General features: G+C 36.5%; 1 protein-coding gene across 9 annotated transcripts; it reads left to right on the forward strand.

The window, feature by feature from the left end:
* The first annotated feature begins 8,653 nt into the window (after nt 1–8,653).
* Nucleotides 8,654–454,116, forward strand: FER (FER tyrosine kinase). Of its 9 annotated transcripts, none has more exons than XM_042944791.1 (21): nt 12,242–12,303; nt 12,553–12,648; nt 35,188–35,333; nt 56,114–56,380; nt 76,435–76,608; nt 82,022–82,121; nt 101,185–101,368; nt 104,566–104,703; nt 105,496–105,615; nt 120,599–120,721; nt 140,047–140,236; nt 198,336–198,428; nt 209,065–209,268; nt 218,775–218,897; nt 289,719–289,775; nt 293,939–294,054; nt 302,539–302,633; nt 345,180–345,303; nt 429,276–429,430; nt 448,457–448,579; nt 449,964–454,116. In XM_042944791.1, exons 4-21 carry the CDS (start codon nt 56,174–56,176, stop codon nt 450,107–450,109), a joined length of 2,472 nt encoding a protein of 823 aa, XP_042800725.1. In that variant the 5' UTR covers nt 12,242–12,303; nt 12,553–12,648; nt 35,188–35,333; nt 56,114–56,173; the 3' UTR covers nt 450,110–454,116. The 9 variants fall into 9 exon arrangements, with proteins under 9 accessions (XP_042800715.1, XP_042800734.1, XP_042800725.1 ...); XM_042944816.1 differs by lacking the exons at nt 12,242–12,303; nt 12,553–12,648 and adding exons at nt 33,102–33,200; nt 53,637–53,701; XM_042944781.1 differs by lacking the exons at nt 12,242–12,303; nt 12,553–12,648 and adding an exon at nt 8,654–8,736.
* The last annotated feature ends 107,440 nt before the right edge of the window (nt 454,117–561,556 follow it).

The following is a 561,556-nucleotide window of genomic DNA, read 5'->3' on the forward strand; positions in this document are numbered from 1 at the left end:
TTTGTAGGGAATTCTGGATTGTAAATGCTCTCCCTTTGGAGTTTAAAGATATTTCTCTATTTTCTTCTGGTTTACAGTATCATTATTGAAAAGTCCAATTTCATTCTTTGTTATCATGCCTAAACTTTTGTCTGCAATCTGTTATTCTATGTGAAGCATTCAGGGAATTTTCTTTATCTCTGCTGTTCTGCCGGTTCAGGATTAATGCCTGTCTGTGAGTTGTCTTTATTCATTTTGCAAGGGCTCCCTAGAAGGATTTCAGTCTGGAAAAACACTTCTTTCACTTCTGGTCTTTCTTTAATAATTCCACCCCTTCACCCATCCACCTCTTTTTTGTATGTTTGTTTTTGCTTTTTTGTTTTGTTTTGTTTTGTTTTTTTTGGAACTCCTAGAGGTTGGATGTTCAATCTGGATTGGGTTCTGGATAGTTTCCCATAAACATTTTTGTGGTAGACATCTTTGCTGTACGCATTTTTGCCACAGACTTTTTCACTGCATAACTAATTGGCCTTGGGGCATTTTTGCCATAAAAGATAAAATAAAGAAAAATAAAATAGGGACACTTAAAAAGGTCATAAGAAAACATGAAAATATTAATAAAATTAAATATTAATGTCTTCACTTATTGTGAGGCATCGGTTTTCTAAATACTAAGATGCAATATTTTTAACTGAGCTTTGTATTACATTATGAAAGCCTTCTACACTATCGTTTGTTCTTGGCATATACTCGTGTGCTCCTTGATAGATGTTCTAAAGTTCTATGAAAAATGTGGAAAAGGGGCTCCTGGGTGGCTCAGTCAGTTAAGCGTCCACTTCGGCTCAGGTCATGATCTCACAGATCATGGGTTCGAGCCCCTCATCGGGCTCTGCTGACAGCTCAGGGGCTGAAGACTATTTCAGATTCTGTCTCCCTCTTTCTCTGCCCCTACCCCCCTCTGTCTCTCTCTCTCGAAAACAAATAAAAAGCATTAAAAATTTTTTAAAAATGTGGAAGAAATGTAATGCTGTAATGCATTTATAACTGAGCTTTGTTACTATTGTAACTGATATGTTACCATTTTCCAGGATAGTATGTAATCTGGCTTTACACTTCACACTTGCAGCAAATTTTATCACCACATTTCCTATTAAGTAGATACATGTAGTTGTTATCATCCACTGTTTTAAGACCACCACATCTACTGCATAGACTATTATGAGGGGGCTAGCTAAGATTTATATAATATGAAACATGCGAAATTTGTCACTAGAGAAACAAAGCCAAACTGGCAAGTAGCTTTGATACATTAACGCGGCAGAAGGCAGCTGATTAGTCAATGGAGAAATGAAACCAAACTGTCAGCCAGTTATTTTATCTTTTATGGCAAAATTACCTTACAGCTTATCAGTTATGAGAGAAAATGCTTGCGGCAGTGATGGCTACAGCAAGATGCTTATGGTGAAAATACTGGACACACCTGGATTGATCCTAAATTTTCTTTTCTCTTATGTTTTTCAACTGTTTGTCTTTTTGCTCTTCTTTTGAGACTTCTTCACTTCTTCACTTTGAGATAAACTTCATTTTATCATCTGCTTCTGAATTTAAAAATTTGTTATTTTTTAATTTCCAAAAGATCATTTTTCTTTGAAAATTTATTTTATTTTTCAAAAATTTGTTTAAATTTATTTAATTATTTGAGAGAGAGAGAGAGAGAGAGAGAGAGAGAGAGAATCCCAAGCGGGCTCCTCACTGCCAGCACACAGCCGGATGCAGGGCTTGAACTCATGAATCATGGGATCATGACCTGAGCCCAAACCAAGAGTTGAATGCTTAACTGACTGAGTCACCCAGGCATTCCAAAAATTTCTTTAAAAAAAAAATCACCCTGTTTTCAGTCATGGATCTTTTCTTTGTTTAAGAATATCACCAATAGTTCTGATTTTTTTTTTTTTTTTTTTTTTTTTTTTTGCTTTCTGCTGTGGTTGCATTCAACTCCCTCCCCCTACCTCTGCAATTTTTTTTTTGTTTGTTTATTTGTATTGTTGTCTCATTTTCATGACTGTGGGTTTCCTCAAAAGCGTGGTGATCCCAAGATGTCTATTCATATTTGAGAATGAGGGAAGCTGCCTGCATGGCTGGAACTTGTGGATTGGCGGACCTCATTTTGATGTGATTTGGCAGGTGATCACACTGTTGGAAACTTTCCCCCAAAACCACTGCTCCCCCCAGTATCCATAAAAGTATTTTTCCTTAGGCAAGTAAGTTTCCTTAAAAAGGAATCCTCTAAAATTCTCTCTGAGGGATACAAATCTGGAAAGTGCCATTGTAGGAGCTAAGTGGGAGAGGAACTTTGATTGTTCAGTATGCAGTCTTTCACTTACTCCCTTCATCCCAATGTGCAGCAAGACACCTTAATCCTATACTCAGCCAGCTATCTCCATGTCTTCAAGACCAGAGCTTCTCCAGTTCACCCCCACCAGGGAGTAAATCTTATTGTCTCTGGATTGGGCTAGGGCAGTGTGTCACCTGGCTGGTGGTTTGGGAAGTGAAATGAAGGTTTACCTACTCTCGATATAGATTATCAACCAATTCTGTTGTTTTCAGCCTCTCTTCTCATTTAATGTCTTCAGAGATCTCTCGTTCTTGGATTCCTGGTGATCTGGATCTGTATTCATGCTGGGCCAAGGAGTTTGGAGAATAAGCAGATATAAGTGCCTATATTCAGTCCACCATTATTGACCAGATTCACTGTTCTCATTCCAAACAGATTTTCTGAATTCCTCCCAGACCTTTCAAGCTGGAATCTTTGGGGGATAAATCTAGGAGTATGTATTTTTGAAAAGGTTCTCAGGTGATTCTGATAAAGCTAGTGCATAAACCCACATTTGGAAATCATTACTCCAGCACCCCCCAACTGGCACACACTTGATAGTTATCTCTGAAGTTCCAATGAACTAAAAATAAGGGAATGAGAAAAAGGACAGGTAAACTCTGACATACAAAAAGGACAGGTCTTGAGTGATCCAGGGACATTTGGGAGAAGGCATGTGTTGATTTCGACTGTTGCTGGTAGTATTTCTCGATGGTGAGCAGGTCGGGGAAGCAGGGGAAGCAATATCAGAGTGCTAGGAGGACAGCCAGTCTTTGGGCTAGGAGGGCTGGTTGTGAGATGTGTTAATGGATTTGATATTTATTTGGAGGACAGAATAGAAATTTTCCTCCTCCAACACTACTCCACCTTCTTTTCTCCCCTCCTTTCCCTATTTTATTTTCCTTAAACACATTTGTAAAATAAAGGAAGCCACATAGCCATTTTGAAATTTTGAAATTTGGAAAGCCAAAAAGAAACAAAACCAAAACAAAAGAAAAACCAAAAAAAAAAAAAAAACACAAAAAACAAAAAACCCAAAAAACAAAGTCCAAAAGAAAATCTCAGATAAATGTGACTGCTAGTGACAATATATATTCAAGAGAACAGTTTTCAGAATCAAAGAGATTTATATGTACTGAAAACAGACAGTGCAGCATGTAAGACAGTTATGATTTCCATATTGGATGGATCATGATCTCCTCTTGAAGAGTGGTTCATGGGGCATCTGGGTAGCTCAGTCAGTTGAGCGTTTGTCTCTTGAATTCGGCTCAGGTCATAATATCACGGTTTGTGAGATGAAGCGTTGGGGTGGACTCTGCGCTGACAGCATGGAGCCTGCTTGGGATTCGCTCTCTCCTTTGCATGTTTCCTCTCTGCCCCTCCCCCACTCATATGCATGTGTGTGCACTTGCGCTTTTTCAAAATCAATAAATAAACATTAAAAAAAAGTGGTTTGTGCTGGTGGTTAAGAATGAATTGTCGGTTAGAAAGAGCCGGGAGTCATAAAGCAAAAAAGCTGGCAAAAATGAAGAAAAGAACCATCGATTAAGGAAAAGAGGGAGGTGTATGTATGGCGACTGTTGAACCAAGATGGCACACAGCCAAGGTTTCTCTTGAAGCCAATTATGAGAAACTGTTAAACAGGAAAATGGGAGCCGTGAGGGGGGAGGGGGGAGGAGGGAGATGTGTGTTGGGGGTGCTGGGGGGGGGTAATGGTGGAGAGATAGGATAAGGCAAGAACTTTTAAAATCATTTTTAATAGTCCGATGTTTGACATCGACATTATTGTATTCATTTGTCCAGGTAAGCAATGTTATTAGAACAGACCAAAATTGGTATTTGGTAAAGTAGAATATATACTGAAGACTTTTTTAAAAAGTTTTTTTTAATGTTTATTTATTTTTGAGGGAGAGATAGAGACAGAGTTTGAGTGGGGTAGGAGCAGAGAGACACAGAATCCGAAGCAAGCTCCAGGGTTTGAGCTGTCAGCCCAGAGCCCGACATGGGGCTTGAACTCATGAACCATGAGATCATGACCTGAGCCAAAGTCAGGCACTTAACTGACTAAGCCACCCAGGCACCCCTATGGTGAAGACTTTTTGTAAATCTATAGCTAGGCAGTACTGTAGCATTTTAAAAGTCATGGTAGTACCTGGTGTAGATCTAAATTTTAATGATAGATGAGTGTCTTAAACCCTAATGCTAACAACTTCAACTGAGATACATATCCCTCTAGACCCTATGGGGGTGGCTAGTATTTTATAAAGCCTATGGGTCACGTAGACAGGAAATTAGTTTCCTTCATTCTTCCATACTTTTTCCTGCATTTATAAGATGTAAAAAAAGTTGCACAGTATTTTTTTTTTTTTTTTAAATTTTTTTTTTTTCAACGTTTTTATTTATTTTTGGGACAGAGAGAGACAGAGCATGAACGGGGGAGGGGCAGAGAGAGAGGGAGACACAGAATCGGAAACAGGCTCCAGGCTCCGAGCCATCAGCCCAGATGCCTGACGCGGGGCTCGAACTCACGGACCGCGAGATCGTGACCTGGCTGAAGTCGGACGCTTAACCGACTGCGCCACCCAGGCGCCCCTGCACAGTATTTTTGAAATCAGATGAAATCAAGTCTTTATTAAATTTGTGGCAATGCAAAGTGATAATTAAAACAGATGGAAAATTTAACTGGATTTTCTGTAATTGCTTTTTTCAGCTTCAAAAATGTAGCATAGGTTTTTGCTACAGTCATTTACTTCAAATACATTCACTCAAAACTGCCATTTCTTAACACAATGCTGGGCATATGGCAAGCAGTTTTTTAAGTTTCTTGAGTGGATAGGTGAGAAACCAGAAAATTTTTGAAGAACTGGAAAGGTTCTTATGTTTTCAGAGATTTGAGTTTCTTATACACATATAAATACACACACACACACACACACACACACACACAATGTGAACCAAACAGTTCTAATTCACCATTAGACTCTTATTTGAAGCTACTTTTTGCAAATATGTAATACAAATTCACCAGACACATCTTTCCTGGTTTAGATTCCCTTTGTATAAAGGTAGAAAAATCCTCAGGTTCTTGGAAAAGATATGCTCTGGCAAAATAATCCCCAGAGTTGTATTTTGGCTTTATTTAACCTTTAATTCATAAACATTCATGGATTTCATTCATACTGACATGATATAACATTTAATATTAACAGGAAATTAATTTCTATTTTAAGAGGTTTATTCACATATGCTTAATTATGCTATTAGCAATTGCTACAAAATACATACTAAACATTTAGCTTATTATCATTTCTGATTCTATTAAGATGTTTTTGTAGTTCAATAATTAGGTATAACTTAATCTGAGATAATTTTTGAGAACAAATTAAAGACTAAAATATGATGACTTACTTAGCTTCATAGTCTCAATATTTTGGGTGTAAATATTTATGGGGAAATAGAACTTAAAACAAAATCTTCTCCCAACCCAGAAATCCTCTCCTATAAGATAGTGAAGGAATAAAACACAGAACTAAATCACAATGTGATGTGCATTACAGGCAATTAGGAAAGAGATTTTAAGGACAGAAAGAAATCTCATCCCTCAGCCAAGCAGATATAACCCATTACATATGTTTTCAAGATAAACAGTAACCAGTTCTCCAGGAAGAGGCCTTGATGGTACCATTTGCACACATAATTCATCTTAATTTTATTTGGTAATTGGGGTGACCATCTGTGTTAGCTAATTAGCTTTATCCAAAGGAAAAACAAACTTCTATCTTTATGACAGAAGGTAGTTTAGCAAGTTGGAGTGATTTGCCCATTGAAGTTAGGCTCTTAATCTCCCATGGAAAGTAAGTGTTATCTCCTTTTGCTTTTTATGGCAGTATAACTGACATATAATATTCTATTAGTTATAGGTATACAACATAATGATTTGATATTTGTATATATTGCAAAATGATCGCCATTATATGTCTAGTTCACAGCTGAAACCATACAAGAAGAGCTTGGTTTCTTTCATTTGTGATGAGGACTCTTAAGATTTACTATCTTAACAACTTTAAAATATGTAATATAGTATTATTAACTATAGTCACCATGACATACATTATATCTCCAAGGCATATCCATTTAACAACTGCAAGTCTGTGTGCTTTTTGACCCCCTTCACCCATTTCAATCCCACCCATCCCAACCATCAATGTGTTCTTTGCATCTATGAGTTAGCTTGCTTTCTTTCTTTTTTCTTTTCTTTTTTTAAGATTCCACATAAAGTGAGATCATAGGGTATTTGTCTTAATCTGCCTGACATTTCACTTTGCACATGCCATTAAGGTCCATCCTCAAAGTTGTCAAGATTTCATTATTTTTTATGGCTGAATAGTATTTCACACACACACACACACACACACACACACACACACACACACTTTCTTTATCCATTTCTGGATGCTATGTCTGTCTCTTGATGTTCACATTTCAAAGCATTATCTCCTAAGTATTTAAAGACATTCCTGGGAGGTAAAGCCAACAAAACTAGCTGAGAGAGATCTAACTAGTTTTAGAAAGGATGTAGATACACTTCAAAGAAGTAAGAATGTTCTCAACAATTACAAGGTTTCTCTTTTCTTTTTAATTTTTTTTTTAATGTTTATTTATTTTTGAGACAGAGAGAGACAGAGCATGAACAGGGGAGGGCCAGAGAGAGAGGAAGACACAGAATCTGAAGCAGGCTCCAGGCTCTGAGCTGCCAGCACAGAGCCTGATGTGGGGATCGAGCCCAGGAACCTTGAGATCATGACCTGAGCCAAAGTCCGACGCTTAACCGACTGAGCTACCCAGGCGCCCCAATTACAAGGTTTCTAAGGCAAATGTTCTGGGAAAGGGAAATCTCTTCCCACATCTTTAAGAGGAAGAATTAAGCCTCTTATTTAAATTTTTTATTTGTCTTTACAGCATGTTTTGCTTTCTTTGAACCAGCAGACGAGAAAAGTCCAATGTTAAGATTCGTTTCGCTATGTGTAGGGCTGTTCACTATAATTAAACAAATAACCCTGTTGGAAAAAATATTCACCATTCTTTTTTGCCTCCCACGTAATTCAAAAGTTTTAGAGGGGGAAGGTGGAGATGGGGTTGACGTTAATATGCTCCAGGCAAAGAATGTGGTTCAACCAATGTACAGGATACAATGCCTTAAAAAGTCGGCTACACGAACACACCCTCAATAGTGACTAATAACACCTATCATACTGTTACAGATCACCTAGTGATCTTTGTTTAGCTCACATTAGTCATTTTCCACTAAATTCTTTTGGTGAAGGACGCTTCTGAAACAACCGTTGCTGGAAGAGCAAACCAATTTGGGTCTTTGAACATTCCAGACTCTGGAAGAGATAAGGTCTTATTATTATAGGGGACCACTGCAGGTCCTGCTGTACGCTTAACAGTATCCATCACAATTCCAGCACGGAGTGCCTAACTCTTTTTTTTTTTTTTTTAAAGACAGTCTCAGGCACTGGGAATTAATGAGAAAGATTTCAGTTCCCGCTTTAGCTGAAATCCATTCCCAAAGTATCAATATTACAACTGATGCAACTAAAATGTACAGGAAAAGGTGACTGATTCTGAGAGCGAGAGGTGCACATTGAGGGGTACGAGATCCCCAGCCCCAAAGCAGCTTCGGTTCCTGGAGATTTCAACTCCCGGGAGCGCCCAGCACCCCGCGGGCACACTTAACATTTTAATCACGCCTCCGCCCCCACCCTCCGAATTCCTTTCCGGCTAACGACCCGCCGGGTAGTCCCTTCCAGGCGGCCTCAGCTTATCACCCCCGGCCCGGCCACTTCCCGGTCGCGGCCAGGCGAGCCTCCCAAAGTTTCCTGTGACGCCGCCGTCCGCCTCCGGCCCCATCCCGCCCTCACTCCCACCCCCGCAGCCCTCGACTCCGGGTAGAGAGGAGCGGATCACAGGAACGAGGAGGGGAACGCGAACAGGAGGACCTCGGGACCCCACCAGAGCCGGGGACCAGGCCCAGAGGGCAGCAGCCAAAGCTCCACGCTTCCCTTTGCCACGCCCGCAGCCCCGGGTCCGCGCGCGCCCACCCGGCCTGGACCCTGAAACCCACCCCTCGGGGTCCAGGGCCAATCGGCCGCGCCCCGCCTCCTGGGAGGTGGGGGAGGAGGGGGTTGGGGGCCGGGCGGCAGCGCCCGCCTTCGGCTCGTGCCCATTGGCTGGGGCCTCGAGGGTGCCCGAAGACCGGAGTGCAGTTTGATTGGCCGCAGAGGCTCGTGACAGCGGCGCCCATTGGCTGTGGTGGTCCCCGTGACGCGGGGTGGCGACTGGCTCCCGGGTCTGAGGGGCTCCTGCTTGTCAGGTTCTAGGTAGGTGAGTTTCGCGCCGCCGGCGGCTGGCGCTGTTGCCCGGGGCAACGCCGAGGGACGGGGGACTAGGAGGAGAGGCCTGCGGAGATAGGGGGCAACACCCCCTGCCCGCAGGGGGGCGCCTGGGACTCAGCCCTGGCCGGCGGCGGCTGCGCCGAAGGCTCTTCCTCCGCCCTTGGCCACCCCCACTCCCGCCCCAGGCTGCAGGGTCTCCCGCCCGTCCTCCACCCGCAGCGGAGCATTCCTGGTTGGGGCTGGGGCCGCGCTGCACCCCCCGGGCCGGCGAGGCCGGCCCCTCCCACCAACCCGGGACTGGAGGCTGAGGGGGCGGGTGCCGGCGCGAAAGGGCTGAGGCGGGCTCAGCGGCCCCGCCCCATCGCCGGGGTCGGTGGGCTGCGGGGTGTGGGGCGGTGTTTGCGGGGCTGTGGGCACAACCCATCATGCTCGCACCCCCTTCTCTCCGAGCGCTCCTTTCCTGGCGCGGCCCTCCGGCTGGGGCGACCACCCCCAACCCCTAGGTGTTCCCTCAGTCCCATCCTACCTCTGGGGCCCTGCAGTCCCCCTTGACCCGCGGAGCCCGTCCGCAGTCCGTCTTCTGTGCCTCAGCTTCCCCCCCTCCCGCTTTTATCTCCCACCTTGGATCACTGCTCCTGTCTTGGCCAGAGGTGACCCCCTAGACATAGTCAAGAGTTAAATTGTTAAGTGTGAAGCTAATGCAGCCGGGGCAATTTCTGCTCTGTACTCTCTTTGCCATTTAGGGTTGAGGAGGTGTTTGGAGGCACCTCTCGGTCAGCCTCAGAGTCTTTAGTATCAACTTTCTGAAACGCTAACTGGGTTGGTGTTGGTAGAGCCGGGCCGGTACGTCGTGCACAAATTGATTTAATTGTGAAGTTGTCGTTTTTTACTTTGTACATTTGTGATCTTGATATTTAGTGCTGTGCAGTCCCAAGTCCAGTAATTTATTAAGGCTGGTAGCCTTTCATTTTCGTTTGCCTTATGGTTAAGAAAAAAAAGTCTTAATCTTTTTAATTTGTAAAAAGCTGCATATATTCATAATGGTCTTACTGTTACTTTGGAATAAACCGCTCTAAAGGTGCAGTAGTACCATTTTCCTTTCTCCAGGCATTTTAAGATAAAACAGTTTCTCCAGTGGAGTTGTCACCGTGTATAAAAGTGTTGAGGAAAAATTAATAAGAAAAAAAAACCCAAAACTATTTTAGTGATTAAAGACTAGAAAACACTTTTTAACTTATGGAATCGGAATAGGATTTAAAAAAAACTTGCAAAATGTAATTACTTCGCGAGTTTAGTGTAGTCTTGGTATACCTTTATGGTCTTGAGAAAGAAATACTCAAGAAGAACCACACGTTTGTCAGAATGCAAAGGAAAGCTGAATGTAATCTTTTGGGAGCCAGGAATCCTTTTTGCTACTACCCTTGAACCAAGGGAACTATATATACTTCCAAAGGTGTTGTGAATGTATTTAGAGTATATGAACGTACTTGGAAACCTTTTCCCTCTTTTCTTCCCAGATAGACCTTTGGTCAAGATCTGTTTCCCTTCTGCACTGATGGTCAGCAGCATTTAATATATACCATATAAAATTATTTAGGGTCCAGTTAATGCAGCTTCTGCATTACTTGAAAGGTTGATGTCAGTAGTTTGGAAGTAAGAATTCACACTTTTGGTAGAGAAATCACTTTCATTTCATCTTCAAATTTTACAGGCTTATAACTCTGGTCTGTGAACATTTCAAGCTTATTTTCTCCTTTATTTTACTATGAAAAATTTCAAACAATGAAGTAATTAGCCGACCACCTACGCAGCAATAACTTTTCCAAGGTAGCTGTTAACATGGTATATACTAAGAAAAAGAACTGAAATGATCAAGTTTGAAAACCAGCATAAATATATATCATACCAAAATATTGTAAGGAACTCAGTTTCTTTTTGCAGATGGAAATAGTGTTTATAAAAACAACAGTAAGTTAATTTACATGACATTTACAAAGCAATCTTGTGAGTGACTAGGAAGTCATCATGTTTGTAAATCAAGGCCCAGATGAGTAAGCTGCATTTTGGTAATAAAAAAAGAAATCAAATGAACTTGTACAAATACAAGTTTGTTTTAAAATTGGACTCCTGTATTAATAGTTTTGTACTTGATTTTTAAATGACCATCTCCTTTTGAAGACAGGTTCCAAAGGACCATCACTTATTCAGTGTTTCAGTAACATACTTAATAAATTGGATCAATCTTATGTATGTTGTTTTGCAATAAGTATATTTTTGTAATGGAAAAATAAAGCCTACAAATGGGAACTTTTTAAAGAACTGTTTCATGGAAAATGAGGTAATTGTCTAGAAACATTTAAGTCAGTATTTTGATAGGATTCAAAAGTGTCTTGGGTGGTGTTTCATGGTGCTGCTAGCAGAATATTTGAACACAGACCTTCAGTTTATAATAAAATAATAATAAATGGGTATAACATACACATACATATGTGTATGTTATATTTGGAATTTTTCCATATTTAGGAAATCCCTGCATTCTTCTTTGAGTATTTGAATCCTGCTTTTCAGTTTTAGTATACCCTAAATGTGTTTTTCTTACTTAACCTCATTTATATAACTAATTTCTTAAATATTGAGATTAAGAGCTATGTCTCAGAATTTATAGATCTCAGATTGCCTTGTTATTATTTCTCCATATTTCATTTGGCATGCTTATGTATGGTTAATTTACCACACACTGAGAGATTAAAGAGAACAGGCAGGTCATAGTTTTGGAACTTGAAAAAAATAAGATGTTTACCTATGTTTAAAAAAAAATTTTTTTTAAACATTTATTCATTTTTGAGAGTGAGAGAGACAGCATGAGCAAGGGAGGGGCAGAGAGAGAGGGAGACACAGAATTGGAAGCAGGCTCCAGGCTCCGAGCTGTCAGCACAGAGCCCGACGCAGGGCTCGAACTCATGGAGTGCTAGATCATGACCTGAGCCGAAGTTGGACGCTCAACCAACTGAGCCACCCAGGCGCCCCAAGATGTTTACATATGTTTTAACTGAAGTTCCAGTTTTTTTTCTCTGCCTCCTTCCCTCTTTTCTTCTTTCGTTCCTATTTTTATTTTTATTATAAAAGTTAAATGCTTTAAAATCAATTAAAAAGACTATAGAAAAGAAAAGTCACCAATAATTCCATGGTGGTTGATACTTTGGAAAATAAATGAAACTTTTGTTTCTTCTATAAAGCCCTACCAATCATTGCAGTTCGATGGTCTCTATTGCAGTACATCTGTACCTGTACCTAATCTTACAGGTTCAAGTTCTTGAACTTGAGACTTGGTTACCCTAAATTAGAAGAGTCCTCCAAGGTCTGGAAGAAAAATGGAAAAGAATAAATAGAGGACCGATTAGAGCAACAACAACAACAACAAAAACAAGAGAAGCAATTTCTCACTTTTTCTTATAGGTATAAATGTAATCTTAGTTACTCATGTGAAACTTCAGTATGGCTGACAAAATATGGGACCTCCCAAGTTTTTTCTTTGGAATTCAAAATATCTAGGTAAGAAGTTTACTTAGTGAGTTTCTATAAAAAGTTTCCAATTTCTCCATTTTGGAGGATATTACATATTTAACTCTATGAAATATCATGGATGACATTATTTCTTAACTATTCATATATACTTATCAAGCTATGAAGTATATAGATTTAGTTTATATATCATCACTTACTAAAAACTTGATATTGTCTCCTCCTTTTGAAGGTTCTAATTAAAATGCTAAAATTTTTAATGTAGGTTTTTTTTGCCAGGGTGTAGTGAAAGAAGATTCATTTCTTTTGGAGGCAGATAATCTGGATTTCAGTCACAAATCAGAATTTTCTTCTGTGGAATCTTGGGCAAGTTAGGTAATCTCTTTAAATCCTAGTTTCCTCATCTGTAGAATGAGGATAAGACTGCCTCACAAGGTTGTTATGAAGAAGAATAAGACAATCTAGGCAAAATTCCTGAATTTAGGAAGTCCTCAACTTTCATATTCAGTTCATTACATGGTAGCTTTAATTTTATCTCTCCTAGTATTACTGTGTTTATTCTACCATCCTAAAAGTCCCCAAATTTAGACCTTGGATATTCAGTAATGTAAATTAAGTTTATATAAATTGAAAGACATTTATATTTGTACAAACGAAATAATTATTAATATCTCATATTAGCTGTTCTTTGTTCTTCAAATTACTGTGTTTCAGTAGGGGTAGTTGGAAATTCACTTTAAATGCTTTTTACCTCAAAATATGTCTAGTTTGTCTGAATTCTTGAATTATTTTTCTTTCACCTTGGATTATCATCTGTTGGTAGATGGTTTCCCCAAATTCCTTTCATTTTAACCACAAATATTTGCTTAAAAGTGGTACAGAAAAGCTAAGTGTTACTTTCTTAAATCTCTAACTAGTGTTCTTCCCTTCCTTAAACCACTTTTACTTAATATGTTTAAAACTTAAACTTTATTCTCCTGGTGCCTGAGTGGATCAGTCGGTTAAGTGTCCAACTTTGGCTTAGGTCATGACCTCACAGGTGGTGGGTTTGAACCCCTCTTTGGGCTTTGTGCTCACAGCTTGGAGCCTGGAGCCTGCTTTGGATTCTGTGTCTCCTCTCTCTGTTCCCTTTCCCTGCTCATGCTCTGTCTCTCTCTGTCTCCCAAAAATAAACGTTTAAAAAATAAAATGGAAAAAAAACCACTTATTTTCAGATGTAATATTACATAAAACTCTTACATGAATGTTTTCCTTCTACTACTGATGTATATGATTATTTTTTAGGGGAGCATTATTTTATAAATATCTACGTTTAAAAATATGTACTCTGTAAGTGTAGGATTCTAATTCCTAAAAGCACACACTTAACACTTAAATGTGAAGGGTGTCATGAAGCAAGCAGTGAGCTGAATAGAGTTAGGAGTTGGACCACATAGTTTTTATGTGTTACCCAGAAATAAAACAAAATATTGTAATCTAAGTCAGTGATTCTCATTTTTTCCCCATCCTAGTATAAGATATTTACATGTGTGACATATTCTAATGTGCAGTTTCTTAGTCTGCTCTCTTTAATTCCATCTCACCCTCTGTGACTCAAGAAAGCATATTGGGGGCGTCTGGGTAGCTCAGTTTGTTGAGTGTCCCACTCTTAATCTCGGCTCAGGTCATGATCTCATGAACCATGAGATTGAGCCCCACATTGGGCTCTGTGCTGACAGTTTGGAACCTGCTTGGGATTCTCTCTCTCTCTCTCTCTCTCTCTCTCTCTCTATGCCCTGCCCCCTTGCTTGGTCTCGTTCTCTCTCTCTCTCAAAATAAATAAACTTAAAAGAAAAAAGAAAGCATATCAGAATGCAAGTAATTGAGAGTGACATAATTGTGGGGATAAACTTGAATCTACTCTGATTTACCAAGGAAAGGGAGTCATTTAAAAATGTCTATAACTGCTATTAGTAACAAATCCTGAGACACACCTTATAGTACTACAACTGAGACCCAAGTTACTTCTGCATTTTCTGGAAATGAGTGCCTCTTCATTTGTCAGTCTTGTCACGCTACAGAAGAAAAGATTACTGTATTAATTTTATGTAACTGATAATGAAGAATCTTACATTTAAAAGAATAACTGATAATGAACATTTAGAAATATGTGAACAATGGGGCACCTGGGTGGCTCTGTTGGTTGAGTGTCTGACTTCGGCTCAGGTCATGATCTCATGGTTTGTGGGTTTGAGCCCTGCTTCAGGCTCTGTGCTGACAGCTCAGAGCCTGGAGCCTGTTTCAGACTCTGTCTCCCTCTCTCTCTGCCCTGACCCTGCTTGGGCTCTTTCTGTCTCTAAAATAAATAAACATTACAAAAGAATTAAAAATATGTGAGGATCAACACCATGGTCTTTATTGTAAATAAAATAATACTAATTATTATAGAAAAATTGAAATTAGTTTTCCAGTCTAAATTATTTCACTTGCTGAAAAAGTATTTCTGTAGTGGGACAAATGGTTTTAGGAGAATGGGAACCCTTCAATGCTAGAATATTTATATTCTAGATGTTTAGTATATAAAAATGCTCTTTACATTGGCTCGGTCGGAAAAGTATCTTTAAAATTACATTGCTGTGAATGAGATTGCTTTTAAATAGCTCATCTTGTATGCATGTGTACATATAACATACAGTTAGAAGTGAAGACTTAGAAAACCTGTGTTCATTAGACCCTTGACATTAGCAAGTGTTATTTCTCCAAAGCCTTGTGGATCTAGGATATAACTACCCACAAAAAATATATTTCAACTTAATTGAAAATTTTAAGTGATCCCTTCAGACCCTTAACAATTCCACTGTTCAACAGGTTTTTGTTTCTAAAATGAAGTCTTGATGATGTTGCATTATATCATTAGTGTATTTTACAGCAAAGATTCTTATTCTTGGTTTTTATGACCTGGGGTTTGCAGAACAAAAGAGTATTTCTGATTTGATCACAAAGTCTGCCGCATTGTCACAAGGATGAAAAGTTAGTTCTTGGTCACTGCGATGCCTAATTCTTCCTGCTCTTTCTTGAATATGTTTTGTCCTTGGAGTTGAACACTTCTGTAGTTTGTGTCCTTTCTGCTCTTTGAATGTCCAGCTCTGGAGGATTTCCCAAGCTTCCCTTGTTAGTTGGTTGGGGCTTTTCTGTTACATTCATATTCTACAAAGGAAAATACATTTGAATCTTTTACTGATATTCAATTTGGGTAATAACTGGGTCAGTAGCTGCCCTAGAAGCCATACCACCTCTTACTTCACGAAAATGTTTATACAGTGTCCTCATTTCCTCTTGAATTATATTTCCTTCAACATCACATACTCTGTATATACTTTCTTATACAGATTAACCGTCATTTCAATTTTCACTGAGGTTTTAAAAATTTGCTTTGCTTAGAGCAAAGGAAACATTTTTAGGCATCACTTTTTTTTTTTTTTTGTATAGAATCTGTGATTTATGGCAGATTTTCTAATGATGCAGATTCAGTCACTCATATTTCAAATTCATTCAGAATTTATGAATTTATGTATTCTGGTTAAGTACTATCACTTTGTCAGGCCTCTTAGCTTTCTATGTAATGCATAGAATAAATTGGCAATAATAAAGTAATTAAAGGGATCTAAAGTAGTTGTCAATCTAAGTAGTTGTCTCAGATAATTATTAGGGACAACTTGTTAGATCACTATTCCAATTATTTATAAACAGTTATGTTGGACAAAGTGTAGAATCTTTATCTAGATTTATATATATTAGAACATTTTTACAAAGCAGGAATGATTTGTTTCTCTTACTGTTATGTAACATATATTGTTATGTAACACAATATGACATATTGTGTTATAATTATTTATTCATGTATATTACTTTTTTCTTCCCCTCCTGAACATTTTTTTAAAAAAATTATATCCTAATTAGTTAACATATAGTGTAATAATGATTTCAGGAATAGAATTTAGTGATTCATCACTTACTTATAATACCCAGTGCTCATCCCAACAAGTGCCCTCAGTGCCCATCATACTTTTAGCCCATCCCCCATCCAACACCTGCCAGCGACTCTCAGTTTGTTCTCTGTATTTAAGAGTTTCATGGTTTATCTTATTTTTGCTTTCCTTCCCTATGTTCATCTGTTTTGTTTCTTAAATGACACTTATGAGTGACATTATATGATAATTGTCTTTTTCTGACTGACTTATTTTGCTTAGCATAATACACTGTAGTTCCATCCATGTTGTGTTGCACATAGCAAGATTTCATTCTTTTTAATTTGCCTAGAGATACTCCATTGTATACATATACCACATCTTTATCCATTCATCAGTTGATGGACATTTGGACCCCTTCCATAATTTGGCTATTGTGGATAGCACTGGTATAAACATTGGGGTACCTGTGCCCCTTTGAAATAGCATTTTTGTATCCTTTGGATAAATACCTAGTAGTATAATTGCTGGGTCATAGGGTAGTTCTATTTTTAATTTTTTGAGAAACCTTCATACTGGTTTCCAGAGTGGCTGCAGCAGTTTGCATTCCCACGAATGGTGCAAAGCATTTCCCATCCTCGCCAACATCTGTTGTTGCCTGAGTTGTTACTTTTAGCCATTCTGACAGGTATGAGGTGGTATCGCATTGTGGTTTTGATTTGTATTTCCCTGATGATGAGTGATGTTGAGCATCTTTTCATATGTCTGTTAGTCATCTGGATGTCTTCTTTAGAAAAGTGTCTATTCATGTCTTTTGCCCATGTCTTCACTGGATTATTTTTGTGGATGTTGAGTTTGATAAGTTCTTTATAGATTTTGGATATGAACTCTTATATGATATGTCATTTGCAAATATCTTCTCCTATTCCTTCAGTTGCCTTTTAGTTTTGCTGATTGTTTCCTTTGCTTTTTATCTTGATGAGATCCCAGTAGTTTTTGCATTTGTTTCCATTGCCTCATGAGACATGTTGAGTAAGAAGTTGCTGTGGCCAAGGTCAAAGAGGTTATTGACTATTTTCTCCTCTAGGATTTTGATGGCTTCTGTCTTACGTTTAGCTCTTTCATCCATTTTAAGTTTACTTTTGTGTAGGGTGTAAGCAAGTGGTCCAGTTTCATTCTTCTGCATGTTGCTGCCCAGTTCTCCCAGCACCATTTGCTGAAGAGACTATCTTTTTTCCTTTGGATACTATTTCCTGCTTTGCCAAAGATTAGTTAATCATAACATTTGTGGGTCAGTTTCTGGGTTCTCTGTTCTGTTCCATTGGTCTGTTCCACTGTGTCTGTTTTTGTGCCAGTACCATACTGTCTTGATATTACAGCTTTGTAATACAGGTTAAAGTCTGGAATTGTGATGCCTGCAGCTTTGGTTTTCTTTTTCAACATTACTTTGGCTATTCAGGATCTTTTATGGTTCCATACAAATTTTAGGATTGTTTGTTCTAGCTCTATGAAGAATGCTGGTGGTGTTCGTTCTAGCTCTGTGAAGAATACTGGTGGTGTTTGGATAGGGATTACATTGAATGTGTAAATTGCTTTGGGTGTATGGACATTTTAACAATATTTGTTCTTCCATTCCATGAGCATAGAATGCTTTTCCATTTCTCTGTGTCTTCTTCAGTTTCTTACATAGCTTTCTATAGCTTTCAGTGTATAGATTTTTCATCTCTTTGGTTAGGTTTATTCCTAAATATTTTATGGTTTTTGGTGCAGTTGTATATGGGATTGATTTCTTGATTTCCCTTTCTTCTGTTTCATTATTGGTGTACAGAAATGCAACCAATTTTTGTACATTGATATATATCCTGTGACTTTGCTGAATTCATGAATCAGTTCTAGCAGTTTTTTGGTGGAGTCTTGAGTTTTCTACATACAATATCATATCATCTGTGAAGAGTGAAAGTTTGACTTCCTCCTTGCCGATATGGATGCCTTTTACTTGTTTTTATTGTCTAATTGCTGAGGCTAGTACTTACAACACAATGTTGAATAGCAGTGGTGAGAGTGGACATCCCTGTCGTGTTTTTGACCTTAGGGGGAAAGCTCTCAATTTTTCCCATTGAGGATGATATTAGCTGTGTGTTTTCATATATGGCCTTTATGATCTTGAGATCTGTTTCTTCTATCCCTATTTTCTTGAGGGCTTTTATCAAAAAAGGATGCTGTATTTTGTCAAATGCTTTTTCTGCATCTTTTGAGAAGATCATGTGTTCTTATCCTTTGTTTTATTAATGTGATGTATCACATTGATTGATTTATGGATATTGAATCAGCCCTGCATCCCAAGAATAAATCCCACTTAATCATAGTGAATAATTCTTTTAATGTAATGTTGGATCTGGTTTGCTAGTATATTGTTGAGAATTTTTACATTTATGTTCATCAGGGAAATTGGTCTGTAGTTCTCCTTTTTAATGGGGTCTTTGTTTGGTTTTGGAATCAAGGTAATGCTGGCCACGTAGAACGAGTTTGGAAGTTTTCCTTTTTTTCTATTTTTGGAACAGATTCAAAAGAATAGGTATACTTTTCTGTAAATGTTTGGTAGAATTCCCCTGGAAAACCATCCGGCCCTGGACTCTTGTTTTTTGGGAGATTTTTGATTACTGATTCAATTTCTTTACTGTTTATGGGTCTGTTCAAATTTTCTATTTGTTCCTGTTTGAGTTTGGTAATTTATATGTTTCTAGGAATTTGTTCATTATGCCCAATTGGTTGGCATATAATTGCTCATAATATTATCTTATTATTGTTTGTATTTCTGCTATGTTGGTTGTGATCTCTCCTCTTTCATTCATGAATTTATTTTTTCAGGTCCTTTCCTTTTTCTTTTTGATCAGTCTGGCTCGGGGGTTATCAGTTTTATTAATTCTTTCGAAGAACCAGCTTCTGGTTTCATTTATCTGTTCTACTGTGTTTATTTTTTTATTTTTTTATTTTTTTTTATTTCGATAATCATTAATTTCTGGTCTAAACTTATTATTTCCCTTCTTCTACTGGTTTTGGGTTTATTTGCTGTTCTTTTTCCAGCTCTTTAAAGTGTAAGGTTAGGTTGTGTATTTGAGAGCTTTTTTCCTTCTTTTGTTTTTTTTGTCTTTTATTTTTAACAATTTTTATTATTTTTTTAAATATGAAATTTATTGTCTAATTGGTTTCCATACAACATCCAGTGCTCATCCCAACAGGTGCCCTCCTCAATACCCATCACCCACCCTCCCCTCCCTCCCACCCCCATCAACCCTCAGTTTGTTCTCAGTTTTTAAGAGTCTCTTATGTTTTGGCTCCCTCCCTCTCTTTTTTTTTTTTTTCCTTCTCCTCCCCCATGGTCTTTTGTTAAGTTTCTCAGGATCTACACAAGAATGAAAACATATGTTATCTGTCTTTCTCTGTATGACTATTTCACTTAGCATAACAGTATCTGGTTCCATCCACATTGCTACAAAACGCCATATTTCATTCTTTCTCATTGCCACATAGTATTCCATTGTGTATATAAACCACAGTTTCTATATCCATTCATCAGTTGATGGACATTTAGGCTCTTCCCATAATTTGGCTATTGTTGAAAGTGCTGCTATAAACATTGGGCTACAAGTGCCCGTATATATCAGCACTCCTGTATCCCTTGGGTAAGTTCCTAACAGTGCTATTGCTGGGTCATAAGGTAGATCTATTTTTAACTTTTTGAGGAACCTCCACACTGCTTTCCAGAGCAGCTGCACCAATTTGCATTCCCACCAACAGTGCAAGAGGGTTCCCGTTTCTCCACATCCTCACCAGCATCTATAGTCTCCTGATTTGTTCATTTTAGCCACTCTGACTGGTGTGAGGTGGTATCTGAGTGTGGTTTTGATTTGTATTTCCCTGATGAGGAGCGAGGTTGAGCATCTTTTCATGTGCCTGTTGGCCATCCGGATGTCTTCTTTAGAGAAGTGTCTTTTCATGTTTTCTGCCCATTTCTTCACTGGGTTATTTGTTTTTCGGGTGTGGAGTTTGGAGAGCTCTTTATAGATTTTGGATATGAACTCTTATATGATATGTCATTTGCAAATATCTTTTCCCATTCCATTGGTTGCTTTTTAGTTTTGTTGATTGTTTCCTTTGCAGTGCAGAAGCTTTTTATCTTCATGAGGTCCCAATAGTTCATTTTTGCTTGTAATTCCCTTGCCTTTGGGGATGTGTCAAGTAAGAAATTGCTGCAGCTGAGGTCAGAGAGGTTTTTTTCCTGCTTTCTCCTCTAGGGTTTTGATGGTTTCCTGTCTCACATTCAGGTCCTTTATCCATTTTGAGTTTATTTTTGTGAATGGTGTGAGAAAGTGGTCTAGTTTCAACCTTCTGCATGTTGCTGTCCAGTTCTCCCAGCACCATTTGTTAAAGAGACTGTCTTTTTTCCATTGGATGTTCTTTCCTGCTTTGTCAAAGATCAGTTGGCCATACGTTTGTGGGTCCAATTCTGGGGTTTCTATTCTATTCCATTGGTCTATGTGTCTGTTTTTGTGCCAATACCATGCCGTCTTGATGATTATAGCTTTGTAGTAGAGGCTACAGTCTGGGATTGTGATGCCTCCCGCTTTGGTCTTCTTCTCAAAATTACTTTGGCTATTCGTGGTCTTTTGTGGTTCCAAACAAATTTTAGGATTGCTTGCTCTAGCTTCAAGAAGAATGCTGGTGCAATTTTGATTGGGATTGCATTGAATGTGTAGATAGCTTTGGGTAGTATTGACATTTTAACAATATTATTCTTCCAGTCCATGAGCATGGAATGTTTTTCCATTTCTTTGTATCTTCTTCATTTTCCTTCATAAGCTTTCTATAGTTTTCAGCATACAGATCTTTTACATCTTTGGTTAGGTTTATTCCTAGGTATTTTATGCTTCTTGGTGCAATTGTGAATGGGATCAGTTTCTTTATTTGTCTTTTTGTTGCTTCCTTATTAGTGTATAAGAATGCAACTGATTTCTGTACATTGATTTTGTATCCTGCGACTTTGCTGAATTCATGTATCAGTTCTAGCAGACTTTTGGTGGAGTCTGTCAGGTTTTGCATGTATAATATCATGTCACCTCAAAAAGTGAAAGCTTAACTTCATCTTTGCCAGTTTTGATGCCTTTGATTTCCTTTTGTTGTCTGATTGTTGGTGCTAGAACTTCCAACACTATGTTAGACAACAGCGGTGAGATGGACATCCCTGTCGTGTTCCTGATCTCAGGGGGAAAGCTCTCAGTTTTTCCCCATTGAGGATGATATTAGCTGTGGGCTTTTCATAAATGACTTTTATGATGCTTAAGTATGTTCCTTTTATCTGGACTTCCTCGAGGGTTTTTATTAAGAAAGAATGCTGAATTTTGTCAAATGCTTTTTCTGCATGGATTGACAGGATCATATAGTTCTTATCTTTTCTTTTATTAATGTGATGTAGCACATTGATTGATTTGCAAATGTGGAACCAGCCCTGCAGCCCAGGAATGAATCCCACTTGATCATGGTGAATAATTCTTTTTACATGCTGTTGAATTTGATTTGCTAGTATGTTGTTGAGAATTTTTGCATCCATGTTCATCAGGGATATTGGCCTGTAGTTCTCTTTTTTTGCTGGGTCTCTCTCTGGTTTAGGAATCAAAGTAATGCTGGCTTCATAGAATGAGTCTGGAAGTTTTCCTTCCATTTCAATTTTTTGGAACAGTGTGAGAAGGATAGGTATTATCTCTGCTTTAAATGTCTGGTAGAATTCCCCTGGGAAGCCATCTGGTCCTGGACTCTTATTTGTTGGGAGATTTTTGATAATTGATTCAATTTCTTCGCTGGTTATGGGTCTGTTCAAGTTTTCTATTTCTTCCTGTTTGAGTTTTGGAAGTGTGTGGGTGTTTAGGAATTTGTCCATTTCTTCCAGGTTGTCCGGTTTGTTGGCATATAATTTTTCATAGTATTCCCTGATAACTGCTTGTATTTCTGAGGGATTGGTTATAATAATTCCATTTTCATTCATGATTTTATCTATTTGGGTCATCTCCCTTTTCTTTTTGAGAGGCCTGGCTAGAGGTTTGTCAATTTTGTTTATTTTTTCAAAAAACCAACTCTTGGTTTCATTGATCTGCTCTACAGTTTTTTTAGCTTCTGTATTGTTTATTTCTGCTCTGATCTTTATTATTTCTCTTCTTCTGCTGGGTTTGGGGTGTCTTTGCTGTTCTGCTTCCATTTCCTTTAGGTATGCTGTTAGTTTTTGTATTTGGGATTTTTCTTGTTTCTTGAGATAGGCCTGGATTGCAATGTATTTTCCTCTCAGGACTGCCTTCGCTGCATCCCAAAGTGTTTGGATTGTTGTATTTTCATTTTCATTTGTTTTCATGTATTTTTAAATTTCTTCTCTAATTGCCTGGTTGACCCATTCATTCTTTAGTAGGGTATTCTTTAACCTCCATGCTTTTGATGGTTTTCCAGACTTTTTCTTGTGGTTGATTTCAAGTTTCATAGAATTTGTGGTCTGAAGGTGTGCATGGTATGATCTCAATTCTTGTATACTTATGAAGGGCTGTTTTGTGACCCAGTATGTGATCTATCTTGGAGAATGTTCCATTTGCACTTGAGAAGAAAGTATATTCTGTTGCATTGGGATACAGAGTTCTAAATATATGTCAAGTCCATCTGATCCAATGTATCATTCAGGACCCTTGTTTATTGATCCTGTGGCTAGATGATCTATCCATTGTTGTAAGTGGGGTATTAAATAAATCCCCTGCAATTACCACATTCTTATCAATAAGGTTACTTAAGTTTGTGATTGTTTTATATATCTGGGGTGTCCTGTATTCGGCGCGTAGACATTTATAATTGTTAGCTCTTCCTGATGGATAGACCCTGTAATTATTGTATAATGCCCTTCTTCCTCTCTTGTTACAGCCTTTCATTTAAAGTGTAGTTTGTCTGATATAAGTATGGCTACTCCAGCTTTCTTTTGAATTCCAGTAACATGATAGATAGTTCTGCATGCCCTCACTTTCAATCTGAAGGTATCTTCAGGTCTAAAATGAGTCTCTTGTAGACAGCCAATAGATGGGTCTTATTTTTTTATCCATTCTGATACCCTCTGTCTTTTGGTTGGAGCATTTAGTCCATTTACATTCATTGTTATTATAGAAAGATATGGGTTTAGAGTCATTGTGATATCTGTAGGTTTCATGCTTGTAGTGATGTCTCTGGTACTTTGTGGTCCTTGCAACATTTCACTCACAGAATCCCCCTTAGGATCTCTTGTGGGGCTGGTTTAGTGGTGATGAATTCCTTCAGTTTTTGTTTGTTTGGGAAAACCTTTCTCTCTCCTATTCTTAATGACAGGCTTGTTGGATAAAGGATCTCAGCTGCATATTTTTCTGTTCTTCACATTGAAGATTTCCTGCCAATGCTTTCCGGCCTGCCAAGTTTCAGTAGATAGGTCTGCTGCTATCCTTATGTGTCTACCTTTGTAAGTTAGAGCCTGTTTATCCCTAACTGCTTTCAGAATTTTCTCTTTATCCTTGTATTTTGCCAGTTTCCTTATGATATGTCATGCAGAAGATTGAATCAAGTTATGTGTGAAGGGAGTTCTCTGTGCCTCTTGGATTTCAATGCCTTTTTCCTTCCCCAGATCAGGGAAGTTTTCAGCTATGATTTGTTCAAGTACACCTTCAGCCCCTTTCTCGCTCTCTTCTTCTTCTGGAATTCCTATGATATGGATATTATTCTGTTTGATTGCATCACTTAGTTCTCTAATTCTCCCCTCATACTCCTGGTTTTTTTTCATCTCTTTTTTTCTCATATTCCTCTTTTTCTATAATTTTATCTTCTAATTCACCTATTCTCTCCTCTGCCTCTTCAATCCGAGCTGTGGTCACCTCCATTTTATTTTGCACCTCATTTATAGCTTTTTTTTATTTCCTCGTGACTATTTCTTAGTCCCTTGTTCTCAGTAGCAATAGAATCTCTGCTGTCCTCTATACTTCAGCGATTAATTTTATGACTATTATTCTAAATTCTTGTTCCATTATATTGCTTAAATTGTTTTTGATCAATTTGTTAGCTGTCGCTACTTCCTGGAGTTTCTTTTGAGGAGAATTCTTCTGTTTTGTTATTTTGGATAGTCCCTACGGTGGTGCCCAATTGCAGGGCACTTCCCCTGTGCTGTCTGGAGTAACTTGTGTTGATGGGCGGGGCTGCAGTCGGACCTGATATCTGTCCCCAGCCCACTGCTGGGGCCATAGTCAGACTGGTGTATACCTTATCTTCCACTCTCCCAGGGGCAGGATTCACTGTAGAGTGGTGTGGCCCCTTTTTGGGCTACTTGCACACCGCCAGACTTGTGGTGCTTCTGTAATGGGACCTGGCGTATTAGCTGGGGTGGATCCGCAAGGTTCACAGGGGCAGGAGGGGCAGACTCAGCTCACTTTGCCTTCGGTGGTCCACTTCGGGAGGGGCCCTGAGACACCGGGAGGGAGGCAGACCTGTCATATGGATGGATCCACAGAAGCACAGTGTTGGGTGTTTGCGCGGTGCAAGCAAGGTCGTTGACAGGAACTAGTTCCCTTCGGGATTTCGGCTGGGGGATAGGAGAGGGAGATGGTGCTTTCCAGCACCTTTGTCTTCCTGCTTAGCTGAGTTCTGTCTTCCCGGGCTCAACAACTCTCTCTCCCAGCGTCCTCTCGCCCTTGCTGCTGAGAGCAGAGCTGTTGACTTTTAACATTCCAGATGTTAAGTCCTGCTGGCTGTCAGAATTCACAGAGTCTGGCCCCTCTGCTTTTGCAAGTCAGACTCGGGGGCTCTGCCTCGCTGGACGGGCTGCCCCTCTACTGCCCCGGCTCCCCCTGCAGTCCGTGTTGTGAGCACTGCCTCTTCGCCCTTCCTACCCTCTTCCATGGGCCTCTTGTCTACGCTTGGCTCCAGCGAGTCCGTTCTGCTAGTCTTCTGGTGGTTTTCTGGGTTATTTAGGCAGGTGTGGGTGGAATCTAAGTGATCAGCAGGATGAGTTGAGCCCAGCACCCTCCTATGCTGTCATCTTCTCCTTTTTTCCTTCTTTAGGATGGCCCTGATTGCTATATACTTCCCTTTTTTGCTCACCTTTGCTGCTTCCCAGAGGTTTTAGACTGTCGTGTTTTCATTATCATTAGCTTCCATGCACTTTTTAATTTCCTCTTTAATTTCTTGGTTAACCCTGTTCATTCTTTAATAGGATGTTTTTTAATCTCCAAGTCTTTATGGTCTTTCTAAAAATTTTCTTGCAGTTGATTTCAAGTTTCATAGTGTTGTGATCTGAAAATATGAAAGATATGATCTTGATCTTTTTGTACTTGCTGAGGGCAATTTGTTACACAGTATGTGATTTATTGTGGAGAATGTTCCATGTGTACTTGAGAAGAATATTTATTCTGCTGCTTTAGGAAAAATGTTCTGAATATATCTGTTAAATCCATCCAGTCCAGTGTGGTATTCAAAGCCATTGTTTCCTTGCAGGGTGTTGAAGGCCTAGAATTACTGTACTATTATCATTGACTTTCTTTATGTCTGTGATTAATTGATTTATGTGTTTGAGAACTGCCATGTTGGGACATAAATATGGCTACTCCAGCTTTCTTCTCATGACCATTAGCATGATAGATGGTTCTCCATCCCCTTACTTGCAATCTGCAGGTGTCTTTAGGTCTAAAATGAGTTCTCTTGTAAGCAGCATATAGATGGGTCTTGTTTTTTTTTTCTTTATCCATTTTGATACCCTATGTCTTTTGATTGGAGATTTAGTCCATTTACATTTAGAGTGAATACTGAAAGATACCAATTTAGTGCCATCATGCTGTCTGTAGAGTTGGTGTTTCTGGTGATGTTCTCTGGTCCTTTCTAGTCTTTGTTGCTTTTGGGGTTTTTTTGTTTTGTCTTTTCTCCACTTGAGGAGTCCCCCTTAAAATTTCTTGCAGGGCTGGTTTGGTGGTCACGAATTCCTTTAGTTTTTGTTTGTCTGGGAAACTCTTTATCTCTCCTTGTATTTTGAATGTACTGTCCCAAAGTGCTGCAGTCTCCCCCTTTCTCTTTCTCTCTCTGTCCCCTCTCTCTGCAAAAATGACTGTTTACCCTCCCTGGCTTTTCTCTTCCCTGGTTCACCTTTTTATCTTTGTCCTCTCTTTGCAAAAATGGCTGTCTACCCTCCACAGCTTTTGTGTTCCCCAGTTCACCTCTCCACACCATGTACCTGCTGAGTTCTGTGGCTCAAGTTATGCAGATTGTTTTGTTAATCCTCAGATCAGTTTCCTAGGTGTTCAAGATGGTTTGGTCCTGATCTAGCTGCGTTTCAGGGACGAGACAAGCTGCGGTTCTCCTGGGCTGTTCCACCATCTTAACCCCTCTTTCTCCTCGTGAACATTTTAACCTCCAAGGTAGAAACAATATCTGTCAGAAAAAGTTTTTGAGTAAATTACATGGATTCAGATACTGATATAGGGGAGGGACATTAATGTTTGCTTGGTGGCTGCTGTGAGTACATACACTTTTTATGTACTTGTTTTGATTTTCTTGACAACTCTATATTGGATAGCTTGTATATTCTTTTTGTGATCTGGAACCAATGTTGGGTCACATCCTTTATCCTAGGAGAGCCAGGTATAAAAGTGTTTACTGGGGTTTGAACTTAGTTCTTTCATATGCTAAACCTGAAGTGAATGCAAATGTTAAATGTCTAAATATAGTAAACCATTAGTAATCCTGGTTTTAACTATAAAAGTTTCAACTATCTGGGAGTGATTCTAAAGGTCCATGTTGAAATATTTTCGGCTTTGCTGTTATGAATTCTTATTGGAAGTGAGATCCCAAGATATCTGTGACTCTAGCTACCTGCCCAATGTTCACATCTTGTCTTGCTTTATTTTCTGTTGGAGGTTGTCCTATTGTAAAAAAAAAAAAAAAAAAAAAAAAAAAAAAAAAAAAAAAAAAAAAAAAAAAAAAAAAAAAATTCTGAAAGAGAAATTTAGCTGCTAGAAATGAAGAAAAAGAAAAGAAGTCTAAGAAAGTAGTGAATATTAGCCAGAAAGTAGTTATTTTTGAATATGTATAAAAATGGAATGTTGAATCCAGTGAGTCTTTTACCTGGTTGTGAGTCAATCCACTACACCTTCTAGGGAAACGAAAGTTGCCTTGTGCAACTGAGTGTTCTGGCTCTGTCAAAAATTCTCATAATTTTAGGGGTACCTGGGTAGTTCAGTTGGTTGAGTGCCTTACTTTAGATTTTCGGCTCAGGTCATGATTTCACTTTCCTGGAGTGAGCCCCACATTGGGCTCTGCACTGACAGCAAGGAGCCTGCTTGCAATTCTCTGTCTCCCTCTTTCACTCTCTCTGCCCCTTCTGTGCCTGCATGCATTCTCTCTCTCAAAATAAACATTTAAAAAAAATTTCATTTTTTTTAGACAGATTTCTTGAAAATATCAGGGATCTTAAGTTCATAAATTCTTTTCCACTTCCGTTCTCTCTCACCCTTAATAAAATTTGAAAGAGATTTGACTGTTTATAAATAGCTGTTACTTTTTGGAAGTTGATGTGGTTCTTACAAATATCTTCAAATATTAACATAAACAGCAGTATTGTCACATATAAGATAGGTGTCCTTTTCTGAGTTTCACAATTAATTATTACACAATAGTAGCTAGACCTTGGTGATGGCCTCTTTCTAAAGTTCTGATTTCCTATTTGTGTTTTGGAGCCTAATTTACCCTAAGACTGGAGCTGGCATTCTAGCATCGAAGTGGCTTGGCTTAGAGACACTTGCTATTATATATAGTAATATAGTTGTTGGAGGAGGATGAAGGTGGTGGAGAAATAGACATGTCCTCAAGTTGGCCTACATTATAAAAATAATTCTGAAATGTTTCATGTAACACAAGAGGTGGGTTGTGCAGGAATGGGACAGAGAGCAGGGGGCCATGTGACTCTTCCTTTTTTGGTCATGTAACAAATGTTAATAGAATACTCACTCCATGGGTATTCATGGCTCCATGATAATTATAAAGTAGGGAGAAGTTTCAGACTGTTTTCCTGAAAGACAGTATCATGTAGTGGAAAGAGCTTGCATATTAGAAGCAGATCTGCTTGGGGTTGAATCTATACTACCAGTAATTTGTTGTATGAATTTAGGCAAATAACTTAATTCTTACAGATTTATAGCTTATAGCTTTTTTCGCATGAAAACTCAATATCAGTTTCATCTGATAACTGATAAAAATATTAAATTTTTCAATTGCTTTCAGTTGCATGAGTTCAATACCCTACTCTTATTAGCTTAGCCACTGGCTCAAAAAGTAGAACACTAGTGTACTTTCTTTAGATGTAGATGGATTCAAAGGCTCAAACAATGGCCTTAGGACATACTCAGTGGCTTTCTGTTGTATTGGATATACTTTCAGGTAGACTTTCTTTATGTGGAGCCCTCTGATAGATCCAGGCTTACATTCTTTTACTTTAGAAGGACCAACATAAAAAGCATTTCTCTTACTCATAGTTTTTATATAAGTCCTGGGATTACATCTCATTGTATGAATTGCGTGATGTTTTCATCCTTGATCCTGTGGTCAGAGGGATAGTAGAGGCCAGATCTGGATCAGGTACTAACTACTGGAACTGGGAATAGGAAGTATTGGCCAGTCACATGATCTGAATCATGTGGACTGAGGTCACTGAAAGAAAAAGACTACAGTGTGACCATGGGAAGGGGCAGTGGATGTTGGGCAGGCATAACCAAAATATTCACTATAATCTTACCAATGTGCATACATGTCTTTCTGCACCTATACAACCTTGAAAAAAAGCCCGCACCTGACTTAATGTAAAATTTTCACTTACAACTTCCAATGCATTTACCATCTGCTCCCCAACAAAAGAAGGCAAGTCAAAGACTCATTTAAATACTGCATCTAAGTTTAAGTCTAAGATCTCTGGGTAATTTCTCTCAGTCCTTTTTGAATAGATAGCCTTATGGTCTAGGAACTGGTTACATGATAAATATAACTAGTTGTAATAAAGTCTGTGTTCATTGGTAGAAAGAATATAGCATAAAGACAATAAAAACTGTCAATTAGAAAAGAGAAAAAGAAGAAACAACCCACAATCCATACTATGTGCATATTTCATTGGATAGGTATGGCAAGGACTCTTTGCCTGGCAGTGGAGGAAGATTTTTGATTAGCTGATATGGCTATCTCTGCTTCTACCACCCAGGATGGTCTTCTTTGTTTTCTTTCCTCCTAGTTACAGCCAAGATGAGTATTGAGAGAGATTCCTGTACTGGGGACTGCATTGCCTCAATAGCTCACTTTCTGTTGATGAGGTGTTGGGGTCCCAGGAACCATCTTAGGGGCTAAGCAGTAACAAATCTTTGTTGGGAGTTTCTTAGGCAATAAAACTCTTCATAAACATAGTGTTTTATTTATTTTCATTTGATCACCTTCTCCCAAATACCCAAAGTCTGATCCTAGTCTGTGAATCAGATCATCTTCTGGTATGCCTCTGAACAATTTGTGCATCACGGTAACCCAGTGATTCTACAACATGGAGCAATTCTTACCTCAGGGTACATTTGGCAATGTCTGCAGATATCTTTGTTGTCATAACGGAAGGCTGGGACTAGGGAAGTAGGTAGATGTTGCTAGCATCTAGTAGGTAGAGCCCAAGAACACTGTTAAACATGCTCTAATGGATAGGATAGCCTCTAACAACGAGAATTTCCAGTTCAAAATGACAGTAGTACTGAGGTTAAGAAACCACGAATATCCTAGGCTTCTCAATTTCCTTGTTGGCTTCTCTTTCTAGCTATTGAGAGCAGCTTCTCTAGGTAATAGTGCAGAGGTGATTTGTCCCTGCTCCCAGACTATTTCACAGTGCATAGTTCTTTATAATGGGTAAATATCTTCTTTGCTAGGATGCTTGGGGAGGAGCCTGGAGCATTAGGTTTCTCTCATATTTTGGGGCACCTGGCTGGCTTAGTCGGTAGAGCATTGAAGTTTTGATCTTTGGATTGTTTGTTTGAGCCTCATGAGATATTTTAAAAATTAAAAATAAATGTTTTTTTAAAAAAAGGGCTTCTCATATTTTGTTTTTGTGTGGTTAAAGACTCTAATTTTAGTTTAGGGATATTTGGTTTTCATCCCTGTAAATTATAAGATTATCAGCCATCTTGGATTTATAATGAAAGACTGAAAAGATTTTCTTTTATAAAGACCACTCAAAGTGTGCTTCTCTTTTGAATGACCTTACTGAAGACTGTTGCACAGTTGGCAATATACTATCATCCCAACATTTTTTTACTAAGTATCCTGTAGTTCCATCCTTAGTAGGTGCATAGTCCGATTTTACAAGAGGTGCCAATTTACCAGTTGCTTTTCTTATTAAGGATTGCTGACTTCTCATTCTACAGTAGAGGAATACCAAATACCCTTCACTTTCTATTATTGACTCAGTTCCACAGTTCAGGGCTGTCAATTGTAGTGCCTGATTTCTGGCATGACTTTTATATTTGTCAGGCTTCTTTTAGATTGCAGTGGTAGAAACCTAGTTAAAAAAAAATTAATCCTTCCCATATCTGTAAGTGGCACTTCCATCCTTGTTTTTGCTCAGACCTCCAACCTTGACTCTTTTTCTTTTGTTTCCCACCAACAATCTTTCAGCATATTCTGTTGGCTTCAAAATATGAAATCTGACCAACTGCTCACCACTTCTTTTTGGGGTTCACTCTGGTTCAACACCATCCTCTCTTTCCTTCTATGTAACTCCTAACAAGGCTCCCTCCTACTACTTTTGTTTTCATAATGTTAGCCTCAGAATATTAGTAAGAAGCCAATTAGTAATTAGTGATATTGTACTAATATTAGTATAATTTCTTTGCTCAGAATCTTGCAGTGGCTTCCCATGTAACTTCAGAGTACAGGCTCAAGTCCTCAAAATGAGCTAGTGTTTTTGTGGTCTTGCTCTCCCTCCCTAATGCAGGACTTTTGTCTGAACTCAGATTTTTCTGTTGTCTCTTCTATGCAGGCCTCTTGCTCATCTTTAAATAAGTTCTTTGCAGTTAGCATTTCCCTGGCCTGGAATGCTCTTCTCCAGATGTCCATATGACCTACTTCCTTTTCTCCCTTAGGTCCTGGCTCAAATATCACTTTATGCTTAAAGTCTTTGATAACCAACATCAGTTTGAAATCGCCTACCTGCCCTTTATGTCTTATTACTTTTTCCTTCTTTTTCTTTATAACAGTTGTCAACACTTTATGCTATGTGTTTTATGTATTTATTTTGTATTTTATTTCTTCTGTAGAATACAATCTCCATGAGGGCAGGAGTTTTTGTCTGAGATATTTTGTAGGAAAGTGCATGGCACATAACTTAGTAGGCTCTCAGCAAATACTTGTTGAATGAATTAATAAATTAAAAAAAATAATTTGTTGCCTCATGTAGCTGTTAAGTCTGAAACACTGGTGGGACTGAAATTACCCTGCAGAGGTGAGAGATTATTCATTAAGCAAATCTCTCCAGGGGAGAATGGGGAAGTGTCTTTGGTTTAGTACCCTAGAATACAAGTAAATATAAATTAAAAAAAAAAAATAAGGTAACAAAGGAAATATAAGAAGAAAAAAAAAAAGGAATATAGGTGAATATCTTTCAGGGAAGGGATGGAGAGAGCTTTATTTCTCCAAAGCTCATTGGAAGTCTTAATCTTTTGGGAGACACGATCTTTAGCTTCCAAGGCTGGTTGTTGTGCAATTATCCCTGTAGTAACTTTTGCTCAGAAGTCTCTGATTGCGCAGGAACATGAGAAATCCAGAGAGAATTGTTTCTCAACAGTAATTCTAAAGTTCTAGCAGCTACATCTATTCACATCTGAATTCACCAGAACAAAGGTGTAGTTAGATCTAGGGACAAAATATTTTCAGAACTTTCATTCTCTTTCTGTCTCTTGGCTTTTGTCTTCTCTGGGTTGGCTCTCTGGTGAGTGGGTACTTACCGTGTTCTTTCAGTTCAGCAACCTCAGCCAAAAGAGAACTTTCTAATTAGTTCTGGCAAAATTTTTGGGAGTTTTAGTTGTCTAATTGGGTCATGTACCCATTCCTGAACTACTGCTTGGGGAAGGAAATATGCTGACTTTCCAGGCCTGGGTTATGCACATATTCTAGGAACTTTGTGCTTATTTTAGGAATCTGAGAGTGGGAATGATTAGTGTCACTCAAACTACATGAATTGAAGATAAGAGAAGGGTAGTTCAACAGAAGAAAATTGAGATGCTGCTACCAAAAGAAGGGGAGTAAAAAACAACATAAGTCTGTCACTTGTATGCACATGCAACTCAAACTCATTAAGAAACAATTTAGAATCTTATATATAGGCATTACTGCCATATCTATTTAGATGCCTAAGACACAAAATTTAAGAAGGTACTGGCTTTCAGTGTCATGCAGCTACAGGGTGGCTCTTGTATGACCCTGAGAGTGAAAGTCTCTGTTGATTGTGCACCCTAGACACCCCTCATACCTCACTGTAGTCCTAGTCATGAAGAGAAGCCTATTTAAGGAATAGAAACTATATTTTTACTATGAATGTGAGTTAAAGATGGTGGCCTATGCCGTTGGGGAAGTTGGTGAGGAAGATTAAGGTACACTACAAAGTAGTAATTGTGCATTTTCAATTTGTCTATAGAAATCTTTTTTTAAAAGTTTATTTCTATTTATTTTGAGAGAGAGAGAAGGAGACAGAATCCCAAGCAGGCTCTGTGCTATCAGCACAGAGCCCGATGTGGGGCTTGAAGTCACAAACCATGAGATCATGACCTGAGCTGAAATCAAGAGTGAAGACACTTAACTGACTGAGCCACCCATGCGCCACAAACTTGTCTATAGAAATCTTTGCTGAGTTCTGATGAGGATGGTAATATCTTTGAGGTAACACAAGGAACATACTTTTTGTCCATAGGTTTATAATAAGTTCAAAGAAAGAAATGTTGCATTTAGAAATGCTACCAAGGAAGTTGTTACTTATTTTTTAATCAAAATGATTTCAATATCAACTGGAAAATAGGTTTTTTTTTTCATTGAAAAATAAAAATTACAGACATGAGTTGAGTTGGAGACTGAGACGTAAATAATATGTGGCTGCTTTGACTAGCTTCCTTGAACAGGACACTTGATACTGCTGAGTGTTGGGCATGAAACCTTAGTTGAATAATTGTCTTTCTTGTCCTTACATCTTTGAAAATAACTGTTTCTCTATTATAGTGAAAGACCAAATCATGAAATTCTAGGTAATTCTCAACTATCTTTGCTGATTGAGAAGTGGCTAAAAAAAATTAAAATTAAGTGGATTGTCCAGTAATTTTGCAGTCTGTCTCTGGAGTGGAATTTAGATAACATATATAATATGTATATTTAAGTATACACTCATACATTTTGTTCTTTGGAAATATTTATAAGTAACACTGTTTACTGTGTCTAAGGGGTTTAATTGAAGATATGCTATTGATAGCAGTATAAAAGAGAAGAATGATTAAAATTTTCATTTAAGTATCATTTGAAGTCATGAATTCTGTCATTTAATGTAGAAACTCTTGTCAAAGCCTCACATTACACCAAAGTGCAGAAGTCAGGGAAAGCCATAATTTAGTTTGGAATTTCATTGATTCAGTACTCGCTTGTTTGGTGGCTGTAGTGTTCCATGTATTATGTGGGATGCTGGCCGTATTAAGATAATAATCCCTGTCCCTGATCTTGTCACAGTTTAATGGAAGAAGCGGGATGTAATAATACTCTCGTTATGTGCAGATTAGATTTCCCAGTTCTAGCTTTGAGAACCTTGCCCAATCTAGAGGAGAAGAAATGCTTGCCTGGGGGGCTAAGAAGGAACTCTTTGGAAATAAGTAAAAAGCATAGAAGAGTAGGAGACTTGGAAGATACTCTGACACATTACTCCTGACCAGGAGGAGTAATCTTATTGCTAACCTCCATGAAATATCCTCTGATTCTTGTGAAAGTCAAAGATGTAGGGGAAATGACAGGAAACAGAATAGGCAAACAAAAAAAGAAGAGTTTGAAAGAAGGGGAGAGCTTCGTTTATAACCAAGAAGTCAAGATTAGAGACACAAGGGCTTGAGTTAAAAAATGAGAAACTGTGACAGAGCTATAAACAGCATACATTGCCATCAATGATAAAGAAGAGAACAGCTTAGAAATTCTTATAGTTTCAAGGGTTGAGAGAACAGCTGATGGAAGAATCAGGATTTGGTATACTCATATTAGAGACAATATGTGTTTACTGGGAGAATCTTTCCTAAACCTTCCCAGCTTTTGAGAGTTTTTCTTACATCATTAATTACTTCTTTAGGCTGTAATAGAATATATTTTAAAATGTTTGTTTATTTTTGAGAGAGACAGGAGAGGGGTAGAGAGCGTGGGAGAGAGGCAGTCCAAGCAGGCACGTTGCCATCAGCACAGAGCCCGACATGGGGCTCTATCTCATGAACCATGAGATCATGACCTGAGCTGAAATCAAGAGTTGGAAGCTCAACCAACTGAGCCACCCAGGTGCCCCTAGGTTGTAATAGTATTTTAAGAAATGTGATTACTTGCTTCTTTTGACATGCTTCAAACTTGAAATTAGTTTTATGCTGTAAAAATGGAGAAAAACGTGAATTACCTGTTGAAAACTGAGGGAATAGGTTATAGGAGAAAGTAAGGCATTACTCATTGAAAAAGTTATGGAAAGGGGAGAGAGTAAACAGGGTAGATAAGCTAGGTAAGTATAGCATTCTTAACGTGGTGACTCTGATACACTGTCACAATTAAATTCCAATAGTAGCCTACTATACTCTATGTGTACATTTTTACCTTTTTCTCTGTAGTTAACATTTCTGACTCCTTGAATTTCTTCTTGCAGCTCATGTTTTCTGGCCAGACTTATGGTCATTCCCGTGAGACTTCACTGCACATTTTCTCAAGTGTGTTCCTCATCCCTAATGTGTAATCCTTCAACATGGACCTGCTACTTTAGCTAAGATATGACCAGCAATGAATAGTAGTAAGGTAGGAGTACTTTACTCTTCTTAGTGAATTGCTAAAAACTGAAACTGTGAAACAGTTTTGACTTGTCTTGATTTTGTAGTATTTGTGTTAGATTATTGTACCTAGGCAATCATTTTATATTTATGTTGTTTTTTGCTTGTCATTTATCCTACAGAATTTTATCTCATTTGTGATGTAATTATTATTTTTTTCAACTAACATTTACAATCAGCAGAATCCCAGTCTATATCTTTTTGCAGCCTGTATGTCCACTAGTCCTATATTTTCAAGCACCTGGCACCAAGCTCAATATATCTTATTTTCTTCTCAAACAGTTGCTCTTCCTTCTGGTTTCTGTATTTCCATTAATAGCATTATTAATTCCATTGTTTAACACAGTCCTATATTCATTTATTATTTCATTCATTTGTTTGATGTACATTGACAGGCTTCTGTTAAGTAGTAGACAGGTTGCTGCTTCTGTGGGTATGATGATGAATAAGCTGCATATTCCATCCTTATAGCTTATATTTTAAAGGAGTGGGGACAGGCTTAAAAATGAACTGACAAAATAAAAATTAATTGTAATACACTTTTTTGAAGGAAAGCAAAAATCAGATAATTTGGAGATAAGGAAGTAGGAGCTGCCTTAGATAGGGTGGTCACAAAAGGAGTTGATATTTAAGATTCACCTGTATATGAGAAGGAGCTATTTCCAGAGTAGGTGATGTGTGTGTATGTGTATGGTGTTTTTGATGTGGAAAGCATTCTCATGAGAAAGAATAGTGAAGTGAAATGTCAGGCAGAGAAAGGAAATATGGTATGTTCTCACTTATATGTGAAATCTTAAAAAGCCTAAACTCATAGAAATAGAGTTAGAATGGTGGTTGCCAAGAGCTGAGGAATAGGGACAATGGGGAGATGCTGGTCAAATGGTACAAACTCTCAGCTATAAGATAAATAATATCTGGGGATATAATGTACAACATGGTGAGTATAATTAACAGTACTGTATTATATGCTTGGAATTTGTTAAGAGAGTCGGTCTTAAATGTTATCACCACACCACACACACACACACACACACACACACACACACACACTCATAATTATGTGAAGAGATGGAGATGTTAACTAACTTTATTGTGGCAATTATTTTGGACTTTATACATATATCTAATCATCACATTGTACACCTTCAACTTACATGTTATATGTCAATAATATCTCAGTAAAGCTGGAGGTGATGGAGGGAATAAGGGATTAGTGGGTACAAAGTCTTTGGAGCAGGAGAATTGGTGAGTTTGAGGAACAGAAAAAACCCCAGTGTGGCTGAATTAGTGAGGGAGGCAGAGATGGGTAGGAAGAGGTTATAGAAATATGCAGGGCTTTGAAGGGTTTGGAAAGAAGTTTGTATTTTATTTTAAATGATATCATCGTTTGAGCTGCTGTGTGAGGAATGGGCCGGCCTGGTGAAAGTGAAAGGTGGCAGTTTTAGTTGCTGAGGTGAATAGTAGTGGCCTGATAAGGTGCTAGCAGCATGAGACAGAGAGATGGATGGATTTGAAATGGATCTGAATCGGAATGTATGGGACTTTGAATAATTTGGGTGTGGAAACAGAACATTCTGAAGATGACTCCAAGATTTTTGGGTTTTGAGCAACTGGGTGGATGCTGGCATCTTGTCCAGAAATCTTTTAGATAACTATCTTTACCATTATGTCAAAGATTGTTTCTTTCACTGAAAGGGAAATTAATTGTAATGTTAGAAATAATGTTAGTGCTGGAAATAAAACCATCTGGCAAATTTGTAATATGTACTGCTTAATACTTTGTTTTGCTTTTTCCCCTGAAATTTAATTTATATGAGTTTTTGTTTTTATTTTTATTTTATTTCTTTTATTAGTAGTTCAGTCTTTTTTGTTTTTTGTAAAGACTTTTTAATATATTTTGAAAGAGAGGAATTACTATTTATTGTTTGTGTTTTATGTGACAGGCTTTTGGCTAGCTGTTTTAAATACTTTATTTTATCCTTACAGTAGACCATTGAGGTTTTCTACTTTGCATATGGTTACCCTTTGAGTTCTAGAGCTGAGAAGAGTTGTAGAATAAGGGAAATATGTAGATGGAAGGATCTTAAAGATCATCTACTTCCTCCTCTTTCAGCGGAGACCTGGAGAGGTTCTGTGACCTGCCCACGATCACACAGCTGGTTTTCACATTTGCTGAGACCAGTGCTGCTTATACTCCTTATGTTTCAGTCCAGCTGGCCTCCCCTCATGCTATCTTCCTGTTCCTTCAGCATTTCATAATGAAAATGTTGAGTGCTGTAGAACAGTGGAAGATATAGGCAGTGTGCACCCATATTACCTTTCTTATATATTCACTCACTGTTGAAATTTTGCCACTTTTTCTCTCTTTATATATTATATATTTTTAAAATCATTTGAAACTGTACTGGAGAGATTATAATATACAGTTTTTAGTATGCGTATCTTACATGGGAACGTGGATAATTTCTTGCATGTTCATAATATCAATATCACAAATGAGAAAGTTAACATTATTTAAAAATATGTTTAATATAATGGTCCTTATTCAGATATCCCCACTTGTCCCTAAAACTTTTTCCTAAATTTATGAATCTAGGATTCAATCAGGTTTCATGCATTGCATTTGATTCTTTATTCTCTTTTAATTTTGAACAGTCCCTCTTTTTTGTTTTTCTTGATCCATGTTTTCTTTAAGAGATATAGTGTGTGTATATACTTAATGTCTCTCTAGGGAATTGCCTAGTTTCTTAGAACATTATTCATCTAAAACTTATTTGCAGTTTGCTTCTTTCCTTCCAGTTCTCTGAGGTTGCTGGAGATAAAATTGTTTATTCCAAGCCTTTTTTTTTTTTTTTAAACCATCATCCCAACCTTAAGTAGACAAGGAGGAAATTTACGTTGTATTTGATCCAGTGGCCCCAGTCAGCGATTGAAATTCATTTAAAACAACAGAAATCTGAAACAAAACAACAAATCATAATTCTGAAGAAATTCCTCTACTTCCCACCATTACCCACCCCCACCTTCTAACCTAGGGATGTATATCTAGTCGCCATGGATATTATCATGATACATTATAAAGCAGTAGCAGGCTAAGATTTTGTCTTGGAAAAATGCACAGTTTCAAGTGGGAAGCAGATTAGAATGCAAATGATAAATAAGCACATTAGTAGAGACAACCAGAGCTCTGCACAGTGAGAAAGGATTGAAGTACCTGCTCTCTCTGGTACTTATGTAGAAAGTGTTCTTCTTTCCTTGCTTGTTTTTGAGTTTTACAGATTTGGTTGTTTTTTTTAAGCGTTAAATGGCATTTAGGAACAAGTGGTATTTTGGTGGGGGGGAGCAGTGGGAGGTAAATATTAAGCAGCATTTTTAAAGAGGGGAGAGTGACATTTTACAGTTGAGAGGAAAGAAGAAAGTGTCAAGGAGGAAGGGACTACTCAAGGTGGTTTAGGGAGATCTGTGTAGGTTTTTTTCTTCATTTTGTTCCAGCCAGGCTTGGATTATAGTTCTATGCTTTTACTACACTTTGCACAGGGATTCCTTATAGTTATTGCTATGTGTTAGAACTGCTTTTCCTCTGATAAGCTCCCGGAGTCTGTGACCAGTATTTTTTGTTTTTTTAAATCTATGTGTACTCAGGACTTTACTCAGTACCTGGCATATTGTAGACATTGAATGAATACTTACTGGATGGATGGATGGATGGATGGATGGATGAAAGAAAGAAAGACTTTTACTAAGACCTAGTGCAAAAAGACAGATTCCTGTGCTGGGGAACCACAGTAATGGTGGGATCTGGTTTGATCGATTCATTGTTGAGGTGCTCAGTTAGAGCAGGAATTGGTTCAGAGGAGTCTGGGAGAAGGACCAGAGATGAAACCAGAGCATTCCATGAGTGGGAATACAATTGGGTTCTTTTTCAGAGAAGTAGCTAGCATGATGTAAGCACCTTTGTCATTTTCTAAATAAAATAAGTATATTTAAAAGAGAAATATTTTCTAATATTAAGCATTCCATCTGTGAGTTTGATTTTTACGTTCTTAATATTCAGTCTTAAAAAGTTTGTTGGGAAATCTTTCCTTTTCCTTATATGTGTTTATATTATAAAATGAATACATGCTTATGATAAAAATACACACTAGAAATACATAAAATACAAAGTGACATTCATCTTACTATTCCGGGTCTCACTCTTCACAAGTAGCTAATGTTAACAGTTTGATGTACATCAAGTTGGACTTTCAAAAAAATATATATATTTTAAAACACACATATTTATGTTTGTATAGTTTTACAAATAAAATCACTGATGCCCATGTTCTGATATTTGCTTTTCCTCCTTATCCTTTAGTTTTTACCTATGCTCCATATAATTCCAAAAGTTATTGGATATTTAGGAGGATGGAAACACTAGCAGAGGATAGTAGCCTAAAATCAGAGTAATTGAATGTTAACATTTAGGGAACTTAGAATAAGAAAAATGCCTGCTAAGTTTTATTAGTTTAATTGCTGTTAATTTAGAAGTAGTTTTTTACTTATTTAACCTATATTAAATTATAAAAGTAATCATTTTTCATATTATGCATTATAGAATTAGCACATAAGAAAGTAAAACTTTAAGATTTATTGAGTACACAAAGATGTAACCATGAATAGGACACACTGTCATTACTGCTCTTTGATAACAAAGAGCAGAGGCCAAGAAACCTGCCTGGAGGTGGCAATATGAACATACTCCTGAAGTACTGGTAAGAGTTAGCTAAGCTTTTTAAAGAAATGGCTAAGGGATGGGACGCCTGGGTGGCTCAGTCGGTTGAGCGTCTGACTTCGGCTCAGGTCATGATCTCACAGCTTGTGGGTTCGAGCCCCGCTTCGGGCTCTGTGGTGATGGCTCGGAGCCTGGAGCCTGCTTCGGATTCTGTGTCTCCCTCTCTCTCTGCCCCTAACCCACTCACATTCTGTCTCTGTCTCTCTCAAAAAAAATAAATAAACATTGAAAAAAAATGACTAGGGGAAATGAAGGAGAATTGAATCAGAGCTGGAGGTTGTTAGGACAAATGCAATAGTAAGAAAATCAGGGGGAGTCATTTGATTTAATATGTGTAGGGAAAGAAGTTAGGGGGTTTCATGCCTTGGTGTTGGGACAGTCCAGGTTTATATCTGTTGTCACAGAATAATAAAGAGTAGTATGCCATTGTACTCTTAAAAATACCCTAGTTCTGGGTAATAAGTGGCATCACCCTTAAAGAGAGAGAATATAGGGTGTCCTGATCAATATTAGGGAATTCAGCTGGAGATCTCTCTGAGATTGAAGAATAGGTATAGTAAGAGTTAATAGTACCAAAAAAATGATGAATAGTAGCTTATGGCCTAGAACTAGAATATTACAGTTTACCATTGCAGAGATGAAACTGTTTTGGATTTAGGCTATGGGCAATAGCGGTGGATGGTTGGAATGAAGCTGGATTGAATGGATCTTTGGAGAAGAGAAAGACTATAGAGGTTAGAATCTCCATGGATGAAGATAAGAGTTGGGTTAGAGGATAACATTGGGGGACAAGTGGAGATTGAAAGGAAGATTTGGAGACAACAAAGCTAGATGGGGTAAAGCTGAATAAGGAGAAGAAAATTTTGAACGAGATTAGAAGAGCAATGATTTGGAAATGGCACTAAAGAATCAGGATAATGTTACCCATCCTTTCACTATCGCCCCTCCCCCACCCAATTCCCATGGATATGGGTGGTGGAATGTAGGGAGAGGGTAGCCTCCACCTGTGAACACTATATTTTTGGGGAGCCAGATTTCAAATAGGGTAAGCAGTTGAAGTGTACAGATTTAGGAGTTTATTTACAAACCGAATGGAATTCTAGAAAAATAATTTGGGAAGATATGACGATAGAGAAAGGATAGAGGAGGAGTGGGGATTGGGCCTTGCCTTTTGGGAAAAGACTGAATTATACAAAGAAGCCAAAAATGGAACTGATTTTCCTCCATGTTCTTTTTTTTTCTTCCTTCCATGTTCTAAACAGTGGTGCAGGGTTAGCCTAATCTGGGTTCTCTGAGAGGCTGTCTGGCTTTGGCTTAGTTCATTTCAACTATAACTGATGAAACTTTAATAGATGCCATTCTGCTATGGTATGCCTTTAATGAACCTATTTGAAAGTACACATACGGATTTTGAAATTATTTTGACTTCTCCTGTATTGCTGCTGTCTTTGAAGAGAAAAAGATTGTTTGGCTTTAATTTGAACACTGAGCTCTTTTATAATAATTGATCACCTAGTAAGAGTTTAAAGGTTAAGAGGTATCTAGATAATGGTTACATTTCTAGAATTTAGGCCATACAAGGTAGTATGCAATGTGGCTATACTTAATTGTATTAAGTTTATGTATATACATAAACTTTTTAACCTTTGTTCCCTCTTTTCCTTCAGATTAGCAATGTTTCATAAACATGTCCCTTATTTTCCTGCCTGTCACTTTACTTATGTTTAAACTTCTTCTTGGAGAATAACTCTGCTTCATCACTTGCTCTTCATGTTCTATCTTGTGGGGGTGCTCTCCTTCTCTCTCTCATGCTTTATTAGTAACTGCTTTTTAATAAGTCTCTCTGAAGCCAGGCACATTATATACTTTATCTCATCTAAGCTTCGTAACAACCCTGCAAAGTAGGTATCACTATCCCCATTTTAAAGATAAGAAAACTGAGTTTCTAGGAGATTAATTAAAATGCAGTTACACCGCTATTAAATGGTACAGTTAACATTTCCACCCAGAACTATCTGTTTTCAAAGTTGCCTCCTGCATACATGTTTGCAGATAGATACATGTATCTGTGCTCTTTTCTTAAATACCCCTCAAGGCTTGTTGGAGACATTCTTTTGTTTTTAATTAAAAATTATTTTACCAGCTTCCTTGAGGTATAACTGACCTATATAACATTGTCATTTAACATATAACATAGTGCGTTTAAGGTACATTATGTGATACATGTGTATGTATTGTCACATGTTCTTTTTTTTTAATTCAGCAAACATTTTATTATTTTTTTAAATTTACATCCAAATTAGTTAGCATATAGTGCAACAATTATTTCAAGTGTAGATTCCTTAGTGCCCCTTACCCATTTAGCCCATCCCCCCTCCTATAATCCCTCCCGTAACCCTCAGTTTCTTCTTCATATTTGAGTCTCTTCTGTTTTGTCCCCTTCCCTGTTTTTATATTATTTTTGCTTCCCTTCCCTTATGTTCATCTGTTTTGTATCTTACAGTCCTCATATGAGTGAAGTCATATGATACTTGTCTTTCTCTGACTGACTAATTTCACTTAGCATAATACCCACCAGTTCCATCCATATAGTTGCAAATGGCAAGATTTCATATATATATATGATATATATACATATCATATCTTCTTTATCCATTCACCCATCGATGGGCATTTGGGCTCTTTCCCTACTTTGGTTATTGTTGATAGTGCTGCTATAAACATGGGGGTGAATGTGTCCCTTCGAAACAGCACACCTGTATCCTGTGGATAAATGCCTAGTAGTGCAATTGCTGGGTCATAGAATAGGTCTATTTTTAGTTTCTTGAAGAACCTCCATACTGTTTTCCAGAGTGGCTGTACCAGCTTGCATTGCCACCAACAATGAAAAAGAGATCCTCTTTCTCCGCATCCTCAACAACATTTGTTGTTGGTGTAACTTCATTGTTGGTGTATAAAGATGCAACTGATTTCTGTGCATTGATTTTATATCCTGCAACTTTGCTGAATTCATGAATCAATTCTTGCAGTTTTTTGGTGGAATCTTTTGGGTTTTCCATATAGAGTATCATGTCATTTGCAAAGAGTGAAAGTTTGACCTCCTCCTGGCTGATTTGGATGCCTTTTATTTCTTTGTGTTATCTGATTGCAGAGGCTAAGACTTCCAATACTATGTTGAATAAGTCTGTTTATTCTTAATACACTGTAAATTGTTTGAAGGCAGTAATCCAGAATTTATTTATCTTTGTACCCTAATGCTCTCTCGCCCATGTTTATTCAATAAATGGTTGTTGATTTATATTAATACTTTAAAAGAAAGAATAAAAATTCTGTTAATAATTCTGTTCTCCCCAAATAATTACTTCAAATACATTTTTAAAATTAAACAACAGTTCTTTTAAAAACATGCATATTGTTCATTTGTTTATGGACTTGTACGATGTTCTTTCTCAGTGGAATAGTATCATCCAATAATGTTGTTCCAGGAGGCTGTCTGGACAATCCAGTGCTGTTTCTGGTGAATTAATTTTTATTTTAAATTAAGCTAAAAACACCACTTTCAAATAAAGCGTAAGAGGTGTTTTAAATACTGACTCTGTAAGATGGCCAAGGTCAGCATATATTAACTGGTAATGAATAACATTGTCTTCATAGTTACACTTTGGTGACTATTCATTCCTGACTGTTTAATGCTTATGAAAAAAACACCTCACTTTGTATTCACATGAGGTCAGTTTTTTTGCTTTTTATAATCCTGTTTCTTACTTGCAAAATTGGCTTTTTGTGACTTTCTGTCTTGCTGCAGACAGCTTAATATTTTGTTCAAATAGTTACTGTTTCTGACTTTTGTCAGTATTGATGCATATGAAAGGTAAGAAATACCATTAGGTAATTATATTTGTACTTTAACTGATTAATGATTTGATAGTTTTTTATTAATGAATAAACATATTCTGATAAAGTAATTTGAACCATATACTGATTTTGATTGGTTTTATTAGTTGCGGATTATAAATTCAAACTGTTGAATTTCTTGCCTACTTGTGAAAATATCTCTTGGAGAACGAATGAAATATTTCCTATTTCTATTACACAGTTATTTACTTATTTGCAGATTTTTAAAAATTAGCATACCTTCTTGGTATATTTGAATCTCTTCATCAATGTTAAAATAAAGAAAATAATTCAATAAATATTTTTGACCAGAAGACATCATCTCTGTTAAAATAAGCTGCCCTTACTTGAAGGAGAATATTCAGTACAGATTAAACTTTCTGTATGCTATATAAAAATCATATTTCCATCTGTATACTCGGAGAATGTAAACATTGCCAGTTGTGGAGCCAAAAGTTGAAAAACAGGAGAAGTTTTAGAACAAATACTTGGATATACCCTTGTACTTACAAGAAATAACTTGGGAATTCTATTATCCTACCAAGGTAACTAGTTATCTGTTTTATATTTTGCTATTTAATAACTTCCATTTTTGTTTAAAAGTATGTATAGATTTCTTTACTACAACATGAATTCTAATATTTGAAAATATAGCAATTTTTAATAGTTGTTTTAAAGTGTTTAATAACTAAGGTGAATTGAAAAGTCAACGTAACTCACTTGATTCTCAATAACAAGCTGAATAAAACAGATTTAAATAAACCTATTCAATAGTTTATTAGTTTCATTACTCTCACTTTTAATTAAAAATTTTTAAAATATTCATTTATTTTTGAGAGAGAGAGAGAGAGAGAGCATGCATGCAAGTGGGGGAGGGGCAGAGAGAAGGAGACAGAAGATCCGAGCAGGCTTGAGCTGTGAGCGCAGAGCCTGATGTGGGGTTAGAACCCACAAACCTTGAGATCATGACCTGAGCCAAATCAAGAGTCGGCCACTCAACCCACTGAGCCATCCAGGTGCCCCTATTACTTTCATTTTTTTAAAAGATGCTATTTAAAAGTAGACATCTTTGCTAATAACATGCATGTACTTTTGTATAATATTCTGTTCCTGTCTGATTTGTACTTACTCTCTAAATTATAGATACTCTTATTTTAAAATTTCATTTACAAATCTAAAAAATATGTTAATTCTTATAATTATTTGCAATAAATTGAATGCCTACTGTATTCTAGGTAGTAACTTAAGCCCCAATGATATAAGGATGAAAAATATGTGATATTCTTATTTCCATGTAGCTCATAATTTAATGGGAGAAATATATTTCAACAAATAGCTAACATATACCATGAGAAGTGTTATATTCATCACAGATACATACATGAACCCTGAGATCTGAGAAAAGGAAACACTAAGTCAGCCTGGATGGTTGTGGTTGTGGGGATAGTCAGAGAAGCCTTCACAGAGAATACTACTTTAAAGTTTAGTTGTGGATAATTCTCCAGGCACATGAGGGAGGAAAAGCATTTAGACTGAAGGAACATCTGCAAAGGCACAGAGACTTTTAAGGAATCATAGTAGTAAGAAGTTGTATCGTTGCTGAGGGTAGAACGTTGTCTGGGGCCAGCTTTGATTACCAGGCAAAGGAGTTTGAAATTGAACCTGTAGGTTAGGGTTGTAAAATTAATACCTAGTATTATTAAGTATCCTAAAGAATGAAGACTGCAAAGTAGGGACTACTTAGTACAATGCTGTGTAGCCTCAACCACCTAATTCTTTTAAGATATTTTTATGCAATAATATGCAAGGCACAGTTTTAAGCACTGGAGATACAGTGGGGGAACAGAGCAGAGTACTTCCCTGGCCAGTTGGAACTTACATTACAAATCAGTCTATAAAGTAACCACCCACCTGACCCCACCCTCTGTCTCTGTCTCTCTCTGTAATTTTTGGCTACAGCATAACCATAGGCTTTGCTTGAGATTTTTTTCACCTTCCTCAAGGTTAACTTAGGCAGCTCTGTCTTATTCTGGAAGAATGTAGCTAAATGTGTGATGCCCTCTCCATCTTGTTCTTCCTCCAACCTATAGTTTGAGATCTGAGCATTACTTTTCTAAATATTGGAATTTCTATTGAGGTAATTGTATATTAACATGAAGTTATATGAAATAATAATCCCTTGTACATTCTGTCCAGTTTTCCCCAATGGTAGCATTTTGCAAAACTATGTATAAAGTGACAACCAGAGTATTAACATTGACACATTCCACTAATCCTATTCATAGAAATAGGATTTTTAACTGTAGTCAGTTTTGATTGTACTCATTTGTTGTGTGTATATTAAGTTCTATAAAATTTTATTACTAGTCTAGATTCATGCATCCACTACTACCATCAAAGTACCAAATAGTTCCAACATTGATAGAATCCCTTGTGTTCCCCTTTTATGACCACACTCACTTCCCTACTCTGTTCTGCAAGCCATAAATCCAAGCAACTCCTACTCTGTACTTTTTCCAGAATTTTTTCATTTCAAGAATGTTAGATAAATGGAACTTTTTGGGATTAGCTTTTTTCATTTAGTAGGGTTCTTGGAGATTGATCCAAGTGGTGGCCTCTGTGGATAGTTTTTACTGTGGGTAGTATTCCATGGTATGTTTTCACTTGTTGAAGGAACTCTGGGCTGATTCCTGTTTTTGGCTATTATAAATAAATCTTCTGTGAGCATTTGTGTACAAGTTTTTGTGTGAAGATATGTATTCATTTCTTTGGCATAAATGTCCAAGGGTGCAATTGCTGGGTCATAGTATAGTTAATGTTTAGTTTTATCAGAAACTAGAGTTGGCTGTACCATTTTGTCTTCTGACCAGCAACAAATGAGTGATCCCGTTTTTTCATATCCCCACAATCATTTGGTCTTGTCATTATATTTTATTTTAGTCGTTCTGATAAGTGTGTAGTGATATCTCATTGTAATTTTTTTAAAAAAAAATTTTATTTAATTTATTTTTTAATAGGCTTTATGTCCAGCATGGGGCTTGAACTCATGACCCTGACATCAAGAGTCATATGCTTTACCACTGAGCCACCCAGGCGCCCCTCTCATTGTAGTTTTCATTGTATTTTCCTGTTGGCTAATTATGTTGAATATCTTTTCATGTGCTTATTTGCCATTTTTATGTCCTTTTCTGTGAAATGCTTGTATATGTCTTTTGTTTATTTTCTTTTTTCTTTTTTTTTCTTAGTTTATTTATTTTGAGAGAGAGGCTGAGAGAGAAAGAGAGAGAGAGCGTGTGGGAGGGGCAGAGAGAGAGGGAGAGAGAATCCCAAGCAGGCTCTCTGTTGTCAGCACATGAGATCCATGAGATCATGGTTCATCCTGAGCTGAAATCAAGAGTTGGACACTTAAGCAACTGACCACCCAAGCACCCCTGTTCATTTCCTAGGCAGATTGTTGTTGTTAACTGTTGAATTTGAGAGATATTTATATATTCTGGATACTAGTCTTCTGTCAGATATGTTGTTCGCAAGTATTTTCTCCCAGTCTATAGCTTGTCTTTTTATCCTTTTCACATGGGCTTTCACAAGCAAAAGTTTCTACTTTTGATGAGGCCCAATTTATCGATTTTTCTTTATGCGTTGTGGTGTTTTGTTTTTTTTTTTTTGTCAAGTCTAAGAACTTTGCTTAGCTTTTAGATCATGATTTCCAAAGATATCCTTCTTTTTTTTTTCTTCAGTGTTGCAGTTGTTTACATTTAAGTTCATAATCCTTTTGAGTTAATTTTTGTGTAAGGTGTTAGGTCAAGGTTTTCTCTCTGTCTCTCTCTTGCTCTCTCTCTCTCTCTCTCTCTCTCTCCCCCTCTCTCCCTTTTTTTTTCTTGGCCTGTAGAGATATTCAGCTGCTCCAGTACCATTGAATTGTTTTTGGATCTTTGTCAAGAAGCAGTTGAGCATAATTGTGTGGGTCTTTTTCTGGGTTCTCTATTCTGTTCCACTGATCTGTTGTTTATCCTCTACCAAGATCACAACTGTCTTGATTTCTGTAACTCTATACTATCTTATTCCCCAAGATGGACATATTTGTTTGAATAGTTTTTCCACCTCACTCTCTCCTCTCCTCTAGAGCTCAGATGATACAAATGTTGGATCTTTTCTTATTGTCCCAAGGCTTTATTCTTTTTGTTCATCCATTTTCTCTGTTTTTTTTGGATTAGTTGAATTCTATTGCTCTGTGCTTACATTCACTGATTGTATCCTCTGTCATCTCCACTCTTCTATTGAGCTTGCATCTAGTAAGGTTTATATTCCTGCTCTGCATTTTTAGCTCTATAGTTGCCATCTGGTTATTTTTATAACTTCTGTTTCTTTGCCTAGATTTTCAATTTTTTACATTTGTTTTTAGGATAATTTATAATTGATGAAGCATTTTTAAGTTGGCTGATTTAAAACCCTTTTCTCATAATTCCAACATCTAATTCATCTCAGTGTTGGCGTTAGTTGATTGTCTTTTCTCATCGAAGTTATGATTTTTCTTGGTTCTTGGTGTGAGAGGTGATTTTCAATTGAATCTTAGGTATTTTATCTATTATTTGAGGAGTCTCTGGGGTCTGTTTCAATGTTTTATTTTCACAGGAAGTCCCTCTTTAGGTTTAGCATGCAGGTCTCTTGGCCTCTTTTTATGGGTTGTGGTTTCAATGACAGTTAAGTTTCAGAGTCATTGTGCTGTTATTTTAGTTTGCTTTGTCTTGTATCATTAGGGCTCCCACTGGTTCCTGCTGGTGCTGCTTGACAGAGTAGAAGGTGTTTTTCTTAGGTTGAACTACTAGGTATCTATTGGTAGAAAAGGGCTAAGGTAGAATTTCCTTACTGTGCCCCCTAGCTGTCCTGATGTCTCTGGGCAGGGGAAGAAATTCTTGGAGAGCAGCAGCTTCAGCTTGGTTCCTTTTGTTAGTTCTGCTCTCCAGTTTTGGTGTCTCTGGGTGCGGAAGGAGACCCCCAGACCTGTGAGGACAAAGGTTTCCTGACCTGATAGCTGGGTCTCTGTTGCTGGTTCTTCTTGCCTCATTCAGTTTCTCTTGGTGGAAAAGTGGATTCTCAGGCTTAGCAGGTAAGGAGAGTGCTTGCCCTGGCTGTTTATTTTTGGTGAGACTCATAAATGATTTCTCTTTCTGGTGGTGCCTGACTCTCTGTTTGTTGTCACAGGGACTCCTATTGGATCCTAGGGGAGTTAGCCTACAAATATGGACTGTCTTTTGTTTCTAGACTGGAGGTTGGGAAAAGTTGGGTCTGGGTGACTTCCTCTTGGGTGAGGAGAACATGAGATACTGCCTTCATGCTGTTCTTCTAGTCCTAGGACCAAAGCAGGCTGCCTCCTTCCCCTTCCTCTTCCTCTTCTCTTCCTCTTCCTCTTCCTCTTCCTCTTCCTCTTCCTTTCCTCCCTTGCCTTGCCTTTTCTTTCTTTCTTTCTTTCTTTCTTTCTTTCTTTCTTTCTTTCTTTCGTTCTTTCCTATTATTTTTAATTTAAATCCAAGTTAGTTAACATATACTGTGATAATGATTTCAGGAATAGAATTTGGTGATTCATCCCTTATGTATAACACCCAGTGCTCATCCCAACAAGTGTCCTCCTTAATGCTTCTTGCCCATTTAGCCCATCCCCCCACCCAACACCCCTCCAACAATCCTCAGTTTGTTCTTTGTATTTAAGCATCTCTTATGGTTTATCTCCCTCTCTGGTTTTATATTATTTTTGCTTCCCTTCTCTGATGTTCATCTGTTTTGTATCCTAAATTCCACATATGAGTGAAATCTTATGATATTTGTCTTTCTCTGACTGACTTATTTTGTTTAGCACAATATACTCTCGTTCCATCCATGTTGTTGCAAATGGCGAGATTTCATTCTTTTTGACCTCCAAGTGATATTCCATTATATATCTATACTGCATCTTCTTTATCCATTCATCAGTTGATGGACATTTGGGCTCTTTCCATACTTTGGCTGTTGTTGAAAACGCCTCCATAAACATTGGGGTGCATGTATAGGAGGCTGCCTACTATCTACCTTTCAGAGTTCTTCTTTGGTAGTCTCTTGTGTTGTTTCTAGTGTTTATACTTGTGTTTTGTCCAGTGGAACTGGGAAAAATGATCTCTGCCATCTTATCTGTACCAGAAAGCTGGGTATTACTTTTAATTTTGGTTTCTTTGTTGTGTGAGCATGGAGGTGGTATGGAAACATTGGCTGGGGCTGAGTTTGGCCTTGTTGGGGGACCCGAGATATATCGTCTCTTATGAAATTTCACTAATTATCCTGTACTCCTGGATTTAATTTCATCCACCAGTTTTTCACAAAGCCCTAGAAAATGGCAAGCCAAGGCTGCCCTCTCTGCATTTTCTAAGGTCCTGTCCTGGTACAGAGAGGCTTCTTTCTTTAGATATTTTCTTGAATTTTTCCTGGGTTGGCCTGCTTCTTTTCATGTTGGAGTATTCATTGTGTATTCTCAGGTTTCTGTTAACTCTTATTCCTTAGAATGTCTTCTGGAGATTGGAGTAGTGTTGGGCACATTGCCATAGTATCTAGAACACCAGAATTTTCTCTTTTTTTTCTTTGAAACCATGCTGTGAAAGTTGTGGCATACAGTTGGTATTCCTTATTTGCTGATGATATGTTTAAATTTTTGTTTTTTCTTAAAAACAGTGTTTTGTTCTTTTAATTAGTTATTGGTGGTAGGAGCTTCTGAGGTACTGCTTCACTAAACTGACATTACCCCCAAATTCCACTAATGACTTTTTTGCAGTTTTCACATCTTCCTCTGCCTTTTGGTGTTGCAAATATCTTCTTTTTCATCCTGGCATCTATTTCTCTGCCAAACCTCTTTTATTTGCTTACTTAATCTCTGCCCTTTGTTTGACCTCTCTTCCTCCTTTGTCCTTGACTCTGCTTTTCTGTTGATGTTCAGTCCGTGAATTTCATCTATCACCTTTAAGCAATTGACTCTCAAATTTGAATCTTTAGCCTTAATATTTTACCTAAACCTTTGATTTCAGGTTTATTTAAAGGGCTTATTTAAATTTTAAAAACAATTCCATAATAAATTAAGACTATGTCTAACGGTTAAGTTGGTAAAGATTACAAATATTTTAGGAATTAAGGGAATGATATCCTACAATTTTCCCAAAGATGTCAAGTGACATTAATATTAGACTATTCATTTCAATAGTGTTTGAGATAACAACAAAAGAAACCAGAAATATCCATCAAAAAGAACTGACTAGGTTAATTACAATCAAGGCTGCTGCACCTGATAATAATAACAATTCCAGGGAGTGCCACTCAAATCATAGTCTATGTGAACTGTTCAGTGTCCAACAGTGGAATATCATTCAGCCCTAACAAAAACTAAGAAAATCTTTTGTGTATCATTCTGGACCTATCATTAAAAACTACTAACTGAAAAAACTGAGATAAAGAACTTGGTGTGTTTACATGCTATAACAAGGAGGAAGAAGGATAGAAATTAATTTTCCTTTTAAGCACAAAATTATTTCCTAAAGAATACATAGTGGCTGAGGCACTGGAATGAGAGAAGGACTTATCATTATATACGCTTTTATACATTTGAATTTTGTGCTAAGTAAACATTGATATTGCCTATTCAAAAAATTAATTAACTAATTAAAGAATTTTTGAAGAGAAATTTAAAAAGCAATGAAGGCTGGACAAAGCCCACAAAGTTTCCTAGAAATGGCAAGATTTGAGATAGGGCTGGAAAATGACCAGAATTTAGATTATAAAAAGTCAAACGGGAAATGTATTTCAAGAAGTAGGAGCAGTATGGGACAAAAAAGGGAGTATGAGGTAAAGAAAAAAATGTCTCCAAAACCAAGCTATATGTGGCAAGCAGTGGGAGATGCAGTGTCAATTTATCTCTATTCCACTGTTCAGGAAACTAATAAGGACCAAATTCCTTGAATTAATTGTTTTTTAGAGCAAAAAAACATGATCATAAATGTGACTTTTTTAAGGTACTAATTTGTTGGTGTTATTACATGAAAGTATGTTCAGTCTGTGAAATTTCATCAGGCTGAGTGCCTGTGATTCATGTACTTTTCTATCTGTATGTGATGGCAATAAAAAGAGAAAGAAATAGTAATAGATTTTAAACTGAAAGCTAGGTATAAAATTACCTTGAAGAGAGAAAAAAATAAAATGAAACATAAGACAAATTAATAAGTCATAGCAATATATAACTTGAAAAACAAGAATCTATAATTGACAATATCAGTGAGAATTAAGAAAGATCCTTGATGTGGTGAATAAATTTAGGGGACAAAAGAGACACAGATGATTCAGTGACAACTTCAAGGCTTTAATAAGATATGATGACAATACCAATAGAATAGGAAGAATGAGAACCTGTTCATTTCAGCAGGAAATAAGTACATCAGAGAAAGATAGATACCATATGATTTCAATTATATGTAGAATTTAAGAAACAAAACAAGATGAACATAGGGTAAGGGGAAAATAGAGGGGGAGGCGAATCATAAGAGGCTGTTAACTATAGAGGATAAACTGGGTTGCCGGAGGGAAGGTGGGTAGAGGATGGGCTAAGTGAGTGATAGGCACTTGTGATGAACACTGGATATTATATATAAGTGATGAATCATAAAAGGGTGTGTGTATATATATATATATATATATATATATATATATATAAATAATACATACATATATAGTGATGAATCACTAAATTCTGTCCTAAATCCAATATTATACTATGTGTTAACTAACTAGATTTTAAAAACTTAAAAGAAAAACAAGGGCACCTGGCTGGCTCAGTCAGTAGAGGATGCGATTCTGAATCTCAGGATTGTGAGATCCTATGTTGGGTGTAGACATTACTTAAAAAAACAAAACAAAACAAAGCAAAACCATGAGATGAGGTAGAATGTATCTTCCACTGAGACTTAGATGAGCTGTAGGTAAAATGACAGAAAAATGTTCTTTTTGAATTTTTGTGTTCTGTGAAGATATAGTACATCAAAGTAAAAATTTTATTTTATTTATTTTTAATTTTATTTATTTGAGAGAGAAAGAGGCAATGTGAGTGGGGGAGGGACAGAGAGAGGGAGAGAGAATCGTAAGCAGGCTCCATGCTACTAGCACAGAACCTGACACGTGGCTTGAACCCACAAAACCGCAAAATCATGACCTGAGAAGAAACCAAGAGTCAGACGCTCAATCAACTGAGCTACCCAGGCGCTCTTCAAAGTAAAAATTTTAAAGCAACTATATCCAAAGTGAAAAAACTGGAATTATGCTACTCCATATTAAAGTGAATAAGTCAATTACTTTGTATTGACTTAATTATGTTAAGGTCCATTTTGCGTTCTGGTTGCTGCTTTGGGAGCTGATGAAGCACAGTTTTCCACAACCTTTTTCTCCCCTCTGCTTATTTGATAGATCATAAAACTGGACAGTTTTCAGTTGGAGAAAAATCGTAATTTGTTCTCTATATGGAAAACCTACATTTTTATCATCTCTTTAGATGTTATCACTGAGGTTAGACACATAAATCTGTTCTTATTTTTCTGTCTAACTTAGAGGATCTCAGCTGAATTAACAAGAAAGTGACTTCTGGTATGGATGAGCCAAAACTAAAATAAGAGGTGTGTTTCTTCATTTCTTCTAACTGGCCCTAGACGATTCATTGCCTGAAGTTTTGTGAGTCTGGAGAGCAAAATAAATTCTATCATAGTTTTGGGGATTTATAGCAAACAAGCAGGATATTTTGGGGAGGTTTCTGAGACCTGACCTTTAGATCATCACCAGTTAGGCTGCAGTGATTTTTAAAGCAAGTTTATTGAGATATAACTCACATGCTGAAGAATTCACCCACTTAAAGTGTATCATTCAGTGGTTTTTATTCTGTTCACAGAGTTGTGCAACCATCACCACAATTAGTTTTAGAACATTTTCATTGCCCCAGAATGAAAGCCAGTACCTGCTGGCAGTCACTCCTCATTTCTTCCCAAGTTTGCCAGCCCAGGCAACTATTAACTAATCTACCCGCTGTCTGGATTTTAGACTTTTCATATAAAGAGATCACACAGTATGTCAGTCTTTTGTGTCTGTGTTTCTTTTACTTAGCATAATATTTACAAGGTTCATCCATATTATAGCTTTTATCATTACTTTGTTCCTTTTCATTGCTAGTAATGTTTTGTTGTGTGTATATAATATGTTTTATCTGTTCAGCAGTTGATGGATATTTGGATTGTTTCCACTTTGTAACTATTATGAATAATTCTGCTCCAATATTCATGTGCAAGTTTTTGTCTGGGCATATGTTTTCATTCCTCTTGGGTATATACCTAAAAGTGGAATTTCTGGATCATACGATAACTGTATGTTTAACTTTGGGGAACTGCCCCAGGTTACATTTCCACCAGCAGTGTATGAGGGTTCTAATTTCTTCACAGTCTCCAGCACTTGATATTGTCTATCTTTTGGTTAAAGACATCCTAATGATGTGGTGTGGTATCTCATTGTGGTTTTGATTGGTATTTTCCTAATGGCTAGTGATACTGAACATCTTTTCATCTGCTTATTGGACATTTAACTAGCAAAACTAGTTAAATCTTGTTTGGAAAAGTGTTTATGCAGATCCTTTGCCCATTTTTAATTTATTTAATTGTATTTTTATTACTTAGTTTTAATAATTCTTTATACATTCCAGATAGAATGTCCCTTATCAGATAAGTCCCTTATCTGATAGATAGAAGTCCCTTATCAGATAAGTATTTGCAAATATTTTCTCCCATTCTATGGTCTTTTCACTTTCTTAATGATGACCTTTGAAATATAGAAGTTTTAAATTTGATTAAATCCAATTTATGTATTTTAATTTTGTTGCTTTTTCTTACGGTGTCTCATATCTAAGAAACCGTTTCCTGAGCCAAGGTCACAAAGATTTACTACTGTGTTTTCTTTTGAGAATTTTATAGTTTTAGCTCTGATATTTAAGCCCATTATCCATCCCTTTAGAGTTAAATTTTTTGTGTATGGTCTAAGAAAGGAATTCTGCTTCATTCCTTTGCATGTGGAAATCCAGTTGTCCCACCACCATTAGTTGAAAGACTTTTTTCTGAATGAATACACTTGGCACACTTGTAGAAAATCATATAATCATAAATGTGATGATTCACATCTGGACCCTGTATTCTATTCCATTGATGTCTGTGTCTCTCCATATGCCAGGACCACATTGTCCTGATTATTGTAGCTATTTAGTAAGTTTTGAAATTAGGAAGTATGACTCTTCCAGCTTTGTTCTTCTTCTTTAAGGTTTTTTTAAGATTATCTTTTCAATTTCTGTAAAAAAAAAAAAAAGCTAGGTTATATGTTAATATGGATTAAGTTAAATATGTAGGTCAAATTGGAGAATATTGCTTTCTTAACAATATTAAGTCTTTTGGATCCATTAACATGAGTCTTTCCATTTATTTCCAACCTAAATAATTGGAAATAATTATAAGGAATAAATTCCTTGATTTCTTTCAACAATATTTTGTAGTTTTAAGTGCACAAGTTTTAATTTATTTTATAAAATTTATTCCTATTTTATTCTTTTTAATGCTATGGTATATGGAATTGGTTTTTAATTTCATTTTTCAGATTGATCATTGCTAGTGTGTAGAAATACAGTTGATTTTTGTCTTTTGATTTTTACCCTGTAATCTTACTGAGGTCATTTATTAATTCTAAAACTTGTTTTTAATTGCATTTCTTTCTATATTCAATTTCACATCCTCTTCAAATAAAGATAGTTTCACGTCTTTCTTTTCAATTTCCATGGAAATCATTTCATGTATCTCATTGTACTGGCTAGATCCTCCAATACGGTGCTCAATAGAAGTGGTGAGAGTGGACATCCTCATCTTGTTCCTGATATTTGGGTGAAAGCATTCAGTTGTAGTGATTTTTTTTTTAAACTCTAAAAAGAATGGGCCATAACTTTGCCTTGAAAACAAATTTCCTTTTGATTTAAGAGGTGTTTTTTCTTCTGTTTACATACACAGATATGTGCTGATTAGAAGGCTCACAGTACGGAGTGGAGGATAAGACAGTGCCTTACAAAAATGGGGTTTGGGAGTGACCTGAAGAATTCACATGAAGCTGTGTTAAAATTGCAAGACTGGGAATTACGATTACTGGAAACAGTGAAGAAATTTATGGCTCTGAGAATAAAAAGTGATAAAGAATATGCATCTACTTTACAGAACCTTTGTAATCAAGTTGATAAGGAAAGTACTGTTCAAATGAATTATGTCAGCAATGTATCCAAGGTAAGAAGAATAATTTCATTACTTATTGTGTATGGCATTATAATTGTGCTTAGGGCAAATAGATCATATTGTTGCATGAACATACCCAAGTTAGCATTCTAGGGCAGTGGTTCTAAAATCTTGCTGATTATCAGAATCTCACGGGGGAAAATTTCAAAAATTATAAATTTTGGGCCCTACCGCCTGAATCTGAGATGGTAGATGTGAAATTTTTGAATTTTGAAATAAAAAAAAGTAGATGTCTAACTTATTCTAATGATTTAGTTGGGTTTGACAACCGTTTTTTACAAATTTTGTTTTCTTTATTACCCTTCTTCCTTGGGTCTCTTGAGACCTGCTATTTTCTTTTGACACAAACTTCCATTATAACCCACCTTCCCTAATTTCTTCTGTGAATCGTTAATGAAGTGAATCACATGGAATATTTTAACATGTAGCTGTTCTTTGCTGTCATTCGTTACTAAAATACTTGTATACTGATGACTTAATCACACTCAAAAGGTCTTTGGATAAGCAGTATTTTTTTTATCTCTAAGATTATAAAAAATATAATATAAATTTAAAATTAAGAGCCATAAAAATAAAGGCCAAAATTGCACCATTGATTGTTCGTTGAAGGTATTAAAGGTGAAATATTACACACCTTAATAATTTTTCCTCTTCTTTTCTTCTGAATTGGGGGAAGAACGGTTGCATGTTTGTGAGGGCTGAGCAATACAATTGGGAGTTCTGTCTGGTCCTTAAAGACTTTGAATCAATCCTCTGTTTCAGTATCATCTCCTCTTCTTTCATATAGGTTTCTCCAGTTCGTGAGCTTCACTGGAGTTCTAGATCTGACCCTATAAATTGGCCATTTCTTTTTTTTTAATTGAGAGAAAATTGATATCCTAAGGTATACAGCTTGATGTTTTGATTCACATATATCGTGAAATGATTACCACCATAGGTTTAGTTAACATCCATCATCTCATATAGATACAATAAAAAGAAAAGAAAAAAAATCCCTTTTGTGATGAGAACTCTTAGGATCTATTCTCTTAATAACTTTCCTATATATCATAGAGCAATGTTAATTATAGCCACCATGTTGTACATTACACACCTAGTCCTTACTACCTTATAACTATAAATTGTACCTTTTGAAAATATGCCTCTTGTGTTCTATTCCTTTGTTTCTTCATACCTGCCCAAATCCAGCTCTTCCTTTTGTCCCACACCTGTGCTTTAGGGTGGAGGAACTGGAGAGGAGAAAACAGAGACTGAGTAGCTGAGCCATTTCCATGTTGAAAATGAACAAGTCATAAATAAATGAATTATCTGTAACAGTTCAGTTTGAATCTTTTTTTTTATATCTTCCATGTGTCTACTTAAATACTTGTTTTTTCCTTTAGTTTCTTGGAATACAGTTATAGTAGTTGTTTTATTCTTTCTTTCTTTTGTCATCTGTGTTACTTCTGGGGTCAGTTTTGGTTGACTAATTGTTCTACTGCATCCTTATGCTTGGTAGTCTTTGATTTGATACCAGGCATTATGAATTTTACCTATTTAGGTACTGAGTATTTATATATTTTTAGAAATATTCTTGACTTTTGTTTTGGGATTGGCGACAGTTGGTTACTTGGAGACAGTTTTATCTTTTTGGCTCTTGCTTTTAATTTGTTATGTGGATCAGAGCTACTTGTATTCTAGGATGAATTTATCTCTTCTACTGAGGCAAGATCATTCTCAGTACTCAAAGGATGCTCCTGATATTATGAGATTTTACATTTTGGGTGTTAGGCCCTGGCACAATTCCATGGTCTTATGTGAGCTCTAGACAGTATTCCGTGTGATCACTGTAGGTGGATTATTACCTTGGCGTAGAGTAGTCTCCTCGTATTTGTGAGCTAATCAGTACTTAACTAAACGATCAAGGGAGAACCTTTGCAGATCTGCTGAGTTTTCTTTTTGTGCAGCTCTGTTCTCTGTACTACTCGGTCCTTGTCTCTTCTGCAGTAATCTGTTTTGGTGTCTCTGTGCTTTGAACTCTGTCTCTTTAATTCACAGAGAGAGATTGTTGAGTTCTGCTTGACTCTTCCAACTTGGGTTTTAGCCTGGACATTTTCTCCATTCAGTAAGCTGGGATAACCTTAGGGCTCAGTTCATTGATCTGTAGACTCTCTCAAGGTTTACTGTCCTTCACTGCGTGATGTCCAGCGGCTTGAATGCTGTTGTTTCATGTATTTTGCCCAGTTTTTAGTTGTTTTATGCAGATGAATAAAGCAATGACTGTTTCTCTATGTTGACTGAAAGCAGAAGTCTTTCATCCAGTGATTTTTATGTCTTTATTTAAAAAAATTAAAATGTACAGCAGATTTTCAAGAATAAAACAAAGATATCTCTGTAAACTCTATTCATTAATTGTTAACATTTTGCCATATATACTCTTTAGTTTGCTTTCTCTGTCAATATAATTATATATTACTTTTTTTCTTGAATGATTTGTGAATTAGTTGAACACATCATGTTCTTTTATTCTTAAATATTTATTTAAGTATTTTCTGAGACTATATCCACAATGTAATCAAATTTTGGAAATTTAGTATCATTACCATGCTATTATCAAAAACATATTCCGTATTCAACTTTTGTCAATTGTCCTAGTAATGTCCCTTTTTGACATTTTTTTTAAACCCTGATTCAAGATGTAATCCAGAATAACTCATTTCATTTAACTGTTTTGTCTCTTAAGTTCCAAATGTAGAACATGATTGTAAGAAATCATATTCTGTGTTTTGGTAATTTTCTTTTTTTTACTAAAGGTTATTTTGAAGTGTGTACATTCTGTCTTTAATTCTGAGGGCATGGCTTTTGGGAGGTTTTATTTTTCCGTTTTTGTTTGTATTGTTTTGGGGAAATTTTGGGAGATAGAAGCCTCAGTAGTTATGTTTGCTTTCAATTACTTGGACTGTTTCCCCATCATTCTTTGGGCACATTTCTTATTTTCTGGCATACTAAGATATCCCAGGCTCATCTTGAATGTTCCCTTTTCCAGTCCTGGAATAAACCCTTTCCCCTAGGATCCTGTTTCCTTCTATGACAGAGAATATTTACATATTCAACCAATTTACTGCATATGAAATTTTATATCTCGTAGTATTTTGCAGTCACAAACAATACTGCAAAAAATAACTTTGTTACAGATGTGTTTTTGTGTATTATGAGTATCTTCAGGGTAAATTTCTGGAAATGAGATTTCTAGGTCGAAGTGTAAATGTCCATGTCATTTTGTCATATATTTCCATTGTAATTATGAATTTATTTTGTAGCTCTTGTACAATTTGGTATATCCACTAGGAATATCTGAAAGTGCCAGTTTCTATTTAATCTGTGCAAGAGAATATATTGTCAGACTTTTGAATTTCTGTTAGTCTGGTAGGTAAAAAATGATATCTAGTGTAGCTTTATTTTATATTTCTCTGATTATGAGTGAAATTAAACATCTCTTCATGTGTTTAACAGCTATATTATTTTGAGGACCTTTAAGGTATATTTTACTTTGTGTTTTCTTATTCATTAAAATTACACCTGTCAGAAATAAAAGATATTATAATGGGAAAGGAAGAAGTGAAATTGTCTCTGTTTGTAGATGGTACAGTTTTATACATAGAAAACCCTAAAGACTACACCAAAAAACTGTTAGAACTAATAAATTTGGTAAAGGATACAAAAGCAACATAAAAAATCAGTTGTGTTTCTATACACTATTAATGAGCTATTAGAAAAAGAAATAAAGACAATAACCAATTTACAATAGCATCAAAAAAAGACTTAGGAAAAATTTAGCCAAGGAGGTGAAAGATCTGTATAGTGAAAAATTGTAAGACATGAAAGAAATTGAAGAAGACACAAATAAGTGGAAAAATATTCTGTGCTAATGGATTGGAGGAGTTAATATCGTTAAAATGTCTTTATTCCCCAAAGCTGTCTATAGAGTCAGTGCAATCCTTATCAAAATCCCAATGGGATTTTTCACAGAAATAGAACAAACAATCCTAAATTTGGATGGAACCACAAAGACCCCAAAAGCCACAGTAATCTTGAGAAGGAAGAACCGGATGGATACATCAAATTCCTGATTGCAAACTTTACTGTAAAGGTAAAACAATCAGAACAGTATGGTATGGCATAAAAACAGGCATGTGGACCAGTAAAATAGAATTGAGAGCCCAAAAATAAACCCATGTGTATATCATCAGTTAACATTTGACAAGAGAGCCAATAATAGTCTTTTCAACTGGATGGCTCAGTTGGTTAAGTGTCCAACTTTGGCTCAGCTCATGATCTCATGGTTCGTGAGTTTGAGCCCCACATTGGATTCTGCACTGCCAGTGCAGGGCCTGCCTGGTATTCTTTCTCTGCCTCTCTCTCTTTCAAAATAAATAAACTTAAAAAAATAAATAAATGGTGTTGGGAAAGCTGGATATTGACATGCAAAATAATGAAATTGGACCCCTCTCCTACACCACTCACAAAAGTTAAGTCAAAATGGCCTAAAAACTAAATATAAGACCCTCAGCTGTAAAACTACTAGAAGAAAGCATAGGGAAAAAGCTCCTTGACATTGGTCTTGACAACAGTGTTTTGGATATTGAACCAAAATAGCAAGCACCAAAAGCAAAAATAAGTAAGCATCAAAAGTAAAAATAAAAAGATTCTGCACAGAAATAAACATTCAGTGAAATTAATAGGTAACCTGGGAATGGGAGAAAATATTTGCAAACCATCTATCTGGTACAGAGTTAGTATTTAACATATAAGTAACTCATACAACTCAATAGCAAAAAAAAAAAAAAAAAAAAAAAAAAAAAAATCCAATAAAAAATGGGTGGAAGATCTGAGTACAGTTTTCTAAAGAAGACATAACAAATGGCCAACAGACACATGAAAAGATGCTCAACATCACTAATCATCAAGGAAATGCAAATCAAAAGCACAATGAGATATTATTACTTCATACCTATTAGAATGGTTATTATCAAAGAGACAAGAGATAACAAGTGTTGGCAAGATTGTGGGGAAAAGAGAGTTCTTGTGTTCTGTTGCTGTGAATGTACATTGGTATAGCTACTTTGAAAAAAAGCATGGAGATTCCTCAAAAAATTAAAAATAGAACTAACATATCCAGTAACCCCACTTCTGGATATATATCTGAAGGAAATGAAATTATTATCTTGAAAAGATATCTGTCCCCTTGTGTTCATTGCAACATTGTTTACAATAGCCAAGATATGGAAATAACCTAAGCATCCATCAATGAATGAATGGATAAAGAAAATGTGGTATATATATATATATATATATATATATATATATATATATATACATACAATGGAATATTATTTGGTTATGAAAAAGAAGGAAATCCTCCCTTTTGTCATAACATGAGTGGATCTTGAGGGTATTTTGCTAAGTGAAATAAGTCAGAGTAAGACAAATGCTATATATTCTTACTTATATGTGGAATCTAAAATGGCCAACTCATAGAAATAGAGATTAGAATGGTGGTTACGAGAAACTGGGAGGTGAAGAGGGTGGGAGAGAAGTGAGGAGATGTTGATCAAAGGGTACAAACTTCCAGCCATAAGATGAATAATTTCTGGGGATGTGAGGTACATCATGTGATGATATTTAATAGTACCATGTTATATACTTGAAAGTTGTTAAGAGAGTAGATCTTAAATGTTATCACCACAGGATAAAAAGGATGATTAATGTGCGGGGATATGGAGGTGTTAAGTGACCCTACTATGGTAATCACTTTGCAATATATACATGTATCAAATCATTGTGTTGTACACCTTAAACTTGCATGTATTATATGTTACTAATATCCCAATAAATCTGAACAAAAATAAGTAAATATACAATTACACCTATCAGAATACAGGCAACTCTGCTGAAATAGCATAGTGGTACAGATAATTCTCCTTGAAGGGACATACTGGTTTATATTTTGAACACAAAGTAGAATGAAATATGGGCTATATTACATATGCTACATGGGAATCAAAAGTAATGAAAAATGTGTTTTGATGAACCAGCCTTATTATTTAGTAGTCACATAATAAACATACTCTAACTAGAACCTATATAACTAGATTTTCAACTGTATATATTTTAAGACTAATTCTTAAGTCTGAATGTGGAGTCAATTCTGCTGTAAAGCTTGATTTAAAAACATGAATTTGTTCCAATGCAATTGATATATTAGGGAATACTTTGAGCACAATGTGATTTTGTATTTATGCACACATCTGGAAGAAACACTAGGTGAATGATGAAAACTATCCAAATGAATAGAGCTGCTTAGGAATATATAACACTCACATAGGCACACACATTCGTCATTTATTAGCTACCTCTGTTCATGTCTTGTGTTACAAGCCACACCCATCCACACGTGATATTGCAACTCTCCAAATTCAGATCACTCTTTCTACCACTTCACAAAAACTTAACAGTCTTCAGCTCTTCTGCCACCTACTTTTGATAAGTCAACCTCAGGTCTTTTCAAAATAAAGTGCCATATATACTGTAGTACTTGTATATTTTGTTACCATTTAATATATGTAAAACCATGCAAAGTTTTTATTAGGTTCCTGTCTTTTTAAAAATGTGTCCCTGATAAATTTTTTGACTCCTGTGCATCGAACACCATTTTTTTTTATAAGCCCTGTGGTTTTAAATGTGTGATTTTGCATAACCCAGTGATGACTGGGGACACAAATGTTTTGTTAGAGCAGAACTAGTATATTAGAATTACTTGGGAGCTTTGAAATACTGATCCTTGGGCCCCATCCAAAACCTATGAAATTAGAATCTGTGGTCATGGGATTCAAGATTTGGTATTTTTAAAACGCTGCCAGGTAATTCTTATTGCAGGCAGAATTGTGACCCACTGGCCTGGGCAAACCAGAAAGCTTTGAAGAAAATGTAAAGACAGGCTCTTGTGTATGGGAAGTACTTTGCACTTGCAGTTCAATCTTTGCAATTCTCAGTTTTAGGGAAATTTAATGACTTGTCTCCTAGATTTCTTTATCTCATAAGGACTCAGAAATTCCAAAAACATTCTTATGTAATAGACAAACTCTGAATAAAAATTGTTGTTTCAGAGAACTATTTATTTTGAATTATTTTGTGGCACAGAAACTATGCATTCTTCATGGAATTTTATTGTTGTGTCTTAAAAATATTCAACTTGGAAAGAAAGCAAGTTGGGAGATATGGTCTGTAGGGGAAACCTATTTATAACAACTATTATTTAGGTATTTTTCAAGCTTGAGTCATTTTGTTGATTATTTTCAATGCTTTGCTGTAATTATAGCTACAGTAGTAGTTTGTTCTTTGACTCAGTGTCCCAGGATAAATACTTTTTGGTATAATGAACTCAGAAGTTTAAATTACTTTCGGTTTATGTAATACTGATTTACCTCACCACACAACTGCTAGTTCAAAGGTGGAAAGCATGATTTGTTTTTCTAAAAGGTATAATTTTTCCCTATATGTAGGGAAAATTCAAAGCTTAAAAATTGAGTGAAGTGCTTACTTTTTTTCAATATTGTATATTCATCCTAATATAGCTGATAGTATACCTAAGAGTCAAATAGGCATTTTAGGATTTATGCTAATTATTTTGGAAATGTGTGATACTGTGTAGTATATGCAATGTAGCATATGATCCCTTTTTTAAGAGGGATATAGGAGAGAATTAAATTTCTGTAAATGGAATCATTATTCCTCTTTTTCATTGTGAAATAAGAGACTCATTTATTTCTAGGAAATATTTTTGGTCACAAAATGACAATATAAAAAATCAAATTTAGGAATATAAAAAATCTTTTGAAAAATACATTTCAGGTAAAAACAGTATTTTATAATATAACAATACCATTCAGTTTACACATCAGGATTCTGAAAAATGTTCTAAAAATAAAAGTCTCAAACTAGTAATTTTGTTTTCTTGGGATAGGGAAATGTGTATTATATGTATGTTTATATTAAAGTAGTGCTATTTCTAGTTATCCAGTGTGGTGCTGGTATTGGTTAGACAGAAGATGATGATTTATTTCCTAATTGTTCTGCTTAAGGAGATTTTAAGTGTAGGTCATTATTTTAGTTAGAAAGCCAAATATAGTGCAAGGCCCCTTTTATTTTTACTTTCATATCAAGAATGACTCAGTAATCTTGGCCTAAAAGGACTTCTTCACTTTAGATGTTACTCATGCTGCAAAGTAGGTGGCCTGAAGCGGAGATGGATTTTCCCTGTGGCTGTTGGCCTCTAATGATAAAGCACTAAATAAAGATTAATCAATGATTACTGTGTAATTTGTAACCAGTTTGTAAAGTACTCTCATTAGTTTAGCTTAGATAGTTATTCTTTGGATGCATGTATTTTGGAGATGTAATAAAGATGAACATAATCTTTAGATGCAAGTGTCTTTAGGTTACCATACTTCTGGGTCCTCCAGCATGTTAGGTTGTTTTGGATTTAGCACATTCAGAGGCAGATTTATTAGCTGTATGACCTTGACAGATGATTTAATCTCTCTGACACCATTTATAAGATGAAGATATTTGCCTCAGAGTGTTGATATAAGGAGTATATAAGATAAAGCCTATAGTCTAGAAGAAGTCGATAGCATTAAAAAGGAGGAGCGGAGGGTGGTCTAGACAAGCAAGGTTAGCTTTAATAGGGGTGAGGTTGGGGAGAAGAAAGGGAAACCATAACCCCTCCCCTTGGTTCTGAGTTACACAGGTTGTGAGAGAAGAAAACAACATTTATTTTACAGAGTTTCAGAGAGAGAGAGGGTCCTAAGTATAGAGTCTGGTTCATAACTTCTGGGAGCAAATACACAATTTTAAGTTTTTCCCTCAAAAGTTTATATGAGGGTTTTTTTAGAGATTAGATTGAGCAGTAGCTCGAAGTGTTGGCTGGATTCGGGGAGGAAAAAGAAGCCTGCTTTTAAAAAGATGTCAAGCTGAAAGAGCCAATCAAGGAGATTTCGGGGATACAGGAAATAGGGGATAACAGAACAACTGCCTTAGGACATGGATGGGGAACAGGAATGGGATGCAACAGTTTGGAAAACTGGAATATCACACTGAAGCTAGAGGGAGTAAGTAAGCATTTCCAGAAGCAGTACTGTAATTTATTGTTTTCTTTAAAACGTCCAAATAGGTCAGCCCTGTATTAACAAAAAACCACTAGAGCTGGATCAACAAAGTAATCTTCTATGGACATGAGCTATAAAACTCAAGGAGTTTATGAGGATGACAGTATAGAGGAAAGTAGCTAAGGAGAGAAAAATCGTATGGTACAAGGGCTGGAGAAGACTGCAGAGGTCTTTAGCTCAGCACCTAACTTTTTGGTGGGAGCCACTGCTGAGGTTATGTGATTTGCTTCTGAAGGGCAAAGGTGACTCTGGCCTGTTATCTTTCTGGATCTTGTTCTGGAAGAACGAGAATTGTGGCTTTTAAGTCCAAGAACAAAAGCAGATGAAGGGTACTGAGGCTAGGAAGCTGGGAGAAAAAGTGGTGAGCAAGAAAAGGTGATATAGTTTTCTTCCTGGCCTGATCTGTGTTTAGATATCTAGACTTACTCTTATTAGTAGCAGTAGCAATAGCAATATTTTGGTAGTCATGTGGTCTCTGGAAATGGCTATCTTCTGAGATTGGGCAATGAGTGAGCTAATGTAGCTCAGTGTATTATATGGTACCAGTCTTTGGAACCCAACTAGTGACTTTAATTATATTGATTATTTTTATTTTATTTTATCTTAAAAATATTTATTTATTTTTTGTTTACCTAGTATTTTTATTTGGGATTTGTTTTGGTTATTGTGTTAGTGTTTGATAACCTTAGAGTTTATAGTACTTGAAGTAACAAGGGCTGGAAAGTTTTGACCCTTCCATTGTTAGAAAGGCTTTACATTTACTTAGAGAAGCCGAAATTCCCGTGCCGTTGAAGGACATACTTATCACAGATGATCCATCCTTCTCTGACTCACCAAATAATTTCATTTTTTGGTTCTTTAAAATCTCCCACCAGATAAGAATATATCTGCTGTTCTAGATACTGTGACATAAACTATGCAGGTAAGGAAACTAGTGTATTCCCGCTACAGGGGAAGAAAATTTAAATGTTGTAAGAAAAAATCATAGATCTCCAGGAACTCATCAAATGAATTATAAAATTGACAGGGTTTTGTATACATAACTAGCTTATTTTATGAAGATTATTATACTATCATTATGAAATGTTTGAAATGTTCCAAAGCTATTTGCCTCAGATGTGGTACTGACAGTGTGTTTTCTTTCATGCTTCTTGTTTGGATTCACTGAGCTTTTTGAATCTGTGAATTTTTTTGTTTTTCGTTGAGTTTCACTGTTTTCAGCTATTATTTCTTCAAATACTTTTCCTATCCCTCCTCTGTCTCCTTGGAAGTTCCTTATTACGTGTATAATTAGATGTCTATAAGGTGTTCTGCAGCCCACTGATACTCTGTTTATTTCTGGATTCTTTTTTCTCTAAGTTTCATTTTTGATGGTTTATATGGCTTTGTTTTGTTGATTTTTGTGAGGGAGCACAGTTAAGTTACTTGGAAAGAGCTTGATCCGTTTGGATCTTGATTTTAATTTCCTTAGGCAGGGTCAGAGCAGTGTTAACTCTGGGGCTAGTGACTCCTCACTGCCAGAGCTCTACCCAGTACCCATGAATTATGAGTTTTTTGGGAGTGGCTGGTAGGAATGCACTATTCCTGACCATATGTGAACAGTAGGTACTGTTCCTGTAATCTTTTCAGCTAGTTTCCCCCCAGTTCATGTAGTTTCCTCATGGGCATGCACTGACCAGTTTTCTGCCAAATACCAGAGTGAGGCTCACTGCAGATGTCCAGGCTTCTCTGGACCTCTCCAGTCAGACAGGTCTCCACACAGACCTCTCCAGGAGTCAGTGTGCCTTGAACTCTAGCTGCCTTGTTCTTCCCAGATTCTCTGTTCTGCCTCCTCAACTCTACGATTCTGCTCACACCTCCTTTGGTTTCTCCTCCCTGTGGGGCGACCTCTGAGTCAGTAAGTCAGGGCAATTGTAGGGTTCATCTTGTTTGTTTTTTTCTCTCAGTGATCACTTCATATCTTTCACTGCCTGAAATCTAGTATCTTGAAAACTGTTATTTCTTATATTTTGTCCATTTTTTTTTCAGGTGAAAGAGTAAATTTGGTCCCTGTTATCCCTTCTTGGCTGATTTTATTTTAAAATATTTTCCTAAAGGCATTTTATTTTTCTTCTGGTAAGGTGTAATTAGTATTTATAAAATCAGACTATTTATTTAGAATTCAAGATAATTCAGATCCAATGAGGCTTTACATTATTGTTAAAAGAAAAGAAAACAAAACAAAAACACATGCAAGCAGTGCGAGGCCCAGAGAGTTTTCTCTTTGACTTTTAATTTGCCCCCTATAATGGCCATGTCACTCCCCTGCCAAGTTTCTATAACTGGACATTGTAATTAGTATAAAGTCAAACTTTTTACTATGACTTTAAGTTTATACTTGTTCTGGTCTTACACTCTGATTTTCTCCTTGCACTTCCCTTAGGAAAGTACCTCTAGGCAGAAAAGTGGGGCAATTTCAGGTCTTTCATTTTTCTTTAGGGTTCCAATCCTGTGCTGCCTGTTATCCTGTATCTAAAAACAGTTTCATATATATTATGCTCACTTTTGTAGTTTCAGTGGGAAGATGGGTTTGATTCTAGTTACTATGTCAAGGCTGGAAGAAGTCCCTTACTTTAGTTGCTATTTTCTCTCTTCTTTCTAGCATTCTTCCTAGCACAAAGGAATCATGGTTAATGATTATTGGTTTCTTTTGGCTCATTTCTGAGTATCTGCTAATATGCATGATTAATTTGTTAATTCTAAATTATTAATACATAGAAATATAAGCAGTTCTGGAAGGATCTGTACTTCATATTTCATACCTGTTTGCTACTGTATGTGTCTCAATGGAATAAAATGGAAGTATTCTATCATTTAATTAAAAAATTAATTTAGACTTTATTTCCCCAAAGTAAGTTAAACTAGTATTTGCTTTCCTTATGGAAGAGCTGCTAATATTTTCTATTATCTTTGAGTAGATATTGTTTTATATTTTCTCATACTACCAAGTAATGATTAAAAAAAACAACTCACCTTGTCCTGTATTTTCTTTCTTTCTTTCTTTCTTTCTTTCTTTCTTTCTTTCTTTCTGTATTATTTTTTGGGGTAAATACCAACATTTCTTTTTTTTTTTTTAAAGTTATTTATTTATTTTGAGAGAGAGCAAAAGAGCATACGAATCACCAGTTGGGAAGGGTATGAGCTGGGAGGGGCAGAGAGAGAGAGGGATTAGAGAGAATCTCAAGCAGGTTTCATGCTATTAGCAGAGAGCAGAGAGCACTTTGTGGGGCTAGAACTCACCAACCATGAGATCATGACATGAGCCAAAATCAAGAGTCAAAGGCTTAACTGACTGAGCCACCCAGGGGCTCCTATATTATTTTACTTTAGATATAATTTTGGCTTCTAGTGTGATGACTGATTCCTGTTATGCATGAGAGCTGTGATTTAATTTCATGGAAGCATCTGTACTAAATTTGGAGTGATACAGTCGAGGCTGGTGTTTCATATTTTAGGAGGCTCTATATTTGGAAGTGCTATTGTACTGTTAGGTCACAGTGTGCATGTATTTTGAACAGCTTGTAGATGGAATTTGACATAGTACATAAATCATTTTGTTTTCGATTTTTTCTGATATTTAAATTTTCCAAGGCAATTCAGGTTTGAAGACAAAAAGAGTATTGTTTTTTATCTTTTCCACATGTCAAATATAGTCATCTTTATTTTTATTCTTTTATTTTTTTTTGATGCATAAGCCTGTACAAGATGTTTATTTATCTTCTAGAGATAACATTGTACTCTGTAAACTATTTTGCAGTTTGACTTTTTAACCTAATTATATACCTTGGACTTTCTCTATATCATTTCACATGAAGTTACCTTAATTTAAAAACATATATATATTTGTTAATGTTTATTTCATTTTTTTAACTTTATTTTTTATTTTTTAAAATTTACATCCAAATTAGTTAGCATATAGTGAAGCAGTGATTTCAGGGGTAGATTCCTTAATGCCCCTGACCCATTTAGCCCATCCCCCCTCCCATAACCCCTGCAGCAACCCTCAGTTTGTTCTCCATATTTTTGAGTCTCTTCTGTTTTGTCCCCCTCCCTGTTTTTATATTAGTTTTGTTTCCCTTCCCTTATGTTCATCTGTTTTGTCTCTTAACGTTCTTATGTGAGTGAAGTCATATGATTTTTGTCTTTCTCTGACTGACTCATTTCACTTAGCATAATACCCTCCAGTTCCATCCACATAGTTGCAAATGGCAAGATTTCATTCTTTTTGCTTGCCCAGTAATACTCCATTGTATATATATACATACCATACTTCTTTATCCATTCATCCATCGATGGACATTTGGGGTCCTTCCATACTTTGGCTATTGATGATAGTGCTGCTATAAACATGGGGGTGCATGTGTCCCTTTGAAACAGCACACCTGTATCCCTTGGATAAATGCCTAGTAGTGCAGTTGCTGGGTCGTGGGGTAGTTCATTTTTAGTCTTTTGAGGAACCTCCATACTATTTTCCAGAGTGGCTGCACCAGCTTGCACTCGCATCTTTGCCACTTTTTGATGTCTCTGTTATGGTGATTTTAGGAAGTTTTTTTTTATTCTCAGTGTTTAGAAACATTTTAGGTAGTACCAAAAGTATCTAATTCATAAAGGTTTAAAATTATTTGTTAGCAAACATTTTGAGCTTTGTACCTTCTTAGAGATATTTTATGGATAATTGGTTTATGATAACTATGTAGTTCATGGTTATTGATCTCTTTGAATTTGCTGTCTGTAAAAGTAAGGATTCATTTAGAAAAAATAGAACCTACATTAGGTAGATTGTTTTCTTTCTTTTCTTGCTTTTTTTCAGTAGATAGGATTTGATTTAGAGAAATATGTGTAAGAGTTTTGCAGTATTGGGGTTTCAAAATAGGTGAAAGAAATTAAGAGGTACAAACTCCCGGTTATAAATTAAATAAGTCACGGGGATGTACAGTTCAGCACAGAGAATATTGCCACTACTATTGTAAATAATAACCTTGTATGGGGGTTCCTGTGTGGCTCATTTGGTTGAGCGTCTGCCTTTGGCTCAGGTCATGATCTCACGGTTTCATGAGTTCTAGCCCCAGGTGGGCTCTGTGCATTGACCACAGGGAGCCTGCTTGGGATTCTCTCTCTCTCTCTCTCTCTCTCTCTCTCTCTCTGTCTCTGTCTCTCTGCCCTTCCCCCATTCACATGGGCTCACTTGCTCTCTCAAAGTAAATAAATAATTAAAAAATAATAATAACCTTGTATGGTGACAGATGGAAAGTACACTTGTAGGGAGCATTTCTTAGTGTATGTAAAGTTGAACTACTATGTTATATACCTGAACTAATATAATATTATATGTCAGTTAAAGATAACAAAAAGATATTTAAAAAATAAACCAATAAAAGGTAGATTAATAGGAGAAAAGCAGTTTTTCTCAAAGATTTTATAATTTTTTTCTTAATCTCTGGTTATTTCTTATTTCCTAGACTTAACTTTAGATACTTTATTTTCTTTTTTCCTCATTATTGTTAGCTCTCTCTTTTAGTGTTATTAACATTATTTTTTCTGTTTGTTTTTGTTTTTGATGAATTAATACATACTTTTTGTTTTTTGCTTTTCATTTCCTTCTTTGTATTTTCCTTAGATTTTATAGTGTTCTTCCTTTCCCAATTTCTAAAATTGAACATTTAATAAGTTTATTTTTATTCTTACTTTGAAATGGAACTATAAAGTTTGTGAATCTTTCGGCAAATTGAGCTCTGTATCATAGATTTTGGTAGTCAGTATTTTATTTACTGTTATTTTCTAGGTCTTATATTAGTTTTACAAACTTTACTATTTGGCCTATCCATTTTTTAGAAATGATTTAATTATTTTTTTCTTAAAAAATTCTGTCAGTGATTTTGTCTTTGCTTTTTTTCCTTGTAAGAGGCTAGATAGAAAGTATAGTTAGTATGTACTATTTTCTATTCTTGAAGAAATTTATAAATTTTTTGTAGTATAATATCATCTAATTTTTAAGAATATCCCATAGATTTGGGGCACCTGACTTAGTCAGTTAAGCATATGACTCTCAATTTCAGCTCAGATCATGATCTCGTGGTCCGTGGGATCAAGCCATGCATCAGGCTCCACGCTGACAGCATAGAGCCTGCTTAGGATTCTCTCTCATCCTGTCAATCTCTGCTCTTCCCCTGCTCACTCTCTCTCTGTCTCAAAATAAAGAAAGTTAAAAAAATGAATATTCCATAGATTCTTTAAAAATACATATCTTCGGGGCGCCTGGGTGGCTCAGTCGGTTAAGCGTCGGACTTTGGCTCAGGTCACGATCTCACGGTCTGTGAGTTCGAGCCCTACGTCAGGCTCTGGGCTGATGGCTCGAGCCTGGAGCCTGCTTCCGATTCTGTGTCTCCCTCTCTCTCTGCCCCTCCCCCGTTCATGCTCTGTCTCTCTCTGTCCCAAAAATAAAATAAACGTTAAAAATACGTATCTTCTATACCTGGGGAGGTATATAGATTTTTATATGTAATATAGATCAAACATATTCATTATTAAATTACTTATTCAGATACTCTGCATTATTTATTTTATTAGTTTATTTGTCATAGGTAGAGATGAGTACATTTAATTCTCCCACTACTTTTGATTTCTCATTTCATTTTCTACTGTTTTGTGTGTTTTGATGTACTGTTTTCTGGAATGAAAAGATTCATGACAGTTATATGTTCATTGTAATTGATATTCTTCTGCATCACAATGTGCCCTTGTTTTATATTTTGGGTCTAGAATTCAATTTGAAATTATTTGGACATAATGACTACTGAATCCTCTTGTTTATATTTTTCTGGGGTAGTTTTACTTGTCTTTTTGTTGTTGTATGTTATTTTATTTTACTGATGTTTCTTATTTATTGCCTAGAGTGAAGTTCCCTCCTCTGATTTGATAATGTTTACCTGAATTTTCATAGATGTTTAACAGATAATATTTTCATACAGTGTTTAACAGATGTGTTTAGTATAATTTTTATTTTGCAACTCATTTTTAATTGTCAATAATTTTTTGTTTCTTTTGCTTTCTTTCTTTTTTTAATGGGCAATGTTAACTTTCTTCAAAAAGTACTTTTGATAACTTAGATGGTCTGTATAATTTTTTTTTTCCTAAACATTCACTTGTTTAACTTTTGAAATTTAAAAATTTTAAACTTAAGTCCATATTTCTTTACAAACTTTAGATGTAGAGCTGTCTATACACTCTTCTATTTGAAAAGAGGGGAAATGGACATAATTACACTTTTCTCATCAAATTCTCATTCCTGGTTTTTGTTACTATCCACTAGATTTTTTTGTCTAGTTTTTTATAGTTACATTACTACTACATTTACATTTTGTAGCTCTTTTCTCAATAGTTAGGATATATTTATATTCTGTTTTATAAACTTAACCACAATGGTTGTGTTTAGACATTGTATTATTATTCTTTGCTATGATTATTTTTTTGAAGTTGAACTTTAGATGTTTTTATTTGTTAATATTTCTTAACTTATCTAGTGTTCAGCATCAGTGAGTAACTACTAGTAAAATCCCGTTATGAGGAATATTATCAGCAGAATTATTACCATTACGTAGGATTCTGTATAATAAAGAAATTTGAATGCCTGCCAGTGGCCTACAGTATTTTGCTTATTAGGTTACAAAGAGTTATGTTCCACAAATTATCCTGGTCAACAGATAATTTGTCTGTGCTCTGGCCATTCCTGTGCCATAACCAAAGAGCCATATCTGCAAAGTGCTGTACAAGTTCTATTGCAAATGTTGAAGTACACCTTTACTTTTGTTTGTTTATCAAGCATCTGTTAACATTTTACTCTCTTCTCTTTATAACAAATATTCTAGTCACCTGTCTAATTCAAATTATATACTATCCAAACATTTTCTTGCCCACTCACGCATTCCTTTTAGGCATTGCTTCATAATTGCATTATGTGCTGCTCCTCTCCCTTTGTTGTATTAGTTGAAGATCCGTTAATTTTTTTCTTCCCTGTCATAATTGGCATTGCTATCATTCTATTTCCGGTTATAAACAATGAAAATATCTTTTAATGGCATGTATTTAATTCATGGTTTTCTTTTACATTTGTGCCTCCCTGCCTCCATCCCTCCCTTCCTTTCTTCTTTCAAAGAATATTTAGTAGCTATTTAAGGCATCACAGTAAATACCTAAATTAGTGAGGAAAGAGTTATGGTACCACCCCCCCTGGAGCTTGCATTCTGGTTGGGGAGACAGAAAAAAACCAAACAAGTATACATACAGATAGTTGTTTCAAGTGGTAAGAGAGAGAAAAGCAAGGATTACACCTACATAAGGTTTTGTTGATTCCTAAAGGAAGAGATGGATCTTGCCAAGTGAAAGAGAGGGTGAGCTTTGAGAAAGAGTGGATGTTCAGGAAACTGAAGGAAAACAATCGTTTATTTATTTAGTTGAGTAGAGAATAACAAAACGTGAAGTTGGAAGGACAGACAGAGGATGGATAATCTGAGACAACTAGGTTTTAGAAATAAGTTGTATTTTTTTTTTAAGTACAAAGGAAAAGCAATGTAGGGTTTTTTTGCAAGAGAATTAGAATTTCTTTTGCTACTTTGAAGGCAGTGGATTGGGGAGGAGCATGAGTAAAAAGAGGACACCAATTTGGAGGTTTTGTAATAATCTAAGCCAGAGATAGTCATAACTTCCAAAAGGCAGTGGAGATGGAGAGAAGTGGGTGGATTTGTGGTAGACTTTGGAGAGAGAATCAGAAAGGCTTGCTGATAGATTGTTGGGAAGGGTGACCTGAACTTCCAAGGAGCAGGGACTTTTTTAGGAAGAGAGGTTTTATTTATTAGCTATTAGGATGTTGGGAATGGGATAAGCCAGGTTTTTGTAAAAGCTAGAAGGTAAGTGGAAAGTTCTGATATGAGGTGTAAGGAATTTTTAAGGAGTTTTTGAGGGTACAGGATTCTCTAGAGAGTTCCCGAGTCACATTAGGAAATATTGAGGGCAACATAGGATTGGTAATTGGCGTGATGATATATATCTTGGGATGCTTGGACTTCCCACAGTGACTACGGTAAACAGGACCGTTAGGCAGGATGAGATGTGCCCTCCTGGGAGGAGGAGGTCAATCTGACTTTGTTGTCTCACCTTTAATGTTGGCTTCCAAGAAGGCTTCTCTCCTAGGCCGCAAAGAGTCCTATGTAAAATTACAAAAATTTATTGCTATGAAGCACTTAGAGAATATTTAATTTTTGAAGATAGAGAATGAAACACTGATTCCTCTTATTTTTTCGTAGTTTTAACATTCTGTACATGCTACATAGTGTTTTCCCAGCATTGTATTTTTTAGAGTGAAAATACAAAATGAAAAAGGCCAAGTTACAGAAGTTATTAGGATATTTAGTTTGTTTTTAATCCATGTTTGTATAGTTTTGTTTTTTACTGTTTTCATCTTTGTTAAATTTTATATTTTAATGGAAGAGATATATCAGCTTTAAATTCCTTTGTGGTATCAAGAGCATATTATTAGTACTTAGAGTTTTGAATCTGAAAGTAAATATAATGAGTTTATTAGTCACATTTTACTCCATGTTCAAAATAACATTTCATAACTAAGAATGTCCTTCTCCCTAAAAAATGTACTCAAAGGTTAACTTTTAAAAAAATGTATATGACAGTTTATCAAAAACAAGATTACTAAGTTAGACCCTGGTGAGTTTTGGCTATGACTAAGAATTTGATTCTTTTAGGCTATTATTTTGATTTAGATGCTTATTAAATTTTGATTTAGGATTATATCGGAACATTAACCAATGGAGGGTAATCCTGTTCATTCACAGATCATAAGTAATAGCATAACAATTTATTCTAATCAGTAAATATTTGAAATAATACCTTGTCTACTTTTTTAATCTTTAACATGGATCTTACCCAACCATGGTATATCTCCAACAATTGTTTCTGAATAGAATTTTGAAGATCTATAGTGAAGAGTATTCCTCAGTTGCTTTTTTTTTTTTTTTAGTATCTAGAAATTAGAATGTTTAATAACAAATGACTTGTTCTTCCAGCAGTATCCATATGCTGACTTGTCCCAAACCCCACCATTATGTGTGTCTGCTATTGATGGAATGTGTTGTGCTGGAAAAACCATTGAGAGCTAATGGTATTTACTAAGAAACGAGAATAGATAGAAATCCACAGATTACCAGTATTTAATACATAAGCAGCAAATGAATAGCAAGTACAAAGATTGAGAAGGGATTTTTAGGAAAAGGAGAAGACAAATTGGTATGTTGGAATATAAGAAGCCATCCAAACCAGAAAAGAAGAGTTTCAGGAAGTAGTGAGTGGGTCAGCAAGATCAGATGCCACAGAGAGAAATGCTAAGAGTATAGATGGGTAAATATCTGTTGCATTTGACCATTAGGAAATGGTGACCTTACTGAGGCATCAGTATGGTGTAGGCAGAAGGATTATATCAACATATTGACAAAGAGACGAGAAGTGATAAAATGAAGACTGCAAGTGTGAACTCTCGAAGAGCCTTAATCTCTTTCCTCCAACATTACATAGTCTCTGATTACTAAATTTTGAAGCATTTGTACTTGAAGTTGAAGATGTTAAATCTGAGCCATTCATAGCTCCTTGCACAATTGCCAGAAACCTGGCATTTTTGTATTAATATAATAATTTCTGTAAAACTAAATATTTAAAGTTCCAGAACACTTAAAGCACAGCTAAATGGCAGCCTTTAATACAAGTGCTAATTTTCTTTCTTTCTTTCTTTTTTTAAAGTCTTGGCTACTTATGATTCAGCAGACAGAGCAACTTAGTAGAATAATGAAGACACATGCAGAGGACCTAAATTCTGGACCCTTACACAGGCTCACCATGATGATTAAAGATAAGCAACAGATGAAGAAAAGTTTTATAGGTGTTCATCAGCAGATAGAGGCAGAGATGATCAAGGTTTGTCTTTTTATTCTGGAATTCTTTTTTTAATTTGACTTTGAGACTCACTGAAGTATTTCATCTTGTTTGACTTTTAAAAATTGTTTAGTCATCATTTTATTTATTTATTTGTTTATTATTTTATTTTTGATTTTTTAAAATTTACATCCAAATTAGTTAGCATATAGTGCAACAATGATTTCAGGAGTAGATTCCTTAATGCCCCTTACCCATATAGCCCATTCCCCCTCCCACAACCCCTGCAGTAACCCTCAGTTTGTTCTCCATATTTATGAGTCTCTTCCGTTTTGTCCCCCTCCCTGTTTTTATATTAGTTTTGTTTCCTTTCCCTTATGTTCATCTGTTTTGTCTCTTAAAGTCCTCATATGAGTGAAGTCATATGATTTTTGTCTTTTTCTGACTCATTTCACTTAGCATAATACCCTCCAGTTCCATGCACGTAGTTGCAAATGGCAAGATTTCATTCTTTTTGCTTGCCGAGTAATACTCCATTGTATATATATACATACCATACTTCTTTATCCATTCATCCATCAGTGGACATTTGGGCTCTTTCCATACTTTGGCTATTGTTGATAGTGCTGCTATAAACATGGGGGTGCATGTGTCCCTTTGAAACAGCACACCTGTATCCCTTGGATAAATACCTAGTAGTGCAATTGCTGGGTTATAGGGTAGTTCTGTTTTTAGTTTTTTGAGGAACCTCCATACTATTTTCCAGAGTGGCTGCACCAACTTGCATTCCCACCAACAATGCAAAAGAGATCCTCTTTCTCCGCATCCTCGCCAACATCTGTTGTTGCCTGAGTTGTTAATGTTAGTCAGTCTGACAGGTATAAGGAGGTATCTCATTGTGGTTTTGATTTGTATTTCCCTGATGATGAGTGATGTTGAACATTTTTTCATGTGTTGGTTGGCCATCATTTTATTATTAGAAATAAGTTTTGGTGTCTCTAATAAGTAATATTTTATTTCTATTTATTATAAAACATTATTGATTATAAGCTGTACTATTACTTTATATACTCTTCTGAAAGAAAAGAATGCTGCCAATTAGACTATGATACAGTGCTCTCTTATCACTTTGAATTTTTATTTTTTACTTACTGCAGTAGCTCTTTTAAGTTTTATTATTTTAATTTTTACTATGCATATAATAGAAAAGAAAATACAGGCAAAATAAATGAGTTTTGATATTTCTAAATTTTTTTTCACAATCAGAGTTTGTTTTTTTCTGGGTAACTTTTTAAAATGTTTTTTATTATGAAAATTTCAAATGTGCAAAAGGAGAGAGAATAGTAAAACAAACTCCCATTGACTGATCCACCCACATAGTCAAGGTTTTTTAAAATCTATACTCACCTCCATTTTCTAATACACTGAACCATTTAAAAAATTCCAGATATCATTGTATCCACAAATATTTTAGTATATATTGCTAAAATAAATATTTAAAAAAACTTAACTATATTATCATTAACCTACCTAAAAATAACAGTAATTCCTTAGTGTTATTAAATATTCTGACTGTGCTCAAATGGTTGCTTTTTAAATGTTTTTTACAGTTGGTTCATTTGAATCATGACCCAAACATGCATTTGAATAATTTTAATCTGTAGGTGTCCCCCCCCCCCCATTTTTTTAAAGTTTATTTATTTTGAGAGAGAAAGAGAGAGCACATGCATGTGAAAGCAGGGGAGGGTCAGAGAGAGAATCCCAAGAAGGTTCTGCGCTATCAGTGCAGAAAACCAGTGTGGCTTGATCACACAAACCCTGAGATCATGACCTGAACTTCAATCAAGAGTTGGACACTTAAGCTGACTAAGCCACCCAGGCACCTACCACTCCCAACCTTTTAAAAATGCTATTTATTTGTGGAAGAAATTGGGTAATTTGCTCTATTGAATTGAAGTTCCTTAATTTTTGATTTTATTGTTAGCATCTTGTGATGTGATTTCACATATTTCTTCATCCTTCAATTTTCCTGTAAACTGGAGAGTAAATTAGATTGGCTTGATAACATTCTGTCTACTTATTTTGGGCAAGAATACATGATAGGTGCTGGTATAGACTTCCTGTTTTTTTTTCCCCTATCAGAGATATCTAATGTCATCTTGTTTATCTATTTGTGATGTTAAACTTGTCTAATAGGTTCCAGTCCTGCTAGCTTGATCAACCTATGAAAAAAGTTTCTTTTCAGACATTTACCTAATAGGTTTAGAAATAATTGATGTTCACTGCTTAGATCCATTATTTTACTAGGGGTTGTAAAATGGCAGTATTTTACTTCTATCATTCCTAATATGATTGTTAGCTATAATTTTTCAATAGAAAGTTTTGTTATATCACCTACTTGGCTACCCTGAGGTATCGTTCATATACAAGAATCAGGATAAATGCTTGCTTTTTGCAATTAATAAGCCAGCTTGGAGAACAATGAATTGGTTCTTTAGCAACTTCAGAAGTTAAGACTTCCAGTTTCCAGTCCGGCATATAAGAAGATTAGAAGTTGTCACTCATTCCTAACAAGGAGTTAAAATTTGAACAAATAGAAAAATCACCAATTGCTTTTAGATTCTTAAGAGAAGTGACATGACAGGGAAAATGGCACCCCCTAAAATTGGAGAGACAGACAAGCGAATACAGAGAATTACAACTTATCAGAGCAAAAGCCTCTTTGGGAAATAGTACTGGTTATAGGAAAACCTGGAGTGTAAGTGACAAATTCTGGAGGCTCAGTGTGGACAACTCTGACAGTTAAAACCTCCAGGAGGAGCTACTTATTGAGGAAACTACACACTTCTGTGAATTTTACCTCCTAGACCTCTACCAGGTTCTCACAGTGAATATTGGAGAAAAATCTCATGCTTCAGGAGGGAAAAGGAACCATTTTGCCATATGCCAAAGCATTCTGTTCTTAATAAAGTCTGCGCTTAGGAGAAACTGTTTACCTGTAACCTAATTAATCTGGGGCAAGGGGGATTCATAAGTCCTGCCCACTCTGAGTGGAGAGTGGGCTAGTGAGCTGAGGAACACATGTGAAGTTCATAGCCAGAGGTATAGGCTCAGTAAAAGACTGAGACCTAATCATAGGGTATAAAATACTTTCCCTTTTTCTGACAGCTTATCACCACGTTAGTAAAGGCCTATTTAATCAGTTCCTTTTGCTCGGTACAATCTGCCTGGCAATCAAGAAAACATAACAAGGCATACCAAGAGCCAAACATGCAGAATTGGAAGAGACAGAACAAGCATCAGAACCAGATGCAGCAGGGATGTTGGAAATATCAGACCAGGAACTTAAAACAACTATGAATAATATGCTAAGGGCTCTAATGCATAAAGTAAGTACGAAAGAGCAGATGGGTGATGTAAGCATAAAGTTGGAAATCCTAGGAAAGAACCAAAAAGAAATACTAGAGATCTAAAATACCTTAACAGAAGTGAAGAATGACTTTGATGGGCTTAATAGGAGATTAGACACAATTGAGGAAATAATCTCTGAAGTTGAGGATATATCAGTAGCATTCTATAAAACTGAAAGCAGAGAATGCAGACTGAAAAAAAAAAATGGAACAGAATATCCAAGAACTGTGGGGCAGCTACAAAAGGTGTAACATATGTATAATGGAATACCTGTAGGAGAAGAAAGAGAGAAAGGAACAAGAAATATTTGAAATAATAATGACTGACAATCTGTCCAAATTAATGTCAGACACCAAACAATAGTTCTAGGAAGCTCAGAGAACACCAAACAGAATAAATGACCAAAAAACTACACCCTAGCCAGGTTGATTTCAAGCTATAGATAATCAAAGATAAAGAAAAAATCCTGAAAGAAGCCTGAGTACAAAAGCACCTTAACGTATAGAAGAACATATAAGAATTACATCTGATTTCTCCTCAGAATCAAGTAGGCAAGAAGGGAGTAGAATGAAATATTTAAGTGTTGAGAGAAAAAAAACACTATCCTCGAATTCTATGCCCTGTGAAATTATCCTTCAAAAATGAAATAAAGACTTTCTTTGATAGACAAAAATTGAGGAAATTTGTATCCAGTGGACTGAGAAGGAAAATAATATAGGTCAGAAACTCAGATCTACATCATGAAAGGAAGAGCACTGGGGAAGGAATGTGAAGATAAAGTAAAAATTTATTTTTCTCACTCTTAATTAATCTAACACATAACACTTTATTGAAAATCATAACAGCAACATTTGATTATGTACAGTCATGAATATATCTTGTGTGTGTATATATGTATATAGATATATGTTTATGTATGCTTATATATAAGTTAAATGAATGACAGCAATGATAGATGGGAAGGAGGAATTAGGATTATTTTGTTATTGTAAGATACTTATGTGGTATAGTGGTCTTTGAAATGTGGTATAATGGTATAGTGGTCTTTGAAAGTAGGCTTGCATTAGTTATAAATACATATTGTGAACTCTAGGGCACTTACTAAAAAAAGTTAAAAAAGAAATGTAACTGATACGCTAAGAAATAAGAGAGGGTGGAATTGTATAAAATACTCACTTAAAATCACAGAAAAGTAGAAAAAGAGTGTTAGAAATAGGAAGAAATAACAAGGATAACAATTAGGAAACTAACAAATATGGTACCTATTAATCCAAGTATGTGGATAAGTACTTTGAAGGTCAGTGGTCTAAATGAGCCCATTAAGGGACAGATATTTTCAGAGTGGATTTACAAACAAGGCCCAAGTATATGTTGTCTACAATAAACCCATTTTAGATATTAAGACACATATAGATTGATAGTAAATGGATGGAGAAAGATATACTATGCTAATCCTAATCAAAAGGAAGTAGAAGTAGCTATATTAATTTCAGACAGAGCAGACTTTTAAGTGTTTTTTGGGTACAGAATCAAGGACCTGCATTTGTTTAGTCTTTCCATAGATAGAATAACAGATTTCACGTATGTATGTAATGACCACTGTCATGATTATTATACAGCCAACAGTGATTGTTAGATACATCTTATTTTAAGTGATGTTACAATATCTGAAAAACCCAAAGCACAAAAACCAAGAAACTCATGTTAGAACTGGTAAATTGTAACAACTCAGTTATTCTGTATATTAAAATAAATATTTTTTAGAAAAAATATTTTATACATAGTATATTAATCTATTGGTCTTTAAATTTTAGATGATGACAGCACTATTTCTTGATTTGCTTTTATTTTTAAGAGATGTTTTTCTTTTTTCATATGGCGTTGAATTTATCATTGATTTCTAAACCAGTTTTTAATATATTGTCTATAATGTATATTAAGGAGCAACTCTGATCTATAAGCAATAAAAATATATTAGGACTTAAGTTCTTGACAAATATAAATTTAATCATTTAAAATTTGTTTTTGCATTTTTTTTTGACAGGTTACAAAGACAGAATTAGAAAAATTAAAGTCCAGCTATAGACAGTTGATAAAAGAAATGAATTCTGCCAGAGAGAAATATAAAGAAGCTTTAGCTAAAGGTATGGCAAAATTATGAAAAATGTTTATTTTAGTGATTTTTATTCTTATCATTTGAAGATTGTCTTTAATCTTATCATTTGAAGATTGTCTTTAAAGTACCAGAATAATTCCACTTAGACCAATTCACATTTAAAAAATATCAAAATATGTCAAAATAGACTAATTGTCAAACTGTTTAATGTCTTTTTATTTTTTGTCTTTTTTTAAAAATGATGTAAATTAGTTTTTACATTTTAGTAGTTCATACTAACTGGAATTATGTAGCACTTGTAAATAAAATGCAAGAAATATTTAAAAATTTCTCTCTAGAAGTTTAATTACTGAGTGTAAATAAGAAAAATAGGTTGTATTTGTTAAGGTACCATTTTTAGCTCTCTTTTTGCCTATGGTATTTAAAAGCCACTAAAGCAGCCAGACCATTTTATAGCATTATTTTGCCTTCATAGCTTAATTTTTTAAATCTTAAAAAATTTTTTTAATGTTTTTATTTTAGTTTGGAGAGAGAGACAGAGCATGAGTGGGGGAGGTGCAGAGAGAGTGAGGGAGACGCAGAATCCAAAGCAGGCTCCAGGCTCTGAGCTGTCAGCACAGAGCCTGACGCGGGGCTCGAACTCAAAGACAGTGAGATCATGGCCTGAACTGAAGTCAGACACTTAACCGACTTGAGCCACCCAGGCGCCCCTTCGTAGCTTAATTTTATGCGCATATATTTCCTCTAACATTTTCATAAGAAGCTTTGGAAGTAAATAGAAAGAGAAACATATTATTTATGTTTTAAATAAGCATTTATGGTTATGAGTCTTTAAATGTGAGTAAACAGTCTTCATATTTAGATTTTTTTTAATGATAAAAGTTGGAGGTTTTTAAAAAAATTCTTCCTGTCTAAATATAAGCTTTATTAGTAATTCTATCTTCTTTTTCTTTTTACTAACATATTTCTCTTGGTCTTTTACTTGTGTATTATATTCTTATTTTGTGGAGGTAAATGAAATAAATAGCTCCTACATTTCAATGTATCTTGCACAATGGAAGCACCATGTTTATGTTGTTAATCCCAGTAGACTAAAAGAGATACTGATTTAACATGCAGTTCTCCCTCCTTCCCTTTCTTACGTCTTTCCTTTGTAATGATATAGTTTAATTTGGTTTAAAAAATGAAATCTAATTCTGATGTCATAATAAAAATTTAAATACATAGTACTTATACTATTGAAGATTTTCCACAGATAGTAATTTTTCTTTATTGTTTTTTATTTTAATTTAGATAAAATACCATTTACTGTTGTATTAATAATAGGAAGACTTTTTGTTTGTTTTTTTTAAAGTTTATTTATTTTGAGGGACAGAGCAAGTGAGCAGGGGAAGGGCAGAGAGAGAATCCTAAGCAGGCTCTGCACTGTCAGCATGGAGCCTGACTCACAAACCATGAGATCATGACCTAAGCCAGAATCAAGAGTGGGTTGCTCAACAAACTGAATGAACCACCCAGGCTCCCCTGAAGTCTGCATTTTTTTTTTTAAGTTTAAAAAAATGTTTTAATGTTTAGTTTTGAGAGAGAGCGAGTGAGCTGGGGAGGGGCAGACAGTGAGGGAGACACAGAATCTGAAGCAGACTCCAGGTTCTGAGCTGTCAGCACAGAGCCTGATGCCCGACTTGAACACACTAACTGTGAGATTATGATCTGAGCCAAGTCAGATGCTTAACTGACTGAACCACCTAGGCACCCCCTGAACACTGTAGTTTTAATTAATCCCAAGAAATATATTACGTGGCTGAATCTCCTGAAATTAAAATATGTGAACTTATTTACATTTCTCCTTCTAAAGGTATTAGTGATAATATTTTCCTATTTTCAAGAATTTGGTTGCTCTTTATCAAATATTTGATCAACTTATATCCTGTGGAATACATATTTTAAAAATAACTTCTTGTATTATTGTGTTTGATATGTGGCATATTACATTTCTTTTTTTATAATCAACACTATCTTTATACTCCTGTTTATGTGAAAAAGTGTAAAATTATATTTTTGAATACTTTGTTTCTGTTATCAAACTGCTTTTTATATTTAACATGGAAATAGGGGTTCTTTTGTGAAGTTATTTATTCTTTATAAGGATGATATGGTGGCAAATCTTCCAACATTTGCAGACTTAATGTCAGAACTTTAGTTCATTGTATAGGCCAGAACAGGGCAGCTCTGAAATGGGTCCTAGGGACAGCTAGGCAGTGACAGTGAATACCCCCAGTATGGCTGTAGCATCCAGTCATTACTTTAGATATTAGGGGGTCTTAAAACCCCAGTTTGACGTTTAGCTCCCAGCTAGAGAAGACAAGGCTTTGGGGGAGACAAGGCTTTGGGGGAAACAAGGCCTGAAAATAATTCCTATAGTAAAAGGGTTAAATTCTGGATTTGATTGAGAATGGGTTCAGTTGATTGAGAAAGGGCTCAGTTACTATAACTAACTGGAGGTTTAGCAGTAGTAGATCAGCAGGAAGGCTAGGTTAATGCTGAAATTCCAAATTCCTGACCCCTGCTGTGTAGATTACACAAAATACTTTAAATTTTGAATATTAAAATTTATGTCCAAAGGAACATCAGTTAATATTGTTTAATGTAAAATATTACACTCATTTGTAATTTGACTGTGGCATTTTAATTAATTATTATTATTATCTTTTGTAATATACCTTAACTATTAAACTTGTTTTGCTCTGGGCTGGGCTGAGAAAGCAAATATTTGTCTTAAGTTGACTTCGACTAATTCGAAACTAGTCTATTGATTATTATTTATAACATATAAACTGAGAACAACCAAAATAATTTTAGTTAGCCTGTTGAGTTGAAGTTAGTAATTCAGAATGTTTCTTGATAGCAGCATAGACTAATGAGTTCTTAAATGCAAAATATACAGATTTTACTTTCTTATTGTGGATTAAGTTCTGAATACTTTAATTTGGTTGAGCACCATATGGTTTAGGTTTAACCATAAAACAATTTTGTGAATGTATAAGTAAATGACTTCACAAAAGAACTCTTACAGGATCATATTGTATATGACTAAAGAAAGTTTTACTTTTCCTTTCCAATCTGGATATCTCTTTTTTTCTTTTCTTTTTCTTGTCTAATTGCCTTAACTAGAACTCTAGTATTATGTTGAATAGAAGTAGAAAGAGCAAAGATGTTTGTCTTGTTCCTCAACTTAGAGGGAAAAATCTTTCAAAATCAAGTATTAAGTTAGGTATAGTTTCAAAATTCTTTTTCATCTGGTTGAAGTTTCTTTCATCTTCCTGCTTCTCTCTCTCTTTCTTTCTTTCTTTCTTTCTTTCTTTCTTTCTTTCTTTCTTCCTTTCTAAAAATTTTTTAATGTTTGTTTTTGGGAGAGAGAGAGAGAGAGAGAGAGAGAGAGAATGCGAGTGGGAGAGGGACAGAGAAAGAAGGAGACACAGACTCCAAAGCAGGCTCCAGGCTCCGAGCTGTCAGCCCAGAGCCTGACACAGGAGTCGAACCCACAAATCAAGAGATCATGACCTGAGCTGAAGTCGGATGCTTAACTGACTGAACCACCCAGGTGCCCCTCTCTTCCTGCTTTAGAGTAGATGTTGGATTTTGTTAAATGCTTCCTTTGTATCTATTGAGATAAATATTTTTTCTTCTTTTTGTTTGATATGAATTACTTTGATTGATTTTCACATGTTTCAAATATTACATCAATCTCACATTCCTGGGATAAACTCCTCTTTGTTATGATGCATTATCATTTTTTATATTGTTGGATATGGTTGGTTAAATTTTTTTAAATAATTTTTTATCTATATCTTTGTTTCTTATATTTTTGTCTTATTTTAATATAAAGGTAATTCTATTCTGTGAATGGTTACCTCCTCTAACTTTTTAAGAAAGATTTGTGTTCAGTTGGTAATGATTCTTAAATATATGTCGAATTTACTTAAGCCATCTGAGTCTGCTTGTTTCTATTTTTTTACCTTTTTTTGCAAAGATTTTAAAACTATAAGCTCATTTTTTTTGATTGATATAGACTATTTAGTTTATCTGTTTCTTTTTGTTTGAATTTTAGTAGGTTGTATCCTTCAAGGAAATGTCTATTTCATCTAAGTTGGTGAATTTATTGGTATTAAATTGTTAATAATTTTCCTTATTCACCTTTTTAATTTATAGAATCTGTGGTGACATTTTCTTTCTCATTCTTGGTATTGGTGATATTGATATTTTATGTCTCTTCTTTTTTTTCCTAATCATTCTGGCTAGAAGTGTATCAATTTTATTAATCTTCTCAAAGATCAGCTTTTGGCTTTACTTCTGTTTTTCTTTCTATTTAATTGACTTATGCTCTAATCTTTGTTATTTCTTTCTTTCTGTTTGTTTTCGGCTTAGTTTTCACCATTTAAAACATTTTTTAAATGTCCTTGATGTGGAAGCTAAAGTCATTGATTTGAGAACTGTCTGTTTTGTAATATAGTCATTTTGTGCTCTCAATTTCCCTAAGCACTGTTTGGGCAACGTTCCCCAATTTTTCATACACTGTCTTCATTCTCATTCAGTTCAAAATACTTTCTAGTGTCCCTTTTGTTTTTTAATTTGATCTGTAGGTTTTTTTTAAAAGTGTGTGACTTAGTTTTCTAAAGTTTTGTCGTTTTTCTAGAGATGTTTACATTTTTTATTTATAATTTAATTACATTTTGATCTGAGAATATTTTTTTATGACTTCATTTCTTTAAGTTTATGTGTACTTGTTATCTGGCCCACAGTTTGGTGTGTTTTCATAAATGCTTCATTTTCACTTGATAAGAATGTGTATTCTGCTGCTGTTGGTTGGAGTGATCTATATTGTCAGCGTGGTTCAGTTAGCTAATAGTGTTTTTTGATTTTTTTTATGTTGTTATGGATCTTCTGTCTACTTGTTATATTAATGTTTGAGAGAGGGCAATTGAAATCTCCCCCTGTAATTGTGGGTCAGTCTATTTCTTCTTGTCGTTGTCAGTTTTTGTTTTTGTTTTTTTTTTCATGTATTTTGAAACTCTGTTATTAGGTGACTAAGCATTTACAATTCTTATATCCACTTGATGACCGCTTTATTATTATAAAATAATCTTTTTTATCCCTGGTAGTATTCTTTGCCGTGCTATCTATTGTATCTCATATTAATACAGCCATTCCCACATTACTTTGATTAGTGTTTATACAGTCTTTCTGGTTTTCATTCTTTAATCTGTTTCAGTCCTTATTTTTGAATTACATTTCTTGTAAGCAGCATATAGTTAGGTCATGCTTTTTTAGCTTGTTAATGTCTACCTTTTAACTGGGATTATTCAACTATACTTAATGTGACTTTTGATATTGTTATGTTTAACTATGTCATTTTGCTCTTTGTTTTCTTTTCTTCCATTTACTCTTTATTTTCCTTTTCATTTTATCTACCTTCTTTTGGATGAACATTTTCTTGATTCCTTTTTTTCCTATTTTGTTGTCTTATTACCTATAACTTTTTGTTATATTATGTTATCTTTAATTTACCATAGTGTATCTTCAACTGATATTATAATACTTTGCTTTTAACATGGAACCCTTACAATAGTGTCATCTTCCGGTCTGTGTGCTATTGTTGTAATATATTCCACTTTTGCGTACGTTGTAAAGTCCACACTACCTTGTTAATGTTTCTTTGTTTAAATAGTTATTTTTAAAACTACAGCAGAACACTTCATATATTTATCTATGTAGTTATCTTTTCTAGCATTTTGTATTCCATCTGGCGTCAGTTAACTTTTGCCTGAATTATCTACTTTAATGTTTCTTGTAATGTAAGTTTGTAAGTAATAAATTCTTTCAGTTTTACATGCTTGAAAAAGTTTTTATTTTACCTTTGTGTTTGAAATATATCTTTGTTGGATATAGAGTTCTATTTTGTCATTTTTTCCCCCTCTTTAGGTCTTTAAAGATGTTGTGCTAGTGTTATGTCATAGAGAAATCTATTCTAATCTTTATCTTTGCTCTACACATTTTATTTTCCTTTGGTAGCTTTTAGCTACTCTTTATCATTGGTTTTATGAAATTTGGTCATGATGTCCATTGCTGTAGTTTTTTTTTTTCCTTGTGGTTGTTGAACCTGTTTTATCTGAGAATTTATAGTTTTCACCAGATTTGGAAAACGTTCAGCCATTATTTCTTCATGTATATTTTCTGTGTCCCCCTCTCTGTTCTCTGCTAGAGACTCTTGCTGCATGGATCTTAGGCTGCTAGTGGTTGTCTCACAGCCTACTGATACTCTTCATTTTTTTCCCACTTGTCTTTTTTTTTTTCTTTCTGTTTCATTTTGGTTAGTTTCTATGCTCTGTTTACAAGTGCACTCATCTTATTTCCTACAATGTCTATCTTTCTTTAATCCCATGTAATATAGTTTTCATCTCAGGCGTTGCAGATTATGCCTGAATAATTGTGATAATGGGTCTTTTCCTAAAACTTGCAGGTATCTACTTAACGCATTAACCTAAGTTTAGAGTCTTAGTGGACTTCATCATCCTTCTTCATTTGTTCTGAGAGTTTTATGAGTTTATTCATTCCCAGATTTTTTTAAAACTCACTATAATCTTCCACTTGCTTATGTTGTAAAAAATATACATAATCTTTACCTATAAACCTACATTCAGTCCCTTGTTCATATGCCATGTAGTATTTTTTTAGAGTTAAAATGTATTTTTTTAAGAGTTGAACCATATGGTATTGATGAAGTGAATTTAAATACAGTTTTTGCTTTGAAGTTTTATAGTTTGCTTGAAGATATACTGAAGTGTCAGAAAACCTGTTCAAAATAACTCTCATAGTTATGTATTCTGATATAGCCTATTTAATTGATTCTGTATGACTACAGTTATGTTGGGGTTTTATATTTACCAAGACTCAAAATACCCATGATAACATTCGCGGAGGTTACTCTTATACGAGTAGAAGTCTGAATGCTTTTGCTTTATCACACATCATATTTCAGGAAAAAGAAACAGGATGAGCTACTCCACGTTACAAATGCTTATAATAGTCTAGAGAAGTTTAAAAGGAGCTCTCTCCACCCACTTATATAACAAGAGTAGGGAAACAAACTCTCTTTCAAATTTTATTTCTTTATAGGAAACAAAACAGAGTGCTAAGAGATTTGTAAACTCCCTGATTATGTACAGGCCCTCACTTAACCTATGCAGACAGAATAAGAAGATACCTACTACTAGAACTGTGGGGAGTTTGCTAGAAGTCTCATTCAAAAGTAAATTTTTCTGTAATTGGGAAGTAGATTTTCTTAAATTGCCTCTTCATGCATTATGAATAGTTCTGTAGTATTTTATAGCCAATTAAAATTGATTAGATCCATTGAGTTGTCTCTTTAGAGTACTTTAATTGTGAAAACCAGTTTGAAATGAGTCCAGATTTGAGACAGATGGTTAAATTTTTGTTTCAATAAATCCAAATTTAAAAAAATGAGTAAAACTTTTTGAAGGCTCTTTTAGTTGATTTTCTCATTTTTAGTCCAACAAGAATAGCCTTCCTATTCAATAATCTCTAAATCTTGGAGTTTTTAAAAACCAGAATCATGTATGCATGAAATGTGGAGGTCCCCTAGACAAATATTCTGAAATTCAAATTTACATCTCAGTTCAACATAAGGAGAAATGCTTTTTGGATATAGGACTTGCTAAAGACCAAAGCTAATAAGTTCAAGATACATTTTTCGATCATCATTTCTGTTGATGTGGCTTCCCCCCCCCCTTTTTTTTGACCTACTTATTAGTACATGATATATCAGCAGCTGACATATGGCCTGAATGCTTTTCACTGCATGGAGCTTAATATGATAGGAACTTTATAAGGTCATAAAGAGTAATGACACTCTTTGTTGTTAATCTAATTTGCATTGGGTTAAAGTTGCAGAAATTGGAGTGACAGTTATAATATTCTCATTAGGTGCTGAAATATTATGTGGGATGGAATATGTCACATGATTCATTTATATTCTAGAGATAACTTCCTAAAATGAAAATAAAATTAAAGCACAATAATTTGATTTGTCCCTATTTTTCTTAGTTTTATTAAATAAACAAAGCTAAGTTTCATATACAAAGAGATTAAGAGAAACTATATCCTTTTGCTGATTTTCCTCTATATTTTATAGGTGAGCTCCTTAACAATATTAGTTTTGGACTTGATTACTAGAAAGATGATATAAACAGATGCAGAAGATAAAATTGTAATCTTTCTGTAACTTTTAGCTTTTTAAAAAAATTTTATTTAAGCTTAAATTTATTTTTTAATAATAAAAACTATATCAATTTATGCATTTTCTTTTTATGTGCCAGGCACTGTTATTTGTACTAGGGATACTGTAGATAACAAACCGTACAAAAATTCCTGCCTCTGTCAGGCTTACATTTTAGAGAAGAAGATAGCTAATTAACACAACAAATAAGTGAAACATATAGTATGTTAGATGGTGATAAGTACCATGGATAAAAATGAAACACAGCAGGTGGATAGGATGTTGGGAGAATGATCAGGTCAAGCCTCATGGAGAAAGAGACATTTAAATGAAGAATGAAGGAAGTAAGGAAGTGAAGTGTATGGTTATCTGAGACAGAGAGTACTCCAGGTAGAGGGAATAGCCAAAGCTAATTCACCGGGAGGGGATCATGTCTAGAATATTTGAGGAGTAGTGCAAATGCCTGTGTGTCTACAATTGGTGGAGCGATAAAGGAAAGAGATGAAATCAGAGAGGAAGAGTGATGGTGAGTGGCGAAGGAGGCACAAATTATATAGGATTTTGGTCATTATCTTAAAGCACTTTGGCTTCTATTCTAAGTAAAATTGGAAACCATGGTGGGTTTTGAGCAGAAGAATGACAGGAATTGACTAATATTTTAATAGTATAATTTGGCATCCTTGTTGCAACTCCTCTGAGAGGTGGAGGGGGATGGAAGTAAGGAGATTACTTCCAGGCTATTGGAGAAATCCAGGCAAGGTTTTATGCTGGTCTGGACCTGGGGTGGTAGTAACAGAGGTGGTGAGAAGTGGTCAGTTTCTGGATATACAGTTGATTCTTGTTATTTACAGTAGTTATGTTCTGTGAAATCACTCTGAACGCTAAATTAGCATTAGCTGAGTACTGAATCATTGCCCCTAGTGTACATAACATTAGGGTTTAAGCTCCTATAAGCAAGGTCACAGCATTTTTGGTGACTGATTTAATACATCATCCTGTTTTATGTATGTGTCTGTTTAAAGACACCTTCTTTAATATATGTGGTCGATTCATTAACATTGAACTCCAAACCAATAGTGCTATATGTCATGACTAAACAAAGCAATCTGCCATACCTATTTTCTCTATAAAGTACATTGTAGCCTTCTTAATCATAAGAATACTTGACAGCGCTTTAGTATTACTTTTGGCCATTTTAAACAGCAAAATCATCAGCTAAAAGCACAAAAATGCAATAAATGTGAAACTAAATAGGCTGCAGAATGGGTAGCTTCCAGCATGGGAACTGAAACAAAAAGGTAGACAGAGATAGCCTTGTTTGACCTCTCTTGGGAACATGTGTATCAAATGACTCTTGTGCTCTGCATATGTGTATATCTGTGATTGGCCTGGAAAGTATTTTGTATATTGATTTGAGGATTAGAAATAATTTTAGGCAGTAGGTGAATTCAGAAATATGGAATCCATGAATGTATATATGTACTGAAAATAGAGCCTAAAGGATTTGCTGATGAATTGGATGTAGTGGGTGAGACAAAGAAGTCAAGGATGATTTGAAGATTTTTGGCCTGAACAACTGGAAAGGTGGTTAACTGAGGTGGAGAAAAATATAGGAGTAGTAGATTTGGAGCTGAAGATCAGGAGTTTTTAGATTCTTTTTAGACATCTAACTAGATATGTCTAGTTTGTACTTGAATCTCTAGCTATGGAGAATTCCTGGGAGAGGTCTGGAGTAAAAGTATAAACTTGAATGTTGGTATTTAAGCCATGCCGTTTGATGACATTACTAAGGGTGTTCATTAAGATAGAAAAGAGAAGGGTCCTAAGACTGAGCCCAACATTAAGAATCCCAATATCAAGAAATAAGGAAGAAATTATAAAGAACACCAAGATAAAAGGAAAACCAAAAGAACATATTATTCTGGAAGCCAAATGGGGAAGGAAAAGATTTTGAGGAAGAACAAGAGATCAACTTGGTTAAGTACTACTAAAACATGAGATGAGGACCGTGATTTGGATATTGTAAAGTGTAGGTTATTGGAGACTTCGAAAAGAGCAGTTTCAATATTGCAGTAGAGGGAAAAGCTTAAATGGGATGGGTTTAAGAAAGAATGCTAGAAAAGAAACTGGAGATCCCTGGTACAGACAAATCGTTTCAGGAGTTTTGCAGTAAAGGAGAGAGAGGGAGGTAACTGAAAGTAGTCAAGGGAGGATGTTTTCTTTTTTTAAAGATTAGGAGCAACTACTGCTTGTTTGTTGTTGAGAATACTCTGGGAGAAAAGGAAAAGTTGATGAGGTAGCAGAATGAGGGAAGAATGGCTGTAGCAGTGTCCTTGAGTAGTTATGAGGTGATGAATCCAGTACCCAAGTGAATGGATTGGTTTTACCTAGGAGCCAGAGCCGTTTATTCATAGTAGTAGTCTAAGAAGGCCAAGCATACAGCTTTATACAGATAAGTAGGTAGATATATTGGTTATAGCTTGTTGAAGTTGTCTTGAAATTTCTTTTCTTAAGGGGGTTCCTGGGCTTCCTGTTCCCAAATTCAAAATCACAAGATATAGGCCAATAAGTATATAGTGAAAAGTTTTTCTCCTGACTGTTACCTGTTTTTTTTTCCTTCAGAAATGACTAATACTTTGTTTCTTCTAGATATATTTTATGTATATCTTGTAGCTTTTAAGCTACTTACTTAAAAGTATTCATCAACTTATTAGATAACCTTGTGTATTATAGTACATTATTCAGAGTTTGAGGTCAGTTACTGGTTGGTTATTCATGCTAAGTAAATGGCGATCTCTACACTTCCTTCTCTATAATTATATCCTAACATTATGATGACTATTTTGTGAGCCTTTGTTTTATTTTTTTTTGTCAAGCATCTTTTAGGAAAATACTGCCTATCCCTCACAGAACCTAAAACACCATGGGATGTGGATAAAGATTTAAAGGATGAAAGCCCTTAATTTGCTGGAAATGTTGTTATTCCACACAGTTGACTAATCTTATAAAGCAGAATGATGGTTTTGTTTTATTTTGTTTTGTTTTCATTCTGGCTGTGTTTATGTATTAATAATCCTCATAGTGGGAACATACCTCCTTTGAAACATACATATTGAAACCAAGTTTTCTTTTTTATTTTAGGAAGTAAGTGTTTTGATATTTAAAGAACAAATCATTGAGATATTTGATCTCTAGACTAAATAACTCCAATTTTTAGATTTAATGAATATTCAGATACTTTTGACTTTTGATCAGATTTTCACAGCTTTTGATTTTTAACTTTTATTTTGACATAATTTCAGACTTACATATCTATTAAAAGAAGGATACAAAGAATACCTTCACTCATACTCCCCAAATATTAATATTTCACCACATTTTATTTATTTCTTTCTCTGTATGTGAGAGAGAAACTTACAATGGCCCCTCTGTCCTTTTGATGTGTTCTTTTCATTCATCCTTTATTTTCTGACTCATCTTATACTTTTCATGCTCTGGATCCTGCTCCATTATTTTAAGGAACCATAGTTTCTTTTAGTGGTTTTCCATTTAGTATTTAGAAACCATTATTTGGGTACTGGGTGTGCTCATTTTCATGAGGGTATCTTTGTTCAAGGTCCTCTCAATGCACAGAGATAAGAAATAAGAAACACAAATGTATCAGTGCTTATTTCTATATCTGTTGATCTGTCTATATTAAAACTAAAGAGTTTATATTGAGACTTTCAATTCTAGTCCAATGCCTTGTGTTCATTTGGTGTTTTCATATTTATGCATTTGCAACTTCTTTCTCTGACAGTGGGAAACCTGGCTTCTGTTATTCACACTTTGTTTACTTACTTGTTCAATCCTAAGATAACAGAAAATCATTTCAGAATTGTTAACGCATGCCTCTTAAAGAAACTACAATTTGTGGTTTCTTTAGAGCTCTTTTTGTCTTTAGTCTTTCATTGTAATCAAATATTGTTTGCCAAAGTTTCTTAGATTAATTCTTCCCCACTCCTTTTGGTGTGATTGCGTTATTCACTGGAAATAGTTTGGTTCATTTGTATCTGTTGTATCCCATTATAAGTTGTTTTGTCCTCTCCTATTCTTGTTTTTTGCTTATCTGTCTCATTAATGGTTTAACATTAATGGTTCCAAAAGTCAGTACTGTATAAAATTATATACTTAGATAACTATTATCTTCTATAATCATTTCTCTCAGGTCATGAGCTCATGACCTGAGCAGAAATCAAGAGTTGGATGCTTAACCAACTGAATTACCCAGGTGTCCCAAATTTTAAGAATTTTTAAGTATATTACAATGATTATCCCCTTATCTGTTATTCGTGGTACACATATTTTTTACTAGTTTGTTGGTTGTCATTTTATTCTGTTTAATGTGTTTCCCCCCACCAATGAATGATGATACTCTAGCTACTGATACTGCTTTGAGAAATAAACTGTCCTTTGTTTCTGTCTCAGAACTTATGTCTTCTGCCCATCTTCATGAAGTTGAGGCAGGCTAATTTGTTAGCTTGCAAGTAGAATAAAATCTTGTACCCTTCATGCTCTTGACAAAGATTGATGTGTCCTTTTTTTATATATATTTTTATATTCTTTTTTTTTCCTACAGGATTTTTTTCCTCACTTGCTTTGCTTTGTTCCTTCATGGTTTCCCAAGTTCCTTCATTTTAACCATTTCTCCCTCTGAAGTGTTACCTTTCTAAGACTGTTTCTCATGCCTTTCACATATACTTTTAGTTCCCTTTCTTGTAGTCGGTTCTGTGATCTAGCATTATGTTTCCAGTATTTTCACATATAGAATGAACTTGCTTTTTCTGATGGTGATTTTAGACAAGTCTTAAGCACACTGCTACCTTTTCTCTTCTCTCTTTAGTTCATTTTTCTTGTTTTCAGAACAGCCCTTGGTATCCATGAAGTCTTGCAGTGGGAGGGTGAGAGATCTTTTGCAGTGATTTGGTGTTTAATTTTACACTCAGAGATAATTTTTTTAAAAATGTTTATTTATTTATTTTGAGAGAGAGAGACAGAATCCCAAGCCGTTTCTGCACTGACAGGTGATGCCAGCCTCGATCTCACAAACCGAACCAGGAGGTCATGAGCTGAGCTAAATTCAAGAGTTGGACACTTAACGGACTGAGCCACCCAGCTGCCCCTCCACTCACAGACGATTTAAAATTTGTACATTCACTGCCTACTATGCTGAGGATGAGGGTTTATTTATTTTTCTTTTTGTGCTTTATTAAATATTCAGATGCTCTGTGGGAAATTCAGAATTATGCTTTTACTTCATCCCAGCTACACAGAATCCTCCCCTTCAAAGCTTTATTACATTATAGAATATAGATTTGAGCATGGTATATTCAATTTATAGGTTATTAAACGATTGTTGGTCAGTTGAATCTAGCAATCATTATATGCAAGGAAATGATATTTCACAGTTTTCTCTTTAAAGGTATTTTGTTGAATTTTTAAATAAAATATCACTGTTTTAGTTCCTTGAACAGTTTAGAGTCTATAACACATGCCCAGTAAATATTTCTTGATTGATATATCAATTTTTCTTATACCAGGAAATTTATTAAAAGTAGCACAGTATGTGTGTGTATGTATATATATATATGTATATATATACATATATATACATACGTATATATATATATATATATATATATATATATATATATATACCTGTATATCTATTGTATTTTTTAATGCTTTATAGGAGCATATAATCAAAAGGTTTTTTCAGCTCTCCAAATTCTATGCCCTCCTTAGCCTTTGCTGTTGTATTTTGACAATTTTTTTGCCATTCATTCTTCATCACTACCCAGTGAATTGAAAAGGGCAGATAATTTAACTCCCAGGATTAGAAATTAGGAGCTAAAATTTAGATTATATGACTTGCTTGGGTTGCAAAACTAATCAAAGGAGAAGCTGAGACAAAAAATGACTTCTTAACTTTGCTTTTGTCTGAACAGCATGGAATAAAATGGGTAACTCATTCATTGTTGCCACATGTCATACTTGAATTTTAACTTGCATGTGAAAAAACATATGTGGACATTTGGCCCAAATAACTTACAAGTTAGGATGAATTCTTGCTCATTTTCTTCTTTCTCAGAGCAATAAGTAGAAATTATATAGTTGAGGAGGAATGGTTTGACAGGAAAGAAAAATGTAAGATGGTAGAACATTTAGTTATCCAAATCAAAGCAGAGTCTATGTGCAGGCATTTTGCTTTTTGAAAATAATCACTTCTCATTTATTATCAGGAGGCTTTCCACCATAATATTTAGCAAATGGCAAACACTTCTGAAGTTTATAATAAAAAATACTCGACTTTCTAGACTAGCTGAATGAGTAGTCTTGTCTGTCTCTTGTAAATGTCAAACTTACATAATTGAGTTTTGCTAGCTTCATAATATTGTTTATGGCATGGCATATTGTGTATACACTCTGTTATTACAAACATTAAACAGATTTGTCAACAAGTGGTGACAAAAGAATTATAATACAATCTCTTTGTGAAATTCATTATGTGCAGGAGGAAAAATTAGATGTTTTCCTGCCTGTTAATTGACACATAGGACAACTCCATGCCCTGCTTGAATGCCTCTCTTCATTAAAAAAGAAAAAAAGTCATATGGCAGCAGAGGTATAATTCTGTGCCTGTCAATAAGAATTTACTTAATCTGCATACTTCATATTAATTTTAGGCTCAAATGTTATTTAAAAGTTAAGAAAGAGTAATAATGATGTGAAATATTCTGCACCAAGAAGTGATGTGGCGAGAATTGTGTTAGGGTTTTTTGCCTCATGTTTCATTACGTGAATTGAACAGAAAATATTTTATTTGTGACTTTGGTTTTCACAAGGTATTACTGTTTCTTGAATTTACTTATATAGTTTGTATGGGACCTAAATAATTATTTTAAAGTAAATCAGGAAAAACTATAATAAAATCCCTTTTGAAATCATGGCAAGTGAACATGTTCTTGGAACTTTCTACAGGGGAGGGAGGGTGTCGATTGATCGATCACGCACATGCACAAGTACATCAGATAACCAAATGCATAAGTGTATGTGAGCTGTAGAGTACAAAAGCAAACAAACCAAAAACCTGCTAAAACATGCCCTCAAATTCAGTTTTAAGCCCAAAGCTCTTATTAAGCTCGTATTAAACCCAAAGCTCTTTATTATTAGTAGTAGTATTTTAATGTAATAAATTCTGCCTTGGATATTTTCAAAGGCATTTAATTTTTTTCATAAATTGTGTTAATTACCACTTATAAGCTGTTGATATTTTGATATGGTTATAATAGTCTTCTTCAGATCGTTTGTCATATACTGGGTATGATAAAGAAAAAAAAGAAATTCTTAACTTTTCTAATAAGACTTTAGATTATAAAATCTTAGCTGAGCGTTACACACTTAGTGCATCATTTTTCACCATCTAGAAAGACAGATGGGTAGTTTGCAGTTTAAAAATCTGTGCAGATAGGAGGACAGATGGGTGGTTTAAATGTCTCCATGAAAATGTTTGTGTGGAGAGCTTGACTCCTGAAGTTGTACTAAAAATCCAAGAAATTAATTAGGAATAATAGAGTTCATATGAAAAGTAATATTTAAAAAATGATTTAAAATATGGAATTTACTATGTAGTTATACTTTGTGAATTTACAATAACAATTAACAAATTAGAACACAGTACTTAAATAGTCTTGCCTGGTAGATGCTTGCCTTATTTTCTTATTATCAACACGTAGACTCTAGAAAATTTCTTTATTACTTTGAATCAATTTGTCTGCCTAATTGTATATGACCATTGGAATTTCTGTCAGAATTTGCTGAATTTTAAGTAACATATATTTAAACTAGCTTAAAAATGATTAATGAAATTAAAAAAAGAAAATAAAAGGGCCTTGGAAAGGGCTGCTCTGGCAGTTTCTGCAGCAGGTGTTTGTCGAGTTTTCACTCTCATTCAGACATTAATGTGATTTAGCCCCCAGCCAAAAAATGGATTCTGATTTGGTTGGGTATGCACTTTGGCTTTTGAGTATTAGCTTCATATAGGAGTCTCATCCTGACTAGTGTGGATAGGGAGATAAAGGGATTGTTATTTTTGACGGAGGCTCTGAGGCTGCCCATAGATATGTAAACTGCATAGACTCTTGGGGACATTTTTTGAAGTATATTTTTGTAAGAAAGATGCCAAATAGCAATATTTGTGGGTAAATAAATATATTATTCTGTGTAAAAAAACTATTATATTAATTGAACATGTAGGAGAATATGTTACTGAGAACCTTAAAATATCATTCATGATTAGTATTACTGAGGTAATTTGGTAATTACTAAGTTAAAAAAATTATCCCTAGTGCTATACAGAATGACTTAAAATTTCTGTAGGGTAACTGAGGCAAAAAAATGTATTGGGTTCTCAATGAAGATTTAAAAGAATTAAAAATTCAAATAAAACAGAACTTTTTAAAATAACGGTATCCTTCATAGGAAGGAGAAGAGTTATTTCATGAATTTATTTTAATTATATATTTAAAAATGTATATGATAATTGGCTCATGAAATAAAATATATTATCCTGTGAGTTGTAGTCCAAAAGTGAGAATATCCATTTCTTTAGTGGCTCATGTTATTTTTTCTGATCCCTTCAGATCAGAACTGAATTAATATATTTGTTCCCATCCACCTGATGTTAGAACCTGTTTCTAGATAGCAGTGAGAAGGGCTAGGAAAGATACTCTGGTGATTAAAATATTTTCTCCTTGAGAAGTTCTTTATGTTATAAAGTAAAATAGGCTTTCTAAGGTAGCAATTTGCAAATAACTTAGGAAATTAATAATGTCCCCATATGCAGGAACCAGCTGATGGGCTATCGCTAGAGAATTATGCTCTGTAAAATAATTCTGTGCAGCTCCCTGGAAGTCAGTGGTGGTTCTGGTACTTGGAACCACAGAATTTGTTGGTAGCAGGGACTTACCAGTATGCTGGAAAGATTTTCTTTTCCATCTGCTAGATGCAGTTTCTTTGTCTGAGAACTGGAGGGGAGATGAGGAAGGCAAGCAAACTGTTCTCATTCTATTGCCCTGCCTGTGCATATCTGAGGGTCTAAGGTCTCCTCTCTTCACAATAACACTGTCTTTACTCTGCTTTTGGTTCTTAGCTGGACACATTCTTCAACAGGGAATGCTTTTCAGACTCCTACCTATAGGGAATACTTAGATGGGTGCTGAACCTATGCAGAGTGGCAGCAGAGGAGAGCCTGTGGCGTCAAAAATTCTCAACATAGGGGTACCTGGGTGGCTCAGTTGGTTAAACATCTGACTCTCTATTTTAGTTCAGGTCATGATCTCACGGTTCGTGGGTTCAAGCATGGTGTCATGCTCTATACTGACAGCACAACATTACTTGGGATTCTCTCTGTCCCTCTCTCTCTCTGCCCCTCCTCTGATTGCTCATTCTCTCCCTCTCTCTCAGAAATGAAATTAATAAACTTTTAAAATAAAATTCTCAACATAATAAATATTTTGAAAAGTTTATTCCCTAATTCTAATTAATTGATAAAAATATTTGCTTGGTTTATATTGAAAATTGAAGATCTGCTTAAAAATTTCATTTATTTAGGGGCTCCTGGGTGCATCAGTCAGTTAAGCATCTGACTTCAGCTCAGGTCATGATCTTGCAGTTTGTGAGTTTGAGCCCCGCGTCAGGCTTTGTGCTGATTGCTTGGATCCTGGAGCCTGCTTCAGATTCTGTGTCTCCCTCTCTCTCTGCCCCATCCCCTACTCATACTCCCTTTCTCTTTTTCTCTCTCTCAAAAATAAATAAGCATTAAAATTTTTTTCATTTATTTATATAGTTGTTTATGTTGTCACTCTGTGAATATTTTCTGAATTATTTTAATAAAGATACCACAAAAAGTTTTAGTTCATAATATTATCAATATCTCCTGGACTTTTCCTGTATAGACTTTAAATTTCTCTGCTTTCAAGTCATTCACAACTTAAAACTGCTCTACTTATACAGACATATTTCCTTCACTTCGTTAATACTTATTCTGTGAGCTTATTTCTTTGCTTGCCTATGTAATTTTGCTTATTCTCTGCCCGTTTTCACTCAGTATACCAATTCACCAGCGGCTATATGTTGAGGACTCTGTTTTGCTAGGTACTGAATTCCCAGTGTTTAGCACAGTTCTTGGTGGTGATCAGTGGATAATATTCATTAAATGAAAGGAAGAAAGGTGGAAAGGGAAGAAGAGAGGAAGGAATTATTATTATCCATTCTGTCTTTCTTATACCTTCCTGCACATGCCCTACCTTTTAAGGTTTGTTTTTTCTACATAGCCACCTCTGACTCCCCTTGTCTTTATTGAAACCTCAAACACAGACCTCAAAATTTAACATTGTTTACAAACTTTGTTGTTTTCTTGGTTACACTGTTTCATGTACATTGGTTGTTCCAATTTGTGTAAGCTTCTTGAAGATAAGAAAGATCATTTTTCTGTGTAATTTCATAAAAAATTGTACATTAACTTTCATTCATCAAACATTTACTGTAATATATGTCTCCTTCATAGCAGCCTGTGTGCAAAATACTGACAAATAAGCAGTACTTTGTATAGAGCTGGGTATGTAGTATTATGCTCAATAAAATTTTGTCGATTATTCCTAAAATGTATGAAATAATATAAAATAGTGGTCACTCTGTTTGCATATAGTGAATATAAAACATCTTTATCTCTTTTAACTTTCTTCAACATTTTCTTCAGGGAAAGAAACCGAAAAGGCCAAGGAACGATATGACAAAGCCACAATGAAACTTCATATGCTGCATAATCAGTATGTATTGGCATTGAAAGGGGCACAGCTTCATCAGAATCAGTATTATGACACCACACTTCCTTTGCTTCTGGACTCCTTACAAAAGATGCAAGAAGAAATGATAAAAGCACTGTAAGATACATTTCCTATTTGGCATGAAGTCCCTTCATGAAGTGATTTTAACATTATTTTTTCTCCTAGTTAAGCTTTTGGAAAGAAGTTGTCTGTGTTTTGTGAACTTCATTATTGACTTAGCCCAGTGTGTATTTCACATCTGTTTTACTTTAGTCCTTCTTGATTTTCACTTCTCGTCTCCTTTCAGTTTATTATCATCTCCTAAACCTTCTGGCTAGCCCTAAGAATGGTCCTTCTGTTTTGTATGTTTTTGTTCTACTCCAATTAGCTGGAAATTTAGGTGAAAAAAAAATTCATTAGTTGACAAGTGTTGAGAAGTTAATATTTTCAGAGGATTGAGTGTTTAAATATTGAGCAACCGAGAAGTCCAAAGGAAAGAATTTTTTTTGTTAAGTTTTTAATTTTAATTCCAGTATATTTAACATACAGTGTTATATTAGTTTCCAGTGTACAATGCCATAACTCAACAATTCTCTACATAACTCAGTGCTCTTTAATCCCCATCACTTATTCTACCCATCCCCCGTCACACCTCCCCTCTGGTAACCACCTGTCTGTTCTCCAAATTAAAGTCTGTTTCTTTTAGACAGAGTTTGTCTCTCTCTTTTCGCCCTTTGCTTGGTTTTGTTTGTTTTGTTTTTAAATTCCGCATATGAGTGAAAGAAATCATATGGTATTTGTCTTTCTCTGACTGACTTATTTCACTTAGCATTACACTCTGTGACTCCATCAAAGGAAAGAATTTTTTGAAGGTTTATTTGCCAACTTATTGTGTGAAGTTAACATCAACAAATGTTTATTGAATTTCTACTGTATGCAAAGCACACTGCCTGTGAATTGGCCACAATTTTTGCCTTTAAGGAGCTAACAGTATATTCTGGCGAGTAAGTCAAGAGCACACGTTTACCATAGACATCAATGCAAGACAACAGAAAAAGATAGGCCATGTTTGGTAGAGTTCATCTCCTTTGACCTGGATTAGGGGATCTCCCATCTTCCCAGTAAAAAGATAAAAAAATTATTTTTAGTTGACTTGAATAGGTAAACTTTGAAGGGTATTGATAAAATAGTAAAATGTCTACTTAAAATATTTAATTTATAAATTTAGTTATGTCTATTTAAATTAAATATTGTTGATTCAGAAATACTTCCTTTCCTACTCTCATGAATCAATGTTATTTCAAACTCTTCACATGAATCCTCAATAATGGCATCTTCATCATTGCTAGATGTCTTTTTGAGACAGTAGTTTCCTATTTTTTGAGACATAGTAGTTTTCTATAGCATATTATCTTTAACTTCTAAACAATTATTTTAGACCTAGCATTTAAAATATCCAAGCATGATGATTTCACTGAAATTGAATTCCACGTCACATTGATGTAACGTTAGGAGGCTTCTTTTTTTAAAAATTCCATTTGTCTGAAGGTAGATATTAATAATAACCTCCATATCATATTATGGTATTGCTTTATGAGAGTTATCTAGATAGGCTCATTTACATTAATATTATTCAGTACTTTCACTTAATGTGGTCATAAGCCCAGGGATATTTACTAAGTCTGTTTTAAATTTCTCTGCCTCTCCTTTTTCTTTAAATTTTGTCAGGTGATTTCTGTAATCCTTCCAAACTAGCATTGCCTGAAGCAGTTTAAATCTTTTTTTTTTAAACTTTTATTATTTATTTTAAGAGAGCATGTGAGTGGGGGGAGGGGCAGAGAGAGAGGGAGAGAGAGAGGCAGAGAGAGGACGACAGCGAGAATCCCAAGTAGGCCCCGAGCTGTCAGTGTGAGCCTGATGTGGGGCTCAATCGTAGGAATGGTGAGATCATAACCTGAGCCAAAATAAAGAGTCAGACATTTTTTTAAAAGTTCTTTTATTTATTTTGAGAGAGAGGTGGTGGGGGGCGGGGGGAGGCGGGTAGAAGGACAGAGAGAGAATCCCAAGCAAGCTCTGTGCTGTCACTGCAGAGCGCCAGGCAGGGCTTGAACTCATGAATTGTGGGATCATGACCTGAGCTGAAATCAAGAGTTGGACGCTTAACTGAGCCACCCAAGCAACACTAAATCTTTTTTTTCTTCACTCAAACAATATTTGGCTATTTACAATAAAAATAATTGAGAGAATATTAAATAAGAGAAATTTTGTAAGTAATAAATTTTTATGAGTGATGCTTTTGGAAAAGAAAAGCAAACAATGCCCCTAATATTTATATGGGAAAAGGCAGCATAAGCTTGTCCACACTTGTTATTGAGGCCATTCTTGACTGGTGGTATATTTTTACAGCATAGCACTTTTAAATTGGAGATTAGATCTTTGCCACCCTATTTTGTACTCATTAGATACAGTAATATATTAAAAAAAATTTTTTTTTAATGTTCATTTATTTTTGAGCAGAGACAGAACATAATCAGGGGAGGGGCAGAAGGAGAGACACACACAGAATCCAAAGCAGGCTCCAGGCTCTAAACTGTCAGCACAGATTCTGACGCAGGGCTGGAACTCACAGACTATGAGATCATTACCTGAACCGAAGTCCGACGCTTAACCAACTGAACCACATAGGCGCTAATATATATATATATATATAATATATATATATATATATAACCACCATAGAGCTAATATATTTTGTGACAGTTTTACTACTGAAGGCAGGTAAGATGTGACATTTTTACTACTGAAGGAGAAGAGTTCAAGATGTCATTGAAGGTACAGAACCAGTTAAACTCTATAATTAAGACACAGAAAAGAGCAGAGGCCCAGGAGCAAGAGAAGAACCAAGGGATAGGGCATTTGAGGAAGTAGCAGCTACTGGAAAGAAATGTTGAAGAGATAGGAATTGATCCACAGTTCTATGTAATGGAATTGAACATTTCTACAACAGCATTTAGATATAGAAAGTCATCAATACTGACCTTACATTTTGAACATGTCAAATACATGTTGGAAAAAGTAATGCCTTATTCTAGATTGTTTGCTATTATCATGGTGTATCAAATGTAAATTGTGAATCTGTGCTTTTGTATAATCCCTTTATTTTACCATTCAGGTGTATGAAATAAGGTGATGTATGAAACCACCATCTGTAAATATTGATGTTACATTTCTTACGTTTATTGTTCTGAATTCCTTTTGGGCTGTGTTTCCCTTGAAAACTTAAAAATGTTGTAAAATTTTATTTTTGTTTTCAGAAAAGGTATATTTGATGAATACAGCCAGATAACCAGTCTTGTTACAGAGGAAATAGTGAATGTCCATAAAGAGATTAAAATGTCAGTTGAACAGATAGACCCTAGCACAGAATACAATAATTTCATAGATGTTCACAGGTATGTATGTATAATATTTTCACTCTTCTTTCATTATTTGTGATATTATTTTTTTCTACCATATAGTATTTAATGAAATAAGATATTCTATTGTTAGGACATAGGATTTACTGACTAATTTGTTTCTAACTATTTTAAAAGTTCTTTCTCAATGATAACTAATTTATATAATTATTTTTATTAAAATTTTTTTAATGTTTATTTATTTTTGAGAGAGAGAGAGAGAGACAGAATGTGAGCTGGGGAAGGGCAGAGAGAGAGGGAGACACAGAATCTGAAACAGGTTCCAAGCTGTCAGCACAGAGCCTGGCTCAGGGTTCGAATTCATGGACCATGAGATCATGACCTGAGCCTCAGTCGGACGCTTAACTGACTGAGCCACCCAGGCGCCACTGTATAATTATCTTTAAAAATTTGTCAGTTGTTACTACATCATTGCTTAAAACTGTATTTAATCCATGAAATTATATATATATTTTAACATTTCTATAGTGATAATGCTATGACTTTATATGTATATTCAATCTATGATGATATATCAATTACTTATCCATGCATACTTATTACCATTGTGACAGGAATGAACAGGTTAATAGCCATATTCTACAAATGAGGAAATTAAGGCTGAAATTACATGACTAGATCTTGGTGCCTGGGTTTAATTTGATTTATTCTATTTGTATTTGCTCTACTTTGTAAACATAATTTTGGATAATATATATTGTGCCTTTGATGTGTACTAATATGGTAGTATATTCATACTGATCAAAATTATTTGGTATGTTTTATTAGAACAACAGCTGCTAAAGAGCAAGAAATTGAGTTTGATACTTCCTTACTAGAAGAAAATGAAAATCTTCAGGCAAATGAAATTATGTGGAATAATTTAACAGCAGAAAGTTTGCAAGTAATGTAAGTATTTAGAAAAGATGATCAGATTAAATATTAGTGTTATTATTTATAGATTTACTTTATCAGATTTAAAATTCCAGTGTTTATTTTTTACAAATAATGAAAAGTAAATTAAAAATGAAATGATTGTTGGGGCGCCTGGGTGGCGTCAGTCGGTTGGGCGTCCAACTTCGGCTCAGGTCATGATCTCGTGGTCTGTGAGTTTGAGCCCCGCATCGGGCTCTGTGCTGACAGCTTGGAGCCTGGAGGCTGCTTCGGATTCTGTGTCTCCCTCTCTCTCTGCCCCTCCCCTGCTCATGCTCTGTCTCTCTCTCTCTCTCTCTCTCTCTGTCAAAAATAAGTAAACATTAAAAAAAAAAAAAAAAAAAAAAGAACTGATTGTTGTTTGGTCAGAAAAAAATGTTTTGAGAAATATGTTAACTTTATTCATTTTGATCACTAATTTTGTTAATTCTGAAAATCAGAATTCTGTGTGATGTTATATTCATTTGCCCTGTTATTGCTGATATCTTATATTGGAATAATGGTTCATTCTTTTCAAACTTATTTATATATGTGTCTATATCTATCTGTATCTGCCTAAATCTATCCCATTCAGTGCTTAAAACTTTTTGGCAGAACTATTTTGGAAATGAGGATATTGAGTGTTAAAGAAGAGACTCATAGATATCAGAAGTGTTTAGTACAAAAAATTGACTTTTAATTGAGTTATTTTCTCTTAAGGATGTCTTCTTTAAAGACATAAATTCTTCCTTCATTTTGTTGTTTTGTTGCCTAATATTTTAAAAGAGTTTTGAGAAATCTTAATTTGTTTTTTAGTCCTTTTCAAATATTAGAGGCTATTAATAGCATATTTTTAAATTTAGAAAACAAGGCATTCTACTTTTAAATAATTAACTCATCCCTTGATTGTTTTAGCAGCAACACAAAGAAACTTGTATTAATGATAAGTACTGTATGTATTTGTCTTTTGAGTCAGAACCACAGCTAGGAGTGATTATGCACTCATTTTCTCTTCAGTATTGGACAGTTATATCATATGACCTGTTGGCACTTTACCTCAGAAGACTCAGCCAAAAGTCCCCATTTAATATAATTAAACTCTCCTTTCTATTGTTCAGTAATAGTCAGATAATTAACTGAGTGTGGGACGCTGGAACTAGGTCTTGGAAAGGAGTTTAATAATTTTAAAGTTAGGCAGATGGGATTGAAGAAACTAACAAATTCTTGTTGAATCACCCATACAAATTGAAGGCTTAAAAATTATGGTGGATTGACTGCTGATGAGTGGAATGGAGGTGTGGGAGTACATTAGGGAGATTTTTCAAGCAGCCATATTGGGATTCTTGAAGCTGTTCCCAGGTTCTGAAGTCGTTCACAGGAGTCTCATGTTGGATTTAGATATTCTCTTATAATGTTAGCTCTCTTTAAACCAGTGGTCCTCACTGTCTCCGGGGGACATTTGACAATATCTGGAGACATTTTCTCTATCAGGTGGGAAGGCACTGCTGAAAGCTAGTGGGTAGAGGCCATGGATGCTGCTAAATGTCCTGCAGTGCATAGAACAGCCTCCTGCAACAAAGAATTATTGGGTGAAATGTTAATAGTGCCAAGGTTGAGAAACCCTGCTGTGAACAATAGAGTTGGGTTCATGGCACAAAATGGATAGTAGAGTTTCTCAATTCTTGTGCAGTGACAAATTTCATTTTTTGATTTCTGTGCTGGTGAAGGAATATGACGTAAATTACTCCTGTTTTTTTTCTTCATTCTGTTGCTCCCCCAAAATGTATTCATTTATTCATCAAAATATATTTACTGTATATTTCAGGTTGCAAGGGTGAATACCTTCAAGATGTTTATGGTAAAATTGATCAACTTATTTTAATAAACAACAAGAAGGATGAGCATAGAGATATTGGAGTATAATAGGGTAAAATTAAAAATAGTTACCTGATATAAGCTTATGTAAAATAAGAGATTTTGCGACTAAATAATAATTTGTTTTATTGCTTTTCAGGGTATAATGAGAACAAAACTAGTTCTACACATAAATCATTATTTCTTAATTATGGTGATGAAGCAATGAAGAAAAATGTAATAAATTAAGGATAATAAATCTTTGATAATGTGGTAGAAGATTTTTTTTTGTGTAGTAGAAGATTTAATTGCTTACATCTTACTGAGGCAAAACTTTAGCTATATTTCATTGAACAGTGTCTAAATTCAGGATAGGGGTTTAAGAGTAAGCTTTTCTCAAGAATCTTATTCCAAGAATGAGTTATTCAGTGTGTCTATTGGCACTGTTAAAATAGTTTAAGTTATTTCCATTAAATATATGTATATGTATATTTCCATTAGAAACTATTAAAATAGTTTAAGTTATTTCCATTAAATATATGTATATGTATATTTCCATTAAATATATGTATATGTGTATGTATGTGAGTATAATATATAATATATACATATATTATATAATATATAACATAATATATTATATATAATATGTATATATTATACTCACATATATATTATGCTCACATACACACACATATATATTTAATATAATCCAAAGTCTCACTTTATTTTTACCATAATATTAGTGCTTTAAAGTTAAACTAATTCCTTTCTTGAGACATTATTAATTTTGTTGTTGATTGTGTTGAAATATTATGTCCAAAAGAAATGAATGAAACAAATGAACAACGTTGGAAAAGTAAGTACAAATGACCAATAGTCCTTTGACAATTAAGGAAATATCAATTTTTATTTTTATTTTTATAAAAATGATTATTTATTTATTTTGAGAGAGAGACAGAGAGCTTGAGCAGAGGAGGGACAGAGAGAGGCACAGAATCCAAAGCAGGCTCCAGGCTCTGAGCTGTAGCAGTGCAGAGCCCATTGTGGGGCTGGAACCCATGAATCATGAGATCATGACCTGAGCTGAAGTCGGTCATTTAACCTACTGAGCCACCCAAGCGCCTCAAGGAAATATCAATTTTTAAAAAGGAAGGTATTTCACCTACCAGACTGGCAAAGATTAAATAATTTGATAATACCCACTCTTAATGTAGGGTATGGAGAAATAAGCCCTCTTACAAAGTCTTGGCAGAAATGTAAATTAGTGTAAGCTTTTTGGAGGATAATTTGGCAATATATATCAAAATTCAACTTGCTCATATCCTTTGAGTTAGAAATTGTATTTCTAGAACTTTAGCTTTTAAGTAAGCAAAGATATACGTATAAGCATAACATGGTGGGTTGCCTTATTTTGAATCCTGACAGAATGGGTTATTACTTCTGTGAAACTGGGCAGATTACTTAGTTCCTTTGTGTGTCATTTTCCTCAGATATAAAATGGTAATAATAATGGCACCCAACTCATAGTGTTGTTGTAAAGCTCATGTGCATGAATACATGTAGAATACTTAGATTAGTCCCTGGCACAAAGCCAGTTCTCTGTATTGGTTTTTGTTGTTTTTGCATTATTGCTTGGGTGGTTTTATACATTGAGGACTCCAAGCACAATGCTTAAGTTTTTCAGGGGCTTTATGGAATACTTGAGATCTGAAAACTTTTTGTTAATTCCTAAGTATGAAAAGAATACTATGTTACATGTTATACTATGTCACTTTCATTAATTATTAAATTCAGTAACACAAAAATATTTCAAAATTCATAGGTTAGATTTTATTTTTTCTTCTAGTTAACATACAGTGTTACATTAATTTTAGGCATACAATAAAGTTAGATTTTAATATCTGCATATGAATGTGGATTTCTGAGAAATCACATTTTAGTATATATGATATTAATTTGGGTAGAGACCAAGGACTATAAAGGTTTTAAAACAGTCCCTTTGTTTTGTCAAAACACTGGAAATATCTGAAATATTCACTCATAAGGGATTAGTTGAATTATGGTATATCCATACCATAGCCACCATTTTTCTATATTATGCATGTTTTAAATAGAGTAGGATAGGTTTATATATATAAGCCTGTATGGAAAGATCTTCAAAGTATATGGTAAAGAGCAAAAACAAGTTACAGAGTAATATTTATGGAATGAATCTATTAATTTAAAAAATAGTACATATATATGCTTGTATATATGTAGATCATATGTTGGAATGGAGGTGAATGGATGAGGTGAGTAGGGAAGCTTGTTGAGGCCAATGTTTATAGTAATGTTAAATAAATGTGGTTTTATTTCTCAAACCTTTGCAGTTTTATTGGTTAGCCTCTCTCCAGAATATTAGCTATTTGTTTTTCCTCCCATTGTGTCAGTTCCTTATCCTTTGACTAAATGTTTGTCATTGAATCACGTTGCTTTATATAGTTTTAGAATAGAATACTCTCAAAAGCTCTATTTGAAAATGAAAATATTTTATGGCCTGTGCTTCCCTGGGTTCTGTGGTTTTCCTGAGCCCATCCAAGAGCTGTAATAAGAAACAGTATAGGAAAACTTCAGAATCATTTTGTTTTGGTTCGCATTCCTTTATGTTTGTTTAAGTGGTCTGGTGACCCTGTCCTTTGTGAAGGTTCCATTAATTTGGAAGTGAGAATCATTAGTATTTGATTCCTGAAGAATTTTTCTAATAATGTAAGTCATACTGGCAATCTGCCAGACTACTGACTAGTAGTGACTATGAAACAAAGGAAAAACTGGACTACATTTCTATTGGACTCTTCAAAATTTTTGGCTAGATGTCAGATGTTTCAAATAATTAACATCTTTGTTGAATGAATGAGTGAATGAAAGGGTTTTATGGGGAGATTTCAAGGAGTTTTTGAATAGTGGATCTCATCATCTCTGGCTTTATGTCAGGTTCACTTAAGGAGCTTTAAAAAATACTGATGCCTGGGACCTAACTCAAAGCAATTAAATCAGTAAGGTCTGTGCATTGGGATTTTTTATGAACTCTCCAGATGATTTTAATGTGTGGACTGGATTGAAAATCTGTGCCATAAACCCGGTAAAATTGTGTGTAGAAATGTGTGTGATACTTTCTGGGGGTGAGTCCATGCACATTTTCGGAGGGCTTCACGACCCAAAATGGCTAAGGACTGCTGCTCTACTGGAATATGTACCTTTCATATATAAAGAGTGTCTTTTTGTTAAACCTTTCTAATGAATTTATATTCCTCAAGTTGTATAGTGTTACTGGAGAAAAATTAGCATTTTTACAATAGTCTTACTGGAATTCCTTTTTGACTCTGTTTTTTCTTCTCCTCTGCCATACTTCTGGATCAGTGTTGAATTGTAAGATATTTGAAGCTCAAATAGATACCCTTTCCCTAAGGTAATATTTTTCACTTTGCTATTCATAAAAAGATACCTTTCATTTGGGGGGGGTATCTTGTTTTTGTTTTAGATTCCTAAATGTAACATACAAATTGCTGGTTTTATTAGTAGAAACTTACTCATAAATTTAATAATTTATATTCTTGGTTCCTATTTATGGTACCATGTAGATTTTTCTCAAATAAATGTAAGAGGTTCTGAGATTATTACACAACTAGTATTTATATCCAAAAAAGATTATACATTGTCACAGCCTGCTCCTTTTTCAGGCTTGATGGAAATTTAATGTTGCAATAATAGTAAATGACTAAGTTACTGCATTTACCCATCTAAATATGTGCCACGAAGCATTTTATCATACTCTCATTATATGTATCAACTGTATTTATAAAGGTGTGCATATATAGAAGAGTTAAATTCAATTATTTATATGTTTATTTCCTTATAGGAAATTTTTTTGCATGGTAGATCAGGATATGGTGGAGGGCTGCTTCCTCAGCCTCTAATTGTTTCTAGCACTGGATGCCCAAGATTGTACACTTCCCATCACACATGCATTTAGGTTGTATTACCTTCAGGCTTCAAACAGAGGTTGTTTCCTTTGTCTCTGTGATTTACAGCCTCTCTCCTTCCCCTTCATCACACTTCCCCCATCTGTGTCTGTTTTGAATCACTGTTCTTCTGCCAAATTCTAGAAAAGAAACTATACTTTATTGATTTTAATCATCCATTTATTAAGATTATATATGCAAATATTTCCTCTCATCTAATCACTATTTAATTGAATAATTTGGAACTCAGTAATTTTAGTTCATCAGAATAACTTGAAGAAGGCAGGTCTATAAAATTTTGAACATTAGAAGAAGTTATGTAAGTGTCTATTACATTGGTTTTAGCATATGAGATGAATGAGGCATCCATTTATGATCTGTGGCAAACTTAAAGCAGGGTAAATGGAGTTACTACCTATCAGTAGGTAATATATTTGAATTCCAGAAGATTGTGTTAAATACTCTTGTATTCTGAACTAAAGCCCAACCTCAAGCCTCATGTTTCCTGGCACATTTTTTCAAAATTTAAAGTCAATGTGTTTAGCTTTTATAATGGGATATAGATAAGATCTCTTAATTGAAGAATGGTAATTATCTATGTAGAAAAGTAATTCCCTTGGATTTTATGGGATATGAATTAGCAAACTAGTCTGTGGGCCAAATCCTGTTTGCTACTTACTTTTATGCAGTCTGTGAGCTAAGAATACTGTTTACATTTTTAAATGATTAAAAAAATAAACAGAAGTATTATATTTTGTGACACATGATGATTATGTGAAATTTAAACATCAGACTACATAAATAAAGTTTTATTGGAACATAGCCATGCTCATTCATTTACCTATTGTCTATGGGTGATTTGTTACTACAATGGCAGAGTTGAGCATTTGTGATGGAGACCATTATATGGTATTCCTATCACTTCACACTACTCCTTGGTGCACTGCAGATCTCAGTGACACAGTTATAACTGAATAGCATTTTGAATGCCTCACATATTGCTGTACTATTGCATTTTAATGGCTTTTTATTATCAGCTTGTGTCTATCATGTCAAAACAAAAAATGGGAGAACAGATTTTGAGTGTTATATTTTTAAAAAATTAAAAAATTAAAAAAATTTTAATCCCAGTGTAGCTAACATATAGTGTTATGTTAATTTTTGGTGTGCAATATAGTGATTCAACAATTCTGTATATTACTCAGTGGTCATCATGATAAGATGATAAAAATCCACACTGGAGTGTGGATTATTTTGTTATTGAACTAGATGGGAAAATATTGTGTTTATTATGCAATGACAGTATGGCTGTGCTAAAATGATACAATACATGTTGACATTACCAGTCTAAATACTTATCTCAGTATTCCCAACTCACAGGAAAGCACTAGTCAGAAAAATTAGAAAATTTAAATTGGAATACCTCAGTACAGCAGACTTTCTTCAAAAAATATGAAAATAAGGATGCAGCCAAAATAAGTTTCTGGGTGGTTCATTTGTTAACAGAGCAAGGAAAGTCATTTGCCAGTGAGTGGTGAAATAGTGTCTCACTGTAGCAACTAAGGAAATAGGAAATGTGTCTAGAAAAAATAAACTTGTTTATGTTTGTTAGTCTTTAAGTGAGAACATTTGCTTGAAGAATTAAGAATATTGGGAGCTACATCATTAGTTAATTTAAAAAGATAAATGATTTCAAGTGGTTTTCCCTGTCTCTTGATAAGTTAGCAGGTGTGATCAAAACTGCTCAGTTTTTGTTTACTTGAGGAGTTAATGCCAAGTTTGAAGTTACTGAAGAATTACTCTCTATGAATAGTCTATGTGGATCAACTACAGACAAGAATATGTCTTTTTTCAATTATCTGTCCTAGCCACTAGGACTTTGGTTGTGAGATATGCCTAACTCATAAGCCAGTCAACCTGTGGGACACTGGAAAAGCTAGAGATGGAATTCTAACTTCACAAGTAACTGAGATCTGACTGGTAAAGCTGATCTTCTGAAAGTGATATATACCATATCCCTGGCTCACACCAGCCTTCTGTGCCTTCTTTCTCTTGTTTACTGAAGATCCAGGGACTGGCTTCTTCTATTTTCACTATCTGCTGCCACATATTTGTTGAAGGAGTCCACTCCCCACAAAACATGGCTGAAGATAAGCATATAGGACCTGAATGAGTTATGGTTCTTTAGTTGCAAGCAAAAGTAACCAATTCTGGAAAATTTAAGGAATAAAAGCCCATTATGAGAAGGCCATCAAAAGTCTCCCAGAAACAACAAGGCCAAGGACATGAAGAGAAAGCAGGCAACTCTGTGCAGCAGGAACCTGTTGACCATAGCAGATAGCATCCACACTGCATGAATGAACTAGCACTCTCCCTGCATAAATAGACTCCAGAGACTTTTTCTCCACTCCCAACTCCCTGCAAAAAAAAAAAAAAAAAAAAAAAAAAAAATGTGTATATATATATATATATATATATATATATATATATAGTCAAAGAAGTTGAGAAAACACTAAATCACTACAAAGTGAAGTGGACCGTCTTAAGATATGTTACAACTGGTGGTGTTAAAAATGTATGGATCAGGAATAGGCTTAGTTGAGCAAATTTACAAAGCTTGTGAAGATTTTAGGTGTTCAAATCATAGGGTTATTCACTGTATTTTTCATCAGCAGGTACTTCATGGAAAATATTTGATTCTAATCATATGTTCTTAAACTAATAATGTCAATAATGACTTTCATTTGCTCTCATGGACTTGACCATTATCACTTCCATGAATTTTTTTTCAAAAACTGAAATTGAATATCTCCACTTGCCCTGTGCAGAGAATTTTGATGGTTTAGAAGTAGTAAAGTTTTCTTGTGTCAGAGCCAAGACTGAAATTTTTCTAAATAATTAGTATTTCCCTCAACCACTGTTATTGAGCACTAAATTCCAAAAGCTTTGGAAACATTAGCATGTGCTAAAGATTTGTATATTTTCCTAATGAATCCAACCTAAAATTACAAGGTAACACAGTGCTTGTATGCAGAATTTATACTGCAGTACAAGTCATTTAGATGACAACTAATGTTATTTGAATCACAGGTAATGTCAGGCTATGTATATACTTTTTATGCCATCAAACATTAAAACATGAAGCAGCATTACCATTCCCACCAAATTTGAAACTGGTATATTTTATTTTCCAAGCTTAAACTACATTTCTAGCAGTGAGTTTTGGACCTCTATGCAAGTATTTTGGCATTTTAAAAATCCATAAAACTGTGCAATTGAGGAGTTTCCACCTAACTTTCAGTTAGGAGTGAGGTGTCTGCAGTGTAATGACATGCTAAAAGGCATGCAATATAATATTATAAATGCCTTCTAAGCAATAACTGTACTCAATTAAAGTCATGTGCTTATGATTGATATTGATATTTGCAGTACCCATCAATGTGAAAAGACACTTTCAAAGATGAAATAAATTTCATTATATATCTGCTTTAACAAGTGTACATTTATAGTTGTTTGATGATAAGCACTAACTTTGAACCCCAAGGAAGGGAAATATTATAACCCTCAAAATATCCTCAAAATAATATTAATACACTGGTGTTACGATAAATTGTACCCATTTATTATTACATTTTGAATTTTTCAATATAATATTTGTGAATATTTGTTTTCTCTTTTGTTATGTTAATACCTACATTATACCCATAATTTTGCCTCTTGGTGGCAAAACCTAAAATGTTTATTTTTCCGACCTTCACAGAAAGTGTTTTCTGACTCTTGTAAGGAATGACACCAATTTAACCCATTAGACTGTTTGAATCAACCTTGTCAATCAGTGGAATGATAAATACTGCAGTACTTCCATGTTTCAAGCAGAACTATGGTTTTATCAATTTTGGTTTTGGCTGTTCTCATGTATAGTCTTAGCTCAAGTTTGGTCTTTGATTGAACATGTACTGCAATTATGTTAGGTTGTGTTAGAGGAATACTTTTTGTGTGAGTGAATGGTAAAGATTTGGAAATATGTAAAATATTGGAAGCTGGTGACATGTTAAAAGGATATTTTGATTAAGGGACACATGCCACACAGAAAAAGTCAGGTGGATTTGTTGGTTGGGGGTAGATTAGGTTGTGTGTTAAGAGATGAATATATTTAATAGAAACTCCTAACATTTGGTTGATTAGGAGCTATCTTCTGTTTAATCTTGAGAAAAACTAATAAAGCTTTATGTCATGGTATAGAAGGTCATTCATAAATTCTATGCTGCTGCAATTATGTTTTAAGAAAGAGATCACAAGAAATGTTTTATTTCTTCAATTTATGTTGCAGTAACAGGGAAAAAGAGATGTCAGAAAAGTTACTTCAGGCAGCTGTACGTACCCCTTTTCCAATTATTTTTTTTAATTAACCCAAATGTCACAATGAATGTGACAGCGTTGGAAATTTATAATTTATACTTTTTTAGGAAGTTAGGTCTCTGTAAGAGTGCTATAAAATTTAGATAATGATGGCCAATGGTTTGAAGATAGAAAAGTTATTGTAGAAGTACCGAAAATTTGTTATTGTCTACAGTGTTTTTGGCTTTTGTTTTGTTAAATACATTAAATCTTTAAAAATTATCTAACTAATGCTTGCAGATGATAAAATCCATAAAATCTTACAAAAAGGATGTACAGTGAAAATTGAAGCTCTCCTTAAAACATTTTTTTTTGATATTTATTTGAGAAAGAGAGAGTGCGCACCAGTGCGCGAGTGGGGGAGGAGCAGAAAGAGAGGGAGACAGAATCTGAAGCAGGCTCCAGGTTCTGAGCTGTCAGCACAGACCCCATGCGGGGCTCGAACTCATGGACCGTGAGATCATGACTTGAGCTGAAGTCGGATGTCTAACTGACTGAGCCACCCAGGCGCCCCAAAGTTCTTTTTAAAGATACATTTCTACCTTCTGGTGTTAATTGGTTAAAAAAGTCATGTATTTTTCCAGACTGTAGAGACAGACATACACATGTATATAAATTGTTTTCTTGACTTAAGTGGGCTCATTCTATGCATACTTTTTTTGCATTACCCTCTTTTTAAAATATATACGAAATATTAATAGTGCACAGTGTTTTAATGCTTACATGTAATAAGGTTTATTTAATGTAGTTATTTATAGATGGGTATTTATTTCTAATTTTTTCTTTTTGCTAAGGGGTGGATACAGATTTTGGTAGGCTGAAACTTACAAAATTGGGGTGGGTGTGTATGTGTGTGTGTGACATCTTAAAACTCTAGTGACTTAAAAGTGTAAAAGCAAGTGCAGACTCTGGGAAGAGATCTTGCAAGTGTGCTGCCTGTAGGTTAAGTGTTATTAGCATCACAGAGAGTTCACCTTTCGTTATTGTGATTTAAGCAGTGCTTCAACAAATATCTTTGTTTTTATATCTTTGTGTACTTGTTGAACTATAGACATTAACTAAATTTTATGAGGTGAAATTACTAATACAGAGGATATTAGTTGTTAAGTCCATACACTCAGGATCTAAGCTGCCTGGACTCTGACATGTTTTTCCACTGACCAGCTCTTTCACCTGGGACAAGATCCTTAATCTCTGTGGCTCAGTCTCTTATATGTAAATGGAGATAATAATGATGTTATAAGAATGTTATGGATTTAAGTACTTATAAAGTGCTTGAAACTATTAGACATTTAGTAAATATTAAGTATTATGTCAGTTTTGTGAATTTTTTTTTAAGGCAGTGTCATGACATTTAAATGTTTTGAGTCATGTTGTTTAACATTTACTCTAAAGATGTAAAGAATAAGCCATTTGGACTGTTACTAGTGTATTTGTATACAAACATATATAACAATGACATCATGGTAAAGAGTGCTTTGCAAACTATCCTAACAGGTATTATGATATCGGTTCATAAAGTATAATTACTAGAGTGTTTTCCTCTTCACTGGATTTTCACTCCAGGTTTTTTTTAGGAGGATGGTTGTAAAGAAGGGAAAATGGTTTCCCCATATAATTCCATTCTTCTAAGATCATTTGTCTTTTCCACTTTGAGTTTACAACTATGAATCTTTAGAGATGTAGAAATATTAAGAAGTTTTGACTTCAAAGACTTACCTTACTCAGTTTTGTTTTGTTTTGTTTTTAATTTAGAAAGACTTTTCATAAAGGTCAATTATGCTAAGGCAGTCAAAAAATTAAAGCCTCGAGAAGAGGTACCAATTTCTTGACATGATCAGGAGCTAGAAAAGGTAGAAACAGCTAATATTATTATTCTCTTCCCTCTGCTCTCCTCATTTCCTTACTCTTATCTCCTTTCTTTCTTCCTTGGGCCTTCTGGCCTTCATTGCTAAATGTAGTAGGTGGTGAATTCTAGCTGACAGAACAGACCTGCCAGGGATCAGAAGTGTTGTTAGTTCTTGTAGGCTTTTGAGTTTCTAGTGCCTTTCCAGCTCTTTAGGGAATCTAGTAAGCTGTGGTAGGTTTCTTTCTTTCTGGTTTAAAGTTGTTATAGCACAGACCAGGAATTTGAGAAGAGAAATCAAAAGTACCAACCCATTCTTCTCACAAATGAGCTGACATGTACTAAAAAAATTTAGCCTATATAAAACCTCAAATTTAATTTCTCTTTGAAAGCTTAGGTGATGTTTTTCAGGAGGCTAAAATGGCTACTAAAGGAAGTAGAAAATCTTAGCAGATTTGGATTTTAATATACGTACCTTGCTAGAGGTACCAATGATGAATGGGGTCTAAGGTAGTTTAAACTTGCCGATTGACTCTGTCTTTCACCTCTTTCCTCCTTTCCTAGCCTGTTTCAGAGTAAAAATAGCAAGTAAAAAGAGGGCAGTGCTAGGGAAACTGATATTCACCACAATCAAATGTCTTCCCTTGTCCAAATGATAAAATATGAAGGAATCAATAATAGAATTTCTCATTTTTTTGCTTCCTTTTTGATATGTAGTGATATTACTACTGTTAAATCACATCAAATCAACATGTATGTACATATTTATGTGTATGCTTATGGACATACTTACTCTTGTACCAAGGATGATAAAAAAATACAAGCTTATATTAATTTCTTATGGAACTGAAAATTTTCACATTTCTGAAAAATTAATGTTGGAAATAACATTGTTTTGAAGGGAAAAACTTTTAATTATGCGTGGCTTCTCTATTTTTTATGTAGTGTGCTTGCAGTATTCCATTATTTTACTTGCCCTTAATTGTGAATAATGCATAAATAATAAAAAATGTAACCTGTTCTTGAGTTTTATTTATAATATGTTCAATTCTGCCTCTGCCTTGGGAGCAACATTATTGTTTTGCACCCACTGTTAACAAAATATTCTTAAAGGTGGAAGGCAAAACTTAAAGTTACTTCTGAGAAAAATGTTTTTTTTAATGAAACTAATGAAATTGGTTAATAATATAAGGTTACACGTATAGAGAACATGTTATGCTTCAAACTCTGTAATAGTAACTTAAAAATATGCACAGAATCACAAGAACTCTTTAAGTTAGGTGTTAAATTGACTCCTATCTTATTAACGGAGGAAATGGAAGTTTAGAAAAGCTGAGTGAATATTGAAAGTGAGGGTGTCTGGTTCTAGAGCTGTTGTTTGTCACACAAGAATAAGGTGCTTTACAAACTGCAGTAGAGACATAAAGTGGTCAACACAAATACTTCTCTTATTCTGAGGTGGGAAGGTGAAGTGATTAACTTGATGATACAGCTGTTACAAGGAAAGGAGTCAGCCCTGTACTTCCAGTTATGTTCTTTGTCCATTTTCATATTAGGTTGTCCTTTTTTCTAAGAGGGCTTTTGCTTGTAATTTGCACTGCAAATTATTTCTTCCCAGTTTGACTTTTGCTTTTGACTTTCTTTATCATCTCTTTAACTTCCAACATATTTACATTTTCGTAGAGTTGGATTATTTAATATTTTCTTTTGTATATTTTGGATTTCATGTTTTGCTATAAAAGGCTGAAGATAAAGATTTTAATGTGATACAGTAGCTTTCTGTGGTTTTTTTGGTAGAAATATTTCTATTCAGGACCAACTGCATTTTATGCAACCGAAAATGATCTGGGCTAAAGTTCATATTAATTTTGTTTACTTAATTGTGTTAATATCTATATGGAAAGTATCCCTAAAGCATTAATATAGTGTATGAAAAGAGAAATCGCTTACTATCCACTTAAATTGCCATTCAGCTAAACCTCACTGTCTCTTCTTTAAAATAAGGATAATACTATCTGATTGGTTGTTGTGAGAAGTAAATGAGAGAATACATGCAAGAAATCCTGGATACCATATACTCAGTGCCTACTAAGTACCAGTCATTACGTATACATTACTGTATTTGATCCTCAAAACAATGCTTTGAAGCAGGTATTCCTGCCCTCAGATTACAAGTGAGAAAATAGATTTAATGAGCTTATGCAACTTGCTCAGCATCTCTAAAAAGTGGCACAGCCAGAATGTAAATAAATGTTTGTCTGAAAATAAAAACCATGGTCTTTTCACTACACTCTTCCTGAAACATTATTGGTATTTATTTGCTTAAATCCTTTTTTTCTTTTTATTATTTATTATTATTTTTAATGTTTATTCATTTTTGAGAGAGCATGAGCTAGGGAGGGGTACAGAGAGGGGGGGACAGAGGATCCAAAGCGGGCTCTGCTCTGACAGCAGGGAGCCCAATGCAGGGTTCAAACTCCCGAACCGTGAGATCATGACCTGAGCTGAAGTCGGACGCTTAACCGACTGAGTCACCAGGTGCCCCCAATCCTTTCTTCCTTTTAAATTTTCTGTTTCTGTTTCCCTTTTTTATTAATGACTAAGACTTTCAGACTGTCCGAGACTACTACTTGTGATTACTGAAATAGTCTTTTCTTCACTGTCCAGTAAGGTTGCCTGCCACTAGCCACATGTGTCTGTTTAGCACTTGAAATATGATTAATGCAACCAAGAAACTGAAATTTTACTTTAATATACTTTACATTAAATTACATGTGGCTACTGCTTTGGACATCACCACCTTAGATGTATGAATGTTTAGTGTGTTTGTATAAAGTGAGTATAATGTATTGACTAATAATGAGGAAACTGATCATTCTAGGTTGAAAACCTTAGCAGAAGAACTTATGCAGACACAGCAGATGCTTTTAAACAAGGAAGAGGCTGTCCTGGAGCTAGAGAAGAGAATTGAAGAATCTTCTAAGACCTACGAAAAGAAGTCTGAGTACGTAAAACAAAAATAATTTGAAGGAAGAAAACTTAACTGATGTAATTTTACAGAACGCTTCAGTTACATGGTATTATGAACATAAAATTTCTAGAAGCTGACATTTCATTTTAAGTACAAAACTTTGTATAACTGAGTTACTTTATAGGACTCTGGAAAAATGATTCTGGGTTTTGTCAATGTAGTGTCCTGATCAGATGTCTCAATATTTTAACAATTTGAACTATTTTCTGAAAAATCCTGTTAAAAGTTGTCTTTATTCCTCTCATCAGTGTCCACCAGATTCACTGTGAATTCCTTGTTCAGAAAGTGGCAGGTCAATGTTCTCTAGAAATTGGCTTCCCCTGTGTTAGAAGGAAATAAACAAACTTATTAGAAAATAGCAATCTGCTTCACTTACGAAAATCCTTCTGAGACTTGCTATGCTGTTTTGTTACTGTTGTGTCTTGCTGATTTCTGGATCTGTAAATATCTTTCTGGATCCTCTTTACTTGTCTGTGGATACTGTTGTTTTCACTGATTTCAATAATTACATTTTCTACCATTTTAAAGTTTAAATTTTGATCTATAACTTAAAATTTATAATCTGGCTTTGGTTATTGCTTGCATCTCCAACAGGTGTTACTGGTATGGTTTCTCTACTCTCTACTCCTGACTAGAGTATATACATTTCTTGCTATCATACTCTCATAACTGGGTTGGCTTATCAAGATTCTCAAGGAAATTATGATGTGTCGAATTTCTCTGGTCTATACTTGCTCTTTCTACATAACTTCTAAAATATTCTCCACTTCTTTCAAGTTTCTGATCCTCTTATCTCCACCCATCATTGTCAGCAGTTGGATATCTTCTCCATTACAGAAAAAAATTAGAATCATCAGGTGGCAACTCCCTTATTTTCTGTGACTAGATATCCATATCTGCTGCATTTGTACCTATTCTCTGTGCTTACTTCCATAGAGGAACTGTTCCTTTTCTCAAGTCTATTTCTTGTACCTCTTTTTGTATCATGTCTTCTCATACTTTCTCAGAAATTTTACATCATTTTTTATATTAGATTTACCTTTTCTTCTCAATTGGATCCAATTTTTGTTTATTTTTTTTTAATTTTGTTTATTTATTTAGAGAGAGAGTTCATGTGTGTGCATGTATGGGGAGGGGCAGAGAGAGAGGTAAAGAAAGAATCCCAGGCAGGCTCTGTGCTGTTAGCACTTGAACCCCACAAACCATGACCTGAGCCGAAACCAAGAGTTGGACACTTAACTGACTGAGCCACCCAGGTGCCCCAGTGCTCATTTGTTAAATATTCTCAAGTGTTGATTCTTTTTTTTTTTTTTTTTTTTTATTTATTTATTTTTTTTTATTTTTTAATATATGAAATTTACTGTCAAATTGGTTTCCATACAACACCCAGTGCTCATCCCAAAAGGTGCCCTCCTCAATACCCATCACCCACCCTGCCCTCCCTCCCACCCCCCATCAACCCTCAGTTTGTTCTCAGTTTTTAACAGTCTCTTATGCTTTGGCTCTCTCCCACTCTAACCTCTTTTTTTTTTTTTTTTTCCTTCCCCTCCCCCATGGGTTTCTGTTATGTTTCTCAGGATCCACATAAGAGTGAAACCATATGGTATCTGTCTTTCTCTGTATGGCTTATTTCACTTAGCATCACACTCTCCAGTTCCATCCATGTTGCTACAAAAGGCCATATTTCATTTTTTCTCATTGCCACGTAGTATTCCATTGTGTATATAAACCACAATTTCTTTATCCATTCATCAGTTGATGGACATTTAGGCTCTTTCCATAATTTGGCTATTGTTGAGAGTGCCGCTATAAACATTGGGGTACAGGTGCCCCTATGCATCAGTACTCCTGTATCCCTTGGATAAATTCCTAGCAGTGCTATTGCTGGGTCATAGGGTAGGTCTATTTTTAATTTTCTGAGGAACCTCCACACTGCTTTCCAGAGCGGCTGCACCAATTTGCGTTCCCACCAACAGTGCAAGAGGGTTCCTGTTTCTCCACATCCTCTCCAGCATCTATAGTCTCCTGATTTCTTCATTTTGGCCACTCTGACTGGCGTGAGGTGGTATCTGAGTGTGGTTTTGATTTGTATTTCCCTGATAAGGAGCGACGTTGAACATCTTTTCATGTGCCTGTTGGCCATCCGGATGTCTTCTTTAGAGAAGTGTCTATTCATGTTTTCTGCCCATTTCTTCACTGGGTTATTTGTTTTTCGGGTGTGGAGTTTGATGAGCTCTTTATAGATTTTGGATACTAGCCCTTTGTCCGATGTGTCATTTGCAAATATCTTTTCCCATTCCGTTGGTTGCCTTTTAGTTTTGTTGGTTGTTTCCTTTGCTGTGCAGAAGCTTTTTATCTTCATAAGGTCCCAGTTATTCACTTTTGCTTTTAATTCCCTTGCCTTTGGGGATGTGCCGAGTAAGAGATTGCTACGGCTGAGGTCAGAGAGGTCTTTTCCTGCTTTCTCCTCTAAGGTTTTGATGGTTTCCTGTCTCACATTCAGGTCCTTTATCCATTTTGAGTTTATTTTTGTGAATGGTGTGAGAAAGTGGTCTAGTTTCAACCTTCTGCATGTTGCTGTCCAGTTCTCCCAGCACCATTTGTTAAAGAGACTGTCTTTTTTCCATTGGATGTTCTTTCCTGCTTTGTCAAAGATGAGTTGGCCATACGTTTGTGGGTCTAGTTCTGGGGTTTCTATTCTATTCCATTGGTCTATGTGTCTGTTTTTATGCCAATACCATGCTGTCTTGATGATGACAGCTTTGTAGTAGAGGCTAAAGTCTGGGATTGTGATGCCTCCTGCTTTGGTCTTCTTCTTCAAAATTACTTTGGCTATTCGGGGCCTTTTGTGGTTCCATATGAATTTTAGGATTGCTTGTTCTAGTTTCGAGAAGAATGCTGGTGCAATTTTGATTGGGATTGCATTGAATGTGTAGATAGCTTTGGGTAGTATTGACATTTTGACAATATTTATTCTTCCAATCCATGAGCAGGGAATGTCTTTCCATTTCTTTATATCTTCTTCAATTACCTGCATAAGCTTTCTATAGTTTTCAGCATACAGATCTTTTACATCTTTGGTTAGATTTATTCCTAGGTATTTTATGCTTCTTGGTGCAATTGTGAATGGGATCAGTTTCTTCATTTGTCTTTCTGTTGCTTCATTGTTAGTGTATAAGAATGCAACTGATTTCTGCACGTTGATTTTGTATCCTGCAACTTTGCTGAATTCATGTATCAGTTCTAGCAGACTTTTGGTGGAGTCTATCGGATTTTCCATGTATAATATCATGTCATCTGCAAAAAGCGAAAGCTTGACTTCATCTTTGCCAATTTTGATGCCTTTGATTTCCTTTTGTTGTCTGATTGCTGATGCTAGAACTTCCAGCACTATATTAAACAGCAGCGGTGACAGTGGGCATCCCTGTCGTGTTCCTGATCTCAGGGAAAAAGCTCTCAGTTTTTCCCCGTTGAGGATGATGTTAGCTGTGGGCTTTTCATAAATGGCCTTTATGATCTTTAAGTATGTTCCTTCTATCCCGACTTTCTCAAGGGTTTTTATTAAGAAAGGGTGCTGGATTTTGTCAAAGGCCTTTTCTGCATCGATTGACAGGATCATATGGTTCTTCTCTTTTTTTTTGTTAATGTGATGTATCACGTTGATCGATTTGCGAATGTTGAACCAGCCCTGCATCCCAGGAATGAATCCCACTTGATCATGGTGAATAATTCTTTTTATATGCTGTTGAATTCGATTTGCTAGTATCTTATTAAGAATTTTTGCATCCATATTCATCAGGGATATTGGCCTGTAGTTCTCTTTTTTTACTGGGTCTCTGTCTGGTTTAGGAATCAAAGTAATACTGGCTTCATAGAATGAGTCTGGAAGTTTTCCTTCCCTTTCTATTTCTTGGAATAGCTTGAGAAGGATAGGTATTATCTCTGCTTTAAATGTCTGGTAGAACTCCCCTGGGAAGCCATCTGGTCCTGGACTCTTATTTGTTGGGAGATTTTTGATAACCGATTCAATTTCTTCGCTGGTTATGGGTCTGTTCAAGCTTTCTATTTCCTCCTGATTGAGTTTTGGAAGAGTGTGGGTGTTTAGAAATTTGTCCATTTCTTCCAGGTTGTCCAATTTGCTGGCATATAATTTTTCATAGTATTCCCTGATAATTGTTTCTATCTCTGAGGGATTGGTTGTAATCATTCCATTTTCATTCATGATTTTATCTATTTGGGTCATCTCCCTTTTCTTTTTGAGAAGCCTGGCTAGAGGTTTGTCAATTTTGTTTATTTTTTCAAAAAACCAACTCTTGGTTTCGTTGATCTGCTCTACAGTTTTTTTAGATTCTATATTGTTTATTTCTGCTCTGATCTTTATTATTTCTCTTCTTCTGCTGGGTTTAGGCTGCCTTTGCTGTTCTGCTTCTATTTCCTTTAGGTGTGCTGTTAGATTTTGTATTTGGGATTTTTCTTGTTTCTTGAGATAGGCCTGGATTGCAATGTATTTTCCTCTCAGGACTGCCTTCGCTGCGTCCCAAAGCGTTTGGATTGTTGTATTTTCATTTTCGTTTGTTTCCATATATGTTTTAATTTCTTCTCTAATTGCCTGGTTGACCCACTCATTCGTTAGTAGGGTGTTCTTTAACCTCCATGCTTTTGGAGGTTTTCCAGACTTTTTCCTGTGGTTGATTTCAAGCTTCATAGCATTGTGGTCTGAAAGTATGCATGGTATAATTTCAATTCTTGTAAACTTATGAGGGGCTGTTTTGTGACCCAGTATATGATCTATCTTGGAGAATGTTCCATGTGCACTCGAGAAGAAAGTATATTCTGTTGCTTTGGGATGCAGAGTTCTAAATATATCTGTCAAGTCCATCTGATCCAATGTATCATTCAGGGCCCTTGTTTCTTTATTGACTGTGTGTCTAGATGATCTATCCATTTCTGTAAGTGGGGTGTTAAAGTCCCCTGCAATGACCACATTCTTATCAATAAGGTTGCTTATGTTTATGAGTAATTGTTTTATATATCTGGGGGCTCGGGTATTTGGCGCATAGACATTTATAATAGTTAGCTCTTCCTGGTGGATAGACCCTGTGATTATTATATAATGCCCTTCTTCATCTCTTGTTACAGCCTTTAATTTAAAGTCTAGTTTGTCTGATATAAGTATGGCTACTCCAGCTTTCTTTTGGCTTCCAGGAGCATGATAAATAGTTCTCCATCCCCTCACTCTCAATCTAAAGGTGTCCTCAGATCTAAAATGAGTCTCTTGTAGACAGCAAATAGATGGCTCTTGTTTTTTTATCCATTCTGATACCCTATGTCTTTTGGTTGGCGCATTTAATCCATTTACATTCAGTGTTATTATAGAAAGATATGGGTTTAGAGTCATTGTGATGTCTGTATGTTTTATGCTTGTAGTGATGTCTCTGGTACTTTGTCTCACAGGATCCCCCTTAGGATCTCTTGTAGGGCTGGTTTCGTGGTGACAAATTCCTTCAGTTTTTGTTTGTTTGGGAAGACCTTTATCTCTCCTTCTATTCTAAATGACAGACTTGCTGGATAAAGGATTCTCGGCTGCATATTTTTTCTGTTTAGCACACTGTAGATATCGTGCCAAGCCTTTCTGGCCTGCCAAGTTTCAAAGGAGAGATCAGTCACGAGTCTTATAGGTCTCCCTTTATATGTGAGGGCACGTTTATCCCTTGCTGCTTTCAGAATTTTCTCTTTATCCTTGTATTTTGCCAGTTTCACTATGATATGTCGTGCAGAAGATCGATTCAAGTTACGTCTGAAGGGAGTTCTCTGTGCCTCTTGGATTTCAATGCCTTTTTCCTTCCCCAGTTCAGGGAAGTTCTCAGCTATAATTTGTTCAAGTACCCCTTCAGCACCCTTCCCTCTCTCTTCCTCCTCTGGGATACCAATTATGCGTATATTATTTTTTTTTAGTGTATCACTTAGTTCTCTAATTTTCCCCTCATACTCCTGGATTTTTTTATCTCTCTTTCTTTCAGCTTCCTCTTTCTCCATAACTTTATCTTCTAGTTCACCTATTCTCTCCTCTGCCTCTTCAAGCCGAGCCATCGTGGATTCCATTTTGTTTTGCAATTCGTTTAAAGCGTTTTTCAACTCCTCGTGACTGTTCCTTAGTCCCTCGATCTTTGTGGCAAGAGATTCTCTGCTGTCCTGTATACTGTTTTCAAGCCCAGCGATTAATTCTATGACTATTATTCTAAATTCACTTTCTGTTATATTATTTAAATCCTTTTTGATCAGTTCATTAGCTGTTGTTATTTCCTGGAGATTCTTCTGAGGGGAATTCTTCCGTTTGGTCATTTTGGAGAGTCCCTGGCGTGGTGAGGACCTGCAGTGCACTTCCCCTGTGCTGTGGTGTATAACTGGAGTTAGTGGGTGGGGCCGCAGTCCGACCCGATGTCTGCCCCCAGCCCACTGCTGGGGCCACAGTCAGACTGGTGTGTGCCTTCTCTTCCCCTCTCCTAGGGGCGGGATTCACTGTGGGGTGGCGTGTCCCGTCTGGGCTACTTGCACACTGCCAGGCTTGTGTTGCTGGGGATCTGGCGTATTAGCTGGGGTGGGTAGGCAAGGTGCACGGGGGCTGGAGGGGCAGGCTTAGCTCGCTTCTCCTTAGGTGATCCACTTCAGGAGGAGCCCTGTGGCAGCGGGAGGGAGTCAGATCCGCTGCGGGAGGTTTGGCTCCGCAGAAGCACAGAGTTGGGTGTTTGCGCGGAGCGAGCAAGTTCCCTGGCAGGAACTGGTTCCCTTTGGGATTTTGGCTGGGGGATGGGCGGGGGAGATGGCGCTGGCGCCTTTGTTCCCCGCCAAGCTGAGCTCTGCCGTCCGGGGGCTCAGCAGCTCTCCCTCCCTTTGTCCTCCAGCCTTCCCGCTTTCCGAGCAGAGCTGTTAACTTATGACCTCCCAGACGCTAAGTCGCGCTTGCTGTCGGAACACAGTCTGTCCGGCCCCTCCGCTTTTGCCAGCCAGACTCGGGGGCTCTGCTTGGCCGGCGAGCCGCCCCTCCGCCCCGGCTCCCTCCCGCCAGTCCGTGGAGCGCGCACTGCCTCGCCGCCCTTCCTACCCTCTTCCGTGGGCCTCTAGTCTGCGCTTGACTCCGGAGACTCCCTTCTGCTAATCCTCTGGCGGTTTTCTGGGTTCTTTAGGCAGGTGTAGGTGGAATCTAAGTGATCGGCAGGACGCGCTGTGAGCCCCGCGTCCTCCTACGCCGCCATCTTCCCTGCAGTATGGATTTAGATGGAGAGAAGATGTCCAGAAACCAGGACCTTTCTTGTGATGCTGTGAGATGACAAAATCAAGTGTTGATTCTTAAAACAATTTCTACATCTCTGCCCACCCCAGATAACCCTTCTATATTTTCCCCCAACTGCCTTTGCCTATTGTTTTCTTAGTCATACTTGTTCTCCGAGTGATTATATTCACTCATTCTTCACTCATTTCTTCAATTCCTACTTAGTTCTCAACCCATATATATCTAGCTTCTTCCTCGTCACCACTGAAATAGGTATCTGTAAGATCTCCAATGACTTCTACATTGCTAAATTTAACAAGTATCTTACTTGACATCCTCTCAGTATCTGATTTTGTTGACTACATGTTCTTTTTTTTCTGTTGGTGTTTTGGACCAGATATTTTGCTTCTCTTTGTGGCTACTCCTTTATAAACTCATTCTCCTTCACTAAGCCAGTCTATTTTGGAGTTACTCAAGGAATGGCCTTAGGCTACATTCACTCCCTAGATGGTTTCCTGATGATGACCCACATTTATTACTCTTGCTCAGATTTTTCCTCTGAACTCAATGTCCATGTAGTCAACTGCCTACTTGACATAACTCCTTGGATGTCTTAGAAGTAAATTTCCCATGTCTAAGGTTGAATTAACAGTCTCAACACAGAGATGCCTGGGAGGCTCAATCAGTTGAGTGTCTGATTCTTGATTTTGGCTCAGGTCATGATCCTAGGGTGGTGGGATTGAGCCCCATGTCTGGCTCCGTGTTGAGCACGGAGCCTGCTTGAGATCCTCTCTCTCTCTCTCTCTCTCTCTCTCTCTATCTCTATCTCTGTCTCTATGTCTTTCTCCTTCTGCACCCCCCCCACTTGTGCTCTCTGTCTCTCTCTAAAACAAAAAAAGACAAAACAAAACAAAAATTCATATATAAAAAAAATTTCAATACAGCCCAACCCAATACAACCTAGTTCACTCTTAGTATTCCTTATTTCAGTGAATGGCAACATAATCTATTTTATTATACACCTTAGAATATTAGGGGCCTACCTCTCCCACTTATACTATAGCTCTTATTCCAACTTGGTATTAAATATTATATTAGAATCAGTGAGCTTTTTAAAGATGAGAACAGGAAAATTTGAGTTTTCTGGGCATTCCTTTAATATGTCTGGAAAAGTTTAGTATTGTGTTAATAGAAGATTCTATTTGGGTTGTAAAAACAAAATGTATCAAACATTACCCATATAAAATTCAAAAAAAGAATTATATTTTGCTTTGCTGTCTTTGGGAATAATCTCTTCATTTGTTTACAGATAACCAAGTGGTTCTATTTTTTATGGTTTTGTAAATACACACATTGTAAATGACTCCTGTTTTAAAATTTAGTAGGTATAGAGAAAGACCATAAGATGGCTGACCCTCTCATTAGCATGTCTACGTTGTTGAAAGAGACAATCTTTAAGGGGTTGTCTTAATCTAGAAATTGTGAGATTCTTTGATTTTTGTTGTTTTCGTGACTCAAATCTTTGACTCTCTTTTCATCTACATAATGAATGTGATCCACTCTCTTACACCAATTTATATTTATCAGGAGATGATAATGGGAGTATAAGGAAAGGGGGCTTAAAGAGTGGTGGATATCTGGGAAATAGCATTTCCTGAGTTCTTACTCTGTTCCACATGTTATGCCAGATGTTTTATATATATTACCACACTGAATGTTAGCTTCACTACTCCTTTTGTGTATTTGCCTGTATTTTCCCTTTAAGACTTAGAGAATTAAAAAATATTATAATTACATATCTAGTCAGTGGTAGAAAACACATGAGTTCTTGACTGTACAGCATCTGTCTTTTTGATCACAGCATCTGCTGGATCTTATTATTTTAATAGTGTTCTTATAAGGGTAAGTTAGAAGAGATAAGTATGTCAGACAATTCAGGGGATGAGTTCTGTTTAGCTCTTTGTTTTCATGGAGTTGTCATTATCAGCTTCATAGCATAATCTTGAAAATGTTAAGCACATTTATATAACTAAGCAATCATTATGAAATTTCATTAATTTAGATATTAGTAGGGTTGAAGTTTGTCTTTGATTTATATGTTAAAATATTTTGCTGAACAGGGGTGCCTGGGTGGCTCAGTTTGACTCTTTGATTTTGGCTCAGGTCATGATCTCACTATTCATGAGTTTGAGATTCTCTGTCTCCCTTTCTCTCTGCCCCTTCCCTGTGCTCTGTCTCAAAAATATAAATAAATAAACTTATTTATTTATTTTTTTTTGCTTAGCAAATAACCTGAAAGGGGTTCTAGTGGAAATATTTGCATTTCAGTTTCTTAATAATTCATAAACATTTCCTTCATATATGTGTGTAAATCTACATATATATTTAAATATACTTAATATAATTAAAAGCAATTTCAATCTAGTTTTAGAAATAGATTTACAATAATTTTTACTCTGCAATACTTTTTTAGCTTCATATGCTGTTAATTGGAAGTATTAAAAACAATAAGACAGAACCACAGTTCTTCACAAATACTAAAAATATCCTATAAGTTAGATATTTACACTTTTAAATTATTGCAGTTATACTGAAATTTTACCTAACAGAAAGCATTATTCGTTCTATTGAAATAATAAGGAACTAAAGTTAAAACCTTTAAATTTGAGTTTAACATAAATGTCTCTAAAACATTTTATAATAACAGTGGAAAAAATAAATTATATGAGAAATCATTTGATAGCTTTCATTCCTATAATTGAATAATATATAGTGAAAAATAAACTTAAAGAATGGTTTTTATGTGACATTAAATTCACACTAACAAGAGTAGAGTTTTACCTTATATAAATAATGCAGGTCTCAACTGAAATGTAGCTATTGTAGAATTATATTTTAGAAAATAGAGTAAAAGGAATAAAACCAACCACTTGAAATGGTATAATTTTAATACAACACAAAGTGTCACTGTAGTATACATAACTTTACTCATTACTTCTAAAGCATATTTATTCAAATGGAAGTAATATCAATCTTCTCCTGATTTATGACCCTTGACTACTGTATTAGAAAATAGTTTATGGGAAAATACATCATGCATATGTCATTTATGACTCAGGGGCATAAAGAGCAAGTAATATTACTACTGGTTTTAATGCTTGGCTTAATTTCCAAAAAGTGAATGATTATTTGATTTTGTGTTGTTTTGTACTATTATCACTTAATAGTTAAAAATACTTTATATGTTATAAAGTCATAACTATTACAGCCTTTCAGAATCTTTTTTTTTTTAATTTTTAAAAATGTTTCTTATTTACTTTTGAGAGTGCATGTGCAAGAGAGAGACAGACTCTGAAGCAGGCTCCAGGCTCTGAGTTGTCAGCACAGAGCCCAATGTGGGGCTTGAATCCATGAACCATGAGATCATGATCTGAGCCAAAGTCAGACGCTTAACTGACTGAGACACCTAGGTGCCCTAAAGCCATGCAGAATCTTAAGAGATTATTTGTTTCAACCTCCTTGTCTTTCAAATTATGTAACATCTGAGGCCCAGAAATTTTAAGAGACTTGCAAAATGTCACATCGACCTTACAGTTCAGGTAAGACTTAAGTTATCTAGAGTATTATAGAGTGTGCAAATTCAGGGACCTTTTATTTTTGTCTCCAGATTTAAAAATTATGTATGTTACAAAGTTGTCCTACCTAAATAGACAATACATTCAATAACATTTATTGCATGTCTGCTAGGTGCTATGAATACAATGAAGGGTAAGATATTTATTGTCCCATGTTTTATGAAGCTTACACTTTTGTGGAGTAGACTAATATGAACAAGAAATTAACATTATGATAATTGCTATAAAATAAGGAGTTCAGATAAAAGAATAATAGAGGAACACCTACTTAAGATAGGTACTCTGGGGTCTCCCAGAAATTGGCATTTTTACTAGCTGTGAAGGACAGAAGTTGCCCCCCCCCCCCCCCCCCCCCCCCCCCGTGTGACAAATGCATGGAAAGAGTAGTCAGAGATAGGGAGTAAGTTGCACATGTAAAGGTTCTGATCTCATCTAGGTTTTACATTTATTTATGGTTTCCTATTGTGTTATACAGTCATTTATTTTCTATAATTTTTTTCTTATAATATGTATAACTTGTTTGCTCAATGGTGTTATAAGCATAAAAATCATTAATATTGTCTAGTATAGTGATTACAGTAATACTTTTAAAAAAGTAACTATTGAACAAAAGCAAGATGTTAATGTATGTGAAACTATATCATTATACATAAAGCTCAATGAGATTAATTGGAAGTAGCTAATGTTGCTTATTAATTTCATGACCAGACATGTTGATTAAAGACAGTTAGGACTAGGGATGCCTGGGTGGCTCAGTCGGTTAAGCATCTGACTTTGGCTCAGGTCATGATCTGGCATTTCATGAGTTCAAGCCCCGCATCGGGCTCTGTGCTGACAGCTCATAGCCTGGAGCCTGCTTCGGATTCTGTGTCTCCCCCTCTCTCTGCCCCTCCCCTGCTTGTGCTCTCTCTCTGTCTCTCAAAAAATGAATAAATGTTTAAAAAAAAATTAAAAAAAAAAAGGACTGCAGCCATACTATACAGCATCTACCTCCCCATCAAATCTCATTGTTTTTCCAAACCACTAAACTAAAACCCAGAAATTTATATTTTAACCCTAATTTTTGGTATTAGCATAGTGTCTCAGAATGACTAAGTGATTGCCAATATGATACAATATAATTATTTGGAACTCCTGAGAGGAGAATAAAAAAGGCCTATCTCTAAAACAGATTATTTAAGAACCCAAGGCATATGAGATGATAAAAACCTCACCTAACCAGAGGAAGCATGATGCAGCAGCACTGATATACATTTTAATTAAAGTTTTTATTTTCATATAATTACAGATTGACCTATAGTTGTAAGAATCAATACAGAGAGATCCCATGTACCCTATGCTCACATCTCCCCTATGCTCACATCTCCCCATCTTGCAAAACTATAATATAATATTATAATCCAGATATTGACATTGATACAGTAATGGAACAGAACATTTTCATCATTGCAAGGATCGTTCGTATTGCATTTTTATAGCCACACTGCCTTCCATCTCACACCCTTTTTTTAACTCCTGGCAACTGTCTTCCATTTCTACAATTTTGTCTTTTCAAGAATGTTATATAAATGGAATCACATTGTATGTGACCTTTTGAGATTGGCTTTTTATATTCATCATAATTCATCCAGGCACTTTCATTCCTTTTCATTGTTAAGTAGTATTCCATGGTGTGTATGTTAGTTTTCTAGGGCTCCCATTACAAAGTACCGCATACTTGGTGGCTTAAACAAATTTATTCTTTCATATTCTTAAATGAAGTGTTGGCAGGCTGGTTTCTTCTGATGGCTTTGAGGGAGAATCTGTTCTTTGCCTCCCTCCTAGCTTCCCTAATAGCTGGCAAACCTAGGCATTCCTTGGTTTATAGAAGCATCACTTCAATCTGCCTCCATCTCCCAGTGGTATTCTGGGTACTCTTCTCAGTATCCAGATTTTCTTCTTCTTACAAGGACACCAGTCATAAGAATTAAAGGCCCAAATCCACTCCAATATCACCTCATCTTAATTAATTACATCTGCAACAACCCTATTTCCAAATAAGATCACATTTTGAGGTTCTTAGAGGACACAATTCAACTCATTTGTCTAATCATTCACCCTTTGAAGAACATCTGATTTGTTTCCAGGCTTTGACTATTACAAATAATGATGCTTCAGACATTCATGTACAGCTTTTTTTGTGAATGTAAGTTTTAATTTTTCTGGTTTCCTACTAGCAGTGTATGCGTGATCATTTTCTCCTCATCTTTGGCAGCATTTGATGTGGGTCATCTTATTGTATTTGAGCCATTCTAATAGATGTGTACTGATACCTCATTTTTTTTTATATTGAGACTTTATTTTTTAGAGTAGTTTAACTTTCATAGCAAAATTGAGGGGAAGGTTCAGAGATTTTCCATATATCCTTGACCCTACACATGCATATCCTCCCCCGTTTTCAATACCTCTCCAGAGTGTTATATTTGTTACAATTGATGAGCCTACAGTGACACATCATTATCAGCCAAAGTCCTTAATTTAAATTACATTTCACTCCTGTCAGTTTGAACAATGTGTAATGACATGTATCCATCATTATGGTATCATACAGCATAATTTTTGCCAGAAAGCCTCTGTGCTCCAGTTATTTATCCCCCTGCCCCAATTCTCAACTGTTGTCAACTGCTGATCTTTTTATTGTCCCCATAGTTTTGCCTTTTCCAGAATGTCATATATTTAGAATCAGACATTATGTAGCCTTTTCAGATTGGCTTCTTTCACTTAGTAATATGCAGTTAAGTTTCCTCCATGTCTTTTTGTAGCTTGGTAGCTCATTTGAGTGCTGAATAATATCCCATTGTCTGGATGAATCACAGTTTATTTATCCATTCACCTACTAAAGGATATCTTGGTTGCTTCCAAGTTTAGGCAGTTATGAATAAAGCTGCTCTATGTACATCTGTGTGCAGGCTTTTGTGTGGATGCAAAATTTTAATTCCTTTGAGTAAATAAAGGAGTGTGACGCTTGATCATATGGTAGGAGTATTTTTACTTTTGTAAGTAACTGCCAAACCATCTTTTCGAGTAGCTGCACCATTTTGTATTCCTACCAGTAATGAATGAGAGCTTCTATTGTTCCACATCCTTGTCAGCATTTGATGTTGTCTGTGTTTTAGAGTTTGGTCATCTCATCACTGGATAGAGTTATCTCATTGTTGTTTTAATTTGCATGTCACTGAGGACACGTGGTGTGGGGCATCTTTTCATATACTTATTTTCCATGAGCATATCTTCTTTGGTGAGGTGTCTGTTAAGTCTTTGACCTGTTTTTTAAATCAGGTTGTTTGTTTTCTTATTGTTGACATTTAAGAGATCTTTGTGTATTTTGAATAATAGTCTTTTATCAGACGTATGTGTTTCCTATGTTCTCTCCCTGTCTATGGCTTATCTTACTGTTCTCCTGACATTGTCTTTCACAGAAAAAAAGTTTTTAATTTTCATAAACTGCAGTTTATCAATTATTTCTTTCACAGGTTGTGCCTTTGATGTTTTATCTAAAAAAAAGCTCTCACCAGACCAATGTCATCTGTGTTTTCTCCTATGTATCCTCTAGGAGTTTTGTAGTTTATGTTTTACTTTTATGTCTGATCCATTTTGAGTTAATTTTTATGAATGACATAAGGTCTGTTTTTGATTCATTTCTTGCATATGGATGACCACTTGTGCAGCACCATTTGTTGAAAATATTAACTTTTCTCCTTTATGTTTATCATTTTGGAAGACCCTATTTATTATTCAGGGTAAAGTAAAGGTGAAATAGTTTAGTATAGAGATTATAAATGCCATGAGAAGTCATGTTTAAAAAGAGCCTTTTCTCTAAACTTTATATGTGGTTTAAAATTTTTTAATTCATTATTTTTATTGAAGTATAGTTGACATACAACATTGTTAGTTTCATGTGTACAACATTGTGATTCGACATTTGTTTACATTACAAAATGGTCACTATGATAAATCTAGTTACTATCACCATATAAAGTTATTACAATACTATTGACTGTATTTCCTCTGCTGTACTTTACCTCTATGACTTACTTGTTTTATAACTGGAAGTTTGTACCTCTTAACTTCCTTTGCATATTTTTCCTGTCCTCCTATCCCCTCCCCTCTGTAACCACCAGTTTTCTCTCTGCATTTATGAGTTCATTTGTTTCTGTTCTGATTTGTTTTTTAGACTCTACATATAAGTGAAGTCATACGGTGTTTGCTTTTCTCTGCCTGACTTATTTTACTTAGCATAATACCCTCTAGGTCCATCCATGTTGTCACAAATGGCAAGATTTCGGGCACCTGGGTGGCTCAGTCGGTTGCGCATCTGACTCTTGATTTCTGCTCAGGTCATGATCCCAGGGTCATGGGATTGAGCCCTGCATAGGGCTCCACCGTGAGCATGGAGCCTGCTTAAAATTCTCTCTCTCTCTCTCTCTCTCTCTCTCTCTCTCTCTCTCCCCCCACTCATATGCTAGCTATTTCTCTCTGTTAAAAAAAAAAAGTCAAGTTTCATTCTTTTTTTATGGCTGAGTATATGTTTCATTATGTAGATGTATATTTTTATATATATATTTTATAAATTTATATATATATATTTATATATATTTGGATAATATATATCCACACAACACCACATTGCCTTTATCCATTGATTATTGATGGACACTTAGGGTGCTTCCATATCTTGGCTATTATAAATGCTGCAGTGAAAATGCGGTGTGTGTATCTTTTTGAATTACTGTTTTTGTTTTCTTTGGGTAAATATCCAGATTTGGAATTGCTGGATTGTCTGATATTTCTATTCTTTTTTTTTTATTTCAACTTTCTGTAATGGTTTAATCCCTTAAAAATTTTATTTAGTATTTAATGAAGCTAAAACTAATTTATGTGATACAGTCATTTTCTGGTTGAAAAATACTTCTAACTCTTTAATATTTTTCTCTTAAGTCTATAGCCTAGTTGTTACTGGCTATGCATTCTATACAACCATATAATGTTTCTTATATTTCAGCCATTAAAAAAAATTATTTTAGGTAGAGACAGAGAATGAGCAGGGGAGAGGAGCAGAAGGAGAGAGAATCTTAAGCAGGATCCATGCTCAGCACAGAGCCTGAGGTAGGGCTTGGTCCCAGGACCCTGGGATCATGACCTTAGCTGAAATCAGCAGTCGAACACCCAGGGCAACTGGGTGGCTCAGTCAGTTAAGCGGGCCGACACTTGATTTCAGTTCAGCTCATGATCTCGTGGTTCGCAGTTCAAGCCTCACATCAGGCTCTGTGCTGACATTGCAGAGACTGCTTGGGATTCTCCCTTTTCTTCCACCTCTGCCCCTAACCTGCTGTCTCTCTCTCTCTCTCTCTCTCTCTCTCTCTCTCAATAAATAAATAAATAAATAAATAAATACACAAACAACAACAAAAAACGGGTGGTGCCCCTAGTTTAGTCATTTAAAATGGACCAAAAACAGGTATCATCTCTCTTAGGGTTTGTGTTAGTTTTCTATTCCTGCTGTAATAAATTGCCACAAACTTGGTAATTTAAAACAACACAAATTTATTCTCTTATATTTCTGGAGATCAGATGTTGGAAATGAGTCTTGTGGGCCTAAAAGCAAGTTGTTGATGGGGCTGATTTCTTCTGCAGGCTCTTGGGGAGAATCCACTTTTCTGTTTATCCAGCTTCTAGAGACTTTGCTTATTCCTTGGCTCTTGGCTCCACATCACAGTGCCTTTTATTCCCCCCCCCCCCCTTTTTGTTTTTTGGTCACATTGTCTTCTCTGACATTGTCCCTTTTACTTCTCTCTTATCAGATGCTTATGTTTATATTGGGCTCACCTGGATAATCTAAACTAACTTCCCCATTCCACCATCCTTAACTTACAAAACTCCCTTTTGCTACTATATAAGGTAACATATTCCTAGGTTCTGGGGAGAAGGGTGTAGTCGTTTTTGGGGGCCTGCTATACAATTGAAGAGATATTCAAATGTAGGTGTTTTGCTCCCATATATGTATTTCTTTGAATTTTTTGTCCTAATATTCTATTCATATTTACTATTTTGTAATTATCGCTCCTTATTAGTCATTTCATATTTTATTTTTGAAGTTTATTTTCATTCCTTTAATTATTATTATTTTTTTATTTTGCATTTTTCCCTATTGGTCTTTAGGAACTTGATTTACAGAAGGTTAATGGTAGTAGTAATGGTTTTAGAGCATTATTATTTTCAAGTATAATTTCCTATTAATTGGTATACTTTTGTGAAATCATTCACCCTCTTTTTTGGACTCATTCTGGAGATACATAAATACATGTTTTTACCATCTTACTTGGTACATTTTAAATTGTGCCCTATCCTTTTGTCATGCAATTCTTTTGGTGGTGAGGAGATACAAACAAGGAACCTTCAAGAAGCTTTAAGTTCATGTGGGTGTAATTTTTTCCAGAACTCAGTCCTTATGAATTTGTGTTCACAAAAGTGGCCTTTAAAAATGAACTTTCTCTGAAGAGATTCACAGAGAAAAAGATCTATAACCAATTTATTATGAAAAAAGGACTTACTACTTAATATGCAAACCAGCAGGAATTTATCAGGAAAATCTGTGTGGATTTAGAACGCAGTTCACGGATTGTTGAATGATGATGATATAAATGATAATTGCTACTTACTGAATTCTTACTTGATGGGAGGCACTATGCTAACAAGTTTTTTAAATATTATCTCATTGTATTCAGAACAACCCTGACAATTTGGTATTATTATCAATTTTTCCCATGCTAAAACTGAAGATGAGAAAATCAACATGATTAAGCCATTAAATTGAATCTGTTCTCATTTGATATAATTATACTCTTACCATTATGCCATGATGATTTTACTTGGGAGGCAGTAATGAGCTCTGACAGTATGGTATATCCTTCTTCATTACTTTGGCCATGAACTCCACTGGTTAGGGGGATTTGTCTTTTGAACATTGCTAGGTTTCTGTTATAAATAATCTTGGGCTGCCTGGGTGTCTCATTTAAGCATCTGACTCTTGATTTCAGCTCAGGTCATTATCTCATGGTTCATGAGATTGAACCCTGCATCAGGCTCAGTGCTGACAGCGCAGAGCCTGCTTGAATTCTCTCCCCCTCTTTCTCTCGCCCTGCTCACCTTCTCTCTCAAAATAAATAAACATTAAAACAAAAACTTTTCTCATTAGTTCTTTTCCCAAATTTCACTCAATTCTCCACCTGAGTTCTCTTTTTGTCAGTTTCACCTGAAACTCATTGCAGTATAATGAGGAGATTTTAGCTCTCCTAATAGCATTCCCTGAGGTTGTACCCTGCTCAATTTGATTGAAATTGAGTTTTCAAAATATCGATCAACATTGTATGTATAAAAAGATCTCTCTTAGTGGGCATTTCTTCTGCCTATGATTACTTATTCAATTAGTATCGATCCATATAAATTCCGATTTAAGAAAGTAACATTTTCTGATCTTATTGTCCAGTTTCGAAGTTTTCCCTTATTGACAGTCTGTTGTCATTTACATATTAATTACCTATTTTCAATGATACATGGCACAGTTCTTTAAGATATTAGTATACTATATATGACAGTGTTTCTAGAGGTGTTTGTTCTCCACCACCACTCCCTGTTTTCTTGTGGCTTTAATGTGGGTGAATTAGTTTGAAATTCCCTTTGGGGCAGATTTCAAGGTATAAAAGGTCACAGAAAGGCAACATGTGGCCTATGTAGTTCTGTAAAGAATTGGGGAAGTATATTATCTTTATAGTGATGTATTGGAAAGATCTGGGGACTTATGTTATGCTCATTTCCTCAGTGACAGCTCAGTCCTCAGTCCTCATCAGAACAGCTTTCTTCAACTCTTAAAACACACCCCTCACAAAATAAACACAGCTTCTTCCCAGGTTGTCACTTTGATTTAGTTTATTTTACCTGAGGCACAGATCTGACTTCAGCTATATTCCATTTGAGATTTGAAGTAAATTGAGATTCTGCTTTAGTCATATTAATTCATTTTAGGCCCTACACTTCTCAACCTAAGTGTCTGTACTCTGTGAGGTAGATGGCTTAGTTGTAAAGTAAAATGAACACCATACATTATAATATATTTCAAAGCATCTTGAATTTGTTTTTTGCTTCCAAATATTTTCTTCCATTTTGCTAATGCTAACATTTAGTAACTATCGTGATGATGCAAAAGCTGTTTGGTTTTATCATTCTAATGATTCTGAAGGACTGTTATAAAGGTGAAAATGAAAGGAAGCAGAAGCGTAATACATGTATAGTTTCCTTGAAAGGCTCTGTTTCTTAAAGAAGTTGAACTAATTTATATTTAATGTGTTCTTTTTCAGTATTGTGCTTCTGCTAAGCCAGAAACAGTCACTTGAAGAGCTGAAACAGTCAGTCCAGCAGTTGAGATGCACTGAGGCAAAGTTTACAGCACAGAAAGAATTACTAGAACAAAAAGTACAAGAAAACGATGGGAAAGAGCCACCTCCAGTAGTAAATTATGAAGAAGATGCACGATCAGTTACATCTATGGTAAGCCAAAGAGTAATCAAATGAGAAACTTGAAAGAGAAGTATCTAGGTAATAAATGAATATAAAAATTAATTCTTTTGCTATGACAAATTGTTTTTCTTGTTAATATGCAGGCCCTGTTAAACTTGTTTGTAAATGCAAAATAGATTTGTCAGTCATGTCAGGTCACCTGGAGAACATTTTTGGGAACCACCTGTAGAGTCAGAGGAAAAGCTCTTCTCTGGCCTTTAAAACTGAATACAAAGACTGCACATGTTTTTATTCCTGGAAGACAGAAGGTAGAGTGTTATTACTAAGATAGAAGTAAGAAATAAGGAGAAAGCTATTTATTATTTTTTTCTTCTTAAGAACAGTAAAATCTTATTTGTCTGAGATTGATGATATGTTTATTATTTTCACAACACATTTGATTTTGTTTAAAAATAGATTTTTTTTACTTATATTCTTAAACTACAGTAAACACATTCAAACCCACCAACTAGAAATTCAACTACATTTTATATTTTCATGACCTGTTTAAGAATGCCTAGTATAAATACTTTCCCTCCCCTTCTCTCCCTTCCTGCCTCCCTCCCTCTCTTCTTTCCTTTTTTTCCTTCTTCCTTTCCATCTTAGGTTGGTGGTTCTCATCAAGAGGACAGTTTTGCCCTCCAGGGGACATCTGGCAATGTCTCCAGATATTTTTGGTTGTTACAGTTAGTGGTATCTGATGGGTAGAGGCCACTGATGCCTCTAAACATCCTATAATGCACAAGACAACCTTTGCCTTCATATTCCAAACAAAAAAGTATCGAACTCAAAATATCAGTAGTGCCCAGGCTAAAAAAGCCTGAGGTATGTCCTTGGCTTTTTCTGTGAGTAGCTGTATGTGGTCCATAAATAGAACCAGCATAGTTGATGATGCTCTAGCTGATATTTTAGTCATTTTTAGTTTATGTGGTTCTGAATAGTACAACTTGATTATTAAACATATTCAGATGTCTCTATTGAAAGAAAAGGCAGTATTTGAAAATGTGATAAATGAATATGAAATATTTAAATTATTATGGTTGTTCCCATTTTTGTTATTAATTGAGCCATGTTAATCTGTAAGTTACATGACTCAAATTAATGGCAGTGTTAACCAATACACTTATGCTTCAGTAGTGAATGCTTTTGTGGAGGAGTGCCTTAAAGAACTGTACCACTAAGATGGGCCACAGATTATGTATTCATTTAAAAAAATTTTTTTTAATGTTTATTTATTTTTGACAGAGAGACAGAGCATGAGCAAAGTGGGGGAGGGCGAAGAGAGAGAGGGAGACACAGAATCTGAAACAGGCTCCAGGCTCCGAGCTGTCAGCACAGAGCCCGGCATGGGGCTTGAACTCACGGACAGTGAGATCATGACCTGAGCTGAAGTCAGATGCTCAACCGACTGAGCCACCCAGGCGCCTTGATTGTGTATTCTTATACATGTGATTAAAATGTATAATCAGAGTTAGGATTGTATAGTCAGGTTCTTAGAGATGTTGATGTTTATTTTGGCTCTATAATTCAATTACAGTGAAAGCCCATCTATTTATTTACAGAAATCTAAAAAAAAAATTGTGGAGGCAGAAAACATAATCATCTCTGTCAGGAGAAGCCATATTAATGTCTTTTTTTTAAAACTAGGTCTAATTTTGGCCAAAATTCCAAGGAGAGAATGATAAATATTAAGTACTGTGCAGAAATTCTCTATTGTCTGGGCATAAGTATGTTTCATTTATTCATTTGAGCAATATTTATTGAGTCAAGCACATTTCTAGATGGCTTAAGATACATCAGTGAATAAAACTAATTTAAAAAACCTCTCTTAGAGGTCACATTCTGTAGTGAGTGGCAGTTAATAAATGAGTAATAAATTATATACTATTTTGGAAGATGCTAAATGCCAAGAAATAGAAACAGAGCAGGGTAGAGGGTTGGGGGTCTAGAAGTTGGGACACAATTTTAAATCCAAGTCAGAATAACCATCACTGGGTAGTTGACATTTGAACAAAGACTGGAGACAGGGAGCTACTACACCCCTTCATTTCTGGGGAAAGAGCATTTCAGTCAGAGGGTGCACCTGTTGCAAAGGCTATAATGCAGGAGCATGTTGGACTATTCAAGGTATGATTAAGGAAGTCTGAGTGGAGGGGAAAGTGAGAGTATGGGGAATGAGATTAGAGAAGTATTAGGGAATAGACCTTGGGGCTTTGTGGACCATAATTAAGGCTTATGACTTTTCTCTGAGTGAAATGGGAAGCCACTAGGGTGGAGAGTAATAACAGAGGAATGACATGCTCTGACTTTTTATTTAGATGGATTGCTGCAGCAACTATGTTGAGAATTTACTTAAGGGAATAAGGATGGAAGAATGAGATTATTGTAGTAACCCACATTATAGAAGATCATGGTTTGGGCAAGGATGGTAGCATGGGAAGTAGCAAGAAGTGTTTAGCTTCTGGATACATTTTGAAGGTTGAGCCCAGGAGATTTCCTATGGATTAAATGTGAGTTATGAGAGAGAATAGTCAAGGATGATTTTAAGGTTTTTAGCAGGAGAACTACAGGAATACAATTTGTTTCGAGTGAATGGAAAGATATACCTACGTAGCTATGATGAGGCAGAGCAAGATTTCAGTTTGTCTTTCTAAAAAAACAAGTCATTGTCAAAATTTGGTATTTGGGCCTTGTGTTCAGGAGTGCGATTTGGATTGGAGATATAAATTTGAGAGTCTAGGTATCATATGGTATTTAAAATCATTTGACTAGGGATGCCTGGGTGGCTCAGTCGGTTAAGCATCCGACTTTGGCTCAGGTCATGATCTCACAGCTGGTGAGTTTGAGCCCTGCATGGGGCTCTGTGCTGAGAGCTCAGAGCCTGGAGTCTGCTTCAGATTCTGTGACTCCTTTACTATCCTATATGATAATAAGTATTATCCTATATGTACCAGGACCCTTTCTTGATTCTTAATAACTATGTGTATATGCATTCTTTCAGAGGAACTTCTGAAGTTTTTTCTTTTACTTGGGTTTTGAAAATCTTAGCTAGTAAATCTTTTGTTCTCTGAATAGTTTATAATATTTCCTTGTCTCCACGTGGGTGATTCTGTGTCTCCCTCTCTCTCTCTGCCCCTCCCTTGCTCACGCTCTGCCTCTCTCTCTCTCTCTCTCTCTCTCTCTCAAAAATAAATAAACATTAAAAAAAATAATAAAATCATTTGACTGTAGGCAGTCACCAAGTGAGAGAGAATAGAGAAGAAAAAAGAATCAAGGACTGAACTCTGGGGCACTTCAAGTTAGGTGGTCTAGAAAAGGAAGACCTGGTGGGAGACTAAGGAGTGACCAGTGAGGTAGTAGAAAATCAAGGTAATTTGGTGTCCTTCAAGTATTCCAAGGAGAAATGAGTTCCAGAATTTGGGACATGCTGGATTAAGGCAAAAGAAACCTTTGTACTAACTGCAGGTTTTTTGGAACTTTTAATATCCATTGCCTATGAAGGGAAGTATAGCATGGGATGTAGTGTCTCTGAAAATATTGACCTAATTCCTTTTCAGAGAGTATCCTAAAGGGACCATAGTGCAATGGAATATACTTTGGGAAATACTGAATTAGAAGAGACTTCCGTTCTTTTCTGATTGGGTTGTTGACAGATTAAACGTGCTGCTGATAATTCTAAAGGCATTTTGAGTTGTCTAAATGTTCTCTAAACCCAAGGATTATTTTATTTTATTTTATTTTATTTTATTTTATTTTATTTTATTTTATCCTTCAATTCTAGCTGTGCAGGACAGAGGAATTTGCCTTTTGGAAAATATTAGGAAGGTGAACTTTTATGACTGTCCTTGGATACTGATGGAAATACCAGAATTTTCTAATCCCTGAGTATCATTAGCTGACTTTACTATTTTTAAAATTAATTAATTAATTAATTTAAAAGTATTACCTTTCTTCATGTTTGCTTTTAGTTGTCTAGATGTAAGAACGTAAGCTTTCAATCAGTATCTGTTGAGTTGAGGAAATCGACTTTATTTTCACTCCAGAGTAATCTAGTTGTTTTACTTTATAATAGCATGTGCTATGCACCAAATATAATAATTTTTGTTGAATCTTTCTTATATGTCGGATATATCTAGAATTGATGGTACTATATAATGAGTTCTTACTTTTTAAATATGGTTAGCTATTCTGAAAGATAATTGCCTTTACTTTGATGTTTCTGAAATTGCACATTTTTAAGCTCTTTTGCTAGACTAATATGCAATATATATTTATCTTCTCTGCAAATCTTATTAAGTTCTGCTTAGTTGAACAGCACTATCAATAAAATCCTGTTTTGTTATATTTACAACCAACAAAATATATGGTTTGTTGACTAAATATTGTCTGTCATTATGACTCAGTAGTAGTCCATTTTACAGTACTGTCTGATATTTTCAATTTTATAGTTAAACACTGAAATGGACTGAATATCAGTTGAGGTTGACAGCATCATTGAAGCTTTTTCTGTTTTCATTATCAGGTACACTTTCTTTCTTTAAATGCAAATTCAAAGACTTGCTCATCAAATACATTAAGAAAAGTATGAGACAAAAAATCAGGAGACCCGAATTGAGCTTTGCCTCTGCTTTGTAACCACAGTCAGTTTCCTTAACATTTCTGAGTTTTCCTTTCTGTAAAATGAGGAAATGAATATTTATCCACCTTGCCTGATAAGATTTCTGACACTGAAATGAGATAATGTATATGAAGTGTTATTAAAACATGGGTTTTATTTCAGTTTTTTCTATAAGATACCTTAGTTCACATGTAAATTAATTAGTAAATACTGAGTTATAATTTATAGAATTTTCTGTAGGATTATCTTATGTATTTCTTATTTATAAAGGCAAAGCCTTAATTAATTTCTCTGAGTACATAGTAGTACATGTACATGTACAAATAAAGGGGTCTTTGTGTCTCTTTTTTAGTTTCCCAGTTTTCTACCTCAGAGGTAACCTTCTAGAAGCATTGTATACAAATGAAAACATAAATGTTCATTATATGCCCCCTGCTCTTACACAGATGGTAGTATATACAACAATATTGTTTTGTACCTTGCTTTTTAACCTAATATATTTTAGATATCATTTCATAATAGTGCATATACAGTTGCTTTTTTTTCATTTGTTCAAACAACAAATATTTATTGTCAGGTGTCCTATATCATTTTAGTTTGGAGGATGTAGTAGTGTACAAGATAAACAGTTTTTTCTGTTCTCATGGACTTTCAACTCTAAGTGGGTATAAATAGTTAAATATATATATATTAAATAGTAAATATATTAAATAGTAAACATATAATTAAATATATATGTGAAGTGGTGGTAAGTTCTTCGGAGAAAAATAAAAAAAAGATAGAAGAAAAAGGGTGATGGGATGTGTTTTTTTTTTTCAATGTTTATTTATTTTTGAGAGAGAGAGAGCAGGAGAGGGGGAGAGAGAGAGGGAGACAGAGAATCCCAAGCAGGCTCTGTGCTGATAACAGTGAGCCCGATAGGGGACTCAAACTCACAAACCATGAGATCGTGACCTGAGCTGAAGTTGGCCACTTAATCAACCAAGTCACCCTGGCACCCCGGGAGGTGTTTTTGTTTTGTTTTGTTTTTTAAATTTTTTAATATTTATTTATTTTTGACAGAGAGAGAGACAGACAGACAGACAGACAGAGCATGAGTTGGGTAGGGGCAGAGAGAGAGAGGGAGACACAGAATCTGAAGCAGGCTCCAGGCTCCAAGCTGTCAGCACAGAGCCCAATGTGGGGCTCGAAGTCACGGACCATGAGAGCATGACCTGAGTGAAGTTGGACTCTTAACTGACTGAGCCACCCAGGCACCCTGGGCAGTATTTTTATATATAGGGTTGTCAAGGAAGGCTTCATTATTAAAGTGTCATTTATGCAAAGATCTGAAAGAACTAAGGGAGCAAATGATGAGACTGCCTGAGATGAGAATATTCCAGAGCACAGTAAAAGAGAATAAATTAGAGATGGGGACAGAGGAGTAGACATATAGTCATGTAGATTATTGTAAAGACTTTGATGCTAACTGTTAGAGAAATTAGAAGCCATTGAAGATTCTCAGCAAAGGAATGACATGTTTACATGGTTTCCAGCCTTTTGTTATAATAAAGACAGCTTTGGTGAATAACAATGCCAGTTATAGATGTTGATTATTATGTTAATATTGAATTAATATATAAGTTTTGTAGATTAATAAATTTTTGCTTCTAGATTTCCTATGGCATGAATTTTATCATGCTGAACTTTCAGTGGCTTCGTAGGCCATTAATATTATTAAGTTATCCTAGGATCTGATACCTAAAGTATATTTACAGCTGTATATTATGCTTTGTGTTTATTTGGTGTATATATTTCTAATACATAAAACAGAGAAGTTAAGAGATGATTGAGATGATGTTGCAAAAGCCTTGTTAACTTTTCCAAATGTTTTCCAAAAGTCAAGATTCGTTAACATCACTAATCAGGGAAATGCCAGTCAAAACCACAATGAGGTATCATCACTTCTCACCTGTTAAAATGGCTATTACCAAAAAGTTGAGAAACAACAAGTGTTGGTGAGGATGTGGAGAAAAAGGAACCCTTGTACACTGTTGGTGGGAATGCAAACTGGTTCAGCCACTGTGGAAAGCAGTATGGAGTTTCCTCAAAAAATTAAATATAGAACTTACCATATGATCCAGCAATTCCATTTCTGGGTATTTATCTGAAGGAAACAAAAATAGTAACTTGAAAAGCTATCTCACCCCCATGTTCATAGCAGCATTATTCATAACAGCCAAGATATGGAAACAACCTGAGTGTCCCATCAGTGGATTAAATATAAAGAAGAGGTGGATATATACATACAATGGAATGTTGTTCATGATAAAAGAGAATGAAATCTTGCTTGATATCTTACTGATATCTTCAGTATCAGGTGGAAAAAAAACCCTTAAAATTTCAAAATGCTTTCAATTTATATTTTAACTATTTTCTGTGCTCATATGCATATGCAGTATATATATGGGCCAAATCAAGTAAATAGTAAAAGAAAAGTAACTTTTTCATTTATATGTATCTATATGTCTATATATGTGTTTATGCATAGCACAAACCAAATGAAAAAACTGCTTTTCATTTATATATACATATATTCATATGTGAAAAAATGTGTATATATATATTTCATTTTTTTTTTTTTTTTTTTTTAATTTTTTTTTTTCAACGTTTTTTATTTATTTTTGGGACAGAGAGAGACAGAGCATGAACGGGGGAGGGGCAGAGAGAGAGGGAGACACAGAATCGGAAACAGGCTCCAGGCTCCGAGCCATCAGCCCAGAGCCTGACGCGGGGCTCGAACTCACAGACCGTGAGATCGTGACCTGGCTGAAGTCGGACGCTTAACCGACTGCGCCACCCAGGCGCCCCGTGTATATATATATTTCAAACTTACCTTTTAAAGTGTGGCTTTCTTAATATTTTAGCATAAACTAATGGCCAGGGGTTAATTAGCCCTAAAAAGAAAAAAAATAAAAGGAGAAAGTTAGGCAAGAATTAAATATCTACTATGGTTAATATAAATCAGAAGGTTTAATCACCCAGAGTCATTCAGTCATTTGGGATTCATCAATTGTTTTTTGATTATTTAGTACACGAATATTATTTATGGGGTTTTTTGGAAGGGTGGGTCAAAGATAAAATGGACTTAGACCTTGCCATTGGCTTTGGTGGGGGAGATGGAACAGAAGTAACTGATTAAGAATTAATTAAAAATTGACTGCATTTTTACTTTTATGTATCCATGCCTTCAAACATTTCAAAAAATTTAGTTGCCTAGCAGTGCCTGGATATACACTTAGTAAATGATTATAGAGGAAATGAACAGGTACAAAATTTCAAAATAAAATTTGGCAGGTTATAATTGATGCCACTCAGTTAAAAAAATGGTTTAAATGTTGAAGTTGGTTTCTGTGAAATATTTCTCACTTTATAAATAATAATGGAAGTGATATTTTACCAGAGTGACAAAGTCTTTAGTGGTTACAGAGTTAAAGATTGCAATGTGTGACTGCAATAGAATCATTATAGAGTGTGCTCCAGCTGCAGAGCCAGGCTTCTTGGGTTTATATCACTGTTCTACCACTTAATAACTGTGTGATGTTAGGCAAGTTAGGGACTTTTCCTGCCATCTTTCCCCAATGTGTAACATGAGAATTACAGTTTTACCTACTCTTGATTCATTGTAAGAAATGGTTAAGTTTACTCGTTTGAAGCACATAGAATAGTCTCTGCCAGTTAGCAAACTAATGTTGTCCTTTATTTATTATTTTTTTTAATGTGTATTATATTTTTGAGAGAGAGAAAGAGAGAGAGAGAGAGAGAGAGTGAGTGAGTCTGAGCAGGGGAGGGGCAGAGGGAGAGGGAGACAAAGAATCTGAAGCAGGCTCCATGCTCTGAGCTGTCAGCTTGAACTTACAAATTTCGAGAATGACCTGAGCTGAAGTCAGCTGCTCAACCAACTGAGCCACCCGGGTGCCCCTGCTATTATTGTCTTTTAATAGCTGATACTTGACTGTTTGATTATCACAGAAATGATAATGATTTGATATGTGTACCTATTCTTCTGCTAGTCTTTATTTATTCTTTAGTCTTTTAAAAAATTTTTTATAAGAGCCAGCCACATTTTATTTTATTTTATTTTATTTTATTTTATTTTATTTTATTTTATTTATGTTTATTTATTTATTTTGAGAGAGAGAGCACTAGTGAGCGCAAGCTGGGGAGTGGCAGAAAGAGAGAAGAGAGAGAATCCCAAGAAGCTTCTATGCTGTCAGCACAGAGCTCAATGCAGGGCTCAATCCCACAAACTGTGATATCATGACCTGAGCCTAAATCAAGAGTTGGATGCTTAACCGACTGAACCACCCAGGTGCCCCTGTTCCTTAGTCTTGTCATTAAGCATAAATGTTTTCTTTTAAAAATGTATGCTATTAATTTTTAGATGATAGATAAGCAATTTGGAATCTACTCTGTACTTAAAGTATGTTGTTTTTTGGCCACAATAGACTACAAAACATTTTTTAAAATATTTATTTATTTTTGAGAAAGAATGTGAGGGTGGGAGGTAGAGAGAGGGGGACAGAGGATCTGAATCAGGCTCCACACCAACAATAGTCAGTTTGTGGGGCTCAAACCTACAAACCATGAGATCATGGCCTGAGCCCAAGTCGGATGGTCAACTGACTGAGCCACTCAGATGCCCCAATTACAAAATATTTTTAAAATAAAAGATCATGTAATTCACTCGGGATTATGTATTGCTGACATCAATAGGCTTGACCACCTAATCTTTTTTTTTTTTTTTTTTTTCCCAGAAAAAGAGAGAGGGAGAGCGGAGGGAGGGGGGGGCAGATGGAGGGGGATAAAATCTTAAACATGCTTAGTATGGAGCCGGATCTTACGACCCTGGGATCATGACCTGAGCTGAAATCAAGAGTTGGATGCTTAACTGACTGAGCCACCCAGGCGCCCCCACCTAACTTTTTAAAAGAATTTTTTATTGTTATTACCTTAATTACTTGAAGCTCACTTTTTCCTACTACACTGTTAAAGTTTGTGTTTAAAATTTTGTACAAAGCAACTTTTATAAAAGCATCACTTATAATCACATTTTAATACCAGTTTCCTTTTATAGTTTAATGTGAATGAAAGAAAAAAATCCTTAAATACCATTAAATTTTATGATTATTTATTCATTCATGAAATAACATTTTTCTTTTAAGTTTATAATTGTGGAAAATTCAATTAACAGCTTTTAATACATTGACTTTAAAAATAACTCTTCTTGTAAATTTATGCAATATTATTATTCATTATATCAGTTGAAATCTGGTTTACTCATACTTCTTTTGTCCTTTCCTGTCAGTACTATTTAAATGTTCTCTTTGTAGCAGCAGGGCAGGGTGGAGAAACAGGGAATTTGAGTGAAATCAGTCTGAGTTTATTTGCTGTTAGGTGATTTTTTACTCCACCCCCAATGTTAGTTTCTTCATCACTAAAATGTGGTTACTAATATGCACCTCATAGGATCCTTATCAGTGCTAAATGAATGAATGCAAAGGCAAAGGCATGTTAAAGAGTTCTAGACATAGTTAGGAAGGTGCTTGGTGCACATTTTGTTTTTCTTCCTTTTTTTTTCCCTTTTTGCTTTTTCTCTGTCTTTCTGTCTTTTGTCTCTTCCACCTTTGCCCCATTTCTCTTCCTTTCTCTTCTGCCTGTTAAACACAATTAACCAACTTCTATGAATATTGTATGCCATATACGGAGACATCTGCGGATAATAAGTCTGTGCATTCATAGCTCTACATTTAGTAGGCAGAAAATGACAATAAACAACTGATTAACAAGAAAACATCAGACTTAAAAGCTGTGATGAAATTGACCATTAATATTCCTTAGGCTTTAGCCCTCAGCCCTTGGTTTTAAATCCTTTCTTTGTAGTCATGTATCTGTGGGCTTTTTTCTCCTTCTGTCATCATTCAAACATCAGATGATAACTCCTGAATCTTCATTTCCAAAGAAATTGGGAATACTGGAATGCCAGTCAACAGAAAGATGAAAAATGAAAGCAGAGAAATTAAGGGACTTATACAAGTTTACACAAAAAAGGTTAAATGTAATAAAACATTTAAATTTATTAACAACAATTTCATTATTATTCTCAAACTAATTAGATTTTCTTCCTGTGATTCCCCCTACACACACCCCCCAGATTAACTGTTTACCTAGCTGGCATTCATTCTTTGTTAGTTAAAAAAAACAAAAACAAAAAACAAAAAACAGGGACACCTGGGTGGCTCAGATGGTTAAGTGTCCCAGTTAAACGTCCCACTCTTGGTTTTGGTTCAGGTCATGATCTCTTGCAGTGCTGCACTGACAGTGCAAAACCTCCTTGGGATTCCCTCTCCCTCTCTCTCTCTCTGCCCTCCTCCTCAGCTCACACTTTCTCTCTCTCTCAAAAATTAAATAAACACTTAATGCAAATACATTGTTTGAAAACACAAGAAAATTTAATTATCTGAAGAAAAAGTCTATTTAGTTACATGACCGATTTGTCATAATAATTATGAATAATAAAATTGCTAAAAATTTCCATTTATAAATGAATACAGTTCTTCCCTTTGTCCTATACTATAGTTTTGTTTTTGTTTTTACACCCATTGAAAATAAATCAATTAAAAAGCAAGTACTTGGCATATAAGCCATTGCATCACATGTTCAGGACATTATTTTAAAAATTTTTAAATAATTTAATTTCTGTTATCCTGAAAAAAATTATTACAGACTCTACAATTTATTTTCTACTTTTTTTAAAGCTGAATAACATTTATCTTAAAATTATGTATGAGAATGTTGTTATTTTTTAGCTTGAATTGTGAGCAGAAGTTTGATCTTGCATGTAGAGAAAGATTTGTATTTATCTCTAAAGTCTTTTGTTGTAAATATTGAAAATTATTTTATGACATTAATTTTTTAACTTTAATTGAAGGATTTTATAAAGAGAATATGTGAATATTATTATTTATTGATTCATTTGGTGCCTAATGAAAGAATTTTAAATCCTAATAATTTTTTTTAATATGGTCTTCTGCAGAAAATTGTTTATAGTGTTAGTATTTCAAACATTAAGACCCAACTGTTAATTTTTAAAATCATCAGTTTACTTTGCAAATCCCAGGTGAATGATAAGATCTTAGATTAGGAAAGGTTTTCTCTGTCAGAATGTATCTAGAGATCTTTTAGAGTCTAATTCTACCAGGTAAGGTTTTAAAGTTGCTTAAAAGTCACTTAATCCTTGGAAGGAGAAACAATTCAGTAAGAAAGAATGATTTACACTTAAGTATTTTACTATGTGGTAGAGAGGCTTCATGGAGGCTACAAGAAGAATATAAACAAATTTAGATCCTTTGATCTGCCTTCATTTTAAACTTGAATTAATACTGTAATACTGATGATAACATTTGAACAACTAGGAGGTTACATTGTTTAAAACTTCATAGTTAAGGGGCGCCTGGGTAGCTCAGTTGGTTAAGCATCCAACTCTTAGTTTTGGCTCAGGTCATCATTTCATGGTTTGAGCCCCGAGTTGGGCTCCGCGCTGATAGCACAGAGCCTGTAAGGATTCTCTCTCTCTGCCCCTCTTCCTTGGCTCTCACTTGCTTGCTCTCTCTCTCTCTCTCTCTCTCTCTTTCTCAAAATAAATAAGTAAATTTAAAAGAAAAATAAAACAGGATAGTTAAGAAATAAGATTATTCAGATAGACTAATGGAGAAGAATAGCCCAAAGAAGCTCCTATTTATATAGGATGCTAATATAAGAATATGAGTATTTAAGGTGAACAAAATTATTCTATACATTTGGTAGGTGCCGATTTAGATCTTAAGGTCATACCACATAAAAAATAAATTTCAAATGCATTACTCAAATTAAAAAAATAAAGGCACAAAATATGAGTGAACATTTTTCTGTGTTGGAAAACAAACTGAATTAAAAATCTGAGTAAAAACTGGGAATTTGTGCTGCAAATATGGCAAAGGATTAATTTTTTTAAATGTAGAAGTGAGTCACCTAAATTGGTTTATAAAATAGTAAAGTACCTATTATAAGTGGGAAAAGAATATCAATAAGAAATTCATAATAGAGAAAATATAAAGTTTAATAAAAATATGGGAAAAAATTTCAACTCCACTAATAATGAAAATAATGATTAAGAAATGCAATTAGAAAATAATGATTTATTTAATTTGCCTGTCACTATCCAGAATGGCCTCCTTCCAACCTGTTCTCCATACTCCAAAGTCATCTCTTAAAATTTCAAACAAGAACAAATCTGGTTATATTGAGCCCCTCAGAATGGCTTTAATGACTTCTTATGACTTTTAGTCTAAAAACCAGTGTCTCTAAATGGCCTGCCTAAAGGCCTTATGTTGTTTGGTCCCAACTGTGGACTCTGACCAATCAGAATGGACACTGGTCATAACCACCTCCATGGAAGGAAGAACAGAAAAAGAAATGAAGATATAAGATATGAAGGCCTGAGAGAAAAATCTTGGGGGCAGTTCAGGGGCTGATTGTATTAATCTAGTTAAAGAACAAGTTGTTGGAGAAGGTAGTAAGAGTTTATAAGAAGCTATCAAGTGTGGTCTGAAATCACACAGATGCAGCAATTCTCTTTGCTAAGTCCCAAGTTAGGAATGGTAGAATGATGCTGAAGGTAAGCACGAATAAGCATCGTTGGAGATGAAGGCATCCAAAGAACTTTGAGACTTTGGGCATAAAAATTCATGATAATGTTAGGTATTGCAAAGACCTCATTAAATGAGGGCGAGTGTCTGAGAGGCCAGTAGATTATAGCATTGAGAATGAATGCCCTGGCTTCATTTATGCTGTTGTTATAAATACTTCCATCTCTTATAATTATTTTCTCTTTAGTAATTAGAGATGCTGGTGCTTAACACAGTACCTGGCAAAGAGTAGATGCATAAACTTTTCTTCAATATGCCTGATGTTGTAAAATGAAACTATCAGCGGTTAGATTCCAGTTTTTAGAAAAATGCTGGGCTCTGTCTTTGCATATTTTGGTATATAAGCATGAAACCGAACAAAACACCTACTCACATAATGTAGAGGGGCAAAATATTCCAGAATATGTTTTAGAAAGTAATAAATTCTTTATAACACTGATGGAAAGGAAAGAATGCAGAGAAATAGCCTTGGCTAGTGTATTTATCACTTGTAGATTGGTGAAGGCAAAAAATTTAGTATTTTGAATCATTTAAGCAGGGCCAACATGCATTATGTCCTCAATAATATCTTAGTCACTACAACCATTTGGAAAAACTATTTGGCAATACCTACTAAAAACAGACATGCACACACCCTGTATCCCAGTACATCGACTCCTGGGCATAGATCCAATAGAAATGAATGCATATATTACCCAAAAGTCATGTACAAGAATATTCACAGGAGCACTATTTATAATAGACTCAAACTGGAAGCTGCCAAATGTCAACAGTAGAATAGATAAGTAGTAGAATATTTACCCAGTGTAATATTCTGCAGTAATAAGAATGAGCAAATTAAAACTACATATAGCAGTATGGATGAATCTTAAAAACTTAATATCGAGTGAAAGATACCAGACAATATGTATTTTGTGATTTCATTTATCTGGAGTTCAAAAATAGGCCACACTAATCGATGATATTAGAATTTAGGATAGTGGTTATCCTTGTTGGGGTGGGGGGTGGGTGACTGAAAGGCATACAGAAGGCTTCTGGAATACAAAAATGACTTGTTTTTTGATCTGTGTTCTGGTTACAGGGACCTTTTCAATCTGAAAAATTCATAAACTGTACACTTTGATTTGTATACCCTGTTGTATACATCTTGTACTTCAACCAAATATTTCAGAAAAATATTGTTCCAATTTAGCATGGGATCAATATGAAAGCATGCTCAACTCTATATGTATATGTTAGTTTTTGTCTCTGTGTTAGGCTGTTTATGGCTGTCTTTTCAGAATTACTTGGAAGGAGGGGGAGTGCTTAAGTTACACAGGCCATCCTTTTATCTCCCTGTCACCCATTCCCTTCCCATATAATGATATTTCTTCTGGGACCATACACCTCCCTCCCTTCCTTTCTCTTTTCTTAACAGGCTGTAGTTAACTATGTTTGTTGAGAAAGTGTTGTGTCTTTCAAGTCTCTTGGGTTGAAAAAAGTTCGCTTGAGGACTATTGGGAAAAGGATATTGCCTTAAACTCTTTTAAATTCTGAATGCCTCTTGGAAAAGTAGCCTATTAAGCATTGCCAGATATTAATATGTACCTCAAATCAGGGGCTTAGAGAGCTGAAGAAAGTGGGAGTCACCTTGAAAAGTGGGTAGTGCAAGCATGGCAGTTCTAACACAGGCAGCCTAGTGACTGGGTGTGAGATTTGAAAGGAAAGTTAGAGATTGCTGAACATGACTTTAGTCTATTTCATAATTTTGTCTAAGCCTGGCTCTTCCCTTTTCGAAAGTGCTTTAGGTTGAGAAAAGTATGTGGACAAAAAATAGAACAGAGAATGCTAAGGAAAGGGTCTCAAAATGTTGGAAAGGAGAACTGACTTCTTATAGCCAGGAATGTGAGGGGGCTACAGGTGAAAACAAATGGGCTTAGCAAGGGCAAGAAGGATATGGAGAAGGTGGGTAACTTGGGGAGGTAATTGAAATGAAGTAGGCTATAGATTATGAAGGGTGGCTAGTTTCAGAAGTCAGTGGCCAAAGGACTAAGAACAGGATTGGTAGAGATTGAAGGTCTGGCAGAATCCAGTGGGATCCCACTTGGTAAGAAAAAGCTTTAGTTGTCTTTTGAGAAATTTAATTAATCTGATAGTCACTAGAATCTTCGTTGTTCCAAATAGACAGAAGGTACTGAAACTCTGGCAGTTCAAATGATTTGTGTTCTTTTTTCTTTTATTTTTTACATATTAGATCCAGTCTCTAGGGAGCCAGATCATTGTTCTTATCCCACAAAGGAGTTTTTGTTTTTGTTTTTGTTTTTGAAAAGGGGATAATTTAGGCTCTTCTAATTAAAACTTGATTTTGGAGGAAATTCCTGTTTCCCTCCATCCTTTGTCTCTAAGGCTGTTAAGGAATAATCAAGAAAGGAAAAAAAGAGAGATCTGATGAGGGAAGAACAGAAATGAGAAACAGATGAGGGGAAGAAGCTGAATAGAGGTGAAGAACATGAAAGGTAAAGAACTGAAGAGACAAAAGAAAATACAGAAATAAGAGGTAGGTCAAAGTTGAAAGAGAAAGGGACTAGGAAAAAACAGCTGACAGAGGAGAGCACATGAATTTAAAATAAAATAAAAATATTGAAGCAAGCTAACTTAAGTGTGTCAAAGTTTTTCCTTTAAATAGTTCAGTAAAATCTGGGGCGCCTGGGTGGCTCAGTTGGTTAAGCGTCTGACTTCAGCTCAGGTCATGATCTCCTTGTCTGTGCTGACAGTTCAGAGCCTGGAGCCTGCTTTGGATTGTGTGTCTCCCTCTCTCTCTGCCCCTCCCCTGCTCACACTCTCTGTCTCTCTCTCAAAAATAAAGAAACATTAAAAAAAAAAAAAAAGTTCAGTGAAGTCTATCAATGGATACAATTTGTGGTTCAGATACTTAGTAAAATTCATTCTCATATTTTCAAGTTTTAAGAGCCAAATTATACTAACTTAAGAAAATTGGTTTCTATCTAGTTATTTGATTAACACTAAATTAAGTTATTCATTACCAAATGCTTTTATTGGGTGGTATTTAAGAGGAAAATGTTACAGTGGAACATTTTGATGTTTACTTTAATAATGTAGTCCCTCCCAACAGAAATCTGAAATATCATAATTTATTATGGCATTTGTGGATAGAAGGTATGGATGAGTATAGATTTTCATTATACATATAGTTACTTCAATTTGCTATTATGTCACAGTTATTTAGATAGAGCTTATGTTAGCAATGTTTAATTATTACAGATATCTATACTTTTTGATATTGTGAGACTTTTTCAGTTTTATTATAAAATATTCATAGTCTTCGGCATTTATTAGTCTTCAGTGCAAGTGTACTATTAGAAAAAAATTTGCTAGATAACTCTTATCACGTCCACTCATGGTTAGAGAATATAGATGAAATTCAAATAATCTTGAAAACTCTTAGATCGCTTTTTGTCCTCCCTTTGTGCATACTAGAATTATGTAGACTTTTTGTAACTATAATCAATTTCATATCATAATTGATCATGTTTTCAAGGATTTAGTTTCTAAACTTAAAACTAAAAAAAATTAATTGAACATGGGCTTCTATATTTTGATCAGGTGGTCTTTTTAATATGATACAATGAATATTTTATATCATCTTTTATTTGTATAGTTGTCATTTATTAAACATATATTTAATCAGAAAGGCTCTTTGCCAGTCTATTTTGATAATAATGAAAGTGATGAGGTTTCTTTTTTTTTTATTTTAGAGACTAATGGTATAGATATACTATTCAAACATGTTGATTTTGACTTTTCACTAGCTATTGCACTCACCAAGGGAATACCTGTGTACTTTGTAGCATCTTATGATAGCATACAATTTAGAGGTCTCCTTTTAATTTAGTGATTCCTTATTATAATTGAAAAATAGTGCTAGGGAATTATTTCTATTCTGAAAGATATACCTTACTTTTAAAGTGATGGAGCAAATTGTGCAAATACCTAAGATATTTGGTTTATGAGAAGTAAAACCAAAATGGGCTAGACATACTGTGAAAGTTCTCCTTAAGAATTTGAAACCTAATTTAATTTGTGTCTGCCTTTCCTGATAGGTTTCTTGGGTGATCTTTAGGGATGTTGCATCTTTACCAGCTCCCAAGGTCAAAGTCAGGGACAGCTTTGACTTTTAGCAGTAGTACAACATGATTTGGGATTCAAATGATAAAAACCAAAGAACATGAGGGAGTCTTTCTGTGTCCTTCCAGTTTTCTTTATAGCTCTTCAACTGATTGGCAGGAATTGAAAAAGAGCTAAAGCTTTAAGGTTCAGCAGTATCCTTTCTGAGAAAAGCAGCCCAGGGGTACCTGGGTGGCTCAGTGGGTTGGGAATCCAACTCTTGATTTTGGCTCAGCTCTTGAGCTGAGGATTGTGGAGTTGGGTTCTGCACTGAGCATGGAGCCTGCTTGGGATTATCTCTTTTTCTCTGAAAAACAAACAAACAAAAAAGAGCCTTTAAAAAAAATTTTTTTTTAAATAAAAAAGGCAGCCCATTAGAATGACCATGTGTAGGGGAGTTAAAATGGCAGGGAGCATGATGTCACCAATTATAGGTTATCAGGTTTATGTCTTAAACTGTTAGGAGAAAAGTCTGTTAGCTCTGGAAATGTGTAAATGGCAGGTTACAAGGCTTTTCGTATAGATTTATATTTGCTCATTTATGTGCTTGTGTTCATTCACTCATTCATTCATTTTCTGCCTCAGTCCCCTGAGTATTTGAGGTAGCTAATGCTAACAAAATTCAGCAAAATATAAACAGAAACTAAAATCAGAACCAGGAAAAATAGAGGTTGTAACACGTTATCAAGACTGGGAGAAAGACTATATAGATCATAGCATGTAGTTACTACACTTGAGCTATTATTTTGTCTCTAAGCTTCCCAAAGGCCAAAATGAAAAAGGAGATTAAGTCATATAACACTTACTCTTAAATAAAAGAAAGCATGTCACATTGAAGGGGAAGCACAGCTTTTCATTGTGTTTAGCTCTAATAGAATTTCCTACTGGAGGCTTTAACACTGACTTCTCAGTGACAGTGCCCTTGACAGTATCACCACAGCTAATGCAGGAGGGAGATTCATAACACCATCTCTTGCAGAATCTAGAATCCCTCAGTGGAGATGGAGGCCATAACACCGAAATCAGTTCTGTGGGGGTCTAAGAATACAGCTGTTTATACACTGGTTTCATCCAAGAAGTATTTGTTTGAAGGTGAATGTGTAAGATCAGAAGAATTTACTAGTAAATTTATTAGCTGATTTTTTTAAAAAAATTGAAAGCCTGTTCTTTGAAAGTTTTTGGAAATGTTTTATATATGAAGGTAATTTGTATATGTTTGTGAAAATATAACCCTCATAAAATTATTCAAACCTTATTTCCTGTTATTAAAAAATATTACTGATGATTAAAGGGAAGTTATCAGTGTCAAACTTCAACTTTTGCTTGCAATTTTTATGATATACTGTACTTATTAATGTCATACTGTTTTCTACCTTAATTTCACTTTGTAATTTCTTTTGTTGGGTTTAGGTATGGTCACTCTTTGTGCAGACTTTAAAGATAGGTAGTTAAAGAGGGCTACAAATCTATTATATGAAACGTATTCCATTTTGGAGGGAGTTGTTTTCTTTTTCCCTTTGTTTCTTTTTTTTTAAGGTTTATTTTATTATTATTTTACTATTTATTTATTTATTTATTTATTTATTTATTTATTTATTTTTGAGAGAGAGTATGAGTAGGGAAGGGACAGAGAGAGAGGGGGACAGAGGATCTGAAGTGGGCTCTGCGCGGACACCAGCAAGCCTGATGAGGGGCTCCAACTCACAAACTGTGAGATCATGACCTGAGCCAAAGTCAGATATTCAACCTACTGAGCCAACCGGGGTCCTCCAGAGGGAGTAGTTTTCTAAACAGTATGATAAAAATTTATTGCAATTCAAAATTTAAAAGTTTTCAAAAGATCAAAAGTCACCTGATTCGGGTCATTAATGGTTGGCAGTGTAAAGCCTCTAATATGTCATTTAAGGAAAATTACTAAAAGGAGCTGTGTGCTAGACATAAAATATTGTTATTGGCAAATAATACTGTAGGGAAGGTGCTATTCCTACATTTCATATGAGAATATTGAAGCTTAAAGAGGTTAAGCAATTTGTTCAGAATCAGAGTGACAGATTCAAACTCAAAATTTTCGGACAGTGTAACCTAAATTCTATCTGAACAGTGACTTGTAGTCAGAGACAAATTAGTTCAAATCCTCTCTTTGATATTAAATATATGCCCACAGGCAAAGTTATGCAATCCTTCTGAGCTCAGTTTCCTTATAGGTAAAATGTGGCAAGTCATAGAAACTTCACAGAATTATTTTGGAAATTAATGAGATAATGTTTGTATAAATTAGCAGAGTGCCTGGCATGTAATTAAACTCAATAAATAGCTATAAGGAAAGGATAAGTTAGCATGATATCTCCTAAGTGAGTTTTTTCAGTATATTTAGGTTGGAGGCTATATTTCACTTTAATATATTGTAATTCTTTTTCATAATATAATACTTAAAGATAAGAAATTACCAGACCTAAAGCTAAGAAATTACCAGCAGGTGGAGCTCAGTGTCAGAGAAACCAAATTTCTGAAATTGGGATATTTTTCACTTTCTGTTTTAAAAATTAAATAAATGCGTATCGTTTTGAAATGTATATGTGAAAGTTTTCTATTTTTAACATGCCTACCAGAAGTCATCACCCTGTAACATAGTTCTTAAATATGCAAAAATAATGCTTAGTTGTTGGTATCATAATGAATTCTTTGTTATATCATGATGACCATTCATGTGCACGAATAAGACATGCTTAAAGTGAACTTCCTTAGTATGGACTCACTTAGAATTTGATAATTTCATTCAGTAATTGGACTGATAATCTCAAATTTAACTGCTCAAAACGTGCCACTTTCATAGGTTTCCACTTCTTAGTAAATGGTATCACCTGTAATCAGCTGCTCAAGCCAAAATCTTGGGAATCACCTTTGTGTTCACTTTTTCTCAAATCTCACATCCACTCCATCAGCAAGTTCTCTTGCTGCCACCTCCAAAATAAAACCCAAATCCCACCTCCTGTCAGCGTCTCCACTGTGATCATCCTAATAAAAAAACAGCATAAATTGTGGCCTGGACTACCTGCTAACGGTTCCCTTGCCCTTCCTCCATTTTCTTTTCTATATAGTAACTAGAGTCATCTCAATGTGATCTTATCTGTCTCCTGCTTACGACCCTCCAGTGGCTTCCCTTGGTAACTAACATAGAATTCGAATTTCTTATCATCGCCTAAACTGTGTGTTCTGGTCCCTACCTGTCTCCTTCCAGTATAGCCTGCCTCCATCTCATCTCCCACATTGTAGCCTTTCTGACCATGTTGCCCCTCACTTGCCAAACGTCTTCTCATCTCAGGGCCTTTCTGTTTTCTCTCTCTTTAATATTCTTTCACCAGTTTTTCATATGACTGGCTGTCTTCTTTCCATCATTTCACCTTAAATATCATTCCTTCGAGATATCTCTCACTGCTGTAGCTCTAACGGGCTCTGTTCTTATCTGTCTACCCCTGCCATCAATATTTATCCTATTGCCCCTTTTCACTTCTTACGTAGCACTTACTTCTAGTGTCTTTACTCCTCCTCCTCCTCCTCCTCCTCCTCCTCCTCCTCCTCCTCCTCCTATTTTGTTGGCTAACATTTACTATATAGTAGGATTCTTCTAAGCATTTCTATGCATCAGTTACTTTAATATGTGCGTTTATATGTAGTAACTCATTTACTCATGGTGTTTGTTTATGTGTGTATGTTTTTAGTATCTATTTTCTTCCCCTATAAGCCCTGCCAGCTTCCCAAACCGTAGCTCCAACAAGACAGGCATTTTAATTTTGTTTACTGCTATTTCCTTAGCTTTGTGCAGTACTTGGCACATAGAACAGGGTCTGTAAATATTTTTTGAGTACTGGCAAGCTCTTAGAACCCATAATAACAAATAGAGTCATCAAATATTAAAATAATCTCCTAGGGGAAAGAGAACATTTTCTAAGGAAGAAATCATGCCTAACTGATTGTTCTTAGAGTTCTTGTATATGAAGATAATAGGGCATAAACTTAGGTTTTATAAAAGACTGACAATGCTCTTTACCAGAGATGACTAGTAAGTCACCATTGGATGGGAAATATGCTGACCCCAAGAAAAGGGTCAGAAATCAAAGCATAAGAGTAAATATATATTTAGGAAAAATTAAAGATCAAGGTGCCTCAGCAATGAATAACCACATCTATTATGGGTTGAATTGTGTCCTGCAAAAAGAGATGTTAAAATCCTAATACCCAGTACCTGTAAATATGACAGGACTTATAGATGTAATGAAGTTAAGATGAGGTCATCAGAGTAGTCTGTAATCCAATACAACTGGTGTCTCAATAAGAGAAGAGAGACTGACCTACAGGGAATAAAAGCCATGTAAAGACAGAGGCAGAGATTGGAGTTATGCTGCCATAAGCAAAGGGTTGCCTGCAGCTACCAGAAGCTATGAGATACAAGGAGGGGTCCTCCCCCAGAAAGTTTGGAGGGAGCATGGTTCCTGATGACACTTGGATTTCAGACACTGAGCTCTAGATCTGTGAGAAAATAAATTTCTGTTGTCTTAAGCCCAGTTTATGGTACTTCGTTATAGCAGCCCTAGGACATTAATACAACATCCACTGTGTTTGTTATCTTTATAAGTGACCTGGAAGATTGCCTGGTGAGATATCTAGATGACATTAAAATTTTCTATTCTGAAAAGCAAAACTAATGGGTATTAGATGATCATAGGAGACATACCTGAGTTAGCTTTTCTCTGGGCTAGACCAAGAAGCAAGAAATCTAGCTACCATAGATTTTATATTCCTTGAGTGTAAACATCAGTTCTGATTTTTTTTTTTATCTACAAGATTGTTTCTAGATTTAAATTTTGTTATTTTTATGAGCCTGTGAATTTATGTGTCAGGTACCTAGTAAATGCTAAATGAATATTGAAAGAGTAAATGAATCAGACCAAACAGGAAATAAGAGATAAAGGTAGGAAAATATAAGTATATAAGTAAGTTCGTATATGTAAAAATCTGAATTAGGTTTAAAATGATCTAGGGGAAAAATGAGACCAAGGAAAGAATATTGAGAATTGGTATGTATTGTTGAGTATATCAACCCTTTGGCAGAAAGACAAAATTAATGAGTTGCTAATACATCCTTTGAGACTCTTGGAAATAGAATACTTATGGTGAGGTGGAACAGGGAACTAGCTTAAATAACATAATATAATGGTTAATTGCATGGATTCTGGAGCAGAGTTGCTTGGGTTTGAATTGTGGGTTAGCCACTTACGGGCCGTGTAACCATGGCAAGTCTGTGCCACCAAGCTTTCTGTGCCTCAGTTTTCTCATCTGTAAACTGGGGCTTGTAATATAACCTGTCACATAGGATTATTGTACGTGATTAAATGAGATAATCCACCTAAAATGTTTAGAACAATGCCTGGCTCATAAGAAGCTCTCTATCCCATGTTATCTATTATTATTTGTTAAATGCAACATTTTAGAGAATTCTTAGAATATAAAATACAACTTTCCCCTGATGGACATGATTGAAAGGTGAATTGTTATGAACAACAAAATCAAAATGTGGGTATATTTAAAATAGAAAAATAGAGTAAATTATACAAAGAGGTAAATTTTATTCTTTTTATTTATTTTTAAATTACATTGGCTTAGAAAGGAAGGCTAAGGGCTTAAAGGAGGAGATGTTATGACAGAGCTGTGAACCCAGGAAAGTTTTACTGAGTAAGACTTTGTATAGTAGGTTTTTCTTGCTTTTACTTTTTTTCTTACTTAAGAAATAATTAATTAAAAAGCCCCGGATTAAGAAGAGCTTTGTAGCACAGCTGTTTGCACGGTGTTGTTTTAAGAAGTGCTTAAAAATTTGGTTTATTTTCAGAGATCTCAAGATCCAAGTTCCTGAAGCAGAAAGACTTACTCAGGTTGTATAGGAAGGAAACTACTTATTAAAAAAAAAAAACAAACAATTGGAAAATAGATCTGTTTCTTAAATAATAGATCTTAACGCATGAAGATTTTCTCTTCATTGCTGGATAGTAACATTTGTCGGATGTATCCATTCCTCTTGTTCAGAACTGAGGGGTATACTTCCATGCCAACAGGGGGAGGTAGTATCAAATAGGAGATCCAGATTTATGTCTCTTCTATCTTGCATTTGGCTCTGACAGGAAGGTCTGTGAACAAATTGATTTCTGTGGGCCCACCATCAGCAGCTCTTGCTAAGATTTGAGATGGAGAAGAAAAATACATGTGTGTATTGTGAGAATAGGCTGGAGCCTGGTTGTGTCTCCGAGTCCTGTAAAAATTGTGCTTTAAGGCACAGCTTTGAGAGTTCCTCTCCTTCCACATCAGAAGCCAAAAGAGATCAGGTAAGGGGGAAGGCTGTCTCAGGCGTACTTTAGTCAGGATGCAGAAATCATCTAAGAGTCCAGCAAATCCTTCACTTTAAGCTGCCTCTTCAAATGGGAAGAGTAAGTTTTCCTGATTGCTGAGTATGATCGTGTCAAAATTCTTTCGAAGGAATACTATCACTTGATCCCAAACGAGCCCATTAAAAAAGCGAAAGTCGCTTGTTTTCTATTTCTCTTTAATTTTATTTATTTTCTTTATTCACCCCTCACATTTGAGAAAAATATGTGCTTTCTACTACGCCAAAGCATGGGACGGGGGAAAAAAAGTGTACCTTTGTGCAATATCTGAGGAGAAGCATTGTTCAATTTAAACTCTGTGAGGGTATTAAGATTTTTGTTTTCCACATTTCAGTTTTTTTAACAGCTGGTGAGTGCAGTTTTACCTTCAGATTTTCAGTTTCTGTGAGGAAGTGGATATAATATTTTTCTTGGTAAATAATAAAAAATTGGTGACAGTACAAGATGAAGCTTTTCACTATGACATATAACTATATAGTTCAATGTTAATTTTATAATCAATTCCTATGCTTGCTTAATTTAGTAACCTGGAACACTAATTTCTTAATATTTTAATGTATAACATATAATTCTATGAATAATAGGAATGGAGTCCTACCTTAAAAGTATTATGTTAGTAAAGCATTATATTTACACATTATTTTGCAGTTGAAACTTAATTGCCTACATCCTCCAGATTCCTTAATTAAAAATAGTTTACCCGTATATTTTAGGCTCTCATTCTCCCAGATTCACTATGTTAGGAAAAACAAATTCTGGCCTTCAAATGAGAATGGAAAATGTTAAGAGTACTCAATGATTATATACCTTCATACACTTTTTCTTATATTTATTGAGAGTTGTATAGATATATAATTGTTGTTTTATTGTCACCAAATTCAACATTTAAGTTATGATGTTCTAAATATTAGTGTCCTGTAATCATTGAGTAAGTACTATTCATAAGTTTAAGAGTCACTCCTTACATTTGTAAGTTTTGTGTTACCTTGATTTGTAGAGTCATAAAAATATTAGAAGATATAGAATCCATTGGTATCATCTGGTCCAATCTGTCATTTTATATATAAAAATGTCTTTGAAGCCTAAGATAATTAGTGACTCACAGCTAGCTAGTGACTTATGTAACTCTAACTTTCTATAGCTTTGAAGGAATGTCTTGCTTCCTTTTTATTCTTCGTTTCCAGATACTGTGTATATATTTTTTATGACCCTTATTTGATATTTTTGTGTATTTATATGTTTATTTTTTATATGTCATTTGTTTAAAACAATTTTATGCCCTTTATTTCTTGTTTCTGAAATTGTTTTTAATTCTCTTAATTTCTATTCATTTTTCTTTTCTTTGTATTCACCCATAACTCTAATAGTTTACCTTTGGTTATTACCCATTTACCTAAATATAATGAGATTACTTATGGTAAATCTCTAAATATACTTTTAAACACTTAAACGTTTATTTATCATTGTCATTCTGCTTAGTCAGATATTACTACACTCAGACACACACATATTCAGATTCACATGTAATAGCTTATGTGATGATTTGATAATTGATCAAAGGAGGGTTTTTTATTCTTAAGGAGTCACTAACCTTCCATGGGGATGTTCTGAGATCTTTGGTTTTTACTCTGTGATATTCTTTTAAAATGTTTCCAGTGAATCCTTATCACCCAAGATGCATACTGACTCACAAGGGCTTATTTTAGTCAAGAGTTTCCCATTTTACTAGGAACTCAAATTCCCCTAGAAATGAGAGACCTTGTCCAGGGCTAGTTTGTCTTCCCTTGGTAAACTTTCGCCTCCCCCCACCCCAGCCATGTTGCTGTTGTTAGCCATCCGTTTTCTCCATAAATATTTTAAAATTTAAAATATTTTAAAATTTAAAATATTTTAATATTTTAAACATTATTTTTAAAAATTGTTTAATGTTTTTATTTTTGAGAGACAGAGAGCACAAGTGGGGGAGGGGGAGAGAGAGAAGGAGACACAGAATCTGAATAGGCTCCAGGTTCTGAGCTACCAGCACAGAGCCCAATGTGGGGCTTGAACTCATGAACCACAAGATCATGACCTGAGCCCAAGTCAGACACTTAACCGACTGAACCATCCAGGTACTCCTCCTTTAAATAGTCTTATTAATGTCATACTGATTCTGCATTGTATATGTCAGATCCATTCTTGACTGTTTTTTCACTTCCCTAAAGCATCCTCATACAGCTCTTCATCTTCTCAAAAATTTTTATTACATTCCCTGGAATCTTGTTTTATTTGGTAAGCTCACTTCCCTTTTAAGGGAAGATTATTCATTCTTCCATATTCCATGTAACTCAGCATTCAGAAGTGATCCTTAATGCTGCTGCTGCCTTTTTATTCTTTCACCCTTATGTGAAAGCCTCAGTGTTTTAAAGGTTTGTGGAGGTTGGTTGTACTACATTTACTCTTTTTCACTGATGAACTCTTTCACACTTCTGTTCATTTCCTGTTGGTTATCAAAGAATAAGTACTCTGGTTTACAGTCTCTTTTTTTTTTTTTTTTTTTTTTTTTTACTCTGAGCCATTTGTCATGACTTGATTATTCATGTGGAATACCCATCCTCAAATTTAGTTTCTATGTTCATCAATATAAAGATAGCATTGATTGAGGGATAGTAGCTGATAAGCAAGTTTAGGTCAAGGGGCCTGTTGTAAAGACAGAAGAAAGCTCTTTGATCCTTGTTGTCTCTCTTTAATAACTGACACTAGCTCGGGACTGCTTACTTTACAGACTTCTTGTTTCATAAGAAACGTAAAACCTTATTTGGGAGGTTAATTTTAGACATGCTTTTGCCACATATAGCTGAACTTAATTCTGACCAAAAGAATAAGTAAAATTTTAGTGAAAATAGAAAAATAAAACTCAGCATAGTACTGCTGTTTTCATTGTTATTGTTTATTTGTTTCTTTGAATGTTTTAGAAGGTACTCGATCATAGGAGCTTATTATAGCACTTTTTTACTAAGGTAGAGGAATTTTACTGCATCAGTAAACATTATTGTAGATTATAATATTTAAAAATCTGGCTACCACATGTTGTCTTTGGTAAATATCTATATTTTGAAGGTGTAGAATTCTCCTTCCCCACAGAACCCTAGTTTCTGGTTAAAATTTTCAGAAGAATAATTGGTCCTGCCAATCAGCACATGCCATAAGATTTTATTATTTATGTATGTATGTATGTATGTATGTATGTATGTATGTATGTATGTATTTACAACCATTTTAGTTAGTATATAGTGCAATAATGATTTCAGGGGTAAATTCTAGTGATTCATCCCCTGTGTATAACACCCAGTGCACATCCCAAGTGTCTTTCTTAATACCCCTTACCCCTCCACAACCCCTCCACCAACACTCCATTTGTTCTCTCTATTTAACAGTCTCTTATGGTTTGTCTCCCTCCCTGTTTTTATATTGTTTTTGCTTCCCTTCCCTTATGTTCATCTGTTTTGTATCATCTGTGAGCTTACCAAATAAAACAAGATTCCAGGGGATGTAATCCCCTTTGTATCTTCCTCATGTAAGTGAAGCCATATAATATTTGTTTTTCTCTGACTTATTTTGCTTAGCATAATACTCTCTGGTTCCATGCATGTAGTTACAAATGGCAAGATTTTATTCTTTTTGATTTCCGAGTAATACTCCATTGTATATGTATTTTTTTAAATATGAAATTTATTGTCAAGTTGGTTTCCATACAATACCCAGTGCTCATCCCAACAGGTGCCCTCCTCAATGCCCATCGCCCACCCTCCTCTCCCTCCAACCCCCCATCAACCCTCAGTTTATTCTCAGTCTTTAAGAGTCTCTTATGGTTTGGCTCTCTCCCTCTCTAACTTTTTTTTTCCCCTCTTTCCCTCCCCCATGGTCTTCTGTTAAGTTTCTCAGGTTCCACATAAGGGTGAAAACATATGGTATCTGTCTTTCTCTGTATGACTTATTTCACTTAGCATGACAGTCTCCAATTCCATCCACGTTGCTACAAAAGGCCATATTTCATTCTTTCTCATTGCCAAGTAGTATTCCATTGTGCATATAAACCACAATTTCTTTATCCATTCATCAGTTGATGGACATTTAGGCTCTTTCCATAATTTGGCTATTGTTGAAAGTGCTGCTATAAACATTGGGGTACAAGTGCCCCTATGCATCAGCACTCCTGTATTCCCTGGGTAAATTCCCAGCAGTGCTATTGCTGGGTCATAGGGTAGATCTATTTTTAATTTTTTGAAGAACCTCCACACTGTTTTCCAGAGTGGCTGCACCAGTTTGCATTCCCACCAACAGTGCAAGAGGGTTCCCGTTTCTCTACATCCTCTACAGCATCTATAGTCTCCTTATTTGTTCATTTTAGCCACTCAGACCGACGTGAGATAATATCTCAATGTGGTTTTGATTTGTATTTCCCTGATGAGGAGTGACGCTGAGCATCTTTTCATGTGCCTGCTGGTCATCTGGATGTCTTCTTTAGAGAAGTGTCTATTAATGTTTTCTGCCCATTTCTTCACTGGATTATTTGTTTTTCGGGTGTGGAGTTTGGAGAGCTCTTTATAAATTTTGGATACTAGCCCTTTGTCCGATATGTCATTTGCAAATCTCTTTTCCCATTCCGTTGGTTGCCTTTTAGTTTTGTTGGTTGTTTCCTTTGCTGTGCAGAAGCTTTTTATCTTCATAAGGTCCCAGTAATTCACTTTTGCTTTTAATTCCCTTGCCTTTGGGGATGTGTTGAGTAAGAGATTGCTACGGCTGAGGTCAGAGAGGTCTTTTCCTGCTTTCTCCTCTAGGGTTTTGATGGTTTCCTGTCTCACATTCAGGTCCTTTATCCGTTTTGAGTTTATTTTTGTGAATGGTGTAAGAAAGTGGTCTAGTTTCATTCTTCTGCATGTTGCTGTCCAGTTCTCCCAGCACCATTTGTTAAAGAGACTGTCTTTTTTCCATTGGATATTCTTTCCTGCTTTGTCAAAGATCAGTTGGCCATACTTTTGTGGGTCCAATTCTGGGGTCTCTATTCTATTCCATTGGTCTATGTGTCTGTTTTTGTGCCAATACCATGCCGTCTTGATGATTACAGCTTTATAGTAGAGGCTAAAGTCTGGGATTGTGATGCCTCCCGCTTTGGTCTTCTTCTCAAAATTACTTTGGCTATTCGTGGTCTTTTGTGGTTCCAAACAAATTTTAGGATTGCTTGCTCTAGCTTCAAGAAGAATGCTGGTGCAATTTTGATTGGGATTGCATTGAATGTGTAGATAGCTTTGGGTAGTATTGACATTTTGACAATATTTATTCTTCCAATACATGAGCATGGAATGTTTTTCCATTTCTTTGTATCTTCTTCATTTTCCTTCATAAGCTTTCTATAGTTTTCAGCATACAGATCTTTTACATCTTTGGTTAGGTTTATTCCTAGGTATTTTATGCTTCTTGGTGCAGTTGTGAATGGGATCAGTTTCTTTATTTGTCTTTCTGTTGCTTCATTATTAATGTATAAGAATACAACTGATTTCTGTACATTGATTTTGTATCCTGCGACTTTGCTGAATTCATGTATCAGTTCTAGCAGACTTTTGGTGGAGTCTGTCAGGTTTTCCATGTATAATATCATGTCACCTGCAAAAAGTGAAAGCTTGACTTTATCTTTGCCAATTTTGATGCCTTTGATTTCCTTTTGTTGTCTGATTGCTGGTGCTAGAACTTCCAACACTATGTTACACAACAGCGGTGAGATGGACATCCCTGTTGTGTTCCTGATCTCAAGGGGAAATCTCTCAGTTTTTCCCCTTTGAGGATGATATTAGCTGTGGGCTTTTCATAAATGGCTTTTATGATGCTTAAATATGTTCCTTCTATCCCGACTTTCTTGAGGGTTTTTGTTAAGAAAGAATGCTGAATTTTGTCAAATGCTTTTTCTGCGATTGACAGGATCATATCATTCTTACCTTTTCTTTTATTAATGCGATGTATCACATTGACTGATTTGCAAATGTGGAACCAGCCCTGCAGCCCAGGAATGAATCCCACTTGATCATGGTGAATAATTCTTTTTACATACTGTTGAATTAGATTTGCTAGTATGTTGTTGAGAATTTTTGCATCCATGTTCATCAGGGATATTGGCCTGTAGTTCTCTTTTTTTACTGGGTCTCTGTCTGGTTTAGGAATCAAAGTAATGCTGGCTTCATAGAATGAGTCCCTTCCCTTTCAATTTTTTGGAACAGCATGAGAAGGATACGTATTATCTCTGCTTTAAATGTCTGGTATAATTCCCCTGGGAAGCCATCTGGTCCTGGACTTATTTGTTGGGAGATTTTTGATAAGTGATTCAATTTCTTTGCTGGTTATGGGTCTGTTCAAGTTTTCTATTTCCTCCTGATTGAGTTTTGGGAGTGTGTGGGTGTTTAGGAATTTGTCCATTTCTTCCAGGTTGTCCAGTTTGTTGCCATATAATTTTTCATAGTATTCCCTGATAATGGCTTGTATTTCTGAGGGATTGGTTGTAGTAATTCTATTTTCATTCATGATTTTATCTATTTGGGTCATCTCCCTTTTCTTTTTGAGAAGCCTGGCTAGAGGTTTATCAATTTTGTTTATTTTTTCAAAAAACCAACTCTTGGTTTCATTGATCTGCTCAACAGTTTTTTTTTAGATTCTATATTGTTTATTTCTGCTCTGATCTTTATTACTTCTTTTCTTCTCTTGGGTTTGGGGTGTCTTTGCTGTTCTGCTTCCGTTTCCTTTAGGTGTGCTGTTAGATTTTGTATTTGGGATTTTTCTTGTTTCTTGAGATAGGCCTGGATTGCAATGTATTTTCCTCTCAGGACTGCCTTCGCTGCATCCCAAAGCGTTTGGATTGTTGTATTTTCATTTTCATTTGTTTCCATGTATTTTTAAATTTCTTCTCTAATTGCCTGGTTGACCCATTCATTCTTTAGTAGGATGTTCTCTAACCTCCATGCTTTTGGAGGTTTTCCAGACTTTTTCCTGTGGTTGATTTCAAGTTTCATAGCATTGTGGTCTGAAGGTGTGCATGGTATGATCTCAATTCTTGTATACTTATGAAAGGCTGTTTTGTGACCCAGTATGTGATCTATCTTGGAGAATGTTCCATGTGCACTTGAGAAGAAAGTATATTCTGTTGCATTGGGATGCAGAGTTCTAAATATATCTGTCAAGTCCATCTGATCCAATGTATCATTCAGGGCCCTTGTTTATTGATCCTGTGGCTAGATGATCTATCCATTGTTGTAAGTGGGGTATTAAATAAATCCCCTGCAATTACCACATTCTTATCAATAAGGTTACTTAAGTTTGTGATTGTCTTATATATTTGGGGGGTCCTGTATTCGGCGCGTAGACATTTATAATTTTTAGCTCTTCCTGATGGATAGACCCTGTAATTATTATATAATGCCCTTCTTCCTCTCTTGTTACAGCCTTTCATTTAAAGTGTAGTTTGTCTGATATAAGTATGGCTACTCCAGCTTTCTTTTGAATTCCAGTAACATGATAGATAGTTCTGCATGCCCTCACTTTCAATCTGAAGGTATCTTCAGGTCTAAACTGAGTCTCTTGTAGACAGCCAATAGATGGGTCTTGTTTTTTTATCCATTCTGATACCCTCTGTCTTTTGGTTGGAGCATTTAGTCCATTTACATTCATTGTTATTATAGAAAGATATGGGTTTAGAGTCATTGTGATATCTGTAGGTTTCATGCTTGTAGTGATGTCTCTGGTACTTTGTGGTCCTTGCAACATTTCACTCACAGAATCCCCCTTAGGATCTCTTGTGGGGCCAGTTTAGTGGTGATGAATTCCTTCAGTTTTTGTTTGTTTGGGAAAACCTCTCTCTCTCCTATTCTGAATGACAGGCTTGTTGGATAAAGGATTCTCAGCTGCATATTTTTTCTGTTCTTCACATTGAAGATTTCCTGCCAATGCTTTCTGGCCTGCCAAGTTTCAGTAGATGGGTCTGCTGCTATCCTTATGTGTCTACCTTTGTAAGTTAGAGCCTGTTTATCCCTAACTGCTTTCAGAATTTTCTCTTTATCCTTGTATTTTGCCAGTTTCCCTATGATATGTCATGCAGTAGATTGATTCAAGTTATGTCTGAAGGGAGTTTTCTGTGCCTCTTGGATTTCAATGCCTTTTTCCTTCCCCAGATCAGGGAAGTTCTCAGCTATGATTTGTTCAAGTACACCTTCAGCCCCTTTCTCGCTCTCTTCTTCTTCTGGAATTCCTATGATAATGGATATTGTTCCTTTTGATTGCATCACTTAGTTCTCTAATTCGCCCCTCATACTCGTGGATTTTTTTATTTCTTTTTCTTATCTTCCTCTTTTTCTATAATTTTATCTTCTAATTCACCTATTTTCTCCTCTGCTTCTTCAGTCAGTGCTATGGCCGCCTCCATTTTATTTTGCCACTCATTTATCACATTTTTTTAGCTCTTCCTATTTCTTAGTTCCTTGGGCTTAGTCCCAGTCCACCGCTGGGGCCACAGTCAGACTGGTGTGTGCCTTTTCTTTACCTCTCCCAGGGGCAGGACTCACTATGGAGTGGTGTGGTCCTTGTCTGTGGTGCCAGGGTTGTGGTGCTTCTTCGATGGGATTTGGCCAAGGGTCCATTAGCCGGGGTGGATCCGCAAGGTGCACAGGGGCAGGAGAGTCAGGCTTAACTGGCTTTGCCATTGGTGGTTCCTTGCAGGAGGGCCTCTGCAGCACCAGGAGGGAGGCAGGCCAGTCATTGGGATGGATACATAGAAGCACAGCGTTGGGCGTTTGCGTGGTGCAAGCAAGTTCAGTGATGGGAACTGGTTCCCTTTGGAATTTCGGCTGGGGGATGGGAGAGGGAGATGGCACTTGCCAGCAACTTTGTCTTGCCGCCGAGCTGATCTCTGTTTCCGGGCTGAACAACTCTCCCTCCCGTGTCCTCTTGCCCTCACCGCTCTCTGAGAGCAGAGCTGTTGACTTTTAACATTCCAGATGTTAAGTCCCGCTGGCTGTCAGAATTCACAGAGTCCAGCCCCTATGCTTTTGCAAGCCAGACTTCAGGGGCTCTAACTTGCCTAGCAGGCTGTTCCTCCATCGCCCTGGCTCCCTCCCACCAGTCTGTAGCACACACTGCCTCTCCGCCCTTCCTACCCTCTTCCATAGGCCTCTTGTCTACATTTGGCTTTGTAGAGACCGTTTTGCTAGTGTTCTGGCAGTTTTCTGGGTTATTTAGGCAGATATGGGTGGAATCTAAGCAATTAGCAGGATAAGGTGAGCCCAACGTCCTCCTACGTCACCATCTTCTTCTGGATCAGTCCTTGTATATATATTTTAAAGTTATATACATGTTTCAGTGTTTGGCGATGTAGTAACAGTGTTTGTGAAAATAATTAAGTTGATGTGCTGTTGATACTTATTGTAGAACTTCCTTTTTTCATAAGAATGAAAACACAGATTTGAAGTATTTTAAGAGCTATTATATATGTTAAGAGAAAACAAGGTAATTGTGCATATTTCAGGTAGTTCTTGCAAATTGTATGCTTTTAGATTATTACTTTTTTTGATTTTAAAGAGACAGAGAAAGAGAGCACAGGCAGGGGAGGGAACTAAGGGAAAGAGAGAGAGAGAGAGAGAGAGAGAGAGAGAGAGAGAATTCCAACAAGGCCCCACGCTCAGCACAGAAGCTGACATTGGCTCGATCCCATGACCTTGGTATCATGACCTGAGCCCAAATCAAGAGTTGGATGCTCAACTGACTGAGCCATCCAAGCACCCCTAGATTATTACTTTATAGGCTTAATGTCTAATTAATCTCTGATAAAAGATTTATTGTAGCTATGGATGATGTAATGTTTATATGGTATCTCCTTTGAAAATATACATATACTAAGACTGTTTTTGTTCTTTTCTTAAGGAAGAGAATGAGAGGAAGTAGAAGTGGTAGAAAGTATGGTCAGAATTATAAAATAATACAGAAGCATAGATGATAGGTGAACACTTTAGACTCTATATCTAGTGACTTAGCCAAATAAACACTTAGGCCCTTATAGTTTACTTTCTGTTATCCTTTTCTATGGATTTAAAAAATATTGTTGATATGAACTTTATTCTGATGAAGTAACATATCTACAGACATATGAGAATATTGAATATACAATGAAAGTTCATAGAATGTATATTCTAGTGTCTCTGTGGGGACTGGGGAAAGAGGAAGGGCATGAAGTGTGTTTTTTTTTCCCTTCTCATTCCATCATAGCAGGTGAAGTATTTCTGCATTCCTAATGTTATAAAGTGTATATCCTACAGTAATTAGTAAAAACTGACTGTTTTGTTTGTGGTAGTAACAAAGCATTGGCTGCCTTAAAGCTGCTCTTTGCCAAGGAAAAAAAAAAGTCTTACATTGAAGAAGCACACAAAAATAGATGGCTATATTCCAGAATGTATTATTGCTAATCCACTTTAAGTGTTGACAGAACCAAGGGCAAATCCTTTATTGGATAAAGGCACATCTTGCAGGTCATTTCCTATCATCACTGTATATTTCCAGTTGGAATCTAGACATCATTCAATATACTGTTTACTAGAATTCCAGAAATTCTTGATGACATGGTTTATCTGCTGCATCCTTTCAACCAATGAAGGGTTAGCTTTTCCTTTGTTTAAGGAAATAAGACACTCGAGCATTATTAGGAATTGAGCTTATAAATATTATAGAGTATTTGTTTGTTTGTTTGCTAAAGGTAAAGTCACCATGAATGGATGGCAAACAAAAAATGAAAAAACTCTTTAACTTGCCAATGATGGGTTGTAATGAGAGGAGTGGGAATAGAGTAAAATTTGATTGATGTAAAAATTGTTTCAGAATATGGTCTCATCTCAAAGTTAATACTTTATATTTAGCAGTAAACTGTGTTTTTTTTAAAGAATGATCATGAAAAATGGTAGGCCAACTATTAATTCTTTTAAAATTATAATTCCCTACTGAATCACAAATGTATGCTATCATTCACTTTGAAATATGTACAGAATACTTATTTTAAACATAAAGACTCCACAATTAGTTGATAGTTCATATAAACATTAACATTTAGTCTAGGTATCGGTTAGATATTAATATTTATACCTTATAAATTATTATAGATTTTTTTTTCTAAGGCTAAAAAAACAAGTATAATTTCGAGGGGATTAACAGAGAAAGAAAGCATGAGTAACTGGCTCTGTGGAATGAATGCAAAGGAGAGGCATAGGTCTGAGTGGAGGACGGCTACCAGACACTTGGGTGATTGAGGTCCTACTGGTTCTGCTCAGTAGGTAATTGGAGCAGGAGGAGCAGATGGGAGCTAATCATTTCATTTTGGGATGCTAAGTTGGATGTGTCCTGAACTTTCTCCTAGACAGGACTGGCAGGCCGTTTGGTATGTTTTTCTGAAACTGGAGATTAAGACTTGGGGGTGATCCATATAATTGAGGCAGAGAGAGGACAAAGAAAGAGAAGAAATATGAACTATAAGGACTGAAAACTTTCTTTGATTTTGGCAAATTAGGAGGTTGTTCGTGACTTCAGTGGGAATAGTTTCTATGGAGTGGGGAGGGCAGAGGTCAGGTTGCAGTGGATATAGGGATGAATGGGGTGAGGAAGAGGTTTTACTTGAAGAAATAGTTTTAGGATATTTAAGAATAAGGTGTATTTACATTTAAGTCTAGAATGGGGAACTTCAGACAAGTCACTTCACTTTTCTGAGTCTGAGCTTTCCCATTTGTAAAATGGGGATAATAATCATTAGTTCTTATGTTTTTAAAGGATTAAATGATAATGTGGAAAAATTGCTTTGTACTTTGCTTTATACAAAAATTGCATCTAATAATTGTAATTATTAACAGAAGCCAGTGAATGTACACTACTCAGGAGAATTTTGGATAAGCAGGAAAAGAGAGTAATGACATAGTCGTTTGAAGGGTACACAGGGTCAGGAAAGTGTTATTTCTTAGTTTTAAAAGGATGGGAGAGATGATTTTGCTCACAGAATCAGTATATATAGAATTACAGATGACTTCCACTTATAGAATTTCATTTGTAGAATTATAGATGACTTTGGTTACAGGAATCAGGGTAAAGGAGCAATCAGTAGAGAGGAAGACATCAAAGATTCAATGAAAGAGGGGTTAAAGGGAATAACTAATGGAGCCAGATTTAAAGGAGTGGAAGGGCATCATAGGGTATATCGAAAAGCTGGTCTTGAAGAAAATCCAAGCCATCTCCTGAAGAAAGGGAGGGAGGGAAGGAAAGGTGGGTGTATATATAGATGTATGTGAAAGTACAGAGTAAAATATTAAGTTCAGTGAAAATAATAAGTGATTGTAAGATACTTTTGGGGATCTCAGTGGAGAAATCTGAAAAAAAGCTGGCCATTCGAGTCTGGAACACAGGAGACAAATCTGTCTTGATGGCATAGAGAAAGGAGTCATTATGAACACTCCACAGGAACAGGGATTTTTTTTTTTCAATTTTTTTCCCCCTTACCAATAGCTCCATAGAGTCTGGATTATGTCTGAAGTTGTGTAGTTGTTCAACAAGCATTTGCTTAAAAAAATAAAAATGAAAATGAAAATGTAAAATAAAATAAAATAAAATCACATAGAAAGAGGAAAAAGTGAAGGCTGGAGGCTTGGGGAACACCAGGTAGGTAGGGAGAGTAAGGCTTTCAGTGGAGACTGGGGAGTAGTAGAACAGGGGACAGGGTGATCCAAGAGAACAGATGCCTCATGAAGAATTTCAGGAAGGGAGCAGTCAGTAAGAGGCCAATGCTGGGAGAGCATGTATTAGTTTTTCTATGCTCTATAACCAAACACAAACTTTATGGCTTAAAAGACCTGTTTATTAGTTTTCAGTTCTGTGGGTCATATATCCAGTCATGGCATCTGAGTTGTTTGCTCAGAGTCTTGTGAGAATAAAATCAAGGTGTTGGTTGGGCTGCATTTTCATCTGGAGCTTGGGGTTTTCTTCAAGCTCATCTGATTGTGGTAGAATTCAGTTCTTTGCAGTTGTAGAATTGAGGTCCCCAAATCTGGGGACCACTTGTAGCTTTTAGAGACCACCAGAATACCTGGCTATGTAGCCTCCTCTAACAATGGAGAAACTTTCTCACTTTGAATATCTTTCATAGTTTGAATCTCTGTCTTCAAAAAGAGACAATCTCTCTTTCTCTCTCTTTTTTTTAAGGTTATTTTTTTAAGCGTATTTTGGGAGAGAGAGAGAGAGAGAGAGAGAGAGAGAGACAGTGTGAGTGGGAGACAGGAAGAGACAGGGAGAGAGAGAGAATCCCAAGCAGGCTCCACACTGTCAGCGCAGTGCAGTGCAGCCTGATGCGGGGCTCGAACTCATGAACCATGAGATCGTGACCCAAGCTGAAAGTAAGAGTTGGACATTTAACCAACTGAACCACCTGGGTGCCCCAGAGACAGTCTCTTTTAAGGGGTTACCTGGTTATGTCATATTACACTCAGAGTAATCTCAATGAGATTTCACAGATGAATGTAGCTAAGTTCGCATCATAAAGATCATATGCTTTACTCAGCAAGAATCTTAGAACTTTTTGCTCATATTTAGAAACCGTTCTAATGAACTTACTTTCTTGATTTCTAAAAGTATCATAGAATAAAAACAGCCAGTGGTAAATAGCGAGTGCAGATGTGGGGTAGGTAGAGGAGTGGAGTCAGGCATTGTCAGTGGCAGAAGTAATAACTTTGCTAAATATTTTAATAAATAACTTCTAATAAATATTTCAACACCAACGGAGGAATCTCGAAAAAAAGGTACAGAATATAGATGAAAGAAATTCCAAAGTTGAGTCTTATTGCTTTGACTCAGCAAGATAAAGTCAAATTATGTTCATTTTGAACTATGTAAGAAGACAGAAATACATAATTCATTCTGTGAGGGGTAAGCCTTTTTTAAAGGTATGGCCAAATGAGACATCTCATTAGTGCCATTTAGTTCCAAAATAAATCTTTTTTTTTTTTAATTCTGAATTTGGGGTCACCTGGGTGGCTCAGTTGATTAAGCGTCCAACTCTTGGTTTTGGCTCAGGTCATGATCTCACAGTTCATTTCATGAGTTCAAGCCTCACATCGGCCTCTGCTTGGACAGCATGGAGCCTGCTTGGGATTTTTCTCTCCCTCTCTGTCTCTCTGCCCCTCCTTCACTTGTGCACATGTGCACTCTTTCTCTCAAAAGAATAAACAAAAAAGTAAATAAAAATTAAAATTCTGAATTTTTCATCAAGTTTTAAGATATTAGCTACTGGATTCTTTTTTACAACTTGAAAGCCTGAAGAGAATTTATGGATATTAAAAAAAAAAAAAACAACTATGTATAATTCTCAATTCTTGGAGCAGTGAAGTTGAGTTTTAAAAATTCCAGTTATTAATTCTCTAGTCCTATAAGTTATCTTGTTGCTGCCCAATCAGCGTAAGGAAGAGAAGAAATGATTTGCTTTAGATTACATTATAGATTTGAACTTGTTATTTTTGTCATTGGAAAAGTTATTTAACCTCTTCAAGCTTTGGCTTTCTAATCTATAAAATGAGGATAACAGGACTTGTTATATAGTGTTATAGACAATTAAATGTACAGAACAATGCATGTATGTTCAGAGCACAATTACTGTTCAAGAAATGTTAGCTATTTCAGTGTTAGAGCCATTTTCTAAGAAGTCAGTATTCTTTTTTCAGCAAACACGTAGAGTGGTCTTTGACATAGCCCTTGAAACTTAGCAATAGTGGTGTTACTTTTACTTTGGTTCATATATTGGACAATATTTAACACAAAAATAATTTGGCTTTTTGCTGAACTACTTTGAGATTTAATAAATTTATAAGACACTGAATGAAGCATTTCTGAAATACGGATCCAGACTTTCCTGTATCTGTATTCAAAAGCCTACCTTACTGTTTCATCTTTAATTTAAAAAAGATCATCTTACCTTTCACTAATATTTTGTTTTTTTCAGTCATGTCTAACCTTTCACCATTGCAGGCCCATAATGACTCTGTGTGTTTTTGTGTGTGTGTGCATGCATGTGTCTTCATATTAGTAGTATCCTTCAGTCTTATAATTATTTTTAATTGTTACTGGTTTCTGTTTTGTCATATTGAGATGTGGCATTGAAAATAGTGCATCATTTTTTAGATGTAAATGAACCACAGTTTTATACTTAATGTTATAAGTTTGAATATGATCATTGTTTCAGTGTAACAGTTCTATTTCAGTGTAATTAAATGCCCATTAAATTTTTGAATGAGTGAGCAATGCCCTGCATTTGGATGACTCTCTGGATGAAATCTAAGCAATGTGTTATAGTGGAAAGGGGGGTAAGGGAAGAGGTAGCTTTGTCATCATATGTGTGTCATGGGGCAGGTCATTTCACCCCCTCTGACCTCCACTTTCTCATCTATTATGAGATGAAAAGGTTGATGTAGAAAATCTCTAGCTCAAAAGGTTCCTTCTGCCACCAATTCTATATGAAACAGTTTTGTTATAAAACTCCTTTTTTTAAAAAAAAAAGTAATAAAGACTATGGCCCAGTTATTATTGTACTTTTCAGTGTTAATCTTTTTAATATATGCCCTATGTGCATAAACTTTTATTGATCGACTTATTTTTTTGTCATGGGAGTTAGTTGACATTGAAATTTCTTCTTTGTTTGCCTTATTATCAGAAACAATATTGGGCTCCAAAATATCAAAAGAAACTTCAAACCAGATGTGCTAATTAGTGTGAAAGTGGATGCTAGCAAAGCAATGATAAGGGTAGCCAGTGTTTCACTACTGCACTGTAGGTGAATGAAAAGCCAGAGAGAAAATCTTGGGTCTTGGTAATGCTGAGCTGTGAATCTTTCTGTATAGTTCTGGAATTATTGGGGCGCCCACTGAGAAAAACCATCTTTGAGATTGCAACAATACCTTTGATAGTAGATTTGGGGGCAAGGTGATGTTCTAATCAGAGAGCAGTTTCTAAAAGCTGCAGTGGGAAATGAAAGAGAAAAAAATGCATATATGCACATTTTAGACGTATTGTATGAAATTTATGAGAATAATGAAGTCTTTGACCAGTTTTCCTGATTAAGGGACTTATTTATTTATTTATTTATTTATTAAATTTAAATTCAAGTTAGGTAACATACAGTGTAATCTTGGCTTCAGGAGTAGATGCCTGTGATTCATCACTTACATATGATACCCAGTGCTCATCCCAGCAAGTGTCCTCCTTAATGCCCTTCGCCCATTTGACCTATCCGCCCAACCACCTCCCCTATAGCAACCCTTGGTTTGTCCTCTGTATTTAAGAATCTCTTATGGCTTGCTTTCCTCCCTGTTTTTATCTTCTATATTAAGGGCCATTATTTATTTTTTATAGTTAATTGTTTAGGGTAGCTGATGATTACTTTATAAAATAAATATCTGCTTCTTTGTCAGCTATGTATTAGTTTCCTAACGAATTACCTACCACAGACTTGGTGGCTTAAAAACAACATAAATTTGTTTTCTCACAGTTCTGGAGGCCAAAAGTCCAAAATCAGAGTGTTTGTAGAATTGTTTTCTTCTGTAGACTCTGAGTGGGAACCATTCCATGCCTCCTTCCTAGCTCCTCATGGCAGCTGGCAACGTCTGGTGGTGATACAAAGACATATCACTCCAGTCTCTGTCTTTTTCTTCACATCGCCTTTTCTTCTGTGTTTTTTTCCTCTTCTAAGTCTGCTTATAAGGACCTTTGTCACTGGATTTAGGACCCGCCTGGGTAATCCAAGATTATCCCATTTTGAGATTCTTAATTATATCTGCAAAATCACTTTTTCCAAGTAAGGTCAAATTTACGTGTCTTTGGAGGGGCCACATCCAATCTATTACAGTTTGTGTGTGTCTTCTCTTTGATTACCAAGAAAGTTTTTAGAAGTTAAAGCTTTGATTGTGGGTGAGACATTTAACTTTGAGAGAAGCTAGTTCTTTTGGCCTTTCATTCAGATATTTTTTTGTGTACCTACTCTCTGAGTCCCAGAAATATTAAGTAAATTTGCGCAAGGTCATGTGGTCAAGCAGCTGAAGTTTAAATTCAGCTTTGATACTATATTTTTGCTCTTAATCACTATGCTATTTTGCCTTCCTATAATTGTTTTTGCCAGCCCCTCACCTCATATCTCTCAAGAACTCTTTCCAAATACCTCAAAAAGAAATGTATAAATTTTGGTCACTACATGTCTGCTTAATTGCTACAAAGGTATAATAAATGGAGGACTTTCTGGGCTCATAATATAGATAGAAACACTTGCTTCTAGTCCTGGCTTTGATTGTAACTCAGAGTTGGATCACAAATATCTCTAAGCTTCTGGTAAAATAGGATTATTTTTATAGTATCTTCCAGTCCTGAAATGTTATGACTGTTTTTTAAAACAGATTTTCTCTAATTTTGCAAAATTTCTCTAATTTTAGAGGTAGAATGTCTTTGTATATTATAATACATACTTCTATGAAGTGGAACTTTTCCTGTATTTTGATTATGGTGGCAGCAATAGCATAATTAGAGAGGATTTACTAGTTATGGGTGCCAGGAGCTTTGTTAAATCCTTTCCATGCCATATTAAATTCTTATAGCTGACTTACTGGGTAGAACTATTACTATTCCTAGTAGGTGGTACTATTATAATTCCCAATTTATAGGGAAGAAAATTGGTATACAGAGAGCTAGGCATCCAAAGTCATATAGATCAGAAGTGGTAGGACTAGGATGTGAACCCTTTCGGTCTGACCCCAGAATCTGCCCTCTTATCGATTGCTTATATAGCCTCTGTTGTATGGTTCCTATAATTTAAGTGACGTAATGTAACAAAGTTTGGAAACTGTCACCCATGGGCCAAATCTGGCCAACTACCTATATTTTGTGGCCTACAAGCTAAGAATTGTTTTTACATTTTTAAGTAAATGGTTTTTTTTTTTTTTTGGAAAAAAAAAAACCAAAAGGACAATATTTTGTGACATGCAAAAATTATGTGCAATTGAGATTTCAACATTCATGAATAAAATTTTATTGAAACATAGCCATGTTCATTTGTTGATGTAATGTCTATGGCTGCTTTCATGCCACAATGCTATGTGGGCAGAGTTGAATAGTGGTGACAGAGACCATATAGCCTAGATAGTTCTTATCTAGCTCTTTACAGAATAAAAAGTGCTAACCGGTGTAATATTGCTGCTTATTTACTTGTTATGTTTATCTTTGTGTCATTCTTATAAAAAAAAGGCATTAAGGAGAACTGTTTAGGTAATATATTTTTTAAAAGGCATGTTTTAAATAAAGTTTTAGATTATTTTAAATTTTTGTGTGGCTATAAACTCCTATATATATGATATTTACATATATATGATATATATATGATATTTATATGTATATGATATATATATGGTATTTGTATATATATATATTTTGGAGATATAATTGACATACGACATTACATAAATTTCTTTTTAACACTGCATGACAAAATAAACATTTGTCAATAGTTCAAGGAATAGTAAAAATATTTAGGAAATTTTGTTCAGGATTGTGTATGAAAAATGCATGTGTAGGCATGTTACCAATAGTTTATAAATTTTCATAGACTATTATATTAACTTAATAATGCAGTATCCAAAAGTATATTAAATATTTTCTCTGAGGTAATTCTCTTTCTATAGTACAATATCCCCTTGTTCCTTTTGATGACTCATATTTAATGATTCATATTTGAGATTCACATTTGTCATTGATGAACTTAGTTTATCCTTATTGTGAAGAAAGTGAAACCGTTAAGTCTCAAGTGAAAAAATTATTATTTAGTAAATGTAATAACTGTACTTAAATTAATAATCCAGTTGGCTAATCACAAGTAGCCATTCCACACTGATCTCTCATTAAGTTTGCCTCAGATATCTTTTTAAGAAAACCACATGTTGTGTTTCTGGTGAAATTATATTCTTGCATTAACCTACCAAATGATTCTAATAAACTGGGACATGCCTGTTGAAGACAAAATTATGTATGGAATTGTAATAGATCTCATGCTGAATAGCCAGATGAGTTTAATCTATGTAGTTGTATGTTTGTCTTCTGTCCTGGTTTATGTTAGCATTGTTTATATAAAAACAAAACTGGTTAAGAAAGCATTTTCTTTACTCTCTTAGGCATTCTGATTAGGAATTACCATTTCACTATACCCAATGAATTGAAGTCCAAATGATTAGCATTATATCTGCATGGCTTGTATTTTGCTTCATTTCTTCATATCTTTTAACATGAATTTAAAAACAATGAGTTTTTTTAAATTTTTTTAATACATAATATTATCCAAATAACATTGCTTTTTGTTAAGGTTAATGGAATATAAAGATCAGCTGTAGAATCAGAGTTATTTGCAGCTGATTTGAATGGAGTTCCTTAAAAATATAGTTTTATTTAAACTTAGTTTTTCAAGAGTGTACCAGTCTCATGATTCAGTATGCTTGAGTACTTGGCTGGTTGAATTGCTTTGCTAAGAATTCATTGGCTGATACAGTTTTTATTATACTTTTAACTTGTTCACTCTTATGTAAAGGTTTTAAAATAATGAGAAGTATGTGTAATATGCCAGTCAGCATTTAATTTATGTACCTTTATTTAAGAAAAAAGGTTTTCCAGTATTTTGGTATTTTTTAATTCAAATAAAAGAACGTCTGAAGAATAATTTTTACAAGTAAACATAAGTAAATGATAGGACAAATATCTGTATTCATTAAACTGTAAAGACCCAGTTAAAATACTTTGTTCTAATACAGAGATTATTTCTTTATGTAATAGCTCTGGAACTTTCTATCAACAGCAGCCATTTAGAAAATTTTATTTCAATGAAAGATTTTAGAGACAACTTCTCATATTACTTTTTCAAAACAATCATTATAATCTGTCTTAGTAATAACAGTTATTAGTTTATATTGGTACATTAAGATACTATAATATACTAGTTTTAATGGAAGCCAAAGATGGAATGATTTTAAGTCAGAAAAGTAGATATGAATTTTCTAAAGTCAAGAAAAAAAGGTATGGCTTTTCTTAAGTCAGTAAAGGAACTTAGGTATATTGAATTTTATATTGGAAATTTGGACAAGCTTATGGGAAGAAAGTTAAAATACCTCTTTGAGTTCGAACTTCTCATCCAAACAGAGATGGAAAATTGAAGATGACCAAGGAAAAGAATTTATAAGAGTTATGGTTAACTAGAACTAGGTTTAATGTAAATTCAGTACTTGATTATCTACTTTCAAGTTTTTTTATGGAATCATCTCTCATTGTCACATAACTGAATATCATGGTGCTAAATGGAGATTATCTTACGAGATTCGGTAGAAATACATCAGAGAACTTGAGAATATCTCTAGACTTGTGGACCACCTTTAAATGTTTGTAGAGTCCATTACCCATGCCTCCATCTTGCTTTGACCACTTACTAACTGTGCTTCAGTGTCCTCAGCTATACAGAAGAGAAAATAGTAGTACCTACCTCATATATTGTTGTAAGAATAACATGAGTTAATGTGTAAAGGTCTTTTAAAAAGCTTGTCACGTAGTGAGTATTAGCTCTGATTATTTTTATCTTCATCATCACCTTCATCATTATTTTTCCATTTGAGTATTCATTATTCATTTGTCTAATAAATATATTTAAAATTTGTCTTGTTTATCATTCCTGTTTCAAAGACTCTGAATTACAAAAAAAATTATATATATAATCTGTTATATATATATATATATGTAATCTGTTATATGTATACATATATATATACATAACATAACATGTATACATATGTATACATATGTATATACATATACATAGCAATCAAATATTTATCCTGCCTTTCCTATATGAATTATATTACCAATTAATTATTGCTGATAAATCAGATGATACATGAGGGAAAACATCTTTTGATAGAAATATTCCAACTAATAAGTGGAAATGATAGAATTTGAAGGAATATCACCCTTTTATGATATACAACGAATTAGTGGATGTAGACATTGAGCACCAATAGCTGCAGATACCACAAAAAGAGAGACAACCAGACATTATTTAATTTCCTGATACATGCCACCATGATTTCACTAAAGGTACTGAATCTGAGTCTGAATCTGAATCTGAATCTGAATCTGAGTCTGAGTCTGAGTCTGAGTCTGAATCTGAGTCTGAATCTGAATCTCTAGCCTCTGATCCCAGCTGCCAGTTTGTAAAAAAGAGGACAGCGGACATGATGGACTGTCCTATGGTACAAAATCATCAAAATCCAGGCTGTGGCAAACTATGTCAAGTGGCTGAGTTTTTAAACAGCTAAATTATAAGGAAAATCTAGGAATCTAGGGCTAGAGACTGAAATTACAGATTAAAAAATGCTTAAGGATACATTAAATAAATTTTGACGTGATCAAAACTAAACTATAGTTTATAGGGATATATCCTAGAGACTAAAAATAAGACTAAAAATAATGCATACAGTAAGTGATTACTGTAGAGGTCATGATAATGGTTTCTTTGGAGGAATAGCTATAAGTGATTGTGATTAGAACTGGTCACATGGAGGCCTTCTGCAGTATTTGGTAAAGTTCTATGTCTCAGGCTTGTTGGTAATTACAGAGTAGTTACCTTAAGTTGCATTTTCTTGTTTGCTTTTCCATATCTGCTTTTATAATAAAAAGGCTAAGATAATTTAAATATCCTAATTAGACTATTTGGAAATGGTTCTCTTCTCTATCCACCAAATTTAACTTATGGAGTATGTTTGATTTGGGAGACTGGTTCATTGATTCCTGTGTATATGTGTGTATACATGTGTTGTATGTTTGTGTACAGTGTGTGTATGTGTGCGTGTGTATACTATATGACAGAAACTGTTCTGGCTATCTGTTGCTATGTAACAGATCACTGCCAAACTTAGAGACTTAAGATAATAATACTCATTTAATTTTCTCATTAATTTCCATTTGTGAAGAGTTCCATGCAGAAGGCTTATCCCACCTCTGTGTGTTGTCAGCTGAAACAGCTGGAATAGAGGCCTTAGGATCTACCTCCATTATGGTTCACTCACATGATGGCAGTTTTGATGTTGGTGGCTAAGAGCCCATCTAAGCTCTGTTCATCTCCTTGGATTGCCTGAGCTTTCTTATAGCTAGGGTGGCTGGGTCTAAGAATGTGTCCCAAGAGAACCAGGAGGAAGCTGATTTTATGACCTAGCTTTGGAAGTCATGTAGTGTCACTTCTACCACAGTGACATGACTGCCCAAATTCAGCTGTGGAAAACAGACCCTACTTCTCAATGGAAGGAGTGTCAAAGTCTTTATTGCAAGAATGTGCGTGATGGGGATATTGTTGTGATCATTTTGGAAATTGCAGTATGCCGTCCACACTGTCTTAGCTTTGTATACAAAGCTGAGTGAGATAAAGTCCTAGTCCCAAAGGTGCTCACAGTTTGGTGAAAGACAAGTTAAGAGGTAATGTTAATGACTGTGATAAGTTCTATAAGAGTAAATGCTGGGTGCTCTCAGAATACATAAGAAGGGTTCCCTAGATTTAAGGTGCCAGATCTCAGGGTGGAATTTTGGATGTCTGTTTTGGGTCTTAAAAGTGGGTAAGAGGTGTCCAGCTCCCCCTTCCCCCACCAAGAAGAAAGTGGAACAGTATTTTAGGAAAGGGAATAAACATATATTGTTCAGGGGAGTGAAAATACTGTGCATTCTAAATCTTCAGTATTTATGTATGACTGGATTATAGGCATGGAAGGTGGAAGGTGAGAGAGGGTGCTCTGGTGTATGTTTCCCTCTGGTGTATGTTTTGTTTTGTTTTGTTTTGTTTTATTTTGTTTCTTAATGAGAAGGAAATTATAGATTCCTTTCTCAAAATTAATTTTTTTTTTTGGTGAGATGACACTTTTTCTTTATTTATTCAGGATTATTGTTTAATAAGATTCATCTTTTATTGAACTGTTTCTCTTGGTATTATTTCAAATGAAAATATTGTGTATCTGTCAATTATATAGATATTAAACTACAGTTTGAGTAGTGCTGATAAAAGATCAGGATTTTACTTGAAATAAACTATAGTTATGCAAAGGATTTCTGATTAGAAATAATACAAATAATACAAATATAATGCAATTGTGTAATTTCAATGACTGAGACTGTGGCTAGAGAAATCATTGATATTTTTTCCTTACACTGAAAATTAGAAAAAGGAATGCCTGTCTTCTTCCAGCATCACATCAGTTAGAGTTCTTTGCATTCTTTGCATTTTAAATGGTAATGTGAATTTATCATGAATTAAGGAGGTTTAAAATACTCTCTAAGGAGTGAATTTTGACTACTGAAAAACTCTTGTTGATTATGGCTAAATGGTATTGTGGGGCTTTGGAAGAATTTTTGCACTGTCTAACGCCGTGAAAGCATGTCTTAGAATCAAATGCCCTACACCTATAGAGTTTTATTCAAATTCTCATGAGTATGTTAAAAAAAAAAAAAAAAAATCCGCTGAGCTTGCTGTGGGCTTTCGGGCCTAGCAGCTAGTGTTAAATAGGCCTAGATTGGCTCTGAACAGCTTTCTCTTTTTCTTGCCTATCCTAGAAATTGTGAATTCATCTGATTACAAGAAGACATGACAAATATTTGTAGCAGCTTTCCTCTTCCTTTATAGGAAAGTTTCTTCTCCCTAACCTATTCTGGATCTCAGATAAAACACATTGCAGCTGCTCATAAGGTGGGAAATTAATGCTTGGCAGGGAAAGAATATTTACAGTATATCTTGAAATAGGACAGCTAGCCTGACAAAGGACTAAAGATAGTGAAAAATAATTATGGTTCCTTTAAAAGTTACACTCTATAAGATATGTAGGTCATGTGAACATGGGGAAATTTAGTTAAGACATGCCTAAGAATATATACTCCCTTTGGCCATTCTTTTAATAAAATAGAGCCTCTCCATATTCAGCGCTGCCACTTTTAATTCAACAAATCAGTTTTTTACTCTAATTACAGCTTGAGTCAGAAAATATATAATCAGCGCCAAAAAGAATGGTGTGGGGTTGAACACTCAACAGGAATAAAAAGTTAAGCACCATTCATAACTTTTCATGTACTTTATTAGAATCTTCACAAGGTTTTGCTTTAAATGAGTTAGCCACAGGAAACCTTTCTAGAGAGGCCTTATTTGGGGATTTAGTCAGCGCCATAGTCAGAGCTTTATAGAACCTTTGCCTCAAGCTGATGGGTGAAAATGAGATTTGTTATTTTTTTTTCTATGAGCATTTCAAATAGGTATAGATTGCAATATTCTTTTCTGTAAGGGTAGAGATCGCCAAAACTAGTTATAAAATCAATGGGGAACTTAGTAGCAGCAAAGATATTTAGTGAATGTTCAAATTCTCAGTCTTTAAACTTTTTCTTCAATGTAATGATTCTGCTTAATAAAAAATACCATTTTAAATAATAATGGCCATTTTTGTACATTTAATAATTTTGTGAAACCTTTGATATAGTTATGTGCTGAGTACCCATTTTTAACTTTCAGATGAAAAATTGTGCTTTGGATCAAGACACTTAATCAAAAATATTCTTGATTTCAAGTATGATATTTGGAATTATGCCTGACTACTCGAGGCCATTAGTTTAGTATGCTATTCATTTTTGTTGATTCTACACTACTTACTGCTCGTTGATGAAATAGTTAATGAGCTTCTGAAAATACCAGTATATCCAGTGGGTGCTTTATTAGCTTAAGCAGATTAGAGCCTATTATATAAGGAATAGAGACCTGGTACTGAGCTTTTTAGCATAGATTTCTAGCATATTGATAAATAGTAACTAGTGGACGTAGTATTTAACTTTAATTGACAAATTATGATTAAATAATACATTTTTATTTCTGGATACATATTATGCCATTCCTTAACCTGTTTTTAATAAGTTAAATGTTCCTTATACCAAAATTTTGAGCTATTTGTGAACACAGCTAGTTTCTAAATCAAAATCACTGGAAGAGTCCATTTTTTAAAAAAATGTTAAAAGGAAAAATATTTCAACTCCTAAGATAGTCTTCTGTTGTTTTTGAGGGTTTCCCAAAATTCAAACAGACATACCTGCAGATTTCTTAAAGTCAATATGAGTTAGAATTTTATGTATAATTGGAATGCCTGGTTAATTTCAGCCTGTCAATTTTGTTTTTCTCCTAAGAGGCCTTTGAGGTTCTTTAGCACAAAAGAGTAGTTCAAGTAAACCTACTCTTTTATTTATTTATTAAATGATGTCTGATAGCTAATGTCTTGCTTCAATGTCATTAATATGTAGCATTTATTTAATGTTTAGATAATTTTAATAAAAAAGTGATAACATCTTCTGTCCTCTTGGAGTTTATATTGTGAGTGTGAGGTTGGGCTTCCAGATGCTGGCTTGTATAACAGAATGATTAATACCATTCCTTGAAATGAGAGACTCCCAAAAAAGGGCAGCTTGGAAGTTTTCAGTTCAGTATGAAATATGTTGACTTTTTCTGTCTTTACGGTAACCAAGTAGAGAAGTCGCATATGTACACATATATATCCTATATGTATGTATATGTACATATATATACCTATGTATATAAGTATGTACCTGTGTATATTAGTATATATAGGATGTATATATATACACACACACGCATATATAGGATTGTAGCTCAATGGTAAAGTCTCATTTGGAGATTTAAATTCTGAGTGGGCTTGGCTTAGGTGGTAATTGAAGTTGGGACATGTAAAATGTTACCTAGGGAGGAAGTATAGAGTGAGGAGAGAGGATACCAGAAGCCAGTGGATCTTGAAAGCACATGACCATGTTTTGCCTGTAGGGGGAGAGTGGGTCAGGGCAATAAATGTTTCATGTAAGAGGAGTATATGGTCAATAGAGGAGAATTATTCCATGAGGTCAAGTACAATAGTAAGAAATGTCCTTTGTCAGATTAGTAAAATGAAGTTTGTTGGGTTTCTTAAAAGCATGTGCTTTGCTTGAGTGATGAGATGAAAGCGAAATGGGAGCTGATTGAGGAATGAGTGGGAGGAGAGAAAAGTGGAGACAGGAAGCGTAGATAACTCTTTTAGGAATTTTGTTTATGGAGAATAAGCAGTAGCAGGAGGAGGGTGTGTGCTGAAGAGAGCAGTTCCCTTCCTCTTTTCATCCTTCCTTCTCTACCCTTCTCCATCCTTTCTCCCTTACTGCTTCTCCTTTTTTTTCCTCTAAGAACAATTTAAACATGTATAAAAGCTGATGGAATAGGAAAAAAAAAAAAACAACAAGTTTTCAGAGAAAAAGAGATCTGTTAGGTTCTTGTAATGTTTAATGTTCGTGGGAGAGCAGGAGGGGATGAGATACAAAGTAGTAGTAGAGAGGTCAGCCACAAATGAGAGACAGCTCCATATTTCCAAATGGGGAAACAGATTAGAAGGGAAGAGAAGTAATAGATCTGTAGATCTGAAAAGGCAAGATGAAGGGATTTCTGACTTGTAGTTTCTTTCTAAAGAAGCTGGAGGGGGTAGAATGGGGCAGTTTTAGGCACAAGAAGAGTGGGAAAGGTTTGACAATAACAGTGGGAGAGTAAGAAGTGAGTTGGCCAGAGAAATGTAGAGGTACTGTCAGATATTTGGTACCCATTAGAAAGTAATAATCATGTGGTTCTCTCCAGCTGTGATGAATTTCTTGAGTGCATGCTCAGAGAGAGCAGATGTTTGGATCTATCCAACTATCCAGGTTTGGGGTTTGTTACATGGGTGCAACTAAGAGATAGAATAGCACAGGATTTAGAGTATTGGCAAGAGCATCACTGAAATGATACATTATGGCATCTCAGATAAAGAGAGAAGAAAGGAGAAGGTGATTGATTGGGAGAAACAAGAAGACTCAAAGCTTTAGGGTCCAGTGAGGTTGAAAAATGGTGATAGTGGTACTGGTTGAAAGCAAACTAATGGGGTAAGAGATTGTGACCAGAAAGAGAGGCACTTTCATTAGTTAATTTGGAGCTGTTACATGTGATGATAATATCCAAGAAGCCATGAGTGATGTAAAGTAGAAGAATATGTTTCCCCTTCTAACCCCACAGAATGAAAGCTTTGTGATAACGTTTCTTGAAAATGAATTTTTCAGAGTAATATTTCTTTCCCAAAAAGAGTACATGTACTAATGTGTGACTAGGGCTCTGAGACATACTGCATCTAAGAAACCTATTTAAATTTGATTAATAGAGCAGTTCTAAAATTTATGGGACTACTGAACCTTTTGTGGTATAATATCTGTTAATCATCCAAACAAGGGTTTTTCCAAACATGTTGAGCAATTATTTTGAATTTCATGTGCTGAAACTGTTAAATTAAAAGGAATAAACAAAAGTAATTGTCACAACAAAATACAACATAACACAATAAGCGTTTTTTACAAAGAATTTATAATTATGTTAGTGTATTTCAAGGTTTGTTTTTCTATTAAAAGTAAATATATGCCCAAAACATAGAAAGGTAAGTTAGTGTATTGTTTTGTTAGTGACAATTGTGACTTTTATAATTGTTTATTGGAAATCTTTAATTGCTAGTAGATAGTCTAGGAAACTCTGCTATAGTGGTTCCATGTAATAGTCAATCAAGGCAGTATCGTTAAAGCACAGAAGAGAGTTTATCTACTCATGTACCTGGATAGATCCAGAGATTCCAACCACGTCATCAAGAATTTGTCTGTCATCATTTCCTCAGCTCCACCCTCTGTTGTACTGACCTCATTCTCAGGCAGTCGTTCCAATAGTCCTATAGTGTGGCAGCTTCTCTCAGAGGGCTGAGGGTGAGACAAGTGCCTGATACCCAATGGACTTCTAACACAGATCTCTCGCTTGGATTTTATTTGCTGGTAATAGATGTGCAATATTATAAGCACCACATTCCTGTCTTTAAAATTTATTATATTCTGTTTTTTTAAATTAAATTTTGGGATTTCTTTTTTAGGTCCCACAGTTTCTGTTTCTAATAAATAAAATCTTGACTGAGGCCTTAAAACTCCTAACCATTCCCAGTTACTACTTCCAGTAACAAAAGGCTCTCTGAACTGAGAGCAGGATTACTGATGCGTGTACACGTATGAGATACGAAAAAGTGAAACCATTCAGGGAACTTTTTAGATGAAGTTGGAAACTTAAAACATAGTTTATACAAAACTGAAGTATATATATAGTAGACTTTATAATATCCAACGAAGGTCTTCTGCTCCAAATACAAAACCAGTCTAACTCATCTTCCCTATTCCCCAAAAGCAATAAACAAAAGAAAACCAACCAAACCAAAATAATAAGAATGAATACTTTTTAGTTGACTGGAGTTTAAGCCTTCAAATGATCTTCTGAGGAGTATAGACTCGAACTCTGAAGGCCTTTTGTGGTAATTGACTACCTTGGAAAACGGTAGTTGGACACAAGTCTCTAACTTTTGATGAATGAATGGCTTTTTTCTTTGTGGTACTGAAGATCCTTGACTTGTATCTTTGTACATTTTCTTGGTTTGTGAATAAAGGCTGATAAAAAGATGACTAATAGATTACTTGTCTTATAAAATGCATAGGAATTTCTGTATCCAGTTTGGATATGGAAAGTCACAGGAGACCATATGTAAGGGCTGTAAGGTATCTTCTTAGATACATACAGTAGTGGGTATGAAGCAAAGAGAACTCTCTAGCACTCCCCCAATACTCCCCCAAAGAAACTGCAAAGCTTGGAGAGATCATCTATAGTTCCTAAAGCTGGTGGATTGACTTTGAAGCTTAATCAGGATACTGGAATCTTGTCAGGGCTTAGATTCCATTCCTAGCTGAAGGGAAATTCCTGATCTAGCTCTCAGAATGTTTGAAGCTGGTGGTGAACTGATTCAAACTAAATTGCAACAAAGGCCAGACCCAGCTTGTTACCTATAGCCCCAACCTAGCAGCGTGACAGAAAAGGGAGCATATGCTCGTCTTTCTTGAGGTAAATATTATTGGATTCAGATTCTGCTGTTCTTTTATACAAACCATTCAGCACACAATCACAAAGTATGTAACACTAAAAAGAGAAAGAGAAATAAGAAATGTGACTCACAGCTAAGAAAAGAAACAGAGGCAGGTGGCCTCGTTATTGGAATTATCAATGTCTTTAGTATAGCTATTTTTAAAATGCTAAGGGATCTAGTAGAAAACATGGGCAACGTGTGTGAAAGATGGGGGTATCACAGCAGTGATTTTGATGCTATAAAAATGGAAATTCTGGAAATGAAAAATATATTAGAACTAAGGGATTTATTAAATGGAATCAGTACTAGATCACTGAGATGTGAATACAGGTTGATAGAAAGTATCCAAATTAGAACAAAAAGGTAAAGAAAAACAGTATTTGAGATCACGAGGTGATACGTGAACGAACATACACATAATGAATCCTTAGAATCTAAGGAGAGGAGAGAAAGAGACAGGAGTAAAAAACATATCTGAAGAGACATTGGTCAAGTTGGTAAATAGAGTGGTGAGCTCGGGAGTTTGTGCAAGTGTGGCTGGAGTTGGCAAAGTGCCTCGATTTCTAGACACAGGAACCTCTAATGAAATAGTACTTTTGCTCTCATTTTAATGCATTCTTTGTCTTACTCTTTTAAGCAAAGAAGATACATGTCTTGCTTTATTATGTCCCATACTTGTTTTACAGGCAGAACCTCAGTTAAGATGAGTCTAGCCTCTTGCTTGGGTCTTGCTTCCCTAGAGACATCATCTTAGTTAAGAGATATACAGTCAAGAAAGCAAGAAGAACAATATGACATTTTACACCCTCAGTTTCAGTGAACTCTATTATTTTATAAATTTTCTTAGCATTGTTATTTTAAGACAAAATCTTAATAATCATTCAAATGTTCGTTTTGCACATTTGGTTTCCAATTTCATTATTTCAGAATATGAAAATGGTTGGCTTAGCAAGCAGTCTTTCTTTCTTTTAATAAATATTCTTAATATGCAAGCATCAAAGAAAAACAGCATGACAAACTAGGTTACTAGGCAGTGAACGCTTCTAAATGATTTGTCTTCAGTCAGACCCCAATTGCTAAAATAAATCATTTACAAACTGTTTCAGTACTTAAATTCTATATCCTGATGGGAATAAAAACTCTGTATTCTTCCTTCTCCCTAGCAAATCAACACCTGCAAAAGACTAAGTTATTTGTTTATTTATAAATGCATTCCTTTTTATGAAGGACATATCGATACTTGCAGTATTTCATTTACATTATGGAGTCATTTATCAACAGACTAGAAGTTCTTTCAGGAGACAATCTTCTCTGGGGTCATAATTTTCCTGTAGTTATTTCTCACAAAATCCCTCCAAATTTCATGGCTGCTTTGCATAAGTAGTCTCAAAGATATTTGGCACTCAGCCTGGAGCTTAGCATGAATGTTATCTTTTTCTTGATCCTTATTGCCTCCTGATTTGAATATGTATCTGACTGTTCCTATAGGGCCAAATAATTACTTTCATTGTTCCTTCTAAGAATGTTATTAGATTGGCATTATTTACAGAAGCCTTTGAGAAATAATATTTGGTTATTATTTTAATGACGCATTATTAGCATAAAACACGTCCCTGTGGCATGTTTCACGTTTTCAGAGGTCAAGTTTGAGGACGCCTCAGGGAGAATGTGACTTAAGGCTCTAAGGGAGGTAACTCTGGTAACTAGCCAGCCTGATACATGGAACTCTTCTTTGGGAATTTTGCCAGTGATCAATGCAATACACATGAGTGGGGAGTTGAATAATTGTCCCAGAAATTTTGAAATGAAGACTTTATCTAGTCCAGTGTACTGTGTGCTGATATAGAAACTGAGAGCCTATGTAGTGAAGTAATTTTCCCACATTCATACTCTTTATTCCTTCTGACATCAAAACCTTATTCTTTGTACCTTAGAGCTTCCTTTAGGAGCCTTGCTCTGAGAACTCTTAACCTGCTTTTTGGTTCAAGTCGTTAATTTGTAACTTGCTACGCCATGTACATATGTTGTCATTTGGTAGAGCTGCTGATTTTTGCCAGTTACTCCAATCAGCAAAGTCTTGATTCTTGCCTTTTCTATCTTTGCTTGTGCTTCAGTAAGCAGAGGATGATGGAGGTAACCTGAGAGCCTGCTTTTTATTGCAGTTTGGGATTTTTAGTGAAGAATAATTTCAAAACCTGATAGGTATAGTTTTACTTGAACTGTAAGTAGTTTAGGTATTGTTTCTTAGAGTTATTTTTTTATAAATAGATAATAGGGAAACTTTTAATTATTATGAAACACTTTCATATACATATGGAGAGAGAGACTGCGGGAGACAGAAATTGTGAGACCCTTCAGTTAATTTTAAAATAATGAAAATGAAAAACTATTTTTGAGTGAGATGTGAAACTGATACCTCATCTAGAACTTTTTTTTCAAGATAGGTTTACAGCTACACTTATGACATTTTTCTGGGCATCTCATCAGAATATTATTTCATGATATCGCCCCTCATATCCCCCCCCCTTCACTGACCCCCAGCTCCCTCCACTGTGAGGGGCCATCCTGTTGCTGGAGCTAATGCTTGTGTTTATTATCTGGAGAAAGTTCTTTACCTTGTCATAGCTTGAGGTGGGCAAAAGGAGTGCATCAATGCCAGCCCTAGCAGGCCTATAGGTAGTATTAGTCACTGTATCCGTGGTTTCAGTGTTAATTTCTGAAGTAGCCTTGTAATTCACTGATATAAAAATCAACTGTCAGTGAATTCAGCACATTCTGAGGTATTATGTGACCATAATTTAAAGTTGATATATAATGCTATGTAGACCAACTTTAGCAAGTGAGTTTCACGTTTTATTTGTGGAAATTTGGGCACCAAGTGAGCTGACACTGGTTAAAGTTTTGTGTAAACTTTATTTGTATTTAATTTTTCCTGTAAGAGAACTTAAGGTCTACTTATTGTTTGTGATAATACATTTTTTAGATCAACCTATTTAAAGAGTGCCTTTATTTTTTTTAAGTTTATTTATGTATTTTGAGAGAGAGAGCATGGAGGAGAAGGAGAGAGAGGGAGAGGGAGAGGATCCCAAGCAGGCTCTATACTCTCAGTGCAGAGACCGATGTGGGGCTTGAACTCATGCACTGTGAGATCATGACCAGAGCCAAAACCAAGAGTTGGATGCTCAACCAACTGAGGCACCCAGGCGTCCTTAAAGAGTACCTTTGAATGAAAGGATGTATATTTTTTTATTAGTTGTATCCCTTTGACCACACAATAGATTATGCTTTACCACTTAATACAAAAGAAGCAGGTTTTGAAGTGTTCTTTACCCCAACCTGAACCTATCCGTTAAATTTATCTGGTGTTGGTTTCTTAAGAATATGATTTCTTTTTTAATATTAACAAAAGGTTTTTTGGGGAAATGGTTATCTTTCCTGTCATAAGATTTGATGCCAAGATGTAGCTTGAGGAGAATTACTGTTGTTGTTTCCGTGCATATTATTAAATCATATACAAATAAAATGCTTTCTAATAAGTAAAGATCTCTCCTGAATTTTTGACTTTTCTGCATAACCTCTCATGTGCTTTTCAGTTCTTATGGTTCTTGTAGAAATTCCCCACTTGAGCTGGAGAGTAGAAAACCATAGCCACTACAGTACTTTTCAGTATGTGTGCTATATATAATTATATCACTCTATGAAAACACATTATATTATACATTACACTATAAATATAAATATGGGTAAACATATTACATACTTTAAATATATTACTACATACAAACATACTACATATACTATATACTATATATAAATATATTGCTATGTGTTATACTAGTGTTACCATTTGTAAGATTATTTTAAACGATTAATATGTGTATATTTGTAGAATGAAAAGAATATTAGTACTGCAACTATTAGAATGAAAAGTAAATGAAGTGGGAGACAGAAGTTGAGTTTCAGAAACTACCGTGTTTATCAGAGAGCATATGGCTACAGATGTCTGCATTTACTACAGAGAGACACATACCCAACATGTTAGAGACAAAAGAAACAGAAGATGTTATTTGTGGCCTGCTTTAGTTATTTTCCAGGAAAATAGGAGGAAAATTGAGCATCACAGCTGATGGAAGACATGGAAATACAGCATGTGGCAATAAGGTCTTGAGTTCTTTTGCCTGCTGCTGATTAACAGTTGAAATGTAGTCATTATTGGAAAATTGACCACCTTCCATTACAAGCCCTCACACATGCTTCTTTGTTACCTTCTGTTTTTCATTTTTGTTCTTCTTTTTCTTCTTTTCTACCCTCTTACCCAACCCTTAACTTGCATTTGTTAAATGGATCTGAAGATATGAAATTTTCAGGAAAAGTTTCCTTCAACTGTGGTGCATGATACTTGGAAATATTTATCCTAAAGCAAGTAGCAGTCTGGATTGACTTCCCTTAGTGGAGTTCTACCATTATCCCCTTCCTGTTTTACTTTTTCATCATCGTCCTTCTCCAGTGATCGCGTCATCATCATCGTCATCATGGTCGTGTGAATCTTTGTGAAATTTCCTAGCTAGTTAGGCAGCCCTGGGATTCACTGTTTAAAAAAATGTGTTCAATATAGTTCTCCTCTCTTTTCCCTATTATTTTCTTTCTTGAAAATCCCTTACAACTATAGTGCTATCTGAAATCTGTGTTAGACTGGTTCCTTTTAAATTGTCTTTTTTTTTCTTCTCCTGCATGTTAATACTTGAATTTCCCATGAAATTCCCATGAATTTCCTTTGCATTTCTCATTTTCTCTCCTCTTATGAATTTTTATTTCTTTCTTACTGCTCCCCAAATCAAGACATTTCTTGAGGGACCAGGAAAGTAAGAAACTATAGAGTTTATATGCATTTGATTATTTGTCATCTTAAATTTCAGGATTATGTTTTATTTAGTTGGAAGATGTGATAAGCGGTGGATAAATACATAAATACCCAGCATAGATGTGTGTAAACTAGTTTACTATTGCTGAAGGCTTCTCTCTTAATCTCTCCAGGAAAGAAAGGAGAGGCTCTCCAAGTTTGAGTCTATTCGTCATTCAATTGCTGGAATAATTAGGTCTCCAAAATCTGCACTGGGCTCTTCAACAGTAAGTAGGATGAACTCTATGTGCTACTGAAAATAGTCATTGTCTAGCTTCTTTCTTTTTCTTCTCTCTCTCTTTTTTTTTTTTTTTGGCTTCTTTCTGATAAACAGTGAATATCGTATGTAAATTTGTCCTTACAAATAGAAAACAAGGTACATTATATAGCTTTTTATATGCATATGAATCTATTCATATATGTATAGAGTAAAATTACATGTAACACTGATATGGGAGGAAAGAAATAAACTTTTATTGCAGACTTCCTGTACTACAGACAAATAATTCTAGGAAACATTTTATGTATTTTGTGGCTTTATTAGAAGAAGAGCATAGAAAATTTATTTTCCAGTGAAACATTTTTTAATGATAGGAATTATTATCTATGTATTTTTGAAAATATTAGTTTATATGCATGTTCATATTTTTAAAAACATTTTAATTTTATTCAAGTCTGTTTGAAATTTGGGTTTGGCATAACAATGTGGTGCATAGAATATTATAAATCTCTAGGTAACAACAGCCATAGGCAAATAAGATGAAGTATATTCTTTTTCCATTTATATATAAAATTTTAAAGTATTTTTCTTACTTCATTATCTTTCAAACTAAATTATCAAACTTTTTTTCCTAGCTATCCCTCATTCACAATAGAGCTTTAAGATGATGGTCTTATTGAATGATGATCAAAACAACAATATTCAGTACAAATTAATTATGTGCTTTCCCTCCCATCTTTTCCAAGTTTCTACATCATAATATCTTAATATTATTTCTTGTTCTTTAAAAGTTTAGCTGTTTAAAATAATGTGACCTGGTCTTATTTAGAAAAACAAAGTATTTCCTAACTATAGATTAGTAAAATGTCACATTTTGGATTTTATTTGCTATGATTCCTTTTGAATATGTAACACGGGTTCCCATATTTATTCCACTCAAGCAACATTCTTTTTATACACAATTAAGGCAAAGCATCGGGTATTTTAATTAAAAAGAAAGAAAATTATATTTTTATATAAAAGAGATTTTCTACTTCAGTGTTAGCCTTCAATGCTCCTATTGTCATTTCTGATATCCAGAAGTGTTCTATGGCAATAGGGAGGGGCTGTGAACTCATCAGAGCATCTTCTGTGGCATTAATACAAATGAAAATAAAAATAATTTTAGGGAAAAACTGCATGATAGAGTAAGTCTCTTTTAAGACCCATATCCTACTCTTGTTTTCTTAAGTTAATGACTTGCAACTTCACAGATAAATAGTAGTTCATAGGACTTAATTTATTATGATTTGATGTTCAAAATAAAGTATAGGAGACTTGATTAGGAATCTGTGGCCAATTCTGGAGACTATGAGGACAGGTTTTGATAACTTATTTGAAGAAAAGAAAGAAGAGCTCTTGAAAATAAATACTTAAAACATTTTTAAAAAAGAAAAAAAATAGTTCTTAAAAGAAAATGTTCAGATCTGTTCTTCAAAAAGAGAAAAAAAAAGGAACATCACTTCTTAAAAGGAAACGTTCAGATACCTCATTTGCACTTCATAAAATTATTTAACATGAAAATAGTTCAGTGAAACACTTGACATAGTTGTCATTGACTCACCTTCCTTTCACTTAGGTGAGTGGTCTTTTTGCCAGCAACTAGTAGCAGTTTATTGGTGAGCTAATTTGTGAAAGGTGATCCCTCTGCCCAATTTTCCTTTAGTAAACTATTTTACATGCTTGAGAAGGAAGGCTTATTATAAACTCAAGGTTATCTTCAGGGTTATTAGGTGTAAAATTAGGAGAGTGGAATTTAGAGCTTCAAGTTTTAGCTAGTGACAGAAAAATAAGAATTCTCTGATAGTGGACATGGGCGAACACTCCCAATATTTGTTCATTTGTTTTCCCCACAGCCTGGGATGCCCTGGAGACAGTTGTCTAGGAATGCAGCCATGGCTTTTGAGGCTTCAAGTTACATACATCACTTTGAAGGTCATAGTTATGAGAACTTCAGCTTTTGGCTCCAGCCAGAGCCTGTTTTGATAATCAGGGTCGATTAGAGGGTGAGAGGGTTTTTTTTCTTTCGTGTATGGAAAGACGTGCTCATTTACATATAGAAACAGAAGAAATCCAGTTAGTTCAAAATGATGACGTTATATAGAGTTGGCTATCCTAAAATTACGTCAGACATAATATGCACAATCTTAATGAATTAATGGTACAAATCATAACTCTGTAATCATTGAAGGTATTTACATGTTATTTTTTCCATTTAAAAGTGGTCTTTACGTTATTCTTAAGTAAAATTACCAAATTGACAGTCACTGACATAGGTAAAAGTTTGGTGTTAACAAACTGCTGTTAGCTGAAATAAATTGAAGTGCCTTTCCCACAAAGCATGTACCTCATTCAAATACACATTGTGATCGGTTTTTCATAAATTATGAACATCCTCAAAGCTATGAAATGCACATTTCTTCTAAGAAAATGCTCTCTCTGTAACTGAGAATTCTAGAGAATGTTCACTTCCTCAGGGCCCAGTTGGTGCATCTTCAAGCTGAAGACGATCATTGCTTTATCAGCCCTTTGGTATTCCCTGATTTATTTAGTAAGCTCACGAACCAAAAAGATTGAGGCAGTCTGCGGTTTATGACGCTATTCTTCACTAGGAATAGATGTGCACAACCTTTTCTCTAAAATGTTAGTTATCTTAACATTATTTGAAGGAGGGGTTTTCCCCTCAAATACACGAGTAATTGAGGTCTTGAGTCTTAATATGAATGTGAAGGTTTCAGGTGTTAAGTGTGATAATCTATGTATTAGAGACTACTTAATCATAATTAAAATTTTTTTCTGACACAATATGGTATTTTTTAGAGTATTCTTATTTGATAAATATAAAACAGAAAGAATTTTTTATTGTTCTAAATGATTTTTTCTCTATAAAAAACTTACAAAAATTACATAGTTAAGCATATTTAAAATATTTTATAGTGGTATACATCACATAACATGAAATTCACCATTTTAAAGTGTACACTTAGTGGTTTTTAGTATACTGACTGTGTTTTGCAACTATCACTACTGTTGGCTTCCAGAACATTTCCATCTCCCTTATAGGATACTCCATACCCAATGGTAGTTAGTCTCAGTTCTCTCCTTTTCCCATTTTCTGGCAATCATTAATCCACTTTTGAAGGCTATGTCTGTTCTGGGCATTTCACATAAAGAGAATCCTATAATATGTGACCTCTTGTGTCTAGTCTTTTCCAGTTAGTATAATATTTTCAAGGTTCATCTGTGTTGTAACATGTGACAATACTTCATTCTTTTTATGACTGGATAATGTTCTGTTATATGAATTTATCACATATTGCTTATCCATTCATCAGCTGATGGAAACTTGGGTTGTTTCCACTTTTTGGCTGTTAGGAATAATGCTGTAGTGAACACTGATGTACAAGTTTTTACGTGAACATGTATTTTTCAATTCTCTCCATCATATACCTGGAAATTGCTGGGTCATATGGTGATTCCATGCTTAAGTTTTTGAAGAACCGCCCAACAGTTTTCCACAGTGGTTGCACTCTTACATTTCCACTAGCAGTATATGGATGTTCTAATTTCTCTACAATGTCATCCACACTTGTTATTTTCAATTTTTAAAATTATAGTCATACTAGTGGATGTGAAGTGGTGTATCTTTTATTTGCATATTCCTAATAACTAAGATGTTGAACATCTTTTCACATGCTTATTAGCCACTTGTATACATTCTTCAGAGACAAGACTGTTCATTTTCTTTGAACTTTTCAAAGAAAAGTTTCAATTGGATTGCTTTTTAATTCTTGAGTTATAAGTGTTCTTTATATATTTTGCATACAAGCCCCTCATCAGATATATACTTTGCAAATGTTTTTTTTCTCATTTTGCAGATTGTCTTTTTATTTTCTTGATAGTGCCTTTGACAAAAGTTTTTAATTTTAACAAAGTCCAACTTATCCATTTTTCTTTGTTGGCACATGTTTTTGATGTCATATCTAAAAAACTGTTGTCTAATCCGAGACCATACAAATTTTCACCTTTAATTTCTTATGAGTGTTTTATAGTTCTACCTTATATATATAGGTCTTTGATCCATTGTGAGGTAATTTTTGTATATGGTACACAGTGGAGGTCCAAATCCATTCTTTTGTATGTGGGAATATTTAATTTAAAATCCTAAAAAAGTAACAACTATGAAATCACTGTTTCTTTATTCAAATTAACATATAAAAATTAGAAGTATAAAGTATAATTTTAGATAAAATAAGGAAATTAATCACATTTTACATAGGGAAATGAAATTAGTATTAATCTTTATATTATTCCCATTGGGCTTGCCATAGCTATTTATTTCAACATATTTAATAGTGTAGCTACAATGTAGAGCTTATTTGAAGACAGTCTCATGGAATAATACTTCCATCAACAGTGTTGATGGCAGGGAGAGTGTAAGATAATTAGGTGATAGATGAATTTGGCTTTAATCGAATTATAGCATCTGATGGTGTATGTTTAATACTTATTGTTATGATCATAATAGTATTTTACTATAACAGCTGCAAGAATGTGTTCTTTTTCTCAATGTGCTAAAAGCTTGAAATAACCAATCATTAGTACTTTTGGACTCTGAGAACTACTGTACATCCAGCATCTCCCCATGCTGCAGGAGGTTATAATTTTGCTTTAAGAACTATTTCTCAGAGACTGCTTCTGAAGTCAGGGCCAGAGATATTAGGATTAATTGCATAATCTGGAAGCCTACTGTAACCATGCATGTCCATTTCCATTGGAAGTCTTACAGCCACATTATATTTAATGAGATCTGTTCTAGTCATATCAAGAATACTTCCCTTTCTCAGAGCCCTCTTTTTACTGCAGGATTTCCCTACAAGTGTTGGAGCAAACAACTTGTTCCATCTTACATCCCCTTGTGAGTACTAGTTGTATCACTGATCTGTGAAGTGTATAACGCCTTTCTAATAGTAGCACTCTCTGAAAAATGTACTTTAAAACCAGAATAAAGCACATCTTGGTCCAAATAACTGTTCTTAATAATTCAAAAGAATTATTAAATTATTCAACTCTTGCCTCCTTAAGATTCATATTTTTCTATACTGTATTGGCATATATGCTATTTCAATTTTAGAATCACTTCATACTAAAATTTAGAAAATAAGAACATTGGGAAATAAAGATATGCTTCCATTATATAGAATAATATAGCAAATAAGATTTTCTTGCTTGCTTCTTTTCAAAAAATTAGAAAATTATCGTTCAGCTATGTTTAAGTCATACAGCGATATAATGCTAGTAGTATTATAATGCTTAGCTACCACCATTGGCATAGGGAAATGCAGTTTTTTTTCAAGCATAACATAATAAACTGCTTGTGTTCTTTAGTGTTCTCCTTTAAGCCTAGGAGAGCAACCTTGTACTTACTTTAACAATGCATATTGTTAAATTCAGGTTAAATATTATATATTTTAAACTTTAGTTGTCTTCGTTTGCTCTTATGGTTTTAATTTATCTCCCCTCCTTGTAGTCACTCCTGTCCCCCAGACCAAGATGTAGAAAATGCGAAAAAAGGGAAAATAAAAATAAAAATTCTTGTGTTGTATCACTGCCATACATACACTGAATTCTACTGTCCAGTTAGTTATGTTTAGGAAAATTAAGTATTATTCTCAGAATTGCTAGTTTTGAATCATTATCACACATAATTTTTAAGAAAGACTTGTCAGATTTATTTTCTATAACCTATACTTTTACTGTATAGAGAGCAAATATCTGTTTTTTAAGACCTTTTTTTAAAATGCTTATTTATTTTTGAGAAAGAGGAGACAGAGTGGGAGTAAGGGAGAAACAGAGAGAGGGAGACACAGAATCTGAAGCAGTCTCCAGTCTCCAGCTGTCAGCACAGAGCCTGACACGGGGCTCAAACTCATGAACTATGAGATCATGACCTGAGCTGAAGTCGGATGCTTACCGACTGAGCCACCCAGGCACCCTCTTCTTTTATATGTTTGAGCAAATGCTTAAAGCAATGATCTGATCATGTCAGACTGATACTGTATTCTTCACAAGCAATCGCAACTTGATGATGAACATTTAAATTTCCTGAGATATGAGTTATTAGATGATCTGGTAATAGTTTTAGTTGATATGTATAACATGAAATTAGCACTGAATACAGTTAATTGACCTAAATGTGTTATTAGTGATAGTGTGGCACATTGTATATATAATATTGTATGAGCTTAAGGAAAGAATATTTGTTAACGAAAAAATAAAAGTGTAGAAAACATGCAGTGAAATGATCAGATAAAAGAGGATGAATGAGAGTCATGAGTACAATTGGAAAAAGCAAATGGATAAAAATACTAAAGTGAAAAAAGAAAATGATTACTAATAAAGAGAAGAGTACAGGAACTAAAGAAGAAAAAAAAGTCAGAGCAAATCAGAAGGTATAGGAGGAAGCAGAAGCATTAAAACAAAAATGAAAGACCTTTAGAAAATATATTTTGCTAGAGATAGTGTCTCTTATGAAAGATCCAAGAAGGTGCACAAAAAGGCAATCAAGGAAATGGGAAGTTGTGGAAGTAAGGCTAATATTTGAGTTTGGCCTACTTGTCTATCTTTTTAGGTAAAGTTTTGGAAAGAATTATATTAGAATGCAAATCTGATCAGCATGTAATTCTGCCTAGTTTTGATGCTAGGCAACAGTTATATTATTAGCTAAAGACTAAACAAACTCAGGTTCTCAGAAAGTACAACAAATCAAGAAATTTGTGAGTAAGAGTTTTGTTGCTAGTTTCGTTGTGGAAGATAAACATTAGGTGAAGTACCTTTATTTTGGTTAAAGATATCAGTGCGTGAAAAAAAGTGATAAATTCTACCTTACTGCTAAAAACATTAGAATTTGTAGAATACAGATAGACCTTAGTGCCTCATAAAGACAGAACCCTACTGTATTTAATTTACATCCTGTTTGTCTAGCCTGAGGCAATGATCATTAAGATCAAATACCTGGGCTATTTTTTATTTTTCGTTGTTTTAAGAGTTAACTCATTCAATAAATTCAAAATGGAATTATTTAGTAATTTGAAAAAAATGTGGCAAGAAGAACATTATTATTCATATTCTCATTTTATGTTTTTATTCAACTGTCAAACCCTAAATGATGTAAAATATATTTTCTACCTATGGTTACATTTTTCTTTCACTGAAAATAGCTTTTACTACCACCAGGCAGATTCCTTTTCAATAGACCTTTTCCAACCTTTTGCAACTGTTTGGTGATTCTTTTACCTCTGAGTGTATGATGTTTGATTCCTAATCTCAAGTTTTCCAGTGATAAAATTAAAAGGGTCTTTATGGAATTTTTGAGAAATGTTGAAAATCCTGAGTTACTTGGTCTCACCCCAATGTAATATTAAATTAGATTTGAAATAATTCTTTACTTAGATTATTAAATTAATGGCTAAATTTATGTAAGAATAGAAAAGGTACTTAAATATCATTTTTATAATTAAAAAATTATTAAACATTTTTATGTTTGTGTTGAAGTTTTACTTAGCTTGTTCAAGTTCCTTGAGAGGTTTACTTATATATTTTCCATGGTGTTTTACTTTAGGTTTTTTTTTTTTTAATAATTTCTTAGGTGCCTAATTTTAATAGAATCTAGACTTTGATTTTTTTTAAGATTTTATTTTTTTTAAGTAATCTCTCCACCCCACATGGAGCTCAAACCTACAATCATGAGATCAAGCGTCACATGCTCTACCGACTGAGCCAGCCACGCACTCTTGATTTTTTTTTAATATTTTTCTTTACTTCTCAAAAAGGAGCTCATATGGCACTGAAATGTTTGACATAAAGGCATACAAATCTTCTTTACGTACTTGAAAATTATCCCGAAATAGGATAAGAAAAAAACAGGCTCTTATTCTTTCCTCAAGAAAAAAATATTTTCATTTTCTAGTATTGACTACCCATTGCATCTTCATTTATACCAATTATTTGATTTGACTAATCCCAGTATGTTTTTACTGGACTATCCTTTAAGAACCAGGCCCAGAGAAAATAACTAAACAGCTAGCCCAATTAATCAGGAAAGATTGTCTTATCAAGTATAACTCAGTAATTGTATTAGATTAACTATAACTTTAAAAAAAGAAGCCCCCTCCTCCCCATATCTTGGGCAAAATTTTTAGATAACTTACTGACAAGGAAAAATCTTTCCCTACTGATATTTGAAGTAAAAAGCTTCATTTCCTTTGTGATGCAATTATGACAGCTCTTGGGATGTTGGATTTTGTTGCTGAAACATTCTACCTTCTATTACTAACAAGCTTACAAAATTGTATTGGAATTTAATTAAAATCATATTAATAAAAAGATTCCTTCCAATGCTTGCAGAGAAGTCCCTGTGAAACCTGATAGACCCAGACAGGGGATGGGTGGGGGCTTTCCTACATATGTGTAGTTCACATGCACACTCACAGTTCAGCTTACATTTTATATTGTCTAGGAGCTGGGGAACACCAGCTCTTTATTTCAAAGAAACTAATAAATCCAAACAACTGGTGTATAATCCCTGTGAAATAGTAATATAAATTCTTTCCCATTCACTTCTTTTTTTTAAAGCAAACAAATAAACAAACTTAGATGTTCTTTCAGGATGATTTTTTTTCCCCCAAAGAGATTCTTCACATTCAAATCCTTAAATGAATTTCTTGGTGTTAGCTCAGCTTTTGTGCTTCAAATGCCCTTCTGACTTAATGAATACTCCAGGCTCTGCATTTTTCCAGTTCTAAATAAATCAAAATTTGGGAGGATAAATTGAATAGGATAAGGAATGAGGCATGTGACATCCTTGTTTGCGATGCCTTTCTAATAGGTAGACCTTCTTGAAAGATAATGATAAAAACAAGTTCTTTGCAAAGAGGTGACATTGAATTTCTTGTTTTATTGATTTTTTATGAAAAAAAATTTTTGCCATGGGCAGTGCTTGGAAATATTTCTATTACAGTAAAAATGTTGGTGTTTGTTATAGTGAGATACGCTGTGATAAAATTTTGGGAAAGATATATTTAATAATTTTGGCGACCTGCTTTAAGAATGATAAACTATTAGTATCAGTATACACGAAGAGTTAATTTTGTGTGGATAATGCATTGGTCTTTAAAAGCACTGTTATCTCATAGCTGTGGCTGGTTCTTTATGTAATTTGTTCTTTAAATCCGTTTGGGGGAACACAATTAAAATTTTCTTGAAATATTATTTAATCATAATTAGTACTAAAAGAATGAGTCTTGTTTACCTTACAAAAAATTTTCATGTAAGTCATACCATGTATATATTAAAGGAATTAAGTATATCATAAGTGGAAGTAATAGAAACCAAAATGTGAACTCTTCTTTGAAGTCTCTTTGGGATTTTTCAGGGTTCTTTTTTTTTAATCATTAGGATGGGTTTTAGATCATATAAAATAGAACTTGTACCAATATCTTTTGGGCCTCTTCAGTGGTACAAAACAATGAAGACTGTCTTCAGAACTAGTTTTCATTTACCACAAAGATTCACACTTTGTCCCTATATACAGTTCATCATGTCAGCCTGAGAAACCTTATCTATGAGTATTTGCCTTTCATTTATTATTAATTCTAATTTCCAATTTATACAATTGGGGAAATTTATAAATTACTTTCTCATGAGACATTGTGCATATTGTATTCTAAGAATCCTAAGAGTTAGTGCACATTTTTGTACCTCAGCCATAGAGTACTCTTAACCATTCAGTGCAATTTAGTTCTTTGGATAATAAAAACGTACCTTTTACTTGTAACTAGAAACTGTTTCCATCTATTACCAATTGGAAAATTTCAAGGAGATATAATTAGTTCTTTAGTTATCTGTTATTCGGTATTAGCATTTGAAGCCTCCTAAAATAACAGATAATTTTGCCATGCTCATGGCGTTTCCTGCCATGCTCATGGCTAATATTCCTCCCTTGTTTTTGCCACATGTTTGTAATTTCATGTTAGTGATTTTCAATGATACTGCATCTCCTAAGGCTTTATTGGCCATTGCTCTACAGGGTCAGGACCAGACATGTGGCAGAGGTAATGGTTAAGGAAGTCAGGGGAATGAGGGCAAGAATGGGAAGGTATAACAGCAGGGCAGCATCTAATAAAGCCTTAGATATTGCTTCTAAAATATAGCATATGGGCAGTCTACCGCCCATGTCATTGAGAGTTTTCCCATAAAAATAATTAACTCAACTTTTGATTTAAATGAAAATGAAGTCATTTTGTGACAATTTTCTGATAATACCCCTTTTATCGTAATTATCTGGTTGGTAAATTTTAAATCTATGGATTTACTTTATGATATGATGAATAAGATTATAAATTCCAACACTAAATGCTAATATTGTGCTCCAGGAGATACATGTCTTTTTAATTATGAGAAATTCAGATTCATTATGTGACTTTTAGTCAGTTAATTAAAAGGAGGAACATAAGTAAGAAGTATTTATAATTACTATAAATTTTACCAGCAAGAATTCCTATTTTCTCTAATTTGTTTCTTTTTTTTTTCAATGTTTACTCAAGTACTCTGATGCAGTCCCCATAAGTGAGAAGCCCCTGGCAGAACAGGACTGGTACCACGGTGCAATTCCCAGAATAGAAGCACAAGAACTTTTAAAACAACAAGGAGACTTCTTGGTGCGAGAAAGTCATGGGAAACCTGGTGAATATGTCCTTTCTGTATATTCTGATGGACAAAGGAGACACTTTATCATACAATTTGTTGATGTACGTTTCCAATTTAGTTTATATGTATATTTTGACATAATTCATTGCAGTAAAATTATAATAAGAGGGTGAATAGTTTGTGATAAATGCCTGTAACACTTTGTGTTTAGTATTTAGTTTTACTTTGTCTTGAATTTCTTCAATACAGTGTGCCAAAATTCACTAAAATGTTAATCTTGTTAAGGAAATATGTATTTTTAAATATTAGAAATTAAAAATAGTTGTTACACATTTAATTCATTTTTGAAGTTTATTAATTCATTTAAAGTTTATTTATTTATTTTGAGAGAAAGAGAGAGAGTGTGAGCAGGGCAAAGGCAGAGAAAGGAAGAGAGAGAATTCCAAGCAGGCTCTGCACTGTCAGCAGGGAGTCTGATGAGGGGCTTGAGCCTATGAACTGCAAGGTCATGACCTGAGGTGAAATTTACAGTTGGATACATAACTGACTGAGCCACCAAGGCATCCCTCAAACACTTCATTTATTAATTAATTCATTGTTAATTTTGTATAGTATTCAGACCTCACCTTGATAATAATATTTTCCTACTTTCATGCATCCAACCTACTGTTTCTAGTAGTATGTCATTCCTCATATCTTGGAAAGCTGTCATAATTTGTATGTGCCTTTAAGTTATGGATGTAGATAAACTTCCGTGTTAAAATCAGTGACCATGTTGGCTTTATTTATAAAATGGTATGTGAATTACAGAAGGAAAGGTTATTGGTAAACTGTAAACTAAAATTTATATGAATGTTTCCATCTATTTACTAAGCTCTAACAGCTACTATTTTAAAAATATGTCATACATGGGGCGCCTGGGTGGCGCAGTCAGTTAAGCGTCCCACTTCAGCCAGGTCACGATCTCGCGGTCTGTGAGTTCGAGCCCCGCATCAGGCTCTGGGCTGATGGCTCGGAGCCTGGAGCCTGTTTCCGATTCTGTGTCTCCCTCTCTCTCTGCCCCTCCCCCGTTCATGCTCTGTCTCTCTCTGTCCCAAAAATAAATTAAAAGAAAAAAAATATGTCATACATTAAACAGGACTGAAATATTTCCCTTATTACCACATAGTTTAAAATGTAGGAATTTAAATTATTCTTAGAAACCAAAAGGAAAAGGTCTACTTGCAAATTATCCCTTGTCTTTAATATCACCATTTAGTTTTAAGTGACTAAAATGAATAGCATAATATATTCTAAAAATAACACATTGTTAGGTTCACATTTGGAGATTTTATTCAGCTTCCTTCTGTCACTGAAATTTTGCAAAGATCTCTGTTACACATGAGAGTGCCTGTGTTTCTGTAAATGCCTCAGGTTTTTCACTGCCTAATTTTATTTAGTTAATTCTCACTATATAATGTTGAGCTCTTAAATTAGTTGAAAAAAGAAGTTTTAAGGTGATATAGACTGGGGAGGTTTAAATTCTTTTTCAATTTGTATAGGTAAATCTTTCATGAGCTAAAATTATCTCATTTCCTTCCTCATATACCTGTTGCCTGAAAGGGGCCAATAAATGGGGGAATTCATTATGAGATATTTAGTGATTGCCTATTATAGTCCAATCAAGGAGTTTATAATCCAGTAGTAGATTATAAAAGCTGTATGTAAATGAGGGGACAGGTGTACTAAGAAAGGAAGACATAAAGAAAGATGAAATTTTAGAAAGTAGGAAAAATACCAAAAAGTGGGTAAAGCACTGAACTTGGTATGAAAAGAGTTGGGTTTCTGTCCCAGTTTGTACTCTAGAAACTCTCTGGTTTGGGAAATAATGGGGGTAATAGCTGGTACCAAAATTGTGAGAATCAAATCAGTAAGTATGTATTTCATAAGGTGTAAGGTACTTTGCAAATATTAGACATTTTTACCATTGTTTGATGACATCACTTGAGAGAAAATAAAATGTACTTTATATGAAATATCCATGTAATTGGACAAGTTAATTTAAAAAGTTTCTTTCAGGTTTCCATGAGATTTATTTGTGAAATTTAAATAGTAATGAATGTGTTGTTTTGGAATTTATATATTAAGGTTTGAGGTATTCACAATCACAAGTAATGCTATTTTTAAAAACATTGTCTCTGTCAACTGCAGTGTAGGATGGCAATTATTTTGATGCTTTTATTTATTTATTTATTTTTGGCTGCATATTACAGTTACTTTTTGTTATTTGTTTGTTTGTTTTTTTTTTTTTTTTTGAGAGAGAGAAGGAGAGGATGTAGGGGCAGGAGAGGGGCAGAAAGAGAGAGAGGGACAGAGAGAGAGAGAGAGAGAGAGAGAGAGAGAGAAAGAATGAGAATCCCAAGCAGGCTCCACACCTAGTACAGAGCCCAATGCAGGGCTCAATCTCATGACCTTGGGATCATGACCTGAGCCAAAATCAAGAGTCGGATGCTTAACCAACTGAGCCAGCCAGGCACCCCCATATTGCAGTTACTTTTTTTTTAAGTTTATTTATTTATTTTGAGAGAGAAAGAAAGATGGTGGGGGTGGGCAGAGAGAGAGAGAGAGAGAGAGAGAGAGAGAACTAGTGGGAGAGGGGCAGGCTCCACACTCTGTAGTAAGCTCTACTTGGGGCTTGATCTCAGGACCAGAACATCATGACCTGAGCCGAAATCAACAGTCGGAGGCTTAACTGATTGAGCCCCCAGCAGTCCTTGCAGTTACTTTTTAACAGGTTGTGAAACTCTGCTTGCTGTGAACATTATGTGAACACTATGAATGATCAAGATGGACACAGATACTTCTAATTTTTACATTTTTCACTGTTCTAGGAAAGAATATCTATCTTTGGTCTTATTCAAGCAAGAATTGTACTTTCTTTTAATTATTCATTTATTTATTTATTTTTACGTTTTTATTTTATTTTTGAGGGAGAGACAGAGCGCAAGTGGGGAAGGGGCAGAGAGAGAGAGAGACACAGAATCTGAAGCAGACTCTAGGCTCTGAGCCTCTGAGCACAGAGCCAACGTGGGGCTTGAACTTGAGATCTGTGAGACTCATGACTCAGGACTGTGAGATCATGACTCAGGCGCTTAACCGACTGAGCCACTTTGGCACCCTAAGTTGTAATTTTTATTAGATGCTAAATTTATTAATTTTGTAAATCCAGGTGTATATATATACACACACATACATACAGGATTATCTCAGTCTCTGTAATCTTCGTTGTTATTCACTGACCTTTTCCATAGTTACTAGCCTGTTTAGGGTGCTTGATGTAAGAGACTTTGCATCTAAACATCTTTAGTGTTTGTAGCTAAACCTGTTTATTTTGTGTCATAAATGTTGATAGATTTTCACAGAGATTTAAATGGTTTTGTTCCATTTGATAAGAAAATATATACACAAATCTTTGTTTTTGTGTATGATAAAACAAAAATACACGTAGTTAGACAAAATACTCCAGAAAGAATTTCTTATTATTAATAGGAAAGCGCCAATTTATATTTCTCTAATTTATTTATATGACACTCATTTGTTAGAAACCTATTTTTGTAGAGTACCATGTTATTCAGTGTAAGGACATGAAAGTGAAAAATGTATGGCCTACTTCTTAGTGAACCTAAAACCTAGTAAGTGAGACATTTGTAGAATTCACGAACAGATAAATATTAAAGATGCAGAATTAGGAATGGTTGAACTGAGAAATTTGAATTAATATATGGTGATGAATTAAAAAGAACACAATGATAAATATTTTAAAACAAAAAAATCTCTATGTAATGGCATATCATCATCTTTTTTTTTTTTCCTTATCCAGTCATTCAGCAAATACTAACATGTAAGTCCCAGGGATATGAGTCAATAAAACAAAAATAACCCAAAAGTGGAGGCTGTAATTGCTGTGTGAAATTGGGTATCTGAATGTGTTAAATCATTGGTTTATTCAAAAGGTATTTATTAGATGTCATCATATGCTAAGTTCCAGTTAGATCTGGGAGAGTCAGTCTCAGAACATACCACATAGGTTTACTTTGTTCTTTTGCCACAATCTCTAGGCTCTTTGAACTACATGTATTTTTAAATTCATGCTATGAATCTCAAGGAAAAGTAAGTAAAAGTGAGTAATCCAAAACTTGTTTGAATGACAGTTGGTTCCAAGTTTGTGCCTTATTGTTATATGCTTATATAATATACTTTGAATCATTTTAATTGCTCTAATACCATTCAAGGACTCCAGAGAAGGCAAGAAATACCTTAAAGTCAAAATGTAGATATCACAAGATATCATTTTCTGTGTCCCTGGTACACAATTAAAGACTTAGAAGACTTTCTTCTTAATAATTAAAGCCATTCCAAAACCTCATTAATATTGATTTCCAGGAAATAATGATTGAACAAGTACTTTTAAGGCCCTGGGATGTAATGGTGGAGCTTATAGTCTAGGGGGGAGGTTCACAGTCATTTATAAATCACACATGCTATATATAATTATAAAATGTAATAAGAGATGTAAAGTAGATACATGTTGCTATAAAAGGTTTTAATTGGGAAACTTAAGGATGTTAAATTTGAGACAACATCTGAAGAATTAATAAAAGCTAACTTGGCTTTTTAGGAAAGCCATACAGAAACCTTATTAATACTATTCCCCAAACTCTCTAACAGTCTTTCCTGTGTACTGGTTTAATGAGTTATTTATATATTTATATATTCCATGAGCTGTTTTTATTTGACAAAGCTAGAACTTATGTTTTATATTTTCATTTTAAGGTATTTTACCAAGAAAAGGAGTATTTTAGTTTTTCTTGTTTTTTGTTTAGCATATTCGTCTCAGCCTCTTTCAGAAATGATCTTCCTTCCTTCCTTCCTTCCTTCCTTCCTTCCTTCCTTCCTTCTTTCCTTCCTTCCTTCCTTCCTTCTGCCGGCTTGTTCTGAGTTCTTTTTCAAGAGGTCTATTCAAGAATATTATTTCAAATTATACATTCATTGAAGCCACTTCTCATTTTTTGTGTGCTTATTCTGTTCTATCTGACTTCCTTGTATAACACTCCTCTGCAAGTATGTATAGCAAGAAAATCTGATTCTGTTTTTTTATGTATTTTTCATACATATGCATATTTGATTCTTAAGTAGCACAATGATAACTCAGAAACAAATTCTAGATGTAGCAAATGTGTTGTGAAAACATAACAGTTCAGTGTCTATTCCTTGAGATTTTTTGGATATATTTTAATTATATGTATCTATATATTTTTTATTTTACGAAATTTGAGTTATATTTTTTATTCATACTTTTTATTTTCAATTATATATTACATGATATCTAATCATGTAATACAAATGACAATCAACAAAATGATCTTTGTAGAAATTTGCAAAAATTTATTTTCTACTATTTTTTATTGCTTCTTTTGGAATTTGCCTAAGAGATCATTAGTAGCAACATTCATTCGCTCCAAAGAAAAGTGTCTTATTTAAAGATTAGTCTGGGAATGCCTGGGTGGCTCAGTCTGTCAAGTGTCCAACTTCGGCTCAGGTCTTGGTCACACTGTTCGTGAGTTTGAGCCCCGTGTTGGCTCTGTGCTGACAGCTCAGAGCCTGGAGCCTGCTTTGGATTCTGTGTCTCCCTATCTCTTTGCCCTTCCCCCCTTATTCTTTCTCTCTCTCTCTCTCTCAAAAATAAATAATGAACATTAAAAAAATTTTTAGGTTTATAGATTAGTCTGGATTCTCTCTGTGATACCATTGGCAAAGCTGTGTAGGAAAACTTGAAATAGAATCTGTTTGTATGTGAACCGAACTTCATGTTATCTGAGCTACAAGAAATTAATACAGATTTATACAATGTCAAATTATAATATTTGGAATTTTGAGAGTATCAAGAAACAAGCCCTCAACAGTTTTTGTGAATGTACTACTCTTGACTTGAGTTTGATGCTTAGCTGAACTTTATAAGCGTACGTCTTAGCATCATTTCTAGATTCATTACTTTATCTTCATCTTTAGGAAAGTGAGTTAATCGGTTTTGCACAGTTAGGACTCTGAGAACTTCACTGATGTCAACATGATCGCTTTAAAAAGATAATTGCTAGAAATCAGTTTCTTACTTCAGCCCATGAAGTAAGTACTGCTGTTGTATCACTCACTGTATTCACTCACCATGATTACTACATCAGTGGCAGAAAACTGTCTTTAAACTAAAAGCTAGATATGTTCTGGGGCGCCTGGGTGGCTCAGTCGGTTGAGCGTCCGACTTTGGCTCAGGTCACGATCTCGCGGTCCGTGAGTTCGAGCCCCGCGTCAGGCTCCGGGCTGATGGCTCAGAGCCTGGAGCCTGCTTCCGATTCTGTGTCTCCCTCTCTCTCTGCCCCTTCCCCGTTCATGCTCTGTCTCTCTCTGTCTCGAGAATAAATAAATGTTAAAAAATATATATATATTAAAATAAAAGCTAGATATGATCTTAAATGAAAATTCCCATTATTCTATTCAAATGTTTCTCTAGTTATAAATGTGTATTGGAATTTTATATAAGACATTATAGCACTAGTGGCTGATTTGAAATTTGATTCTCTGTGAATTGTATCATGTTACTTGCATTCTATTCAACATTGTACTTCAGTATCTTGGGTTTGCATGTGTCTGAACTATTCAGTATTGATTTCCAGGTTAAGTTATCTTACTTGTCTCTTTAACTTCAGTTATTTAATATGCGTTATATTTCATTCATTCATACATGGTTATTGATCTAAGAAATATGTGCCAGGCACTGTTCTAGACCATGGGGATACTGTGATGAGCAAAGAAAATGTAAAAATTTATCACCTCGTGAGCTTACATTCTAGAGGAAGAGAGAGACGAAGAGCAAGATAAAAAGTAAAATATATTTGATGTTAGATGTTGTTAACTTCTGAGGAGAAAAATTCAATCAGGAAAAGGAGATAAGAAATTTAGTTGGGGTGAGAAAATGGATTCTGAATATTGTGTTGGGTGGCCAAAGAAGACCTCGCTGAAAGATGACATACGCTGAAAGACTGGAAGAAGTAGGGGGGCCATTACCCATATGTCCATCCGAGAAACTATTCAAGCCGCAAATGTAAACTCCCTGAGAAAGGAGTGTGTATAGTGTGTTTTAAAAGAAGAAGGAAATGAGGGGGACTGGAGGGAAGTGGAGGGGAGTGGTAGTGGTTAGAAATGAGGTAAGAGAGATGATGGAGGACAGATTGTATAGTGTCTTAAAGACCATGGTAAAGACTTTAGCTTTTATTCTGAGGGAGATAAGAATATAAGCAAGGTAATGGAATGATCTGCTGTAACAGGGTCCCCTGCTGCTGTATAAGAGTAGACTGAAAGAATACAAAGGGAAAACAGTGGGTATGTTTTTAACTTTATGGAGAAATATTGTCAATAAATGTTGACAAATACAATTGTGTACATTTAACATGTGCAACATGATGGTTTGTCACACATACCTTGTAAAATGGTTACCAGGATCAAGACAGTTAACACATCCATGCGCCTCACACAGTTTAATACTTGTGTGTGTGTGGTGAGAATTCTTAAGATTTACTCTCAGACTCTTTCAAGTTATAATACTGTATATTTGGTTGAAATTTTGTGGTTGTTTATATTGTTATTACATGTTACACTTCTATAACCTTTTGCATTTCTTCATTTCTTAATCAGTTTCATATAACAATGCCTTCCAGGATATTTGATTACTTGCAGATGATGATCCCTGGAGAAAATTTAATTTACGCTTTTAAGCATTCATTGAAAATGTTTATTTTCCTATATCTGGATTTGGAATAATTTTTTTTAAACGTTTATTTATTTTTGAGACAGAGAGAGACAGAGCATGAATGGGGGAGGGTCAGAGAGAGAGAGGGAGACACAGAATCGGAAACAGGCTCCAGGCTCTGAGCCGTCAGCACAGAGCCCAACGCGGGGCTTGAACTCACAAACCGCGAGATCGTGACCTGAGCCGAAGTCAGACTCTTAACCAACTGAGCCACCCAGGCGCCCCTGGAATAATTTTTATAATCCAAGGATTCTTATTGCTTTGGTGATTTAATATTTGACTGTGTACTATGTGCCATATGCTGGGCAAAGTGTTTTGTATATTGATACGTGGTCAAGCCCCAGTCTTTGAGGAGATCCAAAAATTTGTTTCACCAATGAATGAACTGAGACCCTGAGAGAACTTGCTCAGTGCATTGCATGCCTAATAATATATTAGTGTCTTCAGTATGAAATATTCTTAAACATCATTGTCAGTATATCATAGCAGACTTGACTCCTATGTACAAAAATTCTTTAGGCAATTTATTAACAACTGCTCTGAATTGATTCTAACACGAACTGCCTTGGGTTGAATTTATATTCTATGGTTAGGTGTTACAGTAAGCTAGCTCCTGTTTGTCCCTCACTTGATGAAACAAATATCCATTTAAAGGTTGGATATAAATTCAATTCTGGTAAACTTAATCTTATTTTGTACTATGGAAAAAGAGCTTTAATTTCTTAAATCTTTTAACTAGGAAAGTAATCTTCCAGGAATGTAAATAGTATCCACATTTTGGTAGTTTCTAAAGTTCTTATTTCTTAACATAGTTTTCTTAGAGCACATTCATATTGGCATGTGTACATATCACCTGTTTATGTATGGGCAAGCACTTTGTGAACAATCAGAAAGAAGTTTTTATTATATTACGTTGCATTCCATTGCTTCCTGCATTGAAATGCGTGGCCAACAAGATATTTTTTAATGCTAAATTTATTGTTATCAATTCATCCATATGGTTATTGTATGCCTATTTTAAATAGGAAGACAGAGGAAAGGGGTTGTGTCAGAGTTTGAGAAAATGTTACCTCTGTGATGTCTTGAAATCACGAAGTGTAAGAGTTGAGCATGCTGATATTTGTTGTTTGTCACTGTGCATTTTATTTCTTTGTTAATGGTGTGTGAATGACTAGGTGCTTTTAGTGAAAGAATAATACATGAATAACCCCAGTAATAGAAATACCAACTACTACTATATTGATAAATAGGAAATATTTATCAGTCATCTGAGGTGGTCTTCAGATATTTATTACTATATTGGATATAATATAATATCTTCAAACTTTCGACATTTTTTATTTTGGAAGATTTATCAAATGGGACCTATATAAACATAATGTAAATGCATTTCTTGTTCATTAACTCACACATATCTCATGCTTTGTTTCTTTTGGTTATCATTTGGCAAAATGCATTCCAGGTCCTTTTAGTTTTTCATTTTCTTCCTTTCTTGTTTTTTCCAAACTGTTTTTTAACAGTTTGAATTTTGTTTAATCATTATAAAAAGTAAGTTCTCAATGGAAAGGTAAAATTTTTCAGCATGTTGAAGTTTTATTTATATATTTAGTTTTACTTTTACCATCTTATCCATTCAGTGGTGTTAAGTATATTCATATTGTTGTGCAATAATAGTAAATTTTCTTATTGGAACCTAATTTATTGCTAATGTAGTCTTGCTGAAGCAATGTCTTTATATTTATTCTACTTTATTTTTTTTTTCTTCAGAATCTGTATCGATTTGAAGGCACTGGTTTTTCAAACATTCCTCAACTAATAGAACATCACTATACAACAAAACAGGTCATCACTAAGAAATCAGGTGTAGTTCTGCTGAACCCTATTCCTAAGGTGAGTGCGTGTATGTATGTGTGTGTGTGTGTGTGTGTGTGTGTATATATATATATATATATATATATATATATATATATATATATATTCTTTATATATATATATATAAAGAATGCTTTGGGAGTTAACATTTACCACAACAAATAAAGTTCTTAGATTATTTATAGAAGTTTGGAAACATAAGGACTTTGTGATTACCACTAGTGCTAATATAACTAAGGCAGCTAGTTCCTTGGTTTTATTAGGATGGGTTGCCTTTTTATTCAGTGTTTGCTGGTTTAAAAATGGCCTGTTCTTGTTTTGTTTTTTTTTTTCCTTCCCAGTTTTCCTTGAAACACTTGAGGCCTTTCTTTTACTTTGTAAGGTTCAGACTTTGAAAGGTTCAGTTTATGAAAGATTCTAAGATGTAAAAGTCAAAGAATATGTCCAGCAATTATGAGTAAATTAGAATTTTAATTTTGGATGTTAAGTTTACAATATGTTGTAAGACACTGGAAATTAAAAAAAAACTATACTATTTTCTTCAAATACAATAAATTGTAAGTTTCTTATGTGGGGACAAGCATCGAGGTGAGAGATTGTTCTGGGTAACTTTTAACTGTAAGATCTAACACAGAATGCATTACTTTCATATGCTTTAAGAGATTAATAAGTTTTGGAATGGGTATGAAGAAGGTTTGTGTTTTAAGATAAAATCTGTGGGGCTTGGACCAAAGTGCAGCAATGGAGCTGGGTTGGCTTCTGAGTACTTTTGATGTTTCAGAAATTGACCTGGGGTAGGTAAGAGTCCTTTTCTTTGGAGGCCATCTACTATCAAGAACAGTGTGGCCATAAACAGCTATACAACCTGGTAGGTTAATATCTGCTAATTTGATTTTTATATATCTCAGATTGACTTTTAATATGAAGGAAGTGTTATTTGGAAGAATGCTAATGTATAATTGAGATTCAGAAAAAGAAATAAAAAAAACTGTTGCTATCCTTTGTTAGTCTAGAACTAATGTCTGTATTTGTTCTCACATTCTATTACTCAGTCATTACTGAGGGGCTGAGCCTTGACATTGCTTTCACAGAAGATTTTGAAAGTCAATTGCTAAACACTAATTCTGTGGCTAAGACATTGGCCTTCTTGCACAGTTTTCTAGAACTATGTGATTGGTTCATTCTTCATTTATATATTTCTCTTTGCTTTTCCCCCCATTTTAATTTGAGAAAACCTTATAAAAATTCTCTGTTAGTTTAAAACAGGTGTTCATATTTTTCTGTAGTAAAACAGAGATGTTTGTCAGTGTTTCCTCTTCCATCAATGGATAACTGCTGTTGTTCTGCAGAATTCTAGGGATTCTTTTCTTTAAGATGAGCAATTCCCATGGCTTCATGTACTGTTTACGTATCAGTGACTTCCAAATTTATATTTCTAGCTTACATTTATATCTTTCCCAAAAGACCTAAGAGATTTTTCCACTCTTTACCTAAAACTTGATTTTATCACCTTTAACCCCCAAATTTGTTCTTCCTTTTTTATTAAATGGTACAAGTTTTCCTCACTATCCAAGTAGAGTGTTTCTCTGAAATTTTTGTAAGCAAAAGGCATAAAGCAAAGAAGCAATTACCATTTCATAAAGTGAAAATTTTCTCGAATTTCTTTTGGTTAACAAAAACAGGTACTAATTTAAGTCTTTTGTAAAAGCAGAGTGGCCTAAAGCAAACTTTTGGATAATGGGGGAAATCTGTACCACCAAATATTTAGCTTCTCAAACCATAAGTCTGGAGTTTGTCTTCGACATCTCCTCTACCATAGCCCTCTCACTAGCACTATAAGTGACAGGAGTTTTGTATACTTAACCTGTACATGTAAAAGTTTGAACTTTGATTCCAGCATGAAATAAATTTCAGTGCAGTTCTAGCCATGTTAGGTCAACAAGATATACAACTGGGTTTTCAGAAATATTGATAGCCCATTTTACAGCCAACCAAATATTTGCATTTTCTACTTGCTTAGCCAGGTCTAAATTGAGAGACCAAAGCCATAAAAGAGACACATAAAAATGCAGATCTGGGCTTTTGTAGGAATATATAATTTCAAATAAAGCTATATCCTTCTCTATATAAAAATTTTCATGAAACGAGCCTAGATAAATGGAGTAGATTGTCTGGACTGTTACATGGCCAATTATTCTCTTTCTCTCAAACTCCCAGCACTGGCTGTGGAGCTGATTATCTATCTCATCATTTTATATAGCACTGGCTATGAAAATAACTTCTATAGACTGAAAGCCCTGGAAGATTAAGGAGCTATGTATGATTGTTTTATGAGGTAGAAATTTGAAGTTTATCCAGCTGATTCTTAACCTGATCTAAAGTACTGGTACTTGAAATATGCAGTTTGTTATCTGTTTGTTGTAAATATTGTTATGCATTTTATTTAATGAAGCATATTATTCTTTTAAAAGAAAACCACAAAAAAGACTTGAAAATTAGACAGTTTTCAATTATGAGTGAGGAACAAACTGACATGGATTATATTATGGCAGTATTATCTATTATATATCTTCCTTTGAGAAATTATTTATAGTCTTATAACTTGAATCTATTTCTTGATTTAATTTGTGCAAGAAGTTAATGTCTTTGACCATATAATATGCTATAAAACATCTCATTTCCGTCTTGCCAGTCTTCATTTTTAGCCTACATAAAGAGTGCTATTTTGGTCTCAATCTAATTTCTGTTTATAGCAACTGACTTCTCAGTTCCTATTTATTTCTTTCTTATCCATGAAAATATATCATCACAATGCCTAACTGGAAGACACCGTGGCCACAGGATTATCTTTCTTATCTTCAGAAGTACAAGAAACTAGACAATCTAGAATTAGAGGAATTATTTAACTTTCTCATGATAATAAAGCTAGTGCCCAAGCCATTTCTCCCTCACCCTCCACTGGCTGATTTCTCCTGTGCTGCTTCCCACAGTTTGTGGAAAAGAATGGAGGATGAAAGGCACTGTTCTAACAGGGGTTATTGATCACCCATCACCATCCTTCTTCTGTTAGCAAGCACATTGGAGATGCACAGAACCTGTTCTTTACTGAGTTCAGTTTCTATTTCAATGTCATTCATCACAGAGGCCTTTTCTGGCTACCTTCTGTGAAATAATACCTCACTTCCTTATTATTCCCCTCTTCTGCTTCTTAATATCTCTTTGCTGCAGTTGTATTTACTTGAAATTATTTTATATGATATAGTTTTACTTGTCTGTCTTCCCCAAGTGGAATATAAGTTCCATAAAGGCCAGAATTATATTTAACATTTAGTGCAGCTGTAGCCCCGTGCTTAGAACAGTGCCTGCTCATAGCAGAGGTTCATTAAATATTTGTTGAAGCATTGAATTCATTGAGCAATTGTTAGACCAGGGGCTTGCTGAGCTTTCCATTTGCATTATCTCATTTAATCCTTACATATTCCTATGAAGTATTATAACAAGCCCCGTAGCAGCACTATCAACAATAGCCAAAGTATGGAAAGAGCCCAATGCCCATCGATGGATGAATGGATAAAGAAGATGTGGTATATATATACAATAGAGTATTACTCGGCAATCAAGAAGAATGAAGTCTTGCCATTTGCAATTATGTGGGTGGAACTAGAGGATATAATGCTAAGTGAAATTAGTCAGAGAGACACAAATATCACATGACTTCAGTCATATGAGGACTTTTAAGAGACAAGACAGATGAACATAAGGGAAGGGAAAGAAAAATAATATAAAAAACACGGAGGGGGACAAAACATAAGAGACTCTTAAATATGGAGAACAAACAGAGGGTTGCTGGAGGGGTTGTGGGAGGGGGGATAAGCTAAATGGGTAAGGGGCATTAAGGAATCTACTCCTTAAATCATTGTTGCAGTATATGCTAACTTGGATGTAAATTAATAATAATAATAATAATAATAATAATAATAAATATCAGTTGTTTTTAGCCCCATACAATATTATGAATGAGGAGCTGAAGCTTAAAATCATAAATGACTTGCAGAAGATAACAGAACAATTAAGAGGCAGAGCTATGAGCCCATGTTCTTACCTCTATCTGCGTAGACTACAGAGTCTAGACTTTAGAGACTAGAATAAACTGCTTATTTTAAGGAACAAGGGTGTGGGTTTAAGGAAAAGGAAGTATCTTTGATTTCATAAATGTTAAATTGAAAAAAAGACCATAAAATATCAAAAACTAAACTACGAGTCTTTATGAAAAGAAAATCAATAAACAGTAATATTGGGTGGCAATGCTGGGATTTGAGGTAAAATATAAGGACTTGATAAAATTTAGTTAAGAAAGACACATAGTTCAACATTAACATTTAAATGGTGACTTGAAGTTTATTTGTCTTGTTAAATTTAATATTTCTTCATATTTAGCTGTTTTTTTAAAGAAATTTCTTCTAGAATGGAAATTAAAGTTCATGAATAAGGGGCGCCTGGGTGGCTCAGTTGGTTGAGCCATCCAACTTCAACTCACAGTTTGTGAGTTTGAGCCCCATGTCAGGCCCTGTGCTAACAGCTCGGAGCCTTGAGCCTGCTTCAGATTCTGTGTCTCCCTCTCTCTCTGCCCATCCCTCACTAGTACTCTGTCTCTCCCTCTCAAAAATAAATAAAAACATATAAAAAAAAGATAAAGTGCATGAATAAATTCAGGTGAGTTAGGCAATGAGCCTTTAAATTGAACTTTAGACAAATGACTTGCCTGCCAGCTTAAATCAAGTAACTGTGGCATTTTATCAGAATTTAGTGTAGGATGCCAGAACAGTAGAGGCAGAGTTTTGCAGAGAGTAAGTCTTTCTTCCTTCCTTCCTTCCTTCCTTCCTTCCTTCCTTCCTTCCTTCCTTTCTTCCTTCCTTCCTTCCTTCCTTCCTTCCTTCCTTCCTTCCTTCCTTCCTTTTTTTCTTTCTTTCCCTTTCTTTCTTTCTTTCTTTCTTTCTTTCTTTCTTTCTTTCTTTCTTTCTTTCTAGTGTTTATTTTTGAGAGAGAGTGAGAGCACAAGCAGGGGATGGGGAGAGAATGGAGAGTGGGGCAGAGGATCTGAATCAGGCTCTGCACTGACAGCAGTGAGCCTGACTTGGGGCTTGACATGGGGCTTGATGTGAGGCTCAAATTCACAAACCGTGAGATATGACCTGAGCCAAAACCAAGAGTGGGACGCTTAACTGACAAGCCACCCAGGCACCCAGAGAGTAAGTCTTTCTGTGACAGAGACTAACTTGTGAGGAGACAAGTTTGTGGCAACAGCATTGATGTTGGACACATGTACACAAACAACAGTTTGTACAAGAGAAAAGCTGTACTTTTAATTAGGTCTTCTCTTCATGTTCTTGGTTTCAGATCATTTAAAGACTATTTTACTTTATAGCTAAGTAACATAGCTTGCTTCTTCCAATATTACTGTTTAATAATATTCCTCTTTTGGAATCTTGAGATACGGTTTTTGATAGGTTGAAGTCTGTTTCAATTTAACATTTTATGAAATTAGAGACTTCTTTTTCCTTAAATCTATATCCATGTTCCTTAATTATGTAATTAAATTATTAAAATAATATAAAAATTTAATAAAGAAATGACTGGAAAATAAATATGACTTAATATTTATTTGTTTAGCAAATATTTAGTTAACACACACTCTGCTGAGCAGTGATCTATATTATGTTGGAGTGCAATAAATGCTATGCAAATGAAGCCCATCAAGCAGATAATGACCTGAGTGTGATGGTGAGGTCAGAGGTTAGGTGACGTGTGTGTGTGTGTGTGTGTGTGTGTGTGTGTGTGTCTAGGGAACAGCTGGTTTTTTAAATCATTGTGATCCAAGAAGGCCTCCTAATAAATTTTGAAGAGAAAAGTGAACCAAACCAAAGACTTGTCCGTAGGATTATATGCAGGAGCAATAGTAAAAGCATTTAACAGTGCAGCATGAATACTGGCCTGTGAGAACAGATGCCAACTCCAAGGCCCTAGAGCCATGCTCGTGTTTCATTGGGTCAGTATCTTTCTTCCCTGAGTGTCTGGGGAAAGAGTGTTCCTAGGTATAACTGAGGAGCTGCAGAAGCTAGTGTGGCAGGAACAGTGTAGACAAATGGAGTGATTGCAGGTAAGCTCAGATTTGGATTAATTTAATAACTAATGTATATTATCTTAAAAGGTCAGTTATTTATTACATAATTTAAGAAATTCATTTCATTTAGGTAAAAGCTCTGTATAAAATTTTGTAAGTTTTCATGGTGAGTCTCTTCAAAACCAAATATTTATGTTTAATAGTGTCAATTAATTTCAAGGGAATATTTTTATAGTCATATGGCTATCTAAATAGAGTAAAACCAATGTTCTTCATTTCTAAGAACTTTTTCTCCCAGCCCATTGTTGTTTTTTTTAAATTCTCGTTTTGTTTGTTTATTTTTACCCCCACATGACACCAAGCAGTTAATTCCATTTGGACATGGTCTACCTGGAGATGGAGTTAGATCCCATACATTAAGGGCTCAATCCTACAAGTCTCCCCCCTCCTCTGCCCAACTTCAGATGCCAATCTTAAAACCAAGTTGTCACTATGCTTCTGATATCCTGGTGATAGATTGGAGGTTCCAACAACCTTCTCCTTAGGTTCAATTAACTTGCTAGAGTGCCTCCCAGCACTCAGAAAAGCATTCTACTTAATAGATGACCAGTTGGATACAAAAGGACATAACTCAGGAAGAGCCAGATGTCAGAGATGCATAAGGCAAGGTATGTGGGAAGGGGAACGGCACTTTCTTGGTGTCTAAGGGCACAACTGTTCCCAAATTTCCACACCTTTACCAACCTGGAAGATCTCCCCACACTGTCTTTTTGGGTTTATACGGAGGCTTCATTACGTAGGCATGCTTGATTAAATCATTGACAACTGGGGCTTGAACTCATTATCCAACCTGTCTTCCCTCCTGGAGGTTAAGAGGTTGGGACTGAAAACTCCAACCCTCAAATCACAAGGTTGGTTTTCATGGCACTAGCCCTATCTTTAGGTTACCTAGAGCTGTCTAACCATGACTCAGCGTAACAAAAGACACCTTTGTGGCTCTGAGCAACTTAGGAATTTCCAAGGGTTTTAGGAGCCTTGTGCCAGAAATTGAGACAAAGACAAAATACAATTTCCTACTATAAATCATAATATCACACTCAGTAATATTATTTTAGGAGGCATCTAGCTAGCTCTGCTTTTGCAATTAATCCTCTTATGCTGTCATTTCATATGAGATATTTAGAAAGTACTGTGTGTTTAAAATTTGAAGAAAGATAAGTGATTTATTTATTTATTTTTAGCTCTTGAAAATGAGATATCATGTCAAATTAGATTTCCAATTGCAGAGACCACAGTTTGGAAAAAAAAAAAGTTCTGATATAGAATGCTTGCTGTTAAGATTTCTACTTAATTGCTCTTTAAGATCAGTTATTAGCTCCATTGAAGAGCACAAAAAATTACAGACTATCCTCCTTAGGATAAATTCATCAAGAATACATAAATCACCCTGTGGACCACCGAATTGAGCAGAAAGAATCCACTTTTCAATGCCAGTTTTCACCACTCCCAACCATGTGATTTGGGGCAGGTCAACCCCCAAGTCATTTTCTGCCTACAATAATCCTACATGGTTGTTGTAAGTATCATGTAAGAAAATCTGTGTGGCTATGTGTTGGAAACTGGAGAATAGCGTATTCTTTCTTCTTTAAAAACTTTTTCATGTGACAAATAACTCACAACAGAAGGTTTGGAAAAGGTAAAGGTAAAATTTGGAAGATTTTATATTATGAAGGAAGAAAAAAACATTGAGTACATAGTCTGGTGATAATATTCTACTTCTGTTATTTTATTAAATTTTTTTAACAACTGTGCATTGAGTATTATTATCCCCATTATTAGATTAGGAAAGTCAAAGATCATAATTTACCCTAAATCACATTTCTTGTAAATTTTTGAGGTGTGTCCTGAAACTGATTCTGTTATATTTATCACCTTTTTACTACAACCTCCACTAGAATAAGTTATAATCTATAGCATCAGTAACATCAGTAGTTTAACAACATTTTTTTTTTTTGCTATAGTCCAATACTCCTGCACCAGAATATAACAGTGAACTTGACAGTTATGGTGTCATCCTTTATGAAAATTAGTCCCGCAGGAACTATATAACATGTTGTGCTAAGGGAAATAGAGGGTAATATTTGAATATTCAGCCTTCATTTAGCATAGTCAGGGAAGTCAAATTAAACTTGAATTTTAGGCTTGATCTATTTAATAAAAGAACCCTGTCATAGTGCATTTAACACATAGACTGACTTCCAGTTTTTTTTATCTCAAACTTTACCAACAGTTATTTCGAGGAAGAGCAATGTTAGGCTTAAAAAAATTAATAGGCCTTGGAGACCACTAATGTTCCTTAAATGACCTCTCAGGGGTATTTCATCCATAAACCTACTTCATACTTTCTTAAATATTATGATTTTTCAGTCTAAGGAGTTAGATTTTAAAGTAATCCTTCCATATATTTCTTACCTTGTAAACATTTTTGGCATGGCATGATAGGAATAACTCATTTGAATTAAAAAAAAATTGTTCCCAATGTTTGTTTATTTTTTTTTTTGAGAGACAGAGACACAGTATGAGCGGGGGAGGGGCAGAGAGAGAGGGGGACAGAGAATCCAAAGCAGGCTCCAGGCTCTGAGCTGTCAGCACAGACCCTGACCTGGAGCTCCAACCTACAAACCGTGAGATCATGACGTCAGCTGAAGTCGGACACTTAACTGACTGAGCCACCCAGGAGCCAGACTCTCATTGGAATTTTTTAAATGCAAGTAGAAGGGCAGGATTTGGTATTAATAGCCCATTGTCTGAAGTGTGTAATTTCATCATTTAAAGTATTTATGAAAATTTTCTATGTGCATGGACTCAGAGAAGCATGTAGAAATGTATAAGAAGGTATATAAGAAGATTTCTGGTATGAACATGGTTGTGTGACTTAGCATTTTTTTTCCCTCTTCCCTGCCAGAAACCATAGCAAAGAGAACAACAAAAGTAAAATGTCCATAAACTGCATTCTTCGTGAAACTAAGAACCATATGTAATTCATCGACTTCAAAGTACATGTTGTGGTAGTCAACCTTTGACTGGGTGGAAGTTGTATAGCACAAAGTTAAGACATGACCAGATAGCCCCGCTGCTGTAGATCTTACCAAATTGCAGCAAAAACACCTTTTGAAAGAGGAATTTACCCTAAAGTTCTCGGCTATATTCTTTGCTTGCATCAATGAATGTGGGAAATGGGTGGGGGAAATAAATTTTATGCATAAATTAAGTGATTCAGCCAAACTTGCAGTCAGAAGAAAACTTAGAGTCTTAAGTAGTTACATCAATAAAACAACAACAAAAAATAATTGGGTGAAGCATACAACTCAAAAAATTAGGAAAAGCAAATCCATAATTAAATAAAAGTATAGCAGAAAGAATAAGTTAACAAAGATAAAACCATAAAGAGATGAATTAGAAAAAGAGAAAACAAAAAATATATATATAATAACTGCTTTTAAAAAGATCAATACATAATTAAAAACACTTGCTAATTTAATCAGTAAAAACTCGTATCACAAGAATGCCAATCCCTTTAATATACAAAGAGCCTCTAGAAGTTGTTTAAAAAAATAGATAACCAAATAGAAAAATTGGCAATGGGCATGGGTGGATAGTTAAAAAAATAAAAATACAAATGGCTCTTAAAGATATGGCAGGTAATTACTTAACTCAGTGGAATAAATGGAAATTAAAACTAAGGAAATATCATTTTTTCACTTACTAGATTGGCATAAAGTTACAATTTAATAGTTCAATTTCTTGGCAAAGATGTGCAAAAAGGCCCTTAGATACTTTGCTAATGAGAATATAAATTAGAAAAATCTCTGTAGAAGGCAAATTGACAAAATCCATCAAAATTATAAAATGTATGCATACCTTTGACTTAGCATTAACACTTCAGTAATCTATCCTTTAATTGTGTTTGTATATGTATGAAATGGTGTCAGCACAAGGTTAGTCACTTCAGCATTATTTGTAATATTGGAAATGAAATGTTCATTAATAGGTGTCTAGTTAAATTGAACATGGTACTCCATCTGATGGAGTACTGTAAATGAGGTACTCCAAGGTGCATTGTGGTTTTTTCAATTTTTAATTGTTTTCATGTTTATTTATTTTAAGAGAGAGAGAGAGAGAGAGACACAGAGAGAGAGAGAGAGAGAGCCAGCCAGTAGGGAAGGAGAGAGAGGAAGAGAGAGAATCCCAAGCAGTCTCCACACTGTCAGTGAGACAAACTATAAGATCATCACCTGAGCTGAAATCAGGAGTTCCATGCTTAGTGACTGAGCCACCCAGGTGCCCCCACGGTGCACTGTTAATAAAAGAAACTAAAGGGGTGTCTGGGTGGCTCAGTTGGTTAAGCTTCCAACTTCAGCTTAGGTCATGATCTCCCAGTTCATGAGTTTGAGCCCTGCATTGGGCTCTGCACTGGTGGTGCAGAGTCTGCTTGGGATTCTGTCTCTTTGCCTTTTCCTCACTTGAGTGCACTCTCTCTCTCTCAAAATAAATAAATAAACTTAAAAAAATAAAAGAAACTAAACTATAAAACAGAGTTTATGTCATGTTATCTTTTGTATAAAAAAATGTGGGGAGTATAAAATAATATGTCTGGGTTTGCTTTTAATGATAAAGAAACTTTAAATATATACTCAAGAAACTACCACTACTGATAATATCTAACAGAGGATACACATGTTTTGGTGGGTTTGAAGTTGTCAGCAGAGGTCTAAGGGAAATTTTTTACTGTTTACATTTATTGTATTTTACTGTTTATTCTGTTTTATTTTTTGAAGACACTGTGAATGTCTTATCCATTTAAAACTTAAAAAAGTATTGAAACCATGACACCTGCTCTTAAGGAGTTATAATTTTTTAGGGAGATGCTTTATCAAAAAATTATTGTTAAAAGGATAAAATGTTCATGTTCTATATTGTTAAAGAAGAAATAATTTGTAAAATAGTGCTACGGTATTATCGTTTTTTCAAAAAATGAAATGTACATACACATAGAAAATGCACGTACATATGTATACAGAAGAGTTCAAAGACTATACTCCAGAATATTATGATTATCTCCAATTGGAGGAGTTATGGGTAACTTCTTTTGACTTAAGTTTGTTTTTTAGATTTTTTTATTCAACATGTTATTTTGGTAATGTTAAAATTTTTCAAAGCAATATTTTATGATAATATTTAGTAGAACACTATAAAGCAGCATTTTTTAAATTTAAATTTTAGTTTTAGAGAGAAACCATGGATGGGGGAGAGGAACAGAGGGGGAGAGAGAGAGAGAATCTTAAGCAGGCTCCACTCTCAGTGTGGAGCCCAGCATAGGGCTTGATCCCACCATCCTGTGATCATGACCTGAGCCGAAATTAAGAGTCGACCACTTAAATGACTGAGCCACCCAGGTGCCCAAGATTGATTTTTAAAGTACCAATATATATTACAGGAATTCAGAAGAAGAAAAAATGGGCTTGGGTTCATAGAGGAATATGGACTTGAAGTAGGTCCTAAGGATAGGCAGAAGGAGTAGGGAAGATTTTTGTGGTTATGGCAAGGGAATAATCTAAAAACTGAGACTTATTTTAGGGAAGTCAAGATCAGTTTGATAGAAGCAGATGATTTAGAAAGGTGAATAATCTCAAAAGTTTCGGCTGAAGGCAGATTTTTTAGATCTTCACATACCAAGATTAGGATTTATCTATGGAAAATGTCATTCTATTGCAGGTTTATAACCAAGGGGAAAATGTAAACTAAGCATATCTAAAGTATAGTTGGTGATACCACATACCCCACTAAAATATTGAGGCTATTTGCCCTTTTAACTGCTTGAAGAAGTTAAGGAATTTATTGGCACATTTAAAAAACAAATCAATTTTTATTTTACCATGTTTCAGAAAGAACCTGTGTAGCCATAATCAAATTATATTACAGTGAATAATGTTAAAATAGAAATAAAAACAAGTTATTAGTACCGGTGAAAAAATAAGTAATGGTGGACACTTAAGCATGGCAAAAAAAAAAAAAAAAAAAAAATGCAGGCTCTTAAAGACTTTTAATAATTCCTGTGTTGAGCATGAAATATTTAGATGGAAACCATTATAGAAAAAGAGTTAACTAATTTCATGATTAGAGAAGAGGAAGGATATTAATTTGTTTAAAACAAAGTTTTACTACCAGTAAGTTCTAAATGAAAATTCTCTCTTGGGATTTTAGTTATAACAATGTCTTTAACAACTTTTCTGCAAAAGTTTAGGAATAGATTTCATTGGTTGTTGCTTTTAGTGTCCTTTAATAATAGCCCAGGACATAATGTAAAATACAACTTAATATAAATCATTTTGCATCATCATTTTTTCCTCTTTTTAATTTTTGCTGAAGAGAATAGTAAAATTCTCTAGGATCCAGATTTATGATTAAAATATTAATAAAATTAGCATTAAATATATTAAAAAGTTTTAACAAGTTCCAGAATACCAAAAGATTACACCTATGACATTTACAAATGTCTCATCTTAATTATATACCTGAGCAAGTTAACATTTAGGCAAGTTTGTGGAGGATCCATACACTGAGTGAAAAAAAAAAAAATCGTAACATGGAATGGCGTATTGTTGAATTTTGTTTTCATTCACACTTTACCTTTAGAAAAAAAGTCCATGATATGTTGTTAATAATTTATTTCATTTTGGAAATTTTCAGTGCTAAATAATTTAATTGAAGATCACCATCTCTTTTAATGTCTTTTCATATTTTGAACTTAGACATTGGGAGCTTATTTGATGTTCTCTGGGTCTAAGGTAGTGAGATCTAGAAAGCAAGAAATGTCTCTACCAAAGAAAAGACAAAGGCACCCTGACAGAGAATATTCTTTATGTTGGTACTTGTGTAATTCAAACAAGAGAGAAGGGGTCAATAGAATACCAGGGCAAGAAGTGGTAAGGTAAGGAATAGGTGAGGTGAGTTGATAAGATATAGAAGTACACCAAATTAGTCTCTTCAGCCACATTAACCCTCTTCTTTACAACTATTCTCCTCTTGCTGTCTCTACAGCCTGCAGCCTGCAACAACTTCTGAGATAGAAAACCCCTGATCATGATGTGTAATTTCCATTTTAATTTGTCAATATTATATAATGTAGATATTTATAAAAATTTTTTTAATGTTTATTTTTGAGAGAGAAAGAGACAGAGTATGAGCAGGGGAGGCAGAGAGAGAGACACACACACAGAATCTGAAGGAGGCTCTAGGCTCTGAGCTATCAGCACAGAGCCCAACATCACAAACTATGATATCAAACTCACAAACTGTGAGTTCATGACCTGAGCTGAAGTCAGATGCTCCCCTGACTGAGCCAGCCAGGCGCCCCAATAATATAGATACTTACAAAGTGTTCAATAAAAATGTCCTCTTCTGGGCTCACCTTGAACTTTCCCATAGTTACAGTACTTATTTTATTCACTCAGCTGTCATTGTTAGTTTTATCTGAGATCCTCCCCATTAGCTCATTTTTATGCATCTCAGGGTCTGGTGCATAACTCAGGAAATATTTGATGTTATTTTGAGAAAATATGGCCATTTAATAAATACTTGATATAATATTTGAAAAAATATAATAATTGAGACTTTATATTGTTTTAGAACAATATAGAAATTATAGCTTTTAATGTTTCCAAAGTGGAGCATGGTTGAGGTTTATGAATAAAATCCCTTTGGAAATAAGATATGTTCTGTTTCAGTTCCATTTGTATAGTAGTTTATATTCCATATTTTCACTTTCTTCTTTTATGGCTTTATGTTAGAAGTTACTTTTTCATGTGGTTATGATGCTCTTAGCAAATTTCATAGCTATTTTTAAGTACAGATGAAAAATATTTCTGGTGTACTCTTTTTTGGCTTGTCTGTATTTTATACTGTTGTGAACTATATATTATTCGTTCCATAAAATTCCTTTGACACCTTGATGAGACTTCTCTCGGATATTAACTTTAAAGCAGTAAAGTAATCTTACATAATATTTAATATTCCTTATTTGAAAATTACTGTCCTGTATTAACCCATTTCAAAAGTGAAAATGAAATACAAGAACAGGCATTGCTTGTTTTCACTTAAAAAAAAAAAAACATTTATCTTCCTTTTTACCATATTAACTAAATTAGTGTTCATCTTCTGCTGCGTTGTCCTTGAAGGGAATAATTTAATTGTGCCACAAAAGACTTGTCCCACATCCTATTTTATGTAGACTAAATATGCATGCTAAGAATTTTAATGACTTTGAGATAATAGGAATTAAATTAGAAAGACCAAGGACATTAAAAAGATATCTGCAAGTGATTTTTTAAAACGGAAAGCCTCATTCATCTATAAGCCTTAGAGAAAATGAAACTTCAAGTTTTTCCTTCTGTTATTTATGTAATAACTGCTATCTATTAAAACTAGACCAAAAAATAAGGTCTTAAAAAAGAAATACTCGTGGAGAGAAATTATCTTATGGGACATCCTGAAACCTTGATCGGGGACTGTGTAATGAGAAACAGAATCAAGATCAGCACAGTTCATTTTCAATTTCTTGTGTATCTCTTAGTAATAAAGAACTCTCAAGTTCAAATCCTGGCCCTCACTGTTTTGTGGTTTGCCATTACAGATAATTTCTAATGATGGACTCAAGAATTAATAATTTTACCAATACTTTCTGGCAATGCTGTGTTCTCTTTTGACTAATAAATCTGTGTTTTCTTTTCCTCTGGAATCACTTCAGTTTGAGAACATAATCATTTTTTATGCCCATAAGACTGGACTGTGAGTCCATAGAGCTTTTTGAATCTTCTCTAGAAATAACTTTTAAAAGATTCCTCCACTGCTATTGCAGTCTTCAATGTGGGGTTTCTGAAAGGTCATCAGTGTTCATCCGAAAATAAATAGGTCAGAATTTTCCAGGAATCCACAGATTTGCAGCATACCTCTGACTGGCTCTTCAGTTAATGTTCAGCAAATACATAGTGAAAGCCTCTTCTATGGTGGAAACTAGGCACTAAAGATACTGTGATGACTATGACAGTCTTTGTCCCAGAAGAAATTAGTCTAATTGGGAAGACAGATAAGTAAATAAGAACTATGATTGAGGTGATAAACCCTTTTCCAGTTTATCCATCTGAAGTAGAGAATATATTAGTAGTCAGGGGAAATGGAGAGAAGAGGTGTGGTAGGCAGAATAATGACCTTCCAAATGCATCTATGCCCTAATCCCTAGGACCTGTGGATGTGTTCTGTACTCAGTAAAAGACTTTGCAGAGGTGATTATGTTAAGTATCTTGAGATGGATAGATTATCCTGGATTATCCAGGTGGGTTCAATGTCACTGCCAAACACAATCACAAGGAACCGTGTAAGGGAAAGAAGGAGGCAGGAGAGGCAGAGACAGAAAAGGAAATGTGAATATAGAAGTAATGGTTGCTTGGAGTCATGCAGCCAAGAGACAAGGAATGCAGGCTACCTCTAAGGAGCTGGAGAAGGCAAGGAACGCATTCTCCCCTAGAGCCTCCGGAAAGAGTGCAGTTCTGCCAACATCTTGGTTTTAACTCTGGAAGACCCAGTTTGAGCCTCTGAGCTCTAGAATTGTTAAGAAATTTGTGTTGCTTTAAGCCACTAAATTGGTTATAATTTGTTAGCAGCAATAGAAAACTAGTATAGGAAATGAGATTAGAGAAGTTAAAAGGTGTCAAGTAATAACTACTCCATGCTAAAGGCTTTGGTCTTTGTCTTGGGGGTATTAGGAACCTTTCAATGGTTTTATCATGGGGAAAGTAATAATCAGATTTCTATTTTATAAAGACCATATGGATTCATTGTGGAAACCAATTAGTGAGTGAGTGACTGGTGTGAGATGAAAGTGGCAAGAATGTGAAAAAGTAGTAATGGAATTTAAAGAATTATTGGGTATTTGTGGAGGCAATGATGCTTGGATGAAATTGCACATGATTAACTTAGTTATCAGTCAGATTTAACAGGACTTGTCAAAGAATGTGGTGAGTGAGGGAGACGTTTTGAGGATTACTTGTCTTTTTTTTTCTTAATTTAAATCCAAATTAGTTAACATATAGTGTAATAATGATTTCAGGAGTAGAACCCATTGATTCATCACTTATATATAACACCCAGTGCTCATCCCAACAAGTGCCATCTTTAATGCCCATCACCCTTTTAGCCCACCCCCCCCCCTCAACTACCCCTAGAGCAACCCTCAGTTTGTTCTCTGTATTTAAGAGTCTCTTATGGTATGCCCCCCTCTCTATTTTTATCTTATTTTTTCTTCCCCTTCCCCTATGTTTATATGTTGTTTCTCAAATTCCACATATGAGTGAAATCATACAATATTTGTCTTTCTGACTTAGTTTGCTTAGCATAATATATTCTAGCTCCATCCATGTCGTTGCAAATGGCAAGATTTCATTCTTTTTCATCAGTGAGTAATAGTCCATTGTATATAACATCTTTATCCATTCATCAGTCATTCATCAGTCTTCTTTATCCATTCATCAGTCAATGGACATTTGAGCTCTTTCTATAATTTGGCTATTGTTGATAGCACCACTATAAATAATGGGGTGCATGTGCCCCTTCAAATCAGCATTTCTGTATCCTTTGGGTAAATACCTAGTAGTGCAATTTCTGGGTTGTAGGATATACTTGAGAGTCACCAACATGTGGGGAAAATACCTGAAGGCTTAGAGTAGATGAGAAAATACATAGTATGGGAAGACGGCTTTAGATAAGTAGCCCAGGGAGAAGAAGAGACCCCATTCTTTCCTTTCCACTCCTCTTAACTTTGTAATCACACAGGCTTTCATCATTTTAAACTTTGTGTTGCTGACAGTTTATTTACCTGTCTTTCTCCTAGGATCTTTTTAACCCTGTTGCTACTAGACTTATCTTTTTAAAATAACATTTTATCACATCAGGTTCCTATTTTAAACACCTATGTTACTTTTTTTTTTTTTTTTCTTTTGTGAATCAGTGCAGGCTTCTTACTAATTCAGGACTTTCTCTAATCTTATCCTAGTTCATTAGTCCAGTTTACCCTTTTCTCCTTGTCTCTATTTTTCCCTTTCCTTTAGTCATCTTGTTAGAATGCATACATAAGAATATAGAACCTCAGACTCAGCATATGCAACCAGGAACCCATCATGATGATTCACTCCTTCCTTTCCCCACTGGGCCTACTTCTCATTCTTGGTTTCTGTTAACAGCATCAATTCTGGCATGAAGCCTTTAAAAAATATTTGGAACATTTGTACACTCCTCATTTTCCCTTATATCTCACTGTAATGAGTCATGAATTCCTTCTGCCTCATAAATGGCTTTCAAGTCTATTACCTGTTTTACATCCTTCCTGCTGACCCTTAAGTGAGGCCTTCATTGATATGGGTCTGAGACTCTGTTTCTCATGCTTGCTAATTCTTTGTGCTCTTGCTGTATGTATTTAGATGTTTGGAACATTCAAGGTAATAACTGATCATGTCATTTAAATGTTTAATGTATTCTGAAGAATGTATACTTCCTCTTGGTCAGGTTGAAGCATTCTAGCATGCAACAACCCTTTGTGATCTAGCTCCTTTCAACTTTTCCAGTTGTTTCTCCTGCCAATCTTTCTTCTTTTTTAAAATCTTTTTAAAGTTTATTTTTGAGAGAGACAAAGACAGAGCATGAGTTGGGGAGGAGCAGAGAGAGAGGGAGACACAGAATCCGAAGTAGGTTCCAGGCTCTGAGCTGTCAGCACAGAAACTGAGGTGGGGCCTGAACCCACAAACTGTGAGATCATGACCTGAGCCAAAGTCGGACACTCAACTGACTGAGCCACCCAGGTGCCCTGATCCTTCTAAATTGGAACTTATCAGAATCCCTTTCATTTTTCAGAATGTCATCTGCTGTTTCTTACTTAATAAAAAAAGAAAAAAATCTTTGTAACACTGCTTTCATTTCCTAGAATACATTTTAAGCATCATTTCCTATTTAAAGTCTTTCTTAACCCCACCAGTTCAAATTAGGCCCTCCTTTCCCCGTGCTTCCATAGAATTCTGTACAAATGATTATTATATCACTTATTTTGTAGTATCAAAATTATTTTATTTTATTTTTAAGTAAGCTCTATGCCCAACATGGGTCTTGAACTCACAACCCCAAGATCAAGAGTTGCATGTTCTACCAACTGAGCCAGCCAGGTACCCGTGTTTTTTATATACTTGTAGTTGTGCATCTGTGAAGTCAAAGACTGTATTAATTTATTTTTGTCATCTTCTTACTGGTTTAATGGTGGCACATAAAAGGTGCTCAATAATTACAAGTTGAACAAATATTTTAAAGAACACAAGATAATATGAACTATACATGCAGTTGTGTACAAGAAATCCAAAAAAATCTGTTTTAATAGGAAAGTTATAAATAATAAAAGAGGTGATAGTCTTGTCCTTATTCAATGTACTGAGTAGTGCTGAAATGCTTCAGATTATAGTTTTAGTAGCCACTTTCAAGAAAGAGCAATGAAACTAGAAAAGATCCAAATTGGGAGGAATTATAGGGATTACTAATTTGGAAATGTTATAGGACCAGTAATAGTTAAGGAAACAATTATTGGTCAATGATTCAGTGACTTCTTGAGTATGTCATCCTTTCATGACTTATTTGTAGATAATTGAGTAAATTTCTAAGCTGGTAAAGATTGTGAAAATTATCCCCAGCTACCATAGACCTTGTGAATCTAAGTATTTATTTAGATATTTGGAAAAGCCCAAATCACTGTTTTGATTGATGGCAAGTTACATTTCCTTTATTAACCTCTTAGAAATTCTATTTTGGAGTTAGAGGCAATTAAAGCAATGTTTTTCCTTTATGGGTTTTCCCCAATTATTTCCTGGAGTCGTGTAGGCAAGAAAGGCTGTTCAGAGGCAGACTTAGCTTGGCACCTCCTCCACCAAATGTATCCTCACTAGATTATTTTCCTTATAAGGCTTGAGACAATATATTTGATCCCTTTGAAACCCAAATTCTTTTTCTGTCCCTACTTCATCTACCTACCTTCTTGTGTCAAAGACAAGATAGTGAAAGCATTTTGTAAACTCTCAAGTAGTTTAAAAATGTCACTTATTATCATATGTACACAATGAAATTATGGCTATCTGGGTTGGAAAGTATAGTATCCATTGACTTGGGAAAATGTGTTATCCACTAAGCTTTAGAAGCTTTAAAAAAATCAAGGTATCTGGATACTAGGTCATCTTTTTCATAATAGCACTAAATTCCTTAATATCCATTAGGTTCCTGTTACAGAATTATAAATTTGACCTAGATATATTAAACAGATATGCTTGCAATCTGGGACAAAAGACAGGGGAGACTCTATATCAATGTGTGAGTTAGAGATTGAACTAATGAGTTATACTGAATCCATTCTGAAAATAGAAAAGAATTTAGGTGTATTTTGATGGCAAGCTCTCTCATTTAATAAACTTTAAGAAAATAGTGGAAAAGAAAATGTAAGTCAGAGTTATTAAAGTGGGAAAGTAGAACAATAACTGGAAAATGAAGAATTTGGAAAGTTAGTGTTTGTAAGTTAGGGGCTGAGTAAGAGATGTATTTCACGTTTAAATATAAGTCAAATTCAAGAGTTCAAGAAATGTTGTACAGCATTACTTTGAGTTAAGAGAAATACAGAATTTTTAAAAGTTATTTTAAAAAGTAAACCATATTGTAATATTTAATATCTAAGTATATCACTAACTGTGGCATACAATCATCCTATTAATTCATCCTGTTAATACTGGATATTATACAGTATTAGTTCTCTCCACTATGGGTAAAAAATAATTCATAATACAGGCCAGTTTTACTATATCAACTAAAAGGCTATAAAAAACATCATCTTCTGTTTGGATAAGCTCTTGTAATTGTTCCCACCTAAAACCATTTCTCCATTGCCACTTCACCTGAATTATGTAAATGTATGAAACTTTATTCTGGATTTCCTTATCAAGAACGAATGTATTTGAAATTGTTTTGAAACTGGTTGACTAGTCAGGGCTTTGGGCGAGATAATAGGATATATTAGAAGTCATAGTGAAGAAAAATGTTTGAGAGTTTGGACCAATTAAAAATATGTGAAGTTCTAGAAATTCTGCAAAATATTGAACGTATTATTATTGTCACCCTCTTCCCATAGTCCTTAAGTGGTCATTGATATCCCCAATGGCCCTAGTAGCATTATTACTGAGTGATGTAAAGAAGCAAAAGAAACAGGTAAACTCTGACCTTAGTTATTTTGTTGCACAGACATTACATGCAACCTAATAAAGTCTCCTGCTATTTGCTTAGATTTTAGTAAATACTGAATATGTTTGCTAAAAGGGCAAAAGAATGACTTGTTAGGTGGAGTTTCTTATGAAATGTTTTCTAGAAGGGATTTGGGTCATCTTTTGAAGTAAGTGCAGGGGGCAGCATATTATATTTCATGATAGTGTCAAAGGCACTAAAGTGTATTAGTTGAAGTCATTTTTAAATTCCTAATTCAAGTGTAAAATGTTTAGTTTACTTTTGTTGTTTAATAATTATAGTGTTTAAACATTGGAAAAAAACAGAGCTTTAATATTTATTAGCAGATTGACTTATACATATGTTGCTTCATTCCAACAAAGGATTTGGAGACTCTTGCAAAAATATATTTAATAAAACAGATTAAAAATGAGGGGATAAACTGGAGTAAAGGGAAAAAAGCATAGAATATTTAGTGAAGGTATAATTATCATATAGAAGTTTTACCAGAAGCTCCTATGTAAGTGGATATAGGCTGGAAATTTAGATCTGAGTTAATAAACAATGGAAGTGGGATAAAAAGGAAGCTGCTCGGGAGGACAGCTATGCATAGTTCTAAAATATGAGGAAAAGCGTAGAAAGTCTTTGTTGAGAAGACCAGCTTTTATTTAATAAACTCTTATGGATACTATAAGTCAGACATTGTTCTAAGTGTTTTCCTCATTTAAATCTCATCAATTAACTGATATGAGTCTTATTATTTTCCCAATTTTATACATGAAGAAACTGAGGCACTGAGAAGTTAAGTAATTTTCTCAAAAAAAGCATAGCTGTTAAGTAGCAGAGCTTGGATTACAACTCAAGCAGTTTGCCTTCTGGGTGTTTGCTCTTTTTTTTTTTTTTAACTTATTTATTTACTTTGAGGGAGGGAGGGAGAGAGAGAGAGAGAGAGAGAGAGAGAGAAAGAGAAAGAGAGAGACAGAGAGAGGATGCACCTCGTGTGCACACGCGCGCATGGGTGGGGCAGAGAGAGACAGACAGGGAGGGAGAAAAACCCAAGCAGGCTCTGCACTGTTAGTGCACGGAGCCTGATGTGGGGCTCAAACTCATGAACCCCTGAGATCATGATATGAGCCAAAATCAAAAGTTAGACGCTTAACCGACTTAGCAACCCAGGCACTTTAGAATATTTGCTCTTAAACACTGTGCTGTGCTGCCTCTTCAAGTGGAATAGAAGCGGACAGTGCCTGTAATTTCATCTTTATAATAAATATACTGAGTTTTATGTGACTGTTTCTCATTATGACCATCAGTGATGCTAATGAAGGACCAGGGAAATTTAGTTAATTTAGGAAGTATAGGTATTTTTCCACCTTTAGTTGCAGGTCTTCCTAAGGTTCACCTCCTAAATATGTGGTTTTGAAAGTGCATTCCCTAGATTGGTTGCATGGACATCCCTTGGGCGCTTGTTAGAAATGCAGATTTTTCTGGCCTCACACCAGACCTACAGAATCAAAAATACTGGAAGTGTGGCCTTTAACAAGTCTTCTAAGTGATTCTGATGCCCCGAGGGGGGGGAGGGGCAGAGAGAGAGGGAGACACAGAATCTGAAACAGGCTCCAGGCTCTGAGCTGTCAGCACAGCTTGAACCCATGAACCGAACCGTGAGATCATGACTTGAGCCGAAGTCAGAAGCTTAACCAACTGAGCCACCCAGGCACCTCTGATGCTTTCTAAAGTGTGCGAACCACTAATCTAGATGGGGAAAAAAAAAAAAAAAAGAACTATCCTGAACTATAAATTCTCTCCATTACCTTATTTCTGTAATTTAGGTAGGGAGAATATAGGAGGAATTTGGAATAAAAGTACATGTATTCTACCCTTGGAAATAAGAGAAGTCCCATTTATCAGGGAATAGACTGGTAATTATTTGAGGTATAAGCAATGACCTCTATAAACTTTAATCACCTCAAAGCATCCTAATGACCAAGAATCAGTGAAGCAGAAATGCCTATTTTATGGCTTTTTGGAGAAGTTGATGTTCCAAAATTGATTTTCACAGTCTCATCAGAATTCAAAAGGAGATATCTAAAATGATATTCTGCATGAACACTATTTTTTTGGTCTTCCCTCTATGAACTGTATATTCACTGCAATCATTCTGAAGTGATTTTAAGGCAGAAAATGATAAAAGTCATCTATGTAAGAATTACCATTTTTAAGCCTGTGTTTGGTCAGTCGCATTTTAGATTGATCAAGAAAGCTAAACAATAAACATTAGTATTTCGGAGAAATGTCCCTGACTTCTAAGCAAAATCAGTTGCCCCATGACACACTTTAAATTTCCTTTTCAACACTTTCAATTTTCTATAATTATACATTTACTAGTGTGAACCTTTTTTAGCCTCATTTCCTTACCCATAAAGTGGTGATGATCTTACTTTATCAGCTCCATTATCTCAAATGAGATAACACATGCAAGGGAAATTTGTAGTTGCTTTTGTAGTTATTTGTTTATACTACTAATATTGTAATGTCACTACACTGTAATCTTCTTGAGGGTGAGTATATATTTTGTGCCATTGTTCTCCTGAGTAGTTCCTAGGTACTCAACGTTTGTTGAATGAATTGATGGCTTGAATGATTTTAATACTGATGAGATGCCGTAGCAATGTGGAAGTATATACGGGGCCAGAAACAATTTTAGAGACAATTGAGCATCACATTTGGCACTTCTGGGGAGGGAGTTACTAGCATAAAGTTAAGAGACTGATTGCATCTCTGACCAAGATTTATGCTTAGAGCATGATATGACACGTTTCCCAGTTTTATCTCCTTCTGGCTTCCTCAAAACCCCTATTCTCTTACTTTACTGTCTGCTTCCTTAAAATGTTTTGGTGCTTTTGGTCTAAACCAAGTTGAAATCTAATTATATTTTAAAATTGAGCTGATTTTTGGCAGAAATCTGGACAGTTGATTCATCGTATTCTTCCAGGTACAAAATATATGCGAAGTGGTAAAGTAACTTTTTTCATCTTATGACAGTGAAATTTTTGACATGGCAGTCATTCTTTGCAGTTTCATCAACACAGCAAGCAGGTGAGTGGTATTTCTGAGCCATATGGAACTCCTAGGATCAGAACAGAGGGAGTTACTGGTGTGGAGTCTGTCAGCAAAATTCGATTTTAGGCACTTTCAAATTTTAATAGCAAAATCAAGGTCACAGAGGAGCAAGAGAAGCAGCAAAATTCAAGGTTACAGAAAACCAAGAGAGAAATGGTGGCTTAAAAAGTTTCAAGTCCTTTTGGGTCAACTAAAGTCCTTCTTCCAAAAATGGGTAGGATTGTAAGACAATAAATCTCAAGGCACACTAACACAGATACACACTTGCATTCACAGTCTTCCCCCCTTTACTCCATCACCTCCTCTCTCTCTTTGTGCCCTTTCCATCTCTTTCATACAATAAGCAAATACTTACTGAGTACCTACTATGCATCTAGTACTGACAATGCAGTAAAAGACAGAACATACATGTTGCCAACTCTTGTTGAAATGTATACTGTCGGGACTATTACACTGTTTTTTTCAAAAAGGTTCCCTTAGGCCACCTAATCCTACTAGTACATGTCTTGTCTTACCTTCTGAATATTTTCCCAGAAGTAAAAGACAACTAAAAGACTTCCTGGAACCTTTCTTCTTATCTTTCTTACTTAAATTTCTCCTAGTGTAGAGTTAAAGTTAGTGAAGGTAAAGATCTAGAGGAATATAGAAAAAGGGGTTGAGACTATGCCCCTACATTTACAGAAAAAACTCAATTAGTCAAGTTAGTAATAACTTAGAAGATAAAAATATAAAACATTGAATAAAAAGCCCCACCGAAACCAGGTAATTACAGGTACAAGTGTAAGTACCTTTAGAAATTAAAACTAAAAATGTAAAATTGAAATAAAGAATTAACTAAGCATATTTGAAAATATAGGAGAAAAATATCTAGGAAATGAAACTTCTTTGGGCGCCTGGGTGGCTTGGTCGGTTAAGCGTCCGACTTCGGCTCAGGTCATGATCTCACGGTCTGTGAGTTCGACCCCCGTGTCGGGCTCTGTGCTGACCGCTCAGAGCCTGGAGCCTGTTTCAGATTCTGTGTCTCCCTCTCTCTCTGCCCCTCCCCTGTTCGTGCTCTGTCTCTCTCTGTCTCAAAAATAAATAAACATTTAAAAAAAAAATGAAACTTCTTAACCCAAGACATGATGCTGGAGAATGAGTATCTACCAATCAGTAGTTATTTCTATAAATTCTTCATAGTTAGATTTCATTGAGATTTATGCTTATGTCTTTTCATTATACTTAAAAACACACAGATGTGGCAAATTACTATTCATCTGGAAGCAGGCGGGGAAAATACAATAAAGGATGTATCTAAAAGTCAATTGGGGAGGGGATTATCTCTCAATCACTGGTAGTGTGGTAAATTGGTTATGCAGCAATTTAGACCTGCTTCTCACAGTATTACTTATAATTGATAAGAATTACATATAAATATCAAATCATAATGTGGAAGAAAATCAAATTTAATATGTCTAAACTTCTGAAGTTAGAGATGAGGCTTTCAAAAGTTAGAAAAAAATACAGAAAATAAAAAAGGACAATATGAGCAATTTTGAGTATCTAACGATACACTAATCTTAAATACTGAAAGAAAAAGGTTCCAAGATAATAAGACAAATCACAAATTAGGACTAGTGCATATCATAGAATAACCTCCCAAAATGAGGAGACACATCTTTGCAGTAAATGGTTATATAAATTGTTCCATTGTTTGATCTCTTAATCTTATTGCCAGCAATCAATCTGAGGGAAATAATCTTGAAATGGGAAAAAGCTGGATGCCCACATTTACTCATCATGTTGTTATTTGTAATAGAAAAAGAAATTAGAACTAGTGATTATTGAAAAGATGATGCGAGTGCATGAAGGGTTGATAATACTGATCTGCTGTTCTTTGTGGATTCCTTAATATAGAGCCACAAATATCACCAAACTCCATTCTACAATAATACTTAAGTTCAGGTGGTGTATATTACAAATATTATAAATATACAAAAATAATGAAGAAATACTAAGTTCTAGATAAATATTACATCTGTAAACTCAGTGATATATTGGCATTTATGAGCATACTGAATACTTTGAAAAATCCTAGGTCATTTGGTACATTCTTTTCTTTCATGTGTGAAATATTACCCATCTTTCCATTTTTTAAAAGATGAACTAATGCTGCACTTGTGTATTTTTCTTTATTTGATCAGTTTAGGATTTTGTATGTTTTGTATTTCTTGTATATTACTACTCTCCCTTTGTGTCTTTTTTTTTTTAAGTTTATTTATTTTGAGAGAAACTGAGACAGTGTGAGTGGGGAGGGGCAGAGAGAGAGAGAGAGAGAGAGAGAGAGAGAGAGAGTGGATCCCAAGCAGGCTCCATGCTGTCAGCTCAGAGCCCAATGCGGGGCTTGAACTTATAAAACTGTGAGATCATGACCGGAGCCAAAATGAAGACTCGGACACTTAACCAACTGAGCCACCCAGGCGCCCCTTCCTTTGTGTCTCGATGATTAATATAAGCCTTTGCAAAGTGTCCAAGAAAGCAATTATGCACATACAGTTATTTTAGTAGTATTTCCATGATAAAAATTGCATGTGGAGCAAGCATAAGAATACATAATTATCAATATGTAGGAGTTTAATATGATATAGCTAGGCATTTAATACATTTCTGTTCATTTGAATAAAATTATTTGTACTTTATTCACCAATATTTGTTTTAGTTATTTGTAAGCATTTCATTGACCCTGTAATCAGCCTAAGATCAAGGAGTATATCAGAATAATTTTGTATCCCTATAGCTCCTTGTGCTTAGTAGGGACTTAATACATTTTTCAAAAACTGATTAGGAGATTCAGGCCATGCCACAGATAAATCTACTTAATTTTTTTTCAACACAAACATAGAAAATAAATAGCTACTTACCATTAACTTATATTAATAAAAACAAAATTTTTTTTAAATTAGTCGAATCTTAAAGCAAGTTAATACTTATATGATTCCTTTAGTAGTTACTCAACTCAGGCAATATTAGATTTTGCTAACCTGATGGTTCTCATTTATATTCCACACGTGCAGCTAGATCCTATAATCAAATTGAAAAAGTCTGGTTGATAATAAGTTTTAACATGTGAGACCCATATTCTGTAAAAGGTATTGTGAATGAGGGGCACCTGGGTGGCTCAGTTGGTTAAGCGTCCAACTTCGGCTCAGGTTATGATCTCACAGTTCATGGGTTTGGGCCCTGCATCGGGCTCTGTGCTGACAGCTCAGAGCCTGCAGCCTGCTTCAGGTTCTGTGTCTCCCTCTCTCTCTGCTCCTCCCCCACTCATGATCTGTTTCTCTCTGTCTTAAAAATAAAAATAAACAAAATATTTTTATAAAAGAATTATGAATGACATCTTGACTTAACAGAGACCAATATTTCAGCTTAGAGAATTATTTCGACGCTTGTTATAGTATTGGTGTATACATATGTGTGTGTGTGTACAAGCCATCGTAAGGCCCACTTAATACAGTTCAAAGAAACACAAACATAAAGGTAAGGGGATTTTTTTTTTTTAATTGCAGGTAAAGAGAGAAGAAAATGGATAAGAGGATAACAGAAACTATGATAATACTGTGTAAATATTTTAGAGGTGTCAATAGGAAATGACATTTTTGGTAGTTGAAAAAGATGAAATGAGATATAGTCTCAAATAGACATGGAAAACACATCGTTATAAGGCCAGAAATAAGAGAGAAAATGATGAGAGTAATTATTCAGTGAAATAGAGAGCTGTCATCTTCATCAACATCTGTAAAAGGAAGCTTAAATGAAATGAAGCAGTACAGAGACCCTCTACCCAAGTATATTGCAGATCGAAAATGTTTTTACACTAACATTCATGATTTTTCACATAGATAACTACTAAAATAGTCTCAGTTCTCTACTCTTAGCATTAAAATATGTAGATAACTTATGTGGCATGAAATGAGGCTTTGCTGAAAATTAGGAGTATGTGCCTGTGAATTGGACCTAAGTATTACATATATATTATGTATATATACATATACTATATATAGTATATAATATTATTACATATATGTTATGTATATATACATACACTATATATATAATATACACATATACACATACATATATACACATATATATAATACACTATATATATAATACATATATTATATATATATATATTATATAGTTTTTTAAAATTTAAATTCAAGTTAGTTAAAATACAGAGTGGTATTGGTTGCAGGAGGAGAACCCAGTGATTCATCACGTACATATAACACCCAGTGCTCATCTGAACAGGTGCCTTCCTTAATGCCCATCACCTATTTAGCCCAACCCCCACACACCTCCCCTCTGGCAACCCTCAGTTTGTTCTCTGTATTTAAGAATCTCTTATGGTTTGCCACCCCCCCCCCCCCCGGTTTTATCTTATTTTTGCTTCCCTTTCCCTATGTTCATCTATTATGTTTCTTAAATTCCACATGTTGGTGAAATCATATATTTATCTTTCTCTGACTGATTTATTTCACTTAGCATAATACATTATAGTTCCATCCATGTTGTTGCAAATGGCAAGATTTCATTCTTTTTCATCACTGAGTAGTATTCCATTGTGTGTGTGTGTGTGTGTGTGTGTGTGTGTGTGTGTGTGTGCGTGTGCGCGCACGCACACGCACACACACACATGCACGAAGGATTGAATCAGTTATCAAAAATCTCCCAAGAAACGAGAGTCCTAGGCCAGATGGCTTCACAGGGGAATTCTACAAGACATTTAAGTACAGTTAATACCTATTCTTCTCAAACTGTTCTAGAAAATAGAAATGGAAGGAAAGCTTACAAACTCATTCTATGAAGCCAGCATTACCTTGATTCCAAAACAAGACAGAGACCCCACTGAAAGAGGTACAGGCCAATATCCCTGATGAACATGGATGCAAAAATTCTCAACTAGCAAATCAAATTCAATGGTACCCAAAAAGAATTATTTACCATGATCAAGTGGGATTTTTTCCTGGGCTACAGGGCTGGTTCAATATTTGCAAATCAATAATGTGATACACCACATTAATAAAAGAAAGGATAAGAACCATATGATCCTCTCAATAAGATGCAGAAAAAGCATTTGACAAAGTACAACATCCTTTCTTGATAAAAACTCTCAAGAAAGTAGGGATAGAAGAAACATACCTCAACATCACAAAGTCCATATATGAAACACCCACAGCTAAGATCATCTTCAATGGGGAAAAACTGAGAGCTTACCCCCTAAGGTCAGACACAACAGGGATGTCCACTCTTATCACTGTTGTCCAACATAGTACTGGAAGTCCTAGCCTCAGCAATCAGACAACAAAAGGAAATGAAAGGCATACAGATTGGCAAGGAAGAAGTCAAGCTTTCACTCTTTGCAGATGACATGATACTCTATGTGGAAAAACCTCTAGAACTGATACATTAATTCAGCAAAGTTGCGGGATATAAAATAAATGTACAGAAATCAGTTGCATTTCTATACACCAATAATGAAGCAGCAGAAAGAGAAATAAAGGAATCAATCCCATTTATAATTGTACCAAAAACCATAAAACACTTAGGAATAAACCTAACCAAAGAGACAATAGATATATATGCTGAAAACTATAGAAAGCTTATGAAAGAAATTGAAGACACAAAAAAATGGAGGAACATCCCATGCTCATGGATTGGAAGAACGAATATTGTTGAAACGTCTATGCTACCCAAAGCAATCTCCACATTGAATGCAATTCCTATCAAAATAACACCAGCATTCTTCACAGAACTAGAACAAACAATCCTAAAATTTGTATGGAATAAAAAAAACAAAAACAAAAACAAAAACAAAAACAAAAACACCCGAATAGCCAAAGCAATCCTGAAAAAGAAAACCAAAGCTGAAGGCATCACAATTCTGTACCTCAAGCTGTATATTACAAAACTATAATCATCAGGGCAGTATGGTACTGGCACAAAAACAGACACATAGATCAATGGACTAGAATAGAGAACCCAGAATTGGACCCACATCTGTATGACCAACTGATCTTTGACAAAGCAGGAAAGACTATCCAATGGAAAAAAGTCTCTTTAGCAAATGGTGTTAGGAAAACTGGATGGCAACAGGCAGAAGAATGAAACTGAACCACTTTCTTACTACACAAAAATAAATTCAAAATGGATGAAAAGCCTAAATGTAAGACAGGAAACCATCATAATCCTAGGAGAGAAAACAGGGAGCAACCTCTTTGACTTCAGCCACAGCAACTTCTTACTAGACATCTCTCAGAAGGCAAGGGAAACAAAAGCAAAAATAACTATTGGGACCTCATCAAGATAAAACCTTCTGCATAGTGAAGGAAATAATCAACAAAAGTATAAGGCAACCGACGGAATGGGAGAAGGTATTTGCAAATGACATATCGGATAAAGGGTTGGTATCCAAAACCTATAAAGAACATATCAAACTCAACAGCCAAAAAAACAATCCAATGAAGAAATGGGCAGAAGACATGAATAGACACTTTTCCAAAGAAGACTTGCAAATAGCTAAGAGACACATGAAAAAATGCTCAGCATCACTCATCATCAGAGAAATACAAATCAAAACCACGATGAGATACTCCTGTCAGGATGGCTATAAGTAACAACTCAGCAAACAAGAGATGTTCGTGAGGATGTGGGGAAACGGGAACCCTCTTGCACTGTTGGTGGGAATGCAAACTGATGCAGCCACTCTGGAAAATAGTATGGAAGTTCCTCAAAAAAAAAAAAAAAAAATAGAACTACCCTATAACCCAGTAATCACAGTATTAGGTATTTACCCAAAGGATACAAAATGCTGATTCGAAGGGGCACATGCGTGTCAATGTTTATAGCAGTGCTATCGACAATAGCCAAGGTAGGGAAAGAGTCCAAATGACCATCGACTGATGAATGGGTAAATAAGATGTGATATATATATATAAACATTTATATGTATACATAAATATACATATGTGGATATATAGCACACATATACACTGATAAATCATATGCAGATATATCTTACTCTTATTTATAATAAGACAGAAAGAATATTAGTAATACAATATATTGGAGAAGAGGTCAGTATTGAGGTTAAATACACAGGTTATATGTACACATACATACGTGTGTCTGTGTGTGTGTATTTCACCTGGCTTCTAGCTTATCACTAAAGAAGTTGATTAGATTTTTACATTTGATTGCTTTAGTTATCAGTAAGCAAAGGGACAAAAAGTATAGCCATATTTTGTAGTCCTGAGTAATTAGAGACAATGAGCTACAATGGCTCCTCTAAAAGAAGCACACTGAGAAAACTCAAATTAACCAGAAATTTATTTGATCATCTACCTGTAAGGCTTTAAAATTTAATGAAAAGATTCAAGTCAAAGGAAATAAGCTTTTCAGATGGTTGGACCAACTTTGATCTCTTATATTTTGAGGGTTATATATGATTTTTAAAGATCGCCACTTAATACCACATTTGTGTAATCTTTGTAATCTCACACAGATGTACATTGTTTAGGTACTTTAAGAACTTTCTGTGTTTATTTTTCATTCATTTATTCATTTAATAAGGTTTTATTAAGAACTTTTTTTTTAGTACTTGCTATTTTACTCAAGAAAAATTCTAAGCAATTTCAAGCCCTCAAGCTATAGCTTAGCCACAGAAATATATTAAATCATCTCAAATTTTTCTCTTTCTTTGGCTGAATAATTCCAGTTCTTTTACCTTTCATACATCTCAAATTCAAGATGAACATGTTCTTCTGGTATTAAATAGTTGAATGAAATGTATTGTTCCCAAACCCAAAGCTATCTGTCTTTATATCGAAATCTTAATGTCAAACTTAAGACAGTTTTGAAGGTGAATGAAAGGACAGGACCATTGAGCTTGATATTTGACATTTAAATATCATTTTGTGCCCTGTACTTTGTGGGAATGCTTGATGAACGCTAAACAATAGTGATAATAAATAAAAGGGATAATATGAATTGAGGTGAGGCTAGAACTGAAAAGAGTCTTACAGAGCTGTAACAGACACCAAAATCCATAAAAGGTAAAATCTAGTCTCTGTATAAAAAGGAAATTAACAAAGTTACTGAAAGGTTAGGATGAAAAGTACACACACAAAAAAACAACAAAATAGGATAAGAGATGCAACTTAGATAAGGGAATTAGAAAGGGAAATCATCGCATTTTTTCCTGTATTTAACACCTGAAAAAGAAAACACAATTGAGAGAATACTGTTATCTTCTGGTCTGGAAGCAGGAACACCAAATAACAAGAATATTCTAAATCTGTGAAATTCCTGCTATCCTGTCTCCACCAGTTAGTTTACTTATATTTTCATATTAGTTCTACATTAAGAAATCTGTATGAAGTATAGCATTTCCTAAGCAAATGTTATAGATTTTTCAATGAATGTGAACTTCCAAACTCCTTTTTGAAATTTAAAAATGTGAATTTCAAATTGATGTTTTTGTATATATTGACTATTTTTAAAGTTATATGTAGTAACATTCACTCATACAGTTCTTTGAGTTCTGACAGATCTTTTGAGTCATGTGACCACTACACGAACCAAGATCCAGTACTTTTTTTTCAACTCACAAAATTCTTTTGTGCTCCCCCTTTGTAAGTCAACCTCTCCCCCTTAGCCTCTAGCTCGTCTTGAGCTGTCTTTTGTCCCTATCATTTTACCTTTTCAAGAATGTTGTATAAATGGAATCTTGGCATATAGGCAACTTAAGGGTGAGCACGGGACTTGTGTTTCAAGTGAAGGTCAAGCAGTTTCTAAGAGCAGCATGTTGGGGTGCTGCTACGTTTGTTTGCCACACTTCCATGAACTTGTTTGGTAGAGAAACAGCTAACCAGATGGATGTAGACAGTCTGTTAGTCATGGCATGGCAGGCAGTCTGAACTTCACATCAATTCTCCTTCCCCACAGAACGTGAGGGGAGACTTTTCTTTGTGTCTAAGGCTGTCTTGCTGTATAAACATCCTTAAAAAGACAGGGTGAAATGTGTAGAAATGCCATGGACAGGGGCGCCTGGGTGGCTCAGTTGGTTAAGCCTCCAACTTTGGCTCATGTCACGATCTTGTGCTTCATGAGTTCAAGCCCCACATTGGGCTTGGTGCTGACAGCTCAGAGCCTGGAGCCTGCTTTGGATCCTGTGTCTCCTTCTCTCTCTCTCAAAAATAAATAAACATTACAAAATTTTTTTTAAAAAAATTAAAAAAAAGAAATGCCATGGACATATACCTCCTAACATTGTGTTATGTCATATACAAAATTATGGGATCATCTTCTGCAGCTGTCCTCTTCAAGATGACTCCCATACTCTCTTATTTCCATGTTTTCCATTTCTTCTGGCTATGAAGAGGGGGTTTCTCTTGGAGTTTCAACTGTTTTTGCCATTGTGCAGTTCCACTTGACCAGGCAAAGGGTGAGAGAAAAGCAAGAGAAGAAAATATGAGGATTTCTCCCCAGCACTTTCGGAACCACCAAGTTGCCTTTTCCTATTTCCCTTAGGGAAGTGGCATTTAAATGCTGCCCTCGTTGCCATCACTGCAGTGTAAACCTGTGACCGAAGCCACTTTCAGGGACAGATCTGCTGGGAGAGAAGCAAAATGAAAAAAAGAAGGGAGATGCTCTCTCCACCCTCTGGCTGTTAGAGGCCTGTTTTCCTGGTTCCCTGGCCAGAAAGGCAGGGTTTCTCTTAAGTTTTCTGTGTCCTTTACTGTTACAGATTTCCTCTCTGGATCAAAGTCAAGAGACAACAGAGGAAAAATAACCAGCAAACTCATCCTTGCTATGAGTTTTTATAAGTTTTGCATCTCCTCCCCAGTCTGCATGTCCTTGTTAATTTCTCAGTGTCCTTGGTAATTGGTTTTGTGTTTTGTCCAGACTTTTAGTTGTAGGAGAGATAGATGGTAGTGGGGTTACTCCATTTTGTTTGTTACTGGAAGTCCACTCAAGTTGCTTCATAAGTGATTTATATACATTTATTTTGGATAAAATTTTGGAGAATTCTTTGTAGTTTCTTTTTTTGTTCATTTTGTAATAAAAATTATTTAAAATTTGAAAAAATACAGAGAATGAAATCATAAATACCCATATTCAAAGTCATTTTAATTTTTTCCAATATTCTATGCTACTTAACATTTTTTAGAAATAAGAATTGAAACAATATGAATGAAATTGAAGCCATCCTTCATTCTATTCACTTTTCTAATCCCAGTGTTACCTACTTCTCTGATTTATCCTTATATTTTTATGCTATAACCATACTATGCTAGTTGGACACTCCTTAAGAACTATTTGTTTTTATTGCATGTTTTAAAATTTTTATAAAAATTTATCATTCTGCAACTTGGTTTTCATATTTAATATTTTAAAATTTTGTTTGCTCATACTGATAGTGTAGCTCTGGTTCATTCATTTTAATTGGTTTCAATTTTTAAATCAGTTTGTAAATTTTATGGATATATATTGTACAATTCATACATTTTCCTGTTAATGAATATTTTGATTTTTTAAAAATTTGCTTGTTTTGCTTTTAACTTTCACTAACACAAACAATGCATAAAGAGCATCTTTGTACAGACATGAGATATGTGTGAGTTTCCCTTATTATTTATACTTGGACATAGAGGAGCAAGATAAAAGGGTATGCACATCTTTAATTTTCTTAGTGTTGCTAAAGTTGTTTCCCAGCATGTTTATGTCAGTTTATACTCTCATCAATAGGGTGAAAGAATTCCCACTTATATACATCTATACGATGCTTGCTGTTTTTACTATTCTGGTAGATAATAGTTTTAATGCTTTCCCCTGATAATTAGAGATTATTAGGGGTAACCAGACCCTTCTGGTTTCAACCTCTACGAATTGTATATTTGCTGTTTCAAGCAGGGATTCTGGATCTGTTTTTAGTTCCTTTTACTAAGTAGGAGGAAAGTCCTTTATTAAAATTGTCTAATTCCTGACAGGTAACACAGAAGCACACCAAGTTTGTAATATCAACTCTACTTGCTACTTTTTGTCTTTGTTTTTTGCAAGTATTTATTTTGTTTCTGAGTCTATCACAGCCTTTTTTAAATAAAATGTTTATTTATTTTGAGAGAGAGAGAGAGAGATAGTGTGAGCAGCTGGGGAGGGGCAGAGAGAGGGAGACAGAATCCCATGCAGGCTCAGTGCTGTCAGCGCAGAGCTCATGCAGGGCTCTATCTCATGAACCATGAGATTTTGACCTGAGCTGAAAAAAGAGCTGCATGCTTTACCGAAGGAGCCACTCAGGCACCTCCTTTGGATTAGCAAAATCACCCTTGATTAGCACCCCTGCACAGCCTTTTTGATTATTTCTTTTTATATTTTATCTGTCATTACTATGTGTTTGAGGCAGGGGTAGTATTTTAAAGTAGAAGTCCACTGTTTCCTCTTGACCTTTTGTTTTCATGAAGGTGATGTATAAATTGTGTGTAAGTTGACTTGAGACATTATCTAAATTGGCTTGGGATAAAAGATACAAACATAAGATCAATACATTTGCATTGAAATATGAAACTTTTGTAAGTCAGAAAGTAGAATTAGAAAATTATTTGCAGCAGGTGTGGCAGGCATTAATTATTTAACGTACAGAGTGTGTTTATTCTAAGAAAAACAAACTCTCTAGTAGAAATGTGGGCAAATTCATGAAGAAAAAACAATACATGAAAAAAACGTCCACAGAGATATGAGAAAGGAATTACATTCTATCTTTTCTAACAGATTGACAAATATAGGAAAACAATGAATGCTGTTGCTCATGAAGGTCTGAGGAAATGGGCACTCTCTTTCTCTGCTGTTGAAATGTAAATCACTACAACTTTCCTGTATGGTAACTGGGCATTGAGTATCTAGTGTCATGCTGTGTGATACTACATAGCCACTAGTTACATTGGCTATTTAAATTCAGTATTTATTTCCTCATTCTCATTAACCACATTTCAAGTGCTCAATCAACACTCTGGACTAGTGGCTACATATTGCACACAGCATACCTAGAACATTTCCACAATCACAGAATATTTTATTGAATATCACTCATTAGTGGTTTCAATATAGTCATATCCTTTCCCCAGTAATCCTAGTCCAAGGAATATATTCTAAAGAAATATTAGAAGTTTAGGGATCAACACCAAACCATTGTAAACAATAGAAATAATCCAAATGTTTGCAAAAAAGGAATAAATGATTTTATTCACATAATAGAATATTATGCAGTCTATTAAATATGCTTTTGTGTTAGTTAATATTATTATAGCATGTTCATAATATGCTGTCAACTGAACAAATAGGCTATAAAACATTTACAGCATTGATTATAAATCTCCTTTAAAATATCTTAAAATTTATATTACAAAGCATGGTAGTGTTGGCAGTTTCTCTTTGCAATACTTTCTATTAGACACACATGCATTACTTTTATAGGCATAAAAAAAATGAAAAGTACATTGGTTTTGAACCCCATGAAACAATTTGTAATCATGGCCAGTTTGGGTGGTTACTGTCTTTTGACATTTAGTGTTGGTTAGTATATTTATATATAGTATTTATCGTAGTGCATATGTATGAGTGATATGTGTGTGTCAGTGTGTGTGCGTGTGTGTGTGTGTGTGTGTGTGTGTAGAAGCCTGGTAGAAAACAAAATTCAACTCAGATGGCTTAAATGAAGAGTTTTTTAAAAATAAAGGAACACTAATGGAATCATGGGCAGGATTAAAGGAGCAAACTAGGGATGGTTAGTTGCCCAGAAACTCACACAGTGAGAAGTCATATTACTATCGTTAGGAGTAAAGGGATGAGAGGCGGAAATAGAGTTGCTGCAGTGTGTGCTGGAACTTTACAAGTGGGGCTTCCCAGCAAAAGTTTTAATCATGAAGACCATGCAGCAACTGATGAGAACACAGCACCAAGCAAGAGAGTGCAAGTGTACCGTGTTCTTTGCACTTTGTTTATTGTGCTTTGCAGATACCGCATTTTCTACACTTGAAGGTCTGTGGCAGTCCTGCATCCAGACAGTCTATTGGTGTCATTTTTTTAATAGCATTTGCTTACTTCTTATCTCTGTGTCACATTTTGGTAATTCTTGCAGTATTTCAGTTTTTTTCATTATCATTATATATGTTATGGTGATCTGCCCAGTGATTATGACTCACTGAAGGATCAGATGATGATCAGTATTTTTTAGCAGTAAAACATTTTTTAATTAAGGTATGTAAATTAGTTTTTTAGACATGATGCTATTGCTCACTTACTAGACTATAGTATAGTGTAAACATTACTTTTATACACACTGGAAAACCAAGAAATTAATTTTACTTGCTTTATTGTGGTATTCACTTTATTATAGTGGCCTAGAACTGAATGTAGGAAAATACAGGAATTGTGATGTGTATATGGCAGAAAGCTCTTTAACTCACTCCACTTAGTTAAGATCATTAAAGAAATATTGATTCCAAGAGCAAGTTTGTAGAGGAAAAGATTTGGTTAAAAATTGTCAGCAATTATTTGTTTTAAGTATTTAACTTTGGTATGGAATAAAATTACAATACTGTGGAATCTGTGCTTTATATACTATGATGTGCTAAGCAAATGACATTGGAAAAGCTCTAGTTCACATTTTTTTTTATAGATAGGTTATTTGAAAAATTGAGAAATAATCTTTAAATTTATGTTATTTAGGATTTAAAAAGTTGTTTTAATTATATGATTTATTGATATTTGTTCAATGTGGTTTTGAAATAACAATTTACATTCTAAAATACATGAGGTATTAACATTATATTAGTATAGTGGTCCTGTTGTGTTTTGGCCAAAAACAGTATGAGACAGTCTTTGTAGTATCATTTTATTTTGGAAAGGTACTTTACATTGTTTCAGTCATACCTATGGAGGGATAACTTATATGGAGATAAATCAAAATTAATCCTTTTTAGTTTATATTCTAATAAGTTTAGTTGATGCATATAGTTGTGTATCCACCACCATAATAAAATTATAGAACAGTTCCATTACCCTCCAGAATTCTCATATGCCCCTCTGTTGTCAACCCAGCCATTTAAAACTAATCAAGAATGTCATGTAAAAGGAATCATACAGTATATATCCTTTCGAGTTTGACTTATTTCATTGAGCAAAATGCACTTGAGATTCATCCACATTGTTGCATGGGTCACTAATTTTCTCCTTTTTATTGCTGAGTAGCAGTCTGTTGTGTGGCTATACCACAGTCTGTTTATCCATTCCCCAATTAAAAGATATTTACAGCTTTTGATAGTTTTGAAGAATAACAACTGTAAATGTTCATGTATAGGTTTTCATGTGAACATACTTCTCTTGAGTATATTCCTAGTAGTGGAACTGGCGGTTTGTCCAATAAATGTGTATTTATAAGAAAGTGCCAAACTGTTTTCCAGAGTGTACAGTTTTATATTCCCACCAATAATGCATGAGAATTCTAGTCACTCCACATTCTTGCCAGTGCTTGATTTTGTCAGTTAAAAAAAAAGTAAATTAATTACTTTTAGCCATTTCCATAGGTATATAGTGGTATCTCATTGTGTTTATTTGTATTTCCCTAATGCTAATGATGATTAGTATCATTTCTTATGATGCTATGATTCATATATCATATGGTACTTATGATCCATATATCATCTTTGGTGGGTGCTTTAATTTTAACAGCCGCAAAAGACAGAAACCAGTGAATTTATAACGATAGTGTCTTGTACTCATAAAGGAAAGGAATACCACCTTATTGAATTTACTAATACATGAAAGTTATTCAAAAAACACTATCCTTATTGTCTATTTGAATAACAAAATGGTCATTCTTCTCACTGACTACAACTCCTATCATTACAGATATTCACCATGTTGCTTGAAATAATAGTTATAATGTGTATATGAGTCTGCTACCCATTTCCCACAGCTGTTTCCAAACATAACCATTTTTTTTTCTCAAGCTCTTAAACTATTTCCTAGTCCTCCCGTGTCAGCAGGTGATCTTACTTCTTTTACTAAGGACCTGGATTCTGGTGCACTCTCTCAACAATTATTTTCACCTATCCTAACCTCCATCTTTCTCTCTTATCCCAGTTCTTATTAACTCTTCTCACCTGATTCTTTGATTTTTCATTTTACTCTGGTTTCTCAATGTAATGGACTTCATGTTTGTGTCTCCCCCCCCCCCCCGCCCCCGATCTCGTTTATATGTTGAAACCCTAAGCCCTAATGGGATGGTATTAAGAAATGGGTCTTTTGGAGGTAACAAGCTTTAAAGGAGCTCATGAGGGTGGGGCCTCCAAGATGCAGTTAATGTCCTTCTAAAAAGAGGAGAGGTATCCTCTCTTTCTCTGCCATGTGAGGATACAGCAAGAAGGTATTTCCAGGAGATTGTTCTCACCAGACATTGTATTTGCCAGTGCATTGATCTTTGATTTCTCAGCCTCCAAAACCGTGAGACATAAATGTTTGTTGTTTAACACACAAATGTTTGTTGTTAAGTTTATTGTTTAAGTCTATGGTATATTGTTATGGCAGCTAAACTAAGATACTCATCAAATTAATCCCAGTCTTCTCACCTCCGTTGGGAGTTTGATATATTAATTTTCTCTATTTTTAAAAATATTTTTGTGGCCCCCTTATAGTCTTTTTCTCAGCCACTTCATCCTTCTCTTAAATACTAATAGCCAAAGCTTTCATTCAGCTAGTCATCTCTATCAGTCTTTAATAACTCCTGTCTTTCTTTTCTTATAAAGTTACTTATAAAAATAATCTGTCGTACCACATTGGTTTTTCTCATCAGTGACTCATTTGAAACCCATGAAGCAAGGCTTCTACCCTGACCGCCTTACTGAAACTGAACTCGCCAAGTAGTCATGATGACTTCTTACTATATTTAGTAATCTTTTAGCCCTCAGCCTATTGGAAACATCTGCTACATTTTGAAAGTTCTGATTACTTTTTCATAGAAACTTTGTTTTTTTCTTTTTCCAGGAGACATTTCTCTGTTGGTTCTTATTTCAGTTATTTATTGCTATATAATCCACCACCCAAAACTTAGTGTTTTAAAGCAGTGTTTTATGATTTCTCTTGATTCTGCAGGTGCCTGAGCAGACCTGCTGATTTAGCTTGGGCTCTGGCTTGCATTTTCACTCAGCTGACAAGTTCAGGGGCAGGCTCAGCTGAGGCAGCTTAAAGGGCTGGTCTTTAATCTCAGGCTTCTTCACATCCTCATGATCTCAGGGTGGTGTTCTAAGATGGTGAAGATGGAAACCTCAAGGTTTCAGAAGGTTTGGACTTTGCAGTATGCACAGCACCACTTCCGCCACAATCTATTATCACAATAAGTCATATGGCAAGCCAGAATAAGAGGTGAGGAAGAGACTCCATCTGGGATGGGAGAAAAAGTAAAGTCCTATTTCACTCTCTACCACAATTCTTAACTTTTTAAAACTTAACTTTGTTTTTTCTTTTGACTCTGATTTTCTCTCTTGTGTTGTGCTGCCATTCTCTTACTGGTCTTATAAGCTTTCAACAAATAATGATTGTCTCCAAGGATCAACACCCGAATTTGGGTGTCCCAAAATAAAATAGTATAGAGAACTCATTCTCCATTCCTGACCCCACATCTTGATGACTTTATCTGATTGCATTTCTTGAGCCATGACCCTTGGAACTAATGTCTACTCAGTTACGCAAATTAGATTTTTGGGGTATCTTCCCTTAGCTCTCATATGCCCGGTTGCTTATCTGTACTGACTATAAACCTTAAACTTCAGCTTGCTCTTCATCTACTCAAGCCTTTATTCCAATTCCTATTATCTCTTTACTTGACTATAATTTTTACAATGTTTAGAATTTTGAATATAAATTTCTTGGCACAAATAAAATTTATTTTGAAAAGAAGTATGCATAAGCAAAATGCAAAAATAAATAAATTAATCATTGTCTTCTCTGTTCTTGAAATTTAATTCGTAATGCTAATGTAACACTTTAGTGTATGTGTTGTGAAGATGCCTGTGATTATGGGCTTCTTGAATGTAGACATCCTACATTAATGTAGGCTTGCTAAAAATGCTTAACAAATTAGATTAGTGAAGATAATAACACCGAAGGTAATGGTCACAGAGATCGATAAAACTCAGCTGGGTTTGTAATTAAATGTAGAGAGAATGATTGTGGAGAGAATTGGGGAACTGCATCTTGGCTTTTCATAGCAGGGGTAGCAACATTGCCTTCTGTTGATGGGCAAGTTTGATATGTCGCAATTAATTTGTTGTTTGTTTTTTTTTTACTTTAAGGCTAAATCTGAAACCCTACTGATTTAGTTATTTTTAGGAGGTACTTGTAGCACCATCCCCTACTTTTTTATTCATTTGTTTCAAAGTAAAAGCTTTTATTTTTAAAACAATAACTTTTCTTTGGGTAATGTGATTTCCAGAAAGTCTTTCCAAAGGTTGCATTCTTTGAGACCCGTGTTGTGTTAATGCGGTGGCACTAAATCAGTAGTATGTGTAGAACTTGATCCTGGAGAGGTTTTTTCAGAGATATTTTTGTCTTGCTAGGACATAGAATGGATAGAGGTATGGATGAAAATAAATGCCAACTACAATTTAAGTTATGAACTGTTCCATTTTTTTTTTTTTTTGGTTTTTGCCAAAATGGAAAAAGAAAAAATGCAATAAGGGTAAATGCTGGAAAAATCTATAAGAATATGGTGAATAATGAAATAAAGAAAAGTTAACAATTAAACAAGTTTTACTTGACAGACTTAAAATGACAAGAGCAAGAGATAAGAGAAGTAGATGCTGCATACTTAAGTCACATTGCTCACATTGCTCAGCATGGGAAGTAAAATTATAAGAGTAGTGACATTGCTCACATTGCTCAGCATAGGAAGTGAAATTATCTATAAGAGTAGTGATGGTGGCATCTAAATGCATTTTCTGACTTGAGTATTACCTTTGTTTTTAAAGTAAGTTTTTTAAATAGTGATTTTTAAAAGATCATTTTATTTTAAATGTCTCTGTCGCTGTTCATGGGAAAGGATGGTCTAGTTAAAGGAAAGAGTTGCTCTTGTGTTTGACAGTTACATGGATCTTGAATCTTGTGTATGTATAATTTTATAAGGTCCTTCGAACACAGCAATACAGCATTTTTATCAAAGCAACATCTGCTAGACCCTTTCTTTGCAAGCATCACAGTCGTATCATCATTTCCATTTATAAGTTTTGCTGTTCAGGGCTTTTTAAAACTGCTCTATCAGTTTCCTTTGTAGTAAAACTTGAAATATCAGTTCTTGGCATCAAATAAGTCCTTCTTTTTATTTTAAAATTGACTTTCAAATAAATTTAAAAAGGTTAACATGGTGATGGAGAGGCAAATTCTTGACTTTAAAAAAATATGATGGTTGGAAGGAGCATAGATTCATTCCTTCATTTATGCAGTATTAATTGAATGCCCATTATGGGACAGTTTCTTGACAAACTCTGAAGGAAGGTACAATGATGAAAAAGACCTAGTCTCTGCCCTCTGAGAACTCCCAGTCTGCCTGACAAGTAAACAAATAATTATGATCCAAGGTACCAGGTGAATAATACAAGCATTTGAACAGAGAACTGGAAGAAGCACTTGATATTATTGTAACATGGCAGTTCAAAATGAAATAAGATCATGAGCAAAACTGTATCTGTGAGTGGAAATGTGGTTTTCTTACTGTAAATTGAACCACCTTTTTGTTGGGTCCTGTTATCTCTGTGATTTATTCCCTGTGTCTCTGGGTGCCCCTGAAGGGAAGGGAGGATTTGCAATTCCTTCACTCCTCTTGGAAAACCAGGCCATATTCAGTTGAAGGATCACTGTAAGTGGACAAATGGTAAAGACACTGTGAGCTGAGACAGCCCTGTTCTAGGCAACCTTTTCTCTCTGAGGCCTGAATTGTCCACTTTCCAAAAGCCAGAGAATAAAATTACATGTTTCTGTATATCCCTGTCTTTATTTGTTTCATGAGATGGTTATGCACACCAGAACTGCTTGTATAGGAGAGTGTACAATATACTGTTAATTATGGGCCACTTTATCAATCCATCTCAATTCTATAGATTGATATTAAGCCGAAGATGACAAGTTGAGGTGACAGCCTGATGGAGGAACGGCTTCTGAGTAGCTAAATACTCTTTGCTAATTAAAAATGGATTGTGTACTAGCTACTCTGTTTAGACTTGGGCTGAGAATGAATAACCACAAAATGAACCAATGCTAAAACGCAAGGTGAAGTTGCAAGCAGAGCATATAGAACACTATTTTTACCTTACCAAGGAAACTTCAATCCATATGCCTGTAAAAGTTTTTGATGTGTCTGATTAAAGGCTTTACTTTTAGGTCGTGTCTTGTGACACAGAAAGCTATTGTTGAGAAACAATACAACAAGTGTAAAATGTATATTGGCTTGTGTAGTCATTGTTTAGAACCTAACTATTCCTTATTTGAGAACTGTATATACTTTCCTTAAGATTATCCAAGATATGCAGCGTGTGCTGTGGTCTGAAGTGTTCTCCCACCCCGACCCACTTAATATGTTGAAACCCTAATTCTCAGTGTAACTGCATTTGGAGGTAGGGCTTTTAGGAGGTACTGAGAGTTAAATAAGGTCATCAGAGTAGGATGCTAATCCAGTAGGATGATGGTCTTACAAGAGAAAGAAGACAAACAGGGAGAGACAGATCAGTCTCCCAAGTGCATACACCTAGAAAAGACTGTGAGGCCACAGGGAGAAGTCTGTCTTCTGCAAGCCAGGAAGAGGGCTCTCACCAGGAACCCAAATGGCTGGTATCTTGATCTTGGACTTTCCAGCCTCCAGAACTGTGAGGAAACAAATTTTTTGGTTGAGCCATCCAGTCTGTGGCACTTAGTGATGGCAGTCCCAAGCAGACTAATAAAGATTGTGATAAACATGCTATTTTCCCCTATATTTCTAAATTCTCTTGCATAGTTATTTCAGGATTTTTTGCATTACATGTGTTTTAGTGAAATGAGACTGTTATTTTATGATACCTGTAAGTTTATGAGCTTGAGAAGATAGCAGGGCTCATAGAGGGCATGTAAAGAAAATTTTTCTGTATTTGTAAATTTTCTGGAGTAAACCATCAAATTTGTCCAAAAGACATTATAGGTTTTGCAAATCAAAAATTGTTAGAGAAGACAATATAGTCATTAAAGGATCAAGGTATCTTACTACTTTCATGGAATTCTTTATGCAAACCATATTGAACTAAGAATTGGTTTGGATTGTTTTGAAGCAAAATGTTGAATATGTTCCATGTTCGTGATGACTGAGATAATACACATGGGGCATAATACGATTTTCATGTTTCATAACTAAGTATTGTACACTCACACATATTCTGTTATTCATTTTTGGACTCTTTGAAATGTAATTCACAAGAAAAGATAAAACTTTTTGCATATGATATATGGATGAAATTTTTTATTAAAGTATAATAGGCATATAACATGGTATAAGTTTAAGGTATACAATGCATTGATTGGATATATTTATACATATCGATATAGTTACCACTTCAGTGTTAGTTAACTGTTGTGAAGTGATAACTCATTGTAGTTTTATTTTCCCTGATGATTAGGGATGCTGAGCACCATTTCATGTACTTGTTGGCCATGTGGATGTCTTTTCAAAAAAAATATCTATTTCATTCCAATGCCCATTTTAAAAAATTGGATTATTTGGCCTTTTTGTTTTTGTTTTTGTTACTGAGCTGTATGAACTCTTTATACATTTGGATATTAACCCCTCATCTGTTACATGATTGGCAAATATTTTCTCCAATCTCATAGGTTGCTTTCTCATTTAAAAAAATTTATTTTTTAAGATTTTTTTAACATTTATTCATTTTTTGATAGAGACAGAGCATGAATGGGGGAGGGGCAGAGAGAGAGAGAGGGAGACACAGAATCCAAAGCAGGTTCCAGGCTCTGAACTGACAGCACAGAGCCTGACACGGGGCTCGAACTCACGCAGTGTGAGATCATGACCTGAGCTGAAGTCGGATGCCCAACCGACTGAGCCACGATGTCTTAGTTTGGTGTAGTCCCACTTGGTGATTTTGCTTTTGTTGCTTGTGCTTTGGATGTCCTATCTAAAAATCAGATTATTCATAGGAATTACTTACAAAGACTGGAAAATCATTAAAGTTACTAGTTTTGCTTTATCTTTGTTTTCATATTGATAATATAAAGATTTGGGGCTGACAATCAATTTAATATGACTTTAATGGAGAGTTAAAATACTACTTTATCATTGGGGTTAGACATGTAGAGAACTTTAAATAACCAAGACTTTTATACCCGCTTTTTAATTTTCATTTGCCTTTTCACAATTTTCAATACAGTTTGGTGGTGAAGAACACTTGATCTCCTATGGTAAGATGTATAGAATGGGTATTTTATCAATTACTTTTTCAGTTTAAACTTCAGTTTTTTAATCTATAAATTGGAATTAAAATTATGTAGTAGGTTTCTATAGATTAAAATGGAATTCTATGTAAGTAAAATCATATGAATCATAGACATGGAAACATTACAGTGTCTGGTATAGTGTAATCTTTTAAAATGTCAGAGCTATAATAATTTCCTACAGCATTTTTAAGGATTCACTGTGTTCTCCAAAGAAAATAGGTACTTCTTGAAAGGACTCAAGTTGTAGAGTTAGATTTTCCCCATGGTGTTCTCTAAGTATTTTTTCCTAGCCTTTGATTGGACAAATAATTGGCAAAAATGCAAAACCAGACTAGGAAAGCTTGATTCTAGTTTGAGTAATACACTTGAGTGTATTCTAGTTTGAGTAATAAACCATGTGACTTTGACAAGCTACTTGTCTTAACCCTTAACCCAAAAGATGAATTGTCAAAGCTGATTCATGCAAATCATTGCTATTATACAATACCAAAGTATTAAAATAATTGAAAAGATAAAACCAGAAAACAGTTACAGATTAGTATTTCTTTATTATGAGTGTTGAATCTATCCTATACAGCTTTAAAAAGTGTCCCTTTCTTAACATTTGGATAGGTTTTGGTTTGGGATTAACAGACAAGTTACAGACACTGTATGCCCCTTGGTTTTGGGATTCTTCGTTTTATGGTTCATTAATATCATAGAAAAACTCTTTTATGTAACTACTCTTCTCCTACTAGCCATGCCCTCATAAATCCTCAAATTACAAATGTATTTTTATTTATGTATTTATTTATTTATTTATTTATTTTTTAATATATGAAATTTATTGTCAAATTGGTTTCCATACAACACCCAGTGCTCATCCCAAAAGGTGCCCTCCTCAATACCCATCACCCACCCTCCCCTCCCTCCCACCCCCCATCAACCCTCAGTTTGTTCTCAGTTTTTAACAGTCTCTTATGCTTTGGCTCTCTCCCACTCTAACCTCTTTTTTTATTTTTTCCTTCCCCTCCCCCATGGGTTTCTGTTACGTTTCTCAGGATCCACATAAGAGTGAAACCATATGGTATCTGTGTTTCTCTGTATGGCTTATTTCACTTAGCATCACACTCTCCAGTTCCATCCACGTTGCTACAAAAAGCCATATTTCATTCTTTCTCATTGCCACATAGTATTCCATTATGTATATAAACCACAATTTCTTTATCCATTCATCAGTTGATGGACATTTAGGCTCTTTCCATAATTTGGCTATTGTTGAGAGTGCTGCTATAAACATTGGGGTACAAGTGCCCCTATGCATCAGGACTCCTGTATCCCTTGGATAAATTCCTAGCAGTGCTATTGCTGGGTCATAGGGTAGGTCTATTTTTAATTTTCTGAGGAAACTCCACACTGCTTTCCAGAGCGGCTGCACCAATTTGCATTCCCACCAACAGTGCAAGAGGGTTCCCGTTTCTCCACATCCTCTCCAGTATCTATAGTCTCCTGATTTGTTCATTTTGTCCACTCTGACTGGCGTGAGGTGATATCTGAGTGTGGTTTTGATTTGTATTTCCCTGATAAGGAGCGACGTTGAATATCTTTTCATGTGCCTGTTGGCCATCCGGATGTCTTCTTTAGAGAAGTGTCTATTCATGTTTTCTGCCCATTTCTTCACTGGGTTGTTTTTCGGGTATGGAGTTTGGTGAGCTCTTTATAGATTTTGGATACTAGCCCTTTGTCCGATATGTCATTTGCAAATATCTTTTCCCATTCCGTTGGTTGCCTTTTAGTTTTGTTGGTTGTTTCCTTTGCTGTGCAGAAGCTTTTTATCTTCATGAGGTCCCAGTAATTCACTTTTGCTTTTAATTCCCTTGCCTTTGGGGATGTGCCGAGTAAGAGATTGCTACGGCTGAGGTCAGAGAGGTCCTTTCCTGCTTTCTCCTCTAGGGTTTTGATGGTTTCCTGTCTCACATTCAGGTCCTTTATCCATTTTGAGTTTCTTTTTGTGAATGGTGTGAGAAAGTGGTCTAGTTTCAACCTTCTGCATGTTGCTGTCCAGTTCTCCCAGCACCATTTGTTAAAGAGACTGTCTTTTTTCCATTGGCTGTTCTTTCCTGCTTTGTCAAAGATGAGTTGGCCATACGTTTGTGGGTCTAGTTCTGGTGTTTCTATTCTATTCCATTGGTCTATGTGTCTGTTTTTGTGCCAATACCATGCCGTCTTGATGATTACAGCTTTGTAGTAGAGGCTAAAGTCTGGGATTGTGATGCCTCCTGCTTTGGTCTTCTTCTTCAAAATTACTTTGGCTATTCGGGGCCTTTTGTGGTTCCATATGAATTTTAGGATTGCTTGTTCTAGTTTCGAGAAGAATGCTGGTGCAATTTTGATTGGGATTGCATTGAATGTGTAGATAGCTTTGGGTAGTATTGACATTTTGACAATATTTATTCTTCCAATCCATGAGCAGGGAATGTCTTTCCATTTCTTTATATCTTTTTCAATTACCTTCATAAGCTTTCTATAGTTTTCAGCATACAGATCTTTTACATCTTTGGTTAGATTTATTCCTAGGTATTTTATGATTCTTGGTGCAATTGTGAATGGGATCAGTTTCTTTGTCTTTCTGTTGCTTCATTGTTAGTGTATAAGAATGCAACTGATTTCTGCACATTGATTTTGTATCCTGCAACTTTGCTGAATTCATGTATCAGTTCTAGCAGACTTTTCGTGGAGTCTATCGGATTTTCCATGTATAATATCATGTCATCTGCAAAAAGTGAAAGCTTGACTTCATCCTTGTCAATTTTGATGCCTTTGATTTCCTTTTGTTGTCTGATTGCTGATGCTAGAACTTCCAGCACTATGTTACACAACAGCGGTGAGAGTGGGTATCCCTGTCGTGTTCTTGATCTCAGGGAAAAAGCTCTCAGTTTTTCCCCATTGAGGATGATGTTAGCTGTGGGCTTTTCATAAACAGCTTTTATGATCTTTAAGTATGTTCCTTCTATCCCGACTTTCTCAAGGGTTTTTATTAAGAAAGGGTGCTGGATTTTGTCAAAGGCCTTTTCTGCATCGATTGACAGGATCATATGGTTCTTCTCTTTTTTTTTGTTAATGTGATGTATCACGTTGATCGATTTGCGAATGTTGAACCAGCCCTGCATCCCAGGAATGAATCCCACTTGATCATGGTGAATAATTCTTTTTATATGCTGTTGAATTCGATTTGCTAGTATCTTATTGAGAATTTTTGCATCCATATTCATCAGGGATATTGGCCTGTAGTTCTCTTTTTTTACTGGGTCTCTGTCTGGTTTAGGAACCAAAGTAATACTGGCTTCATAGAATGAGTCTGGAAGTTTTCCTTCCCTTTCGATTTCTTGGAATAGCTTGAGAAGGATAGGTATTATCTCTGCTTTAAACGTCTGGTAGAACTCCCCTGGGAAGCCATCTGGTCCTGGACTCTTATTTGTTGGGAGATTTTTGATAACCAATTCAATTTCTTCGCTGATTATGGGTCTGTTCAAGCTTTCTATTTCCTCCTGATTGAGTTTTGGAAGAGTGTGGGTGTTTAGGAATTTGTCCATTTCTTCCAGGTTGTCCAATTTGTTGGCATATAATTTTTCATAGTATTCCCTGATAATTGTTTGTATCTCTGAGGGATTGGTTGTAATAATTCCATTTTCATTCATGATTTTATCTATTTGGGTCATCTCCCTTTTCTTTTTGAGAAGCCTGGCTAGAGGTTTGTCAATTTTGTTTATTTTTTCGAAAAACCAACTCTTGGTTTCTTTGATCTGCTCTACAGTTTTTTAGATTCTATATTGTTTATTTCTGCTCTGATCTTTATTATTTCTCTTCTTCTGCTGGGTTTAGGCTGCCTTTGCTGTTCTGCTTCTATTTCCTTTAGGTGTGCTGTTAGATTTTGTATTTGGGATTTTTCTTGTTTCTTGAGATAGGCCTGGATTGCAATGTATTTTCCTCTCAGGACTGCCTTCGCTGCGTCCCAAAGCATTTGGATTGTTGTATTTTCATTTTCGTTTGTTTCCATATATTTTTAAATTTCTTCTCTAATTGCCTGGTTGACCCACTCATTCGTTAGTGGAGTGTTCTTTAACCCTCATGCTTTTGGAGGTTTTCCAGACTTTTTCCTGTGGTTGATTTCAAGCTTCATCGCATTGTGGTCTGAAAGTGTCCATGGTATGGTCTTAATTCTTTTAATCTTATGAAGGGCTGTTTTGTGACCCAGTATATGATCTGTCTTGGAGAATGTTCCATGTGCACTCGAGAAGAAAGTATATTCTGTTGCTTTGGGATGCAGAGTTCTAAATATATCTGTCAAGTCCATCTGATCCAATGTATCATTCAGGGCCCTTGTTTCGTTATTGACCGTGTGTCTAGATGATCTATCCATTTCTGTAAGTGGGGTGTTAAAGTCCCCTGCAATGACCACATTCTTATCAATAAGGTTGCTTATGTTTATTAGTAATTGTTTTATATATTTGGGGGCTCCTGTATTCGGCGCATAGACATTTATAATTGTTAGCTCTTCCTGATGGATAGACCCTGTGATTATTATATAATGCCCTTCTTCATCTCTTGTTACAGCCTTTAATTTAAAGTCTAGTTTGTCTGATATAAGTATGGCTACTCCAGCTTTCTTTTGGCTTCCAGTAGCATGATAAATAGTTCTCCATCCCCTCACTCTCAATCTAAAGGTGTCTTCAGATCTAAAATGAGTCTCTTGTAGACAGCAAATAGATGGGTCTTGTTTTTTTATCCAGTCTGATACCCTGTGTCTTTTGGTTGGCGCATTTAATCCATTTACATTCAGTGTTATTATAGAAAGATACAGGTTTAGAGTCATTGTGATGTCTGTATGTTTTATGCTTGTAGTGATGTCTCTGGTACTTTGTCTCACAGGATCCCCCTTAGGATCTCTTGTAGGGCTGGTTTAGTGGTGACAAATTCCTTCAGTTTTTGTTTGTTTGGGAAGACCTTTATCTCTCCTTCTATTCTAAATGACAGACTTGCTGGATAAAGGATTCTCGGCTGCATATTTTTTCTGTTTAGCACACTGAAGATATCGTGCCCATCCTTTCTGGCCTGCCAAGTTTCAAAAGAGAGATCAGTCACGAGTCTTAAAGGTCTCCCTTTATATGTGAGGGCACGTTTATCCCTTGCTACTTTCAGAATTTTCTCTTTATCCTTGTATTTTGCCAGTTTCACTATGATATGTCGTGCAGAAGATCGATTCAAGTTACGTCTGAAGGGAGTTCTCTGTGCCTCTTGGATTTCAATGCCTTTTTCCTTCCCCAGTTCAGGGAAGTTCTCAGCTATTATTTCTTCAAGTACCCCTTCAGCACCCTTCCCTCTCTCTTCCTCCTCTGGGATACCAATTATGCGTATATTATTTCTTTTTAGTGTATCACTTAGTTCTCTAATTTTCCCCTCATACTCCTGGATTTTTTTATCTCTCTTTCTCTCAGCTTCCTCTTTTTCCATAACTTTATCTTCTAGTTCACCTATTCTCTCCTCTGCCTCTTCAATCCGAGTCGTCGTCGTTTCCATTTTGTTTTGCATTTCGTTGAAAGTGCTTTTCAGCTCCTCGTGACTGTTCCTTAGTCCCTTGATCTCTGTAGTAAGAGATTCTCTGCTGTCCTGTATACTGTTTTCAAGCCCAGCGATTAATTTTATGACTATTATTCTAAATTCACTTTCTGTTATATTATTTAAATCCTTTTTGATCAGTTCATTAGCTGTTATTTCCTGGAGATTCTCCTGAGGGGAATTCTTCTTTTTGGTCATTTTGGATAGTCCCTGGAGTGGTGAGGACCTGCAGGGCACTTCCCCTGTGCTGTGGTGAATAACTGGAGTTGGTGGGCGCGGCCGCAGTCCGACCTGATGTCTGCCCCCAGCCCACTGCTGGGGCTGCAGTCAGACTGGTGTGTGCCTTCTCTTCCCCTCTCCTAGGGGCGGGATTCACTGTGGCGTGGCGTGGCCCGTCTGGGCTACTTGCACACTGCCAGGCTTGTGGTGCTGGGGATCTGGCGTATTAGCTGGGGTGGGTAGCCAAGGTGCACGGGGGCAGGAGGGGCAGGCTTAGCTGGCTTCTCCTTAGGTGATCCACTTCAGGAGGGGCCCTGTGGCAGCGGGAGGGAGTCAGATCTGCTGCCGGAGGTTTGGCTCCGCAGAAGCACAGAGTTGGGTGTTTGTGCAGAGCGATCAAGTTCCCTGGCAGGAACTGGTTCCCTTTGGGATTTTGGCTGGGGGATGGGCAGGGGAGATGGCGCTGGCAAGAGCCTTTGTTCCTCGCCAAGCTGAGCTCTGTCGTCTGGGGGCTCAGCAACTCTCCCTCCCTTTGTCCTCCAGCCTTCCCGCTTTCTGAGCAGAGCTGTTAACTTATGACCCTCCAGAGGCTAAGTCGTGCTTGCTGTGGGAACACAGTCCGTCCGGCCCCTCTGCTTTTGCCAGCCAGACTCGGGGGTTCTGCTTGGCAGGCGGGCCGCCCCTCCGCCCGGGCTCCCTCCCGCCAGTCCGTGGACTGCGAACCGCCTCGCCGCCCTTCCTGCCCTCTTCCGTGGGCCTCTCGTCTGCGATTGGCTCTGGAGACTCCGTTCTGCTAATCCTCTGGCGGTTTTCTGGGTTATTTAGGCAGGTGTAGGTGGAATCTAAGTGATTAGCAGGACGCGCGGTGAGCCCAGCGTCCTCCTACACCGCCATCTTCCCTCTCTCTCTACAAATGTATTTTTAATAAGCGAGCTGGAAGACCGGGGATAGCCTGCTAAAACACTACAGATAGGAGAAAGTTACCAGGTAGGACCTAAGTAAAGACCAAAGTATTATTAGTAGTATTGTCAAAATGTGATTGTAGATTGGCAGCATCAACGTCACTGGAAACTTATTAGAAATGCAAATTCTGGGGCGCTGGGGTGGCTCAGTGGGTTCAGCGTCCGACTTCGGCTCAGGTCATGATCTCGCAGTTCGTGAGTTCGGGCCCCACGTCGGGCTCTGTGCTGATGGCTCAGTGCCTGGAGCCTGTCTCAGATTCTGTGTCTCCCTCTCTCTCTGACCCTCCCCTGTTCATGCTCTGTCTCTCTCAGTCTCAAAAATAAATAAACGTTAAGAAAAAACTTAAAAAAAAAAATAAAAAAAAAAAGAAATGCAAATTCTTGAGCCGTATGAGAGACCTATTAAATCAGAGATGGTGGGAGCCATCAGTCTTGTTTCGCAAAGTTCTCCACATGATTCTGATGATACAGGCTAACTTTTGAAAGACACTCTATAATTTTAGAAGGATCTCTGATGGATGTCATTCATTGCTTCTGGCATTCTTTCCTTCACTCCCAGGGAAGTCATAAGCCTACTTCTATAGAGTATTAAGGCCAATCTGAATACTGATAATAATGATTCAAGCTTATTATCATGATCATCTTGGAGATATGTTGCACACCCAAAATAATGTAACATGTGTGTCAACTATACTTCAATTAATAAAAAAAAATCATTTGGAGGGGAAAAAAATGTAACAATGCCTCATTTTCCTAGAAATTCAAAATTTATTTCTTTTGGAATTGGCTTCAGGATAACTTTTCAACCAACATAAAATGGGCCATATTATTTTGCAGTCCAGTTGTTTTTTTCCAGGTTTCACCATCTACCACCTCCACTAGATTGACTATTAGTGCTTGAACTAATGTAAATTGAATGTATTTGCGCAGGTTGATAATATGATATTAGAAATGTTCTTAATTTCTGAAGGCACTTTTTAAAGTGGATTTACAAAGTTGTTTTGGGTAAGATCAGTATTAGTGGAATAAGTTTACTTTGAGACTATGCTTTAAACAATAAGTAATACTCCTTAAAAGTTGTATATAATAGTGCGTAAGTTTGGTAGTGTCTCTGGTATCAATTGTAGAAATAAGTTCAAAATCCCTGTATATAAATCTTCCAAAGACCAGTTTAAAAGAAAAAAGAGCAAGAATTCTTTCAGTCTTTGTTATGTTATAGAGAAATATCCCATCAAATTATTAACTTGGGGAATAAGGGAAGAAAAAAAATCAGTTTTATAAATACATTTAGAAATATTTTTTTTCTGTAGAACTTGCAGGAACTTTTGGGCTACTAAAGTTGGCTTGTTAGAAATGTTTCCTGGAGAGACAACTTGATCTATGAAAAAAGATTAATTGTCTTATCCAGCTATACCCTTGTGGATTTTTGACTCAGAATTTGTTTTCTTGCTCTGCTTTATGACTTTATGTTTGTGCAGCCAGACGTTTAAAAGTAGAAATTGGATTCTGCCTTTCCTAAAGAATATAAAGACCGCTTAAAGTTGATTTTCAGCAATTTTGCCAGACAAAAAGCCTTTTTACTTGAACTAAGTTCTTTTGTTTATCTTACTAGTTGAATAATTGTTTATCTTACTACTATAATTAGCTCAAGAGTCTTGGTATTTTCTTCCTTTCTTAAGAACCCATGGTTTGGTTCCAGAATATGTTAAAATGATCCTCTCTGATTTGATACTGCTCTTAATGAAATGAAGGTTTTGTTACGTTCAAAGCATAAAGACCAGCATGTTACTGGGATAAAATGTTATTGGGATGTAACTGGGAGATATGGAACTCTTTCACCTTTATTCTTCTTTAAATGAAAGTTATTTTAAGTGTTTTGCTTTAAATACTAAAAAGAGAAATTTCAATGGGGCTACTTTACACATCTGTCGTTACACATGCCAAAATATTTTACTTCATCAGATTCAAAGAGACCAATGGTTTGGATTTTTAGCAGATATACAGGAGCATTGTCAAATTTAAATTTTGACTATATATCCCTTTTAAGTTTTCTTTTACCTGATTAAAAGCGATATCAGGGGCTGTAATATTGGACTCACTATGTAGAATCTTCCTGGATCTTTCTTTTAAGCTTGAAATCAAAGAATTTACAGTCAGATAAAGTTTCTCTAAGGAGATACAATTTGATACAAAATATACAATGTAGTAGTACATATACATAATTATCAAGTAACTTAATAAAATTTTAACTCACAAATGGAATTACCTTTCATTTTTAGTATTCTAGCATTTGCTAAGTTCTTATTTGCCAGAGGCATATTTTCAATATGCTGAAGCAGAATATATTAGAATGCTTTCTCCTAAAAGTAAGCTTTTGTATTGGAGAATTCTTACCTACTAGCCTATAGTTCAAATTAAAAGATTCTCAGTATTTATCTTAATATTTCATAAAATTATAAAGGTTTTTAGCAACATATACCCCATGTTATAGAGTGGTGGTTGTATCTTCATGTTATATCACTGTAACAAGTATAACCTATACTTATTGAAAACATATTTATTAAAAGACATTTATTAAAAACGTATTTATTGAAAACCTACCATGCATGTATCAGACATTCCAGGACAAAGCCCCTATAAGTGTGCTGCTTACCTTTTAGAGGGAGGACCTACAAAAAAAAAAAAAAAAAAAGTAAAAGAAACAAGATAATTAAAAGATAATTACAGGGTGCTGTTGCTGAAGAGAAAGCAAGCCAAGTGATGATGTCTTAGACCCAAAGGAGTGTACACAGTTCCCACTGTGACTGGCACTCCACCAGTTACACTTTGCCTGTGGTTGACGAGTTTGTGGCCCCTGGCATATGTGCCCATGTGTAGTTTGTACATTCCACTTCAGGGTCTCCGGGACTTCAGCTTCCTTGTCCCAGAAACCCTCAGCCCACTTCCATGGTCTGCTCAGACCTCTGACTCAGGTCCATTTTCTCGGGGTAGACTATCTGAACGCTGTCCAGCAAGGCCATAGAGATATCATGGGACATACAGATGCAGCTTAGATGCACAGGATGCGGCGTGTATAGGCATACCATGTGCTGGGCTCCTTGAGTATGATGGGATCATTAGTGGGCAGAGAAAAGGGCAGGCTTTGAGTGTGAGGCTTGGAACGGTCTTGTACCGTGCTGCCATGTTGTAGTGCAGAACTCCGCAGAAGTGAATATTTGACCTTCCAGGTTGTTAGGGAGGTATATTTGTCAAAGTACAAATATAACTTGATTTAACAGTTTAACTTGATAAATAGTGTTACATATTTAGAAATGTGATACTAGGCCCCACAGATGTTAAGGACGTAATATATAAATAAAGTACTACCTTTTGAAGTCCATTTTAGATAGGATGGTCAGATAAAATTTCTCTGAGGAGTTACAATTTGAGTCAAAGACCTGGAGCACGGAAATGGGTCATCTATGATAGAAGTTACAGAAATAAATTCCAGGTGGAGTGACTTTGTAGTACAAATGTACAGAGGTTCAAAATAAACCATAACCAAAGGCTTACTCTCTATAAAGAATGAAAAGAGACCCTCGAAGTAGAGAGTAGAGTAAGAATAGAGATCTGTGGAAACCAGATCATGCCCTAGTATGCTGTTGAAAAGAGCTTTCATTTTATTCCAAGACCAATGGGACACTATTGGAGGGCTTTAATAAGGGGAATGGCAGACTGTTAATTACATTAAAAATCACTCACAGCTCTCCTCATGCATTTGGAATATATCTGAGGGGCAGTTAGAAAAAAGAAATAAAGTGGTCTAGAGGAGAAATAATGTTTGCTTGGCCTTGAGTGGTGGCAGTAGAGATGGACAGAAAGTAGATGTGTTAGTCATCTGTTGGAAGTAAATCCAACATGTCCTGATGGATGGTATTTGAAGAATGAAGCAGAGAAAAGACTTAAAAAGGACTCAAGATTTTTGATTTGAGAAACTGGTTGGATAATAGTTACTGAAATGGAGAACACTGTGAGAGGAGCACATTTTTGGGAGGAGATAAGAATAGAGCATTCTATTATGGACATGATTACTGTTTGATATTTAAATGGAGACCTCAAGTAGATAATCATATAGCCAAGTCTGGGACTCAAGGAGTCACTATGGACTCTGTCTTGAACATACCATCCTTTTCCCATGTCTTAGAGCTTTGTTTCAGCTCTGATACCTGTCTGGAATACTTTTTCCTGTGTCTTCGTCTGGTTTCAGTCTCTGCTTAAATGCCAGTCTATCTAAATGGTTACTTCCACTTTTATTTTTGTCTCAGTATTTGTGTTTTTTGTCTTTTTTTTTTTTATCATTTGCAAACTTGTTTTCACTTTTTTCTTGTCCTCAAGAAGAGGGGCTTTTCTTCTTTTACCTTCTTCAGCCAATGACTAGGACAATGTCTGTTACTAAATGTTCAATAGATATAGGTTCAGGGAAGGAAGGGAGGAAAGAATATTTGAGCAGGATCATGGTTGCCTTAAAAGGAAAAACAAGGTGCTTGAGGGTAGATGGGTGTGAGAGATGATAGACTCTTCTCCTGCCAAAGGTTTGAGGATTCATGAGTAAAAAGGATGCTTAATGTTCACTAAGCACTTACTGTGTGTTAGGTACTTTCCTGAGCACTTTATAAAAATTCATTTAATAATTAAAACCACCATATACGACAGCAACTATTTTTATTTTCATTTTGCGGATAAGGAAACTGAGGCTCAAAGAGGCAAAGCTGATGAAAATTGTATAGCTGTATTTAAAGCCCATGCAGTGTGAGTCCACAGCCTCCTGCCTGAACCATTACATAGCACAGAAGGCTCGTGCTGCATTGCCACAGCTCTTTTTGTTTCCTTAACCATCAGAGATAGTGAAGCAAGTTCTGATAAATCCCATGGAATTGTCCTCAGTGCCACTCAGCATCTTTTTGCCAGTGTCAGGTTCCAGACGTAAATCCACTGGCCCTACAAAAGGACCACACAATGTGTGCCTTGAGGAAAAACAAGTGTCACTTCTTGCATACGTCTTCGAGGTTGCTACTGTACATACAGAGTGGAGGGAGGTCCCTACGAGCAAGGCCCTGACCCACTTCAACTCAAAGACCTGTGTCCTTTGCAGTTAGCCACGGGGGAGAAAGCCAGACCCACCTGATTGAGACTTCATTTTCTTGTAGAATGAATTTGGAAATTTTCAGGGTTTTTTTTTTTTTTTCCTATTTTTTTGAATAGTCTGAGAAGAATCAGTATTAACTCTTTTTTTTAAATGCTTGGTGGAATTCATCTGTGATGCCATGCGGTCTTAGACCTTTATTTGTTAGAAGTTTTTTTTTATTATCAATTTAATATCAATACTGGTAACAGGTTTATTCAAATTTTTTATTTCTTCCTGATACAGTTTTAGCAGATTGTATGTTTCTAGGAGTTGATCCACTTCTTCTAGGTTACTGGTTTATGATTGTTTATAACCTCTTATAATTCTTTATATTTATGTGATGTTGCTTGTTATTTGTCCTCCATTTTTATTTACTTGAATCCCCTTTCTTGCTTTTTTTTTTCTTTTTTTAACCAGTCTGTCAGAGACATTGTCTGCTTAATGCCAAAGTGTTTGGGGGTAGGAAGAAGCAAGCAAAGATGCTAACACTTTTTGAAAAACAAACACAAAAACAAAAAAAAATGAAAACCACAACACAACAAAACAAAAAAACACCTAGAAATCTCATCTTTTTTGCTTTATAAAGATAAAGATACTCCCTAATTTTCTTTCTCCTATTCTCACTAGATAATAAACTCCTGAGAGCAGAATTATACTTTGCTGTCATCTTAGGAAATCATTATGCCTTTCATATTCTTTGTTAAACTGAATTCCATTGGCAAAAAGAATAAATGATACAGTATTTACAGATGAATAACATGTTTCTTATAGGAATTTGATAGACTAAATTGAACCTGCGTATTTTTTGAATTGATTGTTTTCAGTTACTCAGCTTCCAGAACTTGAAAAGGGTCTGTATCAGCATTTTTTTTTTTCACTTAGGCTATAGCTGCACTTCTTCCTTTGGGGGATAGAACTGTCAGCTCAGAGTTTTAAGAAAAATGACACCTTCTAAAGTCAAGATGAATGAAAATGAATTAGAAAATATTACTATATGTACAGAGAGTTGTGTACAGCCTTTTTCTCCATATAGCATATGAATAGAGGTAAGTTTATTGTAGAAGTAAAGAAATTGAATAAACATGAATTTTAAAAAGAATTAAGTCTCTAGAAAGGATAAAAGTATACTATACATATGCAAAAACTATTTTATGTAACTTGCAAATGTAATGAAATATTTTCTAAGGTGATAATGTCTTTGTTACACAAAAACCGTTTTGGGGGGAAAGAACTTTTGCGTTATTTAGGATTAACTTACAGAGCATTTAAACAAACAGTCAATTCCGTCTAAATGGATTCTATGTGCAGACTATTTCGCATAGTTGTCAATAAGGATTTTTACTCTCATGTAATCCTGATAACTTTAATGACAAAGCTGATCACATTCTGAGTAATTCTTGGGCTCTAAAAATAAACTATGGCTGAAATTTAAAATGGAACAAATGTGCTAAGCAGGCTAGGCAGGTAATGAAGCACACTGAAAACTTGTGTATAAAGGAAAAGTAGAGATAGCAATTATTTCTCAGTATGAATGGTAGAAAAATTATAGTCTCTGACAGTCATTTATATTCTGTATTGTGGCATTTGTTAATTATTCTAAGATATGTTGAGCTTGTGGCTTTTAAATAAAAACTCTGAAATGTCATGTCGATATGTTCAGCAATCCTTCTACTTTAGGTGTTAAATCTTCAGAGTGAAAATTTTTTAAAATCTATATTTAAATGTTTGCCTTAAAACAAACAAACAAACAAACAAACAAACAACAACAAAAAACCCCACCTATTACATTGAATGATTATTCCCATCCTTTTGGCCAGGGTGTGGATGAAGTTTTTTTATTTCCACTGTTTCTGATGACTAAATTCACAAGTTGGATCTACATTACATTGTCTATTGCTTGGAAATAGGTTGTAATATTAGTGAGTTGTTTTGTATCTGTTAAAGGCAGAATTATCAAAACAAATTGAAAAGTGAAAATATTGCATTAAAATATAACTCCTCTTCACTCACGTGGAAGAAAGCACTCCTTTTACTTGCATTTTGAATATGGGGAAGATCTATACAAATAGCATAAGATCCTTTTGCGGTATTCTTAGAAGTATTTTCCTTACATGGGCTTTCTTTCTGGGGAACTGAACACAAATCAAAGTGAAATATTCACTTGCATCACACTAATTACTCTTACTTACCTGCTTGAGATCTAATTTTAAATGTCTCCCTATATCCCCATAAAGCTCTCTGAAAGGATAACTTTAGAAAGAAATGTACAGCCATCCCAGGGAGATTTGGCAGGGATTGGTTTGCATAATAAATAATGACCATCTGCACCCTGTGGCAACCTACCAAGAAGTGCAATTAGTCCCCTGCAGCCCAGGCAGACTGTGGTTAGTTGTCTTCAGCAGGTGAACAAAGGAGAGATTGCTTATTTGGTACTTTGTTCACTTCATATAAAATAGCTACTTTTGTGAGGCCAGAGTAATTCTAAGATTTAGGTCTTAACATTTTAAAGTTATAATTAGGTTTTATTTCCAGTTATTTTTATAGTTCATGCCTAGTATTATACCTATTCATGTGCAAAGATGGAGGATTTATCAGGACAGTATTTTCATGAAAGTGGGAAATACTCTAATGGCTTAATTTTTTTATTGCTTTTGAAAAATTTTCTTTGAATCTTGTAGAACAACTGGTACAGAGTCACTATGGGAAAATGGATGGAATATGTGTCATATTTATCTAGTGGAAATTAGTGGTCTGAAGACTGAAGTACGAGTCTCTCCTTTTAGGTTATAAATTACATAGAGATTAGACAAAATTGATTCATAATTTTGCCAGCTATTTATATAAAGCCATTTTACTTGATGACAACTTGAAAGTTTTATTGTAATATTTTTTGATGCCAAAATTGTGAATGTGCAAAACGTAAAGCTTTAAATTAGATCGGGGGGCCTGAGTGGCTCAATCAGTTAAGTGTCCGACTTTGGCAGGTCATGATCTCACGGTTTGTGGGTTCGTGCCCCACGTCAGGCTCTGTGCTGACAACTCAGAGCCTGGAGCCTGCTTTGGATTCTGTGTGTCTCTCTCTCTTTGCTTCTTCCCCACTCACGCCCTGTCTCTGTCTCTCAAAAATGAATAAACATTTAAAAAAATAATAAAAATAAATGAATTAGATTATAATCTAGTAAAACCAGTGAGTGAAGAGCAATCCAGAATTGATTTAGACAGCGCTTGTTGGCTGAAAACAAACTATATCAACCGTCAGTCAAATCTTTTTAAGACTAGAACTTGAATCTTGAAATAGAATGTATGACCCATTGTGTTTCAGTTAATTAAAACTGAATTAATTGCTGTTAATTAATTGCATGATAGTCAGTCTCTGAACTTGAGTCAAATGCATTGTTTTAATTACTCTAATCTGGGAGGCAGTGGAGTACGATGCAATTTTTTAGATAGGACACAGCCTTTGGAATCAGAAAATGTAGGTTCAAACACGGTTTCTGTCCTTTGCCGCCTCAGTGACCCCTCTCTCAGAACCTCAGAGTGTCTTAATTGCCCTAATATCCCCTAATAGTTCACTGATTCAGTGGAAAGATTCCTATAACTTAATCTAAAGTTATACTCAAGTCTAAGATTTATCACAGATATGTACAAGAAAGAAGGGAACATCAGAGGAGAGATTGAATACAGGCTTTCCTGCAAGAAAGAAGGGAACATCAGAGGAGAGATTGAATACAGGCTTTCCTGCCCTATTGATGCAGGAATTGCATGGGCATGTCTTTGTTTCCACCTACAAACTGCAACGATATTTGTGATATGTCATTGCTCAAGAAATCCTCTTTGAGTCTTAGAGTCCAGAGTTTTTAAAGGTGGCTAGCTGATCGCACACCTGCAGTGAGACCAACCGTGGTGAGGACCCAAAAGCAGTCACCAAGTACACAGCATGACTCTTCATGTTTGCTTTAAACATGCTGACAATGTGTTCATCAACGAGGAAGAAAATTCTTTTTAGGTTTATTATTGACCACATCCTTTTAGTATTGCTTTATCTGAGAATGTCTGTATTTTCCCTTCATTCTTAAAAGATAGTTTTGCCATACTTGGTGGCAGTTGACAGTTCTTTTTTCCAACATTTGAAAAATACTGTGCCACTTCCTTCTGAACTTCATAGTTTTAGAGGAGAAAAGTATGCCATTCAAACTGGTGGTCCCCTGTAGGAAATGTCTTAACTTTCTAGCTGCTTTCAAGACTTGTTAATTTTCAAAAGTTTAATTATGATATGTCTTAGCTTGAATTTCTTTATAAGTTTCTCTCGGCTGCTTCAATTTAGGTTTGCGTCTTTTACCAAATTTGGAAAGTTTTCAGAGATTGTTTCTTTGAATGGTCTCTCAATACCACTCTTTCTCCTCTCCTTTTGGAACTCTGGTGACACAAATGTTGGATCTTCTGTAATTATCCCACAGGTCCCTGAGGCTCTGTTAATTTTTTTCCAACCTATTTCTTTTTGTTTACATTGGCTCAATTAATCTGCCCTCAAGTTCAGGAATTATATTGTTTTTTTCACTTCACTATTGAGCCCACTCAAGTGAGTTTCTTTTTGTCACTTTTTAATATTATAATTTCCATTTATTTCTCTTTCATAACTTCTGTTTCTATTGCTGAGATTGAGTCCACTTGTTTCAAGAGAATTTATGATTAGTTATGGCTGCTTTACAATCCTTATCAAAATTACAGCATCTGATCTGTTTACATGTTGGTGTTAGTTAACTGTCTTTTCTCATTCAGGTTGCAATATCTTATATATTGGTATGATGGATGGTTTTTTTGTGCCCTGGGCATTTCATCTATTTTGTGAGGAGGCTCTGGGTCCTACTTAAATCTTTTATTTTGGCAGGCAGTCACATGGGCAAGGTTTAGCATGTAGGTCCTGGCCTACTCCTATGGACTGTGGTTTCGAGGATGGTTGAAAGTTCAGAGACTGTGGGATATTATTTTGGTTTGCTGGTTTATCTGGTTCCCACTTGCTCCTCCAGGGCTGTGTGGGGATGGAAAGAGCCTATGTAGGTTGGGGTGCTAGGTGTTGCACTGTGGGAACAAGAAGTGTTGGACACATGAACTGTTCGGTGCTTGCCTGGCAGTGGTCCCTGCACGTGGGGAATACAATGCACCTTCTGAGCTGGATGTTTGTGAGATTCTCTCTGTCAGTGTTCTTAGCTGCCCGTGTCTGGGCAGGAAATAGAAATCTTAGGTCTGTCAGGACAAAGAGGCTTCCCAGGCCAGACTACTTTTTGTGGTGGTTATTTTCCTGGCAAGTACAGCCCAGTTCCCTTGGTATTTCTTGGTGGGGTAGAACATACAACACTTCCATAGTTTTGACTCTTTCCAGGTTTAGCTGCTTGTTTTGCTAGAGTCCATCTTGCTAGTGCTCCTGGGTCACCCCATTTTCTTTAACAAAGTGGCTCAGCCTCAGGACCATAGGAAAACAGAGCATTTTTTTTTGTGGCAACTTACTATTGCTCTCAATCCATCTACCTGCCTGTGGTGGGGAGTTTACCTGGTATTGGGAAGGCCTGCCATTTGATCTAATTAAACCTTTACCTGGACTGCCTTCTGTTGCTAAACTGAGAGTTAAGCCTCCTCCTGTTGTGTAGATGGAATTTAAGATGCCCTGCTGCTATGCTGTTCCCCTGTCCCTGGGATCCCAAAACAGTTCACTCCCCCTCACCACCTTTCAGAATTCTTTTGCTGCCCCTCACTTTATCTCTGTGGTTTATAGTTATACTTAGTAAAAAGGAGCCAGAAAAGTTGTATTTACACCAGTTTGTTCAGTGGCCATATCATGTTAATTTCCACTTTTGAAAATGCTGTATAATATAGATTATATATTGGTATAGTAGGACAAATGCTCACATTAAAGAAAAATTTAATGGGTTACACAATAAAAAAAGTTGAGACTCCTGGTTATAAGATGAAGTGAATAGTAGATTGCTTGCCATTTAAAACACCATGGTTTGGTTAGAAAGTATATTTCTAGGTTTTCATCCAACCCTGTCCCCCTTGAAGATTTCTTTTCTTTTACCATAATGGTGTATTTACTCTCTAAAATATTCCCACTTCTTTCTATGCTTTTGCTGCACTTATTTTCTCCTTTTAATGTATCCGAATAATATGCATGCTCAAGGTTATCTCAAATTCTACCTCTTTTGTGAAGCTTTTTATGACATCTTTAGCAAAATAGGGCTTCTTTTTCCTCTCTTTATCATCTGTGATATTTGACATTTTATTTTAAACGTTTATTTATTTTTGAGACAGAGAGAGACAGAGCATGAACGGGGGAGGGGCAGAGAGAGAGGGAGACACAGAATCGGAAGCAGGCTCCAGGCTCTGAGCCATCAACCCAGAGCCCGACGCGGGGCTCGAACTCACGGACCGCGAGATCGTGACCTGAGCCGAAGTCGGACGCTTAACCGACTGAGCCACCCAGGCGCCCCTGTGATATTTGACATTCTAAATAACATTTTGAACAGTGTACTCAAAGTTTATCTCTCTTTCTTTCTTTCTTTCTTTCTTTCTTTCTTTCTTTCTTTCTTTCTTCTTTCTGAAATGTGCTTTCCTAGAGAAGCAGTGCCAGCAGTGACATTTGGTAATGTATAAAATATGTGGATCTTAACCATCATTTAAAAGGGTCTAATGGAATATACACACATGTGCACAGGGAGATCTATCTTAAAATTCCAGGACTATATTCCTCCCCAGCCTCGCACCTTTCCCCTCCGATGGAGTTGTACATCGAGTCCCATAGTAGTGGTGGCTTGGGACCCATGGCAGAGACTCCCACATGGTATATTGGGAGAAAATTTGTTGGGGGTGAAATAGAAAAACAAACCCTTTAGGTTGAAGAGAGTCTGGAGAGAAGAAGGCTAGAATTGGTAGATGATGACAGTCATCAACCATAGGTAATAGAAACATGGGTATTTCTGCCCAACCTCTATGTTCTACTCATGTACAGATATATATACCCTACTGTCTGATTGTTCCCCCCAAAACAGTTTTAACTTGATCTTTTTTTTTTCCTTTGAAGAACCCTGGGGAGTAGCATAGGGATTTTTTTCCCTCCACAAACACTACATATGACTTCTGACCACCTAAAGCAAGAGCTTTTTATGGTTTTCTTTATTTAGTAGCTTGTAAAATGTTAAGGGAAGGTTACTTTGAGGAATTTTGGAAACCTTTCCATCTGTTCAGTGAAGCCCTTTAACCATCTTCTTTATATTGACCACATGTACCTCAGTGTTCAAGCTCTAGACTATTCATACTTCTCTCTGAGACTCTTGGCTTTCAATATCTTATATTGAAGCCCTTGAGACTAAGGACTACTATTTAATTTATCTTCTGAACTCATGTATCTTTGAATTTCTAGCATAACTTAGTATATGTATAAAATAGGATAGATTTGGAGCTAGAATCTGAGCTTTCTCTCAGCTTCCATTCTTTGCCTAGAACACTATTTCGCTGTTTTGGCTTTCTGTTAGTAAGTTGGCATATCGTGGTGTTTTCCAGACTGTTTGTGTCTTCTTGTTGTATTACATAGTGCCACACAGTGAGTCCTGGAAAAATCTTTCCTAAGGGTCTCTTTGAGTAGAGTGAGCTCATTTATATAAATTATGAGCTAGCCCAGACCTCTTGACTGCTGTCTTCAGGAGTCCTGCTTTGTTCCAAAAGAGTATATTTATATTTTATTGTCTTATTGCTATGGTAGTGGCAGGCTAGCTTTGAACAGTGTCTCACGTGTGCATTTCTAGTTTTCACTCTTGAGTTCACCATTTACTTTCAATCCCCTTCAGGAAAGGAACAGAAAACAAAATGAATCTTAAGTCAGGTAATTTTATTTACAATTCTGGGGCTAGAATGGATGAAGTTTAAAGTCTGTACCTATAATGAATCTATTAAATAAACTTTCAAGTTTATATTACACCAATTTAAACTGAGTTAAGTATACTTTGTGTATGATAATATTAACTCTGATACATTTCATTGTCTGAAAGATTGATATGTAAGGATTCAATCTAATACAGGCAACTGATTTGGAAATTACCTGATGACTTCGTTGTGAATTCTAACCTTATTGTGTTTCAGAAAATTCTTTCCCTGTAATTCACTTTGTGAAACTTTTTTACAATATTCTTTACATTTCAGCATCTCCTTCTACCTTTTATCTATATTTACTAGTTAATTTCTGAAAGCCAGAAGTTTCTCTGAGTGGTAGGAAACAAGGCTTGACTTAGGGGTGCCTGGGTAGCTCAGTTGGTTAAGCAGCCAACTTCAGCTTAGGTCATAATCTCATGATTCACCAATTCAAGCCTCGTGTTGGGCTCTGTGTTGACAGCTCAGAGCCTGGAGCCTGCTTCAAATTGTGTCTCCTCCCTCTGTCTCTGCCCCTTCCCTTCTCACACTCTGTCCCTCTCTCAAAAAACAAAGAAACATAAAAAAAAAAAAAAAAAGAAACAAGGCTTGACTTAGCAAACAGAATTTTAATGGTATTCTGTTCTCACGTATGGCGCTAACATTGGATTAACTGTTAAGGGACTTTCTAATATCTTTTGCTCTATTTAAACTTTCTTCTTTTCACTCTGGAATTTTTGTGTAAAACATGATAAATAACCCTGGATATTTGACTTCATTTCTTTAGAACTAATTTTGAGTAAAAATACTCATATTTTCTTAAGTAATCACCACTTTTCCTAAAAGTATGATTTGTAAAGATTTATCACATTCACAGATAAAAAAAAATTGGCTTTTCATATACTTCAAGATATTATAAAATTACATCATACCTAAGAAAACAGAATTAATGAAAGTATTCAGTTTAATTTGCAAATTTCACTTTATAGACAACTTTTAAGTGTCTTGAGTATTTAAATAATTCAGTGTTTAAAAAAGCATTACCCTTGAAAGATGTTTAATGAAGCACTGAAATTGTTTTCTAACAGTATTTGACATTATGATTTTTTTACTTCATATATAAGACTTAAATCATCTATTTAGAAATAGATAACAGGTGCCTTCTGATAGAGTTTTTTGAAAAAAAATTGAAAGTTATTTTATGCTAGTAGTATTAAGCTTAGTTAAAGAATATGGATACTGTGGATATTAATGCTAGAATATGTTGAGGTATCTGCTTCTTCCACCTGATGAAACAACTCCTTTCTCAGTAATGAGATGAATTCTAGATGCATTATTATGGCAGAAATCTCACAACTAGAGATAGTAGGCACACAGGTATATACTCCAAAATAGTACATAATAGGTTCAGGATGAGGTCAGTAAAAACAATACTCACACTAAATATTAACCAACATTAGATAGAAAACTCAAATGTTAATATCTGTAAACTATATTTGTTAAGCTTACCTGTGTCATCTAATAATTGTTCAGCCTGCCTAAGTGTAAAATCAGAATTGCTAATATTTTTTCTTTGACCCATGGATTATTTAAAAATGTGTTATTTTTATTTTATTATTTTATTTTATTTTAATATTTTTTAAATTTATTTTAATATTTTATTATTCCAAAAATTTGGAAAAATTCTGTTAACTTTGTTACTGATTTCTACTTAAGTTTTGTTAACAGAGGACATAACTTGTATGAACTCATTTCTTTTACATTCATTAAGGTTTGTTTCATGATCCAGGTTTATGATGGGATTTAGTTTGGTGTATTTTCCTTGTGCACTTGCAAAGAAGGTTTTATTCTGCTGTTGAGTGGAGTTTGTTATAAATGTCAATTTGATCCACTTGGTTGATGGTGTTATTCAGTTATTTTACATCCTTGCTGATTTTCTCTCTACTACTATTTATTACTGAGAGAGTTTTGAAATCTCCAGCTATAATTGTGAAATTATTCTTGCAGTTCTGTCCATTTCCTTCATTTTGAGGGATCACTGGTTGAAACATAGACTTTTAGGATAATTATGTTTTCTTGTTGAATTGACACTTTCAATTTTCCTGATTTTCCTCTATCCATGGTAATTTTCTTTGCTTTATAGTTACTTTGTCTGGTATTACTATAGGTATTCTAGCTTTCTTATGATTTATATTTGCATTTTATATCTATTTCTATCCTTTTGAGATACCTGTATCATTAAAGTTATAGTGATCTTCTTTAGGTAGCATATAGTTGACTCCTTTTTAAGATTCTTTTTAAAATCTGTCTTTTAAATGGTGTATTTAGAAAATTTATGTTTGTCATTATGTTTGGATTTAGGGCTTCTGTTTTATATTTTGTTCTTTTTGTTTGTTTGTTGCACTTTTTCCCTTACCTTCCCTTTTGAGTTATTTGAACAGTTTTTACTATCCCATTAAATTTTTCTCTTGTAGTTTTGATTATGTAGCTTTGTACTTTTATTCTTTTTTTAAGTGGTTGCTCAAAAACATTTAACTTTTCACAGTTTACAAAGAATCAACACGTTAACATTTCAAGTGGAATGCAGAAACTTTATCACAGTATGGATCTGTATACCTTTTCCTCTTTGGTGTACTTTTCATATGTATTATATCTGAGTCAAAACTCATCAGAAAATGTTATAACTTTCTGTTTGTCGAGCACATTTTAAAGAGTGCAAGAGAAGAAAATTCTGTTACATTGACTTAGGTTTTTACCATTTTTGTTTTTCTTCCTTTATGCCTTCTGGCTAAAGAACTTCCTCCAGTATGTGTGTGCTTTGTTTTTTGCTTTTTAGCCTATTGGCTGCTGCTTTCAAAATCAACATATGAATTTAAGGTAAAGGTAGTCCAGAAGGTCTGAATTTTGTGTGGTTTCTTAACCTAAATTTAACTTTTCTTAATCTAACTTGACTTTTGGTCTTTTTTTCATGTCCATTTAGCCACTCAATGCTTAACTATTTCACTAGCTCTTCAGGCTTCTGGAACAAAAATTTGGGACTTTTTCGTTTTTGTTCTTCCTATTTTATCCAGCTTTTTCAGTGGTTGAGGGGAGAGTTGGGTGATCCATGTATTTTACCATTATTTGAAATGAAAAAGCTCTCAACCAATCAGTTTTGCAACTTTAAAATAATAACTCTTCTGCCTGCCAGACAACATTCTTTAGATAGTATATTTTTGATAGTATCTGTAAAGGGGAAATTAACCCAAAAGTACTGTTCAAATGGAAAGTAGCATTTTTGAAATAATTGCTTTTTTACATTTCTCATTTAAAAAAAATCAGCTTCATGGAAATAGTTTACATGCAACAAAATTCACGGGTTTTAAATGTATTCAATGAAATATCAGTAAATTATTTTCATAAACTCCCAGAATTCCTTTTTCTTGGCAATCTTCCACAACCTTTGCCTTAGGCAACTACTGCTCTGATTTATAGCATTATAGATTTGCCCATTTCTAACAATTTATATAAGTGGACTCTTTATTTATGCCATGTATATAAAGTATATTTGGCCTTATTAGCTTGGCAAAATGTTGTACAAATGCTCTGTTGGATGCATTTGTAGTAAATTGTTGCTGAATAGTAACTAATTGCCTGATTATACCAAAATTTGTTTATCCATTCTCCTTTTGATGTGATGCTGCCAAATTGTCTTCCAAAATGGCTATTCCATTCCAAATCCTTAACTAACAATGTAGGAGTCAGTATTCCAGTTGTTCCACATCCTCACATCTTCTGATACTGTTAATCTTTTGAATTTTAGTCTTCTAAGTGGGTGTGAAGTGGCATCTTAATGTGGTTTGTAGCTTTATGTCCCTGACACATAATGTCATTTTTGATGAACTTACTATTTGTGCATCTTCTTTTGATTTTTTTTACCCAATTTTTTTTTAGAAGTTTTTAATTTAAATTCCAGTTGGTTACATACAGTGTAATATTAGTTTCAGGTGTACAATATAGTGGTTAAATACTTCCATACAACAAGCAGTGCTCCTTATAACAATTGTACTCCTTATCCCTATCACCTGTTTCACCCGTCCCACCATCTTCCTCCCCTCTGGTAACCATTAATTTTGTTCTCTATAATTAAGAGTCTGTTTCTTGGTTTGCCTCCCTCTCTCCCTGCCCTCCCTTGTTCATTTGTTTTGTTTCTTAAATTCCACATGAGTGAAATCATATGGTGTTTGTCTTTCTGACTTAATTTTGCTTAGCATAATACTCTCTAGTTCCATCCACATCATTGCAAATGGCAAGAGTTCATTCTTTTTTGTGGCTGAGTAATACTCTAGTGTGCGCGCGCATGAGTCTGTGTGTATCACATCTTCTTTATCCATTCATCAGTCCACGGAGACTTGGGCTGTTTCCATAATTTGGCTATTACAGATTTTTATCCAGTTTCTTAAAATTGGGTTTTTCTTAACTTGTTACTGAGGTATGAATTCTCTATATATTCTACAAAAAAATTACTTGTTAGATAGATGTAATGCAAAAATTCTCCCAGATTATAGTTTGCCGTTTTATTTTTCAAATGATGGCCTTGGGAAGAATTTTTATAATTTTGTTGATAATTTTTTGTTTTATAATTTTGTTTGAAATTTTGACGAATTTTATAGTTAATGCTTTTGTGCCCTAAGAAACTTTGCTTACTGTCTTCGTCATGGAGCTATCCTCCTATGTATTTTTTCCAGGTCCTTTATAGCTCTAGCTTTATATTTAGATTGAAAGACTATACATGTAAACTGAAAAAAGTCAATGTTCTCTTTGCTGACCTATCAGAGAGTGGTGGTTGTGTTTGTCACATGGTGTTTTGGAAATAGCTGTCCAGAATATTTTTAAACTAGGGGTAGACATTCACTTCAAGATGTGCGGTGACTTGTTAAAACTCATTCTGTAGGTCATACTACATTTCAGTCTGTACAGTGGGTGAATACTATACTTTAATATTTAATAAAAAAACAAGTTATGAAGAAAATATATCATTCTAGGATTTTCTTTTTTTTTTCCTCTTTCTCTCTTCCCCCCATACTTTTTTTTCCTTCCTGCCTCTCCATCATATCTTCCTCTCTTTCCTTCTTTCTTGCTTCATTCCTTGTTGATTTTTCTTTTTAAAAAATTTGGGTGTCTTTTAATCTATGGTATTGTGTAGTTTCCTAGCTGAGATTTGTACGATAAAGTGTTTCCTAAGTAGCAATTAGTTCTTGAGATTAGATAATAGGGTGTTCTTTTATAGTGGCATGTTTGCATTACTAAGCTTGTGTACCCTAGGGATACTGGAATTAATGTTTGTTGCTTTATTATACTATGAGAAAGTACTTGGGAAAGATAAGGGACTATATGCAGTTGCAGAGACAGCTATAACTCATGGCCACTTTACATGTGGAAAAATTAGCTGTTAGTAATGTAATTTTCTGTAATTTATTGGGAATTGGACATTTTGCATTATATGATAATATTCCCTCATATATTTATGACACAACTGTTGTAAAATGACCAATTAAGGCAGAGCCTAAACTTGATGGTGGGAGGAAAGGGCGTGCTGTGTTCTAGATACAGGAATACTATCATTTTGAGGGCTGAGATTTGTGATAGAAGTTAGCAATAATGTAGAATTTTTAAATCCTATGATGGAGTAACATTTCTTAAATCTGTCTGTGTTATACCCTCTTAAAGTTACAACTTGTTAGTGTGCTGTTGATTTAATGGTCTGAGTAAAATACTCCTTAGTTCTCTTTGCTATTGCCTCAAATGCATCTTACAGGAAACGTATTCTTGGTTGGGCTAAAAAAAAATGTTCTTTTTCTTTGCCCTAGGATAAGAAATGGGTTCTCAATCATGAAGATGTCACGTTGGGAGAACTACTGGGCAAGGTATGTAGTCAGCTGAGCTTACAGTGTCTGTGTACTCTACAGACTTCTTCATTTTCTTCAAAGCTTTTCTTCCATTCTAGCACACAGCAAGGCACATTCTCACAGGAACCTAGAATAACACTATACCACATCTGTTACAAATACTGTGATGGTCACTGAAATAAAAAGGGGAAAATCTTTGAAAAGTTTAAGGATGATTCTTGGCTTTTTAAAATAGTATATGTATGTTTTTCTCTGGAAGAACTAAAAGCTGTAATGATTTTATTGCAGTGTGGTAAAGCCAAAACTAGTGATCTGAGATTGGAAAAGAAGCTGTGATGTAATAAAAGTTTAAACACTCAGTAGGCTTGTTCCATTTGTGTCTGGTTATACATGATAGTTCAAGAAAAGTGACTTACTGCTCTTGAGGGTTTCAGGATTGTGTATAGAATCTCACTATGTGACAACACTAGATACATTATTTCAATCTAATAATTATGTGGATAAGACATATTTCAATATAAAGATTGATTTTATAGCCAGCTCTGGTAGTGGTCAGAGAAGGTAGCTATATATGATGAAAGTCCCTTTTTTCCAGACTAGTTTGAAGTTTCTTCCAACTCATAGGCCAGATGAAAGTGTATTATGTTTAATAATAATGGCAGACATTTTATAATCATTAATCAAATGGGCTATTTGCAAATTTATTAATAGCTTTTTTATGATTGAGTTCTAATGGATAAATATGACTTTGTCAATGAATTAATTAGTGCTGTTTTGTTTTGAAAGTTTGAATTCAGTATAGGCTTACAGTGCAATGTGAAAAATAGTATAAAATTCAGATGTTTGGAGAAAACTGTGATGCATGTATTTGATTAATACTAGACTTAGAGCTCAGCATTTTAAATAAAGAAATAAATGATTATTAATTTTTTTATTCAAATATCAACTGATGAGTTGACAATCCTTATTTTTTTTTAGCTGTGAATATGTTGAGAAAGTAAATCCCTAGTGAAGTAATCCACTTTGCAGGATTCTTCATATTATTTTAAAATATCCTTTCCAAATGGAAGAATTAAATTGCTGTTGGAAAGCAGTTTCTATTGACTGCTAATAATTACTTTGTAAGTAAATTCTAAAGAATCTCAAGTCAAAAGCAGTAACTGATGTGTTTATTTCATTTGTGATGTGTTCATCATTCCTAAGGAAGTATTCCTTCTTTCCATTACTTTAGATCAGTAAGTCAGTAGCAATAATTGGGCCAAAAATTATTACAAGGAAATTAAATTTTCTTGAAAACACAACTAAAATATTGTAAAATTAAACCATTTACTAAAATAGAATGGGTTGATAAGGACTGCTTTTTGAGTACTAAGCAAAAATATTTTCAGTTAAAGAGAAATATTTCAGTTATGTTTATGTTTAGTTTACTATGTGAAATATGTATGGTATGTTAGGAAAGGATTTTAACCATTAGCTCCTTACTAGGGCCATTTCAAAGAATAATATTTTTTCAATGACAAGACCGTAGTATGGTGTCAGTTTAAATAAATTTAATCATTTTTAAAAGTTTATTTATTTTGAGAGAGTGAAAAGAGAGAATATGTGTACGTGTGCATGAATGAGGGAGGGCCAGAAAGAGAAGGAGACAGGGAGGGAGGGAGGGAGACAGGGAGAGAGATAGAGAGAGAGAGAGAGAGAGAGAGAGAGAGAGAGAGAAATCTCAAGCAGCCTCCACACAGTCACAATGGAATATTATTCAGCCATAAAAAAGAATGAAATCTTGCCATTTGCAACAACATGGATGGATCCAAAGGGTATAATGCTAAGCAAAATAAGTCAGAGAAAGATAAATACCATATGATTACAGTTATGTGTAGAATTTAAGAAACAAAACACATGAACAAACAAAAAAAGAGGCAAACCAAAAAATACTCTTAACTATAAAGAACAAACAGATCATTACCAGAGGGCAGTGAATGGGGAGAATGGGTGAAATAGGTGAAGGGGGTTAAGAGTGTAGACGTATCATGATGAGCACTGAGTAATATTTGGAATTGCTGAATCACCATATTGTAAGCCTGAAACTAATATAACACCGTTAACTACACTGGAATTAAAATTTTTAAAGAAAAAAAATGCTATGAAACTTTGCTGACAGAAATTGGACGTAAATATATGTACATATATAAAATACTTTATTAAAACATTTTCATAATTTTCAATTTATTAATACATAAAACTTACACACCTTGAACTATTGGTTAAGAGTTACATTGATCTTAAAATGAACTATTGGGACCTCATCAAAATAAAAAGCTTCTGCACAGTGAAGGAAACAATCAGCAAAACTAAAAGGCAACCAGAAGAATAGGAGAAGATATTTGCAAACGACATGTCAGATAAAGGGTTAGTATCCAAAATCTATAAAGAACTTATCAAACTCAACACCCAAAAAACAAATAATACAGTGAAGAAATGGGCAAAAGACATGAATGGACACTTCTCCAAAGAAGACATCCAGCTGGCACACCGACACATGAAAAAATGCTCAACATCACTCATCATCGGGGAAATACAGATCAAAACCACAATGAGATACCACCTTACACCTATCAGAATGGCTAACATTAATAACTCAGGCAACAACAGATGTTGGCGAGGATGCGGAGAAAGAGGATCTCTTGGGTGCAGCCACTCTGGAAAACAGTATGGTGGTTCCTCAAAAAATTAAAAATAGAACTACCCTATGACCCAGCAATTGCATGACTAGGTATTTATCCAAGGGATACAGGTATGCTGTTTCGAAGGGACACATGCACCTCAATGTTTATAGCAGCACTATCGACAATAGCCAAAGTATGGAAAGAGCCCAAATGTCCATCGATCGATGAATGGATAAAGAAGATGTGATATATATATACAATGAAGTATTACTCGGCAATCAAAAAGAATGAAATCTTGTCATTTGCAACTAAGTGGATGGAACTAGAGAGTATTAATGCTAAGCGAAATTAGTTAGAGAAAGACAAATATATGACTTCACTCATAGGAGGACTTTAAGATACAAAACAGATGAACATAAGGGAAGCAAACATAATATAAAAACAGGGAGGGGGACAAAACAGAAGAGACTCATAAATATGGAGAACAAACTGAGGGTTGCTGGAGGGGTTGTGGGAGGGGGTATGGGCTAAATGGGTAAGGGGCATTAAGAAATCCACTCCTGAAATCATTGTTGCACTATATGCTAACTAATTTGGATGTAAATTGAAAAAAAAAGAGTTACATTGATCTGAGACCTTAAACCCAATAATTAGCAGACCCCTAGTTCAGTTACTTATTGTTCGACAATAGCATTGAAGCTTATTATAATGCTTGCATATTAGGATTAGAGTTATGTAAAAAATACATATGCATACCTAAAAACTTGAGTACTAAGAAATAGCTGTTGGATTAGCTCTATAGCTCATCCTTGTAATATTTTGTTTCATCTTAAAAATTAAAAAAAAATGACTTCAAACTTGAAATAATGCACATAAAAGTCAAAATATGTTAGAGACTTAGAACAAAGTTAGGGATTTCTACATTTGGTAGAAACCCAACATGGGTGACACTGGCATTTGGATAAGCACTTCCTCTTCCTTGGTACCTTTCAGAGATTGACAGTCTGCTGACGGGTGACAGTCACTAGTGGGCCTGGTTCAATTGCCTCTTACCTATTGCCTTACGCTCTTCAGCTGACATTTGACTGTGTGGATCCATAGCAACAGCCACCTCATGGAATCTTTGCTTTGTCTTGAAACATTAATGGTTAACTTCTTAATCTAATAACATTTAGAGATTGGGGGTAAAGAGAACTAGGAGGCAGGAAACAATGTCTTTCTGATGGTTTCAACTTGAGTTTCTCTTTTTATCCTGTTCCAATTTTTTCCCTGATTTTCCTTTTCAGTTCTCCTCATGCTTCAATCCCCCAAAGGGTAGGTGGGTCGGGTAATATTTTTAAAGTTGGAGGATTGACAAGAGTAACATTTCCCATCTTTTATGTCTACTTAAAACTCTGAATAAAGCTAAAAGAATACTTTGATTAATTCAAAATGCATCATTTCATGTTTACCTTGTATTTTGCAGAGATTTATGTGGCAGTCTTACACCCTAAACAGTACATGTATTTGTATTTTCAGGGGAATTTTGGTGAAGTATATAAGGGCATATTAAAGGATAAAACCGCTGTTGCTGTTAAAACATGTAAAGAAGACCTTCCTCAGGAACTGAAAATAAAATTTTTACAAGAAGCCAAGTGAGTTTGCTGAAGTAATATTAAACATGTGCTTATAAGTTACTATTACTAAATTGAAATACGAAGTTTGGGATTATCTTAAATTATGATTTACTGAAGTAGAAGGAAGCACTTTCCAAACCCTCACAAGTAAGCAGTTACACAGTATAGAAACAAAAAGTTTATTTGTTTTTAGTTGGACTATAGAATGTTTATGCAATCATGGTCAAAAGAACCAGATGCTAAAAAACAGTGAGTATTCTTCAGTATTGGAATATTGCAGTGTTTTTTGCTTTTATCACATATACATACATTTATGTATGTACATGTGCAATGTGATTGTCTTTATAATAAAAATATTATTTTAGTCCATATACAAAATACACAATTGATGTAAATACATTTAGATATATATAATTATATCTATACAACCCTCCTTAGTGTTTTCTCTTGATTGTCTTTTCTGAGCTGTTACCTTTCTTTTCTGAGAACCTCAGATTTCTTCTTCAACTCCTTGTTGGGCATTTGTTCCAAAATTTGGACATTGTTTTTTTTTTTGTTTTTTTATTTTTTAATATATGAAATTTACTGTCAAATTGGTTTCCATACAACACCCAGTGCTCATCCCAAAAGGTGCCCTCCTCAATACCCATCACCCACCCTGCCCTCCCTCCCACCCCCCATCAACCCTCAGTTTGTTCTCAGTTTTTAACAGTCTCTTATGCTTTGGCTCTCTCCCACTCTAACCTCTTTTTTTTTTTTTTCTTTTTCTTTTTTTTTTTTTTTCCTTCCCCTCCCCCATGGGTTTCTGTTATGTTTCTCAGGATCCACATAAGAGTGAAACCATATGGTATCTGTCTTTCTCTGTATGGCTTATTTCACTTAGCATCACACTCTCCAGTTCCATCCATGTTGCTACAAAAGGCCATATTTCATTTTTTCTCATTGCCACGTAGTATTCCATTGTGTATATAAACCACAATTTCTTTATCCATTCATCAGTTGATGGACATTTAGGCTCTTTCCATAATTTGGCTATTGTTGAGAGTGCCGCTATAAACATTGGGGTACAGGTGCCCCTATGCATCAGTACTCCTGTATCCCTTGGATAAATTCCTAGCAGTGCTATTGCTGGGTCATAGGGTAGGTCTATTTTTAATTTTCTGAGGAACCTCCACACTGCTTTCCAGAGCGGCTGCACCAATTTGCATTCCCACCAACAGTGCAAGAGGGTTCCTGTTTCTCCACATCCTCTCCAGCATCTATAGTCTCCTGATTTGTTCATTTTGGCCACTCTGACTGGCGTGAGGTGGTATCTGAGTGTGGTTTTGATTTGTATTTCCCTGATAAGGAGCGACGTTGAACATCTTTTCATGTGCCTGTTGGCCATCCGGATGTCTTCTTTAGAGAAGTGTCTATTCATGTTTTCTGCCCATTTCTTCACTGGGTTATTTGTTTTTCGGGTGTGGAGTTTGATGAGCTCTTTATAGATTTTGGATACTAGCCCTTTGTCCGATGTGTCATTTGCAAATATCTTTTCCCATTCCGTTGGTTGCCTTTTAGTTTTGTTGGTTGTTTCCTTTGCTGTGCAGAGCTTTTTATCTTCATAAGGTCCCAGTAATTCACTTTTGCTTTTAATTCCCTTGCCTTTGGGGATGTGCCGAGTAAGAGATTGCTACGGCTGAGGTCAGAGAGGTCTTTTCCTGCTTTCTCCTCTAAGGTTTTGATGGTTTCCTGTCTCACATTCAGGTCCTTTATCCATTTTGAGTTTCTTTTTGTGAATGGTGTGAGAAAGTGGTCTAGTTTCAACCTTCTGCATGTTGCTGTCCAGTTCTCCCAGCACCATTTGTTAAAGAGACTGTCTTTTTTCCATTGGCTGTTCTTTCCTGCTTTGTCAAAGATGAGTTGGCCATACGTTTGTGGGTCTAGTTCTGGGATTTCTATTCTATTCCATTGGTCTATGTGTCTGTTTTTATGCCAATACCATGCTGTCTTGATGATGACAGCTTTGTAGTAGAGGCTAAAGTCTGGGATTGTGATGCCTCCTGCTTTGGTCTTCTTCTTCAAAATTACTTTGGCTATTCGGGGCCTTTTGTGGTTCCATATGAATTTTAGGATTGCTTGTTCTAGTTTCGAGAAGAATGCTGGTGCAATTTTGATTGGGATTGCATTGAATGTGTAGATAGCTTTGGGTAGTATTGACATTTTGACAATATTTATTCTTCCAATCCATGAGCAGGAATGTCTTTCCATTTCTTTATATCTTTTTCAATTACCTGCATAAGCTTTCTATAGTTTTCAGCATACAGATCTTTTACATCTTTGGTTAGATTTATTCCTAGGTATTTTATGCTTCTTGGTGCAATTGTGAATGGGATCAGTTTCTTCATTTGTCTTTCTGTTGCTTCATTGTTAGTGTATAAGAATGCAACTGATTTCTGCACATTGATTTTGTATCCTGCAACTTTGCTGAATTCATGTATCAGTTCTAGCAGACTTTTGGTGGAGTCTATCGGATTTTCCATGTATAATATCATGTCATCTGCAAAAAGCGACAGCTTGACTTCATCTTTGCCAATTTTGATGCCTTTGATTTCCTTTTGTTGTCTGATTGCTGATGCTAGAACTTCCAGCACTATATTAAACAGCAGCGGTGACAGTGGGCATCCCTGTCGTGTTCCTGATCTCAGGGAAAAAGCTCTCAGTTTTTCCCCGTTGAGGATGATGTTAGCTGTGGGCTTTTCATAAATGGCCTTTATGATCTTTAAGTATGTTCCTTCTATCCCGACTTTCTCAAGGGTTTTTATTAAGAAAGCGTGCTGGATTTTGTCAAAGGCCTTTTCTGCATCGATTGACAGGATCATATGGTTCTTCTCTTTTTTTTTGTTAATGTGATGTATCACGTTGATCGATTTGCGAATGTTGAACCAGCCCTGCATCCCAGGAATGAATCCCACTTGATCATGGTGAATAATTCTTTTTATATGCTGTTGAATTCGATTTGCTAGTATCTTATTAAGAATTTTTGCATCCATATTCATCAGGGATATTGGCCTGTAGTTCTCTTTTTTTACTGGGTCTCTGTCTGGTTTAGGAATCAAAGTAATACTGGCTTCATAGAATGAGTCTGGAAGTTTTCCTTCCCTTTCGATTTCTTGGAATAGCTTAGAAGGATAGGTATTATCTCTGCTTTAAATGTCTGGTAGAACTCCCCTGGGAAGCCATCTGGTCCTGGACTCTTATTTGTTGGGAGATTTTTGATAACCGATTCAATTTCTTCGCTGGTTATGGGTCTGTTCAAGCTTTCTATTTCCTCCTGATTGAGTTTTGGAAGAGTGTGGGTGTTTAGAAATTTGTCCATTTCTTCCAGGTTGTCCAATTTGCTGGCATATAATTTTTCATAGTATTCCCTGATAATTGTTTCTATCTCTGAGGGATTGGTTGTAATCATTCCATTTTCATTCATGATTTTATCTATTTGGGTCATCTCCCTTTTCTTTTTGAGAAGCCTGGCTAGAGGTTTGTCAATTTTGTTTATTTTTTCAAAAAACCAACTCTTGGTTTCGTTGATCTGCTCTACAGTTTTTTTAGATTCTATATTGTTTATTTCTGCTCTGATCTTTATTATTTCTCTTCTTCTGCTGGGTTTAGGCTGCCTTTGCTGTTCTGCTTCTATTTCCTTTAGGTGTGCTGTTAGATTTTCTATTTGGGATTTTTCTTGTTTCTTGAGATAGGCCTGGATTGCAATGTATTTTCCTCTCAGGACTGCCTTCGCTGCATCCCAAAGCGTTTGGATTGTTGTATTTTCATTTTCGTTTGTTTCCATATATGTTTTAATTTCTTCTCTAATTGCCTGGTTGACCCACTCATTCGTTAGTAGGGTGTTCTTTAACCTCCATGCTTTTGGAGGTTTTCCAGACTTTTTCCTGTGGTTGATTTCAAGCTTCATAGCATTGTGGTCTGAAAGTATGCATGGTATAATTTCAATTCTTGTAAACTTATGAAGGGCTGTTTTGTGACCCAGTATATGATCTATCTTGGAGAATGTTCCATGTGCACTCGAGAAGAAAGTATATTCTGTTGCTTTGGGATGCAGAGTTCTAAATATATCTGTCAAGTCCATCTGATCCAATGTATCATTCAGGGCCCTTGTTTCTTTATTGACTGTGTGTCTAGATGATCTATCCATTTCTGTAAGTGGGGTGTTAAAGTCCCCTGCAATGACCACATTCTTATCAATAAGGTTGCTTATGTTTATGAGTAATTGTTTTATATATCTGGGGGCTCAGGTATTTGGCGCATAGACATTTATAATAGTTAGCTCTTCCTGGTGGATAGACCCTGTGATTATTATATAATGCCCTTCTTCATCCCTTGTTACAGCCTTTAATTTAAAGTCTAGTTTGTCTGATATAAGTATGGCTACTCCAGCTTTCTTTTGGCTTCCAGGAGCATGATAAATAGTTCTCCATCCCCTCACTCTCAATCTAAAGGTGTCTTCAGATCTAAAATGAGTCTCTTGTAGACAGCAAATAGATGGGTCTTGTTTTTTTATCCATTCTGATACCCTATGTCTTTTAGTTGGCGCATTTAATCCATTTACATTCAGTGTTATTATAGAAAGATATGGGTTTAGAGTCATTGTGATGTCTGTATGTTTTATGCTTGTAGTGATGTCTCTGGTACTTTGTCTCACAGGATCCCCCTTAGGATCTCTTGTAGGGCTGGTTTCGTGGTGACAAATTCCTTCAGTTTTTGTTTGTTTGGGAAGACCTTTATCTCTCCTTCTATTCTAAATGACAGACTTGCTGGATAAAGGATTCTCGGCTGCATATTTTTTCTGTTTAGCACACTGTAGATATCGTGCCAAGCCTTTCTGGCCTGCCAAGTTTCAAAGGAGAGATCAGTCACGAGTCTTATAGGTCTCCCTTTATATGTGAGGGCACGTTTATCCCTTGCTGCTTTCAGAATTTTCTCTTTATCCTTGTATTTTGCCAGTTTCACTATGATATGTCGTGCAGAAGATCGATTCAAGTTACGTCTGAAGGGAGTTCTCTGTGCCTCTTGGATTTCAATGCCTTTTTCCTTCCCCAGTTCAGGGAAGTTCTCAGCTATAATTTGTTCAAGTACCCCTTCAGCACCTTTCCCTCTCTCTTCCTCCTCTGGGATACCAATTATGCGTATATTATTTTTTTTTAGTGTATCACTTAGTTCTCTAATTTTCCCCTCATACTCCTGGATTTTTTTATCTCTCTTTCTTTCAGCTTCCTCTTTCTCCATAACTTTATCTTCTAGTTCACCTATTCTCTCCTCTGCCTCTTCAAGCCGAGCCATCGTGGATTCTGTTTTGTTTTGCATTTCGTTTAAAGCGTTTTTCAACTCCTCGTGACTGTTCCTTAGTCCCTCGATCTTTGTGGCAAGAGATTCTCTGCTGTCCTGTATACTGTTTTCAAGCCCAGCGATTAATTTTATGACTATTATTCTAAATTCACTTTCTGTTATATTATTTAAATCCTTTTTGATCAGTTCATTAGCTGTTGTTATTTCCTGGAGATTCTTCTGAGGGGAATTCTTCCGTTTGGTCATTTTGGAGAGTCCCTGGCGTGGTGAGGACCTGCAGGGCACTTCCCCTGTGCTGTGGTGTATAACTGGAGTTAGTGGGCGGGGCCGCAGTCCGACCCGATGTCTGCCCCCAGCCCACTGCTGGGGCCACAGTCAGACTGGTGTGTGCCTTCTCTTCCCCTCTCCTAGGGGCGGGATTCACTGTGGGGTGGCGTGTCCCGTCTGGGCTACTTGCACACTGCCAGGCTTGTGTTGCTGGGGATCTGGCGTATTAGCTGGGGTGGGTAGCCAAGGTGCACGGGGGCTGGAGGGGCAGGCTTACCTCGCTTCTCCTTAGGTGATCCGCTTCAGGAGGAGCCCTGTGGCAGCGGGAGGGAGTCAGATCCGCTGCCGGAGGTTTGGCTCCGCAGAAGCACAGAGTTGGGTGTTTGCGCGGAGCGAGCAAGTTCCCTGGCAGGAACTGGTTCCCTTTGGGATTTTGGCTGGGGGATGGGCGGGGGAGATGGCGCTGGCGAGCGCCTTTGTTCCCCGCCAAGCTGAGCTCTGCCGTCCGGGGGCTCAACAACTCTCCCTCCCTTTGTCCTCCAGCCTTCCCGCTTTCCGAGCAGAGCTGTTAACTTATGACCTCCCAGACGCTAAGTCGCTAAGTCGCGCTTGCTGTCGGAACACAGTCCGTCCGGCCCCTCTGCTTTTGCCAGCCAGACTCGGGGGCTCTGCTTGGCCGGCGAGCCGCCCCTCCACCCGGCTCCCTCCCGCCAGTCCGTGGAGCGCGCACTGCCTCGCCGCCCTTCCTACCCTCTTCCGTGGGCCTCTAGTCTGCGCTTGACTCCGGAGACTCCCTTCTGCTAATCCTCTGGCGGTTTTCTGGGTTCTTTAGGCAGGTGTAGGTGGAATCTAAGTGATCGGCAGGACGCGCTGTGAGCCCCGCGTCCTCCTACGCCGCCATCTTCCGGACTCGACCGTACATTGTTTCTTTTCTAATCTTCTAGGATAATTGTCTTCTCTTTTTTTCTATTAGCTAAAAGTTAATGTTCTAATACTCCTGTATTGTGTGTGGTTAATAGTATTCTGTTAGCAGTAAAACCCACAACACAGTACAAAACAAATGGAAAAATGTTTTGGACAAAATAAGGATGGACTCTCTGAGATGCATGGATATATGGATGGGAAAGAAGGAAGATACATGGATCCATGTGCTGTAAAGGGAGAAAGGGAAAGTGTGTGTGTGGTGTGTGTGTGTGTGTGTGTGTGTGTGTGTGTGTGTTGTGTGTGTGTCTGTCTATCATGGCGTAGCGTATAAAATTGAGGTTTCTATAAAGTGCTGTAAAAGAACTAAGCTTATGGCAATGAGAGAACTAAGTGCCATAGGATGGAACATTTTCATGGATGTTTGTTCATTCAGCATCTAAAAGTGAATATTGCTAGCAATGGATTAACCTAGTTGGTGCGCTTGTTAAATATGATCTAGAGAATAAAGATGTAAACTTTTTTAATGTCAATTACTGGTAGGTTGAAAATATGGTATGATAAAGGCATGCTATCAGACTTGTATTTCATAGGCTGATTATTTTATAGGTGGTATTAAGGTACAAGGTTATATATTACATTTTTTTTAAAGCTAGTTTTCTTGGTTTCTAAATTGTGACTGTTTTATTGAAAAATAAAGTATTAAATTTTCTAAAGTGGAAAAATCCATTTTCTCAAGTAGAATTACAAAGTTTTATGTTAAAAATGAGAATTGTATCTATGCACATTCCCAAGTGTCATTTAATAGATGATAGAACTATATATTTAGATATTTAATATGGAGTCCATGCTGGCTGTTTTGTGGAATTTCTTTACTAAGCAGTTTCCAACCTAAGAAATGACACTTTGGATTAGGGTCAAACATTCTAAGACTTCGTTTTTAATTCTTCATAGAAGCTGAAAGCTCAAGGTGAGTGACAGAGTATTTTCCTCATCTCTAGAATTTTTTTCTACTCTTATCTTTTTTCACTTATAAGTCATTATTATATATTTTCAATCTAAGGCATTTTTCTTGGCGTTATCTCTGCTTTAGTTGGGCTTATACAAAACATATATGAACTTTTTTTTCTTTCTCTCAATAGTGATTTTTTCATTCTCTTAGGAAACTGCATTTTTCAAATATGAGTGAATTTATAACTATGTCAGTAGGATAATATGGAATACGATTTGGTAATAGAAATATTCAACGTAGATGGGCCTTTGAGGGAATCTAATTTATTTTAACTCATGCTTGGAGTCCTATGGATGAGTCTGTGCTATTTTTATAGCCCTCTGATGAAATTTCGCCTTTATCCAAACAAGGTCCCCTTTTTTCAGCTTCAGTGTATATTGAAACTGTTACTAAATTATTTTTGAACCTGTAGTCCGCTTTCTCAATACTTGAATTTTTACTATTTTGAAATTGATCGCTATAATCAAGATAGTATTTTACAAAATCTAATGAGATGATCAGCCTATAAAATTTACCAATATGAATTGAATTCTTATTTATGTATTTTCAATCAAGTGTGTACATAAAAACAAAACAAAAAGATGCCAACCTAGCAGCTTACAATTCTGGTCCACTAAATGCTTGTCAGTTATGCTTTTGTGGTAGTGGCTAAAACCAGATACTTGGAAGGGAGTGTAATGTTTGGGACTAAGTAAGATGTTCAGGTTTAGCATGATTATTACTCAGAGTGGATAATAATTTTTAAATGAACATTGAATTAAGGAGAATTGATTCCTTTTACCTATAGTTTGCTAATATTTATTTAAACTTGTATACATCCATCAATTATAATTTGGTTTCATATTGAAGCTTTAAAAAGAGAATTATATTGACTAAAGTATATTCTACTTGGGCATGCTGTTGATGATCATAAATCAATGCTTTTTTATTTAAATGATAACTGTTCTCAAACTTTTTTCATCCAGAATTCTCAAGCAATACGATCATCCCAATATTGTCAAACTTATAGGCGTTTGCACACAAAGACAGCCTATCTACATCATTATGGAACTGGTTCCAGGTAATGATTTTAGAGGTTTCCTCGATGATGTTGTAATGTCATGTTTTATTATTTTTATATGTTCAGTCTCTTTGATTTCTCCTTGTAAAGTTTTCAGCAATTCTGTTTAACGTTTTCCTGATGACAAAGAGCTATGTATATGCCCAATATGTTTATAGTCTTTGATACTTTGCTGTTATATAGAAAATGTCATCCACCTGTTTTTTGGGGGGGAGATATATTATTATAGTGCAATTACACATGGAATTTAGTTAGGTATGTTTTTGTTAGAAGACCTGTTTATAAAAATAGTCTACTTGGTTTAACTTTATAACAATGATAGTACTATTTTCTATCTTGTTCATTGTATATTATTTTCCAAGTACAATACCACACATCCTCTTGTTTGGCTGCATATAAAATTCCATAGTGCTTTGAATCCCTTATCAACTATGAACATCTTTCATAAGTGAACAAAGAAAAATTAATCTGTTGAGGAATTTTTCCTATATTTCTTTATGGTGACTTTGAACACCTCTGGGTCTTGTGGTTAACCACTTTTGCCAACAAGCAAGGATAACTTTGAACTTACAGAGTGTATTTTTAAGTTACTTTCACTGTATATCATCTTGTAGAAAATTTCATTAGAGGTAAAATTTGATCTTGGTAAAATTTATAAATATAATATTTAATAATAAATATTTGCTTTAACTAGTATTTATGCATTTTAAAAGAAACTTAAAGGAATATGAAAAATATTTCTAACTTTAATATACATTAGATAAACCTGATATTACAGATTGCCCATTAAATATTGCTCACACAATTCTGCTATTATTTAAGGATAGTTAGTCGCATTTTTATCACACTGGTTTGCCTACTATGTAGTAGTTCTTGATATTACCATATAACTGCAGGATTTAGGATTATCATCATCTTGGTCCTCATCAAGATAGCACTGTTATATACATTGTATGTTATTTATGATCTATATCATAAGTAATTTCAATATAGTTAGGAAAAATGTTAGAGTACAGTCTAAAATTTTGAAAACAATTGAATAGCTTATAGTTTTAATTAAATAATATCATGGGGTGCCTGGGTGGCTCAGTTGGTTGACTGTCCGACTTCGGCTTAGGTCATCATCTCACGGTTCATGAGTTCAAGCCCCACATTGGGCTCTGTGCTGACATCTCAGAGCCTGGAGCCTGCTTCAGATTCTGTGTCTCCCTCTCTCTCTGCCCCTCCCCGCACTCATGCTCTGTCTGTCTCTGTCTCAAAAAAAAAAAAAAAAAAAAAATCACATACATGAAGTCCCCAGTTAATAGGGGATGTCTCTGAGAAACTGAGATTTGAAAGGTGGGGCTGAGTTGATGAGGAAAAGTGATCTTGGTCTTAGCATGGATGACAAATGCCAGATAGCAGGTACAAGTTGAACAAAAGAATATAGCATTGCAGGAGTGCCAGGGAAGTGTTCATCTGACACTGACAAATAACTTATATTGATGTTTTTGAAAGAATAAGAATAATAAGCCCCATTAGAAAATTGAAAGCGTAATGGAAAATAGAAAATTAAAAATGAAGATCTCCCACTTAATAATCTAAGCCTGTCTCAAAGCTAGTTGATAACTAAGTATATGTGTGTGTTTCCAGGAAAATGTTTAATGTATAAAAACATACTCTTAAACTTTTCAGATCTTTTTTCTCTTAATAGTATAACTTAGGGTCTCATTGTTTGATATTTATCCATGTAGTTATATCTTTTTTTTGTAATGGTTTCAGAATATTCCATTGTATGGATTTATGTAATTTAATCAGTCTTCTACTTAGGGAGACTGTGTGTGTGTGCGATATATATATCAACGTTGAATGAATATATTTGGACTAATAATGTAATCATTTTGAACTATATAGGGTGCATTTTCAGCAATGGGATTGTTGGTTGCAAGTATATGTGCATTTTGATTTATAATAAATGTATTAGCTTTCTATTGCTGCATAACAAATGATCACAGCCTAGCAGCTTTAATCAACATGCATTTATTACCTCACAGTTCTATGGATCACAAGCATAGGCAATATTGATTGGGTTAACTGCTCAGGGTATCACAAAGCCCAAAATCGGGATTTCAGGCTGAGTTCTTATCTGGAGTCACTGGGAGGAATTTACTACTAACCTGCCTCTGTTGTGGCAGAATCCTGTTCCTTGCAGCTGAGAAGTGGTCTAAGTTGCTTTTATTGCGTGCTGTCAGCTGAAGGCATCTCTCGTCTCCTTAAGGTTTCTACACTGTTTTTCCCGTGGTCCCTCCATCTTCAGACTCAGCATAGTCATATCTTTCAAGTGTTTTTGATTTTTTTAAACTTACTCTTGTGTTATCAGCTGGAGAATATTCTCTCCTTTTTTGAAAGAAGAGAATGCCATATGACAACATAATTAGGGAAGTGATAACTGTGTTCACATGATCCAGGACTCAGGGTAGGCGATTGTTGGGAAGCCATATTCTATTTTTACTTCACAGTACATTTTGGTAAATTTTTCATAGGTTAGTTGCAGCATGGAATCTGAAACCACAGTGATAAACTTTTCATACTCTCTTACACTAACTCCATTGCTTGAACTTGGAATTTGAATGTATCTTTTATCTGTGCATGATTCTGTAGCATCATGCTTCATCATTTAGAATATATCAGGTGACCAGGTTATATATATAGATCCTTAAAAAGGTGACATGATTCATTATATAACATCAAAAGATCACATTTATTAATGTCAACAGTAGTCTCATCAGACAAATAATGGGAAGCTATCAAGTACATGGTGACAAATATGTGTTTTCTAAAATTTTAATTGTCACTGTAAAGTTTGGATTTTATCGCTGGCAACAAAACCTGTCATTTTTTTCCCCTTGAAGTGTCACGTTTACTTCATTTATTTGAGAAAATGTGGGTCCAATATCTAATTTTTAATAAGCATAATTTGTCATTCTTTTTGAAAACCACTTTGATACAATAACAACTTTTATAGGATACTTGATTGTCTGTGTATGGACTTAGTTATACCCTTCTCTACACCCTGTCTCAGGTAATCACTGATTTGCCTTCTGTTGCTATATTAGTTTGTATTTCTAGAATTTTGTATAAATGAAATCATACAGTCTACACTTTTTTTTTATTCTGGTCTGGTTTCTTTCATTTAGCATAATTATTTTGAGATTCAGCCATTTTGTATCAATAGTTTCCCTTTTATTGCTGAGTAGAATGACCTCAGGAATATACCACCGTTTATCTATTCAGCTACTGATAGACTTTTGAGTTGTTTCTTTTCTGGGCCTACTGCAAATGAAACTGCTAAAAATAGTTATGTACGAGTCTTTGTAATGGACCTGTGCTTTTATTTCTCTAGGGAAGGTACTAGGAAAGGGATGAATGAATAGTAGGGAATATGCATGTTTAAATACTTAAGAAACTGCCAAATTGCCTTTTAAAGTGATTATACTAGTTTGCCTTCCCAGCAGCAGTGTTCTCTTTTCATCAGTTCAGACCGGTCAGTCTTTAGCCATTCTAATATTTATGTAGAAATGTCTTAATGTAATTTGTCTTTCCTGACTAAAGATGTTGAGCATCTTTTCATGTGCTAATTTGCCATTCATGTACCTTCTTTGGTGAAATGTCTATTCAAACCATTTGCCCATTTGTAAAAATTGGGTTGTTTGTTACAATTGAGTCTTGGTTCTTAACATACTTTAGATACCAATCCTTTATCAGAAATGTTATTTTTCAAATATTTTCTCTTGGTTTGTGATATATCTATTCATTATCTTAAGTGTCTTTTGGAAAGCAGAAGTTTTTAATTTTGACAAAGTTTAAATTACCAAATTTTTCTTTCATAGATCATGTTTTTCATGGTACATAGAAGAAAGTTTTGTCGATCCTAAGATCATAAATGTTTTCTTTTATGCTTACTTCTATGTGTTTTATAGTTTAAGAATTCACATTTGAGTCTGTGATCCATCTCAAGTTAATTTTTATATATGCTGTGAAAAACAGCTTAAGTTTATATTTTTGACATATGGATATGCAGTTCTTCCAGCACCACCTGTTTAAATTACTGTCTTTTTTTCCCTTATGGTGTTTCCCTCACCTACCTTGTTACATGCACTTTCATTTTAATTTTATGTATAGGTCTTTTTCTGGACTCGTCTTTTCTGTTGATTCTTTTGTTTGTCTTCATACCAATACAACACTGTCTTAATTACTGTAGCTTTATAATGTCTTGAAATCAGGTAATGTAAGTGCTATAATTTGTTTCTTCATCGTTTGGGCTATTAGAGGCCCTTAGCATTTCCATATCAATGTTAGTGTTCTTTTATAGTTCAAGAGTTTCTATATAAAGGTTTGCTGGCATTTAGGTTGGTATTGTACTGAGTCTGTAGATCAACTGGGGGTAAATAGATGGATTAACATTATTGTGTTTTCTGACCCATGGACATGGTATATCTTGCTAGTAAGATCTTTAACTTCTCTAAGCTAAGTTCTGTAGAGTTTAGTATAGAGGACTTTCTGTCTTCTGTCAGACTTATCACTGAGTATTAATTTTTTTGTGATGCCATAGTAAGTGATCGTTAAAAGTAAATTTGATTTAAAAAGTATATCCACTAAGGAAGTTATAGAAGATTTGAAAAGCACTGTCAGTCAACCTAACCTACTGACATAAATAGGACATTCCATACATCATCACCCGAAAATACAATTCTCTTAAGTACACAGAGAATATGTACTAAGATAGTTCATATTCTGGACTATAAAACAAGTCCCAACTAATTTATAAGTATTTAAATTATGTACATGTAATAAAAATAGAGCTCAAAGACAAATCTCTGAAAAACCTCTAAATATTTGGAAACTACACAATGTGCATCTAAATAACCAGTGGGGCAGAGTGGAAATCAAAGTGTTTTGAGCCTGAATGCAAATGAAAACGCAACATCTCAGTATTTATATACTGCCTATAAAGCAGTACTTGAGAAACGACTTTAACAGTATATGTCTATATTAGAAAAGAAGGTACTCAAAGTGATGACTTCAATTTCTACCATAAAAAGTTGAATGAATCCAAGTTAACTCAAAGTATGTAGAAGAAAGAAAAAATTAAGGCAATAGCAGAAATCAATGAAAAGGGAAAAACACAGAGTCAATGAAACTAAAAGCTAGTCTTTTGAGATCAATAAAAGTAAACCTCTACATAGGCCGATAAGAAAAAAGAGAGGACACAAATTACTAATATCAAAAATGAGAGCTGACATCACTACAGAGTCTACAGATGTCAAAAGGATATTAATGGAATATTTTGGCCAAGTTTGTGCAAACAAATTAAACAACTTAGATGCAATGGACAAATCTCCTGAAAGATAAAACTACCAAATCCTTCAATCTTCATATCCCCCTCTCTTTTAAAGAATTGGTCATTAAGAAACTATCCTTCAAAGAAAACTCCAGGCCCAGCTGGCTTCACTGGTGAATTATACTACACTTTTCAGAAGGAAATACACCACTTCTATACCAACTCATTCAGAAAGTTGAAAAAGCAAGACTCCTTCCCAGCTCATTTTTTGAGACCACCATTACCTGATTCTAAAGCTAGAGAAAAAAATCATAGGAAAAGAAAACTACAGAGTAATGTCTCATGATCTTATATAAAAATCCTAAGCATAATTATAACAAAGCCAATATAGCAATATACAGAAATACATCATACTGAAGCAGAATTTATCCTAGAACTGCAAGTTGGTTTAACCTTCAAAAACCAATCCATGCCATTCATCACATTAACAAACAAACAAACAAAAAATAGTATCATCATCTCAATAGATACAAAAAATTGACAAAATCAAACCTGTGTTCCTGATAAGAATGCTCTCATGAGAAATAAAACTTCCTCAACATTAAGTGCTTCTAAGAAAAGCCTGTAGATGACATTATACTTAATGGTAAATGACTGAATACTTTCCTCCTTTATATAAGAAATAAAACCTCTATCTGCATTTACCACTTCAACATCATACCGCATGTTCTAGCTTCTAGAACCATATAGCCAGAAAAAGTAAATAAAAAGCACCCTTTAACATGTTTATGGTATTTTTCATCTTTGTCACAATAAACACTTGTTTGCCAGTGTTTGAAATTAAAATGCTAGCTGTTAAACTAATATTGTAACACTCTTTGGAGGATAGTGATGTGTCAATGTAGGTTCATCAGCTGAAATAGATATGGTTGTCTTTGAAAAAGTATAGGGATCTCTGTCTCCCTCACTTCTTCATTCACTTAGCTCCTTCCTCTGTCCTGTCCAGCATTCCGTGACACAAGTGCATGGTCAGTAAAAGGCCAGAGAGGGTAGTGGTGGAGATCTGGAGTTCTGATAAGTGTTGGTGAGGGTGTGAAAAAACCAACTCCCTCATACATTAGTGCTGGAATATAAAATAATACAGCTTTCTTGGAAGAAAGTTTACAATTTCTCTAGAAGTTATACATGAATGTTCCACATATATTAAGCGTTTCAATCCTAGGTATTTACCCAAGAGAATTGAAAATACTTGTCACACAAAAACTGTAAGTAGATGTTCATAGCAACATTGTTTATGATAGCCAAAAAGTAGAAATAACCTAAATGTCCATGGAAAAACAATGTAGCATATCCAAACGGTATAAATACTATTAAGTAATAAAGAGAAATGAGGTAATTAATACACGCTGCAGTATGCATGAACCTCAAAAACGTTATGCTAATCGAAACAAGTCCAATGCAGAAGACTACATGCTGTATGATTCCATTTCTTTGAAATGGCCAGAGAAGGCATTGTGGTTTTCTGGGGCTGGGCTTTCTGATGGGATTGACTATACAGTTGACTCTTGAACAGCATGGATTTGAACTGTGTGGGTCCATTTATTATACATATTTTTTATAGTATGGTAAATGTGTTTTCCCTAATGATAAGGTTTTTTTTTCTCTAGCTTTATTGTAAAACTACAGTATTTAGTACATTTAACATGCAAAATATGTTAATCAACTGTTTATGTCATTAGTAAGGTTTCTGCTCAATGGTAGACTATTAGTTGTTATGTTCTTAGGAAATTAATAGATTTCCCAGTAGATTTTCGCCTGGGATGGGATTGATACTCCTAAGCCCTGATGTTTAAAGGCCAACGGTATACAGGTATGAGAGACTTTTTGGCATGATGAAAATGTATCAAACTGGATTGTAGTGACAGTTGCACACCTGTGAATTTGTCAAAACTCATTGAATCATACGTTAAAATGGACAAATTTTATGTATATAAACTGAACTTGTAAATGGCTCTTTAACAAAAAAAGCCCAAGAGCTAGGCAGTCTTATATGACCTTGCTGAACTTACTTAACACTTCTGTGCCTTAATTTTCCTGCCTATAAAGTAAGATTAATAGGGTTGGTATAAGGACTAATGTACTGTGATTTTATGTAAATACACATATAGACACATTACATATCTCTCTAAATATTTCACATGGGACCACTTTGTTTTATTACCATCAATTTTATTATTTTCCAATTGGCTAAGAGAAAAAAGTGGTTATTTAAAATGCCTGCTATAATCCAGCCAAAACTAACCCAAACTCTGAACCTGCCTCTGCCCCTAATTCTCCTCCTAACCCTAGGTGTACTAAATAGGAATGACTGAGAACAAATTAGGATGTATAACATTTGTTTTCAGTTCTTCTCTCTCCATCCTTGTAACTGTTCTGTTGATATGTTTTATATTTAGCTTTCATTGATCTTTATTATGTAAAACTCAAGTGGCTAGATTAAATGGCCTCTGAATTTTAGCAATAAGCTGTATTATTGTAATTGTTAGAAAAATGTTTAAGTTGAAACCTCAATTCTCAGACTACTTCAGAAAGTACTTTTCTGTGTTTTTCTTCCTTTATAAAAGGTATTATGGGGAAAGAGCCAGCTAGTTTTCATTCTTGTAAAAGCACCATAGTAATATATAATTTCTTATGCTTAAAAAATATCTTAAAGTTGTAAAAGCACTTTGATATTAGGTCATTTATTCTACCAGCCATATTGTTATCTTCATTTATAAATAAACTAAATGAAGTTCAGAGAAGTAAAAATGACTTGTCAACATTAGTTAAATAGCAAGTAGGAAAATAATGCTCTGTTTTGTTTTATCATTCAATTTATAAGTGGGTCAAAATATATAATCCTTTTACGAATTAAAAATACAAATGAAAATTCAAGCTAAACATCTATGCAAGATACCCTATGGGCAAATACATTAATCCCCCTTACATAATTTCTCAGCCTTGTGCACAGATAAGTAAATAGCTTACTGTAGTAAACAGGAAAATTTTTGTTGGGAGTTCCTTTTTTCTCTACTGGGAATCAAGCTTGTGGAGGAAAGATTTAGAAAACTGGTAGGTTAAAAGCAAGATTTAATAACTGCTTAGTGTCTAATATGCATGCCATTTCAAAACTGCATTATGCAGAGACTTAATATGCTCCTGTTCTCGTCAGATAACTGAACCCTTTGAAATCATAAATCTGAAATATATTTGAACCAAAGTAATGTTTAAAGAGATTAGAAGCATTTGAGAATTGAAGTTTAGAGTGAATACTCCAAGATGATCTTGTCTTTACTTGAATCATCTCTTGAATTACAAATGCTTTATTTACTTGTTTGCTCATGGGTTGCTGGATAAGTAAAATCAAACAAAAGGCAATTCTAAATGGCACTAGGAAATACTAAAAACAAAAAGCTCTAATATGCTAAAAAAGACAGTTTGTAAGCATGTTGTTTATTACTTAGAAGTTGAAATGAAGGAAATTGTGAGAGAATTTTTTTTTTAAGTGACAAACATTACTTAAAGGAATGTTTATGGGCCAGGCAGGTGTCATTTATTTTCTTATGTGATTGAATTAGGGCTGCCACTGATACCCAGATGAAGAGGAAACTAAGCACCTTAACCTTTAAATGCAACAATGTTTCTGCACATCATGAGTAGAGGTGATTAATTTTATTAAGCCTTAAAAAAATGTCAGTCTCCACTTTCTTTCCCTAGAGACTTGTAACTGCCCCTTTCTTTCTGACATGGATCTCCTGTCTGAGTTCAGAACTTTCTGGAACCAATTGAATGTTACATTATCTGGTACATTCCATAGCTTATACAGATGCTGCCCTTTGGCAGTACTCAAAGTCATTTTAATTTTAAAATGACTTATGTGTTTGAAACTTTGAGAATTATTGAAGAATTTTTACCAGGTTTAGACATCATCAAAATATATCTCCTCCCTATAACATGTTTTTTAAGAATTGAGTTCATGGAGTTTATATGGTCTAGAGATTTTGGCTTAGAAATCTTAGCGTGATTATTTTATATCCTAAATGTCTTTAACATCTCAGTAGAAACATTTCCACTGTCACAATTTCTTTTAATTCATTTCAGTTGATAATTTCTGTGAGTAATTTCGCTAAATTTTGCTGGGAGGTTAAATTCTTTTAAAAAAAGTTTTATTTGAGAATGTGTGTGTGTGTGAGCGTGAGCAGGGGAGGGGCAGAGAGACCCTCAGGCAGGGTCCACGCTGTCAGTGCAGTCCAGGGCTGGGCTGTGATCTTGTGACTGCAAGAACATGAGCTGAGCCAAAATCAAGAGTCGGACACTTAACCGACTGAGTCACGCAGGCGCCCCTAGGGAGGTTAAATTCTTCTTAAAAATAAACTACCCCTTCAATTCAAAACAACATTTTATATATGTATATGATGTAGCAGAACCAATTTCAGTCATGTGATTATCACAGCTATAGAAAGTTATTATGGTAGTCCCTGAAAATGACAGTTCCTGCTTCATTGGGAACAAAGTCCCAGTGTTTTGGCTGTGGATACTTGCCTGGCATTTGTTTCATTTGTTCATCATAAATGTAACAAAGGTAAATTGTGCCAAGAAAAGATTAAGGAACATTGCTCCTACCACTCATAAAGGAGAGCCCTCAAAATCTGAACTGGCACTTGGTCTTACATAAGCTCTAACCCATGACCAGTTGTGTAATAATACCACTTCACAGCAGCAAATTTTGAGCTCAAGGAGAGAGCAACATAGTAATACTCAAATAAGTATTTATTTACTAAAAATTATAAGATGTCAACTCAGTGGCTGAATTATTTTTTGTTAATTGCCACAGAAGAACCTAATTTTATAGACTTACGTATGGAGCTATTAACAGAATACTCTTTAAAAATAACTTTGGTATGAATTTGGTCTAATAAATTAGAGGATTGTGAATTCCACTTTGGGAAAATAAGGAAGTTTTCTTTTAAATGTTAACTGATGTTATATCTAAACTTAGACATTCACTTTATAATTCAAGCATATCACATTAATGAAAAACAAAATAAATGTTCTCTGTTGCCATTTTATACCACAGATAATAGTTTGATATAATGTAACCTACTTCCAAAACCTTTTGAAAAGATAACATCTTTAAATTGATATTTTTTCTCAGCCAAATGATACACTGGTTTGCCCTCGTGTTTCATTTGCTGCCTAATACCCCAAAGCAAATGCAGATGGGATAAACTGGCCATTTCTTCAGATGCTGAAAGCACTAACATCCTTGGGAATCAGCTAATTTTATTTACACGTGACATAAATTGATAAGCTGGTAGTATTCCACACATGTGGTTTTGGCATTTTCCTATTGTTCTTCAGATATATCACTTTCTTCTAGCAGTGAATATTCTTCCCCTGAGGTGGAGCTAAGTGCTAAATACATTAACCCAGAAGAAGGATATGAGAAAAACCTGAAATATATAATAACTCTTACCACTACTGTATTACCTTTTTGACTTGAGTGATTCTAAAGAAGTGTACAGAGATTTTCCTTTTTTATCAATGAAATGAGAAAAAGGTTGGTATGTTACAACAGACATTAAGTTATCATGGTACGTTTGAGCCAAAGATGGATTGTGTACATCTGCGCAATATTGCTCCTATGTTTTTTATGTTCTAAGCATCTGATAACAGTGATAGCTATAAGTACCTCTTGCAAGGAGGCAGGTAGCCTGGTGAGCAGGACAAAGTGTGTTCTGAACCATATTCTTGTCGTAGATACTGTTTTGAAAATGACTTTATGGCAGTTGAAGTTATTTAATGATTGAAAGGAAAGTGTGGAGGTGATGAATACATAGGCATCCTTCCACATGGATAAATGGTTCTTTAAGGGACTGATTAGCTTTAACTAGTTTTGGTTTGTTTTTTTTTTTTATCATTTTTAAGTTTTTGTTACTATACATGGGAAAGTCTTAAAATTCTCAGATAAAGTTCAAAGATATATGTTAAAAACAAAAATTCGCTTGAACATCAAAAGCCTACTTATATTTGATGCAAATATTAGAAGTGTGGCTGGGACTAGTAAAACTGTAGAATTCAACCGAAGTAAAAAATAAAAATTTACATATAATGTTTTGTCTTTACAAATAAATAGGTTTTCCCCTATAACTTATTTAACATATATGAATGTGAAAGTGCCTATTAGTATGAGATTTTTCCTGTTATCAGGGTTATAACGAAAACAGTTGTTGAAACAGTGAAGGGCACAGACTATTTTTCCAAGTTGAAAAGACAACTGAAAATTGGTTGAATCAAAGTTCTTAAAAAAATACTTATTTTATTTACAATGAAAGTTGAAAAGTGAATGTTTGGGTTTTTTTTCTACTTTGAAGTGCCATAAATACTCAGACTATTTTACGTAGAAACCAAACAAATGCCTCGTGTCAGCATTAGCCAAAGATACTGCAATGCTATCTTCTCACTTTAGTTTGTAAATGTTATCCCTTTCTAGTTGTAAGTTATCCTTTGTATTCAGAAATGATAGTCAGACAAACTCTGGACTCTTCTTAAATTTGTGGAAGAAATGAAAATCTTCTGCTTTAATATTTGAGGTGTATCCCTCTATCCATAGCTATTCATTTAAATCTAGATTTTTCTGTTAGGTTATTTACTCATGCTCAACAGTTACCGAATGCCCAGTGGGATGCCAGGTGCTGGGGATTCAACAGTGAAGAAAACAGACTGAAAGACTCCACAAAAAGCAAAAATCCCATTCTCGTGAAGCTTACATTCTAGTGAGGGAAGAAATATGTCAGATAAAAAAGTAAAATACAGATTATGTTGAATGGCATGAAAAGTGCAGTCTAGAGGGAAGAGGATAGCAATATTGAGGAGGGGTGGAGGTTGAAGTCCTAGAGAAAGTCTCCAGAGAAGGCTCAGTAGGGTGGAGCATTTGATTGAAAGCCTGTTGAGGGGGGAGAACCAGCTACATAGATAGGTGGAGGACAGGCACTCTAGACTTGGGAGTTGAATAAAGAGCAGTGTGGGTGTAGTAAGGGGGAGGGGAGAGCAGGAGGAGATGGGGCTAGAGAGGCAGTGGGGTTCCAATCCTGCAAAGCCTTGTAGATTGCAGTAATGACTATTTCAAATTAAGGAGTCCTCTTGTGGTAATTACCTTGAACTGAACATACGAGACTCTTGCTGTCTTGATCAGCTTCCAAGGGTACATGATGTAAAGGGAGCTTCACATTAATGACAAATTTCATGGAAAATACTGAATTTCTTCTAGGCTCTTCAGGCCAAATGGTCTGTGTTTTGTTATGTCAAGTGAATGGGAATGTATATAGTTTGGCCTTCTCTTCCTTGCCCTTCATAAATTTGAATAAATTTTGAGGATGAAATCAATCTTCTACTTGCTAAATGCTCATTTTATGACCAGTCAAATTAATTGCTTCTGAAAATCCATTATGTATTTTTCTTTTCTCATTTCCTTACTAGTTTTCTGGTCATATTTAATATCTCTCTTCTCATTTAGGGACTCTTTTTTCCTTTACTAGGTTTTCAGATGCTGTGTAACATAAAACATCTTCACAAATTTATCTTGAGAGCTTGCACTTTATATTAAGCATTGTATAGCCTCCTGTCATTGAAAATGTGAACATAATATTAGAAACTGTCATAACAAGGTTTTATGTGTGTGGAATTTTGCTGTTCTTTATTTGCCTCCATTTGTCCTTCTCTGTAAAACTGAAGTAAATTGTCATTGGTACCTATTTGTGGGCATGAATTTCAATACCAAGAAGGATATGATTCAATGCCTGACACAGCTGGGCCTGAGATTAAGAATCTAATAAATACACCTAGAAAACGTAACCTTTGCTAGAAACAATAAGTTTGCCTAATTTCTTCTGTGCCAAACTTGAGAAAATAGTATTAGATTTGACAGTATTTGCATTCAAAATGACAGGCTTTCTATAGCAAACAAAGAGATTAAGGAAATGGATTTATAGAGCATCTCTAATAATTTTGAATCTTAAGAGATTACATAGACTAAATATTTTCAGTTTTGCACCGGTTAAGACTTCATTTTATTTCTATTTATTTATTTATTTATTTATTTATTTATGTTGTTTTGTTTTGTTTTCCTTCTCTTACATGTCAGTCTGTGATAGTATTGGGAGCATTTTCAAGTCCTTGGTAAAGACTTCCAAATAAAGTTATCTTCCACAATGCTATTTACTACCAGCATGTGGGTGGATCTGTATATTTTGTATTTCAGCTATTAAAATTAAGAAATCCTTCCTACAGGCAACATCTATCATTTGTTGAATAGAATAAAAGTCTTAGATATCTGGACTGTAGGTTTTTTGTTTTTGTTTTTACATCTTTAAATGTGTTGTTAAAAAATGAAGAATAGGTTATCACATATGAAATTTATAAATATTATAACATTGAGATTACTTTTGAGAGTTTATGGTCAGTTCTTTTTAAGTTGGAATTTTTAAGCCAATGTGACAGTAATTTGAAGTAGCTTTATTCTTTTAAAGTATTCTAAACTAGTTAGTTTTGACAAAAATAAATCCGCAAAATGACCATTCTTATTGGAAACAAATATCACCTTATATTAAGTGACTTTGAAACTTAAAAGTATACCAGTTATTCTTCAAGGCTTGTCATTCTTCATTATTGTGAGGTTTGGATTAATTACTTTATTTGATAAGTACTTATTGAGCACCAGCTATGTTCCATATGCCATACACATTGGTGAAAAATATATATGTGACCTCTTCCTTCACTGAATTCAGTGTGGTACAAGAGACATATATTTAACAATAATTGCAAATAAACATTATTGCAAACTTTGCTATTGAAGGATTTGCTCAGAGATGGTAAAAGGTGGCACCTAAATTATTTTAGAGGCCTTAGGAAAAGTGACATCTGTGTTAACACCTGAAAGGTAAAAAATAATCTCCCTTTGCAAATGGCTGGGGAAAGGCACAGAACAGCACGTGCAAAAGATGTGTATAGGAATGGCTTTTATATTTGAGAAACAGGAAGAAGGGTAGAAGAAGTAGAGATAACTTCTCCTGAAGCGTGGAGAGCTTAGGAAATAAGGTTGGAAAGACAAAAGGGACAGAATGATGAAGAGCCTCATAGGTCAGGGTAAGCAATTTTCAGTGTAATTCCCAGTACAATTGTGGTTTAGGCAGTGGAATAACTTTAAGTGTTACTTTGAGGACATAGCTAACACAATGAAAAGCCCTTTTTCTGTCCCTGCATATGTTTATGCCCTGCTTGATAATTGTTTTTCTAGTCATCTGCTACCATAAAGAGTGCTTTTGTACATCTGTGTTTACTCATGTGGAGATAAATTTTAGATAAATTCTATTGTTTGACCACCTGAATAGGTATGTTATAGGAAGGATTCATGAATATTTCCCAAACTTCAGGCCTCTAGATAAGCAGTTCAGGTAGCATCTGACTTGAGAGATTTCTCTAGAAGAGCTATGGTCTCCCGAGAAGCCTGTACTTCCAGAAACGGTCAATAGTATTTTGTATAAAAGCAGATCCATCCATATAAGAGATGAGTTTATAAATGGCCAATTAAGCCCCATACCATAGTCATAATCATAATAGAGATATAAATCCTTATGAATCAGAGTATCAGAAAATATTCTTTCATCTCTATATAATGTCCCTTTCTACCAAATTACTATCATCCCAGTGTATTTGATTATGGAGTCAAGATTTCCTTAGCGAACTGTTTAAGAAAGCTTGGTGGGAAAAATACCCCCAAAGTGTTTGAGGCTTCTCACTGATGAGTTATCACAATTGATATATAACAGCTGTTTTGTTGTTATTCACTGTAACATTACAGTAAAAGAAATGATCAATGGAATTCAAAATGCACTGTCTCATTTGAGAGCAGGAATACTTCAGAGTGACTTTTACTAGTGTCAACATGATCACTATGGCTTTGGAGCCATATATGAGTTTATATTCTGACTCTGTTACTTCTAGATGTATGACTTTGGGAAAGTTACTGAGTCTCTGTAAGCCTCAATATCTTCACTTCTAAAATGAGGGATGAGAATAATAAGGTTCCCAGAATTAAATGAAAGAATATGTGTAACAAATGTGGCACAGTCTACCACATTCTAAATTCTTAGTAAATATTAGCTGCTGCTAAATTAATTAACCTGAGCTGAAACTAACACTAATTATAGATTGGATTTTCTTTTCAGCCAGCTATCAGATTCCTATTGTGCCCAGATACTTCAGAATAAACAATATCCAACCTTTGATAACTGTCAGTATTTTCAAAGCATTAGTTAATTATTTTTGCCCAGATTGTTCAGTGAAAATGTTAATTAACTAATTAAAAATTAATCTGAGGCATTCATTTCTTTTTCTTCCTATTAGAGCATTGCCAAAGAATTACATTCTTTTATGAAAAAATTTTATTGCTTATTTATTTTTGAGAGAGACAGATTGCCGGGTGGGGGGGAGGGGTGGGGGAAGGGCAGAGAGAGAGAGAGGGAGACACAGAATCCTAAGCAGGCTGCAGGCTCTGAGCTGTCAGCACAGAGCCCAACGCAGGGCTCGAACCCACGAACCATGAGATCATGACATGAGCCAAAGTCGGATGTAAAATGTCCGATATAAAATGTCCAAAGTCGGATGTAAAAATTACATTTTAACACAGGAGTGCTATTAACATGTCGGTCAATGAGTTTTTCCTTCATATTTTTAAATATAAAACTTTTAGGAAAATAATTATGTAAACACAGTAGAAGGTCAGGTAGCAGCTTTCAGTGGACAAAACACTTTATCTAAGGTTAACCATAAATATATAAGGAAATATGATTGAGATGAAATATCATAGTTCAGTTTCATAAATTCAGAACAGGAGGTAGACAAGTCAAACCTAGAAGGCAAGTGGGTACTAAGTAGGTGGTTTGGAGGACAAGTGATCTTTGGAGAGCTCAAAACCTGTCAGAGATGGAGAAGAATGAAAAGAATAACAATTTCTGAAATGTGTTGGGATGTATAGAAAACCAGAGTATATAAGACAAGGTTAGATGATAAAATAATTTGGCTGAACTGTGTCCACCCCCTGAGTGTACTGAAGATAGATTTATGAAGAGTTTAATTTTAATAGTTGAGGTGGGAACTCATTAAGCTCTGAAGAGTAGTTTTTGAGTCCAAGTTAGGATGGTTTCTGGCAGTATTCCAGGAAAGATGGTAAGGTTTTTGCCAAAAGGAAAGATGTTGATGTCAGGCATCTTTGAAAATGTCCTTGTATTTCCAAGAAAATGTTGAGGTACGTGTGTTATCCATTTCAGCAAGGTGAACCATATGGGTTGTTCTATTTGAATAATATCTTAGTTGCTAAGGACATAAAAATTTTGAAATGTGGTAGATGAAAGATTTGTTCTGTTTTATTTTATTTTTTTGCACAGTTAAAGTTTTCATTGTAGAGTGTACATTGAAGGCGTTTTATATAATCCAGAGGCTGGTATATGCTTAGACTATTGAATAATTCCAAGAATGTGCTGTTCCAATTTTTCACAGTAGCTCAGCATAAATAAACCTTGGGATTTATGTGTTCTCCTGTTGAGTATAAATTGGACTCACTGACATAAACTGTTTTTCAGATACAGTATGTTATAGATTAAGTAATAGAAAAGGTGGGTAAATTTTAATCTACTGTGCTAAGTATTCACTAATCTTAATACAGAACTTCATTTAAAAACACACGATGATTCTCTGAAGTATAAACAGAGTCAAGATTAATGAACCGATGACTTGTTCTTAGTATTTTCTCTATCTCTATAATGGTATATCTTACATATCACATTAAATTTTTATCTGAACTAGGTATTTCTAATTTAACTAAAATCACTTGTTAAGCATCAAAATACCACACGCATGATTAATGTAACTTTTTCTGTGTCTCCTCTGTATGCTACCCCTCCTAACCCAATCAGTCTCTCTCTCATTTCTCATGATCTCTTATATCTCTTTCCTTGGTCTTTATTAAAGCAAGGGTAATTTTAAAAATTCCAATCAGTTAAGACTTAGAAAAAATTTAAGAAAATGAAGCTATTCCATTAACACCATTGCTTGTCATTTTTCTATTTTTATGGAAGCCTAATATATTACATTACACCTAACTTTAAAACTAATCTATAAATTAATACCAAAAATAAGAAATTCCTAACTTTTTAACATTCCTTTCTAGATAATTACTTGAGTAAAAATATCTGGAAATTGTCGTTTCTTAGCATTCTAAAATGTACTGTCCACCACCTAAAAACATCTAAACTAATCATGATTAGAAATTAATTATAGTTACGACTTGCTATTAATATATTTTGTAATAAGAAAGAATATTATTTTTTTCAGTGTAAAGTATTGCTTCTTTTATTACAAAATAGTTACTTGGGATTCTTCACATTTTAGTGGCATGTATATCTAGAGGCATAATAATGTTTATAAGCATTTTTACTTTTAAAAGGTATTTTCAGGAAATAATTACAGAAAAACAATTTGGGAGCTATTTCAGCAAGACATACTCTCTAACATTGGCTTTCAGTTTTCAGTTAGTATATAATTTCCCAAAGATTAGTTTTTTTGAATTGGAAGCTTTATAATACTCACCTAAGTTTTTTATATTAATTATTTGCAGAGTTGTTTTTCTTTGAAGCTTTTTAAAAAATTTATATCCTCACATAAGCCAAATTGCATATGAGGAGGAATATAGCCAGGGAAAGGAGCAGAGAGCAGAGCTGGCAACAGAGATCAATAAAATTTCAGAAACTAGACATTCAAAGTTCTCTTCTATCATGTAGTGGAACAGTGACAATCTATTATAGTGCAATATTCGCAGTATGTCACATTACACAGAACAAAAATAGTAGTGTGCTCTAATAAAGTAAGTTGTATTATCTTACTGTTTTCTCTTAGTCTCAAGGTGTCACATTTTTGTGGTCATTTTAGTGGTCATTCTGAATGGCTGCCTTGTGTCTAGTTGAAATTTAGTGAATATGTGTGCTTTTTATAATGTTCAGCTGCAACATCGTTCTCAAACTGGAATTTTGGGGAAGTTCGGTGTAATAGCAGTAACAATATTAGTAACAGCAACAGGAACAAATATTTTTCAATTTTGGCTTTCTAGGTGTCCAGCACAGTGTCAAATTCTGAAGCCCTCGTTGGTGGTTAATGCTCGGCCACAGTTACGTATGATGAGACTGAGGTCCAGAAAAGTTAGTGTTTGCCCAAGGTGATGAGCCAAAGCCTCTACACAATCTCAGGCCTTCCAACTCCAGAAGTCATTTCTTTCTAGTGAGCCTTTGAATGGGACAGGCCAGCCTTCTTTCTCTCTCTCTTTTTTTTTTTCCTTTCAGTTTTATTGAGATATTTTGACTTACATATATTGTGAGATGATTACCACTGTAAGCATCCTTTACCTTATATAGATATAATAAAAAGAGAAAGCATGAAAAGCTTTTTCCCTTGTGATGAAAATTCTTAGAATTTACTCTTGTAGCTACTTTCATATATATGGTACAAGTGTTATCCAGAGGCATTGTGCTATATGCATTATATCCCTAGTACTTATTTTTACCTTATAACTGGAAGTTTGTATCTTTTAACCTCCTTTCTCCTATTTGCCCTCCCCCATCCTCTTCCTCTGGTTACCCCAAATCTGATCCTTTTTTCTATGAGTTTGAGCTTTTGTTTGACTTTGTTTTGTTTTTAGATTCCATATAGAAGTGAGATTGTACAGTTATCTTTCTGTTTCTGACTTATTTCACATGGTATAATGCCGTCAAGGTCCATGCATATTGTTGCAAATGGCAGGATTTCCTTTTTATGGCTGAATAATATTCCATTGTGTGTATATATGCCAAAAATTCTTTATCCAGTCATCCACTGATCAACACTTAAGTTGTTTTCATATCTTGGCTACTGTAAATAATACCACAATGAACATGAGAATGCATTTATCTTTTTAAGTTTGTGTTTTTGTTTTCTTTGGGTAAATAACCAGAAGTGGAATTGCTGGGTCACATGATAGTTCTATTTTTAAATTGTTGAGGAACCTCCATACTGTTCTAATAGTGGCTGCACCAAGTGGCTGCACCAATTTACATTCTCATCAACAGTTTACAAGGTTCTCTTTTCTCTACCTCCTCACCAGGACTTGTTATTTCTTGTGTTTTTGATAATAGCCATTCTAACAGGGCTAAGATGATATTTCATTGTGGGTTTGATTTGCATTTCCCTGATAACTCGGGATGTTAATTATCTTTTAATGTATCTATTATCCTTTGATTTATCTTCTTCAGAGAAATGTCTATTCAGATCTTTTGCTAATTTTTAAATTTGATTATTTGTTGTTTTTTTTTTTTTTTTTGTTAGTGACTTCAGTTCTTTATATATTTTGGATACTAACTCCTAATCAGATGTACAGTTTGCAGATATTTGTTTCCCATTCTGTAGGTTGTATTTTCACTTTGTTGATGGTTTCTCTGGCTATGCAAAAGCTTTTTAATTAGATGTAGTCTCAAAAAAATAATTTGATATATTCTCACTTGTTTCTTTTGCTTTTGTTGCTTTTATTTTGGTGTCAGATGCTAAAAATCATTACCCAGGCTTAAAGAGATTACCACCTATGTTTTCTTAGGCTTTATTATTTCAAATCTTAAGTTTAAGTTTTTAATCCATTTCAAGTTAATTTTTGTGTATGGTAAAAGATGGTGGTCTGTTTTCATTCCTTTACATATGAATATCCAGTGTTCCCAACACAATTTATTGAAGAGACCGTTCTTTCCTCATTGTATATTCTTGGCTCCTTTTTCATGAATTAATTGACCATCTATGTTTGGGTTTATTTCTGGGCTCTTTATCCTGCGCCATTAGTCTATGTGTCTGTTTTTATGCCAATAGCATACTGTTTTAATACTATAGTTTTGTAGTGGAGTTTGAAACTAGGGACTGTGGTGCCTCCAGCTTTGTTCTTTCTCAAGATTGCTTTGGCTGTTCATGGTCTTTTGTGGTTCCATACAAATTTTAGGATTGTTCTTTTTAATTTCTGTGAAAAATCCCATTGGGATTTTGATAGGGATTGCATTAAATCTATACATTACCTTAGCTAGTATGGACATTTTAACAATATTATATCTTTCAATCCATAAGTATGGAATATTTTTCCATATATGTCTTTTTCAGTTTCTTTCCTTAATACCTTGTGGATTTCAGAATACAGATTTCTCACCTCCTTGGTTAAATTTATTTTCAGATATTTTATTCTTTTTTTTTTTTTAATTTTTTTAATGTGTATTTATTTTTGAGACAGAGAGAGACAGAGCATGAACAGGGAGGGGCAGAGAGAGAGGGAGACACAGAATCTGAAACAGGCTCCAGGCTCTGAGCTGTCAGCACAGAGCCCGACGCGGGGCTCGAACTCACGGACTGTGAGATCATGACCTGAGCCGAAGTCGGACGCTTAACTGACTGAGCCACCCAGGCGCCCCTCAGATATTTTATTCTTTTTCATACAATTGTAAATGACATTGTTTTATTAACTTCTTTTTCTGATACTTAATTATTAGTGTATAGAAATAGCAGATTTTCTGTACGAATTTTGTATCCTGCAACATTACTGAATTTCTTTATTAGTTCTAACAATTTTTTGATGGCATCTTTTAGATTTTTGGAATATAATAGCATGTCATCTGCAATAGTGACAGTTTTACTTCTCTCTTTCTATTTGGGGTTCATTTATATATTTGTCTTTCCTAATTGCTCTGGCTAGGACTTCGAATACTCCGTTGCATAAAAATAGCAAAAGTGGGCATCCTTATTTTATTCCTGATCTTAGAGGAAAAACTTTCCGTTTTTCACCATTGAGTATGATACTAGCTATGGGCTTGTCATATATGGCCTTTATTATGTTGAGATACATTTCCTCTATACCCACCTTGTTGACAGAGGTTTATTTTTTTTTTATCATAAATGGATATTAAGTTTTGTAATGCTTTTTCTGCATTTATTGAGATGATCATATAATTTTTTTTCATTCTATTAATGTAGTGTATCACATTGATTGATTTGCATATGTTGAACCATCCTTGCATCCCGAGTATAAATCCCATTTGATCATGGTGAATGATCCTTCACATCTCTTAAATATGCTGCCTTTTATGCACTTTACTTAATATCAGGTACCTCATTTGCCTTTTAATATCAATTACCTTCTTGAAAACAAGAATGAAGCTACATAGTGTGAGATTTTAACAAGAGTGGTAAAGTAAAAGAAGTTGAAACCTAGTGGGGAAAAAAAAGGTTTGTGAGTCACCCTATCAGAGAGTCAGGTGTCACAAAGAAATTGTATTTAGCATATAAGATCACTTGTAATGAAGTTTTGTTGGATTTTCACACCATTTTGATTTGTCCTTACTAAATAAATTAACTCCAAAATCTATTCTAGTTTGGCTGTTTAACCAGAAAGCCTTTTTTCAAAAAAGTACTTTAACTTAATGTATTTTGTGACATCAATAATTATGGCATTCAGAATATTTTTTAGAAATTATATACATGTCTTATTGGGAATTCAGAATTTAATTTTTCAACAATAGTCTTTCCCTTTACAACTCATTTAAAAAGAGTATTGATTTGTTACAGACCATTTACATTTTAAGAACTTTTGAAAACTCTGTCCTTTAACCTAACTGAAGCAGACCACTTACTCTGGGCCATCCATCAGGGTGATACTCCTGGTTTCCTGGCCTTTTCTGGACCTCCCAAGAGTTCATTTTTATTACTTGTATTACTTTGCCTTCCATCTAGTTTCACTGCCTTGTCATTAATCTACTTATTTGACTTTCCTTCCTCTGTGTCCAGTCACCACCAGGCATATCATTTTAGTCACTAACAACCACACAAACAGAAATAAAGTAGTAATGGCAAAGGAATGGATATCACACAGCTACCATTATTATTGTGGCTTAAAAAAAAACTTTTTCGAATTTGACAAATAGAAGGGCTTTATTTTACATAAGATTTCCAAACTTATTATCTGATTAGTTTTTTATACTCATAAATAATCTGTTTTACCCTATATAGTACTTAAGTATTACTACAATTTCTATTTTTTAGAGGAGGAAGTTATGGATCATAAAGGTCATTAGTGTAAACTTATAATTCAAAAGAGTTTCTGAAATAAATCAGCCAGTATAGTATTAACTATTACCAGTACCCCCAAGGAGTTGTAAAAGTCCAAGGCAAGTCCAAAAAGTGTCTGAGAGTATTTCATAGTGGACCAACAGCCATGTGAGGAATATCTACAGTATAAGAATACAAAAGGAGAAAATTTAGACATACTACTAGTGACCTCCTTCTTCACCCCATATCACAGAGCAGTTAAGGCTCAAGTATATGTCCATGGAATCTACAAACTATCACAGTGTTGGTAACTAATGCTTGTGCAGTTCCTGGTGGTTTATTAGTTCATTAATAATCAGAACTTTTTTCCCCCTACTCTTCACTGTTAAGAAGTGATTCAAATCTGCATGACTAACTTAATGTTGATTATTTATAGATTCCCATCTCTGAGTAATTTCTCTACATCTGTCTTAAAAAGAGTAATCATTGTCTGATTTCCAGCTTCTTTTTTTCTCATGTATGAATAAGTCTGGAGAATTGAGCCTACTCACACTGATGTCCTTTTGTCTTGCGCTTCCCTCAGGAATAGGGAGTGTACCTCTAATTGGGGCTTTTTACCTGTTTTCTTTCTTTCACGTCATCTAAGCATGAGAATAAGAAGGTGATAAACTGCTTTAAAGTAGACAACTGTGGGGCACCTGGGTGGCTCAGTCAGTAAAGTATCTGACTTTGACTCAGGTCATGATCTTGAGATTCACGAGTTCGAACCCTATGTCAGGCTCTGTGCTGACAGCTCAGAGCCTGGATCCTGCTTTAGATTTTGTCTCCTTCTCTCTTTGCCTCTGTCTCTGTCTCTCAAAAATAAATAAGTGTTAAAAAAAATTAAATAAATAAATAAAAATTAAAAAAAAAATAAAGTAGATATCTGTTGTAGAAACTCGTTATATATTCAGTAAATATTTACCAGTTCACTCTTACATGATGGACATAGTTAAACACTAGGAATATAAAAGATCATAATCTCTTTACCTTCTAGGAGTTGACCTCTAGGAGCTTATATCTGGAAAATTTTGCCACCAACAAATATGTGTGGAAGATCCACATTATTTTCTAATATTTGAATAGTGTCAGAATTGATTCTTACATAACTTATTTAATCCACAAGAGAAGATAATTATAAATTGGATTTTGAAATAATTTTTTTAACTTTTTGTTTTAGAGAGAGAGCACAAATGAGTTGGGGAGAGAGGCAGAGAGAGAGAGAGAGAGAGAGAGAGAGAATCTTAAGCAGGCTCCAGGCTCAGTGATGAGCCTGATGCTGGGCTTGATCCCATGACCTTGGGATCACAATCTGAGCCAATATCAAGAGTTGGATGCTCAACCAACTGAGCCACCCAGGAGCCCCTAAAATATTTTTGTGTACAGTTGGAAGTCAGATAAACAGTGCCCTGGTTGTAGAAGGAAGACTGATCAATGTAGATACTAGAACCCCTATGAAAGATTCTGGCTTGAAGCACTGGAGCCAGGCAGGAAAATGATGCCCAGAAAAGGTTAGAGTTATATCAAATAAATGTATTCAGGGCGGTGTCATGTCAGATTAGATCCTGCAAATTTTTAGGGTGCCTTTCCCCCATGCAAACTGCCCTGCATTGTGCTGGCAGATACTGTAGCTGAGCCATGGGCAGCTCTACAGCTCTCTTTCTCATCCTGACCTCAATTCTAGACTGAATGCTAACGTGCTCTTGGAATCCTTTCTGGCAATGTGGAAATTACTTTAAAGGATTCATTTCCTTTTGTCAGTATTCCCACATTGTTTGAGTGAATTGTTACCTCACTGTGGTCTACATTAAAGACAGTAAATTTTTTTAATTTAATGTGACTTTTTAAAAATAAATCCATTTGGGCTTTTTTTTTTTTTAGGTACGATGAGAAAGTGTAATAGGGTTAAAGGAAGATACTGCTTACACAAGGCATTTTTCTGTCTGCTTACTCATTAAGCTTATATTCATGTCATAAAATGAAAATAATCCCAATAGGAATTGACTGACAATAATTTGAATGCCTGTGTAATCCAAATTCTTTTGATGGTGTCTCTCTAGCCTTTAACCTATCATTTTACTGACACCTGTTTTAACTGCGTATTTGCACATGGTCTTGTATGAAATGACTTACCTACCAGGCTGTGACTCCTGGGAATTGATGATGGAGGACCTGGAAAACTGTTGTGAAAAGGTGACATGGATAATAACTTAATCAACAAATCTATATAAGCAGTTAATGAAATGTTTACTGTTTGTAAAATACAGTTACATGGGTTGTGAAGGGAGAGAAGATGTATTACCCATTTTGAGTTGATGATATTGGTAAAAGCTATCTTTTGTTGGAAGAGGAAGAATGATGCTCAAGGATTTTAAGTCTGAATAATAGGAGTGAATTAGCTGGTAAACTATAAGGCAAGATTATTCCATTTTCTTTCCAGAGTTTGAGATCTAAAAAGAAGGTTTTTACCAGTCCAGAAGTGAATAATTAAGAGTTTGGCCTAGGGGCGCCTGGGTGGCTCAGTCGGTTAAGCGTCCGACTTCAGCTCAGGTCACGATCTCGCGGTCTGTGAGTTCGAGCCCCGTGTCGGGTTCTGGGCTGATGGCTCAGAGCCTGGAGCCTGCTTCCGATTCTGTGTCTCCCTCTCTCTCTCCCCCTCCCCCGTTCATTCTCTGTCTCTCTCTGTCTCAAAAATAAATAAAACGTTAAAAAAAAATTAAAAAAAAAAAAAAAAAAAAAGAGTTTGGCCTAAAGCAGTTAATGGTAAAGGCTTAATGGCAGAGGCACTGAAGAGGATTGTAAAACTGGACAGGCAGGATGAAATATGTTAGTAAACACATCATTATTCTCAGATTGCTTGAATCAGATATCAGAGAAATGATAGTCAGGTAGGGGGGAGTTGGGAATGGAGGAGAATAGCAGAAGAGCTCCAGTTTTACCACCAGGTCATATAGGTAACAGAGCTACAGTCCTCAGGGAGAGATGTTATTGGGTAGTAACAATGGAGAACTCCTGCAGTTAATAAAAAAAGACTGCATGTGAAGTGTCCAAAGCAGAGCATATTATGACTGGGAACCCAGAAATGGTGCCTAAGTAATCACCACATTTCTACTTTCTACTGGACTGAGCTTCTGGGTCTGTATTCAACCTTAGTGGTCGTTCTAGCCCAACTTCTCCATGTAATGGATGAAATCCAGAGAAATTGAGTGCTCTACCTAACTTCCTACAACTAATTACTGACCAAGTTGGGATGAGAAGGCCTTCTGCAAATTTATATAGTGAAACCCCATTAAAGTAAATCTTAAAAACATAAAAACTTTTTTTCCCTTAGATTGCTAGAATTTTACTGCATGCATGCTTATTATCTCTTTCCTGAAAGTAGTTGTCCTAAGGAAAATATTTAAGACTAAACTACTTTAGTGTATCTTTTCCCCACTTAGTTTTAAGAACATTTAGTGTAATTGGGAGCCTCTTCCTTATGATCTGAATTAGGAGGAATATTGGTTGATACTCAAACATTCTTGTGCTTCCAGAAGATCATAATTGTTTCTAGCACAGACTTACCATTCTACCAGAAAAACTCCAAATAAGGCATGAATGTTTATTTCATATCCTAAGTAAAGTTTAAAGAAAAATCTATTTTCACTAATACAGTGCACCTGATTTAGCTTTTCTTCCTAAGCAGTGAAGTAGGAGAAAACTTGAGTATTCATCAGTGGTAATGCTAATTTAGCACAAAAATTTCAGCAAGATAAAAATACAAACAAATATAAACAGAAATTTGAGTCTTGGTTCTATGAATGTTTACTTCTCAAGAGCTCTTTCTTTTAATTTATATCTATTCCTTTAAAAATAAGTACAGGTGTTCTTTCTTTGTTTTCCTCTAATTACATCCTGCTCCATCCTTCAAAGCCTTACCTACCTTCTGAATTCTTGTCCAGACCTACAAGGCACATTTCAATACATGTTTATGAACCATTACAAAGTACTACTAATGCATCTAGTTAGCAATTGTTTCACTATTATTTTACTTACTATAGTTTATTTCTGAAATACCCATCTTTCTTATTTGATTGAGAACAACCAGAAGATAGAAAATCTGTTTTTATTGTTAGTAGGCCGTCAGCAAGTTACCTAGAATTATATGAAATTCTACAAATTCTATATAATTCTGTATATATTCTTTGAATATTTTTCTACTCTCAAATTCTTTGAGGTTCTACTCTCAAATTCTTTGAATATTTTTCTTTTTGTATCCTTTCTAGGAGAACTCTTTGCCTCTGCCTAATGTATCACAAGAGATTTTCTGTGAGATGGCCAGCAGATAAGCTTAACTGTCACTTGAGAGGCTGCACACTGTGTGGCCTGCCAGGAACCCCTCATGACTCCCTCTCATATGGAAGATTCTTGTGTTCCTCACTGTCATATGTGCCCCACTTGATACATGACAAATGCTTGTCCTTTCAGGACATAGTCACTGATCTATACTTGGAAAGCTGCTGTAGCCAAGAGAATTCTCAACTATAGACAAAATACATGGATTTGAGACCCAGCATTGCCTCTTGGTAGTATATTAGGAAAGTCAATTCATACTTAAAGTATTATTAAGAGGGTTCACTGAGATAATACCTATGATGGCATATAGTCATAAACTATTAAATACATGCAAGATGCTTTTAATACCAAACTCCTCCACCAAGGGTTTTACTTCTTAGGGAAGGGGCGTATTTTTCCTGATCCTCATTGAAATCCCAGTGTTTGTGGGCTAAGTACTACTTGTAGTAAGATATTGCCAAATAACTATATTTGTTATACTCTCTTAGAATGTCAACAGTTTTGGGGCGCCTGGGTGGCTCATTCAGTTGAGCGTCCGACTTCAGCTCAGGTCATGATCTTCCTTTCATGTGTTAGAGCCGCTCGTCAGGCTCTTTGCTGACAGCTCAGAACCTGGAGCCTGCTTTGGATTCTGTGTCTCCCTCTCTCTCTGCCCCTCCCCTGCTCATATTCTGTCTCTCAAAAAATAAAATGAAACATTAAAAAAAATTTTTTAAAGAATGTCAGAAGTCTTAGTATATTTGCCTAAGATAGATCAAGTTAAGGATTTAATTGCTAAAAATCCATTCTAGGAAATTTTAATATCTCTAATTTTTTTAATCCAATATGGAAAGTCATCTTTTTATCATTGACTATTCCTCTTTGTGAAAATATATCAAATGCATCATTTTGTACTTTTCTATTCTGAGTGCTAAAATAACATAGCTTTCTCTTCTAAGCAAAAGCAGGACTTAAATTCTCCTGAAGCAAATATTTGAAGTTAGAAAGATAGAGTGAACCCATACATGGGGATTTCTCTTAGTGTTTTTGAAGAAATAGTTTAGACATGGTATCCTAGCATACTTAAAAACAAAACCTTACTTGAAACCTGAAATTATACAGAAAATAACCAACTTCCCATTACATAAAAAGGCTCTTCACATATTTGCAAACAGCTTTGATATCACCTTAAATGTTTCTTTCAGGATATCAGAACATTTTCACTTAGATTTTTTGTACTGTATGTAGCATGCCTTTTATGTCTTCATCCAAATTATTAATAAAAATAGTGGGACAAAAAGGTTTAAGCCTGCAATTCCAAGCCATCCATACCCCTGATAACTTTTTCACAGATCTCCACCAATCCTTAAATCCAGATTCCAGGAGTATCATTGTTCAGCCTACAAATCCACTTAACCATACTTCCCAGCTCACCTCATCTCCATTTTAACCACAGGATTGTAATGATGGGTCAAATGGCTTGCTGAAACCTTATTGTATTATATTTATGGCCTTCCTCGAATGAATTTTTTATAGTATAAAAAAATCTAGTAAGCTTTCTGTTAAAGTATTTTGAGAGATACTCTTCCATTGATCTCTTGTATTCCTGTTTGTCTTACTGGGTATGCCAAGATCTGACTGATCTCTACCTGCGTCATTTCTCAGGGATGTGTTTGTAGTGAGCAACTTTGAGGGATGAGGTAATGTCTCCTTCTGAGACAAAGAGCAGGCTTGCTTACTGTCTGGTGTCTAGTGGAAGCTTTCCCAAACTCGAAGTTCCTTTCCTGTAACACATTCTACTGTGTGTACAGGCATCCCGTCTGGGCTTACCCATAACACCCCCATGTTGGGCCATGAATAATAAAGTCCTTCGTCTCTGACGCATGAAGAAATAACAGGCTCTAACTTATTAGCTTGTAAGTAGGGTTAAAATCCTAGAACCAAGAAAGCGTAATACATAGAGAAGAGTACACTAATCATAAGTATATGGCTCAAATTATCACAAAGAATACACACCATTTTCCAGACTTACAGAATAGATTAACCTTGCATGTTTTTGAACTTGGCATAAATGGAATCAAACCTTACATATTCTTTGGTCTAGATATCTCTTCAGCATTGTGTTAATGAGATCCATCCATATTTTGGTTGCAGGAGTGCATTAATTTCATTGCTATAGGTTATTCTATTGTACGAATGCAACACAACTTATTTTTCTGTTCAACCATTTATGGACATTTGTATTGCTTCTAGTTTGGGGCTACTATGAATTATGTTGCTTTGAATATTCTTATATATGTTTTTTGGTGCACATGTCTGTTGGATGTATCTATCTGGAGTTAAACCGCTGGGTTACCGTGTATACATGTTTAGCATTAGTAGAAAGTGCCAAAAAGGGTCCCATGTTGGCTACAATTTACATCCCCACTAACAGTATGTGAGAGTCTCAGTTTCTCTACATCCTTGCCAAAATGAGGTATGATTGGGCTTTTTAACTGTAGCTATTCTGGTAGATACAAAGCACTAAGATATTGTGGTTTTAATTAGCTTTTTTAATGACTAATTACATTGAACATATTAGCATATACTTCTTGGCCCTTTGTATAGGCTTTTTTATGAAATGCCTTGTTGAAGACTTTTGCTCCTATTCTCTTGGCTTGTCTTTTTCATATTAGTTTGTAGGAATTTTTTATGTATCTACATACAATTACTTTGTTCATTACATTATAAACATCTTCTTTTACAGTATGGTTTACTTTTTCACCACCTTAATGATGTTTTGGATGAACAGAAGTTCCAAGTGTGTGTTTTTTTAAAACAACCTTTTAAAAATTATTATTAAAGTTAATTTATTTATTTTGAGAGAGAGAGTGCATGAGTAGGGGAGGGGCAGAGAAGAGGGGGAGAGAGAGAATCCTAATCCGTCTCCACAAAGTGCAGAGTCTGACATGGGGCTCAAACCCAAAAACCATAAGATCATGACCTAAGCTGAAATCAAGAGTTGGATACTTAACCCACTGAGCCACCCAAGGCATCCCCAGAATTTCCAAGTTTTAATGCAATGGAATTTATCCACTTTTTTCCTTTTTGAGTATAGCTTTATGTGTCCTATCCCTATGGTCTTATTTACCTGCGTTTTTTTCTAGAAGTTTTTTTTTTTTTGTTTTATCTTACATTTAGGCACACAATTTACCTGGAATCTTTTTTTTCATTTATAGTATTGCATACATCAGAATACATTCCTTTTTACTTCTCAGTAGCATTCCGTTGCATAAATATGCAGATATTCAGAGATTTTTTTTTTTCCAGTTTGGGGCTGTTTGAATGACAGTGCCATAAATACATTTGTACACGTCTTCTTATAGCCATATGTTTTCATTTCTTCTTGGTAAATACACAGTAGTAGAATTAATTGCTAGTTCATTCTGTAGATGTAAGTTTAATTTTATTATAAACTGTCAGTTTTCCCAAGTGGTTATAGCATTTTACACATCTGCCAACACTATAGGAGAGCTTCAGTTATTCTACAAGTTTGTTAGCATGTGGTGTTGTCAGTCTTTTTAATTGTCTTTTTAATTTCATTGGATTTAAAGCCAATGTAATATGTGTGAGGTGATACCTTATAGTGGTTTCTATTTGCATATCCTAATAATAAACGACATTGAACTCTTGGCATGTGCTTATTAGCCACCCCTATATCTTTCTTTTGATGTTAGTCTTGCCCGTTTTTATTGTGTTGTTTATCTTTTGTTACTAAATTGCAGGAGTTCTTTATATAACCTGGATAAAAGCCAGTTTTGAAAGCCTGGGAGATCTGTTGCACAAAAAAGTGGATATACTTAACAGTTCTGAACTGTATACCTAGATAGTAAAGTTGCTAAATTTGGTTGTCATTTTTACCACAATTACGTTTTTTTAACTTAAAGAAAAAGCCAATTCTATGGCTTACCTATTACCTATTCACTTTTATAATGTCTTTTAATGAGCAAAGGTTTTGTTTTATTTTAAATTGGATGAAGTCCATTTTAATTTGCTTTCTTTTTCTTTGTTTTCTTTTATGGTTACTGCTTTTGAGTCCAAAGAAATCTTCTCCTCTATCAAGATCACAAGGATAGGGGCGCCTGGGTGGCGCAGTCGGTTAAGCGTCCGACTTCAGCCAGGTCGCGATCTCGCGGTCCGTGAGTTCGAGCCCCGCGTCAGGCTCTGGGCTGATGGCTCGGAGCCTGGAGCCTGTTTCCGATTCTGTGTCTCCCTCTCTCTCTGCCCCTCCCCCGTTCATGCTCTGTCTCTCTCTGTCCCAAAAATAAATAGAAAACGTTGAAAAAAAAAAAAAAAAAAAAAAAAAGATCACAAGGATATTTTTCTACATTTACCTTTAGTAGCTTTGTACTCTAGTTCTAGAAGTCCTTTGAATTAATTTTGTGTATGATGTGAGGTAGAGATTGAATTTCTGTTTTCCCATGCAGTTATCTAGTTCTTTCACTACCAGTTCATTACACGAATTTCCTTTCCCCAGTGAATTGTTTGGTATCTATGTGGTAAATGAAACAGACACATGTAGATGCATTTATTTCTGAACTCCGTTCTATTCTATTGATCTACTTGGCTATCCTGAAGCCAGGCACTTCCTTGACAACAGCTTTATAGTAATACTTAAAACTGGGTGGTCTGTATCTTCCCAATTTGTTCTTTTTCAACATTTTCTTTATTTTAGATCTTTTGCATTTCCATAAAAAACTTAGAAGGAGCTTGTGAAATTCAGCCAAAAAAAGCTGGCTTGGAATTTGATTGGGATTGCATTCATTCTATTGATTATTTTGAGGAGACTTAACTTTTAACACTCAATATTAATCTTCCATTTTATGGACTTAATATATTATTGCATAAAATTTCTACTTTTAAATTTGTCTTAGCAATTATAGCTAACATATAGCTAATTATAACATATAGCTAATTATAGCTAACATTCTAAAGGTGCAACATATCCTTCTTTAAAATTATCTCATAGTATTTTGTTGTTGGTGGTGGATTTTTTTGATGCTGTTACAAAGGATATTTTTCTAATTTCAGACTATCTCTTGATTCAGCCAGTACAAGGTGAATTACAGAGAGTTAAGATAATCTCAGGTGGATGAAATTATCAAGAGGTCCTTCCAAAAAGAGCAGTCTGTCATAGAATCACATAGAAAGATACTTGTACAGAGACATGTGGTTCACCTAAACAAGAGTTATCATTAGTGAGTGAAAAAATCAGAAGATACTCTGCTATAGGCTACCTTGGATTCCTGATGAGTGATAGAAAAATTTTAATACTTTGCTTCTTGTGGAATGAGAATGGCAGTTAAGATTGACATGAAAGGAGGGAGAGAAACAGATAATCAGACTTGGCTTTAGTAAAAGACAGTGGATTGTGGATGGGGAGGGTGGCAGGAAAATTTATGTTCTCAATATATATGTGTTTCATGTGTGAATGTGACAGGATGATTTATGAAAATATATAAATTTAATATGCCACATTTACAGAACAAAGGTCAAAATCACAAAATCATCTTGACTGATGCAGAAAAAGCATTTGACAAAATTCAGTGAATGAATGGAAATTACCTCAGCATAATAAAGTTCATATAAAAAAAGCTCCCAGCTAACATTATAATCAGTGGTGAAAAACTGAAAACTTTTTCCCTTAAGAGTAGGAATAAGACAAAGGTGCCTACTCTCAACACTTCTATTCAACATAATACTAGAAGTTTTAGCCAGAGCAATCAGTCAAGAAAAAGAAAAGGCATCCAAATCAGAAAGGAAGAAGTAAAATCATCTGTTTTCAGAAAACATGATCTTATTTATAGAAAACCCTAAAGATTCCACACAACAAAACTCTGTTAGAACTAATAAAAAAAAAATTCAGCAAAGTTACTGGACATGAAATCAGCACTCAGGGGGTGCCTGAGTGGCTCAGTCGGTTAAGTGTACAGCTCTGAATTTCAGCTCATGTCATGATGTCACAGTTCTTGAGTTCAAGCCCTGCATCTTAGGAAATTTGGAGCCTGCTTGAGATCCTCTCAAGCCCCTCCCTAGCTCGCTCTCTCTCTCTCTCTCTCTCTAAGTAAATAAAAATTAAAAAAAAGCAAAACCATCACTCAGAAATCAGTGGTGTTTTTCTACAGTAACAGTGAACAATCCTAAAAGGAAGTTTTCTTTAAATCTTTTCAGAGTAACATCAAAAAGATTAAATTACTTAGGACTAAACTTAAAGAAGGAAAGGATTTGTACACTGAAGACTATCAAACATTGCTGAAAGAAATTAAAGAAGACACAAATAATGGAAAGTCCTCCTGCATTCATGAATTGGAAGACTTAATATTGTTAAAATGTCCATGCTACCTAAAGCCATCCATAGATTCGATGCATTCCCCACAGAAATCCAATGGCAGTTTTTTTGGCAACGATAGGAAAAAAAATTCTAAAATTTACCTGGAATCTCAAAGGATCCCAAGTAGTCAAACAATCTTGATGAAGAAGTACAAAGTGGGACGCCTCACACTTCATGATATCAAAATATATTATAAAACTCTAGTAATAAACATAATATTATATGGCATAAAGACAGACAGTAGAACAATGAAGCAGAATATAGATACCAGAAATAGATCCCAGCATATACAGTTAAATGATTTTTGACAAGGGTGCCAAGACTCCATAGTAGAGAAAGGATAGTCTCTTTAATAAATGGTGTTGGAAATACTGGATATACACAGGCAATAGAATAAAGATGGACCCTTATCTTGCACCATATAAAAACTAACTCAAAATGGATTAAGGATCTTAATATATAAGACATGAAAATATAAAACTCCTAGAAAAAAATTATCAGGAAAGGCTTCTTGACATCAGAATGAACAACAATTTCTTGGATATGACACCAAAAGCACAGGCAAAAACAGAAATAGAAAAATGGGTCTATATCGAGCTTAAAAATTTGTGCACAGCAAAGGAAATAGTCAACAGAGTGTCAAGTTAACCTACAGAATGGGAAAGAAATTTGCAAACTGTGTATCAGATAAGCGGCTAGTATCCAGTATATATTAAAAATCCCTACAAGTCAGTAGCAAAAACCTAAGTATCTCAATGGAAAAATAAGCAAAGGACTTAAACAGATAAATACTCAAATGGCCGACAAGCATAGGAAAAGATGCTCAATATCACTAATCATCAAGGAAATGCAAACAGGAGCTATTACCTCACACCCATTAAGATGGCCACTAACTATCTGGAAAATAACAAATGTTGGCAAGCATGTGGAGAATTTGGAATCCTTGTGCACTGTTGGTGTGGTTATAATCTGGTGTAGCCACTGTAGAAAACAGTATGGAAAGTCTTCAAAAATTAAAAAGAGAACTCCATTGTGACTCAGCAATTCAACTTCTATCTATATATCTGAAAGAATTGAAAATAGTATCTTAAAGAGATATGCACACCCATGTTCATTGTAGCATTATCACAATAGCTTTTACAATGCTAGCATTGTAATAGCTATCACAATAGCTATTACAATGCTAGCATTGTAGCATTATCACAATAGCTTACATGTCCACCAGTGGGTGAATGGATTAAAAATATGTGCCATATATATATAAAAATATATATATATTTATGCCATATATATATAAATATATATAAATATATATATTTATATATATAAATAAATATATATATATTATGCCATATATATATAAATATATATATGTGCCATATATATATAAAAATATGTGCCATATATATATATAAAACATATATATATATATGTTTTTCAGCCTCAAAGAAGAAGGAAATGCTGTCATATTCTGCAACATGGATGAAATTTGAAGACATTAAACTAAGTGAAATAAGTCACCCCAAAAAGACAAATACTATATAATTCCACTTATGTTAGGTTTTGAAAGTAATAAAACTCCTAGGGATGCCTGGGTGGCTCAGTAGGTTAAGCATCCGACTTCGGTTCAAGCCATGATCTGTGGTTCATGAGTTTGAGCCCCCCGTCGGGCTTTGTGCTGACAGTGCAGAGCCTGCTTGGGTCTCTCTCTCTCTCTCTCTCTCTCTCTCTCTCTCCCCCCTCCCCCTCTCTCTCCCTCTCTCAAAAATAAACATTTAAAAACTTAATAAATGAATAAGTAAAGTAATCAAACTCCTAGAAACAGAAAGTAGAATAGTGATTGCCAGGGCTGCTGGGAGTGGGAAATGGGAAGTTAGTGAGTAAAGAGTTTCAGTTATGCAAGATGAAAAAGTTCTAGAGATCTGTTATTAACAATGTGCATATAGTTAACAATTTTCTACACTTAATATTGTTAAGCAAACAAATTTGTGGTATGTGTTTTTTACCACAACTTTTTAAAACATGAAAAAAGAGACTCTTCTTTGTTCTGGTTTTTTTCCAAACACTGACAATTCCAGTTCTTTGCTGCAGTGTGTTCTTTTGAAGTATTATTTTCGTAATCTGATAGAAATTTTCACAACTTTTGAATGTATTTTTGATCAAAACCTTTGCATAAGTTAAATTCTATGAGTAACATTTATATGAACATATAAGTACACATTTCTAAGTATTTCAAATAATATTATATAAAAGGTCTTACAAAGTAGTCATTGACATCACTGATTTGGAGAACTTAATGTCCCTAAAATACCTAGCCTATGATAATATCAATTTCTAACAATATATTTAGCTTTTATAAATATTTTTTGCTTATCAAATTGAAATATGTTTTTTGCATAGGTCTTCTTATCCTACATCTCTTTAAAATCTAAGGAAGCTTGAATTGATGCCTTCATTTTTTTCTCTGCGGGTTTCCTGTAGCAGATAGGAACATCAAAACAAGCATTCCATTGATTTTTTTTTTTTTAACTGCCATCCTAGCATCTAAATATTTAAAGGGTGTTCCAGGAGGCTTTCGAGCTAACTTCTTCTATACCTGATTTTTCTGTCCATCCTTGCCTTTATACTTTATATGAAAGACAGCTTTGAGAGACCTAAGAAGACACAAAATGGAGAAGTGAGTAGTTTAACATGAAGTAAGGAGAGAGACAAGACAGTGGAACTTCTTTGCCTTGGTGGCAGACAGTGTAGTGTGGATGGGAGAGTGACAGGGGATTTACCATCTCATCATATGTATTTTTGCATGTGTGAATATGTTCATAAGCCTTAGGAATAAAATGAGTTGGTGAATCTACCTTTCTAGCTTTCTCATTGAGCAATAAACCATGTCACTCTTCTCTTAAAAACTGAGAATAAACTGATGGTTGATCGGGGGTAGGAGGGAGGGGAAAGTGGGTGATGGGCATTGAGGAGAGCACCTGTTGGGATGAGCACTGGATGTTGTATGAAAACCAATTTGACAATAAATTTCATAATAAAAACCATGTCACTATTGAGCTCTGTTTCAATAAACACGTAGTGAAGATTAAAATCTTGGTTGAAAGTAGACAAAGCAACCATAGGAATCATTTAAATGAAGGGGACTAAAGCTGTATGAAATACTCAGCAATAAATATCTTAAAATAAGAGTTGACAAACTTTCCCTGTAAAGGGCCAGATAATAAAATGTTTAGGCTTTGAGGGCCATACAGTTGATATTGCAACTCTGCTGTCAAAGCATGAAAGCATCTATAGACAATACGTAAAGGAATGAATGTGGTAGTTTCCCACTAAAGCTTTATTTACAAAAATAGGCCAGAGGCTAGTTTTGGCCTCCAGACATGGTTTGCAAACACTGGCCATAGAATATCAATAATATCACCAAAATCACCACCATAAAAATAAAAGGTAAATTCAGTTTCCTCCTCCATGATATGAAAAAGCTGATTATCTCCCAAGTGCCTTCTAGTACTGACATCCTGAGAGTTTGTGAAAGTTGACTCTGGCATCTGTTGTGGCAATTTCCATAATGTCTGGCAAGATTATAGCTGGTGTCTTTTGAACCAGCAAGTTAAACATACTGTGAAATGGACTCCTTTATTTCATAGATCTGTTATCATGATTGCTATTGAGTTATGTTCTCAAAGAGCATCTGCAGAGGAGAATTGCAAAAGGTTCCCACTATTCTGCAGTGTTAGCAGAATATGGCTATTAAGGAACTTTGTCGGCAAAGACTAATGTCATGTATTAACCCAGACTGGGAAAACCATACACTCAGCTCTGCTTTTGGCCTAGCTGAATTATGTTACTTAGGTAGCAAGCTATTCCGAAAGTGCTGCTTTAAAAAGAAAATGGAATTAAGAAAGCCAGTATATTCTTGTAGTCATTTTCAGTTATTCAGTGTTTTCCTCATCTTCACAGACCCATTTATAGTTTTTTTTACGGAGTCTTTTCAGATCTAATGCTTTAGTCTTTATTTGGATAGTTCTTAATATAATAAGCCCTCATCACCTCAACTGACAAATAGAGCATTCTCCTGGCTAGTATCTTTCTGTCCTGTCCATCTCTTCCTGAGTATACCCTACATGCAGCAGTCATTATCCTCTGCTTTGGTGTTTGTGTTGATGCTTTCTTCTTCAAGGACTTGTTTTGGCTTCTCTCCTATTATATAAAATCTGTTCTGTATTTCATAGAAAACAGGCTGCATCAGCATTCATTGTTTATGATTGTCATACGTATTTTTCCCCTTATTTTTGATGGTCCAGCTAACAGCCATAACTTTCATCACTATAGGCTAAAGAGAAAAAAGTTTATTATTTTTTAATAAAAACTCTGAACGATGACATAAATGGGTCCCCCAAAACAGCTCTCTACAATGTAATAGTTGCTTTATTATCCTATTTAAATTTATAAGTGAACATAATTAAACCAAACTTCTCAGGAATAAATTTATATGCTAAAAAGCAAGAGTAATGAATTATATATTTTATATATCACTAGGGACTGATATCTCTTAATTTAACAGACTTTGAAGTTATTTGATGATAAATTAAGATCTCTACACAATTCAATGACAAGAAGTCATTAGTGGTTTAGCCCTGATGGTCCCTTTTCTCTAATGACAAATTGATAAATAAATTAGTGTTCTTCTTTATGTAATCATCTCTGAGTTTGTTTAATGTGATCACTTCTTCCCAGTCCCATGAATATGAAAGAATAGATATGATCAAATTTTCCCAGCATAGAGTAAGAATTCTTTTGAGAAAGTTTTTTTGAAAAGAATAGCCCTCTATCCTGCTAAAAATTGGCTGCAAGCAGTAATAAGCACTACTATTTATTGTTTCCTACTTGTTCCATATATTTAACATACATTACCTTTTTAAATTCTCAATAATCTTCCAATACAGGTATTATTTCATCCATCAGGAATCTTGGAGTTGGTAGTACAGAGATACATTACAAATTAGGGAGATTTTATTAGTTCACTTAATTGAAAAATCTAGAGGGAAGTCACTGTTCAGGCATTGTTTGATCCAGTGGCTCAAATATGTCACCAAAAACTATTCTCTTACCTTAACTTTTTTCTGGTTTTCATGATGATTGCTTCACCCACACCTAGTCTGCCAGTCCCCATGGTACCACATGCTCTTATATGCTTCCAGTTTTATTCCCAGCCCACCCCCAACCCTTAAGCATTTCCTTGTATCTCAGTGGCCCAAATTAAGCCATGTGTCTATCCCTGAACCAGTCACTTGGGCAGGGGAATGGGCTTCATGGATTGGGTGAAGCCACTCTAGGACCATCTTTAATGTTGAGGGTGAAGGGCAGGAAAGTGAGGTAAGGGAAAACACATATATGACAAACAACCAGTCCCTACTACATCTCTTTCTTTCTTGAGATATAAAATAGCTTGAGCAAAAATAAGAAGTTGTAGTAGTATAATATGATGTTCTAGGCATGGGCTTCATGTTTTAGATACATTTTAGTCTTCAAAACCATCTTGAGAAATAAGTGCACTTAATCCTTGTTTTAAAGAAGCTTAGAAAAACAACTTCCCCAAGGCCTCCTAGTTAATCAGACCTAGGTCAGTCTGACTTCAATATCCAGGTTCTTTTCATGATGTCATGCTCTCTCCCCAGTAACCCAAAAGTTGGCTATAAAAACATATTAAGTATTGTCTTAGAAATTTATCACTGGTGGAAAATTTTAGAAATTATTCCATCCTATCTTCATTTAATGTGCAATATACCTACATAGAAATAATCCTTGTTACGACAGATTTACAAAGGGGCCTTAATATCTTGTTTTGCCTGCTTTGAACACCAAGATCCTTATTGCAGTGGTCAGGTATGGTACTCTATGCTCTATGCATATATGCAAACACACGTACATATACATATACATCTACATATATATACATGCATACACATATAAATATCTGTACCACATACATGATTATTACATATATCACAAATTCTAAGAGAGGTTCTTTAACTTGGCCCTTAATGAAAATTATAGGAGAATGAATTCAAAGAAACAGACACTATCTTCTACAGTAACTGACAGTGAATACTGAAAATTCTATCATCTGATGTCACTCTCTAGTTCTTCTTCACTTAACGGTAGTAATCAAGTATTGTGCCTAGGGGAACATTTCTGGCTCGGTCTGAATTATTTCCTGGGTATCCTACCTTTAATCTCATACTCCATCCCCTGGGGAGTTGACTTCTTGCTTCAGGGTTCTTAATGCTAACACTTGCCCAGGGCTCAGGCTTTCAGTGCTGAATCACAATTACTTAATTTTTATTGAAGGCTTGGCTTCTGTGCAGTGACCTGCAAGAAGCTGACGAGGGCTGCGGAATGGTGGTTTTCCTTCTTTACTTAAGATCATTCTGTGTCTTGAATAACTAGAAACTGGAAATAAATTTAAAATTTACTTTAATGATTTAATGATTTTAGGCAAGACATTTCTCTAAGGCAGAAAGAAATATTGCTGGATTAACTAAGAGGCAATCAGACGGTCCTTTGTCTGTATCTTTGGCTGTGTCACAGCATTGGGAAAGAGCTGTATGTCACTGTGCTTTCTAGTACTTTATCTTTATTGACTTGGCATCACTTTTCAGGCAACTTGGAATGCTATTTAAGTGTTGTCATTTCTTTATTATATAATGCATTTATTGTTTTACAGTTTTATCTACCAAGGACTGGTTGTCTTTTTGCAAATCATTTTTTTTAAATGATGCAATTTTTAAGGCATTAGTGTTACGAAGTGTCTATCAAGATGAGCTCAGTTTTAAAGCACTAAGTTTTATTGTTGGAATTTAAAGAATTTTACAGCATCCATCCGGTGCCATTGATAAAAAATGTGGTATTATCCCTTTCTAAACATTATTTTAACATTTAACAAGTACTTAAAAAGTACAGTTCTCACCATTGGAGAGGTAGTACTAGAGAAGAAATGTTAAAATTAATGAAAAAAGATTGTCTTCCTGGGAAGCCTAGAAGCTGCAAGAAGGGATATGTACACATAGTTTACTTGTTCATTCAAGAAATGTTTATTGAGGTATTATTACATGCCAGACATGATGTGGTAGGCTCTGAAATTATAATATTGGGCAACAGAGGCACAATTCTCTTCACAGGATTTACAGTTTGAGGCAGGGGTTAGTGGGTAAAGGAGGTTCACTGAAGGGGTAGATTTTAAAAGAACAGGAGGCAGATGGAAAAGTGCTGAAAATGAGCGAACTTTGGAAAGAAATAGTAGGATTCCACAGAATACTGGGGTTATGTCATATGCTGCTTTAAATCACGTTCCAGAAAAGCTCTTTTCATTGGGAAGCTATTCCAAAGCTTAAACAAAATGCTATATGGTTTCAAGAGCAGAAGTCTGCACTTTTTCTAAAATAGGCCAACATATATCTAACAAAAGAATTAATATATGTAAATATTGGTCCAAGTAATAACTTGAGCTAAAAATTGATTTCAAATCCACTTAACTGGTATACCTATTAAAGTTGAGAAATTAGTGCTTAATTTTGCTGTCTACTGTTGCTTTCTGTTGCTCAAAAAATTAAGTTAAGCTTGATAGACACTATTTCAATAATCTTCCTAGTAATTTAATACATTTGATATTCTCTTTAAAAGAACAGAACAAACTAAATTATCTGACACAGTTAAGATTATTTTTAAGCATATAGCTATTGATTTTGTAAAGGGGCCACCTAAATTTATGTAACACTTGATGTGTGACTAAAAGAAGTTAGAGAAAGACAGCATACATCATAAGTAGAGTTTGGCAAGTGTTTATTTTCCAGGTACTCTCATTAAAGAAAAAGCCGTTAAGTCTTCACCTCTAGAGTTTTTCTATTTAAGGAAGCCTGGATCCCTGGTGAAGAGGATTAAAAAGTTTAGGAAATGGCAATTAAAATGCTAATCCCTCTTGCAAAATTCTGGTTTAAAATCTGAGCCTAATAGAAAGAGAAAGTGGAAATTATTGTTTTTAGAGAAATTTATTTCTAATATATTTAACTTTTAAAAATGCAATATACTATACATTAACAAGGAAGGATAATCAGGCCTTCATATAATCTTTAATGCCATATGAAGAATGAATACACAGTTTAAGGGTCACTGGCGATAGGTGGCTCTTGAGCTTTTGAAATGTGGCTATTGCTTCTAAAAATACTGAATTTTGAATTTAGTTTAATTCTAATCCCCTTAAAATGGGTAGGATTCAGTTAGAAAAATTTAAAAATGTTTGAAATATTTGAGATGTCCCATGAAATATGAAATAAACAACATATTTTAAAGACTTAGGATGATAAAATATAAAATAAAAACTATAGTTTTTTATGATACATATTGATATAATATATTTTGGGTTTATTGGACTAAAGAAAAAATACATTATTAAAATGGATTTCACTGTTTGGTTGTTAGTGTTACCTTTATAAATGTAGCTACCAGAAAATTGAAAAATACTGTGTGTTATATTTCTTTTTTTTTCAAAACTTTTTTAAAGTTTATTTATTTATTTTGAGAGAACATGAGCAGGGGAAGGGCAGAGAGAGAGAGGGAAAGAGAGAATCCCAAGCAGGCTCTACACTGTCAGTGCAGATCCCAACGCAAGGCTCAGACTCAGGAACCGAACCATGAGATCATGACCTGAGCTAAAACCAAGAGTTGGACATTTAACTGACTGAGCCACCCAGGCTCCCTTGCGTGTTTTTTTTTTCTTTTGGATCATGCTGTTTTAAAGAGTTGCTCGAAGACATTGTTGAAATCCATCTGATGCACAAACTACAATCTGGCTCAGCAGTTCAATCATCAAAATCATTGCCCCTCCCCTCTACCATCAGTGGCTTCATAATCATAAGGAGTCAGTGAATCTGATAACTAATTTGGTATCATTTACATTTTAAACTGCTAATAATTACAATCTTTTATTTGGTATCAGAGGAAACAAAATTTCACAGAAAATTTTAGCCGGGCAAATTGGTGAGAAATGGCAACAGCGAAATTGTATGATTTTGTTTGAATATTATTGCATGCTGGATAACAAACAGTGTGAAGCACTTAAAGGGCTTAAACTGTATGTAGGAAAGTTTATGGTACCTGATAGATGTGTCTTTTCATACTTTGTTTTATGCTCATGTCAAACAAAATGGGTAAAAAGCATGGCCAGATGTGTAAAGCTTTTTGTTCTGCTGGGTATCTCTCGTAAGCACTACCTCATGATTTTATCTCATTGTTCATCTCTCAATTCTTCTAGGAGGTGATTTCCTCTCCTTTCTGAGAAAGAAGAAGGATGAACTAAAACTCAAGCAGTTAGTGAAATTTTCATTAGATGCTGTTTCTGGTATGTCCTATCTCGAGAGTAAAAACTGTATACACAGGTAAGGAGAATATTTTTTTAAACATTTTCCAGTTTTATAAATAGAACGCTAGAAAAGTGACATTACAGCAATACAGTACAGCATGAAGTTCTTTCACAAAACTTACGTATTTTCTTGTTGATTTTCATATTTTGTGGGTTTTCATATTTTGTGTGAAAGCCTTCTTTGATAGTTGATATAATTTACAGAAATACTTACCTGAGGTAAGTACACCTAATTAGACAATGAGTTACTTACTGATTAAAATCTGTTATATTATAATCATGAATGAACTAGTGATAAGATGTGTCACAAGTTAGTCACAATATCACCTACAGTCTTAGAGCCAAATAAGATTGTTTCCTGTGCTCCCTATTCTCATTTTGCAAAGAAATTACTCATAAATTATAGCCATGGAAGAGCATAATAGTAAAACAACAATTCATGAGAGTGAATTTGGCCAAGGGTAGAAGATATTAACATAATAGTTATTTCAAAGGAGATTTTAGAAAACTTTACCTAATTACATTAAGAGCAGTGACTTGGTTTTAATGCTTTTATAGATCGTGGTTTTAGTTGCTTGTAGCCGAAAATGTTCTTTACTGCTATGTGTCAATACAACTTAACATCTCTTGGAGAATTCATGTCAGATCCTAAGTACGGTTAAGTCTATTTAAGCAAAATAAAGTGGGGCATTGATGTGGTTTTTATTCACTGGAAGCAGCACATCATACTGTTGAACATGGAACAGAGTTCATTGTCAGATTGAACTAGTGTGGACTTTCTCTAAATTGGTTCAATTATTGAACTATATTTTTCTCTGATGTGTTTCATTATGCAGGCTTTGCTTAATGTTCTGAAGTTGTATAATGTATAATTATAGCAGACCAAAGGTACCTTCACCTAAAATATATATTTATTTGATCTCACTGTGTCAGTGGCATGACCCATCTGCTCCCCACCCTTACCCCCACCCCCTGCTTCAGTTTGTGAGTTTGGCCGAGAATTCATAGCCAAACTCTCAAGTAAGCAAGGGTTTAATAGCAATTAAAGCAAAAGTACACTCTAAAGGTAGGAGAGTGGGCAGGCCCAGAGGTGGCAGCTGCACCAGGGGTCAAGGTTTTCTTTCCTTTTTTATGTTTGCAAGCTATAGGGGTCATAGCGAGGGTGGTCTCTGATGGCATTGCCTCCTATCATCTAAGGGTCTCCTCCTACAGATTGGGAGGGGATGTCTTTGGTTTTACATGATCCTTATATGAACTGTCATGGAAGCATCCCTCTGAAAGGAGGGGGGTCAAAACCACAATGTAAATGTATTATTATGAAGCTATAGGTTACTGTAGGGCAACAGCTATAGGGAAGAGCACATGTGTTTCCCCTCCCCGCCCCCCCGGGGGGGGGGCGGTTTCCTGGCTGTTTGAAACTTGGTTTTGGCCCTTCTGAACAATCAGAAAACTACCTGCTCTCTCCCTGCTTGTGTCTAGCTAACTGCCTACTCTATCAAACTGATCAGTTAATTTTTTCAAAAAATTCTCCTATATACCCAATTTTATTCTAAAACTAAAATTATGGCTTATGTTTCCAATATAGTTCAACAATTGCATACATTCTAAAACACATTTCAGTAGAGATATTATATATCTGGAAATTAAGGCAACTAAAACTAAGCCACTGTCCTTGTATTTCTAGGACTATAGATCAAATCACATTATAATAGGTATTTTTAAATATTTTTAAAAAGTATTTGATTTTGGACAAGAATTGCATTATCATTAATTTCATTGGAAGAAGAAAATGTTTTTTGTTGAAAGTAACAAGGATTTTCTTCTTCATTTAGAGAAAGTCTTATTATTTTGGTTGCTCAGGTGTTAAAACTACTTCAGGTATCAAATTCTCGACTGTAGTTACTCATTTTGTCTCAGATTTTTTTCAAGCCATTAGACTATAGCTTTAAATTCTAATGAATAAACAGTACTGAAACTGCTTAATTGTCAGTTAGTTACCAGTAGCAGTCTTCAATTTCTGGTGCATTGTGGTTGAGGGAACTGTTGTTTTAATTTCTTGCTACTTTTGTAGTGATTGCTTTTCTTGAAAATGGATGACTGTATTTTTTTCACTCTTTATTATTTATTTATTTATTATTTAAAAAAATTTTTTTAAGTTTTTGTTTTTTTAAGATGGAGAGAGACAGAACATGAGTGGGGATGGGGCAGAGAGAGAGGGAGACACAGAATCTGAAGCAGGCTCCGGGCTCTGAGCTGTCAGCACAGAGCCTGACATGGGGCTTGAACTCTCGAACTGCAAGATCATGATCTGAGCTGAAGTCACACGCTCAACCGACTGAGCCACCCAGGCGCCCCTGATTTATTAATTTTTTAATTTGCATCCAAGTTAGTTAGCATAGGGTACAACAATGATTTCAGGAGTAGATTCCTTAATGCCCCTTACCCATTTAGCCCATCCCCTCTCCCACAACCCCTCCAGCAACCCTCTGTTTGTTCTCCATATTTAAGAGTCTCTTATGTTTTGTCCCCCTCCCTGTTTTTATATTATCTTTGCTTCCCTTCTCTTATGTTCATCTGTTTTGTATCTTAAAGTCCTCATATGAGTGAACTCATGTGATATTTGTCTCTCTCTGACTAATTTCACTTAGCATTATATCCTCTAGTTCCATCCACGTGGTTGCAAATGGCAAGATTTCATTCTTTTTGATTGCCGAGTAATACTCCATTGTATGTATATGTACATATATGTATATGTACGTATATACATCAATAGTGCTGCTATAAACATTGGGGTTCATGTGTCCCTTCGAAACAGCACACCTATATCCCTTGGATAGACACCTAGTAGTGCAATTGTAGGGTCGTAGGGTAGTTCTATTTTTAATTTTTTGAGGAACCTCCATATTGTTTTCCAGAGTGGCTGCACCAGTTTGCATTCCCACCAGCAACGCCAAAGAGATCCTCTTTCTCCACATCCTCGCCAACATCTGTTGTTGCCTGAGTTGTTAATGTTAGCCATTCTGACAGGTGTAAGGTGGTGTCTTATTGTGGTTTTGATTTGTATAGGATGACTGTAGTTATTTAAGTGCCTCTATCATCAGAATTAAAACTGCTCTATGTCTTAGATGGCAGTGAGCTTTTAAAAATTATCCCACTTAACCAAACCATAACATTATCTGCTTTAATGTTATCCTTCCATTTTCCTTGTTAAGCATTTTCATGCATTCACAAATTTTTGAGTGTCAACCTATGCTTGAGCACGTATCTTAGAAGGTTGTACCTATTCCTGTACTATTTGCCTGTGAGGAAGGTTCCAGATTGAGTATCTTAAACAATATTACTTAGAGCAGGTTTGACAAATAGGTTTCACTGCCTATTTTCAGTGATTGATAGTGGCTTTCTGTGTTGTATTGAGAAGGATTCCAGGATCAGCAACAGAGTCAAATGACTGATCAGTCACATCTCTTAGGGCACTGATAAGCATTAACAAACCAGCCCTGAATTTGTCCTCAGTGGCATAGAATATTTTTTGTCTTTATTTTAATAAATGCTTTTTTATATGATTTTCCTTATTAGCTACAATAAATATACCAACATTACAAAATTTTTTTACAGTCACTTCCATTGATTTCTTCTAAGCCATCTGCTGATTTTCCTTGTTAGTCATAATTACTGGATGAATTTTATGATACCTCTGGCCAGTGGTCTTTTATTACTCTTGAAACTTCTATAAATGCTCTTCTGGAGGAATTCATTTTCTTTTTCTTTTCATTTCACTACCTCACCAATACATGACACTATGTTGAAAGAATAAAATATTCTTTGTGTTGAATTTTTTATAGAAGTGAATTGTACTGTTCCTATGTGTCATCCTATAGAACTATTTCTGTGGTAGTAATAGTATTGGAATGGATTTTAATAGATATATGGTTAAAAGATGCACTGAAGACGTGTGTTTTTCCTCCTAAGAAGTATCAAATAGATAAATATAAATATATATAACATTCACTAAAGTGGTAAATGTCTTTCCTCATAATGAGGTTATTTCAAAAATTGATTAATCTTAACATGGTTTAATGTTTCAGTTTTCAAGTAGTGAAGAAAGTCACCAAGCCCCATTTTTTACCTCCCCAAATACCACTAAAATATATACATGTCTATGAATTGTGAAGTCTATGTCCCACAAATCAAAGCAAAAAAATTGTAATGTGCTTTAAATTTTATGTGAACTTATAAGTTTTATTCTGTTCAGTGATTCGAAGTCACTGAAATTCAGGACTTGAAAATATTTCTAATTGTCTGTCCTCAAAATAGTATCTTAAGTTTGGGGGTGGGGGGGGACACATTTTCTTCCTTTAGCTTTGTTGTATTGTTTTCATTACCATGAGAAAAGCAGAGCAATGTTTCATTATAGATAAACAAGTATGACAGCTATAAAATGGAAAGAAGTAATTGCTAACGAAATTGGCCTGCTTTTGGGAAATGTTCTTGTAATTTCCATTTAACTTCTAAAAGGGTTCTCTGGATACTCTTAAGTTTCTAATTGAAACTATTTCTGTTTAAAGCTAGTGAATTACTGGATTATTTTGTTTCACTTTAGCTATAAATCAACTACATTTTCTTTATAATTATTTTATAGACCAACATGAAATTTTCTTTCCTATTTGTACTTTATATGAATATTTTAAGTATACTGATAAACTTTGGGGTATCTGTGCATTTACTTAAAATGGTATGTAACTAGATTGTTAGATACCACTCCAAAAAAAGTATTAAGCCTGACTAATTTTGATAAGTTGATTGAAATTTGACATTATACTAGGTATAGATGGTAATGGTGTTTATGGTTTTATTGCTGATTAATCTTACTGCAATATTTTTATTTGGGTTTATTTTTAAAAATTGGTTTTCTGCCATGTTCTTTGTTTGGTATCCATGGAAAGGAAAGAAAGGATAATTTTTTTTTTAATTATTTATTTGAGAGTGAGAACTTGAGCTTGAGCTTGAGGTGGGGGGGCAGTGGGGCAAAGAGAAAGGGAGAGAAAGAATCCCAAGCAGGCTCCAAGTTGTCAGCATGGAGCCTGATATGGGACTTGAACTCACGAACTGTCAGATCATGACCTGAGCCGAAGTTAGGACGCTTACCCGACTGAGTTACCCAGGCATCCCAGTATACTTTTTATGATAAATGTAAGATGCTACTTCTGTCTTATTATATTTTTTTGTGATTTCATATTTTATGAAGCTAAAGATTTGGGTATGATATTGGTCATTTACATGTTTCCAGTGATTCTTGAATGCTTTTCTCTCTTTTTTGTTTTTAAACAAAACTACACCTGATTACTTACCATTTGAACTCTCCCTAAGCCTTCAGTGTACTGAAAATGTATTCTTGTGCTTAATGCATCTTCATGTCATTTAAAAGATAAGCTAAAACTAAAATATGCAATGTGAAATATTTTCTTCAATGTTTTTAAAACCTCACTTTTTATGCCTCTCATGAATTGCCATATATTCAGTAAAAGGGACCTTAAAATCAATTTATAGATTAAATAATTGAGGCTCAGAGATTGAATGAAGGTTATCTAAACAGTTAGTGGCAGGGCCACTGCTAAATCTTAGATGTGCTGGCTTCATTCTGACACATTGCCATCATTTGAATGCCAGTGTTTTGTTCTGTCTCATTCAAGTGTTAGTAATCCCAACAGCTGACCTTTATTGATAACTTACTGAGTACCATGCACTCTGCTAATGAAATGCTTTAGATGGAATATCTGAAAATGTAAGCTTTGTGAGGGCAGTGATTTGTACCTACAGTGTTCACTGTTCCAAAAGCCTGGAACAGTGTCAGACACCTATTGGTGAATGAATAAATCCTCAAACAATACTAGGTATTATTGGTGGGCCCATTTTACACATGAGGAAACTTACGGTTAGAGAGGTTGATTATCTTGCCCAAGATAATATTAAAAGAAAGTAGCAGATCCCAGATATGGATCCTGGCATTCTGCTTCTAGAGCCCACATTCTAAATCACTGCACTGAATTGCCTTCCGTAAGAAATGGATCTTCTGACCAATTAGGAGGTTTGGCGAAGAAGGCCAGACGTATTTGGTGTGATATCTCTGCTTATATTTAACATCTGGACTCTTTATAAACATGCTGAAGCCTGTGAAATGTAATTTTAGAAAGATATATCAAGGTGGTTTTTTTTTGTTTTTGATAAAGAGTTGCTGAAATGCAGCAGTATTTTGTTATTGCCTCTCCGTTTAATTAGAACTTGAAAATTTATTTTTTCATTTTTTATACACTATTGTTTAGATAGCCTCTTCTGCTTTATCTGTTAATTAAAAACACAGGATTAGCATAGAAATGTGATAATCTCAGTTGACTAAGCATTTATGACTGATTTTCTTGTTTCAACATTTGATTACAATTTTGAATATATTAAGGTATACTTTTATTTTTAGCTTCTAAACCAATTTTGCTACAGTACCAAAAGGACTTCTCAATAATTTCAAATATATCAAAAATATGCAATCTTGCTCTAACCTCTTTTTTTTTTTTCTAGTGTAGTTTGGTATTTGCATATATGCAATGTGATTATCATACAATAGATATCACAAAAGCACCTTTCTAAAAATTATCCTACTACTTTATTCAGTGTCAGAATTTCCCATCACTAATTTCATTCATTTTAATTAAGGGATTTTTCCCTAAAGTCACATGTATGTTTCCGGGAATGAAAAAGGAAGCCTTCTCTGATATTAGAATCAATTAACATGTTAGCTTGAGTTAAAAGTATCTAGCTGCCTTCTTAGAAAACAAAAATGAAGAATTGAGGAGAAAGGGTCAAAGGACAGATAAGTTTTGATGTATGGTTACTGGTAGGAAAGACACAGCAAACGTAAGACACTGTTCAGGAATTCAGGGACGTCCAGTAAACAATCCATGAGAATGAGATGGGAGGGAAACAAGGGCATAGCAGTACATTAAAGCTATTTTATAGTTTGGCTAGGGCTAGCTTTGTCCTCTGTTACATAGAAAATGAAGGGGGAAATTGGCCTGTATCTCTTCTGTATTATTTCTGACTTTTATTCAGTTAATTACAGGAAATATATTTTTGGTTCAGGATGTCAAAAGTGAACTTTTACATTAAACTAACACAAATGTTTTTGAAACCATTTCTTCTAAGGAACTTTTTGATTACAAAGAACAGGAATGGTTTAAGCTAACTCTTCGATTACAAAGAACAGGAATGGTTTAACTTAAGCAATAGGAGATTTATTACAAGAAAATAGAACTATCTCATGGAACTCAGGACACACGAAGTTCAGCAGTCTTGGGAGCCATTGGAATTAGGAACTGGGAAGCATTCAGGGACTAAGACAGCATCTCTTTCTGTCATTTCCTCTGCGTTCACATGGTCTCTCATGATTTCCTCCATTTCGCTGCTTCATTTCCCTCTTGATCTGAAGACTATATTCCTCTGCCCATTTGCAAAGAGTCCTCAAGTGACATTTGAATCAGTATAACTTTCCAGGCCTAGCACCTGCAGAAACTAATTAGTCTTTGAGGTCTAACTTCAAATTTTTGGCAGAAAGAATTGATTGGCCCAGCTTATATTAGGTGTCTACCCCTGTTTTAATCAATAAGATGACTAAACAGAGAAGAGTATACAGGGTCACTGTTACATAGATTTACAGGAGCCAGTCTCCGGGTGTGAGAGGATGATTCTCAGAGGATGGGACATACATGAAGTAGGCTCCCCAAAAGATGGCTATCACGCATTCATAAAGTGCTTACTATTTGCCATGTACATTCACTATTTTTTTCATCCTCATATTTTGATAAGAACAGTGCCACTTATTTCCACTTTACAGTAGGAGAAATTGAGCCACAAAAAAAAAAAAAAAAAGTAAGTAACTTGTCCAGTGTCATACAGCTGGTAAGGTAAGATTAGAGTCTAGATTGAGCTGATGACAAAGCCTGGGAATCTAAGCAAAACATTTAAACTATATGTTGGATGTATTTCCAGTTTCTTCCTATTTGTGAGGATGATCAATCGTGGAAATTTCTCTTATGAAGCAAAACTTAAGACCATTTAATAAATACTGATTTTGAGAAAGCCTTGTTGTAGGGATAAAAGAATCCTTTGCAGATCTTACCTCCATATTTTCCTGGGATGAATCATTTCCCTGCAGTTCCATGGTATAGGGCTGGCAAATTTACTCTTTGCTGTTGGTCCATGTGGTCTTGAATCCTAGCTCATACTATGTCTATGCAACAGGAAGGAGATCACTCTCAGACGTGTGGAATTGGGGTAATGATTACCCCAGAGATTTAGGTGACTGTTGGTTGTGTTCAAGTCCTCCACTGAAACCTGATTTATGCTAGAGTAGCTAGCTTTTTCTAATTAGTCTTGATCAAATGGAAATTCTAACCTCCAAGAAATCTGTTAGAACATGGATGACACAGAAGTAAGCCTAACCTTCTCATTGGCAAATTGCTTCCTACTTTCTGGTCTCTAAGGCAGGATCAGAGCAGTCAGCTATGGAACTAGGGCACCCAAGCCTTTGCCATTTACTAGGCATTGACTCACCATACTAATTATGAGAATTTCTGGGGGAGAAGGAGGTGTGCTCAGTTTTTGTTTTTAAATATTATTTATTCTTTGTAAGATACAGAGCACTATGAGAAGCCTTTTTCATTCCCAGGTTTCCCTTTCAAAGTGTTTCTGTCCTAATCAGACTGTCTTTTTCTGCATTGCCAGCTCTAATAGGCTAGAAGTTTAGCCTTTGAAGAGCCACTTAGCTTTAGCATAGTTGTTAGGACCACAGATTTAGCATTGGAATGCTCTATGTTTGAATCCTGGCTCTACAAAATGTTAGTTGTGTGACTTTGGACCCTTCCTCAACTGCCATCATGGCATTCCCTATAAGCTTTACCCTGCTTAATTTCTCATCACTCCTTATCATGACCTGGCATTTATTTTATTTATATCTACATTTGCATATATGTGCATGTATAAATATCTGTATATGTATAAAAGTGGTATATATAATGCATATGTAAATAAAATCCTAGTTTGCTTTTTGTCTATCTCTGCCAACTAGAATGTAAGTTCCATGAGGATATTGACTTTATTTTGTTCATTCCTCAATATAGGAATGGATCCTGCAAGATCCTTGATCTCATAGTTTGTGGGATCAAGTCCCACTTTAGGTTCTGTGCTGACATTGCGGTACCTGCTTGGGATTCTCTCTTTCCCTCTCTCTCTGCCCTTACACTGCTCATGCTTTTGCCCTCAAAATATATAAATAAACTTAAAAAAAAAGTACCTCAAGGTTCCCCACTCTGAAACATCCCTAAAACATTTCAAGGGGACCACAACATAGCTAGAAGAGACCACACACATTCACACTATTGTAAGATTAAATTCAGTTGTCTCTTTTGCCAAGGATACAGAAACTTTTCACGAAAAGATGACCATATAAAAGAACAACAAATGCAGGATATCTCCATTCATTTTACCATGGTCCCCAGACTTTGTAACAATGTCTGATGAGGCTAGGGCTTTGTTGAATTTGAGTTCATTCTCTTGCTAACATGGTAGTATGGATCATATAATACCGTTAATGGGGTATCTGTACATCTGTGTGATTTTGTGTAATGTTTTAAATATTGGGCTAAACTTTTCTTGCACCAAACTTGGTGTAAACAAGGCCACAGTCTCACCCTAAGGAGAAAGCCACGTTAAAGCTTAATTATCTCTGAGTCCACATCTCCATAGTTTGTCAACTTACTCACATTACCCTTTCAGCTATGTGTTCCCAATGCTGGGTATGTTTGGGCCAGGGACTCCTGTAGATACTGTGGCTACAGTGGTGGAGGAAAAATAAATTTCCCTCTAATATTCTATATTTTTGGCTGAGACCCCCCCCTCCACCCTGTAATAAAAGGTTAAGAGAAGAACAGAAGTTAAAAAGCATGTATGCCTCTTATGTACATGGGAGTGACCCAGGAAAACTGAGTAACTTCCCAAGGTAGCCCAAGCCACTACCTTAAATACCAACTTCCAGCTAGGAGAGGCCAATTGTGGGCAGTTATCAGGCCAAGCTATAAACAAGGATAAGATTGTTACACAGATTTAAGTTAGTGTCTTCTCTGTTAATAAGAGTTTCTAGAGATTTAGAGTCAACCTTTTCTTCCTGGTACAGGGAGGGAGACAGTTTCTAAAAGGAGAGCTCCCTTAAAATGTCTCTTACAAAAGAGTAACTTCTACTCAGTTGTAAAACTTTCCCCATATATGACGTTTCTTTAAAATAAACAGCTCAATGAGGTGTCTGTGTGGCTCAGTCATTTGAGTGCCCAACTCTTGATTTTGGCTCAAGTCATGATTCCAGGGTCATGGGAGTGAGCTTCGCCTGGGGCTCTGCACTGAGTGTGGAACCTGCTTAAGATTCTCTCTTTGTCTCTCTCCCTCTGCCCCTCTCCCCATTTGCATTCTCTCTTTCTAAAATAAAATAAAATAAAATAAAATAAAATAAAATAAAATAAAATAAAATAAAATAAAGCTCACAATATAATCCTTATACCAAAGAAGCATATTTTGGGGTGGCAAATTCTCTCTCTCTCTTCACCAGTGAATGAAACAAAGCCCTGCCCTTGTGGGACTTACAAAAATGAGGGAAAGCAGACAATGCATTTAAAAGTAATAAGCAGGGGCGCCAGGGTGGCTCAGTTGATTAAGTGTCCAACTTCAGCTCAGTTCATGATCTCACAGTTCGTGAACTTGATCCCTGTATCGGGCTCTGTGCTGACAGCTCAGAGCCTGGAGCCTGCTTGGGATTCTGTGTCTCCCTCTCTGCCCCTCCCCTGCTTAAGCTCTGCGTCTCTCAAAAATAAATAAACATTAAAAAAATTAAAAAGTAAAGGTAAGAAGTAAATATAAAATATCCCACATGGTAATGCATAATATACAAAAGTAACAAAATAGGACAAGAGGGAATGGGAGGCTGGGGTGGGTACTACTGTATATGTAGTGGTAAGAGAAGACCAAGAGATAAAGGAGAGAACCATGCAAATATCAGTGAGAATAACCTTACTAGCAATGGATGTAGCAAGGATGAAAAGGCCCTGAGATGGGAGCATGCTAGGTGTGTCTAAAGAAGACCAACAAGGGAGACAGAAAATGAGGTTAGATAGTTATTAGGTGGCCAGATCATGAAGACCTTGTAAGTCATTGAAAGGACTTTACCTTTACTCTGCATGACATGGGAACTATGGAGAACTGACTTGATCTGCCCCAGGATTTTCAAGGATCGGTTGGATTTTCTTTTTTTTAGTAGACTATGAGGGCAAGTACAGAAGCGAGGCCAGTTCAAGAGCTATTTAAATAATCTAAATGAGAAACAATGGGAGTTGGACCAGGATAGTAGTGGTGGAGATTATGAGAAGTGGTCAGATTCTGGGTGTATGTTGAAGGTAAAGCCATCTGGGTTTGCTAATATATGAGATACAGTATGAAAGAGAAAGAGAGAGTGAAAGAAGACTTTATATTATTTTTAAATTTTTTAATATTTTTATTTATTTAATTTATATCCAAGTTAGTTAGCTTATAGTGCAACATTGATTTCAGGGTAGATTCCTTAATGCCCCTTATCCATTTAGCCCATCCCCCGTCCCACAACCCCTACAGTCCCTCTGTTTGTTCTCCATATTTAAGAGTCTCTTATGTTTTGTCTCCCTCCCTGTTTTTATATTATTTTTGCTTCCCTTCCTTTGTGTTCATCTCTTCTGTAGAAGACTTTATATTCTTACACAGACTTCAAAAAACAGTCTTTCTGTATTTTCCTCATAAATTCAGGTGACTCTAACATGCTCTCCAATATTTTATTTTCTGTAATTCTACTAATTCTAACATTACTGCTTCAAACTATAAAGAGCCAAATAAAAGCATAACATGTAACTCTCATTTTCCTGGGAGCCTGCTATATGCAGAGAGCTGTGCTAGCACAAGTGATGGAGCCAGGGTTGGGCAGAGTACCACCACTTCTGACATTTTCACTGTACCACATCTTGTGTTACAGTTCTCATAATGGATTAAAATAACAGAAAGTGACCTTGAAATGAAAGACACTCAAAATCTCGGCTGTTGGAGTGCCTGGGTGGCTTAATGGGTTAAGCACCGGACTTCAGCTCAGGTCATGATCTCATGGTTCATGGGTTTAAGTCCCACATCGGGCTCTGTGCTGACAGCTCAGAGTCTGAAGCCTGCTTCAGATTCTACGTCTCCCTCGCTCTCTGCCCCTCCCCCACTCACATTCTGTCTCTCTCTCAAAAATATATAACATTAAAAAAAAAATCTCAGCTGCAATTTTTTTTGCATTTTCATTGAATGTTTTTTTTCTAAATACATTACAGATCCTTAAGAAGTGTACCTTGCAAATAGTGTCCTAGTGTATAGACCCATTAATTTAAATAGATAAGTAGAATTAAATCTATGCATAATTTATAGTGGGTCATATTTCCCCCAGGGGTCTCTGGGCTTTCAACTTGTCAATAAAAATAATTATTATTTACTGAACTGAATTGTTGTAGACTCTAAGTCTACAGTTCTCTTTTGGCCAACAAAAGAGCAGATGCAGGATTAAAACAAGAGATGGCTAATGTTCAGGAAAAAGACAGGAGCACTGAATAAGTGTCCTTGCCCCATATTTATTCAGATAAGAAGGCTTGCAAATGTAATGGGCGTGTACAAAGGGACAAAGAAACTAGGAACATTAACTTGGGGATGTGAGAGAGAAAAGGGGATTTTGGAGATACACAGTGTTTGGGGTTTGGGTCAATATAAAACAAAATCCAGGTGCTGGGCAGATGGGCAGATGGTTGTTAACAGCAGACAGGAGGCGCTGTGCCTGTTTATCTTTGCCAGCCTAGGGGATGAGACAGATAGGGGGAATAACCTCAGGGTTAACAAGACACCTTTTCTTTTGTTAACCATCTCCACTAGGGCTGCTTTGCCTGTAGCTCAGAGGTCCAAAGTCCAATTTACCAATTTACCTAATCTGGCCCTATTCTCCTATGAAAGCATCTTTCTGCTATAGTATTAAATTTGGGGTGCTTTCACCCTGAATATCTAACATTGTTATTCCTATGTATTGGGCACTTTTGCACCATTTCTATTTCAGGCCTTTGCCTCTCTCTATTTTGGGGGCTCAGCACCCCCTCCCTATTTTGGGGTGCCTTTGCACCTCCCTATTCCTGGCACCTTTGTGCTTCCCTATTCTCAGGGTGTCTTTGCACCCACCTATTCTTGGAGTGCCAATCTGGTTTACCCAAACTCAGGTGTGAGCATTTTATTGACTTTGTATTTCTTTGTGCCTTGTTACCCCATTGGTGTAAGCCGGGGGGGATTCCTAAGCTTATTTCCCACACTGAATAGCTTGGTATTATTGCTTAGCTAATAATGCCAGAGGATAGTGCCTGATTCTTGGAGAAATAATGTCATCTGTGGAACTAAAGTGACATGAAAGAGAAGATGTCATTCAATTGCTATTTTGTTTAGTATACAAAAGGTCATTTCCTTCTAATGTAAGGTTGTGTATTATAAAATAAAATGACCTCTGTTATACTAAGTTTTAAATTTTTATAAAGTAGCTTGGAGAGAATAGTTACTGTTTGTGGTGTGGCACACTAATTTTTCCTTCTTATGGATAGATATTTTTGTTATGGAAAAGAAACTCTTGTCTATTTTGTGTCCTTCAATCGACCTTTTAAGGCTGAACTTTTTTTTTTAATTGCAGTCTGATTTGCTTTTTGTGGGAAGAGAATAGTACATATTTTCTGTGAACATTTTTTATTGGGTAACCTTTCATATAGTAAGAGTTTAATAAACATCTGACTTGTGAATGAATGAATACATGGATAAATTAATGAAAAATGAAATAGGCCTTTTAACTGCTGTCCAAAGTGCTGATTGAATGCCATTAGATGACTAGGGACTTTCTTTTTTTTTTTTTTTTTTTTTTTTTATTTATTTATTTTTTTTTATTTTTTAATATATGAAATTTACTGTCAAATTGGTTTCCATACAACACCCAGTGCTCATCCCAAAAGGTGCCCTCCTCAATACCCATCACCCACCCTGCCCTCCCTCCCACCCCCCATCAACCCTCAGTTTGTTCTCAGTTTTTAACAGTCTCTTATGCTTTGGCTCTCTCCCACTCTAACCTCTTTTTTTTTTTTTTTTTCCTTCCCCTCCCCCATGGGTTTCTGTTATGTTTCTCAGGATCCACATAAGAGTGAAACCATATGGTATCTGTCTTTCTCTGTATGGCTTATTTCACTTAGCATCACACTCTCCAGTTCCATCCATGTTGCTACAAAAGGCCATATTTCATTTTTTCTCATTGCCACGTAGTATTCCATTGTGTATATAAACCACAATTTCTTTATCCATTCATCAGTTGATGGACATTTAGGCTCTTTCCATAATTTGGCTATTGTTGAGAGTGCCGCTATAAACATTGGGGTACAGGTGCCCCTATGCATCAGTACTCCTGTATCCCTTGGATAAATTCCTAGCAGTGCTATTGCTGGGTCATAGGGTAGGTCTATTTTTAATTTTCTGAGGAACCTCCACACTGCTTTCCAGAGCGGCTGCACCAATTTGCATTCCCACCAACAGTGCAAGAGGGTTCCTGTTTCTCCACATCCTCTCCAGCATCTATAGTCTCCTGATTTGTTCATTTTGGCCACTCTGACTGGCGTGAGGTGGTATCTGAGTGTGGTTTTGATTTGTATTTCCCTGATAAGGAGCGACGTTGAACATCTTTTCATGTGCCTGTTGGCCATCCGGATGTCTTCTTTAGAGAAGTGTCTATTCATGTTTTCTGCCCATTTCTTCACTGGGTTATTTGTTTTTCGGGTGTGGAGTTTGATGAGCTCTTTATAGATTTTGGATACTAGCCCTTTGTCCGATGTGTCATTTGCAAATATCTTTTCCCATTCCGTTGGTTGCCTTTTAGTTTTGTTGGTTGTTTCCTTTGCTGTGCAGAAGCTTTTTATCTTCATAAGGTCCCAGTAATTCACTTTTGTTTTTAATTCCCTTGCCTTTGGGGATGTGCCGAGTAAGAGATTGCTACGGCTGAGGTCAGAGAGGTCTTTTCCTGCTTTCTCCTCTAAGGTTTTGATGGTTTCCTGTCTCACATTCAGGTCCTTTATCCATTTTGAGTTTCTTTTTGTGAATGGTGTGAGAAAGTGGTCTAGTTTCAACCTTCTGCATGTTGCTGTCCAGTTCTCCCAGCACCATTTGTTAAAGAGACTGTCTTTTTTCCATTGGATGTTCTTTCCTGCTTTGTCAAAGATGAGTTGGCCATACGTTTGTGGGTCTAGTTCTGGGGTTTCTATTCTATTCCATTGGTCTATGTGTCTGTTTTTATGCCAATACCATGCTGTCTTGATGATGACAGCTTTGTAGTAGAGGCTAAAGTCTGGGATTGTGATGCCTCCTGCTTTGGTCTTCTTCTTCAAAATTACTTTGGCTATTCGAGGCCTTTTGTGGTTCCATATGAATTTTAGGATTGCTTGTTCTAGTTTCGAGAAGAATGCTGGTGCAATTTTGATTGGGATTGCATTGAATGTGTAGATAGCTTTGGGTAGTATTGACATTTTGACAATATTTATTCTTCCAATCCATGAGCAGGGAATGTCTTTCCATTTCTTTATATCTTCTTCAATTACCTGCATAAGCTTTCTATAGTTTTCAGCATACAGATCTTTTACATCTTTGGTTAGATTTATTCCTAGGTATTTTATGCTTCTTGGTGCAATTGTGAATGGGATCAGTTTCTTCATTTGTCTTTCTGTTGCTTCATTGTTAGTGTATAAGAATGCAACTGATTTCTGCACATTGATTTTGTATCCTGCAACTTTGCTGAATTCATGTATCAGTTCTAGCAGACTTTTGGTGGAGTCTATCGGATTTTCCATGTATAATATCATGTCATCTGCAAAAAGCGACAGCTTGACTTCATCTTTGCCAATTTTGATGCCTTTGATTTCCTTTTGTTGTCTGATTGCTGATGCTAGAACTTCCAGCACTATATTAAACAACAGCGGTGACAGTGGGCATCCCTGTCGTGTTCCTGATCTCAGGGAAAAAGCTCTCAGTTTTTCCTGACTAGGGACTTTCTAGAAAAATAATCATAAGTGGTTTCACCCTTATGTTCATTTTACATTTTTATTTTTCACTGATTCACTTCTTTATAGTGCATAAATGAAGAAGGAACTGTATCTTATGCAAACCTGTATGCATTACACAAACAGAACAAAATTCTTTGCCTGCTGTGTATTAGCATGAAACTTTTAGTACGCTTAGTGTGTTTTTTAAAATGGTTTGAATGTGATTATTTCAGAGTTTGAGTGAGACAATATCACTGCTCCTCCAGAAGTCACAGAAGGTGAATATTCTCTTTGCTCAATCTGTTTTTCATCCAACAGTTCTTTGTTATATTGAGCCTGTCCTATTTGAGACAATAACCAGAGCTTAGCAAGCAGTACTTTATAACATGCCAGAAAGTATTAATTTTTAACATACACTTTGAACTAATTGGCAGTAAACAACAGATGTGTTATTATGTATTAGAGGCTCAGTAGGAACACATTCCTTTAGTCCCTTCCTCCCTTCCCTGCCCTCTGTCCATTCACTATGTAACTAATGTGGGAATGTAAATGTTATGGCTATAACAGTGACAAGGTATTTCGTTCCTTACCATTTAAGGTCAAGAGTATGTAACATGGAACTTTAATTCTCAGGGGGTAGTATTTCTCTCTTCATTCTTAAAATTCCCATTATGCCTCTTAAAAATTAGCCTTCTATTTACTTACATAAATGAGCAAAGGTATCACATTACAACAATTATAACTGCTATTTGAGATTTTTTAAAACCCAAGGCAGGACATAACCATATGGCATGATACACAAATAATCTATAAACCTCTTTATAACCAAATGAAAACATAATTGGTGTAGAATTTAAAATTTAACCTTTTTTATCACACATATACATATATATATATAATATCACACATATATGTATACATAAACATATAATATGATATGGTATGTATTATAAATTTGTGAGTCTTCATTTTTTTCCTTAATATATATCATGTGAAGGAAAGAAAAGTATAATTTTCATGTGAAATATAGGCTTAAGTACCTATCCTGCTAGACACAGATTATTGGAGTTCCTATATTTTTGCTTTTATGGTATCATGTAAACTTCCCTGGTGAAATTTCTCATTTTATTCATAATTTCTAAAGCCTCTCTATCTACCACAGATTAAATCAGTCATAAACCATGTATTAAATAACCTTGTTTGTAAAGCACCCTGTTTAGACATGTTCCTAGTCTCAAGGAAAATGAGAGAAGTAAGTTAAAGGTCTAAAAATATCTTGATAATTTGATAAACGGAACATAGAGGGAAGGGGATGAATAAGAGATAAGAATAGGGTTTCCAAAGGCCTTTCATAGTAGGGAGAAAAAAATAGCACACAGCAGTCAAAGTTGTAAGAGCCACCCAACAAATATTGGGTCAGTTTACTGAATTTCTTTTATGTGATCAGCTTTATTCAAAATAAACTTAATTCTTAAGGAATTTATTAACTGACCTTTTACCACATTTAGGAGAACTCAAACACGTTTTACTTTTTCCCCCTAACTTTCTTAAAGAATACTTTATTTTGTAAGCATCTGGGTGTTGAAAAGCAGTCACATGGCTAGTGTTCCATAATGTTCAACTGAGGTCATTAAATATTTACTGAAGCACTGTCTGTGTATCAAGCACCTGGTTGGTGTTTAGGATAAAGTGTTGAGCAAAGCAGATAGAATCTTTGTCCTCACGGAGCTTAAAGTCTAATGAATGAGACCTACATCAATAGATAATCATTCCAGAAAGTATGCAAAAGTGGGAAATGACCCCCTCATAAGGCCACAGAAGGCATCCCTGAAGAAGTGATATTTGGACTGAAGGTTAAGAAGTAACTAAGAGGGGGACGCTTGAGTAGCTCAGTTGGTTAAGCATCCAACTTTGGTTCACGTCATGATCTTATGATTCACGAGTTCAAGACTGGCATCAGGCTCTTTGCTGACAGCTCAGAGCCTGGAGCCTGCCTCAGATTCTGTGTCTCTCTCTCACTGTCTGCCTCTCCCCCGCTTGTTCGTTCTCTCTCTCTCTCTCTCTCTCTCTCTCTCTCTCTCCCTCTCTCTCAAAAATAAATAAAACACTAAAAAAAAATAATAAAGAGAGGGGTGCCTGGGTAGCTCAGCTGGTTAAGCGTCTCACTTCAGCTCAGGTCATGATCTCACAGTTTGTGAGTTCAAGCCCCGCGTTGGGCTCAGAGCCTGGAGCCTGCTTCAGATTCTGTCTGTGATGCTGTCCTGCTTGTGCTCTCTCTCAAAAATAAATAAACATTAAAAATTAAAAAAAGAAGTAGCTAAGAGAAGGTAGAAAAGAGAAGAAACAATCAACTGGGAGTGAGAAGGGCTTTTCCAGGCAACAAAAAGCAATCCAAAGTATGGCTGGGTGAAATGCTGACTTGAGATGTGGCTAGCTGGAGAGGTGGTAGGGATCAGACCCAATAAAAGCAGGCCAGTTCTAGGAGGTTGGTCTTGACCCTTAGAGCAATGGGAAGCCACTATAGGGGTTTTGAGTAGGAAGGATCAGATTCCTGTTTCATGCAGATGACTCTGGCTGCAGTGTGGAGACATGCCTGGAGGGAGGAGAGAAGCTTTCAAGGGAGTCAGTGTGGAGACCTTTTCTGGGTTTCTGGCTTGTGCAACTGGATGACAGGTCTCTATTCACTAAGGAAACACAGGAAGAGGAGTGGGGTTTTGAGAGAGAGAGACAGGGGCAGATTGTAGATGGAAATGAGGAGTTTATTTGGGGGCACATTGAGTCTGAAGTGCCTATAAAATACTTATAGGCAGATGAGTATTTGGAACTCAAGGGAAAGGTCTGACCTGGAGATAATAATGTGGAAATTATGAAAGAAAAATGAATAAATGAATGAATGAGTCTGACAAACTTTGACTTAATTATGAATCAATGAAAGAAATATTTGAAAATAAGAAACAAACATGGAAGAATATATCGATGATTTTCTGAACTCTACATATATGCATTTAAAAACTAATAGTTCATTTTACCTCCACATTTTTAAAATAAGGAGGCAGTTTCAAAAATGACTTTTAACTTTGATGGTAATACCCAATGTTTCTCATTTGTAGTTCCTCTAATCTAGTTTGACAGTAAACTAACTCTAGAACAGTGTTTATTTAACTTATTTGCTTACTTAACGAATCACTTTGAAGGTTAACTGCTTCCTTTAAATCTTAAATTATATCAGCCTTGATAACTTTATACTCTCACAAATAAGAATGATAACTAGAGGATGAAAAAGAAAAATAAATTTTCATTGTATTAAAAAATATCCCTAATTCTGTACAAATAAATTACCAGTAGGAAAAAGAAATTTGTAAATGTATCATTCTTAGCAAGAAACCTGTTTCCTTTGGAAAGTTTTCCTTTCTAGGAAGAAAACCAGGAGAGTAACTGATTTTTCCTTCTTAAGAGTCTTGCCCCCTGACCAGTAGAACTCATTGTAAAATGTGGAATAACAGTGAACTATGTGAACACAAAATACAGCTGTGTACTCTTGTCCAATGACCACGATTTAACAACAGCAATAAATGAAAGTGTCTCTTGTTGTTTTTTCCACAACTCAAAGCGTGTATGTTTGTTTACCTAAAATAACATTTCCCTAGTTTTTCTTAGTTAAAAGAGCAAAGACAAAAATTATTATCGTGTGAAAAAGGAGTATTGCTTGACCTCCAGAGTTTCCCCCCTCCTCTGTTAAGAAAGGGTTAACAAAACTACCTACAGCCAGCATCTGTAAGGTTAAATTAAAATAAGAGATATGAAAGCCTTTGAGAAAACTAAATGGGGATTCAGGTTATACCTAGTGTTGAATTACTATCCAGTTTGGAGGAAGGGTGAGTTGTTCACCAAGGCATATGAGAAGGTGAAAAGAGAAAGATGAAGGAATAAGTGGATTAGAGATAGCAGTTAAAAAGGTTTAAATGAGGTCCAAGCTGATGGTAATCATTATTCCGTATTTAGAATGTGGCCTCTCTGTATATGTGCTGCCAGGGACCACGATGTCACCCATGGTGGCCTAAGTTAAAACTTGGTGTCAGCACCAGTGCTGGCCATCTCCGTGAGCCTTCCCTGGGCTGCAACTCCAAAGCAGGTATGGAAAGAGCTCACTCTGCCTAAGCTGTTTGAATGAATATACCTTCTCTCTTATTTTCATATTTCAATTTTCCAGGCTTTATGTCTTTAGAAGAAACACTACAAGCTTGAAAAAGTTTCCCCTGATGTGTGAATACCTGTTAGTTTTCTTTTCTGTATGAGAAGGGAGAGGAATTAGCTTTTTCTCCATCATCTTTATTAAAGCTCTGCTTTACAGCTGAATTGAAACCATTTCATGAAACATTTGAGTATTGCTTTAAAAGGAACGTCTAACACAGAAGGGCCGCTGCAGTTTTTAGCAATGCGTGTACCTGTGTCCTGTTCATCATGATGCCACGCCGTTTGTCTCTACCCCACTGAGACGGGTGGACAGCCAGTTTTCTCATCTGACGTATCAGATAGACTGGCCCTTTTTGGTAGCGTGAAACTTTCATGTTGTCACGGGTATCTATGCTCATTTGTTTCATCTGTCTTTCCTGATCCATCCAAGAACACATTGCATTGGTAGTCTAGAATCCTCTAGATTTTGAGAAGAGATGGGAATAGACAGCCATCCCTGCTAAAGCTAAAACCAGCCTGGTGATGCCAGAATTCAGTGCCCACCTTCCACAATCATTCAGTTAGCTGTTGCAGAATGAACCACTGAGCAGGGCTCGTTACATTGTTGCTGGAATGAAAAGTGGTTCCCTCCTGCCCAATCTCAAGCTGCTCTAAGATCTTCTGCCCATGTATCTATGACTTGGACATTTTGGTGGTCCTCTGTTAAGCAGGAGGAAAGGATACAGAAAAAGTGTAAATTATATATATATTTTTCATATTTTTTTAACATTAAGAATCAAATGAAACAGGATTTTTCAGGAACCTTTTTACATTACATGGTGAAAAGTTCTAAGAAATGCTACTTTGAAACAGTATTTGTTGAGGGCTATCTCTTTTCTTGGGGCAACAGAAATTTACTTAAATTTTTCATTTGAGACTTATCTTGAGTTCCTCAGTTCTTTGGAACTTAAGTGTCATTGCTTTATATTTACATACATGCAAAGCCAAAGCTAGGAACCTCTTGAGGGGGAAACCACACTTTATTCATCGTAAGGCCCTATTCCTACTGCCTAGCACAGTGACTGATATTTAATACAACTGAGTAACTCATGCATCAAAGAATTAAATGTACATTTATTGTTGAGGAATCTTAATTTTTTTGCAGCACAAAGTATACCTGGCCTTCGTAAATACTTGTTCTTTGATAATGATATTTGGTAGAAAAAAGCAAATTTCCCTAATTGTTTCACAGAGCGTAATGTACTCAAAATGTTATCTAATGTTAAATTATTTAATATACACGAGAAAAATCATGGAAAACGGGTAACAAATGAAACAAGACACCAAAAAGAAAAATATGAATCAGAGGCCTATGAATGGCTTTTCTAAGATAGTATTACCCTTATGTTTTCTAGTGCATGTGGTAATGATGGTTGGTCCCAAAGGACTTTGTTAGAAATGATGGTCTGTTATTTGTGCACACAGTGTACCGTTTATAGGCAGTGATATGTGTTCATTTCCCCACCCACTGCATTAATGTCCCTCCCTTGAAGGAATAAAGACTTGTCATTGATTCCTTAAACCATGTCTTTTGTCACTTACCATGAATGTAAGTGGTGAGCATGGCATACCCAGAACTAAGTTTAATGTCACTAATTTATTTCTTTTAAGGTTACTAATAGCTCTCAGTTACTTAATTTTTCATTCGTCACTTTTGAATTGTGCAACACTGCATGCCTGAATAGACAGAAGTAAACTTGATTAAAGTGATATTCTGTAAATGGCACTACTTTCCTCATTTTCCATATGCTAATGTGAAGGCCTCATTGTGTATAAAGATATCTATAATTGTGCAAGGTTTTAATTTGAAACTTTTAAGGATAATAAAAAGATGAGGCAATAAAGGATGATCCTTGTTCTAGAACTTTTTCTCTAGAGCTAGATATTAAATATTTAAGGCTTTCCAGATTAATGGTGTCCATCACAACTACTCACCTCTGCCATTGTGGCACAGAAGCATCTATAGAAAATACATAAACAAAAGAGTGTGACTATGTTCCATTAAACTGTTATTTACAAAACGAGGCAGCAGACCAGATTTGGCCTCGAGGCCATGTTTGACTGACTCATGCTCGAGAATAGCTAAAGAAAACTAAAAGAAAGTTACAACCCTCTTCTTAGCCTTTCTAGTCTGATTTTCCTCTGAGACCATGCTCAAATCGTACTCCCCACCAACTACCCCTCCTTCTCTGTGTCCCTGTTATCTATTCCATATCTTACTATCTTCCAAAATGAATGTCTTATTTATTCATCTACATTGTTAGCTACTGATTTCCTTCTTTCCTTCCCTCCATCTTTACTCCTTCCCTCCTTGCCATCCATCCTCCTTCTTACTAAATAAGCCCATAGATATTTGTTGCTAATAATGACTATCTTAATGACTATCTTCACTATCCTTAAAGGAGATATTATGAAAATAATTATTTTATTTTAATTGCTCAGACCCTAGCAAAGTAGCCATTAAATGCTTATTATTGATAATGAAGAGCTTAAATTTTTTCCTGGTAGTTTTTGTTTTTGTTTTGCTTTTTCATTTTGAACACATGTGACCAGGGAGATCAGTTAGGCAAAATATTCCACCAGTGTAAATTATAGGAGAGATGGAAAAGAGATGTAAAAGTAAATAATCTTTAGTAGATACAATTCACATTGATTTATTGATAGGAGTCATTTATCTCAGAGCCAAATTGAATGTTTTCCAAGAATATTACCATCCATGTTAACCAGCCTGTGTAGTGGTAAGTACAAAGAGCTTACATGGGCATAGCAGAGTAAGTGGCCTATTAACAAGTTACCTCTACGTTTAGGAGTTTTGAGAGATTCATTTACAATAATGGTTGTCTCCTTCGTAAGGTTTTCAACCTAAAGTTATGAAAACAGTCCAAATTATTTTTAGACATCTCTGTAAGTAAGCTTTTGTTAATACTTTATCAGATAGATTTTGTCGGGTATGATTTGCCAGGAAAGGCTCTGTTCTTTTGGAAGAGTTAGAATTTTCAGCTTCCAATGACTTTTTGTGGTTGGTGATATTTTTATTCTTACATTTTGTAGTGAGATGCTTTTTCTTTATAATTCAAAATTATAAAAATACACCTTACAAAAACACTGCTTTAAATTCCTTCCTTTTCTGCCTACTCTTCCTTCCTTTTACAAGCCATGCTGATCTACTCTGTTGAAGGCATACTCTGTTCTGATAGAAAATTCTAAAATGAATACGAAACTCCCATCCAAGATGTTTTTCATATAAACATTTAAGACATACACATGCAATGAGAATATAACCTGGAAAACGTGGAGCTATGAAAGAAGTCATAAGTAGTTTGAATCGGGGAAATATTTATTCCATCAGGTCAGTGTGCAAGAGAGAGACAGGACCCTGTGTAAGTTAGTGTCTGTGTTTCCTTGGCTACCTCTAATGGTACTGGTTTCCTGAAGGGGTCGCCACACATCCAAAAATGCTTTTAACCTACGCGAGAGAGATGGAAACCTGTGAAATGTGATTGTTGCCAGTTTTCCTAACTGGTAGATGTTGACAAACAATATAATACTACTGATTCTAAATACCAATTATAATGGAATTATTTTAGCAATAGCCTTAAGAAAAGCTCTGACTGATCCTGTTGCTTCATAGATTTTCTTTTTGCCCTTTTTAAGGAGAATGCTCTGCCACATCATCAAAAGCAAAATAACAGTGTCAATGGATTGCTTTATTTCTGTTTGCAAATATAATTTGACAATGTGTTCTGTAAAATGTTAAGAAATGAATCACTCTTCCAGTTCTAAAGCATACCTGATGAACTAAACCATATCTGCATCGTTATTTGTTGAAAATGCTGCTATTCTGTTTTATTTTGAGAAACAAATGGATATTTACATTCTGCTTGTGCTGAGGTCCTTGATTGTAAGCTGCCACCATATTTCACGATAATTGTTACTGATGCCGCCTGTCTTCATACACATAAAACATTTGCATTGCATTTTGCCATTTGAGATGTCACTCTTTGTAAGCAAAGACAAATACATAGCTTGAGTGAAGACAAATGGCATTTAAGCATAATGTTATTTTCTACTTCTTCATGTATGAATTAAAATTACTCAGTCGTTCAGAGTAAGGGCTAAAGCAAAGTGAATAGTTAAAAACTACATCTCTATATGATCCTGCTTTTAAAAAATGTCAGAGAATCAGAACGTAAACCTAGAAATTCTTTTACAAGATAAGATTTAGCTATATGTATATTTAACTACATGTATATCCTGTCAATATACATGTCAGAGCTTTTGGAAAGGAAGCCATTGTGAGAAAATTTGTGCCAATTTTCAGGTTTCTTTTTCATATCCTCTGTGGTGTTTTATCTTTATTTTAAGGTACTTTCTTGATAATACTGCTTCTTTCTTAGTTGTGGGGTTATGCTCATAATGCTCCATTATGCTCATAATGTTACAAATTCAGAAAGGTTCTCTTCCTTCTGGGATAATGTCGTAGAATCTCATAGGAAATGTTGAGCTTATTACTGTATACATTGGATGTGATCATTGTATGAAATCCTCTGGGTCAGAAGTGTCATTAATTACAGCATAATGATTCATATGTATTTTTAATCCTGTACACCCTGTAGTTCCATGGTTTCATGCCAAACAAAGAAAAATCAAGCTCTTGCAAGTCATAGAGGCATGTGGTATATACTGTACCAAGGTGGAAGTAAATGTACATCTGCCATTTTGCGAATTTTAAATATAGACAGTGGTAAGTTTCCTTAGGCAAAGTGAGGTTCCTGGGAGTAAGATTTCAGATGCCTGAATTTTTGTTACAATTGGCTGTATATTTTTCCAACATATTCCCTCAGTAGTGAAATTTGATAATGGCTCTGCCTTTTAATCAGCACTGAACTTTGCTAAAGTAGTAATCTACCAAATGCTTACCGACTAAATGATAATGTGATGATGTGAACAAAAATAATTTATAAATGGTGAACTATAACGAATAAGTAATGTTACTATTTTCATTGTATAGGATCAGATCTACAAGCCATCGTATTGAAATAAAAATAGGAAATCAAAGTATTAGGTATTTCATGTAGAGTATATATTTGTTTTCATATACCCAAGTGTACCTGACATAGTTCTTACACCCATGAAGAACATGATTTAAATACTTCCTTTTTATTTTCTTAATAGCATTCTATTCACATTTGCTTTTCAAATTAAAAGCTGAGTAATCATTTTGTGGTATATATATAAATTAAAGTTGAATTGTAAGATCAATAACTGGTAGACAAAAGAAGGTGAATTTACATTTTCATCACTTTTCCTTTTAGGTAAAGAACACTTTAACTTGTTTACTGAACATCCCCATCAGTATCTGGCTACACTTGTGGGCCTATGTTAGCAGTGATATTGGCCAGAAAAATTTCAAAGGAACGGACGACTAGGTGCTTGGCAGTTTCCTTTTCTCTTGTTATAATAATCAGTTAGAAGGCTTTGAGAAACCAAATGTAGTGGGAAGTTATCCACATATTTTCCCATTCAGTGGCTTACACAAGACCACTAGTTCATAGGGAGTGTGAACACTTTGTGTGCTGGAACAAGAAATGGAAGAAGTTTTTCTTTAGATTCCTATGTAAATTCCTAAAAATCACTTTGTGGATTTTCCCTTCCTCTGTATTCAGAAAGTCATCAGTTCTTAGAAATCTAATACCTGTCAGCTATAGGATTTTGCTTTGTCCTTTCTTTGGTTAGTGTTTTTCTTTGCTACCTTCCCTGATGGACAAACAGCCTTAAATTGAGATCTCAAAACTGTGACTCTGAGCCAAATACTTAACCTCTTATGAAGAAAAGCCTTTAATAGGAAGAAAATATAACATTAGAAATAGGAGTTCTCCTTTCAAGACAAAAGTTCACTATTAATCAGTAGGGAGAGTCTCAAAGCAAATAATTTTTTTTTTCCACTGAACTTTACTGTTCTCAAGATCCTAACCCCCCAGGAGACAAAGATTTCGAATTATTGGCTGTACTTTTCTCTTACATACATCAGAACTCTTCACCTATAGAATGGATCCAGGGGATTTTTGAATCATTATTTGGCTAATTATATAATCAAAAGTAATAGTTACAGTGAAAATTATAATTTAAACATCTTAAAGGTTTATGTAAGTTATTTTATATAAATAAGTTTATTAAATTTTTATTAGGGGTGAAGTATATATTTTTTAAACATTTGTTTTATTTATTTTGAGAGTGAGAGAGAGAGAGTGAGCAGGGGAAGGGGCAGAGGCAGAGGGAGAGAGAAAACCCCAAGCAGGCTCCACGCTGTCAGCACAGAGCTTGACACGGGGCTCGAACTCACGAACCATGAGATCATGACCTGAGCCAAAAATCAAGAGTCAGACACTACCCGACTGAGCCACCTAGGCGCCCCGAGAGGTGCATTATTTTTAAATATTGTAAAAGCATCTGCAATATCTGCAAAAAGCATCTTCAGTATCTCTTCCTATCACAGGAAGATTTTTTTTTTTTTAATTTTTTTTTCAACATTTTTTATTTATTTTTGGGACAGAGAGAGGCAGAGCATGAACGGGGGAGGGGCAGAGAGAGAGAGAGACACAGAATCAGAAACAGGCTCCAGGCTCTGAGCCATCAGCCCAGAGCCTGATGCGGGGCTCGAACTCACAGACCGCGAGGTCGTGACCTGGCTGAAGTCGGACGCTTAACCGACTGCGCCACCCAGGGGCCCCCAGGAAGATCTTTTAAATAACATAACTTTAGTACATCTCCTCCCCTCTGCCACCACCCGCCCTGCACCGAACCCAAATTTCATACATAACACAGTCTGTAAAATTAGGATAATAATAGTACCTAATAGAATTTTGGTGAAGGTATTTTTAGCACAATGCCTAGAATATTTTAATCACTCCATAAATGTGAGCTAGTAGTATATTTGTAATAGTATTGTTTCTAAAATGTTAAAGTAACAGAGAAAAACTAGATTTTTTATCTCTTCATATACTTCTTCTAAAAACTTGATATTCCCTAAGTATTTTATATTATAAATCGTGTCATGGAAGAATTTGCTACTTAAGAAGTAGGTGGTTTAGGGTAACAGCATCCACATGTTGGCCTTAGTATCCTTGTTCCTAAATTACAAATTCTTGTTAGGTATCACCTGACTCCCCCAGGACTCCTTGTACAGCTGACTTGTCAGAATGAACCCGTGAGGGCTGAGACCGCTGCATCCAGGGGTGGCTCATTCATTTCCTAGTGGTGGGAACCTCATATCTACAGCTGTTTTTTTCTTTCCTGATGCAGCTGGTAATTGGCACAGTTCCAGAAACCATGCTTTCAGTCTGAGAGACTCCCTGACCTTATTGAATTCTCAGTTACGTGCTTGGAAATAATTGCACTTGTTACCCTTGAAACATAGAAAAATTACCTCTAAATATTCACGGTGTGGACTGAGATAGCTACTGAAGTCCAAAGGGCACTTCCTTTCTCCCTCCCTTGTACCCTGTCAACCAGTCTTGTGAGCCCCATCTTCTGTGCACAGTGGGGGATAATGACCTGCGTTTTCCCATGCTTGCTTTATCTTCGAGCAGCCCAGCCTCCATTCCTCTTTGAAGGGCTGGAGCAACAAGAGCAACACTCCCTTGCTTTGCTGTCTACTTATTTACCTTTTCAGTTATATATGGAGCTACCACACAGAAGGTGCTTAGAAAAAAGAGTTAGAAATCTTGACGTCAGAGCTGTGCCTATCACAACCCAAGCATGGATACCAGGATGATATTGAAAGTCCAATAATTGTAGATGTTTAATGACCAATAATTAGGTGATTTGCATTTTCAGCAAAGGGATTGATTAGTGGGTAAGAACTCCTTGCCTGTAACATCACCTACAGCCCTGAACTTAGAGTCAACAGAGACAAACCTCCTCAGACCTGGTTTCTACTTTCTTTCATTCACTTTGCAGCAATGGCCAGATTGTTAACTGTGCCAAGCATTGCGCTAGGTACTGGCTGTATCACTCTTTGTAATTATGTCCTTTATAATCAGGTAGAGGACACAGATAAAAAGATAAAGAAACACATAATGAGGTATTCATTAGTTCTGATAAATGCTATGAAGTAACAGCATGCAGTGATGAGAACAAATAGTATGAAGAGAAATCGACTCCCATGGGGAGTCAAGAGAGTCTTGGGAGGATTTTGTGTTTTGGTGAGAACCAAAGGAGTTAGCGATGTTAAGACTGAGGGGGGATGGCTTTCCAAGCTCTGTCTGAAAGGTCAGAAGGGGTCCACCAGCCAGCAGGAAGCATTGTAGTTTCTATCTTACCCTTTCTGGAAATCACATACTTCCAATATACAGAAATGTATTAATAACTGCTGCATTCTTACTTCGGGGAAGTTTCAGGATTACTTTTTGCAGTGTTTTATGTATTTATTGGCATATATTTATATGTCCTTTTGTCTAATCTGGATCATCTTTCAGTATAGCCACTTTGGAGAAAGAAGGCTTTGTCACCTATGTGTACTGAATGCCAGCACAAATATCCAAATATAAATTATTTTAAGATTATCTCCCTTTGGGGATTATATATGCTACTGTTGGATTAGAACACATAATAAAAAGTTGTATGTGTGTGGTGTGCTTGTCACACCTAAAATAAATGATTAATTTTAATCCATACAAAGCATGCTTCAAGTCTGTTGACATATTTATTTTTAAAGATTTTTGTTTTAAGAAATATATTCCTACTTAACCACATTAGGAGTTATAAAAAGTGAAGGGTATTACCCTTTATGTTTTTATATTCAAACTCAGTTTTTATATTTATTTCACTAGGGACCCACTACTTTCAGAAGTAGGCCCCTGAAATCAATACATATGTTCTCCAAATAACAATTGTTACCTTTCCTAATAGTATTGAAATTCTAACTTATGTTCTCACTATTTTTTTCTTCCTCTCATCTTCAAAGTTTGATTTCTGCCTATAGTATAAAGAAACTAATAAATTTCATGTTAGAATAATTCATCTTTTATTAATAAATAAGTCCCTGCTATATACAAGGAACTATGCTATATGTCAAAGGTACAGATACTGAAATAACTGATATGTCATACCAATGTATGTTTTTCTTGCGTCTAATAAATATATACTAGTATTAGGTGACTGTAATGCAAGCAGATTGTTCATCCATTCACTGTTGCTATAAATTTTTAATCACTTTATAACTCATCTGTCACTATGTTATGAAGGGTCACTGCCAGGAGGAAGAAATAATAGTGTTTACACAGACCAGGCATTTTATCTTTTTTTGCCCCAGCATTGCTTCATCCATGTTTGGTTTTAACTTTTCACAGTTTTATTGGAAGTTATAAATCAGAAATTTTATCAGCCTCTGATTTAGCATTTAAATTGATGGGTGAAACATAAAAGTGGCCTAGCCAGCTGCAGGGCAGCAGCGTTGAAGGTTAAGTGTATCCTAGAATGGACAAAGAACATATATTTCCTCAGCTTTTCCTTCCCCACCGAATTATTCATCACACAAATCTTTGCCATACCTTTGTGAGAGATGTAAGTTTTCTCCTGAGAGAAATATAGATACCTATTTCTTAATTATGAAGTAGTATTATTTAAGTGCCCAGGTCCTCCAAGCATATTTTGTAAATGTAATCAGGAATTTTGGCATATTATTAGTGTCTTTAGCTACTTTCAGTTGTCAGTTTTGTAGGCATAAAGTAAGTCTTCATCTAAATAAGGCATCCACATTAAACATGTTTAATATCAATATGTGGTTTTAGACCGTTGTCTTTAGCTTCACTAATAATGTGACATTTCTAATTTGTATTTGCAAGTTACATAATCAAAATCAAGAAAAATGCAGTTAGAATAGTTGATCCCCATTTGGGTGTTTGCTGCTTTACAGCATACACTTCATTGTGTGTTTAATCCCAAACGCAGCAATGCAGAGTGGGGATTATAAGTATTATGATTCCCACGCTAACATTCAGCAATACCCATAGGTTAATCAAGTGTAAATTTCTAAAGTATGTGGGTGGCAATGTATTTAAAATAAGAAATTCATATAATATGCAAATAAAGATGAGTCATTTTTATTTTAATATCTGGAATGTGCATTTAATATATTTTCTATCAATCCAAGTGTGGTTTTCGTTTAGAAAATTTATAAAATGAATCTAAAGTATGTATTACAGTAGTGAAGAAAACATTGTAAAAGAGGATAAGGAATATTTCCATTTACATGTTAAAACATTATGTAAAGCTATAGTAATTAAAACAGTATGTGTGGGCCTAGATATATGCAAAAGTATTGGTGAAAATAGATTATAATGTCAAGAGACAGACTAAAGTATAGGTACAAATGTAGAATACAGTAAAAGTGATGCTTTAAATGATTAGGAAACACTTGTTTCAATAAATCGTGTTGGGACAATTAGCTAACTATTGGTGGTAGGGCTTGGTGAGGGCAGAGCAATACAGTTAGATTCTCAGAGCTCATCTTAGGACAAAATAAACTCTAGATGGAGAGTCTTCATAAAGAGTCTGTTAAGGTTAAATAATTATTTGTTTAAAAATAGAATGCACCTTAATATTTTCATCAATTCTTCCAAAACCTTCCATATCTCTATACACTTATCTTTTACTTCTTCTGTTTAATCCTAAACATGATGTGTTACAGTCCTCTGTTATTTAGTAATTTTATCAGAACTTCCTGGAATTTCCAAGACTTTATGACTTCTGTTCCACTGCTGTGTATTTCCAAATACCAATCAACCAATCACTGTTAAATGATGACCTGGAAACCTGGAGCAAAAGGTTTGAAATATATGTGATAAACTAAGTCTTAATATTCCCTAACCTATAAAGAACTCTTACAAAACAGTAGAAAAGCAAATAGAAAAATGAATGGAGGACATGAACAGGCAATTAATTGAGAACCTGAACAGGTTAATTTCTAATAAACATTTGAAAATGAAAAAATGCAAATTAAAAACAATGAAATACCATTTTCTATGAGATTGGTAAGGATTTTTACAGTCTTTATTTCCTGTGACCAGTAAGTATAGAAAAACACATACTCTCATAAACTTTTAGAAGTGTAAATTGATCCAAGTTTTTGGATTAAAAATATTAAAATGTACTAAACATCTGCAAGAATGCAAGCCCTTTAACACAGTAATTTAACTTTTAATTATTTACCTCAAAGCAGTTATCAAAGATGTCAAATATACATGTATACATTTAACCTTGAACAACATGGGCTTGAACTGAGCAGGTCTACTTATATGTGAGTTGTTTTTGTTTGTTTTGTTTTGTTTTCAATAAATACAGTCCTGTACTATAAATGTACTTTCTCTTTCTTGTGGTTTTCATAGTAACATTTGCTTTTCTCTAGCTTATTTTATTGTAAGGATACAGTATGTATGTAATACATATACAAAATGTGTGTTAGTCAACTTTTTATGTTATTGGTAAGGTTTCCAGTCAAAAATATGCTTCTAGTAATTAAGTTTTGAGGGAGTCAAAATATATATGTGGAGTTTTGACTGAGCAGGGTTTCAAAGCCACTAATACCCGAGTCGTTCAAGGACTAACTACCTGTAATATCATGTATATAAGAGCAAATTTTGGGAAACATCCTAAACCTCAACGTATATGTATGGAATCCTATTTTTAATATTAATAGGCATAATCACAGTACTAAATAACCTACAGTATGGAATTTTTATAAAAATTTATATTTCCATATTTTTGCATAAATACTTTAGGACATACAGCAATATGTTAATAATTGTGCAAAGGTGGTTTTTTTTCAAATTTATACTTACCTCTGATTTCAAAATGATTCAGAGTGAGCATACTTTATAATAAAAAAGCCATTCCCATATTTTAAAAACAAATATGATTAAAGATTTTATACTGTAGTAAATAGCACAGTTAAAATGTATCTGCTTTAAGAAGCAGCTTGACATTTAATATGAGACTTATATAATCTTTGATGAACTTCATTGATTTTCTCATTTTGATGCTTAAGACAGATCAGTTTTCCCCAAGAAAGCTTTTTTATATTCTTTATTCTCTCTGTACTACATCATCCCAGCAATTATCAAAGGTGATATACTGTGATTCTCTATTAATTTATCTCTGTCTTCTGTTAGATATGTCCAATACCTATGTAATATGAACCACTATGCTATTTAAGTTGTTCTAGCCACATGAAACATGTAAAAAGAAAAAGATAAAATTGATTTTAATAATATATTTCCTTCACTCAATGTATGAGAAATTTCTCATTTTACATGTAGTTAGTATGAAATTTGTTATCGAGGTGTTTTACATTTTTTGTTGTGCAAATTTTCAAAATTCAGGGTGAGTTTGATACTTGCAGCACAGCTCCATGGGACTATTTGTGTTTTCGATGTCACATGTGGCTAGTGTTTGCTGTACTGCCCAGTGCACCATTAGACTGTTAGGCTCTCTGAGGCCCAGTGGGTCTCTTTTATATCCCCAAGGCCTAATGCAATGCATGGAATTTAGTGATCACTTTTAATATTTGAATCTGGTTCCCCAAACGGAGGGTTTTTTTTTTTCTACTCCTAACTCAGTAGTATCACTTGGTCTGCTGTACTTTTCCTTTACATGCCTGACTCCTGCATTAAACTGTATGTTCCTCAAGGTAGCAACCATGTTTTATTCAGCTTTTTATCCCTGAGACAGTAGACACCACAATATGCTTATGGGAAAGAAGTTGAGGAAGAAGGGAGAAAACCAATTTATGTTTTTACTTCAAAGAACTTTTTTCTAGTAAATCAGTCTCATGAAATATTATATGTTAAATCTCATAAGGTCAAATTTATAGAATTATAAAGTACTTAGCAATAGAAATTGAAAAACTTCAACTCCTGATTTATCTGGGCTTCAAATTAAGCCATCCAAAATAGCTGATTGCTAATTTTCTTTTTGAAGATCAGTAGGGGTTAGAGATGCAGCAACCTTACTTAATATAACCTTGTCCCATGTTGAATAAATTTTACAGCTACAGAATTCTTCCTGTCAATCCTAATAATCCCTTACTGTAACATAAGACTTTTCCCCTGTGATCCTCAGTGGAGACAGACAACAGTTGGTGCACATTAATTATATAGTGAGCTTTCACTATAATGTTACTTATGTATTTTCCTTATTATACTTTATAATAAGTAATGTTACTTCTCACATTTTCTTCAACTTTCTTTTTCCAAATTATAGAACACTAATTTTTAAAAATTTACATCATGTAATTTTAAAAATATATTTTTGTAATAGAAAAGATGAGATCGGTAATGTGTTTATTGAGTTTGTGAGCTGTCTTCCCTACATAAACGATGTTATAAATAACACTAGTGAGTACTTTTAGTCTGTCAGTAATAATTACTAAACAGCCATCCTATGCCAATACGGTATTAGTTGCAAGAAATTACCTATGTTTGTTTTCTGATGTGCTTGTAGCTAATAGTTTTATTTTTGGTAGGGCCTAAGAATCATTGTTGAACCATGTAAGCATTATGCGTACTGCTTATTAGAGTACTCAGATGTGTAAATTAAAGTAGCTTTGCTCTCAGACCCAGTTCAAATCCTGGCTTTGCTGCTTGTCCAGCATCTCTAAATATCATCTGAATGTTACCAAAAGAAGTTTTTGCAAGAATTATATAAGAAAAAGTACTTGGCCATAGTAGATACACAATTATTAACTGCTGTTATTATCATCATTAACATTATCATTCGTAATACTGTTTTCTTTGAAGAATTAACCAAATGTGTTTCTGTCGACTTTGGAAACAAAATGCTGAGATCTTCAGAAATTTAAAAATTATCAAAAACCTGAAAATAGAACAAAAATAGGCAATTATTAGTAAGCTACATGCCACATTTGGAATATGGACTGAGACTTCTCAGTCTTTCCTCATAAGAAAGATGCAACAAGCTAAGGGAATTTCTGAAAGAGGAGAAAACTAAAATAAATATACCGATAAGTTACTACCCCAGGAAGATATTGATTTATTCATTCGTTTAGTCTTTTGAGTGCTATATTGTGTGCCAGGCACTATTCTAGGAGCTTGGGAAATACCAGGGAAGAAAACAAATATACCTGCCTTACAATTTTTCCAATGAAATGCATACTTAAAGCTTTGATCCCAACAGGCTCTGCTGGGAGGCCAGGATAGGGGAAGAGTTAGAAACAGGTGGAGACAGAGAGAAGAGGTCGACTCATCAACTCTCCCAAACTGAAGACCATCAGGCCAAAATCCAGTGTCCAGTGTCTGAGGAAACAAGTACCCTTCTTTCCAATTCAGGTTGATACTGATATCCCAGAGGCCTGTTGGTCTGCAAGAAATGCCAGTCTGTGAGGGAATGCGAAGAACAGTTGGGAGGTAGAGAGGGGATGGGTTATACTTGCTGAGAAAGAGCAGTGACAACTTCGAATACACCCCAAATGGAGCTCCTAGTGGAAGGGCATTGGCAAGTCATCTGAACTACAGTTAATGGGAATCAAGGATAGATGTCAGTCTTCTTGTAGTAGAGAACTGAAATAAAGAACAAAGGAACAAAGACTGACTGTATGGTGGTTGGAGAAGGGCTGGGGGGGAGATTGAAATGGAAGGGAAGCCTGTTGCTAAATAGCCAAGGTGTGTTTATTTCTATGTAATTTCTAAAATGATTTTTTTTATGTAACATGTATGTATTGGTGCATAAAATATGTGTAGTATTTAAGTTGGAAATCTTTCATACTAGAATTTTTGTTTTATTTTTAATGTTTATTTGTTTGAGAGAGAGAGAGAGAGACAGAGAGAGACAGAGAGAGACAGAGAGAGAACATGAGCAGAGGAGGGGCAGAGACAGAGAGAAACACAAAATCCAAAGCAGGCTCCAGGCTCTGAGCTGTCATCACAGAGCCCGAGGCAGGGCTCGAACTCACGAGCCATGAGATCATGACCTGAACCAAAGTCGGATGCTTAACCTACTGAGCAACCCAGGCACCCCTAGAATTTTTGGTTTAAATGGAAAGGAAATAGTGTGTTTTGGGGGGGTGGGAAGGTTCTCTAGTTTGATAAGGTACCTAAATAAATTTTTAAGTTTGAAGTTAACTGTTGGAATTAACTGTAAGCAAGAAGGAATCCAATTAATTTCCTAGCCTTCATTTCAAAGAGTATCCCTCTTAGAGAAGAAAAGCATTGTCATGAACATATGCAAACAATGTTAGAAAATTATTAAAATTTGTCATGCAGCAGCAGCAAAAACAATTGAAGTTATCAGCCAAAATTATCATTAGCTATTGCAAGAATAATTTCTAAATAATTATAAATGATAGTAGTTTGGTGACTTTGGCTGTTTTACTCGAAAACTTAGAGTAGTGAAGGTCACATTTTTAAAAATATTTGTTTATAATTTTCAATAGGAGAAATTTTACCAGATACTGCATCATTGTCAAGGTCTTAAAATATATCTCTAAGATAAAAAGAAAGCACATGTTATCTTCATTTGACTATGTGAAAAATTAAAGCAAGACACTGTCAAGGAAAATTGATGCAATCTCTGTCTCCCCTGTTGGTCTGATGATTATTCCATAGATCCAGATTTATGTACCCACACTACAGTCAATGTATTTCCCATCAGTCAGCTAGTTTCTCTTTAGTGTCTGCTGTTTCCAGCTCTCTAATAAGGGCTGTAAACAAAATTTCGTATAAAATTTAATATAAAACAAAAGTTAGTGAGGTATTTGTTCTTAAAGACTAGCATTTTAACCAGAGATGTTGTTTTTACCTCTGATTATTAATTGGACCCTTAAGAGTGATCGCTGAAAGATTTTGATTAAGACATCAGGAATAATTTTTCTCTATTCCTAAGTTATGGTGAGTAAATAATTTTTCTATTTTTAAGGACATGTTATCCACTCATGAGTTTCTCATTTCTCTCATTTGAAAAGATAACATAATGTTTCCTATATTAATTTTATTTTCTTATGAAATAGAAACATGGAAAAGCTAAGTATCAAAAATACTTTATTGTTTTGGTATAATAATGAAACCTGAAATATAAAGAAATAAGTTCTACACTAATGCAGTATTTTGTGACTTGATTAGTGTGTAGTGCTTTGAAAACTAAGCACAGAACAATGGCATATCCCAAATAATCAGTGTTACAGTTTTATTTTTAGGAATGAAGATAACCGCATTCAAATTAAACAATTAATTGAATTTCTTTTACAGTATCAAAAGTTACAAATAGAAATGTAACATCAAGAGGTTTGACAACTTAAGTGTTTCTTCTGTCATTTATTAGGAATAATTTTAAATACCATGCTGATATGATTATGATCCTTCTTCCTTCCCCAGCTGCTTAGACGCCTGCCCCACACAAGTAACTTAAATTTAGATTGTTCTTTTCAACTTGAGACTTGGCTCCCATGCAGATTTAACTTTGCTAATTAAACCAGATAGTGATTGATGATACTTCTATTAAGATCTGTTCAGCCAGTAATTCTGCTCAGTGCAAGAGCCCCTGAGAAGAGCGATGTACAAGCTCTATTCTGGCAGGGTCCACAGTCTTTTGTAGAAGGAACAGCATATGAATGTGTCAGTGAGACAAGTACAGTCGCTGTAAAGGTATGTTCCTAGAAATAGGATTAATACACAGGAGGAATGATCCACATTGTCTGTGGACACCAAGGACAACTGTATGGGGGACATGGCTCAGAGATAGAGTCTCAATGTCCAAATGGGAGGTCACCAACAGTCTTTAAACAGTGAAGTTTCCCTTAATAGATTGTGAACTTCATGAAGGCAGAAACCATGTATTGTTTATTCACCAATATTTATTTAGAGCCTAGCATACTCGTTAGTGCTCAGAAAGGTATTGCTAAAGGAACCAAGTGAAGACAGGAAAGGGCGGATCAGGCAGAAAGGTAATCATCTGCATGAGGTGTTCAGGAAACCATAATTTGTGAGTGTTCTTGGAGCAGGTCAAGACAGGTGGGAGAATGGTTAGAGGTAAAACTGAAGGGACAATAATAATGATAGGTAATACTTACATAGTGCTATGGCACCACGCATTATGTAAAAAAAAATTTTTTTTAATGTTCATTTATTTTTGAGAGAGAGACAGAGAGAGAGAGTGTACTAGCCGGGAGAGGCAGAGAGAGAGAGGGAGACACAGAATCTGAAGCAGGCTCCAGGCTCTGAGCTGTCAACACAGAGCCTGACGTGGAACTTGAACTCACAAACTGTGAGATCATGACCTAAGCCAAAGTCGGCCACTTAACTGACTGAGCTACCCAGGCGCCCCGGCACCACACATTATTTTTAAAATATATATTATATATTTTATATGATATATATCATAGCTATAGATGGAACGTGTGGAGGGCTTTGAGCAGGGGAAACAAGGTGACATTTATTTTGGGCAATGAACTAGAGATTGCCTGACTCAACAACACCTTATAGATACGGACACAATAGGGTCACTCTCCAAAATTGTCCAAGACTATCTCACTCCAAGCCTGACATATTCCCATTTCTTTATAAATTGGCCTACTCCTCACCCTTTGGTCTCATTCCTTTAGTGTTCACTTTCCCATGGATGTTGGCTGACTTCTTGCTTTACTGATGACTTCTGCCATAGCAACGTGGGGTTCTAATAACCAGCACTCCAAAGTGGAAAAGACAGCAAAGAAACTCTTTATAAAGTTCTTCTATTGGCTTGAGACATCCAAGGTCTATTCATGAGGCTTATTGATAAAAGAGTGAATAGGAGATAACTTCCAACTCTAAGAGATGAAAAACATTAGTATACATATATTAAGAAGTGTTTTCGGGGCACCTGGGTGGCGCAGTCGGTTAAGCGTCCGACTTCAGCCAGGTCACGATCTCGCGGTCCGTGAGTTCGAGCCCCGCGTCAGGCTCTGGGCTGATGGCTCGGAGCCTGGAGCCTGTTTCCGATTCTGTGTCTCCCTCTCTCTCTGCCCCTCCCCCGTTCATGCTCTGTCTCTCTCTGTCCCAAAAATAAATAAAAAACGTTGAAAAAAAAAAATTTAAAAAAAAAAAGAAGTGTTTTCATTGGGCCTTTTCTCTTTTGGAAATGTCTCCAAGTATGCATGCATATCACATACAAAATAATTTTGGAATGTTTCTCACAATTATTCTCTAGGCCATACTCTTTGAAAGACAATCTTGAGACTAATGATAGGAACTACATTTATTTAGCTAGTTATAGCTCATAAATTACTTTCATGAACAGATTTTCATTTGATCCTTATAGTAACCAAGGGAGGTAATTAGCACCATTTTATACGTGAAAGAACAGAGGTTTAGTTAGAGTACATGTGTTTCCAGAGCTTTAATCTACACTTCCTACTTTCATATCTATCCTTTTTTCCCCCTACAATGCAAAATATGTCCATGTTTTATAAATTTAATAAATCAAAATAGTATTTTATTAATACTGAATAATGCTGGAAACACATAGGTGTCTAGTCCAAACTAACTTTGTTATCGCTGTTGTATTTGTATAAACCAAGTCACCTCTCAACTCTATGACAAGTACTAAGGTTTCTTATAGCATTTTATGGTCATAAAATAATTTTTGTATTGTCAATATGAAGCAAAGAAGCCTCATCCTAAGATAACATTCAGGTCTGTACAACTTGTCTATATAACCTAATACTGTAACTTAAAATTTTCTAAAGTTGCTTAATTTCAAAAAAAAAAAATGTTTAAGTGTATCTTAGTTCTAACAGTGGCTTTTATAAATTGAGTATCCGGTTTGTTCAGCTGGGCCCTTACTAGGCTCACTGAGGGAAGGGGTACATGAAGAAGAAAGCCTCCCACCTAGAGCAAGTAATAAAGGGCGTCAAGATTTTCTCATGGCTTTCAGAAGAAGAAAGGGGATGTGCCAGAGGCTGCGGTGTGCCTTCCTCGACACTGCACCAGTCAGTGTGCACATGCACCATGCAGTCATTGACTCTCCCTTAACGTTCACGGAAGTTGTACAGGGAATGTAGGAGAGAATGTCAGATGTAGGGCTGTGCACAACAAAGGATGTGCAGGAAAATGAGAGTGGGAAAAAAAGGAAGAGCTACTCAAGCTCTCAGTTTAAAAAAGGGCACCCAGGTGGTTCAGTCGGTTATGCATCCAACTCTTGATTTCAGCTCAGATCATGATCTCACCATTTGTGACATTGAGCCCCGCATTGGGCTCTGCACAGACAGCACAGAGCCTGCTTGGGATTCTCTTTCTCCATCTCTTTCTGCTTCTTCCCTGCTTACACACATGTGCTCTCTCAAGATAAATTAATATTTAAAAAGAAAAAGAAAAAGAAAATAATTCAACTCCTGAAAATGCCCATGGGATACTTACAGGTCTTTGGGATTTTTTAGAATTCATATTTAAATACCTTCCATGTTTCTTATAGTGGGCATTATCAAAGATATTAAGATGTTAGAAGAGAAATTCAATCACACCTTAATGTCAGAAAACTTAGACTTAGTTACTCCCCCACCCCACCCTGCCCAAGAACTTCTGTTTTTCTTGTTTGAAGCAGTATTATGGCCTCAAAAATTCTTCATTTCTCTAGTTCCTCCCACTCCCTTTTAGTATGCAGTTAGCGGTCCTGAACTTCAACCTGAGGTTTCATAGATGAGGGGCTGTGAAATCACTTACCCTCTCTGAGTGGTTAGGAGACTATTAGAATAGTCCCAGAAAGGACTAAGGGCCTATACTATGACATGAGCAGTGTGAGTGCCAAGGAAGGGTTTAACTCAAGAGCTTTTTCAGAGGAAGAACATTTAAAAATTATTGATGTGATGGAGTGAAAAAGAGCAAAGAATCAAAGAAGATTTTGAGACTGGATTTCTAGCATGGGTAGGGGTCTGTGACAATCCATGAGCCAAGCTAGGGACAGGTTTTAGGGGGAGGGAAGATCTCACATTTGTTTTGGACTTGTCAACTTTCATATACTTGTGGGATATCTAGAAAGAAGAATGTAGAAGAGTCCAGGTGAAATATTGGATTAGAAGATCTAAAACTGGGGTCTGTTAATGTCTATGTGATCATAAAAGCCATGGGAGAGAATGAGATTGCCCGAGGAGAGGAAGAAGTGGCAGTAAGCTAAGGCAACATTTAAACAATGGGAAGAAGAACCGTTGAAAGATCTTAAAAAGCACAGAGGGGCCAGATAAACGAAGAGATGAGCCACAGGTCTTTAATACTGTTTATCAGAATTTCTTCCTTGTGTCCCATAGACTCCACCCCCACACCGCATCCCTAAAGGAGAAGGCCCATGTCTTTACTTCTCATTCTTTATAACTTAGGGACCCTGCTAAAGGATGGGAAAATTGTTCCTAGCGAATATCACCAAGAGACCATTTTTAAGGAAGTATTGTTTGTCACTTCATTTTCAGATGTCAGAAGTGGTTTTTATTTCATTTTTTCCCCATTAAGATGTAGAGGTGTTTTGGTTAAAGCTGCATAAAAATTGTAGTAGTTTATATGCCCTGTTATGAAAGCAAACCCTCAGTTTTCTTCTGGGTATGATGCGTTGATGTGGGAACACACATTTTGCTGACATGTTCTGAGGCTTTGTATTTTGACGAATTGACCTGGGAATAAGAATTGATCGAAAACTTCTCATTTTTTACAATGGCTGAAGTAAGTATCAGTTAGGAAGATGGGCAACCAATTAGCTGACAGGATCTACACAGTACTAGATGGATTGCAATGAAAAAATTGAATTGAGAAGAGAACACTGCTATCAATTACCAACTGACTGGCAAGTATGTTATTGAATCATATAAGAAATAAAAGCCAAAACTTTTTTCTCTGACTTCCCCAAAAGCCTAAATTGCAGAAAGCTGTAGTACCTAGTAAGCAAAAACAATGCTATCTTATGTAATGTGAAATATTATTGTAGGTAAAGAAAGCACTTGGTTTTTTGTTACCAGCAGCTTAAGCCTATTTTTATTCTGTGCACACCAAAGCCATATTCATATTACATAAAAAAGCAATGCATTATTTTAGTGGTTCTTAATAGCCATTCAAAGAAAGCTTTAAATAGGAAAGAATGCATTAGAGTAGAAATGAATTTCACCTGTAGTAAAATAAAATAGCATTTCTCTTTTCATTATATTGGATAATTACACCAGTACTACAAATAAAGAAATAATACAGAATATATCCTTTCTGAAGCAATATTAAAGGCATCTTGAACTGGGCAACTCACCATATCACTGATCTTAAGGTCCGTCCATTTCATGTTCTTACTGGCCAGATTTTTCATTTAAATCCCATGGGAAAGAATTTGGCTGTCATTTGTAGGAGTATATATGATCAGTAGTATTTTTACTAGGAGCCCAGAAAACAGAAAAACAGTATTATGAAAGACCTATGTATCTAGAAAATACATCTTTTTAAAATTGTCATCACAGAGCTATTGATGTTTAAGAGAGCAAGAAAGAAAAAATTACTAAATCCTAAAGCCTGTTGAAATGATTTTAGTACTTGATTTTGCTTCTTATGAAAGTTTTGGACTTCAAATGCATTTTCCTTTAACATTGCTGCTAATGATAGAGTAATGTTAAAGCCTCTATCTTGTAACTGGAGACATTAGGAATACACAGAATGTGCCTTTCTCAGGCTGAGTCATCTAATAATAGGGTAGAGTATACTTTAAATTGTAATGAATTAGGAGGTAAGAGATTGTTATGCGGTAGACACAGACATCCTAATCATTTATGTAAGTGGAGAATTTGAGAGTAGAGCAGTCACCTCATAACTTATTAATGCCCTTCAACTCACAGGCATTGCTTTTTTTTTTAATTTTTTTAGATGTTTATTTATTTTTGAGAGAGACAGAGTGCAAGCAGGGGAGGGGCAGAGAGAGAGGGAGACACAGAATCGGAAGCAGACTCAAGGCTCTGAGCTGTCAGCACAGAGCCCAATGTGGGGCTCTCACTCACAAACCAGGAGATCATGGCCTGAGCTGAAGTCAGATGCTTAACCAACTGAGCTACCCAGGCGCCCCCAGGCATTGCTTTTAAGAAGCAAGAGAAGCCTCACAAGCAAGAGTCCAGTGTGGAGTCTTCCTAAATGAAACCCTGGATCCATGCCCCGTGATAGTTCCTCCTCTTCCACATCCTGTGAGCGTATCACGTTTAGAGAATGGGCAAAGTTATAGGAACTAGTCCTAATGTGAGCAACTCTTACGGGCTACATTCAAGTGTAGGACTTAATGGAGGCCAAACTATATCAGCATCTCCAGAGGACATAAAGGTGGCTTGTCTTACCTTGTATCCCTAATATGATGCATCCAACTTCCTTTATCCATTCTCTCATAAGCCATGTTAATATCCTATTTCATCAGGAGTGTCTAAAGTATTTCTTAGGAACAAAGAAAACTCAGAAGAGTTTCAAGTTATGATAAAATACTTAGACATAAAGACAATGGTTTTAAGGTTGGTTTGTTTTGTTTTGTTTTGTTTTGTTTTCCTGCATTGGACTTGACTGAAGATTCACAAAACTGAGAAGCCATCGGAGGTACTATAGACAAACTACAAATATCACCCATGCTCAAGGCATCACTGAGGGCAGGAAGGTTTTACCTTCTGTATCAGCTGGGACAAGCTAAATTATGCTTCGGTAACTAACAACATGAGAACCTTAGAAACTTAAAATGTCTAAATGTATTTCTCACTACAGTCCATCATGGGTCAGAAAAATATCTGCTCATAATACAGGAAGGGAGACAGGAAGATGCAAAGTCTATTGCGTCCACAAATCAGAGACAGAGAACTTGCCAAGCCATGTGCTGGCTCTTAAAGCTGCTTCCTAGAAGTGACAATCATCACTTCTGCTCAGATTTCACTGACTAAATCAAGTTACATAGCCACACCTGAGTTCAACATGGGGCAGATGTATAATCCTCCTACAGAGAGAGGTACTGTATATACTTGTGCCCAATAACAGAACTACCACACCTGCTATTCTATCAGCTCTGCCAATGGAGTGTAGTTTTCAGAACAGTTTTTTTGTGTATTGTGTTTTCAAAAACCACCAGCTTAACGATCTAGATACATCAGATGGGAGAAGCTTTGGATTTGGGGACCTACTCTTTCCATTATGGCTACCAGGGTACGTATGGATTCCAAGGTCCTTTCTTCCCCGTTTATCAGCACCAGTGAATTTTCCATGAAAATTATCACTCCCTCCACAGTAGCTTTGGGCTTAGGGTGCAAAAGACATTCATAATCATCTCTGTTAGGAGACTGATGATAAGAGAAGGGCACAACAAACTTCTACAAATGCCCATTTACCTTCTATTATTGTACTTAATGGGATTTGTCACTGGGAATTACTTTTTTACATGAGTTAAAAAAAAAATTAAAAAGTAAATTGTCATTGAACCACACTACAACATTTGAAAGCTCAGCTCCACTTCTTCCTTTGTGTGACTGTCATAATCTGACCCCACCTCCATTCTCCAATGTTTTTATTATGTAAATTATATACATGCCAGGGGTGGGTACTGTTTGGTGGTGAGCCACTAGGCAGGTGTGGGAATTACACAAACAAGGTGGCTTTAATCTGGGAAGTTTTCATAGATGAGGTGGAACCTGAGGGACTACAAAACTTATTTTAAAAACTTAAAATGATGACGTATGCTCAAGGGAAGGAAAAAGAATGGCATGCTTCCATGGAACATTTGTTAAACAACTGCTGTGTAACAGGCTCTGGGCAGGGAGTCCAGGAGTTAAAGGAGAGTAAGAAGTGATCTTCCCTTGAAAGACTTACAATAGAGCGTACCTAACAAATGGTATGGTTTGTGGGAAATTTGGAGGGAGATTTATCAAGGGGCAAATTCAGCTAACAAAAGATGAGAAGATGGCCTGGAGAATAGGAAGAAATGAAGTAGCAGACTTCTCAGTGACCAGTCAATACTGTATATACTTTAGCTCGTCGCTCCTTTTACATGTCATTTTGACCTCTTCTGTGAAGTGCGGCATATTGTTTAAACATGTGAGGAATATAGAGTATTAGAATTGTATGTTGTATTCTAGTAGCTGATACTAAGGGAACCTAGAAAGTTTGCGTCTTCAGTGTTAGAGAGATTGATGGACAGACAATGACAAAATGGTCTTTGTTTTTGGTTTGTTTTTTATCCTGTCACTGAAGGTGGAACGTGATTACTTTATGACAAAAGCAACCTCCCTGCTTCGCTTCTGGCCACTCAAATTTAGGCAAGAACCCATCTATGTTGAGTGATCTCTTCCTATTTTATTAAGAAGGGGTTCACGGTCAGTGACAATTGCTAGCAGCTCTGTCGTGCCATTAAGTAACTTGGACAGTGCCAGCCAGCACTTGCCGCAACCTTGTGAGAGCATCAGGAAGAGTTATATCAGGGAACAAGACATTGCTCTGCTCAAGCCAAATCCACCGCGGGGCACAAAGAAAACAGCTTGTTGTAGACTATAAAATGCTTGATTGTAGACACATAAATTTAGTAGTCGTCTTGCCAATCAAAAAGATGGGGGGTCTAATCAGTCTTGTGAGAACTGAGTTAAAGAAAGGACAGGCAAAAACATTTGAGGAAAACAGAGCCCTTCTAACTAGGGTCCAGTGTGAATAAGTGTTTCTTTAACCTGACCTGTTTTTGATCCCAGACTTTTTCACCAGCCGGACTTCAACTCACACTTCCAAATTTAAAGGTCTCCTCTGCTCAAATATCACCCCCTCAGAGGCTTCTGTCAATCCCACTAAGAGTCTCCACCCCCCACTCACCTCCCTTTATACTCTGTCCCCACAGCTGCTCTGCATTTCCTAACAACATGTATAACTCTCAGCAATCACATTGCTTATCTACTTGTTTGTTGTTTGTGTGCCCAACCAACCTGTAAGCAGCACTGGGAAAAGAATTGACTCTGTTTATTGCCCCATCTCAATAAATACTTGTTCAGTTTATTATCATAGTCCTTATTCACCACAAAAGCTTGCTTTGGTACAGCACAGTTTCCCTGATGTTTCATATAGCTCAAAGTAGAGAACTCTCTGGACCCCAAATCCCTTCTTCCCTGCCCTCTTCTTTTCCTACCATTTTTACTGATAATTGTTTTTATAGAAGTGAATGGTATTAACATATTGGCCATTTTACAACTTGAATATGAATGTAGCTCCTTTGTCTCAGAGGCATTGTGAGGGTCCATTATGAAGTACTTGCTGTGCATTCTGGCTGTGATAGTGCCTTTCACCAGCCATGGGGCCCTGGCTTCCTTGGCATCCCGGTTTTCCCTCATTCCGGGGGAGCTTTGAGGGAATCTGGCAAGGCCTTCCACGCCAAACTCTGCAAACTGTGGCTGTCTGCACCTAGGTGGTGTTTTCTTACCGTTACTTGGATGAGAATATCTGAGATACAGAATTTGCATGTTTATTTGTTGGAGGGTTTGGTTTCGTTTCGTTTTGTTTTCCTGCTGCTGAGCTAACCAGAACATGAGAGTCTCTTAAGGACCTCGGCAATTTTTCTTCATTCTTGGAGTTGCTAAGAGCCAGGGAACTGCTACCAAATGCTTGGACATACCCAAGACACAGAGTGATCCTTTCAAGAGCTTGCTGCTGCTCTACGGCAGGAAAGGAGGTGTACAAGTGCGAAAATGAATATGAATGTCTTTTGGATTGATCCTAATTCTAAATTAAGAAAATTGGAGAATATAGGAATACACAGGGTATTTAATTTGTAAGAATTTATCTTTAATTCTCTCCTCTGGGTCATTTTCAAGTTGTAAGAAGACAAGTGTTGCTTCTTTTCTCCATCTAACTTCCTTTTCTTGTTCTTTCAAGGGCTCAAAAATTCTGATTAGGATTATGTCCTTTGTTTTATTTTCTTGACTGAGAACATAACCAAACTTCTATTGTTACATTTCTTTAAGAGTGTGCAGCACACTCAGCTATAGAAAGCTTTATCTAGCAAAATTCTACCTTTTTCTTAGCTGTAAACTTTATAACAGCTCCAGTGTTGCAAAGCAACTCTCTCCTTGAAGGAAATGCTTTCTTTGAAATCTCCAAGCTTAAAAATAGCAAAACATTCTGTTGCAGAGCTTTTTACTACAATGACATGAAGAAGGAAACAGGATGTTTAAAGAAAAATTTTTTCATGTCATTTGATGAAGCTAAATTTACCTTCGAATTATGTGCTTCACTGCTTTACGTTTGCATTACAAATGTTTCTTTGCCTGAGTTGTAAAAAATCCTCCCCACCCCCACCCCTGCTTCAATCGCTCACTGTGTTTTTGCATTACTTGGGCACCAACTAATATCTTTGCAGGGAAGCAGACTGGGAGGCAGCCTGATTGCTAACATCTAATATTCAAAAGCAAAACAATATTTTTCAGGAGAGCTTCATTCAAGTGTGGTAGAAGACTTTCTGAGATTTTTCAAGGTTGAGATTTGTGGAAGGGAGGCTGTCTACAAAGAGAATGTTGTTATTGGGGCTTTATTATTGTCACATTGATGTTGCAGGAAATGTATGCTAATGTATTTCTACTAGCTTTTTTTTTTTAAACACCTTGAGTAGATAAGCCAATATTCAAACTATTTGGCTACCTGGAAAATAGACCTTACAATTTATGAACTCCGTATTATTATGTTTAAAAAGTAATAATCTTCCAGAATTTTGTATAAGTAACAGAGAAACACAGAAGCTTGAGTGATTTACATCTCAGTATTTAGTTTTTAAGATCTGTGCAGATAACATGAGGAAAGCAGTAAAGAACTATATGAAACAAACATTCCTTGATAAAACTAGGAAAATTTTTTAAAATCTGTTTTTCCATTTTAGTTATATGAATTTAAACAACAAAAGAGGAAGGCTGATAGAATTACAGTTATTCGTAGAAAATATCTTTAGTTTTTAGCACTTTTCTAGTGATTTTCAAATAACTTTTAACCTTTAAGTAGAGACCCAGGGCCAGTCTGTTTCCATTTCAGAAACACAAGTAGAAAACTCCTGATCTGTTCCAACTGACAGTAGAGAGATTAAGTGTGTGTATTCCACAGTTACTGACTTGAGTAATATTATTGACTACTAATCTTTTCACGGTTATAGCCATATTGATCCATCTATTGTATCTCTTTCATTATAATTATTTTATATGGCTTGTTCTTTTATTTTTGCATGCAGTAACATTTCCTGTATGTCAGAAATTCTAGATTATGATTTTGTGACATTTATCCATGTATTCAACATGTATGAAGTGCCTATGATTTATAAGGCATTATATGCATCATATAATTTTGTGTGCTTCACAGAAGACAGAAAGTTCTTCTCAATCTACATGTCATAGATGAAGTAGCAACAGAACAAGCCACAGAGTTTAAAATGTTGCTCCATATGGCAAGTATGGCATTGGCACGACTTTACTTACCATGCTGTATGTGTCATTATCTCACAACTGATGGGTTGGGAGGAAGTCCAAAGGAAGTTCAACAACAACAACCAAAAAAACAAAGGAGAGCCTTAGAAAATCTGTCAAAGGATTCAGTAATGTTATAAAGGAACGATTAAGAGACAATAGTTTTTGTTTTGTTTTTTTTTTAACACCAAGAATAAAATTAAGAGTTATGATGAAAATGTTGGGGAAACATACAATGTAGTCCGGGAAACATATAATATATATGATAAATGACAGTTTTTAATCATAAAGATATTTATAAATCAATAAACAACCCAGTGGAAAAAATTGGTAAAGACAATTGAAAATGAGGAAAAGGCAATTTCCAGAAAAATGATTATACAAACACCCCATCCTTAAAAAAATGGAAAAAATTTTGAATAACATATTTATGGATGTAACAAAGTTTTAACATATTTGAAAAAATGTTAAAATTCCTTAGTCATAAAAGAAACTCAAATTCAAAACCTGCAGATAAATTAGAAAGAATGCTATGAATCAGTGTGGATGAGGATGTGGGAAAGCAGACGTGCATGTACAGCTGGTGGGGGTGTAAATAGCACAGCCTCTTGGGGAGGTAATTTAAAAATAGTCTCTAAAACTATCCTGAGTTTGCATTTACCTTATCCCAGATATTTCACTTCCAGGAATATATTGTATGAAACTAACAACAGATGTACAAATACATGTGTGTGACCAGGTGGTCATTGCAACATTATTCATGGTAGCCAAAAAAAGGAGGGGGAAATCTGGAAAAATAAACTAAAATATCCAACAATCATGTGTTAGTTATATAAATTATTCCCATTAATAGAACACAAATGCTGACATTATAAAGGCTGTGATATAAGGATGTTTGTAGCAGAAAATGTTCTCTTGTGTATATCCCTAGCTAAAAAAGGCAGGACAGATTTCAGAATCTACATGATACCAATTTTTTAAAAAGTGAATATACACAAACACAGATTCTCTATACAAAGAAAAGAAATAGAATAATACTAATAAACACACCAAAATATTAAGAGTGATATCTGTAGTTAGATTTAAGTAATGTTTTCTTCTAATTGATATATTTTTTCCAGTGAGCAATAACTTTTGTAATTAGAAAAAAATTAATTTCTCCATTCATACTCAAATGTATTTCTTTCAATTTACATATAATGTCAATTTTCTTCACTTAGGTATTTGTTTTATTTTTTTCTTATATTGTACATATATATCATTAACCATAGTAAGGACATCTGCCATAGCTGGATACACATGGGCATTGGAATCTATATATAATAGCTCATTTACCTACAATAATACATTGCAATGATTTAGCATTTCCAATTATTCAGGGAATAGTTAAAAATGGGAAGTAATCTATGAAAGATCTCTAAACCCTAAATAAATACCATCAAATTCCCTGCATTGTAATCCTGACACTTCCAATATGGGAGTTTTCCTTTGGAGTGTCTTTATTTTTTGTTTTAAACATAACTCTTACAGGTTTGATTTTCAGGTTCTCATAGATTTGAATCAGCAAATTAGAAAGGCCACAGGGAAGGGTATTGACAAGACAGAGAAGAAACAAACATTCTTTGGGAAACACAAGAAATCCAAGAAACAGGCAAAGTTCTTTTTTTTTCTTTTTTCAGTTTTTATTTAAATTCCAATCAGTTCACATACAGTGTAATATTAGTTTCAGGTGTACAATTTAGTGATTCAACACTTACCTACAACACCTGGTGCTCATCACAGCACGTGCCCTCCTCAATCCCCGACTCATCTCCCCTCTGGTAACCATCAGTTTATTCTCTGTAGTTAAGAGGCAAAGTTCTTAAAATAGCAGAGAGCCTGAGAGAAGAAACCCACTAGAATGTGTCAGGCATCACACTCTTACACCAGAGTTTAACCATTTTTATTCATAATGATTCCTCAGGTCTTGGAGCACAGAAAGAGGATCTTTTCAGTCTTCTTAGGAACATAAGAAAGTGTGTGCTGCATTTTAGAAAATTTTTCATTAAATTTATATGTTTTTCTCAAAGGGTTATTTAACCCTTAGTTTCTTGGATATTTTCCTGATATAAAATACCGATTTCCTTGGCAAACAAAGCCAGTCAAAATGAGGATTTGCCATGTGCATGTATTTTCACCAAGCAAGAGTTGCCTGCAACATGCCTTAATGTTTGGGATCATAAAATACCAAAGTGTCAATGAGTGTGAGAGATGGTCCTGGAGATGCTAAAGATTAGAGACCTGACAAAATAAGGATCTTAAAGATCTTTTTTTTAATTATTTTTCAAATTAAAAAAAAATTTATTTATTTATTTTTGAGACAGAGAGAGACAGAGCATGAGCAGGGGAGGGGCAGACACACTATCTGAAGTGGGCTCCAGGCTCTGAGCTGTCAGCACAGAGCCCAATGCGGGGCTTGAACTCATGGAGTGTGAGATCATGACCTGAGCTGAAGTCAGACGCTCAACCGACTGAGCCACCCAGGAGCCCCGGGATCTTACAGATCTTAAAGATCTTTTTAGATCCATTTTAACCTAAGTAAATTATAATATTTAGGAGAGTAAAATATGACTAAACTGATCCATTGCTATCAGTTATCATCTAACCAAGTTCAGTTAGAGTCTTAGGTCAAAATAGTTACTCAGGCCACTTTTTTTTTCTGCTGTATTAAAAAAATAAATGCGGGGCGCCTGGGTGGCTCAGTCGGTTAAGTGTCTGACTTTGGCTCAGGTCATGATCTCATGGTTTGTGAGTTCAAGCCCCGCATCGGGCTCTGTGCTGATACCTAGGAGCCTGGAGCCTGCTTCAGATTCTGTGTCTCCCTCTATCTGCCCCTCCCCAACTTGTGCTTTGTTTCTCTCTGTCTCTCAAAAATGAATAAATGTAAAAAATAAATAAATAAATGCAAGACCAGGTCATAAAAATTTAACATCTTCTTACTATCTAATCAGAATGTCTCTGTGACCGTATGTGTAACCTCATTTAGAGATGAGGAGAAAAGTCAAATTTGAGGTCTTTCCTAAATATAAGGGCTCTGCAAATGCTCTTTTGCTCGTCCCCTCCACCACTCTCCTAAAGAGCAAAGAAGACTGAAGTAGTTTACTTGCAATGGGGATGAGAAAAAGAAGAGATAAAGTCTTGGGCATGGGACACCTCAAACCTTCCAGTGCCCACATATTATCCCTTAGACTGAGGACCTGAGAGCTTAATGTCCCTCAGGCTGAAAGACCTGATCAGCTGGCCCCTCATTTCCTGTCACTCAGCCCTGCCTTCCTCCATACACCTTTGGCCCAGTACACCTCTCTCTTGTCCCATGGCCTTCAAACATACTTTCACTTTGCTTGGAGCCTTCTATACCCATCTCCCCTCATTACATCCTTCAGGTTCTGGTTAGACCTCATTTCCCTCAGCAGGCCCTGTTTCTCTAACAATTCTTGGTTAGTTGCCTTTCTTACTACCCTATCACAGCACTTTCTCCACTGAATTATGATTGTTTACTTAGTTATCTGTCTCCCCCATAGACTTCTCTGATACTGCTCTAGAATATAAAATGCTAACTCCAGTTAATGAGGAAGTAGAAAATGAGCAAATAAATCCATAGAATAACATGGAAGACTGCTACTGGTTCTTGAGAGAGGAGATAGAACAGTAAGTTATCCCTTTTCAGGTCACAGAAGCCAGTGTATCTTTGAAGTGATTGCTGTTGTTGTTGTTTTAGTCCCTGTCATTAGTATTCTCCTGGCATATAAATTTACTGAGAAGCTATTGAAAATGAAGTTTCATGGGTCTTTGCTGTATTATTATCAAAACAATCTGTAAATTATTTGTGACATTTTTAGTGTTGGACCTTGAAGTAGAGTCCATTGCAAATTCCTCATCCTTAACTGTGAGTCATTCTAACAGAATACATTAAGATTTAATTATAACTAAATGATTTTAAGGTAATCAAAGTGACATTTTATAAAACTGCTATTGTATTGGAAATAAGTGATGGGTTCCATGAAATAATGATAGGGAAGTATTTGTAAGAGCTTGTAAGTTTGACTAGTTCTTTTTACCTTTGAAAGTGGAAAATGGTCTGAAATGGCCTCACAGCACAGAAAATTGTTGTAATTCACTCAACAACACTCTCCTAATGTGCTATACTTTTTTTTTTAATGGAGGTCCCAAATTTTTTGTTTAAAAAACATTTTCTATATTTGTCTTTTCTGTTTTTGAATGTTAGGGATAATATGTTTTCCACAAACCACTTGAGACACAAAAAATAGAATCATAATAGATTCAGTCAAATTGAGTTGGTGGCAAACTACTAAATTCAAATGAAAAATTAGGTTTTTTTGTTTTACGTACAATATACTGAATTATTGAACAAGAAAACCTTGTTCAATACGAAGAGAAAATGCAGAGATTACTAAATTTACAAATTGCTATAAAAGCCACAGACCTACATTTACCCAGGGTGCAAGATGAGTAAAATATGCCATGTTACAAAATATGTTCAGGATATATAATTTCTGTTTTGCTAGTGGAATGTATTTTTCTTCATCAATAAATTATGGCATTTGTTGTATTAGAGATTACGAAAGAACTTGACGCTAAAAGAGATTGCTTTTCAGAATCTGTCACCTTTTGGAAAATGAGTCACAATGACTGTGGTCAACACATAATCTGACATCAGCTCAAAACAAGTTTCATACTTCTGATGTTTTACACAGTCCAATGGACCTCTTTACAGCCATTTGAAAAGATTTTCCAAGTCTTGTCCCATAATTAACTCGCAAATTAGAAAGAAAATAACTACATTAATTTTTAGCTCCTTAAAAATACATCTTCACAGAGTTACAATTTACTCTCATGCCTCCTGCTCTTAGGGAGGGTTGATGCCAGAATTGTCTGTTTGTACAGCATTTCTGGAACTTTTAGCCAACCATAATTGAAGATAAAGATCTTTTATTCTAGAAGATAAATGCTATTTCCACATGAGTTTAGTTCCAGAAAAAAATTTGCATGTGTAGATGATTTTATACATCACATGAGGAAAAGAAGCTATGTAACCCCCATATTTCTCATTCTGCCTTAGCTCCCCAAAAATGTAGAATCAGAATAGGTGCCTGAATATACTAAATCTGCTTTATCATCATCAGCTCCTTCTTCCATTTAATATAGTCTACATTTTTTAAAATCTCACATCTGTGTTTTAACCTACCAGACAGTCATCAGTATAGTTACATACTCTACACCAGACGTGCATGGGAACTGAATGCGGCCTGTGATCAACCCAAATTCGCACTCACATTTTCCCAAAGGCACCATAAGGCTAGAAGTGGCACCAGTACCATAAGCCCACTAGAAATAGGCAGAACATAAATCATTAATAAATATAAATTTTAGGCTTAGTATAAATACAGCCCTCTGGAAAAAGGATTGAATTATGATCGCTGTCAGAAAAAGGTCAACATATGTCTCTGATTTATGTGTGTATAAGATATATAAAACAAATATAATAATTCAGATACATACTGAACTCCAAGCATTCGTAGAATAGTTTCACTGTGAAATTATTGGCATATGTATGCCTCTCTTATACTTATGGCTACATTTTCTCTTTAATTATCATGTTCAGAAAAGCACAGCCTTTTCAGTAGACTTGTAGAACTGTGTCAATGAAAGAAGTCTGAAGCCTGCAGCTTTATTTACTACTCGATTTATCATCATTTTAATAAAACATACTGTAAATTAAACCATTAAAACTGCAGTTTTGCAGATTTTATTTTATAGTATTGAGCTTTAAGACCATTTATGTTGTCTTTAAAAGCAAATTAATAATGGATTAACAAAGTATCGATTAAAAAGAGAAACAAAAATAGAGGAAGAGAGTGCCATAGCTTTATATGTGTATAGAGCCAGTCAACAAACTTGAGCATGATGCCTTTTTAATGACCTAATAAAGCAAATAAAATTCCATTATATTGTGTTGGTGCTGTTTCCCTAGTGAACTGTTAACTCAGAACTTCAGGGTAAAAAAAAAAATCCATGTGAGTTTATATTAAAAAGTAGCATTATAATATGATTAATAAAATTACCTACCCATTCATTTAGTTATGTTTTCTGGGTGCATATATACCTAGGGAGGTATTCTAAGCAAAGGGATTTGAGGTGATACTTTTTTCATTTTGTTTTCTATCATTGCTTCATTTCTTTATCCAAAATGTGTATTATTTTACCAAAACAACAAAAACATTCCAAAGTTTTTAAAATTGGCTTATGGATGCACTTTTAGTAATAAAGCATCCTACCAAGTCCAATATATCATATTTGGCTTTAAGGATCCAGAAATTCGCTTCTAATAGTAATTTTATCACTAACTTGCTATATAACAAAATAGACTCAACATTTATGTAGTGCTTACTATATTCCAGGACCCATTTTAAATTTTACTTGAGGTGATATGGGTAATAATATTTTCCCAATTTCACAGATCAGGAAAATGAGGCCTACAGATATACAGGTAGTAGAGAAGTGTCAGAATTTGAACTTGAACTCGGATTCCAGAGTCATTGTTTTTAATCATTAGCAATATGCTGTCTCACCATAAGAGAGTCACTTTAGAGCCTGTTTTCTCATTCCACTAATTAAGATACTGGCTCCAAAATGTTATGGACAATTTGCCTGGAAGCAGTAGAAAGAATAGAGTAGCAGGGGAGCAGTGAATGATCCTTCTCTGTTGAGGTTTCTTACAGACTTCAACAGATGTTTCCTCTAGTCATTGTTTCATATTTAAGTGTATTTAGGTCTGCAGAAACTAGCAAGAGTACAATTAATAATGACACATATTTGGGGAAAGTGCAAAAATCACATACCGCTAGAAACATGGACCCACCCTATGTAAGAGGTTAATCTGAAAAGTCTCCCAGTTGGAACCAGAAAACAGGTGTAACAGATATTTTTGCCATTATACATCTTTTCCTCAGGTGTCAGGGATATCGATAACATTTATGAACTTTGACCAGAAGTATGAAATGGGGAGGATATCCCCAGCTGTGGGAATATTAAATGCAAGGGGATCTTCACAGACTGGAAGGTGAAATGCTTGTTGAATTGATCTCTGTGTTACTTTATTGGGGAATATGGAATAAACAATTCAGAAATGGAAGTAGGAAAGAAATCTTGTTCTAGCAAATAAAGAAGAAGCAAAACCCATGCCTGCAAGAAGAAAATGGTAAAAAATCAGTGAGTTTAAGAATACAGGGAGAAGAAACCTCTTATCCAGTAGTCTTAACCATTAGCATTTAGATAAAGAAAAGAAAGAGGAGTATAGTTTGAGGTAGTTTTTAGATATGTTTACCTTGGTCTTTAGAAAGGCGTTTTCAAGATGTTTAGAGAAAGGAAAAGTAGTATTTGACATCTGTATTATCATATCCACTAACTTAGCTGTTTAACACAGCACAGATTTATTCCGTGAACAGTTCTGAAGGTCAGAAGTTCGAAAGAGGTCTCACAAGACTGAAATCAAGGTGTTAGAGGGCTGCATTCCTTCTGAAATACCCGAGCGTAGAATCTGTTTTCTTGCCTTTGCCAGCCTCTAGAGGCCTCCCACACTCCTTGACCCATGGCCCCCTTCTCTGTATTCAAAGTCCATCACTCCAGCCTCTGATTTCATTGTCACAGTTCCTTTTTCTGACTGACTCTACTGCCTCCTCCTTATAAGGATGCTTGTAATTTCATTGGGCCTGCCCAGAAATAATCCTGGGTGTTCTCCCAGCTCAAAATCCCAAGTCCTCTTTGCCATGTAATGTAACATATTCCTAGGTTGGGAGGATTAGGACATACGCAACTTTGGGAGTGAGGAATGGCTAATTATTCAACTTACCATAGCATCTTAAAATCCTAACGGGGGAAAAACTCAAATTAGAATGGGAGCCCTTTAACACTGAAATTTTGAAATAATGGTGAAAGATCCTGTATTAGCTAGGAAAGGTTGAGCTATATGCTGCAACAACAAATAAATACCACATCTCAATGGCTTAATGTAGCAAACAATATTCCTTGCTAATGGAGAATGTGGGAGCAGTCCTGTAACTCTGCAGAGTAGGTCCTTTCAACACAAATGACTTAGAGATCCAGGATTGTCTCATCTTGCGTGTTTTCCATCTCGGTATGTGCACTTGCCTTGGCAAGGAGAGAGATAGCTGTATAGGAGCTTTTCACTCTCTTAACCCCAAAGTGACACATGTCACACATTCCCGTGTCACATGGCCCACCTAGGTGCAAGGAGGCTAAGAAGTGCAGTCTTCACATGTTTAGGAATAAAAGAACCAGATAGGAATGTAACTTAAGTAATTCATGTGTTACTGCCTAGGATACTCTCTAGTGAGAAACTCTGTGAAGATAGCATCAGCAGGATAAAAATTCAAACGAGCTGAGGCCATTGACAAATATGAAGAGTAGTCAAAAAAGGAGATGGACGTGGGTTTTTTTTGTTGTTGTTGAGAGTAATGTTCAGATAAGGAAGAAAAGAGCCAGTACTTAGAAAAGATGGGATCATTTTAACAAGTGACAGAGCAAGTAAGGAGCAAATAGGAAAAAGGAGAACAGATCTTGCTAAGAGGTCCTCACAATTCAGGAGTGATGAGGAGTGACTGTCTGGGATAAGTTTCCTGGTTGAGGTGATTGTAGCTCCGGAGGCAAAGCCTGCTAGTGAGATCACCAAACTGCCAATGGCCATCTAAAGATTCATGGTGAACAGAAGAGGAACAAAACACTGGGATCAGCATATTTCGTCTTGATTTTTCACAAGAATGAAAAATATTTTTGGAATACTTCTACCAGTGAGCTTGATGATGCTCTTATAAAAATTTCAAGTGGATTATTAAATAGATGGTGAATCTATACAAGATGAAGTAATGTCAACAGGAGCCAGCATGAGCTCATCAAGAACACTTCTTTCTTCTCATTTTTTGAAAGTGTATATGCTGGCAAATTAGGCACATTGTGATCACATCTGTATTCCACCAAGGTATGTGACGAAGTTTCTCCTGATATCTCTGTGGATGAGATGAGGAAAGGATTCTAACTGATAGTTAAGTAGGTCTGTAATGAGTGAGAAATGGGAAAACATTTGTTTAAAAGTGCAAATGGAGAAATAAACTAGAGCCAAATCATGGAAATCCTTATAAGCTGTTTTAAAGGGATTTAGACTTTTTCTTGAGAGCAATTTGGGCTCATTAAGTAAGGTTGTGAAATTATTAGATTTGTCTTATAGAAATGCCACTGTCACTGCAGTGTGGAGAACGGGCGGAAGAGCCTACTAGCAAGACAGGCCAGCAGGTGAGAGGTGATGGTGGACTGCAATAAAGGAATTACACTACGAACAGATAGTAGCTGATGAATTTAAACAATCTCAAGTTGGTAAAATGGACAAGGTTTTGTCACCGCTTAATTAAAATTTAAGGGTAGAAGTGGGGTGCAATATCACAACACTACTGAGTATGACTTGAGCAACTGAGTGGATGGTGATACCATTTCTCTGTTAAGGGACCACAGGAGAAGGACCAAGTAGGGTTGTGATCAATTTTAGGTTGCTGTAGGGTAGTACACTGGAGATGTCTAGAGGCGTATGGGTAAGCTCTGGAATAAAGAAGGGATCTCGGATGGAGATAAAGACTTAGGAGTCATGAGCTTGTAGCTGACAGAGCAATAGGAGTGTATGAGATCATCCAGAGAGAGCCTATAGCCTGAGAAGAAAGTGCTTGGGACCAAACCTTGGGAAACATCGGTATTTCAGGATTTCATGGGCAGAAGACATCAAGAGGGTGTAGTTGAGGGCAGTGTGGCATCCTAGCAGCTAAAGGAAGAGTTTCAAAGAGGTAGCAATCAGTAATGTCAAGTGCCAAGAAAATTGCTATAGTGTCAAGAGGAGAAGAAAAATAAGGCCTTTTATATAGAGTGTGTTATATAGAGTGTGCACAGCATGTAGCCGCAAGGAGACAAGAGCACTTCTAATAAAGTGATGGGTGAAATTACATTATAGTATGAAGAAAGAAGATGAAGGAGTAGAGACAGAGAAGAGAGAAACGGGAGGGGGGTGTGAGGTCAAGGGTAAGGTTTTTATCTTCGGATTCTAAAGGAAAGAGTCAGTAGAGAAGAGAAGGTGGAACAAACTTGATAAGTAAGTAAATGAAACTGAGACCCAGCCACCTAAGTCTTATAGGCCATTTAAGCCAGAACCAGCATAGTATTTTTTGAAAACTGCTAGACTGTGTGGATTTCATACTGGTTACACTGTGATGAAGCTCATTGTAGCCTCCTCCTATCTCCACAAGCCAGTCAAGGCTGGGGAGTTACTAGTTTTCAATGAATTGAAAATATGTACACAATTACATTGAATTAAGTCTTTAGTAGCTTCTCAAAGACACTTGTGTTTTAAAATCTGCTGGCGGTTCAGTGTTAGATTTTCTTAGTGACTATTTCTATGAAAACACTTTAAAATGCAATTTACTGCTGTGATCAGCAATAGGGGAAGGCTGTAAAATTTCCACCGTTGTAAATTCCATTCCCCTTGATCTGTCGTGCCTAGACTGTAATTTTTTTAAACCATTTATCTTCGTGTTGGGCTTTTTTGCTGGAGTGTACGTTGCTAGTGGTTTTATTTGATCACTGGCAACGAGCTCGGATATTCTTTTTCTGATATTGAGCATTTCAAGCAATTCCCTAATGAGTCTGCCTCTGTGCTCCAGTGCTGTTAACTTTGATAGATTTCCTGTTGTGAGAATAAGCTCCCAAAAATAATTGACTTATTTTCCCTAGGGATTCTCCATTTCTTTGGAATTTTATTATTTCTAAATTGTAAATTTTAGTTTGCCTATCCAGATCTTCTCTACTATAAAGTAACATTTGAATACTGGGGGCTTGGGGACTTTGATGCATTTGTTTAGCAAATGTATGGAGAAGTACTCTGTCACAGGGACTTGGGTGTTGAGGTGAGAGACTCTCGTAAGAGCTTTGGCACAGGGCTGTCATTCAAGACAGAGTCAGACATGTAAATCTGTGATCACCACAGCGAGATACATGCTGAATTGTGCTGTGGTCCACATCCAGGAAGGACTTGGCAAAGGTAATGACGCTTGAGTTAGATTTTGAAGAATGAGTAGGATTTAGCTAGATGAAGAAGGGAGGGGAAGATTTGAATTAGGAGAACAAAATGCTTCTTTAAAAAACAGTCTATATTTTATATAAAGAAGCTACGGAATCTGTGAAATCAACGAATTGGGAAAAGGATGTGGGGAGAATGCTTCGCTTTAAGAACACCAGTCTCCTCCTAGAATTGTGGTCTTTATTCCTTTTCATCAGTCAGCCATCTACTTTTCCCTCAGTAATCTAAATCCTAACTGTGTTCATAATACCTCTCTCAAGAAATCTTCAGTGACTCAACATTGCCATCTGATGACACTCAGAGTCTAAATCCAGTCTTCATGGGCTTAGGGCCTACAGATGATCCTCAAACCCCAACGTATTTACTATTCCCTGAACCCACTGCACTTTTAGATCTCACATATTTGCTCACATTGTACCCTCTGCTCAGAGTGACCTTCCTTTTCTTCTCTCTCTCTTCTCTATCTTACCTGGTTAAAATCCTACCCAACCTTAAAAGCTAAACAATATGGAAAAATATACATCCATGCAATGTAAGTCATTAAAAATATTTTGTCAACAAAACAAATTTAAGTCATTAAAAACAACCTTATGGGATGGCTAATTCTTATGAAAAGATTATTTAACATATTAATAGGTGAAAAACAGGATGCAATACAGCATGTTTAAACACAGCTTTAAAAAAATGAACATGCAGAATAAATTACTTTGGGCATACTTAACATGATACGGACAGTCATTCCCTCTGGCTAGGTGGGTAATGGCTACTCTTTTTCCCCCCCTACTTTTAGCTTAGTCTTTATTTTCAGGTTTTTTCCTGACAGTAAACATGTGGTGCTTTTATAGTCATAAATAAAGTAAGAGATGTTAGTTTCAACATTTAAAATAGTTTTTAAAACACTACTCTTTCAGGGGCCCAACTCATTGTGATTTCTTCTTACACTATCCTGCCATCCACCAATCAGAAATTATCTTTACCTTCTGTTTGCTACCATCACATGTTTTTGTTCTGCTTCTATAACACCATACCACATAACATATTTTAGTTAGGTGCTGCAACCCCCAAAGTGATCACTTGGTGCTATGAATAGAGATCACCCTATTTGTTGAATGAATCAGTGAATCAGAGAACGCTTTTGAGAATTAAAAGTAGGATCATTCTTTCCTTTAAAGAGCTTAAAATCTTACTGGGGAGACAATTCATGTAGTCAAGAAAACTAGGAACATTAATTTATAAAGCAGTAGGATAATAATTGTCAAAAAGCATATAAATGTGGAATGTGGGACACCGTGATAGAGGAATTCTGTAAACGATGTCAAAAGGATCCTGTCTCCCAGGATGAGATTGAAGGATTGTAGCTTAGACAGACAGGTGCCAAAAGAAAACACTTTCACTAGAAAACATACTTCAGTGATATTTGAAGGTCAAATTATGAATGCAGAGTCACGGACTCGAGTCTGTGAATAGTCCCAGCTCCCCCTCTGAAGCCTCGCACACTGGCTCTGCACGAAAACAGAATGTGCCTGCAATAATCCACAGAGCAGATCATCTGCACTGATAACAGGCCATTGACTGGTTTTAATTTACCTGCCGGTTGAAATTCTGTTTTCCTAGTGGTGGTTATTAAAGTGACAAAGAGAAGGGACTGCCTTTCTTTTTTTGTCCCAACTTGAATATTGTAAGAGCATCTGCTGGGAGGAAAGAAAATGAACCCAAGACATCTTTCTGTCTCAAATCAAATATTTTGTGATAAATTGGAATGCCATTCACGCTTACTATTTTCAGATGTGATACAATAGAAATAAGGTGTCCCATATAGGTTTCTCCCCCTAAAATTCAAAGTGAGCTTGTGAAGCTTTACAGCTATCTCCTAGGGATTCAGTCAGATTCCAGACTTTGTGATACTGACTTTTGTCTTCAGCCCACATGGGAAGAAACAGAGATGAATCAAATGACAGGCGTGAGGAGAGATTCATGACGCATCCTGTCCACCAGGAAGCCCCGCAGGCTGCCAAATGCAGAACTGTTTCATTTTTCTCTTGTTTCCTTTCTGTATTGGTATCTTAGTAACTTTCCTTGAAGGCATATTATATATGTAATCGCAAATAGTCTTTGTAAATGTTTCCTAAGAAGAAAAATCCTACTCTGGAAACCTTCAGTCATAACTTGCTGTGCAGTATACTAGCCCATCATGTACAATTTCTTCCCTGCTTCAGGTATTTATACCCAGGGCTGTTAAACTTGGGTTCTCTCTACTACATAAGTTAACCCATCAATATGCTGCTTCAAACCACCTCTATTCTCTAGCTCTCGATATTTTGTTTTCATTTCTATTGGCTTTAATTTTCTATGGTCTAAACTGAAAATGAAAATTAGACACAACTTGGCAGCCCTTGAGCAACACCACATGCACTGTTCTGAGTCTCACTTCGTCAGCACAGAGTCACCTGTCTAGGTCACAGGTGAAGACAACTTTGGGACCAAACCAGTTGTGTGACCTGGGTAAAACACACTGAGAATTTTTGTACCGGGATTCTGAATTTAAGCTAAACATAGACCTCACGTACTCGAGCTTTCTCTTGAGAATCCAATAGACTGATGGATGTGGCATGTGAGTGTGTGGGGGAAAGCACACCGTGATGTATTATTTTTTTTTTTGCTTCTCTGAACATAATGACGTTTTTCAAAATCTGTCTTTTCAAGGTGCAGTTAAAGGCTTTGGGGGATTTGTCGCACACATCAAATACAAAGATCATGAGCAAAGTTAATATGTAAGGTTAAAAATGGGAAAAACAGGGGCGCCTGGGTGACTCAGTCGGTTAAGCGGCCGACTTCGGCTCAGGTCACGATCTCGCGGTCTGTGAGTTCGAGCCCCGCGTCGGGCTCTGGGCTGATGGCTCAGAGCCTGGAGCCTGCTTCGGATTCTGTGTCTCCCTCTCTCTGACCCTCCCCCGTTCATGCTCTGTCTCTCCCTGTCTCAAAAATAAATTAAAAAAAAAAAATGGGAAAAACAGGACCAATTGCATAATTCAAAGTGTGACACTGATACTGTGAGTGTATTCCATTCCAGCATCATTATTTATAAAAGTTTCACTGTTTAGTTGTTCTTTTCAAATAGCTTCTATAGACAGGATTTTTTTTTCACATAGTAGGTGCTTAATAAATTTTTAATTAACTTTTTAATTTTAATTCCGGTATAGTTAGTATACAGTGTTATATTAGTTTCAGGTGTACATTATAGTGTTTCAACACTTCATTACTCCGTGTTCATCATGATAAGTGTACCCACAATCCCCTTCACCTGTTTCTCCCATCCCCACCCCCCTCCCCTCTGACAGGCACCACTTCTCTATATTTAAGAGGTTGGTTTTTGTTCACCTTTTTTTCCTTTGTTCGTTTGTTTTGTTTCTTAAATTCCACACAAAATGAAATCATACGGGATTTGTCTTTCTCTGATTGACCTACTTACTTCATTTAGCTTTGCCCTCTATTTTCATCTGCATTGTTGCAAATGACAACATCTCATTCTTTTTTATGACTAATAGACCACTCTTCTTTATCCATTCATCTGCAGATGGACACTTGGGTTGCTTCCATATCGTGATCATTATAAATAATGCTGCAATAAACATAGTAATTAATATTTTTTAACTTTTTAATTTTTAGGCCATGAAAATCTTGAAATAAGTCATTAAATGTTTTCAGTGATCTAAAAAAGTATGTACTCTTTCAGGAATGCCTTGCTTTCCAGTTATTTTTGTACTGTTAATATCTTTTAAAATTACGAAATAGATAAATGATGAGTTATATAACACTTAATACTATAACTCAATCTCTGCCTAAGTTATGAGAATTCTAGTTCTTAGTTTCTTTTGTAAGAATTTGGCATTATAAGCACCTAATGGAAAATAAAGGGATCTTATTTGGGTGTAAACACCATCTTTTTATGGGATCATATCCTTAAAGTAATACAAAGGTAGTTTATTGAACTTCAGTTTGTTTTACAAAAAGAAAAATAAAAGGTCATATTAGAAAATGTAAGCACCATATAAACCAGTTAGCTCTTCAGTTTTGGAAAAAGCCAAGCTTTCCTTCTTTTTTTTAAATGTTTATTTATTGGGGGTGCCGGCGTGGTTCAGTTGGTTAAGCATCCGACTTCAGCTCAGGTCATGATCTCACTGTTCATGGGTTCAAACCCCGCCTCAGGCTGTGTGATGACAGCTCAGAGCCTGGAGCCTGCTTTGGATTCTGTGTCTCCCTCCCTGTCTGCCCACATCCCCCATCTTGCTCGCACTCTCTCTCTCAAAAATAAATAAACGTTCAAAAAAATTTTTTAATGTTTATTTATTTCGAGAGAGAGTGTGAGTAGGAGAAGGGCAGAGAGAGAGAGGAGAGAGAGAATCCCAAGCAGGCCCTGCACTGAGCCCAACATGGGGCTTGATCTCAGGAACTGTGAGATCATGACCTTGGCCGAAATCAAGAGTACCATGCTCAACCAACTGAGCCATCCAGGCACCCCTGAACTTTCCCTTCTTCTAACAAATGCTCATCTGTGAAAATGACGGGATAAAAATGTCACAAAAATAATAAAGCAGAATATTAATTTTTGGAAGCATTTTCATATTTTATTCATATATTATTATATTATATCATTTTCATATAATATTCATATATTAAAGAGAGGCGAGGGGCGCCTGGGTGGCTCAGTCGGTTAAGTGTCCGACTTCAGCTCAGGTCATGATCTCGTGGTTCACGAGTTTGAGCCCCGCGTCGGGCTCTGCGCTGATAGCTCGGAGTCTGGAGCCTGCTTCTGATTCTGTGTCTCCCTCTCTCTCTGACCCTCCCCCCATTCATGCTCTGTCTCTCTCTGTCTCAAAAATAAATAAACGTTAAAAAAAAATTATAAAAAAAAATAAAAATAAAGAGAGGTGGTATTTTAATACATTTATTTGCTTGGTTTAACTTAAACTTAACAATAAATTATTAGACTACATGGTCCCTAAATTGTTTTGAAATCCCATATTAAGATATCACATATTATCACATTCATCCAAATTTTTTGTACACAGTAATATCATTAACTTTGTAGTGATATGACATTTTTAAGACTCTTAAGGTACCTTACATACTTTTTTACCTTTATTTTGATATAATTTAAATACAATAAAATGCACCAATTTTAAGGGTACACTTTGGTGAGTTTTACCAAATGTGAATCACATAACCAGCAATATACTTCTATCACCCCAGAAATTTCCTTGTGCTGCTCTGTACTCAGTGCCTTTCTCCTACCCCTGGCCCTGGGACACTAATCTGTTTCTCTCACCATAGGCTAGCCTTTTCTAAAATTTCATTTAAATGGTACAAATCAGTATATAATCTTTTGCTCTAGATTTTTTCACTGAAAACATAGTGCTTTAGAGACTATCCATGTTGCTGAATATAGTTTTTGTTTTTTTAAATTCTGAGTGCTTTCCATTTTATACTATAGTTTGATTTTCTAGCCACCAGCTGATGAACATATGGATTATTTCCAATTTGGGGCTATTATAAACAAAGTTGCTATGAATATTCATATCTAAGTCTTTGTGTGAATATATATGTTTTTATGTTTCTTGGGTAAATATCTAAAAGTTGAATGGATGGGTTGCATGGAAAAAATAAAACATTATAAGAAACTGCCAAGTTGTTTTCTAAGCTGCTGTTCCATTTTGCATCCCCACTAGTAATGTATGAGAGTTGGAGCTTTTCCATAATATTAAGTAACACTCTTTACTTTTTAGTCTTTTTTAGTCATTCCGAGAAATGCAGTGGTATCTTGCTGTGATTTTAACTTTATTTTCCTAATAACTAATGATGTTGCGTTCCTTTTCATGTGCTTACTTGCATTTATATGTCATCTTTTTGTGCAATGTCTGTTAAAATCTCTTGCCCATTTCTTGTTAATCAGGCTGTTGTTATTTAGTTATAAGCATTTTTTCCTTTATTTATTTATTTACTTGTTTATTTTGAAAGAGAGAGCGAGAAAGGGAGTGGCAGAGAGAAAGGGAGACAGAATCCCAAACATGCTCTGTGCCGTCAACAGATGGGGGACTCAGTCTCATGAACCGTAACATCCTGACCTCAGTCAAGATCAAGAGTTGGATGCTTACCCAACTGAGCCACCCTGGCGTCCCTTGTTATTTTTTTTTTTATTTTTAATACAAGTCCTGTATCAGATATTTGGCAAATAGTTTCTCTCAATCTGTAGTTTGTCCTTTTTTTTTCCCCCTCAAGAGAAGTTTCTAATTCTAATGAAGTCTGAACTTTGTTTTTTCTTTTATGGATCATACTTCTGGTAGCTTATCTAAGAACTCCTTTATAACCAAGATCATGAAGATTTTCTCCTAAGCTTTTGTTTATAAAGTCTTAAGGTTTAGTTCTGGTTTCCAGATCTAAGACCTACATAGTACCTACCTCTTGTCCTTGGGGATTTGAGACCCTTTCTGATTCTTCCCATTTGGTTCTTTGCTTACTTACCTGCTTTATTTCTAATTTTGCACCTTCTGTTCACAATATATTCTGCTGCCTTTTTTGGGAACTCTCAGTTTCAGTCCTATCCCATCTCTTACTGAAAGTGAAAATGCACTGGAAATCTTGTCTTAAAATTGTCTCTTTCTTTTCCTTTTATATTTCCACAGCATTTCTAAGAATATTTCCTTGGGTGTCCTATATATACCCTTTTCATACCACCCTGTAGAAAAAATGGCAAATGTTTTATATTTGTACCTGGCGATATATATGAGAGTTCAGACATGCAGAGGGCTTGAAACAACAAACATTTAAATTTGACTAGACCTTAGTGTGAACATTTAGAAAATTGTGTTATTTTAGTTTGATAACACTGGAAGAGTTATTGAATTAATCCTTTATGTAAGGATAAGATTGAGAGGTTTTTTTGTTTTTTGTTTTTTGTTTTCCATAGGTCATGTCAAACGTAGTTTCCATGTGTGGATAATTACCCTAGCAGACAAGTAATTATTTAGCAAAATTTTCCTCAGGCATGAAGCATTTCTGATCATCTTTCCCCACCTACTTCCCCTGGTGCCCATCATGCCCTCTGTTATTTCTCCTGGAAGATCACTTTTTACTACCACAATGTAAACTCCTTAAGGACAGGAACCTGGTCTTCTCTACCACTGTCTATGTTTGCTACAAATTAGGTGTCCAGGAAATGTTTGCTGAATCAGTGACCTTACCCTTTCTTTAACATTCCCAATGGAAGAGGTTCTGTCATCTCCCTATAGGCTAACATACTAAAAATTCCTATGCACAAGAATTTTGCTATCTCATTTGCTATATAACTTAGACCCATTTTCTTCAGCATTGTCTGTTTTTCTTGCTCATATCAACTAAAATGTCCAATTGTCCATTGGCTATCACTCTCTTGAATACTATTGGCTTTTACTAAACCCAGTCGTAGTTACTTTGAAGTTGTGTTGTTTTTTGTGTGTGTGTGGGTTTTTTTATTTGAGTTTTTAATAAATAATGATCCTTTCTTTGAGTTTGGGCTTTATCTTTCTGCCATACATCTTTTAAAACAAGAAGACTTTTTCATAAATCATCTTCCTGAACCATTATTAGTTCAGCATGAGTGGAATTCTTTGTTATTGTCGGAAAAAACTTTGGTGAGGCAATTTTTAGGGAAGAAAAAATGGGCTATTGGTATAAAAAGGAGCAGCTGCTCTTACACTATGATCAAACAAGGATAAAATGACATTTAGTATGAACAATTCAGCTTTATTTTAAAGAAAATACTCAACATTCATTTTAAAACATTACTGCTTAGTATATTCTTAGGACATAAATAGGATCCAGAATATGAAGAAAACTTCTCTGGAATAGTTGGGGTGCCTGATAACGGTTTTAGACAATAACATCATTGTTTAGCATACGGCAGTTTGATGAGATTTACATGTCTGTTCTATACTTAATAGTCTATAGAAACATTCAGAAAATAAAACAAATTCCTTATTTGCATAATGGTTCTTTTGCCTATTGGTGTATTAAAAGAATCAGTCAGCAAGATAACTGAGGTGCAAAAAACCTAGTTAGTTTTAAAGAAATGATTGGCTCTGAGATTACAGCTGGAAAGGCCTAGTCTAAGACTTACCCACTCTTTCTCAAAGACACATTTGCTCCCAATAAGGTGTTCGCAGAGGCCTGGATCACCCTTGCCTTAAATAAGCCAAGCAGTGAAGCTGGCACAACTTCTACACAAAATGAAATCACTGCCTGTTTAATAATCAGACCACATACTGTTACAGTGTGGGATTCCGTAATTACTCTGATTGTTTCCACATGGGTCGAATCTGAATGACCTTCTCTTCCATTAGTGATATTATTAAAATACTCAAAGGTGGCCTCCATTTTCCTTTATTAGTGTTTGTTAACTTGCTGTTTGTGTAGAAAGCAGTCCTCTGGTCCCTGTTTGGTATTTGCTGCTGCTGCTGTCTCACTCCATCTCTGCTGGTATTCCTGACCTCCCATCTACTACATGTTTTATACATCACCCCCTTCTTACTGGTTCGACATCTATATTAAATTGTGCTTTTGTTCTTGCCTTTAACTCACAATGCATCTAAATTCCATTTTCACTGTTTGCCACATTTTCCATTTAGTATCATTAACATGTATCTTTTTGGTGAGGTCTACTTTTTAGGCATATAGAATAGTTCCCTTTATCTAATGCTCTTTTTCCCTAAATTCTACTTTCTGGTGGTAATGCGAAGTACCACACCTGCTTTTTGTTTGTTAGCACATGCTCCTTCCATCCTAATCCTGTTCTCTCCCAGTGTGAGCTGCATGAGGACTTGAGCATATTTTTCCTTTTACCCTCCTCCTTCCTGCCTGCCTCCTCCCTTCCACTAAGCAGGTTAAAGCCACCTAGATTTTTTTTCTTCATTTTTTAATATAATGACAATTATTTAGATATAATTGTGTTACTCATTTCTTTGCTCCCCACTTCTTCCCATTTTATGGATTCCCACTTTACATTATATGTAATATGTCCTTGAGTGATTCTTTTAGATGTGTCATATTTGATAATGTATCACTTATTTAGTTCATGCCAGAGGAATATACATCCCCTGAGGACCTGAATTCTGTTTTGTCGGTGGTTTTTCTAGGAGGGCCTGGCAAATAGTAAGTGCTAAATAGGTATTTTTTTGAAGCAACCAGATCAGTTTTTCTCTGGGCTTTCTCCCCGCCAATTTTAAATATTTTCAATGGAAATAATGATAAACTGCCTACCACATCTTTCTGCTTGCTGATAGCAAGTATACTCCCACAATAGTTAACCTTTATTGATGACTCAGAGCCATCATTATCCATATCACTTACTGTGATTTGTTCTAATCTGATAACAAAATTTCCTGAAAGCATCTTGGGGAAGTTTACCTCTAAGTTAACTAGCTTCCATATGCCAGGTGTTCAAAATTTATTCTTCTTTCCAAATCTGGTTAGAAGTGGTAGTACACAAGCTTGGGGGCCAGATAGAGCCCTCTGGGAATGGCATTGGCTGGCCACAAAGATATCCCAAGAATCAGCCTTTAGAAGAGATAGCAGTCAATAGCCTTGAAATCATTAGTTCAAAAAAGCTTGAAATAGGGAAAACTCTGCTCATTAAAAGCTAGATGAGAAAACAAATTCACAATTGAAGATCAGAAGCTAAGCCAGTTAAGAAGGTGTCTGCCACAGTTTTCTGTTAGGGATGGATGAGAAAGAAGCAGGTGACCTTTCATGAACAGTGAAAGTCTCTTACCCCCAACTCTGCCCTGCCTATCCTTGCTGTCAAGCTCTCATTCTCACTGTGACTAATCTTCTGTACCAATTATCTATTGCTTCCTAAAAACACCACCCCAAATACAGGGACTTAAAACAAAAAACCATTTCTTTCTTTTTGTTCCATCAGTTTGGTCATCTGTTTGGGCTGGACTCAGGCCAATGGCTTTCAGCTCTTCTCCCATGGAGTCACTTATGTGGCTTCAGATATCCAATAGCTAGATTAGGGCTAGAGAGTTTAGTTTAGCTTCACTCATATGGCTAGCGCCTTCCAATGGACTGGAGGGTGCCCCCTGCCACACACAGACACACACACACACACACATCATTTCTCACCCAGACTTCTTTACATGGTATCAGGGGTGTTCCAGGAAGACAGAAGTGGAAGCTGAAAGTCTCTGGAGGCCTGCACTCATGAAGTTCATAATATTACTTATGTTACATTCTGCTTTTTGAAGTAATAGGTTAGCCTAGACACAAGGGTGGAGAAGTCATATTTTTTATACCACACCTGTCTCTGAGGGCTTACTCCTAACCTTTAAACTTGTAATTTCCAGTATTGTAGTTTACGTGCTTACATAGCTGTCTCTTCTTGTAAAATTAAACTGCTTGAGAACAGGAATTAAGTTATCTTAGCACACAGCAGAGGCCCTGGTGTCTAGTAAGGCCTTATTAAAGGAAAGGTGATCTAATGATAGACTGATTGCTCAATATGTATGTAGGTATGTATGAATGGATATATGTATGTATATCCTTGTTTATTATTAGTAGCTAGATTCTATAAGTATAAGATCAATGGAGCAGTACTTTTAAAAGCACAAAATAAATTAGAAGTGTGTCTTCTGATAGAAAATACTAAGTTTTTTTTGTATGCCAAGCAGCAGCCCTGGAAGACTGTGTTCTTAGAACATAGAAACTTACCTGTGTAATAGAGAGTTAGCAGTGTTTCCTTAATCAGTTCCCAGATCAAATAACCAGAAATGATTTCATTTCTTTTTTTCCACCATCATTATTATCAAATGCATTGGGTCTCATTGTCTAAGTTATATATTATCTTGTAGCGTATGTTCAGAAGAATCACTACCTGTGCCAAAAGGTTTTAATAAGAAAAGTGTCAAATTTAGCCCTCATTACTTTGCTTTAAAAGCATTTTAAATAATCTAAAAGGTGCATCCATGGCTTAATATCAGCTCAGATTCAATTGACTGCACAAAAATGTCAGTTTGGTATTTCGTGGAATTTAAAAATCCTGTGCCCCAATTAAGTTCCCACACAGGTAACTATTCCTATGTAATTTCACCAGGATACTGAGATACTCACTTTGATGCATGGCTGTTGCTGCACACTGGCTCTGAATGCTGGTAAGCAGCTGTCCCCTTTTCCTCTGGTGGTTTGGAGATCACTATAAATTTGTCAAATTTTTTTTGGAAGTTTTGGTGAATGAGCTTTACATTTATATAAATTATTTTGTCCACTTTGAGTCTTTCAGACACTTTTGTTTTATGTAACTGTGGTCTGCAAATAGGTAAAAGAAAAATCTCATTAAGAGACCAAAAGGACACATGTATATGCAAAGTTACTATTTGCTCAGACAAGTAATCCTGCGTGAATACAAAATGCAGATTTTGTGTGAATTGCACCAAAGAATCACAGAGTGAATAACAACTAATTATAAAAGGACATTTGGTGAATATTTTTATAACTTTTATCTTGTAGAATTATAAGAAGAGAAAAACAGCTACATATATGAAGTCAAGTCTTAAGACCTTATTTTTATGGTATTATATTATCAAACAGAATGCAGAATTAAAATTGAACGAAGTAAAGCGAGCTCTCCTGACTATGGAAACAAAATATAGAGAGACAGAAAAGAAATTGAATTTCAGATATTTGTTTCAAGATAAAAATGAATTACTATACAATAGACCTGTATTCATAACTTAGACTCTCCTATTTGGATTTCATACACTGAAAGCAATCATAGGACTGAAGGGAAATTTATTATAAAGTCACCTGGGATATCACTTCATAAACACAGAAAACAACATTAGAAATTGAAATGGGAATAATGAAAATTTCATTTTAAATGAATGTAAATGGGAGGCAAGGAAAGAGCTGTTGAGGTACATGAGAGAAAGGTATTACTTCTCTTGAACTCCTTTCAATACTGAAAAGTGTTTTCCATTAACCAGATACTGGTGCCATAGAAACTGTGATTGGATGTTTCCTGCCTGTACATAGGGGCTCAGAGTACTCTGTGTTACTGCACTGGCTGAGGTGATCTTCCTGCCTCGAGAGCACAGCCTAAAGTCTATTAGGGATCGCCAAACCAGAGGCGAAAGTGCAAGCTGGCCGGCCAGTAGGTCTGTCTGGTTGGGGAAGTGAAGGGGTTGCTCAGTGAGGCATTTGGCAGGTGTCATCCATTACTGGCCTTCTCAGCAAGTTGCAGAGTCGGTGCCATCCACTGCACAGAGAGGCTGATCCTGCAAAGAGTTAACCACAGCAGATCACTCAGTATCTACATCTGGGTGCCTTCCACCATTATTAGAGTGTGTGTGTTCATCAGTAGCTGCACATTTTGCAGACAGTAAAAATGTAAATGATCCTGAGGCTCATTGTGGCACCTTGTGCATTGCAGATTACACAGTTGCTCTGTTCCTTTATGTGTCTTTTAAGTCTTAATTTGAGCCCTAATGTGAGTATGGATATCACATCATGGAAGTACAAACTATAACAAAAAGATGGTGGAGGAATTGTTATACACCTGGTACAGAATGGAAAAATAATGCATATTTTAGTTCTCTCAAAGTATTCTATATTCCAGAGCCTAAGCATTGAGTCAGGGACTCTATTCCACAAAACTTAAATGGGAAAGAAATCACATCTCAAAAACAAAATGGCAGACATCTTGTACCAGTTATTGCAGAGTATTACTTTTGTCAAGATAAAATTAACAATATTTCAAAGAAACCAAAGGAACACTCAGCTTTGTAAAATACTAAAAGAGCATGGTCTTTGGAGTGAGAGATTCTATACTCAGCCACTTAATCATCTCTTGTATTCTTGGACAAGTTGCTTAATCTCTGAGCCTCAGTTTCTTAGCTGTGTAATAGATATCTACACTCAAATAGAGATTAGGGATAACCAGTAAAGCACCTGATACCTACTAAGTTCTTAATAGTTACTGTTATTCGTACAGTATTGGAAAGGGCTTGGTTGTACACACAGTTACTCAGCAGAGGCAAGGGGGAGGATGCCTGCATTGTGATACTTTGGCCCTGGGGTAGATGGGACTCTTGGCCATATGGAGTGGCACTCTTGTAACTTACACTCCTTGCTTTACTTCCATTCATCAGCTGTTAATACTCATTGTTGCACTGCAAAGGTGGAAAAGTCTTCACCAGGACTATTTAGCACCACTGTGTGTCTAGACTTATCCAGCCAGCTACAGGAAGAAAATGCCTTTAACCTAGAGTTTAACACAATGTTAGGGCTGTTATATATGGTGGCTGCTAACTGGTAGATCATGGACCCCTGGTTCCTCCAACTTACTGCAGGTGTCCCAAGTGCATCAATCTTTTGAGACCGAATAATATGGTGTGTGTGTGTGTATGTATGTATATGTATATCATATGATATACATATATGTGTGTGTATCATATATACATGCACACTACTATTTTACTATTGTGATTAATAAAATAAAAATTCATTTCAGAACTTTGTTGAATTCTTAGTAGCTTTTTATCATGTTGTATTTCTTCTTTCAGCCATTCTAAAACATACAACTGTTATATCAGGATGGATGTGGTACAAAGAAATCATAAAATTAATATTATACAGGCCCTCATGCTCAGAAAAGTCAAGAACTGGTGCTCTCATTTCTGAGGTCCAGGAAAATATTGTGTGATGTACTCACTTGCACAACTTGTTAAGGAAAACTCTGTTCAGAATTCTGGTCTCCTGATCTCTAGTCCAGAATTCCCAACAGTGGAAATGTTTGTACTGTTGCTTCTGGAAAAATGTGAGATGTATTTAATGTTCAGATTAGTATGCACGCAGTTACATATTGACAGAAAATGGGTTACGTGAAAAACATTTAAAACAGTACCTGACACACAGAAAGCCCTCACTAAATGATGGCTGTTATGATGGCTCTTCAGTGAGGAGTGGTTTTGTCACTTTTTTCTATCTGTTGCTTAGAGTAACTTATCCCATTCTGAATGTAATATTTTAAGTGATACCATTTGTCACTCAGGCAAGTGGCTTCCATATTTGCTTCTCATACTCTCAGAGTGGGAGTGGTGGACATTTAAAAAATCTCCCTTCTTTTAGGAGTAGAGGCTCTTGCCATTAGTATGGAGGCTCACTTCGGAAGTGAGTCCTCACAACACATCTTATCACAGCCTCAGACAGCTACTGGCCTTTAATGTGCATGCTTGAGACAGAATTCAGTTTTGTTCTTGAATTACCCACTGGGATTTGGTATATTTATTTGAACTAACGAGATTTAAACATTTACTTTCCATCAATATTTTTTAATTTGTCCTCATCTGACCCCCTGTTCCTCCCGAGCAGATTCTTTATTGCTTAAGAGATGTAGCATTAGATCAAGATTTATTTAAATTGTGTACCCAAAGCTAGTCTCTAGAGATTTGGTGTCTCGTTGCACAATGTGGCCCACAGGTGATAGCAGACAGCAGTGACTGAGGGAGATTTACATCTGACTATACAAATAGAGCACACATTTCATAAAACTATAAACCATCCAGGCTAATCACAGTAGTTAAATACAAGGAAAGTTTCCCTTGGGTTCTCAGATAAATTTAGGACTGAAGAAAGTGTTGTCATGATATGTGTTTGGTTCTGAATTTTTTGTCAATATCCAGATTTAATATGAGTCCCTTTGTTTTAGCTAACTGCCCAGGAATTTGATCTTTTAAGCTAAATACAAGAATATGTGGATTTGGTATATGTGTATTGCCAAATAGAATTCTCTTATAGGGAAGTCGCCCCAGGGATGAAAGAGCCAAAAGAAGTAAGCGCTTTTTATGCGCTCAACATGTCCATTTTAAGTAAAGGCAGATGACTTACAATAGCTTTCATAAACTGGCTCTCCATCAGTCAGCCATGCCAGACAAGGACTTGGTTGCTTTTGTCCCACTATCAGGAAGCAGCGTCATTAGAGGAAATCACCAAAGGTCTCAGTTTCTCCGCAAGTGCAACCCAGTGGAGCATTTCTCCTGTATAAATAGATCAAGCCCCCAGTGGTGATCTTCTCCTGCTGAGAAGAAGGTAACTGGGTTTAGAGTAAATACACCGGAGCTAGCCCTAGACAAACTTTTTAGAAGTTATACTTGCATTGCCACCCCTCCCCAATGCCACAGCACACCCTTACATATTCATCCGTGACTTTTCCCACAAGCGCCCACTCACTGTGTGCTTTGCCCAGGCCTGCTCTTTGCCAGTTCCCTGTGCTGATCCATTTTCCCTTTTCCCGTCTTCTCACACACCTGCCCTATCATCCCATACAAAGCCCTTAAGACTTTGTATGTCTTTATACATATTTATGTGTTCAAATAATTTATACCAAAATGTGACTCAGAGGAAATATGTGCCCCCTTGCCCACAGGTAACAAATTTGCATTTTAGCAGTGGCTTTAAGTAAATGAAGACACGCAAATACTGAGGATTCTGTGCCTGGCAGGGAGCAGCATGGAGATTTTAGGAACAGGGTCCTTTGGCTCTCACCATGTATACTCATAGGGCCTTCGACCAGCCCAGAGCAAAAAAGGCATAAGTTATACTCTAACCCTCCCTCCAGCCTGGTCTGTTACTGCATTCACAGAAGCAACGCTTTTGTTTCCAACCTCCCAGAAGTCTGTGACACTGAACAATTTTTCCAAGGAAGAGAAAACACAGTTTAATATATAGGACTAATTTTCAGTTTTGCAGCTGGGGCTTCCTTTGGGAGCCGTACTTGTAGAAATAAGTGCCTCAGTAATGATGGGGGGAGAACTCCCCAATTGATGGGTACAAAGTTTGATGGAGAAGGTTATGAAGAGAAGAGAGACCAGTGGAACACTAGGAGTGAAATCAAGGATATGCTTGAAAATGAGAAATGTAGGAAGATTTTTGTATTTATATTTACTTTATTCAAAGGAAAAATAAGGTAGATTCTGAAGTGGGAATGAGCAGCGGACTTGCGAAAGAGTCTTGCTGGTCATCTCCTTTTTGGCTAATCTCTGATCCCATCACTATCAGCTCAGTAGTGGCTTTGGTATTGGCCTGTAGAAACTGGTCTCCAAGGTGTCAGCTCTGTTGCCAAAGACACTCCACCTTGCCCAACCGCAGTGTCCGGGCCCATTCTACAAGACGGTTTACAATTCTGTTTCTGTTATTGTGTGCAAAATTTTCCAAAGAGAAATATGCATCCTACTCTCCTTCCATTAAAACACTCACATACATTGTTTTAAAGCAGTTGATGACTTAGGCTTTTTCAGAAAATAGGTTTTTCATATGCTTGTTATACAAACGATTTCTGGGTTTTTTTGTTTTTTTGTTTTTTTTAAACAAACAAAGGGAGTTTGAAGAGTCACTTCTTAAAGGTAAGGCTCTTCTGTTATTTCAAATTCAAAAGTTGTAGCCATTGGGCATGGATTAAGTGGTACATGATTTGATTACATCAAATATCTGCTTCATTTACTATTTCCCCCCACACTACCATTTTTGGCTTTATGCTATGTTTTAGTCAGATATATAAGAAAACCCTAGGCCTTAAAGAGGGCCTAAATGTTGCTAGTTATTTGTGGCTCAGTACTGGCCAGAACCAGTGGGAATAGTTTCTGTACAAAACAAAAACAAAACACAAATATTTCTCTAACTCCTTTCCTATGTGAAGGATAAATCCTCACTTTGTGTAATCATAGCTACAAGCAGTAAATGATGTCTAGGGTAACGCATCAAGACAAGGAGAACTCTGGCTCGGCCTCCTGGCTGTTCCTAGTTTACCACAGTATTTGCTCTAAAAGACAACATCTCCACAGAGCAAGATGCCCACTGTCGTGCTTTCCAGATAGCAAAGAAAATTTACTCCTCTTTATTTCCTGCTGGAGTTGGATTCCTATAACTGCTCTCTGTTCTCACATTATCCTTAATTAGCCTATCTCATATTATGTATGACTTTGTAAGACACCTCTGGTACACAACCAGAAGTTTGACTTTGTATCTTCAAGGAAGATTACTCGGCAGACATAAGTAGAACATTTCCATAACCTTTTGGCAGTCAGCAGTATTTGCTGTTCTGTTCCTCTGCATGTGGTGAGATATAGCTATCTCTGATACCTCCTGTGAACGACAACACCAGCCTATTATGAGATTTCTCATCTCTAAGTTCCTATAGAATTTGCAGTCTGTAACACACACAGGCTCATATAAGCTTGTTCTCTAGCAGTTTCATGCATGAAGAGGCAGGGATAACCAGTGTGTTTCCCAGACTCCGACTCAGGGCAATAGCAAGCTTAATAAAGAAAAGTATGGAGAAGAAGGGAGAAAGGTATATGTCTGCCTTACCTTCCAAATTAGATCATCAGTGTCTCAGTCCAGAGATCATATCTGCTTTTCCTATCTTCTTTAAGACTTATTAGAACATTAGGCAAGCCGTGTGCAGTACGTGTTGATTGCCTGAAGGCCTAAGGTTTTAATTCAGATTATGCCAAAAAGGCAGTATTTCCAGTCACTTGAACTTCATGCAACCCCAAAAAGGTAGAGTTTTCTGTAAATGTTACTGAAATGTTATTTACATTGATTGAAGGTATCTCTAAATTGGTTTTAGATTGATCCCTCACAGAACTGTAATCCTCATTTCAGAGGACAAACCTCTAAGCCAGAGGTATACTGAAGATAGTTATGACAATGGAAGTATACGCAGTTGTAAAGTGTAGGCATTATTCTGAGGAAAGCATGAACACAGAAATTCTGTAAACGACTAAGATGCTGCGGTGAATAAAAGATCATTCTAACCAAGACTAATGGCATTTTACCCCAAGCCTCAGCGGCCCACTAGGATTCAGAGATGTGCACTGATGCCATTGTAATTCTGTCAAAAATGAGCCAACCATACATTTGTGGATGTATTTCTTGACCTTCTGTTCCAATGAGCTATCATATCTTTGTGCATTTACTGAACAGTATTAAGATTTAAAATCAATTTAGGTTAAGCCCTTCAACTCTGTACTTTTTAAATTTTATTTTGAGAGAGAAAGTATGAGTAGGGGAGGGGCAGGCAGAGAGAGAGAGAGAGAGAGAGAGAGAGAGAGAGAGAGACCCAAGCAGACTCTGCACTGTCAAAGCAGAGGCCGACGTGGGGTTCGAACCCACGAATCGCGAGATCATGACCTGACCTGAAGTTGGATGTTTAATGGAGTAAGCCACCCAGGCATCCCCAACTCTGTACTTTTTAAAAATTATTTTGATTATTCTAGGACCTTTTATTTCATATTCATTTTAAAAGCAGCTTGTTTAATTTTACAAAGACATCTGCTAGAACAATGGTTCAGAGTGCATTAAATTTACAGATTTGCAGAAAATGGCCATCCTAACAATATTGACTCTTCTCAATAAGCACAGTATGACTATCTTTCCATTGGTTTATTCACTGTTTTTTCTCTGTCAAGTTTTGTAGTTTTAAGTATAAGGGACTTGGTTGTCTTTTGCTACACTTATTTGTAGATATTTTAGTGGCATTACTATAAATGGAATTTATTTTCCAATTATTTGCTGCTAGCATACAAGAATTTTGTATATTAACCTTTTATCTTGCAACCTTGCTAAATTCATTTATTCTAATTCTTGGTATGTAAATTCCCTAAGATTTTTTTTTTTAATTTGTATTTAAATTCCAGTTAGTTCACATACAGTTTAATGTTAGTCTCAGGCACACAGTACAGATTCAACACTTCCATACAGCACAGTGCTCATCACAAGTGCACTCCTTAATCCCCATCACCTATTTCCATCCCACCTACCCCACATACCTCCCCTCTGGTAACCATCAGTTTGTTCTCTGTAATTAAGGGTCTGTTTCTTGGTTTGCCTCACTCTCTTTTTTTTCCCCCTTTGTTCATTTGTTTTGCTTCTTAAATTCCACATATGAGTGAAATAATATGGTATTTGTCTTTCTCTGACTTAACTTCACTTAGCATAATACTCTTTAGCTCCATCCACATTGTTGCAAATGGCAAGATTTCATTTTTTATAGCTGAGTAATATTCCATTATATAATAATATACATTACGTGTGTGTGTGTGTATGCGCCACATATTCTTTATTCATTCATCAGTCAGTGGACACCTGAATTGTTTCCGTAATTTAACTATTATAGATAATGCTACTTTAAATGTTGGGGTACATATATCCTTTTGAATTAGTATTTTTGTATCCATTTGGGTAAATACCTAATAGTGCAATTACTGGATCTTAGGGTAGTTCTATTTTTAACTTTTTGAGGAACCTCTGTGCTATTTTCCACAGTGGCTGCATCAGTTTGCATCCCCACCAACAGTACAGGAGGGTTCCCCTTTCTCCACATCCTCACCTGCACCTGTTTCATGTATTGTTGATTTTAACCATTCTGACAGGTGTGAGGTGATAGTTCATTGTAGTTTTGATTCATATTTCCCTGATGATGAGTGATATTGAGCATCTTTGATGTCCTCTTTGGAGAAATGTCTGTTCATGTTTTCTGCCTATTTTTAATTAAATTATTAGTTTTGGGGGTATTGCGTTTTACACATTTTGGATAGTAACTCTTCCTTAGATAGGTCATTTGCAAATATCTTCTCCCATTCTGTAGGTTGCCTTTTAATCTTGCTGATTGTTTCCTTCACTGTGTAGAAGTTTTATTTTGATGAAGTCCCAATCATTTATTTTTGCTTTTGTTTCCCTTGCCTCAGGAGACATATCTACAAAGAAGTTGCTACAGCCAATGTCAAAGAGGTTACTGCCTGTGTTTTCCTCTAGCCTGAGATTTTCTATAGAAAAAAAAAATTATGTTTGTGAATAGTGCCAATAGGGCTAGTTTTACTTGTGTGTGATATTTGTGGCTTTTTTTCTTTTTTGCTTCCATGCCTTATTTCAAAGCCTAGGACCTCAAGAATAGAGGTCCGTTTGAATAGAAGTGGTGAAAGCAGGCATTTTTGCCTTGATCTCAAGGAGGAGCAATTTCATCTTTCACCATTAAGTATGATATGGTGGTTGAATTTTTTGTAGATGCTCTTTGTCAGGTTGAGGAAGCTCTTTAGTCTTTCCAGTTTGCTGAACACTTTATCATTAGCAAATACTGAATGCTGTCAAATGCTTCTTCTGTATCAATTGGAATGATCATGGGGTTTTCTTCCCTATATTCTGTCAATCTAGTGAATTACGTTAATTTTCATATGTTAAACCAACCTTGCCTTATTGGATAAGCCCTGCTTGGTCATGACATGTTATCTTTTTTATATATATTACTGGATTTGATTTGACATTATTTTGTTTCTGGCATCATGAGAGTATTTTTCTGTAATTTCTTTGATAGTATCTTTTCCAGGTTTTGTATTATAGTTCTACTGGTCTCATAAAATCATTTAGAGAATACTCTCTATTTTTTTGAAAAGGTTTCCATAATTTTGTTATTTCTTCCCTGAATGTATGATAGAACTTACTAATCAACCCATCTGAGTTGGATTTGCTTTCTGGGAATATCTTTGGATACCAAATTTATATTTGTAAATATAGAACTGTTATTATCTATATCTTATTCTGTCTATAGAATCAGTAGTAATAACCACTTTTTAGTCTAGATACTGATATTTTGAATATTTGATTTTTTGACTATTATAATGTTTGAATATTTTTTTACCATTCTGTTTAATTTGATCTCTTGATGTTTTAGCTTTATCTCTTTACACCTTTTTTAGGAGTTACTCTATAGATTACAACGCATACATCTAACCTTCCACAGACTACTTAGAGCTAATATTGTATCACTTCATGTAAAATGTAGAAAATTTGCAACCGTATGGGTGCTTTTGCTAACATCCAACCTTTATCTGGTAGTTGTCCTATGTGTAACATTTACATACATTGAAAACCTGGTCAGATAATGCTATAATATTCATTTCCAATATTCAGTCACATTTTAAAGAATTTAAAAGAAAAAATCTATATTTGCCCACAAATTTACCATTCCTGTTGTGTTTCCTTCCATCCTGATATTTCAGATTTCTTGCATTTCCCTGTAGCCTGAAACACTGCTTGTAGTGTTTCTGGTAGAGTAGATCTGCTGTTAATGAGTTCTCTCTGCTTTCTTTCATATGACAATGTCTTTATTCTGCCTTCATTTCTGTAGGGTATTTTTGCTAGCTATGGAATTCTGGGTTGACAAAGACATCTGCTAGAATTTTGATTGGGTGTACATTAAATCTATAGATCAATTGGGAAGAATTGCCATCTTAAGAAATGAAAGACTCTATTTCACTGCCTTTTGCCCCCATAATTTTTTTTTAGAAATATGTGATCATTTGAATCATTTTCTGTAGCAAATGTGTCATATTCTCTATCAGCTTTTAAGAGGGTTTCTTTTCCTTGGATTTTAGCAGCTCGATTAGGGTATGTGTATATGTTTTTTTTTTTTTTCCTTTGATTTTTATCCTGTTTGGAGCTCACAGAGACTCTTGAATATGCAAATTTAATTCTTTTAACTAAATAGGGGAATTCTTTAGTCACCATTTCTTTAAACTGATTTTCTGCCTCAGTCTCTTTGTTCCTGTACTACTGGGATGCCAATAACATGTATTTCAGTCTTTTGATATTGTATAGGTCCCTGATTCTCTTTTCACTTTTTCTATTTTCCTCTCTTTGTGTCCTTCAGCTGGGGTATTTTGTACTGGTTTATCTCCAAGTTTACTGACTCTTTATCTGTTATCACCAGTATGCTTTTGATCCTATGTAGGGATTTTTCATTTCAGATATTTAAGTTTCTATATTTCTATAGTTTTTACAGTTTTTGTTGTCTACTGAGATTGTCTGCTTTTCTATTAATTTCAAATGTGTTTTCATTTGTTTTATGGAGTATAGTTATAATAGCTGCTTTATATCTGGTTACTATCATGTTGGCATTTGTTGATTGCTTTTCCCTTTAGAATTGATCACATTTTTCTTCTTTTCTGTATGTTTAGCAATTATGAATTGTGCCCTAGATACTGTGAATGTTACATTGTGTGGGCTCAAAATCCCTGTTATAATTCTGCAGGAGATTGTTGATTTTTTTGTTTTGGCTGGCAATCAACTCAGGGTCAGATTGCAAATTCTGTCTCTTAATGATTCAAATCACAATTACTGCCTCAAAGCCTGTGTTTTGGTTTGCCCTGTGTGAGACATTTACGAATGACTTTGAGACATGGGCAGTGGTTTAAATGAGTTTAGTTCTCTAAATGGGCTCAGGTCTGCCCATCAAATGTGCTGCTTAGGACTCAGCCTGAGACTTGTGTGGGTTCAAACATGGAACCAGGTAATCCTCTTCTCTTGGTTGTTTGACCTCTATGATTTTCCCTACACTTCCAAGGACCTCTTTTCCTAGTTCCTCAGGGCACAAATATGTGCTTTCTATTACTTTTCAGACACTGATGTTGCCTACCTTGTAATACTGTGTGACTGGAGTCCACATCAGGAGAAAGCTACAAGAGAAATGAGGGGAAGCCTACAAAACAACAAACCAAATGATGGCGTGCTCTAGGGCTTAGTCCCTGAACACCTCTATTTCCTCTCTACACTCAGTCTCTAGGTGAAAGCATTCTCTAATTCCAGTAGGGACCCAGACCCCTTATCTCCTGATGCTTTCCCAACGTCAGTATGCTTCCTTTTTGTATTAGCAGGAGGGAGAAATATAATGAGAATTCCTCCTTTTAAAGACATTTCTTAGATATTTTGGACATCTCTTCTGCTTGCATCTCATTGTCCAGAACTTAGATAATGGCCACATCTCATTGCAGGAGAAGTTGGAAAATACAGGAGTTTTTAGATGGATGACAATAGATTCAGCTAAAATTGGGATTCTTTTACTAAAAAAGAGGAGGAAATGGGACAGTAGGAGGCAACTGGCTGGCTCCACCAAACTTTGTGAATCTAGTCCTCAGCCCTCCCACTAACCTGCCCCATTTCAGTACATGTCAGTTCCATCTTTCCAGGTGCTCAGGCCAAAATATCTTGAAGTCATCATGATTCTTTTTTTCTCCTATTCTACGCCCAATCTACCAGCAAATCCTATTGATTGTACTTTTCAAATATATCTCAAATCTGACTGACTCCATCTTAGTGCAGGCTATTGTTGCTTCTCCTAGACTTCTGAAATAGTCTCCTTTCTGGTTCTGCCAGTCCATTCTCCCCACAATAGGATATAGTCCTTCAAAATGTAAGTCAGATCACATCATTCCTATGTACAGAACTCTCTGGTTACCTCCTAGCTTATTGTGAATAAAATCCAAGGAACTTAACTGTGAAAAAGCTAAACATCATCTGGTCCTGGCTAACCCCCTGATTAAATTTACTAGTGTCTCCCTGTAACTCATTCCACACCAGCTATACTGACTTCCTTAATGTTCCTTGAATATACCAAGCATGTACCAATTTCAAGGTCTTTGTATCTATCGCATCTTGAATGCTTTTCTAGATATCCCCATGGCTTCCTTCTTAACTTCTTTCATGTCTTTGATCAAATATCACATTATCAGAGACCTTCCTAACAGCCTGTCTAAAATAGGATTCCCTCTGGGGCCCCTGGGTGGCTCATTCGGTTGAGCATCCGACTTCAGCTCAGGTCATGATATCGCGGTTCATGAGTTCAGGCCCCGCATTGGGCTCTGTGCTGACAGCTCAGAGCCTGGAGCCTGCTTCCGATTCTGTGTCTCCCTCTCTCTCTGCCCCTCCCCCACATGCGCTCTGCCTCTCAAAAATAAAACTAATTTAAAAAATTAAAATAGGATTCACTCTAGTAAATCTCTCCCTTTATAAAACTTTTTTTCTTAATACTCAGCACCATTTGACATATTATCTGATTTTCTTTGTGTGTATATGTATATATTTGGACATACATATACCTTCTCTACATATATACATATATAAAAATGTATAAACATTTAGGTACATATAGGGATTTGATTATTGAAGGGCTTGTCACTAGAATTAGAGACTTCATCTGTTATGCTCACTGCTGTCTTCTTGAGCAGTTAAGGGTGGTCAAGACAGACTTCTATGAGAAGAGGGCAGTTGAGCTAAGAATGAATGAAGAGGAGTCAGCTATGCTACAACCTAGAAGGAAAACATTCCACATGAAGGGAACAGCTATCTGCAAGGCCCTGTGGTGGAAATAAGCTTGTCATGTTTCAGGGACTTGTCCTGCATTTAAGGACAAAAAGAAGCCCAGTATGGGTAGAATTTAGAAATTATGTAGAATGGAACAAGATGCGGTGGAAGAGACAGAGCCAGATCATGCAGAGTTTTGGCTGTCCCCAATGCAGTCAGAAGAGAAACATTCTCTACATTTTGGGAAGCTCTAAGGCTACAACAACCAAAGGCTATCTAATGACATACAGCTATTTAAATTTAATTCACTGAAAGTAAATTTAAAAATTCAGTTTCTCGATCACACAAGTTTCATTCCAAGTGTTCAATAGTCACACATGGCTAATGACTACCTATCGGGCAGCACAGCACAGATAGAGAATATTTCATCATCACAGAAAGTTATGTAAAACAGTCCAATGAGAAATAATGCCAAGTTTGCTTAGCCTCTCCTGTGATTTTTCTCTTAACCCTAGAATCCGTGTTTTTCTATTTAATGGAAATATATGCAGTGCCTAGCAAATTAGCATGGGGCCTGTTCCCTATGCAAATATTCTCACTGGTGATTTTTTCCTATGACAGAAAAGATGAGAAGGACTGGTAAATCACAAGCATTCTTAACCTCATTATAAATACATTGCAAATGTAAAAAATGCAAAGTGTGGAAGTCATAAATGTGAAAGCAGCTTTCAATTTGTTTTAATAGGTATTTTCCATGTCTTATTGTAACCTAGGGATCTTGCTGCAAGAAACTGCCTGGTAGGTGAAAATAACGTTCTGAAAATCAGTGACTTTGGAATGTCTCGTCAAGAGGATGGTGGAGTGTATTCATCTTCTGGCTTAAAGCAGATTCCCATTAAATGGACAGCACCAGAAGCTCTTAATTATGGTAAGAATAGACTGTTTTTCTTTTTGGTGGTAAAAATGTATTCCATCAGCACAAAACATTCACAAGCAAAGTTGGAGGAGTAAGGCAGAGCCCAAGTTAGAATGATTTGAAAATCAACACAACAATATTTAAGTGTTCATATTTTGTACTTACACATGGGCAGAAACCTAATTCATTGACCTTATTGATCAAATTTCTATATGTAAGATTGCTAGATTTAAACTTTTTTTTAACATTTATTCATTTTTTGAGAGACAGAGAGCACAAGCAGGGGAGGGGCAGAGAGAGGGGGAAACACAGAATCTGAAGCAGGCTCCAGGCTCCCAGCTGTGAGCACGGACCCCGATGAGGGGCTTGAACTCATGAGATATGAGATCATGACCTGAGCCAAAGTCAGATGCTTAACCGACTGAGCCACCCAGGCGCCCCTCAGATTGCTAGATTTAAAAGGTAGATGTACTTATAAGCACTTTTAAATATGACTATATATCTGAGGGTTTTTTAATCCAAAAAAAAATGATTTTTACGTTCACTGTATAATTTAACCATTAAAGTGTTGTTGTGGCTCTGGACCACTGCTTTCAGATGTCTTGCAATTGGTCCAATAACCTCATCTAATAGTAGGTTTTAAAATTTGTTAAGTCTATAGTTTCTCACTCTGAAAACTGCCTTGGTTTCTTTGCATTTTAGTCTCTGGAACTTGTATAAATGTTGGAGGGAGAGAGAGGAGTTACATTTTAAAACAGCAGGGATTTTTTTGTATGTCATTATAATGGAAAAAATTCAGGTTGTGTTATCTGTGGTTGGGATAAACTGGGCTGTAACAAGATGGGTAACAGTTCAGAATTAAAAGGAGAGAGATTGTGCTTTAAGTGAAATTATAAATTACATTTTCATTAAGGGAAGCAGCATGTGAGCCATGGGTTGGTGAATGGGTATGTTTTGAATTGAAATATCATAAAATGACTCTTTATTGATTTAAAATGAAAATTTACTTCATCATGAAAAATCAGGCATTTATAAATGCCCTAATTTAATGCCTAAGTTAAAAACAAAGCTTTTAAGTGAGCTAAAATTTTATATTATATAAAATTAACCATTTTAAAGTGAATAATTTAGTGGTATTTAGTACTGTTTAGAATGTTACACAACCACTACTTCCTTCTAATTCCAACATTTTCATCACTCTAAAGTAATACCCTTTGCCTATTTACTCCCCATTCCTCCTTTCCCTGCAGCCACTGGCTACCACATATCTACTTTTTTATTGCTATGGATTTACCTATACTGCATATTTCGTGTAAATGGAATCATACTATACGTGATCTTTTGTGTGTGGCTTCTTTTACTCTCATGTTTTTGAGGTTCATCGATGTTGTAGCATGTGTAATTAACTTCTTTCTTTTTTATGGCTGAATAATATTCCATTGTATACATTGATAATTTGTTTTCCATTCATCTGTTGATTCATATTTGAGCACTTTTCACCTTTTGGCTACTGTGAATAGTGCTGCTATGAACATTTGTGTATGAGGATTTGAGTACCTGCTATTAGTTGTTCTGGATATACACTAAGAGTCATACGGTAATTCTAGGATTGGTTTGGATGTTAGATGGGGCTGCTTCAGACACTAGGATCTGTTTTGTGTTTTGGATACTAATGATACTACGCAGTATATGTTGTATGTGGTTGTCATTATGAGCAATTGACTAAGTTCTAGTTCCCAATAATGAACTAGAAACTTAACTTCAAAACTTAACACTAGGATGCTAATCCTCACTCTAATTTGTCTTCCCAAGTGCTAGCAAGATAAATTTTTATATGATCACAGACTAATTCCACCATTCCACAGAATATAGAGAAAATGGAAGCCCTGCTATTTTCCACAGTGATATTACTCTAAGATTATATTCCTATGAATAACAATCACGGGATAAAAGATTTTAACTTGTTACTTATGCAGAGGTTTTCTTTAAAGGACAAAACATGGTTAACCCCTTCTCATTGATTCTTACAGCATCCCTACAAAGGGGCTGGAACTGGACTTGGGAGACCCTGAAATTTAGCTCCCTAAAATTTGTTTTAACCCTGTTGGCCAGATCTTCTTCACTGCCTTTGAAAGTCCTCTTCCTGTTAAGCAATTATGCCAAGTAAAATTCTGCCTTTCAATCAAAATGTATTTTAGTTGAATTTCAAGGTGACTGAAGTATTTACAAATCAAAATTCTATTTTCAAATAGCTCTTAGAACCTGACCTACAGCATTGGAAATAATAAAAGATGTGTGAAGATCTTTGGTTGGCAATGAGGGAGATTTTTTTGGCAGTCTTTAATATCAACTTAATACAATTCAGAACAATTTACATGACAATGGAGGAGAGATTTTTAACAGTAGATGAGGAAGAAGTCTGGAATACTTATTACCCAACCCAGTAAGGGAGTCCTTCAGAGTTTAACAAGAGGGAAAAATATAAGAATCTATTGAAAAACTTACTTCTTCTTATGTTTCTTTCATGTTTTATGCAAATACTGGTTTATGATTGGTAGTAAAAACTTGCCTCCTTTCCAAGGGTCTTTTTTCCCCACTGATTATTTTTCTTCACTCTTGCCTCAGAGTAGCTGAAATACTGCACAAGTCTTTCATGACGTGTAGGAGCAAGGTTGATGGTAAAACCTTTCAGTCTAAGGAAACTCCCAGAAATTTTGCTTTACAGCCATAGAGTTAAACGTACTTTCACCATTATTTTGTCATTAGTGTTGCTGTCATTTAATTTTTTTAAAAAATGACAAATATCCTTGTTTTTTCTAAATCGAGCAATAGTAAAGGGCTTACAGTGACACGGATGCCCCTCTCCCACCCATCTCTAGCCACATAACACATAATTGCATATATATATCCCCCCCACCCTTATTAAACACAGAGTGGTAGCATATTCAATAGCCTTTTCAGCACATGTTGCCACCATCCTCAATATAGCTGTTAGCAAAAGTACTTTGTAAAGGGCAAATAGTGTATGCCTCTTCAACTAAGACATAATAAAAAAAAAAATTGCAAAAGACACTTTTTCATTTGTCACTGAAGAATGTGGGGCTGCTGCATCCTCTAATTGAATTAGCATGACATAAGTAAGTACTCTGAAATGAGAGGGAGGCAAGGTTTACAGTGAAAAGAGTCCTGGATCAACCACCAGGACCAGACTCCTACTAGTTACGTCATTAGTTGCACGACCTTAGCAAGTCATCTACCTCTCTGCACCTATGATTTCTAATTTGCAAGATGAGAAGATAGTAAGGGTATTTGTGAGGTTCAAATGAGATGGAAAAGTAGCAAAATCCTGTATAATTGCAAGTTATTCTTAGCCCATTAAAATTACCCAACGAGGTTCTGGTTCAAGATGACAATGCAGGGAGATCCCCAGGTCATACCGCCTCTCACAGATAAACCAAGTCTACAGCTACATATGGAACAATTTTCTCAAAAAAAAAAAACAACAAACAAAAAACCTAGAAACTACGCAACTGCCATATATTGGACAAACAAGGGGGAAAAAATGTATCACAGCAGGTAAGACAGGCTGAGACACAATCTCACCATAAACCTCATCCCCAGCACAGAGAACCATAAACGGCAGGGAACTAAAAACTTAAAGCTTCTCCCTGAGGAGTGAATTATTTAAGCCCCCACACATCAGACTCGCCAGCATTTAAGACCTGCACCTGAGAGATGAGCTTGCAAAACATCTACCTTTGAAAACCAAAGAGGCTACAGGGAACGTATAAACAATTCTTAAAAGGGCCCCATGCTTGGAATCACCTGCTTAGGGCCCAGAGCAGAAGCAGCCAATGGACAGGTTATGTGAAAGAAGCTCATTTGCTAGCCTTAAAGCATCGGCCTGAGGAGTATCTTGTTTGACACACATCTAGGGGTCAGCAGGGGATACTTTCTAGGAATGGAGGCCGGCAAGCGCCATCTTCACATTCTCCCTCTGCCGCACCCCCAGGGCACCAGTATCTCTCAGAGGGGAGCTTTTACACATGTCCAGTACCCTGGTTTATGTAGCTGTTGCACAGGAAACACCCCAGGATCTTCAGGTTCTGGAGGTCAGGGGGCTTGCATTCCTATGTCCCATGTGACTGTAACAACTGGAGACCATTCTTGGCAGACTACCACCCTGGTGCCCTGACAGACAGCAACATGCCCACAGTCTTTACTTGCTTTTCCCACAAGCTTTGGCTTGAGAACAGGCTTCATGTATGTCACCTGATTACAGGCCTGTGGAGGTTCTGTCCAGAAACAAAGTCCAGTGCACACCATCTCTTCACTCTCCCTCTACTTTGCTTGCTGGAATCTCCCATAAAGGATCTTATACCCTTGTCTGGTGCTCAGGTTTTAGCAGATGATGCCTAAGAACATCTTTATATCACCTGGATTCTGGTGGTCAGCAGGACTTAGTTTCACAGATCCCACAGGACCGTAACCAATGGAGAAAAAGTTCTTAAACAGCTAGTACCTGTAGAGCACAGTAAGAGGCAACAGGCCCAAGAGCTCTTTCTTTCTGTGTGAGGGCTACAGCCAGAGGGGCAGGATTCTAACTGAACATACATCCAAGACCTGACTATAATTCTTTCCAGAGACCTTGTAGGGCAAGCACAATCCTCACACTCTGCCACTGTTGTGTTCCAGAGCACCAATATCTCTCAGAAGAAAGCTCTTACACACACCTGGTGCCCCAGTTTTGGGGGTTGCCATCCAGAGAATGCCCCTTGATCTGGCTCTGGTGACGAAGGGGGACTTGCATTCCTGAGTCCCACAGGACTGTATTGAGAGAGAAAGTTCTTGGCAAGCCATCATTCCTCAAGGGAGTGCACCAACAGCTGACTATATAAGAAGGCAGAAGCTTCAGACTGAGAGACAGCCTTCAGGTTTGGCACAATCTAGAGGCTCAGGTAACATAGGCTGTGGACCATCTTTGCACTCTCCCTCTGCCTCGCTCCACCGCACTGGTATCTCCCAGAAGGGAGCATATGCACTCATCTGGAGCCCCAATTTTTGCAACTACTGCCCAGGAGATAACTCCAGATCACCTGGATCTGGTGGCCAGTGGGACTTACATGTGTAGTCCCATTGGACTGTGGGACCTTAGCCAGTAGCTTTGGCTCTGGCTGCAAATCAAACAGTGTTGGTGCTGAGATTCTTTTGGACCCTGATAGGTCTAGGAACACCCTCAACTACTGTGAGCTATTAAAAACAAAATAGATCACAAAGATTTGAAGACAACAAAGAGCTAGGGCAAGGTTGACTGATGGCATTCATGTATCACATGAGGCCACTTCCTCAAGACTGGGAGAGGTGGCTGTTTCATCGAGTGCATAAAACCCAACACAGAGAGTCAAGCAAAATGAAGAAACGTTGAAATATGTTCCAAATGAAAGAACAAAAGAAAACCTCAGGAAAAAAAATTTAGCCAGAGATAAATGATTTGCCTGATAAAGACTTCAAAGTAATGATCACAAAGATGCTTACCAAACTCAGGAGAAGAACAGATGAACATAGAAACTTCAATGAAGAGAGAGAAAATCTAACAAAGTACCAAACAGAAGTCACAAAGCTAAAAAATGCAATCATTGAGCTAAAAAAAAAAAACAGTGGAGGGGGTTTCCAGAAGACTAGATGAAAAGATCAGTTAACTTGAAGATAGAGCAGTGGAAGTCACCCAATAAGAGCAGCAAAAACAATTTTTGAAAGTGAAGATAACTCAAGGTACTTAGAGGACACCATCAAGCAGACTAGCATTTGCATTATAGAATCCCCAGAGGAAGAAGAGGGAGTGTAAGGGATAGAAAACTTACTTGAAGAAACATTGATTAAAAACTTCCCTAATTTAGGGATGCCTGGTGGTGCAGTTGGTTAAGCAGCTGACTTTGGCTCAGATCATACATGATCTCATGGTTTGTGGGTTCTAGCCCCACATCAGGCTCTGTGGTGACAGCTCAGAACCTGGAGCCTGCTTCGGATTCTGTGTCTCCCTCTCTCTCTGTCCTTCCCCTGCCCATGCTCTGTCTGTCTCTCAAAAATAACATTAAAAAAAAAAACACTTCCCTAATTTATAGAAGAAAACAGATATCCAAGATCTAGGACGCATACTGAGTTCCAAATAGAGTAAACCCAAAGAGACCCATGACAAGACACATTATAATTTAAATGTCAAAGGTTAAAGAGAAGGAAAGAATCTTAAAATCAGCAAGAGAAAAGCAAATTGTTACATACAAGGTAGCCACTATAAGATTATCAGCAAATTTTCTAGCAGAAACTTTGCAGGCCAGAAGAGAGTAGTACAATATATTCAGAGTGCTGAAACTAAAACCTTGCCAACCAAGAATGCTGTACCTGGCAAAGTTACCATTCAGAATTGAAGGAGACACAAAGAGTTCTCCAGACAGGCAAAAGCTAAAGAGTTTATCACCACTAAACCAGCCTCTTAACCAAGTTAAAATAACTTCTCTAAACTGAAAAGAGAGGGTGCTTATTAGTAACAAGAAAACACATAAAAGTACAAATCTCACTGATAAAGGTGAATATATAGTAAAGGTAATAGATTCATCATTTACAAAGCCAGCTTTGTTAAAAGACAAAAGTAGCAAAAATAACAATAACCACAAAATAAAAAGATGTCAACCATGACATCAAAAACAAAATGTTGTAGGGAAGAGTATTTTTTGGAGCTTTAAAATCCATTCTACCTTGGTATCAACTTAAAATAGACTGTTATAAATATAGGTTGTTTTATATAACCCTCATGGTAACCACAAAGCAAAAATCTTTCTTTTTTAGAAAAGAAAAAAATCTTTTCTTTTTAGAAAAGAAATTCAAGCATACCACTAAAGAAAGTCATCAAGCCACAAAGGAAAACAACAGAAAAATAAAGGAACAGAAGAATTACATATAGTCAGAAAGCAATTAACAAACTGACAATAAGTACATATGTATCAACAATTACCTTGAGTGTAAATAGACTAAATTCTCCAACCAAAGGACTGAATGCCTACAAAGAAAAACAGAAACAAGGCTTATCTATATGCTGCCTACAAGAAACTCACTGCAGATATAAGGACATACACAGACTCAAAGCGAATGGACAGGAAAAGATATTTCATGCAAATGGAAATCAAAAGAAAGCTAAGGTAGTTATGTTTATATCACACCAAATAGACTTTTAGACTGTAATCAAGGACAAAGAAGGGTATCACATAATGATAAAGCAGCCAATGCAACAAGAGTATGTAACATTTGTAAATATTTATATAGCCAATATAGGCTCACCTAAACACATAAGGCAAATATTAACACAGTAAAGGGAGAAATAGACAGGAATAATATAGATGACTTCAATACACCACTTACATCAATGGAGAGATCATCCAGACTGAAAAATCAATAAAGAAATATGGGCTTTAAATGACACACTGGACCAGATGGACTACATAGACATATATAGAACATTTCATCCAAAAGCAACAGAATACACATCCTTCTCAAGTGCACATGGAACATTTGTCAGGACAGATCATATAGTAGGCTACAAAACTAGTCTTAATAATTTTCAAAGATAGAAATCACATCAAGCATCTTTTCTGACCACGGTGGTATGAAATTTCACAATTTCTGGGACATTAAACAACATGCTACTGAAAAACCAATGGATTAGAGAAGAACTCAAAAAGAGCAATCAAAAAACACCTTGAGACAAATCAAAACAGAAATACAGCATACCAAAACTTATGAGATGCTGTAAAAGCAATTCTAAGAGGGAAGTTCTTGGGAAAAAGAAAAAGAAAAATCTCTTAACATTATATATCAAGTAACTAGAAAAAGAAGAATAAACAAAACCCAAGGTTAGTAGCAGGAAGGAAATAGCAAAGATCAGAGCAGAAATAAATGAAATAGAGACAAAAAAGAAAATAAAAAAGAACAGTGAAACTAAGAGCTTGTTCTCTGAAAAAAAAAAATAAACAAAATTGAGAAACTTCAGCTCTACTGACCAAGAAAAAAGAGAAAGGACTCAAAACCAGAAATGAAAGAGAAGTTACAGTTGATATCACAGAAGTGCCAAGGATCATAAAAGACTACTATGAACAACAATATGCCAACAACACATGGAAAAAGAAATAGATAAATTGCTAAAAATATACAATACACCAAGACTGAATTATGAAGAAATAGAAAATGTGAACAAACCAATTACTGATTCAGTTTTCTTACTAGTAAAGAAAAACCAACAAACAAAAGTCCAGGACCACATGATTTCACTGATGAATTCTACCAAACATTTAGAAGGATTGGTATTAACTCTTTAAAACTCCTGGATGCTCAGGATCCAGAGTGCCTGGGTGCCTGGATGGCTCAGTCAGTAAAGTATGCAACTCTTAATCTCAGGGTCATGAGTTTAAGCCCCACAATGGGTGTGAAGCCTACTTAAAATAAAAAAGGAATAATAAAATAAAATAATAAAACTTCCAAAAAATAGAAGAGGAATAAACACTTCCAAAGTCATTTTACAAGGCATTATTCTGATATCAAAACCAGACAAAGACACCACAATAAAAGAACATTACAGGCCAATATCCCATTTGAACATAGCTGAAAAATTCCTCAACAAAAGTTTGGCAAACCAAATTCAAGAATACACTAAGAGGTTATATACCATATTCAAGTGGGATTTATTCCAGGGATGCAAGAATGTTTTAACATCCACAAGTCAATCAATGGGATATGCCTTATTAACAAAATGAAGGGTAAAAATTATCTCAATAGATGCAGAAAAAGCATTTGACAAAATTCAACATCCATTTATGATAAAATCTCAACAAATTGGGTATAGAAAGAACATATCTGAACATAATATAGGCCCTATATGACACAAACCTACAGCTAACATCATATTCAACAATGAAAAGGTAAAAGCTTTTCTAATATCAGGAGCAAGACAAGGATTCCCACTCTTACCACTGTTTTTCAACATAATAGTGTAAGTCATAGCTAGAGCAATTAGATAAGAATAAAATAAGGGGAGCCTGGGTGGCTCATTCAGTTAAGCATCTAACTCTTGGTTTTGGCTCAGATCATGGTCTCATGGTTTTTAAGTTTGAGCCCCATGTTGGGCCCTGTGCTGATGGTGCAGAGCCTGCTTGGGAATCTCTCTCTCTAGTTCTCTTCCCCTCCCCCGCTTACCCTCTCTCTTTTTCTCTCAAAATAAATGTAAAAAAATAAAAATTAAAAGCATCCCAAGTGGAAAAGAAGTAAAATTATCACTATTTGCAGATGACATTATTATATACAGAAACCCTAAACACTCTACCAATAAGAACTAATTAATGAATTCAGTAAAGTTGCAGGATACAATATACAAAAATATCTTGCATTTCTATACATAAAAATGAACTATTAGAGAAATTAAGAAAACAATCTCATTTACAGTTGCATCAAAAGGACTAAAATATGAATAAATTTAACATAGGAAGTGAAAAACTTGTATACAAATGCCGTAAGATATTAATGACAAAAATTCAAGACTATGCAAATAAATGCAGATATTCCATGCTCCTGGATTATGAGAATTAATGTTGTTAAATGTCTCTACTACCCAAAACAATCTACAGTTTTAATGCATTTTTGACAGAAATAGAACCCACAATTCTAAAACTTGTCTGGAACTACACAAGACCATGAATAGCCAAGACAATCTTGAGAAAGAACAAAGTTTTGGAGATAGTGCACTCCCTGATGTCAAACTGTACTAAAGCTGTAGTAATCAAAATAGTATGATACTGGCATTAAAAATTGATACATAAACCAATGAAGCAGAGGGCCCAGAAGTAAACCCATGCATATATGGTTAATCAGTTTAAAACAGAGAAGCCAAAAGTATACAATAGGAAAGGGACAGTCTTTTCAAAAAATGGTGCTGGGGAAACTGCACAGTCACATGCAAAAGAATGAAATGGGACCACTGTCTTATACCATACACAAAAATTAACTTAAAATGAATCCAAGACCTGAACATAAGATGCAAAACCACAGAACACCTAGAAGGACATATAGGCAGTAATTTCCTTGACTTGGTCTTGGAACTAAGTTTTTATATTTCACACCAAATGCAAATACAGAAAAAGCAAAATAAAGTAATGGGACTACATCAGACTAACCGTTTCTTCACAGCAAAGAAAAGCATCAACAAAAGGAAAAGGCAACCTACTAAATGGAGAAAATATTTGCACATCATTTATCTGGTGAGAGGTTAATGATATCCAAAATATATAAAAGAATTCATAAAACTCAGTATCAAAAAAATAATTCAATTAAGAAATAGATCTGAATAGACAGTTTTCCAAAGAAGACATATAGTATAGCCAATGAGTATGTGAAAAGATGCTCAACATCACTCATCATCAGGAAAATACAACTCAAAACGGCAATGACATACATGCCCCAGATACCCTAGGATAATGAAAAATAAAGGCTGTGGTTTAAAAGAGCAACTACAATATAAAAGATCCAGCTCTATTACTCTACCAAAGGGCACAGGAGCTGCTGGAGCTCTGTCCAGATCAAAGGGGCTGGCAAGTGCCATAGTTTGCATTCCCCTGCTCCTTGATAGGCAGCCTGCCTCACTGAACCCTGAACCCCTAGCCTATACCAGCCCAAACCCTCCTAACAAGGCAGCCCCAGTACAGCATCAGGGAACCCCTGATTAGTGCTCATTCTATCTCTAGCTGTCTTCACCAAGGTGACCCAGGTGCAATGCATCCTGAAGCATACCAGGCCCACACCACTTTGGCTCCAGATGACTTACTAGGGCACTTCTGGTACAGAGTGCCCTGAGACGCCCAGACCACACCTTGCCCTGGCTTTAGCCACCCCACCAGGATGCCCCCTGCATAGAGCAACCCAAGACATCCAGGCCCATGCCTCCCTCAGTTTTAGCCACCCTACCAGGGTACCCTCTGCCTGCACTGAGCACCCCAGCCTTGTACCCACTCTAGCCTCAGCTCCTCTGCCAGGGTGATCTCTGTGTGCAGAGCCCAGGACTACCCTAGCCCATTTCCACTTCAGCTGTCCAGAGCACCCTCTGTGCAGAGAGTCTGGGGACCCCCAGCTCACATCAGCCAACGCTCCAGCCAGTCAGAGTCACCAGGCACACACAGTCTACACAGGCAATGACCATACACAAGACCATTTTCTCAAATTTAGGAGACATAGCTATTTTGCCTCATTCATATAAATAAACACAGGAAGATAAGCAAAATGAGGAGACAGAGGAAGATAACCCAAATGAAAGAACAAAACAAAACCTCAGAAAAAGAACTAAATGGGGAACCTGGGTGGCTCAGTTATTTGAGCGTCTGACTTTGATCTCACAGTTCATGAGTTTGAGCCCCACATTGGGCTCTCTGCTGTCAGCTCAGAGCCTACTTCAGATCTTCTATTCCCCTCCTCTCGTCCCCTCCCCTACTTGCACTTTCTCTTAAAAAAAAAATAATAATCAACATTTAAAAAAAGGAAAAGAATAAGAACTAAATGAAATGGAGACAACCAATCTACTTGACAAAGAGTTCAAATGGTGCTCACCAGACTAAAGAAGAGTGAATGAGCTTTGTGAGAACTTCAGTAAGAGATAGAAAATGTAAAACAGAACCAATCAGAGTCAAAGAATACAATAACCAAAATGAAAAATACACTAAAGGTAATCAACAGTAGTTTAGAAGATGAAGAAGAACAGATCATCAATATGGAAAACACCCAAGCTGAAAAGCAAAAAGTAAAAAGAATTTTTAAAATGAGGATAGGTTAAGGGATTGTAACCCTGATTTTAACATCAAGTGAACAAACACATTATAGGGGTTCCAGAAGGAGAAGAGAAAGGGGCAGAAAATCTATTTCAAGAAATAACAGCTGAAAACTTACCTAACTTGGGGAAGGAAACAGACATCCAGGTTCAGGAAGCAAGAGACCTCCAAACAAGATAAACCCAAGGAGATCCACACCATGACACATATAATTAAAATTTCAAAGATTAAATATAAAGAATTTTTAAAGCAGCAAAAGAAAAACAACATGTAATATATAAAGCTATTGGCTTATTTTTCAACAGAAATTTTGCAGGCCTGAAGAGAATTGCATAATATTTAAAGTGCTGAAAGGAAAAACCTACCATCAAGAATACTCTACATGGCAAAGTTATCATTCAGAATTCAAGGATAAACAGAGTTTTTCAGACAAAATTTAGAGGAGTTCATCATCACTAAACTGGTCTTACAAAAAAATGTTAAAGGGACTTCTTTAAGAGGAAGAGAAAAGGCCATAATTAGAAGAAAATTGTGATAGGAAAGGACAATACTTATGTAAGACAAAATAGACTTTAAAACAAGGACTATAACAAGAGACAAAGAAGGACAATATATAATAATAAGGGGATCAAGCCAACAAGAGGATATAACAGTTGTAAATATCTGCACACCCAACACTGAGGCACCTAAATACATAAAGCAAATATTACAGACATAAAGGGAGAAATTGACAGTAATACAATAACAGTAGGAGACTTTGACACCCTATTTACATCAATGGATAGATCATCTAGGCATAAAATCAATAAGGAAACAATGTATTTGAATAACACAGTAGGCCAAAGTACTTAACAGATGTATACAAAACATTCCATCCAAAAAGAATAGAATACACATTCTTTTCAAGTACACCTGGAACATTCTCCAGAAAAGATCACATTAGGCCACAAAACAAGTCTCAATAAATTTAAGAAGACTGATACCATATCATGTATCTTTTGTGATCACAACAGTATGAAACTAGAAATCAATTACAGGAAAAACACCTGGAAAAGCACAAACACGTGGAGCCTGAACAACATGCTACTAAACAAGCAATGATTCAATGAAAAAATCAATGAGGAAGTAAAAAAAACACATGAAGACAATAAGGGGATGCCTGGGTGGCTCAGTTAAGGTCATGACCTCATGGTTTGTGAGTTTGAGCCCCACATTGGGCTCTCCGCTCTCAGTGCAGAGCCTGCTTCGGATCCTCTGTGTGTGTCTGTCTCTCTCTGCCCCTCCCCTGTTCTCATTCTCTCTCTTTCAAAAAATAAACATTTAAAAAAATACATGTAGACAATGAAAATGAAAACAATGCTTCAAAATCTTTGATACACAGCGAAAGCAGTTCTAAGTGAGAAATTTATAGTGACATAGGTCTTCCTTAAGAAACAAAAAACAAATCTCAAACAATCTGCCTTTACACCTAAAGTAACTCGAAAAAGAAGAATATTCAAAGCCCAGAGTTAGTAGAAGGAAGGAAATAATAAAGATCAGAGTAGAAATAAATGAAATAGAGACTTTAAAAAGCAATAGAAACAAAAAATCAATGAAACCAAGATCTGCTTCTATGAAAAGATCAACAAAATTGCCAAATCTTTAGCCAGACTCATCAAGAAAAAAAAGTCCCCAAATAAATAAAATCAGAAATGAAAGAGAAGGAACAACCAAGATGACAGAAATCCAAAGGATTGTAAGAGAATACTACAAAAAATTATATGCCAACAAATTGGACAACCTAGAAGAAATGGATAAATTCCTAAAAGCAGATCATCTTCTAAAACTGAATCAGGAACAAATAGAAAATCTGAACAGACCAATTGCTAGTACCAAATTGAATTGGTAATCAAAAAACTCCCAACAAACAAAATTCCAGAACTAGATGGATTCACAGGTGAATTCTACCAAACATTTAAGTAAAAATCAATACCTGTATTTCTCAAACTACTCCAAGAAACAGAAAAGAAATTCTATAAGGCCAGCATTACCTTCATACCAAAACCAGACCAAGACACTACAAAAATAGAAAACTACTGGCCTGATAAAGATTCAGAAACCCTCAACAAAACATTAGCAAACCATAGTCAGCATTACATTAAAAGGATCATTCACTACAATCAAGTAGGATTTACTCAAGGGGTGCAGGGATGGTTCAATATTCACAAATCAATCAATGTGATACACCACAGTAACAAATGATAAGACTCATGATCATCTCAGTAGATGCAAAGAATGCCTTTTACCAAATTCAGCTCCATTCATGATGATGATTAAAACAAAACAAACAAACAAAAAAAAAAACCTTTTAACAATGTGGGTGTAGAAGGACCATAACACAATAAAGGCCATATATGAAAACACAGCTAACATCATACTCAATGATAAAAAACTGAGAGCTTTTCCTCTAAAATACGTAACAAGACAAGGATGTCCATTGTCACCACTTTTATTCAACATAGTACTGGCAATCCTAGCCATAGTCATCAGATAAGAAAAAAGAAAGGGCATCCAAGTTGGTAACAAAGAAGTAAAACTGTCACTGTCACTATTTGCATATGACATGATACTATACATAGAAAACCCAAAAGACTCCACCAAAAAACTATTAGAATAAATTAATAAAGTTGCAGGATACAAATTGACATACAGAAATCTGTTGCATTTTTATACACTAACAACAAAGTAACATAAAGAGAAATTAAGAAAACAATTCCACTTAAAATTGCATTAAAATAATAAAATACCTAGAACGAAAGTTAATCAAGGAAGTGAAAGATCTATATTCTGAAACTATAGAACATTGATGGAAGAAATTGAAGATAACAAAAGTAAATGGAAAGACATACCATGCTCATGGATTAGAAGAAATAATATTGTTAAATGTCCATACTACCCAAAGCAATATACAGATTCAGTGCAATCCCTATCAAAATAACAATAGTATTTTTCACAGAAGTAGAACCAATAATCCTAAAATTTGTTTGGAACCTCAAAAGACCATGAACAGCCAAAGCAATATTGAGAAAGAAGCACAAAGCTAGAAGTATCTCAAACCCAGATTCTAAGATGTACTACAAAGCTGTAGTAATCAAAATTTTATAGTACTGGCACAAAAATAGACACATAGATCAATGGAACAGAAAAGAGTCCAGAAATAAACCCATGTTATGTGGTCAATTAGTCTATAACAAAGGAGACAATGAGGAAAAGACCGTCTTCTTAATCAGTGGTGCCAGGAAAACTAGCTAGCTGCAACCAAAAGAATGAAGTAGACCACTTTTTTACACCATACAGAAAAATAAACTCAAAATAAAGACCTAAATGTGAGATATGAAACCATAAAATGCTTAGAAGAAAACATAGGCTGTAATATTTTTTATATCAGCCTTAGCAACATATATATATATATGTGTGTGTGTGTGTGTGTGTGAATGTATATGTATGTGTGTATATATATATATATATATATATATCCTCAGGCAAAGGAAACAAAAGCAAAAGGGACCTATTGGAACTACACCAAAATAAAAAGCTTCCTTACAGCAAAGCAAACCATCAACAAAATAAAAAAGCAGCCCACTGAATGGGAGAAGATATTAGCAAATGAGATATCTGATAAGGGATTAATATCCAAAGTACATATAGAACTTATACAACTCAATACACACACACACACACACACACACACACACACACACACACACAATCTGATTAAATGATAGGCAGAGGACCTGAACATTTTCTCCAAAGACCTACAAATGGCCAACAGACACATGAAAAGATGTTCAATATCGCTAATAAAGGAAATGCAAATCAAAACCACAATGATATATCACCTTATACCTGTAAGAATGGCTAGAATCAGAAAGAAATAACAAGTATTGGCAAGAAGGTAGAGAAAAAGGAACCCTTTGCACTGTTGGTAGGAATGAATATAAATTAGTACAGTCACTGTAGTAGACAGTTTAAATGTTCCTCAAATAATTTTAAAAAATATATGATCCATTAATCCCACTACTGTTTATCATAAGAAAAAGCAAAATGCTCATTAGAAAAGATATATGCATTAGAAAATATATGTGTTTATTGCAGCATTATTTACAATAGCCAACGTATACAGCAACCTAAGTGAGGGCGCCTGGGTGGCTCATTGGTTGAGCGTCCGACTTAAGATCAGGTCATGATCTCACAGTCCATGGGTTCGAGCCCCACGTCAGCTCTGTGCTGACGGCTTGGAGCCTGGAGCCTGCTTCAGATTCTGTGTCTCCCTCTCTCTGTGTCTTTGTGCTTGTCCCCTGTCACACTCTGTCTCTCTTGCTCTCAAAAATAAATATTTTTTTTAAATGTTAAAAGAAGCATTTGATAGATGAATGGATAAAGAAGATGTGGAAGAGATGGATGTATATGTGTGTGTGCGTGTATATATATATATATATATATATATATATATATATATATATATATATATATATGCTTGCCACTTGTGACAACATAGATGGATCTAGAGTATTTTATGATAAGTAAAATAAGTCAGAGAAGACAAATACCATATGATTTTACTTATTTGTTTAATCTAAAAAGAAACAAAGAAAGAAAGAAACAAAGAAAGAAAGAAAGAAAAGCAGGAAAACACCCATAAACACAGAGAACAAACTGTTAGTTTCCAGAGAGGGAGATGTTTGGGGGATGGGCAAAATGGATGAAAAGCAGTAGGAGGTACAGGGTCCCAGTTATGGAATGAGTAAGTCACAGAGATGAAAGGTACAGCATAGGGAATATAGTCAATAGCATTGTAATACCATTGTAGAAAAAACCACAATGAGATCACCTCACACCTGTTACAATGACTATAATCAAAAAGACAACAAATAACACGTTTGCTAGGATGTGAAGAAAGGCAATCTTTGTACACTGTTGGTGGAAATATAGAGTAGCCACTATGAAAAACTATATGATGATTCCTGAAAAAAATTAAAAATAGGACTACCATATCATAGCATTTCCACTTCTGGTATTCATTTGAAGAAAAAGAAAACACTAACTCAAAGAGATATGTACACCCCCATGTTCATTGCAGCATTATTTACAATAGCTACAATATGTAAACAAAGTGTCCACTGACAGATAAATGTGTAAAGAAAACTGTGGTATACATAGACAATGGGATATTATTCAGCCATAAAAAATAACATCTTGCCATTTGCAACAACATGGATGGACCTTGAGCTCCTTAGGCTCAGTGAAACAAGTCAGAGAAAGACAAATACCGTATGATCTCACTTTCATGTGAAATTTTTAAAGACAACCAAGGTCATAGAAACAGAGAACAGATTGGTGGTTGCCAGAAGTAGGGAATGGGTAAAATGGGTGAAGAGGGTCAAAAGGTCCAAATTTCTAGTTGTGAGATAAATAAATCATTGGTATATAAAGCACAACATGGTGACTATAGTTAATAATACTGTATTGCACATTTGACAGTTGCTAAGGCAGTAAATCTTTAAAGTTTTCCTCACAAGAAAAAACAATTTTGTAACCAAGTATGGGAATGGATGTCAATTAGATTTACTGTATTGATCATTTTGCAATATATACAAATACTGAATTGTTATGTTGTACACCTGAAAGTAATATAATGTGTATCAGTTATGCTCATTAAAATAAGCAGATAAATTAAAAATGTATTTTAAAATAAATTTAAATTATCCAGCAAAACCAGGTTCAAGGTCAAGGTTACAGAATTAGGTTATTAACTTTCACTTCTGGAGCCTGATCTTGTTTTACGTACAACATGCCTTTCTTGATCTCTGCCCAGATACTGTCTTACAAAAAGAAAGAATTTGGCTCTGTATACCTTTTACTTTCTTCAAGAATTAATTTTAACTTGTAGTCATTGAATGACTTTCATGAAAAGTATTAAATTACTGGATGGCAAACATGAAAAGAGTTGATAAGCAGACAAGAAAACTAATCTTTCTACCAAACAGCATAGTAATTATGCTCTAGTAAGAAGGAAGCTAATTCACACAGCTGGAGAGGATCATCAGCAAGTACACACTAAACTCTGACGTAACAGCAGTTATCAAAGCACAGGCATACTCTCATTCTCGTTTCACTTCATTCAAGAAAGAGAAAAGGCCTTAAAGTAACCAGACATTTTTAGCAGAGGGGCATTTATAAACCTGGAGAGGCAGAGTTGAGGCAAGTAGCTCCCAAAGGGGATAGAGATGAAATCATTGAAGGATCCTTCTACACCACTGCAAATGGGGTTTCACTGTGGAAGTACATGCACTCTATGTAAAATTAAACTACAAAATTAAAAATACAAATATGTTGTGAAAATCTTTAAATTCTTAGCCTCTTGGGGAATGGAAAGGATTTTCCTGTTTCCCTCCTTGATTTCACATCTATCTCCAGAATGTATCATGTGCTTTTATCTCCATGCTTCTCTAGAAGACTACCAAAAAAGAAAAAAAAGAAAAAAAAAACAAAAACCCGAAGAGCTCAGTAAAACAGGTGCACCAAGATATTTTGACAAAACAAGGCACCATGTAATTTAAAGAAGTTGTTTTTATCAGCCAGCTATGTTAATTCTACCCTATTCAAAATACACAGGAAAAAAATGTATTTTCCATAAATGAAACAGTGGAGAAAATGAGACTTTTAAGGATGTAGGAATATCTGTAAATAGTGACAAGTAAAAAATTGAAGTTAAAAAACTTTCATTATTGCTTTAAGTCTGTTTATAATTTTCATGGAAAGAAAATAATGCAGGCACAAGGTAAAATTGCAGAAATCTGACTTAATCTCCTAGGCGCATATATGTATGTATATATAAACCATCCTTCTCATTTAGATACCACAGGGACAGTTAACCTCCGTACTGGCTAAATATTTGCTCTTGGTTGGGGTTAAGTGATTTGAAAGCTGGTTTTGTTAAACTAGCAGCCTGAAGATTATTCATTTAGTTGGTAATGTTACTACTAGTCCTGGAAAGTAAAACTAGTGAAGAAATAAGATCATTAGTTACTGCATTCCTTTGGTAAGTTTAAATATGCGAACATGTGACTGACAAAGACATGCATCACTGGAAATGTTCACCCGCTTACACACTTACCTGGTTATGGTTTTGTGCGCCCCCCAGGGAGATACAGTTCTGAGAGTGACGTGTGGAGCTTTGGCATCCTCCTCTGGGAGACCTTCAGCCTAGGGGTCTGCCCATACCCTGGAATGACAAATCAGCAAGCGCGGGAACAAGTGGAAAGAGGTAAACCAATGACCCGGGTAGTAGCCAGCGTTCACATCCAGCCCCCAGGGCCGTGCTGATAATGCTGTGTGTGTGGCTTTCCTAGTGGGGGGAAGGTACATACTACTTGGTGAAAACAGACAGCAGAGGTGGTATTATATCTGCTTTTGTGCACCATGGATGGTGTGGCTCTTGTATAACAAAACCAACAACAAAAAACGTTTAAAGATTCCAACAGTCTACAATACTCCTGTAGGCTTGTCTTGCATTCCCCCTGCCTGGCATGATGTCTGCGAGGGGGTGCCATTCACTGTCTTCAAGGAAAATAGTGTTCCTCAACCTCCTATTTTTTCTTCTGTTCCAAATAAACACCATCAATAGTATTGTAAATTGAAGTATAGTTAGACTTCAGAGAGAAGTTTTTGAAAGTTTTGTAACATTTCTTTTTTTTTTAATGTTTATTTTTGAGAGAGACCACACAAGCAGGGGAGGGGCAGAGAGAGAGAGGGAGACACCGAATCCGAAGCAGTCTCCAGGTTCTGAGCTATCAGCACAGAGCCCAGTGTGGAGCTCAAACTCACCAACTGTGAGATCATGATGTGAGCCAAAGTCAAAGGCTTAACCTACTAGGCCACCCAGGTGGCCCTAAAAGTTTCGTAACATTTCTGAAAAAATCATACGGGTTCTCAAATCAGAAACAGGAATAAGCCGGTGATGGTGACATGCTAGCATGGACTTGCATAGTCTACAGGTCTCAACAGTGAGAATGCTTTTGACAAACTGGTAATGTCCTAGCATTAGGCCCCTCTCCAGGAGGCTGGGCACAGGAGGCCTTTCCAGCTCCCTTCTTTCCTCTCACAGCCATCTAACTCCCTGAGCTAACACACACAGGCACATACGTGCTGCTGAGCACACTGCCAGACAGCTTTGAATTAAAGATTCTTCTCGGGCTGCGCAGGAATAGAACTCCTCTTCATTTTTCTTTCACTTTTAAATTAGTGTTTATGAAATCCTCATTCTCTCTTCATCTTCAAAAACCTGGACTGTGTAGATGGTTTTTTAAAACTCTGCCCACAGCATCTAAAAGCAAATTCTAAAAGCAAAAGCAAATACTTAGAGCAACTAAAATACATGTTTGTATGTGATTTATCTTACCTCAGACTTTGTGACAAATGAATGCATGAAAAATAACCTATTCAAGCTAGAGGATAATTTGATGGCTCTGTAATACTGAATTCTGCATCCCTTGTAGAAAAAAAAAAAAGTTTGCCCTGAAATGGGTTTTTGTTTCTGTTTCACTTACAATATAAAGTACTCAAGTTTCCAAGCTGCATAATGCCCTGTGTGAACATTTGTATCTTCTCTCCATTCTAAATTCTCTGTTCTGTTCCTCTTGGGTCTTCAGGATACCGAATGTCAGCCCCTCAGCATTGCCCAGAGGACATTTTTAAAATTATGATGAAGTGTTGGGATTATAAACCTGAAAACCGTCCCAAGTTCAGTGACCTTCAGAAAGAGCTGGCTGTCATCAAGAGGAAAATCACACAGTGATGGACCAGTGCCAACAGGCTTCAGGACCTGGTCCTCCAGCAGAGTGACATTGTTCTTCTTGTTAACGTTGAGTTTATACCACATTACCTGCAACAATTTTCTAAGGTGGTTTTTGTTATTAACTGTTTTTTAAATATGCGCCACTTACAAAAAAAGGGTGGGGGGGAGGGCAAAGGCAAATGTATTCAAGAGACAGACACTCTTACCAAGGGCTTTATGTGCTCACCACAGCAATCCTGCCATTTCAGGCCATTGTAAATAGATAAGCACAGACTCTCAGTGTGACGGAAGGTCAGAGCTTTTTCACACCAGGACCACTGATGTTTCTCAAAGGTTCTCTACTTCAGGCACAGTTCATGGGCCACTGTCCTATGCCACTGACCCTACTCAATCGGTGCTAAAAGCAGCATTGGTGATGCCATGTTCGCAGGATACATTCCAACCAAAGGTGGCTCTTTGCTCTGCCAAGGCAAGATTCTATTTGTAAACATCATTTTATATTGGGAATTAGTTGGACCTCTTAGGGTTTTTTTTTTTCTTTTCTTTCTTGGCCAGAAATAAGTACAGTGTGAGCAGCATCACACTCCTGTATTATTAGTAAGGTAGTCATTCCCCTGCTCCTTTGTCCTGGCTTTGGACAGTGATGCACAAGATGTCCCCAGAGAACACACTCTTAGGCCTGAAGCAGCAGCTTTTATAGGCTGTTTTTGAGAGTCGTGCATGAAGGAAGCTTGAATGGGAGGGAGGTCTGGAGGAAGGAGCAGCTAGACTAGCAATCTAAGACAAGAGGAAAATAGAAAATCTGCCTTCTGATCAGAGTTATGCCTTTACAAACACACACACACACACACACACACACACACACACACATTTTATGATCTAAATTCACAAGAAAAGTTCTAAGGAACATTTTTCAGAAGTTCATAGTTGGAGATTTCTTAATGGCAACAAAAAACTGTTTCGAGAAACTCCGAAGCACAAGTCCACAGTAATCACAGCCTACTTTTGGTTATGTACCTTCACCTCAGAGGAGGCATCCTGGAATTGCACTCCCTTCGCTTGTGTCAGTTTCCAGGGCTGAAAGAATTTCATGATTCTAGTTCATAAACGTATTTGTGTGTGTACACACATGAACATGTGCTACACACACATACACACACACACACACACACAACCAATAAGCAGGAGTAATGGTTAATAAGTTGAGGGACAGCCCTCCTGTTCCCCTTCCCCCTTCATTTACCCTTATAATGCTACCTGGAAATCCTTATCTTAGCTGACAGGTATGTGAGCACAGTTCTGGAGATGCTTCCTTTGCATAATATGTGACACAGAATTAAAAGCAAGATTCTGTCTGGCTGAATGTTAGCTACATCCAGGGAAGCTACCCCACGTTGTGTAAATAGTTGCCGCTCAGGATAAATATGTGTGTAGGAGATGGTCACTCTCAGGGGTCAGTGCGGCTTGGGAGCTTTTTATAAGTGCCCAGGCCTGTGTCCAGATAAATAGCACCTTAGTGATCATTTGATTATATCCATTGGAAGAGCTTATAGGAGAGAAAATTCCTCCTGCCCTCTCTGGCTGTTCACTGCCTATGAAGATCATGGCACAGAACCCGTACTTTAAAGAGTATAAAGGATAATACTGAAGAGAAGAAAATGGCTTGTGTCTATCATTTCAATTTCCTTGCAAGTTTCATACACATTTAATAGTTACTACATCCAGACTAAAACAAAAGTGTAATAAACTTGCCCTCAAAAACACACTGCAATATACAAAGCAACTTTTTAAAAGTCAGCATTGTCTTCCCTTCTGTCAAATACGATAAGTAAATGGAAGCTTCTTTTGATGGCATATACTGTGGCAAATCAAAGCACAGACTCATTAATTAAGTGCTGTGGTCTTCAGGCACTTGCCTGCCTTCAAAAGAGAGAGTAAGATGGGACATTTTTACCCTTTGTCAGTATTTCCAAATGAATCTCTTCATAATATTCTTTGAAGAAAACAGCCTCTCAGCACTTAGCAGCCTCAGTGCTAAGCTCTCAGCAAGGAGAGAGAATGACGGTTTTGGCTTTAATTTTGTGAACAAGACCCGAAGCTTAATCTTTGCATTCTGGTGTAAAGAATGAACATGGCATTGATATTTCACTCATCCAGGCTGTTAGAATTTGCAATTCACATCATAACTCTGTGCTTAAATTAAAGAAGCTTTTCAAAACATCGTGACATCTGCAGCATTTAAATTCTATTTTATTCTTTGTCCCAAAGCAGGCAGTGGTATAGTTCAGGATTAATAACACATTGGGAGTCTTTCAGGATCAGTTGTACAGAATATTAAATTTAATATAGGCACATGCATTAAGAAAAACTTATGCAAACCATTTTTTTTACTGTTAATTTTGTTGTGCTTGGAGCATAATTTATTCATCCCTTCTGTCACTGATAATTATTGGAATTATGTACTTTAGGAGGCTAATCCATACCCAGAAAGCACACATATAAATACTGTTCTGAATTTGCAAGTTGATGGAGGGAAAGAAGACTTAAGAAATGCACAAAACCCTGTAACTTGTTTAGTAAGAAAACAGTAACCAAAATTGCCACTAGATGGAATGTAATTAAGCCAGGTCACAAATCTGTGTTGTTAATGGATTTTCCAGGAGTTGCATCTATCATTCCTATACAGTTCCTGTCATAATTCCTTCAATTTATGAGCACGAAGTGAGGGAGGGGGGACATAAAAGCCCAGGCATCCTGATTCGCCCGCATTTTTCTGTCTTGAATCACTAAGGAAACTTTATGACAAATATTTAGGTAGTTCATCATTTTTCAAGAAAACAAATCTTCTAGTGTTAAATTAACATTTATTACCAATATTTGACACCTAAAATTAATTTTGTATTCCATACAATCTAAGGTTATTTCTCAAAGCCAATATGTTTTCTCTTCCAGGAAGATAATAATAAAGGATTAATAGGTTTTGTGTAAACTTTTAAAACCAGAGGCCTCATTTCAGCCCATCCTGCCACTGAGTCTCCAGTGAAAGGTCTCAAGCAATCATTTGTTTTTTGCCTCCCAAATTTAAAACAGGCAATAAAGTTCTTCATCCATAATTCACCATTTTATCACAAATACAATATTATTGAAACATCTTAACTAGCAGATCAATATAGACCATGAACCTAACTGTACTAGCTGTTGTTCAGTGCACATTTCACAACTGTTTTTCATTTGTAGGTTATGTTTAGAAGAAAAGCTATTGAAATAGTTTTAATTTCCTTTAAGCCACAATACAGTTTTCCCGTCTGTGTTCTAATCCTATTTTGGTTTTGCCATATAGTTTTATATAAAGTTTGGCTAATACCACTAAAATAACTATGTGAGATTGTGTCAAGAAGAAAGGGTTTTCATTATAATATATGCCCCACACTGAGCACCTAGTTAGTGGGGTAAACATACAAATTACAACGCAAAACTCAATGACAGAACACTGCTGTCATTCAGAATTATCTCAGACTCTCCACTTGAACATGAATTCATGTGAGTCATCAGATGTTCTGGGAGTGTTCCTGCCAGCCTTAGTTAGTATACTCTGTGGACACTATTTTGTGGCCATGGGTTGTCTGAGAGGAGATTGATGTAATCTGAAAAGAGGCTCCCTGCCTCAGCCCTCTTCTTTTTTACACATACTCCCTGGATCACACCACTGATATTTTAGATGTTTCTTATCAACAGAACTGATTTTCCATAAGCACTGTTCTGAGTCATGTAAAGACTGACTTCTGTATTTAGGTCAGAACCCTCACACAAAACACAGAATAGCACAAAACAAAAAGAGCAACCAAGGGGGAGACATTGAAAATGACCCGTCTTCTTTATGTATTAATATGTTAATTAAATGGAAACAAAGATTTTATATAAAAATGAGTTTATATTACATTTCCATTATACTATTAAGTTAGCATGAAAGTTTACCATTAAAATAAAGTTACCTCTTTTATTACTAACTCTGATTTGCTTATGCATACCAGAAAATTTTTATTAAATATTTTAATTTTATTTATTTTTCTCTGTTTCAATTAGTTTCACATCAAATCTGATGCTATATTATTTGGGAGAATCCAGAACTGCATATTCATTTCTGCATAGGAAAATACTCATGTACAAGATCATCTCCTTGAAGGAGGTACTGATAGTCTTGAGTCCTATAAAATTCTCCTTTCAAGAATAATGCTATAATACCGAAGATATATAAACTATATATCTCAGTCATAATTCAATTTAAGGAAATATTTATTACCCCTTGAAAACCAGTCTACTGCCTCCTATTGACTCAAAGATTAAATTCTGGATCGTTGAGTATAGACATTAAGACTCACTTAGCTCACTAATAAGAACTGAGAGTCTTGGCTGGTAGAAGAATCCTGCTGAACTAAATTCCGGTCACTTTAAACTGCATAGAAGTAATGAGCATAGGCTTTAGTATGTCCGTGAATTAGGAGCTGAGGTGAGCATCTGCAAAGGCAAGAGAGGAAAGAGCCAGTTATTCTCAGGCAGAATGCTGCAGCGGCTAACAGAGAGTGCGGAGTTAAGTCAAGCAGAATGGAGACCTGGACAATGTCACTAGAAAGTCTGAGACCAGTGCCCCTAGGCTAGATGCTTCTCCACAGAAAATTCAAAAGATATCGGAGTCAAAAGAAGCAAAAGAGGTCACCTACCAGTGTGTACAGGGCCTTAGTTTGAGCAAAGCGAACACCTCTCCCTTGCATTTGGAGCAGTTTTACATGCGGAACTCAGAGATGCTGCTGCTTGGGTGACACTTGCATTCATGGTCTTGCTGACTAGGATTTGGTCTTAGATGTTCACACATTTCAAAGACACTACTCAAAGTCTCTACATTTGCATTAGTTGTATTTACTATGTATTTAAACTAAGGCCACTGAGTATTCATACTTTGTATGAATTTCAAGGTATCTCATACTTTGTTAGAAATCCTTAGTTGCAACAGGGCGTGGTCTCCTAAAAGAGAGCACACTTGGATCAGCCTCGTTTCACCTTTTGACTAATGTTCACTAATTGGCTCCTGGAGTTATGCCCTGAGGGACCTTCCTGGGAGGAGCTCTACTCTGGAAAAACAAGGAATTCAGCAGGGAAGTCAGAAAATGCCAATTAAACGGCAATGTTTCTTGTCTTAGTACTAGTAACATTTGAGGGAAAAGAATCTTAGGAACATCCTCAAGCCAGTCGTGGTGCAGTACGGCTGAGGTGACACAGAGGCAGTGAAAGAGACTCCCAAAACTGAGACTGAAGGCTAACCTTCCAAAGAATAAATACAACATCAATAAGAGAAAGCCTCCAAAGGGCCTCCAAAGGGCCTCCAAAGGGGGGTGTGAGGGGCTTCCTGCAGCATGTTATTAAACATTACATTCCTCTCAAGTCTCTACAACATTTCTTAAAGGACACTGAATTGGATATTGATGGGATTTTCTTTTATGCTCCTGCTAATCTCAGGAGGTAGCCACTGAGGAATGGGAATTACCCAACCCCGGGGTTTCCACTAAGGCAGCTCAGTCCTCTCCCAAAGCAACACGCGTATGCGTGGGGTAGGCAGCACTGGAGGAACACTGCTGGGAAAGCGCCTTTTTAGTTTATTAAAGAAATCTTGTAGTAGGTGTCTGTGCCCACAATGTGAAGATTTAGCTTCTCTCCTCGCCAGCAAACTTGTAAGAACCCTGAAACATGAATATTTATTTTATTCTAAATAGATTCAAATTCGGAATTTCCAAACTATCTTCCCAAACATTATGAGACCAGCAGATTCAAGTGTTCTACAAAGCAGTGTTCGAAGTGTTAGTAATGACCGTGGTAGCAGAATCTTATAGTATGTTCTCTGTCAGCTTTATTCATTTAGGAAGCTTTCCCTGAACATCTGCCATGTCAGGCACAGGGAACCGTGTGGGGTGCTACTTTCTCTGTTTTGTTTGTTTGTTGCTGTTGTTTTTAAATTTCAGTTGGTATTTCCTTTTCTCACATTCAGTTTCTTAATCCTTACTTAACCACAACAGAAAAGCCTCTATCATCAGCTTTTATTGGATAGTGTCATAACTGCCCTAGACCAAAGAGTTTCTCCTCAGGTGTTCAGGAGGCCCTGCCTTGTAGGGAACTCCCAGGCATCCATTTACCAAGGCCAACTGCACACCCACTATGGGAGAGGCCCCATGGTACATGCAGCTTAGAATACAGCTCAGTTGTCCTTGTGGCAGAGACAGGACAGTTAGGTGGCAGTTGTGTTTGATGAGTAATACTATCTTGGAGATTAAAAAATCTCTTGGGAGATTTTTCCCAGGACACGAAGACCACTGTGAGCAGGCGTGTCCAGGGAAGCAGCCTGTTGACTTGGCCAAGTAAGCTCCTTAAGTGATCTACCCGCCTCCAAAGAAATGTTAAAACAATAGCAATGATCACTTTATCTTAAACCCCTGGACATATTCAATTTTTCCATTCCTCTCTTTCATGCCAATAATTTTTGTCACTTTCTTCACATTCCTCATCAGTATATGTCTAAAGTTAGCAACTGTGCAATGTTAAAGAGTTTCTCCATAGATTCAGAAAAGAGGGTAGCAAACATGAAGACAAGTTGAGAATAAGGCGACCTACCTGGATACACAGTCCCAATAGCATCACTGTGTTAAAACCTCAGCTCTACTCTACACATGCCCCAAAGCAGCACCTCTCCTAAAAAAAGCCAAACATCACAACTTTCTCCCATTTTCTGAGAACATCTTTGATATCAGAATAAGCACACTGTAGATGCTATCCAAAGCAGATTCTAAAATGACATACTAAGAAGCCAGACTTTAGTCATCAGACAACAGAAATACCACTTCACCCTATATGCTCACTTAAAACACCCTTGCAAAAACTACAACCATGTAGGCAATCCATCTGGTCATAGGAGATCCTGCCTTATTTTGAAAGCATATGACACGTATCCATGGGAAATGACAATGTTCTGAGCAGCACAGGGTAAGGGTAAAGAAGGCCACAAAAACACATCCCAGTTCCCACATTGGAGCAGCAAAACTTTGTGTACGAAAAATGAAGTGTAGGAGTCCAAACTCTCACTGTTGTCTTCTTATAGCTCTCGTCAAACTGTTACAAATTTGGGGTCTTTTGAGTTGCCTGAACAATCTTTATGAAGATGAAACCTGTCTGCCCCCTAAACGGGGGCTCAAATTTCTAAGTGCCCTGGACTCAAAACTTTAGGGTCTAAGAGGGGATCTGGAATCTATTATTACTGAGATCCCAGGCAAAAGGACCACCCTAGCAGTCTTTGCCAGCTCACCAATCCATGCTTTTGTTCTTTTTTCAATACAGAAGGGGAAAAAAATAAAAAGAAAAACACCCTATTATGTAGGAATTTTCCTTTCACAAATGACTTGCAGAAATAAATTTGCCTGCCTGCTCTTAAGAAATGCCAGACTGCCATAAGGAAATGCAAAGGGCATTGTGCCCAGAACGATGCTTAGTATGACTGTGAATGTTTTCTCCTAACCCAAAGTACTGCAGACTTCTCGTAGACTACAGGATGCTTTGAAGGCCCATGCCCTGCCAGTCTGAATTGCTCTGCTGTAGCTTCAAGCAAAAGACCATTTCCAACAGAACTGAACTTATTTGCTATAGATCTTCTTCGGGTGCTAAGCCTTTCACACTTGCAATGTACAGAAAATATACATGTTTTAATGGAACTTACTATTTTGGCTTTAGAGAAAAACAGATTGTTTCCCCATAGCAAGTATCATTCTAAATGATATACTACCATTCTAAATCCAACCCCAGGTATAGATTTTGAGTGTCAAATCAAAATCACAGATAAAGAGAAGCTAGTAAGGAAAAATCTTGGTTATTTTAAATTTGTGACCAAAGTGGCCAAAGATGTGAAACTCCTTTTCACTTGATGAACATTTCACTTCACCATATGAAATGTCAGCTACCCAATACCATCCTGTGACATAATCAGACTCTCACTGTGGGCCAATGTCCAGGAGCACACTTTTCATGGACTCTTACCATTTTCCTTCAGGGAGTATTGAGATTTCTCCCTGAAATAGCTTTGTTAGCCAGACATCTATAGACATCATATTTATGTTTAAATACCTTAGATGGCCTAATTAAGCACCATGAGTATAATGGGGGCTGGTAGGGGTGTGAATTCTGCTGAATTTATGTTATGGCTTTCTTTTGTGTGTGTTTTTCTTGGTGTGGTCTGGTGAGTACCCTAGAAGGTTGGAACTCTCCCAAGTCATAGCCATACAACCACATAGGGTTAGGAAAAGCCAGATAAATGCAGGAGAATAAAGTCAAGTTGTCAAAGTCCCAAGAACAGCCCTGACTTCGTCAGGAACCCAAACAAATTGAAAGCAAAGATAAAATGTACAAATGGTACCCAGGCCATTTGTGGGTAGCCTACTGGACTAAGGCGCTGCCATTTTCTGGGCACAGGTCCACAGTGAGTGGTTTCAGGAATGTGATTTTCTGGGTTGCTTCCTCTCCCCTTTGGACAGATGATTTTGAGATGACGGGGTCAGAGTGGGGCCTTGCCCTCAGCGCCCCCAACGTTTAGATGTTCCATCTGCAAGCATCACTTTGAGCAAAGTACTCCTGTGGTTTCCCAAGTTTCCTTTTAGTGCCAATATTATCAGGTTAAAGCACCTTTAGTCTTTTCTGTTGCTGTTTTAAAATAATTTATTTGTGAAGTGGATACAAGAAACACTGGAAATAGGGTGCTTCTTATAAAAAAGTTCAAGTGTAAAACATACAGACAAGGCCTTTGGTGAGTTTATCTGGCTTTGTAAACAAGTCTGAGAATGAATGACAGCTGAATATATAAAGCAGTTAGTTGTCTTTTACCATTTTTAACTCAGATCTGTATTTAACACTTATTTATTTGTTAGTTTTTACATTCAGAAGAAATACACTTTCCACTTTGGCTAACATTGTAGAATGTTTTTCAATTGTCTTCTGATTTTTTAAAACATGATTTCATCATTTTTGTAAACTTAGGCCATTTTTGAATAGCCTTTTTCTTTTCCAGTAGCCCAAGTACCACTCATTGGTCTTCAGAACCTTTCTTTTTTACTGTATTCTTTTAATAAATGTAAAATATTTGTAGCAAACTGTGCCATGTCTTGTTTAATCTTTCCGTCGTGTTTATATTTCACTTCCTCTTCCATATAAATATGCTCTAAGTAGAAGAAAAGGAAGGAGAGATTTCCATGGTAACTGGCCTCCTAGGGATGTAACTGTGCATAAAAAATTATTAGCTTTCAGTTTCTCTGTAATTAAGCTTATGAGTTCTGATGATAATGGGTGTGTGTTGCTTATAGTCCAATCACTGCTCCCTCTATTTGGAAATCAAAACTGAAATGTAATTCAAGTCCCATTTCTCTGTGTGGACTGGCGGTTTGCCAGGTTTTCTGTTGTTTCATAACAGGATTTGTTTGGACATAACAAAAGGATTTAGGGGAGAAAGGTGGCTGAGAGGGATGTTTGGAAAGAGAAGCCGGAAGCTGCCAAAGCACAGCACTCGCAGGCGTGCGTCTTTGCCGGGCTCGGGCACGGGGCTGAGCGGGTCACAGCACCAAGACGCCGGACTTCGATTTACCCTTCCGTCAGCAAATCAGTCACCTTTCTAAAACGGCATGCTGTTAATTTGCACAGGTTTCCCTGCATTAAGCCAAGTCCTCTCCTCATCCCTGATCTTGGATGAGAAGAGTCGACCACCTCCCTTTCAAAATCATGTGTTTACCGTTTGTGGGACAGCCCCCAAGCTCCTTAGGATGGGCAAATCCAATCTATACAGATCTTCTCTACCTCCCTGCCTCTGCGGTGCTCTGTCCAGAACCTTGTGTTTCTGGGCCCTTAGTGAATTCCTGTTCACGGCAGCTTTTAATTGTCAGTCTGGGACCGCATCCCCATCTCTGGTAGGTTTGATTTCTGACACAGCATCTGAGACAACCTGTGCTTTTACTGACTTCAATTAATTAAGACCAGCTGCATCCATCACCAAGGAAGGCTGGCTATCTGACTGCAATGCCGTTCCCCAGGGGGATGAACAGCATCTCTAAAATCCCCTGCAGTTCTCACGGTATTTAAAGTACCACATTTCACTCTCTATCCTCCTCTAGTTAGTGATTTCTTCAGGCAGATGGTGATGACGCTGCTTATAAAAAAGCATACATGTAAGAACTAGTTTCTATTAAAAGCATCAGTGGTTGCTCCTTCCATTAAAAGCTGAGTCCAAATGAAGTGCTTTTTAAGCTCTTCAAATCTGTTACAACTGGCCTGACCAGTACACTTAGGCCAAACTCTTGTGATCACAGCTGAGTACGTCTGTTGGCACTTCTTCCAAAGGCGTCTGGTGTTGAAACAGGCACCAGGCTGGGAGCTAGGAAACCCACATTCTCATCCCTGGTTACACTCTCACTAGTTTGTAAACTTGAACAAACCATTTTACTCTCTAAGCCGCAGTTTCCTCATCTGTAAAATGAGGTTGGACTAAATAAGTACCTAATATTCAACTTTTTCTTTTCTTTCCCCTACTGCCCCCGTTTCCCTCTCCCCCCACCTTTTTTTTTTTTTTTTCTTCCCATCAGCTACTCAGTCTTCCTAAAAGGTTCTGATTTCCAACAGAGGAATTTCCTTTTCGGTATTTGGTGTGATCTTGATGGTGGCCTCCCACTACAGAAGCCAAAGGATCCACATTTGGCCAATTAGATCTTTTCTCCCAGGCCTGAGTCCTAAAGGAAGGAACAGCTGGAGGGTATTCTTCCTAGGAGAGTGTTGCTGTGACCCCTGCTTCCTGGCCATGCAGAGCACCCTTGGTTTCTCTGCATTCCCCAGTCTTATTCTCCAGCCTGTCATTGACCTTGGAGGCTTCCTATGGCCTTCCAGCTAATTCCCTTCTACCTACGTTACCCATAGTCCAGATCTGTTGCCTGTAGCCAAGGATCCTGACACAACAATCTCTAAGGCAAGACCCCTTCCAACTTTGAGATTCTGTGATCTCCCAAGTCTTCTCATGGGCATTTTGGAGTCCTTGAACACCAGCACTATTTAGGATGGGTTCTGTTCCTTTGCTTATCATGGTGTAGCTGTCAGAATTCAAGAGTGATGAGACAAAGGAAAACTCTCTAAAGGTTTAGTCATCTAATGTGCTAGTGATTATCCAAACCAAGTCTTTTAATGTTCCCTTAGCTCTGGACCTAGGTAATTCCAAATTATAAATGTTTCTTTTGCAGTCTCCCTATGGTGACCATAGCACCATAGGCTAGTTAAATGATAAGGTCAATGGACTAGAACATTGTGAGAGGCTAATTGATCTATCACAGTAATATAAATGCCAAGAATTAATAGAAAAATAAATGTCACAGGGAGCTGAGGTACTATCTTAGAAGCTTTTCTCTTCTGGCCTCCACATCGCACCTTTCAGTAGGGTTTGGTCTTACTCCATTTTCAGAAAGGTCTTTCTCTTTGCTGCAAAACACACATGCACACAGCCCAAATGTTTCCTTCTAGACCTGGATAAAAGCCAACAAATAAGTTAAGCTTGTTGGGTTTTCATCCCAAGCTAATTTTCCAAGCAGCCCCTGATGACCATCCTTCTGCTTGCAAGCCTTCTCTTGCCCCCCACCCCTGCCAAATGTCAAGGAATGATCATGACATGGTATCGTAGCACAGTATGACTCTAAGGGAACACTTACGATGCCTTGCCTTATGAAAGGGAATGAGTAGGAAGTGGGAAGGTTTGCTCACTACTGTTCCATCAGGCTCACAGTGTTACAGACTTAGAGCAGTGAAGCCCCTGGCACAGCCAGCCCCAAACCCAGAAACTGCACACTTCGGTAGTCTTCCATGGGATACCAGAGATGGGAACATCTTATCTGTTATGGTTGAACTATTGCTTTTCACCTCAATCAAGTAAGAAGACCAGCAGCTATCTGCCCCGGTCAGTTTAATCACGTTGTTGTTGTTGTTGCTATCAGTGCATCAAACTAAAGCCAGCCTCTCCTCTACTAGCCCTGATGCGTACAGAAACTTACAAATGGGAGACCAGCAGACTTACAGTACTATCCCTCCTTCAGTTTCTTGTTTCCTTTCATTCTTTCTCCTCTTCTCCCTCATACGTACCCTTTCTCATTGTTTGAAATGAGTCCTATATCAATATTACCTCACATATTTTTACCCCAAAACAGATGACCCGTGAATATAATCATTGGTGTATTTTAAATGTGTATTGCTCAATACTATTTTGGGAAGGCCAGAAATCATCTACAAGATTAAATACAAGGTAAAAGAAACAGATTACAAATAAAAACAATTCAATTATAAAGAGCAGAGAAAGGAAGCCAAGTATCTGAAATTCATTAATTATAGCAATTAGGCAATAAATTTCACTGAATTTCCTGACACCCAATGGAAAAAAAAGAAATAAAAGGGAGTGCTTTATATTATAAAATAAAAAGGGTTGAAGATTCGCAAGCTAAGCATTCAACTTAATTGCTTAGAAAAAATTGTGATTTTTAGAACTTTGTTTTCTAAGATGGAACATAAAAGTCATGACGCCTATTCTCAACTAGAAAAAATTTTGTCCCCCAGCAGACATTTGACAAGGTCTGCAGACATTTCTCGTTGTTACAACTGGTAGGCGCCATTGGCATCTAGCAGGTGGAAGCCGGGTGGCTGCTACACACCCTACAGTGCACAGGACACCCCCACAGTCAAGAAACACCTGCCCCAGGCACTCTGGAGAACAGTATGCAGGCTCTTCAAAACATTACAAATAGAACTATGGCCCAGCAATTGCACTCCTAGGTATTTACCCAAAGGATACAAAAACACAGATTTGAAGGAATACATGTACCCCGATGTTTATACAGCACCATCAACAATAGACAAACTATGGAAAGAACCCAGATGTTCATCAACTAATGAATGGATAAAGAAGATGTGGTGTGTGTATGTGTATGTATGTGTGTGTGTGTGTGTGTGTGTGTGTGTGTATATACACATATATATAGGAGTATAAATATATGTATATATATATATAATGGTGTATTACTCAGCCATCAAAAAGAATCAAATCTTGCCATTTCCCATAACATGGATAGAGCTAGAGTGTATTATGCTAAGCAAAATAAGTCAGAAAAAGACTAATGCCATATGATTTCACTCATATTTAGAATTTAAGAAACAAAAAAGATGAACACATGTAAAGGGAAAAAAAGAAGGGGGAAGCAAACCATAAGACTCTTAACAATAGAGAACAAATTGAAGGTTGATGGAGGGAGGTGAGTAGAAATAAATGGGTGATGGGTATTAATGAGGGCACTTATTATGATGTGCACTGGGTATTACATGTAAGTGATGAATCACTAAGTTCTACTCCTGAAACCAACTCTATACTGTACAGTAATAAGAATTTAAATAATAATTTGGAAAAAAGAAAAGAACTGCCTAACCCAAAATGTCAATACTGCCATGGGTAAGAAACCCTGAGTTACGTGGCTTGTCTGAATTTCCAGCCAGGAGCAGTGGAAGCCTTTAACTGGACAACTTTAAAAACAAAAACAAAAACAAAAACCGAAGACAAAAAAAAATGCCTTTTAATTTATTTCCTTAAGCTGAGATGTTTGACATACTACTGCTTACACAGAAAAAAGTCTAGAGGATCAACCAAGCCAAGAGTTGCATCTTTGAAACCGTCTCTGATGAGATTTACCAAGAAAAGAAGAATAAACTTCTTATGAATGAAAAAGTAAATATAAATAACCTTTGAAACAGAAGGGCCTATAAAGGTAAATATTATGAACTTTATGCTAATAAATTTGAAAACACTATTAAACCAAAGTGAAAAACTCCTAGGAAAAATAAAAGTTGCCAGAGCTAACTCAAGAAATATTCAGAATAGGTGTAGAACAGCTAAAGAAATTAGGAGTTTAAAATCTTCCCACAGCATTTAACCCAATGAATGAAGAGTTATTTCATGCATAAACTTGTGCACAAATGTTCATAGTAGTTTTTTTTTTCCGCTACTTAAAGCTGGAGGAGTTTAATAATAATACCCTTTAACATGGTTCAAACCACTATAAACCTATTCATGGATGAAGTTCCTAGGCTTAGGAGAGAGAGCATACCATAGCAGTATGTTAGCAAGATAAACTATTATGTTTTAAACCATTTTCTTTGAGCCCTCAAGATCAAAGAAGCATTCAAAAAAATTTTAACCATGTACTGTTTACTTGACAGCAGCCTTTTTCTGAATAGCCAAATACAGGAAACTACTCAAATGTTCTTCAGTTGGTGAACTGTTAAGGAAACTGTGGTGCATCCCTACCATGAAGCACTACTCAGCAATAAAAAGTAAACTATTGATACACATGACTTGAATGAACCTCAAGAAAATTATGCTGAGTGAGGGGTGCCTAGGTGGTCCAGTCAGTTAAATGTTAAGCACTGGACTCTTGATTTTGGCTCAGGTCATGATCTCACAGTTTCTAAGTTTGAGCCCCGTGTGAGGCTCCACGCGCAGAGCTTGCTTGGGATTCTCTCTCTCCCCCTTTCTCTGCCCCTCCCATGGCACTTGCACACACATGCTCTTTCTCTCTCTCTCTCTCTCTCTCTCTCTCTCTCTCTCTCTCTCTCAATAAATAAACATTAAAAAAAGAAAATTATGGTGAGTATAAAAAGCCAATCTCAAAAGGATACAAATTGCATGATTTTATTTGTGTAACATCCAGTAAATAACAGAGATGGAGAATAGGTTTGTGATTCCAGGAGGTAGGGATCAAGAGAGAGGATGGGTGTGGCTATAAAGGAGTAACAGAAGGGATTCTTGTGGGGATGGTATCAATGACTATCAAAATTATAGTGGCAGTTACACCCATGATAAAACCGCATAGAGCTACACACACACAAACACATGAATGAGTTCATAGATAACTTAGTGAAATCCGAATAAACCCTATGGATTGTACCAATGTAAGTATCTTGTGGGAGACAAGGGTAAACACACACAGGGTTTCCCTACATTTCTGTGAAAGTTCTGTAAATCTATAATTATTTAAGAGTAAAAAGTTTAAAAAATATAAGAAGATAAAAGATATTTATATAAGGTAAAATATAAGAAGATAAAAATCTTCTCACAAAGTCAATGCCAGGCCTAGAGGTATATGTTTTAGATGTCATCCAATAAGCTTTCAAGAAACAGATCATTTCCTCTTACAAACTCTTCCAGAGAAGAAAAAAACAAAAACAAAGAAGACCCCCAATCCATTTCATGAATACAAGTTTGAAAACGAAGAGCAAGAAAAGTACGAGAACATTACATGCCAGTCTTCACCAAGAATATGAATGAACCTCCTTCAAAGCAAAGGCAAACACCCTAGCAATGAATAAAATATGTGAAATATCAATTTTGAATTAGATTTATTCTAAAAATGAAAGAATGGTTTAATTTTATAAGCTCTATTAATGTAAATTATCACATTAACAGAGAAAATAGGAAAAAACACAGAAAATTCTGCCAACCAGTCAAAAAATCTTAGTAAACTGGGGAGAAAAATGTAATTTCTTTAAAATAAAGGGATCTACAGGGCACCTGGATGGTTCAGTCAGTTAAACATTCTACTCTTGGTTTTGGCTCAGGTCATGATCTCCAGGTTTGTAGGTTCTAGCCCCACATCAGGCTCCATGCTGGCAGTGTAGAGTCTGCTTCGGATTCTCTCTCTCTCCCTCTCTCTCTCTCTCTCTCTCTGCCCCTCCCCTGGTTGTGCTATTATTCATAAATAATATGCTTGTTTACATTTCAAACCCCCAAATACTAACAAATTATTTTAAGAGAATTTAGGTAAATCTCTGTAGATAAAAATCAATATACAAAAAAAAATCAATTACAATTCTTCATCATTCAAAAAATAAGAGTAAGAATATTTTTAACATATTAATTGCAATAGCAAAAAAAATATATAAAGTACCCAGGAATAAACTAATGACAAATGTGCCAGCCCTCTATGGACATTAACCCCCTACTATTTCAAAACAGTAAAGAAGACCATTAAATAAATGGAGAATTCTATCTTTTCATGGCAAGGAACACAAAGTATTGTAAAAATATCAATTCTTTCTATTTATAAAAATTGCAATTCTTAATGTTCAATAGAGATCCTTTTATAAATTAATAAGATAATTCTAAATTTTTAAGAACAAAGGGTCAAGAATAGCCAAGACATTCCTAAAGAAAAATCAACAGGTACAAGAGATGGACACAAGCCCTATTTGACAAGACTTTTCATAAAGCTATGGTATGGTATTATCAAAAAGAAACAAATAGAAAAATGTACCAAAATGGACTAGAAATAAACCCAAATTATTGCAAAGGTGGTACTACAGATCTTGGGGGAAAGATGGACTACTCATTTTCTAGTGCAGGGAGATCAGGTTATCCATGAGGGGAAAAAATTATGTTAAATCCTTACTTCACACTCTCTATGTACTAAAAAAAAAAAATTCAAAGAGAATTAAAAACTTTGATGTAAAAAACAAAACATTAAAACTTTTAGAAGAAAATATCGGAGATATATTTACAACTTTGGAGCAGGGAAATCTTCTTAAGCAAGATACAAAAAGGAAAAGTTTCCAAAATTCAAAATATTAAAATTAGGAAATTCATTTCAGCAAATGGCATAATAAAAAAGTGAAAAGACAAAACTGTAAAACAATATTTACAATACGTATAACTGACAAAGAATTAATCAATAATATATAAAAGACTCCTACAGATCAAAAAGAACAGACAATGCAAAAGAAAAATGGAACCCATTTCACAGAAAGGAAAGATGAATGATCCATAAACATGAAAAAACAAAACACCTTAGCATCAGTAATTCAGGAAATGCAAACTGAAACTATCATTACATATAACTTTAAACCTACAAGGTTGGTGGGGTGCCTGGGTGGCTCAGTCAATTAAGTGTCCAACTTTGGCTCAGGTCATGATCTCATGGTTTGTGAGTTCAAGCCCCCCATCAGGCTCTGTGCTGATAGCTCAGAGCCTGGAACCTGCTTCAGATTCTCTGTCTCCCTCTCTCTGCCCCTCCCTGCTCACGCCCTGTATCTCTGTCAAAAAATGAATAAGCATTAAAAAAATAAATAAAAAAACCTACAAGGTTGGCAAAATTTAAAGTTTGGATAATTCTAAGCATAGAGAAAGATGCAGAGTAAAGACTAATAAGTCATGAGATGTACCAAATAACTCAGCAATTCCTTTTCTAGGTTTATATCTAGAGAAACATTTGCACAGATATACCAGGACACATTTAAAATAAAGTTTGTAATAGCACTACTTGTAACAGAAAAAATTGAAATGTCCATCAACAGGAGACTGTATCTTATCAATAAAATGAATCTCAAAAATAAAATTTTGGAGGCCTCTACTGCTTCAGATGTAGAAACCCACAAGAAAATGTGACTCCCACTGTAAACAATGAGAAAAAAATTATCTATAAATTATCTATAAAATTATCCATTATCTATAAAATCATAAATTGTTTAGACCACGAGAGAGCTGATGTCACAAGATACCCAAGTACAGTAAACTGCAAAAAAAAAAAAAAAAAAAAAAAATAGGTCCTTTGTGGAGACCTGGGACACACAGACTGTTTCACCTTTGGCAGAGCACAGAAAGAAGGAAGAGACATTGTAAAAGCTGTTAAACAGAAAACTGAAATAACAACAAATCTTAAAGGCAACATGTGAGATACTATGAGAGTCTTAGAGCCCCAGTCACAAGCTGTATCTGCACCCACTTGCCGTCTCTTCTATGGGTGTCCACCACATGCTCATGAAGATGGGAAACCTGAGCTAGTCCTTCCAGGTGTCACAGGCATGATAAAACTGCCAAGATTTGAGACTGGAGCTAGAGTACTAGAGAAGCCCATCTACAATCTTGGCTCAACAGGACAAGGTCATGACTGATAGCTACTAAGGGACAAACAAGGAACCTGTGCATGCCCTAGATATTAAACATGTTTATAACAAGAAACAAAAGCTGTCTGGCTTTGAGGCAGGAGACCCCTATGCCCTAAAACCTACGCGAGATGTAGAAGTGGTCTGTCATTGAGTTGGGGACAAGAATGATGTGAAAACCCCATCACTACACTCAATGGAACTGGAAAAACAAAATCATAAACTTTCTGGTATGCATCTAAAGCAATGTTTAGAGGAAAATTTATAGCATTCAAAGCTTTTACTGAAAAGGAAAGTTTTCAAAGTAATGATCTAAAGAGGTTGGAAAAAGAAGAGCAAATTGAACCCAAAATTAGCAGAGGGAAGGAAATAATAAAGAGCAGAACTCAAAAACAAAACAAAACAAAAATATTAACAGGTAAGCAAAAGGGAAAAATTAATGAAAGTAAATACTAATTTCTTTAAACAATCAATAAAATCAACAAAAGTCTGCCAGATGGATCAAAGGAAAAAAAGAAGACACAGATGACCACTATCAGGAGTGAGATAAGAGTACAACACCACAAACTCTGTACACATTAAAGAAAAATAAGGAAATATTAATAAGTAATCATTACCAACTTATTTAAATTCAACAAATTCCTTGAAAGACAAAAAATATGAAAACCTTAAAAAAAATTTTTTTAAGAGGGGGGCACCTAGGTGGCTCAGTCTGTTAAGCACCCAACTTTGGCTCTGATTATGATCTCACAGTTCATGAGTTCGAGCCCTGCATCGGGCTCTGTGCTGACAGCTCAGAGCCTGGAGCCTGCTAGAGATTCTGTGTCTTCCTCTCTCTGCCCCTCCCCCACTCATGTTCTGTCTCTCATTCTCTCTCAAAAATTAAAAAAAAATGTAATTTTTAAAAAAATAAGTAAAAATAGGAAAAATTATTTAAAAAATAAATAAAAAAGAGGAAATAGATAACCTGAACAATATATTTCCTAAATAAAGTGAACTTGTAGCAAAACCTTTCTGCAAAGAAAACTGCAGGCCCAGATGCCTTCACTAATGAATTCTACAAAACACTGATGGAAGAAATAACAACAATATAACACACTTTTCTAGAATGTAGAAATGAGGAACTAATTCTCAACTCATTTTAGGGCCAGCATTATCTTAATACCAAAACCACACGAGGATATTTCAAGAAAACTTCAGATGAATATCACTCAAGAACATAGATACAAAAACTCAACAAAATATTAGCAAATCACATCCAATGATATTTTGGATTGATATCCAATGATAAAAAGGACAATAAAGCATAAACAAATGGGTTTTATCTCAGGACTTCAGGATTGGTTCAAAAATCAAAACAAACAAACAAAGCAATGAAACATGTCAACAAAGTAAAAAGGAAAATCCATATGCTCATCTCACTGGATGCATTTAACATTTAACAATTCACTGTCTCTTGATAAAAATTCTCAACACACTAGAATAAGGAGGTACTATCCTTAAGTGATAAAGGGCACCTATGAAAAAATTACAGCTATAATATTTAATGATTAAAAAATGAATGTTTTTGCCCCTAAGATAAGGAGTAAGTCAGGATATCCACTCTCAACCATTTTTATTCATTACTATCCTAGAGGTCATAGCCAGTACAATAATGCAAGAAAAAGAAATAAAAGTAATAATATCTGAGAAGAACAAAGTAAAATCATCTTTATTTGCAATAACGTGATCCTCCACATGAAATACCCCCAGAAATTACAAAAGTTACTAGAACTCAGTGAGTTTAGCAAGGTCACAGGATAAAAGGTCAACATATAAAATCAGTCTGATTATATATTCTAGCAACAAACAAAAACTTGAAATCTCACAAAACCATCTATAATAGTATCAAAAAACATGAAATATGAGGGATAAATTTAACAAAAGTATGTAAGACCTGCACACTAGAAAATACAAAGTTATTGGTGACAGAAATTAAAGGGGAGAGACCTCATGCTCCTGGATTGAATGACTCAACATTAAGGTATCAATTCTCCCCAGATAATATATAGATTTGATGTAATTCTAAACAAAATTATAGCAGACTACTTTTAAATAGTATTGAGTTGATTCTATAACTTATGAGTAAAAGAAATGGACCTAGAATAGCCAAAAATTTTGAAGAAAAAGAAAAAAAGAAAGAAGACTCACACTACCTAATTTAATATATAAAGCTACAGTAATCAAAACAGCATGGTATTTTCATAAAGAAAGACCTGCAAATCAATGGAATTAAACTGTGAATTCAAAATAGACTCACATAAAGTGTGTATATATATAGATACACACACACACACACATATATATAAAATCAACTGATTTTTGACAAATGATACCAGAATATCAAATATCTCTATGTAAAAATATGAACCTTGGCCATTACCTCTCACCACCTAAAAATTAACTCTAAATGGATCATAGATCTATATATAAAAGGTAAAATTATAAAAACCCTAAAAGAAAATACAGGAAAAAAATTCTGTGACCTTGAGTTAAAGAATTTTTCAATAGAATACAAAAAGCACAAACCAGAATAGAAAAAAATGATAAATTGGACTCTCTCAAGATTAGAAAATTTTGCTCTTTGAAATACACTCAATAAAATGAAAAGACAAGTGATAGACTGGGAGAAAATTAAAAATTAGAACAAATATTTTACCAAAGAAACGTCACAACCAATAAACTCATAAAAAGATGCTCAATGTTGTCACCAAGGAAATAAATATTAAAACCCTAAGGGGATGGTAATGTACAGCCAGCAGAATGGCTAAACGTGAACACTTCCACCACTGGCAAGAATGACAAACAACCGAAAATGTCATATATTGCTGGCAGGGATACAAAATGGCATAGAAAACATTTTGGCCTTTTCTTATAAATTTAAACACATACCTATCATATGACCCAGAAAATTTGCTTCTAGATACGTTCCCAATAGAAATGAAGCAAAAGACCACAAAAGAACCTGTTTGTAAATGTGGTATCCTGAATGAAAAAAAGACTTTACATGGAAGGAGTGATGTCACCAATATGGTGACATAGATTGTTTCTGACTTCACTCCTCCTCACAAGAACAACAGCTAACAACTATTCATGGACAAGACATCACTAAGAGAATCCTAGAAGAGCAAGGCTAAATTTCTGGCTGCAACACAGAGACAAAGACAGACTGCACTAGGTATATAAGGAAAGCATTCGTTATATGACCCCAGTGCCCCTCCCCCAGGCCAGCACAGTACCATGCAGAGAGGTCTCCCAGAACCTCTGGTTCAACCAGTAGGAAAAGAGAGCCTAGGGTGGACATCTAGCTCCCCCCAGCATTGTCAGTCATATTTTTTCTTTTTTTTTTGGAAACCCCTGCTCCCAACTCCAGTCTCATCCCACAGGGATTGCAGGGGAATTTGCAGATCTTGACCTGGGAATTTGATGGAGAAGATAGGAGAGGCTTGCAACAACCAGCACTCTGATCTTAGCAAACTCAGTTCCTACCTGCAGTGCCCAAGTAGTAATCCCAAACCAGCATCTTTGTTCATCCTCAGAGCCAAGATGGTAGCACAGTCTGACGAGGGAATTCTGTAGGGTACCGGTCTGCCTGATTCAGGTCCTCAAATGAAGAGAATGATCTGCCCTGCTTGGGAGTGCTGAGTGATGTCTTGGCCTTTTGCTGAGTGCAGCTTTCCAGCTGTGCCTGACCAGAATGCCTGGGCAGAACACCTACAGTCTCCCAGGTAGGAGAGCTAATTCATAGTTCCACCCCCTGCTGGGTGTAGCTCCTGGTGCATCCAGACCAGAAAGCCTGACTGGGAATACTTGAGAGGCTTCCTGGAGATGGCCCTTCCTACCTTCCCAGGCAGGAAAACTCATTCATAGCCCCACCCACTGCCCAGTATAACTCCTGGCCTCTTTCCATCAGAAAATGTGATTGAGAACACCTGGAAGTTGCATAGTCCAGCAATACCAGAAAGCATAGCAAGCAGAGCTGATCATACACAGAGCAAAACCAGTGGCACCATTCAGCTGCGTACAGCAGGAGTGGGTCAACTTAAGACCACAAAGAGCCTTACCAGGCTTGGAGCTTTCCCCTGCTCGCAAAGGCAGGGGAGGTAATTCATACCCTAGCTCACATCTCAGTGTGGCTCCCAGCCCCTCCCAGCCAGAAAGCCTGATCAGAAGCACCTAGAAACCTTTTTCAAGCTGTTCCTCCTGAACCTGCCAGGAAAGAGAGGTAATTCATAGCCCAGCCCACTTCTGAATGTAGTTCCTGGCCTCACCTGACCAAAAAGCCTGGCCAGAACACCTGAAAGCTGCTTAACCCAACAATGCTTGAGCAGGAAGAATAAAAGGGAGAGCTGGTCATCTGGAGAGCAAAGCACCATTCTTGGCATGGGTTGGCTTAAGTCAAGACTATAAACAAAGAGCCTTTCCAGTCCTGGGACTGTTTCTCTTATTCTTCCCTGCCAGGCAAACTAAGTCAAAGCCCTTTCCCTTTCTGAATACAGCCTTCAGCCCCACCTCTCCCAACCCTGCCCCCAGGGGACCTAACCACAACACACAGGAAGCTTTATAGCCCACCCAACACCCTGCTTAGAGTGGCACTTGAACAAAGAGTGCAACCCATACGTTCCCCCATCAGCAGAACCATACCAGGGGCCCTGTCCAGGCAGGGAATTCAGTGCACAGTCTTGTCTGATTCAGATATTCAAACAATGAGCCATGCAGGTCCATCCTGTGCCCAACTCAGACCAGGGAAGTTAATTCATAGACTCACTGCCCAGGACCAGATGGCTTCAATAGGGAGTTTTACCAAACACTTAAGGAATAATTAACACCAATCCTTTTTTTTAATTTAATTTTTTTTTTTAATTACATCCAAATTAGTTAGCATATAGTGCAACAATGATTTCAGGAGTAGATTCCTTAGTGCCCCTTACCCATTTAGCCCATCTCCCCTCCTACAATCCCTCCCGTAACCCTCAGTTTGTTCTCCATATTTATGAGTGTCTTCTGTTTTGTCCCCTTCCCTGTTTTTATATTATTTTTGCTTCCCTTCCCTTATGTTCATTTGTTTTGTATCTTACAGTCCTCATATGAGTGAAGTAATATGATACTTGTCTTTCTTTGACTGACTAATTTCACTTAGCATAATACCCTCCATTTCCATCCACTTAGTTGCAAATGGCAAGATTTCATTCTTTTTGATTGTTGAGTAATACTCCATTGTAATGCTCCATTGTGTGTGTGTGTGTGTGTGTGTGTGTATATATGTATGTATATATATACATATATATATACATACATATATATACATACATATGTGTGTGTATGTATATATATATATATATATATATATATATATATATATATATATATACCACATCTTCTTTATCCATTCATCCATCGATGGACATTTAACACCAATCCTTCTTAAACTCTTCCTAAAAAAAAATCAAAGAGGAAACACTCCCAAACTCATTTTGTGAGGCCAAAATTACCCTGCCACCAAAACTGGAAAAGAGAAATATTTCTGATGAATACAGATGAAAAATTCTCCGTATACTAGAAAATGGACTTCAATGGCACATTAAAAAGATCATTCATCATGACCAAATCGGATTTAGCTCTGCAATGCAAGGATATTTCAACATTCACAAATCAATCAATGTGATACATGATTGAAAGGATGAAAGAAAAAAAATCATATGATCATGTCAATAGTTGCAGGAAAAGCATTTGGCAAAATTCAACACCCATTTATGACAAAAACTCTTACAAATTAGGTAATTACAAATGAAATGACCTCAACATAATAAAGATTGTATAAGACAAGCTCACAACTAATATACTCAATGGTGAAAGGTTGAAAGCTTTTCCTTTACGATCAGGAACAAGACATCGATGCCCATTCTCACTACTCCTACTCAGTATAATACTGGAAGTCTAGCGAAAATAATCAAGCAAGAAAAAGAGATAAAGTCATTAGAAGTGGAAAATAAGGAGCAAAATTATCTCCATTTGCAGACACATGGTTTTATATACAGAAATTCCTGAAAACTCCACCAAAAAAATGTTGGAACTAATCAATAAACTTAGTAAAGTTACAGGACACAAATTAATATACAAAAATCAGTAGCTTCTCTTTTTTTTTTCAGCAGTGTTTCTAGACAATAATGAATTATCTGGAAAAAAAAAAGAAAAGAAAATGATCCCATTTACAATATCATCAAAAACAATAAACTTTTTAGGAATAAATTTAATCAAATAAGTGAAAGAGTTCTATAATCAAAACTACAAAACACATTGGGGCGCCTGGGTGGCGCAGTCGGTTAAGCGTCCGACTTCAGCCAGGTCACGATCTCGCGGTCTGTGAGTTCGAGCCCCGCGTCAGGCTCTGGGCTGATGGCTCGGAGCCTGGAGCCTGTTTCCGATTCTGTGTCTCCCTCTCTCTCTGCCCCTCCCCCGTTCATGCTCTGTCTCTCTCTGTCCCAAAAATAAATAAAAAACGTTGAAAAAAAAAAATTAAAAAAAAAAAAAAAAAAAACAAAAAACTACAAAACACTGATGAAACAGACCAAGAAGACACAAATAAGTGGAAAGGCATCCTGTGTTCATGGATTGGAAAAATATAGTTAAAATGTCAAAACTACAAAAAGCCATTTATAGATTTAATGCAATCTCTATCAATATTCCAATGGCATTTTTTACAGAAGTAGAAAAAAAAAACAATTCTAAAATGTATATGGAACCATAAAAGACCCTTAATAGCCAAAGAAACCCCGAGAAAGAACAACAAAATGGGAGGGATCACACTTCCTGATTTCAAGCTATATGAATATTTATGTCAGTATTGTCAACAATAGCTAAACTATAGACTCCAAATGTCCATTGACTGATGAATGGATAAAGAAAATGTGGTATATATATACAATGGAATATTACCCAGCCATCACAAAGAATGAAATCTTGTGATTTGCAAGGACGTGGATGGAGCTAGAATGTATTATGCTAAGTGAAATAAATCAATCAAAGTAAGACAAATATATGATTTCACTCATATGTGGAATTTAAGAAACAAAACAGATGAAAATATGGGAAGAGCGGGGAAGAGAAGAAAGAGAAACAAACCACAAGAGACTTTTTTTTTTTAATTTTTTTTTAACGTTTATTTATTTTTGAGAGAGAGAGAGACAGAGCATGAATGGGGGAGGGTCACAGAGAGAGGGAGACACAGAATCTGAAACAGGCTCCAGGCTCCAAGCTGTCAGCACAGAGCCCGGCGCGGGGCTTGAACCCACGGACCGTGAGATCATGACCTGAGCCGAAGTCGGATGCTTAACCGACCAAGCCACCCAGGCGCCCCATGAGACTTTTAATGATAGAGAAGAAACTGAGGGTTGATGGAGGGAGGTGGGTGGGAGATGGGCTGGATGGGTGATGGGTATAAAGAAGGGCACTTGCGATGAACACTGGGTGTTGTATCTAAATGATGAATCACTGAATTCTACCTCTGAAACCAATATTGTACGGTATATTAAATAAAATATAAATTTAAACAATTAAAAGTGAAAAAATTTAAAATAAAACATAGGTTTTATTATTAGAAAAAAGCAAAAAAAAAAATAAAGCTATAGTAATAAAAACTGTATGGTACTGGCATAAAATCGGACACACAGACCAATAGAACAGAATCAGGAGCCCAGAAATAAACCCATGTATATATAGTCAACTAATACTTAACAAGGGAACCAAGAATACTCAATGGAAAAAAAGACGGTCTCTTCAATAAATGGTTCTGGGAAAACTGGATATTCACAGTTAAAAATGAAACTAGACCCCGGTCTTACACCACTCATAAAAATTAACTTGAAATGCATTAAAGATTTAAATTTAAGACTGGAAACCATAAAACTTCTAGAAGAAAACATATCCTTGAGATAGGATTTGGCAAAGATTTTTGGGATATGACGCCTAAACCACAAGCAACAAAATAAATAATAAATAAATAAGGCTACATCAAATTTTAAAACTTCACAGCAAAAGAAACAATCAACAAAATGAAAAGAAAACTTACAGAATGGGAAAAAATACTTGCAAACCATATATCTAATAAGGGATTAATACTAAAAATATATAAAGAATCCATAAAACTCAATAACAAAAAAATCCCACAAATAATCAAATTTAAAAATGATCAAAGTACCTGAATAGACATCTTTCCAAAGAAGATATGCAAGTGGCCAACAGGTACACCAAAAGATGTTGGTAATTCATCATCAGGGATATGCAAATCAAAACCACAATGAGATACCACCTCACACCTGTTAGAATGGCTAAAATCAAAATGGCAAGAAATAACAAATGCTGATGAGCATGTGGAGAAAAGGGAACACTTGGGCACTATTGGTGGGAAAGTAAATTGGTATGGCCACTATGGAAAACATTATGGAAGTTCCTCAAAAAACTAAAAATTGAACTACAATATGATCCAACAATTATACTTCTGGCAATATAGTCAAAGGAAATGAAAACACTATGTTGAAGAGGTACGTACCCCTATGTTGGTTGCAGCGTTACTTACAACAGCCACAACATGGAAAAAACGTAAGAATCCATTGATGGATGAATGGACAAAAAAGTTGTGATATATATATGTGATGGAAATTATTCAACCACAGAAAAGAAAGAAATCCTGCCATTTGCAACAACATGGATGAACATGGAGGACATTACGTTAAGTGAAATATTCAGACAGAAAGACAAATACTGTATGATCTCATTTGTATGTTGACTCTAACTTTTTAAATAAATAAAAAATCACAGAAAAAGAGATCAGATTCACAGTTACCAGAAGCAGGGCTTGGGGAGGACTGGATAGAGGTGGTCAAAAATTACATACTTCAAGTTATAAGATAAATAAGTACTAGGATGTAACATACAACATGACAACTATAGCTAATGCTGCTGTATGATATACATGAAAATTAAGAGTAAATCTTAAATCTTAATTCTCATCACACATTGGGGCATGTGTGTAGCTCAGTTGGTTAAGCATCGGACTTCGGCTCAGGTCATGATCTCACAGTTCATGGGTTCAAAATCCGCATCAGGCTCTGTGCTGACAGCTCAAACCTGGAGCCTGGTTCAGATTCTGTATCTCCCTCTCTGTCTGCCCCTTCCCCACTCTCACTCTCTCTCTCAAAAATAAATAAACATTAAAAACAAAAGAGAATTCTCATCACACCTTAAAAAAATTCTTTTTCCATCTCTATATGGGATGATGGAAATTAAAAGCTCAGTGTAGTAATTATTTCACAATATATGTAAGTCAAATCATTATGCTATACACCTTAAGCTTATACAGTTATATATCAATGACATCTCAATAAAGCTGAAAAAAACTTTATACCATAAGATTCCATTTATAGGAAATTCTGGAAAGGCCAAAAAAAAATAGTAACAGAAAACATTTCAGTGGTTGCCAGAGATTGAGGGTTGAGGGAGGGACTAATAACTACTAGGAATACAAGGGAGCTTCATCAGGTGATGAAAATATTCATGCTAATTGTGGGGTTATTATGCAGCTGTATACCTTTATCAAAACTCATCCAAGCTATAGACTTTAAAAGATACATGTTATTGTATGTAAATTATACCTCGATTTCCTAACTTCAAAAAACTTGAATGTAAAGATAGAGAATACATACAGGATAAGCCCATTTACATCAAAATAAAAATTTTACATAAAATCTACAATATTGTTTTAGGATACATAAATATGTAGTTAAATACAAAATTCTAAATGGTGGTTTTCTATGAGAGGAGAGAAATAGGATCAGGAGAGGTATATAGGGTCTTCAAAAGTCTTCCATCCTCTACTTCTTCAGATTAGGTGGCCTCTACATTGGTACCTATATTATCATTCTTTATTTCTTATGCAGTATATACTTTTGTATGAAATATTTTATTTCATAGTAAGATGGAAATTAAAACACAAAATAAAAGTCAAAAAGAAAAATAAATTGTGTTATAAATTTTTGTGTTGGAGTACTTTTCATATACTCAATCAACCACAGAGACATTTGATTAAAGTTTCCTTACAAAAACAATAAATATTCATTGGTTTAATATTTCTCCTATAGGGAAACAATGCCTCTAGCACAATGTTTCTCTAAGAAGTGTCTCATATCTGCAGGCAGCAGAGTTTTCTGATGAAATTGTGCAGCAGATCCATGGAATGACATGTTCTAGTTCTAAAATGTCTTTCTGGGAACCACCTCAAGACTTACATCCATGTTAAAGAGCACTATCTTTACTTGGCAGGCCTGGGGGACAAAGAGGACACTTGGTAGGGCTGCCTTCTAATCTGAAAATAATTCCTTGGTTTTTCTCAACAATGGCTAGTTCTTTGCTTAAACAGTTAGTTTAAACTGCTGAGCATGACATGTTGTTGACCCTTATTCCAGCACTCCGCCTATAATGTGTTTGGCTGCCTTGGTTCAAGGCAAATCCAGGGACCAAAAGAGCCCATGAGAGAGTGCACAGAACACTAGGAACTGCTAAGCAGATGTCCCGGGTTAGACGGCTTACAAGGAACTTTCAACATTTAGCTTTTCTTCCCACTTCCAAATCCCCATCCAAAAGCCTGGATTTGTGCCATCTGATCTACCCCCCAAATGAGTCCATCTTTCCACATTTATTCTTAAGCTGGCTGTTGGCTGAGCTGCCATACAGCACCCTCTGTTCCATGGAAAAGATCAGATGCTTCACAAACATGGAGGACAACACAGGCAGAGACCAAAGTCACGAGCATAGTACACAATGACCACAGGGCTGGCCAGCCAAGGGCAGTTTTTAGTCCTCTTATAAACTCAGGACTTCTGTCAGAAGTCTGTCTCACCCAACTCTGTGCCCTCTTCTAAAGAGTTAAGGTACTGCTCTTAGAAAGTTTGCTCAATGCACACCTAATATGAGAGGTGAAAATAAAAACTACCTTGAAATACCAGTTCTTACCTATCAGATTGACAAAATTACAAACTTCAAAAAGTTTTAAAATGCAGCCAGGACAAGCAGATTCTAAAATAGATAGGAAATTTTAAAGGGCCTGGAATACCCAAAATAATCCTATAAAAGAACAAAGTAGGACTTACGCCAAGGTGGTGGTAGTGGTAAGGACTGAAAGAAAAATGAATAAACAGAACATAATGGAGCCCAGAAATTGACCCACAATTGGTTAATTGTCTTTCTCAAAGGCACCAAAGTAATACAATGGGGTAAAGCAAAGTCTTTTTGACAAATGATCCTGAAATAAAAGGATATAGAAAAAAAAAAAAAAGAACGAACTTTGATCCCTACCTCAAATGACACTCAAAAATTAAGTTGATGATCCATAGGCCTAAGATAATAGCTAAAGCTATAAAAACAAAAGGCCTAAGATAATAGCTAAAGCTATAAAAACAAAAAAGTTTGTGACTTGGGTTGCAGGAAGGGTGGTCAAAAGTGTCTAGGAAAGAAAAAAAACAAAAACCTTAAAACTCTGATAATTTGATTTCATTAAAATTGAAAACTTAACACTCATCAAAAAAGAACAACGAATAGGCAAACTACAAACTGAGAGAAAATAATCACAAAATACTTATCTAACAAAGAACTTCTACAACTCAATAAAAGACAATCTAATAATTTTAAATGAGCAAAAGAAACAGACAAGTCACAAAAATACATATGTTATGCTGAATAAACACTGAAAAACATCACTGATTATCAGAGAAATGCAAATTAAAGCCATAATTAAATATTGCCACACATCCACCAGAATAGCTAAAATTATACACTAACCATACCAAGTGTTGACAAGGATTGGAAGCAATTGGAACTCTCATACACTGCTCCTGGGAGTGTAATATGGTGCAACTACTTAAGAAAACGTCTAGCAGTTTGGAATAAATGCAAACATGTACCTGCTCTACAACTTGCCAATTCTACTGCTAGGTATGTACCCATGAGAAATGGAAGCATGTGTAATATGTTAACAAAAAATAAATAGGCTATTAATAGCATGTTAATTGCCATAAACTAGAAAAAGACCAGGTGCCCATCAAAAGAGGAAGGAATAAATTGGTATATGGCATAAGGTATCCCTATATAGCAGGATTCTATTCTGCAATAAAAAAGAGTAAATTACTGATCAATATAACAACATGAATAAATCACAAAAGCATTATGCTAAGTGAAAATAAAAGCCTTATATAAAGGAATATATGCTATATGATTCCATTTACATGAACTTAGCCAAGACTTCTCTGTGGTGGGGGAAAAAATCAGAGCTACCTCTAGGGTGGAAATAAGGATTGACTAAAAGTCACGTGGGAACATCGTAGGGAATCATAATGTTCTACATCTTGGTAGGGGTTTGGGTTTCCCAGGGACATCCATTTGTCACAATCAGGAAATGTACACTTAAGATTTGTGTACTTCATTGTAAATTTTACATCAAGAGAAAAAGTATTGAACTCTAATGATATTCATGCTGAACTACGTAGAAGTAGGATGATGTCTGTAATTTATTTTGAAATACACTTTTAAAAAGGATGAACTGATGGAAGAGTAAAATGATGGAAAAGTTAATATGTATATGATAAAGCAACTAAAATGTAAGTGATGGGTATACAGTTGATCTTCCAACTGATCAAAAATCTTCCAACTGTGCTTTTTGTTTGAAATTTATCATAATAAATGCTTTTCAAAAGGATGCACAACTGTGTGTATTTAATAGGAAGAAGTAAAAGTATATGTTTATCATTTGCTTAGTTGTCTAGAGAAGCACTGGAAAGATAAATGATGGGGGTAGACAGGGGCATGTCAGTGCAGACCTTTTAATATTGTTTTGTTCTTTGAATCATGTAGATATATAACCTGTTCAAAAAAAATTTTTAAGAAGATAGTTTGCCCATGGAATGAATAAAAGTTTAGGGAATCTAGCTGACCAGCTCCTCATTTTTCCTGCCCTCCTGTGTTTGAAATTCATTCATTCTAAGGTCTTTGGGAGAAAAGAGAAAAGGCAGATGGCTCAGCTGCTTAGAAGTTTGCCTTGACATTCTCCAATAGTGAGATTTCTGTCTTGGCTACACCTTTATCCTCCCTCCTATCCTACACACACACTCACATACACTCACCCACACAGGACTGTGCATGAGTAACCCAGGAACCATCTCCAGTGTGGCCTCCTCCACTTCTGTGCCCCACACACCTCAGTTCCTTTCCCTGCGCCAGCCTCCTCTCCTTATGGCAAGGCTTTTCCAACGAGGTACACAGGATGGCAATGGTGGGGAGGAAGTATCTCCAAGAACTTGCCCCTTGAAACCACCTCATCCAGGTTCTCAGGCAAGGATCCTTCCTGAGAGGTACTGCTATGAAATGTAGCCAAGCTGAAATGATAGCATGACCTGATGAAGAAAATCACCAGCTTGCAGAGTTTTCCTGAGCAAACTGAGACTGATACATGGTTCATCTGTATCCTGCAATGTATTTTGTCACCCCCTCAGAACCAAGCACCTAGTCCAGCAGCTGGCCCCAAATTGCCAGAGAACACTGCCCTCAGAGCAACCACGTTTTATGCAGGTGGCCACACATGCAGGGCCCTCTGTTATACTAGATGCCAGTGGCGAATCAGTGAGCCAGAGGCGTAAGGCATTTTGAGGATGACAGAGTATTTGGAGAGATGAGATAAAGAGCATTTTTCTCAGGAAGAAGGAATGCTTGTTAAGACTGATTACTTTGGGGAAAAGCTGGGGAAGGGCAAAGACATTGACCTCAGAGCTAAATATGAGAGCTACGAGTCGCAGCCAAGAAACCCCCCTGATTACACTGCCTATAAAGGAGAAACATCAGAGGAGAGGCTAAATTAGAGCAGCAAGTTTTTAAGTCGTGGATGGGCTGTCTGTCTTCATCAGCTCACATCACTAATGAAATCTGAATCTCCATGGAAAGCAGGAGGATAATACAGAAATAGAAAGAATGTCAAGAGGAAGCTGGCTGGAGAAACGAGTGTCCTGGGAGAGGAGAGATGTTTAAAATTAATCAGTGAGACTTGAAGGAACTATCTATGATCTTCTGCATCCCCTTCCTGGAGTTCAGCCCTGGCTCTGGGAGAGCCCCTAGCCCCTGACAGGTAGATCTAGGGAAGAAAAATCTCTGGAAGGAAGAAAAGGAATGAAGGAACACAAGCAACAATTACTAGGACTGCTTGGGAGATCCTTTCATGCACAGTACCAGTGGTGGCCTCAGGTATGGTGGGACAAATTGTTCCCTGGAATGCTCAGGGAGCACGGGGGTGGGGGACACCCCGCAGGGCCCCCACCTTTCTTTCCTTTCTGGCTGTCAGCCTGGGGGTTGCCTGAGGAGGGGGTCCTATCTTCTCCTGGGTGGGCCTGGGAAGGCCTTTGCTCTCAAGAAAGCCTGGCCAAGTCTCAGTGTGGCTTCCTCTCCCCATCCCCTGCCCCCACTGGGAAACTAGGAATATTCTCATTTGTACTAGAACAAAAGACACATGTATTCTTGCCTCTACCAGTGAAGACACTGCTCAGGGAGGCTCAGCAAGTTCATACTCCCAGAAAGTAGTTATTTATTCAGTTCCTCATAGGTACTGAATTGTCCTTGGAAGTGTCTACAGGGACCTTCATGCCAGAATCTAAAAGAACCCACCTCCCAAGCAGAGCAGCTCTGAGCAAAACTGCTATCGTTTGACAGTTCTTCCCAGCCTATAACTTTCTTGAGCCCCTGAGCTCTAGAAGCCTGGCATCTAGATTCTTCCTCCACTTTGGCAATGTCTTCTACCAGAGGAAGTTCCACTCTCAATTATTTTTACCTCAATGAAAGTGAGAAAGTGGGGCATAGTGAAAAGTTTGTGAACTTCAGTATCACACTGAGCTGAATTCAAATCCTGACTCTACCACATATCATGAAGCACTCAGGAAACAACACAGTTTCTAAAAGTCTTGGGTCCCCCATCTGCAAATTAAAGATAATAATTCCCAACCTGCTAACATGTACTTCAATTAGCAGCAATTTGTATAAATGAGCCTAATGTAGCAATTACCACCCTAAAGTACTTCATAAATGTTCTCTTTACCATTTATCAACTTTCTCCAGAGATTTCTACTTCAAAATGCTTGTAAACATAATGACAACTTTTAGGCAAAATCCTACCCATAGTTGCACTGCTTTCCAAGTAGGTTTAATTTTTTTTTTTTTTTTTTTTTTTTTTTAGTTTTGGGGCACCTGGGTGGCTCAGTTGGTTAAGCAGCCGACTACTCTTGGTTTTGGCTCAGGTAATGATCTCATGGTTCAGGCTGTGTGCTGACAGTGTGGAGCCTGCTTGGGATTCTCTCTGTCAAAATAAATAAATTATCTTTAAAACATTTTTTTTTTAGTTTGAATGAGTTTCGGTGGACTCTATACTAAGTCTCTGGTACCCATTTTCTTAAGCTCCTTTACCTAACTAACTACTCTAACCGAAGGGCACCTGAGGCCTGCCTCTCAGTTACTCATTTCAAATCTTGCTCTGTGACCACTACAACCTGGGTCTATCTGTGAGGACTTGGCCTTAGAGAAGGGCTGAGAAATGTCCTTCAGTATCTGTTACGGATTGAATTACATCTCCCTAAAATTCCTAAGTTAACGTCCCAACCCCCTGGGGCGCCTGGGTGGCTCAGTCGGTTAAGCGGCCGACTTCAGCTCAGGTCATGATCTCGCGGTCCATGAGTTCGAGTCCCGCGTCAGGCTCTGTGCTGACAGCTCAGAGCCTGAAGCCTGTTTCAGATTCTGTGTCCCCCTCTCTCTGACCCTCCCCTGTTCATGCTCTGTCTCTCCCTGTCTCAAAAATAAATAAACATTAAAAAAAAAGTTAAAAAAAAAAAGTCCCAGCCCCATTACCTGAGAAGGTGACTATATTTAGAAATAGTGACTTTAGGGGCACTTGGGTGACTCAGTTGGTTAAGTATCCAACTTCAGCTCAGGTCATGATCTCGTGATTCATGAATTACAGCCCCATGTTGGGCTCTGTACTGACAGCTTGGAGCCTGGAGTCTGCTTCAGATTCTGTGTCTCCCTCTCTCTCTGCCCATCTCCCACTCATGCTCTCTCTCTCTCTAAAAAATAAATAAAAACATTTTAAAAAATAATAGTGTCTTTAAAGAAATAATTAAGTTAGAATGAGATTATCAGGGTGAACCCTAATCCAATATGACTGATGTCTTAGTAGGAAGAGGAAATTTGGACATAGGCATACATATGGGACAATGGCATGTGAACATGAAGAGGCCATCCTCAAGCCAAGGGGAGCAGTCTCAGAAGAAGTCAACCCTGCTGACACTTTGACCTCAGACTTCTAGCTTCCAGAACTACAAGAAAATAAATTTCTGTTGTCTAAGCCACCAGTCTGCGGTATTTTGTCACAGAGGCCCTAACAGACTCCTAGAATATCCATTCTTCACTTCATTTTAGAAGTAGAGTTTTGTTTTAGCTAAACATATGGCCATCCAGCTAGAGACTGCATTGTCAGCCTTCTTGCAGTGAGGTTCAGCCCTGTGACTAAGTTTGAGCCAGTGGGATATAAGTGGAAGTGATGTGGCAACTTCCAGGTCATGCCTTTAAAATGAAAGCTGCTTGCGATCCATTTCCACTTGCTCCTTCCTGATGAGCAGGAGATGGCTATAAGCAGAGAAGATTCCTTGGGCAAAGAGATGGAAAACACAGCTGAGCTGCCCTCCAACACCAGACCATCCTCCTCTGTATTGAAGGAGTTAAATAAGAGAGAAGTACGTTGCTACCTTACCTATGCCTCTCTAGGGTACTTTGGGCCTCTTCATTATGGCAGCTTAGCCTACCTTTGGGCTAATAAGGCTCTTCTTCTACACTCAGATCCTCCAGTTTCCAAGTTCCTTAGAAACATCTGGCTGTGGGAAGTTGAGGGCTGTCTTAAAGTAGAGGGTCTCAGAGGGCTGGATGAGGTTTCCTGGGCTGGATGAAGGCCCAGGATTCCAGGATCTTAGAGAGACCTCAATTACCCACTGATTTCCCTTCCCACCTAAGGGAGGGACACAAATCTCCTCATCCATGTGGCTCACAAGTTCTTGTCCAGCCTCTATTGGAATGTCTCCCTGAACATGGAGGCCACCTTTCACACAAGTGTGATGAGTGGGTGTGGGACCACACCAGTCGTCAGACAGTCCATCCTTGTGTGATCTGGAATCAGCCTCCTGTAACTTTGCCCTCCAGTTCTAGTCCCAGCCTCTAGAGTGAAATGCAATCAGCCCTTCAATCACTAGAAGATTGGATTGCTGAAAACAGGGGGTACACAAAGGTCTCAGTGTCCTTAGTATTACAATAACTATACATGGTGCCTCTAGGCCAAAAGAAATACCAAGCAATTCCCATTTAATAAGTAGCTACTCCCAGCCAAGTATTTATATTCCAACAATTTAGTATCTTGAAATAAAAATACACATAAATTATTTTTATTTTGTTCTTACACAACCGTTATTTCTTACTAATGGAATGTGTTCCTGTTGGACACTGCACAGCTTCTCAAACCTTCAAGTCATATTGGATATACCCAACCTCATTGCTTATTCCACACTAATTTTTATTCAGTACTTGTTTTTTATTGCAGCAACCACTGAAAAAATACATCTTCACAAAGATAGGATGCCAAATCAAATATAATGCAGCATGTTCTAATGTTGAAACTAGACTACATGAAGCTAATAATTCACATGACATCCCATAGATAATTCCCTTACAATTTAAAAATATCCTGTGGGGTTCCTGGGAATTTCTATGGGGTGTCTCCATGCACAATTTGGGAACCACAGACCCCTTCTTAAGTGTTTAGTTACTAGAAGTCTACTTGGGTTCAAATGTAATCAGATTCCACATCTATAAAACTGTTAAAAATTAAGGTATCTACTTCATATGGGTCTTGTGAAGAGTAAATGAAATTATGTATTTTTAAATGTCTAACACGGGATCTGTCAAACAGAAGGCCTCTGTGTTAGTCTTCTATCGCTGTATAACAAGTTATAATAAACTTAGAGACTTTAAACAATATACATGTATCATCTTACAATTTTTATCAGGAAATGTAGCTTAGCTGAGTCGTTTGCTTCAGGGGCTTAACAGGCTGCAATTCAGGTGTTGGCCAATGCCTTCAAATGGGGACAAATTCACTTGCAAGCCCCCCTCCCAGGCTTATGGCAGAATTCATCTCTTCACCCCTGTAGAACTGTTTTATTGCTGGCTGTTGATCAGGGGCTGCTTTCAGCTCTCTCAGGCAACCCACAGTGTCCTATCATGTGACATGTCATGTCACATGTCCTATCATAGGACATCACAATGACAGCAGCTTGTTTCTTCATGGCCAGTGGGAAAATTTCTAAAGTGTCATACAATGAAACATAGGAGTAGCATTTGCTATGTGAAGTCACCTAATCAAGGGAGTGACATCCCATAACTTTGTCATATTCTTTGAGTAGAAGAAAGTCACAGGTTCCAACCATAGTCAAGAGAAAATTATTATAAAAGAGCATGACTCATTGAGGGTCACCTTAGGTTTTATCTGCCACAGCCTTGAAAGTAGTATCATGTCCCCCTTCTTTTCTCCAGGTTAACTATATGCCCATGTGCATCAACTGTTAGCCTGTGTGGCAAGATTAAAATTCCTGCTACTACTCTCTATAATGGTCAGAAGACATTTGCCTTGGGAGGAAATGGGTGGGGGACAATGCTGGTTTTGTTGTGTAGGGGAGCTGGGTCCCATTAGGAGTGGTAGATGACACAATGGAGGCACTTTCCATTTCCTTTTAATTTACTCATTTTGCATTCATTATCCAACAAATTTTTAGTGAATAATTTCTATGATCTAGGCCCTGGTCTGGCTCTGATCTCACACAGGATCCCAACCACCTACATTAGACACAGATTCCACTGTCTGAATCCATTCAAATGGTACCTTTAGTACATTTTTCAGCCTTGTGGCCTTTTTGACATCTGGAAATTGCCACTCTCTGGAAAGAGCTATAGTCATCTATTTAATACAGTTGTGGTCAAAAGCCATTGGCCTTAGGGAGCAAGAGGGGAAAGTCACAAAAGTGAGTGACACAGAAGAAAGAGAACAAGACTAGGTCAGTATACCTGAGTTTCAGTCCTGTGCCCGAGAGTGTGTTCCTAGAAATCCCTAGAGCTCAGTTTCTTCATTTTTATGGGGAAGGGGTTGTCTGAACCAGTGGATATCTAACTTTCTACCACAAAAAATGCATTTTTATTATTCCAACATATAATTTTGATTAGGTCTATCTAAGTCAGCTACATATATTAAAAAAAAAATAGTTCATTGGTCTTCCCATGAAATAAGCAGTGTTACACCAGAGTTGATAGGATTTCAGTCAAACACTGAGAAGCCAATGTTTTTGGCAGACCTAGATAGCCAGGGAATATACAACTGAGTGCAAGACATTTAGAAATTGAGAAATGCTCATGGCATCCAAGATTATTGCTATGGCCCTTCACACATACAGGAGTCTGGTCTATCCAATATTTCTTCAAAGTGCTTTGTGAGCTGCTAGGTAATCCCGGAGATGACTTAGGTGTTATATCATTTTTATAGATAGGGATTTATTTTAATATGCAGTAATAAAAAGTTATAACTACCCCATCAAATCAATGAGATATCTATTTAAAATAAACTAAATGAAAAAATTTTAGAGACTAAATAAGTACCAATCCAAGGGCTATGTGGCTAGGGTGATATGGTGAGGGCCATATGCAAATGACCAGCATTTGAGAAACCTTGGTTTTCCTCATGCCAAAGGACCCTTCACCCTGCATTCTGTGATGCTGTATGAATGCATTTACTTTCTGGCAACCCCTATACACCACTGGAATTTCTCTTGGTTTCTACAAAGAATAGGGCTCTTAGCCACACTGGGAAACTGGTGCTCAGATCAGCCAAACTGGCTAACCAGCTATTTGATTTCCATGTTTTGGATTTCTGATCAGCTATTTTAACAAGAGCCCTAGCTTTCTCATCCCTATAATTTGCTGTCAAGTGTCAGACTACAAATCAAAACATGACAATGGTCAGGGATATTTTGCCTTGAGATTTAAAAAATAATATTGTTCTCACTAAAGATCAAACACAGGCTATTTCACTCAGAAGCATATCAAGCATTGCACCTGTGTCTCGTCTTGATGCTACTCCTGACCTTCCTCTGGGTGACACATTAGGATGCCTGCTTTAAAAATCTTTCTTTTTATTCCTCAGCATTTTTCCTGGCAAGAAGTTGACAATGAAGAAGTGCATAATAAACCTACAGCCTTGACACTGGTGATTACCAGGAGACTAAAAGGGATCTGTCTGTTTGTCTGTCTTATACATGTCCTCAGGCTCCCCCTGGCCAGCTCAGTACTGTGGACAGTTAACCATGCCATACTCTCTTGATTTATTTGTGCTCACTGTATTCCTTAGAAGCACATTTTTTAAAAGGAGGAAATTGGTATTTTTATATCTCTTATGGATGGGATACTTTCTTCCTATCTGTAATAGTTTGGAAATGCTTTTTAGAAACCAAGATGAGGAGGAAAAGAATAAATCTTTCTTTCAGCCTCGGATTTCCCTGAAAGAGGAAACATGAGTGAAGGCCTCACACCAAGGCCAAGAGGGCAACACAATTTCACACCTTTTCCACCCCTTTATGAAGCAGGAGGTAGGAGAGCAGGGAGTTATCCCAAACTTAGCTTCAGGGCAGTAATTAAGAAATGAGGGAGATTCATCCTGTACAAAGGCAAATGCACTGATAATGGTTTATAGGATGGTGGAAATTAACATCTATTTAGTTATTACAAAGTAAAATATGCTCCTAGTTTGAAGAAAATAGAATGGGTAGTAGGAAAGCCATCTGGTTCAGTTCTCCTAAAGATTTTGAACACTTTCACCTCTTCCATTGATGAATGTCATGCTGGAAATTTCTCCCATCCTTTTTTCTCCCCTCAACTCTGCCCTTCTAGAATTTGCTTCCAACTTGCCCAAATTCTAAGCTCCATAGCATCCCTGGCTTTCTTTGTATGCCTGTCTTCTAATGTGACTCAGCTCTTGGACTTACTGCTCCTTCTTGGCCTATGATTTCCACATCCCTGAGGGTGCTCAGAAGCCTAGCAAAGGGGGACTACACCACAACTCACAGTGGAAATATTCTGTAACTCCTGGGAGGAGGGAGAATATAGGAATTAGAGGAGGAAGTGGTCGACATACTCTTTTCTTGGTAGCCTATCCTTTAATTTATATCACTGCTGGAATTTGGGGGAACACATTCACCTTATGAACATATGTTAACTCTATTATGCCAGTTATGACACTAAAAGCAAAAGTACTATCTCACATCAGTACAGTTTTAATTAAATTTCAAGGAGCTATCCTACCAATTGCCTCATACATCCCCAAAGCAATTCTAGCACAGGATACTCTAAAGGACTTGCCTTGATTGAACAGCTACAAGGAGGTGGTGGTAAGTGACATAATTTGTAAGAATCACCCTATATTCATGCCTAAAAATGGAGAAATGCCTTCAGATCACTGACTAACAGATGCCAAAAGGGATTTAGGAGGGTAAAAGGGAGGCGATCATAAAATTGATGAGACAACCTGAACAGTGAAAGGGGATGCTCTTGATAACTCATCTGGGACCCCGGGACCATCCTAGACAAACTAGAAGGTACAGTCACAATCTATGGCACAAGGACCCTGCCAGACTTTGCCTGCCAACCTCCCATCCAGAGCTCTTTCCCTGCAACAAATTAACTTTGTAATGTTGAACTTATACAAATTGAGATTTATTGAGGATGCATGCAAAGCACTAGACATGGAGAAAGATAGACTTTCAGAAAATACACTTAAAGGGCATACAGGAAAAGGAAAGGTATTGCTCATCAGATTGAACTATATGGGAAAGTACTGGCAATGTAATTCAGAGCAAGATATGTGACTCTGCTGAAATAGAGGAATATTTCACAATAAACTGCTCCCTTTCATTATCTTGTCAGCCCAAGGGGCAGCCATGTTGGGCTACTCTGTCTACTTGATTATAAAGGTAGAAGGCTGCTCACAGGACTCAGTAAAGCTGGCTGCTGGGATTAGGGGGGAGCACAACAGGTGAATATACTGGCCTAGCACATAAGAAAGAAAGCTTCCACAACCATGGAGCTACAAGTAAGTGATGACATTTCTCCAAATTTCAGTTACCTAATCTGTGTGTGACAGGGGTCACAGATCAAACAAAAGCCACACCCCTGCAGAATCTGGCATCAGCTCCAGTTTAACCTGTATTCCTGGAGGATTCAAGCCTACCTGGGGATACTTAGAAGACTCTTTGGGCAACCCCCTGGAAGCTCAGTTAGATCAATAATTAAGGAGTCAAGTCAGTAAGGAAGAATGGAACAATTTCAGACACACAAAATCTGTTGCTCTGTAATACAGATATAGAATCGGTACTAGTTGGTCCCCAACTAATATAGCCCATCTAGAGGGGCCAGTTTAGATGCTTAGATCTCTTTTTAAAATACCAACCCAAGGCCAGCATTACTTTTATCCCCAGATAAGGATGCCAAAATAAAGAAAATTACAGGCCTATATCCTTGATGAATACAGATGTAAAAGTTCTCAACAAAATATTGGGAAATCAAATTCAACAATCCATTGAAAGGATCATACTATATGATCAAGTGGGATTTATTTCAGGAATGCAAGGATGGTTCAACATCTGCAAGTCAGTCAATGTGATACACCCCATTAACAAAGGGTAAAAATTATATGATCATCTCAATAGATGCAGAAAAAGTATTTGGCAAAATTCAGCATCCATTGGTAAAAACTCTTGATGAAGTAGATACAGAGGGAATATGTCTCAACATAAGAAAGACCATACAGGGGCACCTGGGTGGCTTAATTGGTTAAGCATCCAGCTTCAGGTCAGGTCATGATCTCACAACTCATGAATTTGAGCCCAGCACCGGGCTCTCTGCTGTCAGTGCAGAGCCTATTTCAGATCCTCTGTCTCCCCCTCTCTCTGCCCCTTCCCCACTCACTCTCTATCAAAAATAAATACACATTTAAAAATAAATAAAGGCCACGCATGAAAGGCCTACAGCTAACATCATACTCAATGATGAAAAGCTAAAAGCTTTTCTTCTAAAATCAGGAACAAAACAAAGATGACTGTTTTCACCACTTTTATTCAATGTAGTATTGGAAGTCCTAGCCAGAGCAATTAGGCAAGACAAAGAAATAAAGACATCCAAATCAGAAAGGAAGAAGTAGAACCGTCACTCTTTGCAGATGACATGTGATCATATATAGACAATAGTAAAGATTCCACCAAAAACTAGTAGAACTAAATCAAAAGATTCATCAAGTTTGCAGAATATACAAAATCAACATACAGAAATCTGTTGCAATTCTATACACTAATAAAGTATAAGAAATTAAGAAAATAATCCCATTTACGATTGCATCAAAAAGAATATATAAGAATGAAACTAACCAAGGAGATGAAAGATGGGTATGTTGTAACTATAAGACATTGGTGAAATAAATTGAAGATGACACAAATAAATGGAAAGGTGTTCCATGGATTGGAAGAACTAATATCATTAAAATGTTTATGCTACCCAAAGCAATCTATAGATTCAATACAATCCCTATCAAAATCCCAGTGGGATTTTTTTTCCACAAAAATAGAACAAACAATCCTAAAGTTTGTGTGGAACCACAAAAGCTCCCTAATAGCCAAAGCAATCTTGAGGAAGGAGAACAAAGCTGGAGGCATCATGCTCCCTGATTTCAAACTTTATTGCAAAGCTATAGTAATCAAAACTGTATGGTAGAGGCATTAAAAAGACACATAAATCAGTGAAACACAATAGACAATCCAGGAATAATCCCACACAAATATGATCAATTAATTTATGACAAAGGAGCCAAGAATATACAATGGGGAAGGGACAGTCTCTTCAACAAATGATGCTGAAAAAATTGGACAGCCACATATCAAAGAATGAAACTTGACTCCACCTTCATGATAAACCAAAATTAACTCAAAGTGGATTAAAGACTTGAACATAAAGCCAGAAACCATAAAAGTCCTAGGAGAAAGCATAGGCAGTATGCCACTTTGCATCCATCTTAGTGATGATTATTTTGGATTTGACACCAAAATCAAAGCAATAAAAGAAAAAATAAACAAGTACGGCTACATCAAACTAAAAAGCTTCTACACAACGAAGGAAACCATCAGCAAAATGAAAAGCCAACCTAAGGAATGGGAGAAAATATTTATAAATCATTTCTTATAAGGAGTTAATATCCGGAATATATAAAGAATTCATACAACTCGGGGCACCTGGGTGGCTCAGTCGGTAGAGTGTCCGACTTCAGCTCAGGTCATGATCTCACAGTTCGTGGGTTTGAGCCCCGTGTTGGGCTCTGTGCTGACAACCTGGAGCCTGCTTCAGATTCTGTGTCTCCCTCTCTCTCTATTCCTCCCCCACTCACACTCTGTCTCTTTCTCTCTCTCTCAAAAATAAATAAAGATTAAAAAAAAAAAAGAATTCATACAACTCAGTAGCAAATAAAACAACCCAATTTTTTTTAATGTTTATTTTTGAGAAAGAGAGCATGCGAGCCTGGGTCGGTCAGGGGGAGGGGCAGCAAGAGAGGGGGACAGAGGATCCAAAGTGGGAGCCACTGACAGCAGGGAGTCCCAAGTAGGGCTAGAACTCACCAATTGTGAGATCATGACCTGAGCCAAAGTCAGATGTTTAACGGACTGAGCCACACATGACACCCCTAAATCCAATTTTTAAAGTGGGCAGAGGATTTGAATAAACATTTTTCCAAAGTTGACATACAAATGGCCAAGAGGCACATGAAAAGATGCTCAACATCACTAACCATCAGGGAACTGAAAATCAAAATAATGAGGTATCACCTCACACCTGTCAGAACAGCTATCATCAAAAAGACAAACAATAACAAATGTTGGCAAGGATTTGGAGAAAAGGGAACCCTTACTGTTGATTAGAATGTAAACTAGTATACCACTATGGAAAACAGTGTGGAGGTTCCTTGAATATTTAAAAACAGAACTACATATAATCCAGCAATTCCACTTCTGGGTATTTATTAAAAGAAACTGTAAACACCAATTCTAAAAGATATATTCACCTCCATGTTCAATGCAGCATTATTTACAAGATATGGAAACAACCTAAGTTTCCACTGGTGAATAAATAAATTATTTTATATATACTAAATTTATATATATGAAATTCAACCATAAAAATGAATGAAATCTAGACATTTGCAACAACATGGGTGAAATTTAAGGGCCTTATGCTAAGTGAAATAAGTGACAGAAAAATACAGTATGACTTTCCTTATATGTGGAATCTAAAAACAAAACAAAAAACAAAAAAGCAAAGAGCCAAAATCATAGATACAGAGAACAGATTGGTGGTTGCCAGAATGGAGGAGGGGATATGAAATGGTGAAAATGATGTTCAAGGTACAAATTTCCATTTATGAAAGAAATAAATCCTGGGAATGTAATGTAGAGCATGGTGACTATACTTAACAAAACTATGCTGCATATTTGAAAGTTCCTAAGAGAGTAGATCTTAAGAGTCCTTAAATAAATGTGTAACTATGTATGGTGTCAGATGTTAACTAGACTTATTGTGATCATTTTGCAATGTATACAAACATCAAATCATTATGTTGTACACCTAAAACTAATATGTTATATGTCAATTGTACTTCAGAAAGAGAAGAAAAAAAACCCTAAACAAGCAAAAAAGTTAATCACTCACAGCAATAGTAGTAGGCAGAATAACATCCTGCACCTGTTCTCCAAATCCCAATTCCCACAGAGCAACATGATTAGGGCCAAGTGGTGCCTGCCCATGCAGAGGAGCGGGTTATATAGAAAGGGAGCCCCGAGATTAGGAAATCCCCATCTAAAGATGCCTAGAAAACCTGCCCATCCTCCTTTCTAGAGAGAATCATTTTCTTTGTTACCCTGGAGTATAAGCGAATTTGTTCTGGGGAGGGGAAAAAGATGCCTCTATGTTTTTAAATCTGTGACGTGAGAGATATTGCTATCTTTCCTATGCTGCCTGCTTATAACATTCTCCAAAACACAGTCTGAGTTAAATTGGCTGTGAATGCCTAGGCATCTAGAAGCTTAGAGATTCATGGAGAATCATTTCCCAACATGTGTGCCAACACTGATGAACTTGTGACTGGCAGAGGAAGTCGCTAAGAAAGTTATTATCTGATAGCCTTAATTTTTTTTCAGCCAAGTACCAGGTAAGATTATTCACAAAGAAAGGGTGCTGCAATTGGGGAGGGGGGTAGGTTTCAAAGCCAATAGAGAATGAAAAAGTACTGGAGGACAGTGTGAAAGATAACTGGCTAAGACCCACAGAAGGCTTCTCCAGCATCCGGGGCCCAGGTGGTGCCCTAGCAAAGACCGCCCGCTAGAAGATGGCTAAAGGGGTAGGACATTGCAGACCAAGCACAATGGGATCCCAGAGAGGTGAGGGCAGAAGCTGGAGGGACTTAAGAGATGGACCACGAGACCTAGGCAGTATTTCCTAACCCTTTGCAGCTGGTGACAACTGGAGTCAATGGGGACAGCTTGCAGGGGGAAGCCATGACCTGGGACTGCTATACACCTGTTGCTCCATCAGGACACGTTGGGGGGAAACCCAGAGCTACAGATAGAAGTCAAGCTAGAGGAGTTATTACACTGATATCCGAGGTCCACATAAGGCTGAACCTATGCACTAGGGGTGAATGAGGGAGTGACAGCTGGAAGTCTTTGGGTGGAGTAGCAATACCTCAACAGTAGTGAGTCTCCTGAAGCACACCCACAGACTCTCTGGGTTCGTGTAGGATCCCACAGTGGAGTATGTCACCATGTTCCCCTTGATCAGCCTAAAAGGAGCCCACAGGCCTAGTAACACTGCTGCTCATCTTCCAGGTCCTGAGTCCACTGGTGGCCACACCGCGGCTGCTCTCACCGTCTGGGCCACAAAGGCCACTAAAGCCCAGTGCCCAGGTCCCCAACCGCCTCTAGTCTATGTGGGTTTCCTTCCAGTGCATCTCAGGGAGGGGTGGGGCTGCGGCTGCAGGGCTCCCGCCCACTTCCACCCACATCTACCTGCCATTCCCTCTCCTTTTGCCTCCCATTCTCCATGCAGACTCAGAGCTGGGAAGTAGGGTCCTGGCTTCTCACACATTTTAAAACTTCTTGATCACCTGCAGGGTCCAGGCTTTTGAAACTTAAAAGTTTCTTTTTTGCATTTCTGCCAATAATAACCCTTCTTTGTGGAAAAGACTCGCAAGTGGTCCAGCTGCTGTCAGTGGGCGGAAGGGCAGGTGTAACAGCAAATATAGGGAGGGGGAGAATCACCCAGCAATATTTTATTTTTATTTCATCTCACTGCAATATTCAACCCACATGGCACAATGCCCTAGCATCTGGCAGCCATGGGAACTCTAGAGCACTTCTCCCCAGCCCCCTTTCATCTGAATTTCTTTCCAGATCTGACATCCTCTGTTTCTCCACAAATGAGTGCCTCCTACCCCCAGCCCCCCCTTTTTAAGTTTGTTTGTTTGTTTTGAGAGAGAGAGAATTCCAAGCAGTCTTAGTGCTGTCAGCACAGAGCCCAAGGCAGGGCCCAAACCCACGAACTGTGAGATCATGACCTGAGCCGAAACCAAGAGTCCGATGTTTAACTGACCGAGCCACCAGGTGCCCCCCAGGTGCCTCTTAAACTAGGACTCTTCCCTTCCTCCTCCTACTTTCCCTTCCTGCCCTGCCTGGGGCTCCCTGGGAGCTCTGCCCAGGATGTTTACAGAAGAATACTGAGCAGCAGGGAAATGCTTCTCTCTGTCAGGCCCCTGTGTTGCCACCAACTCTTCTGAATTGACCATCCATCTTGTGTCATTACTGCTAAATTCTGGGCTCAAGTTCTTATGTGGGGCCCTGAATAAATCTAAACAAAGCCCTGAGGAAAAAAACCCAGCCCAAGATGAATCAAACACAGTTTGCCTCTAGTGTGTGCATTGCCTTGTTAATGTCGTTTGGCTCCTTTCGGAATGAATGATTCCAGTCACAATCCAATTGCTAGCTGGAGAACAAAACCCTGTTCAGTCCCCGAAGTCTCGCCCAGTGGGAGACCCAGGGTTGCTCTGGCTAGAACACCACTTCTCGAAGACCTCATCTGTGAATCCAATATTTTCCTCTGTAGAATTCTCCATTGCTTCTGAAATGCTGAGGCCTGAGTTTTGTATATAGCACAGGTTCGAAGTTTGAGACTAAATTAATTTCTTTGGAGATTATTATTCCAGGATTGTGCTATATTCAGTAAATCTTGCGACTTGGCCTTTAAGTCTAGTTTGGCTTCCCAGCTGATGAAATACCAAGAAGTTGCATTTAGCCGAGAGGAAATGGGAGCAAGAAGGTAGCAAGAGTCTCTCTGTACCTCCATAGAGAAAGCATATGATGCCACACCAGATACTGATGTGCTGAGTTAAAATAAGGGAGCCTAAGATTTGTATAGAGCTTTAAAGTTTGTAAAGGGCTTTCCCATATGTCATGGCATTTGTTTTATGGGTTTACTCTGGCATTAGGACAATTTCCATTTTCTAGGTAGAGGGCTGAGCTGAGGCCAAAGCCTGGGGTCTGCTCTTAGCTGCGTCACTGATTAGTTACTAACAATAGCAGAGAGCCCAGGTCCTGATGTCAGCCTTAGTCTCTCTCCCAACAGTTCGCATGATGATGAACTGTCCTTCGCCCGTGACACTGCATTCGAGCAAGTTGGGCCATACCCCCCTTGGAAACCTCAGAATCTTTTAAGAAGATTTCTTTGAAGACCCCTTGTATTCCTCAGAGGAGACCAGTTAGCCAACAGGTTGGGCCTTTTCCAAAGTCAAAGTGTGCCTATCAGTGAGCTACCCTACCTGCCTCCCTCAGGAAAACCTCTGGTTGTGTCCCCTGTAATCTACCACACTGTTCACCCTGACCACACACTGTGAGTGAAGAGTGGAAGAGCAGCGGAAGGAAGCTGGGATTTTTTTCCAACAGCTGCAGGAAGGGTTCACCCAACATCAGTGCATTCAGATCTGACTGTTATGCTTCGGCTTTGGAAAATGCCCATCCTGTCAGCCAACTGACACGTTCCAGGAATACGAGGGAGCCTGACATAAATGTGCTCAAACACTCCTGAGACTCTAAAGAGACACATGGCCTGTCAAGCTGGGGTCTCTTGTGACAGTCCACTTCTATACAGGCGAAGCAATGAGTGCCCATGTGTCCAGCAGCTGTCACAAGAATCTGCTCAGGGATCACCTTGTCTAAGGCAGCGTTTAAGAATAGTGGCTGGAGCCCTGGGCCCCAAACCAAGGGCAAACATTGATCCTGGTCCCGCCAGCTTTGGTGGGGGTGGTGGCTAACTACATGGTACCATACCAATCAACAAATGTGCAGATTTGGGAAGACAATATGGATATCCCAGCAGCTCAGAGGTACAATTGTGCCCATGATCAAGCAGCCCCATTCCTTCAGGCCTTGCACAGAACTCCAAAATTTCAGTGCTCAGCAAACACTCTGGGTTATCCAGTGTCAGCCAGAAACTAAAGAGACGTCTGCTCAACCCAGAGGAAAGAAACAGCTCAGCTCAACCTGGTCATTTTCTTTCTCATTTTTCAAAACCCTTTACCTTCCTCTCAGAAGCCTCTACGGGGAGAGAAAACCAAGTGCTGACTCCAGCTTTTCTTCCCCCTTTTCAGTTTATTGGCTTTGAGTTTGATGCTTCTGCTTCCCAATTAGGTACTAACCTTTTCTAAGGCTATTTGATCTCTCTTCACTGTTTGTATTGTCCTAAGGTGCTTTACCTGCCTTCGCAGAATGGATTTATATCCAGCTTTCTGGATAAGATGTCTCCTCCAATAGCACAGAGCCAGAATTTGGGGTGCCTCACACTTATTATGCCTTAAAAAGTATTCCTGCCCATACCCACTGTTTTGGGGGTAGAGAGCTGTTATGGAGGCCTCTTTGGGAATTATGGAGCTGCCTTAGCTTGGTTTTCTTACCCAATGTGATCTCGACATCCTTCATGGAAGACTGTTCTCATCCTGATTCTTTGGGAAATGGTAGTATAATCTCAGCCCAAAAAGGCATCAGGAGACTTGAATGATTGTGACATGCCACCTCACCCAAGCAGCCAGCAATGGTAACCTTTCTTTTCCAAAGTCAAGTTACTTTTCCAGACCCACTTGCATTCCTTCATAGGCGTGTGAAAGTCAGGGGAATGGTCAGGAAGCAGACAGGGGCCCGTGGGCAGAGCTAGCAATAGGTGTTAGATCTAAGGGGAAACATGGAGGCTAACGTTGCTCTGAGATCCTGTAAGTCCCCATCCCTCACAAGAGAGGGACTCTGAATATCCACTTCTCATCCCCCAAAGCTGCCTGCTCTGAGATAGTGAACTCACTACCAGCAGGGAAGAAATAGGCAGTGAATGAGGAGAAGGTTTCACTTCCCAAAAGTCAAACATGGTGGAGGAAATGCACAAAAAAATCCAGACTTCTCGCTTGAACCAATGATTTCAAGTGCTTCCTCTACCTTGGGTTGCCCAAACATTGCAGAAGAAGGAAAGACAAAGACCATGAAATGCAAGAGCACTGAGAATACTAGGCCTTGTAATTAATTTAGGGGATACTAAGACTCAGGGAATTGGTTTTCAAAATGCTGGAAAATGGCTCTAGTCAGTTGATCAGTGAGATTTTGTGTGAACTCTTCAGAGAGTGTAATAGGGCATAAAACTTCAGGCCTGCAGAACAGCCTGCCTTCTTTGAACACCTATCAGCACTGAACCTCAGCACACAACACTGATTTGGTTCTGGCCCCAAAGTCTCTACCAGTAGCCTGATCAAACGAGATTATGCCCCAGGCATGCTATGAAGATTCTTTGAGTAAGCATTGCTTGGAAAACATGACAGACAGCCAGGGTCTCTTGCATTTTGCTGGGATTAATGTTCCCACTCATGGTTTGGTTTCTCCTGTCTTTCTCCTCCTCCCTTCTCCGCCTCTGTAACCCTTGCAATGCTGCTGTTGATTGTGTGAGACTCAGCTGGTATGGTGGATCTGCAAACTCAGCCCTCAGGAGATTTATTTCCACACCCCACCTCTAGCCTCTCTCCCCCAGAGACTGCTTCAATGACTCTGGGACTCACGGCCACTAAACAATGTCAGGAAGAGGCAAGAGTAATTTTGAAACAGAATGATGGTTTTCCCACACACACGAAAAAATTAAAATTACTAAAATAACTGAACATAACCTTATTAGATATTGCTAATCACTTAGTAAGTATTATCACCTTGTCCCAGATTTCCTGGGTTCCTTTAACATGCCTAGAGTCACCCACAAACCTGCAAAGGGTCCTGAATGTTCTTTGTAGCCTCTTCTCCAGACCTTTTTTCTCTCATCAGCTTTGAACACTCAGCCACCTTAGTCCACACTGACTTTCTAGGGAAAATAAGGAGATTCAGGCTGTCAAATTTTACTCAACTCAACTCAAAGCATTTGCATTTGTAATAGATTGGAGTAGCCTTTCTGAGACATCACTGGAATTTTTTTTCAACTGCTTGCTATCCCTTCCCCCAGTCTTAAGCCAAGCTAACTCTTTAGAGAATTCAAGATATCAGGAAACAAATCAATGCGCACACTCATGCTTTTTATCTGATGACTGAATGTTACAATCATTACTAATTCTGGCACCTTTTTCCTTAGGACTGAACAAGATCTGATCACTTTGGTTTGGTAGGCTATTTTATGGAGCTTTTATAATCAGCATTCCTTGTCAAGGTGGCGTTTTCTAAGGAAAGCGGTTTGTGTATTTTGACTCACTCTGAGCAATAGATTAGGAAATCTGAGGTTTGAGGAGAGAAGAAAAGCAGTGTCGGAGACTGCCGAAACTTGGACATGGGACTGAGAGTTATACTTGTGGCACCGCACACGCACACACACACACACACACCCATGCACGTGCGCACACATCACATGCATGCGCGTGCACGCACACACACACACATGCACATGCACACTCATGCACACACACATCCTGTAGTGACACACAATTACACACTGACATAAGCACCTACATTTTTACAGAGAAGGTAAGAATCTTAGCCCTGGGCAGCGAGGAGTCTTTGTGAGACTCACTCTGGGCTTCTGTTCTCCTTCCACTCTCCAGGCTCTGCTGGTTGACTTCTATGTGTGTCCCTTCTGCTTCGGTCCCAACCCAATTACCTTGGGATGATGTGTTTTTGCATCAGATCCCCACAAATGCAAAATGTACACTGACTCAAAATGGATTTGAGTCCCTTAAATGCAAACATCAAGGGAGGCTTCAGAGCCCTGTCAGGAACTGACACTGGGCCTGCCAGCCCATAGTCTCAGTGTTTTCTCCTCTCTGTGGTTATGAGGGTCTGTGTTGCCACATAGTTTTTGTGATCGTGTGGTTTGGGCTTTTGTTTTTCTTTATTTAAAAAAAAATTTTTTTAACATTTATTGATTTTTGAGAGAAAGAGACAGAGCATGAGAGGGGCAGAGAGAGGGGAAGACACAGTATATGAAGCAGGCTCCAGTCTGTCACACAGAGCCTGACGCAGGGATCAAACTCACGAGCGGTGAGATCATGACCTAAGCTGAAGTCGGGCGCTTAACCAACTGAGCCACCCAGGGGTCCCTGGGTTTTTGTTTTTAAAACAACCTCCCAATTGTGTCAGGTAAAAGAGGTTCCTGACATCAGGCAGATCATGGTCACCCTGAAGAGGTGCCATTAAACAACCTCACGCCATTTCTCCCTTGTATGATTAAGATGTGATTTCAAAAACTTCAAATGCAGTGGCTTAAAAAAGAAGTTCATTTTTCTCTCACACATACATCTGAAGTCAGGTGGACCAGTGCTTATTACTAAAGGCCTCAGTGAGATAAGGCCCAGCTCACTCTATCTCACTATGTGTAGCTTCCATCCCCAAGGCCCCGTCGAGGTCTAAGCTGGCTGCCCCAGCTCCAGCTGTCCGGGTCACACTCCAGTCAGAAAGAAGGAAAAAAAGCAAGGATAAAGGCATGCTTTCTTCCTGTAAGGGCGCTTCTCGAAAATGGCATGCCCCATTTCTGCTTCTATCTCATTGAGTAGAACTTTGTCACACTGCCAGCTTCAAGAGGGTGGAAGATATAGTCTTTTTTTTTCCCGAAAATCCTATGCCTTGCTACAAAATAGGGTTTCTATTATTACAGAAGAAGGAGGAGTGAATACTTTTAAGAACAGCCAGAAATGCCTGCCACACAGCCTTCGTTCTATTCCCCTCAACACACATATTTTTATATTGCCACATTAAATTATCTTTAATCTTGTTCTGTGCTCAAATCCATCCCAGACGTTGCCAACAGACTCCAAAATTTCAGACTAATTTGGATCAAAATCTCTTGAAACTTCCCTCAGTGGCTAGATTTGCATTTCCTACTGAAAACCCACTGGCCTTTCTTAATCATGCAATACTGCTAGCACCTTGGTTCTTAACTTCTTGACTCACACAGCCGCAAGACAACACACACACACACACACACACACACACACACACACACATGGGCTCCCACATTCTTATTTTTTCATTCATCCGGAAAGAAATTATAACTACAGATGTTTGTTGATACAATCCTGTGGCTTTCTTTAACAACTAGAATGTAGTGATCTTCCAGTCTCCTTTTTAAGAAGAGACAGAGGGTCCTCCTCCAAATAAAGAATCACCAGAGCTGTGTGCCTTGACATCCTTGGGCTATCTCAAAATAATGCCTGCTTATTATTTTTAAGAAAGACTGCTTTTTAATCATTACAGTAACATTATAGATAGAACATGGGGAAATGGGTAAAAGAAAAAAATATCTATTATGCATTATCTATAAGCTCATTAGTCTCACCCAGGCACTGCTGTCATTGGGGCAATTTTCCTTCAGCCTTTTTTCAAACGGGCGTAATTTTGTAAAATGTATATATACATCTTTATTTGACATTATTTCCTAACATTTTTCATATTTGTACATTAGTTTTCAATAAGCCCATTATTTTAATAACTACATAATGGAGTAGATATATCATAATTTCTGTAATAGTTCCCCGCGGTTGGCATGCAGGTTGCACCCAATTTCTTTTCCTTTCCCCGAGATAATAAACAATAGGGGCTCATAAAGATTCATTGTATATTCAGAATCCCAGGGATTCAGAATTTTATTTATTAAATAGATATTTGAAAAACTAGTTTGTTTTTATTACACAAATAATACATTCACATGTTTAAAAAAATGAAAAAAGGTAACCAGAGAGGAGGGTATAAAATGACCTTTCCTTGTCCTGGGCACTAGCTTCACCCCCCGCCCCATGTCATGTTTCTGCTTTTATTCTCTCACAATGACCTTCTGTCATAACTTTAAACAATATTTATGTGGCTTTAAATATTTACATCTATGAGCTGGTATCTCCTGAATTTATATTGTCCTCTTGAGTAAGGATTCTATGTGCATCAAGGTCTAATGGATTCATTTTTATTTACTCTCTGCTTTTTTCACATCCCCCGGCTCATACTCAACTCTCTGTCTCTTGTTTCTGACGCCATTAATCTTCTGGACTCCTTACTTGTGCTTTTCTGGAAATCTACTTCAAATATTTTTTTTCAAAAGAATGTATTAGAGGGTAAACTTTGTGAGTGTTTTCAGGTCAAAAAGCACCAGCCCCACCCCTACCACCAGATTGATAGTTCAGTTGGGTATAGATCTCTAGGACCAAATATCCCTTTTACCTCAGGACTCTGAAGATAGTCTTATATAGACAAATCTAACAACAGTGCTGAAAACTCTGATGTGACATCAGTCTGGTTCTTCTTCCTTGGGATCCAGGGGACTCATTCCACAGCATGGTTTCTCAATTTCAGCACTACTGACATTTTAGGCCCAATAGTTCCTAGTTGTGGGGTCTGTCCTGGACACTTAACAGCATGCCTGCCCTCACCCCACTAGATGCAATTATGGTTTAATAACTGTGCCAACAGAACTAGTCATGGTAAGGTTAGGGCATAGAGGAGAGTTTTATCCATGGTGGTGGCAGGGGGGCAGGGAGCTGTAGGGTGACATTTGAGCTAGGTTTAAACAAAGGAGAAGGGGAGTTGGGCAGGCAGGGATTGGGGAGACCATGTTCCTGGCAGCGTGGAAATCAAACGCTGGAAATCAAATCACACCCAGGAGACTTCAAGAAGAGCTGTGGCAGGGACCTTATGGAGAGGAGGTGACGGGGGGAGGAAAGGAAAGGAGGGCCAAGTCTTAGAAAGGGTGCTGTGTTCTAGTAGAAGGAGATGTTTATCAGGATTGTTTTGGTTGCAGGTGACACCAGAACCATCACTCTTTCCTCTCCTTCTCCCTTCCATCCTACACTTCGTCCCTCTATGTCTCCTTCTCTTGGCTCAGACTTTCTTGATCTCAGTCATTGTCAGGGAGTTGGTCCTCAAGTGTGGGATCATTGGAGATTAATGATTCCAGAGAGTAGGGGATGGTGTTTTCCTCACAGCTCCAGCAAAAGTCCCAGAGAAAATGTGGATTAGCTCTGTGGGGATTGGCAGGGCATCTCTGACCAAGTCAGCAGGGATGGGGTCACCCAGGGCAGGCCTGAGTATGTGCCCACCCCTTAAGTGGAGAACAGGAGGGAGATGCTGACAGGCAAAACAAACAAACAAACAAACAAACAAACAAACAAAACAAAAAACAAAACACATTTCTTCTATAGGGAGCTACTGAAGGGATTTTAGAGCGATGGTTGCTGCACCAAAGTGGAAATGGATGGGAGGGACGGACCAGCATCTAGAAAGATGGGTTGGCAAGTCTTGTAAAGCCTGGAACTGAAGAGGGCTATGAGGCTACAGAAGAAATGGCACACTGAAGAGGTGTTTAGCAAGAACAGGCTCAAAGTGAGGGTTGCTTGAGTCTGGGCATGAAGCGGGGAGGTGTCTAGGTTGACAGACTTGATTTCTGATTTGTGAGAGGGTATCCCCTTGCCAAGCCTCTGATGACAGACCTTTCCTTGCTCCCTGTGACATTTTGGAGCTGAAAAACACCAGGGGCTGAGGGGAAACACATCCAATAAAACAAAGAGAAGTGAAGAGGGTCTCAAGAGTACTGGGTTTTTTTTTTATTCCTTTTCTCACATTTCCTGCCTTTCTAATATATATGTAAATTTTTTAGCAAGAAAAAGGGGCAGGGGCCTCTTACTAATCGAATCAGTGTGTATTAATTATGCATTAGTGGAGATTATTCCACAATTCATTGCAGTCCTCACAACCAGTCTTCAAGCAAAAGGCAAGTATAGAATATAATTTTTCATGATAATAATGATATCTACTAGAGAAAAAGAGTCCTCAGCACCACTCTCGCTGGAAACCTTATCAGGAGTACAGTACTTGACAAACTGTCTGTTGGGGGTTGACAAACAGCCAGGTTCTGTGGCCAAACACCATGCGTGTGCAGAGGCCAGCTCCAGGCTGGGCTAAGGGAAGCATCTGAAGGTGCCAAGGCTGCCATAGACACCACAGACTGGGTGGCTTAAACAACAGAAATTTATTTACTCACAGTTCTGGAGGGTAGGTGTCCAAGATCAAGGTTCTGGCCCGTTTGGTTTCTGGTGAGAGCCCTCTTTCTGGCTTGCCAATGGTCACCTTCTCACTGTGTCCTCGCAAGGCCTTTCATTGGCGTGCCCATGAAGAGAGAACTTACAAGGACACTAGTTCTACTGAATTAGAGCACTACCCCATGACCTCACTTAATCTTTATTATCTCCTTATAAGCCCTATCTCAAGTCCAGTTAGGGAGTTAGGGCTCTAACGTACGAACTGGGGGTTGGGGGAGGGGAGACACAATTTGGTCCATAGCAGGAAGCCTGCACACAATGCAAGTAGTTTTGACTTGCATTTCTTTTGACCTCATTTCTTTTTTGTAATGTTTTATTTATTTTTAAGAGACAGAACATAAGTGGGAGAGGAGCAGAGAGTGAAGAGGACAGAGTATCCAAAGCAAGCTCTGTGCTGAAAGCAGTGAGCCCGATCTGGGGCTCAAACTCACAAACTATAAGATCATAATCTGAGCCGAAGTTGGACGCTCAACTGACTGAGCCACCTAGGCATTCTACCTCATTTCTAGAACTTCTGAGGTTATTTGCACTGTAAAAGAGGGTGATAGCTGAAGTGGCTAGATCTAAACGATATTGAATAATTCTCCATCCTGTTGCAAGGCTCTCTTGGCATTTCTTGTCCAGGCTCAGAGACAGAGAGGGCAGAGGTGGCCAGCATTTCCTCTGAAGTCTCCCAAAACCCAGATCTGGAGCCTTGAACGTGTATAATATGGAGAAGTAAAGATGGAGTCACAGTCAGCCAAGCAACACCCACAAGCTACCAATGGCCTGGAATTGAGACCAGAGGTTTTTTTCAGGAACACGTTCTTCAACATCTCTGCAGCTCAGGTTTCTCGTGTCCAACACAAGACTAATGATACCAGTCTCAGGGGTTGTCATGCACGTCAGATAAAATGATGCATGTAAGTGGCTGGCCTTTCAGAATTCACTGCTTTTTTTTCTCTATTTTGGCACAATGGGGACTATTCCAAGGACTTCTACTCTCCTTGCCTAGAAAATAAATTTTGCTCCACAGGACAGATAGCCACTATAGAGATTCTGCCAATTGCTAATTTCATCTTTTCTGACTATGTCTTCAAGAGTCTGGGAAGTAGAACAGACCCATCAGACACATTGCAAGATGGACATGGACCAAAACATGAACTTGTGCCCAACAGCTGATCTCATATTGACTGGTAGAATCACATGGCATTGTAAAAGCTAAGATCAATGATTCACTTCCCTCCTCCAATGCACAGTGACCCTGGTAAATGTCTGCAAGTCCCTTTAAAAAGGCTAAAAGGGAGATTTAGAGGATATTTTTGTGACTTTATCATCAGGTCCTTCCTCAAGTTTATATCACACACCTTCACTCAGGAAGCTCCAGATCTGCGAACCATCTCACCTGGGAATCAGGTGAAGGGCCTTGACCTTCTATCGTGATTGTTCAAGTCAGCCTTCTATTTGCAAGCTTCAGAGTTTCTTCAGCTACACAGTTCAAGGAACGCTTTAGTGGGCTGCTCATCCATCTTAGTTCTCGGGACACTGTGAGCAATCAGCCACCAACAAAGGTCCCTGAGGTCAAAACATTCTGATATGCCATCTGGTCATTTTCCCATGACAGAAACTCTACTAATACCACCCCTGGCAGATACATACTGTTCCTTGGCCTCCTCCGTCCACAATCTAAATATCCACATCAAGACCAAGGAGGCCATTTCATGGGCAGCATGGGTCACTTTTATCCTGGCCCTCAGAGTACAGACACCTCTGAACTTTTCATGATATGAGCTGTCATAGCTCAGGTAACCCAGAAGCAGATACTGATCAGGATTTATGTGAGTAAATAATTTACTGAGGAGTGCTCTCAGAAGAAAGTGATTGAGTCAGTTGGGTGTCTGACTCTTGCTTTCAGCTTGGGTCATGATCTCATGTGATCTCAAACCCGCATCGGGCTTTGTGCTGACAGTGTGGATCCTGCTTGGGATTCTCTCTCTCCCTCTGTCTCTGCCTCTCCCCTGCTTGTGCACATGCTCATTCTCTCTCTCTCTCTCTCTCAAAATAAACTTAAGAAAAACTGAATTAAAAAAAGATGAAGAAGGCAAGTGAGAGAAGCAGGTTACAGCAGGGGAAGAAAGCTAAGCAAGGAGGTCTTGGCTGGGTACTAGCATCAGCCTGGTCCTCAAGGAGTGCTGAGGTATGAATTGCCTCTTTGAAGCAAGGGGACTTACCTCAGATTCCTGTTAGACAGTCTTTGGCCTCTGGCTGCCTGGGAAGGCGATGCAAGTGGTGTAATCTCCCAGGCAAATGGCTTCTGCTGGGCGGAAGGAAATTCTACGGAGAAGGCAGAAGCCATCACTCAGAGCAGCTGGATGATAGATGTTCCAGCCTCATGTTGGGGATCTGGGCACAAAACCAACAGTATCTACCATGCACACATTCATTTTCCATGTATTGCTCAATGCCATTGTAAAGGAGGTGTCCTCTAGGCCCTTTCAGGGGACATAGAGACAAATGAGCCAGTAGCACACGCTAAAGTTACCCCAACAATCCTTCTTAATCCCTAAGTCTTTGGAATCCTAAATTACACCATAGAATTTCTGCCATCTCTCCTTTGCTCTCTGTAGACCTGAATGAAGGAAAGGGGAGAGAGCACTCCAAACAGAGGAAACAATGACTACACAAAGACTCAGACCCAACATAAAACAGGGCAAGTTCAAGGACCTGGAAGAAGCTCAGTACAGCCAGATTGAAGAGAGTGAGGGAGAAATGGCCAAAGACAAGCTAGAAAATTAAGTAGTGGCCACAGGATATGGGTGCTCGAGGCATAGCAAAGGAGTTGGACTTCCTAGCAGTAGGGCAATTCCGGGGTTCTGACCATGGAAACAGCATGATCACACTTCATCTTCAGACACTGCACTCTGGCAGTGACTAGGAGTGGATTAAAGGAGTGGGAATCTGGTCTAGACTGGGAGTAGATTAAGGGAATGCAAGAATGATCAAGGGACAAACAGTTTGGAGGCGATTGTGGCCATCCATGCAACAGACAATGGGGTACTGGACTTAGGAGACAGCAGTGGCAATGGACAGAAAGGATCAGGTCCAAGAGTTTGTTAGGATGGTCGGAGATTGTTGGGACACACAGTGCTCCCCCAAGAGACCTCTTAACAGTTGTGAGATGTATCTGCAGTATTTCCTGCCCTTCAGAAAAGGCATTAGCAGCTCCTACACTCTGAGCAAGGCCTGGGACCCGCCCTGACCCTGGACCCCTCCCAGGGGCATCCCCTGCTTGAGTGCTGGGTGGCCCACAGGCCCATCACCAACTCAACAAGGGAGGCTGTCGGTGGAGTCAGTGCTGGGATTTTGGCCTCATAACTCACAGCCTGCTACTGGGGTGATGGATGGGCTCTGTGCAGCTTGCCATTGATCCGGGTCCTCGCCAAAGAGTAGAACAACAGTGACCGCAACATTTACATCATGCGCTGACTCGTGTCTGCAAGGCGGCACCGAGGCCCACAGGACTGTGCCGAGAGACATCTGCGTGGCAGCACACAGCTCAATTCCTCCTTTTCTCTCCGCTTTGTAAATTGCCTTTGTCAGCTTCTCCTAGCGGAAGCTACTCTCTTCATCAATCAGAACAATGGCCTGTTGGAATGAAAAATTCCCCTTCCCAGCCAGCTGAAGTAAAGGGTTTCAGGCCTGGGTGCGCACCCTCGGCTCCCGAGCAGCCACCAACAGGCTGCCACACCCAGGGCTGGGTGGTGGCCCTTCAGCCCTACCCTACCCCCAACCACTCACACACACACACACACACACACACACACATGCCAGTCCCCGTTGGCTGATGGCTTTGGTGTCTGAGCAGAATTCAGATTTGTAGGGGTCAGAACTGCCGAATGTCTGGTCGTAATAAAGACAATATCTGCCTATATGTGTTTAGCCCTTAACATATCCATGAAATTTCCATTTGTTCCTTTATGACACGTGTGCTGAATGCTTCCTTTCTGGAGGCAGGAGATTCACATAGATTATCTTGGACAGGATACTGTTTAAGGTCAAGAGAGGATCCTGTCCCTGGGGCCAAGCTACAGGATTCGGTTTGCTACTACTGGCCCACTGTGCAGCTTTGGCCAGGTAAGTAACCGAACCTGTTCTTTCTTCTGTACAATGTAGACTGTAGGCATACCTGCTACATAGAAATGATATGAAGATTAAATGACCTAATAGATGTCATCTGCTTAAACTAGTGCCTGGATCAGAGAACAGCACCTGAAACATGGTAAGCGCTATTTAAATGACACCTATTATTTATTGTCATCATCATCAACACTCATTATGTTTATTAATATTTGCTTAACCCTGTGAGAGAGAAGGATTAAGTATTACTATGCCCATTTTATATATGAAGGAACTGAGGCTCCAAGGCTTGGAGGTGACTAACCTAGTGAGGTGACTAACTTATACCTGATGCCAGTAAGTGTGTCCCAGCTGCAAGCCTAATGCTCTTACCATGTCGGTCACATGGTTCTATTGAGTTAAGGATGCTCTTTTACCCACATTATTAAAATGATAAGAAAGAATCCAGAGCTCGCCACCCCCAATATAATTTGGCCAGCCTCCTCTACAGATTATCTTCTCCCTGTGGGCAGGGTAAGACATACTCCATTTCTCCTCCCCCCACCTCCCACCCCCCACCCACCCCACCCAAACTCCCTCCTGGGAGTTTCCAAAGACATCACTTTCAAAGGCTGACACTGCTGGCCATGAGACTGGCAGGGGCAGAGGAAGGTGCCCTGAGGGTCACCACCCAGCCATTCTTGTAGGCTCTCCTAGGCCATCCGTGAATAGTGTGCCCTGGAAAGGCAGTCTCATCAAGTAAGTTGCTGGTAATTTCCCAGATTGTTGAGGCTACAGGTGTTACCATCAAGTCCTTGTCTTTCTGCACTTCAAGCTGCTGACTGGCCATCAGCACTGCTGGAGAGGACAGCCACAAAGCAGGACTCACTACTTCCCAGTCAGGGATGAATGTGGCTCAGATTCTGCCTTCTGTTCTGCTGGAGGTGGGAGCACAGTGTGGAACCAGGGAGATCATTTGAGTAGGGGATCATTTGATCCAGGAAGATCATTTGAGCCAGGGTCACAATGTCCTGAGGCTCCTACACCCCCTCCTTCCTGTGGCTGATTCACTTTCAGCTCCTGTTCTCCTGAACTTCCATGCCTGCCCAGACTCTCCCGTGTAGCAGGCTTACCTGGGCCCCTCATGGCTGCTCCCCTTCCTCTCTAGATTCTGACATGGTGCCCTGTATCCAGTGGCCAGATCCAGCTTCCTGAGGCTCACTCAGGTTGGTTCCGAGCCCTGACTGGACGGTCTGCTGAGGATGCCTTCCCTACCTCATCCTAGGGCCAACGGACTCAGTCACACCTCTAGGAAGTACTAGCCTTTATTCAGGCTAACCACCCTGAATATGGCAGCTGACACAGCTGGCTTCTGCTGGGGCTTCCCTCTGCTGTCATTAGCTATCCATTTCCCTTCATGCCATATCTCCTGGGTGACAGAGCTAATCAATCTCGACTAGCCCACCTCGGAGGCATTAATGCAGTTGATTGCCTCCTGACAACAGCTAACAGGAAACACATGAATCCCTTCTTACAAGGTGGGGGAATGCTTGTATAAATAGAGGAAGCCCAACATTTTAACCTAGGGAAGGTCTGGACACCAGTATTATAAGTTTTAGAATGAAAGCTCTTATGTGTACTTACAATTTGTGTCTTCTTGCTGTCTAATCAACTTCTTTCTAAGAAGTTTTTATGTCTCATAGAGTCCTGAATATGCCAAAAGCAAACCAGCAATAATCCAAACAAGACAAAGGTGTGGGGGGGTGCCTGAGTGACTAAGTTGGTTAAGGGTTCAACTCTTGACTTTGGCTTAGGTCACGATCTCATGGTTTGGGAGTTCTAGCCCCACATTGGGCTCTACAGTGATATTGCAGAGCCTGATTAGGATTCTCTGTCTCCCTCTTTCTCTCTGCCCCTCCCCCACTTGCTCTCTCTCTATCTCTCTCAGAAATAAATAAATAAATAAATAAGTAAATATTTTAAAGAAAAAGAAAGAGGTGTTGGCTGAAACTTATACTCTGGGACACATTAAATATGCTTGTTGTGTGCTGTGAAGGCTAAACTAGAGGAGAGCAGAGGCTCCTTCCTGAGACACTAGATAAGGTTCAGGTGCAGATGTCCAAGCTCCTCCAGGTTAATGGAGGTGCCCTGGAGAGCCTCTGCTACCAGTGAGGACAAGGAAGTTGAAGTGTATGGAGAAGACAGCACTGTTCCTCATGTGACAGCTTAGCTCTGCTATGTCTACATTCCTCTCTGGAATTTTGGGGGTGAATTTGGTGGTGGCCGTGGTAAGCAGAGGCAGGGACGTGGCTGCTGTTGCCGTGCACCCAGAGAATCATGCCCATGAGGACCACTGTGCGACTACACACTCTGGAGAGAGCTGCTAACGTGGCACATCTCTGAGGATGTCTCCCTGAGTGTTGGCAAGATCACTGTGTGTCTTGGGTCAGGAACAACTTTGGACAAACACTGATGTGGGGGAAGGGAAATAATGAATGTGGAATCAATACTCACGAACATTCAGGGTGTTTGGGTCCAGGAATTGTAAATGTTCTTTCCTCTACTGCCGTCTCTCCCAGCTGCATTCAAATGAGGAGACCCCTTGTGGAGCCAAGGGTTATACATGCAATATGTTTTGTTCTGGTTGGCATTAAGCCTACAAAGAAACCACCTAGTTAAGTCCCCCCCAGATTTAGTTGTTCATGAATTTATTTTTTTCCATTTCCATCACAAATTTCCTGTTAGAATAAGATGTTTTTGTTTTAGGTTTTACCAAGCTTGGAGCTGCCTCTGTTCTCTGCAAATCAACAAAGCTGATTCTTGATTTTTTTTAAGTTTTTTTTTTCTTTACTTATTTATTTTGAGAGAGATACAGAGGGAGAGAGAGAATCCCAAGCAAGCTCGTGCTGTCAGCGCAGAACCCAACACGGAGCTCAAATTCACGAACCATGAGATCATGAGCTGGGCCACCACCCAGGTGCCCCAAGCTGATTCTGATGTTAATGCACTGAGCCACAAGTCACAGGACACTAAGAGACAGATACAGCCAAAGAGCTTTCCACACCCCTCGTGCCCTTCAAATGCCATGTAATGTCTAGACAGAATATCCAGATGGCTCCCAGCTTCCTGTGAGAGTGGGATTCTTTCCCCATCTGCTCAGTGCTGGCCCCCAAGACTGGTTCTGCTTCTTCAGCAGTGGGTGGGCAGTGGGACGCACAGCCCCAGAGGGGCTGCCCACATATTCAGGCTGGCTCACTGCAGGCCTGAGGGGCTCTGCTCTAAGGCAGAAGGTACAGGGTCCCAGACACCTCAGGTTTCCTCAGGTGTGGACCCAGATCAATATGTAGTGTCACAGAGAAAGACAGATACCATATGTTTTCACTCTTCTGTGGATCCTGAGAAACTTAACAGAAACCCATGGGGGAGGAGAAGGAAAAAAAAAAGAGGTTAGAATGGGAGAGAGCCAAAGCATAAGAGACTCTTAAAAACTGAGAACAAACTGAGGGTTGATGGGGTGTGGGAGGGAGGGGAGGGTGGGTGATGGGTATTGAGGAGGGCACCTTTTGGGATGAGCACTGGGTGTTGTATGGAAACCAATTTGACAATAAATTTCATATATTGAAGAAAAAATATGTAGTGTCAGCTCTCTACCCTCTGGGATAACTAAGGGCTGTTTCCCACTGTTCTTTAACAGCAACACACAAAGTAAGTACCCGTGTTTTCCAGCCCAGAGGCACAAGAAGGGGATTTGCAGATGTTACCTGATCTCTACCCATTCTGTGGCAAAGTACCCTCTCTTCAAGAAAGAGGGCACATGGACCTGTGTCTATTTTGCTTCAAGAAGATGGAGCGAATTCCTATGTATCAATCACATCTGCTTCCCAGAGGAGGTGCCTCAGAGTCTAAGGTCCCTATGGGGGAATTGTTCTGAGAGCCCCTGGGAAGACATAGTTGAGCAAGAGGTTTCTTGATGCAAGAAAGGTTTCTCTTTCTTGACCCACGTGTCTCCAGCAGAAATCATTTCAGAGTGGACATGGAATGGCAAGGTTAACAGTGTAGCTTCAATATAAAACCATGTTGAATTCTACTATACAATGTTCAAGGGGTAGAGATACTTTCTGCCTGGGACAGAAATTCTACTGCTTTCCTGTTACCAGGCTTCCCCATACAGCAAAAGTTCCTGATTTATAAACAGTTTTAACACTTTTACTTTCTCCACCACTTCTGCTGGGCTATTTTTGGTCCCTCACTGAAGAATGAAAGCAAAATTACATTTTAAAACTAACCATTAGTTTATTGACACTGAGGAGGTGTGTTAATCAAGTCAGACTTTTTCCTTTCTTGATCAATACATATCTGGCTTGTCCTGCTAATAGACAGTTACCCAATTACCTGTCTCTAATCGCAGCCTCTGCATCTTTTAAAACTTCAGCTTGTTTCATTGATCAGGTAACAGCTAAATTGGCACCCACTCTCTTGCAGAACAGATTTAATCTGCCCTGCAGTTGATTAAAACGCCTCACCAAAACCAGAGCCAGATGAAACGTTATCACCTCTACAGTGCATTCAGTTGTTATCACAGCACAACATGAAACAAGGTATAGCGTGGAGGAAATTGAACTTCAGTGTCCATTGACCACTCCTCAGAGACTTCCAAAAGTACAGTGGGATAAATGTGTCTCAGAAACACCAAATTCCTGGGTCTCACCTCCTTAAGATAAATTTCTAGAGTGGAATTCTTGAGTCAAAGGGGCAGTTTCTTAATACATCTGATGATTTGTTGGTTGCAGAACAAAGAAGATCAGGATATAAATAAGTATCACCACACTATAACTATCGGAAAATACACTGTTCCCATTGTAAACTGATTTAATAAAAGGTAAATTTCCTGAGAATCACAGTGTGATACAGTGATAATCTTATAGAAAACTTTAAAACAATTCCTATGTCCTCAACCTCTTATGTTGTTAAAATTTACTTAACCAATCTCTTATGTTATGAAAAAGTTGTAATTAAAATAGAACTCTAGACTCCAGCTCACTCATACAGAGTAATCATTTACCCTGTCCTTGGGGATTAAATAATGAAGCTGAAGGCTTTCTAATTAACAAGGAAAAAAATCTAACTATTATCTATGTTATTCATTTTCACCTCAGCCTTGCAAAAGGAGAAAATGCAATGAATTCATTTGCAATAATAATTTGAAATCATAGGTAGAAAGCCAAAATATATCCAATATTTTATAATGTGTAAGTGATATGTGGATATAAATTATTTATAAATGGTTTATATTAAGTTTGCAACAAGGGAACAATGAACTCCTTGTCTAGTGTCATACAAATAAGGAACAAGGTACCTTAGCATAAGATGCCTTGGGAGCCATGGGGAAAAGTTTGCATTGACTTCTGCCAAGAATTTCTGCCCCGACTCCACATAAACCATCTATGCAGCTGTACAATGGGAGCCCAAAATCAAAATCTGTGCTCAAAAATACCTGAAAGGAGAGAATAAAGTCTGCTGTTTTTGGAACAATGACTTACGGTCTTGTTTAAATGATGTTACAGTTGGATTCAGATGAAATACCTTAGCTTCCCCATCCACAGCCAGAAATTAAGAAGAGGAAGAAGAAGGAGAAGGAGAAGAACAACAACACACCCTTATTAAAGGTTATTTGCAAAGAAAAAAAAAATTAGGTGTCAATTTCCCTTCTGTAAAAGTCAGCACTGTACAATAAAGTGGAGACAAATATGAAAGTAACAGATAAAAGGAATACATGCAAACAACAGATCACAGAATTTCCACATTGTATGTTTCTAAATCAGTCATACTGCTCTGAGATAAACTACCCCAAAACAACGGACACTGGTGCCTGGAACTTCACAGAACAAGAACGGAAATAAGAAATCTTCAGACTGCTGGGGGCCACGCTTTTCTGGCTACTGACCAGACACCAAAAACCCACCCTATTTGCTGCGTTAATCAAGATCCAGTGTGTCACTTCACGGGACAGTGTCAATACCTGTATGGATGGAGCTGTCTTTAGTAGACCTTCTCTAGGAGTTCCCACGAGGCCTTCCTTTCCCTCCTTCTCCAGGACATCCACAGTGGCCTGTCCCTACTTTGATCTCTACTTTTGACAGGATCTTGGGAAGGATTTAGTTCATTATAGCAGCCCTTTCGGCTTTTCTCAGAGGCAAATTGATTGGTCTGTTGTGACTTAATTTTAGCTATTGCTTTCTGAGGAAGCAGAACAGCTTTTATCCTTCCTTCTGAGGAAATATCAGAAACTATATGTTTTGAAATACTAGGTGGTGTTATCTTTCAAGGTTGATGTCACCTTCAGGCTGAGAGTGGGGACATTGAGTGTTTGCCAGAAGTGCCCCCAGACCTCCAGACCAGCGTAAAACTTGGGAGCCCTTAAACGGAAAGAATGCTTTTTACCAAGATGACACCAAGAAAGAATAAAGGGGATAATTGAAGTGTTTCCTGCTAGTGAGGAACTGGACCTATAGTAGGTGCCTAGGCCTGTCACATAGTAGGTGCTTGAAGACTGTTGCTCAAATGTATCTACTGTGCAAAGGAGTTGCGTTTTTATTGCCACTTCCAACAAGAATCCCTCAGTGTCAGACCAGGGCACATAGGAGTCAGGGGTGGCCATGGACCCAAGAGCTAATCAATCTATTCAATAACACCTGGAATAGTCTATTCACTACAAGGTCTTCAGTGGAGCTTAGGAACTTTCTGACTGTTTACATTCTTCCACCAATGCCACAACCTTCACCTTTTTCTCTATTCTGACTTCATTCCTGTTGGTTTACCTTTCTTTTTTTTAATTTTTAATTTAAATTCCTGCTGGTTAATATACAGTGTAACATTAGTTTCAGTTATACAATATAATGACTCAACACTTCCATACATCACCCAGTGCTCATCATGACACGTGCACTCTGCTTTTTTTTTAAGTTTATTTATTTCTTTTGAGAGGGAGAGAAAGAACGTGAGCAGGTGAGACACAGAGAGAGAGGGACAGAGAGAATCCCAAGCAGGCTCCAGGTTGTCAGCGCAAAGCCCAACTTGGGGTTTGAACTCACAAAACATGAGATCGTCACCGGAGCTGAAATCAAGAGTCGATGCTTAACTGACTTTAACCCATATCCCTAACCCATCTCCCCACTAGTAACCATCAGTTTGTTCTCTAAGGTTAAGAGTGTGTTTCTTGGTCTGCATTCTCTTTTTTTCCCCTTTTGCTTATTTGTTTCTTAAATTCCACATAAGTAAAATCATAAGGTATTTGTCTTTTGCTGAGTGACTTATTTCTGTCAGCATTATATTCTCTAGCTCTGTCCATGTCATTGCAAATGGCAAGATTTCATTCTTTTTTATGGCTGAATAATGGTCCATTGTGTGTGTGTATATATATATATATATATACACACACACACTACATTGTGTGTGTGTATATATATATATATATATATATACACACACACACTACATATATATATATATATATATATATATATATATATATATACACTACATCTTCAAATGTCAGCTTGCTTAGTCCCCTTTCGCTTAATGCAGGCCCAAATCATAGACTTTGGGAGAAAAAAAGAAACATTAGTGCATTCATTTATGTATGAAAAAATCAAGGATCAATTACAGGATTTGCTCAAAACCACATAGCTGGTAAGTAATATTTATGATAGTTAACACTTGAATATTTACTATGTGCCAGGCACTATTAAAGTGATTTACAGATACACTTTATCCTTACAATCACTTGTGTTGTAGGTACTTGTGATGTGTCAACTTGGCTAGGTTACAGTTATGTTATATGAACAAATGCTAATCTAGGTGTCGCTGGGAAGATATTTTGTAGATTTAATTAAAGTCCATAATCAGCTGACTTTAAGTAAAGGGAGATTGTCATGGATAATCTGGATGGATTTTTGGAATTGCTTAGCCAGCACCCACAGATGTATAAGCCAATTCCATATAATAAATATACATCCTACTGATTCAGTTTCTCTGGTTGAACCCTGACTGATACATGACAGCAATTATATTCATTTTTTAGATAAAGAAACTAAGGAAGTGTAGAATTCAATTAACTTGTCCAAAGTCTCACAGGTAAATAGTACAGTGAGGGTTGAAAGTTCAGCATCCTGATTCCAAATCCTGGGTCTTATCCACTTCTGCCTATCCAGACCACAAAATAAGATAAATAAACTCTCTTGTTCCTGATTTTTTTCACACAAAAAGGAGTTTATTAGTTATACAACAGCAAGAGTAAATTGTCCATTATTTTGAGCTGTTATGTTACCCTTTTCCTGATATAAACAGGAGCCACTTTGTCTTCACTCACTGATGAGTTTATATTTCTGCTTTCTAATAGACTATAAACAATACCCTCTAAGAGAAATATCACTGGGTTGTCTTTCATTCAATTTATTTAAAAAGAACAGATCTGAGAAGTCAACATGGTGGAGAAGTAGGGGGACCTGAAGTTTCCTCATCCCTCAAACACAGTAGTATTGAGGCCAGAAGGCTTGGAATTTCAGGAATCCAGGCTACAGAGTGACAGAAACATCTCCAGGGGTGCACGGGGACAACTTGGTGGGCCATAGATGTGTCATCGTGAATTAGGAGAGATAAAACAGGTGATGTAGGCATGGAGGCATGGAGGGAAGAGATCCCCTTCTGTGGAGAAACAAAAGGAAGACAAAGAGAGGCTGAAGAGTTATAGGATTGTATTTGGACAAGAGAAAAACCATGGACCAGGGAACAGAAAAAAAAAAAAAAACAGAGAAAGAACAAATTTCTAACTCAATCCAGGGTTGCGGGGCTTTCTCTGGACTGGGGCCTGACATCCTGTTTGTGTTGTGTGCCTGGAGGGGAGGGGAGGGGAACCCAGCCCCGGGCTCATTAGTGATCTCAGAGGCACAGTCATAGAGAGAAATCCCCTCCTTTGGGAAGAAGGAATATAGCCGCTCCAAGGACAAAAGACCCTGCAGGCACCAGCCAGAGTCCCTTTGTTGGCTGGCAGAGCAGGGTGGTACTACCCCAGAACTGGGGCACATAGGGAGGGATCCTTTAAGACATCAGGGTTTGAATCCCACCTGAGCACCTGGGAGGTGTGGAGACTATGGAATGGGAGAAGCCGGCTTGCTTGTGCCCATGTGGCACTGTAAGGAGCCGGAGACCCTTTGTCAGTTGGTCAGAGAGGTACTTCCCTGGAACCAGGGCGCATGGATCAGGATCCTTTAAGACATTAGGGTTTGAATCCCAGCCAACCACCTGGGAGGTGCCAGAGACTAGAGCAGGACAAACTGTATCGCTTGCACTTGCTTGTACTGTGAGGATGGCCTAGACAGACTGGTTTGGGACACCCAGTCCAGGGAAGAGAGACTGGGGTGTCACCATTTTTCTCCCCATCACCAACAAGGTGGGGTGTCAGACAGCAGGCCCACAGTGGAGGCGGGACTCGCCTACACCAAACCATGCCCCTCTGCACCTGGTAACTATGCAGTTACTGCAGCAAGATTGAGACTGTAGAGACCAGACAGCCCCTCCTCCAGACCAGCACAGCCACCCGCTCCAAGGCACCAACACATACCAGTCCAATGGTTTGGCATTTTCTGATTTCATTCTTGGTCAATTCTTATTTTATATATATATTTTTTTCTTCCTTTCTTCCTCTTATTTCTTCCCTTCTCTATTCTGATTGTTGGTGTGTTTAAGCAGACATTTTTAATCTATTCTTTTTACTCCTCTTATGTATCTCCTTCTTCTTTATTTTCTTCTCTATCTGGATTAAGTGGTATAGTTTCCCTGTTTTGCTGCCTGCTTAATTCTTTTTTCTCTTCTTTTTCCCCACCCCTGTCATTTCTCTCTTTGTATGAGATAAGGCTTCGTCCACCTCCACCCACTTTCTTAATTTTTTCCAGGGCTACTTAATGAATAAATCAAAGCACACCTGGTGGAAGGTCCAAACCACCACTACGAGTAGGGAGATAAAGCAACTAAAGTCACAACAAAAGAGAGCATGCAACACATGCCAAAACACTTCCTGAATGGCCAGGCCCTGGACAGTGTTTGACCCTTTTTTAATATAGCAGTGCCCACAGGTGTATGACACAATAAAAGCTATTAAAACACGTAAAGGACAGAAAACTAGCCAAAATGATGCAACAGAAGAATTCTCTTCAGAAGAAATTCCAGGAATAAATGGCAGCTAAAAAATTGCTCAAAACAGATATAAACAATATATCTGATCAAGAATTTAGGATAATAGTCATAAGATGAATAGCTGGGCTTGAAAAAAAGCATAGAAGACAGCAGAGAATCTATTCCTGTGGAGATCAAGGAGTTAAGAAATAGTCATGATGAATTAAGAAATGTTGTAAATGAGGTGCAAAATAAACTAGATGCATCGACAGCAAGGATGGAGGAAGTAGAGGAGAGAATAATTGAAATAGAAAATAACATTATGGCAAATGAAGAAGCTGAGAAAAAGAGAGATAAGAAAATACTAGACCACGAGGGGAAAATTAGAGAACTCAGTGATTCAATGAAATGTAATAATATCCATGTCATAAGAGTTCCAGAAGAAGAAGAGAAAAAGGGGCAGAAGGTTTACTTGAACAAATTATAGCTGAGAATTTCCTTAGTCTGGGGAAGAAAGCAGACACCCAAATCCAGGAGGCACAGAGAAATCCCTTCAGATCCAACAAGAATAGGTCTTCTACACAGCATATCATCGTGAAACTGGCAAAATACAAAGATAAAGAGAGAATTCTGAAAGCAGCTAGGGACATACAGGCTTTAACCTACAAGGTTAGTCACATAAGTATAGTAGCAGACCTGTCCACTGAACCTTGGCAGGCCAGAAGGGAGTGAGAGGAAGTGTTCAATGTCCTGAAGAGGAAAAATATGCAGCCAAGAATCCTTTATACAGCAAGGATCTCATTCAGAATAGAAAAAGAGATAAAGGTTTTCCCAGACAAACAAAACCTGAAGGAGGTCATGCCCACTAAACCAGCCCTGCAAGAGATCCTAAGGGGAATTCTGTGAGTGGAATGCTACAAAGACTACAAACGACCAGAGACATCACCACAAGCATGAAATATACAGATAACACAGTGACACTAAATCCATATCTTTCAATAATAGCTCTGAATGTAAATGGACTAAATGCCCCAATCAAAAGACATAGGGTATCAGAATGGATAAAAAACCAAGATCCATATATATGCTACATACAAGAGACTCATTTTAGACATGAGGACACCCTCAGATTGAAAGTGAGGGGATGGAGAACCATTTTTCATGCTACTGGAAGTCAAAAGAAAGCTGGAACAGTCATACTTATATCAGATTTAAACTGAAGGCTGTAACGAGAGATGAAGAAGGGCATTATATCATCATTACAGGGTCTATCCATCAAGAAGAGCTAACAATTATAAATGTTTATGCCCCCAATTTGAAGAACTCAAATATTTAAATCAATTAATCACAAACATAAACAATCTTATTGATAAGAATCCAGTAATGGCAGGAGACTTTAATAGTCTACTTACAACAATGGACAGATCATCTAGGCAGAAAATCAAAAGAGACAATGGCCTTGAATGATGCACTGGACCAGATGGACTTGACAGATATATTCAGAACTTTTCATTCAAAAGCAGCAGAATACATGTTCTTCTCAAGTGCACATGGAACATTCTCCAAGATAGATCATATATTGGGTCGCAAAACAGCCCTCAATAAATATGAAAGAATAGAGAACATGCCATGTGTATTTTCAGATCACAACACTATGAAACTTGAAATCAACCACAAGAAAATATTTGGAAAGCTTCCAAATGCATGGAGGTTAAAGAACATCCTACTAAAGAATGAATGGGTCAACCAGGTAATTAAAAAAGAAATTAAAAAATATATGGAAGCAAATGAAAATGAAAACATGACAGTCCAAACCCTTTGGAATGCAGCAAAGGCAGTCATAAGATGAAAATACACTGCAATGCAGGCCTATCTCAAGAAACAAGAAAAACCCCAAATACAAAACCTAATCACACACCTAAGGGAATTAGAAGCAGAACAGCAAAGAAACCCCAAAGCCAGCAGAAGAAAATAAATAATAAAGATCAGAGCAGAAATAAACAATACAGAATAAAAAAAAAAAAAACCCGTAGAACAGATCAATGAATCTAAGAACTGTTTTTTTGAAAAAATAAACAAAACTGATAACACACTTGCTAGACTTCTCAAAAAGAAAAGAGAGAAGACCCAAATAGATCAAATCATGAATGAAAGAGGAGATATCACAACCAACACCACACAAATACAATCATTAGAGAATACTATGAAAAGTTACATTCCAACAAAGTGGACAACCTGGAAGAAATGGACAAATTCCTAGACACCCACACACTACTCAAACTCAAATGGGAAGAAATAAAAAAATTTGAACAGACCCATAACCAGCAAATAAATTGAATCAGTTATCAAAAATTTCTCAACAAATAAGAGTCCTGGGCCAGATGGCTTTCCAGGGGAATTCTACCAGATATTTAAAGTAGAGTTAATACCTATCCTTCCCAAGCTGTTCCAAAAAATAGAAATGGAAGGAAAGCTTCTGGACTCATTCTATGAAGCCAGCATTACCTTCATTCCAAAACCAGACAGAGACCCCACTAAAAAGGAGAATTATAGGCCAATATCCCTGATGAACATGGATGTAAAGATTCTCAACAAGATACTAGCAAATCAAATTCAACAGTATATTAAAAGAATTACCATGATCAAGTTGGATTCTTGGGATGCAGGATTGGTTCAATAGTGTAAATCAATCCGTGTGATACATCACATTAATAGAAGAAAAGATAAGAACCATATGATCCTGTCAATAGATGCAGAAAAAGCATTTGACGAAATACAGCATCCTTTCTTAATAAAAACCCTCAAGAAAGTCGGGATAGAAGGAACATACCTAAACATCATAAAAGCCATATATGAAAAGCCGATAGCTAATATCATCCTCAATGGGGAAAAACTCAATGGGGAAAAAGCAATAGAAGGAAAAATCAAGAAATCAATCCCATTTACAATTACACCAAGAAACATAAAATACCTTGGAATAAACCTAACCAAAGAGGCAAATATCTGTATGCTGAAAACTATAGGAAACTTATGAAAGAAATTTAAGACACAAAGAAATGGAAAAACATTCCATGCTCATGGATTGGAAGAACAAATATTGTTAAAATGTCAATACTACCCAAAGCAATCTACATATTCAATGCAATCCCAATCATAATTGCAGTGGTATTCTTCTCAGAGCTAGAACAAACAATCCTAAAATTTGTATGGAACCAGAAAAGATCCCAAATAGCCAAAGTAATGTTGAAGAAAAGAAAAGAAAAAAAAAAAAAAGTGGGAGGCATCACAATCCTGGACTATAGCCTATTATACAAAGCTGTAATCATTAAGACCGTATGGTATTGGCACAAAAACAGACATGAAGACTAATGGAATAGAATAGCGAACCCAGAATTGGACCCACAAATGTATGGACAACTAATCTTTGACAAAGCAGGAAGGAGTATGCAATGGAAAAAGACGTTCTTGTTAGCAAATGGTTCTGGGAGAACTGGACAACAACATGCAGAAGAATGAAACTGGACCACGTTATTATACCATAGACAAAAATAAACTTAAAATGGATGAAAGACCCAAATGTGAGACAGGAATCCATCAAAATCCTACAGAAGAAAACAGGCAACAACCTCTTTGACCTCAGCCACAGCAACGTCTTACTTGACATGTCTCTGAAGGTAAGGGAAGTAAAAGCAAAAATGAACTACTAGGACCTCATTAAGATAAAAAGCTTCTGCATTGCAAAGGAAACAATCAACAAAACTAAAAGGCAACTGATGGAATGAGAGAAGATATTTACAAATGGCATACTGGATAAAGGGCTTGTACCCAAAATCTATAAAAAACTTACCAAACCCAACAGTCTAAAACCAAATAATCCAATGAAGAAATGGGCAGAAGACATGAATAGACATTTTCCCAAAGAAGACATCCAGACGGCCAACAGACACATGGAAATGCTCAACATCACTCATCATCAGGGAAATACGAATCAAAACGACATTGAGATAGCACCTTACACCAGTCAGACTGGCTAAAATTAACATCTCAGGATACAACAGATGTTGGCGAGGGTGTGGAGAGACGGGAACCCTCTTGCACTGTTGGTGGGAATGCAAACTGGTATAGCCACTCTGAAAAACAGTGTGAAATTTCCTCAAAAAACTAAAAATAGATTTACCCTACAACCCAGCTATAGCACTGCTAAGAATTTATCCAAAAGATACAGGAGTGTTGATTCATAGAGGCACTTGTACCCCAGTGTTTATAGCAGCACTTTCAACAATAGCCAAATTATAGAAAGAGCCCACATGTCCATCAACTGATGGATGGATAAAGAAGATATGGTTTATATATAGGATGGAATACTACTTGGCAGTGAGAAAGAATGAAATCCTGCTATTTGCAACATCGTGGATGGAATTGGAGGGTATTATGCTAAGTGAAATAAGTCAATCAGAGAAAGATAGATATCATATATTTTCACTCATATGTGAAATTTGAGAAACTTAACAGAAGACCATGGGGAACGGAAGGGGCAAAATAGTTTCAAACAGAGAGGGAGGCAAACCATAAGAGACTCTTAAATACAGAGAACAAATTGAGGGTTGATGGGAGGGGTGGAAGAGAGGTGAAAATGGGTGATGGGCATTAAGGAAAGCACTTGTTGGGATGAGCACTGGGTATTGTATGTAAGCAATGAGTCATGGGAATCTACTCTTGAAGCCAGGAGCACACTGTATACACTGTATATTAGCTAACTTGACAATAAATTATATTTAAAAAAGAAGAACAGTTCTGCTAGTCAAAATGCTTGTGATATTATAATTTTGGTAGTTTGATCAACTATGGATCTCATATCTAAAAATCAAACACAGAACTATTATCTATACTAGGAAATAAAATTCATATGATCATGAATTAGGGTTCTCTTAATATTTCTTTTGCCAGTGTCAATCATTTGTTAAACTGAGGTAATATATAAACATTTAAAAAAACTTTAGCTTTCTAAATAGATATTTAATTTTACAATTTCAGTTGAAAATAAAGAACCAACACCAGCCAACACTTTCAAGAAATAAGGTGTATTTTTTTTTTAATTAGGCTGCTCTAAAGTGGAAATGATATGAATTTAGCCAGCTATCATTCCCTGAGATATGTTCGTTTTCTCTTCCTTGCACATTTATAAAAAAACAAAATATAAAGTATAGTCATGGTTAAGAGTTTAGATGATCCTTAAAGCCCTTGAAACTTTGGACAGTACAAAAGGGTGAGAATTTGAAGCACTTTTTTTTTTTTTTTTGGAGGCTGGATGTGAAGAAAGCTTTTTATGAGTGTGACATTCAGAACAGTACTGCACAGGTAAGAGCTTTCCTTACCTATAGTGGGAGATGTGTATAAGATCTCTTTGAAGGAGGAGGGAAGCTTTCTACTTGGAGCTGGCCCTAGCTTGGTGTGTGGAGATGCCTCAAACTTAAACCAAGTTCATAGTTTTGATTATTACAGTGGATTGGGCTTGTAACTTCTGAATAAAGGCTGTGCTGAAATTTAGAATAGCTGGAGGATTTTTATGACGTCAGAGTGACCAGGAAACCCATATGGTACCCTGCTTTTCCTCCAGGGAAGGAACTGGCCCTACCAAATAAACTTAAATGAAAACAAAATTAAGATGATTAAAAAAAAGAGAGAGACACTTGTATGAGACAAGTCTGTTCTATGTATCCTTTAACATGAGTTGCAACATTTCCATAAAGTTTAGCACTCATGCACAGTTTGGACATCGGATGCCTTCCTCTCCAGAGCACATAGCCCTGTTTTGTTTTTTTTGAGCATTCTTTTGCAGTCTTAGGGGCTTGGAGCTACAAATTCAAATACCTGTCTCTTTCTTTGAAGTTAATTCATCATCTCGTGAATTACTCTATTGACTGTCAATATGAAAGAGAAAAATGCAAGCTAACAGCTTATTCTTGTTTGTCCCTCTAACAGTGACAAATCATTAACCTTCACAAATTCTTCAGCTGCGATACTTCTCAACCATTGTTACATTTTAAACCACTTAATCTCAAATATTATTTTTGAGCTCCAACTATGAAGTCAGTACTTGTCTACTCTGCAGGAACGAGCACCATGGCAGGTCTTAAGCATGTATTGTCTTTAATCTGTTTCATGAGGAGGTAAGAGAATGGGGGACTCTTTTTTTTTTTTATACACACACACACACACACACACACACATTTAGAGGGAGATGTTTATGGATTTATACTCAAACAGAAGACTATAAAAGAAGATTGCCACTCCCCAAAGCTGTAAACCTACAAAAAATTTGCTTGTAGAGATAACCTCCGATGTTTGGTCTCATCTCCCTCAAAATTTGTTCTTTTGCATTCTTCCTTTCCTCTTTCCCTCTCTCTGTTCTTCCTCTCTTTCTAAAGCAAGCAAGACTCTGTTATAATGCGAGAAGTCATGTTTTTTCCTCCTCTGTGGCAAGAACACTTTTGTTCATCTTCTGTGACAATGCACATCTTTCACTAATGTAAGTTTCACAGAGTCACTCGCTGAGAAGGATGCACTTTCCCTTTCTAACCCATAAAGGGAGATCATTGTCACATGTGTAAATAGTGAGCCAGGCAGAGCTAGTGCTAGACCAGTGATCTGAGATCTTCATTGTGCATCATTTTAAATATCTTAGCTCTCTTGCCTTCGTGAAAGACAAAAAGAAAAAAAGATAAAGCAAAACCAACCCCAAATCCCCATAAAGGAAAATAGGTTTCCATAAACTCAAGCAGCAAAAGAAAGCAATTGTATAGGGTTATGTATTTGGAAAAGCCTCTTTGCATTTCAATAGTGTGCCACCTGCAAATATAACCAGCAAGATTGAATTTAGGTTAAACGGATAAGATGCAGCATCTAATTCAAGGGTTACAATATGTGAAAAACATGTATTCATTAGCAGATTACAGTTGCATTCTCTGTTTGTTCCAGGGAGATAGCACGAAGGTGCGGATAAGAAATGTGGTGCCCAGGGCCATCTACATGTTTACACCCCATCATCCTTTCAGAATTCTACTAAATTCTCCCAAATTGCCTTCTATCTGAGAAAATTGTATTGCTGTTTACATGGGCTCCTTTCTCCTCTTGACATTCCTCTGTTGGCAATCACTGTCACAGAATATTACACTTTCCTCCCTTGATTCGAGTCCTGGTCAGAGGCAGGATGGAAATAAGTGACACATTCATTCAAGACAGAAATTTCTGACTGAGTTTTCTGACTGACGGCGACCTGACAATACTTGTGGCCCTAAAAAGCCACCCTACTCTTGATCAGAAGTGTCAATGATCATTTCCATTCATTTTTTAGTTTCCCCAGGTTTTTGTTTTGTTTTGTTCTGTTCTGTTTTGTTTTTGATCTGTGACATGACTGACTATGAGTAGGTGGAAATCATTGCAAAGAAACCAAAACAAGCTGATCTTTATTTTTTCCATAGCCAACCTGGAATCACCTTGAAAGAACCTCCTCTAATGTCATCTGGTCAGAGATGAGCACGCTACCGGGAAGACATAGGGCTCGGGGGTAAAGGGACTGGCAATTCTGTGGACAATGCTGGACCTACAACCCAGGTTAGCAGAGCTTTCTGGGCCTTCTCCCTCCCTGGGCTTCCTGTTTGCCCATCAGAGGATTCATGGACACATCATGCATCATGGCCTCAAGGATCTCATAAGCTGTTGAACCACTTATTGGATCTCTGGTGAAGCGGAAAATATCTGGAAATGTTAGACGGGAATGTCTTTGAGGGTCTCAGTCAGTGCTCCAAAACCACTCTGGAAAGGGGGCCTTCCTCTATCTTCTTCCCTCCAAGATTGCCAGAGGAGGAAGGGATTAGGTCTGCAACTTGCTCACAGGCTCAGACCTGCCACTGTCTGGCTTTCTACCCCACACCCCCATCCTCATTTTTATTTTAATGCAAGCTTATTTATTTTTTTGAGAGAGAGCACAATTGGGGAGGCAGAGGAAGAGAGAGAGAGAGAGAGAGAGAGAGAGAGAGAGAGAGAGAGAGTCACAAGTGGGCTCCATGCTGTCATCACAGAGCCCAACCTAGGGCTTAGTCTTATGAACTGCGAAATCATGACCTGAGCCGAGATCAAGAGTTCGTTACTTAACTGACTGAGCCACCAAGGCACCCCTGTATCTGACTTCTTTTTCTGAATAGAATGCTCTTAAGATTTATCCATGCTGTTGCACACAGCAGTATTCCATTCCTCCTCATTGCTTAATGTAGGTGTTCCATTGCATGGATGCTCCACATGTGTTTGTCCATTTACAATTGATGAACATTTTGGTTATTTCCAGTCTGGGGGAGATTATGACTATAGCTGCTAATACAGATATTTTTGTGGAAATGAATTTTTAGGTATTTTTAGGGTAATACTTAGGAGTGGAGTTGCTGGGTCATATAGGCAGTATGTATTAATTTTGTAAGAACTTTCTAATTAATTAGCTTCTGAAGTGCCTGCACCATTTTTCATTCCCACCAACAACCTAAGAGAGCTCTGGTTTCTTCACATCCTTGTCAGAACATGGTATTGTCTATTTAAAAAATTCTGGGGGCGTGTGGGTGGCTTAGTTGGTTGAGCGTCGGACTTCGGCTCAGGTCATGATCTCTCGAGTCTGTGGGTCTGAGCCCTACGTTGGACTCTGTGCTGACAGCTTGGAGCCTAGAACCTGCTTCGGGTTCTGTGTCTCCCTCTCTCTCTGCCCCTCCCCAGCTCTCTCTCTCTCTCTCTCTCTCTCAAAATAAATAAATATTTAAAAAAATTCTGGCCATATGAGTGACTATATGGTGGTATCTCATTATTGATTTAAATTTACATTTCTTTCTTGATAATGATGTTGGACATTTTTCATGTGCTTGTTGCCCCAACTTCTTTTGTGAAGTATCTATTCAAATCTTTTGCACCTCATTCAATGAGTTATCAATTTTCTTGTTGAGCTGTCATAGTTTTATTTTGATTCACTCTGCTTGGCCCTCAAATGGGGGCTATAGGACCACAGCAAACAAGAGGTTGAGTGTGAGACTGTGCGTTTTTGTTTCATGATGCTTCTGACACTTTCTGGCCTTTAGGGCTCTGGTCTTGGAGGCTGGGATTCCTCCTTGAGCCTCACTCCTCAGAGTGCAGGCTCTGGTTCCTGCCTCCAGGTGTCCCTGGTGAACCTCCTCTGCCCACTGGATCTCGGCACTAGCAGCCATGGGGGCCTGGGCAGCAGTTAGGAGGTCCTTACCCTTCTACCAGATGTGAGCTAGTGAGTTTCTTTGAGAGTTTTACTTTTATTTCTGAATGCGTATCTTGGCTACCCATCCTTATGTCTCATCCTGTCCCATCAAGCCAACCCTCATGATCCCAGTATAGCCCCACAGGTCAACAAGCCCAAAGTATGTGTCAGTACAACACTGAAAGCTGTCTAGAGGCTGAGAATCCACTGTGTCATTCGTTTCATTGTATGTCTCTGTCAGTATTTAATTCTCTAAAAGAGTTAACACGTTTCTTATGTCTGTCTGCAGTACTCACCCCCCAGTGATGCCTCTCCCTCATCCAAATCCCACTGTCCTTTTGGGACCAATTAAAATCTCATTTTCTCTATAAAGTCCCCCCTGACCTCCCTCCATCCTCCAGTCCATACCAAAAGTCACTTGTTTGCTCTCTCATGCTCTCACTTTCCTCTGTAATCTTGGCAAAGCACTAATTATTTCTTAACATTCAACACTTTGTCCAATAGTTAGAGGGCTTGTGTTGTCTTTTACCTCTTGAGGAGTTCTGTGAGTTGTTTTTTTTTAATGTTTGTCCCACCTGTTTCATAGCCAACTCCATAAGAGAAAGAAGATGTTGTCTTATTCATTATCTTAACCTCCACACAGTGCCTTGCACGTGGTCAGTGCTCAGTAATTGTATGTGTACATTTCTTCTGTCTAATCATATTTTATCTGTTTAAAGATTCTCTTCTTCCTCTTTATGTTGTGTCATGGAGAGTCACCAGCAGCTGTGGGGGGGGGGGGAGGAAGGGGTATGTGAAGGAGGAGGAGCACCATCTCCTTAGATTGTTCCAGTTGAGACAGTTTCTCCAGGGGTAACTAGGCTCTGAGTGTTTAGCTCCCCCAAATTCATGTTGAAATCCTAATTCCCAGTGTGATGGCAGGAGATGGAACCGAGAGGTGCTTAGGTTATGAGGGTGGAGCCCTCATGAATAAGATTAGTGTTCTTATAAAAGAGACCCCACAGAACTCTTTAGATCCTTCTGCCTTATGAGAACACAGTGAGAAGTTGGCAGCATGCAACCTGGAAAAGGGCCTTCACCGAACTCCACCATGCCAGCTCCATGATCTTGGACTTCCAGCCTCCTGGACTGCGAGTAACAAGTATTTGTTGTTTATAAGCCACCCAGTTTATGTTAATTTTGTTATAGCAGTTTGAATGGACTAAGACAAGGTCTCTTCTCCCCACTGAGGGACCCAGTTCCCATTCATTTGGTGACCCATGATGCAGATGTAGTCTTTGTACATACCAAGCCCCCATGCCCTCCATCACCTCTGCACACCAAAGGCTGCCTGGCTTCCAATTCCTTCCACTCTCTGTCCGAACACTTTCTTTTCCTTGCTGCAGAAGCCTGTGCACGAGGAAGCCAGAGTGCTACCCAGCTAATGCTTGAGGAAACAGTCTTCAACCAATGACAGAAGGGGAGTTGATGGACCAGTGTCCTAGCTTCCTTGCCACTTCATCCCAAGGCATAGTGACAGGCGTGTTCTACACTATCTCCGGAGACTACGCACACTTAAAACTCACTACTCCTCACACTACTCACACTTAAAACCTTGTCTCAGGGTCAGCTTCTGCAATAACCCTAATCAGGAAAATTTGTTTTACATTCTTTTGGACATCTTCTCCCATATGTCAAAAACAGAAGCCAAATCCTTTTCAAAGCAAGCTCTGGTTGATGCCAACAGAGGCAGAAAGACTGATTCTAGCAGCCTGGTACCAGGCTTTTCTGAGTGGTCCACTCAGCACACTCTGGGGTGCCTCCACACAATGTGCTTTCCAGTAGATTCTAGGTTTGGTCATTTCTAAAATTCAGAGCTGACTATAGTAGCACCAAAGAAAATTCACTGGGTCTGGCATGATGTGCTTCATACAAAATCATGCAGCTTCAGATTCTCTGACACAAGTGGCTGGGGATAGACCATATTTTCATAAAATTATCAACAACCTTCATGTCAGTACAAACCAAAACAACTGTTTACATTTGCCAGGTTTCCTAAACTAAATAGGTAGGAACATTTTATCTGACAGATGGGCAGAATGCGTTAAGAAAATTAGAAAACATTCTTTCATTAAGTAAGGGTCAGTCCAGTATCAGAACAAACCTATTCTGAAGTATCCACTTATGAGCACAGTCCACTTTTAATACAATAAAATTTCCTTCTTCACTGGTCTAGGTCATGTTTGAATCCATAAAGCAGCATGACCCAAATTTGACATTATTTGTAGGTATGAAAACATGGTGTTCTGAAACGAATTATAAATGCTTCACTGAACATTAGTAGGAAAGGCTTCTCTTGAAAAATGGAAATCAAATGTCTGGTGTAATATGTATCACTCTTAGAAATAAGACAAATTCTATACAAGGGACAGAATCTTACCTGAAACAAGCTTGTGTATATTCAATCCAGCCATTGTTGTCATCACTAACAATAGCTGAAGCAAGTTCTTAACAGAAGGGATTGGGAATGCTGGATCCACAGGGCAATGAGAACCATAAATGACACACTGTATTGTTACATCAACTGTTGTACTCACTGTCTAGCAGGGTTGCATATTTAGATCTACAGCAGTGTCAGTAATTATTGAGAACACTGGCCCACTGTGACTAGGGAGTTGCATCTCTTCTGGTCTGATCTTCTTGGATCTTGGAGTCTCTTTAAATGTTGTCAAGTTCTCCTAGTGTTCATCTATGTGTTGCTAATGCTCTCACTACCTTCTTCTTGATCAAATTTTTTTTCTCACTTGCAGAAAATTCTCAGCTTATGCATATTCAGTTGTTCAATGTTCACTTTAGTACAGAATCTTTACTGACTCTACTTTCCAAGAGTTGGCCCAACAACTTGTTGGCCACTGGTTACTCCCAACCCCATATCTGGTTGCTGGCCACTGGTTACTCCCAATGCCATATCTCTACTGAACTGGGAAGAATACTGGCTCTGTGTCTGTGTGTCTCCATGCAGCTGCCAGTGCTGCCATCATGGGAGGGTTTATTATGCATGCTTGCTTTTAGGTGGGGGCTAAGGAGCATGGAAGGCTCATAAGATTTTTAAAAATGTACCAGAATATGAATTCCAGAACTAAATATAGTCCCAATTTGCATGGTACAGAGTGATTTCCACCTGCATTTTCTGTGAGATTGTCTTTGAAAATTAAACCATTAACACAGAGATACGTTATGCTGACCAGTATGTCCCTTTGGCTCAGGTCTTTGTTGGTCAGAACTGAGCTCTCTTCAAATCACATAGAATTCCGAGTTTGAGTCAGACTAATTTATGTCTCTGTAAATGTCTTGCTTGGAGATGAGCTTGTTAAAACAATTAAAGGCAGAGCAGATGCAGTAGATCTTTAGAGAAAAAAAAAGTTCCCAGGATAATGAAAATCAATTGGATAATGTTAATGTGGAAATGGCTTTCAGAAATGGTTAGAGTGGTTTATCATATTAGTTGCAGACCTCAGAGGACATTAAGAAAATGTTATGCATGTATTGGAGTACAGGGAGTCTTTCTGGATCATATAACTTCAGATGTAGATGACCTGTCATTTCTCTTAGATTTAATTGCTCCAGTGCTCAGAATCCTACTTAGTGGTGAAACTTAAGCTTCTTGCATGTGAGGGGCCAGTCAGAAACATTTCCCTACACTAGTTTGCTGGATCTCAGCAACAGGTCAAAGGCCAGGCAAGAATTATTGAACATCTCGTATTAAAATTGGAGCCTAGTTCAAGGCCTTGTGCTATTGATTATTCCCTCCTTCTCCTCTATCATCAGCCTGTACCTTGTATGTGGCTCCTTTCCATTAATGTTTAACATTTTAAAATGCTCGAGGTTCTCCTGCCTTAAAATTTAAATGCCTCACTCCACCCCCTTCTTTTTGTAGTCAGATTTATTACACTGGCTCCAGTTCCTTACCTCTCCTTCATTCCTCAACCCTCTGTGAACACTACTCTTGCCCAGATCACAAATGTCCCCCTTGTCCTTGAATGCAATGGACACCTTTCAGTCTAAATTTCCCTTGACCTCTTGGCCATTTTTGGTGTTGTTGACCTCCTTGGGATCTCTCTGGGATGGGGTGGAAGCTGGCAGGTTGAGGAGGCAGTTCTCCGTGACGTGAGGGAGATTAGAAGAGGTAAAAGGTGTGCAAAGGAAGTGGGAATGAAGGGGATATAAAGATATAGAGTCACAGGGCACACATCACCCCTTCGCCAGAATGCCCACATTGATCCTAGAAACACTACTCAGCGCCCTGTGCTGTTTGTTACAGGAAGAAAGAATCACAAGTGGTTTTGTAACACCTACTTTTTTTCTTTCTCCTTAAAATACACCCAATTGAGTAAAGATAAGATGACAGTTTCCAGGCAACACACACAAATAATGGCATCATCCTTCTCTTTGAATTTCTGGTAAGTTTATCAAGCATAATACGCTATATTATAAGCAAACTCTTTTTAGCTGCTGAAACTAGTCAGGTTAGCTATCATTTTTGTGTTCCCCTCCTCTTCTCTCCAGCCACATATCCTTCTTCCACATCAACCCACTACCAGCTTCATCAAATTCTATAAATATAACTTCTTGATTTATAGACTGTGCCTTCATCCTTTCCAATATGTTTGTTTCTACCATGATACTCTAGCCATGACTTCTATCCAAGTAGCTTTCTGAGGTGCCTAGAATGGCAGTCAGGGATTTGTTTTCTTGACAGTTTGCTTTTTTAATTTCCTATACAGAGCTTTCAGCATGTAGATATAAGAGGCCATAAATGGTGTACTTCATGGTGGTGTTCTTTGCAATCTCCTTCTCATTTCCTCCTAAGCACTTAGGTAGCCATTTTGTGGCTGTGCCTTTTCTGTGTAATGCTTATCATTGAGCAGCTCTCTCTGCTAGGAAACACTTCTTACAGACACAGTGGTGTCTAAAGTTTTGGTTGAATCTCAAACCTCTCCCTACCTCTAGTGACTTTCATTCTTCCTTCCTGGGTCTGCCTTGTGCTGCTACTCAAGACCACCTGTGTGTTCATCTAGAGTGCTGTCTGATTGTTTAGATTGTTCTACTGATGGGTCACACAATAGTGTGTAAGGTGAGTGAAGACTGATGTCATGTCTTCATTTAGGGAAGGCCACCTCAAAGCACTCCCTCTTTGTTGTTACAATAAAGGAATTTTTTTTTTTTACTCTGATTAAAATTTAAAAAAAATCCAAAGACTTTACAATGGCTTATAAGGCCATTATCCTGTTAACCCTGCACACACCTCCTGCTACTCTCCCCTTTCACTGTTCTCCAGCCACACAGCCTTCCTCATGTCCCCAAATAATCCTGAGACTCTCCTGCCTAAGGACCTTTGCTCTCCATCCCCTTGCCTGACTGCTCTTCCTCCTCAGTTCCTACTGGGCTCACTCATCTCCACCAAGTCTGCTCAAATGTGATCCAAGTCTGCACAACCTGCACACTCTGTCTCAGAACTCCCAATGGCCCGAATTCTTGCTCTGTTCTTTTGTCCATAGCAAATGATATAATTTACTTATTTGGTAAGGTTATTGCTTATTGTATGTCTGCCAAGTGCCTTTCCGAGAGGGCAGTGACATCTGTATCTTCATGCTCTATATAGTGCATATCCCAAGTGCTGAGAAAATGTCAGGTACATAGTAGGTACTCACTTTTTTTCATTATTATGTGAATAAGTTAATGAGAGGGAATATTAATGAAGTTAATGGTTGTCTTTTCTTTTTCTGACAAGTGTCTCCAGCTCTGTCTAGTATCTTCATGCTTGTTCACAGCTCAGAGGAAAATTAGTGCTTGGAAAATGATTAGAGTTTCAATTGCCAGAAACTATAATTTTGACAAAGGATTGTGTGGTGGGGCGGGTCTGAAAAGGAGGAGTGAGTGGCACCACAGGTGAAAAAATGAGTTGGAGGGATATAGATTCAGGAGGTAGCTGTAAAGGGCAAAGCAGCAGAACTGTGCACAGATCCACTAGAATGGCGGACAAAGGGGAGGGAGCAAACCAAAATGAACTCAGTTTCTTGTTTGGAAGCATCCCACGCAAGGAAGTTTGAGGCTGCTGCATTTGCTCGGAGTTGTAATACTGTTATGACAGGAGTGCAGACCTCAATCATGCTAGCAGAGCTAGAGCAAGAAGGCCAAGAGACCGTGTCAGAGAACAGGTCCAGAGAACAGCTGACTCACAAAGATAAGAACATAAGAGAAACATATATGTGATTGTCACACCATGTTTCCTCCTGGAGGTGAGTGAGTTATGGTATTAACAATGAACTCATCTAAGAGTTGTCCTCACTCCTTCCACCCTCTGGGCTAGAACTCATCACTCTCAACTTCCCAGAACTGGGAATGAGAGCTTTACTGAACAGTGAATTCAGCCAACAATTCTGGAGCAGCTTCTCTGCGCCAGGCCTGTGCTGAGTCGTGTGAGATACGAGAGGGCAATCAATGTGGTCACTGCCCTCAAGATACTTCTCATTGAGGGAGAAGACCAGTGTGTGTACAGATAATATAATGGCCACTGACAATGGTAATAAAAAGCCTTTAATCTGACTGTTGGGAGGTTTTTTCTATTTGGAAAAATCAGGGAAGCTTTGGTAGAGAAGGTGGAGGCTAAACTCAAATAGGAGAATAGGTGGGACCTTGTGGGCGATGGGCAGCACATTTTCAGCAGAAGGGACCAAAAGGGAAAAGACATAATTTTGGAATGGGAAAGTATGGACATGGCAGATTTTTATTCAATAAAGTACATATGTACTCCAGAAGCAGTAGCAGACAATAAGGATAGAGAGGAAAGGAGCATTCAAACTGGAGAGGAACCCTGGCAGCAGTGACAAGTCATTGTATATTTTTGAGCAAGTGTCTAGATGGATCAGAGTGGAGTTTTCCCTTACATGTTGAGAAGTGGAGACTAAAAGGAATCCCTTGGGAAAGAGCCCACTGAGTCCTGAATCATTATCAGGACTGAATCATTATCATGATAGACATGGGACATCAGAAGGTAAAATAGAATACTGTATTACAGAAGTGAGAAGGCTGTTCCCTGTGCTCCAAGTTCTGGATCACTACATCCAGGCCTTTCTCTGGACCTTCCTCAGGCAGGAGGCCACAGGAACTAGGGCTGAAGAAAGCATACCCAGGCCCAGGAGAAATAGCAGTCATCTATCTGAAATTCATGTTTCCTGAATAGATTTTTTACCTCACATTGTTTCTGCCAGCTTGCCAATTTCTTTTTCTGGTTTTACATTAAGTCAAATTTTTTTTTAATACAACCTTTAAAAGGAAACATAATAGACATACCAAGTGAAAAATATGCAGAAGGGAGCTGTAAATCCTATTTCTAAAAGTAGTAAGATAGAATAATCACATCCATTTGAGAATCATGGTCACAAAGGCATCATCTAATGTCTGATTAGATAGTCTTCTTCAAGAAATAAATATAGATGTTGACAATTTTGTTGCTTTCTGTGCATGCCATCATAGGCCTGACTTCTTCAGAGGTTACAGGGCATGAGTAGAGAAATTGCTCTAAAAATAATCCTCTGTCATTTTTCAATTTCTAAATAAAATTGGTTACTTGGCTCAGAGAGTGCTGCACAAGAGATAAATCATTTTTAAGAAACATTGAACTGCTATTAAATTTTTTTCTTTATGTGGTAGACATTCTCACGTTAAAAATAAATACGTACTTTACAAATTAAAGCATAGCAGGAGCATTTGTTCTATCAGAGTTGACAAGAAAACATGTTTAAAGGAGTATACCATCTGCTTCTCTGCCTTATGTTGACACGTTCCTGTTCCTTCGTATGTACCTACATGCCTCGATGTACATCATGTATTAATAACAGACAGTGTGACAGATGCTCCCATTTTGCTGCTTTTGGAAAAAATGTAGCAGATTGTATTCAGATATTCCATGATTATATTGTCTCATTTTGAACAATCACTGTAGACTTACGCTGTTCTATAAGTAGCCAAAGCTAAGCACTGACCCATGTCTTTTCACCTTACCTGGGAACACTGGCTGTGGAGCTGTATTTTAAAACCATGGAGGTTTTGTTAGTCCATTCGGGATGCTATAACAGGATACATTTGAGTGAGTGGCTTGTAAGCAACAGAAACTTATCTTTCACTGTTCTGGAGGCTGGGAAATCCAAGATCAGGGCGCTAGCAGATTCTGTATCTGGTGAGAGTCCACTTCCTGGTTCATGGACTGCTATTTTCTTTCTGTGTCCTCACATGGTGGAAGGGGAAAGAGAGCTCTGTGGGTTTTTGTATTTTTTTCCCATAAGGACACTAATCCCATTCATCAGGCCACAACCTCATGAACTCCAGAATTCCCAAAGGCTCCACCTACAAATACCATCCCACTAGGGATTAGGATTCAACATAAATTTTGTGGGGACACCTCATTCAGTCTATAGCAAATGTATACCAGCCTTGTCTGGCCTCCTGAGACATCTTTGTCTCTCTTCTGCAGAAGGCCTTAACGGAATTTTGGGTTTTAAAATTTTTACATATTTTGATTAACTGCCGTATGTCCAGAAATACTTCATTCTTAATTTTAAATACTGTGTATATGCTTAACACCCCCCTCCCTCCCCACACACACACCACGATGAGGTTGCATTTTTCCTTAAAGATATTTAGCTAAAGTCCATAGGGCCATCCCAGTACTTGAGGTAAAATCCAACTGGAGTTTGCCTTCAATGTCCACATTTGTTTCAGTAATACGACTCAGTTCTCCTCACACACTTCTTTGTCTTTTCACAATACGTTTTTGGAGTGTTGCTACTTAGTTAAAAAGCAATGCTTAATAAGATTTACTGGTTTAATACAATTCCTACATAGAAGCTCAGTATGTGTCTGTTGGTGAGAATCTATAGTTGGTTTGACAACTCTGCCCCTCCACAATGTGTGGATATTTTATAATGTGTTATTGGATTCCAGCTTATTTTGCAGCATAAATGCATTTATTTGCTTACATTAAGTGTTCTCTGTTTACACGCAATCAAAGTTTTATTTTCCTTTTAGTGTAAACACTTTTGATGAACGCAATGTATCCTTCAGTTAAATGTGACATTTCCCTGCTTCCCTTCCAGCTTGTCTGACCTTTTACATAGCCACTGAATACTGCTCTGCTGTAGGACATGAACAGCCCTTCCCATGGCATGATGAATCTAATCAAAGGTGTGTCCTTAGGGAACATGGAAATATTGATGCTGATGTTCCAGGAGGAACAGGGTGGTTCAGGAAGCTGAAAGGAAGCAGGAATCAGAGAGCACAGACCATTCTCAGGTGTGTGTGTACTAGGAATATTACCTGAGTAACTTACAGCCCGAGTCCAACAAACATGGCCTTCACATTTTAAACACTCTTTACCCTTCTGGGTGATGTGCAGAAGAGTCCAGAAGCTGCCATAAAGAAAAAGGGAACTGCTAGGGAGCTCCCTCTCTTCCCTCCCTCTAGCCACACACACACACACACACACACTAAAATGGTTAATAGAAAAGACAGGTGAAAATTGGTCCTGTGTTGTTCCTAGGAACAAGTTAGTATCAAAGTGGGGAAGTGCAAAGAGACCAATTTTAGCATTATAATAATGGTATTTAATTTGTACGTAGATTTTCTCACTAATGCATAAATGGGCTTGGGAACTCTACGGTACTGATGTTTCCACAGGAACCGCTATGTTCTTCTCTATTGGAGGATAAAATTGACTGAGATCAGTGGTTCTTAGAGCTGGCTATACAGAACTGAAGATTTCTGAGCCCTGTATCAGACTTACTAACCGGAATAACCAAGGGAAGGTCCTAAATATATGTCCTTTTATAAACGCCCCAGGTGGCTCAGATGTGTAACCCGCATTCGAAAGCACTTGTAACATAGAACTCTCAGATGCCATTCCAAACTGAATTTCTATTCACATATCCACAATGATTGCAACTGCAGTAACAATCATAAAAATAATACCTTTGTCATCAGATATCTGATACTCTTTCTATGCCCAAGCATTACTTTTCTCCATCTTGGCTTTACTTTCAGCCAAGATCTCTCCAAGGGATGATAAACTGACACATGGTTCCTAGCCAGGGTTCCTTCCAAGTAATATTCATTTGCCAAAATCTTATATTTCCCACAATATGAATAGAGGCATGAAACTAAACAGGATTTTTTTTAAGAATTATGTGCTGATAACCTGAGAATAGTGCAGGACAAAATAAGTTTGGGTAGACACAAAGACAAACACTTTGTCACTGAGTCATCGCACCTGGAATATTCTACTGTGGATAGATGCAAACATTCCTCTCCAGGAATCTCTTGAAATCATGTGGGGTCCTACATGTCCAAGAGGACTGAGTCCTGTCTACAGGTCAGAGATTCTTGCCATCCTAAATTTTGTATTAACTTTCAACCCCCAAATGAATCTACAATTCCAACAACTTTTTAAGGGTCTAGCTTCAGTGTCTACCTGTGAGAGGGTATGTCTGTACCTGATAGCATGGGTTGTAATAGTGGCCCCAAGTCCTGACTCCAGTTTTCACAAGGAGCCTTTGTTTTCATTGTTTTTCTTTGAAAATGGCACAGGAAGGTGATTGGACTTTTGTAGTTTTTTGTTCATTCTTTTGTTTATTAGTTAACTTCCCTCTACAGAATGAGAGAATTAAATTTGTTTGATTGGTTCAAGGATGTATCTCCAATACCTATAACTTTTGTTGAATGAATAAATAAAATAATTGTGTTGACAGCTGGAAACAGAAGGGAGATCAGTGGCCAAATTGTGGATGCTTCTTACCTTCTCTGTAGAGACTTTGCATGCACTTGGTCCACCTGACCAAACACAAGGTCTCTTCCCTTCTGGGGAGAGAAACTCCAGACAGGCTACTCCCAGAATGATGAATACCAAAGAGAGTTTGTGGTCTGCAAGCTGTGCTTGCCTTGGAAAGAGGTCATTTGGTTGAGGTCATTAGCTTCATCAAACTAAGTCATGGACCACTAAATACCATCCTGCCAGGAAGTTGGAAAGGTGTGAGTGGTATGCAAAGCGTGAAGGGCTGTTCACTGCATAGAATATCTAGGTGCTCCATGGAAATGCCCAAGAAGCTCCACGTTGTGAAATCAGCGAATTGAAGATAGATGTTTAGTGAGCTGGAGTCAGTGGAAAGTAATTTCCCAGGTCAACCAATTAGAGGCCTTTTCAATCTCCTCCTCCTTGGCTTTCTTATTTATGTTTATTGTCTACAAAAAGATGCTATTCTCTCATTTCCCCATCTTCTTCCTCTTCTTCAATACCCGTGATATAAAGGACATTATTACATCTTATTAAAACTTAACCCAATGTTCAGACAATGCTCTATCTAAGCATTCTTCTGTGTTTGCAAGCTGCATGTTCATATAGTCATCTATAGATAACAGGTAGCCTTTGTACTCCATTCCTCACTTGAGTTTCTCCATTACTGGCTCCCCTTTAATCCACTGAGAAAAGGCCTGGGATTGAGGGGCAAATTCACAGTGACTACATACAAATGCTGCGGGCCACTGGCCACCAACCCAGCTGCCATTCATCCCTCATAACTGGAACAGCTATGGCTAGATTCAAATCCTCCTTTTGCTTTCCCATTTATCTGTATTAGTAACATTTTCTTCTTTGGACACATCAATGTTGCAAATGAAAAATACTTCACTGTTTTTTCCTATAAAATTCCAATTTTTTAAAACTACCTTGCCATTTCTAAGATGGTATTTGACAGAGAACGCCCTGTCATCACAGGGATCAGTTGCAAGAGTGATCTAGGTGGGGGCCTGAGAGCCAGGAAGGGAGAGTTTGGAGACACCATTCCACAGGTCTTCCCTGGGAGCTACCAAATGGCCTTCACTGCACCAGCTCAGATATTTTTGGATCCAACATTCTGTAATTCACACTTAAACAAGAGACAATGGAATGAACATCTTGAAGGTTTTAAAGAAGAATTTCTTTTGCCACCTACCATCTAAACATGACAGACCAAATCTTCTGAAGAGTTTTCGACACCCACAGCCTGGCAACTCAGAGTAGGAAAAAAACTCATGCACAATATACACTTTGAAAAGTATTTTTAGTTTCTTCTATGAAGTGACATTTGATTTTACTCTACTTAAAAACATTTAACTGTCAGCAATGGCTCATGTCTGCTAAATTCTGTAATTCCTGTGAACAACTTGCTTAGTTCTTCCAGACAATGGACGGCTTCATCCTAATTTGTTTGCCCAAGTTGTGGCAATTTGGTGTGGTTGTGAAACAATGGAAGTTTACCAAGGGAAGTGGTAGCATCTGCTCTCCGAGGACAAACAAGAGTCCAAGTCCTAATCTAGAATGGGATACATTTAGATCTACCCAAGTTGGTATATATGAGATATATTCGTGTCTTTGGGGGAAAAGTGGCAGATCCAAAGTGGGTAATTTGAGAGCAGTTTTAAAAATGGATTACTTAACAATGGTGTGGCAGAATTTGGGGAGCTAGTGAGGAAATTCCCAGGGCTAGAAACAGCAGGGAGTCACCACCCCTAGGCCTTAGACGGATGGAACAGTTTAGAAGCTCAGAAAGAGTAGCAATATAAAAAGAACTTCCTAGTCCAGACCTCACTCTCTTGCCCATCTTCCAGTTTCCTGCAACTGCCTCTCATTGGCCAAACCTGTCAGAAGTCAGATGACAAAGGGGCACATTGATTTGGCTTCCTGCAGTGGGATGGAGAAGGGTAGACAATGGATTCCAGGGCAAATAGAAGATGTGCAGTAGATGGAGATTTAGGGAGACAAGGGTAATCAACTGAATGCTCTTATTCATCCCTTTGTCCATCCTTTGATTCATCAAACATATATTTGTTAAACACCGCCTATACTTGAAAGCACCTTGGAGAATATGGGTGAAGGATGATGAGTGATGTCTCAAAGAGCTTTTATTTTTTTATTGAATGTGGAAACAAGGCATAGCCATATGAAATGTTTTACAACAAAACCTCGCCGTGAATAGTAGTAGGGCAGAGAGTATCCGAGACGGGGAGTCAGTGTGGGCCCTGAGAGAAGGTAGGCTCAAGGGAAGCATAAGAGGATTTTAACAGGGCTTTGTGGGACTCAAGGGAGAGTCCTAAAGTCGTTAGTCTCCACCTCAGTACCTCTGTGGAGTGATGGACTGGCTTAGGGATTTCTCAGTGAATTCTAGGACTATACAAAAATTAAATATATATACCATTTTTTATTGAGTCCTTATAATGTGTTATGCATTTCACACATAATATCTCATGGAAGCCTTACAATGACATTGCTGAAATGGATCTTATTTTCCATATTTTATGTAGGAGAATAAATTAAACTTCAAGAGGTAGAGTGACTTATCTAAGGCCAGACATCTGGTGGTAGAGGAACTGGGATTCAAAGCCAGGTATCTCTGACATAAAATGCCAAGCTGCTAACCTCTTTAAATCATAAGGACAATAAAGGACTCAGCAGTGGTACTTGTCTTGGGAGTAAACATTCTCCTGGTAACACCCCAGTGCATTCTCAGAAAACTGGTAGCTAGAACTTTCCCCCTATTTTAAGAAGCTGCTTGACTTGTATAATAGGTTATGTTTACACATAGGCACAGCTTGGCCTCTGAATGGAAGTGCTATTGAATCCTTCCTATGGACTTCTCATTATGCTTGGAATTAATTCTATCCACTATACAGACAAACGATCTGGCCTCTCCTACCTCTGATTTTCTCTCTTACAACCCACCACTGTCTCACTCTGCTCTAGCCACACTGGCTTTCTTTCTGATATGAACAAATCATGCTTCTCTCACCATAGGTTATTTGCCCTAGGTGTTCTCTCTGTCCAGAGTCCTCTCCCCACAAATCTTCACAAACTGGCTCCTTTTGTTATTTACTCTCAACAGAAATGTCAGAGATTCCTTTTCTGGCCATGCCCCATAATGCCCTCCTACTCAATCTCTAGAACATCATCTTGTTTTATAATCACTGTAACACTCATCACTATGTAATATTTCTTGTTGGTCCATTTACTCTGTCCACAGGAGGGTTGGAAATTCAGTGCCTTATGCAATGCTAGACAACCCTGTGTCTTAGATATAGTGCCTGGATCCTTAAATGTTTGCAAATGAATGAATAAACTCATTGAGATGAATCCTGGTTCAAAAAGAAAAGTAGTAACAGGATGGTATATTTACTCATTATTTAATATCACCTGCCTTTCAGGTATTATTTCTACTTCTAATTTAAGATGAGAAAAGTGACATTTAGAGATTCCCAAGGTCAGGCCAGCAACAGAGCAGGACTACAACATACCCTTTTGATTCCAACTCTATTGAGCTTTCAAAGCCACTATTGTGTTTGTATGAGTTATGGCCCCAAATTGGTCTTAAGCGAGGCAAACTCTGATTTTTTTCTCTCATGTGTTAGTATAGAAGTGATTGTCTCTGCCAGATGGAAGATGTCATCTCTGGCTCCAGCCTGGCTGTTCCATTTATTGCTATTTCCTTGCCAGAATAAAGGGGGAAAGCAGGAGGGGAGGGCCACAGCTTCCTTGTGAAGACTTGAACTGGAAGTTGTACTCATAACCTTCACCAGGGCTACAAGGAAAGCTGGTAGATGTAACAGCTGGTTTGGAGATTGTGTGCCCAATTAAAACTTGGCAAATTCTATTAATAAAAGGAAGAAAGGGAGACTGGATGTGGAGGACAGTAGGCAAACTTTTAGGCCTTATAATAACTATGTTAGATAGCCACCTGTACTATCTTCATTTTACATATGGAGAAACTGGGGCTCAAAGAGATTAAAGATCATACCATTAGTCAGGAAAAGGGAAGAACCCATGACAAGATTCCATTTTACTCTCCCATTTCATCATTATCATCTCTCTCTCTCTCTTTCTCTCTCTGACCCACTCCCCCAACACACACACACTATACCACACCACACCACACCACGGCTCAGTGTTCTGTGTTTAGATGGGATTTACTTCATTTTCATCCTTGGAATGTAAGTCAGCCTTGATCTGTTAGAGATAATTCAACAACCAAGGACAAGGGAGGAAGGAAATGAGTAGAGGTGAGAGTAGAGGGTCTGGCTAGACCCAGTCTAACCCTCTCTGCAGTAGAGCTTGCCTTCTCCTAGGTACATTTGGTTCTTGGGGAAGCTGTCTCTGGGGACAGTGTGTCTTGATAAGTCAGGACCTGGATCTTGGATAGAGGGTCTTTGTAAATAATGGGCCAGGAGTCCCTGACTCCCAAGCAATAAGAATAAACGGGCCATTAATAGGTACAGTGGGCACATGTCCTTGTGTACTGGGATAAACCTTGTTTATAGCTATGTCCCAGTGTACTTATTACAAGTGCCCCCCTCAGAAGTGCCCTAATTTTGATGATAAATTTTATGGTCCCCGTACCAATACCCAATGTTACCATTGGTACCCAGCCTTCAAAATATTGGGGCAAAAACTATAAAGATGCTGGACAGCTAACTAAGCAGAAGAGGTGCCTAAATATGAGTCCCTGAATTTGATTGCCATTGTAAAGTCCCAGTAAGAAACTGATTAACAGTTCAAATTAACAGTAATTCCATTCTGCTGGATAAGCCCAAATAATCTAATTATAAAGGTTAATTGTATAATTCATTCTTAGATTACCAAAGGGAGTAAAATGTCTTGGAGGGTGTTTTATGCTGCAGAATCATTAATGATTAAAATTTCTGGGAACAGAAGCATGTATAGTTACAAATAATTCAAGCCACATAAGACTTTATAGAATTCTATCTTTAAGAGGCATTCAATAAATAACCCAGAATTCATCTATTTCATGTCTATGCCCTTTGGTTTCAATGACATTCTCATTTCTCAAAACAATATTGAGTTACACTGCACATGGACTTTCAGAAAAGTTCTTCCCAGTTAATCAAAATTTACTCAGTTTGAGGCACAACAATTTTATTGCCCAGAGGTCATCACTGACACTCCATATCTATGAAGTTGGTTGAAAAATCCTAGACAGAGATTTGCAAAATGACAGTCCTCGAGTAACTTTGTGATTTGGAATCAGAAAAATGAAATTAAAGATCAACACATAAAAGAAGTTTCTGCCTCTTGAAGTTGGAATGAAGTAAAGGACAGATTCGTTATCTAAGAATAATGGGTGAAACTAAAAAAGCAGCAATCTAAAGTGAACTCACTTAAAACAGGAAACAAAATTTTACAACCAATGAAAAGAAAAAAGTTTCACAGGATTTAATAAAATTAAAACCTGCAGATTTTGGTGTAACTCTCCAACGAAACTGAACCTCAGCATATGCCATATTTCATTTGATGTTTAAATGATTATAAAGACGATCACGTAACAAAAACATGTAAGGTCTTCATTGGTCTCCTCAGGCAATTCTCTTAAACATGTTCATATCCACATATTCCATTTTGGAGTGCTGAGCTGGACTGCCTCTCTGTCCTTTTCTCCTCTCCGCTGTCAATAAGTCTAAGACAGTACCTCATTTATCAGAGGATTAGCATGTGTGATTCTAAGCACTTTTCTAACATCACTTCCATCAACCTCATGAAATCCAAAATCTTTTGCAAGATTTGCCTTTTCACTTTGTAATCAATGTGCATTGTACTAACAGTGTGTTGTTGGATATTCTAAACCATAAATAATCCTGTAGTCAGATTAAAAAAAAACATTGATGTAATTAGTGGGAATCAACACTAAATTGAGCAGGATATTTGTTTTTTGGTGTTTTGGTGTTTTGTTTGTTTGTTTGTTTTTTAGAGAGAGAGCATGAACAGCAGAGGGAGAGAAAGAATTGTAAGCAGGCTCCACACCCAGCATGGAGCCCTACACAGGTATTGATCTCACGACCCTGAGATCGTGCTCTGAGCCATAATTAAGAGTCAGATGATTAACCAAGTGAACCACCCAGGCACCCCATGGAGCAGGATATGTGAATGGGGAATAACTTTATGACTGTTTGGTCATTAGACAATATATTCCTTTGAAGGCCCCCATGCCAATTTTATAGCAGCTGGGCCTTAGATAATAATCTCCGGGGTAGAGAGGACTCCCCTGTACTTTAGGCTTGAGCTCCAACTCCATCAACTTGTTCTATGGTCTTGAGCAAGTCACTTCATCTCAATAATCTTACAAGCCAAATAAACCCAGATTCTTTCTCTGGGATCTAAGAAGTTGTGCATATATGTTTTAATGTACATGTTCTCAAGGAGGGTGCTCGTATGTTTCTTCCAATTCTCATAAGAATCTAAACTACCAATCATGGAGCACCTCACATGATTTCTAAAATTGCTTTTCAGCTTTCATATTCTCTGATTTCTGATTTTCCTTGGGTAAAACTATCTGTATGGAATGAATGTAGAAGATTGGGCTAGGCCAGGTGGGACGGAAATCTGTAAGCTGTTACCTGTAATTAGTGCTGAAATGTAGGTAGGTAATCCATCAATTCTAACCAATGATCTACCTCCTAGTAACCTGAAGCTTCTTTTGAAAAACTGAATTAAAGATTTTCAAGCCTGTTGTTTTAGAGAAGGCAGAATGCTATATTTAGCGATTTGTGTGCAAATCGTTAAAGAAATACTGGGCACTCAACTGAATAAATCTACTTTGAAGGATTTGAAATATCACTAAATAGTTACCATCCTATATTAGTAATTAATTATGACTAAGATCATTGCAAATATAAGAACTAGAAAGATAGAAAATGACACATACTATCTGATGTGGGCAGAGCAAGTAGAGTTTCTGAAAGGAGTAGTAAGTGGGCTGTTAATATAGCTGTTCCAAATCTTGACATCATCATAGCTATAATTTGATTAAATACTAAATGCTAAATTTATCTTCTAAACTTTAAAGAGACCTCAAAATGATATTCTTGTAATTGCAAATATAAAAGAAAACTAGGGAAATTGCTTTGGGGACATAATTCCACTTTCAAGGCTCTTTAAAAATCTTCTTGGTTGGATTAAAAAAATCTGAGTCTCATTTATTTATCTATTCATCAGGAATTCTGTATGGGGAAATCGGGCATGACACTATTGCAGTAGTGTGTAGGCCTAAACTCATGAAATCTTGAACAATATTCAAGAGTGGAAAATAGCCTATATTTTTTTTATGTAGCATTCACAGGAAAATAGAGCCTAGCCCTCTGTCAACATGGGGCTGTAGAAATGTATGGAGAAATTCAAAGCAGTTGTAGAGACTTTTCATTCAAATATAATCAGAAACTAGAACACAAAAACTTACTAAAGTGATTTACTGATCTACTTTCTCAGCTAAAGAAAGTTTTGATTTTTAATGGGCTCTGAGAAACCAAATTTGTTGGACTCCTGATCAGACCATGATTTCTTACAGATATGAAAAAGGTATGTGAACAAAATGGTTGAACCTGTATGGAAAGACAAATGGTTTACTAATTCTAGAATATGTTAGGATTTAGATTCAAATTGGATAGAAATATTAAGTAACTGACAAAAGGAAGAAATTATTTTCTATTACCAACTTGCTATGAGGTTATTAAAATCAAAGATTTTGAGGTGTGCCTGAGTGGCTTAGTGGCTTAAGCATTCAATTCTTGGTTTGGGCTCAGGTCATGATCTCATGGTTTGTGAGATCAAGCCCTGCATCAGGCTCTGCACTGACAGTGTGGGGCCTGCTTAGGATTCTCTCTCTCTCTACCCCTCCTCCACTCATGTGCATAAGCACACACTCTCTAAATAAATAAATAAAATAAATAAATAGTTTTTTTAAAATCACGGATTTTCAAAATTGCACCCCGTGAAAGTAAATTAATAGCTTTTAAGGAGGTTTATAGGTTTTTATCACCATGCAGCATTGAACATTTTGGACATTTGTGGACATTTGCAGACATTTGCCTTCCCGGCATTCATTTCCCCTTCTTTCTCCTGCTTTTCCACCTGATTGACCCTTTGCCACAATTAGTCCATAGGTCTATGGCACTCCATCCAAAAGCTCTATGGGCGGCCTTGTGCTCAAATATGTGACTCAGGTCTGACAAATTACAGCAGCTCTTCCTTTTGATCATGGTGATTGGAAGAGTAATGAGTATGACAAAAGTTATGGTCTGGACTGCTGGGGATGCTACTGAAAACAATTCTCTTTTTCTAGACTCAGGCCCAGGAGAGTACAATAATGTAAGTTCTGTAGCAACTTTGCCAGCACCATCTTGGGAAGGCTGAGTATGACATATTGCTACCATCTAAGCCTCAGACCTCACGCCAGTTTAATCGAAAAGGTCCAGTTCTGAATCATGCCTTGCATTTGTCATGTCTGTGACTCCCCTTTAATGTAGAACGGTTTACCAGTTTTTCTCTGACCTTCCTGACCTCAAATCTTTTGAAGATTACAGGCCAGTTACCTTTGGAATGTTCTTCGACTTGGGGTTTTCTGTTATTTTTTCATAGTTAGATTGATGTTATGCATCTTTCACAGGATATCATAGAAGTTCTTCTAAAGGCCTTCTATTAGATGGCACAGGGTTTCAATTTTCTCATTGTTGACATTTGTTCTCTATGACAACTTGAAAAGGTGATATCTACCAGATGTTTTCACTATAAAGTTATTCCCCCCCCCCCTTGGCAATTGATAAGTGTTCTGTGGAGAAGTACTTTGAAATTATGTAAAATAATGTTGTTGTTTTTTTAAATCAAACATTCATTTATTTATTTATATCTGAATGGATTCACAGTTTCCTATTTTGTTTCATGGGTTTTTCATAATCATTATTTGTTTTGATGCACAAATTGTCCCAATTTGGCCTGTCTCACCTGCTTCTGAGTCTTTATGACCCATCTTCATCATTTGCTGATCACTTATAATTCTGGTTCTGTTCTGTAGAAAGATCCTGAACTCACCCCCACCATGGACACACTGAATCTACTGCTACATATGGAATAATTTCCTGTGAAAAAGATCTGAAAACTAGCTGAGCAGCTCCTACACAGTGGCAAACAAGAAGAAGGCCACATGGAAGTAGGCAGGAGAGGCTGAGACACAATCTCACCATAAACCACACCCTCAGCACCACGACCCATAATTGGGAGGGAATTTATAAACTCTGAGGAGTGAACTGTTCATAACATCAGACACTCCATATTTTGAGACCTATACCCTACAGATGAGCCTCCAAAACATGAGTCTTTGAAAACCAATGGGGCTCACTTCCAGGAGACCCAATGAGCTGTGGTGAACTGAGAAAGGCCTCTTAAGGGGCTTGTGTGTGGACTCACTCACTCCAAGGCCTGGTGCAGAAGCAGCTATTTGAAAAGTGCCCTGACTTTATGAAAAAGAGATTCATTTGTTAACCATAAAGCATCACCCAGAGGGGCAGGGGCTGCTGGGGATACTCTCCAGGGATGAAGGAGATGGTGGGCACCATTTTTGTGCTCTCCCTTGACCTTGCTAAAGCTGGCAGATGTTTTTTGGTTTTTTTTACTCTAACTCCCTTTACCCCCTTAGTGGGTGCCATCTTTACCCTCTAACCAGCAGGCTCCATCTTTGCACTCTCCCTCTGCATACTCTGCAGGGGAATTTTTAGAGATGTCTGGTGCCCCAGTTCTTATGTTGTGCCCTGGTTTTTGCAGCTGCAACCCAGGGGACATCCCTTGATTATGTGGCTCTGGAGGTCAGGGGACCTTGCATTCCTGGGTTACATGGGAATGTAATAATCAGAAAGAGAGTTTTTAGCAGACTACCACCCCCAGGGCATTGTACAGGTAGCAGACAGAAACACAACCCCAGTCCTTCAAAGAAAGATGCTTATTTGCTTATTTTGGAGCCTGAGGGGCAGGCTTCAGGTTTGATGTATATCTAGAGGCCTAAGGAGGGGTTCTCAGGGAACACAGGCCAGGTGACATGCCATCTCTGTGCTGTCTCTCTGCCACACTAGAGTTTACCTGTGTCTCTAAGAATGGAGCTTATATGATTGCCTGGAGCCAATTTTTGTGATTGTTGCCCAGGGGATACCTCCAATTACTTGTCTGCTGGCCAGCAAGGCTTATATTTGCAGTCCCACAGGGCTGTATATATTTGCTTACTTTAAAAGCTGCTGCCTGAGATCTGACTTCCAATCAGCCTGAACCTAGGTGTTCACTGAGATCCCCCTCTTTGGGACACTGACAGATCTTAGCACATCCTTAACAACTAGGCGCTACTGAAAACAAAATAGGCTGCTTGGACAATCACAAAAGCTTGAGAGACAACCAAGAGCTAGGACATGGTTGATGATAAGGTTTATCATGAGGCCACTCCTTGAAGACTAGAAGAGGTGGCTGTTTCATCTAGTACATAAAAATAGTCAAGCAAAACGAGGAAACACAGAACAAGATAAAACCTCAGAAAAAAATTTTTTAATATAATGGAGAGAATTATCTACCTGATAAACAGTTTAAAGTAATGGTCATAAAGATATTGACTGAACTTGGGAGAAGCATGGATTAACAGTGAGAATTTCAACAATAAAATAGAAAATATATGAAAATACCAAATAGATGTCATAGAGTTGAAGAAAAACTGAGCTGAAGATAGACTAGAAGTGTTCAATAGAAGACTAGATAAAACAGAAGAAAGGATCACTCAATTCAAAGACAAGGCAGTGGAACTCACCCAATCAGAGCAACAAAAAGAAAAGAGAATTTAAAAAAGTGAAGATAGCTCAAAGGATGTATGGCAAAACATCAGGCAGACTAACATTCACATTATAGGAGTGCCAAAAGGAGAAGAGAAACAGAAAGGACAGAAAACTTATTGGAAGAAATAATAGCTGAAAACTTCCCTAACCTGGGGAAGGAAACAGGCTTCCAGATCCACGAAGTCCATGAACCCAAAGAGAGCCACACCAAGACACATATAATTAAAATGTCAAAAGTTAAAGACAAGAAGAGAATCTTAAAAGTAGCAAGAGAAATGCAACTTGTTACATACAAGGGAGCCCCCATAAGACTATCAGTCAATTTTTTAGCAGAAGCTTTGCAGGTCAGAAGAAAACTAGCACAATATATTCAGAGTGCTGAAAGTAAAACATTTGTAACCAAGAACACTCCACCTGGCAAAGTTATCATTCAAAATTGAAGGAGAGATAAAGAGTTTTCCAGACAAGAAAAACCTCAGGGAGTTCACTACTAAACTGGCCTTACAGGGAATGTTAAAAGGACTTCTCTAAGCTGAAAGAAAGGGTGCTTATTAATAATAAGAAAACAATGAAAGTATAAATCTCATTGATAAGGATAAATATATAGTAAAGGTAGTGGATTAATCACTTATAAAGCTAAAATGAAGGTTAAAGAAGAAAAGTAGTAAAAACAACTATAACTACAATAATTAAATAAGAGATACAAGATAAAAATAAATAAACTGTGTGTCAAAAATATAAAACATTGTGGGGAAGAGTATAAATGTAGAGCTTTAGAATGCATTCAAACTTAAGTTGTTATCAACTGAAAATAGACTGTGATAGGGGAACTTGCATGACTGGGTTGAACATCCAACTCTCTCTCTTTTTTTTTTTAAACATTTATTTATTTTTGAGACAGAGAGAGACAGAGCATGAACGGGGGAGGGTCATAGAGAGAGAGGGAGACACAGAATCTGAAACAGGCTCCAGGCTCTGAGCTGTCAGCACAGAGCCGGACGCGGGGCTGGAACTCATGGACCATGAAATCATGGCCTGAGCTGAAGTTGGCCGCTTAACCAACTGAGCCACCCAGGTGCCCCTGAACATCCAACTCTTGATTTCAGCTCAGGTCAAGGTCCCAGGGTCATGAGATCAGGGCCTGTGATGGGCTCTGAACTGAGAGTGGAGTTTGCTTAAAATTCTTTCTCTCCCTCTACTCCTCTCCCCTTCTTGCACTCTCTCTTGAAAATACATGTATAAAAAAGAAAATAAGCGATAAATATAGGTTGTCCTATGTAATCTTCATGGTAACCACAAAGCAAAAATCTATACTAGATACACTAAAGATAATGAGAAAGTAATCTAAGAATACCACTAAAGAAAGTCAACAAACTCCAAAGGAAGAGAGCAAGAGAAGTAGAAAGGAACAAAGTGGAACTATAAACAGCCAGAAAGCAATTAATAAACGGGCAATACACTGTTATTCAACATAGTATTAGAAGTCTTAGCCTCTGCAATCAGACAACACAAAGAAATAAAAGGCATCCAGCTCAGCCAGGAGGAGGTCAAACTTTCACTCTTTGCAGATGACATGATACTCTATATGGAAAACCCAGAAGATTCCACCAAAAAAAACTGCTAGAGTTGATCCATGTATTCAGCAAACTTGCATGATATAAAATCAATGCACAGAAATTGGTTGCATTTCTATACACCAATAGTGAAGCAACAGGAAGAGAAATCAAGGAATCAATCCCATCTATAATTGCATCAAAAACCATAATATATCTAGGAATAAATCTAACCAAAGAGGTGAAAAATCTATACACTGAAAACTATAGAAAGCTTATGAAAGAAACTGAAGAAGACACAAAAAAAATGGGAAAAGATTCCATGTTCCTGGATAGGAAGAACAAATATTGTTAAAATGTCAATACTACCCAAAGCAATCTACATATTCAATGCAATACCTATAAAAATAACACCAAAATTCTTCACAGAGTTAGAACAAACAATCCTAAAATTTGTATGGACCAGGAAAGACCCCAAATAGCCATAGCAATCTTGAAAAAGAAAACCAAAGCAGGAGGCATCACAACCCCAGACTTCAAGCTGTATTACAAAGCTGTAATCATCAAGACAGTATGGGACTGGCACAAAAACAGACACTCAGATCAATGGAACAGAATAGGGAACCCAGAAATGGACCCACAAACATATGGCCAACTAATCTTTGACAAAGCAGGAAATAATATCAAATGGAATAAAGACAGTCTCTTCAGCAAGTGGTGCTGGGAAAGCTGGACAGAGACATGCAGAAAAATGAACGTGGAACACTTTCTTACACCATACACAAAAATAAGCTCAAAAGGGATGAAAGGCCTAAATGTAAGATAGAAAGACTTCAAAATCCTCGAGGAGAAAGCAGGCAAAGACCTCTTTGACCTTGCCCACAGCAACTTCTTACTCAACACATCTCCGGAGGCAAGGGAAACCAAAGCAAAAATTAACTGTTGGGATCTCATCAAAATAAAAAGCTTCTGCACAGCGAAGGAAACAATCAGCAAAACTAAAGAGCAATTGACGGAATGGGAGAAGATATTTGCAAATGACATATCAGATAAAGGGTTAGTATCCAAACTCTGTAAAGAACTTATCAAACTCAACACCCAAAAAACAAATAATCCAGTGAAGAAACAGGCAAAAGACATGAATAGACATTTCTCCAAAGAAGACATCCAGGTGGCCAACAAACACATGAAAAAAATGCTCAACATCACTCATCATCAGGGAAATACAAATCAAAATCACAATGAGATACTACCTCACACCTGTCAGAATGGCTAACATTAACAACTCAGGCAACAACAGATGTTGGCAAGGATGAGGAGAAAGAGGATCTCTTTTGCACTGTTGGTGGGAATGCAAACTGGTATAGCCACTCTGGAAAACAATATGGAGGTTCCTCAGCAAATTAAAAATAGAACTACGCTAGGACCCAGCAATTGCACTACTAGGTACCTATCCAAGGGATACAGGTGTGCTGTTTCAAAGGGGCACATGCACCCCCATGTTTATAGCAGTGCTATCAACAAGAGCCAAAGTTGGAAAGCCTGTTTTTGGAAACAATTCTTCTTTTTGTAAAGAGCCCAAATGTCCACTGATGGATGAATGGATAAAGAAGATGTGGTGTGTGTGTGTGTGTGTGTGTGTGTATACACACACACACACATAAACACATAATGGAGTATTACTCGGCAATCAAAAAGAACGAAATCTTGACAGTTGCAACTACATGGATGGAACTAGAGGGTATTATGCTAAGCAAAATTAGTCATTCAGAGAACGACAAGTATCTTATGACTTCACCCATATGAGAACTTTAAGATACAAAACAGATGAACATAAGGGGAGGGAAGCAAAAATAATATAAAAACAGGGAAGGGGACAAAACATAAGAGACTCTTAAATATGGGGAACAAACAAAGGGTTACTGGAGGAGTTGTGGGAGGGGGGATGGGCTAAATGGGTAAGGGTCATTAAGGAATCTACTCCTGAAATCTTTGTTGCACTATATGCTAACTAACTTGGATGTAAATTAAAAAAAAATTAATTAAATAAAAAAAATAAACTGGAAATAAGTACGTACCTATCAAAAATCACTTTAAATATAAAAGGATTAAATTCTCCAATCAAAAGATGCAGAGTGACTGAGTGGGTAAAAAACCAAGACTCACTTATGTGCTGCCTATAAAAGCCTCACTTCAGATATAAGGATACACACAGACAAAAAGTGGTGGAGTGAGAAAGACATTCCAAACAAATGGAAACCAAAAGAAAACTAGAGTGTCTATATTTATATCAGACAACATAGACTTTAAAACACAGGCTATCAGCAGAGAAAAGGAAGAGCATTGTGTAATAATAAAGTGGTCAATAAAAGCAGGATATAACATTAAATACTGTAACATGTAAATACTTATGCAGCCCACACAGGGGCACTTTAATATAAGAGGTAAGTATTAACAGACCTAAAGGGTCTGTAGCAGTGCAGACAGCAGTGCAATAAAAGAGACTTTAACCCCCCATTTGTATCAATGATACATCATCCAGACAAACTTGGTAAGGAAACACTAGCCTTAAACAACATATTAGAGTTAACAAAACATTCCATCCAAAAGAAGCAGAATACACATCCATCTCAAGTGCACAAGGAACATTCTCCAGGATAAATTATATAGGCCACAAAATAAGTTTTAACAAATTTAAGAAGACTGAAATCATTTCAGGCATCTTTTCCAACCACAATGGTATGAAACTAGAAATCAATTACAAAAAGAAAACTGGAAATTTCACAAATATGTGCTCATTAAACATGCTATTGAACAACTAATAAATCAATGAGGAAATCAAAATATACCTTGAGACAAATGAAAATACAACATACCACCAAAATTTACGTGATAGAGCAAAAGTAGTGCTAAGAGGGAAGCCCATAGTGATAAATGTCTACCTCAAGAAACAAGAAAAATCTCAAATAAGCAGCCTAATTTTATACCCCAGGGAACTAGAAAAAGAACAAATGAAGTCCAACGTAAGTAGAAAGAAAGAAATCACAGAGTGGAAATAAAGAAAGATTAAAAAGACAATAGAAAAGATCAATCTAAGAGCTTGTTCTTTGAAAAGATAAATAAAATTATAAACCTTTAGGTACACTCACCAAAAAACAGAGAGGGCTTAAATAAATAAAATCAGAAATGAAAGAGGAGACAATACAACTGATACTGCAGAAATCCACAGGACCATAAGAGACTTCTAGAACAACTATATACCAGTACATTTGACAGCCTAAATTCTTGGATAAATTCCTGGATACATTCGTAGAAACATAAATATTCTACATAAATCTTCTACACATCAAAGGAAACCATCAACAAATTGAAAAGACAAACTACTGAGAGAAGTATTTGCAAATAATATTTCTGATAAAGGGTTAATATGGCAAATGTATAAAGAACTGATACAACTCAGCAAAAAACAAATAATCTGGTTTTAAAAATGGAAATGGACCCAAATAGACATTTTTCCTAAGAACATATACAAATAGCCAAAAAGTACATAAAAAGATGTTTGACATCACTAGTCACCAGGGAAATGCAAATCAAAATCATGAGATGCACCTCACACCTCCTGTTAGAAATACTGTCATCCAAAATATAAGAAATAGTAAGTGTTGGCAAGGATTTGGAGAAAAGGGAACCCTTACAGTTGGTGGGAATGTAAACTGGTGCAGCCACTCTGGAAAACCGTATGAAGTTTCCTCAAAAATTTAAAAACAGAACTACCATATGATCCAGCAATTCTGCTTCTGGGTATTTATCTTGAGAATATGAAGGCACTAATTCTAAAAGATACATCCACCCCCATGTTTATTGTAGCATCATTTACAATAGCCAAGATATGGAAGCAATGTAAATGTCCATCGATGGATGAATGGATAAAGAAAATATACAGAGAAACACACACACACACAGGAATACTATTCAGCCATAAAGAAGAAGGAGATCTTGCTATTTGCAACAACATGGGTGGAAGTTGAGGGCATTATGCCAAGTGAAGTAAGTTAGACAGGGAAAGACATAAACTGTATGATCTCACTTATATGTGAAATCTAAAACAGTTCAAAAACCAAAAATCAGGAAATCCCCAAGCTCAGAGATACAGAGAAATGACTGGTGGTTGCCAGGGGTGGGAGGATTTGGGGGATATAGGCAAAAAGGGTACATGAGGTCAAAGAGTAGAAACTTACAGTTATAAAATAAATAAGTCCTAGAGATGTAATTTACAGCATGGTGACTACAGCTAATACTGTACTGCATATTTGGAAGTTCCTGATAGATCTTTAGAGTCCTCATCTCAAGGAAAAATAAATTTGTCACTACATATGGCACAAATGTTAACTAGGCTCATTGGGGTGATCATTTCGTAATATATACAAATACTGGGTCGTTATGTTTTACACCTAAAAATAATATGTCAGTTTAAGCAACCCAAATGTTTAAAAAATGATAATAGGCAACCTTTACTGAATGCTTACAACTGGGGACTTTGAGAGGGTCTGAATAAAGAGCATTCTTCTTCCCTGATCAAATTCTAAACAAACTGAGAAATAAGACAGAAGAGTGGCTGATAGTGACTCAAGTAGCACCTTGTTACCAATAAAGGCTAAGGTGAGGGAAATGGCTGTTTCTATGGGCAAATACTTCTCTCCAGGATCACCCCTAGAATGTGCAAGACTCTGAAAAATATTTTTGTTGGGCTCTTGTCTATATAAACAATTTGAATAAAAAATATTATAAAACCCATGGGTCCAAGTGAAGTACTGTGATTTACCAATCAAGATTGAGAACAAATAATGAATGAAGAAGACGTACTTACAACTTGTTTGTGGTCCTATCAGTTCATATGAAGATTTTTCATACTATTCAGGCATCACTTCTTCCTGTCCAGGTCCAGGAACCAGTTACTCATGTTCTTTATTGTAATTTGCAATGTTCCTAGCTAATTTTTTATCTCCCACACTGAAGAAATGATAACAATAGCATTATTACTCATGATGTCATGGCCTTTCAGGGTCTGTTTGTATCGAAACAATACAGGTCTTCTTCCCTCTGCAGTTCCCTAATTCCATTTACTTAATGCTGGTTACATCATCACTTCTGACACTTTATCACCCAAAGTGTCACCTGTGAATAGCTGCATCCAATGACTGACTATATCAGAGGTTGTTATTGTGCTTTGTTGATGATGACCACATATGCAAGTCTCAATAGGAATATACAGGAAAATGTGAGTAACTTCAATTTCTGGATATGTTAAATGTAGTGTTCAGAATCTTATAGCATCAACATAGCAACATGTCTTCCAACGACATCCGTTCTTGAACTCCTTAGGCTGTAGTCTCCGCATTTCTAAAATGTCATCTCTTTCCATGGAGACAGCACCCCTGCCTCCCACACACCATTAGCAGAGAGGAGGGGTGATGAGCAGTTCCTTTTGCACAAGAAACGCCAACCTCTGATCCAGCACAGCTTAAAAACAACTTGTGAGAGAATGATGTCACCACAATTGGAGGCAGGAGAGGACATGGATGGAAAGGGCCTATTGGTGTTGTGAAGTAATGCTCTCAAGTGTCCTCAGAGGGGATGGGCATAGCCACCCTGGAGCCCACCGGCTGGGGGTTGGCACTCTGGGTGCTAGCAGTAGGGGTGGAACACCTGCTGCACATCTGCCAGCCCCCACCTTGAGTCTCATAGACCAGGTGGCACATGTAGCTCAAGCCAAGACCTGAGCTTGCTTTGTTTCTGATGTGCATGAGACACACTTGAAATGGGCGTGATTCCAGTGGCCTAATCTTGCCCACTCTTGCAAAGGAAATATGCTGCCAGTCAGCAGGAGAATTGCTGGCCAGGATGCCTTCCTAGAACCAGAGCCTGGCTATGGAGCCCTAGAATGACCGCATGGACATCAATGTTGGCACCCCCTGGAGCGTCTGCTTGAAGGTACCACTTACAGGGTAGATAGAGGGTGAGGGGGACACCCCAAAGACAGAGATAGGTCTGGGGTCAACACTCACCCTCCACCCAGATGTCACTGTCAGTCAGGCCACTCCCATGCTCTGAAGGGGGACTTGGAACTTTTTGAGAAAGGAACTCAGAGGCGCAGGACCCCAGTCTGTGGTGACAGGCAGGAGGGTCTGAGGACTGTGCTCTCCTCTGTAGTGAACCCTGGAATCCGCCTGACCACCGCGCCGACATTGCAGTGTTACCCTCAATGAGGGCTGCCCTCGGCAAAGCAGAGGCAACCGCTCACTTCCAAGGGAGGAAAAGGGCTTTAGTTTTAGTCACCCTAATTCTAATCAGAGTAAGTCACCCTCCAGCAAGTGCAGAGTGGGAGAGCGTGGGAGGGGGAGTGGGAGGGGAGTGTCTCAGCAGTAGGCTTCCCTCCACATGGAAGGAAACAAGGGAAATGCAGACTAAGGGTTCCCACCCAACACTTACTATGTACCTGACGGGATTCTAAGTACTTTATGCGTATTAACTCACAGTCCTACGAGAGAAATGCAGCCTGTCCCCGTTCTATAGATGAGGCAACATACACATGGAGGTCAAGTAAGCTACCCAAGATTTCATAGCTAGCACACAGCTGGACTTGGGATTGAAACTCAGGCAACCTGGCTGATGAAGGAAAGAAGGTGCAAACAAAGGAAGGAGTGGAGGGACGGAAGAAGCGACTGAGAAGAATAAGAAAAGACTAGTACCTGTCATCTCCAGAATAATGGGCAGGATTGAGGGGTTTTCCTTCACTTATGTTTGGGAGTGTGTAAATATTGCCTCAGCTTCCCTCTTTTCAGGCTCTTTCAAGAAAGTCTGCAGAGAACACCCCTAAATTTGTACTTCTAAAGAAAAACTATTCTCCCTGGGTGCAAAGAAGCTTATCCTCGCTTTTGTAGACATGTTTGACATTAACAGGTCACAGGGGAATGCTGTTACTCAATTTACAAGACAAAATGTTCCCTTCATTGTGATTTTTTTTTTTTTTTTAAACGCAGCAGGTTTTCTACTTCAGGACCATGAAGCAATCACTGGGCTCCTAGTGATTACTAATCAGTATTGCCATACTTACAAAGCCCCAAATTTCACCCTCTACTTTCATTTTAATAGTGGGCCTGCTGCAGGGCAAGCTCTCAGGAACGCAAAGGCCGCCTAGACTCCAGTCTGGAATAGATGAAATGCGCTTAACCTCCAGGCTCAGAGCAGAAGAAATGTTGTTTCCCGTGAGGCCTCCTGCAGACTTTGCAGGGGTGAATTATGGGCCAGAGGTTAGATGGTAGAATTTTCTGCAGAGAGAATCCAACCCAAGAAGGACAAACTAATGCTTTGAGACATGAATTATGGATGTCTTCCTGAATGCAGTGCAACTAAACTTTCTCAGTGATTTGGGAGCAGGGCGTTACAATAACGCAGTCTCTTAGAGCCTGCAGGGAGGGAAGCTTACCTTGCTGCTGGGCTGACCGACTTTGGCACATCCCACAGGGAAAGGAGAGGTGGTGGGCACACAGTGAAGGAGAGCTGTGGACTGTGGACGGAGACAGCTCTCAGGCCCCGTCCCCACCTTTCCTGCACCTCAGGCAACATTCATTCCCAGTCTGGCACTCTCTGGGCCAGTATTCCACGATACTGCCTCCAGCCAAGTGATCACAGGTGATGAGCTAGGCAAAGCTCATCACCTTTGACTGTGGGAGACCCATAGGGCTTCAGGAGGGTGTCTGAGAAGGAGTCTGTGTATGCAGGTTGAAGTCAAATTTCCTAGAGGACGCTGCCTGTTTTTGAGGAAAAGGAACAGCTATATATACCTAAATATACATATGTGGTTTGTTTGTTTTTTTTGCCAATATGGTAAAATGTTAATAATTCTTAAATTTTTAAAGCCATGAAGATAGACGATGGGGGTTTGTTGTATCTTCTTTTAATTGCACACGTATTTTTGAAATGTTATTGAAATATGCTTTTTAAAAAATATTGACATATCTTTATAAAAACCCCTTAGACGGTTAACATGTGGCAAATACCTGTGGAGAAATTCTCGATTGCCAGAAGCTGGAGAACTGCTAACATTTGCTTTTATTTGGTCTCATTCTGGAGACCAGCTCTTCCGCTCTGCTTCCCCACACTCTCTCCCTCCCCTCCCCTCCTCAAGTTTTCCTAACTTAAAACTGACCTGGGAGGCTGAGTGGTTCAGTTGGTTAAACATCTGACTCTTGATTCTGGCTCAGGTCATGATTTCTTGGTTTATGGGATCGAGCTCCATGTTGGGCTCTCCACTGATAGCATGGAGGCCACTTAGGATTCTCTTTCTCCCTCTCTCTGCCCCTCCCCACACCTCAAAATAAACAAACAAACATAAAAAAACTGACCCAAAAATGGAAGCAGAGAAAAAGCAACTCACAAGTAAATGGCTTGATCTGCTTACTTGCCACTATTTTCCCACTCTGTCTGCTTGCAGCTGAGGACCTATGTACAAAGCAGGTTTGTAAGCAAATGCAACCGATTTCTGATCTAGCCTTAGCTGTTGCCCTGGCTTACCAAAGAATTACACTGGGCAAGAAATCAAGAGAATAGCTTTTGGTCAACCAGTAAGAAAGTTTGTGGTCAAAAAAACCTGAATTTAAGTCCTAGCTCCAACATTTGCTGGCTGTCCGGTCATGGGCTGCACCACTGCCTCCTTAAGTGAGGTTGTATATTGGTGATGTAATCATTAACTTTTCATTGATTCTAAGTGCAAAGCAGTCTATGAATAGACAAGCAACTTCTGCGAAGCTGCTCTGGCAATGCTCTCTCGGCCTCCTGCGGTATCTGTTACTGGACATGATGAGGCCATGGGTTTTCATTAACCAAAAGGCTTAGCCGTCTGGGACTGAGACTAATTAGGACAGAACAAGACCATGTAGAGTGGATTTAGTGTAACAGTAGGGACTTGACATTTACCCCTATTTAATCACAACTTGCTTTCTACCAACTTGCCTTACCATTCTGTAGAAATACGGCAGGTTTCCTTTGACTACATACATCATTGATCTTGCTTATTTAGAGATGTGGATAGTGGTCACTGGAACTGTGGGTGCCGCAGGGACTGACAAGAGAAAAATGGTGGAGGCAGAATTCTCTCCGCAGTGGGTTTGAGAGTTAACATACACTTCTGCATCTGGTGAGATCGTTTTGCAGGTAGGAGAATAAATCAATTTAATGTGTTTAGGCTCCTCTCCTTAGCCTCTTTGGGTTTATTCTCTGTGTAACACTGGTAGTTACCAACTTCTGAGTTGTTGTGGGTCCCAATGTTTACTGTTTTCATCTCCACTGAAACAATGTTATAAGGGGCTACTGAACTTGTGGGTGAGTGTGTAAGAACTACCAGTACTGCAGCTGGAATTTACCTTATTTATATTTAGCTTGAGTGTTAACTCACTTACCTATGCAGAAAGCAATACAACAGAGCACCGGTCAAATCCTGACTCTCTTATTTACTAGATATGTGACCCTTGGCAGCTACTGAACCTTTTGATGCCTTTTGGAGATTAGAATAGTCTACCTCTAAGAATTTTTGTTAGGATTCACTAAGATAATGCATATAAAATTACCTATAAAAGTTCCGGGCATATAATATGCACTCAACAAATGTTTGCTGATTTACTCACTACCCTACATCTTTCTGTACCTCCTTCTGTTCTTTATAACCCAAACAGCATTCAGCTGCTTTGAGTTAC

The sequence above is a fragment of the Panthera leo genome, chromosome A1 (genome assembly GCF_018350215.1).
Source record: "Panthera leo isolate Ple1 chromosome A1, P.leo_Ple1_pat1.1, whole genome shotgun sequence".
Lineage (NCBI taxonomy): Eukaryota > Metazoa > Chordata > Mammalia > Carnivora > Felidae > Panthera > Panthera leo.

Coding starts and splice junctions, on each gene's coding strand:
- FER (XM_042944781.1), top strand. CDS start 56,174: ATGGGGTTTGGGAGTGACCTGAAGAATTCACATGAAGCTGTGTTAAAA. Junction 104,704..105,495: donor AATTTCATAGATGTTCACAG/GTATGTATGTAT, acceptor ATGTTTTATTAG/AACAACAGCTGCTAAAGAGC. Junction 105,616..120,598: donor GCAGAAAGTTTGCAAGTAAT/GTAAGTATTTAG, acceptor TGATCATTCTAG/GTTGAAAACCTTAGCAGAAG.